The following is a 503,949-nucleotide window of genomic DNA, read 5'->3' as shown; positions in this document are numbered from 1 at the left end:
GTCTCTGCTGTCTATGCACATGACATTACTTTCTTCTATGGGTGCACACTGGAACACACACCACCATCCACATTTGCTGCTACAAGTTGCAATATTGTAAAGCACAGTGGGGGATGCACTGTTGGCAAAATAAAATCTACATGTAATAGTAATACTACAGTGCACACAAATCATCTGGGGAATAAATTTTTCAGAAATGCTTTCCTTTATCCTCTTAGGTCCTGACTTGCTTGTCATAGCTCCTGAGTCTTCTACTTGATGTGCTTTTGCACATAAGGGTGGAAGTTTGCTGACCACAATAGGGCATGCACTAGTGGGAAGCAGCATCTCTGACTTCACATTCTCCAGTGTGAAGAACAAAGGTTAGAATCATCCGTATTGGCTAATAAGAAGCTAAGTATACCAGGAGATTTGATTGGTAAGCTTTTCTCTCTCTTTTTTTTTTTGGTCATGCTGCAGCTCACCATATCCTGGGCATTTCTCAGCTTTTAATTCTTTACAGGGCCGTCTCAAGCATGTCGGGCGCCCTGGCACCGTGGTGCAGAGATTGCTCCGGTGCCCCTGCCCTGGTGGGCGGGCGGCGTGCCCCGCGCGGCACCCCCCTGCCAGCCCGGCACCCCGCGCCACCCAGCCTAACCCTAGAGGCGGCCCTGATTCTTTATTGGATGCAAAAGAGGAACAGGCTTGATCCCTTGGGGTAAAGACAGACGGAATCTTGGAAGTAGTTTGAACACACATTCTCTGCTCTGAAAGGTCAGTAAATGTGTTTCTTTCCAACCACTTTCAACACACATTATAATGCGTATGTCTCTCTCCATGCTTGGAGTCTTACTTCCGCCTTCACCCATAGTACAAGAAGAAGCTCCCATAGATACTTTCCAAACCTGGTTTCCTCTTGAGCTGGCCACTGAGATGTGTACAGTGGAACCTCGGTTTATGAACATAATTGGTTCCGAAAGTCTGTTCATAAAGTGAAGCGTTCATAAACTGAAGCGAACTTTCCCATTGAAAGTAATGGAAAGTGAATTAATCCGTTCCAGATGGGTCCGCGGCATTCGTAAACCGAGGTGTTCATAAACCGAGGTTCCACTGTATCAGCAAATGCTGGTTCACCTGTCAGTCTCATCACTGACAGCCTGACCTCCCTCCCTCCCCTCTCTCTTTAAAAATAAACAATAAATAGTCCTGTGGCACCTTGATGGCTAGCATATTTTTGACATGATAAATCTGTTTCTTATTACGGGGCAGTAGGGCCAGCTCCAGTTTTAAGGGGATCCTCAGCAAAGTAGCCTTAGGTAAGCCCTCTCCAAGGTTGGTGACCCCTGGCTGTAGGGTTACCTGTGTTGGAGACAGAGGTTTGGAAGAGAGATTCCAAGTCTTCAGTAATAGAGTTAAGCACAATGCTGATTGTTCCAAGAACATTAAAACCTCAGTTAAAATTTAATCTCTCCTCACCCACCTTTAAACAAACATTCCCCACACAAATATTTAAGGTAGGATAAATCAAAGACACTTAGTTTTCCAAATATGTGAAGATTTTACTCACAGTGTTTCCAGGAGTTACAACTTACAAGTCTCTATCCGCTGGCAGTAAAACAAAGATTGAAGAATGGTCCCAAACAACTTAAAAGAAAAAAGTACTTGGTTTCATACAAAAGGCTCTCTTTTGGAAAGATTCTGTTCACTTGCAGCATTTTGCTGAGCCGGCGGAAGGTCCCTAGTTTAGTTCCCAGTTTCTCCAGGTAGGAGTGGGAGAAAGCCCTGTTTGAAATCCTGGAAAGCTGCTGCCAGTCAGGGTGGACAATATTGAGGTAGACTTAATATAAGGCAGCTTCCTGCATTCCTAACAAAGCAAGTTTTGGAGACTCACTAGAGTAAAATTTGTAGAGTATTGGACAAAATAGGAGCAAAATATGATAATGATTTTCAGAAAGCTAGGATATTCACTGGCCCTCTGAGATTCACCTCTCCAGTCTAGATATAGTGTGAAGATTCTGTCTTGGTGAAATACTTTCTAGAATACTTCATTTTACTTTCATTCTAGTCATTGCCACTCCATATTCCAAGTCTCCCTCCTTGTTCAACGCAGAGCTGTGAAAATACTCTGACAAAATAAAACCAGGCTAATCATTTCAAATTATTTTACAGGACATACATATAATCATATTTGATTAAATTAGCAGTGGTGTCAGAGGTCAACACATTTGGTAATCCAATGCAATAGTTTAGTAAAATATCATTCTCAGCAATGAAAAGGGGTGGTGGTGAAAATACACACTCTTGGAAATAATACTAGCGCAATTCATTTCTGAAAACTATGGAGACCTCCTGGATGAAGAATGTAGTTATTAAAGGTAAAAGTGCACGATATGCTGTAATGAAATGTTTGTGCTGTACACTTCATTAAATGGTTTGCAGGCCACCTGGGAAATTCCATCTCTCACGCACAAAGCAACAATGTTTATACATCGTTATCACCAGAGGGAGTGCATTGAGCAACCCTAAAAAAAGAGCACGGATTGCTTCATAAGTTAAATCTGAAGAGGAAAATACAGCTGCAAGCAAAAATCTGTTTAAGGCTCCTTTCCAGGAGAGAGGAACCGGTGTTTATTCTGCCACAAGAGGTGTGGCTCTTTATTCATGACTGAGCACTTAATGCAAACAGGAATAAGATAAATTAGGAGCTCTGAAGTTACTTTGGAATGATGGAAATTTAAAAAGCTGACATTCTGCCTGCAAGCTTATGTCCAGGTTTTTTATTATTATAAAAAAAGTGTCTGTCATACAAGACACCAAACAGGTTAAAAATTCAGAGAGCACAGTAGGGGGTCTTCCTGAAGAATTCAAAGATCTGATCTGATGACTGTTTTGATTTACAATATTTAAAGGTAGAAAATATAGGGAATAAAACAAAACAGAATTTCACATGAACTTCAGAGGGGGGTCCTGGACTATGGGCATGTTACCTAGAATAAATACCCATGACATTTCCATGAACATTTCATGAGCTCATCATTTGCGTAAGGAAATCTGCTTTAATATTTGAGGAAGCATCTTGAAATGGTATTGCTTGCGGTACATGTTTTACAGTTTTAATTTGCTCTCAGCTATTCTTTATGTCAGAGTTTCAGCCCGCTGCACATACTACTTTGAAGACAAAAGAATTCACCAAAGACTCAGACTGTCTCACATCATGAGAAGTTCTCCCCACACCTAATCCTTGACGTTTGCGAAGAAGCCATGCTTTCTCAAAATGAAGATGCTAGCAGGCTGTAGGTGTTATGCAGTAATGAGTATTTATAAGGGAAGATGAACATAGTTCTGTAGAAAATTAATATGGAAAATATATGAATTGCAGGAAATCTTTCATTCTGTAGAGAAAAATATATGTTTATCCACAATGGAGCTTATTAACTTTAATACTTTTTTCTCCAGGCACAATACTTTCAATGAACATTTATGAATAACATCGTATGAAATAAAGTTTTGCCAAATATCTGCCAAATAACCACTTGACCTGTTCATTTAAAAAAATTACAGTAAGAGGTACTTGTTTCAATCCAATTCCTTAAAGCCTTATTCTAGATCAGGCATTCCCAAACTGTGGCCCTCCAGATGTTTTGGCCTACAACTCCCATGATCCCTAGCTAACAGGACCAATGGTCAGGGGTGATGGGAATTGTAGTCCAAAACATCTGGAGGGCCGAAGTTTGGGGATGCCTGTTCTAGATAGTTGCATTCCTTAATAATATAAGTACTGATGTCAACAATCGTTTGCTCTTATGAGTGATGAACTTACACTGCAACATTATTTGTGCCTACTCAGAATTGTCCCACTGAGTTTAGAAGGGAAGGGCTTGCTTCGAGGTGAATAGGATTGTAGTCAAACAGTGTTCTTGGGATCTGTGTGGACGTGAGACCTGTTTGGGTTGGTAGCAGGTCTGTGGAGTTATTCTACTGACATTTTAAGAAGGCTTCACAAATCTATTTTTTCCACCCAAGGCAACTTTCTGCAGGAAGCACAGTGTCAAGTGATGTGGGGAATAGGAATGGAGGAGAAATTTTATTCAATATACATTTAAAGCCAAATCTATCAAATTTACACTTTCCAACCAATGTTTAATAATGATAATAATAATAATAATAATAATAATAATAATATTTATACCCCGCCCATCTGGCTGGATTTCCCCAGCCACTCTGGGTGGCTTCCAACAAAATATTAAAATACAATGGTCTGTTAAACATTAAAAGCTTCCCTAAACAGGGCCGCCGTCAGATGTCTACCTACATTATATTATGAGGAATTGGTCAAAACTGCATAGATTTTGTTTATTAGGAGAAATTGCTCATGAGTATTTTTATTGGATTGCCAGTTGCTGCAAAATGTGAACTAAATATTGGGGGGGGGAACGAGAAAGTGGGAGAACTGACATTGACAGATCTATTGATATAAAAATGATTCAAGGCTTCCCAGTCAGGTCAGAACCAGGTTTGAGATGAGTGTGCACATTGGAAGATAAAGTCACATTATGCTAGGCCTTTTAAAAGGCCTCAAAGCACTAAAAATCACCAATGACATCATTGGCAGAGAAGCCTCTGCGGCGGTTGTGACCTACGAGAGAGGGAGCAATCCAATCCTTCCAAGCACTGTTGGCTGCTCAGGTTCCATCATGACAACATGTAGGTATGGACTTGGCTGCTTCTACCATATTCTAGCCTTTCCTTAGAGCAGGTTCACCATCTCGATTCAAGTGACTTTTTAAAACAACAAAACCAACCCCACATTCTTTTATTTCAGATCATTTAAAAGGGAGCTCAAGAGCTCTGGATGCTAGAAAAATATTAATGGGCAATTGAGCTAGACCCAAAGTGAACATAAAGGGAAATTGATTTCATTGAGGTAATGTTTTATTTTTGCAATTAAAGGTGTGCATGAAGTGATAGGAAGAGAGAAAGGTCATTTTGGGCAATTTTGGAATTATCTTTTTCATTTTATTTTATGGGTGTTGGCTTTCTCTGGAGATAAGCTTGCTTGAGTCATATTGGGACACTGCATGGGTTCAAAGAGCTGGCCATATAAATCAGAACACACAACGACAGGCCTATCCTTAATGAAGATATGTCTTTATTTCCAGCTCCTATAAAGTTCCTCCATTTTGTGCACATTTAACATCTTCAGGCAAAGTACGCATGTCAGGTAACTTTCAGTAATACAAACCCATGGGTTGTATCTAATGTTAGTCCTACTCAGAGTAGACTAACTGAAAACAATGGACATAATTAAGTTAGGTCCATTAACTTCACTGAGTCTGTTCTGTTTATAGCTTAGTTGGATAAAACTGCATGAGACTATCCTTCACTGGGAAATGTGTAGAAGGAGGAGTCAACATAATGCCCTCTAGATATTGTTGGATTACAACTCCCATTATCCCTGATCATTGACCATGGTGGCTGGAGCTGATTGGAGTTGGAATCCAACAACCTCTGGGGGGCTCCATGTTTGCAACCCCTGGGCTATAGCACCTTACGTAGTTTTGGCCAGAGTTTGGTGCCAGAGAGGCACCATAAAATCTGCCTGCACAAATGCCCTTTTTTTGGCCCAAATAAATATATATTGTTGCACTTCAGTCTAATCTCTGAGCAGTGCGAGATTCCAGGGGTTCCAGGGGTACTTATCCAAGGTCTGTGTTTCCATTGGGGAATGATACATAGTGGAGACTGTGGTGTCTTTATGCTATCTGGTTTATTTACACTTGTATAAACCCTGAACCTATGGTAGATAAGTCCATAGAATAAAACCCCAAGAGGGTCTTGTTTCTCTCATAACTACAGCCCTGGATTCAAACAGACATCAACCAATGTGCCCTGCCTCTGACCATCTCACCACCCTGCAACTTTTTATCCCCCAATTCACATCATAGCTAAACTCAACTCTAAACTCTGGCTTTGTCTTCTAACTAACTCAGAGGTGGAAGAGGGGCCCCACCCAATTACTGTCTGGCACAGAGCCCCTTATCCTTGGCTTTCTTAATGCCCCATTCACTTTCCTTTGATATCTTAATGGCTCCTCTCCCAGGTGATTACCTCATCAGGAAACTGGCTTGGCTTATATTTGAACTCCTGGCATTTGGGGGAGTCTGGCAGCCACAAACTTATAACAATATGTATATGATTAAAATGAGAAACATGACTACTGCAGTGTGCGAAGAAAAAAGTTGGTCATTTTGGAAAGACAGTCCATAGAAATGTTGCTGTGTGATTTGAAGAACTTGTTGAAATCATGTTTTCTGTTCCTGTGAACAGCTTTGGTGTTTTAATATGTGAGCATTGCTGCTTGCTAATCATCACTCTTGTTTCATAGAAACTCATCCAGTCTCTCCTTTTGCAGACACATCTTCTTCATGCCAAAAATAATAAAACATTAAAAACCAGTGGATTAAAGTATTAACATTTTAACATGCATTACAACACAGGTTGGTATGATGTCATCTTGCAGACACTGAAAATACATAAAATTAAGTGTTTCTTATGTAAGTATTATTCTTCTACTATGATGCGCATACACTGCAATGATTTGTCCAATTTATTGCTGCTCAGCAGTGATCTAAGTACTCGGGAAGGGAACTTCTCCAAGAGAAATAAAGAAATCCTGCATGTATCTTACAGGCAGATTAACGTCTCAGACACAGATGTCTGCTGCTACTGTAGCCCATATGTATAATCAACAGGCCTCCTCACCAAGGGGCAGCCATGGGAAATGCTGAAAGCTATTGAAAATTGTAAGCTTTCAGATTGTATTAGGACTTCCATTCACCAAGGGCCTAGCTATACGTACCAGACATAATAGAAAATCCATTTTAATAGTCCTAAGGCTCACATTTCCACCTGTCAGATTAGACGATGCAATGCTGTTGGAAGAGACTGTCAAATAATCCTATCATAATATACAAAATTACTGTATTACAGAAATGGTAGGTTCTTTGTGATCCCACAATACTCTTTATTCAGAGTCCATAACAGAGATTCTGGTGGCAAAGCTGTTGTGTGAACACCCCTTACAACAGCCAGTTCGAGAGTTCTGTTTACAGAGAGCAGGGGTGCCATCTCGCCCTGTCCCCCCATGTGTCCCCCCCAAACAATTTACTGACAAAACTGCTGCTTATGCACATACAGTATATTAACTTAACCTAGCCTGCCACACTGGGCTGTTGCCTTATAAACTCCAAGCCATGCTCAAGGTTTCTGCCTCCAGTGTCCTCTTCTGTCATTTATCCACTGGGCTGTTGAAAATACAAAAGGGGGAAGGGTAGGGAGGGGAAACACAATCTTGAGCTCCTGGGTGAAGAATCAAAATACAGATCTATGCCACACAGTTAAACTCTGGGATACACTCCCACGGGAGGCAGTGATGGCCACAGACTTGGATGACCTTTAAAGAGGGTTAGACCAATTTATGGAGGATGAGGCTATTAGCCATAATGGCTGTGCTCTTCCTCTCTGGTTGGAGACAACATGCTTCTAAATACTAGTTTCTTGAAACCAGGGGCACCAACTATAGGGGGCTCTGGGTGCCTGAGCAGCCAATTTTTTTGTTGTTGTGGGTGCTCAGCACCCACACTTCAGGGCCCCTGACGCAACTTCCGAGGTCTCACAAGGTCTTGCAACCTGACTTCTGGTGCCACTGGAAGTCAGGTTCCAGTGAGGTGGGGGCATGACATTGTCATGCTGCACATGACATCATGATGTCACACACATCACGATGGCACCCATAACCTGGGGCTCGTTGGCTCCCCTGCTTGAAACCATAGGCAGGGAGAGTGCTGCTGTGCTCAGGTCCCGCTTTCAAGCTTATCATAGGCGTTTGATTGGCCACTGTGAGAAACAGGGTGCTGGACTAGATGGGCTACTAGCCTGATCCAACAGGGATATTCTTATGCTCTTATGCAATGTCATTCACAGAGCATGTGGCAAAGGCCAGAAACGTAGTCTTCTTGCTTTAACTGTAGTGTTTCATAGTTCTGGTGTTTACAGCAAAATACACGAACAAGCAAGTGAAAGGTTTGCCATTTGAGTCTGAGTGACTCAGAGTTGCAGAAATCAGTTATTTTCATTACTGCCGAAATATTTAGGATATGTGGTTTTATTTACACATATGCAACCTGAGCATAGGATGGAGGGGCTCATAGCATTATCACCACACCTCAACAAATCTTGTTTCTTCATTGGGTTCCAGAGGAGCCCCAAAGCCCTGCTTAGGTTCAGCACAGAGCAAGATGTGTCCCTCTGTCTGCAGCTTAGAGAATTCAGCATCCAGCTCCCTCACACAATAATGCTGGCTATTGTTCTTCTACCTACCAGCCAAGTGAGGGGGAAGGCCCAGTCATTTGTTCTATGGTACAGAGCAACTTGTTTGGATATGCTAAATCATGTTTTTAACTAGCCACCCAAAGCCATTACCTTGACAAAGGAAATGGTTTGGCAAACTTCTCCTCATCACAGGTTTGGAAGGGGACCCAGGGTTTCATACAGACTGACCCCCCCATAACAGTATCTAGGGAAACTGTAACACCGAAAGACAGTTCTGTGTCACTTCCATGTACACAACTGGAAGTGTCTCGAAATAACTCTTTCAGGCACGAAGTTGCATGCTGTTCTACCTTTCATAATGATGCTTGCCTTATTAAATCATTGTCTTTCACAAAGCACAGTACCTAACGTTGTCTCCCGATGTCAACAATTCATGTGATGCAACTTGTAATATTTATTATCTGCATCATATATTGAACAGGCCTCCTTCAGTCATCTAGACAAAGAAGAAACTCTGCTTAACAGGGGCTTCTCTCTTTTGCTCTCATAACACACAGCAAACACATTCTACAGAGCTCGTCTATTCAGCCACCTCCCCAATCCAAATTTATGTGATCCTACTCAGAGGCCAGAGGCCAGAGGAACCTACAGGGATAGAGACAAAATAAAAATCACAGAGGGAATCAAGAGCTAAATCGTTTGGCAATGTGACATCCTCGTATCATTGTTCATTGCACAGGCCCATGGTGGACAGAGGCATGCTATCCTGGCAAAGCATTAAAAGCCAAGAGAGTAAATTGATTTAATCACACGAACATGAGATGAAACTGAATGACTTGTGAGAGCCCCAGGACAGAGGAGAAATACACCTGGTGAATCACAATTTAGATTTCAATGAACATGAACTGCCAAGTTCTATATTTATATACTGTCTCTAGTATCTACAGTCTATTACAGGAACAGAGCTCACCGTATGCTTCTTTTAAAAATATATATCAAGTTCCTGTTGAAAGCTGAAATATCAAATCAGGTCTATAAAACTACTGAAACTGATCTGATAGTGAACATGACTTGCTCTGCTTGAATACACTCATTGTGACCTTTGGAGTTTGAAGCTTTATTTAAAAAGCACCTCTCCATGCAACTGCCCTGGTTGTAATTAGTCAGCATTTCCCACCATAATTCTATTTTTCCCAGCCTCCATTATTCAAATATTTTAGTGTTGATTAATTTGAATCTTGGTTAACTGTATAATTAAATTTCTCTCCAGCTGACTGGGTTGCAGAAATCAGTTATTTTCATTACTGCCGAAATGAAATGTGATATATTGGGCCAGGCTTCTAAATAGTTTGCAATCCTCTCAAGAAGAGAAAAACAACTTTTAAGTTCATGCTAGTTGAGTTCTTTATCCACATCACTTTCTGCTTGCTTTTGGTGTTTCAGCAACAAATGAATAGCTTTGCTTAAAAATATGTTGTATTCTAACTAAAGTAACCCGAAGTGCAATCCTATACGTGTACCCAGAAGTAATTACTATCAAGTTCAAAGGTGTTTACTCCCATGTAAATGGCTATAGGACTGTAGTGCAACCAGATGAATGCATGGAAGAACTGACAGTGTAATTCTAACCACGTCTACAGAGAAATAAGTGACTGAATTCAGTGACTTCAGTAAGTAACTGAAGTTTGCTGCAAACATTTCACATAAAAAATTCTAGCAGCACTAATCATATCAGATAACAATGTGTGTGCTGCTATTTCATCACCGTGCAGGCACATGGCTGCTGAATGGATAGCAGTGCCCAACATGGACCACTGCTACCATTGCCTGACCCTGCACCAGGTGCAGGGCCGTCTTAAGCATATCGGGTGCCCTGGCGCCGTGGTGCGAAGATCGCTCCGGCGCCCCCCTGCCCCGTTTCCCGCCACGGCTGTCTGGCAGGCGCAGCCGCGCGGTGCCCCCCTGGCAGCCCGGCGGCCTGTGCCACCCAGCTTTGCCTTAGAGCCGGCCCTGACCAGGTGTTGTGATGTGCTCAGCAGCTATGTGCTTGCAAGATTTGAAGGGAGAAGCCTCCGTGTCTCTACCCACACAATAAAAGTGTTAGGATCTCCCTCCCATTCAGCAAACATGCAGCAAACCCCTGTTTGAGCTGCTTCTGAAATCAAGGTTTGTGAGTGCATATGTGGTGCAGCTGCCGGGGTCAAAGTGATTGGACTAGCCTTGACATTTATCAATTCACCATTGCTCATTACTACTCTCTGAAACCCTTCAGCTTGTTCCTATATACCTGGGATTATGGACAGGGCTTCTAGTTCAACGAGCACAGGCTTGGTTTGTAGAACAAAAACCCCACCACTATGGACTATAGCCATATATATGTCTGTTCAAATTATCATGTGATCATTTGAACATGTTATATAATCCAGCTTCTCTCCAAATGGTGCATTATTTGGTTAGATTCAAAATGTAGCACAGGAACTGCAGAACAGCTGTATTATGTTAATTCTTGCTATCTCGGTTGTAAAGAATGAATCTGTTAAATCAAACTAATATTTGGAAAGTTCTTAAACCATTTCTGGAAGTCTGTGTGTGCATATTTTGTCGTGCTAATCTTGTTACATGGTATAATGTCATTATAGAGGAAAGGAGATTGGGAGTGGGCAGACAGATAGAGAAAATAACATTGAGTTAACCAATTTGACATCACGGTTTGTGCTGTCCATTCCCTGACAACCAAACAAAGGAAAATGAAAGCTGATATGGCTGTTCAGGTAATGTCAAAAGTTGGCATTCTTTAGTGCTCTTTAGCATGAAAGGAATACTTGTTAGAATAATGATGAAGGCATGGCGGGAATGATGTTTTTAATCTGCCTGACATTTAAATCAATGATCCATACAGACACAGACACAAATCATATAAGTGTTTTCAAATATGCAGCACCAAATGGGCCAGTCTATAATTTTATTCGTTTCCGACAGTCAGGTACAACCTTCTACATGCACCCAACTCATAGCTGAAACTTCTCTCTCAGCTGCTACAACACTGACCTCGCTGAAAGGGCAGAGCTGAAGATGTTGTACAAATAAAACTATGAAATTGGTAGCCTCTCTCGGAGTGTGAGCTGACATAATGGGCCAATTTTCTTTCCCTTGGGAGCAACCACTCAGTTTGCTAGCAGGACAAGTGACCTGTAGGAGAGGAATCCAAGGCTAGATATTCCGCTTTGCTATAAATGCCAGCTCAGGTCGTAACTTCCTACTGCAAGCCATCCTGTTAATGACCACATTTTTCAATTTGAAAGGGACGGAGCACTAAATGAAGTGATGTACAGCATGTTGACAAGCATAATCTATCCTGCATGCCGCTTACTGTGATGCATGGATTGGCTTTGTGTGTGCAAGATAGGATATATGCCCCAAAGAGCTATGCAAGAGTGGCTATTGAACCATTCATGTTATTTCAAAATGCACCACAATCTAATTCTGTTGTTTGCCATCCACAACCTGCTCTTGGTAAAGGGAAGGGAACCAAACACATTAAACGCAACCACACATTACATCACTACACCATGAATTATATTTTGTTGGCGAATTTCCCTCTTCTCATGTGCTTTAGCTAGCAAGTGTTCTGATGTGTATATATACTGTAGTTCCTAATGGAACACTCCTTCAGGCCCCATGGCGGGTTCTGGTGTTCTGGGACTCACAGCTGCTCTCTTGTAAGCACCCGGTCTAGCCAGGAGGGGAGGGGCGATGAGGGTGCTCCGTCCCGGGAAGCGCGATCCCGAGAGGGGAGGGGCGGGCAGCCTCTGGGTGGTCCGCCCCACCCCCGGAACACGCCCCACGCCCCTCCGGGCAGTGCAGCCCACCCCCAGAACATGCGCCAGCCCCGCCCCCACCCCCGGTGCCAGAGCATGAAGCTCCGGCAGTGGGTCTAGCAGAGTAAAAGCAGCACAGATGGAGGTGAAGAGGTATCTGGGCATACCTACTTTATTTCTACTAATTACAAAATAAAGAACATAACAAACACGTATGAGAGGAGCAGCCCTCATACAGACACCCTGTCTCATCGCAAGACAGAGCAGAAAGAAAAAGAATACTAAAGTACTGGAGACGGAAGTCACACAAACAGGCTTCCTTTCTCACGGAACAGAAAGTAAACAGTAGAATCAGATGATCCTTGCAATGGGAGGAGTGAAATACTAACAGTTCCAGGTAGCACATACATTCTCAGCTTCTGAAGAGAAACACATCTTCCCTGGTGTATGCCTTCCATGTGTTTGGAATACATGAAAGAAGAGTTCTTAAGATGTCAGTATCGGGTAATACACAAGAATTGTGCTGCTCTTGCAAATGGCTTGAGACTAGGAATAACTCACCTTCAGTTCAGCACAGAGCACATGCTTTGAATTCCAAAAGGACCAGGTGCAATTCCTGGCATCTCCAGGCAGGGGTAGAAAAGACCTTGTCTGGGACTGTAGGGAGCCACTGTAAGTCAATATAGACTGGGAGTCACCAATGTAGTGTCCACAGGTGCTGGTGTGCCAGGCAGTACCTCCTATGGCACCTACGAGAGGTCTCAGTAAATATTCCCTCAAACATCTGAGGTACATGAGAAACTGTTAGCTCTTCTACTCAGTTCCTCTTTGCACTGGGTCGCCATCTCCTGCATTGAAGCCATGCCCCACCACGGCAGCCATTTTGTGTTACGCCACACTCCCACAGCAGCCATGATCCATTATGCTCACCCCACAGCAGCCATTTTGTGTCCTTTCATGCCCCTACAGCAGCCATTTTGCGACGGGCACTCTCTCAAAATTCTAAATGTGTCCATAGACTCAATAAGGTTGGCAAGCTCTGATATAGACAGTGCTTAGCTAGACAGTACCAATATTCTTACCCAATATTACAATGAATCCCTACATTCCTATGCATCATTTACCTCATGACCATGGAGCCAGCTGTACATATTGCTCTGTGCACCACAACAGATTGATAGGGTGCTGGGCTATGGCCTGTTCCTTTCACTGTAAAATAGTATTCGATAAATCACCTAAATTCCGTACTTGATGGGTGATTGTTTTCCTTCCCCAAAACATTTGTTCACCCTGATACAGCTTTTTAAAGGATTGTCTCATTTCTTCTTTTAATAGACTCAGATATATTGCATGTACCCTGAGTTGGTTGGTGAAGTAAAGAGCTACAAAGGCACTTGGCCAAGAAAACTGTCTGTCTCCTTCCTGTGCCAAGGATATTAGTCTCCTGTTTGCTGTGCTTTTATCTATGTTTATCCTGCAAACAAAATGAATTTAAATATCTCTATTTGTTAGCACCGTACTTAGACTTCCTTAATTCTGCTTCATCCTATATGGCTTCCTAGAGTGGCTCATTTTCTTTTCAACAGGAGTGTCATAAATAATTGCAGATGGACAAAAAAGCAACACTTGAAGTAATGTGGGCAATGCCTAATACACTGGAGCTGGGAAAGGCGCAGTATTTCCCAGCATGAGCCGTTATAAATTAAAATGAATATTTGTTTTCAGAAATCACTGACGACATTTTCTCCCCACTTTGCACAGCTGCACTCTACACTGTTATTGGCAAACCAACCAAATGGTCAGTTTAAAGCAGATAGATTTATCTGCCATAAGGGTTTAGGAAGACTGGTCAACAAAACAGATATCAAATGTTCCCTAAATATGAACTATTGCAGCTAGAGGTGAAAGGATATGACAATTTCAGGTCTGTCAGATTTTTATTTTCCCCATCTTAAATTCTTTACATCTCTGCAGCCACTTGCAGTTTTTTTATTAAAAAAAACCCAAATCCTCGTGAAAATTAGCCTAAGAAACACATTTTTGTACACAGTTTTGATAAATGATTTTGCAAGTAGATTACCCTAATATAGTGCATTTTCTCTATGTCATTTTTGGTAATATATTAATTTTATTCACATCCTCCCCTATTATATGCGTCTTTGCAAACATGGTTTACAAATAAGCGCAAATAATTTGGTTCAGATAAGTGCAAGTTTTTGAAGGATGTCTGTGTGTTCAGTTCTCACATTGTTTTGGAAAGCTGATAAATTTTCCTTAAAATGCAAAATTCTCCCCTATCCCTAATTGCAACATTAGGCTATGTATGTTCAGTTTGTAGAGCTTTGACTCCAAACTGTTCTCCTTAAAGCTGACCCTCCTTCAGGCATGGGAATGTCTTTAAAAAGGAAATAGGTTCACGTAGTGCTCCAGGTGAGTTACCTTTCATTTCCAGAATGTAGCTCCCTTGCTATAGAACTCTCATGAAAATAGGACAATATATGAACCTTTGAGGAAAAGATGCTGAGTTTTAAAAGGAATATGCCTCTGGCAAATTAACATCAAAATGTTGAAACAGGAATAAACACAAACCTATATGATATCTTCATCCAAAGCAATTTATCATTGCCAGTCATTTTGTTTTGCCTAGAGTGATAGTTTATTTTTAAAATAATATTTATAGACCACTTAATTTAAAAAAAATCTAAGCAGTTTTCATAAAATAGTGTAACAAAAAATTGTTTAACAAAATGTAACAATTGCCTAATAAAAAAACCTCTAAGTGGTTTACATGAAATAGTATAAAATATTTAAGTCAACAACCTTTAAAAACAATTATCAAAATATAGATCCCATCAACAGAATTTAAAAGCAACTATGCATAATAAAAGTACATGTTCTAACATTCTTACTTGTATTTCTTGTTTATTTGTGGTATGCTGAGCCTACCTACTAAAATTCAGAATTTGGTGAGTGTCAGCTATAGGAAAGATAGGGTGGGGGAAATAAACCATATTTGCTGTCCGTCCCTGAGTGATGCATACATTTATTTCTAAGGCAGCTACGTTTTTTTATGATAAAAGTTTCTTTTATTATAGTTGGTGGGGCAGCAGTGACTTGCTGTGCCAAACATATAAAACGATTGGAAGGGCGTATACCTACCAACATCTATGCCAGAACCATGTCATAAAATACATATATTAGTGTTAGAGCCAAGTTACACTGGAATTGTAACTGTGTGTTAAGGCATGGGAATGTGGAATATTAAATAATTGGGGTGGGGGTAGATAGGCAACGGAAGCTTAACGGAAGGAGAATGTCAAGATTTTCTCTCTCTCTCTCTCTCTCTCTCTCTCACACACACACACAACCAACTGTTACTTTAAAAACCTAGGTGTAGTGGAATCAAGCGTCACTGTAATTGCTCTTCTCCAGAGTCAGCAGAAGAGAGAGTCGACTTCTTAAGCTCCATGGAATATGGATCAGTCCTTGTTAGCTTTGCATTTTGCATGAGGGCAGTGTGAGAGAAAATGTGGGTGTGTAAATTCTCCAAATGATACAGAATGTGACCACCTCTGTTTCCCCACAAAGCTCCCTGGCATCTCCTTCCGAGCATTAGGATGAATCAGTAGCTGCCACAACTTTTCTGGTAAAGTGTTCTAATGCTTTAGGTCTACCCAAGGCCAGAGTTTAGAAGTCATTAGGATTTAGAAGTAATGCATGGATGCAACTTAATTGCACTTTGATTGTTATTATTATTATTATTTTAAAAGTCCAGTAAGTAGTAGTTATAAAATACATGGCATTTCTCATTAAGCATGGTTAAAATATAAAAAGACTTTCTCATGAACAGAAGAATCTACGGTACATTTGGGCTGTCAGACATTCTTTTACAATGAATTTTGACATGGAGTTTTATTATATATATATTTGTTTTAAACCTGATAATATTATTTCTACTTAAATAATTTTATGTGAACTTGTTTTTAACATTCATCTGTATTTTAATGAATATTTTGTATCGCTTTATGTAAACTGTTTAGAGGGTTTTATTAAGTGCTGTAAAAGATTGTGTTTTACAGTGCTTTTTTGAAAAAAGGTGGTGGTATTCACCATGAAGTTGTTACAGTAAGTGCCACACTTTTAACCTTTTAAAAATTATAATAATAATATGCAAGTACTGCTTGAGTACCCCCAGGCAAAAAGCCCTGCCGTTTTGTACGGTTTTGTGCTATTTTTTGTGCTAGTACTGCTAGACTCTTTTAGTGGCTTGTTGCTTGTATTTGAATTTTATTGATTTTAATTTGTGACCTGCCTAGAAGACGTGGTTAATTGTGTGGCATATGAATGCCAAAAATAAGTAAATAACATCTTCCCCAAGACACAGAATGAAAGTGAGGATAACGTACACACAGACACACACACACTGAATACAATTTTGCTTGAGTGTGATCGGAGGCTGACAGCTCCTTACTTGTTGTGAGAAGTTGAAATCTTACCCATTTTCCACCAAGCCACTGATGTAAAACTTTGTATTAAAACATGGGACGCAGCTAACCCAACCTTTAGGCCAAATATCTGTGCAAGATATCCAACACACTTTGCTTCTTTAGAGTTCTTTAGAATCATGGGCGAAAATTAATGGCGGGCAAAGAACTAATGTGTACCAGAATATGATTCATCCTCTCATCTTTAATAATGAAATAAAAAAAGGGGTAGTCAGTGCTACGGAGTTGTTCCAGCAAGCAGGTCTCCAGAAACTCGGGTTCCCTATAGACTTCCCCTTGATCTTAAAGCTTAACTTGAAACATTTATATGCACAGAGCACCTGACCAAAAGATGTGGTGCAAAGATACTTTTATCACATTGGCTGTATATCTTTCTTAAATAATACATCCCTGCTTTCTTCCCTACTGAGAAAATTGATTCTATTCTCTATAAGTTGTGTGTGTGTGTGTACGCACGCACACACGCACGCTTTTATAAAAGTTTTTAAACAGCAAGACAGTTTGGGCTATCTTCTCCCACTGTGCCCTAATTCCTGGAAAGATGCTCAACCAGAACAAGACAATTTTAGCCAGGGCAAAACCTTTAAAAGAAAGAAAGAAAAAGGATTACAGTTAGGCAAATGCTGATTTGTTCTTACGGTCATTTTGCCATCCTGACTGCATATAAACAAAAGCTGCTGCTTGTATACTGAACTAAGGGAAATCCAAATTGTTCAAGGGATCCCAATACTGTGCTAAGAAATCCCAGATTCTATGGGCTGGCTAATTTATGCTGATTCAAAATGTTTCTTTGTGTTTACTTCTTTCAATAATTTTGCGTCCAATGACCATTTCCTGGCACCTCAGGTAAGTCAGATTAGATGGGTGTCCAGCTATATCACTGGGACTAGACACATCACATCATCCCTCAAGAATGTTCCCCACCGCACAGGAATAAGGCATATCTGGGTACTACATTATCTGTGTTAAAATCAACTAGTGTAGGAAGCAGGGGTGGGGTGGGTGCCTGACATGTGATGGCACTGCAACTAGTGTCCAGGTCGTAGTGCCTCTGATTGGTGGTGCTCTAAAGAGGGTTTCAGGGACACGGGTGGCGCTGTGGGTTAAACCACAGAGCCTAGGGCTTGCTGATCAGACGGCCGGCCATTTGAATCCCTGCGACGGGGTGAGCTCCCTTTGTTCGGTCCCAGCTCCTGCCCACCTAGCAGTTCGAAAGCATGTCAAAGTGCAAGTAGATAAATAGGTACTGCTACAGCAGGAAGGTAAACGGTGTTTCCGTGTGCTGCTCTGGTTCGGCAGAAGCAGCTTTGTCATGCTGGCCACATGACCTGGAAGCTGTACACCGGCTCCCTCGGCCAATAACGCGAGATGAGCGCCGAAACCCCAGAGTCAGTCACGACTGGACCTAATGGTAGGGGTCCCTTTACCTTTAAAGAGAGTTTCTAAGTGCAATTGAAGCCTCCCCATGACCAGGAACCATGTGTCGTCAGGCTTCTTCCTTTTTACTTGGAGGCATTCATCTGAATGCATTTAGAAGCTCTCCAGACCTTTGCACTGCTCATGAGAAGTTTAGAAGTGAAGCCAGTGGGAATAGGGACACTGGGAGTGGGTGAGGCAGTACACATGCCCTCATCCCAGGGCATTGATTTTAACACAAATGATGCAACATCTGAATAGAGCTCTTCTAGGAATCTTCTGGGATGTGGGTGGCGCTGTGGTCTAAACCACTGAGCCTAGGGCTTGCCGATCGGAAGTCGGTGGTTCGAATCCCCGCAACAGGGTGAGCTCCCGTTGCTCGGTCCCTGCTCCTTTCCACTTAGCAGTTAGGAAGCACGTCAAGTGCAAGTAGATAAATAGGTACCGCTTTGGCGGGAAGGTAAACGGCGTTTCCATGTGCTGCTCTGGTTCGTCAGAAGTGGCTTAGTCATGCTGGCCACATGACCCAGAAGCTGTCTGCGGACAAACGCCGGCTCCCTCGTCCAGTAAAGTGAGATGAACCCCAGAGTCGTCTGCAACTGGACTTAACAATCAGGGGTCCCTTTAGGAACCTTCTGGGGAAGAGATCGAGCTAGGGTAATAGGTTATGACTCTGCTATCTTCCAATTGTTGATTGTAACCAAGGCCAACAAGGCATTTAGATGCAGTGGGTAAAGTTCTTCAGAATATATGTTGACCAGTTTGATTAATCAGAAGTTAGGTTTGTCGACAAACACAAGGAACTGCATTCAAGGAAACAGAGGTTGTTGTTTTTTAATTACAATGTTATTTTAATTACATAATTACAGTTATGAAAATACATACAAAAACCTTAATATTAAAACATCCTATATTTAAACCCAAATATGTATAGCATAGAAAATATGCAATAATTGAAATTTTCAACTGTAGCAATGAGTCAGACTTATATCAATGAAAATAATATATACAGTTTAAAATTACATTCATATGTCAGATTCCAGTGATTTATGAACAAGCCTATCTGCTGTACATTGTCTTTTAAATCTCTTACAATATGTAAGATTTTTTACGTCGTCACAATCCAAACTTGCTCATATCAGGATGATTTTTCAAATATAGAAAAGCTTCTAATTTTCACCTGAGTTGATAAAGTACACAGATAACTAATATCTTACACAGTACTGGAAGATCAATAATATCAGGCAATCGATTTGTATTTTGAAATGAAAATTCTCTGCCCTCCAGAAGATGCAGAATAAAAGCCCAATTGAACCCAGTTGAAGAGCCTTAACATAATAGTTAATTGCACATTTATAGTCCACTTGTAAAATTTATGCAATGGTGTGACTGCTTCAGGTCACAAGGTGGGGTGAAACAAAGATTTACCAATCGTAGCAGGACACACTTTTTCCCCTTAAAAAGGAAGACAAATTAGGGCTTGGGTGAAAGAAAAGTTAACCAGTCATAGCAAAATGTATTGTTGACCCTTAAGAAGGAAGCAGGGTTGTAAGAAACAAAGGTCAGATGGAGGGTTACAAATTATATATAATTTCTACACTTTAACTTCTTGCATTCCTGACTCTTCATCAGGGCCGTCTTAAGCATATCTGGCGCCGTGGTGCGAAGATCCCTCCGCACCCCCGCCCCGTTTCCCAGGGCCCGCCACGCAGCTGCCGCGGGCACTGCAGTGCGGCACCCCCCTGGCGGCCCGACGCGCTGCACCACCCAGCCTTGCCGTAGGGCCGGCCCTGCTCTTCATGATATGTTCACAGGCAGGGAAAAGCTTCTCATCTACAGAATGTCAATGGAGAAAGCTAAGATGCTCCAGAAACCTGGGAGTCTGTGTGGGGTTTAAAAACAAATCTGCTGTTTATTTTGAACAGCACTCATCCACTCTTAACAGTATTAACAATTAATTTTTACATAGCATTTTACAAAAAAAATATCACTGCATCAAAAATTTCATACTATAAATGGATTCCCATTCCTTTCAGCTGGGATCTGCATTCATTTGCTGTCTCTAATGCCTTTACTCTTGACCTTTTTCACCGCAGAGCAAAGAGCAAATTGCAAAATGAGGACACAGGGAGAGAGACAAACTGTGTTCCATTAAAGAGAGAAAGTGTGTGGGGGGGTTAACATTCGTTTGCTTAAAAAGCCTTGACCCTGAAAAATAGGATAGGATCTGAGAGTGGAATCCATTTCACTCTTCCTTGGACAAACTCTGGTGTAATTCCTTCAAGGTAGCCCAAGGATGGTACCCAACTCCTCCACACCCTTAGCCAGGGGTCAGCAACCTTTTTCAGCCACTGTCCCTCAGACCTTGGGAGGGGGGGGGCGGACTATATTTTGAAAAGGAAAAAAAAATGAACGAATTTCTATGCCACGCAAATAACCCAGAGATGCATTTTAAATAAAAGGACACATTCTACTCATGTAAAAACACGCTGATTCCCAGACCGTCCGCAGGCCAGATTTAGAAGGTGATTGGGCTGGATGCTGCCCCCGGGCCTTAGGTTGCTTACCCCTGCCCTAAGCAGAACCACTCAAAGTAACAATTGCTGGAGAGGGTGTGGGGAGTTAGGCATGTTTATTTTTTCCATATGTGGTGGGCATGTCCAGTGATCAAAGAATATTTGGGGAAATATATTTCTTGAAATCCAGCCAATCCTTGGACAGAATTTGATGCCTGACCAACTCATGGCATTGCTTTCTAAATTTGTTGACGAGGGTAAGATTATTATTATTATTATTATTTAAAAAAATACCTGTTAAGCTCTTTCTTTGCAGCAACATGCATTGTGGTGGCTCATAACTGGAAGCAGATTAATGAAAACTTGACTGAGCTATGCCCAGGTTTGGCATGGATGGAATAATGGGGGGGGGGAGTTAAAATCCAACAGTGATACATTCTATGCAGAATGGTTGTGACCTCCGGGTATATGTCAAATAAAAAGAATGATGGGAGCCCTCCCTTAGCACATGCTTCTACCATATTGCCCTTATCTTGTCTGATTACATAACATGCCCTTAATACAGCTATTTTTTTGTTTATTCACCATAGCATACTGAAACATTTTTACTGAAAAAAAACCCTTCTTCCATTTGCTTAAATTAAATTAAATTAAATTAAATTAAATGGTTTGCTTGGTTTCATTATTACAAGTATATGTAAGCTCTGTATTCCTTTATTTATCTTGTCTTGATGTACTTATTTAATTTTGATGGCATGTTGCTGTATATGTCATTTCTTTCTGTACTGAAAATTCCAGTAAAAACATTTAAAATAATAATAATATTAAAAGCATGGCTTAGAAACCTGTTTAATATGGCAAGGAAAACAAAATGTTTCAGCTTTATTTCATTTTTGTGTATGAAATATTAATATTGAGTTAATAGTTCTGAGCTTCCCTTTCCAGAAAGGATCTATTAGAATTGTTAAAAAGTGCAGTGATGGGTAACAAAACTGGAAAAACGATTGCCAGAGCACTGAGGGCAACTGTCTTTATAGATTAAAGTGGCCAAGTAGCCGTCATTGACAATCTACTGAGGTCAGATCAACAGGTGCTGTTTGCTGTTCCTTCCGTGTGTCAGTTTAGATTGTGGCTGCTATTACCAGGGCTTCACTGCACAGCTTCCTTAGCAGGAATAGCCCTAACATTAGGCAGAGTGGGGCATCTGACTCAGGTGGCAGCTGATACAAAACAGCAGCAGTCCCGCCACAATTCTACCTGAGTTATAGAAAGTACCGTGCTTTGCGGGTATGGTGGAGGATGTTGTTCCATTACCACTATTGAAGAAAGATTCAACAGCCAGTTTGGTCAGATTCTGAAGAAGAAGAAGAAGAAGAAGAAGAAGAAGAAGAAGAAGAAGAAGAGGAGGAGGAGGAGGAGGAGGAGGAGGAGGAGGAGGAGGAGGAGGAGGAGGAGGAGGAGGAGGAGGAGGAGAAGAATCGTATTTTCCTTTGCTCCAGGCAGAAAAAAATGTATTCTTCCTTAAGTTGCAAAACGTCCTAGCAGAGGAGGTTGAGAAGTCAACATTTCAAAAAGGATGTAAACATGTATATTTCTCAATAATTAGTGCTTTGATTTGTTGTTAACTGCTGTAACTTGTTAGGGAAAAAATGTGTATAATTCGTTTATACAGCAAAAATACTGCAGATTGCTGTTAACAGTTTAGAATTGACATGAACTTGCTCCTAAAGATGCTTCTCAAAAATCTCCTTTGCCATTATTTAAAATAAAAATGCTATCCACAAGTCCACTGGGTGCTCAAATATTCTCTGAATATTAATTGTCAGTATTTTAGGCATCCAATGGTTTTTTTTATTTCAGTGTTTGATATACAGCAAGCTGATATTTTCTCCATACCTGGGAGTTGATCTATAACAGCATAGCATTTCGTATTCATCAATCTTGACAGCAGACATGCAGCAGTGTCGTCGTGGGTTTCAAACTTCTCCATTTCAGGAAAATATTCCACACTGAAGTTTGTCAAAATCAAAATAGTCAAGAAATGCCAACGAGTCCAAAGCAATAGAATGTCTAATCCTGAGCTGAAAGCATCACATTCAAAATCTGTATTTGGCGCTGAAATTTCTAACTCAAAATTGTGAAAAGCAAAGCGGGGAAATGGCTGAACTTCAAGTATTTGTGGGTTCTTGTGTCAGTTCCACTTGAAATGATTACTAGGATAAAGAAGAGGTTCCGGTTTCCGCCTGCAGGAATGGCGGACCTGTTTTCCATCTCTCTGACCTTCGTAAGGAATTTGGCGGTTGCTAGGGGAGTAAATGGCAACCCCCTACCCTCTCCGGGGGTTACGGAGAGGGGCCGCTGGCCCGCGATGCCCCCAGACCCACTCCGACTGTTTTTGGAGTGGGGGGAGCTTGGGCTGAGCACTTACGAGGGCCAGGACTCCCGGACGCTAATCTGCATGGCGGGGATTTCCATGGTTAAAGAAGATAATTAGGCTTAAATCTATGGACATACTTCAGAAGGAGGGGAAGAAGCGCTGTTTACTGCTGAGAAATTTATGCTGCTGAGGGAGAGGAGTCAAAGATTGTACTGCATCTGGAAGAAGGATTGATGGGGACGGAGCGATAAGGGAAGTGAGTTTTTATTTTTTTTTCCTTCATATTGTTGCCTCGTACCTTCCCGGACGCGATGTCCTGGCTTGTTTGGAGTGAAAGAGAAGCAAAAGACTGTGTGAGTTGAACTTTATAACTGTTGTTACTGAGCATATTTTTTAAAGATGTGGAGTTGCCGATGAGAAAAGCCTCCCCCTAGTCGGGCGGAAGGAGTTCTGGACGCGCTCGGAGGATTTATGAGCTGTGACGCACTTTAAATTGGAGCAGCGACCTGAAGCTAAGTTCAGCTATAGGGCAAGGAGATCCATTAATTTACCAAGAGTTTATGGTTTGATGTTTGGGTCTCCTGCCTGAAAAAGCTGTAAATTCTATAATGATCGTGAATCTTCATGGCTATGAGAGAAAACGAAAGTGATTTGAGCTTTTTGAGATGGCGCTGCTTCGGGCTGCTTCGACGCAACAGGGAGCTCCATTAAGAAGATTTATGGGGAGGCTGGACTGATTAACTCACACAGGAGAAAGAACATCTGTGAAACTTTGTTTGATATTTATCTCAGCGGCTGGGAAACAATCGGATGAAAGTGGAAAACATCTATGTGACTGTAAGGGGAAGATCTGGATTATTATGAACTTGGAGGACGATTTGAACTTTAGAAAAAAGACGGCAGTGGACCGTTGCGAGGAATTCCCAATTTCTTGAAGCATGGGAACCCAAATAAAAAATTCTTTAGATGATTTGGCATAACATTCGGTTTGATTGATATATATATGTGTATAATTTGAAATATTGAATGTGATATAATTGGTTTTAATTGGAAAATTAATAAAAATATTTTTTTTTTAAAAAAGAAATGATTACTAGGATAAGACCATCCCACAGTCATCTGAATTAGTATAGTATTAGTATTAGTATCCAGGCTACTTAAAAGGCTCCTCAGGTGTGTTGGAGCCTTCTGTGAGATCCCAAGCCTCTTCCTTAGATGCCATCATGGTCTCAGTTAGACTGACTCCTGACACCCACAGTGATGCCCAGTAAATAAATCTGAACATGTCCCCCATTTTAAAAGCCAGAGTTATTGCTGGCACTGTGAAAATACCTCACCAAGTTTCAATTAAGGAATCATTTTCTCTATCAGAATTGTTATCATTGCTTTAATTTTGTACTGATTTGTTCCTACTTGTTTTGTAGGGTTTTTTGTGATGCATGGAGAATAATCAGTATTTTTTCAGGTTTTGTTATGGGTTTTAGACGCTCTTATTGACAATTTAATCCCAAGAAGACAACATTACAGGAAATATTAGTAGCCTGTTACCTATGCGCATGATTTTTCTCAATTGCTTCACTATTACATTAAATATAATCTAATATACTATTCTGTATTTCTCCACAGTTATTTTCAAATACACATTTTGGAATATAGTAACAATACTCACATTAGTCAGGAAACCAGGAATAATCTTTGTTCTTCTACCATATAAAGATCTTCTGAAACTTTTACAGAATTACTTAGTAAAGACCAATAGTGACATCTAGTGGCCATTAGGAGCACATCTACAAACTGCAAACAAATGTGCATTGTAATATAACTTGAAACAAAATAATTGCAGTGCTCAGGTGCATAAATAATGGGACATGAACAGAAGAACACACAGTTTTGTTGCATTTGGCATAATATTTTAAAATAATCCCCATGATTCGTACCCAAATGAGGTTAAGAATCTTGAAATGAAGCACATCTCCATAGGATCATGGGGCACAAGCCTGTTAGACCAAGGAGCCCACAGATTAGGGACGTTGGTAAAATGTGAGAAGGAAGACAATTTTATAGACGTGATGAGAGACAAATACTTAGGGCTGTCTATCAGCTGAGGAGAGAAGCAGTTGATAGATATACTCTCATTGCCTTTCTTTAAAAAGGTTTTGCCTTTCCCCCTGTGTTTAATTTGTTCTTCCAGTTTCCAGAGGCAGAGGTGGTATAGTCACACAGGGGTGTGGGAGACTATACAGTACATGAGAATAACCTTATTAATGTTTTACATTTTGTTCATTTGTACATGACTGCGAAGCATAATAAACAGTTCATAACAAAACGACATCTATGACCTTGCTTGCACTAACAGGACTACTGCAGCACATAGAATGTATTTTGTGTGTGTGCTGTACTTGTTCTTTTTAAGGAGAGGCAAGCCATCTTGACTTATTCTGTGCCCAGTGTATCTTTGGACCAAACTACACATTGCATTAATGATGTGGTTTGGAGCTGCTGTCCCCAAGGCAAGTATGCATGGGGGCCCTGATCCAGATCAGAACCACAACATGGATCGAGAGGTTAAAGCCCACAGCATCCAAGCCGGCGTCCCAACCTGTTTGTAAAGAGAAAATATTGCACTTACATGATTAACAGAATGTGTAGTTTGGCCCTGTGCTGTTGGAAGCTGTCCTGGGGATATTACCTATGAATAGAATCTCTCCTTAGGAGGATTGATGCTTCTATTGCACAGAGCGAGGCAGAGCTACATAGCAGATCTCACACTAATACAGTGGTACCTTGGTTTAAGTACACAATTGGTTCCGGAAGTCTTTACTTAACCTGAAGTGTACTTAACCTGAAGCGAACTTTCCCATTGAAAGTAATGGAAAGTGGATTAATCCGTTGCAGACGGGTCCGCGGAGTACTTAAACTGAAAGTACTCAAACCGAGGCGTACTTAAACCGAGGTATGACTGTACATGACTTTCTGTGTGTGACAGCACTCACAGGTATGAAGTACCACCCCCTCTTTCCCCGCTACTTATGGCAGTCATTTTGCGCTAGCACCTATTACACTTTCTGCATATAGGAGTTCCAGCATCTCGTTTTTTGTACCAATCCCCCAACACACACACACACACACACACACACACACACACACACACACAAGACAGACAGACAGACTCGAGCAAAGTTTCACAATATGTACGTACTTGGATTCTATGCTATCACAAAACAAACTCCAATAAGCTAACAAGCTTTTCCTAACTTTATTTTACCTGTATTATAGGAAACTGAAGGTGATTCTGTGTTCTCATTGGCACTGTATTGACCAGCTGTTCATCCAATGCATTAATTACATCCTCTGTTTTGCATACGGCTTCCCCATTTTATTTTAAAAACAGAAGTGTTAATCGGGGGGCATGGGGTGTGTATAGCAGAGAAAGTAGAAATGTTTCTGGCATAAGTCAAGGTTTTAGCCTGCAGGCAAAACATGAAATAGCTGTTAAAAGTGAGGGGACCAAAAAAAAAAAAGAAAGTTGGTAAGAACAACCATCCCAGGAACCTCTGCTAATAAGCACCATTTGTCCTCCTGTGACATGTCCTGTAACTAATAGCACATGACAAAGTGTGTGTTATGGGCTTTAAAACTGGAAAATGAGGAACATCCTTGTTGGAAGGCTAAGTGATTTTAGTATATGAGTGAATTCATGATGAAATCATACATGGGTCTAAATCAGAGATGGAGAACCTGTTTCATCACACGTAGCTCCCTAGAATACCAGGGGCATCACGGGCCCCACAACACCAGAGACTGCACTCAGGGCCATCCTGTCAATAGCCTTCCTCACCTCACCGTTCCACAGTGCAGAAAGAGGATCACTGAAAGGATGATCTGCTAACGTGCTATTGATGTCCAACACTTGGACTAAAATGAAATTATATTTGTCTCTGTGTCTTTTAAAATTACTTCTAAAACAGAGCTAGCCATTTTTTTTGGGGGGGGGCGGTCCTGGTCCCTTGGCAGGATGTAGTAGAATGCCCAAAAAGGCCAATTCCCAGGAAAATAGTAAGTCACAGAAGCAGAAAAGCAACTGAGTTTTTCATTGGAATCGGTGGAAAACAACAGATTGGAAATGAAAAGCTAATATATATATGAATCAAAATGAACCTGGTTTTTAAAAACTAAAATATGAAGCAACTGAGGCTTTCATTCTTAAAATGAATGGAAGAAACAAGTGTACTTTTTCCAGCATATGTATATTGTCAATTTTCTATTGCCTCTGGAGACCAAAACCTAACTTGTTTACTCACATACATTCTTAGATCTATAGATCATATCAGCAGTACTGGCTATAATTGTCTCTAGCATCTTAATTTTTTTGATTATTAGCACGGTCATCCCAAATCCTGTTTTGTCCTCCAGCCCATGCATAGGAAATGCTGGGGGGGGCAACTGAGAAATGTTGGGAGTTTTATTTTTGGGGAGTTAATTTCAAAAACTACAAATCCCACCATTCTCTCGCTCCCCCCCCCTCTTATAGGGGGGGGGGTGTCACAAAGTTGTAGTTTACTGTTCAGAGTGCTTCCTGGTTTTGCCATAATACTACTTCTGTTTGGCTCAAATAAATTTCACAAGATCCTATTACAATCAAAAATATTAAGCATAGTACCACATTTATCCCGAGCATTTAAAACAGAGGTTCCCAAACTGTGACCACCAGTTTTCCATGAGCTTCATCCAGGTGGTCCACAACGTGTCTGTGAAGAACGGCAGGAGCAGTGACCAGTGAATCATCTTGATTATTAATTTCATGTTGTAATTATTATTATAATTTAGATATAAATGAAAGTTTTAAGACAATAGAATACAATGCAAGGAAGAAAAGAAGCAATGAAAATACAATGAAAAACCACGCAGCATTTAGCAATAAGTGGTCCATCATGAATATCAGGAATTTTTCAATGGTCCATAGGGGAAGAAAGTTTGGGAAACTGCCGGTCTAACATAGAGGCAGTGGCTGAATTGTGTGGGGTGGGAGGGTTATGTTCTGGAGCAGGGGTCAGCAAACTTTTTCAGCAGGGGGCCGGTCCACTGTCCCTCAGACCTTGTGGGGGCCGGACTATATTTTGAAAAAAAAAATGAATGAATTCCTATGCCCCACAAATAACCCAGAGATGCATTTTAAATAAAAGGACACACTCTACTTATGTAAAAACATGCTGATTCCCGGACTGTCCGTGGGCCAGATTTAGAAGGCGATTGGGCCGCATCCGGGCCCGGGCCTTAGTTTGGGGACCCGTTCTGGAGGTTCTCCATGCAATCAAAGGGGCAGGGGGGCAGAGCTACTGCAGTTGCCATTCCTGAAATCACACAGCTCCGCCCTGTCCCACCCTGACACCCAGGTCTGCTAACCAAAAACCTACATGTAGGCTCCCCTCGGAGTAGGAACTTTCACATACAATGCATAAAGGCAGCTACTGACTTCACGCTATAGTTCATTTTGGAATTCGCTTCCTGTTGCATCCTCTTTATCAAGGGCATGTTAGGCTGATTGAGTGAAAGTGTCTCCCTTTCTTAAATGATTTGTTTACTACCATTTGCCAGGCAAGAGTTTCCCACAATCTCTCACTTTCTCTTCATGCAATTTCGCCAGCATTCCAGATATAATATAAGGGGTTGACAAAAACAAACAGCCATACAAAAACTAGGCGCTTAGCCAGACATTTTAAACTTTGAACTCTGCTAAAAGGGTAAATGTTTCACACAGCACAGCTTCTCCCTCCTTCCTCTATTCCTCAAGCTACGCAGTTTTGTCAAGAAACGGACTAATTAATGTCCTGGATGGAACAATTTCAGCAATAAATGGTATTCCTGGAAAGCTTGGGTTAGAATAACTCTGATTAGTATAACTTCTAATTAGTATAACGTCTAATTAAAAACAACCCAAAGTTTCTGCTTCAGGAGTAGCCAACACAGGCCACACTAACACGAAACAGTCAGCTCCCGGGGGGGGGGGGAGTGTGATCAGAGGAATCCATTAAATTCTGAGCCAGCGCCACTGCTGTTGTGTGATGGCATCAAGGCAGGGCCGAGGATGTCTCAATGGAACTACCATGTGTTGGGCAGTGGCTGGGGTCAGAATTGCTTCCTAAACCTTGCCTTGCGTGGATATTCCAGTCAAAATTCTCAGCCCCATTTTTTCTTACTTTTGACATTTTAAATCTTTAATGAGCTTGCTTACCCAACTGGGAAAATCTGTAAGTCAAGTAAGTATTTCTCAGATGTATAATCAGCTATTTATTTATTTAATGAATTTCTCCCTGGCCTTTTTGAGAAAGCTTCTCCACAAAGAAGCCACAACAATATTAGAATATATAGTAATGAAATACTAATTCCATTAACACAAAAATCAGCAGCCAGCATGATGCAAAATAAACCTTCAGATGGCAATTGACTTAGAATCTCAATTGATAATATTTGTACATTATACAGTAATGGACAATAATGGCAAATTCTGTATGTCTGAGCCTCTGAATACTCAGCAACTACAGAGACAGGTGTTAAATACATTGTGTAAATAGATACAAATGGCATGTAATTCTTTATTACTGTTGCAACAGCGAAGTGGGTTTGTGTCACTTTTTCAAAAAACAGAAGCACTTGGAATTGTAGACACAGGTGGTGATTCTTCTCCTGCAAATTGTTTCTTTTAGGAAGCACAAAAGAAGAAACTTGTTTCAACAACATTCCTCCAGAAACCGAACATTCTAATGCCATGTTTTTGCAGAAGAACAAAGACGTTTGCTCTGTGCAAAGACATTTGCCCTGAAGTGCCTCATTCTGCATTGTTTGGGCTGCATAAATGCTTGCTGTGTTTTTTTTTTCCTAAAAGGCTTTACTGCCTGTTTGAATCTCATATGCTTCAAATGGGTTGTGGTTACCCTACAAAAATGCAGGAAGGCTGAGCAGTGGTGCTAAGGAGTGTCATTCAGCCAACTGACACTTTTCCTTCCTGGCTTCTCTACGAGAGCAAAACTGAGATCAAGGAGGAGAAAGCAGACAGCCAGGAGTCCTGGACCACCCTTTGAAGTTGTTTTAAGTAAGAAGACAGGAGGGCTTGACAGAATCAAGCCAGGTTGGTGTTCTATTTGCCCATTGGACCAGCCCCCCCCCGGTTCTAGGCACCCCACAATATTATGTGTGTTTCCATCAGTATCTCCACAATCAAAGCCAGGTGATACAGGGACCAAAGTAGGCAACATCAGGCACCCGCTCCGATTAATCACATTTACAAAGGAAAGAGCAGTCACTAACGTAGACTTGCTTCTAATGCAAATAGAAGATGGGGGACCATTCCAGATTTAAACCACGGGGGGCGAAGGGTTAAAGTGCCCCTTTCATGTAACATGCCTGGTCCCAATCCAAAGCAGGGCCTCTTGAGCCTGCTTTTAACTTTAAAAGGAGCCACTCAAATCTAGTTCAATCCTAGCTTGAGTGTTCTAGTGGGTTTTGTTTTGATGTCCTTCCAAGAGATAAAGACTCATAACTTTCACAGCCTTTCCTTCTGAAATATCAAAAGAGCCATCCAAGCTCAAAGCAGATCAAAGTTGTCTTGTCTTCCAATATAATCCAAAGGCATTTTCAACAGGAGGGATTCATCAAGTTTCCTTTATGTTTAAGGAAGACTGAACACAGGAAAAACAGAAATGGCATGATTACATGCTGATAAATCATATCCACCAACAAACAGGAGGCACAATAGTTGTGAGCCAACTTTGCAGAGATACATAGCTGTAGTAAGTACATAGAGTGATGACAGCAGAACAACATGTGCTTAAAATCAGCCACATATATCCTTTCAGCAGGACCAGCCTGAAATACTTTGCTGCATGAGGGTGAAGGACAAAACGCTGCCGCTCCTATTTGAGATGAATCTTATTTCACCACTAGCAACAGACCAGCATCTTCTGCTATGCATGAGGGTAGCAGCTTACTTGGGATATGTAGAGCAGATCACAGGGAACACCCCATCTCTCAGCATCTACCACCTGAGATAGCTGCCCCACTCTGTCAAATAGTAGGGATGGCCCTGTCTAGGTTTATGCCTGGGCAAGCCATTTTTCACTTGATTTATGCCACTTATGTGCTTCACACTTTGAACCCAACGTACCTCACTCCCCTCCTCTGCCACAGCACAGTCTAGATCTGAATCACGGGAGAGCATGGCTATTTTTTTGTAAAGAGAAACAACAAGGAAGGGGAGTCAGATGCTGGTTAAAGTTGCATCCATAGCTGCCAAGTTTTCCCTTTTCTCGCGAGGAAGCCTATTCAGCATAAGGAAAAATCCCTTTTAAAAAGGGATAACTTGGCAGCTATGGTTGCATCTGGTTTAGCAAAAAAAAACCTACCAAGGGACAGGCATTGCAATCCCACAAGCCTTTGCAAGTGCAATCCCAGGAGCTTTTCCACTGACCTTTGAAGCCTGTGCACAGTTGGAGTTTGGGCAAAGAGGTTTGGAGGGAGTGATTGTGGTGGAATATGGTGGGTTTTTGTTTTCTAAGGTTTCCCCCCCCCAATGGTTTCCAGAGGTTTAGAGGATGCTTGCAGGCATTTTCAAACGTGTTCCCAAGATACACAGTTTTATTTAAATGCACGGTGCCTTGGAACATAGCCCCCGCATAAATGGGAAGTTCCCTGTAAGCTGTTGAGGAGGGTAAGGGAGGCGCCTTGTTTTGTCTGTGGGAGAATGAAGAGAGCTATCTATCACACAAGGAGGCACACAGTTAAACTTCCAGTAAAGAACTCTGCCATGGTGTAGGTGCATATATAACCTGATATACACAATCAGATGAACTGGCTGGGGCTGATGGGAGTTGTAGTCCAAAATACGCAAAGGGCACCAGGTTGTCAAAGACTGTTAGAGAGTGAAGTTCTATATGAGGTGCAGCCATTTGTGTGAAACTGGAGATTATCTATATTTCCCTGCAAATGACTCTACCTAATATAGAACAGACAGCCTTCACCACCCTGGTGCCTTCAACATGCTTTGGAATACAACTCCCATGAGCCCCAGCCAGCTGGAAGATGGTGAAGGCTGAAGTGTAAATACTGCAGAAATGTCCATTGTTTCTGTGCTGGATGTCATCTATAAAGCACTGGAAAGCTTCACAGATCTGACATAAACACTTAGCGGGATGCCTAAGTATTTATCATGTTCTTTAAATTTTTATATTCCAGCCTTAAGGAGCAAACCAGTGACGAGCCTTGGCTAGGCTACATCACACTTTCCAATTAATATGGATCAGGTATGTGAAAGGTGAGCCACCTGGGATGTTATAATCCCTGAATAGCCCCAGGAAGTCTAGAATATGCCAGAGGGGAAAGATACCTATATACGGATGACCTAAGGAAACCTGTAGAAATGTCTTACTGAGAAATAGGTATGTACATTTCTTTTGGATTATACTATCTGACTGTATAAATGCACTTAAATCATGTGCATTTTCTACGCATTCATAAAGACCTTGTTCTTTTTGACAAGCTCACCACAAATTTGGGTTCTCTTGATGGCTCCTCTGCCAGGCAGTTTTCCTGCACAGGGAAAACTGAGTCCAGCTATTTAAAGCCTAACTTTCAATTTAACATTCCAAGCATTGATTAATTCTCACTTTTATTAGACCCTGTAATTGAAGGAGATATGGCCCATCCCAAATTAACATCAGACACAGATCAGTGATGTACAAAGGCAGAGCTGTTCCTCTTGGTGTAAGTTGAAGGCTGGAAATCCTATCTCTGCATTTTTGGCCAGTGTTTTTCCTCTTTCATTGCAGCATGTCATAATCCAGAGATTAGGACATGATGAAATTCAGCAGCCATCAGACAAAATGATTCCGTGGGTAGCAGAACCTTTGGGGAGAACTGATTTTGGCTGATAAATATAAAGAACTCCAGCTCAGTCTCCGGGTAAAATGAGATTGATAAATGAAACGTCTGCAGTGCACAGTGCTCACTTCCTGTCAGAGAAACACCACACTCCCCATTGCTTGTATTGTGATATGTCTGACTATGTTTAGCAGCATTTGCCAGCAGGCTGCCTATCAGGAGGACCAAATCTGCCATTTAACACATTGGGTGTTCTGTCAGCACAAAATGCTGAAGCCGTTAATTGGCCTAGCCCAGACTGCTAATGTTCGAATCAAACATAAATCTAAGTAACTTAAATGAATTCAGACTGTCATGTCTACTAGACTTGCAAAAAAAAAAAAAAACACCAGTGGTTTTTTAAAAAAAAATAAAAAGGAGTTCAAATGACTCCAAACCAAACCACTACAAGCATGACCCTCTTCCTAGAGTTTTCTTTCATGGTGTGTATTTAGATTCATTTCTAAAACTTATTAAACTGATAACAGATTCAGTTGTGATATAATTATGAAGTCCACTAATGAACCAGATAAACCAAATTTTGCTCACGTTTTGAAAATACTGCATTTTTTACAAAAATTAGCAAAAGATGACCAGCTAATGATAATATGATCCCACTTTTGTCTTTTGTTTTATATAATTTGTCTTATATAATCCCATTCTTTTTAACCAATCTTTCATTTGGGAGATGACACTATCTTCAATAGCATTGTTATATGAAACCCTTTTGGGATTTGCAGACAGTGCGTATATGAATGTATGTCAAGGGGTCCCCCCCACTACCACTCTGTTGTTTTTGGACACAGAATCAGTTCAACGGGGTAAAACTAAAACAGAGCCCCACATAACTTAATGAGCCTTGAAGATATATTCACGTATACATACTACACCCCATAATTTAGAATGTTGTACTAATTATCCATCCTGTTCAAGTCTTCTGGGGACAATCTACCCATTATCTAAGAGAAGGGGAACATTTCAATGAAAAGTTTCTACATCTAAGCTGGCACAAATGATCTAGCCTGGCACTGATCATGATCACCAATAAATTATTTCAGTGGTTGGAAGGAACTCTTTAGTTGTTGGTGAAGCTATAACAAATAGACCGACAATGTGGCACCATTTGTATAAAGGGCAGAAGTTAGGACTACATTCATAGCTACAGTGGTAAAACTCCCATAATCCTTTATAGTATCTTTCCCCCTCCTGCTACAAAAATGTGTGTGTAGCTAATGCTGATTGAATCTTGGTGAATGCCAGCTAATTGAGAAGAATGAGCTTTTAACTATACTTGGAAAGTACTTTTTTGAGTTATTGTTTGCATTTACCATTTATTAAGTTTGCATACCACCCTTCACCCGAAGATCACAGGGCACCTCACAGAATAAAAATGCAAAATGACAACACAAAACGCACAATAAAACAAAAATAAACTAATAACCTCACTCCTACAAACACATATAAAGGGCCATAGAATGTTTAATCAGCCCAGGGCCTGGTAATATAGAGAAACGTTTTTGCCTGGCACCTAAAGATATTTAATGAAGGTACTGGGCAAGCCTCCCTGGGCAAAGCATTCCACAAATAGGGAGCCACCACAGAAAAGGCCCAGTCTGGTGTTACCCACCCTCGAGACCTCTTGTGCAGAGGGCACACAAAGGACCTCAGATTATGAGCGCTGGATCCGGGTTGGTTCATATGGGGAGAGACAGTCCTTGAGTTAAAGAGCAATGCATCTTTATTTGTGTAAAGTTCCTTCCCACTTAGGAGGCTGAATGGATTTAGAAGTCCCCTTCAGATCTTCCTTCTTATACTGTAGCTCAGTGGTATAGAATCTGCCTTGCATTCAAAAGGTTGCAGGTTCAATTCCCAGCATCTCCAGACTCCCACCTAAAACCCTTGACAGCTGCAGCCAATCAGTGTGTAGACGATACTGAGCTAGATGGATCAATGGTCTGACTCAGTATAAGGCCACTTCCTATGTTCATCCTATAATTTACCTTACATTTCTTATATTAATAGGGAAAGAGAAACACCACATTTCAGAGATAATCTAAGACTACAAATAACCAGAAAATTATACCAACAAATGGAACACTGAAGAGTACATCTTCAAAGCATCTTCAGACATTTTGCTGTCTGAGGCAGAGCAACAAGTTATGCCCCGTCCCTTTTCCAAGTCAAGGGTGCATAAACCTAAGGCAAGTTTTTTTTGCACCAAAGGCAGAAAATTCCACAAGTGTCTGTCCCCATTTCCTGCAGTGCAGTATCAATATAATAACAACAAATTAAACCATTAGCAATTTTCTGCCCTTCCCTGGTGCCCCAAATCTATTGTCTGAGGCCACTGTTTCACTCTGTCTCATGGTAGGGCCGGCCCCGAAAAAGCACAGTCTTAGATTGTTAGGGAAATCTGGGTGCATTTTTTTCAGAAAGCGTCCATTCACAATTTATTTTGTTATTATTACTGTTTTCATTTAAACTGCAGGGGATTCATTTCCACAGTGTGATGGTTGCGGAAGACAAATAAAAGTGGAACTGTAAGCAGGTTAAGTTACTGGCTTCAGATTACTGAAATAGCAGGCAAGTTTACTGCAAAAGAGACATCACCGCCTCATTTAAAAGGGGGGGGGGGAGGAAGAAAACCCAGATGGCTCCCTGCCCCATATTTAAAGTTTTGAAAGAGCTTGGCAGATGCTTCCTGAGGCTGTAGATTCCTTATTTGGAAATAAAATGGTTCACAGAAAGAATAGGGGAGGGGGGGAGGGAACATCTTCTGAGAAGACTCAGACCTTGATAAGTTTGAGTTGTCCAGTGTCCTAGCTAGAGGGGAACATGGTGATATGAGAGCTGATGCTGCAGTGAAGAAGTCAGAAATTATTGAATGTTTGGCACTAGGTGTTTGCTTCCTCTGAAGTTAAGAGGACTCACCATTTTATAAGTGCCTGCACCTCCCCAGTCCCATTTACTGGGACTGCATGGAGCAGGTAAAAACCGCAATGGGAGCAATTTTTCATAGTTTTCTCAGTAACAAACTATTAAACTATGGCCCTTGAAATATACTGCATGCTCTTTATTGCAGCTTGTGAAACAGTGAATGAAATGCCCCCCAAACCTCAGGCTTTTATATACATTATTTACACAATGACTCCTGTCTGATTGGCTGATTCTGCTTCCCTCCTGGAGCCTGATTGGTCTTTTCCTGCAGGCCAATCAGTTGTTGCATTCTACGATCCTACCAGCCTAATAGGCTGATTAACTTCTTCCTGGCGCCTGATTGGTCTTCTCCTGCAAGCCAATCAGTTGTTGCATTCTAGGATCCTACTTGCCTATTGTTCTAGGATCCAAGCTTAGTACATAACACCCCTGTATTTTGTTCTTTCAAGGTAGTTTTTAGTTCCACAAAAATGGGGACTTGCAAGTTAAGTCATGGCAGCCAGGGAAGGTACGATCTGTGTAGGAGTGCTGGTAAGGAAGAGCAGTAAGCTGCACAAGCACAGCTCAAGCTGCTAGACATGCTTGTTCATTGAGATAATTCATGAAGATTCCATATTCAAAGTAGCTGGTCCAGAAGTCCAGAAGACTTACAGCTGGCTTTCTGCAACTTTGGGGGTGTTTTTAAAATATAGTGCAAATACCAATTCTCAAAAGCCTTCTATCAAGCATAGCACATGCAACATTGCATCATAATTAACTTACTAATTTGCCTAGACCCACACAGATAATAGTGGCACGAAAGCTACATATTTAGAATTGTGTCCAGTTAGATTTGGAGGTGCCCAAGGACCCTTACTTCACATCCAGTTAGATGTTATGATAGGCATCCTTATAGGGTGGCTGCGACTCCTATTTGGGCAATAAAAGGGTTTTGTGATATTTATGCATTAATCAAGGTACCACCTGCTCATCCAAGTGCTTGCCCATTCAAACAAACACACGAGCCCTATTCAGACGACAGTTAGGTAAAACCAATGGAGAAAGGTGGCAAATGTGTCTTACAATCTGTTTGCATGTACTGTAAGACTCTTTACAGACTGGGGACCAACACCTGAAGTCCGTGGGACTGGAGCCAGCAGTGTAATCCCATATCCTTCCCCATATCCATCTTGCTTTTATCTGAACTGCTGTCTAAAATAGGACTAATAAGCAATCAGGAAGCTTCATGAACTTTGCACAGTGTTTTCCATTAGACACTTTTGTTATACTGTAGTGTGATTTAGTGGAAGTAAAGACCAGTGAAACTAGACTGGCAGTTGAATCAAACCTCAACACTGGTTGACAGGCCAGCTTCCTCCACTTTATCTTAGGGCAACAGATACAGTCCTGTCCTCCAACACCAAACTGCCATTCCTCAATACTCCAACATCTGCCACCCAAGGCAGCTGTCTCACATACCCAGTGGTAGGGCCAGCCCTGTTGAAATTTGAGTAAGGACAAATCTAGAACCCTGGTAGTTGTTCATTGAGTTATTCTAAATAAACAATCTTTTGCAATGAGGCTATACAATATTTCCTAGGATTGGGCCATTAAAGCAAACAGGCGTTAATCCAAAATACTGTGAAAGAATGCAATAGAAACAAGCTAATTACATCATGCGTTGCTTGTTGTTGTTTGTGATCTCAAATGGTGTCTAAAAAAGGACAGCTTCTCTCCCATTCTGCCCAGGGTTATTCTGGGTTATTATTATTATTAATCACTGCATAGGATAAAATAGCAACTATAAAAGCAAAATAAATCACAAAAGACAAGTGCAAGGAGTCCTCACAAGAAGATATGAGGCTCCAGTCCTCTCAAACTGTGGAGTTGTAATTAAATCCCTAGATACACCGAAAAGAGTAAGGAATGTGGACTTTAATTGCAGAGGCTTTTAAAGCAGAGTTTTTACTTTTAGAAAGTCACAGCATGGTACAGCTGAAGATCTTAATAGAAAGAAAGATGAAAGGTAGAGGAGTTTCAGTTTTAGAACTTCTGCTTTATAAGATGCTGTGCTTTAACTGTCAGCCTCCACAATTGTGCCTTTTTTTGTTCTGTTTTTCTTCTTGGATTAGGGTTTTTTCAAAAAGAAAGATGGACATACCATAGTTATGCTAATCATGAGTGGAAAACACGCAGTGAAATGACAGGATAGGATTAATTTCATTTCTTTATTACATTTCAGACCCCGCCCCGTGTTATCGTCACCACAACCTGAGGTAGGTTAGGCTGAGAAATGGCACTTGACCTACAGTCACTCAGAGAGCATCATCATCATTATTAATTACATTTACCGTGTTTCTCATATTATAAGACACGTCTTATATTTATTTTTTCCTCAAAAAAAAAAACACACCATGGCTTATTTTCAAGGGATGTCTTATTTTTTAATTAAGTATGGTAAACCATGCATAAATATTGTACTTTTGCACCAAGCAAAAGCACACTGAGGGGGAGCAATTGCATGCAATTAAAGCTTGCATTAAACATGCACAAAGTGAAAGTTTTCTGAGATCAAAAGCAGCAGAACAGAGCCCAAACAAGCATGATAAAAGCATGCTTTTCACAAACTTTTCCTGCATCACAGAATAGCATTACATGCATACTGTGCAAGCTCAATGTTTTCAGCCCAACAAGCCTTGAACTTCGCGCACCACGGCTCCTGCCAGCAGGGCCGTCTTAAGCCTTTCTGGCGCCTTGGTTCAAGGATCCCTCCAGCGCCCCACGCCAGCTTGGGACTTCCATTTTCACTCTCGGACCCTGCACCGAGTGCCTGCATCTTCATCTGCTGCAATTGCAGGCAGCAGCTCGTCAGGTGCAGCCCCCCCCCTTTTCCCTTTGGTTAACAGCCTTCTCGTAAGGCGCAGCGGGCAAGATCCCACACACACCCAAAAAGGGAGGCAAAACCAGAAAACAGAAACCCTGGCCGGCTGCTCGGGCAGCTGAATGCTCAGCACGGCCGCCTTGCCTTGGCTGGGATCCACCTCAAACCACCTTTTCCGCTCACCCTCAAAATCGCCTTGGTTTCGGGAAGGGAGGGGGGAAACTACGGCCACCAGGGAGACCTTCTCAGCGACCCACTCTGATCAGGGGAAAAGACAGAGATGGGGAAGCGCGCAGGCGAAAGGAAGAGATCGCCCAGCAGGGGAGAAGACACAGACACACACACACACACACACACACAGAGAGAGAGAGAGAGAGAGAGAGAGAGAGAGAGAGAGAGAGAGAGAGAGAGAGAGAGAGAGAGAGAGAAAGAGAGAAGCAGACTTGGCCTGTGGTGTTAAGTCCCTTATTACTGTATGTTGTTGTTGCTGCTACTGCTATCGCTTCCGCCACCGGCCCCAATCCAAGCTGCCTGGGGAATGTCTCTCCCCCACCATCACTACAAAAAACCGTGCGTGCACACCTCCCCACTTTCTTCTTGGGTTGTTGGAAAACAGTCGCGATCTCTCCCCCCCCCCCCGTGATTTCCGTTTCACTCCCACCACCAGCCTCCCTGCTCCTCTCCAGTGAAAACAGATAACCCCGGCACAACCTTGTGCCTCTTTTCTTTTCTCGCAGCCCCACCACTCCTCCTCCTCCTCCTCCTCCTCCTCCTCCTCCTCCTCCTCCTCCTCCTCCTCCTCCTCCTCCTCCTCTATCATCACCTCCATTTCCTTGGGCTCTCTTCTCTTTCTCTCTCCCCCCTCCTCATCCCATGGCTCCATGTGTCCCCAAGGAGCTCCCGGGTCAAGCTAGCAGGAGGCAGAGAGGGGTGAGGCAGGTGGCCCCCACACTTTTTTGTGCTTGTTGTGCTGCCAGGGCAGGGAACACTCAGCATGGCCAGCAGGGTGGGCGGGCGGAAGCGGGCGCCTTCCCGGGGATGGAGCTCTCCTCCTCTTCTTGCAGAACCAGCAAGACGCCTGCCTAGAGTGGCACCACGCGCCTGCTGCCACTCTAGGCAATAGTCTCGCTGGTTCTGCAAGAAGAGGAGGAAGCTTTTGCCGCCTTGCATGGAGCTCCTGGCTGCCGCGCTCAGCTGGACACCAGCCATTACGTGCCCAGTCTTAGAAAAGCACAGTCTTAGATTGTTAGGGAAATCTGGGTGCATTTTTTTCAGAAAGCGTCCATTCACAATTTATTTTGTTATTATTACTGTTTTCATTTAAACTGCAGGGGATTCATTTCCACAGTGTGATGGTTGCGGAAGACAAATAAAAGTGGAACTGTAAGCAGGTTAAGTTACTGGCTTCAGATTACTGAAATAGCAGGCAAGTTTACTGCAAAAGAGACATCACCGCCTCATTTAAAAGGGGGGGGGGAGGAAGAAAACCCAGATGGCTCCCTGCCCCATATTTAAAGTTTTGAAAGAGCTTGGCAGATGCTTCCTGAGGCTGTAGATTCCTTATTTGGAAATAAAATGGTTCACAGAAAGAATAGGGGAGGGGGGGAGGGAACATCTTCTGAGAAGACTCAGACCTTGATAAGTTTGAGTTGTCCAGTGTCCTAGCTAGAGGGGAACATGGTGATATGAGAGCTGATGCTGCAGTGAAGAAGTCAGAAATTATTGAATGTTTGGCACTAGGTGTTTGCTTCCTCTGAAGTTAAGAGGACTCACCATTTTATAAGTGCCTGCACCTCCCCAGTCCCATTTACTGGGACTGCATGGAGCAGGTAAAAACCGCAATGGGAGCAATTTTTCATAGTTTTCTCAGTAACAAACTATTAAACTATGGCCCTTGAAATATACTGCATGCTCTTTATTGCAGCTTGTGAAACAGTGAATGAAATGCCCCCCAAACCTCAGGCTTTTATATACATTATTTACACAATGACTCCTGTCTGATTGGCTGATTCTGCTTCCCTCCTGGAGCCTGATTGGTCTTTTCCTGCAGGCCAATCAGTTGTTGCATTCTACGATCCTACCAGCCTAATAGGCTGATTAACTTCTTCCTGGCGCCTGATTGGTCTTCTCCTGCAAGCCAATCAGTTGTTGCATTCTAGGATCCTACTTGCCTATTGTTCTAGGATCCAAGCTTAGTACATAACACCCCTGTATTTTGTTCTTTCAAGGTAGTTTTTAGTTCCACAAAAATGGGGACTTGCAAGTTAAGTCATGGCAGCCAGGGAAGGTACGATCTGTGTAGGAGTGCTGGTAAGGAAGAGCAGTAAGCTGCACAAGCACAGCTCAAGCTGCTAGACATGCTTGTTCATTGAGATAATTCATGAAGATTCCATATTCAAAGTAGCTGGTCCAGAAGTCCAGAAGACTTACAGCTGGCTTTCTGCAACTTTGGGGGTGTATGTTGTTGTTGCTGCTACTGCTATCGCTTCCGCCACCGGCCCCAATCCAAGCTGCCTGGGGAATGTCTCTCCCCCACCATCACTACAAAAAACCGTGCGTGCACACCTCCCCACTTTCTTCTTGGGTTGTTGGAAAACAGTCGCGATCTCTCCCCCCCCCCCCGTGATTTCCGTTTCACTCCCACCACCAGCCTCCCTGCTCCTCTCCAGTGAAAACAGATAACCCCGGCACAACCTTGTGCCTCTTTTCTTTTCTCGCAGCCCCACCACTCCTCCTCCTCCTCCTCCTCCTCCTCCTCCTCCTCCTCCTCCTCCTCCTCCTCCTCTATCATCACCTCCATTTCCTTGGGCTCTCTTCTCTTTCTCTCTCCCCCCTCCTCATCCCATGGCTCCATGTGTCCCCAAGGAGCTCCCGGGTCAAGCTAGCAGGAGGCAGAGAGGGGTGAGGCAGGTGGCCCCCACACTTTTTAGTGCTTGTTGTGCTGCCAGGGCAGGGAACACTCAGCATGGCCAGCAGGGTGGGCGGGCGGAAGCGGGCGCCTTCCCGGGGATGGAGCTCTCCTCCTCTTCTTGCAGAACCAGCAAGACGCCTGCCTAGAGTGGCACCACGCGCCTGCTGCCACTCTAGGCAATAGTCTCGCTGGTTCTGCAAGAAGAGGAGGAAGCTTTTGCCGCCTTGCATGGAGCTCCTGGCTGCCGCGCTCAGCTGGACACCAGCTATTACGTGCCCCTTTGGCGCCCTTTTGGTGCAGCTGCCTGCCAGCTGCCGGGGCTTTTCGCGGCTTGAGCTGTGGGTCCAGCCGGGTGTGCTGCAGCTCTTGCCGGCTCCCACTCGGACGGAGCTGCACGTGGCAGCAGCATCCGGTTCTGAGAAGACATCTTCCTTTTCCTCCCACCACAAGCCGGTACGGCTTATTTTCAAGGTATGCCTTATATTTCACCAACCCTTGGAAATCCTGCCATGCCTTATTTTGTAGGGATGCCTTAAAATATGAGAAACACGGTATATACCGCTCTTCATCTGTAGATCTCTGGGTGGTTCACAACATAAAAATACAAAATAAAAACACTGCCGCAACTTATAATCAATTGGCCCAACTGTTGCAACAAGAAATGGATGGGACGGAATCTGAAGTCAGGGCTACCTGTGCTTTGTTGTTTGTAACAGATTCCGTTATAAAAAGGGAAAGTGTCCTCTTTGCAAATTAACATCACACAGAGCAACTAACACAGGTTGTAAACTGTCCTACTTAAGTGGTCACAATGAAATACAGCAGAAGTTTGTATGTTAGAAACATAAAGAGGGGGAAAGCAATGACTAAATCATTGAAGGAGTTAATTATTCCAGCACTTTGCAGGAAAATGAACACCAATAATCAAAATGTGCTGCCTGTCTGCTAAAGATATTGTGTAAAAAAGGCTCCCAAAATATAAGAGAACCATACAAACTGGATCTCCAGTTTCACTAGGCATGACATCAGTTTCTTCCTGAAAACAACAGAATCCTTTCCATATTCTCATTGAAACAATATGCCAGCATAAAAGGGCCTCTTCTCGCCAAAGCCATCGCTTGGAGCAAAATGCTAATTAAAAGCAAGCCTACCTTTCTTTTCCATATGCCCAGCCCAGCTTTGCTCTTGAATCAAACCACTTGTATTTACTTGTTGTGTAAAGTGTTTTGTTTCAGTGTGGTTGTCTGGTACTTTTTATCCTTTTTCTTTTACTTTGAAAGCTTAGGTAATGTTTTGGGGAAATATGTACCAAAATGGTTAAGACGCGAGTCAGAAAGTTATGTTTTTCATCACTCCCAGAGACCGGAAAAAAGAAGTCTGGCTTCACTCACTGACAGTAAGTGGGTGCAAATCCAAAAAAAGTTAGGCTTGCTTGAAATCCTTCTAAGCAGAAATCTGGCACTGAGAAAGTAATATGTGATTTCAAATAATGAAATGGATATGCACCTAACTTTCTATCCGCAGGGGGCCCACAGCCATGATCCAAAAGCTACCTGGGCTCCATATTCCACATGGCCTCCAGAGCCCCACATCAATAGAAATTGCTTCATTTATTTAGGCAACATCCACACCAGACATTTAAGGTTCTCTTATACCACTTTAAGCAGTCATGGCTTGCTCCCAAAGAATCCTGCAGCTTTAAGGACGCTGAAGAATGGCTAGGAGACCCCTCACAATTCCCAGCACCTTTAGCCGACAGTAGGATTCCTTGTGGCAAGCCATGACTGTTATGAGTCCTTTAAATGTAGCGTCAATGCCTAACCCCATTGTGTAAGATGAGCATTCCTCACCTGTGAGATTCAGGAAGAAGTTGCTGCTCAACATGGTGTCAGGATCAGGAAGGAACTCAGCCCACTTCATCAATGGCATGACATGTTCTCCTGAGTTACAGGTTTACAGGATAACCCTTGAAGGTTTTGATGAAGTGGACTGTAGTTCACAAAAGTTTTATGTCATAGTAAATTTGTTAGATTTTAAGGTCTACGAGACTCTTTGTCATATTTCCTGCAGCAACTCCTTCTGGTTACCCCCTGGAAATGGTTGAATATGGTTTTTATACATTTTTGAAAATGTAAAACATAGCAAAACAGGTTCATTCTCTTTTTACCTTATATATAGTACCAGCAGCCTCGTTCTTTGGGTTATTTGGAAGCCTCCAAATCAGTGCAGTTTTGAAATGTGGCTAAAATCAGTGCAGTTCTGAAACGTCCAATTTCACATCTGGATCCAAAATAGCATCCAATTGCATCTATACATAAATGAAAACCTGCTCCAAGCATAGATGAGAACCTGCTCCTTCGTCTCAGGAGCCATCATACAAAATAGGGAACAAACAACCAAGTTTCCAAAATATGTAATAGATGGAGTTTTGGCTGGCTTTCTCTCTTTTATTTCCAGTTAAGAGAAATCTTATATAGCCAGGAGTAGAAATCCGAGTCACACCACAGAAACATTTTCTTTCTACTCCCTAAATTACTTTGTCCTTCCTTCGTTTTCCAAACAGATAAGTTCTGACCACCAAAAAATTGGCAGCAGAACAAATCACGAACAGGAAACAATCCACTTTCACAGAGAAAAGAAGGAAAACTGAACTGTTGACCTTTTGCAGTATATTTAATCTTTACTAGATATTACAAATATTTAGTCAGAGAATCCTGATGTTTAGCTGAACTGCCCATCCAAGAAAAAAAACAGGGGACACTAATAGCTATGTGGTTTAATCCCACTCTATGTACTTAGCACATGAAAAGAATTTAAAAATATTCATCATTGCGCAGGAGGGGAAGGCAAGCAGGTGGGTGTCTATCCCTATTTGTGTGTGTGTGTGTGTTCACAAAAAGGCATCTCCTGCCATATAAAACTACTTGTTTGATTGCTGTTACTCTGGAGATGAAAAAGAAAGAGTGCACTGCTAGGACTGGGGGAGGGAAGTGGGGGGGGGCACACACACATGCAACTTGCTGCAATGCCAGTTCCCAGGAAAGTTTTGCGGAGCTATTGGATTCTCAGGTGCTACCCTAAAACCAGACAGCATGGAGACTGATTGTTATGGACTTGTGTTGGCAAGCAGGCACCGCTCATTTATAAATAAGAACATGGTGGTCTCTCTGGCAGAACAAAACTAAAGGGAATGACAGGATGTTACTAAGGGAAAGTGGCTGGAAATAGCTACATTTTGTAAGGTTCTTGGAGCTGCTGTTTATATTTTGTAAGGGGCCTTTTTTTAAAGCCAAAAGACAGGACGGATGTATTGTACATCATAAACACAGCATAGTGAAAACTCCTCCCGTCTAGAGTAAGAGGTTAAGAGGCACTCAACATCTAGCTTAGGTGTGGACCACATTTGCACCATACATTTAAAGCACTAATTCACCACATAGCTTCCTGTATTCTCCTCACACCCTATTCACCTTCCCTGAGTGGTCTAACAACCAATTCCTCTTGGAATAGTAACTCTGTGAGGGGAATAGAGAATGATGCTAACTCCGGTTCCCAGAATCCTTTGGGGGAAGTCATGACTAAAGTGGTATCATACTGCTTTAAATGTATAGTGCAGATGGGGACCACACCTAGTCTAGATCCTTACCTCTAATACCAGCCATGGCCTGTCTTGGAATTCATAGTGCCCTGAAGGCTGACAACATTGCACAGAGTGTCGAATAAAAAGATTCAAGTGACACCATTTTCAACTCCTCCCTGCAAATTGTGGTGACAAAGTGTCTCCATTGTTTATTATAGGAAATGGGTTCACATCATCGGCTATTACAACACCAACAGAAGCATTGGTGACTTTTATTTCTATCTTTTCAAAAAAACCTTCACATTGTGATATCTCAAATCCCCTTTCCCTTGATAAACTGGTGGCAGGAACTTGGCCAGCCCAGATGGTCCCCCCCCCCTAAAGATTCTTCAGAGATGCCAACAGACCAACCATTTCTCAGGAATGGGTGCTTTTGAACACTGAACTTTTTGGAATGGGGAGGGGGCATGGGAGGGTGGATGCTGATGTCCTGGCCCAAATTCAGACTTACGATCCCAACATACTGTGTCTACAACACTGGCCTGAAACGGCATCTTGTAAAAGAATTCAACAGCTTCTAAATCAGACAGGTGCATATCCTGTACGTATGTACTCTACAGACACTTTTCTTTAAAAAGTGTGTTTGTGCTGGATGTTGTGGGAGCTCCCAAGTCCACTTCTAAGCCACCAGGCCTATTGCCAATCCCAGTGGATTCCTTATCCATAAACAGCACTCTTGAGCTACTGGGATATTTTCTTCTTCTCAAAAGGGTTCAAGTTTGCTGAAAAGATTGTGTCCTGCAATTCAGGCCTGTGTAGCCTTGGGCTACATAGCGTAATAAGGCAATGGCTTTTTCTACCTGCCTTGCCCCACCATCCAGCCCTGGGAGCCTTCATAAGGGAGCTGTTTCCAGAGGAAGAACTGTGAGGAGAGGGAGGCTCTGTTTGTCATCAGCGGGTGGTTGGTCCATCTTTGCTGTCCTACTTCCAGCCAGAGGTACCTTCAGAAGGGAGTTGCTGTCACAGGCATTATGTGGGTGTGTATTTCAATGAGCTGAATAGAGTGAAGATTATAAGTCATGGGGTGTGGAGAGAGTCTGTGTATGAACTTAACAGTGCTTAGTTTATTTTTGGGTTTCTATTTTGTTAATGTTGTTAATATTGTTTTATAGATTGCAAATGCTTCATTGATTTGTTAATCACATGTTATGTCTTTTGCTTTAACTGTGTTGTTTAGCTTATTGTTTAGTTGCTGCTTTGCTAACAGTGTTTAGAGACTGTAATTGTTTCACTGATTGTTTGTTAATTATTCAATATGATTTATGCTGTATTTGTGATGTTCTATTATGTTCTATCATGTTATTGTTTGTAAGCTGCTTTGGGGTTCATTTGAATGAGAAACGGCATAGAAAAAATCAAATCAATAGTGAGCCTCACGGCTAAGGAGGAAATATGAATTTGGATCCCACACTGGCAAATTACAGGGTCCTGGTCCCCTAGTACTGGACACACAGCAACAATAATTTTGTACACATAGAGTTAGGCAATTTTTAAAATCTGGATCGTTGTAGACTAATTAGGATTCCTACAATTATTTTTAAAGGTAGTATTTTTAAAGGTAGTGTTTTTAAAACTCAGCTGCCTGGCATATACCGTAGATATTTTTTGCTACCATTTCCCAAAGAGCCACAATATTTTAAAAAGTTGTACATCAGTGCTATAGACAATTGTCCTTCATTGCTTTGGGAAAGGTCTGTGGTGCTTTTAATCATCTAATATGCTCTACTGCAGGAGAACACCCAGGGTGTATATATATATGTTGCTGCATGTGCTGCGTGTGTATGCATTGGGTGTCAACTGAGTTACATTTCTCCCCAAGGTGTCACGGGTACTTGTCTTACCAAATTTGATAGAACTGACAAGTGTTTTCATGTAAGAGTGGAGAAAGGGGAGGGCAATGTAGAACTCCCCATCACCTTGTCAAGCTGAGTGAAGGCAAACTCCAGCGTATTCCTTCACAAGTGTTGAGGTGTTCCGGAGTCATTAAAAGTCATAAAGTTAGACTGCAACTATGCGCTGTGCATACGAGATGAAGTCAGCCAGGGCTGTCCTCCTTGTAACAGGTGAAGGCTCCTCTTCCGTACCCTTTCAACTCTCAGACTGAACCATGGGATCCGGCTGAGTTGGAGCACTTTGCAATGCAGTTCGGAGATTTCACAAGAGCTGTAAGTGTAACTTTGGCCTGGGTTTCTGCCACCTGTCTCATTAGGCAGGTATCTAAGGGCTTTTTCACACACACACACACACACACACACACAGTCATTCCCCAAATATCTGACACTGCTAGCCTACTGTCATTTATTCCTGCTGCTTCTCCCTTCATAATAGCATTAAGTTTCTAACTAACAATGATAAATATCTATGGAGAAAAACTAGTTTCCTCTTGCTTGTGATGACCATCTCTTGCTTGTGATTGTCTTCTCTTCTCATTTCTCCAAGGTAGGGAGCATAGTTTTATTTTTGCAGTGATGAAAGGGTCTAACAAAGGTGAAAGCATAACTTTCAGAGTGCTCAGGCATTAGTGGGCCATACTAATGTGGACTTATACAAAGAACAATGCAATCCTGCTCATGTATGTTCAGAAGTAAGTTCAGTGGGATTTACTCTCACTTAAGCAGGTGTAAGGTTGCAGTCAGAATGCATCTAGAGCAGGCACCCCCAAACTTCGGCCCTCCAGATGTTTTGGACTACAATTCCCATCATCCCTGACCACTTGTCCTGTTAGCTAGGGATCATGGGAGTTGTAGGCCATCTGGAGGGCTGCAGTTTGGGGGTGCCTGATCTAGAGTTTGACTTCATTGACTCACACTGCATGCTTAAAGGCTACGCCTATTTAACTACAGTAATAGCTTCCTATCCAGTATTGCCTGTGAATTCTAGGAAACAGACAAACAGACAAAATCAGTGCAGTTTTAAAAGCAGTTTTGAAAGGTTCGTTCTGCCATCTTGTTTTAAAACAGTGTCCGGTTGCATCTAAACACAGGGAAATCTGTTCCTTGATCTCAGGAACCATCATGAAAAGTCTAGTTACAGTATCTTAAAAGGTTCCCAAATGCCAAACAAACAGGTAAACAACTTTCCTAAAATATATATTAGATTTTTGTACAATGTATTTTTGACACTTTCTTCACAAACTGATTTAGCAACAGCAATGATGTTGGTGATAATAGCCATGGATTCAAGAATCTGCAGCCCACTGGTGTACTAAGGGACATAAGAGGTGCGGCCTGTTTCACTGCATGGGGTGAAATGGGAAGTGGCACCCTGCTCTTCCATGCCATCTGCTGTGCCGCCGCCGCCACCACTGGCACTGCTGCCACATCTCTTGCCATGCAACTTCTGCTGCTGGGGGAGAAGCAGCACAGGCATCAGTGCCAATTTATGATCTTGCTGAAATCTAGTGAAATCTCTTGTGCTCTGTGAGATTTCTCTGGAAATTGGTGGCAGAAGTGGCAGGGCACTCCCAGGGGCACCAGCTCGGGGGCTTCTGCCAACTGAGACGGCTGCTTCACTCCACTTCATGAGTGGGCTGTTTCTGGTGACATTTGCAATGGCAAGAGGCTAATGACTTCTAACTTGGGGCTACCAAGTCGCATGCATTTAGAGCTAAGGTTGAGAGAAAGCAGTGCACTGCTTTAGAAAGCACTTTTTATCATACAATATAAAGCGGATTGTGGTAGGGCTGTTAAGAAATTTAGTTCAGGGTTTGGTCAGTGCAAGGCCACAGGTCATGCTGAGTAATGGGGGCGTGAGTATGCAAATACCATGGATCTAATTGGTCGGGGGGCCCCCTCTTAAAGCCTCGTCCTCCATTTTAGAGTCACATTTTTGCCTGGCGTTTGAATCCCCTCCCACCCGCCCTTTTTTCTTGCAGGTTAGCACGACATTGCTATTGCCTTCGGGGCCGCCTGTATTCAGGGGTCAGTAGGAATTTTTCCAATTGGCTGATTGGCTTTGCCTTTTGGTTTTCGCCTACTGCGCTAGCAAATTGTCACAACTTGTTAGGTTGGCGGTTAGGCTTTTGGTTGGTTAATCGGTTGGTAGAGGGGGTGGCACACAGATGCCTACCCTCACCTCCGTTTGCTCCATATAGAAGTATTCCGTTAAAGGAATCTCGGGGCTTACACTCTTGTCCTTACCATCCCGCCATTGGCGGGGATGGTGGGCCCAATTATAAGAGTAAGAGCCTTGGGGAACATTCTTGGTGAAAGTGAGGAGGGAATGACTGGGCTCAGCCACCTCCTCACTCCCAGGTATGTTTACTTGACTTCCCTTCAGGAAGTCGGAGCAGGAACTGTCCAAGCGGACAGTGGTGAGTCCTGTCCTATGGTGACAGCTGATGTGAGTCCTGCCACGAATGGGCAGATGAGGTGAGTCCTGTCCAAAGGGGACAGCTGATTGAGTCCTGTCCTAAATGGACAGATGGGGATAGTTCTTCTTTAGGAAGGATGAGTGAATAACCAAAAGCCTAAGCCAACACTCGGATTAAAATTGTGTATTTAATAAAGTTGTGGCCCTAAATTATTTGCCAAAAACCAAACCATAATTCTGTTGTCAGTTGTGAGTTATTTAAGGTAATTTCTGGTAAGCCTCGACACACAAATCACAAATTGTTTATCAGCCTGCCTGCTTAATTTGCATTAGTAGTTTTTTTAAAGCCTCTTTGTTTAGTTTTACAAATTATTAATTTTGTATCATATTAAGGCTGAAAGCAGCAATTCACTGAGTAGATTAAATCAACGTGGTAGTATTTTGTGTAGCACTTTTAACATTTGCAATCAATAAACCACACCATTTGGCACAGTCGTCGGGGCTTTTGGTGCCAGTGTGGAGATTTCCCCTGCATTTTGGGGCAACCATGTGAATTCCAGCTGTTCTCCGTCACCTCAGTCATATGGAAGTTATTTGTAGCAGGTCCCCTGTGGTGGCAGAATTGTATGGAGCCTTTAGTCCTTGGAACAAGAAGAAACCTGCTGGATCAAATAGAGGACAAATATAGACCTGCATCCTGTTCTCAGAGTGGCCAAGCAGATGCCGATGGGAAGGTTGCAAGCTGGTCTTTAGGGCAAACTGCATTCGCCCCACTTCTGATTCCCAGGGTCTGGTATTCAGAAGCATACTTCTTTTGACAGCGGAGGTATAACACAGCTACATATATTATGGATAGTATCCACTGATAGCTTTCTCTTCCATGAATTTGTCTAACCCTCTTTTAAAGTTAGTGGTCATTATGCTATCCCAAGGGAGCAAATTATTCTGTAGTTTAACTACGTGCTATTTGAAGTACTTTCCTTTGTCTGTACTGAGTCATCTGACATTCAGCTTCATTGGACGACCCTGAGAATGAGAGTATAATGAATGATGGTTATTTAATTGAATGTCTGTCTCCTGTAGCTTATCCTGCATCATCATCATGCCTGGGTGAGTTTCCAACCTCTTGATGATATCTTAGATCACAGAAAAACATGTGGCAAGCATTGACCAAAGACACCCTTGGCTATGATGGATTGAAAAGACTGTGTGAAAAATTGTGTGAAATGTGTGATAGACAACATTGGCGCACTTCTACAAAAATAGTTTCATTCCCACTCTTGCCATTTGAGGCATATGGCACATGTGCATGGTGTCATCACGCATAAACAGGAAATTAAAATAGTAATGCCAGCACCAGTTGTGAATAAGTCAGAACACATTTAACAGAAAGTCCCGCTTATTCCAGCATGTCTTCCTCCAGTAAGTGTGATTGGGATCATGGTTCAAATCCATTTGAAATCATGATTCAAAATCAATAGCACGTATAGTCCCACTGGCAGGGGGCTCAACATCATTGCAAGCTACTTTGTGTTTGCACAAAGTCAGTCCCCCATATCTGGTGTGAGGAGGTGGGTGCATGTTGTGTTTCTTGGCAGACCTCACTCCTGAGACAGAGCTGCTTTTATTTATATGGGGGTGCAAAGCCACTGCTTCCCTTGATGCTCTGTTGAAAAATCCAGGCAGCCGTTTTATTTTAAGCCACATCCAAGATAACAAAGTGACATTATCAACAGTGCCACCACAGGGCAGCTGCATTTATTTATTCAATGGGCGAAAGTGTTACAGAGATACAGTGAACCCTCTTGAAAAGTGGCCCAATAATAGAATCACATGCAACTGTCTTCTTTGCACACTCTTGGCCCATGGAAGTGCTGCCGACAATACTTTAGTCTCACAGATCTTGACAGAACTGCACCAGTGTTTCTATTTTTCTTAGTATATGTGGGGTTTTTTGTCAGCGTCGTTTGTGTAAGTTCTCCGCTCGCCACCCAACCCCAACCCCACCTACCTTCCCCCACCTACCTCTTTTTCCCTTTTCTTCCCAATGTCTCAACAAATGAAACTGATTTGTAAAAACGTTACAAGAGACATTGCATATATTTTTGTAAATCAAGAAAATCTTTAACAACAACAACAACAACAACAACAACAGCAACAACAACTGCACCAGTGTATATGTCTCTGCTTACTATAGTTGGCGTTCTATCTGTTTATATAGTACCATCAGGGGACCGTAGTGCAGTTGTAGAACACATCCATCAAGTGCAGAAAAACCAACCATCTGATTCAGTGTAAGGCAATTTCACATACTCAATTTGCACATTGAGAAAGTCACTCCTTCCTCAGTTCTGTTACTGCCATGCTACCAGGGCCTAAATCAAGCTTTGACTAATTACATGTGAACCCAGGTTTGTGGTTTGTCTCACTCCAAACAAACCACAAACTCACTGTTACCAAGTTTTGCTTCCATTCGTGCTTTGTGCAAAATTTTACCCTTGTGCACTAGGCTAGTTTCTACACCCTTGTGCGCATTATTTGAAACAAAGCTTGTTTTCTATCTTACTTGTAATCCTGTACTCAAAGCAAACAGGAAAAGTCAGTTTGATCATTTTTTACGTTTTAATGATGCAATCATTATGTCAGCAGCTACTGTATTGCATCAGATTGTAGAATCCTGTCTGACCGCCGTAGTGTATGATGCAATCATTACATCAGCAGCTACAGTATTTCATCAGCTTTTGATTCGACCGCCATTTGAGATGGATGTGACACCTAGGAAACGTACGAAGATCGTAACTCTGCACAAACACACAGGTAAGACATATTGAGAGATTGCTTCAATGGTTGGTGTGAGCAACTGTCAGCCGAGTCATCAAGTTGAAGCAGAAAACCGGATTGGTTTCTCCTAAACGTAAAGGAAAGTGCGGTCATAAGAAGAAAACAACTCCTAGAGATAATGCTTTCTTGGTTTGACAAAGCAAAAAGGATCCCCGCAAGACGAGTGACACATTGAATACGGATTTGAAGGAGAAAGGGATCCAAATCAGTTCCTCTACAGTTCGCAGGCACCTTATTGCAGTTGGACGAAAAGCCAGAAGACCTGTCAATAAACAGCTTTTAACCAAAAAAATGAAAGAAAAGCCGTATAAATGGGCAAAAAAGTACAAGGAATGGATGAAAAACCAGCGGAGAAAAGAATTTGTGGGCTATATGCAAAAATCGCCTCTGTGCTGTGTAGACTATACAACTATGGAGAAGCTCATTCAGGCGCTGATTCAAGTGTGGTACAGGGATCCCAAAATCAACAGTGAATGTTTGAAACTAGTAGACTCCATGCCAAACCGTGTTCAAATGCTGCTTAAAAATAGCGGAGGTCATATCCATTACTAATGTACGTATATGTGAGTTTTGTACATGTACATGTGAGTTTTGTACAATAGACTACTAAATTCATTGTTTGTTTCAATTAATTCGCACAAGCCTGTACCTCTTTCTGTCCTCCATCCAGACAAGCAGAGTTCAAGGACACATTCCAGCCAGGCAAAAATATTTGAGGTGTGAGGCAGGACCACTGAGAAGTGTGGCTTGGGAACACTACTGACCAGGTACATTCAGCCCCTGGGTCTGAGGTTACCTAGTCTCATTTTAAACAAATAATATTTAGACATATTGTGGTGCCAATTTGGAATTTTAGGTCACTTTAAGCAGCAGTGCACATTTCCAAAGCTGTCTTCTACCATTCGGTGGGACGTTGCAAGAGTTCCTAGTGCTACATCTAAGAAGAGATTGCATGCTGCTCCTATTGCGCCCCTAAAAATATTAGTACCCCACGAGACAACTTCAGTGATGTGTATTAGGCCACCCACATTGGTATTAATACAAATATTTGCTTCTGGTGATTCACTTAACTTCATCTAATATTTACCCCTAAGGAACATTTTGCAGCTTAGACTATGAGCCTTTGCTGTTGATTTAGGAACCAGATTCAATTAGGAGCCCTGCTTAAAAGCAGTCAAGCAGCAGCAGCAAAGCAATAAAGGGGGAAAAGGCTGTAAAGAACGCTTCTGAGAAAAGTGTAAAAAAATACTGTAGAATCACAAGAACAGAATGTACGACCTAGGCAAGTTAGATGTGAAAGTTTAAAAGCCACCCAAAGTCCTTTCTCTTCATGACACTTAAATTGCAAACACCATCTGGTCTCGAATTACATTGACCACATAAGGACAGAAGAACCACATGAGGACAGTTTATTTATTTTTTTCTGCAGACTAATTGTACAACTGAGGGCTCATCCACACTTCTATTTGTGCCATGATTCTAAGCACATGATTCTAAGACCTGTGATGGCTAGGCACAGGTCTGAAAGTGGGGTGCGGTTTTTTTTTGTCCCACCACTTTCCCCAGGAAAAACTGCTGTTTAATCCTGATCCAATTCATCACAATGGGAAAGAAAATGACATTTTAAACTGCTGTATCTGTTTGTCTGTGGTGGCCCAGGATCTATATCCTACCAAGGAAAATTCATGGTTCTCATGAAAACATACCTCCAACAGTTCTCCGATGAAAATAGGGACGTCCAAAGGAAAAGTGGGACACTCCATTTGAGAACCAGCCTCTATCAATCTTTTTTTGGATAATGTACATATTCTTGTCACTCCCATCCAGGAATACCAGCAGGATTTGTTGGGCCCAGAACACTGTATGTGAGCTGACATCCAGCAGCATCAAGACAGCCTCAGGTCTCCCATCCATGGCTTACAATGTCTGTAACTCTTGTGATTTCACCCAGTTTGAACACTAAAGAATGTATGAACTGAAATGATTAAGTGGAGAGCTCATATCTACTCTGTTTCTTACTCCTTTTAATAGAAGACTGCTTTCCTCCACCACCATTCTCCCTTTTTCCAGAAGTTTGGTAAAAGGAGCCTGAAGAAGCATCACTTTGCGAGTTGCATTCTTCAACAGTGGTGAATGGCAAATTATATCTGAAAACAAAGTTTCTCATAATTGGGGCACTTGCAAAGTCTTTTGCTGCTGCTGAATGCTATATGGGCCCAAAGGGTATTGCATGTGGTACAAGAGTAGCAACTCGTAGTCATTAGCAGTGTTGGAGGGGGCTGATAGCTATCCTGTCATTAAAAGAATTATTGTCATTTTCGCTGCAGCATGGCAGTCTTTTTTATTTTATTTTATTTAAAAAAACCTTGTCATTGAATGATGAGCAAATCCCATCATGTTTCATTACTGTAATGGCTGGTGTTCAAAACAATGGACCTTACAGAAGATAGCTAATCCAGGCAACCTGTCAAACCCTGCCATAGATTGTTGGATTGGTTCCTTTGTTCTTCAAGGCTTTCCATTAATCCCTGCAACGTTCAATCTGAAGACTCTGTGGTTTTCTTTTCCTTTTTTTGTACATTTGGAAATTGCAGCTGTGTTCAGTAAGTAGCTTCCTAAAGACCTTGAGGCTATCTACCCTTTCCCTCTTTCAAGGATCTCTTCAGCCAACTAGCCCTCATGCAGGACCGACCCAAGACCTTTTGCTGCCTGAGGCAAACCAGAAAATGGCGTCTCCTCCCATGCCCTGCCATGTCTCACGCCTACAAAACAGCAACAACATACATTTGCCTAGCTGGGAGCTGGGGAGGCCCTTTCGTAGCTCTTTGCAGAAGCCTGAGAGGCATAGCTGCCAAGTTTTCCCTTTTCTCGCGAGTAAGCCTATTCAGCATAAGGGAAAATCCCTTTAAAAAAGGGATAACTTGGCAGCTATGCTGAGAGGTTTTGGAAGATGGTGATGCTGAGCGACATCCACAAAGGTGGCTACTTCAATGCTCTTCTCTAGTTTTCCACAGAATCTGAACAAGGGGAACAGCATTGTACCCTTCTCCCCCCAATAATAATAGATAAAGGGCTGGTAGGTGGCTGGACTTCACAGCTCAGATAAAAAAATGTTCCAACAGTGCCTATGTGTCACGGGACAGCCAGGAAATGCCCTCGAGTCGGGGGGAGAAGGAGAATCAGAACTGGAAAGGTTAGAAGGAGGAAATCAGAAAGTGATGGTAGAGGATTCGGAAGCATGAGTTGTAACTGTGCTGTTTGTATATATGTAAAATAGAGGACTGTAAATATCACTCTGAGTGAGAAGAGGGTGATTGTTGTGGAGAGTAACCACCACTTCGACACTATGCCCACAGGGAAGAAGGGGAAGCAGCCATGAGAGAGGTGGCTGATGGGTTTGCATGCTTCCTCTTTGGTGCATCGTGGGTGGTTTTTTTTTAATGATTTCATTTAATTGCTTAATTTCACTTGAGTGTTTCAGCTTAAAACTTCTGGTGAATCTTGTAGTCTTTTTTTTTTTAAACAAACTTAAAGTTAAATGAGTATCAGCAGGAACAAATCTGGCATTTCCATCAAGCAAGGGAGCCAGCCAGCCAAATTCTTTTAAAAACACAGTGGCAAGAATAGATGTTGATACCTCTTTGAAGTGGGGATAGTCATTATTCTTCTTCCCCATTGTTCATCAGCGCTGACCAGATTTCAAGCTGCTTGGGATGTTAAACGATTTCAATATATGGGTCTGTATTACCTGTAAAGTTGAACACAAGAAAAACGCTTGACAGATATACATAATGATTGCAATTAAAAGGAAAGCAACTCAGTTTCTGATTAATTTGGAAACCAGGAAAAAGCTCGAAAAGATCTGCATATCATGATAAAAAAGGTCATAGCAGGAAGGATTGCGGTGGCTGGGTTGAAATGATTCTTTTAATCTACAAGCAGTTTGTAGCAAATTTTAGAAAGAACGGAATGTCCCTTGAAAAGGTTTGTGTAGCAAATGGCGTTCTGTTCTGAAGTTCAAGGTACAGTCATACCTCATGTTGTGTCCACTGCGGGTTGCGTTTTTCCAGCTTATGAACGTGGCGGACCCAGAAAAGTGTTTCACCGCCAGCACATGTGCAGAAGCGTTCTGTGTGCTTTGCGCATGCGCAGAAGCATTCTATCGTGCTTTGTGCATGCACAGAAGCGCTCTATCGTGCTTTTGCGCATGCGCAAAAGTGCCACTTGGGTTGCGGACTAACATGGCCTCGGTAAGAATAGTTTCCTTTGGAGGACAGAGAATTGTGTCTTTACAGAAGAAGAAGAAGAAGAAGAAGAGGAAGAAGTCTGTACATGAACTCAAGTTATCATCATGTTGATCCCAATCTGAACAAGCATCTATGCATAAGAGAATCCAATATGGCTCCAACAAATCTCTTATCATTGCAGCTACTGAGTCAGAAGAACCAAATATTTTCACTTCCCATCCTTTCAGCTGAAGGCAGGTGTGAGTTTAAGCCTCCATAGATTAATTGGTTGATTTTCAGCATTTGTATGCCATCCCATAACACAGTTTTCTGGGTGGCTTCCAATACATGGCTCCAGACTGAAGAAACTCCCTTCAATGGTCTGGGAGGAATCCTAGAGCTTCTGGGGATCCAGCAACACCCTCCCCCATACTTTTGCTTCCTCTCAGGACAATAATGCCTGAATACAACTACTGGCCTGAATCCAGAGGTCTCCTACTGTATATCAGTTTGAATTTCTTCAATCCTAGGTGCTCAAAAGTTCAACAAAAAATGCTATATACTTAAGCTCTTTCCCCCTCCCTCTTTAAATAATTATGAAATGATGATGATGATGATGATGATGATGATTTATTATTTATACCCCGCCCATCTGGCTGGGTTTTCCCAGCCACTCTGAGCGGCTTCCAACAGAAGAATAAATCGATTAAAGATTAAAAGCCTCCCTAAACAGGGCTGCCTTCAGATGTCTTCTAAAAATCCAGTAGCTGTTTTTCTCTTTGACATCTGATGGGAGGGCGTTCCACAGGGTGGGCACCATCACTGAGAAGGCCCTCTGCCTAGTTCCCTGCAACTTGGCTTCTCGCAACGAGGGAACCGCCAGAAGGCCCTTGGTGCTGGACCTCAGTGTCCGGGCAGAACAATGGGGGTGGAGACGCTCCTTCAGGTATACTGGACCAAGGCCATTTAGGGCTTTAAAGGTCAGCACCAACACTTTGAATTGTGCTCGGAAACGTACTGGGAGCCAATGAACACTTTGAATTGTGCTCGGAAACGTACTGGGAGCCAATGGAGATCTTTCAAGACCGGTGTTATGTGGTCTCGGCAGCCGCTCCCAGTCACCAGTCTAGCTGCTGCATTCTGGATTAGTTGTAGTTTCCGAGTCACCCTCAAAGGTAGCCCCACGTAGAGCGCATTGCAGTAGTCCAAGCGGGAGATAACTAGAGCATGCACCACTCTGGCGAGACAGTCTGCAGGCAGGTAGGGTCTCAGCCTGCGTACCAGATGGAGCTGATAGACAGCTGCCCTGGACCCATAATTGACCTGTGCCTCCATGGACAGCTGTGAGTCCAAAATGACTCCCAGGCTGCGCACCTGGTCCTTCAGGGGCACAGTAACCCCATTCAGGACCAGGGAGTCCTCCACACCTGCCTGCCTCCTATCCCCCACAAACAGTACTTCTGTCTTGTCAGGATTCAACCTCAATCTGTTAGCCGCCATCCATCCTCCAATCGCCTCCAGCAAGTGTGGTATTCATGATTACAGAGGAAAAAACCAGGAATGCTTGCAATGTAATGAGACACATTCAAAATTGCCAAGTTATCCTCAGCCTACCAATGTGCATGGCTGTGCTAGCATGGAAATAGCCCAAGGGTAGACCTATAGGAGTACAAGTTTAATGGCCTATCATGGCAGAGGCAGGTTGCAATGAAGGGAACTTTCCCTCCCTGTGCATTGTTGTCCAAATCCTGATCCAGAGACTTACAGCTGATATTTACATAAAACCAGACATATTAATTGCAATCACACCATTGTTTTGTTTGGGTATGATAGTATATTATCTACCAGTCTTTTTTTATAACCAGTTAAAAGAAAAATAGACATTTCATCCATTTTCCTTATTCTGTATTAGCTTTCTTTCCTTTTCCCCCATTGTCCTACTTCTCAGTCATTTGTGTCTCCTCTGTTGTTGTTGGGAGCAAGAAGAGCACAAGGTGGCCAATTTTCCAGTTCAGGAAGGATCGTAATTGGTGTCTTGTGCAACTTGTTAGACAACCAGTGCTTTGACATAACAGCTGCTTCTAGGGAAGACAATTGTCTGCTTGTGTGAGTGAGATGTTTGCAGTTGTTTTCCAGGAAACCAACCAGCAGTTTTCAAAGCCTGTTTTAACGTGTTCTATATTCACATTTCTCCACACTTTTTCTTTTCTACAAAGCTCTTGTAGAATCTTCTTTTCATAGCAAGTTTCCAGCTTAAACCAGTTTCCTAAGTAGCAGAACAACTGACCCAGACCCTCCACTATACAACAACAACAACTTCATTTATATGCCACTTAAATCCCAAAATAGGCTTTTTGACTTCCAGGAAATGAAATCATGGTACTGATGCATTGTTGTTAAATTCAAAAGCCTTTCAAGTTGCTTCCATTCTGTTTGCTTGTACAATAATACTTTGCATTGTCTTACGTTGTATTTCAATTGTATGTATATGGTGAGCTACCCAGGGAACTTATATTATGGGGCAGCTATATAAATTCAGAAAATAAAGCAAGAATTGAAATGAACAAGAATTTCAGGCCTTTCTGCAAAAAGTGACATGTGTTAAGAAAGAATGAGAGGCAATTTAATATTAATAAAGGTGAGCTGATACAGAAATTTCTAAACCTGTTTATGATTTTATGTAGGGTAAAAAGAAGACCTGGATAATTATATATTAGTAGTAACACAGGTGGTGCTGTGGGTTAAACCACAGAGCTTAGGGCTCGCCGATCAGAAGGTCGGCAGTTCAAATCCCATTGAGCTCCCATTGCTTGGTCCCAGCTCCTGCCAACCTAGCAGTTCAAAAGCACGTCAAAGTGCAAGTAAAGAAATAGGTACCGCTCCAGCGGGAAGGTAAACGACATTTCTGTGCGCTGCTCTGGTTCGCCAGAAGTGGCTTAGTCATGCTGGCCACATGACCCGGAAGCTGTACGCTGGCTCCCTCAGCCAATAAAGCGAGATGAGTACCGCAACCCCCAAATCGTCCACGACTGGACCTAATAGTCAGGGGTCCCTTTACCTTTACCTTTACTGTTATTTTCAGTTCACCTATATTGTCGCTATTTGAAACAACCTACATGTGATGTTAAATGTTTTGTGTTATGCTAAATGCTGAAAGCTATGTTTGCCCTTGCATACCTGTTTAACTTTTTAAATTTAGCTCTAAAATTGCACCACCCAAAGGTGCCAATGGCAGCTTCCCTCTCATGCCTAACAGCCACATCCAGTTGAGAAATGTGGCTAGTGATTGACTTTTGTTGCAATACAATCAAATTGCAGCCTATTCATCCTACTGTAGAATAAAATGGCCTTTGTGAAATATCTTCTGGTTTAATTTTCAAAACAGTGGAGCATATTAGACATACTCTTTCTTGGACTATTATACAACAAATATTGTACAGCAGAGCTGCTGTTGGAATATTTTTCAATACTGAAAGTTAATGATGGATTTCCTCCCCCTGTTATTGGTACAGTATAATTAGTAAGTGGAGTCAGAGAGAAGAAAAGGGATTTAATGTCAAGAATGCTGCTGCCAACTGATTTATAATAGTCCAGAGCTTGGCATGTTGCATTAGTTTCTACTTTTAATGATGCCCAGCAAAGTTGGTAGAACTATTGAGTACATTCGTATAAGCACCCGAAACAGCCCCCCCCCCAAAGCCTTCTCCACCCTCAAAGAACAATTGAAATGGTTGCAACATGAGAAAAGCCATAATGGGTTTAAATGATGTCTCGAGGCAATTGTACCATACAACTTTAAAAGAGGGATTGGCTAATTTGCCTATTAGTTCCAATGAAGAATGTCCTTTATGAGTACCTGTCTCTGTACGTCTTGTTCTTTCTCAAGCCCTTGCTGGCAAATTTGATCGGGTGTCTATGCCCACAGACTTTAAATTAAAGGACTTCTGGATCTGCCTCTGCAGCTGTTGCAGCGGTTCCTTTCATTGCCAATGGAAACTGCTGAATTCCTCGAAGGAGCACAGAGTGCAGCCCCAGAATGATCACACACATTTCTTGACCAAAAATAGTCACTGCAGGAATGTTCTTCATTCATTCATTGTTTTCACTCTGCATGTGTTGCAACAGGCATTCTGATAGGAACACCATATGCAGGGTAAGTGGGATACAACATAATAAAATGCGGAGGTCCGATATACATATAGAGGTTCCCGCCAAGTCAATGGCACAGACATTCAGATCACTGTCAGCCTTGCAAATCTGCAATAGAAGCAGGGTACCTTTCTCAGCTTTAGGACAACATTTCTTTCTGGCCAACCTTCCAGGGTTCAGATGCCAGTGGTGGGTGGGGCCAGGAAGAAAAGTGGGTGGAGCAATGAATGTCAAGTTTACCTTTGTACAGTAGGCTAGTTTCAACACACATGCACACACATGCCTCTGCATGCTCCATCCAGGGAAGTAAGATGCAACCTGGCCAGGCAAAAGTACCCAAGGTTATTGTGATGCAGCGCCAATATGGGGTTTGGCTGGGAAGGAGGTGTGACCAGGGGAAGGTCCCAAGGGCCAAATTGAGAGGCTTAGAAGGTCACCTTTGGCCCCTAATCCTGAGGTTCCCCACCCTTGGTCTATAAATCAATGCATGTTGAAGCACACCACATGTCTGGAATGTGGAGGGCAACACCGTGATCATATTCAGTTGATTATATTGGCTTGAAAAGCTATGATATGAGCAGGTCTTTTGACTATACATGCAACTTTTCTTCTCTTCTCCATTCACACAAGCAAACCAAACCAAGAAATATCCCATTTAGTCCAGTTTCCTGTTTAGTCCAAACCAGGAAACTATTCTTAACGACTCCAGAACAAGCCAGAATATGAAGCCATGGTTTTGAACACATTTCATGGTTGGACAACTGCATTGCAAAATTCAGAGGCGTGCAAATTTCAAAGGATGGCTGTGTTTCGGTTTGTGTATTGTTTCAGAAATTAAGTAGGTTTGTTTTTTAATATGAGCTGAATTGAATTTCTGCCCCATTCCTATGAGGCAGTATAAGACTAATCTGCCACTTAATTTTTATTTATTTTTTAAAACATTCCCCACAAACCCTTTGACAAGACTTAGTCCGTGATACTTACTGTTCTTTTTCTACAGCACCATCTTTCCCTGACTGTTTGGAATAATATGAAAAGTTGAGTGATTCCTGCCCTAACACTTACAGGCACCAACAACTTAATTATTTAACAATTCCTGGATTGCTAATATTTCCAGCATGCGGACAGACATGGCTGCAAGTTCCAACCTGGGGAGTCGTATTACTGAGGACAGATTATTAAATAATGAAATACAAGCTCTGAAGAGCCTCCGAGATGTTTGCCTTTAGGAATAAGACCAGCATTAAGAGATTTCTAATGAAATATTGAATGAATTAAGGGACTTCCTGTTTCTGTACACCGAGGTTACATTTAAATCCCCTTGCTGCATTGCAGCCTTAGGCAACACAACTTTCCTTGACGTTCTGTTGCCTTGAAAATATAAAGTAAGTTGGGCTCGCTTTTTTCTTTTTTACATGAAAGACAAGCAGGTCTCTTCTTTCCCCTCCTAACTCTTTCTCTTGGCTCCCTTGTTGAGTTCGGCTGTGATGATTGAACTGAGAGCCCTGGGAAGGTATTTGCTTGACTTCTCTTGCTTTGTGTTCAGGCACTTGTTTCCCTCGATTGACGCTGAAGTGAACTTTTGTTTGTGTAGCCCACACCGGATGCAGCCCAAAGCAGAATCGGGTCAGGGAGAGCTTCGGGAATGCCAAAGGTCCTGACCACAAGGAGGCACAAAGAAAGCCTTGAAGCCTGGGAAGGATGATTGAGCAATTCAGACAACATTGAGAAAAATCGGAGGCGGGTGGGAGAATATGCCATGGGACAGTGTGGATGTGTACACACACACACACACACACACACACACACACACAGAGAGAGAGAGAGAGGGGGGGGGTGGTGGTGGTGGTGGTTGGAATATAGGAAGAATTTTGACATTTATTATCTCCCCCACCACAATTGAAAACTTTCAAAAATATGAAAGCCTGCAGAGGTAAGGTCAACATGATAAAATGAGTGTTAAGTGGAAAATGACTATTCTGCTCATGTGTCTAAAAGAGTTCATCTGTAGCATTACAGACTGGATCATTTTTAATAACTGCAGAAAATACCCCACTGTGTAATAGATGTTTACACAATTATTTGGATTGGTTTCGAGCAGAGCACTATGCTTTCACAAAGTTCTGGCACATTCATAAAGGGACTGTGTCCTGTAGTGGTTAGAGCAGGGGTTTCCCAAACAGTGGCTTGCAGACCACCAGTGCTTCATTCAGTTCAAAATTGTATAGCATCTAACATAGCGCATTGCAATTGCTACAACAGTAAAAAAAAAAATCCATCAGTATCTTTAGTAAGTTTCAAATGGTCCATAAGGGGAAATGTTTGGGAGCCACTGAGTTGGGAGGACTAAACAAGGACCTGGAAGATCTGGGTTCAAATCCCCTTTCAGCCACAAGGGTCTCTGGATTACCTTGGGCCAATTACTATCTCACTATCTCACATGGGTTATTATGAGGATCAAATTATGAGGATGATGGAAGACACTGCCTTGAGTTCCTTGGAGAAACGGAAAAATATAAGTGGAAAATAAAACCAATTGCACTTTATGCTTATAGCAACTCATTGATGCTATCCACCATTCTATTTTCCAAGATGAGAAATAATGGGCAAATTCATTAAACAGAACAGAATGGCTTCATACATCCAAGATGTGCCCTCTTTTTATAGCTACATCACTATAACATAAATCATTCTTATGGTTAAGAAGAGCCTTGCTAGATCAGACCGAAGGCAGAGCCAATTCCGTGTCCCATTTCCCACAGTGGTTAATCAGATGCCTCTGGGAAGCCTGCAAGCAGGACATCAGGGCAATAGCCCTCTTTTACTGTTGTTGCCTGGTTACTGGTTGGTATTCAGAGGCATGTTGACTTATTCATGTAATATGCAGTCATCACAATTAGTTATCTTTCTTTCCCCCCCGGTTGGGATTTCTTTTAGGGGAGTCACAAACTGTGATCACCTGCTTAATCATATTATTTATCTATAACTCGGATATGGATTTTATTATACAATATATATGTGAGGCAATTTGTATTTTGTCCCCCTAATATATGTTTATTATTATTATGTTGCATTTTATTAATTAAAAAAATGCATGCCCTATCTTTCTTTCACATTTTTCTAAGATGCCCTTTTCAGATAATTTGTGTGTGGGTCAAAATCTCCATTGGCCCAATATGCAAGGCAAATTTTAAAGCAGTAAGACAAACATTTATTTATTAGGGATACTTTTAGTCTACCTACCAAGGGATCACAGGGTAATGTGTGTGTGTGTGTGTGTGTGTGTGTGTGTGTGTGTGTATGTATATGTGTGTATATATATATATATATATATATATATATATATATATATATATATATATATATATATATGGGACATAGGTGGTGCTGTGGGTTAAACCACTGAGCCTAGGGCTTGCCGATCAGAAGGTCGGCGGTTCGAATCCCTGCGACGGGGTGAGCTCCCGTTGCTTGGTCCCAGCTCCTGCCAACCTGGCAGTTCGAAAGCTCCTCAAAGTGCAAGTAGATAAATAGGTGTTTCCGTATGCTGCTCTGGTTCGCCAGAAGCGGCTTAGTCATGCTGGCCACATGACCCGGAAGCTGTACGCCGGCTCCCTTGGCCAATAATGCGAGATGAGCGCCGCAACCCCAGAGTCGGTCACGACTGGACCTAATGGTCAAGGGTCCCTTTACACACACACACACACACACACACACACAAACACACATATTTACAAGGCTATGGAAATTGTCATTCGGGGTGGATATAAGAGTCTATGAGTTTGAAGGGGCTCTGTTTCCAGAGGGAGGGTCCAGCTGGCCTTTCCCCTGGTGCTGCTCAAAGTTCTCAGTTTCGTACCCGAGCGGAAGAACTACTTCCCACAGTCCAATACCAAGTTTGCTATTCCAATGGCTGTCTTGTTCTGGGGGGGAAGACTGGTCCTGCAGATCTGCGTGCAGAATTTGGCTACCGTCCGAGTTAACTTGTGTGTGTGTGTGTATGTATGTATATGTATATAACCCGATTAAAACTAAGAGAGGAATTCAAGGTTGTATTAAGGGAAAACATCTCTGGCACTAGAGGCCCAGTGATTGGGAGTGCCTTTTACCAACTTTGGTTGGTTGTGCAATTTTTTTTTATCATGAAACTGTTATGAGATATTTTATGGGAAGCAATTCATAAATGGAACTGAATGGATAGAAAGATAGATACATTCTGTAAAATGAACACCGTTGTAGATAAGCCTGTCTCTCTCTCTCCTCTGGACGCCATTTAACTATTCTCTTCTTGAAAGTGGTGCCCAGAAAAGAAGAAGCCTCCTTGGAAAATCTCAGAGCACGGACAGACTGTGACATTGAGAGAAACTCTCCTTCAGGCATTTGGGTCACAAGCCGTTTCAGGCTTTAAAAGTTCAACACATTTTCAACAGTGTCCCCTTTACAGTTCAGGAAATCCATTTTTTAATACAGTTCTGTGCTTCTTGACATCACTTTCCCCCTACAAGTATAAAAAAATGTCACTTTTCCTCCCTAATGATTGGTGGCTTAGGATGTTTTAATATTTTATTCATTAAATAGGCGGCTGCTTTGTGAATTAGGTTTGAGTAATAGCTTCCATTTTATCCACACAAATGTTTTTTGATGTGAGCTTCCCTGCCCCTTTTCAAGTTCTTAAGGGTGACTAATGAATCATGCTTGGAAAACAGGAGTTGGAGCAGAATGATAATTTCCTGTAGCCAGCCTCCCTCTGATTTCATTCTGTGCAGTCCATTCATCCCCATCCCTACATACAAACCTGGGTTACAGCTCTTGGTTAATCTGGGGAGAGATAAACCACGAGTCCAGGTCCAGGCAACACCTCAAGCCAAGCCATGGATCAACTCAGCAGAAACCACAGTCAAACCTGGGAGAAGGAAGGCAATCTTGATCTCCTCTCCTGGAGCCTGCACACCTACCGGTATGCATCCATTCGAAGCAACGGCTGGCTTTAGCGTGATGTGCAAACCAAGGCAGAGTCGAGACTTGGGTTTTACAGACAGTATCCAGGGTTGTGAATATGCCATAAATTGACTGTGCAAGTATGGATATCTGGTTTGGAAACCTGAGTATTTCTACTTACATTTGGAACAGAGTTTCTTGCCTGGAGTTAAACCACTTCTCTTGGGAGTGACAACTAGAATGCAGAGGTGGGTGCATTGAAATGTGCAGGGTCATTGGATGTGGGTATTGACTGCATGTTACTTGTGAAACAGCTGGATCTGGGTGGGACTCTGACCATTCTAGAGGTCTCTTTCTCTTTCTCTCTCTCTTAAAAGACATTTCCCTGACTGCTGATAGAAGTGGGATAAAAGCGGTGCAAATCCTCAGCTGATTTTAAGAAGAAGAAGAACAACAACAACAAGAACAACAACAACAACAATTTATTTATACCCCGCCCACCTGGTTGGGTTTGCCCAGCCAATCTGGTTGGCTCCCAACAGAATTAAAAGCACAATAAACCATTAAACATTAAAAAAACCTCCCTTCTAAAAGTCAGGTAGTTGTTTATTTCCTTGACATCTGAGGAGAGGGTATTTCACAGGGTGGGTGCCAGTACGGAGAAGGCCCTCTGCCTGGTTCCCTGTAACCTCACCTCTCACAGTGAGGGATCCGCCAGAAGGCCCTTGGAGCAGGACTTCAGTGTCCGGCCTGGACAATGGGGGTGGAGACGCTCCTTCAAGTATGTTTACATCTTTTACAGGATCATCTTGTGCAAGTTCGAATCTGCTTCAAAGGACTCAAAGACTGACACTGCAAACTGGAAATTATTTTGTTTTTTATCTGTCTGGTCTACCTATTCATTGAAATTTATAGAATTAAGGAATCTGGCTGGTTTTTTGTTTTTGTTTTAAATTTCCCAGGAAACACCTGGTATTTGAACCATGCAGCCCTGTGATCTTTTGTGCTCATAGCTAGAAAGAAATATATAATAAAGAATTTATTTATTTACCTCACATCAGGCAACAGAATGTGGTGTGCAGCCAAAACCACTTATTTCTCAGACATTACAACCATTTCCCCCAGAAGCAAATTAATCACCAATGGAGATCATCCATTGTTCCTTATCAATCATGAATCCACTGGCTGAGGTAAGATTTGGCTTCCTGGATCTCTGCATGTGAAAGAGTGAAGTCCCATAAACTCCAGTCATAATGCAGATCAGATACCCCAGAACATTTCTGAGTTTACCATGTTCTGTTTTCCCCACTATCCATCCAAATCCTCATTAAAACAAACAAACAAACAGCATAGAAATGTTTTCCTGCCAATAAATGCTTCTTCCAGTCTTCTAGGGGTCCACTCAGCAAAGTGGACAGTATGAATGCTATACTGTAGAATTTAGAAGTACAGCTCCTGCTAAAATGACAGTAATAAGGTCTCTTCCTTCTCTTTTTTCTACAGATATAGAGATGTGTTGATTTGTCGGAATAATTGTTCCCAGGCTTTCATAGTCAACAGTGGTCTAAGCTGGGTCTTCTGTTCACTCATTACTGAAGTCAGAGCTCATGAGTGAATTTATTGGGACCTGGAAGATAACTCATTTACCCATAGTTAATATTTTTTAAAAAGATTCTGTGGGAAAAATAGAGCTTATGATTAAATGATTTGTAACCAAAGTTATTGAACAGGCATGCTAGTCAACACACACAATTTATCTTCTATCATAGCACATGTTAGCTCTACTCATGAGTCATCCACTGAAATCCATAGTATTATGAAACCAGAGTCAAAATCCACTGGATATCTGTCAACACTTGCTCATCAGAGGCACATAATGCAATTTTAATATTTTGTTGGAAGCCACCCAGAGTGGCTTGGGAAACCCAGCCAGATGGGCAGAGTATGTATAAATAAATAAATAAATTATTATTATTAACACAAAGGAATACAATGCACACATCACTTTTTTATTCTTGATTGTGGTCTTACTTCTAACACTAGGTTAAAACTCAAGTAACAATAATTAAAGAGCTCCAATTTCACTTCCATGTTTTGATTTCCCAACCATCCTGTGGTTTTCCACAATACAGATGGAGTAGTTATCTTCCACCTAGCCTGTCTAGTTCACAAATCACTGCAAAATAATCTTTTCACACACTATCGCTGACTCGGAGTCTTAACTATAAATGCAAAAGTTTTGGCAGAAAACCTAGCCTGGCCCTAAAGTCCTTGTTGAGTTATGTTGTCAAAACAACCTCTAGTTTAGAGGAGATTTGTTCTTCCAATAAAACTATTTACTATTGGACAAAGTCCAGAAAATACAAAAAAAGGCCATCTATTTCCACAGAATAAAATAATGAAATGTTTCAATGAATTTATTGAAGTACTCCAGTGATAAAGACCTTTGCAGACAGAGTCAAGGGCACCAGTTGTAGGAGTTGTATATAGCCATAAAAACTACTGCCATGTTTTCCTTACTTTACGCCAGCGTATCTTTGGCTGGAACAGGGTTGACGACTTAACACCATCTGAGCCTGCCTGAGCCTGGAATCAGCTGGCTGAGCCAGAGATCTGCTGCATACTAAACTGCTCACCACAGCAGATCTTGCCATAAGATTTCCCCCTTTATCATGTAATTGGCCTTGCATGACTTGGCAGAAAGATGGTATACGAATGCACTGGCGGAGCTTCATGTTCCAGCACCGGGGGCGGGGCGGGGCTGGTGCGCATTCTGAGAGCATGGCATGCATTCCGGGGGTGGGGTGTGCCACCTGGAGAGGCGGGATGCGCATTTTGGGGGCAGGAAGCTGCCATGGAGCCCTTGGGATCACGCTGCCCGGGGCGGAGTGCCCCTATCGCCCCTCCCTTCCTAAGCCCCTGTACAAATGCAATAATCAGTCAAAGCAGACCATAGTCCAGACTCTTAATATCCAAGCTGTTCTCTGTCTACAAAAACCAACAGGGACATTGGCATCGTTATTTTGACAACAATGGCCAATTCAGTTAGCAACTAACAGTTTCCCACATATTTAGGCATTAGACATCATTCGGAGAAGAAATGGAGTAAAATTAGACTGTATAAATGGACTTGATCAAAAGTCTTTTTAAAAGCAAACAAATATCCCAAATGCAAACTAAACTGAAATAAAGAACAACCACATAGGAAGCAGCTGTGTCAGCCACTCCAACAAGGCCCTGCTTTTTTTGTTTTTGTCCATTATTTTCTTTGTGAGAAGCTGCCCTGGGAAACCAACTCACAGAATGATGAACATCAGAACCCATAGATCAGGTCCAGCCAAGTTGGAAGGGGAAGAGGTAGATCGGAGACAGACTAATTCTTTCTCTATTTTGAATGGGAAGAGGGATGGCTAAGGGGAAAGGGATGCTTTTTGGAACAAATTCTGTTATTTATGCTTAAGCCAAGAAATTGTTTCTATAACTACATGTAGCACTAATAGATACATTAATGGCTCGAGACTACTGACGAAGCCCAGGAAAAGGTGCTCAGGGAGTGGGCTATCTGCCAACCCCAATAAATTGACCCTATCGGGGGCGAAATAGCAGCTCTTCAACTTTATGGACGAAATGGGGATAGAACGCTGGCACCCTGTTTTCCATCTGCACTTCACAGCTACTGGGAACATCGCTAAACTTACCTACCTTCTTCTTGAACTTACCTAAAAAGCAAGAAAAAACAAAAATTGAGCCAAGAAGTTGTAAGAACTTCATAAAATCTGACACTGCAAGTTCACTTTATTTTAGATAGCTTATAAGTTTTCGTGGCACTTTGTAAGTACCGTAGTTGTCTTGTTCTCACAAACTTGATAAATGGTGAAAAATTGTTTTTGAACAAGAATATTAATTGTGTGAATAATTGTCGCCTATGTGCTGTACGGGTTGCACACACAAATTATGGTCCCCAGCTATTACAGTATGCCAGCCCAATTGTGGAGGATACCAACTTGGGAAGAAAACGTTAGGCAAGATGCTGGCATAGGTGAGACATTGCTCTCCCTCCTCACCACCTCCTGCAATGTAAAGTTGAGTGAATTTGTCCATTTCAGTTTCTCTCATTTTCACAATCTTAAGTTCAGTTTCTCCACATTTCTCTATCAGTTTGTGAATTCTTCTTGAAGTCCTCATGAAACCTCACCAGCATTCTTAACTACATTTCTCCTAACATACAGGTTTTTAATGCAATGCTGGCTAATATACATTTTTTTTTGCAAGTCAATTTCCCCTAATATAAAGATATTTTTTGTATGTCACTTCCACTAAAATATGCATTTTATGCACACTTCCCCGTGTATATTCATTTTTGTACACAATACTGAGCTGGAGAACTGCGTTGCAAAATTCTGAGAAATTTCAAAAGATGGCTTTGTTTTGTTTTGGAAAATGTGAATTAGGTAGATCCAACTTTAAATGCAGACTGAATCTAATCCCTCCCTCCCTGCAAGTGTAGTTTTCTTCTCTCCCCATTTCTTGGAAAGGGGAGGGGGGTCCTTTGTTGCTTGTGAGGCTTCCTAAGGGGTGCAGTAACACTGAAAAGTGTGTGTGTTGGGTTTTCCATCAACTGGAAAGGCACTTAATTGAGGAACAATATGAGACAAACCTTAGATGGCTGCAGTAAATTGGCATATATAAGGAAGCACACATGGTTTTAATATACAAATGCAGTGTAAGATTAAACTAGTGATAAAGAATCTAACATTCAGCAATTTTGTATCTGCCACAGACCTGCTTATAGAAAAATTTCTTCTGTTTCAGACATAACTATAAACAGATGCCTGGTGATGGATGGAGGGGAAGAAAGACTAGCCTTTAACCCTTCACTACTACATTTTTTTACAGGAGCTGAAGAAAGAGGCGGATGGGGAGAAAAGTGCAACGGAAGATAAAAGCAAGCAAAAAAAATGTTGTATAGGTTTTTGAGGGGTTTGTGATTCAGGTCAGAAGAATAAATCCACAAAGGCAAAACAATAAAAATAAAATCCTGATGGGGAGAAGATAAGAGCAGGAGTTGGGCTAGATCAGGTGCGGGGAACCTCTAGGGTTGCTAAACTACAACTACCATCAGCCCAGCAAAGATGGCCAATGACACATTCCCACCAGGCCAAAACACTCGAGGGGATCTTGGAGCAAGACAGGTGAAGTGTGTGGCTTGAGAAGGCAGAGTATGACCTAGGGAGGGATCCCAGCCTGTTGAGAGTCCAATGCAGCCCTTAAAGCCTTCCCACTTGACCCATGGCATCGTCCCCACACTTCTTCCCCTCCACAACCACCCATCTCTCCCTAGGCCACACCCTTTACTGGCCATGTGTGCACTCACCTTGAGTCCAGGTTGTGATGTGTCCTTGAGCTCTGATAATGCTCACCTAGATGGAAGACAGAGGTAGGTGTCCGTGTGTGTGTGTGTGTGTGTGTGTGTGTGTGAGAGAGAGAGAGAGAGAGAGAGAGAGAGAGAGAGAGAGAGAACACTACCCTTTTGTGCCAGGAGTGGAGGACCTCAATTCCTGGGGCCAAATGTGCCCCCCAAGCCTCTCTGCAGGCCATACCTCTCCCCAGTCACACACCTTGCTAGCCCTGCCTCACACCACCGTACCTGGCTGTCCTAGAACTCTGACAATGCTGCTTATTTCCCTGGATGGAGAAAACACAGATGGGGGTGTATGGCTACTAACCTATTGTACAAAGGTAAACTTTACAGCCCACTTTTGCCACCCAAAGTGGGTCCTGAAAAAGATTCCTCACCCCTTTAAAATAGCTATCATCAATAGCCAGCCCAACTTTAAATATCCCCCACAACTTTCTATGAGTCAAGAATATCTATTTGTCTTGTGGTCAAGTTTTCAGAATCACCATTTGGCTTTTGTCTGCACTTTTCCTTCTCAATTACTACCATAGAACAATATTCCATTGTTTTACTGACCAGGAATTAAGAGACTTGGACCTACCACCAACATTTCATTTCAACTACATTTGTTGGGAAAGTTCTTTAATGAAAGCAATGTGGGGGGGGGAGAAAAAGTAAACAAGAATACGGCCTCTCACCAGATGATAGGCATAGAGTAAATTAAAACCAACATTAACCCAAAAGGATCCAGTTACATCAGCAGTAACATTGAAAAACCAAAGGTCAGTATACATTTTCCTAGGGGTGTGTGTGTGTGTGTGTGTGTGTGTCTTTTCTAGGGGAAAGGTTATATTTGAAATGAACTTCAGATGAGGTCGCCTAAACTAGAAATTATTTGCAGCAAAATAAATTTCTCAAAGTGGGCTGTGATTTTTGTTGTAAGTAAATCAGATAGAAAAAAAATTACTCTTTTGCTCCATCATGCCGCTCAAAATATGCTTATCTGCCATGCAGTAGGTCTGTACTTGTAGTTTCTTGATTCTTTCTGTTATTTATACAACTTGCTGAACCTGCAATTTGAAGTGACAGATTAGGAGAAGAGAGACTTCTTGTCCACTTTCTTCTCATGCCACTTTTCTACTACAAATCTAGCTCACTGAGGAAGAGATGTTAAGTAGCAGATTACTGTATTCCGATGACAACTTCTACAGTAAAGTGCTTCATTTCTGTACTGTCTACACTGCTCAGCTTACTTTGCTCTGAGTTCACAGTGCTAAGAAAACAGTGGTGGAGAACTTTGGTACAGTTGTACCTTGGTTCTCGAATGCCCTGGAATTCATGTTTCGACTCCCGAATGATCAAAAACCGGAAGTGCGTGTTCCGGTTTTCAAATGATTTTTGGAAGCTTAACATCTGGTGCAGCTTCCGATTGGCTGCAGGACACTTCTGCAGCCAATTGGATGCCGTGTCTTGGTTTTCGAACAGTTCCGGAAGTCGAACGGACTCCTGGAACGCATTCTGTTTGAGAACCAAGGTACAACTGTACTATAATAGACTACTGTGTTTGATAGTGTATGTGCAAACATAAGGTTGCTCCAAGTGTGGGAAAGTTTTAGATTGTAACAAGGTGGGACAAGCACAGGCGATATATCTCAATCATATGGAGCAAAGCAAAATACACAAAGCGAATTTTTACTTTTACATGTTCACTTTAAGGAGAAATAGTTATTGAGATGCTAGAATTATCACTTCCAGTGGGCTTCCACCATTATGCAAAAGGCAAAGTGATAAGAGATTGTCTATTCTTACTCATCACATGATAACTGATAGCTGCAACTATCATATGGACATTTTGGGAAGTCACTTTGGCCTCTTCATTACATCACTTTGTTTACATGAATTTTTACATAAATATTTATCTAGTCATACTTATGCACTGGTCACAGAGCCAGAAAGCAATTCCCCCAAAGCCATATTTTGCTTCCCTGGATCCCAATTGTGTTCCTTAGTAGCAAGGACATGTTGGGACAGGGGAAGGCATATAGTGTTCAGTACCAAATCGTAGAACCTTTGACAATCAACAGGAGTGTTTAAAAATTATCTCTTTCGATTATTCTACTTTTTTATTTTACTTTCAGGCAGTTGCCAGAAATACAAAGATCAAGGTTCTCTCTCTCTCTCTCTCTCTCTCTCTCTCTCTCTCTCTCTCCCTCCCTCCCTCCCTCCCTCCCTCCCTCCCTCCCGCACACCCAACCACACACCCACACCCACAGAAACTTATCTTCTTCTTTTAGACCAACATCTTAGATGAACATACAGATTTTACTGTGCACTTTCCCTCTGCACCCACCAAAGATCCCTGAGTTCCAATAGCAGACCTCATCTCAGTACCCAAATTCTGGATTTTGACAACTTTCTTTCAGCCTGGTAGGGATGGACAAATCTGTTCAATATTGGTTTCTCTTGGTTTATCATTTTCCAAGTTTTCAATTCAGCACGCCACATTTCCACAGCAATTTGTGAATTTTTCAAAAAGCAATTCCAGCATGTGCATGTTTTGCACACTTTCTCCTGGTTATACCCACTTTTGCACTCATTGTTTTGGTCAGAAAACTGCATCAGAAAGTTTGGAGAAGTGTGAATTTCAAATGATAGGTGAGTATCGGTTCAAGAAGAATGAATTAGGCAGTTTCTTATTTAAATGCAAATAAATTTAATTCTTCCCCTGTTCCTAGCTTCAGAGATCTACTGACTTTTAGCAATGCTAGAATTTCACATTCTGAGGTTGTGTTGTGTGAAATGCCAGCAAATGAGAGCAGCTAATGTTTTCACTCTCAACTACAACAGCAGCCTTTAAGGCTGAAATACAGGGTTTCAAGTCAATCCATACTGAGTTCAGCACATTGTCAGCTATCACAGGGATGGCTCAGTATCTAACAATGAAGCAAAATATTACCCTGAGCTCATGAAAACAAACACCACAGAGTTGTGAGTAGGCTCATGGGAGAATAACAGCCAATGCAAAATAATTAATGTTATTATTTCCAGATTTATCTTGTTTTACAGGATTATTTTATTACTTCCATATTTCAGTAAGTGTATAAAAATTATTTGACCTCATCTTATACCAAATTTGGCTTCAGGGGATGATTTATTTATTTTTTTAATCCAGGAAATGAAGGTCCTCTGTAATGATGAGAGAGTGCAAGAAGCCTTTGACGGACACTGATAGCTTTGGGTTAAATCCACATCTCTCTGTGTCCAGATGTGATTTCAATTATGAATATTTATCTAAGCTCAGATAGAATGACCATGTGATAATGGATAGATAAATATGTTCCTAAACCAGTTCTGAGAAGAGTTCTGGGACGTTTACTAAAAAAAAGCAATTGTTCTGTGGCTTTACAACCCCAGATTCTTTTCTAAAGGGATTATTCCCCTGAACTCTGGTTTCTTAAGAAAACTTAAATAATTATTTACCATCTAAATCTGTGATAATGCATTAGTGCATTGTACAAGCTTTCCTAGTTCCACATCTAGCATGTGAACTACAGGAGCATAATCTTATCTGTGCCTTCTAGAATTGGTGCTGATGATCACTTTACCACAAGTGCACTGGCAGCCAACACTTTGGTCAAAGGTCTTTTGTCAAAAAGTCATTGCAGTGCACTGTGGAGAGGATCCTGTGGTTCCCAGGGGGTGCTGGTAGCACAATGGTGGGCGTGGGAAGACGTGTGGATTCATGTTGTTGAAATATCTGAAAGCGGGATTTTGCAACCACAGTTTGTTTGTGTTTTCTTAAATCCTCTCTTGAGATGTACTGGTTAAGGAATGGTTATGGTGCAGAGGTCACAGAGCTCTCTCTGTACTGCCTGAGGCTGCCATCAGCTGCCCCCATAGCAAAGCTGGCCTGGGGATTCACCGTGTTTCTGACTTGGGTAATATTACCTCACTGGTTTAAGGGGAAAAACCAGTTTAGTGTCACAAGAGGGGGACAAGTGCGTTACTTCGGCAAACAGGGCAGTGATTGTGAAGCTGGCTGCCTCCACCTCTTTTTTTAAGAGGCCCATTTTTCAGAATCCCATGACCCTTGACAGTGAGAGAGGCAAGAAAGATATATCAAACATAATTAGGACAACAATTGATTAGTAAACATATTGCACACTTCCTCTGGAGACATTACGCAAATACATACACACAAACTTTATAGGGCCTACTGCAAGATTCTGTGAAATACAAAATTTCAGCATCAGCAAAAAAAATCCTTTGATATATATACTTCCTGCATAGATGTATTTGTGGCTATAGAATTTGTTATTGTATGCAATTTTACTTTGGGACTATGTTCCATTGAACCAACTGGAGCTTACTAGGTAGAGACATATTGTAGGGGTTCCTATAGATCCTTAGCCATAGCTGAAATGATTTGTCTTGATAATGAATCTTGGAAGATGGGCATGACAAAATATTGCAGCAAAGACTGTGTCTGTCTTTTGACATAAGTAATGAAAACCACAAAGTAGGAGTTTACACGCAACCCTGATTATTGCAAAACTACAAAAGCCTGGGACTTTTGTTTCTGTGTTGAATTATGGTGCTTAAATAGCTCCAAATGTGTAGGAGTCATGACTCAGTTCTCACTAATGTTTCACACACACACAAGCCGAAGGAAAACAGTATGAATCCTGAAAGCTAAAAAGTGAAGGAGAGGCTATTGTAAAGCAGATGTATTTGACATTATACCTTGAGGTTCTATTCTTTATCAGTGATAAAAGAAGCATGAAGGTTTTACAGATCTCATCAAAGACTGTACTTTTGATTACTATGCATGGAAGTATGGCGGAGCACAGTGTAGTGTTATGTTGTTGGCATCCGTCTGTCTCAAAAAAAAATGGAGTGTTAGAACACATTTTTTTAAACATAGAAATCTCTGCAAGCTGAATCCGTTCTTGGGAAGTCAGACTGGAACAAAGACTTAGGTCGTAACTAAAGTTCATGTAGCATTAAAGAACTGAAAGGGAGCCTGAGTCATCTATATAAAAATCCCGTTGAAAGGAAGGATCATCTTACCATAGGCAGTCTCACAGATTAAGTTTTTCTATCTAGACCACAAGTGTGGTATATGTGGCAATCCAATGTGCGACAGACAAATATTGGCAGAGTAAGACAGCAGTCACGAAATTAAAAGACGCCTGCTTCTTGGGAGAAAAGCAATGACAAACCTAGACAGCATCTTAAAAAGCAGAGACATCACCTTGCCGACAAAGGTCCGTATAGTTAAAGCTATGGTTTTCCCAGTAGTGATGTATGGAAGTGAGAGCTGGATCATAAAGAAGGCTGATCGCCGAAGAATTGATGCTTTTGAATTATGGTGCTGGAGGAGACTCTTGAGAGTCCCATGAACTGCTAGAAGATCAAACCTATCCATTCTTAAGGAAATCAGCCCTGAGTGCTCCCTGGAAGGACAGATCGTGAAGCTGAGGCTCCAATACTTTGGCCACCTCATGAGAAGAGAAGAATCCTTGGAAAAGACCCTGATGTTGGGAAAGATGGAGGGCACTAGGAGAAGGGGACGTCAGAGGACAAGATGGTTGGACAGTGTTCTCGAAGCTACGAACATGAGTTTGACCAAACTGCGGGAGGCAGTGCAAGACAGGAGTGCCTGGCGTGCTATGGTCCATGGGGTCACGAAGAGTCGGACACGACTAAACGACTAAACAACAACAAAGGAATTAGAGTTGACATGAGCATGAGGGTTATGAATGAAGATACCGTACATTCATTCAGGAAAGCAAACCATCTAAGTCCAATTTTACCTAAGGGGTGGTGGTGGTGTTATTCAGTCAAGTTATCTGCCAAGACCTCATAATGAGTAAAATCTGCCCTCCCCATCAATACAAGAAATATTATACTGGGTGCAACTGCATGCTTTCTAAAAGTCCCTTATGTTGTAGAAAGAAAGGGAGGGGAAATGGGAAAGTGTGTGTGTGTGTGTGTGTGTGTGTGTGTGTGTGTGTGTGTGTGTGTACTTTTGCATGCATACACAAGCAGCAGAGTCACCCTATTCTTCCTGTCATCATGATTCTACCAGAAGTACAAATCCTTCTGGAAGATTGTCACATACCATGACCTTATACCTGCCTAACAGGAGCATGATAACAATATTATAACTGGAAATACCAATGCAGCTGATTAAGGTGCAAGGATGAACTGGATCTTCTTCACATTCATTTTAAGGGCTGCTTATATAATAAGTTCTACTAAAAGGTTCAGAATAGTTATAAGCATTTGACATTTTATTAGATAAGCATCCTAATCAGCGTTTTTTGTGCTCACCCCATTAACGTTCATTGAAAGTTTCCATTTCATCAGGATTTTGCTTTCCATTAGTTGAATTTTTTTCCTTTGCATTTTTATGTAGACTTTTAACCAACATCTAACTTTTCAACTAAAAATGATATTGAGGAAATGCATTTTGCCATTATGTGATATGTTGAGAGGTAGTTTTCACATTTCTGTTAATTTCCATTAGAATGAATATGGCCAATTAATTCTCATGATCCCTGCTTAAATCAAATAAACATTGCATCTTATAAATTAGTAACATTTGACCTACCAATCAATATTGGGGTTGTACTGTGGGGCGGGGGGCTTTAGATAACATCCCAAATCCTGCAGTCTTATTGTCCCTGAGAGAGCCTTGCTTAGTGAACAAAATCTTAGCATTGCAATATTGGCGGAAGGATCATTAACATTCAGAGATAAATCTCTCAAAGCTAAAGTCTGAAAGGAAATTAGGCAGGAAGCTCCTAAGGAAAGATCAAGAAATGAGGGTTGTATGTTCCCAGGACCTAGGGTGACTCTGAAATCTGACAGCTAAATTGTAAATAGCTATGTTAAATTTGAACAGAGTGGATATAGAAGAACAGGAGACAGATAGTGGAGTTGCTCTGGCAAGAAAAAGAAAAACGCTGTTTCAGTGCCATTATAAAGAAGAGCTAAACTGGCTATCTTCAAGTTAAAAAGAAGATTGTTTATGAACACAGACAAGAGGAAATTATGGTCTGAGATCCATATCAACAGTACTCCCCATTTTTCACTGATGGATGAGTTACTGTTACATCTTCCCAATCCCCTCAGAAATATGGTATGCAAGTACAAAGGGTAGATAAAAAGGGATTTATGGAAGCTTTGCCATGCCTGGAAACCTCATTAGTGCCCTGTATGAGAATCATTTATAAATGGTCATAAACCTTTGAAGGCACCTTCCATTCTTCATCAAGATGGGAAGATCAGACCACTGCCTGTCCATGTCACTTTTGCATGTGCCCATTCTTAAGACTCTTCCATCCTGTTCTGCATTAATCTGCAAAAAATAAATATATAACAGTTAATCTGCACACAAAAATAGCATTTAAATACATATTGAGGGTATTTTATTCAAAAAGAGACATTTTAAAACACATTTTGATGTTTTTTGAGCCAAGAAGTGCATTGCAAAGTTCAAAAGCAGTAAGAAATCAAAGGAATAACTACATTCAAATCTGCACATTGGTTTGGAATATATAGCTTAGTACATACTGTATTGGAATAGACAAATTCCAAATTCCTCAGGCATCCCTAATAATGTTGAACTTATGTACTTATGTGTGGAAAGAAGAAGAAGAAGAAGAAGAAGAAGAAGAAGAAGAAGAAGAAGAAGAAGAAGAAGAAGAAGAAGAGGAAGAAGAAGAAGAAATGTGTTTTATTACCTTCACTGAGCACTCTCAGGTGTACTTTACGTAAAATATTAGCAGTATTTCCTGCTCTTCTTCCCATAAGAGCCTAGGGCATCTTGTTGTTGTTGTTGTTGTTTAGTCGTTTAGTCGTGTCCGACTCTTCGTGACCCCATGGACCAGAACACGCCAGGCACTCCTGTCTTGCACTGCCTCCCGCAGTTTGGTCAAACTCATGTTCGTAGCTTCGAGAACACTGTCCAACCATCTTGTCCTCTGTCGTCCCCTTCTCCTAGTGCCCTCAATCTTTCCCAACATCAGGGTCTTTTCCAAGGATTCTTCTCTTCTCATGAGCTGGACAAAGTATTGGAGCCTCAGCTTCACGATCTGTCCTTCCAGGGAGCACTCAGGGCTGATTTCCTTAAGAATGGATAGGTTTGATCTTCTTGCAGTCCATGGGACTCTCAAGAGTCTCCTCCAGCACCATAATTCAAAAGCATCAATTCTTCGGTGATCAGCCTTCTTTATGATCCAGCTCTCACTTCCATACATCACTACTGGGAAAACCATAGCTTTAACTATACGGACCTTTGTCGGCAAGGTGATGTCTCTGCTTTTTAAGATGCTGTCTAGGTTTGTCATTGCTTTTCTCCCAAGAAGCAGGCGTCTTTTAATTTCGTGACTGCTGTCACCATCTGCAGTGATCAAGGAGCCCAAGAAAGTAAAATCTCTCACTGCCTCCATTTCTTCCCCTTCTATTTGCCAGGAGGTGATGGGACCAGTGGCCATGGTCTTGGTTTTTTTTGATGTTGAGCTTCAGACCATATTTTGCGCTCTCCTCTTTCACCCTCATTAAAAGGTTCTTTAGTTCCTCCTCGCTTTCTGCCATCAAGGTTGTGTCATCTGCATATCTGAGGTTGTTGATATTTATTCCGGCAATCTTAATTCCGGCTTGGGATTCATCTAGTCCAGCCTTTCGCATGATGAATTCTGCATATAAGTTAAATAAGCAGGGAGACAATATACAACCTTGTCGTACTCCTTTCCCAATTTTGAACCAATCAGTTGTTCCATATCCAGTTCTAACTGTAGCTTCTTGTCCCACATAGAGATTTCTCAGGAGACAGATGAGGTGATCAGGCACTCCCATTTCTTTAAGAACTTGCCATAGTTTGCTGTGGTCAACACAGTCAAAGGCTTTTGCATAGTCAATGAAGCAGAAGTAGACGTTTTTCTGGAACTCTCTAGCTTTCTCCATAATCCAGCGCATATTTGCTATTTGGTCTCTGGTTCCTCTGCCCTTTCGAAATCCAGCTTGCACTTCTGGGAGTTCTCAGTCCACATACTGCCTAAGCCTGCCTTGTAGAATTTTAAGCATAACCTTGCTAGTGTGTGAAATGAGCGCAATTGTGCAGTAGTTGGAGCATTCTTTGGCACTGCCCTTCTTTGGAATTGGGATGTAGGGCATCTAACAATAGCCAAATATAAAATCTACATAAGACATTATTAAAACCAATATAACAGTAAAAATATAGTTGAGCAGATAGCAGGGGGAGGATCTATTTTGCATGCAGAAAGTTTTGAGAGAGAACTTCATGTGAAGGGAGCCCTGTTTAGGGAAGTGAATGCTAAGCGTGAGTCACGAAACCAGAGTGAGTTTAGTCTTGTCAATACTGATGCTAGTATCTGCCTGAGTCTTATGCCTGAGAGGCCAAAAGTTATGATCCTGAAGCAGGCATCCCCAAACTGTGGCCCTCCAGATGTTTTGGCCTACAACTCCCATGATCCCTAGCTAACAGGACCAATGGTCAGGGATGATGGGAATTGTTGTCCAAAACATCTGGAGGGCCAAAGTTTGGGGATGCCTGTCCTGAAGGATTTGCAAGCTGGAAGTGAGACAAGGGTCACATCTAGGACAAACTAAACTTAAAGGGCTATCAGAATTGGGCAAGATCTCAATTTACACTTGATAGGGAGCAGCTTTTGAGGCCCCTAGCCATAGTAAAAATTAAACACAATGAGACATGAAAACAAAGCAAGGCACCACAAAAGGAGAGGGAGGGAGGGAGGGAGGGAGTGAATGTTTATTGGTAAATACAGGAAAAATGCTAACCTATGTACATTACAGGATTATGGTAAGAATTACTGAGATGGTACCCACAGAATAGGGAGGGGGAGTAAGTCCTAGAAATGCTACACATTATCACACATGCTCAACCCTTTGAGGAAAATATTGGGAGAGCTAGTACATCTTTTGTTTATCTTTATGTAAGTCGTATATTTATATTAGAAAATGTCTTTCACGAAGTTCTCAGACTAAAGTGCCCGTTGGAAACCTGAAAAGCAGTGAATGGGAGAAAATATAAATGGGCCATTTCCCACATAGCACTAGAATTTCCCAAAGGAGTCTTAAACATCATGTGTTGGCTATAGTAAATTATGTGTCAAGTTACAGGCCAGAGATTTTCACAAAGCGTTCCTCTGGACCACCAGCTACAAAAATTACTGTGTTCATCAGATTCACAATTAACTAATAAAACCTCTGGTCATTCCCAGAAATCCATTATGAGAAAACTACTTGGTTGTTGTTGTTTTTAAGGTAAAAAACCTGAACACCAAAATGTAAGGAACCATTTGCAAAATGTGTTTTAAGATTCCAGAAGGCACATAGCAAGCAGACTTGCACTGAGTCAAACCATTCTCCCCTCTGGCTCAGTCGTACCTGTCACTCTCAAGGATTTCAGATGGGACCCTTTCCCAGAGTTTCATGGCAATGCCAGATTGGGATCTTTTGCACGCACTGAGTTACAGCTCTTCCCACAGGGTTCTATGTGCTGTGTATTTACATTGAGGAATGGAGAAAATAGAATCTATGATGCCTCAGCAGCCGCAAAACCACCCTGCAAGGAGTCTGACTTTCTGAGATCGCCCCTCATGCCTTCTCAGAGGGTGCAGGAGTCAGCAGAAAGGGAAGGGAAACTGTTGAGATGGAAATCTTCCTAATCTGCTTGCTTGCAAAATTGTGCAATTATGCTTTGCACATGCTCTTATACCATGGAAGTTGTTTGTCACAGAGGGAAAGGGACACATACTGTGATGGCCTGGGACTCGGGCTTGGACTCAGAACCAGAGGAGTCTCAGTTGGCACCTGATCCTCTGCCTCGGGCATCAGCTGAACCAAGTCTGGGGCCTGATTCTGAGGAGCCTCAGTCTGCACAGATTTCCCTGCAACAAGCATCAGCAGGGCCGAGACAGGGGCCTGAGCCTGTCCTGGCTCCAGATGCGGGGAATACCTCGTTGCCGTCAGCTAGGTCATTACCGATAGGTGACCCACTTCTGACTGAGTCAGGAGAGGCTGAGTAACCCACCAGCGCCTCCCGAGCTGCAGAGACTCAGGTCTGAGAGAAGGAGAGACCTGAGTACTTGCAGGAGGAGTGCTCGCCTTCAGGCAGGGCAGGGTGGTGAGTCATCAGGGGGATCAGGACCGGCCATTACCTCAGCAGAGATAAAAGGTGGTCAGACCCCACCCCAGGTTGGGGGAGCAACATTGTTGATTGCCAGGTCCTGCCTGTGCTCCAGAACCTGACCTGCCTGTGTTCCTGCTCCTGCCCTGCCCTGCCCTGCCCTCATAGCTGCCAAGTCTCCCGTATCCCCCGGGAAACCCCCGTTTTTCCAGCTGTCCCCAGCCAAAAAAATGGATTTTTTAGTTTTTCCCCAATTTATTCTGGCGCGGCGGCCATTTTGGAACTGGGCGGAGCATGCTCAGAAGCGACTTTTGATGCTGCTTTGCCCAGTTCCAAAATGGCTGCAGCGTGACTTCTTGTGCGGTGGCCATTTTGGAACAGGGCAGAGCAGCATCAAAAGTCGCTTCTGAGCATGCCCCGCCGAGTTCCAAAATGGCGGCAGCCCTACTTCCGGTTTGCTACTTCCGGTCCAGTCCCTTATTTCTCAGGCCGGAACTTGGCAGGTATGCCTGCCCTGGATTGCCTGTGTTCCTGCTCCTGACCTTGCCTGGTCTCCTGCCCTGCACCCTGCCTCAGCTTCATTAGACTGACCTCTCATGGATTCCCTAGACTTTGGACCGGCTCTGGACCCTCGCCTCTTGGTTTACCCTTGGACCAGCACACATACTATCTATCAGCCCCAACAAGCCCCCCCCCCCCCCCGAGAGCTGTGGAAAGTGTGTCACAAGCCACCCAAACCCATAACAGATAGACATAAGAAACAGACTGCGTGACTTATCAGAAGTACAGAAGTCAGCAGTTGGAGGCTGGGGGCAGCTGGAGGAAGGAGGAGAGAGTTATCAGAAGAAGTGTAGAAGATAGTGGGGGGTGGAGGATGCCAAAGAGGGAAGTTTTTGAAATTTGCTGGTGTAAATCATGTTTCTGCATATGCCTTTGCAATGTGAGGTTGTTTATCACTCATTATAAAAGTGAAGCCCCGAATGGCACTCGGGGCTCAGCCTTTGAGAGCTATCTCGCTGAGACACTGCACAGTTTAAAAACCAAATTCTGACTTTCCTCGGAAGAACCCCTGTCTGTCGTTATTGACTGGGAAAAATCTGCAACAACATAATCGTGATACTATTGAGCACAAATTGAGGTAACTTTCAGGACTCAAAATATCCAGGAAGAGGCAGAGCTTCCAGGTATCCATGGAACCTTGGAAGAATATAGTATATAGGAAAAGGTCAGACTTCAGTAATGGTGGCAAAGCAGTGGCTTTTAGCCTGAACAGTAGTTGTTCAAGAGGTGGCGTGAGCCATCATTTCCTGGGGTGTACACATTATAGTAGAGGGAGGCTGGTGGCGCTGTGGTCTAAACTACTGAGCCTAGGGGTTCGAATCCCTGCGACGGGATGAGCTCCCGTTGCTCGGTCCCAGCTCCTGCCAACCTAGCAATTCGAAAGCATGCCAGTGCGAGTAGATAAATAGGTACCACTCCAGTGGGAAAGTAAATGGCGTTTTTGTGTGCTGCTCTGGTTTGCCAGAAGTGGCTGACCACATGACTTGGAAGCTATCTGTGGACAAAACGCCGGCTCCCTCGGCCAGTAAAGTGAGATGAGCGCTGCAACCCAAGAGTCGTCTGTGACTGGACTTAACAGTCAGGGGTCCCTTTACCTTTACCTTACATATTATATTACTGTATAAACCTTCAGCCAGTAATATTTTTCTAGAAAAAGTGGTGCCTCAATTCACCATGAATATCTCCCTTGTTCTCTTAGAATGGCAATGGTGCCCACTTGAGAGGTGCCAGAACTGAGTTCCGGAGAGTTCCGGCTGAAAAAAAGCCCTGCCTTCAGCTTTCTGAAAAAAAACATGGTCTCTCTTCAGCTGCTGTTATCAGTCTTCAGTGCTTATTTGCCCACTGGTCTTTCTCTACAATCAGTCAAATCATGCCCTGGTCCTATTTTAGCTTTTATGATAATTCCGTAAGTTTATTTTCCAACGGAAAGGCACACTATCCCAACTCCATATATAAAAAGTTGTGGTCGTGATGTGTGACTGTACCTTTAAGAAGCCCACTCTCCCTCCTGAATCTTTCTGGCTTTGTTTCTCTCCTTGTTGACTTGTTGGCTTTCAACTTTCAACCATGTTCTGATATTGCCTCCAGACTGTCAGCATTTTGCAGCAGAGATTCGAGTGCACAGCAGAAATTCAGGCTTCTGTAATTAGGGTGGGTCAAAGCACTCTCTTGTCTTGGTGGAACAAATCCACTTAAAAAGAAAAAGGACTTATCATGGTTAGGAAAGTGGAGGGGAAATGTGTGGGAAGAATCAATGATTAAGAGGAATTTGAATAAACACATCAGAAGCAATTAAAAATGAATTAGGGACGAATTCTCATTGTTTTATAACTTCCCTGCAAACAAATCAGAAAAAATGTCCAGTAAAGACCACACAGAGTCAAACCTGTGATGTTATCAGAATCTGCTACTTCCACCCCAGTTCCTCCGATCTAACTCTCCAAGCTCTTCCCACTTCTCATCTGAGTCCAGCCTCCACCCATGACTCCTGTCAAAAACTCATAACAGGAGGTCATGATCAAGTGTGCTCAAGATGTTGGACACTCCATCCATATGGATGAATGGGATAAATTGTGGGAAAAGGATATAAGGTTCACAGCTTGCTACACAATAAGGGAAAATCTAATGAAGATGATGGTACATGACCCCAAGTAAACTATCTAAAATCTATAAATTAAAATCTAATACTTGCTGGAGGTGCAACTAAGGGGAAGGAACAATGTTTCACATGTGGTGGGGATGTGAGAAAATAAAGTTTTAGAACATGACGAACTCAAAAAGATGCTTAAGATCACATTTGAGGAAAAACCCAGAAACATTCTTATTTGGAATCTTGTCAATTGATATTCCTAAGGATAAGAAAAAGGTGTTACTTTACGCCACAGCTGCTGCCAGAATGTTAATTGCCAAGAACTGGTAAGAGGACCTAGTCCCCTCAAAGGCGGACTGGCAAAACAAGGTATGCGAGCATGTTGAACCAGCTAAGATGACAGCGGTAATTAGAAAACAATCAAACCAGAAACTTAGAAAAGAATGGGAAAATGTAGAAGAATATATGATAAAACATTGTTCCAAATTTAAACCCTTGGTATGTATTGACTAAACTTCGTAAAGTAAAAACTCAGATAGACAAGTTATTTGTTTGGTGCAAAAATGATAACAAGATATACAACACAATAGAAAATGAAATGTAAATATAAGAAGCTGCAATGTGATGGTGGGAAGTCACTGGGGAAGAAAAGATAATCAGGATATGGATTGTTATACATTAAATATAAGTGAAAATATGGATGTGAATTTGTAATTGTATAATGAAAGAAAACTCAATAAATAATAAATAAATAAAAACTCAGACAGTCCCATTTAAGCTTTCTGTCTGCAGGTGTGTTTTGGATTCAATCTGTCGCTCTGCATCAATGAGGCACTTACTGCTTTCATAATTTCCATAACATAGACCCCAAGGAACATTAGCTGTGGGGTCATCTGCTCCCAAGTGGGAGGTCTTCAACTTGCCATAGCAATTGGGCAAGCTGGTCCTCCTTCTCATTAATAGATCACTGGTAGGGGGGGGAAAGGTCTCTCAGCAACCATTTAGCAATACGGGGTCATAATTATTTTGACCCTAATGAGACGACAACAAAGGCCTCTGTAATGATGGACATGTTTGTCTTTTTTTGTCTTTTTTTTAAAACATCCCCTTCCAGCTGTGTAAAATTCTGTGTGCATCTGTACAGGAAACCTTTGAAATATTAAAATATTACCACATGGACTAAATAATGTTTCTTTCTTTCTTTCTCAGTGTCTAAATATTTATCTTCTATCTCTCAGAAAATTTAGGGAGGATTGTCTTCTGAATGCTTAAGTAATTCTAACAGTGTATTACTTTATTCCCTGTTTCCTAGATACATCTTAATACGATGACAACTACTACTACTAACAATAATAGTAATAATAATAATCACATTTTAAACCCTCTGAACTGAAGAGATTATCTGCATGGTTCAAGTCTCTCAGTTCAATCAGCTGTTACAAATTATAAAAGTGCAGGAACTGCTATATAATTAAGATGGTAGTTTATGGTGCTGCTGCTTGGTTTTTGTTTGCATTCTTCCATTATGAAGATTGAAAATTCAGATCTTCCTAAATCAAGAAGATCTGTGTTGTTAGTATAAAATCTGGGCAGGAGAATGTGCTTGGTGGAAGGTATGATCTGGCCAAATTTCAGAAAAATCCGATAAAGAATGCTTGAGAACCACGAAGAAGAGATGTATGAATTTTTAATTTTTATTCTTTGCTCTGAGGTTCAGAAGTCTCTTATTGTAATCCATTGTGTGCCTACTTTTTAAGATTATGTTTCAAAATAAATAAATCAAGGATATTGCAGAAGTCAAGAAGCTAGCCAGCCAATCTTAATTGTTTCAACCACAAGTCACAAATGAGAACAAGGAAATCAAATAGTAAATGACTAGTAACAATTGCAAAACAAAATATTCACAATAGCAATACGATCTAATTAATTAATCATACTACTACTGCTGAAATGGGTGGCTAAGAAATTAAGGGAGGCAGTTTTATTTTCAAGCTTTTCTGTACATGAGTGAACAAGCAAGCTCCTTAGGCCTTCATTTAACCCCAAGGGGTTTTGATAATTGAATATTTGTTTTAAGAGCTTTTACACACACACAAACCCCACTCATGTTGTTCTCTCGGAGATTTATTTTCTGTTTGAAAGCCAGACAAATTAAATTGTACTGAGTCCAAAGCACAATAAATTGTGGGAGAGTACAGGATACACATGGGTGAGCATTGCAAATTTACCCACCATTAATGGTCACTGTCAGGCCCATGCCCCTTCACAGGCCCTCTACAGCGCACTGACAGTGTGAGTTTTATTTTGCTTGACTGTCTGCCAGAATAACAAAAATAGCAGTGCTCAAAATGTTTTTACCGCTGTCAAGAAGACAGGGTTAGGGAGGTGATGAAGCCAAAGAATAAGCTTGTCCAAAACAGATATTTGTCCTGAATCTTGATCAGAGGATTGAAGGAACAAAGAGTCAACAGGCAAATATACAGTTGCCTTTTGATGGCTTTTCTTTCCCAGCTTCACCAAGGAAACCTGGCATCTTGTCAGGCCCCCTCAATCAACGAGAGAAGATGGTGCCTCTGGTTGCCAAAGTAGACTATGCTGAGCTGGATGGAGCAAGAGTGGAATTTAGTACAAAGCAATGTCATGATGTGTCAGCTTCTGTTTCTCTCATGACCGGTGGTGGGGTGTGCTTCTTATATCAAACTACAATATGGTCATACCCAGGTGGGTCACATTGGGCAGCCAAGTATCTACAGTCAGGGCTTTCCCCCCTCCCCCAGCTGGAAACTGTCAGGTGGGTTCCATTGCCATTATAAGAGAACAAGGGAGGTGTTCATGGTCAGTTCCAGCACTTCTTTTTCTAGAAAAATAGCACTGCAGCCAAGTATGTACAGTACGGAGTTCCCCCAGAGACAATTGCAGAGTTGGCTATCTTTTCCTTCTTTGGTGATCACTCGTAGCTGAGTAAGATTGTCTTCCACAAACATGGTGTTAACAATGAGTCCATAAGTGACTCTGGAGGCCAATTCTGGATCCACACATCCTTCCACAGTGGTGACATTGGTGGGAGTTGATCACGGTGTGGATTTGCCAAGTGTGCCTTCCTCTTAGCATGTTTCTCCCTTGTGTCCTGAGTTCGAGTGTCTTCAAAGTCCATGACACCTTTGGTAAAGGCTGGTCTCCATTTGGAGCACTCGCAGGCAAGTGTTTCCCAATTGTTGGTGTTTATACTACATTTTGTAAAATTTGCCTTCAGGCAGTCTTTAAACCTCTTTTGTTGACCACCAGCATTACGCTTTCCATTTTTAAGTTCGGAATAGAGTAGTTGGTTTGGAAGACGATCATCAGGCATTCGAACAACGTGACCAGTCCAATGAAGTTGATGTTGAGGAATCATTACTTCAATACTGGTTATCTTTGCTTCTCCTAGTACACTGGTATTAATTCACCTGTCTTCCCAAGTGATGTGTAAATTTTTTTTCAGAGACATCGTTGATGGAATCTTTCAAGGAGTTGGAGATGGCATTTATAAGTGGTCCATGTTTCACAAGCATACAGGTTGGTAGTACAATAGCTTTGTAAACAAGCATTTTGGTTTCCCTGTCCTCAAACACTCTGCACTTCAATCGGGAGACAGTTGCACTCGCAGAGTTCAGGTGGTGCTGGATTTCTGCATCGTTGCCGGCCCTTGTGGAAAGATAACTGCCACATCGTAAGAACAGTGCATAGGGGACAAGATAAGATTTATGGTCAAGAATTCTTGGGACACCCTTTAAAGTACAAATGCTCTGTAAAAAGAAGAAGAAGAAGAAGAAGAAGAAGAAGAAGAAGAAGAAGAAGAAGAAGAAGAAGAAGAAGAAGAAGAAGAAGAAGAAGAAGAAGAAGCTCTGTTAATGTCGGAGATGTCAGAACTTTGACCCTCTCTGAACCAAAGCTGGACTCCCTCATCCTCCCACTGCATGTATGTCTGTTGGTGGGATATCGCAGGTGACTAATAACACAAAAGCAGCCTGATTAAGATTAAATGAGGCTGCTGAGGGATATCACAAGCCCCAACCACTTAGTCACTTTGGGTGGGTTGTCTCAACATGTATGACAAAAAGCAGAGTATGTCCATTGTAGCTAACACTTAATGGGGGAGTTAACAGTAGTAACAATTTCTGGCCACTCAAAGCTATATACTTCCCAGAAGTGTGTTCACATCCCAAACGATAACATTATTTGTTGTTATTCTTTATTTGTCTTTTTAAAAATACTTGTCCTATTAAAGTCAGGCTCTCTTAATACAAGCACAAGGGAAAGGGTCATGAGCCAGCCCAAAGGGAGGTAAAAGCATGTTTATTCTCAATCCAGACCATCATATCTACAGTTTACAAATGTAAAGGAGAGAATGCTGCATTTGACATGAGTTTGAACTGCAGCCTGTAGCTGGGCAAAGCAAATCAAACTTCCTATTTTGAAAAAAAGGTGGATGGTTCGCACTGACACCAGCATTCTGTTCATCATAGAACATTATTGACCTCATTTATGCATTTGAGAGTTCATAAACATAAGATCAAGTTACCGTAATCCATGCAAACTATTCTGGATAAAATATTTTTCCCCAACCTATGCCTGGTTTTTAAAACTAACCAAAACTTCTGCAAAGGAGCTGTGAAATGGCTAGGAAAATATCTATGGCTAGGTCATGGTTGGGCTCAAAACTCTGTGGGAAAACACGTCTAGATTAAAATAAATACACAAATATCGCAGAGCTTGAGAGCTTCCCCGATGAGAAGGAAATACAGGTCAATGTCAAGTAAAATGAATGACTGGATGTGCTTAGGAGAAGTATCAAAATCCTGAAAAGCATTTAAATCCATTCCAATGTTGTTCTACTGATCTAATGTAAGGAAACATGTAAAATAAGGATGAAGACATGACATGGCGACAATAGAGGCTGGGGCTAGAATGCTTCTTCCCAAGCTTACTAAGTGTATGTGGGGGGGGGGTGGATTTTGGAGGGTTGAAGAGCATTATTATTATTATTATTATTATTATTATTATTATTATTACACCTTTTCCCCAGATTGGGAATCAAGACTGTTTACAGATAAAAATACAAAAGCACAGATGAAATAGAAAAAGCAAAAAACATAGGAAAGATAAGTATTAAAAAGTAATTAAGCACCAATAGAATTTAAACAATATTGGGTTTTTTAAAATCTATTAAAAATACAGGACATAACAATAAAACTTAACAAAACCAGCCTTTTCCTTTAAAAAGTTAGTTTCTAAAGGCCTGTTGGAATAAAAAGGTCTTCACCTGCCAGCAGAAAGACACCAAGGAGAGAAGTCTGGGAACAGCCACTTGAGTTCCAAAATCTGGGAATAGCCACTTGAGAAGGCCATCTTCCACATCCCCACCAAGTGTACCTGTGAGGGTGGAAGAACCAAGAGAAGGCTCTTCCCCGAAGATCTCAAAGACTGGTCAGGTTTGTATGAGTGAATGCAGTCTTTCAGATAGCCTGGACCTAAGCCATATAGGGCTTTATAGATTATAACTAGCACTTTGAATTGTGCCCAGAAACAAAATGGTAGCCAATGGAGCTGTTGTAACAAGGAAGTTGTATGCTCCCTATAACCAGCCCCATTCAGCAGTCTGGCTGCAGTTCTTTGAACCAGTTGAATTTTCCGAGAACTTTTCATAGGCAGCCGCACGTAGAGTGTGTTACCATAATCCAAATAGCATTCGTCTCACAGAGAGAAGCACCACGTAACTTACTGGAATATTTCATTCCAAGTAAACATAGATAGGTTTACAGAGCCTGGGACAAAAACAGAACTAAAGGTGGCAGATTTTGCAATCCAAAAATGCAACTTATCTGGGATATAAGTTTTGAATTCTGGGTACTATGACAGCTACGACAAGTCTATCTAGGTAAGGAATTGACAAAATCAGTGAGAAATGCAAAGGTCTGTGTAGAGTTATGACTTTGTTCATTTGACACATATACGTGTCTGCTGGATGAAAAAGTAAAAAAATAAATTAATCAGAGCACAATGCAGCCAAGAAGACTGGAACGCTTATGTTTTGTCTGAGAATTTAAGGATAAAGATACTGCACTACTCGTGCCATACATCTGTAGCAATAAGCAGGCCCAAAGGTCAAACAACAGAGCCAACTTTTAATATGTATTATATTCATCAGAGTTGTGGTCTGTTTTGTATTTCTCTAGCACACCAATCCAAAATGTTGAACTATATATCACGATGCAGATACGTAAACACTTTTCTTTCATTTTAATTTCCCCCATCAAAAAACAGTTAATGGAAGGGAGGGCAATCAGGGCTGAGATCACAGCAGAGGGATGGAGTTAACCCTTTTCTCTGTACTGTATCTTTATCCCAATAAAAATTGTGTATGTGTTGCTTTTATTTTTCCCAGCAAGAAAACGAACATGCATGCACTTTTGCTGCGCTGGGGAGGGGGTTGATTTTAATCAGGAAAATAGTGGGGAGGGGGTGGCTGCTCCTTGCTGTGCATTATGGTTCTGATCGGGGATCCCAGTGGATATTTTATTGCATTGTATTTTTGAGAGAGAGATATGTTTAAACGGATTTGTTTTCTGTTTTGAAGTAAGTTCCAGGAGAACTGCCTTCAACTAAATGTGTTTTGGATGAGGGCGTAAAATTGGGAGTCTGAAGACAGATACAGTTTCAGACCTGCTTAAGTGTTAATCTTAAAAGCAAATTACATAACCCTTAAGACTGGGAGTGATGCTTCCTTGAAACTTGGCTGGTCCTGTGGGAGACTCTGCTTTTTACAAAAAAACACAAGCTTGAACTGGAAACGAACGACAAGAAAATGCAATGATAATCTCCAGGGAGAGTGTGACTGTTATCCTCCTTCTCCTGGGAGGTTCCTGGGATATGCAATTCTCTCCACCAGTCCAGACACATGAAATCAGACAGAAATTGCACAATTAATGTGGAATTTAACTGGAAGAGGCAAACTTTGGAAAGTTTGAATCAAAATGTAACACGCCTCTATTGCCACTGCTTTAAACCTCACAAAGTGAAACCACATAGGTCATTCAGGTTGGTTATATGACATCTGTTGTGTGTACTACTAAAAAGGCTTCTCAGTCCTGGACAATGGAGTCCCAAACATAAGTTTTTATTCTCCAAGCTATATGGCCACTATCTTGCATCACCTTATGAAGCCATGTGCAATAATATTGGTTTCCGTAGGCCTGTACAAATTCCATTTTCTCAGTTTTCCAGTTCAATACATTTACACATCAAATAGGCCATCATATTATGTTATGCCAGTGGTTCTCAACAGGTGGTCCGGGGACCCCCAGGGGTCCGCGAGCTATGCCAGAGGGGTCCTCAAGATCCTATTAGAATAAAAAATATATTAAATATAGTTCGTATGATAACAGATTTTTTGTTTTGGCCGCTTCCTGCATGAGCAGAGTCTAGCGCAAAACTAGAATTAGATAGAGGCAGTAGTTCTGCTGTATGCCGCAAGGACTACAAGAAACTTGGAGATAAGGCAATGAAAAAAGATCCTTCCATTTGCAATCACATATCGGTGTGAGCAAGCATTTTCTTCCATGTGTTTCATGAAAAACAAATATAAGAATCGGCTCGACATGCGGTCGGATTTCAGAGTGAAAGTTTCAAGTTTGGAACCTAATATTTCAGAAATAATGGACTCAAAGGACAGATTTAACTCATCTCATTAAGAACTGAAAATTAAAACTAACTGTATACTGATGGAGTACTCTGTTGTAACTGTAAAAAAACGTATAAATATAAAATATAAAAAGACTCTTAATTTGGCTCTCACTTTTTAATTTTAGGATTAGGAATTAATGGGGGTCCTTGTCACAATAGCGGCTCGATGAGGGGTCCTCGAGAAAAATTTGTTGGGAACCCCTGTGTTATGCAATATCAGGAAAGTTGCTGATGAAAATTTAATGGAGCTAGAGTCCACTATCCCTACCACCTGAGGAAAGTCTGTTCCACTGTCTAACAGCTTGGTACCATCAGGAAGTCCTTCCAACTGCGAAATGGAAATCCCCTTTCTGGGAATTTGAGTCAATTTGTTTGGATTCTGCCATCTGGAGCAGTAGAAAACAATTTGTTCTGTTGTCTGTTTTGAAACGTTTAAATTAATTTAAATGGCCGTAATTAATTTTTCAAAAAATTAATTACACTGCCTGAAGAGCTTTAGGATTTAGTGTAAGAAACCCTGTGCTGGTTGGGTTTTGGAGCTATGTTGCTGCCAAGATCTTGACCCTGAGATCAGAGATACCCTGACGGAACGTTTTGTCAGTGAATTCCTACTACTGACCCATTTCATCAGCACAAGAATGGTAGAAATGGGCATGATAAAGAGTGTATCAGGGGAAGAGCAGGGTTAGTCTGAATCCTGTCCTCTCTTGGACTTGCCTCCTGACACTTCTGCTGATGTAACGTTATTCTGGAAAAAGAGGTGGTGTAAGTTACACTCAAGAGGGAGTCAAAACTTGCTGTGACCGTCACCTCCTGCTCTTTCCACATCACTGCAGTGAAGCAGGAAGAGTCTAGCTAACTTTGTACCCAACAACACACACCCCTCCATAGAAAATAAACCCATGCCAGGGAGCCCTTTATGTATATGACAGGTAAGGCTGGATTTAGGTTTGATGAGGCCCTAAGCTACTGAAGGTAACGGGGCCCTTTATATGTCCAGCTGTCCTTTGTCAACAACAAATTGTTGCTTTTTGTGTGTGTTGAATATGTGCTATATGGTAATTTATGGACCTGATACCGTAGGTATCTAAAGCCATTTGCACAGAACAAAATATGTACATCATAGTACCCTACACAACACAAAACACTGTTGCTGTATGTCGGTTTTATTTTATTTGTTTTTTATCTTATATTTGGGTTAGGTACATCCAGTTTTTTTTCCTTTTTTTAGGGCCCCCAAGAGAGTGGGGACCTAAGCTATAGCTTGCTTAGCTTATACATAAATCTGGCACCGGTGACAGGGTGCAAGGCATGGGGCTATTTCTCTTTTTTCTCATGCCACAGAAAGTATTTACATGGTGCAAATTGTGGAGAAATGACACTTTGCATAAGAAGAAGGCACTTTGCATGGACAGCCCAGCCTGAAAACATGTTCATAACAGTCATCTTCTCAGAACCTTCCCAGTCACTCTTTCTCTGATTCCACATGCATGCTTGTGCACACAGCTTTCTGCTTTTGCTTCTGTTACAGCATGTTGTTGTTTAGTCGTTTAGTCATGTCCGACTCTTCGTGACCCCATGGACCAGAGCATGCCAGGCACTCCTGTCTTGCACTGCCTCCCGCAGCTTGGTCAAACTCATGTTCGTAGCTTTGAGACACTGTCCAAACATCTTGTCCTCTGTCACCCCCTTCTCCTTGTGCCCTCAATCTTCTCCTGGTGTCAATCTTTCCCTGTTACAGCATGCCTCCCTGTAAAAACCAAAGGAGGAGAGCACACAATCCGGGGGTTACGGAGCAATGCATTTCCTACATGAGAAAATGCCTCATTTAAGGCAGCGCCCACCAGGAGAGGGTCCTTCACTAATCTTAATGTGCAGACAGGTTGATACTTTAAAAAGACTACTTCTGTTCACCCAACAGTCTTCAGTTATATCCAGGCATGATTTGATCAAGCTTGGAAGAAAGGGAGACTAGCTTTTATAGAGAAATTCATGGAGGATAAGCCTAACAGGGACCATTAGTCATTGTAGTGTGGCCCTGAATACTAGTTGCTGAGCATCCTGACGAGGTGAATGTTATTTCATTCAGGTCCTGCTTGCCGCTTCCCTTTGGCATCGGGTTCACAGTGTGAGTACAGGATACTGGACTAGATGGGGCCTTTGGTCTGATACAGGAAGGCTCTTTTTATGCGTCTTTAAAAAACACATTGGAATAATTGGTCTGGAAAAGACCGTTCCTGCTCTTCAAATGTTTGCTTTTTCTCAAGATGACCAGCTCACTATTGAATAAAGAGGTTTTGACTTTTTCCATCAGTTCATGCCAGGAGCCAGTTGTAGAACATATCCTAATAATAGCAACCGTAAGGCTGCTGGTGTGTGTGTGTGTGTGTGTGTGTGTGTGTGTGTGTGTGTGTGTGTGTTCATTTTGCATTTCTGAGAATACAAAGCTATTTTTCCAATGTTATAAATATTTGATGTCAATTCAGTATATCTATATTTTGGGCAATGTGCTGTGAAGCATGCCAACCCTGGTCATGAAAAATCAAAATCCTTATGATGATGAGGAGGAGGAGGAGGAGGAGGAGAGAAAAACCCATAAAGACAACATCGAGGGGCCATAAAGACAGAGGGGCCTGATCTAGCATGTGATTCAAACAAATTTCTTACAATTTTATAATTCATTTCCTCCGGGGTTTCTTTGTTGTTGTTTTTTAAGTAACCAAGAGAAAGAGATAATTCCCATTCCCCACTTTTCATTTTAAAATGTGTTGGTAAAATTATTTTTGTTTTATAGAAATCAGGAGTTGGCATCTCCTGTTAATATTTGGTTTTGTTCATGCTGTACTTGCTCCAAGGACTTCAGGATAGTATATATGGTTCTCTTCTTCCCACCCACAACCCTGTAGGATATGATAGGCTGAGAGATAATGGCTGATTGGTTCAAGGTTACTAACTCATGGCTAGATGAGATTATTTGCATTGTGTGTGTATGGGACAACAGGAGGAAAGCAACCCTTGTAAACCCAAATGATGGGTTCCATATGACTTGGATTTCAGAATGAATTTGGAAGTGGGGGGGGAGTTGCTTCCCTCTGTGTGTGCTGAAAGTAGACTCCTCTGCAAGGTTACAGACACACATAAGCAACTTTGATTTAGTTTTCTTCTATTTTATTTGAATCTTTCAAACCCACACTTTCTGAAACAATAGGTGAACCAAAACTCCAGCTGTCCTTCAACTATTGCAGCTTATCTGAATTTTTGCAATGTAGTTCCCCGACCAGCTATGTTTGCAAAATGCACATATTAGGGGAAAGTGTGCATAAAAATGAGGATATTAGTGAAAATAACATCCAAAAAATGAATTCTAAGGGGAAATTGCTTGCAACAATGTGCACACTGCTCAAACTCCATATAAAAGAAATGTGCTTATTAAGATAAATTTGAATTAAAAATAGTAAATTGCTGTAAAATGGGGAGAACTGAATTTAAGTTTGCGAAAACAAGAAACTGAGAGCACCAAAATGGGCAGATCCTTTCTTCCCTAGTGACCACATATGCATGTCCAAAAGAGAGATTTGTAACTAGCATCTCGCAGGTAAGGATGGGACAGTTCAACCTGGAGAGCTGCTACCAGTCAGTGTAAACAATACTGAGATAGATAGACCATAGATTGTCTTATGTTAGCTCATAAGACAAAGAAGAGACTTTAAGATTTAAGTAATTTAAGTACTTGTGTGGGTTACCTTAACAATTGGCTACATGGAAATGAGCGGTAACAAGAATCAACCTCAGATTTCTACACTCCAGTCTTTGATCGCTGAAAATAAAAAGTGTATACCACATGGAATTCACTTTAAAACCCATGCCAGAATATAAACAATGATCTGCCAACAAAAACTGAGTGTGGGGAAAAAATAAGTAGAGGAAGCAATAAAAAATAACAGCGTCTTCTGCCCAGATGGTTGCTCCCCCACCCCACCAACTCTTTGACACGAAGGAATTAAGATGTTATTAATTGAAGCAAATTGTATCTCCCTGTCTCATAGATTAGTGAAAGCACACTTTCAAGTTTCAACAAACTGTTATGGACAGAACCTGTGGCCCTCCAGATGCTGTTAGACTACAACTCCCATCATCCCTGACCATTAGCCATGGCAGCTGTGGTTGATGGCAGTTGTAGTCCAACAACATCTGAAGGGGCACAGATTCCCCATCCCTTCTTTAGACCATATCCAGGGGCCTTCAGGTGAATGAGCAGTTTAACCAGCAGCAAAACTGACAGCAGTTAAAAAGAATCAGCAGCACTTATAGCACAATGTTGGCAACAGATGGGTGGAGCTGAAGCCAGATATGGCAACTATTGGTCCATCTTAATGGTAATAAGACTACAGTAGTACCATCACTTGGCACATGTGAAATTCCTGCTGCAATCCACAAGCCACATGCTTCTAGGCAATTCGATTAAAGCCCCAATTAAATTCATAAGGCAATTGCAAAATGACTTTTGTGTGGTTTGTGACTCACTTCCTCTCTGACACAACACAAACTTTGAAAATGTTTTATAATATCCTTTAAAAAAAATCAGGCACAAACCATGGAAAATGTTTAACAATATCTTTTTTATTTCTTTATTTCAGGCTGCCTGTTGTTAACCAGTTGAAGGACAGTGCTAATGTGGAAAGTTGCTTAACAAGCCATTCCATCCACATACTGCTATCCTCACTTTATATTTAATCGGAACTGTCCTTTTGTTGCTGCGAAAGTGTTTTTAACACCATACGATTAGCTGTGCAAGATCAAGCCAGTGGCCCTGTCCAGTCTAGCATCCAGTTCTCGTAATGGCCAACTGGATGCCCATGGGAAGCATTGGAAAACCAGCCTATAAATATTTTGAATAAATAGAATTTCAAAAGGCATTGATTGTGTGTGAAAACTATTCACACCAATCACTAGCAAATATTGTGTTGTTTACATGGCTCTTGATGGGTGACATGTTTGGTCACATTTTAGCAGCTCAGAATTAACGTATGTCACTAAATGGTTGGGAAATTCCAATTCATAGCTTGGAAAAAAGTCGTGTTTTGTTTTTGAACTAAACCACATTACTCATCTCTGAGCATTCCATGTGGACAAAAAGACAACATATATTTCAGGCACCACAGACAGGCCTTATGCAGAGAGGCAGTACACTTCTCCTTGCTTTCCTAATTCCACATTTATTATTTGCACTCTATAGAAGTTCCAAGATGATAGTTTCATTAATGGCTCGGCGGAAATCTATCCCTTGGAAGAAAGAAGGACAGCTCAAATTTTATAGTGAGAAAAATATTAGAATACATCTATGCTTCAGCAGGTTTGTAACGTAATTTACTTCTTTCTTTTCTTTCTTCTTTCTTTGGCGATCACGCATAGCCGAGTAAGATTGTCTTCCATAAACACGATTTTAACAATGGGTCTGTAAGTGACCGTGGAGGCCAATTCTGGATCCACACGTCCTTCCACAGTGGGGACATTGGTTTCCAGACAGGAGTTGATCACGGTGTGGATTTGCCAAGCGTGCCTTCCTCTTAGCACCTTTCTCCTTTGCGTCCTGAGATCAAGTTTCTTCAAAGCCCATGATGCCTTTGGTAAAGGCTGTTCTCCAACTGGAGCGCCCGCAGGCCAGTGTTTCCCAGTTGTCAGTGCTTATACTACATTTTTAAAGATTTGTCTTGAGACAGTCTTTAAACCTCTTTTGTTGACCACCAGCATTACACTTTCCATTTTTAAGTTCGGAATAGAGTAGTTGCTTTGGAAGACGATCATCAGGCATCCGCACAACATGACCAGTCCAATGAAGTTGATGTTGAATAATCATTGCTTCAACACTGGTGTTTTTTGCTTTTTCCAGTACACTGATATTAGTTTGCCTGTCTTCCCAAGTGATGTGTAAAATACACTGCGACCCCAACCAACAGAAACAGGATCTTTAACTTTCCATGTTATGTATGACCTACTTAAGGTTTATTTTCATTTAGAGATGAATTAAGGAAGCTGTTTATGAGGAACTTGAAATGTCCCCCCACCCCCACCCCCATTTTTCTTTAAGGAAGTACGATGTGATGTATAAACCAAGTCCTTCAAAGAACATATATCCATTCTTATTTATGGAGCATCTAGTGCAAGCATCCTCAAACTCGGCCCTCCAGATGTTCTAGGACTACAACTCCCATCATCCCTAGCTAACAGGACCAGTGGTCAGGGAATTGTAGTCCCAAAACATCTGGAGGGCCGAGTTTTGGGGTTCCTGATCTAGTGCATACCCATCCTCAGTACTGCCTCAGAGAACAAATGGCCTTTGGACATTTCCTGAAAACACTGAGGTTGCTGACTGAGCACCATCTGCCATTATCATGCCTGACAATGTAAGAAGTTGAAAGAAGCGAACAATCAACAGAGGAGGTGGTGGTGGAGGGTGTCATTCCTCTCCCAACTCATTTGAGTGAAAATGTTTCTGAGAGTTCTTCAGGTTAGAAAATGGATGCAGAAGATTCTGTAGGATTACTCTTGTGAAGGGTGACTCAGGCACAAAAAACATGCAAACAAAACATCATTCTACTTCCAGGGTCATCATTCTAGTTTCTCAAGGTCTAGTATTGCTATTCCCCATCACATGGTGTCCCTGTTAATGTGGTCAATCTCTTTTAGATTACAGTATTGCTTTTTGTATTCATAGGCAGGGCCTGGATCAGGTAAATTCATGTTGGCTGGTTTGGGAAACAACGGATTCTGATTGGCTGGAGAGTCTAGTCAGTGGGCAGTCAACTGTGTTAGAATAATGTCACTTGGGAAAACTGGTGATACAGTTGTCCTTGTCATCATAGGAGCCAACTAGGGGCTTTGCTCCCCCCCCATAAAATACTTGAGCCCCCCCGCCCCGGTTGATGAGCATTGTCATTCAAATGGTGTGTTTGCACAGTGTCATTTGATCAATTACGTGCAGGGCTTACCTGCCCCCTCCCAATATTTTATTCAAGTTGGCACCCCTGATCCTTGGTGTGACAACTTTAATTCCTTGTGAAGATCAGAAGAAGAAAGCCTGCGGATGTGTTAGGTTGGGAGGCTGCCCTATGTAAAAGTCTTACAGCAAGGTTACATGAGCAAGTTTTTAAAATCATCTTAGTACAACAGGGAGAGCTTTGGCATCAAAGGCAGATTCTACCGAGTAGCTGAACCACGTTGTAGTGTGAATAAATTTGGTCAGGGTGGCAGTTTAGGGAAATTAGCCTGAGGTAAAAACCACTTAGTGGTTGGTGTCAGAGGCTCTTGAGTCCTTAGAAATGGTTTGTCAAGCACATGTTGGACCCCGAAGTAAATTTCAGTGTTCCCTTAATCAACAAAACGTAAGCTTTAATGAAGAGTCTTTGTTATTAGTTCATGCTGTCTCTCCATTGTGGGTGTCAATCTGATACCTAAGTCTTATTACTGAAAGCTACAGTACAGTAATAGGCTTTAAAAGCATTCTTGAGGAATGGAGGGGGTGCAAAGGAGGGTCACATTGCAGAACTGGTGTGGCAGGGAGCCCCACAGACCCTGAAACATAACTAAAGAAGTACAACTATGAAAACTTGTATTCATAAAAAGTCGGTTGGAGGGAACCATTCCCCTCTATTTCCTGGTCCCTATCCCCTGCCCACTCAGGATCCACTCCTTGCTTTTTATTTCTAGCGCATTTGCGGCTCACTTTTGTTCCAGTGAAGCCCACCCTTGGGAGCATTCACAGCTGCCAAGCTTTCCTCGTGGGCCTCCTTTTGGCAGATCCCGAAAGTGGTGGGATGCCTCACCCTGGTTTCTCAAGAGAAGCAGCCACAGCCCCTCCTCCTGTCCAGGGAGGAACTGCTTAAAAAAAAACTCCACCCTTAGCGTTCTCCCACTCTCTTTTCTTTTCTTTTCTTTTTTGCCGGGGGTGGAGGAGGTTGTCTTTGAGGTTGCATGCTCTTCTTCTGAACATTGCAAGCGTCTGGCTTTGGGGTCTGGAGAGAGACTCGTTCCCCCTCCTCGGAAACGGGAGGTTGGGTAAAGGAGGGGAGGGGGCTGGTCCGACTCCCCTCTGCCCGGAGGTGGAGAGTCGGAATCCCACCCAACCAGACGGAGCCTGGAGGATTTAGGAAGCTTTCGCTAGGAAAGGGATCTCAGAGGGAAAGCAGCCAGGGAACAGCTTCCTCCCAACTTTCGCTGCGCGGCTCTACAAAGAGCTTCCCATGCGCCCAGCTGGACTCGCGGCGGCGGCGGCGGCAGCAGCAGCGTGTTCCTCGCCTCGTTTGTTCTTCTCCCGGGCGGGAGCCACGCTAGACGTCGCCGTCGCGCTGCGCGGGCGCGCAGATTCCGCGGCACAAAACGGTGGGTGGACCGGCGACGCCGCGTGGCTCCTACTCCGGGATACTTTTTTGTTCTCTCTCTCTCTCTCTCTCTCTCTCTCTCTCTCTCTCTCTCTCTCTCTCTCTCTCTCTCTCTCTCTCTCTCTCTCTCTCTCTCTCTCTCTCTCTCTCCCCCCCCCCCCCACGGGAAGGGGGTCTGGAAAACCCGGGGTCTGCGGACGGGGAGGAGGGATGAGAGTTGGCCTCTTTGGTTCTTGGGTGGAGGAAGCAAGCAAGCGGTGCTCTTCTATTCCGCTCCCTCCTTTCTCGTATGCGCGCCCTCTCTCTTTCTCGATTTGTAAGGGGAAAGGGCCGGCTCCCATCCCACAAGCAAGTGCGGGGTCTTTGCCCGAAATAAGGCAGGGAACCGGCGGCGTCTGGCCAAACTGGACGCCTCAAGGGACGCGCGAATATTTGAATGGCAGTGCCCATCAACTTCTTTTTTTGGGGGGGAGGGGGGTTCCAGTTCCCTTAGAATTAGATACTTCGGTGGGGGGGGGGCGAAGGGACCTCAACCCCTAGGAGTTGGCTCCTACGCTCCCTGCTGCTTTCTCACCTGCAAGGTGTGCGAACCCGAGTCCCGTCTGCTATCGGCGGACACCGGCATCGCTTGGAAGAATCTCCACGTAAATCCTTCCAAGTAAATCCAAGTTTAGCACGAGTACTAGAGCATAAATTCTCACGTGTGTTTGTGTCTGTGTGTTCCATTCAGAGCACATACTGGGGCAGAAACTTCCGTTCCTTTGAACTGAATGACCCATGTTGGATGTGCTTAGGGTTGGTTGTATCCCGCCTCACTGATGTCAGTGTTAGTCATGTCAAAAGTAAGGCTGTGTGATCCTAGCACACTTAATAATAGTAATACTGAATTCTGTTAATAGGGTTTGTTTCTGATTTGCAGAAAGATTACAAGGGGGTTATATAACATCAGCTACTTGTTGAGCTTTCATTATAATATGTTTGCTAGGAAGTTGGCGTTATTGTTATCTTACACGTTTCAGTGCATTTTCCTATCACTTTCCTTATTGCAAAAGTCTGTTTTAAAAAAGAAGACAAAGGAATCGGGTTTGTTGTGTGAGAGCACCAAATCCAGTTTAATCGCACAACCTGCATTTGCTGATATGTGATTGAATCTCACCCTCAAAATAACAACAATCTGAAGTGCCCTTTGCAATAATGTCCCCAGACCAATAGTGCTATTCATTTTTACTTAGAAGTGATTTTCATTCAGCTTACAGGTACCTGTCCTCGTCCTCACTGCCTGCTTTGTGTACAGTCTGCCTTGTGAAGAGTTCTGCAGAACTTGAAAACTTGCCCGACTTTTGGGACATTCCAGTTGGTCCCAATAAACATATTGCCTAACTCTAAATTTGGGGTTGTTTTTTAAATGAGTCAATAGATGTAGTTTCACCTTGAGCTAGTTGAAATCCTAACACTTTCATAAAATCACAGAATTGAAAGGGGCCTTGGAGGTATCCAGTCCCGCCACCTGCTCTGTGTGAGTCTGCAGTGCAGAATGCAACTACACAATCTCTGAGAAGCGGCTATCCAGACTCTACTTATATCCATCAAGTGAATGAGAGATCATCACCTCCCAAGGCAGCCTTTTCCATTGCCAAACAGCTGTTAACAATTAGGAAGTTTATCTCCATGTTGAGATGAAACCTGCCTCCTCACCATTTCCAGCAATTTCAGCTATGACCCTGATCTGGACTGGGGTCCTACACTGGCTGTTTGTGAAAGAAAAACACAATTAGTGCAAAGTGTAGTTTTGAGCCACAGTCTAGCCTAAATTAAGCACTTAACGTCCCCCAGCTTCTTAATATATATATTTAAAAAAACAGGTAATCATGACTATTGAAAGGAAGGCAATGTGGAGAGTGAACCTATGCATGTTTACATGTTAGTAAGCCCTGCTAAATTCAATGGGACTCAATTTCAAGTAAATGTGGGTGACCTGGTTGGATTGTACACTGAGATTCTCCCCTCCATATTATATTCTGTGTTAGTTACAGAGGCAGTCCTAGTTCTACTGGTGCATCTCACGCATGGGCGGCGGCGAGATTTGAAGTAGATTAGCAAAGATTTTGATTCCCAGTTTTTTAACAATGGCAGCAAGAAAATCCCCACCACCCCGCTGAATATGTTGCCGCTGCTGTTGTTATTCATACTCATACTCCCTTCCTTCATCATATAGTCTCAGGATGGGCTATAGAAGTATCAGAGTAATAATAAAAATCCATTAAAGTCATAAAATAAAACCACAATGCCTATCAATAATAACATTAACAGAACAGCAGTACTGTACAGAGAAAATGAAGAAAGTGTCTGTGTGTGGGGGGGTGGGGTGGACGGACCAGGAGTGGTTTTTTTTGTGTTGGAGGACTCTGAGTTCAGTTCAGTTCTGGTTCTCAGGGGCAGGGGGAATCTTTAATTTGAAGACTATATCAATTGCACCATTCTCCAACTGGTAGATCTTGGGGTTCTATTAACAAACAAAGTCGATCCTAGAAGCCTAAATTCCCAGAGGCTGGTGACTCCTGTCACTACTTCCCCCAGATGAGGCATCATGACACATAGGATGGGAATTACTTGGTTTACGTGCTTCTGATCAGGACTTTGCAGCAGCCTTTATGGCTTGCAGTAGCTTTATTGCTTTGGTGATTGTTAACCCTGTAGAAAAGAGACTCGGGTATTTCTGATAATAATAATGAGTAGTAATTTTAAATTTTAAGGAAAGTAGTCTTGCTTAAGTTCCAACGACCAAACATTTTTCAGCATCCAGTATGCACTCTATTAATATTATAGCTGTAAGTTCTCAAAAAAATATCTAATCATACATATTTGGATTTTCCTTACTAATATCAAAGCAATTTATTTCCAAAGAACTATGCTTAGGGAAAGATGGGGCGGGTTTAGCAAAAGCAAATGGAAGTTGTGTAAATAAACAGAGTCTGATTTTAATGGAACGGAACTTACCTTCACAAACATTTGTTTAAAATCAATCATTTAAATAATAAGCAACCCCCCCAGTTCTGAATGTATTGAGCTGGATCCAAAGGTGATATGATTAAGATAGATCTGTCTGCTTTTGCTTTTTATTTTTTAAAATACCTTTCAATACTATTTTACGTGATTGTGTTTTGTTGTACATTTGTTGCCCTTGCTCCTTCTTTGCTGCCTTGATTATAGTTTTATAGAATGGCTGGATAGAAGTTTGTAAATGAATGAATAAATTTAAAAGTTTAATTTGGATTTCTGTCTAGAATTAAAAATTCATGTATCTCTTAAACAGGGTTGTGGGTTTCGAGCCCCATGTTGGGCAAAAGATTCCTGGATTACAGAGGGTTGGACTAGACTATGCTTGTGGTTCCTTCCAACTCCACAATTCTATGAAAATATACAAATAAATGTTTCAATTTGCCAATATTGCAACATAAATATTGCCTTATTTTTTATTGTAGGTGAAATAAGTCCATCAGCTACAATTGAAATACAGAGGATTTCCTGAAACAGAAGATTTGAAGATGGAAGCGTTTCGTTTTGAGATGGTCTTGGCGCTTCTCATAACTGGATTTGTCATCATTGATGGTTCTGACATCTACCAGTCAAACCTGACTAACCCTGTCACAACTTCCCCTGAAACAGAATCTAAGCTATTCTTCTTCCCTACCCATAAACCCAACCGCACCTATATCTATTGTTCACAACGTCCTAAAATAATGGACACTTTCAAATACATCAATACAGCAATATCCTGTGCAGTGTTCATCATTGGGCTTGTTGGGAATGCAACCCTGCTGCGGATTATCTACCAGAACAAGTGTATGAGGAATGGCCCCAATGCACTGATAGCTAGCCTGGCCCTGGGAGACCTCATCTATATCATCATAGATATCCCTATCAACATATATAAGGTAAAACACCACAATGTTTACAGTTTGTGCAGTCATTTTACAGTATGCGGAAGCTGATGCCCCTCACTCCTCAGAGCATATAAATATATTCTTGTTGTTGTTGTTGTTGTGATCCATTAACTGTAATGGCTTGGGGAGGAAAGGTGAGCAGCGGCAGCTCAGCTCCGGGGATTCATAGATAATATAAATTACCGGTACCCAAAACTATGGAGCTAGACAGTGGAAGCTTGTTTCTCCTGGGTCTCTGTGGTTGAACATCTGTACACAATAGGGGATGGAGGCATTGTTTAATGGTCAACCCGTTCCCCCCCCACCTACTTGGCAATCAGATTCTAGAAGGTGTTGCTGAGGGCCTGCTATCGCCATGCCATTTGTGTCACAGTATTCACTGGCTGTTGTATTCCCCCCTTATGCTATTTAAAAACCTTTGCTAGATGGCACTTGTAGTGTTGAAGTTGATTGCTGTCATTACGTGGATGACATTCAGCTCTATCTTACCAGATCCAGATGCAGTTGTGGACATCACAAACAAGTGCTTAAAACCAGTGATGGACTAGCTAAGGGAGGCCACCCTACTCTCTTTCTCTCACACAAGGCACACAACCTCTCTATTCAGCTGATCTTCCCAGAGTAGCTGAAGAATGTTATTGCCCAGCTTTAATTTTGTCACTGTCAAAGCTGGTCTTTGGACCAGAACAGTGCTATTTTTCTAGAAAAAGAGGTGCCAGAGCTCACCAGAGGGAGCACACCTCCCTCTTTCTCTTAGAAGGGCAATGGCACCCACCTGAGAAGTACTGGCACTCACTTTGGAGGTGCCAGAACTGAGTTCCAGTGAGCTCCAGCTGGGAAAAAAGCCCTGGGCCAGAACAAAATGGCTGCCAAACTGGAGGCTAGCTGCTTCTGCTCTACAGAATTTGAGGCGGAGGTCTTCCACATCAGATGTTCCCTGACCCTTTTAGCTAGAGATGTTAAAATATCTAGAGATGTTTTAGCCAGAATCTGGGACCTTATGCTATTTGCCCTCACACTCCCCTTGCCATCTCTGCTAGCATTTAGGCACTTTGTGAATTCTGTCCTGTTCTCCTGAGTGTTTAATGGCTCTTTACTTCCTCATTTTACCTGCTATGTTTATGTTTTTATTTGCTAGGTGTTTTTTTTCTTTTTGGTCCGAATTGTATTTATTATACAGTGGTACCTCGACATCCGAATGACTTGACTTCCGAAGGTTTCGACTTACGAAGTCGGCAAACCCGGAAGTCTTTTCGCCGTGCGCGTGTTCTGCGCCTGCGCAGAAGCGGTGCGCACGGTTGGCACATGCGCAGAAGCACAAAATCGTGCTTCGCGCATGCAGAAAAGGGATGCTTCGACAACCGAAGGATTCAACTTACGAAGAGTGCCGCGGAACTGATCGCCTTTGTAAGTCGAGGTACCACTGTAGTTAATTATTGTAAGCTGCCTCATTGATCTTTTATGGTGAAAACCAGGAACAAATGCTACCAACAAATAAATAAAATTCCTGCATGGTGCCTATTTCAAAAACATCACATCTATGTAGAGTGCAAACCTGCTCTGTTTTCTATGCTGGGCTACTAAGAGTTCCCACACTAAATGAGAACATGGTGACAGCACCTTTATCGGGGGGAAACCAGTGCACTCCCACTTGTGTAAAGAGTATAAAAGCAATGTAAAAACTGGGGTAAGGAGAAGATTTAGCCTCTCTCGCTATACTGGCCCACATTTTAGAGATGGGGATCAATTGTATTTCTGTGGATAAAGGAGACTATATAGTGTGCCACTGAGGTTGAAAAGACCATGATGGTCAAAACAACAACAATAAATGAAGGGTGGTTTAGAAATAATAATAATAATAATAATAATAATAATAATAATAATAATAATAATAATACCACCACCGCCACTGGGAGATTCATTTCATGGTATCTTTTTCAGAGACTTGGCCAAGTAAACCATAGCTATGCATGATGAGAATATTCTCTACAAGACACACAATCTTTGTTTCAAAGTAACACTTCCAGACTGTCAGAATGAATGTGTTGGAGTTCTGATTTATGATGTGGTGTTGGCCATGACTCAAGTTCAAAACTCTAGGCAGTGCTGGGATCAGTCTTAGTCACTTTGGATTATGTGACAGAATAATAAACCTGAATAAACCACTTTCCCCACCCCTTTTATTCTTCACCGAAGTTCATTAACCTAATGGTTTTCCTACCACCCTTCCTAATATTGCAAAATGATGGTTACAGTGGTAGCTCTGGTTAAGAACTTAATTCGTTCTGGAGGTCCGTTCTTAACCTGAAACTGTTCTTAACCTGAAGCACCACGTTAGCTAATGGGGCCTCCTGCTGCTGCCGTGCCGCTGGAGCAGGATTTCTGTTCTCATCCTGAAGCAAAGTTCTTAACATGAGGTAGTATTTCTGGGTTAGCGGAGTTTGTAACCTTGAAGCGTTTTGTAACCTAAAGCGTTTGTAACCTGAGGTACCACTGTATATCTGTGTGCAATATGGCATCTGTTCTTGGTGAGCTTTTAGTTGTAATGAAACTACAGTTTCTTTACATGATGTGCCGGGCAGTAATCAATGTCTGGGCTTTTTTTAACCTCGTTATACGAGTGTCACATCTTGAACTCCATTAAAGGCATGTTACAGTTATGGCACTGTATGCCATTGTTTAAGTTTCTTTTGCCCCAAATGCAGAACATCAGAAGTAGTAGCCTCAGGGTCCTGCTCATTCACACATGCTGACAAGTAGATAATTGAATGTGTGAACTGACTTCACTGAAAAACTGTGTGCACTTGGGTTATGTGTGATGCTACGTTCAGACATGCCAGTTGTCCCTTGACAGTCTGGTCAGTATGCTTGTGTGAACCAGCCTGTGGGACCAAAGTAGATGTGATGGGGGAAGCCACATGTGTTTTATGCCTGTGTCTGATCCATTCACATATGAGTGGGAGGGTGGCAATCTTTAAGAGTGAACACACACACACACACACACACACACACACACACTTTCCTTGCCTTATCTCGCTGCACTCCATTGCTTTAAGCAATTTCCTCCCTGCCTGGCTTATGTCCAGTTATCAGAGATGGGCTGAGAGAAAGCTGCTGAAAGCAATAGAGTGCAATAAAGTAAAGCAGGGGTGGGTTTCACTTCCCTCCTCCCCATGTTCCTGTCCATAAAAAAGGAGCCTTTCAAAGCCCTGCTCTAAATGTCCCATGTGACATGCAAGGATGAGGGAACTGAAAACAAAACTGCCAATCTAATAATGCTACTCAGTTCCATATTGAGCTTGATGAACCAACGGCCTGACTTGGTACAGGCAACTTTCCCTGTTTCCCTAATTTACCACAGTATCATATACATGTTATTTGGAAGTAAGTCCCACTGTGTTCAGTGGGACTTTCTCCCTAGCAAGTGTGCTTTGGAGCCTTTAAAGTATTTTCTCCTCAAAGCATTCAAATTTTAGAGGCTGGTGTATGCATTTTATGAGCTGCTTTGCAAGTTGTCCAGCAATAGAAAGATTGACACATTAGCCAGGAACAACCGGCCCATGTGTGATGCTGCCTCATATATCTTCCCAATTTAGCCCAGTATTGGCTACTCTCATCAGCAATACCTCTTGAAAGATTCAGATACAAAACATATTTCTAGCCCAGCAGACTTTTTTGTTTTTAAGTGGAGTTGTGAAGAATTGAATCTAGGAGCTTCTGCAGCAGATGCAGATGCTCTATCACGGTCCTCTTGCCTCTTAAGCGTAGGACTCTTTGGGTGGTGGGAGCATTTAAAACAAAAACAAAAAAACTATGAACTTTCACATTTTAGTTGAGATTTTATGTTGGAAAAACAGACTTGCCTTTCCTAAAAACTGGACTCAAATCCAGAATTGTTTCTCTCTTCAATCCAATGGATCTGGTTATAAAACCCTTTTTTTGGCTTAGCGTTCTTTTAAGATGATTTGAGTCCTAACAGACTGATGCTCTGGCATTAGTACAAAGTTTTGGTTTTGTTTTGAATAAAATTTAGCTGTAAATGGTTTGGGCCAGACTTCCTCCCACACGGTCTCAACCACAAGCCATGGCGATCGCCCACAGATCACTCCCTGTCACTTTCTCTGATGTTGTGAGAGATAGAGATTGTCTGCATGTACATACACATAGTGTGCATGTATGCCCAAGCCTTAATTTTCCCTAGTAGTTTAGTTTAGTTGTTTAGTTTAGTATGTGTGTACATACCGGTATATACATTTTTTAAAATAAAAAAACAGGATTCTAAGAAAACAAAATTGTGGGCTCTATTTATTTTCTAAAGAAATAAGGCACAGAATAGAGCTCTGCAAGTGGAACTTGAAACAAAATTTTGTTCAACCAGCCATGCCCTTTTCCAGGATACTTCATTCTGTGCCCCACTTCTATGGTTTTCCATTTTTTCCCCACACTCAGCATTCTACAGCCACTGAGCTCAGTTGGTAGAGCAGGAGTCTCTTGATCTCAGGGTCATGGGTTCAAGCCCCACCTTGGGCAAAAAAATCCTGCATTGCAGGGGGTTGGACTAGATGATCCTTGTGGTCCCTTCCGACTCTACAATTCTATTCTATGACTATTCTTGTGCCTTAATGGCATTTTTGGAGGTTTTTTCATTCCCCCTCCATACAGTATTTTCCTCCTAAAGCTTACTTGTACTTTTGCAAACCTTGGAGTTCCTCCAAGCTTACTGATACCCCCTCTTTTGAAGTTGTATGTGGATGATATTGTTTTGGCTACATAAAGATCAGCACTTGATTAAACTGCTATTAGTATATAGGAAGACCCCTATCAATCAAGCGTCAGGCATCATGCATCACTATTAGGATACAGGGTTGCTGCTATCAATCAGCTTGTTCCTTTTATCCAGCTAGTATGGTATGTGAGCTACTATGAATGTATAATTCATTAATCAGCATCTCTGCTTCCATGCAAGGGTTATATGGCCCCTTCATAGTTACACAGTGCTGTTCAACTGGGGTGCGGTGCGAAATTGGATAAATGCAAGAATGTTAATTGCTTAGCCTCTACTACAAAATGCAGGTGGGGACAGAAGCTGTGCCAAGACAGCAATAGCTAGTAGCACTGCAGAGTCTGCAAGTACACTTTTAGGATGTTTGCATTTCCTGTTGAAACATTCCTCTGATCACTTCCTCCAGCTCTCAAATTGTTGGTCAGCCAGAAATTCCACTTGGGAATATTTTAACAGACTCCAAGAACGAGGTACAGTCCACCTTTTACACCAGCTGATAAGCATATCGGGAAGAAGGATGGATTTGCTATCATTCTAAATACGTGTGTGTGTGTGTGCGCGCGCTCACGTACAAATGTAATGTTGCATGAACAGAATCAATGGGGTAGAGTAGAAATATGGATCCCAGCCCCAAAACAGTTACATGGAAACAATGCAAATCCAGTTGAATTCCTTGGTTGAATGTGCCTGTTTCCATTGCCACATGGCTGGAAATGTGCTCCCTGGTCCACACCATGTACTGCCAATTTGGTTTGTGCATTCAAAATGTACATTGTTATTATGCCTTCCATGCGAATCACCCATGTTGGATCATTGCCAGTAACTGCCTCTCATAAAAGCCTCCTGAATGGGCCGGGCCATAGTCGTTACCCTTTTTGTGATATATTCCAAGGGAATCCAGATTAGCATTATTGGGAACTGAATCCAGGACTAAGTGGTTCAGTCCAGCAAGAGAACTCCTATGTTCCTTAAATCCATATCATCTTAATACCAGCAGAGTTTGGAAGGTGGCTGTGTTCCAAAGCCAGAAGCTTTAAGTAGCATGCACCTTCCAAAGCATGGTTAGAAATTGATTTTCCATCCTTTGGATCTTATGGTCCATTTTTAATCACCATGCTTGCATAGATGTTGAAAGCATCTTCCACAGAAGTGTCTTCTATACAGCAGTGCAAGAACAGTGCCAAAAAATTATAAATACCACCAAGTAAACTGAAGCCCACTTGGTGACATTTAGAAATCATCCAAATGGAATGTTCCATCTTGTTTATTACGGCTTCACAGTGTTGAGCATGGAAAACACAAGAATAGAGGGAGGGGATATTCAGGAAGTTGTGGCTGTCTGGTTAGTTTTCTTGAATTCCAGCAGCAGAGTATTGAAATCTTTCAAAAGTTTCTGATTTTAGCATACAAATATGTGGACAGAATTCCACTCTTGTCGGACATTGCGCTGCAGATTTGCCTTGAAAGATAATAGCTTTTAAATCATGGTAAGGCTCAGCTCTCATGCTCTTTGTTGTTGTTGTTGCTGCTGCTGCATGTTGTAATCTCCATAATCTGGGGCAACAGGTTGACAGCGCAGGAGAGGAGATGCCAATAATAATGGAGAGCTTGTTTCTTTGAAGTTTGATGCAGTCACTGTTCTCTTCTGCCTCCTCAGCAATTCTAAAAAAAGCCCAACAACTTCAATCCTGAAAAAAAAGCTCAGCTCAACAACTTTGGCCAGCCCTCACGCATGTTCACTTCATCAAATCTGGCCCTCTTTGAAAAAAGTTTGGACACCACTGGTCTATGGTGAAGCAGGCAGCATCGAATCTGGCACCTTTGAGTGTCTTTGCAGCTGTCATTGTGGAGGCCAGCTTTAAAACTGTTTCCTTGCTGACTGAAAGTAATCAATGAGGTTGTGTTTCTTAGCTGGCTGCACTCATAGAATCATAGAGTTGGAAGAGACTACAAGGGCCATCCAGTCCAACCCCCTGCCAAGCAGGAAACACCATCAAAGCATTCTTGACATATGGCTGTCAAGCCTCTGCTCAAAGACCTCCAAAGAAGGAGACTCCACCACACTTCTTGGCAGCAAATTCCACTGTCAAACAGCTCTTACTGTCAGGAAGTTCTTCCTAATGTTTAGGTGGAATCTTCTTTCTTGTAGTTTGAATCCATTGCTCCGTGTCCACTTCTCTGGAGCAGCAGAAAACAACCTTTCACCCTCCTCTATATGACATCCTTTTATATATTTGAACATGGCTATCATATCATCCCTTAACCTTCTCTTCTCCAGGCTAAACATACCCCGCTCCCTAAGCCATTCCTCATAAGGCATTGTTTCCAGGCCTTTGACCATTTTGGTTGCCCTCCTCTGGACACGTTCCAGCTTGTCAGTATCCTTCTTGAACTGTGGTGCCCAGAACTGGACACAGTACTCCAGGTGAGGTCTGACCAGAGCAGAATACAGTGGTATTATTACTTCCCTTGATCTAGACCAGGCATCCCCAAACTGCGGCCCTCCAGATGTTTTGGCCTACAACTCCCATGATCCCTAGCTAACAGGACCAGTGGTCGGGGAAGATGGGAATTGTAGTCCAAAACATCTGGAGGGCCGAAGTTTGGGGATGCCTGATCTAGACGCTATACTCCTATTGATGCAGCCCAAAATTGCATTGGCTTTTTTAGCTGCTGCATCACACTGTTGACTCATGTCAAGTTTGTGGTCTACCAGGACTCCTAGATCCTTTTCACATGTACTGCTCTCAAGCCAGGTGTCTCCCATCCTGTATTTGTGCCTTTCATTTTTTTTTTTTTTTGCCCAAGTGTAGTACTTTACACTCCCTCCATCATTCCCTGTCTGCCAACCCCTGAACAGCTGATTGGTGGTACAGGGTTTCAGTAGCTAAGACCTAATAGATCGAGAGACAGAGCAACCATTCTCTGTTGCACACACTTTAAGACTGTTTCTCTTAAAGCAATTTAGCTGTTTTTAGTGTCACTTTTATATGATGAATTCTTAATGCTAAATAGAAAAGAAGTATATACACATTTCAAATCAACAAATGTAGCTGAATCCCCCTTTTTATTGGGATTATCTGAGATCACCTAATGACTTTAGAAAAATGTACACTTTGATATGGAAAATGTTAATTGGTTGCAAGGACTGGCAAGGTGAGATTCAGGGGTATGTTCATTTTTTTTCTACACTGCCATTTAACATTTCCCATTATTTTCCTTATCCATCCTTTAGCTTCATGGTCAGTGGCCCTTTGGGATGTCTCCATTTGGGCAGTTTCTTTGCAGCTGTTTCCCTTTTCTTCAGAAAGCATCAGTGGGAATCACAGTCCTTAACCTCTGTGCTCTAAGCGTGGACAGGTAAATAGTTCTATAATTTCATTCTATTTCTCCTAGAACAAGAATGAAGAGAGTCAAAAAGTAGTGTAAAGACTCGGGATTTTGAAAGCTACAGAACTAATGGCTGTTTATGATATTAAGGCTGGATTGCTAATCCCATGTACCTGGGAGAAAGCTCCATTGAATTCAGTAGGACTTACTTCTGAGTAGACAAGATTGCACTGTGGCTTCTTGGTTTTATTTTAAGGTTAAAGCTTTCATCCTCTCCTGTGTTGTAATCCCATGTGATAATTTTATCAATAGCTTCTAGACAAAGTAATATTGTGGAAATGATCAGGTCCTCTTAATTCAGTGCAGCATTTTTAAGATGACATGAAATCTAGACTTCTTAAACCAAGCGTCAAGGATGCCCTGCCTGAAGGCTGCATGCACCAGAGCATAGCTGCCAAGTTTTCCCTTTTCTCACGAGGAAGCCTATTCAGCCTATTCAGCATAAGAGAATTTCCCTTTAAAAAAGGGATAACTTGGCAGCTATGCACCAGAGGCTCAAATGCCCATACCAATCCTATGTATGGGTCTCTCCCTTGATTGGACCCCAGTGGGCTGATGAACTCCAGCCTCTTGCCATATGATCTTTGCATGAAGGGCAGAGTATACATTTAATAAATAATAATGAAGTTTGGCAAAGGAGTGGAGCAAAGGCATTAGCCAAGGCCTGCATCAGCATTGCTAGGCACCTGTCAAAACCCTGCCCCGTGAGGATGACCCAATGGCTCTGCTCCTCCTTTTCTTCTTTTCATTGCTTCCTGCTTGCCTGGTCTCTCCTTTTTGCTTCTTGAGGGGGCCCCATACCTTTTGAAATTAGACATCTGGGGGAGATGTGGCACCTCAGCCGTGGAACACTCTCTGCAGAACACACTCATCTGATCTACTTACACTTCTGCCTTTTGTACCGCAGACAGAAGCTTTTTTTAAAAAAATTTCCTTAGGACTGAAAAACATCTGTTGAGTTATTTCCAAACAGCATTTATATTATTATTATTATTATTATTATTATTATTATTTTATCAAATTGCTTAATTTTATTGTTAAATTGCTTTGTTTTGTTTTTAAAATGTTTGTTATTGCTCCCCTGGGAAAACTGTACTAGAAACAAACAAACAAATTAACTCACGTTAAGTCCTCTTGTTTATCTTGCTGTGGTGTGGGATTGTGTCCACAATTGCTTGTATATTATAGAAAGTTGTTTTGTCTATTCACTATGCACTTGGACACCTTAAGATATTGTAAGATTTATGTAAGAAACATGAAATGTTAAGCTATTATGTTAAGCTTTCCTTTAAAACTCCACCTTTTAATAAAGAACTGAAGCTTACAATTAATGCTTCTGTGTTTTATTTTAGGTACCGGGCAGTTGCCTCCTGGAGTCGTGTTCAAGGAATTGGAGTCCCCTTGATCACCGCTATTGAAATCATTACAATTTGGGTTCTTTCCTTTGTCTTGGCTATCCCAGAAGCAATTGGCTTTACCACTGTTGAATTTGAATACAACGGCAACTTCTACGTTTCCTGTATGCTCCTAACTAATACCACATTTTTGTCCGTATGTATCAAAATACAGCCACAGTTGTTATCTTTCCATTTGCGGTGGGGCAGTCTGGAGTGGTGGATAAAAGGACTAAGAATGGGAGAAGAGGCAAGAGCTGAGTGGGTGGAGGGAAAGGTTGGCTCATATGGAGATGGAAATATGGGAAAGGTTAGGACAACATCCCAGGTGCCCAAGCATAGCACAGTGGGGGAAATCCAGTACGTTCCCACCTTTTAAAAATAAAACTATTCAAAACCCTTTAAATGTTAGCTAGTTCATATCAGCTGGTTCCTGACCATGGTTTAGCCACTAGAGATGTCCTTCCAGCTCATAGACAGCCATGAAAGGTGATAGTGGCCTCACTCTGTTTACCTCTTTCTACTAAAATCATGTTAATAACACCGTTCTCTTTCCTGAACACTTTTTCCTGGTTCCTGAAAATGTTCACATCTATAGACTGCAAGTTTCAGTGGAGGAAAGGGCTGTTTATAACTCTTTGTTTTCTTACCTTTCCCCTCCCTCAATCCTGTTTGTTTCTACAGGGATCCAGTATCTTTTTCCCTGCAGAAGGAAAAACATTGTGTGTGGCGGGAGGGGAAAAGGTTTTGAGTGGGGGCAAATGTCGGTAGGGAAAGTGTTAAACAGCCTCTTCTTCTGTTATTCCTCTACTGAAACTCATGGCCAGTGAAACTCAGAGGCTGCTATTGTTTAGCCAAATAAAACACTGTGCAAAAGACATGTGCAACTGCTTATAATCTGTTTTTATTAAATACATAAGGAAATCCCACCCCACCCCATTTCTCCCTAAGAAAAATAGTCTCCCATTCTGCTTTCCCAAAACATTATAAAAGCAAACTTTCAATTGCAACAGGGTTCCTCCCCCTTATATTTTGGTGACTTCCAATTCCAGAATGTTAATTTTTGTGTAACTGAAGAAGATAATGTAGAGCAGAGGGAGGGCATAGTCACATAACCTCCAAATAAATGAAAGGAGGATTAAAAGGGAAAGCCTCTCCTTAAGTATTGTAGCAAATGTTACAATAAATCATGTCAGCTGACTTTAGTAAAACTTTATGGTTATCTCATTTTCAGTGGTCTTAGAAACCTCTTAGCTATTATTATTTTTGATAGCCCTTCTTTCAAATATTTGTGCTAGGATGTAAATCCCAAAAGGCCAAGTGCTTTAGGGAACATGTGAAAGAGCACGTTTCCTGTAGAAGACTAGTTCCATGTGTACTCGTACGGCAAACAAAAGAATGCCTGTGTCACTTACATCAAAGTACAAAACTTGATGGAAGATCCGTGTAAGCTTAATTGCCATAATTAATCATTTGCAGACATTTTACAGCTTCAAAATGCCCAAAGTGTCACTCCTTTAAAATTCTAAATTGGTTGGATGCAGCCTTTGCTATTCTTTCAAGCATTGCTTTCCCCCCTGTAGCACAGCAATTTAGCACTAGTGGGAGAAGATAGATTTGTTGTATCTACACGAGGTGTGCTGTTTTGATAGAACCAAGGAAAATTCCTTCCCCCTGTGAATTTTCATGCTTTGTATGATGATGAAGGTCCCAGATCCAATTCCCTGCTGGCATCTCCTGTTTAGAGGGCTAGGAAAGTAAATGTAAGCAGTTGTAGTTTGGAAAGACCAATTGCATTTTCATCTGTTCATATGAGGTCAAGTGGGAAAGGACCCAACAGTGTAAAAACATGGAGGGTAGGGCTATTGGTGGCTACTAGACCTGTGTTCCACTTCCATTGTTGGATGCAGCAAGAAGCTGCCTTATACCCAGTTAGGCCACTGGTCCATCTAGCTCAGTATTGTCTACTTTGACTGACAACCGCTCTCTATAGCAGGCATCCCCAAACTGCGGCCCTCCAGATGTTTTTGCCTACAACTCCCATGATCCCTAGCTAACAGGACCAATGGTCGGGGAAGATGGGAATTGTAGTCCAAAACATCTGGAGGGTCGAAGTTTGGGGATGCCTGCTCTATAGAGTCTCTGACTTCTTCTCAGCTTGCAAACTTGCATTAAATATGGCCTGTACTTGCAGATGATTGCATGGGCAGGTGTTTTATACATGGTTGCTGTATTATCGGTGGCTGTGTGAAGAGGCCTTGAGACATGCAAAAGAGCCAGAAGGTTCGCAGTTTTTTTGTTGCATAGAGAAATAGTGATGAAGCCAACAAACTTGGACCAGTTCCTAGAACCCTTTCAAGAGTAATAAAAAGATCTGGTGTAGTTACACCTTTAGGAATCCATGAAAGTACAGTAACCACTTTCCTGCTTTGTAGTGCAGAAATACATTTAATCCTGGTCCTGCAGGGTGGCTATCAGTTCCAACTTCTTCAAGCACCTTATGACAACGTTCCATGAAACAACATGAAATCAATGAGGAGGAGGACAGTTGTAAGGAAGGAGTTGGCTGCACAATAGAGGTCTAAACTGAGGCAATGCCCTCCCCTCGGAGGCTAAATTTGACCTGACAATCTTTCAGTGTTATTGCTGCCAATTTGCTATTTTTATTGTTTTGATTCCGTCTAAATATCTGAAAGAAGCAAACAGATAAGAATCCATTTTGGTCTAAACTTTGCCCTACTTTAATGTGAAATATCTCAAGGGAAGCATTTCCTTCAGTTCCATGGCTGCCAACAGTTAGCTAACTAGCACTTTCTCACAGCATTGCCATTGATTCGGTGGCATCATCTGTGAAAGATCTTTGAAATGAGAAAGTTTTACATTCGGGCCGCAGGCTAAAGGGCCTGAAGTAAATTGCTCTCCTGTGCAACTCCCTCCTTCCCTCACCCCCATCCCTCTTTCTCTCCCCCCCCCAATATAGCCAAAGCCTGCAATTATAAAATGGCTAAAAATATTGCTTCATTAAGAATATATTAATTTGTGGTAAAAGCTTTAATCTTCCTCTTCCAAAGCTAGCTCTGCCGTTGAAATATGCATAAACAGAGCGGCAGACTTCTGACTCCTTTGAACAGTAGCAAAGAACCACATGTAATCCTCAGCTATTAACATCATCATATTCCAGTGTGGGAACGAGGAAAATGACATCTGCTAAGAATTAACAACCGATGGGAAAATATTGTGAGAAAACAAGGATTCCCCTCTATACACATACCTTCTAGTGACCAATAATCAAGAGATAGTAATATGTTTGTGCATGTGTGTTATCTCTAGAAATGGCAAAGAATTGTTTATAGTTATTAGCAGAACTGTGAAGTGTTTTTGTGAAAGATACTCGCCCAAAATCCCCAGCAGCCCTTAACTTTAATTGTGAAATGTACTGGGATGTCCCAGCCACCCGCTGCTTCTTGTCACATAGCGAACATACCATGTAAAGGGTTGCATTCTGGCCAGGGGGTGTTAAAGAAACCATGGATTGAAAGTCACTGGAAACAGCAATCTGGGCTCCACATTTTCCAGACTAGTGCATGCTTAAGTGGCCTCTTTCTGCCTGGTACATGAGCAAGGCAGTTAATCTTGCTACTGATAGCAGAGCACGATTACACTTACAAGACATTCTTAACCTGGACCTTTTGGAATCAAAGCCATTCGCAAAAGCCTTAAAAGGTAACGAAGCAGAGTTTTCACTGGGACAAGCTATTTAGCAAGACTTCTATTGCCCTTTGATTTTAGCACAAATGTTGGTAACCATGTCACGGATCCCTGGGATTTGAAAGTTGAGATTTGGGTCAGTTTTGCCTAGTTGCTTTCTTTCCGCACATGCTTTCACATCTACAGAGAGTCCGAAGTCCCAAGCCAAAACAGATTGGAAGGTGCCTTGACCCGAGTAAACAGGGCTGCCTCTACTCTTAGGCAGACCACTTCAGGGGACAGATGTTAGGGAGCAAAAGCAGCTTTCCTAAGCCCCCCTCTAGCTATTTTTTTCTGGGGCCACATGGCCTATTCTAGAGGACCTAATCTTGTCTGCTGCATCAGGTACAGTGGAAGACACTATACTGTCACCCGTAAGTTTCAACTGGCAGGGAGAGGATTCTATCACTGGCAGTTGTGTCTGTGTGTACCCACATACATGCGAGTGTAAACAGGGCAGTCGAACGGTAATGAAACGGAACGTTCTCCTACTGCTTGATTTCTGAATGTTGCCCTTGGCGGGCGTCAATGCAAAAAGCCATTGCATTGAACAATAAGTTGTCCCATTTTGGTTCTCTCCTCTGCAGTTTTATGCCAAAGCAAAGGACTGGTGGCTCTTTGGTTTCTACTTTTGCATGCCGCTTGCATGCACCGCCTTCTTTTACACCCTCATGACCTGTGAAATGCTGAACAGGAGGAAGAGCAATCTGAGAATAGCTCTCAGTGAACATCTGAAGCAGGTAAGGAAGGGAGGGAAATGCCTAGGAAACATTTTCTGATGTGTATTTTTCGTGCGCTCTCTTTTCGAACTTTTTAGAGCGAGCTGTAATCAAAGGCATTCCAAAAATAGAAGCTATGGCAAAAGATGAGTTTTGACCCAAAGGTATTCAGGCAAACTCAGAACATAAGGGTAATCTCAAGTGCAGGCAGCCGATGCAGACGCAATGCCTTCAGAGGCCAGACAGGGTTGCTTCCTTTTTTATAACAAGTGTGACAGCTTTGCTTGCTCACTTTCTAACCTTAAAATCCTACTTTCTGAATTCCTTGAACTCCAGTTAACAATGTGCCAAAGATACATTCCTACATTTTTGCTTCTCAACATATTATCATTTCTACTTTAGCCAAGTCTGAGTAACAATACATTTCTGGCAGTGATAGGGGATGATTAATGTAGTTATGAACGTTTTGCAAATCCAGTTTGGAACTTTTTTTTAATGCTTACCTGGCTCCTGAGATTGATATACGGTACATCAGTTGAAGTCCACTGATGACTGTTCTGAAGCTGTACACAATAAAAAGAGTTGATGAGAAGACTGCAGCAGCTGGCCATTAGAATGAGAGTGTTTCCAAATGGTTTATTGTGGACTCAGGTTTGGTCAAGAGTGCAAATTTTGTGCAGAGCCCACACGATTCCACCCTCAACAAAATGCAGCCCCATACTATTTTCCCACTTAAACTGGATGCATCCTTTCTGCAGAAAATCCAATAAATCGCCGCTGCCAGCACTATCAGAGAAATGGTAAATCCCAAATTTTTTTTGGGGGGGGGGACATAATATGGGATGCAGGAAAAACATGAGGTCTCATTTTACTTTTATTGTTTATCATTACCTTTATATCCCACCTTTACATAAAGGAGCTCAAAGATGTGTTTTATCACAACAACCTGCAAGGCAGGTTAAGTTGAAAGACAGCCGCTGGCCCAATGTTGCTCAGGGAGTTTCATGACTTGAATGGAGATATGAACCTGGGTACTAAGGCCAGCTTGGATGAGGATGACATCATGTGCATGCTGTGAAAATCCTACATGCATGAACTGCACAAAGTCCATAATAATCTGCGGAGTGGAAAGGACCTAGGTGAAATTAAAAGCTCCCCATGCGTATGGCGGTTTCCCCTGAGTAATCATTGCAATATCACCAGTAACTAGCTGTGTGCCTTCATAGTCATAAGCTTTTCTTATATTTGGACAGCTTCCATTTTATTCCCAGTAGCTTTGCACTTTGCTTGGCCCACATCTGCGAATTCTTACATGTCCTTTCATCCTCCAGAGACGAGAAGTCGCAAAGACGGTTTTCTGCTTAGTTGTCATCTTTGCTCTTTGCTGGTTTCCTCTCCATTTGAGCCGGATCTTGAAGCAAATGTTGTATTCCGAAAAAGACCCTAAAAGATGTGAATTGCTGAGGTATGGTTTTAAATTTGGGTTGTAGATAATGCGCCAAGGGGGCAGGTGAATAGAGCAGCCAATTGGCACCAGCGCATGTGCAACTGGAAATGGGTATTTAAAAGCTACTTGTTTTACATTTCATGCAAGGTGGTTGGTGGGGCATATTTGGTTTGGCTCTGTATTGCTTTGCCCACTTCTCTCTACTTCTTTATTGCTTCCAGTCAAACAATTGAATCGATTCCTCCCTGATTAGCTACATCAGCAGGATTTAGTGCAGACTGTAAAAAAGCAGACATCTCTTTTCCACAGATCATTATCCAGGTCACACAGAAGCATTTCTTATTATTCCTAGTATTATTTATAGAGCCATCAGTGTACATCGCGCTTTGTAATGTGGCACTTTTGGATGTTGAAACGCCGCTGTGTGTAGCCGAACCTGAAGCTCATCATATCCAGGAAAAAAATGTGGAAAGCGCTCCATCTATGAAGTGCTTGAAGACACGCACAAAATTGTGGCTCTAGACACACATTTCATGAAAGGAAACATAAAAGCACATAATAATATTACATCGCAATTGGCCTTCAACTACTTGCAGTCAGACACTGAAAAATAAAGGCACACCCAAGGGATCACTGCGCTCCTTTGCAGTCGCCAAGATGCTTGCATGAACTTGTCCTGTTTAAATATTTTTTTAAAAAAAAAAATACCCCCTTTTTATTTTATAAGAATGGAGATTAAAAGGCTAGGTCAGGTTTTTACATCCCAGAGCATACCTTATCTGGCCCTGTGGTATTTATTAATTTATTTCACGTATTTATATACAACTTGATATTCAGGATTTCTAAGTGGTGTACAGATTTATATTAAAAAAAAAACAACAACCCCAAACTCTGAGCTCTTGCTCTTGGCGATGCCTTCCATCTTTCTCTTCTAACCCCTTACTGTGGTTAGCACAGGTTATTTATCTAATGAGGGTTGTAGCCAATGGTTACGCACGCAAAAGGCAACTTGCACAAGCTTTCCCTTCTCCTCTTCCCCTCTTGTAGCCCTGAAAAGCCTTTCCAGAGTGTTGGGTTACCTGCTGAAGAGCATGAACTGTTTCACATGGTGCTGTAGACCGGGGGCATGCCTGAGTGGGCTCCACGAGCGCATGATCCCTCTACTTGGTTTTGTACAAGAAGACCTGCTTGTTTATTTATTTATCTATCTGACTTATTTGTCACTTGCTACGAAAAAGTTTCTGAGTGACTTAAAAAAGATCATAACATAACATAACAAAGACACTACGTAAGATGTCAAATAGCCCATAACAGACCCAGAAAAACTGCAAAAAAAAACTTTCACAGCACATTGCATTTCACCAATACACAGCAACCTTTATTACAGTCCACCAAATGCCTGGGAGAAGAAATATGCTTTTACCTGGCACTGAAAGTTACAGGTAGGTAGCTAATCAGGGAGGAATCGATTCAATTGCTTGACTGGAAGCAAACGGCCTACGCCAAAGGATAAATGGACATAAATCTGACATCAGGAACTACAAGACAGAGAAACCAGTAGGAGAACACTTCAATCTCCCAGGACATTCTATACAAGATCTCAAAGCAGCTGTTTTATTACAGAAAAATTTCAGGAACAGACTGGAAAGAGAACTTGCTGAATTGGAACTCATTACCAAGCTTAAAACCATGGAGCCACCTGGGATGAACAAAGACATAGGATTCTTATCTCATTATGCATGATCAAGCTTTCTTTAGCGCCTCAGCCCTTGCTTTTTCCCCGCAGGACCAATTGCAGTCATCAGCAGTCGTTAACAGCCATCTACAGGTTTACCACTCCCATCAGCCCATCACCCATTCCCACCCACCCCCACCACCCTCTGTATATATATAGGGTCTGACACTTCTGTTTCTAGTGTATCTGAAGAAGTGTGCATGCACACGAAAGCTCATACCAAAATATAAACTTAGTTGGTCTTTAAGGTGCTACTGAAGGAATTTTTTTTACCTGGCACTGAAAGGTTTTTAATCCTGGCACCAGATAGCCCACCCACCAGGGAGCCACAACTGAAAAGGCTGTTTCCTTTGTCACTGCTCTCCAAATGTCCTAAGAAGCGGCACCAGAAGAGGTCCTCAGATGAGGATCAGAGGGTCTGCATAGGTTCATATCAAGAGAGGCACTCTGAAAGTTATTTTGAAGCATTCCACTTGTTTGACCAAGTGCTCTTAAGCTCTATGCAAATTCTCCACAGCTGACAGACACTTCTTAATACTAATTTGTGCATGTGTCACAGTCTAGCTTCAAACAGGACATATTCTGTATGATCATATTTTTTGCTAGGTAGGTACCCAAGAAGGGATTTCACAAAGCTATATGTAATATGCTCCCAGAATGAAAAAGGTTGTGATGTTTTGCTTTCTTTTTTAACCCTAGCTTTTTGCTGACACTCGATTATATCGGCATGAATTTAGCGACCATAAATTCCTGCATAAACCCTATAGCACTCTATTTTGTCAGCAAGAAGTTCAAAAACTGTTTCCAGGTAAGGATTGTGATGTATTATAAGGAAGGAAATTAAGCTGTCAAAATATGCATCTAAGGGAGAAAATGTGAAAGTGTAGCATTATTTCTTCCCACCCACTGATTGGTCACATAACCAATGGGAGACCCATGAGAATCTTTTAGTCATAAAGCATGAAATGATCCACTCATGCAACATTCAGCAACATTTGCCTGAACAAGTTATTGTTTGCCTATATGTTATTCCTGAAAGGCATTTAGCAAAATTTAGAATACCGTGCCTCCCTTTTAGGTATTTGGATTGGGGAGGGGAGTTTATGGAGGGATTTATTCCACAGGGCAATAGAATTCTGTGGTTTTATGAATTCTGTGGTCACTTCATAGATTATTACTTCTGGTGCAGAAATTTATGGTAAAGGAAGTTGTAGCATGGCTCTCAGTTGGCTCTTCAGTAAATGAGCAGGATTTTGAGTTAAGAACTTGAGCTTCGTGATTCCACACTACAGATTTTGACCTCAACTTTACACTGGAGGGTTGTAAATTCACCCACATCCTTTCCTTTGTAAGATACAGCTTCCCGTAGAGAAAATCCACTCCTGAGCTTTTCATAAAGAGCTAAAGTGAAGGAGACCCCAGGAATGTTGCACTGTCATGTCCTGACTGTGCCCAGTGTAATCAAGTCAGTCTTTGCCTATTTCTTCTGCAATTTAGTCCGCTTGACTTGTCCGCCTGATTCCTTCTGCTGTCAGATTTCATAACAAAGAGGATAATCCTCTTTTCACCAACCACTTACTTCTGTTCAAATAAGCCAGCCTCCTCAATCTTGAGGGACCAGTTTCATTTGGTGAAAAAGAGAATTAACTGAAATGCTAATCACATTTGTGCATGTTGCTGTTTGTGAAAGTATCCCTTGTGCTTTGATTGGTAGTTAACTGTTCATAAGGGCCATATTTTCAAATCTTCCCACTACAACAAAGCTCTCCAGGATGAACAGCAACAGGAAGTATAGGAAGTATGAGTAACAGTATACTATAGAAGTATAGGAAGGATGAGTAAATAACAGCATGCATGTTTTATATTGCAATCTATATGAATATGATGAAACAGATAAGATACAAAGTTAGGTGCACTAAAGCTCATTGAAACCAATGAGCTTAAATTTGGACCAATCTCTATTCAGCTTATGGCATTAATTCTTTGGTATGCTTATTTGGAGATCTTTTAATAGTAAACCAATAAATATTGGTCCAGCTGGTATGCAGGAATGTCTTGAACAGCTTACTCAGGAAAAGCTAATATTGAATTCAATACTTTGGCCAAGTTGGGACTGTAGAGTCCAGGCCCTGATGTACTTACAGAGTGACTCAATTCAGACACTGCACCAAACCATGACTAAGGAAGCTTACTTATGATATGATGTGATGTGATGTGATGTTTGTATTGACATACCATGGTCTATGGCTGACTAACTAGGAAACCAGATTCAGATACAATATTCTGAAGTAGTTTTGCAAACCATGGTTTGTGCTAACTGTGATTTGGTGTAATGTCTAAATGGGCAAACCGCAATTGCAGCTGCTGCTTTGCCTCCAGAGAATGCAATGCCATTAAGACAAGGGTGACATTGACTTCTAAGAAGGTATAAAATGGAAGTACTAAATTAGACTTTTCTAACCTGTTGTTTTTGACTACAACACCCTGATCATAATCCTTGACCTCTGGCCCTGTTGGCTTGGGGTGGTGGAGCTTTTGTCTAAAACATCTACAGAGCACGAGGTTGGGGAAGGTTGCTCTAAACCATGGTTTGCATGCTGTACATTTAGAAGTTGAAGCCATGGTTTGGGTTCCAAACTATGGTTGGTGCAAACCATGGTTTAGCATGTTGTCTGAAATGAGCCTATATTTAGTATCATAAGAAAAACAATCCAGTATTTTAAAAGTCTAATTCTGCCCCTCCCCTGGAATGGAATATTAACATGGTTTGGAATCTTTCTCTTGCCAGTCATGCTTCGGCTGTAAGTGCTACCAGACAGGGAGTCAAGTCTCATCTGTTCCGATGAACGGGACAAGTATTCAGTGGAAAAACAACGAACTGAACAATCACAACACAGAACGGAGCATCCACAAGGACAGTTTAAACTGACATTTGGTGGAGGCTGCACTTTGCTATTGGTGGAAACAGAAATGGTGCCCTGCAGCTTTATAAACAGAAAAACGACCTGGGATTCAATAAGCACATTTCATTTGAAGGCTCAATGCCCTAGCACTTAATTCCAAAGATGACCAAAGTGTCCACAGGTGAAGCTCTGTACAGATTTCTAAATGGTAGCAAGAAAGCTTTGCCCTCCCCCCTTACAAAGAAATTCACATTTTGGTGGAAACAAGAAGAATCTGCACAGCGTTCTGCAAACTATCTGCAGACTCCAGGTGGACCTTCTCAGAAAGTGTATTGCGCATGCTGCCGTTTTGAAGAATTTCGTACATCACTGTGAGTCGTGATGGAATTGTTTTGAAAGACTGACAAAACGTAGGACCTATAGATGCCCTGTGTTCCCATTCCCTTGACATGAGATAGTTTAGTAAGTGTATTCCATATTTAAAAGCATGTTCAGCCAGAAGCCTTTTTAATAGCAGGGGCCAGTGAGGCAGGGCAGGTGGGCTTCCATTGTCCTCCTGGCTTTCCAACACAGCAGGCCACTGATGGCTGCCAAGAGGGGAGGAATGAGGCAAAAAGAGCTTGTTGCAGTGCATGGCAATGGGGGCATCTGATTGGCTCCACTGCCACACACCACACTGCAGCAAGCTCCCCATAGCTTCCCTATCCCCTCTCAGTAAGCCGAAAGACAAAGGAACTCCAGCCACAAAAACTCATCAGCCAAAATTGCTATATATACTCTGAAGCATTTGCTTAACAGATAAATGCAAATGATGCATGAACTGGATAATTGTATTTTGTGTACATTGCTAGATGCATAGGACATAAACTGAGGGCCAAAAGGTACTGAAATAAAAGAGATATGCAGACTCCTTATGAACCAGGTATATTTGTGATATAAATGTGATTCCCCTGTGAGATCACATTTTGAAACCCATTCACTAGCCATGTTTCATCTTTCTTATTTGACTATGAGCCTTATACTCTAATCTTTCCCAAACTCCAGCTGTTGTTGGACCCAGTGGTCAGGGATGAGGAAATTGTAGTTGAAAAACAGCTGGAGACCCAAGTTTGGTAAGCCCTGCTCTAATCTGATAGGATCTGTTATGGGGGCAAATCAAAATGGGAATGCCACAGTATTTCTAATTTCTGTCATGAAACAAGTGGAAGCAAGAGACCTTTGCTGAACTATTGCAAATCACCTCAATCTACTTTCGGTCCACCCCACCTAAAGAGTTCCATAAGATTGTCTTCTGAGGCTGTGCTCTCTAGACTCTCATTAAATCACATGTGCTTTGCTAGTGCCAGAGAAGGGGCTTTTATTGTGGCAGCACCAATATGTGCTTTTAAGGTTGCAATCCTATGCACATTTGTGTTAAGAGTAAGTCTCTGTGGGACACCTCTGACTGCTTAGAACTGTGTAGTAAACATTTGAAAACATTTTAATTCTGTGAATAGCATTATGAAAACATTTATTCAGGAATTATTAACTTTTGTATGCTGACCTGCTTACTTGTTTGAAACTGCTTTTTATCTTAATCTTTTTTCTGCTTTCATGGTTGTCTTGTAATTATTATTTTTTAAGACAGGGAATTAAAGTTTAAATAACTATATACACATGCACTTTCCCTACACAGTTTTTTTCCTATTTAATTAACTGCTTAAGGCAGGCACCCCCAAACTTCAGCCCTCCAGATGTTTTGGCCTACAACTCCCATGATCCCTAGCTAACAGGACCAGTGGTCAGGGATGATGGGAATTGTAGTCCAAAACATCTGGAGGGCCGAAGTTTGGGGGTGCCTGCTCTAGATGCATTCTGACTGCAACCTTACACCTGCTTAAGTGAGAGTAAATCCCACTGAGCTTACTTCTGAACATACATGAGCAGGATTGCATTGTTCTTTGTATAAGTCCACATTAGTATGGCCCACTAATGCCTGAGCACTCTGAAAGTTATGCACATTTCCGCCCATGGGTCAAAGAGCAGCATTGGAGGTTCTATTTAGATAGGGAAAACAGCTCAGGCAGGAAAGCTAAACCTCCCTTCTCCAAGACTGTGCTCCTATTCTAGTTTGGTGCTGCCTATGTCTGCTTGGAACTTAGAAATCAGGAGGCCCTGATAGCAGCCCTCCATTTCATTTAGTTGCACCCTAATCCACCAGTTCAGCCCAGCTCGTATGAGTATTGCAACATGAATGGGGAATATGTATCCAAGCATGCCTTGGCAAAATATTGTTTTTTTTGGTCAGATCCTTTGTGGGCAGCAGAAGATTGTGTTTGTGGCCAAATCCCTCATGATGGAAAACCAGGGTGAGTGCCTCTTGTGATGGTGAGGTTGATTTAGACTAGACTGAAATTTGCACAAGCTTCTTAATAAAAATTAAACAAGAAAACCCAACAAATACAAGGTATTCCTGGAAGTAAGTCCATTGTAAAAGCATTTTATTTATCCTTCTTTGCTCCTGTTGTTTGTGCATCAAAATCCCCTTTTGAATACAACAGTGATAGAAAAATATTTGTTATCTCCACATTGCTTTAGACCAGGCATCCCCAAACTGCGGCCCTCCAGATGTTTTGGCCTACAACTCCCATGATCCCTAGCTAACAGGACCAGTGGTCAGGGATGATGGGAATTGTAGTCCAAAACATCTGGAGGGCCAAAGTTTGGGGATGCCTGCTTTAGACCATCCAGTATTTCAGTTTTGCTACAAACCATTCTGCTCCCCTCGGTTTTGCAGTACATATCCAGTTCACAATGGCTCCAGATCTTATTGTCTGATATGTGAGTCCTATTAGCTTTAGTGGGATATACAAATAAGTAATGAAGGTTGCAGCCAATATGTTCGGAATTGCACAGGGAAATCCTGGAATCAGTCCCAACTGTTATTACCCCTTCTGTACGTGAGTGGCCAGGGGTGGGGGGGGGTCACTTCTTCAGGCATATTCCAATGTTCAGAATTCATTTGCAACAATTATAAATCAGCCAGACCACTGCTCTTGGCAATGTAGCATTTTAAAGGCGTTAAATTTTGATATCTTATCAGTTTTCTACTTTGAATTGATGTATGTTGCCTTGAGCATCTCCTGAAGGAACCGGCAACTCACAAATACAATAACAAAAAAAGAGTGATATTTGAATCCATGTAACTGCATAATAACATCCTCATCATTGTCATAACCTCTACCATGTGGCAGGGGTTCTTTTTGGCTGCTATTGCCATACAGGTAGCATTTTATTACCCATCAAAATGTATTACATCTAGCAGTGTAGTATACAATATGCATGCTACAGGAAAACTGCCAGGAGATTCATAGCACCTGTGGTGCCTAGCAGAGGAAAATAGCCATGTGAATCTGAACATTCAGCTGTATTTCAAGTGGAAGACACAATTCTGTGCATAATTTACTAAGTCAGATGCAAATCAATGGCTGGCCTAACTTTGTGTTGGGTTTAGGCCAAAGTGCCTACAGTTAAATCTGCTAAACAATTCCAAAAAGCTTTACAGATAGAGTGTAATATTGTAATATGTATGTGTATATATATATAAACTATCCTATGTAAATGTCTATGTATTATTATGAGTGCTTATTTTCATGGCTTCTGTCTGTTTGTATACATATGTATATGTTCATGATTTCAAGCAAAATAGTAATGTGTAATTTTTAATAGGAACAAATGTTTTAAAAAATTATATTCTAAACAGCCTATGCATAACACTGTAGGAATATAAATATCCTTATACAGTGACATAAATAACTTTTTCTGGTTCCAAGACAGTGGAGTCAACTTCAGTGTCAATATGGCAGGACGTGCAATGTGCTAACAATTTGATTTCTCTGGAGAGCCATTTATACTCCTGATTTTACCACTTCACATTGCAGTGGTTTACTAGAGCCATGAGTAGAGTGAAATATTTGATTTTTCATTCCCCCCTCCTCCTTTCCTCAGCCTTTTGAAAGCCTGCATTTCCATTACCACAATTCAGGAAACCATATTTCTGTTACCACACTTCTAATTGTAATAAAAGGACTGTATATTCTTTGTGCTCCTTACTCATCAGCATAATTATTCTTATTATGAGCTGGCCCTGTTGCTGGGCAGAGAGAGGCAGCTGCCTCAAGTCAGAAATGCTGGAGTGCTGTTACTCCTAGCTGTTTGCTTGAGTTAGTCTACCCTGTGGGCCCTTAGCAAAGCAGATGCTCTCACTGGAGAATCACCAGTGTTGAAGTAGGATCCAGCTGCTAGTCTGATTGTCTTCTGTGCTTGGAATGGGGATGGGACACTAACCGCTCCTTCAGTGGAAAAACGTCTTGGTTCTACCCTGTTAATATGCATTCCCTCTATTTCCAATCTTCAAATGTAAGCACTATCTAATATGTAGCCAAAATGACAGTAGCCCCACACAAGAGAGTGGTAGCAGCAGGCTCAGGGAAACTTGACGTTCAAAAAATATTTAATGAGCATGCTCATTGGCCATGGAACGCTACTAGATAATCACAGTCTTGGGGCAGCAGCAGACAAAATGCAGATTCATACAAGCACCGTTGTAATCTCCCACTAGCTCAGCCTATGCTGTAATCTTCTCTGTCCTGCCCATCTTGCTGCACACATGGTACCTAGGAAGCAGGGCCACTAAAATCCAAGCTAAATGTGTCCAATTTGCAGCCACGGCTCAGCGGGGGGAAACAAGCTTGGTATAGCATACACAAAAAACCTGTGTGATGCTTTGACTTTGGTATCACAGTGGAAAGGGTTGGCAAGGTACACATATCTGAGGCAACACCACAATATATCCTTATTCAGATAACTGACGCAATCATGCCCCAGAATGTTCACCATATTAGTTTGGCTTGATTGCCATTGCCTACTGGTTTTCTCCCACATCATGGTAATACTGTTCTGCTTAATATATCACATCAGCACCAATGGGGATGAAGGGGAGCAGAAAAACATTGACCTGTTAGGACCATCTCCCCTCACTTTTGTTTATGGTCTTAACTGTTAGTTGCAGACTCTCCCCACATATGAGCAATGTGGAGAACTCACTAGCCCCCTTCACTGTGTGTGCTTGGCCCACCAGGAAAACAACTAAGGTGAGTAACAAAGTGTGGCTGTCCCATCTACTAACCATGAGAAGGCGGCAGCTGAAAGAGTCACAGCATTTACTGAACATGGACAGTGGAAGAGAGATTTCTGCAAGCAACAACAAAAAATATGGGGTTGCCATCCTTTATGTATATGTGAGTACAGGTTCTGAAATGGCTTTATTTATATTAATATCCATTATTTATTGTAGTTATGTCCCACCTTTCAATCAAGGATGGCTCTCAAAGTGCCTTGCAAAAAGGTGCAAACATATAGGAATGTGTGACACAGCCATACAATCTTCTCTGGTCCCTGGCAATGGAAGTCCAGCTTCCACGCACCATATATTGCTAGGCTTCAACACCCATTAGCCTCAGCAAGCATGGCCAGTGGGCAGAGAAAAGGGAATTTTAATCCAAAAACAACATCTAGAGGGCCACAAATACCCCATTCCTGCTTTGGAGGGAGGAGGCAGAAAGAATATGGGGCTGGCTGGTGGTAAAGATACTATCCCACAGAAGCAAACCTTACATTGATCTATTTAGGCTAAGATAGCTTCAAAAATATATTTAAAACAGTTGCTCTTGTACAAAAGAAGACTCCTTCTACAATGTACTTTACTCAATGTACTTTGGGTAAGGGGCATAGCTTAGTAATCCATGGGAAAGTTCCAATTCGGTCCCCGGCATCTCCAGTAGGGCTGGAGGAGACTCCAAAGCAAAAACTGGGAGAGCTACTGGCAGGCAGTGTGTATACAATACTGAGCTTGATGGTCCAATGGTCCAACTCAGCTCCCCTTGTTCCTATGGTCTGACTCAGTAGTATAAGGCAGCTTCCCTTGTTCCTAACACTCTTGGCATAAAAAAAAAGGCAGTCAAAGCATTATAATCAAATATTATGGTACAGTATCATAGAAGTACAATTTTTTTTTGTAAGGTCGAATAGAGTGATATCTCCCCAAATGACACCATCTATTAAGTGTTTACTTGCCTTGCCTCACATAATTCCACTAAGGGAACTGTACCATTGCAAACATGGATCAGCAGCTATCTCTTAATTTGCGCCTTTTCGGCCTATTAAAAAGGGCAGCTATTTTTACAATTGGTGGGGCACACGTAAGGCATCATAAAGAAGGGTCTTGACAAATCTCGATACAATACACACATGCCATGTGTACCACAGAAGAAGCAGAAAGAGGGGGTGATCTAAAAATGTAGGTCAACTGCTTTTTCTCTAGAGAAAGATGAAAAGTGAACTGACCTCCGAAACCTCAGTCAACTGTCAGCAAGATTTCTCTCTCCCTCCATGTAGACATGATTGCTGTTGAAATCAATTGCTGCTTGATTCACACTTTCACAGCTTTATGCGTTACAACAGTCACTGTTAGTCTCCTGTGGCTGTTCTGTACAAAAATATATGAAAATTCCACACCCCACTGGAATTCTACGCACACTGCACAAATGCACTTGGCTATGCTGGAATTCCAAACCAACCTACTTTTTGAGGTTGCTGGTCCTTAAAGCAGTCCTTAAAGCAGGTTAAAATGGGCCTTCCAGCTGTTTTTGGACTACAACTCCCATCACCCCTAGCTAAAAGGACCAGTGGTCAGGGATGATGGGAATTGTAGTCCAAAAACAGGAGGAGGGCACCAAGTTTGGCCATCACTGCCTTAAAGAGTTCTTTAGCATTCTTTCAGAGAAAAAATAGTTTCAGAAAATTGCTCCATTTGTTTTCCCGCCATTTGCAACTGTTTTCTGAAATGGTTTCAGAAAGTTGCTCAAACAGCTGGAAAAAGCATAATGTTTAACCAACGTTTTGTAAATTGTCGAGAAGTGAGTCTTGAGAGGAATATATTAACATATATGTAATGTATAATGGCCTCCAGTTTCATAGATCAAACATTTCTTGTCACTTATTTTACAATTTATACCCCCATGGTAGTAGACTGATACCTTTTCTTCTTATACCCTGTGTTGAGAAAGTAGTGAACTGTCCACACCCAGATAGCCATAACATCCTGCCAGCAAACATCTCACAATCACAAACATCTGTTATGTACCTATTTCACAATCCCCCTCCTTTTATGGTTTGCTTAACTACCAGAAGCAATCTGCAGCTGCCTCTCATCTTTCCAAAGCAGGCCAAGCAGAGACATTTACTAGCCAGATAAAGAAAAACTCAAACTGCACACACACACACACCATGATGCATACCGGTAATCTCTTCTTTTGCCTCAAATGAAAAGCAGTTCTATCCGGAGATTTCTTTGTTTCAAGTCATTTAAAAAAACCTACTTTATCTGCTTCCCTTTATTCACAATGGTGACTGTTCTGTATACTAGATCATGCACAATAATGCCTTAACAAAATGATGTAAAATAAAACAGAGAATACAACATGTAGCACATATACAGTGGTACCTCGACTTACGAACGACTCGACAACCGAATTTTTCGACTTACGAATGGGCAAATGGCAGCACGCTTACGAATTTCTCAACATCCGAACGGAAACCGCGGCGGTTTTACATAGGGTTTTTTCGACTCACGAATTTTTAGATGGGGTTGCTTCGATTTACGAATTTTTCCGTTTCCAGTGCATTCCTATGGAAAATCGCGTTTCCAATGGCGCTTTTCCACTTATGAATTTTTCGACCTACAAAAGTGCCTTCGGAATGGATTAAATTCGTAAGTCGAGGCACCACTGTATTATATCTAAAGTCAACATTTGACATCATTTCACTTTCCACACTTCCCATACCACACCCTGTCCCTTAAAAAGAAGGATCTATTTTTTTCCTCTGTCTCTCTTTCTCTTAATCACATTACTCTCCTCTCAATCACACTGCTGGGAGATAATGGATACATTTGAAATAATCAGGTCTGTCTCCATTAAGTAGCTGCAGGCAGTTTTTTGACCCACAATCAACAGGACAGCACTTGTCATTGTCCTTCCCATAGAGTGAGCACATGGGTTTGCATTCATTTGTCCTTCTTGTCTAGTATCATCTACAAAAGTTTTTTTCTTTTTCTTTTAACTGCCTAAGTAGGCATCACTTTATACTTGTTTATATTAATTCCCAATTGGCATATTGCTGTCCCATTTATGCAGCTAAGAGCAATCCCTTTGGAGTTCTGTGCTTGAACTTTTGCCATCCTGAATGTTTTGGTGTGGTGTCATCTGTAAATTTTGCCACCTCATTGCTCACCCCTGACTTCAGATCATTTAGGACCGTTCTAGGGGACACTTGGCTGGCTGGCTGAAGTCATCTGTTACACTAATGGAGACAAAAATGAGTCGCACCATGCAAAGCAGGCAAGGATCAAGTTCCAAAAACAGTAACTGAAGATCAGAAGGGCCAGAAACAAGTTGTGTAGCCAAGACAGGCAAGTAGTGTGAGTAAAGGGAGCAATAGCAAGGCAAGCTACTGAGTGTGAAGGATAGCTCTTAAGTTATTTTTTTAATCTGTTTTCATGAACCAGGATTGGTTCTTTGGCTCAGCTGACTGAATCAGGTGGTGGGGCTTACATTGCAGCCTAGGTGGTGCCTTTGAGGAACATGGTTCAACCACCAGCTTGATAGCTCATACAGTAAAGCATTAGTGTTCTAGACACCCTAAATAGCATTGGTTCCACTACAGATCCTTGGGAAAACCTGTTCCTTACTTTTGTCCATTGTGAGAAATGACCATTTATTTTTCTCCATTGCTTCCTGTTCTTTAACCAGCTACAACTCCCCGTTAGCACTTGTCCCTTACTGTTTACCCAGGAGATTTTGGTTGGGGACTTCATCAAAGGTTTTTGTGAAGTCCAAGCATTTTGTTTTGTTCTTGAATTTGTTTGCATTGATAAGAATCCTGTACAGATCTTTCTGCTTTAAGCAGAGCCATTAAAAAGAACCCCTTTTAAGAACTTTAACCTGAATCACACTACAGAAGAATTCTGGAGAGACAAGTGGTTAGAAAGACGGGGGAGAACAAAATGGCTAATGTGGATATGTATTTCATATTAGCTTTGCAAATATGTATTTAACTGCAGATAATACCACGAAAACTTGTGCATTTGATTAGCTGTAAGCACTCATTATAGAATAATATGATGAAACAGACATTTTTTAAACAGAAGCATAGGCAAACATGAAGCTATCTGATGGTGAAAATAGACTTTGAGCCTTGTAAATGTAGAAACAGCACTGTGACTGGAAGGCATTCATCTTACTAAACATATCCCTAGAAGCTGCTTTTTCTGAGATTACTTACCGACTGAAAAATAGTTTTGAGCAATCAAGAAAAGAATTTTACAAACCTTTCTCCAATAGCAGTGTTGATTAGCATATGAGGGTATTTGTGGGGGCCTGCAGTGACTTATTTGCTTTTGTGCTGGAGACTAAAGACATCTATAAAAGACACTAAAACTGGGCCTCCGGAAAAATAAATGTCTTTAATATTTTTAAGTGGGCTGTTGGGCCTCATGAGTCTTTCTGACACATCATTCTCAGACCAAATACTGACTGGAGTGCTGCCAAATAGCTCTTTTCCCACAAAACTTTAATAAACTTTGAGTGAAAACTGGAATTCGGTCATGCTGTTCCCAGAAGAAACCTTGTTTCTCACTGAGGTGGCAAACTGTGTCTGGGCTGTCCCATGTTAGGTATAGACTCCTATGACTGAACGTTGCTCCATACAAAAAGGTCCCTGTATGCAGGAAGCTGGCGTGTTACAGAGCAGGCCAAAGGGAGAACCCTTCATCTTCCTGACATCTGGCTTTCTTTGTGAAGGAGCATTCAGTTAAATGATAGGAGTCCCAACCTGTAAGATGATATGGTGCACCCCAGCACAGATTAACATCTCAGTGAAAACTCTTCTGGAAGCCATTTTCTTGTGGGGACAAGAGATGGGGTAGAGGTTTTATAAAATAAAATACATAAAAATAGTGAATATCATTTTTAAACACCTCAGTTGTAGAAATTCCAAATGAGCATCAGCATAAATAAAGAAGTATTCCCAGACACTTTAAGGCAGGCACCCCCAAACTACGGCCCTCCAGAAGTTTTGGCCTACAACTCCCATGATCCCTAGTTAACAGGACCAGTGGTCAGGGATGATGGAAATTGTAGTCCAAAACATCTGGAGGGCCAATGTTTGGGGGTGCCTGCTTTAAGGTTTCCCAGATCAGAAAAAACCAAACTAGCGGCTTTCACTGATGCAACATTTTACCATATTTTCTTTCTAATACTAAAAAAAAAAAGTTCACTAGTTCTACATAATTGCTTTGCAAAGGTGTGAATGTAACTTCTATAGCTTCTTTATTTTAAAAGGGCATTAATCACATGAAAGACAGGAATTCCTTCAATACCTTTAGATTTTTATACGGCAAGCAATCCAGACATACTTTTCTTGTATTAAAACACTAGTAATTGCACTTGTATTAAAAATTGGCCATCATTAAATATATCCAAAAGGCTATAATCAGCTTTAAAGTCTCACGGGCTTTTACGTTTCTCTAATAATAATAATAATAATAATTTATTATTTATACCCCGCCCATCTGGCTGGGTCCCCCCAGCCACTCTGGGCGGCTTCCAACAAAATATTAAAATACAGAAATCCATCAAACATTAAAAGCTTCCCTGGATCACGTGAATATATTGTCACCATCCTTGCTTCCAGTTTAGCTTGAAAGAGGGTTTTCCAAAGAAAACAATTTTTAAAGTAGTTTTCAGGTGTTAACATATTACAATTACTGCACATTTAGTACAATAGAAAAAAATATGCTTATAATCAATAATGAGTTGACGTGAACTATTGACCTTTCTTCTCAAATGTCTCTTATTTTAGGGGGATATTATTATGACAAGAACCACATTGTTGTAAACCAGCTCGATGCCCGTGAATGCACACAGATATGGGTCTTCGAAATACTGTGAGTGTGTCTCACTCCACTATAAAGGCATTTTAAACTCTGAACGAATGTGGGATGGAAACACTGTTGAACAAACTACTGAAGTCACACAGCACTGGAGCGTGTTATAGAATGTGCCTGACTCTGCTAGTTAGGAAATCCAAAACTGTCTTGCATATTCAGCAGAGTCCTATTAAGCAATAATGCTACAGTGGTGATTATGCAAACATTCTCTACTTGCTAATTATATGTTTTTTACCCCCTTTTCCTTATCATGAGAAAGCTAAAAAACAAAACTTTAAGCTGAAATGCATCTCCCACAGTTTTAAGCTACAAGTAGAAGCTTTTTGATTATTGCACTGTTTCCTCATTGAGTGTTTTGCCTCAGGTAAATTTCATCATTGTAACCCAAAATGGCGATAAAAGAAATGCTTTGAGAACTGTATATGAAAAGACAGCTTATTTAATGTTAAGCTTAGTGCTAATTCTCCATTCTCAATAGTATTTTATTGTAGAGGAGAATTTATGTAAGAGATCTAGCGACTAGTTTCAACTATTCACTAAGCAAAATTTGAAATGGAGCTTGGTAATGCACAGAGCATTGCAACAGAGAAATATTGGCAAATCAGATTTTGTATAGAAAACTTTCTGCTGCTGTTCCAGTCTACCTACTGTAGCCACAGATAATTGAGGAACTCCCCCCACCCCCACCCGCACCCGCACCACTTTGATGTCAATAATTACAATCATCATTTACAGGTAATAAAAGAGAAAAAGGTATCGTCCCCGTGTATCTGGTGACTCAGGACTAGCCCAAGACATTTTGCTGCCTGAGGTGGAGCAACAAATTGTGTGTTTCCCCCCCCCCCTTACAAGCTAATGTTGTATATAGTATCCAAAGCTAGTCCATTTATTTTGGCACCTGAAGCAGAACGTTCCACAAACCCCTCTCCCACTCCTGAGCCAAAATGGCAACCCTGCCATTTTATGGATAGAATGCTTCCAGACTGCTAGCTGAATATTGCTTCAACACTGATGGTGGGACTGTATACTCCATGGCAAATGAGCGCAGCAGGCTAGCTTGGGGGGGGGGTGTCTTAGAATAGCCCACCTGTAACACACACCTCTCATCCAAAATGGGGCTGCTGCAGCTGTAACTTCCACATCACCAGAGGCAGCACCTTCTCTGGAGGACTGAGGGGGCCCGACACAACATCAAGATATTACACGCATGATGTTGCATGACGTCAGGACATCTGAACATTGAGGGGGGGCACAGTGCCTCAGCCCCCAGGAGCTTGCGCCCTTGCACACCATCTAGCATCCACTGCCAGAGGTGGCTGCCTCACTCTGTCTAATAGTAGGGCTGGCCCTGGGAATAAAAATGCAACAATAACAAGTACAGTGGTACCACGGTTTATGAACGCAATTGGTTTCGGAAGTCTGTTCATAAACTGAAGCGAACTTTCCCATTGAAAGTAATGGAAAGTGAATTAATCCGTTCCAGATGGGTCCGCGGCGTTCGTAAACCGAAAATTCATAAACCGAGGTTCCACTGTACAGTCAAACCTCAGTTTTCAAACGTCTTGACTGCCAAACATTTTGGAAGCTGAACACCAAAAACCCGGAAGTGAATGCTTCCATTTTCAAATGCACCTCAGAAGTTGAATGGCTTCCAAGGCGCTTTTCTCAATTTTCCGCATTTAACCCTCGGTTTTCTAACATTTTGGAAGTCGAAGGGACTTCCGGAATGGATTACGTTCGAAAACCGAAGTTCCACTGTAACTAACAATTTGCTCCCTTTCATGAGGCGACTGCCTCATGTAATGGTAGTTTTAACCCTGTGCACACTGAAAGAGGTTTCCACATATAGCCCTAGCTGTACAGGCATTTGTGGTTACAAATGTGTGCTGTTCATGTTTGATTCTCCAATATCATCCAACAGTTTGTGTGTGGGGGAAGGGGCACATATATAACGCTGTGAAATAAATTGCAAATACTCAAATCATCTTTTGGGGAAGAAGATTTGGTTTGGCTATTGCCGCCACACCTACCTAGCAGCTAATTGGCAGGCCTTTGCACATGCATTGTTGAATGGGACCCTCCTCCAACTTTAGTGATAAGAGACTCAAAAAGCTATCTCTGCGCATCCATGGTTAAGGAAAAGGTCATGAACAGGCAAGGCCAGAACCCCTGTAAATTTCCTGGACCTGGCAATGCAGAACATTTCTGAAGTCACCCTACTTTAGCTACTTTACATGATAAAAGAAAATCTTAAGCAGTTCTAACCAAATTAAAATGAATCTGTAGTTGCTCCCTTTAAGACACCTAATCCAGGATTAAAGCTTCCTTGCTTTCAATAGGCTATAAATTGGCCCTGCAGGTGGTGTGGGACACCAGCTGCCATTAGTCCCAGCCAATAGCAATAGATGATGAGAGTTGGTGGTTCAACAACATCTGGGGGACTAGAGCTTATCCATTTAAGCTCTACTTGTATATTTGTTGTCTCTCATCCAAACGAAACTTATCAAATCTATCTTGACCAAACACCAGTGTTTTCCACTACAAACATTAATAGTAATCCCTGTAACTGGATTAATGCAATGAGACATGTGACAATCAGAACTTTTAGAAAGAAGACGCTATAATTTTTTCCCCATCTGTATACAATAATTTCAATGTAAAGGTAAAAGTAAAGGGACCCCTGACGATTAGGTCCAGTCGTGACCGACTCTGGGGTTGCACGCTCATCTCGCATTATTGGCTGAGGGAGCCGGCGTATAGCTTCCAGGTCATGTGGCCAGCATGACAAAGCCGCTTCTGGCAAACCAGAGCAGCACATGGAAATGCCCTTTACCTTCCCGCTGTAGCGGTTCCTATTTATCTACTTGCATTTTGACGTGCTTTCGAACTGCTAGGTTGGCAGGAGCTGGGACCAAGCAACGGGAGCTCACCCCATCACAGGGATTCGAACCGCCGACCTTCTGATCAGCAAGCCCTAGGCTCAGTGGTTTAACCACAGCGCCACCTGGGTCCCAATTTCAATGTAATGTTACTTTTTTATCTTGATCCTTTTGGATAAAGGACATGACATACATACAGACTCATGGCAGAGTAGGAATTACACAACATTTCAGTTCACATGCACTCTTTCGTTAGTGTAAGCTGCATTTCCCCAAAGCATCCAAGATGCATCTTTTGAAAGTGCTAAACAGGTAATTGGTAATAGGAGATGAAAATTCCCGATAGTGTTTTATGTGTTTACTAGAGAAACTGAAAAGATTAGTCCCAGAGGCTGGTTGGTTTCTGTAGTATGTAACAGCATTGAAAGAAGTTTCACTTTCACCCAGCAAATTTAAAAAGTCTGCTAAACAGCATGCTCCCCATACCATTTGAACTAGAATTCTAGATTTACCCTAGAGGGTAAAATACAGAGAACATAAAGTACCAGTGGATGTGTTGAGTTGTCAACTGGAGTTAAAAAACAACATTCAGTTTATTTTACTAGTATACTTATTTAGATTTTGAGGCCACTCATCTTCAAATCCAATACAGGTGAAGGTGAAAACTGATGAAAAGCAGGATTTGGGGTTGGGAAGGTGAAAAGCAAGGTTAGTGGTTGTATCGGGTAGGAAGAGGAGGGGGGGGAGATTTAATTACATAAGTAATACAATTGCCATCAATACAACAAAAGATAACAAGATCAAATATACTATACTCCTCCAATATCAATGATACTTATCTGACCATATAAATTTTTTTATCCATAGGAGCAGCAACTGAGAAGCCTAGCCATCAAGAACATTAATCATAAATAGGCCACCTGAAAAAGAGGTGTTTTCAAGGCCTTCCAAAATGATTGTAGCGTGGTAGCCTGCCTGAGACCAAGTGGCAGGGAGTTCCAAAGCCATGGGGTCACCATGGAAAAGGCCCTCTCCAAAAATGCGGCTACCCATCTCAACAATCTAGGTGACAGGCACAATATCTTTTTGTTGTAGAGCTCAGCCTGTGGGCACGTTGATACGCATGCATGCATTTCTTCAAGTAGATTGGGCCCGAATTGTTTCAAGCTTTAAGGATAAAAATCAGCACCTTAAATTGGGTTCAAAAATACCCCCCACAACCTGCGCTGCTGGTACAATAATGATGTTACAGAGCTCAGCAGACTCCATTCTGAACCAGCTGATGTTTCCAGGCCATCTTCAAAGGCAGCTCCATGTAGAACACATTACAGTAGTCAAGCCTGGATGTGACCAGGTCATGGATTACTGACCTTTTCAGATAAGGCTGTAGTTGATGTAGCGGCCAAAGCTGGTTAAACGCACTCTTGCTATTACGACCACCTATGCCTCCCCAGTTAGCATAGAGTCCAGAAGAACTCCTAGACTGTGTCCTTGGCCTCTCAGGTAGAACTGCAGCTCATCTAAGACCAGTTGTAAATCACCTTCTCTCAGACCACAGGACCTCAGTCATGTTTGGATTTAACCTCAGTTTGCTTTCCTTAGTCTATCCCCTCCAAGCACCAGTTACCACACAACTGGGGATATCTGTGGAAACACAACTATAAGCTGGGAAAGAGGGAGAAATAGGAATTGTTTATATATGCAAGCACTATTCCCTACTAACACATTTTTGTGTGTGTGAGTTGGAGCTCTGATAGATGGGGGAATGGCATGAGAGATGGCCAAAATTAAGAGAGAGCAATGTCAAAGAGGGCTAAACACTGTTTCTCCATATTGTTGTGCTCCCAGTAATTTTCTCTTCTATTGTGACATTATAACCGTCGAAAGCCTGAGCTTTGAGAATGCTTGAATTTGCAGCCTCCACTGAGGTTTACAGAATATCATGGTATCTGAAATGTGGTTTTAAACATATGTAATTTCAGTTCTGATCTATCCCTAGATATAGTATAAACATAATGTATTTTGACTGCATGCATCATTTGATATAAAGATTTTTTTAAACAATGCCCTCCTGCTAGTGATTTCCCATTTGTAAATTATTTTAAGCAGTGATGAATAAAACTATTTATGTAATTGAAACAGCCTATTTATCAAAGCTCCAAAACTGTTCTTTGTACAAAATAATAATAATGCATCCAGTGCTTCTTTTTAGGGAGAGCCATAAAGGAACACAAGAATATTAATACTGTAGCTTGCTTGTATTCCTTGCTAATATGTTGAACAGTTTCTATTTTTAGATCTGTAGCAGACCCTAGTGGTCAATAGCAGCATTTACCTTACATACCACTGAGACCAGAGTTTGCAAATAGAAATTGCTGCATTCTTTTATAGACCTATTTAAAAGTTCAAAACCATATGTATATAATAACAAGTGCTCAATATCTTGGAGCAATCTCTTTAGGACAGTTTATATCAGTTATGGGGTGAGGTGGGGCGGAATCTCAAGAAGACTGAGTTGGGTGGAATTAAGGAAGATACCACATGATTTAAGTCAGTGATATCAGATAGGTGCAGAGACCCTGAAAGCAGCAATTAGCATGGGTGTAGACAACCTAGCAGTTCGAAAGCATGTCAAAATGCAAGTAGATAAATAGGAACTGCTACAGCGGGAAGGTAAACGGCGTTTCCATGTGCTGCTCTGGTTTGCCAGAAGCGGCTTTGTCATGCTGGCCACATGACCTGGAAGCTATACGCGAGCTCCTTCAGCCAATAACGCGAGATGAGCGCGCAACCCCAGAGTCGGTCATGACTGGACCTAATGGTCAGGGGTCCCTTTACCTTAGCCAGGATTTATGTTGGCGGGGGGCGGAGAGCAGGACCAAACTACCTGTGACATGATTGGTCAGTTCACGGAATCCGGGCCTATCACTCAGCTGCGTTGTCAGTTGTGTCACTAGAATGTGCCACAATATCATCCAAGTGACCTCAGCGAGCATTTCCGTTTCAAATATTGTGATTATTTCTACTTTTAGTTACATATTTTTATTTATTTACTTGACTGGGGTGGCAATTGCCCCCCCCCCCCGCCCATCAGTCACAGCAAACTGCGCTGAGTGAGATGGACCAGTAGTCTTGACTCAGTATTGTTGTTGTTTACATCTAGCCTTCAACAATGATAGCTGAGGATCCCTTGTGTGCCTCTTCCTCCTCCTGCTCACCATTATTTCTGTATGATGTAGAGTTACTATTTATACTAATGTCCTATATGTTTTATATGTTTTGTCTTTGTTTTTATATTTTATATATATGCCAATAAAGGTGTTGAAATTGAAATTGAAATTGTTGTTGTTTAGTCATTTAGTCGTGTCCGACTCTTCGTAACCCCATGGACCATAGTACGCCAGGCACTCCTGTCTTGCACTGCCTCCCGCAGTTTGGTCAAACTCATGTTCGTAGCTTCGAGAACACTGTCCAACCATCTTGTCCTCTGTCTTCCCCTTCTCCTAGTGCCCTCAATCTTTCCCAACATCAGCGTCTTTTCCAAGGATTCTTCTCTTCTCATGAGGTGGCCAAAGTATTGGAGCCTCAGCTTCACGATCTGTCCTTCCAGGGAGCACTCAGGGCTGATTTCCTTCAGAATGGATAGGTTTGATCTTCTTGCAGTCCATGGGACTCTCAAGAGTCTCCTCCAGCACCATAATTCAAAAGCATCAATTCTTCGGCGATCAGCCTTCTTTATGGTCCAGCTCTCACTTCCATACATCACTACTGGGAAAACCATAGCTTTAACTATACGGACCTTTGTCGGCAAGGTGATGTCTCTGCTTTTTAAGATGCTGTCTAGGTTTGTCATTGCTTTTCTCCCAAGAAGCAGGCGTCTTTTAATTTCGTGACTGCTGTCACCATCTGCAGTGATCAAGGAGCCCAAGAAAGTAAAATCTCTCACTGCCTCCATTTCTTCCCCTTCTATTTGACTCAGTATACAGCAGCTTAATATCTCACAAACACACACTATGGCGACTATGAGGTTGCGGCGCTCATCCCGCTTTCAAGCCGAGGGAGCCTGCGTTTGTCCACAGACAGCTTTCCGGGTCATGTGGCCAGCATGACTAAACCGCTTCTGGCACAACGGAACACCGTGACAGAAACCAGAGTGCACGAAAACGGCGTTTACAAACACACACGACACAATGGGAAATCCCACACTGTTCACCTTTCCAAGCGAAAGACAGAACATGAATTCTACGGAGGCAGCGAGGTCACAAAGGCAACTCCCCACCTCCCACTCCTCTGTCTGCATGTCACCTCTCACCTTGAGATTCCCAGGGGGGCTTTCCACATAGTCAGATTACAAAGCAATCTAAAAGTTTACTAATCGTGACTGGCTATCTGCAACTTCCAGGAACAGTCAGATTATAAAGCCATCCAAAGGTTGACTAATCATGATTCACTACCTGCAACTTCCAGGATCAAAGGCAGCATGCCTCCGAATACCACTCATGGGGGGGGGGGACAAGAGCAGGTGGGAGCTTTTGCACTCGTGTCCTGCTCTTGGGCTCCCCAGAAGCCACTGTGGGGGACAGGATGCTGGACTAATGAGGTCTTTCATCAGATCCAGCAGGAGAGCTCTTCACATGTTCTTAATACTTCAGCCTTTGCGAATTGGTTGTTGCAAGCAGTCCAGATGTCTTCACTCAAGGTTGCGCTTCTGCTGCTGTGGTATTTTCTGAGCTATGATGAGCGCTGCCTTGGATGTGGTTGTGAAAGAGTTGTGGCTGTTTGCGCATATTTTCTGCAATGTGTAACGTATTGAGCAACATAACTCTTTAAACTCCTCTCCATATTGATGCTATTTCGTATGTGCGTATGGGAGGGAATGATTTCAAAAAGTATTGGACAAGTTAATGGAAGATGGGTTGGTCAGTAGGTAATTGCCATGATAGCTAAAAAGGGCTGCATGTATGGAGGTAATATACCTAGCAATATAAAAATAAAAAGGGAGCTATCATATCATTTGTGAGCATCCACAGGCCACTGTTAGGGTCATAATGCTGGACCGTATGGACTCATCTGATCCCAAGCTGGATGTGTTTATTATGGAACTAAATGAGAGTACTAGTGGTAGTGTGAGGGGGCAATCTCAACCCCTTCCTCTTGTGTCAGTGCTAGTACCTAGATCTGAGAGTGGTACAACACCAGCACCCAATAGGAGCCAGAGAATTTGGAGCAACTTTGCTGAAAGTAAGTGGGAGGGATACAGGTTCATGGTTTCTTAGGAAGCAAGGCAGAGCCAAATGGCTCTCTTCTGTTCCACAGTCACCGGACTGCATTTCAGAGTCAGTGTGGTATAGTGTAGGCTGTTGGACTTTGCCTCAGAGGTTCACTGGTTGACCTTGGGTAGGTCACAATCTTTCGTACTAACTTAACATGTCTGTTGTAAGGATAAAATGTGGGGCAAGAGGAGAATGAACCGTGCATCCCATTGAGAGGAAATGTAATTCTTAAAAAAAAGCATTAAGACACAGCTAGTTAAGTCTACAAACTAAAGAGATTCATTGGATAAGAATACCATGATCCAACTCAGGACAACACTGTGTGGATCTCATGAAGTAGACCTCAGGAAAGCTTATGCTATAATAAATTTGGTAGTTTTTAAAGTGCCACAGTACTCTTTGTTGTTTCACTTTACAAGCAACAGCTTAACACAGCTTCCCCAGGAAACATTCTCTTTGTTGGTTTAGAGCAAGGGTAAGCAACCTAAGGCCGGGGGGGCTGGATGCGGCCCATTCACCTTCTCAATCCAGCCTGTGGACAGTCTGGGAATCAGCGTTTTACATGAGTAGAATGTGTGCTTTTATTTAAAATGCATCTCTGAGTTATTTGTAGGGCATAGGAATTCGTTCATATTTTCCCCCAAAATATAGTCCGGCCCACCACATGGTCTGAGGGACGGTGGACCGGCCCACGGCTGAAAAAGGTTGCTGACCCCTGGTTTAGAGCAGTACTGTGAGCATCTTCACAGAATCAAACAGGACAACTTTGACTGTAATTTAAATTCTGAAGGCTTTCAGAAAATGTCATTTCTCTTTGTGATACATTTCCTAACGATGTTCTAAGTAACCACCTAGGTACTAGTAAACATTTACCTGTGTCACCGTGGGCAGGATTTCACTTTTTTAAAATATTACTTACAAACTTTTCCACAGTTCTTTGCAAAAAGAAAAGAACACACATATCCCGTCCAGCGTTCTATGAAGCAATCTGTGTCTCTCTCCACCCCCCGCTTAGTGAGCTACATGGCTCTTGAGACTGTATCTGAGATTTATCACATTTTAGTGAACAGTTGGTGCAGTCATTTATCCTATACTGCCAGGCATATATGATGAAACTTTGGAGAGATTCATATTCCTGGACTCAACAAAACTAGGCCAATGCATCCTTGGAGCACCTTGTGGACAGACTTCAAAATCAGCTCGTTGCACAGCAGAGCAGTTGTGCTCATTCTCTGAACATTTTAACAAGTCAGAGTAGTGACAGATGAGCCCTTTAAAGGACTTCTTGCTTGTGAGTTATTTATATTTGATTGTTTTATGGCCAGCATTTTTATGTTGCACAGCCTCTGGACTTCTGACTGCATAATACACTTTGTGTCCCCTGAACGTCAAATAAATAAACAAAATGGAGCCAGCACCATATCAAGAAAATAGAGACGATAATTTACTATGTCAGGAATTCATGATTAAAAGGCCACTCCGTTTAGAAACAGCAAGAGTAGAATGTCCCCAATTTCCCCCAAGTGACAGTTACGGAGATCAGAGTAATTCCATATACAACGGAGACATGATTCTGGAACAGTGAGCTGGGTAGAGAAGCCACTACCCAATAAACAGACATGGAATAAACAAGCTTGAATGGCAGCCCAACAACATGTCAAAGGAAACACTACGCTGTTCTGAACTGGTATCTGTATTCATGCTTCCAGATATGACAGATACTGGCAGTAAGAAAAGAAGTTGTTGTACACCTTGCGTGAGAGAGCTTCATCCCTCCTGCTACAGATCCCAAGGGTCTTCAGAGCCCCAGGAATTCTCTTGCTTTCAGAAAAACCACGAGCCCTTTGGAGAACTGTTCGTTTACACTCCTGCTTCCCCATTAATCTATCAACCGGTGTGCAAGGAATCTCTCCCTTCAGATAAACCTTTCCCTCATTGAGTCACCACTGGGGTAACAAGGTTCCAGAAATGCTGCCTTCTTCCTTCCTCCTGGGCTACATCCTAAGCCACTGTGGCAAGGCTTGCCCACTGCCTAGCTCTTTCCTCTTTCTGTTACTTGTTCCCCCATCCCTGCTTGGAACCCCCTCCACACCTTTATCCGCCAGCTGGTTAAGCATCTCTCCTTCTCCAATAGGGCCACCCTGCTCAGTCTCTTCTGGTCCATTTGACCCACCTCTGCGCGTGACCATGGAAGTGACAGTGTGAGCAAGGAGCTGCTGTGCTAGCTGCTCCTAGGATTGGGCTACATAAGAAGTAACTTTGATCCTAATGTCAGTATACTATTCAAACAGTGTATGCATTTTTATTACTTCTAATACTTTTATATGTATTAATATATAATGCAGAGCTGGCCCATCCATGAGGCGGATTGAGGCAGCTACCTTGGGCAACAGAAACCACTAGAGGAGTAGCAGTGGTGAGGCTCCCAGAGAGCCAGTGTGGTGTAGTGGTTAAGAGCGGTAGACTCGTAATCTGGGTAACTGGGTTCGCGTCTCCGCTCCTCCACGTACAGCTGCTGGGTGACCTTGGGCTAGGCACACTTCTCTGAAGTCTCTCAGCCCTACCCACCTCACAGGGTGTCTGTTGTGGGGGAGGAGGGGAAAGGAGATTGTTAGCCGCTTTGAGACTCCTTCGGGTAGTGATAAAGCGGGATATCAAATCCAAACTACTACTCCTACTCCTACTCCTCCTCCTCCTCTTCTTCTTCTTCTTCTTCTTCTTCTTCTTCTTCTTCTTCTTCTTCTTCTTCTTCTTCTTCTTCTTCTTCTTCTTCTTCTTCTTCCACCAAGATCTTACAGACCTCTCGCAAGATCTAGCCAGAACCAGAACTGCATGACCCAGGTAAGCGAGGCTTTAGGGTGGGGTGCCTTCCTTTTTGCCTCAGGTAGCAAAATGAGACAGGCCGCCCTTTATATGCTGCCTAAATGCCAAGATTTCCAGCAGTTTTCTAAGCGGTTTGAAAAGTATAAAAACCTGTTAAACAGACATTAAAATATAAACTTTCATAATCACAATACACAATAGAAAAACAATGCAATTAAAACTGGAAGCTCCTGACAAAAGATCAAGGGAATGACCTGTATAAACAGGTATATCTCCAGAACCTAGTGGAATGCCACTATAGATGGGGCCTCTCAAATTTCAGCAGGTAGTGGATTCCATAATATTGGTGTTACCAGTAAAAACAGTTGTTGTGGGGATGTGGCACAGTGGCTGCTATGTCTAAAAAGAAGAGAAGACGCAGGACCACAAAATGGGACAGGCATGCCCTTCATTGGGGGCGGAGGGGGGGGGACACACACACACACAGAGAAGCTCATTGCAGATAGGAGGATGAGTGTCCAGTCCTGGCATACAATGAAATGATAGCATTGTTGCATACCACCCAAAATCTCTGAGCGGTGTGATATCCCAGGGATCGCAAGGTCTGTGTTTCCTTTTGGAAATGAGGCACAGCGCAGACTGTGAGGTCTTTATGATATATGGTTTATTTACACATATACACAACCTGAGCCTACGATGGAGGGGTTCACAGCATTAACACCCCAAAAGGGTCTTGTTTCTCCCATTTCTGCAGCCTTAGATTCAAGCAGAAAGCAACCATCTCTCTCTCTCTCTGCCTTTCCCAGCCTACAACCCTTTTTTTTTTACTTCTAGGTCACATCACACAAAGCTCTCAACTCTAGCTTTGTCTTCTAAAAAACTCTGAGTTGAGGGAGGGGCCACAACCATTTGCCGTCTGGCCCAGAGCCTTTGCTTTCCCTGTGATTCATGTACTTCCACGGTTATATAACCCAAATGTACATGATTATGGATACATTACAAACAGGAATAAAAACATCGCTGTTATGACTCCAGCGTTAAGTCATGTTTGGGTAGATCAGTCTCGAGAGGACTGAAGCAAGCAGGGGAAAGGATGGTGTCATATTCATTTAACTCTGGTATCAGAAAGGCTTCATCTGATTTAAGAATCTGGGTAAACAATTGCACAGAAATTGGAGCCAGAATGTTCTGAGCTATTGGATGGAGAGATGGGACAACACATGGAGGTGCCTCTAATCTGGCAGCTGGGAAAGAAAGTGGCAGCTGGCTGTTGGAGGAGGCAGCTGCTGTGACTGTATAAACAGAATTTCATAATATGTAAATGTAACCACTGTCAAAGTCTATTTTGAGTTTCAACTATTCATAAGGTGTTTGTACTTCCTGCATAAGCAATGAGGCCATAACTTTTGTATATGAATATGAATTATATATATAATATGCAGCATTAAAATTAGCAAATGCAAAGGTTTTGATCCTGCAAACACTTAGGTGCAAGCAGAAGCTTTTTTTTTAATGTAGTGCAGTTCAAGCGATTTGGGGAAATGGCCTCTCATATGCAGCATATTATTAATTTTTCAATACACAACATTCTGATGCTTAAAATTCATGAATTTATGTTAGATGTGGATTAGTGTAGTACACAATCTATCCTTTATGGAAATGAACAAAAGGAAATTTGTGTCTAAAATAATTATTATCAGGACTCGAATGCATTTGTGAACAGTACATACACACATTTCTCCATGTCTCTGGCCTTCTGCATTTATTTGTTCAACAGCACCTAAAGTGGGAGGGCAACTAGACTGACTTTGATGCTAGATTCTAGAATGATGATAAAGGAGTCTGTTTGTAAGCATCTTGATAACAATGTAGTAATTGGTAGAACTCAGCATGGACTTGTCAATAATAAATTATGCCAGACTAATCTTATTAGTTTCCCAGGTTGTTATTATTATTGTGTTGCTAGTTTAGTGGATTGTGGGACTGTCAACAAATTTATCTTGAGTTCCACAAAACATTTGACAAGGTTCTCTGTAATATCTGGGCTAGGGAACTGATTAAATGAAGGTTAGATGATAGTACTGGTGGATTTCCAGCTAGTTTGGAAAACTATCCTCAGAGCATGCTCTTCAAAAATTCCTCATCAAACAGGATAGAGGTTCTGAGTGGGGTGCTGCAGAGCAGTGTCCACTGACAAAAACCCTCCTAGACTTGCTGCAGTGAGGAGGAAGACTCCAGAGAAGAGGGCCCCATGGAGTGTGTCTTGCACAAGAGCATCCCCAAACCTAGTACCGATAGCATACCCTCCAACATTTCTGATGAAAATAGGGACGTCCCATTCCATAATGATAATTTCACTGTTTATTCCCCCCACATTGGGTTGCCCCAGCCACTCTGGGTAGCTTCCAACATATATAAAAATATATTAAAAAATAATAAAACATTAAAAAACTTCCCTATACAGGATTGCCTTCAGACAGCTCAGGGGTTGGATAACTCCATACCTTCCAACGTTTCTCCAGTGAAAACAGGGACATCCTAAGGAAAAGCGAGACATTCCGGGATTAAATCAGAAACTGGGATAGAAACTGTGAAACTGAGATGTCCCTGTAAAATAGGGGCAGTTGGAGGGTCTGTGATACTGGTTGCCATGGAATATATATCCAATATTTTCTAGGAGTGTCCTCTTACATTGCAATCAACAATACTTTCTTCCAAGTATATGCTGAGATTGCAGATACAAGCCTGATGCTTGTAATGCTTGTAAATGCTTATAACTTTTTGTCTATTACTAATCTGTTATATATATATATATATCTTTTGATAAGTTATTTTTGGGAGGGAGATTTAAGACAGATGTATTTATACTTTTGGATTTGAGATACTTATAGACAATATGTTAGAAATGTTACGTATAAGATAGATACTTGTTACTTATAAATAATGCATATTTATACTCAGTGCAAAAAAAAGCGGGAACCGCTTTTGGCAAGAGAAAGGAGCCTTTGCTATGTCCAAGGCACAAGATTAAGCCTCTGCAGAATCGTGGATGGGAGAAAAGAAACAATGAAATGCAGAAAGTCAAGGTCTAATGAACATAATACTGTATATTTCTTTCACACAGATATGCAAGAATTAAAATAGTTTACCAAACATAGGTCTATGTCAATTGAATGTAAATTGTTATATATTCTATGAACAGAAAGTAAAATTTGGTGGGGTGTGTTGTGTATTAAAGTAATAGCACAGCCAAGTATGTATTGTAATATAGAATTTATTGTATTGTATTACAGAGTTTATTTGAATGTATAAGTTCCAGAGGGAACGTCTATCATTTGCTGGTTCAGAGTGCAGGATTTGGATCCGCTGCTGGATTGGTTTCCGCTGGAGGGAATCCTTGCCATTGGTTCCCGCCAAAATGTATCGTTTCCTTGCTAGTTCTCTGTTACGATATAAGCCCCCGTTTTCCCCATTCCCTGCTGTTCTGGCTCTTACTTGTTCTTTGAAGTAAAGAGATGTTGTACCAGATCCTCCCCTCCTGCTTCTTATTTGCACTGAGCTGAAATCACTGAAGACCCACTACACAACAGGGTGCAATGTACATGAAACATTATTTAACAGAAAGCAAAGGAAGTGGCTTTGGTCCATAAGAAAAAAAAACCTCCAACATCCAGCTAGACAATACCTTTACAGTATTAGGACTAACACACTGACTAACCAACATGTCACAAAAGTGTGTAGAGCTTTTGAGCATAGCTGCCAAGTTATCCCCCTTTTTAAGGGAAATTCCCTTATGCTGAATAGGCTTCCTCGCGAGAAAAGGGAAAACTTGGCAGCTATGCTTTTGAGGCCTCCAGAACTCTTCTTCGGGGAAAAATGTTAGACAAAGCAAGTGGTGGTGGTGGGGTCGAGGAAAAACTAAACAAAAAGTAAGAAAACTGGGCTACTATTGTAACCATCCGTTTAGTTTGCAGACGCAGTTCCAAGGTGGAGGTTGCAGGATTGAGGAGCCCCCCCCCCCCCAATGTGCCACAGGTACCAGGGGGATCCTTATGCACTCCTGTACTCATTGGCTCCCAAGGGGTTCACTGGGACTTAGTCCTACGGACGTGGGGCGAGGACTTCAGCCTTGCACATCTAGAATTTGGGGGTGGGGGTGGTAAAGAAGCAACGGCTGCTCCCCATTTATGAAGAGTTACAATTCCGGCTTGCAAGCCTGAAACGAAACACAAAACTGGCGTTTATCATTCTCCGGTATCGGGAAAGCATAACGTTTAAAAGTAAAGCCCAAGCCTTAAGAATCTTCTTAGGAATTCTTAAGCATCTGCTCAGCGGCGTGTGGTTTTTTTTACACCCATTCTCTTGTGACTGCTTTCCTAGTGCAAACGCTACTTCACTAAACACCATATTTAAAAGTTTCTTCTCCAACGCTCAGCATTGCGCAGGAAGGATCGCACCGTTCGCACACAGAGAAGGCAGAGCGTCTCGCGGGTGGGATGCGAACGCCAAGAAGCCCCGCCGCCGGCCAGCACGCAAGCCCTGGCATAAACCTAACCTTCCCATGTCAAAAGGCACTTGCGTCGATCTATAAGGGAAGAGAGAAGCGCTCGATTGCCATCTCGCGGTTTACCCAATCCGGAGTCGGTTCCGGCAAGGGGCGGGTTGTTTACTTTGAGGCGCCGGAAGCGCTTGGTTTCTGCCTTAAACTGCGGCGCCCGGCGCGCGGACGCTACTGGCGGTGGTGGGCGTGGCTCCGCTCACCCTGCGGCTTTGAGTAGGGGAAGAGGGGCGGGGCGTCGCCGGCGAGGAGGCTGCATACGGGCCTGCTTCGCGCGGGGAGAGGCGTCCTTCCTCCTGCTTCCCCCCTCCTCTCTTGGCTTCGCCCGCCAGGGGTGGCTGCTGCGAGCGGAGGGAGGGAGGGGTGTCCGTCCGTGAGGGCGGCAGTGATGCTCTCCGCTCCGCGGCGCCGGCGGTGTGGGGCGGGCCTGTCGGGTTCTTGAGGCGGCGCTGAGAGACACCTTCCGCAGCCACCATGCCGTGCACCTGCGGGAACTGGCGGCGCTGGATCCGGCCTCTGGTGGCCACGCTCTACGTGGTGGGGCTGCTGTTGGCCGTGCCGCTCTGCGTGTGGGAAATGCAGAAGCTGGAGGTGAGGGCGGAGCGGCGCCGGAGGGAGGCCCACGGGAGCCTCCGGGGTGGGAGTGGGGAGGGGAAGAGGGGCAAACGCAGAGCCCGCTCCCTCGGGTCTCCCGGATGCGCTCGGCTTTGCCTGCCTTGTTGACAATTTAAACGCCGGCCCGCGTTCACTTCCTCTTCCGCGCACAACATGGAACGCGCGTCATGTGGGAATGCGCTTCGCGCTCTAGGCTTAGGAGGGACAAGCTAAAGAAACAACGGACGGTGCTTGAGGCGAATGTGTCACGTGTCCTCCCTGCTCTCCATCCCGATGATTTCTCGCCTTGAGGGATGATGATGAATCATCCGCGATTGTAGGCCCCAGCTGCCCTTCCAAGATAAAGCCAAGACGTGGGCATTCTCTTGGTATGTTTGGCAAGCATCCTTTGCCCTTTCAGAAAGGAAAAAGAGAACCTCCAGCAAGTTTTGCCTGGTTCTCCAAAGTTATCTTCTGCACTGTGAAAATAAAATAACAGTAATTAAAATAAGAAAAAAGAAAGAGGATTGACATCCCCCTCAAAACTCTGCAGCCCAACTCGCTTCTGGAAGGGCATGTGTATCCTAGAGTCATCTTGGGTTGTGAAACTAAAGTAAGAATAGTTAGCTTGCTTGACCCCAGGTAACCTAAATGTGATGTTTGCTACATATGGAGCAAGTAAGAGGAAGTCCAGAAATACAGATATCTACATAAACACTCCTCATCTGGAGCTGTTGCGAAGGCCAGCACCATATAGTGAGACAGCAAGAGCATCAGTGGAGAGGACTAGTGTGTCAGCAGGTGAAGGGGATTTCTCTTGTCTGTATGATGTACTAAAGATTACAACAAATTCAGGTTTTCATGGGGGTAGGCGGTGCCACGTAGAAAGATGCTATATTTATGTTTTTAGTTAATTACCGTACCATCCCACTCAGAGCAGTTCATACGAGGCTAAAGGAGTTTATGAAAACAAACAAACAGATGAACTGTGGAACTTTAAAAAACAGCAACCAAACAATAGCTCCCACGCTTAAAGAACAATTTGTTTCTTAGTGCATGGACAAGTTGGCTGGGGAGGGGAATGTAGTTAGAAGGAGTAAAGGTAAAGGGACCCCTGACCGTTAGGTCCAGTCACGGACTCTGGGGTTGCGGTGCTCATCTCACTTTACTGGCCGAGGGAGCCGGCATACAGCTTCTGGGTCATGTGGCCAGCATGACTAAGCTGCTTCTGGCGAACCAGAACAGTTCAAGCTAATCCAGAAGCCAGGGGTGTGTATGCTCCTGTCTTCCATTTCCGGAATCTCTCACAAGAGAGACTTACTTGACATAAGATCATTATGACAGGGAAGGTTTAATCCAAAGAGACAGGCAGGTAGATGGTGCATTTGCCTGTTAATGGACATCATTTGGTTAGTGTGGGTCTTGCTCTGACATCTCCAGATGGACTGCATCAGGCATCCCCAAACTGCGCCCCTCCAGATGTTTTGGCCTACAACTCCCATGATCCCTAGCTAACAGGACCAGTGGTCGGGGAAGATTTAAGAATTGTAGTCCAAAACATCTGGAGGGCCAAAGTTTGGGGATGCGTGGACTACATCTCTCATCATCCTTTGCCATTGGTCAAGCTGGCTGGGACTGATGAGAGTTGTAGTCTGGAAATCTGTAGGGCACCATATTGTCTAACTTGTAGCACTAAGTGATGGATGCAAAGTGATGCCTTTTGCAAATGAAAGAGTACAGAATAATGAATCTCAACACCTTCAATCTACATGTGAGTTATGGTAATTCCTGTCTTCACATTTGCTAGTCCAGGTGGACTGGCACTGAAGTAAAACACACATGTGCTAGTACCCCTTCCCTGTACCTATTCCACAAGACATTCTTTGGATCTTTGTGCTCCCACCTTCCCCTTTAGCATTTCCATATTTAAACTAGGCATCTACCAGGGAATTGCTGTTACTCTTATGTAAGACTTGGAATTTGCAGTGTTTAATTACAGTAATTGTTTAGTGTGCCTAATTATTTCTGTGCCTTAAAACAACTAGGTTGCTCACAGGCTGGATCTGTAATTATAAAGGTTTCTGGTGCTGCTAACTATGCCCAATCATCTGTTGCTTAGTCAGAAAGGTATGGTAGTTTATAAAGAAGAAACAGGCTCTAGGTGACTTTATGCACCCTGTCCTTGTGGCTGCTTTACATGACACAAGGAAAAATGGCTCCTCACATTTAATTGTTTACAGCAACAATTAAGAAGATGCATGCATAAAACACACACTAAAATATGCACTCTGATGTTGCATATTAGAGCTGCCCATTGTAAACAAGATGGTATACAGTACATGCATTTTCCCTTAAAGTTTAACTAACAAGAAGTGTGTTATGGAAAGATCTGGACCAGGTTCCTGGCCTTTAGCAGTATGTGTATTACTAACTTAAATCTTAATGTAGAAGTGAGGGAACCTCTTATGCTGCAAGTTGCTCTTCTAAGTGTTCCTAGCTTGATTCTTGGTTAGAACTGTGTGCGTTATATATTTGGATCTAAAAGAAGTTGTAGCAGCTGTTGTAGCTAACCACACTTAAAATTTTGAGTCTAATGATGGTTCAGTTGCAAAAATACTGTGTTTTTAATCATTAATGCATGTTCTGCTCTTCGAAGAGAAGAGCCATTAAATATAGTACTGGTGCTTCAGAAAAAGTGATTTATGGATTGTTTTATCAGTTTTACTGTCATTGTTTATCAAATTTCCTACTGCAATTTCTTGTGCTTGTGCTATTCTTTTTTGTGTTGTTCAAGGTTGGAATCCATACCAAGGCATGGTTTATTGCTGGGATATTTTTATTGATGACAATACCAATATCTCTTTGGGGAATATTGCAACATTTAGTTAATTATACTCAACCTGAATTACAGAAACCAATAATAAGGTAACCTATCATATATGCTTCTGCTGGCTATTCCATATTAGCAATACAAACACTTGGTAAATTGCAAATGTATTTTCTTATGACAGGATTCTATGGATGGTGCCAATTTACAGTCTAGACAGCGTAAGTTTTCTTTCTTTCTTTTTGGGATTATTGAGTTCTGGCTCTAGAAACCAGTTGAACAATCTAATGAACTTCTCATACTGCTGATTTTTCACACGATACAACCTTAAAATTGTAACCTCATTTCCATTAAGGTTTCCTGGCAGAAGCCCAAGGGATATGTGTGATTGAGGCATTTGTAAATATGTTGCTTTTCTTGAGTTTCATCCAGTAAGTCATACTCTGTGTTGATGGTCTGAAGCATGTTGATTTCAGTGGGTCTACTCTGAGAATGATTAAGTCACGTACAGTCATACCTCGTGTTACGTTTGCTTCATGTTACATTTTTTCAGGTTGTGTCGCATGGCGACCCGGAAGTACCGGAAAGGGTTACTTCCGGGTTCCGCTGCTCGCGCATGCACAGTAGTGCTAAATCGCGCTATGCGTACAAGCACCAAATTGCACCATGCACCTGCGCAGATACAGCGCTTCAGGTGGTGGGCTTTTCACGTTGCAAACAGGCCTCTGGAACGGATCCCATTTGCAACCAGAGGTACCACTGTACAACTCACTGAGCATTAATTCACTGGAAAATAAGATGTAATGCAACTGAAAGTAGACATGTACATATTTGTATCTAATGTGAACATACAGAGCATATTGCTTCTCTGTTTTGCAGAGTACTAGCTCATTGTTTGATTTGTGTTGTAACACTGTTTGCCTTGTTTGCAACAGCAAATACAGGCTCTAAAGGATATCTTGGGAAGTACGTCCCATTTAGCTCAATTGGACTTAATTTAGTTAAATCATAGGATTGAGCTATAAGCCTTTCTTAATTATTGAATGTTTAACTGCAGCATAGAGTTCTATAAATTATTTATTTAATTTGTATACTGGCACACAATGATATTTTGAAAGAAAATGTAATAGAATGGAATCTCAGTGTAAACTGCAGTGCATGTGTGTCTAATCTAATGCCTTTTTCTTTGATAGTGGATAGCATTGAAATATCCCAGTATTGCAATCTATGTGGATACTTGTAGAGAATGCTATGAAGCGTATGTCATCTATAACTTCATGGTCTTCCTTTCAAATTACCTGACCAATCGGTATCCAAATCTAGTGTTAATCCTAGAAGCCAAAGATCAGCAAAGGCATCTGCCACCATTGTGTTGCTGTCCACCATGGGCTATGGGAGAGTGAGTACATCACGCCGTTCTTTTTTCAAAGCTTATGTTCATGTCTTATTATGGATATTACCTCTTGGATTCGTGTAAGATTTAACTCTTTTTTTGGTATATGTGGCACTCGTTTCCATTGATGCTCCAAAGAGTTCTTGAAAAACACATTTTTAAAAATACTTCAGGAAATTGTTTCCTGAAAATAGGACTTGTTAGTGAATCAAAAGGATTTGTTTTCCCCAGAAGCAGTTGGTAGCTTCATTAACTGATTTAAAAGAATCAGTGCTGTAGGGTAGTACTGTACGGTAGTTCTGTACAGCAGTTATATTTCAGGATTGACTGCTCACTTAGCTTCTTCCTCCGACTTGTACCGGTAGTAGCATTCTGTTTGGGCTGCTGCTTTCTCTATTCCAGAATGCAGCAGGATGGAGAAAAGGAATGCACCTTTGTAGTGCCATCATATGCCATCCTGCCCTGGGAAGGAACAAAATGACCCAAGTTTCCTTGGTGCAGTCCCTTTCCCAGCAAGGTAGCCTTCCAGTGATGATTAATGTCTGGACTCTTTGACTGAGCGGACAAAACAGGATATGAGGAAATAAGACAGAATGTCTTGACTACAATTAAGATGAAGGTTTCGCCAAAGTTTCTATTCTAGTTTTAACCTTTACAATAAAAGGTGTGCAGGGGGAATTCAAGACTTGTAACAAGTTTATTTGAAACTATAAATGCCAAAAGTTAATGTGTATTATGCAGCTGTGTCTTTGAAAGGTGAGATACCATTACGGTAACATATTCTGATAAATAGCAGCATACAGGTCATTGAATATCTATGTGATGGTTAGGACCTAAAAAATAATTATTATTAGTTGGGCAGGGATGTAGCCATCCTGTTCCCTTGCTGTATCTGGCTGCAAAATAGTACCTCTGAAATTTGTATAGGATACTGATGAGATAGGAGTCTACAGGTGCCCATGTTTTTCCATATGGTAGAGCTGTGGGAAAATATACTGAAATAATGTAAGATAAAGTATTAGAAATATTCGCGTATGAAATTGTGATTCTTAAATCCGTCAGTTATAGTTTAGTCTATAAAGATTATGCAAGAAGAAAATGTCTAGGAAGCAGTATTAACTATGACTTAATATTTTAAAAGTGTTTTGATTGAAAAGCATGATGGTATGTGAATGTTAGGCTATTCTTGCTAGCAGTTGTATTTAACTCTCTCTAAGTTTTTTAAAAAAGAAGATATTACATAGAGTTTCAGCTATATCCTGAGTTAGTCTTTGTGATGTACAGGAACTTTGTTCTGGATGCTAATATTTACAGTAAAAGTAGAATATATGGTTGTCTATGTTGCAGCTTTGAATGAACTGAGCTCACTCTGTGTCTCTTTCATAGGGTGCTGTTGTTCAGGTGCAAGCTTGGTGTTTTGCAGTATACAGTAGTCAGACCATTCACCACTATTATTGCTTTGTAAGTATGAAGAAATATTTTAGCCTCAAAATGCTATACATGTATAACTTTGCTATTAGAAGATAGCCTTTTACTGAATTTACTTGAATTTTCAATTTCAAGTTTGGTGCAAAAAATCAAAGAATGTGAATCATGGTTTAACATGACATTTGAACTGGACAATTGAATAGAATAGGACTCCTGTGCGGAGGATTGCAACCATAGCTCCTGAATTTTCTGAGCAATGTTTTGTATTAAACTCTTTCAGAATATGTGAATTGGTTGGTGTATATGATGAAGGAAACTTTAGCTTCAAAAATGCTTGGACCTATTTGGTTTTTTTCAACAATATCTCCCAGCTTGTGAGTAACAGAATTTGAGTTTTCTTTCTCTTTGGAGTGATAGTTAAGTGTTTTATTTTTAAAAAATTAAAGATCTTAACAATTGTGGTATGCAGAACCTACTTTTGATCAGGTGTTTTATCTTTACATACATTACACATAGAAAATTAAGATTATATGAGAACTAATCCTTTGGTTCTAAATATGGTGCTATGGATTTTTTTTGTGTTATTGTACATCTATTTAATCGGTTTTAGAAGCTGCCTTGAGGACTCTGAAAGGTGGGATGATACTGCTTTATATTTATATCCCATGTATTTTCCATCATGAAACCCACAGTGATATACATGTGGTTCCCCAGTGGTCACCCATCCAAGCACTGATCAGACCAAGATGTGCTTAGCTTCAGCAAAGTGGTGGCTTCCTTCTCTTTGCATAAAGAAAGAGAGAAATATACTTGGGAATAAAGGAAGCTTATGGCAGCAGCATTCTGGGGTTTCAGACAGGTGTCCTTCTCAGGTCTAGATGGAGAAGTCCGTGATCTTTTGCATGCTATGCATGTGCTTTGGCACTGAGCTTTGACCCTCCAGCCATAGATGTTTTTAAATGTTTGGAACAAGAATTGAATTGGCTTGATATGTTCCGGGGGATTATTGGTATGATGAAATGTAGAAGTTCTGTGTGTTCCCACTGCAAATGGCTAAACATTTCTATCCCTCTGTTTTAGTTTGCCATGTACTGCCTTGTGTTGTTCTATAAAGTACTGCGGGAAGAACTAAACCCAATCAAACCTGTAGGGAAATTTCTGTGTGTAAAGATGGTGATTTTTGTTTCTTTTTGGTAAGTGGAGTGTTGTAAGCTTTTTTTGTGTGTGTAAAGCCTGTTAAACACTTAACTATCCATATGCATTTAGAAATGTGTATGTCAGAAAATGAGTAGTAATATAATAAGTCTTGTTTCTGTTTTTATTTAAATTGCTTAACAGCACAATCCTGTTCATGTTTAAAAGATAAAGGTAAAGGGACCCCTGACCATTGTTTACTTGGAAGTACGTAAATCTCTTTAGGGCTTACTCCCAAATAAGTGTGTGCATTTATAGCCACCGTTTTCATTCCCAGGGAGCTCAATATGGTGTACATGGTTCTCCCCCTCCCCATTTTATCCTTACAACAACCCTGTGAGGTAGGCTAGGCTGTGAGACACTGACTGGCCCAGGTCACTCATTGCGCTTCATAACTGAGCAGGGATTTGAACCCTGGGTTCCTGGATCCTAGTTTGACACTCTAAGCACTGCACTATATTGGCTCTCTATAGCAAACTGGATTCACCTGTGCAAGGTGTTGTACAATAGTGAAAAGACCAGCCTTCTTCTGTGCTTAAAATTGCAGTGGTTTTTTTTAAGTTTTCTGTTTAAAAACATTTTCATGCAACTTCAAAATAGCTAAGGGTACAACCAAAGTTTTAGCTCTCTCTTATCTAATTCATTTTAAAGTTTTAGCACAGATTTTCAGTTTACACTGAAACCTTTCTCCATACTGACAGATCATGTTTGATCTCTTTCCAGAAACACCTCTTAGCCTAGCACTACAGTTTGCGTGGAAGTTCCTTTATTGTGGGTGATGCACATTCACTGTTCCTGTGTGAACATAATGGCCACAGGGCTTGCAAGTTCATATTTCTAGCATTTTATTGATCTGCTTTGTGATCTTAGTATCTTTCACATATTGTTTTTGTTTTTTTTAACCTTACAATAAAAGCTCACTGGAACTTTAGACCAGAGCCTGCCTCTCAGCTGTGTAGCTTCTGTGTGGTGATAACCCAATCTCTTCTAAGAATGTCAATTTTGTATAGGCAAGCTGCACTTATTGCATTGTTGGTGAAAGTCGGTGTTATCTCTGAAACACACACATGGGAATGGAAAAGTGTTGAAGCAGTGGCAACTGGTTTACAGGTAAGTTGGAACTGTTGTTGTAAACATAAGCCTTCCAGCGCCCCACATCCTTTGGAATAGATAAAAAAGGGCAGATTGGTATTTGAAGCAAAAGCATTATGGATACATGTAGCTACTTTTTTCATTGAGAGTAAGCAATAGTTATCAGGTAACTAGCCTACCAGCTCCATTGATCAAATTGTCCTACAGCACATATATGCAGGTAAATTTAAGCGCTTAAAACTATTTTCTAATGGTGTGACTAGTATACTCTTAATAGCTATGCTATCTGCATTGGCCTGCATGAGCGCAGTCCTTTAAGTATCATGTTTTGCTTTTTGTCTTCTCTACTAAGTGTGAGAAGGCAATATTTACTCTAAATTAAATATTTAGTTGGTTGACTGGGGCTTGCTGTCCTAGTTTAACCAAAGTATGAGAGTAGACTTGGCTGATGGCCCCGCTACCCTGTTTCTCATATTTTAAGACATACCCATAAAATAAGCCATAGCAGGATTTTTAAGCATTCAAGGAATATAAGCCATACCCCGAAAATAAGACATAGTGATAGGCACAGCAGCAATGCCGGCCGCAGCAGGAGGAGGAGGAAAAAAATAAGACATCCCTTGAAAATAAGCCATAGTGTGTTTTTTTGAGGAAAAAATAAATATAAGACATGTCTTATAATATGAGAAACACGGTATATGTTTAAGCTGGTGTAAAACACATGAAGTTTCTGGAATACTCTTATTCCATAAAAGGTAGTTTGTGGTTAATTGGCCTTCAAGTCTAAAGATGCTGCTACGAGGAATACATTACATGGCTGCATATGTGGGGCTGAATAGGACTGAATTTGGATTCTTTTGTTTCAGGATTTTATTATCTGCGTGGAGATGTTCTTTGCTGCAATTGCTCATCACTACAGTTTTTCCTACAAACCTTATGTGCAGCAAGCTGAAGAAGGATCATGCTTTGATTCTTTTCTTGCAATGTGGGATATTTCTGATATCAGGGCAGATGTAACTGAACAAGTTCGCAATGTTGGTAAGTGAGGAGGATAAAAATGTGCACCCCTAGGGAAAAACTGATGTAAACATTTGAGTTTTCTGAAGTTGCCACATGAGCCGTATTGCTAGGTCATTTTTCTATTAACTGCAGTGCCAGACCTATGAGAATAATTTGTTTTAAAATACCTTCCTTTTAGGAAGAACAGTTTTTGGTCAGCCAAGAAAAATGTTTTTTGGTGAAGATTATGAACAGAATGAACATACAAGTTTGCTGTCATCATCCACCCAGGATCCAATTTCTACTGCTTCTTCAGTACCATCATCACCTGTGGGCCACTATCAAGGGTTTGGACATACGTTGACTCCAACAATGCCTCCTGAACCAGTATCTGATGGCTTGTGTAAATCAGCAGAAGAGAGTGAGAATCCTCCAACAGAGAAGCCTCTGGATGAAAGTTAGAAAACTCTTTTCGCAAATGTTTTGGGATTTGCCTGGATGCTGCTCCTATGTTAGTTTTTTGGGCCTTGGGGACCTCATTCTTCCCAGGAGGTCAGCTGCACCAAGCAGCACATAAATCAAAACAGATAATGGAATTTAATTTTAAATGGGAAATTTCTGTTCTATCATTGAAAGAGCGTATTGGTGCCAGACATACAATTAAATTATTGCAGTAAGTTGAGTAGCCAATGCTGCTTGGTTCAAAAACCTGCCTCTGGAATTGGAGTGAGGTAGAAAGTTCCTGATGTTGACTCCCCCCCTCAAAGTAATTGCACCATCCCAGAATACTGTCTCCTCAGCATGCCAGAATTGTTGCTGAGCTGCTGGAGACCTTAGCTGGAGCAGTAAATTAAAGCATTCTTTTAACAATACTGGCATATATGTGCCACAGTCCAGTTAAGCAGAAGAAACAGATTTAGGGGATGCACGGGGTGAGGTGGGGAATTCCTGTTGTTTGTGGTAGTTCTTGTGCTAATAGAACTACTTAATGCTAAACTGAATACAACTCGAAGTCTAAAGGCATTCTAATTAGGGAGTTAAAATGAAACACAGCTTTTTACTGAGAAACTGATCAGTGTTCCTGTATTTTTGTCTCAAAAAACTCATAGGATACTTACGAATGGTTCGTCAATCTGTGCTCTTAGGCGGATACCATAATAATGCTATTCTTGAATTTGTAGTATATTTGCCTTCAAAAATGTATCTAGAATCAAGTAAGCTTTGAAATACTGAAACAGAATGTAACAACTTATTGTTTTAAGGACTTGCACATCTGATCAACAAAAGGGACTTGTTACCCATTATCACATTTGTATCTGCATTGCATGCTTGCTGTCTTACCTTCATATAAAATGCTGCAGCAAGGTTTACATTAAGTGGCATCTTCAGAGAGAACTCAAGCTATTTTTAGCATTCAGGTGCCCTTTACAGGAATTGAGTTTTTAACTGTTTTGTGGCTGCTACAGTGAACTCATCCTACAAGTGCTTTTGCAGTACTAGTGTGTTATGTAAATACTTGGCCTTATTCACTAGGCTGCATATTTTATGGATAAATTTGGTGTGTCCTTAAAGTGGTTAAAAGGCAAATCATTGCCTTTATTGTACATAATCAAATAAAAATTTTATTAACTCTTACTTTGCATTCCTTCAATGTTGAGATGAACAAATAATCCTCTTGAGCTCCTTTCCATAGTATTTTTTTTTAAAATGGTTAACTATTGAATAATGGGAGAGGCATCTCACCCCCCCCCCCCAAATGCCTAGATCCCACAAATCAAGGGAAGGCCAAAAGATAATGCTCACCAGTGGTTTAGTTCCTATGCTTAATTCCAAAGGGGCAAATATTCTTTTGAGTGTAAACAATCCCTCCCTTAACCACAGGTGGGTTTACTCCAGGAAGAAAGGGCAAAGACTAGGCTATAGATGTACATTGTCTTTTAGCAATTAAGAATTTTCTGGTGCTTCCCAGTCTTGCTTTTCATCCTGTGGTTTGTTGCCATCTGGGAATACTGCCTGTAAGCTTGATTTAGGCATCTTTTTAACAATGAACATGGGCTTCAGCAAACGGATGGTGGGGTAATCTGTGGTGAGCCATTTTTTGCTCCTTTGAGGAGGTGGTATCTTCCCTCCAAGTTTATTAATGGTAACCAACTCTGCATTGATGGCTGTCCCAGGAGTGGGGCAGGAACATTAAAACTAAACTGATTCATGCTTCTTGCCTCTTCCTAACATTTGTTTATGGTGCCTTGTTTCTGGTTGACTAGCTACTGGTTGACTAGTTTGGAGCTGCACGCTAGGGTTATTCTGTGTGCCTTTTCTTTCCTCACTGCCCTTTTTTTGTCTGGTAACTTCCACTCTGGGGCTCCGTTCATTTTTCTCCATGTCTTCTTTGTTTTCCTCGTCCTTTTCTCCCTATCTCATTTCAGTCTTTCCAGGGCTGTTCCTTTATACTCTTGTTACTTGTCTTTCTGCTTTGTGTGACCGCTTTTGGTTAGCCAGCTGCTTGTTAGATGGACACTGCTTTTATACTGCAGTCATTGCAAGTGATGCTACTTCAGTGCTCCCAGCACAGGGGAAAGGAAGTTCATGCTGGCCAAGATACTTCGGTAAGACAGTAGTAACATCTGTGTGACTATGGTATTTTACATGCAGAAACAGAACTACATCCCATGATTTAAAAAAAGCTGTTTGTCTTCTAGATCACAATAAAAGGTAAAGGTAAAGGGACCCCTGACCATTAGGTCCAGTCGTGACCGACTCTGGGGTTGCGCACTCATCTCACATTATTGGCCGAGGGAGCCGGCGTACAGCTTCCAGGTCATGTGGCCAGCATGACTAAGCCGCTTCTGGCAAACCAGAGCAGCACATGGAAACGCCGTTTACCTTCCCGCTGTAGCGGTTCCTATTTATCTACTTGCATTTTGACGTGCTTTCGAACTGCTAGGTTGGCAGGAGCTGGGACCAAGCAACGGGAGCTCACCCCGTCACAGGGATTCGAACCGCCGACCTTCTGATCAGCAAGCCCTAGGGCTCAGTGGTTTAACCACAGCGCCACCTGGGTCTAATCACAATTAGATACCACCAAACCAGACCTAAAATATTTCTCTTACCCATTAGGGATTTTTCATCCTTTCTGAAACTAGTGTTTCTAGATCTGTTATCTGCTAGTTTTCACAAAAAATGTTTAGCATGTTGTAATACATGATTAGGCATTTATAACAAAAGGGTTCTCACCACTACCACCTCTCAAGAAACTGGAGAATGTTTTTCCAGGGAAGTGTATGAGTAGTCAATCTGTACAACACTGTTGCTGCCCAGCAAATTCATTTTTCCTCTATTAACCTTCAAAGTGAGATGTGAACAGGCATGTTGTGGCAGTCCATTCCATTTAATTTTTTTATACTGAAATTCATATAGTTCTCCAAAAGGCAAGTAAGAATACAAATATTAAGTTATTCAGCATTGTAGACATCTTACACAGACTTCTAGGCAGAAATGCAAGCTTTCTCCATTCTTTATGGTCCATGGCTTTATTGCTAAACAAGTCGTGCTGAATTTCACAATAGTTCAATCGATGTTTAGACCGTCAAGTAGACTCAAAAGTGTGACCCTAAGTCTAAGACATGATTAATTTAAGTATAAATAACTAAGCTACTGTAGGCTTTTTAAAACAGTAAAAACACTGTAGCTGATGGCAGTTCACTGTTTTACAGTAATGCTAACGTTACTGTTTCGATACTGAACGCTGAGCACAAGTTCATCTCCTGCTTGAACTTGAATGGGCTTATCTAACACAATAGCAGCTTGTTTCCAGTGGGATGACTTGCTTGATGTATCTAAAACCGTGTCTTCATCGAGATAAACATGATACCAAAATGGAATACCGGTCACGTGACCTGCTTTACAAACTTCAACCTACAAAAGTAAGATTTTATGTTACTATATAGCATTCAACACCCCCCTCCCCAATACAACAACAACAAATTTGTATTCTTTAAATTCAAGCTTGCTGGAGGAAGATTTTTCTATTGCCAATTTGCATCTTGCTTTTTCAGACACCCAAGAGTTTATCTTCAGTGATTTTGTATATCGGTTTTGCGAGAGGGCTACGGAAGATAGGGTTAGCCGCTGTGGTGCTTCCAATATGTTTTGAATGACTACCCCCATCCTTGACTAATGCCCATATTGTCTAGGAGTGATGGAAGGTGGAGGACAAAATGTTATCTCTCTCTGCATAGTACAATCCCAGTGTATCTCTATGTTTCAGAAACACTGCCCCACCATAATTTCTCCTGAGAAGGTGAATGGCCCATGTTCATTTGCTAGCATGCAATGAGACTTAATTCTGACTGCAGGCAGTAAACTCCACACAAGTCAGAACCAAATGAGCAAGAATAGAATAGAAATGGTATGATTTCTTCCTCTAATGTGATTTTCTGCTTTAAAAGGGGTGAATGTTTTAGTGAAGTACTAGTACCAAAGTATCAAGCACAGAACATGTCAGATACCTGTGCAATTCCATAAATGCAACATTGATACTCAAGAATGACAGCGTAATTAAACTAAAGCATGCAATATCTACCATCTCCCAGATTTACCTTAACTTCTCTACTAGAGCAATTCAAGTATGGATTCATTAGATCCATTCGCAGAAGTTCCACTGATTTGCTCAAAGGTGTGTGTGGAAGTGTGGACATATCCAAAAAAACACGGACAGGCACCTGAAATGGAATATACAATGTTTTGAGATTAATTGTATCATTGTGATGGCTTTTCAAAAAGCTGTGGTGTGCCTTTGGCAAGTGACCAGTTCTGTCACCAGGGCATATATTTCTTTTTCTTGTCCCACTTTAGGCATCACACAGCATCAGGATAGTTCAAGTAGCCCTACTTTCTTAACATATTCCTTGCAAGTGTTGGTCATCAGTTTTGCTCTACACCAGGCACCCCCAAACTGCGGCCCTCCAGATGTTTTGGCCTACAACTCCCATGATCCCTAGCTAACAGGACCAGTGGTCAGGGATGATGGGAATTGTAGTTCAAAACATCTGGAGGGCCGCAGTTTGGGGATGCCTGCTCTACACCAAACTATTTGGAATGAACAGAATTTCCCATGCTTTCAATAAATGCTGGTTCTTCCAAGTCTTAAATCAGATGTCCTTATTGTTACTGTAAAATAGTGAAAACTACTTGCAAAACATTACATGAAGAAATTAATTAGGCTTTCATGAAGATTTTGCAGCTGCATATCCAGTGAGACGGATGTTTTTCTTTGATCAGCAGTTCACCGTGTCACACTACAAACCTCCATTTTTTTAAGAGAAGGGAAAGGCCTTCCCCTGGGCATACAGGGTTGAAGCTGCTATTCTCTGGATTGTGGCCTTAATAAAACATTGAAGCTTTTTTCTGGCACCCTAATCTTTGAGACAGCATGCTAAACTGGATATAGGTGAATGTAACACATTTCAAACCTTAAACTGGTTGATAAAAGGTGCAATGTTGAAACCAAGGGTGGGATCTGTCCCTTGAACTGTGGTCTCAAGTAGCAATGACCTAGATTCCACAAGCATTCCATACATCTTCACATGCTGTGGGAATATCTTCCCTCCGGAATGAAGCAAACATCTATACAAAAAATATAAAGTGTTAACATTCACAGCCAGTGCTTTTTTTTCTAAAAAAATGTTTAGGGGTAATCTCACTTTCCTACTCATATTGAAATACTGCCCCTCAATGAGGCCAAACTTAGATTCACAAAATGTTTAGGGGTATGTGTACCCCTGCATCCTCCCAGAAAAAAGCACTGTTCACAACTATTCCCTCCACACTGTCCTCAGGCTTCCTGCAACAAATCAAGATTTAGACCTATTCTGTTTAAAATACTTTGGTGTGTTTGTTTTTGTTTTTTGCAAAGAAGCATGACCAAACAGTAAGAGCCAACTCCATCTTCTTTTAATTTTATAAGCCTAATTTTAAATAGGTTTATTCTCAGTCTTACACGAAACTACATTGCTATGACCCATAAAGCTACAACAGCCTCGTTAATTTGAAAAGTTCTGACCACATATGGATTCAATGGAGAACAAACTGTTTTCCAAGAGTCTTTTGGCTAAGGATCATTCCAAATTGTATTACATTTGTTAGGAACAACGTTGGCTAAGGTTTTATGCATGAATATAACAGTAAAATATAGTCCAGGAAAATTTCATGTCATACAATACCTGGATATTGCAGCCTTTTCCATCACATCCTGCTGAATTAGACCTGAAGTCTCTATGACATCCAAAATTATAATACTCCACAACTTGTCAGATTTTGGTCTCTGTAATACCATGTTTTCATCCTGTAGGTGGTTGAGCCAAAACTCTAAAGTTTCCTTAGGAAATTTATTAGCTTCTGAAATCAGGCTGAGAGCTACTTGGTGGTGGTCTTTTTCAACAGAGCTGTAGGCCTTAACTGGCCCAAATTTGCCTGCAATTACTGGCAAAATTGAAAAGCCCTCTGATACATCCAACACATACAAAGGATCAGGAGTCACCGAGTTATTGCTTTGGTTCTTTCCAAGATTCAGTTCATTACTGTGGCTGTCCACATCCATGGAGTGCTCACGGAGGCTTAAGGATGACAGCACTTTGCCTATTGCAGCTTTAAAACATTCGTGGTATCTCCTATTGTTCAGTAAAGCAATCTCAGTAGATTCCAGCATGCATTCTTGTCCCAATGCATTTGTTGTTTGAAGGCTGGCCAGAGCACTGCAGAGCTCAGCCTCACTATTCTTCTCCTTGAAATTTCTTTCCACATCCATTCCGTATTCTGAGGTCACAAGAGAAATCTTCTGGATCCTTAGATAGCAGTCCTGGCATGATATTTCCATTGCAACCGAGTCCCCAGATCTCAGAGAGTAATCTTCAAATTGCACAAGGATGAAGAATGAAATACATTATTTACTGTGCCTTTGCTACTGTTCCAGTCTTCTTCCTAAAACGTGTACTACTTTAACAGCTCCTCTGATCAGCCTCTGCTGCTGCAACACGCGCCAAGCAGATTTCATTAGAGTGGAGGCAAAAGAGGCCCAGTGGTTGTCTTAGTGCAGAGCGCAACTGACTGCAGCTTTCCACAAATTTATCAATGTTAGCGGCTTACATTGTAAAAACAAAGTTTCTATTTAAAAATGACTCAAACTATCTGTCAGTGATGCGTGATAGAAAGGAAATATGAGAAAATGTTAAAAAGGAGGTGATGGTGGGGAAAGTGGGTATCAACAGGAACATGGATTAACTGCTTAGCCAAGCTGATCCTGTAAAACTTCACAATTTTGTCCCCTGTCCTGTGTCCAGAGTAATGATTAGCACACACTTGCCCTGATGAATGCAGAGATAAACTTTAAAATACAAATATCTTGTCTGTCAAAATTCCAAAGACTTTAGGCTGAAATAGTTGAAGATATAGATATTAGAAATTAAACTGGAAATTAACCATATATTCCTAAGCATTTCCCACTGAGGTCAGTAGAAGTACTTCCTGAAATGCCGCTGAACTAGGTGGGATTAACTTTAAGTAAGCATTTGTTTTAAACTGTGAAAATATAGGAACTTTACTTTACAGCTCCGTATTTACAACTCCACTTACTCCTAATTCCTCCTCCCAGCAGCCAAATTTTACTAGTCCTTGCCTTCAACTTACTCTGCTAAGCCTTTTTTGTTTGGGAATCCTAATGATGCATGGCTGGTATTGTCTCGGTTGGCATTTCTATTTAAGGATTTCATTCAAGTAAATCTGACTGATTTATTAATCATGTAATGCAATTTAAAGTGTGCTTCCACTTGTTTAATGTGGGGCTCGTTGAGATCAGCTGCACAAGAGACTGCCTCACAAGCAGAGGGAAGATGCCTATTTGCTGGCACAATTTGAATCCTTCTGCAAACTAGCTTCAAGGTGCAGTTGATTGGCTGTTACAGCAAGCCCCTTTGACATTGCCCCTTGACACCAGGCACTTAACACCCACCCATCAAAGTGGCCTGTGCAGGAAGGTAAGGATTCCAATGGAATTCTGTTCCCCACCTGATATACTGAAATGACATTTCCATAAAGTATAGGCTTTTAGTGTTGAGGACCTTCACTTTTCTCAATATGATAAATAGTTCCTAAGAATGCTACCTGCAAACAATGAAGAAAAGTAACTGTCTTTGCTTATTAGAAATCCCGCCTCTCATCTCAAACGTAGAAAACAACCCAGACACATATCCTAGAAAGAAAATGCATTTTAATGTTACCATAAAAATAAAACCCCAAAGACATACCAAGGAGGCCTTGTACAGGGTACACTGCTTGTTCCCAACAGGTGTCCTCACTTGGACTTGTAGAGAGTGTGTGCTCATCATCAAGCTGTAATGTAAACCAGACCACAATGGCATCTAGTATTCCTGCTTTAATAACAGGCATGTTGATCTTGGATGGCTTACGGGTTGCAAAGCTTTTCAGCTCCTAACCAAGAATGGTAAAAAAAGAAGCAAAATATGTTGGAGAGCATTAGAAGAGCCCTTCTGAATAGGAACATAAGATCCCTGGTGAATAACACTAAAAACTTATCTAATCCAGCATTCTGTTCCCCAATGGCCAACCAGATCTCTGAAGCAGGTCAAGGAGGGCATAACAGCACTTTCCTACTGAAGTTTCCTAGCACACTGCCTCTAATATTGGATGCAATATATAGCCATAATGTTTATTAGCCATTGATGGCCATGAATTTGATTGATCCTTTTTTTAAAGCCATCCAAATTGACGGGCATCATCACATCTTGCTCTTCAGTCAAGTCCCCACTGCTGGCTGAGCACCTACAATTGTCTTCCTATCTGCCTTATAATCCATCTTAAATCTAAAAATATACAGAATGTAAATGGTTTTAAGAAAATGGTAGCTAAAAATAACAGTCTTCTTTGAGTGAAAGAAAAATATAAAAGTAATAATAATTATTGTACAGTATCCCTAAAATTTGGCAGTAGATATATTATGATTACATATTTTAGGACCCAATATGGAAATCTCACTAAATGGGGATGCCTTTCTTTCCAGAAGAATCAGAGCCTGCTGAGCCCAGACAAATACTAGTCATAACTGGGTTGCAAGGAGTAAGGAAAACCAAAACATAATGTCATGCTCCAAAACTTTCCTTTCTTACATAAACTACTCTTGAGATTTTTTTTTTAAAAAAAATTCTTTATTTTCAAAGGGTGGGGGTTTTTCACCACCACCAATTAATAGCAAATTTATATGCAGATGTCAAGTAGAGAACACTGATGAAGTCCAGAGTAAAGTTTCATTGTTCAACAATGGAGTCCTCCCTGGTACCCACCCTTTTCTTACATTGCCCAAGATAGCCTTTTTACTCTTTATCTGCTTCTCCTTTGCACGGCACTCATCTTTTAGGATTCAATGGCAGCTCAAGCTCAGCATATAACAGTTTTGCCCAGAAGTATTAAAAAATTAAACATATAATATTAAGTATTTAAATCTTGATGGAACATAACACAGATCACTGCATTATAGTTTCTATTAAAGTGCAGCTTTAATAGAGTTTAATATAGTTTCTATTAAAGTGCAGCTAAGTGCTTTGCTGTACTCGGGCTATTAATCTCAGATGCCAGATAAAGTGAAGGTGAAAACATTGATTCAGAGCATGGCAATAATTGCCTGTATACAAGGGGGTGTATTTTAAGATCTTGCTTGCAAACATTTTCCCATGGGTCAAAAAGCAAAGAGGCATGCTTGTATGACCGACGAAACACATTACCCTCTCAGGCTTTACTGGTACTAGCTCAGAGCCTATCTAGAATGACTATAGCTGCTTGCAATAGCCAATGCTGACTGCTCCTAAAAGAAATAGTTTATAGAACTGTATGGCAAAGCTGTCTTCCTAATCCACTGATGGGAAACCTATTGCCTTTCAGATGTCGCTATACTACAACTCTTAACACCCATGACCAATGGCTCTGCTAGATGGGGCTTATGGAAGTTCAACTACATCTTAAGGGCTACAGGCTCCCCATTCAGGTCTCATCTTTCTGTCCTTTCTTAATCCCACTCTGGGGTTGCAGAATATCCTCAGTCATCTTTTTGTCTTCTGTGCACCTACATCTCACCATACAGAATAAAATCCAGATGAATCTCTCTTTTACCTCTGCATTAATCCTTTTGCAATTGATAAACGTTTCATTCACCATGTGATCCAAAAGTTACCTGCAGGTTGTTAAAGTTGGCTGTCAAAATTTGGAAGTGTTCTGTGAGGGCCGTATAGCCACCAGGAACTCTGCTGAGTTTTTCAGTGGTGTAAGGTTCAAGACTTTCATCCGAGTTTATGGAAGCGTACACTGGACTGTGGAAGTCCAATGTTTCTGGCAAGCACACACTAGCAATTTCTTTTGCACCCACCCTGAGAAAACAAAGGAACAGACAGAAATTAGGTTTGACAAGACAAAATCATGCAATTCATGAATAATAATAATAATAATAATAATAATTTATTATTTATACCCCGCCCAACTGGCTGTTTCCCCAGCCACTCTGGGCAGCTCCCAATTGAGTGTTAAAAACAATACAGTATTAAATATTAAAAACTTCCCTAAACAGGGCTGTCTTCAGATGTCTTTTAAAAATAGGATAGCTGCTTATTTCCTTGACATCTGCTGGGAGGGCGTTCCACAGGGCGTTCCACTACAGAGAAGGCCCTCTGTCTGGTTCCCTGTAACCTCACTTCTCACAATGAGGGAACTGCCAGAAGGCCCTCGGCGCTGGATCTCAGTGTCTGGGCTGAATGATGGGGGTGGAGATGCTCCTTCAGGTATACTGGACCGAGGCCGTTTAGGGCTTTAAAGGTCATCACCAACATTTTGAATGTGTTGAACTCAGCATTGGTTCTTGGCACATTAAGTAGAGGCTCACAAAAAAGATTTGCTGAGCTTAAAGACATACATAATGATTGTGTTCTGTTTTAAAATGTATATCCCTTTCTTTTCAAACATAAGAAGGGCAGGGTTGTTTTTGTTAATAACATACAATGTAAAAACACAGTCAATTAAATTAACAGCATAGAATAAATTGTATTAATCTAACAGCCTTCCCACATTCTAGTATTTATACCCTGAAAGTTTTACTCTCTTCCTTAAAAATTATGTTGGGCTCTTGCACATGAAGAGAGGTTTCTATAAGAACAGAACATAAGTGGAAATAGATGACCAAATTGAATATGGGTTGACATCTTCCATGTGGGATGAGCTTCGTTTTGCCAAAAGGCTGATTTGAGTTTTCTGAATTTCAGTGCAGAAAACTGAAAGTTATTGTTAGTTCCACTTATGTGGAATCCAACCTAACAAGCAGGATGAGCAAAATAAAAATCTTATCTTTAAAAGGGAGACATTTCCTCTTCCCTGTCCAAGTTTAAACATGCTTTCCCAATGTATATCAGCAGCACAAACATACCTATGATGTCTGCGTATCTCTCCGCATTCCACTGCCATGCCCCACACAATAGCTCCTGCTGGTATAACTTTACCATAGTTTTCAGCGTTAACTGTGCCATCATTGGGCTGATTGATAAATAGATAGATAGATAGATAAAAGGATAAAGTTACAAAACTATACAAGAAGACTAGTAGTCACAAAAATCTTATTCCATTATCTTTGAATTTATATACTGCTTAATTGTACAATATCTAAGTGGTTAACAATAAAAAAGTTTAAAAACATTAAAAACACTTAAAACTGTTAAAATTAACATTAAGCTAAAATAGATTAACATACAATTAAGATTAACATAAACATTAAGCTAAAATAGATTAACATACAATTAAAGCACAAAATTAATATAAACTGTTCAGTCACTGTACACAGATTAAGTTAGGGCTTGGCTGGGTCAAGTTAAGTATAAATATTTGGATTTCGGCTGAGTGGAAAAAATGTCTGTCTTGATTGTTTTTCAATCTGCTTTAGTCACTGTGCAAAATGAGAGATTGTTGCCAAGCCAACCCTCAGTCTAGAACACATTTTGACTTGAATTAAAAATAAAGATATTATGGTATAACACACATGGCTATTTGAAAAGCATGTTAGACAACTTTCAGCACTAGTGATATCAGAAACAATATATCGGTTGTCTAAAGGAGAAAACATTTCAGCCATTTATTATATTTATTGAAGAATAATCTTCCACAACTGTAACTATTTCGTCTTCTAACTGTTGCAATATGTAACATCATCTCAGAAATTCCTACAATGGAAGACCCTTAATGGGTTTTTTGAGGTAAGGAATTAATCACTATGAGAAGGGGAAATCTTTCTTTTTAAAAATAATAATAATACAGTAACCAGTACTATGAACGGAGGGGTAAGAAACATGCCATCGTTGGTTTTGAATCTAGAACTTCAAGACACATTCAAAAAATTACATTGTGGATACAATTCATTTTTATTTTGCACCAGCTGCGCACTCTTAAGTCATGGCATTTTCCTCCCATTACATTAAATGTGTGGAATTCAATGTAGTGCTAAGGAGACTGATTCGTTAGTGCAAGCATTTCTGCTTGCCTGATGGAACCATTTCCCATCTCCTCTCCCTGTGCACTGTTTTGGGGGTTCTCCTGACCCTCCATAGTGAATATGGGAGAGGTGGGGGATGGGCAGCGCCAGGAGGAGAAGGGAAAAGCCCCACAGCGCTAGCGGGAGTCCTTGCATTGGCTTCCACTAGCTGAATGGGTTAGTTGAATCCATCCCAATATTTCATACTTTAAAACATGTTCTATATATAGAGTTGGCCTGAGGTTGGTACTTCTTAAAAAACTCTCTCACACACTTGTCTAATCTCTCGCTCCGGACTGAAAAGAATGGTACAGTCTACCGCAATTGACTTTCCCAGCCTTAAGGGTCCACTTAACTGTGAGGACACTTAAATGTTCTTTCCCATGTGCACTACTGGACCCTAGGGAGCTGCAGTGCTGGCAAGCAAACTTTCTTATGCGATTTGGAAGACCTGTGTAAGTAATGTTTACATTTCACGTTTCAAGTTCGCTGTTTATGGGAACTAATAAAAGAAAAATGTTAAAACATTACTGCAACGCTGCAGAGCCTTGAACTCATTGCTATTCGTAGCAGTCATAATGCAAAATCATTTTTACAGTGGATCAGGCCTTAAGACACCCATAGATACTTGCCTTTGGTGGTAAAAGCAAATGCTCCCAAGCATGGATCAAGCTTTCCACAATCCCTTCTCCAAATAAACCAGAATCTACCGTTTCAGTGACAACCAGGGAAACTCTATTAAATATACAGTTATGAAAAGAAAGCAGAAGTTCAGAGCCAGTATGATCAGCAATGAAAGAAAATTATAAAACCTGAAGCAGGACTTAAAATCTACTAACTTGAAATCAGTAGTCTATTCGTGTGTTGAGTAATCAAATTTTATTCTTGGCTTTTGGCCTCTGCTTAAGATAAGCCAGCATCCTTTCTGACCCCTTAGCCCTAAAACTACCTTTCACAGTTCTTAGTTATTCTAATATACCAGAAAAGTTTATTATCAAGTTGGGGGGGTATGTGAGGGGGGGAAATGGAATGGCAAAGAATAGTGTGTCCACAGTTATTTGGAATGTTGCACTGCAGGCCATAGGGAACTATCTCCCCATTACACCTCAGTTCTGGAAAAGCCCCTTGTAGGCATTTCTGTTCAGCTACTGTCTTTGATAAAGGAAGTAGGACCAGCTTCCAGAGCAAGGGGATGACATTTCGGTTGGTCCTGGGGATGCAGCATATGATTCTATGCTTTGCCACCACTGTTAGCTGTGCTAGAGTAGCCATTGCAAGTGTGATGCCTGCAGATGCTTTAGACTACCGCTCCAATCTGCTATAGCTGGCATAGCCATGCTGGCTTGGGCTAAAGGGAATTGCAATTCAAAGCATGTGGAGACTACCAGGCTGGCAAAGTTTTTTTCCCCTAGATCGTAAGGTATTTACTGAAATTAATTCTGAAGAAGGTTTTGCCCTTCTAAAATAAAATAAAAACATTCTGGACAGATGTTCCGAGTTATTCAGGAAATAAATAAGGAACAGTATATAGGAAAAATAAAGGAACAGTTTATAAATGATTTCAGCTGCACACTGTTTAATGGAAGCTTATTTGGATGGCTTAAAGATGAAAGAAATATGCAGTGAAGATAAAAAAATAAAATGTTTAGCGCCCGCAGTGTGGGAGGTCAATTCTGTTAGAAATAAGACAAGATTACAATAAGACAAGATTACAATTTGTTAGTGCAAATTGTCAATTCTGTTAGAAAAATAAGTAAGATGTCACAACAAAATATAAGAGTAACCTTTCAGGTATGTGCTTTGGGATTTCTATATCAAGGGATTTCATGTGAAGTAGTTTGATTTCTCCATCCAAATTGTTTGCACCTAGCACTTCACAAGCCAATTCATACATGGTCTTCGATAACTCACACGCATAGACGGAAGGTGCGCCAGCCTTTTTGGCAAACATGCTGAAACATTAGAGGACATTCAACAGAAATCATCAGAGAGTCTTGTTTAGACAAAATATTAATATAACATTTTTCAAATCAAATATTAACGAAAATATTTTAATAACCTTAAATGGGCCCTCTGTATCAAATTGGGACCGAGGAGACTTTTAATTTATTTAACCTTTCAGACCACCCTTTGTTACATAGTAATTACAGGGCACTTTCAATTTCAATTTAGAAGAGAACATTAAATAAGTTAACACAAAACACAGAAAAACCCCTAGCAAAGCAAATTTATTGTCTTGTTTCACAATATTCAGAAAAAAATATCAACACATTTACATTAACTGAATTCACAACAAACCTGAGAATTCCTGTTCCTGTTCCAATGTCAAGAACACTTCTGCACCCTGAACAGACAGCCTTTTCAATTGCTTTTTGATACAGCAAATTCCTATTGGCGTCATTAAGCATGATGAAGTGCCATCGTTCTACCACCCAGTTGGCAACACGATAAAAATTCTCTTTTGCATCTGGAAAGTCAGGGTTTAGCTTCACAGCTTTATGGAAATATGCAGCTGCTTCATCCCTAAAGCCCATTCTGTGAAGAAAGTGACACAATCAAAATAAAGCTTAAACTAGCAAACAGATCGTTCAACCATAAATATTATACCGGTATGTACAAAAATCTACAGTTACATTTTGAGAACACGTCGCCAAGGACTGCAAAGAGCACAAATCTGGACTGCATTGTGTAAAAGAAAAGGGCACCTACTGCAACTTGTCAAACTACTAATCCACTTAACACTAAGATGTGCTGTGACCAAATCATAAGAACATAACAAAAATCATGATGGATCAGACCAAAGGTCTATGTAGTCCAGCATCATTCTCAAAGTGCCCAATCAGATGCATATGGGAAACCTGGAAGGAGGACCAAAGTGCAACACTCTCCCACTCATGTTTCCCAGCAATTTATATTCAGAGGCATTATGCCTCTGATTCTGGACGCAGTACACAGCCATCATGACTAGTAGCCAATAATTTGCCTTATCTCCTTTTTTCAAACTCTCCAAGTTGGCAACCATTACTCATATTGTGGAAGTGAATTAAATAGTTTAACTATATGCTGTTTGGAGGTCTGTCAGACCAAAAATAAAGCACATTGTACATTAAACAGTACTGTGGACACGAAAAGTATTAGTTTTAGTATTAGTATTGCACATCTTAGTTGGGCAAGACTTTTCCCTTCTGAGCCCTACACTAAGAAGTAATCACAACACTGCTGGATACAGTACCTGTGCATTTAGGATTCATTATTTAATGGAATGTGTGAGATTAATGAAAATTTAAGAAGCACTATTCTAGAATTCTTAGTCAAAATACAACACAACCTAGGGCAACTACAAACCTGAAGAGATGTTCCCCCATGCTGTTACATATAACTTCATCATTAGGAAATAATTCCAGGGCATGCTCATAGCAATCAAATAAATCTTGAAATCGTGTGAGAGAATTCAGCTCTTCTGCCCATTTACAAAGGGTATACTGAAATGTTTCCTAAAGGAAAGTGATAGTTTAGTTGCAACAAATAATTTATTCACCCTAATAAAATGTTTTTATTGGTAAATAGATATATTGCATGCAGTGGCCTATTTGCATGTTATTTTCTGTCTCCAAACTTGTACACAAATAAACCTGTTTGCCAGAGAGAATGACTGTACAAAGAACAACTGCTTACCTTGACATCATTTTTAAGCTCAGGAGCTAGATTCAATACCAAGAGATAGTGGGCATATGCAGTTCCAAAGTCCTGATTTTCCAGACAGTGTTGAGCACTTTGCAAGGATCTAGACACTAATTCACGCCTCCCAGCTTCCTGACCAACATTGCGCCTATGCCGAGATCTCCTTTTAGAGTTAGGCATTCTGAACTGCCAAAACAAAAAACATTTATTGCAGTGTTACAAAAGGTTGCAAACAAAATGTTTGCATCAACATTTTTGCACTCATTACAGCCCCAAAGTGAAAGTGCTTTAACATAGCAAGAGACATTTCTTGCAAATGCACTTACTATTTTTCATGTTAGAGTTCCAGCAAAGCGCTTATGAATGCAGCACCTATAGATTCATTTGCAGCATTTTGCAAATTGGATGCATGCTGGTTCCCAAGTGTGGGAGTAGAGGACACCGTGTGATTGTTGTTGTGAGTGCAACACAAACTGCAGATTAGGACATCGATATTCACTCTTTTCTAACCTGGAACCCACCTTTAGCCCAAATATAAATTATGGGACCCACTACTTAATTTTATTTTATTTACCATATATATAAGTATGATGGGACCCATGCTATGCCAGACAATGACAAAATTGCAGATCCTGATCTGTCAGTTAAAGCTAGGAACAGTGTTCAGTACCACATGGTTAATGTTGTTGGTTTTATTTTAGTTCTGTTCCTTGTGATCCTGCTGGAAGCAAACATGGGAAGCTGTACTTTAAAAACAACTTATTATAGATAATTGAATGTTGCGCGCGATTCCAAAATATACATATTATCAAGGGGCCTGGATAACATCTTTATAATGAGACATGATCAGGCAGGGCTCATTTATTCTGTGCCCTAGTGACTATTACTGGTCATAGGAGTTTGTTAATGAGAATTTAATATATCATGTGTTATTAAAACATTTTGTAATGCAGATGCCCATGTCATTGACAAATTCATTCTAAGAACAGAGGTGAACATTAACATATGCTGGAGGAATTTCACTCAACTTAAAAAAAAACACTAAAAGAGTACGAAGGCAGTAACAGTAATCATAGCTGCCAAGTTTTCCCTTTTCTCGTGAGGAAACCTATTCAGCATAATGGAATTTCCCTTTAAAAAAGGGATAACTTGGCAGCTATGCAGTAATATTTTAACTAATTAGGGTAAACCAAACAGATCATGGTAACAGTGAAGGGAAATGGGCAGGCATAAACAATTGTACACATGCAGCTTGTCTTTAACAAAATATGACATTAGTATGTGAGAGGTTGGTGAATCTATTCCTTCCATACAAAGGGACATACCGGTATATAGGGGGATATATTCCTATTCACTGTGGAGTGAGGACAAAGGGGAGTGGAGGAGAATCAAAGCTGTAATGGAACTAGTGCAGGAAGGAGCCAACAAAAACTATCCAACAAAAAGCAACTGCAATCTTGCTTTACATTAATAGGCACACTTACTTGGGAGTAAGTCCTATTGGAATGAATGGGCTTTACTTCTGAGTAAACATGAGTGGATCACGCCGTATGGTAACCACTGCTGCACGCCATCCAGGCAAGCAAACCAGGCATTTCCTCTAAAAACACAAGACATTTCGATGTTAAAAGATTTTGGACCTATTTTATTCGTCACCCAGCTTCCCAATTGCTTAGGTCTTAGGACAATAATGAGGGCCCAGGGCAGGCGGAGATGCGCCACCCCGTTCAGCGCACTTGGCAGAACGTCGGGATGGATGCGGCGTGGGAAGAGACGCCGTTGAGCATGTTCACGGTGCGTGCAAAGCGAACCGGGTGAGGCCGAGACAAACAGGGACGGCCAGCCAGAAAGAATGGCGAGTCAGTCACCTCGGCAATCCATCCGGCCGATCTGGGACTACCAGCCCGGACAACTCCAGGCAAACTCTCACAAGCTCCGGCGGAAGCCTAGGGACGCCATCTTAGAGTAGGGCGATGGAAGTATCGCGAGAAAAATAAACGGGGTCAGGGCTCCGCGGCACACACGGGATTAGCACCGATAGCGACGAGTTTCCAGAGCCGTCTGCTGACCTGGAAACCTCTCCGCCGAGATTGTGCAAACGAGAGTAGTAGTATTTTACACATGCGCAAAATACACCGCCTGCTTACAATACGGTTTGCGCATGAGTAAAAAGGAGGGGAAGAGGCTGCTGTACAGTACTTCAACTTCATGAGTTGCTTAAACAAAAACAAAACAATAGGTAGGAAGCGGGGGGTGGGGGCGAAAGAAACAATAGCGCTATAGTTTTTAATAGGTCCACCTAAAGCTTCATGAAGGAAACGAATTTATAAGTCCAGCAGAACTTTTATTTAAGGTGGGAATAGATGGTAACAAAAAGGGAGCGAGAAAGTATGTTAGTGGGTGTGATCAGAAAAGCAATTCGGGACGGATTTTAAATGGAATGGATGCAGCGTTTTACAAAATGTTTGCAAGCAGCAGATAGGGCTTTTACATCAGGCACATCTTTTTTTCTTCTGGCAGGGAGCCAAAAAAGGGAGAGGAGAGAAAGGTGGTCAGTTAATGGAAACGTATTAGCTCAGCCCTATTTCACAAAATGCAAGATAGTGAACACCTCAAACCATTTCCCAAACAGAACGAAAAATTGTGCAACTTTTAGCTGGGGAAAACAAGAAGGTAGATTTTAGATAAGGTTGCTCCTAGGAGGTGTTGGTACTTTAAATGAATCTGTGGCCTGGATGCAGGATAAATGAGGGGCATCTAGTCCTGAATGTTTGCTACCGTCCATTGAGAACTAGCAGCAACAGTTTACCGCAAGACTAGGCTCTTTCTGATGAACTGGGCTCTCATCAAGGAAAGCTGATACTACAAACAAATCTGCAAATCTTCAAGGTGCAACAAGACACTTTATTTCTTTTAGTTTCAAAACCATGGAACTATCTCCCATCCATCAGGAAGCTTGGCTCATTTAAGGCAAGCCCGACTTCCAACATTCCTTTTATCCATTTAACAAAAAGAATCCCAGCAATTACAGCCAAGAACCACGCCCTTAACTAGACACATTATTTAAGGCAATACTGTATTGATATGGCAGAGTATCTTATTGTGGTTACAGGTAGGTAGAGGTGTTGGTCTCACGTAGTCGAAACAATTTTTTTTTAAAAAAATTCCTTCCACTAGCACCTTAGAGACCAACTAAGTTTGTCACAGGTATGAGCTTTCATGTGCATGCACACTTCTTCAGATACACTGAAACAGTTCCAGTTTCACCAACACCTTGTAGCTGGCTGCTAGTGCCAGAATGGTGGACCGAAGTTCCATAATTGTCTCTTCACTGGAAGCCGTAAATTTTAGACACCCAACTGGGAACAAATTCTCAAAAATTGTTGAAACAGAAAATAAATAAATCCTTCCAGTAGCACCTTAGAAACCAACTAAGTTTGTCATAGGTATGAGCTTTCATGTGCATGCACACTTCAGTAATCAAAAATTGTTAAGAGCGGAAAGGGACCTTTAAGGTAACATTTGGGAGCAGAGTATAAAGGCGCTAAATCAGGAAAGGTGGGCAGAACCCTCACCAATAAGAAATTATAAGTTGTTTCCTGCGCTGGGAAATCTTTTATTGAAATGAAGATTAAAAACGCCCCACAATAAGTAAAGGGATGGCTTTAATGAGAGGATAAGAGTAGATTTGAATGCATCCACAGGACAGGGCGAGAGTAAACAACGTGTTGGTTGTAAGGCACGAGTTCCTGCCCTGAGGAGAGAAGCCGCCCCTGCTTCGAGAGGGGCCTGCAAAGGAGCGTGAGAGAAGCAAGACCCTGGGCAGCTGTGAGGGGAGGAGCCGATAGGCAAACGGCCGGAGCTCGTGCGGGAAGAAAGGAAGGTGGAGGAGGAGAAGGCCGGCGCTGGGTGGGAGCTTAGGACTGTGGAAAAGGCGGCGCCGAGGCCACGCTGGGGTGGAGCCGCCTCTTTAGCCCGAGCGGGCTGGGATGCCGAAAGGAGCTACTTGTTTTTCTTTTTCCCGCCGCAACCGGGCCGCGGCGAGAGGCTGCTTTCCCCCCTCAGGGAGCTGCTACGTTGGCAACCCCGCTAGCGCCGTATCCTAGTCCCGGGCGCTCGGAACGGCGGCGGCCTCCTCCTCCCCCCCCCTCCCCGCGTCGCTTAGCTCTTCCCAGGGGCGCGTTTTGCCGGTGCCGCGGAGCCGCGCGGGTCCCATGCTGCGCGGGGAGAGGCTCTGCTGCGCCGCTCTGCCGCCTGCTGCTTTGCCCTGCTGAGGAGGCGCTGCGCGGAGAGCAGAAAGAAGACCGGGGCTCGGCTTGCGGGTGGTGCTTAGCGAAGAGGGATTTGCAAGGAGGAGTGGTGCCGCCGCCGCCGCCGCCGCCGCCGCCATGGGGCTGCAGCCCTTGGAGTTCAGCGACTGCTACCTGGACAGCCCCTGGTTCCGCGAGAGGATCCGAGCCCACGAAGCCGAGCTGGAGAAAACTAACAAGTTCATCAAGGAGCTGCTCAAGGATGGCAAAAGCCTCATCGCCGCCACCAAGAGTGAGTCGGGAGAAGTTGGGCGAGCGCGGGCTGCGGGGGCAGAAGGGCTGGTTGGGGCGGCATGGAAGCAGCTCGGCGAAGGGCGGCTCGCCGGCAGCTTGAAGTTGCAAAGTCCGTTCTCCGGCATGCCGCGAGACGGGCGCCTCTCCTTGTCCTTGCCCCTACAAGGTCTGCGGGCGCTGCCGCCGCCTCCCGAGGCTGCTGCTGCTCCGCCGAATCTGGTTCCTCGGGCGGCTAAGGCGGGTAGCGGCGCAACTTGCAAGAGGGTTTCGGGTTTCCTGGCTCTGGGGCGGCGGACTTGCAGAAAATGCGAAAAGGAGCATCTGCAAACGCTGCCGAGGCGTGCCCGTCTGAGGACAAGGGGGAAACTTCTCTAGCTTGTCTCTTCTTCAGATCGATGATGAAACACTTCAGGCTTTTCTGATACCTGACACCTAAAACTGCCAAAAGGTCCACTATACTTGGGAGAAACAAGTATACAGTACCCCCTCCCCCTTAGAGGTTCTCATAACTTTCAGGATGCAAACTGAATTTACTTGTGTGATTATAAATAATAGAAAAATCTGACACAGCACATATGCTAGCCGGATTATGAAACACAAGGTTTACAAACACTGGAAGGAATTCCCATACAAATAAATGACTTCCTGTTGACTGTATATCAAGCTTTTCTATGACATCAGTTATTAGCCTTCTGGCAGATGATATTTCAAACTTACCTTCTTTTAGAACAGGAAGTATTAAAAACATATTAGATTTTTAAAAATAAAGCGAGCTTAAGGACAGCCAGTGACTTTCTAATATTAAACTTCTACAACCACCACAGTTCCTGGCTGTCATTCAGACCTCTAATAAGCAGAGTCTAAGGCTAGTACGGTATGTATGCAAAATGTGGTTTCATTATGGGTTTTGTGGCTTGTTTTATTTTTTGAGTACTTCTGTTGTGCCACAAGTAGCCATGAAGCACTAGTGATTTAAATAAAGTTTGGGGCATATACAGATAATGTAACTTTTTGGAATTTAGTTTGCATTGTTCACAAATCTATCTGCATGAGCACATATGGATATTAATATGCTCTAGAACTGGGAACATGATATACCTCAGTCATGTTGCGGAGGAATTCAATAGTTTATGTAATTGCAGTAAGTCATTAGGCCAGAATTCTGGCTTTCATAGTGCAATCCTATAAATGTTAAGAAGTCCCATTGTGTCCAGTGGGCCTTGCTTCCAGGTAAGTGTGTTTAGGAGTGTTGGCCTCAGTTGCCTAAGGCTGCACATTCCACTTGGGAATAAGTTCCATTGATTCAGTGTGCAAAATTTTGTGTTTCATGTTCAAATTAGTGTTTGTTTTGAGACATATCTTTATACCATAGTAAATTCAACTTGGATTATGTCAGCATACTGATTACAAGTTCCTGGCAGCTGGTGGAAATTGACGGCTTCTTTGAACTAGTCTCTTATTATGACACAAACTATTACAAGGTTTCTATAGCAAATGTGAAAATGCCAGTATTAACTATTCTGAGTAATACTTCAGGTTTCCTGTTGTTGTGTTATCATATAATAACTGCACCACTGGCTGGATTCAGCTAACCCAAGGACTTAAGTCCTGCACAAGGACTTAAGTTCTGCAGCAGGGCTCTGCTCTCCTTCCCCCATGTGCCCCTGCACACGTCTGAAATTGGCTCGGTGGGGGAGGAGAACCCCCACCACAGTGCAGAGGGGGAGGGAGTATTGGTCTATATTGCAACCTGGAATGCTTGTGAAGTTGGTGACTGGAACAGGGCCATGTGGTTGTAGTGGATAGCTTAATGAAAATGTCAACCAGTGTGCAACAATTGTGAAAATGACAAGTTTCATGCTAGGAATCATTTGGAAAGTGATTGGAAAAAGCCTTTGAATGTCAGTGCTGTTCTATAAATCTATGGTGCAACCACACTTGGAATACTGTGCATAGTTCTGGTCAACCAGTGTGCAACAATTGTGAAAATGACAAGTTTCATGCTAGGAATCATTTGGAAAGTGATTGGAAAAAGCCTTTGAATATCAGTGCTGTTCTATAAATCTATGGTGCAACCACACTTGGAATACTGTGCATAGTTCTGGTCACTGGACTTCAAAATATGCATTGTAGAGCTGGAAAAGTTTCAGAAAAAGGCAACTTAAATAATCAAGAGGGTGTATATAATTACTATTAATTTCATTTCTATGCAGTTTATATATATATTTTTAAAAGTCTAAAAGCGGTTTACAACCTACATTAAAACGCCAGAAGAAAATCAAATGCAGGCGTCCCCCTCACTTCCGTGGATGGTTATGCTCTGGGTCCCAACGTGCATAAGTGAAATTGTGTAAAGTGGGGATCACCCTCTAAAATGCCTCTAAATGCATATTTCCCCCTTCTCTCCAGCTCTCTTCCACTCTTTCCCCAATCCAGACCAACATATTTAGAGTTGAAGCTCTGGAGCCAGCTGGAGAATGCTAGAGAATGCATGGGGAAGTGGTTGTTGCTGCTGCTGCTGCTGCACTACCCCGCACACCAGCCATTAGTGGTGAGGCTGAGCCGCCTAAACAAAGCCTTGCTGCACCTCTGGTCTCTTTAGGGCTTACTCTGCTCTCACTGATGTCCTCTTTGGGCTCCAGGAAGGGTCTCATTGCAAGCCATGAAGACTCTCTGGCTCTCCTGCCATTTCCTGGGGTGATTCTATTTATTTACTATTTCCAGTGCCACACATATACGCGTTCACATGCGAGTAGGGGGGCGTTCCTATATAAAATATACATCGAGCAACATAATTAACAGGAAACTGAAATATTATCTTTTATTTCAAAATAAGACATTGTGAAGGAGGTCAAGTATAGAATACACAACATGGCAAAGTTAACAAAAAATATTACCTTATACATTTCAAGATAAAACATTAGTAAAGATGTCAAATATAGAATACTCATTTAAAACGGCATAATAATATGGCACCAATTCAATTTCATATGAGGATAGATTGCAACATTTAGGGTGCTTTTAACTGCTTGGGGCATGAGAGAGATGTATAAAAATATGCATAGTGTGGAGAAAGAAATGTCCTCCCCCCCACCAATAATACTGGAACTCGGGGGCATCCAATGGAAAAAAAAAAAACGTTGGAAGATTCAGGGCAGACAAGACAAGACTACTTCACACAATGCATAGTTAAATTGTAGAATTCACTCCTAAAAGTAGTGACAGCCATCAAATTGGATAGTTTTAAAAGACAGTTAGATTGATTCATGGAGGACAAGTCTACTAGCCATAATGATTATGTTCTAACTCCTTTGTCAGAGGTGGCAAACCTCTGAATACCATATCACAAGTCGGAGACTCCTGTTGCACTCAAGTCTTCCTTCTGGCTTCCCATAGGCAGCTGGATGGCTACTGTGATATCAGAATGATGGCTACTGTGAGAACAGGGTGCCAGATTAGATGGGCCATAGTCCTGATCTAGCAGGGCTCTTCTTTTGTCTTCAAGCAAGGCTCATGGCATTCTTGAATAGCTCCTAATTAGAGCAAGCTTTGCATTTTTTAGCAGTCATTAATACCTATTCTCAAGAGAGCTGCATTGGCATCTGTATTTGCACCAGCCCACGTTAAGCTTGTTGATACTGTATTCCAAGTTGCCACTTAGAGAGTTTCTTGGTGACATTGTGTTTTATTTGTAGGTTCTTTTTGCAGTGTCCTTTCTCCTTGCTATTTTCCTCCTTTTCAATTTCTCTTTGCAGTCCTTGGATGCGTGGGCATCTTGGGTCAGTATCAGTATGTGTACGAGGTATGATTGTTCAACTGTGTGTACGAGACAAAGAACTTGCATACTGTGAGGCATCAAGTTTATGGTACTCTCGGGTAATAATTACAACATTGCAACAATTTAAGTGATGGGGGAGGGCCTGACCCCCGCTGATGTCACCAGAGTTAGAATAGAAACTGATATATGACAGCTAAGAGCTAAATGGAACCTAGGTTATGGGTGTTGCAATTAAGTGTCCAGGTGTGCTATTTATAACAAGAATACAAAGGTGAAAATGAATGAACTGCAGCTAAAATCATATGTTCATTTTTCACATGGTCTAGTCCTCATCAGAAGAATGCAAAAAAACAAAATCATACTCCCCCTGCCTAATATTCTTATGAGGGTCCTTCTCCAGTCTTCAGAGTGGCTGAAAGTGGGGTGGGGTGGGGGAGAGAAAAAGCTCCTCCTTTTCTTCCAGCAGGGGCAGTTTTAATCTGAAATCCTAGGCCAGGCATCCCCAAACTGCGGCCCTCCAGATGTTTTGGCCTACACTCCATGATCCCTAGCTAACAGGACCAGTGGTCAGGGATGATGGGAATTGTAGTCCAAAACATATGGAGGGCCGAAGTTTGGGGATGCCTTTCCTAGGCTCAGTACTGCGCCCAGAGCTCAGAAACTGCTGGCATTCATGAAATTCCCTGTCGCAAAATGCGCTTGGAACAATGGGAGTTGCGAGCGCTGGATGTGACTAGGGCTGTGCTTTAGTGTTGTCTCTCCTCTGTCATGCCCTCCTACCACACCCCTTCCTGCCTACATCTGAGCTGTGTGAGGCCTTGTATGACACAACTGCAGCAATTAATGTTGCACTCGGTTGCTGGCATTAAAATGAAAATAAAATTTCACTATCATTACTCCAGTTGCTCTAAATATGTTGGGTGATGTCTAAACAGTGGACTCAATAATACAGTATTTTGAATATTGACAGTGTTTTCCACATTATCTTGTTTGCTGCACAATAACGAAGGAATGTGGTTTGTTGTTATGTTTGAATCGGCCAAACGAGAAGAGTCTATAACATGCCCTTCCAGATTCTTTCTGTTTCTTACTCAATATGTCCTGGACTCATGATTTCCTCCCCAGTAATACTTCCTTTTTAGTAGCATGGTAACTGCACGCTAATGTTCATAATAAGTCCTGGGAATGATAACATTACATTCTGTGGCCAATAAAAACAGATCCCTGGTGCCTTATTAGTAGACATAATCTCTTATTCCTCTTGGGGTTTTGACTTATTCTGTTTGGTCTTTTCACAATTCATTTTTGGGTTAGAGATAGTGAAGATACAGTAGCTGGAATTGTTCATCACACTTTTAAATATTTTCAGATGTTCCTTAAATGTGTATTTTTTAAAACTTGTATTGTTTTGCTGCTTTCTGCCCTGGGTTCCTTTGCGAGGAAGGACAGGATATAAATTTTATAATAATAAAAAAAAACATTTCCTTTAGTGCAATCAGCTTGGAGTGGTGTTGCATCTGTGGTTAAGTGGCATGTATAACAGGAAGTAAAGCTATTGTTTTGGCTTTCGAAGACTTACCAAAGGAAGTTGTAAAGGAAACTATACTTGTTCCTATAGAACTTCTTTGCAAAATGCTGTGACATGAAATCTGCGCATATCTTAGATTGTTGTACAGCATGATCCTAAGCATGTGTAGTTGGAAGCAAGCCCCTCTATGCTTCTTGAGGATTTGCTGGTTTCAACAGCTTATGGAACCTACTGAATCTTTGAATTCTGCAAATCGCAGTCTAGTTTAGCAGGGTGACTGGTACTGAGCTTTACTTAGAATCATAGAATCGTAGAGTTGGAAGAGACCACAAGGGCCATCCAGTCCAACCCCCTGCCGAGCAGGAAACGCCATCAAAGCATTGCTGACATATGCCTGTCAAGCCTCTGCTTAAAGACCTCCAAAGTAGTAAGGCTGAAGAAAGTGTTCCACTTCAAATGTTACATATATAGTTGTTAATAATCAATCCAAATAAATTCTAGCAGAGAGAAGCAGGCAGGGTCTTATTATTCACTAAATCATTACAGTTTTTTTGTTTTTTAAAAACCACTTTATGCTTTCTGGTAATTGAGCATTGATATATAGTGCAGAAGAGTTTTTTTAAAAATAATAATAGGGAATGAAAAGGGATAGGCACTCATTTAAACAATCCAAAGATAGGGGGGAATTGCTTTGCTTTACAGTCGCTGTTTTATAATATTCCTAGTAACTCAAACAGAATTCATAAACCCTTCTAGACATTTGCCATTCAGACCCACTACTGCTCTCTGTGCTTGGTGAGGGGGACGTCAGGGTGACGGGGGCTGTCTCCCTGTAGGGAGTCACCCTTACAGGTACTGTATATGATTATTGTCTCTACAATTCTATGATGCCATGTTCTTTCTTTTTCAAGGTACTGCATATTGTGACTCTCATGCAGCTAAGGTTAATCATGACTAATGTGAGCTCCATTTCTTCAGTGGTACTTAGCCAAGACTGACTTTACTTGGCTTGAAGTTAGTATCTTTTTTCCCCATTTTCATTTACTCATTTCCCCCCCCCCTGGAAAATAACACATAATTACTGGCCGTTTGAGCAGTGTTTCCCGATTGTGGCCCGCTTCTAATCTTGTTTTCTTACTATGGCTCCCCCATGAGCATAGCTGCCCACCCAAATAAGTAAAAATCAATACAAATCTGAGGTTCTGCCCTGTCCACAAAAGCCTGCCCCCCCCCTAACAAAAATACTGGCTACGTCTATGCTCCTCTCTCCTGGTAGAAAGATAGCTATTTAAATGTTTTGTTTGTAGATAGAACATTTTTATAATTTCTACAAAATATAATTACATAAAATGATTGGAGCATACAGTGGTACCTTGGTTTACTAACTTAATCCATTCCGGACGTCCACTCTTAAACCAAAGCCATTCTTAAACCAAGGTGCGCTTTCCCTAATGAGCCCTCCCACCACCGGTGCCTTTCCACCGTTCAGATTCCGTTCTTAGACCAAGGTAAAGTTCGCAAACCGGGACAGTACTTCCAGTTTTGTGGAGTTCATAAACCAAATAGTTTGTAAACAGGGCTGTTCTTAAACCAAGGCACCACTGTAATGCAAAGCATAGAATCATGGAGCAGAAAAAGCATAGAATCATGGAACTGGAAAGGACCTGAAGGGTCATCTTTCTAGTGCAACCCACTAGTGCAACTTCTACGAAACTCAGCCAAAGCAGATGGCCATCCAGCCTCTGCTTAGAAACCTTCAAGGAAGGAGAGTCCAGAACGTCCCAAGGGAGATCCATCTTCCATGTACTATAACAAGTAAATAACACTTATTTGACACAGAGGGCGAAACCTACAGATACAGTCCAAAAGGCGCACAGGGAGTTCTGTATATATGGGAGAATTTTAAAAAGCAAGTGGTGCTCACTGACCTGATGCAAAAAGGTCTTTTCCTTAGGAGGAGCCCTGGCTGCCTAGATAAAACACCATAGCCCCATACACCTGGGAGTAAGGTCCACTGAACTTAGTGCAGCTGTGTTCCGAGTAGATACTTTGTTTTTTACTAGATGCAAGTCTGCAGCACCAGATAACCCCACTTGGCTAGGTGCTGGGGTGGATTTCATCCCACACTTTGCAGAGCTGGGCAGACGCTGCCAACGAGCCCTGCACCCCTCGGCAACATCCAAAGTCCCTGATCCATTAGGCAAAAAGCAGCTCTGGCTTGCCCAGCCCTACTCATTGCAACCCAATCACCGCACTTACCTGACCTAGGGGTTCTACTGGTCAAAACGTGAGCCTCAGCAATTGCCCTCCCCTGTTGGAAACAAACCAGGACTGCTCCAAGAAAACACATATGGTAGAAAGGGGAGTTAGCCCCCCTTACCCACTTGTGATTGGCCAAGGGATAGCCAGCCAATCAGGATTTTTTTTTCTTCACTTCTCACTTTCCTCTGTGGCCCCCTATCCTTGTGCTTTTTCACCTGTGGTCCCCTTTGAATATCCCCTGGCTGGGAAACACTGCATTATAAAAGAACATTGTAGATATCTAGAATATTTTCTAAGAGACAGACATAATAATGTAAAGTCTATGAAATCGTATTATCTTGTAATAAGTTTAATATTAATAGCACACTTCTTACAAAATCACTCTTGTTTTAAACAAATCAGTGAAAAATAATCATTGTAGACTTTAGAGATTGTCCTGTGGTGTTTGTTTCCTATCTTGTTTCCTCTCCTTGAGAGCCAGAATACAAGTGTCAAGAAATGATTAACAGGCAAAATTCAGTAAACGCTAACAGTGCTTCCTTGCTTACTCCATTCTAATAAGATCTGGTACTCCTCTTGAATCAGAATCAGAAATGCTCAGGGGTCTAACCAATACATTATTTGTGGTTGCTGAGACCACAGGACAATTGGGGCTTGCAGCTGATGATACACAGAGCACCTTTGAAGTTCAGCACAGGTCTAGGATTTCATTTCTGAAAGTGAATAGGGCTAGATTGTGCCACTTGGAGTATGACTGAAGTATCGGACAGTGTGGACTAGCTTCCCATCTTCCTCCCACAGCAGGTGGAATTTCCCCAAGTATTTTCAGCATCTTGCATTCATATTTGGGTATGTGCCTCTTCCAAGGTCTCTCCTACGTTCTCGTTTTGTAAGATTCGTTGAAGGTATTAGGATTTACCATTTCACACTGGTTTGATTGCAGGTTGGAATGATTTCTTCTTCCTATAGGGCAGTACATTTTACTACTGGTGGTATCATAAATCATAATGACTTTGATCAGCCTCAGTCTTTCTCCTGAGTTAGTAGGTGAGGAGGGTCAGAGCGAGAGGATCATCTTCCACTTCTGCTGTGAAGTGTATTGTAACTGAATGATGCTCCCTTTGTACAGCTCAGAAAATTACTTGGACTCATTATGCTTACCATAGTGACCACCATGCAAGGGTAGGCATAAATAGATAAATGGACTCTTGGAAATACATTGTTTGTGAAATTCTGGCCCTTTTAACCAAAAAATGGATTTATTGAACAGGCAAAGAAGGCCCTGGCCAAGTGACAGGAGTGAGCAGCAGTAAATCACACCTAGCAAGATGGAGTTAACTATTTATTAGCAAAACAAGATCTGCACAAGAGTGTCACGCCTAGTGAGCACAGCAACTGAGGTCTTACCCTGAGGAACCAGTTGCTGAGACTAAAGGCTCCTGTCTTTGCTCATCCCGCTTCATGCCTCTCCTTGTTCTGAGAGACCAGGGGGAGGGGAGCTTTTCACAGCAGAGGGGGAGACACTTGTGCCTCTTCACAAGCCTGACCCATCTCTGCCCTCCGGCTTCTCTCCTGCTTCTGCTTCTACCTCTGATTCTGGACTTCTCTCTGCCACAGGCTCTCCTTGCTAACTAAGCCCTGTTACCTCTTCAGCTTTCAAGACCTCTTTCCCCCAGTCTGCTCCCTTATCTCCTTCTGACCACTCATTGTCATCCCACCACCAATCTCTGGGTTCTGAGCCTTCTTCCTTTGGGGGTTCCTCGGTGTCCAGCCAGTCTGTGACACCTAGAGACAATGATTGTCATCATATGGCACTGTTTTTTATGATGGGGACACTGAAATAAAACATTACTTTATCCATGGTGACCCACAATAATTTCTAAGTGGTCTACTGGGGATGGCAGGAGAGTTTGAGAACCACTGTCTTAAGAGAGAACACAGTTTGGAGAAAAACATTGCTTCTAATTAGTATTTCTTGGAGAAAACTTATGTTAACAGGTATTGAGGTTTGCATCTTGATGTTCAGTGTTTTATAGAAAGTTATTATTTGAGAGCGAGGAAAGAAAGCTTGTTCAAAACATGGGGTATGTCATAAATACTATGAGAGGTTTGTGTGTTGCATTTGAAGATGCATCCCATGTGTGTAGAATCTGAATCTTCTCAACCTAATTTGTTTTCTTAGTTAGATTTCAGAAGAACTGGGTGGAAGTATGTGGGTAGTTTCTGGTGAAGTCTCATGGCCTAGAACAAGTTTGCTGTGTAAAATCACATATTTGTTAAAGTTCCTCTCTTGCTTTTCTTCTGAAGAAAATACCTTTGGGAACAGTAATCTAAATAGGAAGTGATTTCGGAATCAAGGAGATAAAGCATTGCTAGTGTTTAGTTTTGCTTAAAAATAATATAAAAAACCTGCAGCTTAACTTGTGGGGAATCCATGGAATCAGTAAGGCTCCTGATTAGCAGGGGATGTATAACAGAGGTTTTACTGTGCATTTATATACTTGGGGAAATAGATAAAATGCCTTCCCTAAGAAAATGTTAACACTTCTGTTCTGATCAGCAATTCTATACAGCTAACTTGTATTCCAGAACTTATCTATTGGAGGTTCTCTTGCTCTAAAGAACAGCTGGTGATAAACAGACTTGCTATTTTTATACATCCTTTTTTGCAGTTTATTATTGAAACTTTATAGATGCTGATACTAATGTGCACATACAGAGTTCTGAATTATTAAATATTACTATTTTTTTTAAAAGGTTGTTTGTGACTCTCCCTAAAGTGCAGAACGCATGGTCAGGATGCAAATAAGAATATATTGTCAGGCAAATGCTTAAATGATTGAACTTGTAAATAATAAACAGGGGCATTCTTTCCTTAGTCACAAGTTAATCCCTAGGACATACATTTAAAATTCATGGGAGTGTTTCTATCCTTTGCATTCCTTTCATCAGAGAAGTGGGGTGGAAAAATGTTAATGAAAGAATATCCATTTAAAAATGCACCGATACATAAAATCAATTAGTAATGTAACTAATGAATACTAGTCAAATTGGGCAGTTTCAGAGTTGTAATTAACTATTTTACAGGTGACTACCCCTAAGACGCACGTGGATCCTCCTCTTTGGGTGTGCTAAAATTTGTACATTATCAGGTTCCAGTGCCTTTATGATCCCCCCCAACCGAAATTAAAGCAACAGAGGCATAAGCTATTTGTTTGCATCTTTAAAATATTTACAAATAGTCCAGTAAAAATAATTTCCAAGTAAATCTTAGAGTTTGTTTGAGTACACTAACCACTGTTTGGCTATTGGAAAATTTGACCACTGGTAAATCTTTTTGATATACTGTATAGGCATTGGAAAAATTTCCAATTAGTCCCACCCCCCGAAAAGCCACATCTCTTCCCATAGAATTCTTAATATCTCTCTCATTGGTCTCCTTTATGTGCACCAAAGGCATGCAGTAGGGCTGGTTGTGAATGTTGCTGTGCCTAGAGGGCCAACTGGATTATTCCATTAGTGTTTTATTGTGAAGCATAGACGACTTCACATTTTGTAACCCACAGATACTGCATATTGATATGGTATCTGTTCTGGCTAGGTATTTTGTAATGTAGTTTGTTTAACAACTAAGCCTTGCGTGTGTTGAAACAAAATACTGTACTGAAAACTATGAATTGCATATATACAATTGATTGGGAGGGGTGGAGTAGGTTACATTCAGAAAAGCAAGTTACAGAATCAAGTCTGAATCTCTGTCCCAGTATCCCCTCTCATACGTTTTCAATGGTATATTGAGTTTCCAAGTTCACTGAAGGGGCAAATGCTATTTTAAGAACAAGAAATTCTCAAACACACTTGGTTTCACAGTGGTCTGATGCATATTATTGAGGAAAGTACAGTAGTCATAAGGGACCCAGGTGGCGCTGTGGTTAAACCACTGAGCCTAGGGCTTGCTGATCAGAAGGTCGGCGGTTCGAATCCCTGTGACGGGGTGAGCTCCCGTTGCTTGGTCCCAGCTCCTGCCAACCTAGCAGTTCGAAAGCACGTCAAAATGCAAGTAGATAAATAGGAACCGCTACAGCGGGAAGGTAAACGGCGTTTCCATGTGCTGCTCTGCTTTGCCAGAAGTGGCTTTGTCATGCTGGCCACGTGACCTGGAAGCTATACGCCGGCTCCCTTGGCCAATAATGCGAGATGAGCGCGCAACCCCAGAGTTGGTCACGACTGGACCTAATGGTCAGGGGTCCCTTTACCTTTACCTTACAGTAGTCATAGATTCCACATTGGTTTTTGCTTGGTTTTTACCCATTGGTAAACACCAAGTGTTGTATAATATAAACAGATGGAAACATATTAGTTGGGTACTAAAATGTTTCTCAAACCATTACACATTCAACTTACTGAAAGTCATCTTCCTGTTTAATCTTCCTACCTTCATGTTTCCAGTTCTTTGGGTCCCAACCTTATAATCTAGGAATAGAGCTGCAAAGTAATCCTGATACATATCGCTTATACACCGTAGTCTAATAGACCTATGGACTATTTTGATATATTTTATAATGCTTGATATCTTAAGTCAGGTATTTTTTCCTCATTGTTGGCTGTCCTATTAAAAAACACCAGTCTTTAATATGTTCAGCTGAGAGGCACATGGATTTAATTCTGAAGTTAGCTACAGATTTAAGCATGTTAGTTTGGGCTCCAATGATACACCAAACCTTAGCTTACCCTAGTTCAGAAAAGAGCAGGAATAAAAAAAATCTAGAATGAACAAAGTGGTTGTGAGCTTGGTTTACTATTATGTGCAAACAAGGCCTATAAATAAAATAAAATAAACCACCCTCCCGAAAATAGATTTAAACACAGTGGAAAATGAACACCTAAAGCAGAGGCCGTTTCATCCAGCTGGAAAACCTTGACAAAGCAATTGTTTCCTGAAATAAATTGTTTCCTGGAAGAAATACAGATAGCGGGTGCCTGTCAAATCTCTTTATTGTCTTTGATTATGTTTTGATTATGAGCTGCTTTTCTGGAAGACCTTTTTCTTTGAAAAGTTGTCATGCAGGTTAAACTATGAATATAAATAATAATATGAAGAAGAAACAGAAGTAGCACCTCCAATGATCTGCAGATTCTTCTGGTCTCTCAAACACTATGGAGACCAAGAAGCACAAGAGTCACATGACTAGATCTTCCTGTTTTCCCTACACGCCAAACTGGAAGTCTGTTACTCAGAAGTTTGTTCCACTAGGTTTAATGGGACTTACTGGTACTTCCCCAGGGAAGCTTGTGCAGGATTTCAGCCTAAGTCTCCAGAGGAAATGGCGGGGGAGCAGCTGTGTGTGTAGAAGCACAATAGTTCTTAAGTGGTAATTGAATGACATTGTTTCTCTAAGAACTTTTTTTTCCAGTTGTGCATATTTGCATTTCTCCTTTTTTTCTAGCAGGGGAGAAATGCTTCATAGTTATATTTAGAAATACCGCTGCTATTTAAAAAAAAATGGGGAGAAAAGTCAAGCTTCAAATAAAAAAGAAAAGAATCAGTTCCCTCTAGATTTGTTTTCATTCTTGTTCTCATACTTCTGCAAACAAAGTTGCATGCGTGAACTTCTTAGTTTTATGATTTTAAGGAGAATATTAGATTTTGGCAGATTGTTATTTTTTAATACTGGTTTTGGTTTCTTCTAATACAGAAATAAAATATGGGCTTTGTTACTCATTTGGTCTACCTACCGTAATAATTGATCTCCATGTCATGAGGTTATTAATCGCTGCTCTCGTTGGAATGCTGCTTCCTTAAAACTATTATTAGTGCCATGATTGAGAAAGATGTGAACAGCTGCTGAGTTTTCAGGCTGAGTTTTCTGACTGAGTCACTAGATGTGTGAGTCTGATTGGAATTTTAGAAGTGTAAGGGTAGGACCTTTGGTGGAATCATTCTTGAATTTACTTTGACCACAGTTGATGATAGTTAATACAGCCACACTTCTCTCTTTCTTCCCTTTCTATTGTTCACCAGATATTTTGAGGACATAGATACCATTCAGGCACTATTAATCAGAGTTTTAGCAGGTCGGATTACTTTTGTTTTGAAGTCTTTTGCATCATCTGTTTATTCAGTAGGTGTTGCTGGTGTGTTGTCAAGACGGAGGGTGGAGCAAACTTTACTTAATCATAAAAAGCTGATGATTTGAGAGCCTTGAGCATCTAGATATTGGGGTTTGATGGATGTGTAAAGACTACATCTACAGTATGTGAATTTTAGGAAATGGCTCTTTGCTCCATTGTTTTATTCCACAGGAAAGAGTTAGACTGTAGATGTACTACTGGATAGAAGTTTTACAGTTCCAGTAGAGCAGGCATTCCCAAACTGCGGCCCTCCAGATGTTTTGGCCTACAACTCCCATGATCCCTAGCTAACAGGACCAGTGGTTGGGGATGATGGGAATTGTAGTCCAAAACATCTGGAGGGCCGAAGTTTGGGGATGCCTGCTGTAGAGCAGCATTTCCCAAACTTGGGTCTCCAGCTGTTTTTGAACTACAGTTCCCATCATCACTGACCACTTGTCCTGCTAGCTAGGGATGATGGGAGTTGTAGTCCAAAAACAGCTGGAGACCCAAGTTTGGGATATCCTGCTGTAGAGCAAATGGTTTTCTGTTGTTGTTTTTGAGCTGGACCTAATTTAACCCAAACCTGCTAAAGGGGACCTTTTTCATATTTTACTATATAAGCCTGACTTCCACTTTCTCACTGTCTTTGTCACCATTTCCCCCCCCCTTTCTTTTTCTAAGAGGTTTGTCTACACCTCAGTTTTTAAAAATCCCAGCATACTAGATCTCAACAAACCCCTTAAGGAAAATAGAAATGCCACTGGTAATGGTGAGCCTTGCATCCAGGAGCTCATTTTCACTCAGCTGTAAAGTTTACTTTTATGGGGAGTGCTGACCATTCCTCCCCAGCTGAGCTCCATTACCAGAAATGAGCCTACCTGGGAAGGTAGGAAGTGCCTCAGAAGAAAATGTCTAAGAAAAAAAATCATGGGTGCACCTTTATGCATGTGCTCTCTTGGCCCTTTAAACAGCACCCTACCACCCCCTTGCAAATAATGAGTAAACCTGGAATAAAACCGGTTACCTGCTGCCATCATGTGTAGCCTAGGCTTGAGAGTCCCCATTGTAAAAAGTAGATGAGCCTTTAGAAACATCGATATGCATGCAGGGCATTCTGTGTTTTTCCCATAGCAGAAACACTGTTACTGAAAATGAGAATTGTAGTATTCTTTGTATTAAATCCTGAATTAAGTACAGCTCCCAGCAAGGTACAGTAGGGGTGGAAAATATTATTTTCTGTTCTAATGCCTTTGTATTGCTTCTGAGTAATTCCAGATTATATGAATACTCAAGGGGAGGATTGAGATGTTTGTTGGAAGGGCTTATGTCTCATGTCTATTTTCTGTTTTGTGTCATGTCTGAAGTTCCTCCAAAGCCCTGTGTGTTTGTTTTGACACATAGGCATGTGAATATTAATCTCTCTTGACCTCCTTGTGGACTGCTTATATAAGTACAGGTTATAGCAGACTTGCTTTTAGCTTAAAACAAACAAACAAGTGTAGTTCAGTTTGTTAGCATTCCAAAAATGTTTTTATATTTGCTGCAAGCCACTCAGAGTGGCTGGGGCAACCCAGTCAGATGGGCAGGGTACAAATAAATTATTATTTTTATTAGAAATTTTAAGAAGTTGATGCCATGTTCGCATGTGTTATAGCTGTCCAACCCCAGCTGATCCATAAATGTGACATTAATAGTCAGCCTTTGTGTGCTGGGGGTGGTATTCAATGCTAGTCATACTCAGAGTGAACATCCATTGAAGTTAATGAGCATGAGTCTGACTAACTCAGGTTCATTAATTTCACTCTGAGTAGGACTTAGCTGAATTTAATTTAGAATAAAATGTAGAACAACAACAAAAAGACCAACAATCACTAGCCATATTTATAGTATAAGAAACAGTTCCTTTTTATATATAATTAGCTGGTAGCTGAGTGAGTCATACTCAGTGCATAGTTCCAGTGAAGTAAATGGCATTTGTTGTAACATAGTGTTTTAGAACTAATAAGTTGCTTTTATAATTTTTTGCCCATTCATGAAGTGGCAAACAAATTTCATTTGTTGGGAAAGCAAATAGTACTCTGAATAATGCCCAACTAACTCATGGATAGAATAGATTTGTTGTCTGTTCATATTACTTGCCATTGGTTTTTATGGGTGCACTTTTGAGTATGTAATGCTGCTTATCACCCTCTATCAAAAGAAGAAATAAAGTTATGAGCCATGTTATCTCGCTATTCAAAACTCAAGCTTTTCTCTAGCTTTGGCATGGTTTACTAACAAATGCTAATTCAATTCATCACACCAACCATTTTAGATGGTCATTTCACATCTACCTGCAGGGTGCTGTTAAAATTTGGCACATAATACAAGCGGCACCGAGTTCTTTAGGGATTGTATCTGCACCTGATATCTTATGATTCCAGGTAATTGACAGTAGGTGGCCTTACCCACTTGTCAGTGTGATCCATGGATGGCTGGTTACCGTACTTTTTTATTCAACCCTCACCATAGACCAGGAGTGTATTTTGGTTTATTGGAAAATTTGGAAATTCAAAATTATCCCAGAAAATCCAAATTACTACCACTAGCACATTTTCATGATCTTCAGGGAGAAGTCTTAAGGAAATTAATGGCATTGTCTTTTGGTTCCTAGCTGTTTCTATATCTATTTTTTTACTTATTTTGTCTTTTAAAGTTTTAATATTTTTAGTGTATGTGTTCTTTTTTGTATATCTGTAAGAAGCTAATGTACTGGTACCTTTGCTTTCTTTGCTTGTAAGCTTCCAACCAGGTGGAAGCCTTATCTGTATAGATATAGTTACTCAGTACTTTGCGAACAGTACACAAATCAACCCTCATAAAGTGGCAAAGTCATATTGTACTGCGTGAATGTTGGTTGTTACGCATTCGGCAAAGTATTTGTTCAGTACAGTAATCTCTTTTGAGTTTTAAAAGAGAGTAGAGAAATATGTCTCATTCCTATGGATACTTTCTCAGAAGTCTCAATGGATTTAACAGGATTTATTCCCAAGTAAATGTGCATAAGATTGAAGCCTAAATCAGAGTTATATCAAGCTGAGCTGGCTGCATGATGAATTGTTTGTGCATTTGTAAGCCCTGCATTCGTGGAATCTTGCAAAGGATATTGTCAGGCTTGATGTGGTAATTAGTTCTGATGAGCTAAGTCCTGAAAGTCAGATGGAGTCATGTGTCCACGACTTAGATTAGTAACCATGGCTTGTTTGGTACTTAAAGTACAATGTACAATCACTTGCTTCAAGGAAGAAAGAAAGTTGCAGGAAGTCCACTACCCAAAGCCCTGCACGTATTGTGCAACAAATGCATATATTCAACAATAAAACTATATACTGTACTACATTTACTTTGTGATGATTGGTTGTTTATGTTCTTAACTGAGAAGTTGAACAGCCTGAAGCAAACCATTATTCATTCAGCATGCAACTGAGCAGGGATTACAGGGAAGTCTGATGCACAGATGAGTAGGTATGCTGTTCACAGTTTCGCAATAAGCAAAAAGACATGTAGGAAATAAAATAGATGTCAAAGATGTTACTCTGTTTGCTGAGCATAACTTGTTTTCTCTGCTGTAATCACTCTTGACAACTTTTCATCAGTCAAAATGAAGGGCAGTCCACCATCAGAAGGAAGTTATGTGTGGATAAGATAAAATAGGATTGTCTCTCTTTGTCTTACAATCATTTTTTGAGGTGGGGGAAGGGAGAAAGCAGAGGACTAGGTCCAAAGTTTAAAATAAATCCATTATTTATTTTCACAATATTCAGTGTTAGGAACATAATGTATACAATGTTTGGGCCAATTGTAGTGCTCTGCTGCATTGAAAGTGAGGCTAGAACTAGTTCCTTTTCTGTCTTGGCCACTGAAGGCCTCTTAGAGGTGGAGTCTGCTCTGAAACTGAATTCTGATAGTTTGCTTCATAGCACCTCTTGTTTTTGCTGATGAGTGCAATGTGCAGATTGTACTTATGCCAAAGGTGAAATGAGTCAAGTAAATGCGATAATTGAGGCAATAATTTATTGGCAGTTTGCTTTCTGAGAGATGGAGCAGTAATTCTGGCTGGAAGGATTTCATAAACATGTATGTAAAAAGATATGCTTACAAGGTGATACCAGCCTGGTTCACATGCCACATTTAACCATAGTTTAGAACAAACTATGGTTTCATGTGAATGAACAGCATGTCAGTGGATGCTGCTCAGAAGTGCTGCTCCCGTCCTGCTGCTGCTGCATTGCAGATGAAAGAAGCCAAACCCCAGGTTTGCTTCCTCCAGCTAAACCATGAGTGTTAACAAAGGTTTGTTTCTGGCTTATCCCACGTTGCTTGTTTGGAGGAAACAAAACACAAGTCCAGTTTTCAGATGCCTTGATGGGCCAGACTTGACTAGCTTTGTTTAAAGCATGGCAAGAGCAGGAAGATGAGTGTGGGAACCCCAAAGCAGTAGGCATTAGCATTTTGCTTCTTCACATTAAATCATAGTTTGTTTTAAATGATGGGCTACTGAGAGGTGAAATACTTTGGACTAAATTAACACGTTATGAACAAAGTTTGGCAATATCCAAGAACTTAAAACAGCTGCCAGTGTTGTTTTTAAACAGACATATCCTAGTTTGGAACTGTGCTCTCCCATGCTTCTACTCATCAAAGAGGCATTCAGCATTCTGTGGTCACTAATTATTGTGTTAAGGACACGGGTGGCACTGTGGGTTAAACCACAGAGCCTAGGGCTTGCCGATCAGAAGGTCGGCGGTTTGAATCCCCACTACAGGGTGAGCTCCCGTTGTCGGTCCCTGCTCCTGCCCACATAGCAGTTTGAAACCACGAAGTGCAAGTAGATAAATAGGTTCCACTCTGGCGGGAAGGTAAACGGCATTTCCGTGCGCTGCTCTGGTTCGCCAGAAGCGGTTTAGTCATGCTGGCCACATGATCCGGAAGCTGTACGCCGGCCATAGCTGCCAAGTTTTCCCTTTTCTCACGAGGAAGCCTATTCAGCATAAGGGGAAATCCCTTTAAAAAAGGGATAACTTGGCAGCTATGACGCCGGCTCCCTCTGCCAGTAAAGCGAGATGAGCGCCACAACCCCAGAGTCATCCGCGACTGGACCTAATGGTCAGGGGTCCCTTTACCCTTTTAATTATTGTGTTGTTTGACTTTCCCCCTTTTTGATCCCCTCCAAAAAGCTTTTTTTGCATTTATGTAAATTTGGGGTTATCCAACCCTGCTGATAAACCTCTTGTTTCTCTATGTCCTGTTTTAGATACCATTCTGTTGGCACCCAGCAAGTGAGTTTGCTATTAGGAGTATCAAAAGGTCTTTTGTCACAAAGTTGAATTCCAAATCCTCCCCCCTTCATCTTTTCCTCACACTTCTTACCTCAGCAGTTGCAGTGCTGAATATACAAAGACAAATGAATATGGAATAGGAATAATTGTTTTCATTGTGTTCCTTATTTCTGAAGTTTATTTCCAAGCAAAGGCATTTTAGCAGGAATTCTGCAGCTCCTCTACCCAATCTTTAGGTGAATGGTGCCATTGTAGTCTTAAATGATTGCTTGCATAGCTATGGCCTGCTTTTGTAATCCCTGCATTCGCATTGCTTTCTGTTCTCTGGGTGGTTTGAGAGCCACAGGAGTTGTGCATGCAAAATTACTTCATAACCTATTTCTGAGAGTTGCAATGTAAGGGATTGGAAGCGGTCAAATATTTTAGCAGTCCAGTTGGCAATTGTTAAAGGGTTTTCTTTCTCTCTGACTCATTGCGTGAGGCTGGATTAATTTGTTTGGTCAAAACTCTTGCAAAAGTTACTCATATGTTGCCTGACAGCATATGGATGTATTTGTGCCTATCTATGCAACAGGAAATCCTGCTGCAATAAAGGTTTCTATCTAAGCAGTTGTAACTTCAGTTACCTGGCAGTGAGAGCTTCATAGGTGTGCTGGCAGATTTTACAGCTGAAAAAGATGACCATAAACATAAACATCAATATTTACAACTGGAGGTAAAATTAGAATAAACTCCCCCTTGGGGATGTCATTTATTTACTAATTTCCTTGGATTGTACCACTTTTTCATTTTGTGTAGTAGTGCCAGATTGCCTTTGGCTGTTGGATTGTCTGAATGGGATTATCTTTCATCACATATCCGTGCTACATGGAGGCATCTGTTGTATGCATTATGTTGGTTTCATATCTTACACTGTATTAAAAAAAGGATATATTTTCTCTCAAGGCCCCCCCCTTTTCATTTTCTGATGGTAACAATGGAAATTGGGAGATACTGAATGTGCATGGGGGTATTTTTTCTTTTGGAATTTTTCTTTGGGAATTTTTTTTCAACACCAGCTTTTAAAGACTTTTATGTAAGATGATACACATCTCAACTGGTCTGGTTCACACATTATGGTATACCATGTTAATGCTGAGCCATCTAGCTCAGCGTTTCTCAACCGCTGTTCCGCGGCACACTAGTGTGCCGCGAGACACTGGCTGGTGTGCCGCGACGTGCAGCGACGAGAAGGGTGATTTCCATTGTCACGTGCCTGGCGGCCGCCAATACACATTGCTAACCCGCCGGAAAGCAATATTTCTCCTCCTCTTTCCCAAAGCTCAGTGCAAACGAGCCTGGCGGCCGCCAATGCACAACACTGGCCCGCCGGAAAGCAATATTTGGCAAGTGTTTCTTACAGTCATAATTATAATATAGGGCGGCACAGAGTTAAATTTTTAAACTTTTTTAATGGTGGTGTGCCTCGTGATTTTTTTCACGGAATAAGTGTGCCGTGGCCCAAAAAAGGTTGAGAAACACTGATCTAGCTGATGATCATGTAAACCTTGGTTTATTGTGTCACATATTGAATAGCTGAATGCACTAACGAGAGTATCTGGACCTTGAGACAAGTTTGATTTTTTTTCTCACTCATAGCTTCGTAGCTTTCAGGTGGTTACAGAAGAAAGTTATGGAAGAGCCAGATTTTGCTTATAAAGCTGACTGGTTAGTGCAAGCTAAGGTTTATAAACCAACAACAAACTTTGGTTAACAAATGACCTTTAACCATAGTTAATAACCCATAGTTAAGCTGCTGGGCTTGGTAAACAGATAACACTAAGCTATGGTTTAATAAGCAATGGTTTGGTGTTGTGAGGGACAAGGGATATAGAGAGGTCCCTCCCCTCTTAAGGTCCATCCCATCCCCGAGCACTGGGGAAAGCAGGGAGAGTTCCAACTCAAGTGGGGAAGCAGGAAGTGGTGTCCGAGGCTCAGGCAAGGTAGCAGAGCCATCGTCCAAATAAAAGCAGCACCAAATAAAAGATAAAATGCAGAGCTGTGTGGAGTCGTTACTCTGAAGTAGCCCTTCAGACCCCTGTGACAGGTGTTATGTGCAAATTAGGCCACAGGCACATTTCTTCAAAACTAATAGTGCACTGCAGTTAGTTAGAAGCAGGTCTCCCTGTGTTCATTGTCTGTAGGGTAAGTATATAAGATCACTGCCTCACACATTTATACGTTTAAGCCTCAAATCAAGATTACTCCATCACAAATGCAATGCAAAGAAGGCTTGACTTTGGGAAACAGGAGTTCAGGTCTCTGCTTGTCTAACATGTTTCTGTTTAGCCTCAAAAAAGTCATCTCAGCATACTTCTGAAAGGAGATAAGAATGATAAATATTAAGTTTTCTCAGTTTTAGAGACTGTTATTTTAGAGAAAGTTGCATACAAACCCTTTAGAACAGGGGTGTCAAACTCAAATTTATCGGGGGCCGCATCAGCAGTTTGGTCACCCTCAAAGGGCCGGTTGTATCTGTAGGACTATGTGTCCACTCTTTATTATCATAAATTATTGTCACTGCATTCAATTATTACTGTTTTTTGTAATAATGTAAGTAATAACTAGCTCTGAAAGCAGAAACATAGTCAGAATAATGGCAAGTAGATATTCAAATGTACAATTATTGTACAATTTATTGAAAAATGATTTTTGGTAACTGCACTGGGTGGTGGAGGCTCGCTAGGGTTTCATGCAGGACCTTTGCAGAGCTACTAGTACCTGGAGATGCTGGGGTCCTTCTGCATGCAGGACAGATGTTCTGCCAGTGAGCCACCACCCTTCACCAAAGGGACTGGCTGAGGTTGACTCACTGGAGCTGCTCTCCTGGTTCCAGGGTTTAAGGGCCAGAAGTATAAAGCAGCATCCTATGTTTCTGAGGAGAGGGAGAGGGAGGGGAGGGAGGGGGGAGGAAGAAAAGAGGGAGTGGGAGGGAGAGAGGAAGGAAGGAAAGAAAGAGGGGAGAGAAAGAAGAGTAGGAAATAAGGAAGGGAATAAAGAAGGAAAGAAAAAGAAAGAGGGAGAGAAGACGGAAAGGGAGAAGGAAGGAAGTAGAGGGAAAGAAAGAATAATAATGAGGGAGAGGAAGAAAGTTGGGAAGGACAGAAGGAAGAAAGGAAGGAAGTAAGGAAGAAAGAAAGAAAGAAAAGAGGGAGCAGGAGGGAGAGAGGAAGGAAAGAGGTGAGAGAAAGAAGAGTAGGAAAGAAGAAATAAAGAAGGAAAGAAAAAGAAAGAGGGAGAGAAGACGGAAAGGGAGAAAGAAGGAAGGAAGGAGAGGGAAAGAAAGAATAAGAATGAGAGAGAGGAAGAAATAAAGGGAAGGGGGGGGTCGCCACCTTGATTCAGCGCCAGAAAAGAGCGCGAAGGGACCCAGGGGCAAAAAGCATTTCCCCAGCCCCAGCTGTTTGTCGGCGCTTTGTTTGCGCGGCGCTTCAGCAGCAAGGTCCCACTGCTGGGTCCCGCTGGCTGGGGCGCTCGGCGGGCCACATGACGAGGTCTGGCGGGCCGGATTTGGCCCCCGGGCCTTGTGTTTGACACCCGTGCTTTAGAATATCAATGTAATGTAAAAATATAAATGTAATGAGTTGGGGTGTGAACTTGAAACTGCCTGGCTGTGAACTATGATTTTTCATCAGGATCTGCAGCATCATAAGGCTCCATTGAAAAAGGATAAATAAAGCAAATGTATTGTTTCCTGTTTGCAGAAAATATGTTTGTTTTCAAATACCGGTAGATAAATGGGTCAAGTTTCTGTGAGTTCTCTATGAGATAATTAGCAGGATGGTTTACAGTGACACATAAAATAGATAATTATTGTTATACAGAATAGATGTTTAAGTAGGTATGAATACAACAGGAAGGGAAGGGTAAATTTCTATTGCAATACAAATAAACATTGGCTTATTTTTTTTTATCACAGGTTAGAGCTGCAGGAGTAGAAACGTCAGGGCTGCAGAAGGATTGGGCAAGTTCTCTTCCAAAAGCTTAAAGTGAGACTTCTAAAAATTAGTCAGTGCCTGATTTTCAGAGATTTGCAATGCTGTGTACAGCATTGCCTCTTCAGCCACACCAGGTATATCTGGGATCCAGATGCCACAGTGTGCATAGCCTGTGAAGCAGGCACTGATGCTAGTTAGTATCCCTGGTCCAGGATATGCCTGAGATTTGCCAGCACTTGACTGCTGGCATTGGCAGCAGAGGGGGTCACCAGTCCTGTGCAGTGGAGTGGATCATACATCGTATCTGTCATGAAATCATCTTTTAGTGAAAATGCTGATTAGTTATAGAAATATCAACCTGTTCAGCCTGCTTGTGGTAACATCGATCAATATAATAAAGCTGTGTTTGTATCCATAGTTCTCTAGCAGCAGTGTGGGGCAAGTACTGTATGGCAAGAAAAGACTCCTGTCTGAAGTTCACTTTGGCTGCCTGCCATTCCACATGTGGAATTTCAGAGGGACATTGCTGTTTTCATTGTTTTGAGACATTAACACCTTTCCTATACACAATGTGAACAGGGATGGACCTTGGTCTTGCATGCCTTCCTCCCAGATTCAGAGTTAAGAAGAAGAGGAGTTTGGATTTTATATCCCGCCTTTCACTCCCCTTAAGGAGTCTCAAAGCGGCTAACAATCTCCTTTCCGTTCCTCCCCCACAACAAATGCTCTGTGAGGTGAGTGAGGCTGAAAGACTTCAGAGAAGTGTGACTAGCCCAAGGTCACCCAGCAGCTGCATGTGGAGGACCGGGGATACGAACCCGGTTCACCAGATTACAAGTCTACCGCTCTTAACCACTACACCATGCTGGCACATTTACAAGTGGTGAGGATGGGGAGTTTGGCAGGAGCAAGCCAGGAAGGGTTCAAGAACTGCACCCGATTTCTCTGTAGATGGAGCTGGTGGTAATTGGGAAATTGCTTCAACATAAGCAAATGTACCCAAACATATTTATTCTGCTAGTTATTCCCTCTCCCCAACTGATATGGAAACTTGTTTAGTTGTTTGGAGCAACAATCCTGCAGGGAAGACTCCTGTGAAAACTTTTGGAACTTTGGAAATACAACTGAAGTTTTTGTTTTTAAAATTAAGTTAGAGAAGTAAAATATTGTCCTTTGAAAAGTGTAAGTCTGTAAAAAGCACTGTTATTGGGCTAGCTAAAACTTGATTTGAAGTAAGATAGCATTTGGCTAAAACTTGTAATGTGGGTAAGTTGAGTAAAATGTGGTTAACCACATTGAGAATTGGGCCAGCTGTTATGACCTGACGGACAACCTCCTACAATTACTTTGTTCTACTTTAGTGTGCATGCAGAATGTTTTTTATTTAGCTCCTACTACAATGTCAGCATAGCATATACTTCCCTCTTCTATTAAGTAAGAAGCAATGATAACAGATCATCAGGGGAAAATGAAGCCAGTTTTTATTCTACTTGGCTAGGAATATGAAGCAGCTTGTTTACTAATGTGTTTATAACTTGACTAAAGAGTGGTATGTGCTTGCAAGCTCTATTTCATTTGCAAGTTTTAACATAAATACATTTATACAAATTTAATGAATAGTAAAATAAGTGTGACACAAGGAGTATTAATATTTGAGTTTGAACGTTGCGAATAGTAGAGTTGGAGGGGACCACGAGGATCAACTCCAACCCCCTGCAATTCTGGGGGGGGGGTCAGAACAGGAGATGCAGAAAGATCAGTTCTGAACAGTGCAGGACAAAAATGAAGTGGAATGTGTCAAGTGTTTGTGTTTTTACACTTTTAGTCACAGAGTATTTAGAGTTTTACAAGTATAAATATACTTCGTATGACTAAGCGATAAAAGTCCACACTGCTGAAATAAAAGAAGATAGATCATACCTTTTAGACACATGCTGACAAAAATGTGGTTTGACAAAACTTGTTTACACCACTCTATTGTTGGCAGCAGATTCCGAGCTTCTGTGGTTGGAACTAATTATGGCTTGTATATTGTCAGTTTTGGAAAAACTAATGTGGGGTGTGTGTGTATGACGGGCACTCATGTTACTAATAAGCAAAATAAATTTATTGACAGGACAGAAGTCTCTTAATGCAGACACTGAATCTGCTTATAGATGAGTCGTCTTGTTAATCTTGATGTTACAACAGGGTTATCCAGGTTCAAAGTAGGAAATGCAAATATATATTCCAAGAGTGGGATGCCCATTATATTGCATGATCTTTGTTTCTCTCTCCATCGCCTGAAATATTTTGTTCTATCCACTGCCTTGCCTATTTCATATTGTTTTAATTATGGGCTACATTTTTATTTGTTACTATCACTTGTTGTCTTTCCAAAGTGTTTTCACAAAACCTTTATTAAAGTATCAGCCAGAGTTAGATCAGTGATCTCACTGTAGTTTATAGACCCCTGTTTGAATAAAGTTGTCTTAGTTTTAATCTCTTGTTGTTCTTGTTTAGAGTTTGAAATGTTTTAGTAACAAAGTTAAATCCTACTGTCTGGATTAAGCCACCCATATCTCAGATCTCTTAGATATGAAGAAAAATATATACTTTTCTAAGCTCTGCTATAATATTAAACAATAGTGACTTCTGTGACTGGTAAATTCTTAGTTGAGTAAGCATTTTAAGTGGGATAACTTTCTCATTTTTTGTAATAAGTCCCCCCCCCCAAATAGTAGCCCTTATAAGAGGCTTGCAAAGATGGGTAAATCTCAATTTAATTACTAGACCTAAAATCCTATCCAAGCTTACCTGTGAGTAAGCCTAGTTGAACATAGTAGGACTTATTTCTGAGTAAATATGTGTACAATTGCACTGTAAGCCTCAGAGGAATATTATTATTTTAAATTGGGGGCATCTGGCAGTGGGATCCGGCTTTCTGGCTCTCATGAGCGCATGCCACATTTGTTAGTCTTAAATGTGCCACAACAGTTCGAGGTTTGTGCATGACACAAAAGTACATGCCTATGCTGTGGAATGTGGTTTACGATGAGCATCTGTCAGTTGCGCTCCTACTGGCACAAGGAAATCAAACATCCTCTTGTAAATGTTCAGCAGCTGAGTCATAGGATTCTAACTGTTAATATGAAAAAAAATGAATACAGTATATGTTCTGGCATGTGTATTTATCTAAATATCTTTACTGTGTGTTCCAAATTTTGTCTTTCTCTGCCCACCCCACCCCTTTTTTCCATTGCATGCAATAGGTTAATTGCTAGTGGCTCCATTTAAAGGAACAGGAATATATTTTTAAAAATATTCTAATTCATGTACAAACTTGAATATTCAAATTCACTGCTTTTTAGTACCTTTCATACCAGTTATATGGTATGGGGTAGGTGGGTGGGGGTATAAATAATCACATTATTATTATTATTATTATTATTTATTAAATACTATATGTTGACATACTATTATGCTGCATGTATAATAATGATGTAATCATATACTTTGAAATTGACTTACGGCACATTTGCCCAAAATGACCAACGTGGTAATCACTGTCCCCATGAATTAGTCTAGGATCAGTCTTTCATTCTCTAGAATTAAGCTTTGTTAGATAAAAGGAAATGAAAACAAATTAGAATGTGTTTCCTGGATGGATTCTTGCTGCTAGATTGGAAGCTGTCATTCAGCAACATGTAAACAGTTTCACACCCATCTTTCAGCTTTATGAATGACAACTTCGCATACCACAGGTTCATCTTGTTACAATATTATTCATAAGGGAGTATAATCATGTCTTAATCTTCTGCTTGTATTCTGTTAAAATATAGGTCGTTAGTGGAACCCTGAGACCTACTTTCCTTTATAATAAGATGTTTGGGTACAAATCCAGGCATTTACCTTTAGGACCTAATCCAGCATTTATCTTTAGTTAACCTAATTTAAAGTTTTGGTTGCCTAAATTGCTTTGTGTAGCAGAAGCACCTGGATCTAAGAGGACTGATCTTGTACCTCCAACCTAAGTAAAATTACTTTGATTCTTAGTTTGGCCAGCATACTGACGATTACGTAGTACAATCTGCATTTTGGACTGGAGAGAAACTAATTTAGCCAGTAGAAAACTTGCAGCAAGGGGGGTGGAGGCATTTATGTACAGTAGTACCTTGGTTTAAGTCTATACTTAACCTGGAGGTCTGTACTTAACCTGAAGCGTACTTAACCTGAAGCAAACTTTCCCTTTGAAAGTAATGGAAAGTGGATTAATCCGTTCCAGATGGTCCGTGGAGTACTTAAACTGAAGCGTACTTAACCTGAAACGAAATTTCCCATTGAAAGTAATGGAAAGTGGATTAATCCGTTCCAGACAGGTCCGCAGAGTACTTAAACTGAAAGTACTCAAACCGAAGCGTACTTAAACTGAGGTATGACTGTAGTTTCTTTCAATAGTTGCAGTCCTTGCTAAACTATGAGGAGAGTATTTCTAACACTTCTGAGTTTTAAACCCCAGTTTGTGATCAATAACTGATGCCAGTGTAAATTCCCAGTTAACATTTATTCATTTCCCCCCACCTTTCTCCCAAAAGAACTCAAGGTGGGTGTACACACGTTTCCCCCTTTAATAATAAATCTACTTTATATCATGGTTTATCAAGCTGGCATATTAAACTAGCTAGTGTTTGTTTTAAACCAGGCTTCCTGGATCAAATGTAACACTAATCTAGGATTCAGTAAGTATGTTTTAAGATTATCCTAATGTGATTTGGGTACAAATAAATAGGGGGTTCAGTGAACTAAACTAGGCCTTGTGTAGTTCTTAATGTGTATAGTTTTATATACTCGTCTGTCCTAAGCCCAGTTCATAATAAAGTCTATAACTATTTATTAGCTTAGTGATTACGTTGTAATTAAAACAGTGTGTGCATGCATATAATTATGAGGAAACTGGCAGAAATTAACTCTTTGAAGAAGTTGACTCAACTTAATTTGAAAAGTGTATTTGAATACCATGAACCTAAACATACGATATTAAGATATAGTATACACTGCAAACATTTATCTCTGCTGATTTAGCATTGGAGTGAAAGATTTCATGAATCATAGAATTGTTGAGTTGGAAGGGACCCCAAGGGTCATCTAGTTCAACCCCCTGTCATGCAGGAATTTCAATTAGATCATGCATGACAGATAGCTATCCAACCTCTGCTTAAAAACCTCCAAGGAAAGAGAGTCTACCACCTCTTGTGGGAGTCTGTTCCAACAGGTTTTACTGTCAGAAAGTTCTTCCTCATACGTATTTGATTGGCATCTCCTTCTTGTAACTTGAATCCATTGGTTCAGGCCCTAGCCTCCGGAGCAGGAGAAAAGAAGCTTGCTCCATCCTCCAGGTGAAAGCCTTTTAAGATATTCGAAGTTGGCTGCCATACCTCTTCTCAGTCCCTTCTTTACCAGACTAAAGCTACCCAGTTCCCTCAACCATACCTCATAAGTCTTGGTTTTCAAACCCTTGATCATCTTGGTTGCCCTCCTCTGCACACATTCCAGCTTGTCAATATCCTCCTTAAATTGTGGTGCCCAGATTGGGACACAGTACTCCAGGTATGGTCTGACCCAAGGCAGAATAGAGTGGAATTATTACTTCCCTTGATCTGGAAATTATACTTCTGTTGATGCAGCCTAGAATAGCTTTAGCTTGTATTGCTGCTTGATGAACTGTTGATTTATATTAAGTTTGTGGTATACTAAGACCCCTAAATCCTTTTCACATGTACTACTGGCAAGTCAGGTGTGCCCAACTTACATTTGTGCAGCTGGTTCTTCCTGCCTAAGTGTAGAACCTTACATTTGTTGAAATTCATTTTGTTTGTTTTGGCCCAGTTCTGTTAAGGTACTATTGAATCCTGATTCTGCCTGCCCCGCAGCATTGGCTACCCGTCCCAGTTTGGTGTCATCTGCTAGTTATCAACAAGCTTCTATGGGATATGGCCTTATGGGGAAAATGGACATGAGTCAAAGTTGTCAAGAACTGTGTACAGACTTGACAATTTTTATACAATGTACCATTCTCATCACCAGTGTGAATGATAAGCTATGTTTGCTTAGGCCACCTCAACCTGGACAGATACTTTTAAGGTACAGTGGTGCCTCGCTTAACAAACGCCCCATAAGACAAAATTTTCGCTTAAAGAAAGGATTTTTCTAGCGGAGGTTGCCTCGCTAGACAAATTCGTTTTACGAAAAATTCGTCTAGCGAATCGCGGTTTCCCATAGGAATGCATTGAAATTCAATTAATGCGTTCCTATGGGCAATTTTTTTAAAAAAAAAATTCAATGCATTCCTATGGGATTCGCTAGACAAATTTTTCGTTATAAGAATAGACCCGTGGAACAAATTAAATTCTTCTAGTGAGGCACCAGTGTACTTTTAAGCCTAAGGCCCATGGGCCACAAGTGGCCCACAGGGGTCGTTTAACCAGCCCACGAGCCACCCCCGAACCAAGCCACCCGCTCAGCGAGTCCCCACATGCTGCGCTAAACAGGCACAGCGTGGCGTGGGGACTCGCTTCTGCCATGCTGGAAATTGCGTCTATGCAGACACCAGAAGTTGCGTGTGCATGCGCAGTTCGGCCCACAGAGGGATCTCCACTGGAGTGAACAGGCGAGGTAAACCTTGTTGACCCCTGATAGTATTCATTTTCATAAATTTAATTTTGACAGCTAAGAGCATATACAATTGAAGCTGAGGTGATTGAGAATGAGGTACTTTCCCCTTGCCTTCACTTAAAGGAATGCAGCAGCTCTGGGGTCAAGGACATTACCGTAGATCAGAAAAAACACTGTAGTAGTGAGTGTCAAACATGCCCTACTAAATTATCGCTGCGTCAGTTGAATTCAGAACCTGTCACAGTTGCTTTTATATAGAAATAAAGACATTATGGAATCTAATCATTGATCTCCTGTGAAGGGTCAAACTTCCATTGTGCAGAAGTGGCTTTATTTAGTGTTTGTGTGGTGTGTGCATGTTAAGCAGTGGAAACAGCTTCCTTCCTTCTGGTTTCATTGTTAGACTCAAGTGCTGTTTATTTTGTAAAAATATTTTTGTTTTAGTTTCATTATCATAGCAATTGCTTTTAGGATGCATTGCCTCTGCTCTTATTGCTGGTTTCTTTTCTTTCTCAGCAATCCACAATGAGAGAACAGAATGAATACATTATATTTTTCTCTTTTGCTAATGCATCATCAGTTGGATGCTAAACTCTCTTAGCATATACCTGCTGTCCCTCCCCACAATATTATTTGCATTTCAGATGTTATTTGTGGGTGGCCTTTGTATTGGTAGGTGGTGAATTTAAGTGCACGAAATTAATTATAAACGCCAACAGTCTTAAGTGGGCAGAAAATCTATATGGGTGTAATTGGCATGTCAGCATGGAATCTGAAACTGCACTGTGGAATATGATGGTTTGGCAGAATTGTTGCTGTGTGTGTGTGTGTGTGTGTGAGAGAGAGAGAGAGAGAGAGAGAATGAGAATGTAGAACCTTTTTTTCTTTAATTGTTGAGACAATATGTTTATGACATACTCAGTTCTTACAGTTTTAAAATCATATTAGATCACATAAGGAAGTAATGGGATATCTAGTTTTTATAGGAATTAATCTGTAGCTACACTTTGATAACTTTGTCGTTATTATAGCATCCATGTTTAAAAGGGAAGATAGTAATTCCAATTGCCTTCTAACTTTCAGACAGGATTAAAATTTTTGTGTCTGCATATCTGTAAAGCGTCTCCATTTCAGCCATGTCTGTTGAACTATAAATAACTTGAATATGAGATTCTGAGAGCCTAGCCTTTATCCTGGGCCTGTCTTTTCCATACTTCAGGTGAATATATCTCATTTCCATTATTCCAAAGGGAATCATTTACCCTATGTCCACAACATTAAGAATTTTTCTATCACTAGTTTTCACACTAGGTGTTTCTGTCTTGGGGAAAAGTTGATCTGTGGGTGCCATGTTTTAGGAAAAGATGTTCTTGAAGGGAAATAGAAAATGAGCAATTGACTAATGCAATATCCTTTATCTGTCCAAATGAGGATGGATATTATGAATTATTAGGCCTATGCATAAGCATCACTGACACTTTATATTTATCTTACCTAGTTAGGTAAGCTGGTTGAAGGTTGATGTGGACTGTGAAGTGTTATGAGCCAGACTTAGAGGTGTGGCAGGTCCAGTTCGTAGGTCCATCACAAGTTATATTCACCAAAATATTAACCAAGCAGTAGCTTGGTTGCCCTCATATGACATATGCTTTTTTTTAGTTGTCCAACATGTGTTAATGACTATATCAATCACTTTGTTTGCATCGGATAGAAAGTATGTGAACTGCGAATGTAAAATGTTTTTTTATCAGTGATTGGTGTGTTTTCTCCTAGTGATTTAAAATGCAGGTGAGCTGAGTTTAGCATTGTGTGATCTACATTTTAAAAATTTTTAGTGCAATCCCGAGCCAGATAAAACTTTGGCGGAAATGGTGCTGAATTCATAATACAGCCAAGCTCAATTCATAATACAGTTGGATAATTATCAATGGTGCCATTGCTAGTTAAAGGATTTGAAAGTGTAGCTTTAAGAAGCATAAATTACACGAACTTGTATTAGAGTTTAATATTTTGTGCATTTGTGCACAAGCCTTTTCACAGGAAAATTTCAATTTAAGTTGAATTAAACGTAAATATTGTACTCTTGTTTCTTATAGGTTCTTGATTTGAAATTTATGTTTTTTCTTTCTTTACAGATCTCTCAGCTGCCCAAAGAAAGTTTGCCCATTCACTGAGAGACTTTAAATTTGAGTTTATTGGTGATGCAGAAACAGATGATGAACGATGTATAGGTATGTTAATGAGGGGCAATGATCGTGTAATATTCTTTAGCTTTTCCCATTTTTGGGGGATAGTATACCATGTGTCTTGATGTTTTTATTCCTGTTGCAGATGCATCCCTCCATGAATTCTCTAACTTTCTGAAAAATCTAGAAGAACAAAGAGAAATACTGGTAAGTTCTTGGCGGCATTGAGAAGCGGAATCAGCTCATGCTGCCCTTCTGGCCACTACTGAATATATTGGGCTAGATGGGCTAGTGGTCTGACTCGGTACACAGCAGTTTCTTATCATTGTTCTGTTTTGGGCAGTGGTAGAAGACTCCATTTGAAATTGTTTTTAGCAGGCACAAACTTTTGAATTCTTCATAACACTAAGAATACACTTGGTTCTAGCTTTTGTTTTCTGTCACTATATCTACCGGACTCCTCATTTTCATGGCACCTTCCACCATTCTTCAAAGCTTTTATATGAGGAAATTGCATGAACACACATGCAAAGGATCACCAGCTCTTTGGAGTTAAAGGACACAGTTTTTTCAGTTTGAAAGTTGAAGGAATTAGTGCAGAAAAATGAAATTCTTCATTACCTTTTTTGATGTGAGTTTCTGCTTTCAGGGTGCTATAGCAAATATTTTGACTTTTGTGTGTTTGTCACCTTAGTGCTGGCAGATGGAATAAAATGAGACTATATTTCATCTTGTCTATGTTTTCAGCTCACTGTACATTTTAGCAGTGCCAACATTCCACAGATGTTCCATTGAAACCAATGGAATGTTAGAATATATAGCACCACACAACATTTGGATCCGGGCCAAAGCTATAAAAGTCCCTCTCAGATGTTTTTATTTTTTTAAAGTCCAAATTACAAAGTCTTCCCAGAGGAACTCATCCAACTCTGGCCACTCTTTAACAGCTCATTCTTCTTGCAACCATAAAAAAGGTGATGTAGAGTCTTGGGATTAGCTGCATCACTCACTTCTCTTTTTACAATCTGTTGAAGACACTGTAGGATGATGTGAATTTTTATTGATTTTTCTGTGCCATAATGCATCTGTTCACAGAAATTCCTCTTCAGTACAACATTCTGTGCATAGAATGGCTTGTAAAGCACCTACTTTTGTGGTGTAAACTGGCCTTAAAATTATTACTGCCAAAATGTTTTGAAAACTTGAAGTATATGCTACAAATTTGTCTTACTCTCAGAGTATCTGCACAGAAGTATGTTAATGGAATTTGCTGGTAGAGTTCCTCAACATATGAAGGCACTTTCTTTATTTGCAGTCTTGCCATATAGAATGCCCAAAGTGTCTAACAATATAAATTGTTTTGATATATAGCCTGCCCTTCAACAGCTTTCCAGAGTAGCTTACAAAAAGTTAAAATAACAATAAAACTAAGCAACTTTAAAAGAACAGCTGCTTAGTGTATCTGTGATCAAAAGCAGTATGAAGGAAGAAACTGGAAATAAAGTTGGGCAGCAAGAGCAATACTGATCTCAGGATTGCAGTGCACTGCAGAAACTGAAAAAAAGATGGCAAGGAAAGTAGATGTTTGGTTTTCCGAGTAATGACAGGAGTGGCAAAAGCAGTGAGGCAAATTTGGTAGCAAGACAGTGGTGGAAGAGTAAATTTGCTTGCAGGTGTGCAAGGGCAGCTAGTGGGCTTAACAGGACATGGGCATCTGAGGTTTACCACTATATGACAGAGCCTAACCTCCTTCTGGGCTTGTGCAGTTGAGAGAAGGAGTTTCAAAGCTTTTGTTTTCCGTTAATATTGGCTTCTATAGTTTGAATCAGGGTTCGTGCAAACTCTGGTTAGTTTCAAAACAAGCCAGCTTCAAACCATGAGTTCTTCATGTTCCCATTCTCTCTTCTCTCCCCCTTTTCCCTGTTTGCCAGCAAAGACACTCAGTGACCTATTCAACATAGTCCCTTCAGGCAAATGTATGAAAATATAGACTAGTTTTTTAATTTAAAAGACCTGTTTCCTTCCTCAAGACCTCATTACAATAATATTCACAAATTCAAAAGCAGGTTGCTGATTAGGAAAAATGTGCTTGTAGTGTTGACATCCTGCCTGTTCTCTTAGTTCAGTGAATGTGGAACATTTTATCAGTTAGCCCATTTACTTTTTTTCTTAATGTTGTTTTTTTTCCAGAGGGATGTGAAATAAATGAGTCATTTTTTGAAAGAAAACATGGGGCTTAAAAAAAATTCCCACAAGCTATTATTGGGTAGTTCTGATAAAACCACACTCTTCTGTAACTTGGTTAAATTCCCCAAGGCTGATATTGAAAGAGATTCTTCTTTTGGTCACTTGGGGATATTTTGGATGGTGTCCAAAAATACAAGTCCAGCTGGTTAGGCATTATTTACAAGTGTATTTATTGATACTCTTAAAGGAATGCAATCCTTTTAATTAACAATTACAATTTGGAAAAACCCTTTTCTTTGTAGCTGTAAAAATACTTCAGAAGATTCTTCCGTTAGATAATAAACTCAGTTACAACACTACCGTATTCCTATTTGACAATGTTTGACAAACAGACACTAGTCAATAATTTAACATTCTGCTTTCAGCTACTAGAAATAGTTTATTTGAAGCCGAATGCATTTGCAACCAATGAAAATTGTAAATATGTTACCCATCTGAATCTGTGTTCTCTTACTCACACATATTTGTGCTTCCTTACAGGCTTCATTCTGATGTAACACTGAACCATGGCTTAGCATGGGGTAGGCAGCATGGTACTGTTCAGATGTTCTGGATCACAACTCCCATAATTCCTTATCATAGGCTATGTTGCCTAATGCTGATGGAAGTTGGAAGTCCACAGCATTTGGAGTGTACCACATTGCCTATCTCTAGCTTAGCATTACGAAAAAGGAGTATTGGACTTGCACTCAACCCTCCTCTTTTGGTATGGCTATGAGCATGAGTTTGGAAGCTTTCGTTTACAGTTTAGATTAACCGCAGTTTGTTGTGTTCTCTCAACAATTGTGATTAATCTTAACTAGAAACCATGGTTTGAAGCTGTCTAGTTTCAACTCACTATAGTTAAGATTAGCCACAGTTTTAGGGTTCAGGTGACAAATTAAACTGTATTTAATCTAAAATGCTAGTGAAAGCATCTGAACTCCTTTTTGCTCATTTGCTGAAGGGGGATCATGCAAGTCTTACGGTTGTTGAAGTTCATGCTATTAATTCTTGATATTCTTGTAAAGAAACTGGTAAAATGCGGGCTAGACAATGCTACCATTCAGTGGATTTGCAACTGGCTTACTGACCGAACCCAAAGGGTGCTCATCAATGGCTCTTCCTCATCCTGGAGAGTAGTGACTAGTGGGGTGCCACAGGGTTCTGTCTTGGGCCCAGTCTTATTCAACATCTTTATCAATGACTTAGATGATGGGCTTGAGGGCATCCTGAGCAAGTTTGCAGACGACACCAAATTGGGAGGGGTGGCTAATACTCCAGAGGACAGGATCACACTTCAAAATGACCTTAACAGATTAGACAACTGGGCCAAAGCAAACAAGATGAATTTTAACAAGGAGAAATGTAAGGTACTACACTTGGGCAAAAAAAATGAAAGGCACAAATACAGGATGGGTGACACCTGGCTTGAGAGCAGTACATGTGAAAAGGTTCAAGAAGGATACTGACAAGCTGGAACGTGTCCAGAAGAGGGCAACCAAAATGGTCAAAGGCCTGGAAACTATGCCTTATGAGGAACGGCTTAGGGAGCTGGGTATGTTTAGCCTGGAGAAGAGAAGGGTAAGGGGTGATATGATAGCCATGTTCAAATATATGAAAGGATGTCATATGGAGGAGGGAGAAAGATTGTTTTCTGCTGCTCCAGAGAAGCGGACACGGAGCAATGGATTCAAAGTACAAGAAAGAAGATTCCACCTAAACATTAGGAAGAACTTCCTGACAGTAAGAGCTGTTCGGCAGTGGAATTTGCTACCAAGGAGTGTGGTGGAGTCTCCTTCCTTGGAGGTCTTTAAGCAGAGGCTTGACAGGCATATGTCAAGAATGCTTTGATGGTGTTTCCTGCTTGGCAGGGGGTTGGACTGGATGGCCCTTGTGGTCTCTTCCAACTCTATGATTCTATGATTCTAATTCCAAATCCAAATAATGACTTAGCATTGTATCCAGTTAAAGCCATCACATGTAAAGCTAGCAGAGCAGGCAAGTCTTGCGTGCTCATTCATGCTTTTTTGTATATTTCAGAATGTACCTTCCCCAATTTATAAAGATTGTGTTGAGTCTAATTTTCATGTCAAAATGTGCATGCTGGAGTTAGAAGTTTCCTTGAATATTTTCCATGAATAGCTAAGCAAATTGCACAAATCTTGAAAATACTTCTCCAACACCTGAAGACCAATCATGTTTTAGGCAGAACTCTGTAAATGCCTTCAAAGGCTGACACCTTTTAATGACTCGTTTTACAGATTTATTTCATAAAAAATATGGTGAAGGAGATAGTTTAGCTCAGTCAGGTTGAGAAACTTTCCTGAGTTTGATCAGACCAACTCAATTTTTGCACAGTCCTTTCAACTAAGGAGCTTACATGTGATGTGTCTTGTGAGCTGTATTGGAAAGAGTGGTGGGAGCTGTCCAAGCTGAAGACTTGGAAGTAAAAAACAGATAACATTTTGATGGGGCACTTGAAAATGCTTTAGGTATGTTTTGACAACAGCAAAAGGGAAAATGAAAACAAATAAGACTTTTAAGTTCAACTCTCAAAGATTGCTTTATATATGTGTAAGTTACTATAGTTCTGTGTATTTCAAGCAGTAAGTAAATAAATAATTTTTTCAGCATCTGAGAAGCTTGTTTTCTCTGCTACAATAAATCATAAATTTAAAAAAATGTGTTCCCTTTTTAAAAAAAGAAAAATATGTGCTAACCAACTAAAGGTCAGCTGTTCCTTTGCCAATGGAATGAGTGCAAAATGTTCTTTCAGGCTGGAACTCAGGGTAGTTAGTATGTGGGTCGTGGGAGACACTTCGAATAATGCTTTTAGAACAAACACCATGTTCTTAATATCTAGTCTGAAATGAGCCCAGAACAGTACTTTTTTCTTATGTGGACAAATACTGAAGGTATTAATAATTTAGGCATAAAAGAACACATCCTTCTTCCACTGTAGCATATGAAAGCAAGTTTAAGCTTTTCATTCACTCTTGAAGGGTATGCATAGAGTATTATCAACTTCCTGCATCCTGTAGATTTTAAAATGTCACAGTCATAAATTAGTAAAAAAAAATCTTTTATTGTTTTATTCACATTCTTTCAATTGATATAGTTGAAGTGTTGTTTTTTAAAATGACATTATTGGCTTTTTGTTTCCATTGAATCCTTTCTGTAGCTGTCTAGCGTGCAACTTGCTTTGTACATGTGTATATGGAGTTTCTGCTGAAGGAGGAAAGCAGAAGTCCCCTACTAAAATGCATGCTAACTTTCAAACTGCTGGTGTAGTACATATACTATAGTTTGTGAGCATTGTGGTGCAATGGGTCAGTGTGTGTGGCTGTTAACCAGAAGGTTGGTTGTTCAAGCCCACCTAGGAATGGCCGTGGGCAGGATTCCTGCACTGCAGAGGGTTGGACAAGATGATATTCAGGGTCCCTTCCAACTCTACAATTCTACGATTCTATAAACAAGGAAAACAGAATTAGAATGAGCCTGGTTGTGTATATGGGTCTAGTGCATGCATTCACCTTCATGTACCAGTACCCAGAATGACCTTGGCGCAGAAGGTGTGTACTCTGGCAAGACTCTTCCAACCCATTTAACAAATATTTATGACTGATAAAATAATGTACACGTACACTTGGAGCTTTTTCTAATGGCAAAGTAGCTGTTGGCCTGAGAGAAAGGTTGGCTTCGGCTTTGAAATTATGGAAACAGATCTACAATAATTCTGCAAATGGAAATATTTCTAAGTACACAGTGTAAGCTTGTAAGACTAATATTTGGTTTTCTTCTTCCTTGGAAGGCCCTTAGTGTTACTGAAACTCTTATCAAACCTCTGGAAAGATTCAGAAAAGAGCAACTTGGAGCTGTAAAGGTTTGTTGGTAGCTTTTTGCCTTTGTATTTTCATTTTTATTGTGTAATTTTGGTAGGTAAAATTGGCACACAAAATTTTCATTGTGTGATTTTGGTAGGCAGAATTAGAGAACATTTAAATTTGAACAGATTGGGGGTGTTGTTGTTTTTTTGAGGGTTTTTTAAAAAACCCCTTTTGCAGGCCTAACTTACAAAGAAGTAAGGGCAAAAATGTACCAAAAGCATATAGAAATAGGGGCCATCTCCAATCTACCAACACTAATTTTCAGTTCTTCAAATTTCAGACAGGTATTGAATGCATTGCAGATGAATGACCCCATTCTACCATACTAGGTTTATGTAACTGAGAAGAAAGCACTTATAACCAACATTTAGCTGATCAGTCAATCAAGGATGCAATCCTAAACACACTTACTCCGTTTGACCCAATTGAAAAAAGTGGGTTTTTTATGTTTGACTAAACATGCTTAGGATTGCACTGCAAGATTATGCTTGATTAAAACACGTGCTCCTACTGGTAGTTAAATAAAGCCTCAGGTATTTTTCATGTAAGTTTCTACAAATATATGAGGGGCAAGATGTCTTCTTAAGAGGCATTTCTCATTTTCTCTCATACAGGAGAGAATGCCTCTTCTGAAAGGCCATGAAATGGGTTCATCATCTAAAATTGGGGCTTTTTTTTCTTTAGAACTACTGGTTTTCTTTAGAACTACTGGTTTTGTTCACTTGCACATCATGCAGTTTTTATTAAATAATCATGTTTCATTTTCTTTAATCAAGTGACTAGAACATAATGAGCGTAAGCTGCATTGTGGAGTTTATGTATGTATCAGCTTGCCTGGGCCCTGAGATCCACAGGTTAGACTGTCACTTGATTAAAGGAAACGAAATGTGTTTAATTTTTTTCTGCTGATAGGTGTCGTCTACTGGAGAGTGACATGGAATAGGGTCTTCTCTGTGGTTGAATCACATTTATTAAATTGTAGCCCTTTGGAGGTGTCTATGGTACATCATTGTTGGATTTCTTCAGCATTATTTAAACAAATCAATTGTCCCACTTGTTGAGTTTAAGTTTAGCAGTAGCTGATGAAGTCTACTTGATGCATTGCTATAATGGTTTTACTTACTAATTTTAATGGATATATCATAAACCACCCTAGGATCTTAAGTGATAATGGGAATTTTAAAAATGGATTAAATAAATAAAAATAGTCTTGTCTTGTATGTTTAGGATCTTGGAACAGAATTACACATTTGTGCTTTATAAATTAATAAATGATAGTGTAGCACTGAAGATTACAAGATTCAGTTCAGAAATGTTGAAGGGTGTGTGTGCGTGTGCTTTGTTTTTGCTTTTCATATTTTAAGCAGAGCAGCACTGGCCAGAATTGCAGAGGTTTCCCATGTAGAAACGAAATTGAATATGTGCCCTGTGCAAATGTGAGTTGCATGTAACCATGCATTCCATTTATAAGCATTATTTGTACATTTGTGATGTGAAAAACAACTTGGCATGTTGCAACAATGGACATGTTGCAAAAATAAATGGTAGCTTTGCTTAAAATAATGAAATAGTTGGATAACAAAATAAAAGCAAATGTGTTGTCATATTTCACTGTTTAAATTTTCTTGTACTTTTAAAATTGTACTTACAGGAAGAAAAGAAGAAATTTGATAAAGAAACAGAAAAGAACTACAGTTTATTAGACAAGCATTTAAATATGTCAGCTAAGAAAAAAGAAACTCAGTTATTGGAGGTAATGCCTGTATTAACTTGTCAAAGATGTTTTCCCTCTTAAGTGAGAAAGTAAATATAATTTTCCTATCCGCTTACCTCTGCTCATTAGTTAACATATGTGGGGTTTTTAAAAACTGCCTGAGCACTTCAAACTGCAATGCACAGGCTAATCTAATGAACAATGTGCAATGAATCCTGGGCCATGGGTAGAAGTTTGTCCTTTTCGTCATTTGAAATACTTGGGTCATAATCAGGTGTGCTTAAGTCCCCTGAGCAGTTTACTTAGATGCACTCAACTGTGTTGGATTGTGGTAGTCCATGCAGAATATAGTTTGCATCAGTCTGAATAGGATGCGTGACTCTTAAAGCACTGTTTCATTGTTTTTTATCCAGGCAGACTACCAGGTGGAGGTAAACAGAAAACATTTTTATGAACTATCACTTGAATATGTGTGTAAGCTACAAGAGATACAAGAACGAAAGAAATTTGAATTTGTAGAACCTGTAAGTACTTCGGTGTAAAATATTCTTTGTGAAATAATTTTTAGTATATAAGAGTAGTGAAGTGTAATGGGTGTAGCGGAGAGCTTTCTCTACATCAGTGTAGCTCATTTTCTTTTTCATTTGCATGCTTATCTGATACATCCAATATGTGGCCAAATAAGTTCTCCTTCACAGATTCACATAGCCATGTTTAAGCTGCTTCTATCTGGCAATATCTCTCACTTGTGATCTGTGTGTGAATATCAAGCTTTGTGGACAGTGTTGGTTGTGTAGTGCGTTAGTATGTATTTTACGGGTGCTAAGGCTTGGAAAAACCAGCTTAAGCTAAGGAGGCTGTCTTCCACAATTGAAAAGCTTAACTGAGTTTTTTCTTGCTCAGGACATTTAGTTGTGTTCAGCATTATGAGTATTGAATATCTGTATGGATTTTGACATTAATTTTAAATATCTCAGTGCAATGCTGTGGAATTCTACTCGTAACTAGTTATTCAACTTGTATTCATTGGGGCTTACTCCAAGGAATTTGGGAATAATTATTATTAATATTTGTATTTCAGGTCCTGTCATTTTTTCAGGGAATGTTCACCTTCTACCATCAGGGTTATGAGCTTGCCAAAGATTTTAATCACTACAAAATGGCTTTGCAGATCAATATCCAGAATGTAAGTGAAGGTACTCTTTTAATTTAAGCTTTTTATATTTAGTTTAAATGTTCTTCTACACAAGTTGTCCATGCTTTTTATTTATTTATTATTTCTGAAAAGTGAGGCGAATAATCTTTAGGGAATGCAATGCCATCTTCAGGCTAGAGCGCTGAATGACTTGTTAAGCCTTCGTACAGTAACCTAATTCAGTGTTTCTTCCAGCTATTTTATACTGAACTTGTGAAAAAATAATTTCCTCTCTTGACTTACATGCTGTATACACGAAAATTGCTCATTTAGACACTATTTTTTTTTAAAAAAATTCATTCATTTTATTTGTATACTGCTTTTCTCCCAAAAAATTATGCTCAAAGTAACTTACAGCAAAGAAGGAAGGATACATTCCAAACACTATATAAACAATTTCATAGTAACATAGCAAAACAATAATGCAGTAATAATTTCATAATATAGCAACACAAAAATATAATAACATACAAAAAGCCACATTTCAATACTATAATGACCGCTCCCCACATCAAATGGGGGGCGTACTTTGCATGGTCGCGTGCAGCACCCCTGACCGTACACAGCTCCTAGCACAATTGCCTGGCATCGCCCTCCCCCCCCAGCTGGATACCTGGAGGTTCCCGTCCAACCTTGGACAGTCAACCAATCCCGATGGGGGAGGCGTTGTCAGGGGAGTTGGCTAGGTAGGGGGTGGGACTTCTCTACCCACAAAATAGAGGGTAGAACGTACCTGGTAGATCAAAATAGAGGGTAGAACTTACCTGGGAGATCCCTCAGTTAAGCTTTCTTTTGCAGGTTAACAACTTCTTCACAGGTGTGCTGGTGCTGCTAAAGGACTGGAAAGGAATTTTCCAGCATTGGCAGGTTTTGCCTTCCCCATATCAAAACGTCACAACTTTGGCGGTTTCAGGCTTTTGGTGAAATCCTTTAGTCTTTCTTCCCTAAAAAAGTGGTGCGATGAAGCGGTGACCCCCACCCCGCCCTGTGGCGGCGATCCCAGGGTTGCCTGTTAAAGGGGTTATTCTGAAGGGAGTCATTGGCCATACGCCAAGAGGCTGTTGGTCTCCCCCGTGTTGCGGCGAATTGGGGGGGGGGGCTTGAACAGACGTTCTCCAGAGCCAATCCAATCCCCACTCAATCTGGATAACCCTGATGTTCCCCAGATCCCCGGCTGGTGGACAGATCCGCCTGTCCATGCAAATAGAACAAGATTACTTAAACAACATGCAGCATCCAATAGCAAAGAAAACAAGTGTCACTGTTTCACCTTAGTCCTAGAAACAACCCTAACATAATGTTGCTCACAGTCCCCTCTTCCTGCAGAAGTTTCTTGCAGGGCTTCCAAGTACAAAGGATGGAGTAGCTGGAAACACCTTTCCTATGATGATATTATTATATGCATGCTGACATGCAGCATTATTTAAAATGAGAACTTTTGACAGTTCTTTGTATTTTATGGTTTGTGGTGACTTTGCTGAAGGTAGTAACCCCAACTGTAGGTTTCATCCTCTTCAAGGGCAATCTGTTCATTATGGACTAAAATAAAATGTAATTTTATGTAATATAAATCCACTTGTTTGTACTTGTTTTTACCAGCCCTAAATGCCTGTCTCCACTTAACAAAATTCCAATATAATGTTACTGGAATAAAGGGCTTGATCCAGTGGGACTTAGTAGTAGGTAAAGCTGCTACCAATTGTGCACACTGCTTTTCTCAACCGTGGGTCCCCAGATGTTGTTGGAATACAACCCCCATCAGCCCAGCCATCACATACTAAATGATCAGGGATGGCGAATGTTAGGGGACCCAAGACCAGGAAAGCCTGGTCTACCATATATTATATGAGCAACGAGGACCAGTTTCTGAAAGGGCTATTGATCATTCCATCATTTTGTTTCCCCTGCCCCTTGAAACAAGCCAACAAAGTATTTAGGCACCACCTGCTGTTTTGCTGAACTTTCTTCTTGAAGCTTAATGTAGCTTTGATTTTAAATCTTCTCTTGCTTATAAAAAACAATAGAAACCTTCAATTAGTTTTTAGGGATGTCTTGACACCCAGGAAGCGTGGTTTTTTAAATAGGGATACTCCGTTTACCGTATTCACTCGTAAAAACAGTTTCTAAAACCTTCTCTTATATAGACAAGAAATCGTTTTGAAGGGACAAGATCAGAAGTCGAAGATCTCATGAACAAAATCAAGCGAAATCCCCTGGAGCATAAAAGAGCAAACCAATTTGCAAAGGAAGGCTACCTTTATGTGCAGGAGAAAAGTAAGATACTTGCTTACTTTTGTGATGGGAGTTTTTGAAACTAATTGTGAAGGTTGCTCAGGGTGACCATACATTTGGTGCTCAGGGGAAAGGATTTGGAATTGCCTTTTATTTTCTGTCAGTCGATAAGTATGTCTGGGCTTTGGGAGGGAAATCTCTGATGTTAGTAATTGTTGCAATTTTGCTTTTTAAAGTGTGCTGTGATTTTACGTATGGATTAGATAAGATATGTTAAATATTAAATGCATTGTGAGTCACTTGAAGACCTTTTAGTGTTACAAGTGACTAACAAGTTCAATAAATAATAACAATTTACTTTATTCAACCTGAGATCTTCAGATGAAGGATAGCATGCAAATAACAAGTAATCATTTTGTAATCAAATAACTATAGCAATCATTTTGATACTCAGCTTGCATTTGGGGATTTTACCTTAGGTCACTACTGATTTCCCTTTTTTACAGCTGTTCACTTATAGTTCCTCAGGATCCACAACAGTCAGGAGTAAAGTTAACATAGTTTTGTGTGCACATTTCTTTTTCTTTTTTTAATTCTGTAGGTTTTCCATGCTACATGTTTTTATTCTTTGCAGTTTAAGAGCTCTAGTATGCTATAAGAATTTGCCATAAGTTTTGCTAATGAACACTTTGAAGAAACTCTGAAATAGTTAGATCAATGCAGGTGACAATACTTGCTGCCTTGTTTTGAACGATTGGCAGTTTCATACCATTTTCAAAGGTAGCCGCACAAACAACATATTGTACTCATCCAACCATATATACTACCACTGTGATTTTTTTAAAAAATGAAATTGCTGAATGCAAGTTTTTTAAAAAAATAAATAAGCAAATAGGAATCACAAACGGGCAACAGAAAATGTATTTAAGAAAATTACGAACGTTAGTTTTAAGTTTCAGAACAATGAGTACCATATATGCCGGCGTATAAGGCGACTGGGCGTATAAGACGACCCCCTACTTTTCCAGTCAAAATATAGAGTTTGCGATATACTCGCCGTAATGAGTATATCCCAAACTTCCGACGCACACAAAATAAATTTCTCTGTATCTCTTCCAGGCACCGAGGCGAATGGGGGGGGGAAGAGAGAGTAAGTGTCTGCCGCTTTCTTTCCATGCAGGGAGGAGGGGAGGGAAGAAAGCCCCGCATGTTTCCTCTTCCTGCAAGGAAAGAAAGCGGCAGCCGCTTACACAGCCGCCGCATATGGCAGGGATGTGGCCGTGGCCGTTTTTTAGCTCCCCCCACCGTATGCGGCGATCACAGATCTTATACCTGGCGTATAAGACGACCCCCAACTTTTGAAAAGATTTTCCTGAGTTCAAAAGTCATCTTATACGCCGGAATATACGGTATCCAAAGAACAGTGAGCAAAAAAATGAGCACCTTGAGTTCTGCAGCTCATGCATTTTTGCATGCAATGCTTTATTGTAATATGTAGAACAGTAACCTTTGTGAGTGGAAGATGCCTTCCATATGCGAAAGGGCACCCTTGGGATCCAACCAAATGATCGCACAGAGTGTTTCCTTTTTACCACTGCAGCCCCTTTAAAAACACTCCCACTTTTATAAGTCTCTGCCCACATTTCTCCAGATCTCCTATTCCTTCTTCTCAATATTGTTCTTTGTTTTTATTCATTCCCTTCTCTAAAAGCAGGGTGAAGGATAACTCATAAGATTTTGCAGAGATCTTTTCAGTACAAAAGTTTGTAAAATAGATTCAGAGCAGAAATGTATGTAAATAAAAAGTATGTATGTTTAAAGCTGAGCATTGCTGTTTTGTTGAAGGACCTGCACCATTTGGGTCCAGCTGGGTAAAACATTACTGCATGTACAAGAAGGACACTAAGAAGTTTACAATGATACCATTTGAGCACAGGTCAGGAGGAAAGATTGTGAGTACATTTCACTTTTCATTGTACTTTATGCCCTGTATCTAAATGAGAGTATGAGAGATAAGCCATGCTCTATAGTTCTTCTCTGTGTAGTTGACATTTTTTGTTTTAAGTATAGCAAGGTATAATAATGAAATGATAAGAATTCTGGAAAAGTTATAGGGTTGGGTTGTAAAGAGCAGATGAGATGCTATCCCAAAATGTTCTTATTTTATCTGCAATAGTGCATTAATGCCAAAGGGATTAAAGTTTAGTTTGAGAATAACTAGCTAGGGGAATGCAAAAAGTACATTCATCTGAAAAGTTTTTTAGTAGCTTCATGTTTATTTTGTAGGTTTTCTGTGTCTGTAGTATCTGTAACCTTTTAACAAATTCAAAAATTCAGATTAGGGCAATACGTTCATAGGCCTGCCAAAATATCATGAAATATTTTGAAAGCGTTTGAGTTCTACAGAACTCCATGAGTGCATGGTGTAGGAGAGGGAGAAGTCCTTTCATTGATGGAACAACTTTGTTGGATACAACCACGTGACTCTGCATAGTCTTCTGATAGCAACAGTCTTTCTGTGCCTAGTATTCCAAAGGCTTACAGTACTTGTAAGAAACTTCTGAAGTAGCCCCTCTCTCATTCTCATTCCATAGCTCAGGGTAGGGTGACAGATGTCACAGCTAGATCACTCTCACATCCTCTCAGAGTAGGGAATCCCAGGCCTCAAAAGTGTCTCCAGGCCATACCAGTCACCAGTCCTATTCTGTACCAAGTGTGTTTGCCTGGTTGAATTGCATTCAACGAGCCCACCCACACTTGCATATGCTCCTGGGTAAAACCCTAAAAAGGCAATGCAGCCCTTGGTCTAAAAAGTGTTATCCAACCGTGATATACTTACAGACAACCCAAGTTGGAGGTTCACCTGATGGTGCATTTTGTGTGTGTGTAAAGCATATTTGTGATGCAGGTGGCACTGTGGGTTAAACCACAGAGCCTAGGGCTTGCTGATCAGAAGGCCGGCGGTTTGAATCCCCGCGATGGGGTGAGCTCCCGTTGCTCGGTCCCAGCTCCTGCCAACCGAGCAGTTCGAAGGCACGTCAAAGTGCAAGAAGATAAATAGGTACTGCTACAGCGGGAAGGTAAACGGCGTTTCTGTGTGCTGCTCTGGTTCGCCAGAAGCGGCTTTGTCATGCTGGCCACATGACCTGGAAGCTGTAAGCCAGCTCCCTCAGCCAATAACCCGAGATGAGCGCCACAACCCCAGAGTCGGTCACGACTGACCTAATAGTCAGGGGTCCCTTTACCTTTCCCTAAAGCATGTTTGAGTCCAAGAGGTCGTCAATACTGAAGAAGACTTACATAAGGAAACTAAATGACAAGAATAAGTAAATTTCTGTGCACATCAGAATCTAGAAATTGCAATATTAAATAAACACATGCTACCTGATTTATGATTTTTTCTTAACGTTTTTAATAATGACTCCTATATTAAAGTTTTCATATAATGAAATGTTTTCAGGGTGAGCTGGAAGTCCTTCTCCTTAAGTACTGCACCAAAAGAAATACTGATACTATAGATAGGCGGTTCTGTTTTGACATGGAAGCACTAGATCGGTAAGTTGGTCAGGTAAATATTAATATTATGTTCCCATATAATGTATTTAATCTCAAGTTTTTCAAATGCACAGAAGTAAAACAGGGAAGTTATGGCCACCAACTAGGAAAAAATGATAGCTGTCCTGTAAGCATTTCTAGCCTCCAAACAATTTTTTTACGGTCCATAAGATTGTCAGCAATTTGATGGCATAATTCTCTTTTTGATGACCTGGTGTTAATTCCCTTTTTTTCATGCTGAGCTAGGCAAAGAGATTTCAACCTCTCTGCAAACCCCAGTGTCACTGGAGATAACAATATCACCCCTGTTCATGAACAAGACAAAGCTGAGGGGATGGGCTAGGAGGCATCTTCTGTGTATTTTTTGTGTGTGTGTGAGCAAGAGAGACTTGTCTTGTGTAGCAGTGAGTACAGGGTGCCTAGGGCAACTTTGGGCATACAGTCGTACCTCGGAAGTCGAACAGAATCCGTTCTAGAAGTCAGTTTGACTTCCGAAACATTCAACTTCCAAAGCGCGGCTTCTGATTGGCTGCAGGAGCTTCCATTGGATGTTTGGCCTCCAAAAGAACGTTTGAAAACTGGAAGAGTCACTTCTAGTTTTCGATCGTTCAGGAGCTGAAATGTTCGACCTACTTGCTTTGACCATACCTAGCGCTGGCATGAAGTCCTCAGTGCCTCCCCACTCCCTAAATAAACATAGCAGTTTTATGGCAGTAAAGGACAGCTGATATCATTTATTCCAGTTTTTGTGTATTTGTGTTTTGGGTTTATGAATATCTGTGAAAAAGACTTACTTGAACCGTAACACCAAACAAGTTTAAAGCATGCCACTCCTGGATGCCTGCTCACCTTTTCACCCGGTTCACCTTGTAGCAACTTACATATTTATTTAGAAAGTTTATAGGCTGCTCTTTAGCAAGAAAGCTATAAAACCACAATAAAACATGTAGCTGCATCACCTAGCCATAAAATAAAATGCCAGCACAAAACCACGTCACTACAACACACACTGAAAAAGGCCTGGACTAGTTAAAAATCCCAAAAAATGGTGGAATTCTGGGAGGGGAATTACAAAAATGGGGTGCTGCAACAGAGGAGGCCTTTATAATAGTCACCAGTTCATGGGCAGGATCCAAGAGCAAGGCCAACAAGTCTGATTCTAATGTGCAGATTACATTTATGCAGGAAGAGGCAGTCCTTCAAGAAACCAGATCCTGAGCTGTTTAAAGATCAGAACCATAATTATGAATTGCATTCCAAAATGGTCAGGAAGTCTATTGTGACGCTCTAAGAACTAAAGTTAACTTAATAACCAACCATGTTGCAGTATTTTGCACTAACAGTTGTTTCCAGATAGCCTGTAAAGGCAGGGCTATGCTCGTTGTAGCAGTGTAAACATGAAGTCCATGATTTCTAATACATTTGTGTAAAATGTGATCAAAGGTTGCTCATTTGATCTTAAGCACTTTTTGGACTAAATTTCAACAAGTAAAACAGGTAGATTCTCTCTTGTGCCCCTGATCCACATAGAACCTAACACTAATGCAACTAGAAATACTGCATAACAATTTTATGATCTGTTGTCTTGCCTGTTCCCCAATCCATTTTGGTTTGACTATTGTATCTTCCCTTTAATACTTCTATTAAAATAAGGGTTATAGTGGACTATATTACATGTCAATTTCAAGGATATTTGATGGTTTCAAACATGGCCATATTGCTTTCTAGAGTGCCTCTGATAATAATTTGGACAGGATTATTAATGTTCATTAGAGATTTTAAAAATTAATTATTTACCTTCATTTGTGCTTTGGTAGACCTGGTATGCCTGTTACCATGCAAGCATTCTCAGAAGAGGACAGAAACCAGTGGTTCGAAGCCTTAGATGGAAAAGAAGCTGTAAGAAGAAAACTATGATTTTTGTTGTTGTTCTGATGGCAAAATATTACTACATAGACCAGCCTCCTGTTTCTTTATGCTGTTAATATAGGTTGAGCATTGTCACAGCAACCTGATTTGCACATCACATTAAAATCTAGTTAAAATGAAGCTGTGGTTTAATGTGAATTCACAGACAAGACAGAATCTGGCTGATCATGGTGTCCAAACCTGGATTTGTGCTTTGTTTCTCTGCAAACAAACCACAAGCCCAGGTTTGGAATCACAACAAGCCAGACTTTGTCTTGTTCCCTGGTGAGGAAGTAGCAGTAGGACTGGGGAAGGAATGGAGTTTGAACTGGTGTGCTCCAGTAACCTTAAGCCATAGTTTGCTTGTTTTTTAAACTATGGTTATGCAGTGGTTCTCAAAGGGTGTGGCATGCCACACTGATGTGGTAGGAGAAACTGTGTCAGAAAGTTTCAAGGACAATTAGTATTAAATTTTTGGGAATGATTTGTGCTTCTTATGTAGCTGCATTGTTTTATACTCTCTTGATGACTCGTGATCATATTATAAAGTAGTTGTGTTCTATGTTTTAAATCAAGCACTGCTAGGTGTTGTTTCTTTTTGTTTTCCAATGTATTTCTTATTGTTAAAAAAATCAGTGTCACGTGAGCAAAATTTTGTTCTGAAAGTGTGGCCCAGAGAAAAAAGTTTGAGAACCACTGGTTTAATTTGACATGTGAATCAGGCCAGCATGGACTACAAGTGCAGGGTTGTCTGATCCTTAACTTCTAGCACTGATGCACCATAATTTTTTGTTGGCTATGATGGAACAGCCCACTTCCCCTGTTTTGCAGGGAAGATATTGATTATTTTTTCTCACACCCCCCCCCCCAAGGCTGCATTTGAGCGCACATATATTTTTTCTTCCTCTCTTTTCCAGGTGTTTCTCAATTTGAACAGGGCTAACATAAAAAGAGAAGGAAGTAAGTACTTTTCTTCAGTTGTAATTTTGTTTAAAAAAATTGATTTTGATGAAGCAACAGTTATAATGAGTAGGCTTCATTTTGCATTTCTTTCCATTGTTAGCCTTTATATTGTTGTAAGGAAAGTGTACCATAGACCTGAGATATTTTCAAACTGTTTCTCCTTCTAGGTGCGCAGTTGGATAAGCTTGGGTTCACAATTCTGAGAAGATGCATAAGTGCTGTTGAAACAAGAGGTAATGACAAACTCAGTTCAAGGTTGCGTTTCATGAAGGTTTATGGCTTGAGCTGAGAGGCAGAGAGTGATCGTCAGAGCTTTAATAGGAATTCCGGTATTATGAGAGGGAAAGGGCATTTCTGCACAACAGTGCTAGAAGACAAATGACAATACATTTTGAGGGGAATAGGTGTGAGTTTTACAGCATTTGTCTTAATGGATCATAGTATTCATATACCTTGGAATAGTCCTTACAAGAACCATGCATCGTCCCCAAAATTAGAAACGAGAGGTAAAACAGATAGGATCTGAAGCCAAGGTTTGTTTTTTTGCTTACCAACTATGATTTGTTTTAGCAGAACAAACCCCGCCCCCCAGTTCAGATGTAACACTAAGCCAACATTTGCAGTTTGTTACTCCCCCTCGCTAGTGAGGAGCCCATAGTGGCAGCAGCTGAGCATTCATGGTAAACCATTGGCCATGACTTACCATGAAATGTGAATGCAGCTAGTGAATTCATGGTTAAACTGAGATCTCGCCAGTTCACAACTCATGCAGTTAACTGCCATGGTACTGCTGCTCTTTGTAAAGGTGTGTGTGGTTTTTCACAAGGTTTCAGTCAAAATTAGAAAATATTTGAAAAACTTGAAAGCGAGCCATCTTCATGCTGTGCTACTTTTCAGTGATAATAATATAAAGCATCATGTGTAATAGAACTGGAGCTTTTTGCTTCATCTGCTTCTTACAAGGTAATGACCGTTCAGAATATATGTTCTAAATAAATTATTATTGCAGGCTTTTTAAAAAAACAAAAAACAAAAAAACAAAACCTAAGGTTTTATTCCCAGATGTAGCAGCTTTGTTGTGATGGAAGATATATAGTTAACTTAACTGTTGTGTCTGCATATATCAGGCATCCCCAAACTTCGGCCCTCCAGATGTTTTGGACTACAGTTCCCATCTTTCCCGACCACTGGTCCTGTTAGCTAGGGATCATGGGAGTTGTAGGGCAAACCATCCGGAGGGCCGCAGTTTGGGGATGCCTGGCATATATTCTGATTATGGTTGCCAGATTGCAACCTGGAGATTTGCTCTTGAAATCCACTGGGAGGGGATTCAGACAGCGCTTCTCTCCTGTCCATTTTCTCTTCATCCTGTGATCTGCTCTGCTACCTTGCTTTCTGAAGCCTGAAGTTACACTAGGCAAACAAGACTCTTGTATCCAATTTCAATGGATATGATGTTGGTGTGGGTGTGAAGAGGTGGAAACTGAGAGGCTGAAAATAGGTAGCCCAGGTAGAAACTGAATAAGCCTGTCATATTTGAGAAGAGTCAAATATGGTTTTCAAAAGAACAAAATGGCAGATATTGAATGGGACAGTAGCTGGATAGCAGTCTCTGTTCCTTGGGATCATGCATCAGAAAATTTAATATTTATTTTGGGCTTAGTTAAAGTAACATTTCATGTGGCTTTACATCCAACACAATTCTGATTATTTCTTAAGTATCCAGTCATTCCAAAGTGGTGGGTGTTCGGTTTCCTGCATAGGAATAGGAAAATGAACCGGTTTGAGCTCAAAAGAGTTTGTCATTCTGCTTTGCATAGCTCTTGCCAGTGCAACACCAATTTACATTTGAAGATGGGATAGAAGCACTAAATAGGATTTCTACATACCTAATGGGATATTAAGTTGACAAGCCTAACCAGGCAGCTCTTTGGGCAACAGCAGGATAATTTTTAAGTGTTGATCCTCCATTTTTTAGATTATGTGGATCAGACCTTCTTACTTAAACATTTCTCTTTAACTGCAGAAGCAATCATTGACTTGAATTCAGTCAGAAGAGCCAGGTATAACTAAAACGTATTAAGTCACTTTGAGATCTGTATTAAATATTTCAGATACCTAGTCTTAACTAGGGGCCCAATGAATCAATGTGATATTCATTTGTTTCGCTGTACTTTTTGACATGCACTGTATATCTCATCACCTTCCCTACATGAGGCTACATTGCCCTTTGAAATACTATAAGGGCATGATTAGTTAGACAGATTAATTCCTCTTATTTGGAATTTCAAATAACTTATCCAGACCAATTTTCAGGAACCATTGATCTAGTATATAGTGTGATGTGGGTTAACATCTGTAGGACACAGCTATCACTTGCCCTTAAACATCCAACATAGAACAACTTCTTAAGAATTCCATACTGATTTGTGTTATGTTTTAACGTAGTGAATAGTGGCAGTGGTAAAAGACACTGTTTATGCAGCTCGGTCTTATCTGTATCCACATTCATTATATATTTTATACATTTGGTGTACATTTTTCTTTCCTCTTTTTTAGAATTCAGTAAGTTTCTCTGACAAACGTCTAGTATGCATTTTGTGAAGATAGAGGGCAGTAGTAAGCTGTCATTCTTTGTATTTCTGTAGCAAATGTATATCTGTTTCATTGGTGAGAAACTGGGGGGGGGGGAGTTCCCGGTGGAGAAAAAAATGTGATTTATCCAGCAGATAGGTGATCTTTTCTGCAATGAATCATAAAAACCTTAAAGAATAGTTTTGTAGGAGTACTGTGGATGACAGTCATATAAACATTTTGATCTTCAAAATGTGCCTGTAGTATATTTAACTTCATTGTCACAAACTAATGCTCTTTTAAAAAATTGAATATACTACAGGTTTGCTGTGGTATCAGTGGAATGTTGTTTTGACCCTCTACATAAATATTAGAATATTCATATGTAAGTTTTTTGCCTCAGATACAATAAAAGACCTCAAGCATATCTGTTAGTGATGAGAATTTACAGTGGAATCCACCAAATAAATGGTAAGGATTGTCACATTTTCACCAGCCCTGCACCTTTGCTTTAACAGCAGTCTGAAACAGAGAAATTTATTAGGTGGAGGTTTTCATCATATGTAAAGACTGGTTTAAAAAAGAAGAAAGTGATAACGCCTACAAGTTGTAAGTGTGGTCTTGAAGCTGGAAAGAATGGTGCCACTGACCCTACTCTGTATTATACGACCCTCAAGGAGACTTGTACAGAGTTGCATCAATGGCCGTGAATTTGGTTTCTGAATGTTAGAAATTCCGTTTCCAAAGAATGCTACTAGTAGCTGAATCAACAAAAATGTGTCATCTTTTATACTAAGTTTTCTACTAAGATTTCTGGCTGAGATAAAGTCAGCAATAAGTTCTTACAGCATCCCCATTTTTTTTGAAAATAAGTTACCTTGTGATTAAGGTTCTTTTATTGCTGGAATAGATATGGTAGATTCTCCCAATGCCTTTTCCTTTAGGTATGTGGGGGAGGTGGCAAGGGGGTGTTGTGCTTGTGGGGATTAATCCCCCAATACTGTTTCTCAATGGAAATCACCCCCAGCTGCTACAAGATATGTACACATAGAGTACCTGCCTTCTATACCACCAGCCATCAATCTTAAGGGACCATTTCTGTTGGGCTATAGTATTGTAAGAAAGGGTTAAAAATCCCCCCCAAAAAATTAACATAGCCCTTCATGCAATTTTGGTGGATTTTTCAGCTGCTCTAGTCAAAGAAAAATATGTTGGGAAAGTCCTTCATATGTTCCTGTGTTTGGCTTTAATATTCAGCATATTGGGGAAGATATTTAATAGCTGCCATCAGATACTCTTAGAAAATGTATTGGGTTTTCAGACAGTACCAAATTATTGTGCCAGGTAATCATGTATATTTTTTTCAAAAAATAAATAAATCATTCTTTATTATGCCTTACCTATTGTAATTAATGGTTGAGGGGAAGCCATCTAATCAATTATATAGTTACCTATTTAGAGTTTTCAGTATAACTGTTGTGATATGGTTCTATAGTAGTGCATGTTCATATGGTTCTTGAGGCTTGGCCTGGATCCTTATTGTGGCATCCACTGAAGTCACCAGTTTCTTGAGTCAGCATACTTTGTTCTTAATGTCTGTAATGTTAGCAACTCAGAAAATCAATACACAATCAGAGCTGCAACTTTTGAGACGTGCACAAACAATAAGCTGAATTGGTTGTCAAGAATGTTTTCAACTCTTTGAGATTCTTACTGTGCAGTTTTGTAGCATTAAACCTAGTGGTGTAGCAGGCCTGTATCAGCATCTAACTTTCCCTTATGCATTAAAAAAGTTTTGGGTTGCAAATGACATGAAAAAATGAAATATCTTCCTTTATCTCATGGTTTCCTTCCTTTATTTTATTAAATTTTAAACTGCCCTTGAGATATGAGTTGAAGAATTACACTTTCCTAACTGTTTACATCAGGTGTGCAGAACCTATGGGCGACATGATATTGCTGAACTACAACTCCCATCATTCCTGGCCATTGGCTTTGCTGGGCTGGCGGGAGTTGTAGTTAAGCAACACCTGGACAGTCAAAGATTCCCCACCCCTGATTTACACTATGTAATGCCATCAAAATTGTGATTAAATCTCAAGTTCTGCTTTGTGGTTTCGTTATCAGTTGGATTTATGACAGGAGCTGTATGCACGCTACTGAGGGCTCATGAGCCAGTCATGGGCTTGGCGATCTTATAAAAGCCAGCCTGTTTTATTAAACTAATAGTACTAAGAGGAATGAAAGTGAGCATTCTGCAATGTAACCAAAATTCTGTCCAGGTTTCTGGGGTATGACATCTTGTAGACTTTACTTTGGAAGTCATAGCTATGTGGATTTGGTGCATTTGACAAAGGTATATTGATGAGCATATGTGTAGCACGTGACAAGCAATTTCAAAAGTTCATCTATAAAATGCAGCCTTAGGAATGGAGATGGTAGGGCTTGTATCCATCACCATTGCATGATACTGTCCTGCACTGTGATGGGGGTGCTTAGATCTTTGCATAAGTGACATTGATTAACAAAATCAAGAGTCTGACAGTGATCAAGAATATGTACAAAAGCATCTTGAAAGTACCAATAGCCTAGATTTCCAGTTTCTGTCTCTGGACTTCAGAGAAGGCTATTAACATTTGCTGCATAGAAATGGTAATTGTTCCATTACTCAGCCCTACTTGGTTCTTTGGGCACTTCATACTGGATATACTAGAATGTGATGATGTAAATCAGGCATGTCAAACCTGCGGCCCTCCAGATGTTTAGGCCTACAACTCCCATGATCCCTAGCTAGCAGGACCAGTGGTTGGGGAAGATGGGAATTGTAGTCCAAAACATCTGGAGGGCCGCAGGTTTGACATGCCTGATGTAAATTATACAAGTACTTGTACAAAGTATCGTGTGTGTGTGTGTGTGTGTGTGTGTGAGAGAGAGAGAGATTTTTCTACTGATTGAAAAGTGGTTATTGTGGTTTTGGTACACCCAATCATATCGGTGATAAAACAATGTTTAATGGGGAAAAATGTAGTTTGTTCCTACTCTTGTCTTCAGAATGTATATACATAGTTAAAAGTACTTCCAGTCAGATCCTTCTGGGCTTTGTGTTGCATAATAATTTTCACGAAGGCATCAGTATTTGTAGATGAATATTTACACATGCCTCAGGCTTTTTATTCATTTTTGGGTGGTCTGTTTGCCACTAGTTTTGTTAGTACTGAAGTGACAGGAAGACAAATCCCACAGAAATTACTATTTTCTGTTAAAGTAGGCACTTTGTAGTTAAGAGATGCCTGTTTCCTTGCTACTGGTATCCTTCTCTTTCCTTCTTCTCGACTCTTTCCCCATTTTCCTTTTGTCACCTGGTTTTGTGGGTGAGAATTCCAGCTCAGCTGGTGGCAGATTTGGAATGGGTGTTGAGAGAGAGCTGGTATGTTATATCTTTAGCCATGCTATAGGAAACAATGGCTGTGGTGTTAGCAGTTGGTGAACAGTGAGCCAAATCTGACACAAAGTCTGCCAGTTGTTGACCACTGCCTTCTTCTTAGGAGCTTTCTCTAAATTGGTCATTTTGCTGTGTGCTGTAACTGAGGACAAATTACCCGTACATTACAGCCTAGACCATCCAGAGAGAAAGGCATTGAACATATGAAAATGTGTTCAATGATGCATGTGTATGAGTGATGTTCCTGTTTAGAGACTCCAAAGCTGCCACACTCCTTCAACTTACCATATCCATGAAATGAAATCTCAGTGTCTTTTCAGGACTTTTAAATTAAGGTGTGCATTCCTCTTACTCCAGATGAAAAAATTAATTCTCAATAGTTGTGTAAATAAATATAATAAGTCTAAAACGTGTTTCCCACTTACTTTCTCTTTCCTAGGTGTCTTGCATTCTTTTTATAGAAGTTATGATAATGCATGCAGTTTTGAGATTGATTGTTCAGGAGACATTTTAAAGCTTACCTTTCTAATGCCTTTGGGTTATGCTTTTGTATCCCCACCAGGTATAAATGACCAAGGACTGTACAGAGTTGTGGGGGTGAGTTCAAGGGTCCAGAGACTTCTGAATTTGTTGATGGGTATGCCTCTTATTTTTATATCCACTTTTTCTATCCTCTTCTACCATGCCATACTTAGCCCATTTGTACAGGATAAAAACTTATGTAAGGATTAAAGTGAATAGTATTTCGGTTTCTAGAATCTTGGTCCCTAACATGTTCAGGATATTGTTTTGGAGAAATCATAGATGGCACATAAACTAATTCTTAAAGTAGATCAGAGGAGCTTGGAGCTTCATATCCACAGGAAAGGTGATATAAGGAGTGATAGAAGACTGATTGTAGTTGATACCGTAGTAAATGAATGAATTATTTCAATTTAAATTTCCTAGCTGAATATTGTCGCACATCTATTAATTGCACACCTTATATGTTAATATCCTTTCTTATTTTGATTGGTAGTGATCCTGTAAGAAGTTTTCTCCTAGTACCATTTATTATGAAGTTTTAACTTTCTCTTTATCCCAACCCACAATTCTGGCTGCACCTCATCACCTTCCCCAAGGTACGGGTATTTAGATGAAATTCTTCACCTGCCTATCATCTAACCCCACCACAGCAGTCAAAACTGCATTATTTCCAGACTTCTTGTCCAGAGTGCTTGACAATACATGCAGTCAGATGAGGCCACTGGGATTATTTCAGTTTTCTGAGTCTCCCAGACCTGTCACCTCACAGCAGCATGGGTCTGATTCTCAAGGATTCATTGATATTCAGAGAAGCTAGTTTGCAACAGGCTCCTCTCCAGAACCATGCATGCTCCATCTGTGCTGATAACACAGTGTTCTTTGGCAGAGAAAACTAGAGGAAACCAGCAAGTGAATTCATTTCATTACCCCAGACATTATGTGAATGGCAAAGCACTTTTATATTATATGCTGCTGTCAAATCCTTGCCACCTGTATGGCTCTGTTTTAACAGGCTGTCTATTAGGAGTTACGATAGCATGTCAGGCTTGAGATCTTGTATCCCATGTCATGTCAGTTTGTCATAATGATGTTGCTAAATATTAATTTACTTGATATCTTTAATCACTGTTAGCAATTTTGTGGTGTTCAAAGACGGCATATAAACCTCCCTGAATCTTGAAGCATCGGGAAGTATTGGGAACTGAAAAAGAAGATTATCAAAAGCCAGTGAAACAAAATAGATGTGGGTGGTTGTTCTGGAATTCAGAGTTTTCATAAGGAAGTTGTTTGGCTATTAAGAATACACTTGGGATATTTAAAATAGCAAAGAAACAGCTGAAGGCAGGTCCATGTTCATTTAGAATGAATAAAATAAAGTGAATTGTTGCATTCACATGAAATGGTAACTACCTTAAAGGGAGGTTTGCTGATCTAGGTCTGTGATAGTATGAAAATAATTTTAGCTACCGGTAATTAAATACTTTGAGAGTTTAGATAGTCGCATATTCTTATGCAGTTGTGCTTTCTTTAGCTCTGCACTGCTGCATAAGCTGTTGGGAGGCAAAGGTGTTTTTCAGCCAAGCGTGTACTGTCATATAGTTCCACTTAATATAATGTGATTAGAATGGAGCTTTCAACTTTGGGGAATCTTCAGACATATAATCCCTCACCTGTGGTCTAAAGTGATACAGTTCATTCACTCAAATATCACATTCTGTTTTAGGAGTAGGCCAGGAGCTGCCAGTTTCTTTGAACCAGCTGTCACATTTTGAGTTTTGAAAAAGTGCTGTACGCACCAGTCACAAAACTGGTCTTGACTGTGGATATCACAGAGTATAGACTCACTACCCCAACAACACACAATGGTGCTGTTGCTGTCTATTTATATAACACCTGTCTTTCATCATTAACCTAAGGTAGTTTACATGTAGTTCCAAGCTGGTCATACATTCAAGCACGACCAGGTTAGCTTCAGCAAAGTAGTGGCTTCATGTTCCTTCAGATCATATCCTGAGCTTATAGATCTCTTAATGGATGAATTCATTGTCAACAGTAGGAAGTCTGGACCCGACCTACAGTATGGTAACAGAACAAACAAAAATCTGATCCAGTTTGTTTTGTTCAAATACATTTTTTTTCTTGTCTGCAGAACATTACTGCGCATTGAGTAAAGATCTCTGTACTAATCCCTAAATAACAATCAACACATCATCTTCATATGTAACTTTATAATATATCAACTAGTAAAATGCCCACCAAATTTGTTGCGTATGTGTACAGTATTGGGAAATGGAGGGCTCTAACTAACACCCAATTCTTTCCCCATTTGTCCCCCTTGTATCTCACTTCCTGGGTTCAAGTTCTGGATCATTTTGGTTCAGAGCACCAGTTTTGGCTTAGTTCTTGGTGAGAAGAGTTAGATACAAAGCCCCATCAGCTTTCTGTCTTTAGAGAGCTTATCCAGATAGCTACAGAGGAGAAGCTTCCCTTCTCAGCCTTCACCCCCTCCCTTTCCTCAGGCTCTACTCAGACATTTCAAGATTTGGAAGGAGGATAGCATGCTGAAAGACAAGAACAAAATTAGGCATGCCTTTTGGATAGTACTTCATGCTTGCAAGTTGGTTGAAAATGTTACTTGACTTGTATTATTTAAATTAAGTTTAAATAATTGACATAATTAGACAGAATATTCAGTTATAAGAATTAATTGGTTGGCGTAGCTTTTAGAAGAGAATTACTTGGTTTCTGTTAGAAAGGACTATACCTTCAATAAGGAAACCTAATTTGATTTGTTGCTGCTCTGGCAAGCCCAGTTATATGTGAAATCTAAAATGTATTAGTGTCAGTTACTACTGCTTTAGTTTTTCTTAAATTTTCTATCACTCACCATAAGAAAAAAACAAATTGACATGTATATATATTTTTAAATCGCAAAGTTCCTCAGTCTTTTTTAAAGAAATCATCAATGCAGTTTCATTTCACTTTCTTTGTCAAGAAGAATCTGTGGTGTTTGATCAGTCAGGCATTTTAGAGCTCAGTTTTACTGAACCACTTCCTACTTACAGGAAATGAAATCGATATGGTGGCCAATGTATTGTGTAACACTGACTGAGTTGTTTGATGGTAAAAGAAGAAATGTGGAAGTATAACTCATTACTTCACTCCCTTTAATTATAGATTCATTCTGCAGCATACTCCCCCGTGTTCTGGTTAGATGCCATAGCTTTAGTGAATATTTTCTAGCAATTTCTTGCACAGAAACTGGCATTACATGTGAATATGTTTTTACTATATTGCTTTTGAGCAGCAAGGTTTATTATTACTATAAAAGAAAATACTCGCCCCCCTCCAGCCTTAAGAAATTGTTTGTGCAGTGACACTTTGGCAAGGCTGGAGGGGGCGAGTATTCAAAGTGTCACTGCACAATTTCTTAAGTTTCTTTTTAATGAGGTAATGAAATAAAATTAGCTTAAATTTCTTATTGCTCAGAAGTCTGTTTTCCATTAGTTGAATATGTGATCTGTATGCTGGGATGGGCACTTCTTTATTCAAACATTTGGGTGTTGATTGGAAGTATCAACATCTGAAACAGCACTTTCAAACAAAAGCTGTTTTTATTTGATCACTGGACAATGATGACCTTTTGCTCCCCTTTTTGATAGCACCTTGCATATTTCCTCTTGTTGAACACTTGCAAGAAATTCAGCTTAGCTTCCCACTGCTTGCCTAGATGTCCCTCCCCGCCCCATTTCCTTTAACAACAAACAATTCCACTTCATGGGAGCAACATGGAATAACATAATTTGGTCTATTTTATTATGGTGGTTTTTGTGGTGCCCAACCTATCAACAAGATATGCATTAAGTTGGGAGAGGAGGTTGGTTGTTTGCATTGGAAGTGTTGCTATGACTGAAAGACTAATATAGGATCAATGAATGTTTCAACCCATGTACAAATCTAATCTCTCTCTCTCCCCCCCCCTCCACACACACTTTTTGTGGGTTATTTTCTAGATGCAAAGACAAGTAATGAAGTTGACTTGGAAAATTCCATGGAATGGGAAGTTAAGACAATAACAAGTGCAATGAAACTATACTTAAGGTAACATTAAGCTCTAAAGTTACTGTAATTGAACATAGTTATGGCATACTGAAGATTTAAATCAGGCTTAGGCAAACTTGGTCCTCCAGATGTTTTGAGACTACAATTCCCGGTTCCGGTTTCCGCCTGCAGGAATGGCGGACCTGTTTTCCATCTCTCTGACCTTCGTGAGGAATTTGGCGGTTGCTAGGGGAGTAAATGGCAACCCCCTACCCTCTCCGGGGGTTACGGAGAGGGGCCGCTGGCCCGCGATGCCCCCAGACCCACTCCGACTGTTTTTGGAGTGGGGGGAGCTTGGGCTGAGCACTTACGAGGGCCAGGACTCCCGGACGCTAATCTGCATGGCGGGGATTTCCATGGTTAAAGAAGATAATTAGGCTTAAATCTATGGACATACTTCAGAAGGAGGGGAAGAAGCGCTGTTTACTGCTGAGAAATTTATGCTGCTGAGGGAGAGGAGTCAAAGATTGTACAGCATCTGGAAGAAGGATTGATGGGGACGGAGCGATAAGGGAAGTGAGTTTTTATTTTTTCTTCTTCATATTGTTGCCTCGTACCTTCCCGGACGCGATGTCCTGGCTTGTTTGGAGTGAAAGAGAAGCAAAAGACTGTGTGAGTTGAACTTTATAACTGTTGTTACTGAGCATATTTTTTAAAGATGTGGAGTTGCCGATGAGAAAAGCCCCCCCCTAGTCGGACGGAAGGAGTTCTGGACGCGTTCGGAGGATTTATGAGCTGTGACGCACTTTAAATTGGAGCAGCGACCTGAAGCTAAGTTCAGCTATAGGGCAAGGAGATCCATTAATTTACCAAGAGTTTATGGTTTGATGTTTGGGTCTCCTGCCTGGAAAAGCTGTAAATTCTATAATGATCGTAAATCTTCATGGCTATGAGAGGAAACGAAAGTGATTTGAGTTTTTTAAGATGGCGCTGCTTCGTGCTGCTTCGACGCAACAGGGAGCTCCATTAAGAAGATTTATGGGGAGGCTGGACTGATTAACTCACACAGGAGAAAGAACATCTGTGAAACTTTGTTTGATATTTATCTCAGCAGCTGGGAAACAATCGGATGAAAGTGGAAAACATCTATGTGACTGTAAGGGGAAGATCTGGATTATTATGAACTTGGAGGACGATTTGAACTTTAGAAAAAAGACGGCAGTGGACAGTTGCGAGGAATTCCCAATTTCTTGAAGCATGGGAACCCAAATAAAAAATTCTTTAGATGATTTGGCATAACATTCGGTTTGATTGATATATATATGTGTATAATTTGAAATATTGAATGTGATATAATTGGTTTTAATTGGAAAATTAATAAAAATATTTTTTTTAAAAAAAAGAGACTACAATTCCCACCATCCATGACCACTAGGGGTGATGGGAGTTGTATTCCCAAAACATCTGGAGGGCCAAGTTTGCCTATGCCTGATTTAAATACTGTACTGTTCCACTGAAAAGTGCAAATTTATTATAGAGGGTTATGACACTGCAGTTTGTGGAAATACTAAAAATAAAACACTCATAGTCTGCACCTATGGACTGTCCTGCAGAACACATGGGCTGTGGGGTAAGGATCCTGATTTATTTACCCTGGTAAGAATATCCAACGCTTTCCCCCACTTTTGTATAGCAGGGGAATGATATCCAAGGGGATATCTGGTGAGATGGGGATTCCTCCTACTGTTATAAAAAGTGCACCAAATGCAGTGGGAGAAAGTATATGTATTTTATTCTTTGTACTTGGAATAGTAATACATATTAATAGGCATTCTTAATAATTCCACACCGTTTGTCTTAACAGAAGCCTTCCAGAGCCCCTGATGACGTATGATTTACATGGAGAGTTCATCGTTCCTGCCAGTAAATATTTGACTTACAAAAACATCTTACTTCTTTTAAAACAGTAACGATGGAGATCAGGGAATAGTAGTTTCAATTAAATTTCTGCTTTGAGTAAATTAACTCAACATTTTTAAAAATGGAAATCATTTGAAAACTGTTTTTTCTTCCCTCCCCTCAATATATTATATACATAAAAATGATCTCCATATTAATAGCCTCATACAGTGAAACATGGACAGTCTTGTTTTTTAGCTTACTTTAAAACTAGTACTAGCCTTACTGTGGAAGTACCTTTTCATGTCTCTGTTAATTCCTCCTCCCCTTAGAGCTTTAGCAAAATAATACACCCCAGAAATGGTAGTGTCACATAAACCTTTACATCTCAATATTACCTGATATTTCTTTGCACTGAGATGCTTGTGAGGTCCATATCCCAAGCTCAGTTGGTTAGAGTGTGGTGCTGAGAGCTCCAGGGTCCTAGGTTCAAATCCCGTATGGACCACTTGCATATTCTTCCATTGCAAGATGTTGGACTAAACGACTCTCGGGGTCCCTTCCAACTCTACAATTCTGTGATTCTTATGTGTTCCTAGAAGTCATGAATGTATAGGTGGAGTTAAACGTTTATCAACTAAAAGGAAGACTCGGAGAAGGCAGCACATCAGTTGCAGAAATATAATTCATTTTAAGGTGAAAAAGACATTGGCAAAATATCAATGAGATACCTAGTTGAGTTGTTCTGTTTCTGGCACCTCTGGGGGGAAATGAGACAAGTGAAATTAAAATATTCTGTAAAGCAATGAAGTAGCTTTTATTTTTTAAAAAGGTGTGCAACAGACAGTTTACCCTTTCATTGGTTAGCCTCATTTATTCATAGTTTATATTAAGTAGGCTGAACACACAAGGCGCAATGCAGAACAGCCTGCAAAAGATTGGCTACCTAGTTCAAATCTGTTTACATAAGAGAGAAGTTCTGCCTCAACCCACCTGTGCTGCCTCTTCATTCTCATTACCACCTGTGGTTACAATGCAGTGACATTAGATTCCACAACTGGCATAATTTCTCTTCTTTTCCAATATGAAGATTATAGCAACTAGACTGTAGCTACTCAGCCCGAGCCTTTCTGACCCATGTCTTCCCTTGCTATTCCATTAGCACCTTCTTTCCTTTGTTAACTGTTTCCTTAACCCATTTCTCTTACCCCTAAGTTGTTTTCCCCTGAATTCCTACTCCCTTCCCCTACAACCCCCCTGCCTCATCTTCCACACTGTTCCTGTGGGTCCTGCAATCCCCTGGAACAGATATGCAGAAAGACACAGTAGCAGGAAGAGGGAATTGAAGAAAATTGCCTCGCCTTCTCTTACGTTAGCAGATGCTTCTGCTTGATTTGATTTCACTATGTCAAGAGAATAAAAAAGGTCATTCTGCTACAGTAATATAATTTCTTACTCTGTAGTTTCTTTCTAGAGAAATGGAAGTGGCTAACCAAAATAATAGCATTGATCTAAACAAAATATTGAGGGTAGAAAATAAACGATAACTAAAATACCATACTTTCTCCCCCCCCCCCCCAAAAAAAGAGAGAAAGCAAGGAATAAGGAGAAACGGGAAAATACTTAGTTTTCTTTTTTTATCAATAATGTATGTTGTGCCAAATGTATGACTAATAATTACTGCTTCATTCTTTTATGTAGAATGTGGCACCCCCGAGTCCCGTGTTAACGCTATCCATTTCTTGGTTCATAAACTTCCAGACAAGAACAAAGAAATGCTCGATATTTTGGTGAAACACTTAGCAAAGTAAGCATCTTGTCTTCTGATTTAGTTCTCAGATGTTTAAGAAGTAGACTTAAATATGTTCAGAGATGAATTCTGTTCTATACAGGAATATAATTTACAACCCAGATGTGAAGCTTGCCTTGTTCTGTATGTTTTTTAGGAGAAATAAGCTGAAATGCATAAATGAAGTCATCCAGTGTTTGCTTAACAGTGTTAGATGTTTATTGTGGGTTTCATCAAAGGTAAAGAGAGGGTTTTTTTTATATATCTTTGGAGATTCATTGGTAAATTTAAATTGGCTTCACACTGCTTCTTTGTGGTAGTCCAAATGTATTGATGTATCTTCAGATTCATTTGGTTTTAGAGTGGAACTATTAGGTTTTGTCCTATTTCAAAACTTGGAAAGAAAAGTGGGGAAACCATTATACAAGTTCAGCTAGGGAAATCTTCTCCCGCCCACCTTGAAAGTTCTGCTTTATAACTTCATAATTTTGAATGCTCTCTTTTTCTTTTTGTTCTTCAAAAGCGTTTCAAAGCATGCCAAGAAGAATCTCATGACTGTAGCAAATTTAGGAGTAGTTTTTGGACCAACATTAATGCGACCACAGGAAGAAACTGTGGCTGCCCTCATGGACCTGAAATTTCAGAATATTGTAGTGGAGATCCTAATTGAAAACCACGATAAGGTAAATGGGGAGAAGAAGGGAGGATTTTGCTTTTATTCCACAATATGTAATCTACAGTCTTTTTTAAATATTTTTTTAGCAACATGAGGTTTAACGTGTTCCTATGTTCAGACTAATTGCTGTTAGTTTTTTCTTGTCAAAATAATATCATCACACAAAAGGTACCACACAAAACCCAGTAAACTGGTGGAAGGTGAATGGAATGTCTTGCAAAAGGGTGTAATGAGCTTCTTGGACAGGTACCTCACACTGATCTTATTCCATGTTCATGATATTGTATTATTTCTTGTGTTATTTGTGTAAGACAGTAATACTAGCTCTTCAAATAATATGAAAACTTGAAAGAAGTCCAACACCATTAAATGCCACCCCCCCCTTTTCAGTAGGGTCTGTTTATGCCTAAAGCACTTCAGTTCTGTAACCTATCATTTTCTCTAATCTGTTCACCTTCATTTTCTCCCTATCACACCCTCCCTACTACAATCTCCCATTTAACTCACATGTGACTTTATAGACTCTTGTTCTTTTCCGGCTCATTGGTTCTCAGTATCCACTGCTTCAACTTTTCTCCCATGCTGCCCAATTGGACTCAAGTGAATTTAGTGCCTCCTAGTGCTCAAGCACGGGTGGCGCTGTGGTCTAAACCACAGAGCCTAGGGCTTGCTGATTGGAAGGTTGGCAGTTCGAATCCCCGCGACAGGGTGAGCTCCCATTGTTTGGTCCCAGCTCCTGCCCACCTAGCAGTTCAAAAGCACGTCAAGTGCAAGTAGATAAATAGGCACCGCTCCGGCGGGAAGGTAAACGGCATTTCTGTGTGCTGCTCTGGTTTTGCCAGAAGTGGCTTAGTCATGCTGGCCACATGACTCGGAAGCTGTTTGTCCACAAACGCCGGCTCCCTTGGCCTATAGAGTGAGATGAATGTGCAACCCCAGAGTTGTTCGCTACTGGACCTAACGGTCAGAGGTACCTTTACCTTTAGTGCTCAAGGCAGGAACATACTTAGGAACTTTTAAACTGCCCCTTTCCCCAGTATGGGCTTTGGAATACATTGTGTGCCATTGCAATAAAACTCTTGATGCCTTCTCAATATTTCATATGTCAGAAGCTTTGAGGACAAGCACTGAATTTTAGAAATAATCTCTATTATCAAATTGACAAGAAACTTTTCCCTCATGTTAAAGGCAAGGAAACTTGTTGTCCATATAGAAAGATGCCAGGGCATGGTCTGGAAGCCCTTGATGCAATAACCTCATTGAAGCTAAGTCTGGTTCTGATCAATGCCTACATAGGAGAACCTCAGAGAACCCTGTACACTGCTTTGAATTCCATGGACAAAAGGCAGCATATAAATGAAATAGAACTAAATAAAATAGTTGACCGAGGTGCCCAGGTTGATGCATGCTTACATGCTTGAATTGGAGGTGTGTTTATTCAAAATACGCAGCAGTCTATTCTAATCAATGCACAATAGAATAATGAATTGTGCAACGGCAAGTTTTACACCATTACTTAGTCTATTAAACCTTTGTAAGCATTGTTGGAAAACCTTTGAGTGGCAGCTATAGCAAAGAAAGAACTCATAAGCCATCGCTATTGGTCCCTTCATATCCATATTGATGTCCTACCTCGCCGTTTATGTACCATGGCACCAGACCAGAGATGGGGCTCTTTTTTTTTGCTAACTTCTTGCTTTTGCTTTAGGAAATTATTTTTGACTTTATGCTTAAGGTTGCAGTCTTAGTGTTTTTATCTTCATTCCCAAAAATAAAAATCCAGGGAAATGAGAAAGAAAACATGTGTACAGTATTGACTTCTATTGCTCAGTCTTCATACTTTCCTCGGGGTTCTGAGAAATATAAGTTATATTTTACTTTAATATTTTTAATTGCGTTTATATTTCTGCCACCACTTCTGCACTTGCCAGAGACTGTCTGCTTATTCGTCTGAGACTTCTCTCCCACACACACACTCCTGCTGCTTTCCAGACTGGCAAAAAGCTTGCTTTTGGTATGGTGGAGACTTGACTAGGTTCATTATAGGCAAACTGGCAGACAGATGTCTATAGATGCACCACATCAATGCAGACTAGAAATACTTGTATCTAAAAATTAATTTTATTTTCCCAGACAGTAAAATCAGAGAGGTGGCAGTAGAGACAAATGGATTTTTCAGGGGCTGCACTTTAGCTCCATGCAAAAAGAACTCTACTTATTCTTGACATTCTAAGATGAGTCTCTTTTATTGGGAGAGATGCAAGAGACTAGCTAATAAATTCATGATTTATTATGAGTCACGCATGTTTCACATGCATCTTGTCACTAATATTTACAACATCTATATGAGCTCAACAATATTATCTTCATAGTACAGACAGGAACTGTTGGTGAAGGGTTTAAGAAGTTATGGAGTGGGTTAACGGCCCAGTTAAAATAGTAACCAAATATATTTAACTTACCAGACATGTTATTAACCACAGGGCTACACCAGTACTAAAAAGTGACAAAAAGTATTTATGGTGGGCTCTACTGAGTGCAGATTGGTTGAAACTGAGATCATATTAGTTTATTCTGAAGTATTCACCTTAAGATGATTTGTTGGGTCCACAAATTCCATACCTCTTGTGTCAGTTAGGAAAAATTAAGGGGGGGGTATGCATTTATGTGTCAGGACTGGGCTATGGGCAGCAGATCTGGGGTGAGTGAGAAGCCATAGGGCAAACCAGTTGTCAACACTAAAGATGGGTCGCCAAAGCTCATTAGAATTGAGCGAAGTATATGTTTTAAGAATAGTTTGTGTTCACAACATCATGTAATGCTCATCTGAAGCCTTTTATACTTCCCAGGTGGATCGCTTAGGTAGGCAGAGTCAGTCCAGGCCCTAAAGGTATTTCACAGAGAAGCTGCCACCTGCAGTTCAGTAACTCACCACATGGGGCAGCTGCCAATCCAGCAACTTCTGACACTATCCTAAATTCTTTTGAAATACAATAGCCTTTTACTTAATCTTAGGTATTTTCAGATATTTCCAAATTGTATAGATTATCCACATAACTTTGACTACTGAAGTAAATGAAAACTGAGACTGCAAAAACAAAAACACCTTGACTACACTTTCAACTGCTTTTTGAATATTGAATACTGAATGTTAAAATCAGATCAAGGAAACATGGTCTTGGTTTTCAATCATGCTTAGTATATTAGGCCATCAGAGTCTGCAGAACCTGAGGGTCCATTGGAAAGGGAGAAAGAGATGGCCTCTCTTCCTTTAAATATATGCATGCTTCAGTATATGGTGGTAATTATCTACAAAATGATCATGCACATAAAACACATTAACCAGGTTTTCCACATCCTCTTTATGTTATGTTACTATAATAGTTGCTTCATAAGGAAAGGACTTTACAGCATAAAACATCAGTATTCTTAAATCTTCCTCATGTGATTTCAATATAATAGTTTACAGCAGACATGCTGGGTTGAACCTGAAAGCTTAAAAGTGTGGTTAAGTAGTTTTAGAACACTTTATCTGTTAAACCATTTTTTGTAATACAAAAGCCCATTTGCTTTTATAAGAATACTGACATATTCTCAAAATAACTACTGCAGGAAAGAAGGAATGATTCCCCCCTTCCCCACATTTAAGGAAATTAGAGACAGGAGAGTCTCTCTCTCAATAGATCTGAAGACGGGTTCCTATTTATTTAAATTAAAATGTATACATAACTTTACCACCAGAAATGGCCCTGGAAGCAGGTTGCAACAATAAGTAGCATTTACAAAACAGCAGTTTATTGATTTATAAATAAATAATTTACATTCCCCTCTTAGAAAGACTGTCAATATTAATAAAAATCAGAAGTAATATATCAAAGTCAATATGGACATAAGTTCACATTTCTGAATGCTTATGCAAAAAGCCATGTTTTAAGCTCGGGATGCCATCATGGAGAAGTCCTGCTCACCACCAGATGCGCTGCTCCCAATGGTGGGTTGCAAAGAAGTTCCCCTGGCTGATCTTAACTCTCAGGCAGGATTACACAGGGAGAGATACTTCTTAAAGTACTTGCGTCCCAAGGCGTTCAGGGCTTTGCAAGTCACCTGCAGCATCTTTAATTCAGACTAAAAACACAGTGACAGCCAGTGTAGATTGTTAAGGAGAATTAGAATATGGTTTGGGCTTGTGACTCCACTCAAAAGCCAAGCTGCTGCATTTTGCACTAGCTGCAATTTTTGAGTCACCTTCAAGGGCATCCTGCATAACCTACATTACAGTAGTCTAACCAGAACATGAATTACTTTGGCCATGACTATCCCTGTCCAGGAACGTCTGTATCTGGGAAAATGTACACCATACCACTGCTGACACTTGGGTTTCCAAGGACAAAGTAGAGCCCACGAGTATCCGCAGACTTACAGACCTGTAATTTCAAGGGGAATTTAACAGTTTATAGTATCTTGGTCTTGTAACAGGATTTAGCTTCCATTTATTAGCCCTCATTCAGCCAATACAGTGGTCAGACACCAATCCAGAATCTGCATTGCCTCATCTAATTCAGATGGCAAGAAAATAGGTGTTGATGGCTCCCAACTCCTGATGACTTCGCCCAGCAACTTCATATAAATGTTGGGGACAGAATGCATATCTGCAGGACCACTGCAACACCATGTCTCCCAAGAGATCTAGCAGAATCAAAAGGGTTTTGCTCATCCTATAGAGAAAATCATCTGTCAGAGTGACTAAGACTATTTTAGGACCCAAAGTCAGACTGGAATGGATCAAGATAATGGGTCTCTTCTAAGTGTCTGATACCTAAACTGACCAGCCACCACTCTCTCAGGTACCTCATTCCAAAAAGGGAGATTCATGACCAGCCAGAAGTTATCAATACCATTGAATACAAAGAAGGCTTTTAAGGATTGACTGCCACTGTCTTTATCACCTAGCCAGATCTCCATATTATATGCTAGGACAGCTTCATTCCAGATCTTTATTGTGAATGATAGATGTTTGTTTTGAACTGACATGACATTTCGAACAAGCAGAAGACAAATAAGCAGGAAGCTTCGTAAACAAAGAGCTAGGTGCAGAGGTGGAACAAGAGAAAGGTTACAGATATCTTCAGTCTACTTCCTCCAATTCACTTTTGCTGCTCCCCACTGCCATTTCTCCCCATATACTCCCTTACATTGTATGACTGTTAACTTACACTATATCCATTTGAAATTAAGGGACAAAAAAAATCATTGGCAATAAAACAGAATCTGGGAATAAAAGTGTAGATTTCCACTAGAGGGTAGTACATGTCTAAGAACTCTGCCAACTATGTTAATATACCAACTAGCTATATATCCAGCATACTGACCAACTCATTCTCACTGGGACAAATCGTTACCTTAATTAGGTACATTCCCTGTGTAGGAGAAAATATTGTGCAAGACTGTCCTGTAGCATCCCCAACACATCTCTAGCCAGCTGCCTTATGTTAAAACTACAAAGGTGATTCTTCAAATACATTTTAATTTATTCTTAATGTAAGCCGCCTTGTAAAACCATCTCTATTTGTCCTTTCCACATATCCTCAGTGGGTAAGGTGAATTGTGCTCTGTTTCTTCTTCCAGTGAGTGGTATCATTTAAATTCTAAGATGGTCGTGGACTTGCATTGTGTTTGAGAGCATCTGCCACTGGCATCATACCGAGTAGATCTCAGATGTACATTTTTGAGAAACAAGAATAAATGTATGGTGTAAATCAGCATGGTTTGAGAGAATCTTTTAATTTCAAAACAAACTGCCAAAACATTGCAATACAAATTGTAAATTCTAACATCCACACACAGCATGCTTTCTCAATTTTCATATCGTAGATCATTTTGGAATACATCTTCTTGATTCAAATATAAAATTTCCAAATGGAATAGGCAGCTGTTCTCCTGCTGTTTAAAACAGAACATCATAGACTTTTTAGTAGACAAACGGAAGCAAGAATAAGAAAGTGAATACAGATTATTACTACTCCCTTTAGTGCTGGCTGCTAAGACTCACTATGGTACCTTTTTTTTTTGCATATGCTTAATCTCTGAAGGTGGCACATGAAGACTCTGAGGAGAATTCTGTTATATACTTTTTTAAATGCAACAATATTCTCAAGAAATCTTACTGGTATGGGGGGAATTCAGCTACTCAGAACCCCTTTTCTGAACCTTCTGTATTTTGTAGCTTTTCTATGAACAAAGCAAAAAATTGAACACATTGGGGGGGGGACCCCGATCCGAGTCCTCTGAAAACTTCCAAGGTAGATTAATCATTAGCTTCTGTTGCTCCAGCAAACACCCCTGTTTTCCTATTCCCAGTATCCTGTCTGCGGGGTGGGTTGTTGTCTCCACCTGCCAGTTGAAGGCAGGTAGCAACCTTTCGGGAGGTAGGCCCTCTGTCATGCAGTTCCTGCCTTTGTCGAGTGCAGCCAGTCACCATTTCGCATCAGCAAATCCCCATGTGCTCTAGATGGTTCCCCAAAATTTCACTATGCACACACATATGCATGTTTACAGACCTTCTCATTCAAAAACAGCTATGTGACCGATTCCTATGGTGGTTCTTAGAAGCTGTCAGTTGAGAGCTACATTATTAAATGTTTCAACCAAAGTTTTTATATTCCATAGATTTAGGTCAAGCCATGTGCTTAGATCTGTCCTTAAATTCAGGGGTCAGTGAAAATGCTTGACTTTGGATGGATTGTGCCCTTTATTCATAATAATAGGATGATGATGGCCCTTTTTAAAGTTTATAATCTTGACTAGATGCATGAAGGAAATAATAAATGAGATAATGCAATGACTAGGATGGATGTACCGGTAACAGTGGGGGGAAATAGACTAAGTGCATGAGCTTGAATAGCCCTCTTGCAACTGACTACTTACTGACTAAGTAAGAGAACACAATTTGTTTTCAATTTTCATGTTTGATATTCTACAAAGTGAAATATAAGCATCTCGGCAATGTGTATTTTCCCCATTTCCAGGTAACAAAGATAAAACAAGGGAGTTAAGCAAAATAATAACTCATTTATTCTGTGTTAGCTATTCTTAGGTTTATCTGTACACAGCTAAAGGTTAGTTAAGCAGTATTTTTTCTTTTGCTGTCTTTTTAGGTAGAGGAAGAATGTAGCTACTGCTTGTCTAAAATATGTGTTTACTCATCTCTGACTTAATATAACACTGAAAGTTTGTAGAATAGGATTGTGTACAATTCTTAATTGCCAGGAAAAGCAGATTTTTTTCTGTTCCTGTCTGTGTCTTGACAGAACTGGCACTCTTTTTAATATTCTTGCTATTTAGGCAGCAGTAGAGAATACTGGATGATTCCATTGTATTTGCTCATGTCATTGACAGGTGTTTACATTTCAATCCCAGCATGCTTAACTCTGCCTCCTATTCTTCAAATGACAGCAGTCCAGTGCATACTATCGGGAATGTTCGTGTCATGAATTGTTAAATGTGGGACATGATCAGGATACAGAGGAAGTCACTGCCTTTTTGCTAAGAGTGCTATTTTTAGAAAAGGCTGAGTTAACAAATTTGTAAAATACGCATGATAAAAGAGCATACATTATGTTTTAACCTTGCTGTTGGTTTTTTAAAATAGTTTTATAAGTGACCATCCTGCTTCTAATGTCTTTGTCTAATGATAATGGGGAAAGTTTTAGTGTATAGTATAGTAGCTTTTCTGTACTTAAACCCATTATGCACAAACATACACAGTGTAATGGCACCTGATGAATTCCACCTACATGTCATTCTACACATGCTTAGCACAGCATTCTTGAATCTCTTACTGTCCAGATGTTTTGGATTTCAACTCTCATCAGCCACAGCCACTGCGGACAGAAGCTGTTGGGAGTTGTAGCCTAAAGCATCTGGAATGGACCAGATCGAGGAAAGCTTCTGTAATCTGTAGATTTTGGCAAGAGTTAAAATCAAAGGGTAGGAAAAAATGCTAGGGGAGTATTGTAAAGAATTGCTGGGAGTAATACATATTTTCTGAACCCCTGACTTTCCTGTGAGACATCTCTCTGACAGCTGGGGAGAACTGCATTAGAGCTGGAATGGTGTGCACCAGTGAGCAGGATCTCTGTCCTGTTAGAGAGAGAAAAGTAATCTGAAGGTACCTGGCAGGTTTCCCCCCTTTTCTTTTTAAATTAACTCTGTTGGTTTCTGAATAATAAATAAATAAATAGATAGATAGATAGATAGATAGATAGATAGATAGATAGATAAATAATCCTTTCTCGGTATACTGTAGATTATTGTTCCATAACCAGGTGAAATAGTCCCCAAAACTCAATTGCATGTTATACAATCCTAACAAACCACTTTATTTGTTTTGTTCAATCACTCATCTTTCCTTCATGCAAAGACCTCAGAGTGGCATGCATGATCCCCTCCTTTATCCTCACAGCAACCCTCTGAGGTAGGTTTGCCTGAGAAAGAATAACTGGGCCAAGGTCACCCGGCAATTTTTGTGGCTGAGTGGGCATTTCAAGGCAGGTCTTCCTGGTGTTAATTCGCCATCCTAACCACTATAATAATACATTGGCTCTCAGTTTACACGAGAAAATTAGAACAGATTTGATAAATAACAAAACAACTGCAGAGTTGATGGGCCCATGAATGCAAAGCCTCTGTCAGTTCCATAGCACCCTGGCAGCAATCCAATGCACATTTATGTGGGAGACGTTCCATTAAACCCAGCAGCACTTACTGCTGAGTAAAACCCGAGTCATACCTCGGGTTAAGTACTCTTCAGGTTGAGTACTTACAAGTTAAGTACTCCACGGACCCATCTGGAATGGATTAATCCACTTTCCATGACTTTCAATGGGAAAGTTCACTTCAGGTTAAGTACGCTTCAAGTTAAGTACGGACTTCCGGAACCAATTAAGTACTTAACCTGAGGTACCACTGTATAGGACTTAGACATGAAACTTTTTTCTTTTCCTTAATTTTGTGGCCTGGCACCTACTCACCTATTCACCACTTGAAGGCATAGAGCAGGGGTGTCAAACTCAAATTCATCGGGGGCCGCATCAGCAGTTTGGTCACCCTCAAAGGGCCGGTTGTATCTGTAGGACTATGTGTCCACTCTTTATTATCATAAATTATTGTCACTGCATTCAATTATTACTGTTTTTTTGCAATAATGTAAGTAATAACTAGCTCTGAAAGCAGAAACATAGTCAGAATAATGGCAAGTAGATATTCAAATGTACAATTATTGTACAATTTATTGAAAAATGATTTTTGGTAACTGCACTGGGTGGTGGAGGCTCGCTAGGGTTTCATGCAGGAGCTTTGCAGAGCTACTGGTACCTGGAGATGCTGGGGTCCTTCTGCATGCAGGACAGATGTTCTGCCAGTGAGCCACCACCCTTCACCAAAGGGACTGGCTGAGGTTGACTCACTGGAGCTGCTCTCCTGGCTCCAGGGTTTAAGGACCAGAAGTATAAAGCAGCATCCTATGTTTCTGAGGAGAGGGAGAGGGAGAGGGAGGGGAGGGAGGAAGGAAGAAAAGAGGGGAGAGAAAGAAGAGTAGGAAAGAAGGGAGGGAATAAAGAAGGAAAGAAAAAGAAAGAGGGAGAGAAGACAGAAAGGGAGAAAGAAGGAAGGAAGTAGAGAGGGAAAGAAAGAATAAGAATGAGGGAGAGGAAGAAAGATGGGAAGGACGGAAGGAAGGAAGAAAAGAGGGAGCAGGAGGGAGAGAGGAAGGAAAGAGGGGAGAGAAAGAAGAGTAGGAAAGAAGGAAGGGAATAAAGAAGGAAAGAAAAAGAAAGACGGAGAGAAGACATAGATAAAGAAGGAAGGAAGGAGAGGGAAAGAAAGAATAAGAACGAGAGAGAGGAAGGAAGAAAGGGGGGGGGTCGCCGCCTTGATTTAGCGCCAGAAAAGAGCGCGAAGGGACCCAGGGGCAAAAAGCATTTCCCGTGCAGCGTGAGGCAGCGGGTGTCCGTTTTAGGAGAAGTGCGTAAAGCCTCAGAGTTGCACGTTCATGAGCCTGAGCCGCTGCAGAGCTCACGTTCATGAGGCTGAGCCGCGGCAGGAGGAGGAGGAGGTGAGGCAAGAGGAGGAGGAGGCGGCTTGCCGGGTCGGTGCCTGGCAGCACCGTATGAAGAGTGCCGAGCCTCTGGGACACAGCAGTGCTCTGTAGCACTTTGAATCCTCCTCCACGCGGCACTGCTGGGTGCTTTGTCTGTGCTTCAGCAGCAGCAGCAGCAGCTGTTTCCAAGCGCCGAGCCGTGGCAGGAGGAGGAGGATTCAAAGTGCTACAGAGTACTGCTGCGTCGCAGAGGCTCGGGACTCTCCGTGCGGCGCTGCTGGGCGCTGACCTGGCAAGCTGCCTCCTCCTTCTCCTGCTGTGGCTCAGGGCGCTCCACGCAGCGCTGCTCCGGCCGCCTTTCCACCCCCCCTCAGGCCCCAGCTGTTTGTCGGCGCTTTGTCGGCTGGGTCCCGCTGGCTGGGGCGCTCGGCGGGCCACATGACGAGGTCTGGCGGGCCGGATTTGGCCCCCGGGCCTTGTGTTTGACACCCGTGGCATAGAAGGAACAGCTGAGGATTCTAACCAGGGCTGGTTTGGATGACTGGCACAGCTGTGCGAGTGTGTGAATAAAAGGATGGGGTGGATTTCAAGCCATTGTGCAGGTGGGCAAGATGAACTGTGGCTGAAGGGTCTGCAAGCACCAGGATCTTCAGGAAGATGAGCAGCAGATTTTTAATATTATGTCTAGATTGCTAAAATATCTATAGTTCAGTACACTAAACATAAACATAAATTTAAGAAATGTTGCAAGTCAGTAATACTCTAGGACAAAGTTGGGGGATCCCCTCTTCAAGATGCTGCTAGACTATATTGGTTGGGGCTGATAGGAGTTGGGAGTCCAACATTTGGAGGGCCACAGGCTCCCTACTCGAACTGCAAGCTTTTTTGGGAATTTTTTTCCATAATGTTTAAATTATTTCAGTTTGCCCTAATTTAATGAAACCTGGAATTTATGAGATATATTTAAATTACATTAGTGTCTAATGAAAGACAGTAGTAAGGATCCTTGAATAATTGAATTTTCAATTCAAGAGATCCTTGATGTATACAGGATGAGCAGTTTAAAGTACTGAACTACAGTATAGGTAAAACAACTTCACACATATCCCTGCTGGTAATTTTAGTAGAAACCAGACTTGCATTTCTGTGGGCTAGCTCTTAATTTTTCATATTGATACCACTTCTCCTGGGATATGGCTCTCAAGGCAGCTAACAAAACTGTAACAATTAAAACGAAACCATTTAAAGCAATAAGAGTCAGTAAAATGTCATATCAAACCCAGTCTAAAACCATACAGCATCGAGCAGAAGCAATATAAATTAGACAGAGTCAAAGCAGCAATCTCCTTCACTGTTGAAAATATTGTTGGAAAATCATTTTCTCTTTTCAGTTCTGGAATGTGTGTGGGTTTTACTAACCTGAGGGACTTCTATAAGTTCCAAAGATGACATATGGAATGTATATACTGTATTTTGTGTTTTTTCCTACGCTCCAGTGTGGATTGGACCTGGTTCCAGTAGTACTCAACCAATACCTGTTGATTGAGTAGTGCTCAATCAATACCACCTCCCAGCCAAGGGCTATGAACTGGAGCTGATGTTACTTGTAGTTCAAAATGCCAGGAAGCACCTGGTTGGCCTAGGCCCAAAGGAGACTCTCACCTCTTCTGTTAACATGGCATTGGCATAGTCCACATAAGGAAGCTAGTGTTTTACAAATTTGTGTTGGTCCCAGGATATTGCTGTTGCTGCATTTCAGGTTGAGCTGCTCAGGGACTATGATTATACCAAAGTAGACCTGACGTGTGTTTATTTTTATCTTCTGTACTTTAAGGTCAAATATTGTGTGTTATTGCTTTGATGCCTTTGGGAACCATGACGTGGCTCTTCACAGTAGCTAGGCTAGTGCTTTTCTTCCACTGTACAACATAGTGGCGCATCTGAGCTATTATTAGGACAGTCATTTTGGACTTGCAAAGTAGTTTCACTGCTTTCTGATTATTTCCCAAGTGTGGCATGTGGATTTTTATTGGAACTATTTCCCCACCCCCACCCCCACAGTTTTTGATAAACTTATTTGTTGCACCTCGCCCTGCTGCCTTATTTGTTGTCCTTACGTTTGTAATTCATTGTGCTGTGGTATTTCTATTTTATTCTTCATGGACTGCTTGTTTCAATTGCTTTTTAAAAGAAATTCCATTCACCAGTATGAGATGTAATGAAATATTTGTAAACGCCTGAAAATAAAATAAAAAACAGAAATCTATCTAATCAAGTGTATGCAGAAACAAAAATGTATATGTAAGTTCTGTCTTCCTAGACTTGACAAAATGCCGTCTTTCCTCACTGATTTTATTGGAGAACAGTAACTTGATAATGTCATACATTTAATAGCTGCTTTGACCCCTTCCAGCAGATACTTCTCTCTCTCTCTCTCTCTCTCTCTCTCTCTCTCTCTCTCTCTCTCTCTCTCTCTCACACACACACACACACACACACACACACACACACACACACACCTGTGCAATAAAAATAAATGTTGATCTGTCTGTATGCTACAGAAGAGAGGGCTAATATGGGGGCGGGGGACAGAATGGCCTAGCAAAAACTACAACCCTTTGACTCATAACACTGATTAGCTGTACGTCCCTTGGCTGCAGGTGGATTTTCAAACCTGTATCTCATGCTTGTGTGAAGCATTTCATTATTACGCTGTGGTGACAACACATGGAGAACAAGGGAGAGAGTGTGTGCGCTCCAATGTGTGTGGAATCACACATGGCAAAAGGGCTGATTGAAATTAGAGTCATTGCTACTATGTTTGCTAGAAGACATGAGATGTCTTTTGTAAGTGCTTAGCCACCTGTACCTGCACAACAAAAGCAGGTGTATTTATTGCTTTGTTGCAAATGGTTCGAAAGGCTGGCAGTACAAGTAGGTAAGGGTGGATCTGTAATTCAAAAGGGTTTAATTTTATTTATTTAAGAACATTGCCCCTCAATTCAACATTTCCAAGGCGGTTTACAATAACTAATAAAAACACAGTAAAAGGCAGTGATAAAAACAATTGCAGCTGGGCAAGAATACAGGGATCTCCCCACTTGTGCGCAATCAGCACACACAAAAGGGGGCGGGACAGGGGCGGAATGGAAGTGGGGTGAAATGGGGCTATCCCCACTTGTGTGCAACTCAGTGATGTGCGCAGGGGCCGGGAACGGAACCCCCACATAAGTGGGGATTTCCCTATACACCAGAGCTTGGAAGACTAAGAAAATAAGGTCTTCGTGTGGTGCCTAAAATATGTTCATGTCAGTGCTACTTTCTGCAGAGAGAGTCCCACAGGCAAGATACAACAGCTGAAAAAGATCCTCTCCTCCATTGCCATTAGCCAACTTCAGACAGTGGGGACATTTGTTGAAAGTTTTAGCAGTCAGTTACTGAAAATGAGCACCTTGTTAGTATGTTTGATCCAATTTGAGAAAGTTTAGTAACTGCCCCCTTGGTAGGTGTGGGGAATCATATTAAAGACATGATTCCACAAATCATATTAAAAGCAAAATTATAAAGAGACTATTGTCTCATGTTTCTATCATTCGTTTTGAGAATTATAATGAAAGACTTGGCTAAAATATATGGGCCAGTGAAATTTTTGAACCAATGACCTTGCCTTTTGTGATTCATAAATAAATCTTATTTCTAAGGGCCCTGCCAGCTGGCAAGAACAACTGCACATACTTAGGTTTGTGGATTAAATGATTTGCAGAACAGTTGATTCGTAGATGGTATTTTTGCTTATTTATAAATTTGTTTTTGTTTTTTATTTTTGAAAAAGAATAATGGCACACTCCCCGTGTTCAAAGAATAGTTTTGGCTTCTTCATGCCTGAATAGCATCCAAGACAAATGTTAGTTGATAATAGTTTACAGTTGCATTTTTACAGGTTGCTGTTCATAGCAAATAATTAATGCCCTTTGTGCTCTTCTTTGCAGATTTTTCAAACTCTGCCTGATGCCACTTTCCCTGAGCCAATTCCTGTGTCGGTATCTCCTCCAAATGCCCCACCACGACAATCAAGAAGACAAGGGCAACGTAATAAGAGGCCCATTGCTGTATATAATCTCTGTCTTGAGCTGGATGACAGTAAGATGTTAATTATATTTTCTATCTTGGCAGCAGAGTTGAGTTGCAGTATATCTTGTGTCATCAGGGCAATCTACAGTAGTTTTCCATTTCACAAATTCTATTATCTTTCTCTTTTTTTAAATTGGAAAATGGAGAGAGGAGGCAGGGAGAGTACATTCTCATAACTTGGTACTGTATATATCTGGAACTTCAGGAGAACTTTCTTATTCCTCTTAACAAGGGATTTCATTTTCTTTTAAGCTGAATCTCTTTGACCTCTGTCGACAATTATAAAATTGTAAGATAAACGGAAGATATGAACCAAAATGTTAAGCAGATTTCCTTGAATTAGGAGAATGAATGTACAGTACTTGAATGCTGAAATCTGGACCAGAATCCAGTCTGGCAAATAGTAGTAATATTGACAGCTACTAGCCATCAAGTAATTAAACAGTTGACTACCAAGAGATAAAGCAGGATGTGTTGGACAACTTGTTGTGCAAGTCAGAAAGGATGGCATTTGTGTTGTTTTCATATGGTCTTACCCATTTTTGTTTCTTTGTGGACATGAGCTGTTCTTGACAGGTGTTTGAATGTTTAAATTATTGCACCCTCTTTGCCTTGTTTCACCCTATATCATTGTTGAATTATATCTGTATATAAAGTAAAATGGGCTTGGTGTACATGGTATTGTTTCTAGCATGGAGATGAAATTAGAGGGTTTTTAATTTTAGGATTTATGTAGACAGATGGAGCATATTGATAAAATTATTAAAATCAACTGCATCTATTGATGAATAAAAGGTGCAAACAAAAGTTGTGAATACAAACTCTAAGCACATGCAGAACAACTCTGTCAGACTGCTAGCTTTAAAATATAGATGCACATGATATTGCTTGCCTCCTGTACTTTTTCGCTCTGTCTTAAAATAGCTGATTCCCGCCCTCAAAAAAATTAGGCATGTTTGTGTGTGCTTAGTTTTAAAAAAACACACACAATTCCCACATGCACACTGTAATATAAGATTGGGTGGGAAATTAGTATGTGCTTGGTCTATGTATATTATAGTGGCATAAATCATTTTTTAAAATCATTTTCTGCGGTTCTGTGTTGATTTTGTCAAAACTATCATTTTAAATTAATTTTAGGCAGGTTAGCTATGCTGCAGCAGCATCAACATTGTTGTGGCACTTTAAAGGCTAACTGGTTCATTGTCTTTAAGTTGCTAGCTAATTTTGAATTAAGGTAGTGGGCTTTGCAGCATATGTTTACCAAGAGTTTCAAAACAATGACCTATTTTTAGACCATGATGTTAAACTCCAGATATTTTGAGGATGCTCTAAAAGCTCAGTAGTACCTTGAGAGCTCCTGCCAACCTAGCAGTTTGAAAGCACGTCAAAGTGCAAGTAGAGGTACTGCTCTAGTGGGAAGGTAAACGGCATTTCCATGCGCTGCTCTGGTTCGCCAGAAGCGGCTTAGTCATGCTGGCCACATGACCCGGAAGCTGTACGCCGGCTCCCTCGGCCAGTAAAGCGAGATGAGCGCCGCAACCCCAGAGTCGGTCATGACTGGACCGAATGGTCAGGGGTCCCTTTACCTTTACCTTTTACCTTGAGAGCTGTAAATAGCCTACATGCTTGGCACCCCTGCTTATTAATATGTTTAGGAATATTAAAACAGGAACAGGTTAAAAGTTCTCAGTTGCCATTCAGAGAATGGTTAATAGCAGTTGCGGAAATTCTTGCTGAGTTCCGCTAAGTTGAGTAGCAGATTGAAGCCTTCATACATTTTTTTAAAGGAAACTCCTCTCAGCCAGCTTCTGTCCTTGCATGTCCTTACCCAGCTCACTGTGATAGCATTCATAGCCCTTCCTCTTGCTGAGTGAACCTTGCACCTCCCTACTGAAATAGAATTCTGGTCTCTACAGCTCCGAGGCAAAGTGGGGCATGTGCTTTGTTTCCCATTTAGGCAGTAGGTCAGACTAAAAGCTATTAGTAATACTGCATAATATTACAAGAAATCGCGAAATACCTTTGTTTTAACAAGTCACTGTCATTTTCCTCTTGTCTAAGATAATCAGGATTGTGTGCCTACCTTTCTGTTTGATTGTGTGTGTGTGTGATGTGTGATGTGTGTTTCTAATTGATAGCGCTTCTGCATGCCATTTTAATCTCAATTTAGCATGGCGTTCCTCTCCCTTCTCTGCTTGTATCTGATTTCTTTTTATACGGCAACCCTCGGATCTATCATATCTTGGCATTTTAATTATGAGGTCTAAATTAACACCCTGGCACAATATCTGTGACTCTGCTGTGAACTCTCTTCAACAACTTGATGAGATTGTGATTTCTTGATCCTTTTATTTTTAGCTGCCTCGATGAGAGGTTCACGTAGGAGGAGGATGCACATCTGTAGGTTCTTTTCATTTGAAGATGCTAGGCGTGGCTAGGTGTCCTTCCAGTCAGCCAATTGCCTTGTAATGCAATTCCTTCCTACTATAGAACAGAGGTTCTTAGTGAGCAAACATGCCTTAGAGTGAAACAAGGCTAACATTTCAGGAGATGAAGCAAGTGCCTTTGTGAAGCACCTAAGCAGCAAAAACTGCCGAGGCACAGGCAGAGCATTCTTCTTGTGGGAAATGAGTGGTTTTAGCACCCGAGCTTCCAGCCCCTGTTCAGTTACCATGTACTCCTGTGAAGTAGAAGTTTGGGGTAGAGATGGGAATATCAGGTAATAGATGGTTGGCTGCAGGAAGCTGATGTGTATATGAGGAACAAGCAGGAATGTGTATATGCAGATACAAGAGGGCAACCTGAAGCTCTGCCATGGTTTTAAGGTGAGGTCTTTACCTTCACAGCTGAATGGGAATTTCCCTATCAAGAACAGGACTTTTACCTGGTTCTGTTCAGGCAACAGGACTTATACAGTGAGAGGTTGCAACCCACCCACTCCGGATGGCTACCTGGTCACTTCACTGGACTCAGATGATTGCTTTGAGGGATGCTGTGTTGCTTTGAGTCCCATGGACAAAGGGTGGGAGAAAAGTGCAACAGAACCTTCTTTCCATGCATGGCTTTGCCTATCAAAGAAGAAAAACATACATTGCTAATTAAGCTAAAATATGTACTGCAGATACTAAGCCCCGAAGTCCCATATTTGGAAATAATTTTTTGTCTTGGTGAAGGAATTAGATACCTGGTGCCCTCTTCAGCCCGAAGACTTGCAAGGGACGTTTCTAACTCACCAAAGGTTTGAGGCCCATTGGCTACCCTCAGTCGGTTAAGCCGGCCAATTGAAACCATTTCACTGGGTTGTGGCTGCTGTCGCATGAGCTGCTAGGAGCTACAGGTGAGAGCTGAGTGCAGGATTGGGACCAAAGGTGGACAAACTACCCCAGAAGGAGCACCGCATGTCCTTCACCAGTGGTACTAACCCTCCCCTAACGCTCCAAGCACCCCTGAATCAATGTAGGGTTTTTATTCCTGCCATAATGACTATCCAAGTTACACATAGTTGCTTTCCGACAATCCTCTTTGGAAAAAAGGTAGCAAAGGAAATATTTACAAGAAGTTATCTGCTTTTGCTGTTGTTCCTCTCCAGATCTAAATTGCAAGCTGGTTATTGAGTGAATGGTACAGCCCCTATGCAGCTGTTGTTGTTGTTGTTGTTGTTGTTGTTGTTGTTGTTGTTGTTGTTTTTTGAAGGATTTGAGAATGCTTTGCAAGAGAGAGGGACTTCCCTTTTGATGTCTGCTGCTGTTATGATATAACCATGCTGCTTCACACTGTAAATTAATTTGCTTTGACTTGTATCGACACTCTAACCTAATTTGTCTTTCTTGCTTCTCAATCTAATTCATGTTGTCTGTCTTCCATTGACCTTTTGGAAGAGGTTTTTGTTCTTGGCATCATAATGTCACTTAATAAAGGGACATAAATTTCATACTCTGTGACTTATTTTCTTAAGCTTATCCAGATATCTCAATGCAGCTGATTCTGACATTCACAGTTGTAACATATTACTATAAACCTGCACAGTCAAAACCTGCAATTGTATCTCTTTTGCCACTGGTCTGGAAAATTTGCGAAATTTTGCATTTTTTTTTTTAAAAAAAGCTTTTCACAAGTTCACGTTGTTATGACTACATTCCGTTTACATACTTCGCTTAATGAAAATTAGGGTTGAATGACAAGTGTCTGCCACCCTGTTTGAAGCCAAAAAACCAGGGTCTCAATCCAGCTCTACTTGTGTCAATACTGCAACCTGTTACTGTCTACTCTGAAGTCCTGTTAAATTCATTGGGACTTTGTTTCAACTAAGAGTGCTTGCAACCCTCGTCATACGCATAGTAGCCTCAGGTAGGGTGAATGTCTCTATATCTGCATCAGAAGATGTGGTGCTGGATTACTATCATAATGGCAGTGCATGTGGAAGACTGCTCTCCCTTGCTGGAATGGGGCCTTGGGTGCTAGTTTCATTGAGCTGGATGATGATGATAATAATAATAGACTATTTATATCCTGCCCATCTGGCTGGGCTTCCTCAGCCACTCTGGGCGGCTTCCAACAAAATATTAAAATGCAGTAATCCAACAAACATTAAAAGCTTCCCGAAACAGAGCTGCCTTCAGATGTCTTCTAAAAGTCTGGTGGTATTCTCTTTGACATCTGGTGGGAGGGCGTTCCACAGGGCAGGTGCCACTACCCAGAAGGCCCTCTGCCTGGTTCCCTGTAGCTTTGCTTCTCGCAGTGAGGGAACCGCCAGAAGGCCCTCGGTGCTGGACCTCAGTGTCCGGGCAGAACGATGGGGGTGGAGATGCTCCTTCAGATATACTGGATCCAAGGGCGGACTTCGGTAATATGGCGCCCTGAGCAAGGACAAATTTTGGTGCCCACCCCTCAAATATTTCTTCTCTTCGCAATGATTCCTTTTGGTACTTTCACTAGGTGTCCATATAAATATAGGTTTTTATTGTTATTGTTTTGTGCCCCTTCGTCTTGGCGCCCTGTGGGGGGTAACAGCCCACAGTGCCCTAAATCTGATGCTGCTGTGAGCAGAAGGAAGCTCACACAAGGAGGCTTTCCAGTCACCTCTCCCTTCACACACACACACACACACACACACCCCGCCGGTGAAAATCCTTTCAAGGATTAACAATGTGGGGTGTGGCATGTGGGCAGCTGGACCAGGAGAGAAGGGAATCACATAAATCGCACTATGTGATAAATGGCACCACCAGATTTTAGACCATTCCTCCCTTCTCAGCCATCTGTACCCCATCTTACTTTGAGTCCCCCAATCCCTTTAGAGAGACTTTTCTAGGGGGCAGGATAAGACAACTAATAAAGAGTTTCAGCCGCTATACCCCTATAGGTGGCACTGAGGCAGCCACCTATGCTGCTGTTTTAGATTTTTTTCTTGGAAATAAAGTGGTCTGTTATGCATCCATTTTTGGCCTGGTCTCTTTTCTGACAGTTGTCTTCCACGAGCTGTCTTCCACACATGGTAGTTAGAATGCAGCTCTTTGTTTCCAGTGTGCGTTTCCAGGATGAAAAAAAGCAATCTTGTGCTGCCATTTGCACATTAACATGAATTTAAGACATGAATATTAATCTCTGTGTTGGAAAAAATAATAATGAGCAAATTACTCTAAAAGATTACTGTATTGCTGCTTAATCTCCTAGAATATGTTTCGTATTGTGACATGTGTACCTGCAAATTAGTTGTCGGAATATCACACAATCTAATTTACTACAAGAGCTCTTGTCATGCCATGCAAATGTGAACTGCAGCATCTAAAAATCAGCAGCTCAGAGCGTATGATGCACAAAAGCAAAGTAATGGATCTGGTGTGCCATAGTGTGATTAGGCTGGAAATTGAATGCAGCATTTCAGAAACTATTGTTCTGCTCCTCAAAGTTACCTTGAAGTACAAGCTAATTTTGATTATCAGCTACTCTAGGGTGACATCTTCAGATCACCCCCCCCATTGGTGTGTTTTGTTTTGTGTTATTGTAAGTAGTCACAAAGTTACTGTGTTTCTTGGAAATTACCAAGAAGATTGGTGCTGGGGTAAGGGATATAAATATGGAACAAATAGTTGTTTAGTGACAGCCATTATGAACATCACTCCTATTTCTTCAGATGATGCCACAGTTATGTAAGTGGCATGTGCTAACGTGATTTTCCTCCAGGTTTAGTGAACAGGGGTTTCGTGAATAGTTAAATTTACATTTGGCCCGAAGCCGATTCTAAGCCAGGGTCGTAGGTCATTCACTAGAATCTGTTTCAGAAAGAGTCCTAGGGTTCAGTGCAAGTATTCTGTGTGTTGTGTTTTGCCTTCTTTTAGTGTCCTTTCTATATATTTCAGTATCTATATTTCTTGCTCATTCTTCAGGTGACAGTCTTAGCCCTCCAAAAGAATGCACCCCCACTGGTAGCATGGATTCCTTGTCTTCTCAGTCTCCTACGACTGCTGCCCCCAGCAGCCCTCCAGAGGCAGAGAAAAATCAACTTGTAGCTGACAGTGGTGACATAGCAGACGGGACAACCAGTCTGTAAGTATTCATCATTTCAAAATTTCCCAGCATACTGATTTCTTGTGTTCACAAACCCTAAAGAAATTGGAAAGCAATGTTTTCCTAATTCTAAAATCTTTTTTGGAAGCAGATTTTCTGTTCTTTCTAATGAAAATAAAAGGAAAAGCTTGACGATAGTGTAGCTGATCATGTTACGTTTGATTATTAAAGCCCATGTTGCAAGACAGACACACACACACACACACACACACACACACAATTATATTTATATACTGCCTTTCCATAGTTAAAACCATGCTCAAGGCGGTTTACAACACGAAACGGCTTACAACATGAAAAAATACATAGTTACAAACATAGCAAAGTAGTCATAAGCAATAAATAAAACATCAAAAACTACACAACCAAATTAAACAGTTTCCACATAAATCACAGCACAATTTAAAAGATACCAAAAGTTAATATGGAAAGCAACAACAGCCCCCGCCCCCAAAAACCCTAAACAACATGCAAACCCAAGACAAACACTTGTAATGCATGGTGTCTCTTATAAGGTACACTTACAAAAAATAAACACTTATGGTGCAAGTTCTGATTGTTGTATAGTATATTAGCCAACAGCATCTGAAATGAGGTTGGACCATTTTAGAGAACAATAGTGGCCTTGTATGAAAGGAATCCCAGCAGAACTCACCATATCCCTGTTCCTCCCTGCCTTCCTTCTTGGCAAAACAGTTCAGAGGTGCAGGCAGTCTGTGCAGTTCCCACCAACTCTCTCTCTCTCTCTCTCTCTCTCTCTCTCTCTCTCTCTCACACACACACACACACACACACACACACACACACACACCAGCTTAGTAAAGTTGCTCCCCCACCTACTTTTCCAAACTCTTTTTCAGTTCTTTGTGCACATAAAGTGGGGAAACGCTTGGCCCTAGGTTTGTTTTGCATTTGGGAAAGTGCATCAGTATCTTAGTATTTTGGAATATTTAAGTGCAAAACATTTTTGTAATTAACCTAGAATTGTTATAAAGGCAAGCAGTTGAGGCAGTGCAACGTCTCCCTTGTCCCCCAATAATATGGCATCTAAAAGTTCAACCCTCTGTGCAATCATTTGGAAAAGAGAAATGTGGAATCACAGTGGCAGTCACAGTGGAAGATTGAAGACTGGTGCAGTCGCAATAGCATTTCTGTGCTTTGTAGCCCAGGGAAACATTCTATTCTGGGCTAAACCTTTTGTAGAAAGTGAATAATACTAAGCCTTTTAAAAGAAGTGAATCTTTTACCGCAATTCAAAGCACCCAGAAGGAAGCCTATACGGCTGATTGCTTGTTAAAAAGTTGCTGCTATGGCTTTTGCTCGTTCTTGTGTTACGACAAAGACTTTAGCTGATCACATAATCGGACTGGACTGGTTTTAATGCCTCTAAAAATTTCTATACAGCAAGTGGCCTCATTCACCATGGTAAAATGGCTTACCAAGAACATCAGTCTTGGTCCACAGTATGTCACAATCCAAAGTCCCTCCATAAGGTCTTCACTTCAAGGTGGAATTTAGGAAGAAATTAGTAGGCAAGCCCCTTAAACTGTGTGACAATACTTTGAAAGTAGGGGCTGGATTTGAGAGCTCAGTAATGACCTTGCTTTCCTTGTGGCACTAGTGTTAGAAACTGAGATATGAAAGCTAGGAGCTAAATGGCACCTTAAACCTAGGTTATGGGTGCAACAACATAATGTCTAGGCACACTTTTTAAATAAGCTGTAAATGAATGAACTGCAGCTAAAATATTATGTTCATTTTTCACATGGTCCAATCCTTCCCCTGCCCACCCCCCTGATATTCTTAAGAGGGTCTGTTCTCCAGTCTTCAGAGAGTAGCTGAAAGTGAGGAGGCAGAAAGTGGGGGTCCTTTCCTTCCACTCTGAAGTTTTAATTTGAAATCTTGCACGCAGAAATGTGTCTAGAGATTAGAAACTGCTTATGTTGATGAAATTCCCTGTTGTAAAATGCACCTTGAACAATGGGAGTTTCAAACACTGTCTGACACTTAATAGTCTTCTTATTGGGTTGGTTTGTCTTCGTGGGCAGCAGAGCTATGCCATACTACAGCTCATCATTGATTGAATTGGAGAGATGCTTAGGGGATTAAATCTGTATTTTTTACAACATGCATGATTGTATTTTTTAAAACATGCAAATGGATTTGTAACTGGCTAACTGACCGAACCCAAAGGGTGCTCATCAATGGCTCCTTTTCATCCTGGAGAGAAGTGACTATTGGGGTGCCACAGGGTTCTGTCTTGGGCCCAGTCTTATTCAACAACTTTATCAATGACTTGGATGATGGTCTTGAGGGCATCCTGAGCAAGTTTGCAGACGACACCAAATTGGGAGGGGTGGCTAATACCCCAGAGGACAGGATCACACTTCAAAATGACCTTAACAGATTAGACAACTGGGCCAAAGCAAACAAGATGAATTTTAACAGGGAGAAATGTAAAGTACTACACTTGGGCAAAAAAATTGAAAGGCACAAATGCAGGATGGGTGACACCTGGCTTGAGAGCAGTACATGTGAAAAGGATCTAGGAGTCTTGGTAGACCACAAACTTGACATGAGTCAACAGTGTGATGCAGCAGCTAAAAAAGCCAATGTAATTCTGGGCTGCATCAATAGGAGTATAGCATCTAGATCAAGGGAAGTAATAGTACCACTGTATTCTGCTCTGGTCAGACCTCACCTGGAGTACTGTGTCCAGTTCTGGGCACTACAGTTCAAGAAGGATACTGACAAGCTGGAACGTGTCCAGACGAGGGCAATCAAAATGGTCAAAGGCCTGGAAACGATGCCTTATGAGGAACAGCTTAGGAAGCTGGGTATATTTAGCCTGGAGAAGAGAAGGTTAAGGAGTGATATGATAGCCATGTTCAAATATATAAAAGGATGTCATATAGAGGAGGGAGAAAGGTTGTTTTCTGCTGCTCCAGAGAAGCGGACACAGAGCAATGGATTCAAACTACAAGAAAGAAGATTCCACCTAAACATTAGGAAGAACTTCCTGACAGTAAGAGCTGTTTGGCACTGGAATATGCTGCCAAGGACTGTGGTGGAGTCTCCTTCTTTGGAGGTCTTTAAGCAGAGACTTGACAGCCATATGTCAGGAATGCTTTGACGGTGTTTCCTGCTTGGCAGGGGGTTGGACTGGATGGCCCTTGTGGTCTCTTCCAACTCTATGATTCTATGACTCTTTGGGCGGGAGGGAGAATAGTACAGGAATTAGGCCTTCCCATGGGCGCAAATAGGTTTGAGTTGCTGGCTCTTATAGGAACATAAGAAGTTGCCTTATACCAAGTCACATCACTACCCCATTTAGCTCAGTATGGTCTGTACTGACTAGCAATGACTCTTAGAATTTCAGAAAGGTGGAGGTGCCAGGCATTGCATTGAACTTGGGACCTTCTGCATTCAAAGCATTATTGCAGAAACAATGGCGTTTTCGTGGGGGCAGGCCATTCTGTTCAAGGGTGAAATGTATTAGTTTCCCTACAAGATAGATCTTTGGGAACTGAAAAACCTATCCCCTGATTCTCAAATAAAGCAACTCATTTTAGTCGGTAGTCTGCCAGATTAAATAACTTCTACTTTTATTTCTTTACAGCTAAATTATAATTTTCAAATGCTTTAGTGTGGACAACTGCAGCAGAGTTAACACTTCAAATTTATCACTAGGCTGGCATGAAAGATCATTGTGCTAATGCGTTAGCTGACTCACTGAGAGGTTTACAGTCTACATTTCAAGAAAGTATAGCAGCCTAGGCTGGCTATGCTTTTATACACTGCAGTATTTTGTGCATGTCTCAAGCACTTCATGTGGTGTGAAACCCTGTCTAATCCTGCTCCCAAGGGGGATTTCTTCTTTTCATCCAAGTAAAGAACTTCTGTCCTTGAGTCATGGTCAACCTGCTGCAAAATTCTAACAAGAGATTTAGGGATACAGTCCTTACCTATCCTTATCCTCAGTCAACAGCAGAAGTTCACATACAGCATGGAATATTTAATATGCAAGACGCATCAATTTCTTGGTGCCTGTATAGTTCTTTCTGGATTGCATATTGAATATAAAGTGCATTATCTGAGTTTTTATAGTAACAGCATTTTAAAATCACATGAAGTTCCATGCCCATTGCGTGCAGACTTTGACAACTATGACAGTTCTGTGAAACAAGATGGATTTTTTACCGAAGAGTTGGTGTAGATTCCTTCTATGGCCTCTCTCCCTTTTGCATCTTTGCTCACTGATTCTTGAGATAAGAGGTTTCTGTTTACCAGAGTTACCTTAGGAACGAGTCAGATAAACATCCAATAAAATCCTTTTTTCAGGAGTTGTTTCCTGAACATCAATAAAGATCTGTAGCTTATTTTCTGCCAGGTTTCCAACCTGCCCCCCACCCTCCCACCCCAATTGCATTATGCCAGGCAATGACTTTTCTTGTCAAGGAAAGATGATTGACAGGTCTGGTTTGTTTTCCCTTTTGAAGACAATGTTACTGCTTCCATTTCGGCCGCCCTCCGCGTTCATCAGTGGTAGTTAAAAAATGTTCATATGTGGAGCTCCCACATTTCTACTTAGGAACTTTTAATATGTTCTTAACTTACTGTCATATTGGTAATCAAAGGGATCTGTCCTTTCAGGAATTGGTTTTACCATCACATATGCCAAATGTGTGTATTTAGAGAGTCAGCTTAGCTACAAATAATCCATGTTGCTATTTCACTGGCAGAGTCCTTTTCACTTGCATCCAAGAAGATTTCACTGCTTTCAGAAATAGAGCTTGTCTTTGCCGCATTGTAGTCTGTGAACCCTTCATATATATATCCACAAGCTGTATCTGACAGGAGCACTGCAGTGATTTCTTCTACAGCAAGACTGAATTTCTTGTAAAGCTGGGGAGAAAGCAGCATGGAGCTCAAAGGTTTCTGCCCTTTTCAAGATTTATTTTGCCGATTGGAAAATGTTCTAAATAATAATCAGCTTGTACTATACCCATTAGATAACATTTGGCATGCACTATGTCACATGGCATACTGAATGTGTATGGCATGTGAATGTAAATACAATGAGTGGGATTCAGCTAACACACCCTGTCAGAGAAGTCCTGCACAAAGACCTCTGCTTGTGCAATGGGGCTTACCCCGTCTCCTTCCATGTGTATCCCATGTGCCCCCTGAATTTGGCTTTTGGGGTTCAGAAGAACCCCCAGAACAGCAGTGGAGGGGGGAAAGAGCAGCAATCACTGTAGCGGATCCTCACTTTAAAGTCAGTTTAGGGCAAAGAAAATTTTAATTCCATGAAATATTGTTCTATTTTGGGAGGAAGGGCTATATTTTTTAAAACCCAGTCTTTGGGAGGCAGTGGGCTGTAATGTCTTTAAAAGGACCTGGTAAACCAACTTGAAATATGAACTTCACTTGAGCCCAAGAGACTAAATACTAGAATTTGGAAGGCATCTAATCATTCTCATGGTTACTTTCTCCTCTCCTCTCCTCCCCACTGCCATGCAACTGAGTGTAGTTTCTTTAAAAAGAGAAGGGAATCTCATTTTTGAAAGGAAAAAAAAGGTCAAAATGGGCTGATAGACTGTTATAGTTATCCATATCTCCTTGAGGGATATTAACCAGTGTTCATGGCACTATAACAGCCTGTAACTCCTTGTTAGACAAGCTATTAGCAATTGTTTGATGTTCTCAGGCTTTCATTAGAACACACTGGCTGCCAACTAACCCTGTTCAGTATAAATGTCAGCATTTAGCTCAGCCTCTTTATTTTATTTTGTCTAAGAGCATTATATGGTTCACACACAGCAATAAAGCTCAGTAAAGAGTAAAATCATATTTGCCTTCATGATACAAACAGAATTTTTTTCCTTTATTAGGAGGGTTGCTATGATTGCAAGCTTTTCGTACAGACTTGGTGGCATATTTTAAAAGATAGTACAGTATAAGGGCAAAAAAAAAAACACAAACAAATGTAGTGGGCAAATTATGTTAATGACTGTCCACTACTGAATGGTATGAAGCTGAAGATACAAATGATTAATTTATTGCTTCAAAATGTCTTTCTTCAGCTCCAGTGACATTCATTCATCAATGGTCTCCTGGATGAAAGCACAGACATGTACAGCATCTACCACGGACACACCAGCATTGTCAACGTTCTCTTTTCCTTCCCCTGTAAGAGAGACTGACAGACCATCTGGAAGGTAATATTGTGCTACTTAGTTAATTGTCTGTTGCTAACTCCTGTGCTATAATAAAAGCAAAACATGGAGGTTTGTTTGTTCCCTTGTAAAGTTGATTGTACGGAAGTCAGACAGCATGCTAGCAACCATTTTTTAAATATTGAGTCCAGTAACTTATCAGAGATAAACAAATAATTTTACCATTCATGATACAAGAATGATTTCTAGATTTTGGTGTGTTGGTGTGCATAAAGTGAAGCAGGAGAAAGAGTCTAAATAAATCTAAAGCCTAGACTGCCCCATTATGGGCCTTGACTATGGCTCCACCCATAATGAGGTACAGTGGTACCTCGCTAGACAAATGCCCTGCTAGAAGAATTTTTCACTAGACGAATGGGTTTTGCGATCGAAGGTTGCCTCGCAAGATGAATTTGTTTTGTGAAATTCAATTAATGTGTCCCTATAGGCAAAAAAATAAAATAAAAAATCAATGCATTCCTTTGGGATTCGCAAGACGAATTTTTCGCAAAACGAATTGACTCACAGAACGAATTAAATTCGTCTTGTGAGGCACCACTATAATTGAATCGAACTGGTAGAGGTGAGAGGCTAAGTAATCTCCACTCACTTAAAGTAGAATATTCAAAGTGTGTCACACAATTGTGTCATGCTATCTTGGGCAGTATCTGTTCATGTTGTGCGAAGCAGTTGCATTGTGCATCATCTCTTTGGGTGGAACAGCAACTATCATGCAGCAGCTGAAGCTGCCATTTTCATCAGGTCCTCTTTCCCTCTCCCTCAAAGTTAATTTTGAACAGAACCACTAGTAGTTGTACAGGGAATATGTAATTTCTCCAGTTTTAATAGCCAAATTACTTACTTTAATCTGTTAAGTACCAGTTTTGGTTTATGCTGATCAGCTGCTTTATGTGCAAACCAGAATGTAACTTCCTAACCTAAGGGTAGTAATATGTATTTGAATAGAGATGTAGCAGTAGTTAGTTGTCCAATAAAACATGTTGTGTTTTTGAATGATTGGAAACATAGACTTTTACATGCCTTGCAGTATATTTTGTGTTAAATGCAAATTAGCACCATACATAACCTGCATTAGTCAAGTTGTTGATCAGATGGCAGAGTAATATATTTCCCATAAAAGTTTTTTGCGGTCTTAGTACATTTGACTATTTGAGCACATAGAACTGCCCCCATACCGCTGTTTGCACAATGTTGTGCAAAATTAAACAATTTTAAGCTTGCAAAAAAAATGTTTAATGCTGACAAAATCCTTGATATTCTTTCATTGTTGTCACCAGAAAAGCAAGAGCAGTGTATCCATGTGAAGCGGAGCATAGCTCTGAATTATCTTTTCAAATTGGGGCAGTTTTTGAAGATGGTAAGTATTATAGCTTTCAGGGCCAACTACAATCAAATCTGTTGAACTCTTAGTATGGCTTGTAAAGTAATGGTTTTAACATATCTCCTGAGATATGAGGGGAGGTACCTGTGGCCTCTTTAAAAAATGGTGTTTTAAGGAAGGGTACTGCCAAATCCAGGGCTGAGGTAGATTCTAGCAAAACCCGTCACTATTTGTGGTGCGGCAGCAGGAGACAGCAGTGAGGCAGTACTGACAGCGGCAGAAATATCCATTTGGTGTTCATTCCAACTTCAGTGTCTAAAGGCCTGAGCCTCAGGAGTTCAAAGATAAAAACTACACAGAGAAATTCTTCATATACAGTAGCAACAAGGAGCTGTGAACTGGCTCCTTGTTCATTTATTTCTGCTCTTCAGCTGCTGGTTGAAAGCTGCATGCTTTACAAGAGAACTCAGCTTTAACAGACAGCAGAATCTTCACTGATAAGTTATGACCCAGAACACCTCTGTTCAAAGCCATTGCATAAATGCCTTCTACACCCTTGCCCTCTCATAGAGAAAAATACCAATTCATTCTTTATTAATAGCTGCCCTCCAAGTCCTGAGAAATGAGAAGGCAAACCATTCCTAGGTTGTTTTGTCTGTATCTTTCATTTGTTTATTTAAAATATTAATTACCTTCTCTTCATTACCATAGAGGTAATCCAAAAGAGGGTTATAAGCTTTAATAAGAGACAGTGCAAAAAAAAAAACCCAGCTGAAAAGGAATATCAGTCCATTTAAACCTCTAAGGTAATTTCTTTAACACTAGAACAATAGGCTCCAGACTAGTGTCTTGCATATGCCCAGGTAGAAAGGTGTATGTTCAACTAGTGCCTAAAATGCGTGTGGGTTGGTGCTAGCTGGGTTTCAAAAGGGAAAGTGTTTAGTAACTATCTGAGTCTTGCTCTGTCCCCGTATCCAATAGGAATATAGTTGGCGTCGTCCTCAGCTAGCATGGATCCTCAGTAAGAGGGCAAATCAAAAGAGATGACCAATTTCCCTCCACTCATATTTTGAAAGAAAGCATTGAGCTTTCCATGTTTCCATTTTAGATCCATGGGATCCAATCAAATGTGCTGTTGAAAAAAAACTTTTTTTATTTTTTAAAAAATCATTTTTTAAAGAAGTCATCTAAATATGGCCTGTTTTTCCCATAGTGCTCCCTACTGGCATTTATATATTATCCCCAAAATACAAGTTGGGAAAGTTTCTCATGAACCTAATCTTTTCATGACCCCAAGGCTTGGCAATATATTCTTCTCATTTTTAAAACAGGCTGTGGCGTGTAAAGAATCCAGAAAAGGGGGCACAGAGGAAGGGAGGAAAGGAATAATTTAAACCAGAAATCTACATCAAGTCCGTAGTTTGAATTGGCAGATATGCATTTAGTTGAACAAGATGTCCCTGGATTCTGTTATTTTTGTTGCAGCAGATGGGGGGGGGAAATGGACTTCTCCTCTCATCGCCTCTCATTTCCCCCCTTTCTTCATATGCACCTGGCCTGCATATTTACTATTAAGAAAACATGCCTGGTGTAGATGCTTCCTGTCAAAAGCTACCTTACAGGCAGATTGCGTTTGAGTCAAGTGTGATAAAAGAGGAATTAGATAAATATATAGTTCTTCAAAGCTTTCTCTTGAAAGCAAGTTTAAATTTATTGTAAGGGTGGGGATCCTTAGCATATCTGTGAAGAACTCTTCTAGTCAAATCTGAGGACAAGACAGTCTCTTGGAGCACGTGGTTCACAGCACGGGAATTTTCAGGCATGTCACACCTTGTGTTTATTCCTCAAAAGGGGGAAAGCGAGATGCACTAAGATCCTCTCTCTTAGGTCCTGCTGAAAGTAATACTGTAGCAGCATGGGAGTTTCCACATGTGTCTTTATTCCCAGAACACACTGAAACCTTGAAACCTGTGGCTCTGAACCACCATAGCAATGCCTTCCAGATCAGGTAGCTATCTTGGGAGTGCTTCGGAACCAGACAAGCTGCCCAAACTACATGTGGACGTGTCCATAGTAATGTAATGTGAGCACTGCTGTGTAATTTCTGCCATTACTCGAGCTGTGTCTCTGGGTGAAAGAGAAGGAGAAGGGAGACAGCTTTGCTCTCCTGGGCTTCTAAAGCCCTTTTTTCGGGGGCTGTTCCTGGACAGGAGAGGATGACCCTCTTCTTACCTTCAAAAATGGTTTGTCCCAGGTTTTCCTCTCGGACATTCTACGTCAGCTCAGTCCAGCAGCCAAGGCTACTAGTGAAGCCTGCAATAAAAATCAGAGCATATATTGCAGCCTCCCCAGGTGCTTAGAAAGGTGAGGTAATTTTAATCTGTTTTAGTATTTTAACTTTCGTATGTTTTAAAGTAGGGTTGTAATTCCCCCCACCCAGATTTTATTGTTTTATCTTTTTTGTAAACCACTTTGAGGATTTTTACATTCAGTGTATATATTTGATGAACTAATAAGATGACCCTGGATGATGGTGGAGGTGGTGGTGATGATGGTGATGATGATGTGTGTGTGTGAGAGAGAGATGTTTCAATTTTTCCAAATACAGTACAGTCTACATGGTACTGCACAAACTGTAAGAGCACAACAGCAACAAAACAAGTGAAGGGGTTGCTAAAAAGGGAGGGATAAACAAAATAAAAACCTAATAAATCACGTCCACGAGCTTTAACATTACTTTGATTCACTGTATACGCAGTGAGTAGATACCAAGTGCTTATAAACTAGTCTTTCACACCTTTTTTATTCTGCTCACATCAGTTAATTTTTCTCCCAGGGCTATTTCCCAGACATTGGACCACCCATGCACCATTTATAATTTTTGTAAACCTCTTGATGCCACCCTTTATTCTAGGAGAGGGGACCCTCCAGGTGATGTTGGACGGCAGTTTCCATCAGCCAGCATAATGGGAGTTGTACTCCAACAACAACTAGAGGGTCCACCACCTCTCAGCTTCAGGGTTTGTCCTAAACTAAAAAAAATTTAGGCATGGGGAAGATGCTCCCCAGTCAGTAAATGTACAGCCCCTTTATATTCATATTCTCCCCCCCCCACGTATGAGCTTCTACGGCATGGCTTCTCCCCACATTGCGAAGTTAAGATCAGAAAACTCGGAACCACATATAAAATCAGGCTGCAGCTCATGGTAGGGCACCTGCTTCCTGTGTTCCAATCCCTCATATCTGCAGTTTCAAAAAAGGGTGACAAGTGATTTGAAAGACCACTGCTGCTCAGGGTAGAAAATCTAGACTACATGGACAAATTATCTGACCCTGTTATAAAGTAGCTTACCATGATACCTACACATTGAAGTTACTTACATTGAATGTTACCCCTTTTTGCTGTTTTAAGCTCTTTAGTTTTGCTCAAGATCTTAATATCCTGAATAATTTGGTGTTGTGTTCAAACTTGGCTGTCTTACAATTATTCTGTCTCTAGCCTGGAACAAGTATGATCCTTTGCCCTCTTCCCTCCATTGTGAAAACCCATTTATTGCAGGTGGTTTCAGCTTTAAAAAGCATAGTAATTCCAAACACAGTGTAACAGCAGTTTTCATTACTGGAGAGAATGATTAGTTAAGCTCCCATATTTACTAAATCTGTAAAACCATCTTGTTCTCGTTTGCCCTTCAACAGTCCTCTGAATAAGTCACATCTCCTCCATTCCTGATCTCACTTCCTATCCCCTTGTGCGCTTAGACTGCGTACCAGTTCCATGGAATCAATTCAAATTCATCACTCAGTTTAAATTCCCACATGCCTTAATAAGCCCTTAAATGAAGAATTAAGATAATAATACATCATTTCTGCTGCTCTACCAATAACTTTAACTATCAAAGTGACAGTGCATCAATCAAATTGACATACTGTTAGTATCAACCATTAAAATAACTGTTAAATTAGTGTCTGACATGAGGTGCCACTTCCATTAAGGGAAATTTTATATCTTTCTTACCCCTCCCTACCTCCATTTTATTTTTCCTCTTGGCCCCCCCTCCATCTGTATTCCCCTCCCCTTTCTTTTTCATACTTTAAAGTGAGAAACCCTTAAGGTGGCTGTGGAATTAAGAGAGTTTCCCATTCTCACCTAGCTTCTTTCCCCTACTGCTTGAAGGGGGATGGGGATAGGGGGTGGGATGTAGGCTGGACTTGCCTCAAAGTGAAAAAGTGAATGGCAGAGGCTGGGTACAGCAGCAGATCCAGAATCTGCTGACTGGACCTCGGAGCTGTTGGTTCAGCCTGATGCTGCAGAAGGCAAATAGCAGGCCAGGGCACTAGACAGCCTTTCAGCAACTGATTAATGGTTTTCCCCAAGCAATTTTTTCCCCAAGGACAAAACTGCTGATTCAAATCTTACAGTAAAGAGATTGGTATTCCTTCCTTCCTTCCTAACCTGTTTTCGCCTGCGATTCTGCCTCTTCAAAGAAGAGGCTCCCATCTATGCATGCTTGTAGAGCAAGGGTAGGGAACCTTTTTCCCTCCTGAAAGCCACATTCCCTTCTGAGCAGTGAGCAGTGTTCCAAGGAGCATATGCAGAAGTGGGCAGAGCCCATCTCTGGGAAGCTCAAGCTCCTCCCAGTGCCCATTTGCATAGCTGGCACTTGGTTTTAATACATTGTTCAGAACAGAGCCAGCCACAATAATGATGGCGCCACATATAAAGTGGAGCCTGTGGGGGTGAAGGGAGTGCAAGGAAGATCATTGCTATCCTTTCTAGCTACAGGCACTTCTAAACATTGTCAAAATACTTTTAAAAGCCGCTTCTCTTCATTCATAGGTTTCCGAAAGGGGTGGAAGAACTGAGACAAATAAATAAATAAATAAATAAGTACCATGGTTATGTGATTCTGGCTATAGGCGCCAGTAGTCCTTAACTTCTTGGTAATCTGAAACCAAATGAGGTGAAAATGTATTGGAACTCTCACACATGCTAGATCTTGAAACTATAAGGATTGTTTTATTAGGGTGCAAGAACTGTTTGCGACAAGAACTGTTTTTTGGGGTAGAAACCACCGCCTGTTACTCAGACATACCGTACTCTACTTCTTGTGGCCTCTGTCCCAGAGGAAGCTACAACAAAGACATGACATATGTATCTTTAACTTCCCTAAAAAATGAATAGTGTGCATTCCTTCTTACCTCAAGTAGCTATTGTCATCATTGCAGGGTACTATAAAAGCGGGGGAATTGCCTCTTTGGTTGGCAATCACTTTAAGATAGTTCCTGGGGAACAATAAGTATCACCTGAGAGGATCTAATAAAAGTTTTTTTAACACCACCTCCACTTATTTTCTTGGAAAAAGCCAATGTGACAATGAGGTAACAGATAACTTAGTGAGAGTCTGGGCATCTCATTATCATGTGCATCTGCGAGCTAAGTTGCCAATGCAGTTTTAACATTTGGCAATGGAGGCAGAGGAGATTTAGTCCAAGCACTACTGACTAGTGCAGTATTCCACACAGTGCCCAAGAGCAAAGGGTGTTGTGAGGGACAGGGGATATCGCGAAGTCCCTCCCCTCCTGAGTTCAAGCCCATCCCCGAGTGCAGGGGAAAGCAGGGAGAGTTCCGATTCCAGTGGGGAAGCAGGAAGTCGTGTCCGAGGCTCAGACAAGGTAGCGGAGCCAGGGTCCCAGGTGGGACAGGAAGGGGCAAGCAAGGGGGGCAGACCCATCCCCCCAACTCCGGAATTGCGCAGAAAGCGGAGAGGGAAGAGGATGGGTCTCCCCAAGTTGTTATGTTGGAGAAAAACGCGCCAAACACCATTCGGAGGTTCTGATTCAAGCTGAGAAGATGTGTTCTTGTAAATAGCATTGCCTTCAGCACTGTAAATACGCAGCACCAATAAAAGATAAAATGCAGAGCTGTGTAGAGTCGTTACTCTGAAGTAGCCCGCTCCGGCCACTGTGACAGGTGTCATCAAGATAGCTTCCCTTTCATGTGTCATGAGGTGTCCACTTCATTGCAGCTACTGCTGTCATATCAAACACTTTCTCCACCATACAGGTTGTACATGCATATGATGTGATGTGCAAAAAAAAAGGGGGGGTCTCGGGTTCTCTTGGTGTCACCTCCAGTTAGAATAGCCTCAAAGTAACTTCCTTGAGGGAATAAAGGAAATGTGGCCCTCCAGACCCCTCTATCTGTTCCTTGGGACTCTGCTCTAGCCATACACACCCAGATCTCACCCTGCCCTGCTCCACACTCTCCTCAAGTGCTTTGTAGGGTGGGGTACTTGCAACTTCTGGTGGGAATGTTGCCTGCTGCACAGAGGTAAGAGAGACATCCGTAGCTCAGCCACTTTTGCTCCTGGCCTCACCCACTATTGGCATGTGGCCCCAGATTGTCCATGAAGGAATGGGTTTGGGAAAGGGTCCTCACCACTGGGGTCAAGAAAGTAGATAGATGCCAGTCAGCTGGCTCACACACATGCCCCCTTATGAGACTTTTGGAGTGTGCAACATAGGAGAAGCAAATCTAAGGAATACTAGAATGGTGTGGGTAAGAGTGAGCATGGCAGGGGGAGAGAATGGGCATGTGTGGTGTGTATGAATGAAAGGTGACTTCGTCTCCCTGCACCACAACTGCTTTCTCTGTGATAAATATAGGGTTGATATTTATAGATTTAAAAATATACTGCCAGGAAATAGTACAGCTCACTGAAGTGAAAGGACATATTTATCTTCCTTCTGCAAATCAAAACTACACATGAAGGCAATTTGTATTTGTTTAGAAATATGTCAGTTTTGAGGGAAAGGCTGTATGTCTTAGTGAGTAGATTTTCTTTATCATGGTTAGCTGAAGGACGATTGTTAAAACTTATATAATTATAGCTACAGAGGAGCTGATTTGTAGTGTAAGCTAAAGTGGCATAGTCCCTAAAACCATGTATTCCAGAGAGATCCCACAGACATCAAGCAGGATTATACCCTGCTCGCTTTGAAATTACTCCTGTGCCACCAATTTTAGTGGGACTAAAATAGCTTAAGTGATTCAAATGGAAGCCTAATAGACTCTGTGCAGTGCAAAGACATTTCAGTTAATGTGGCAGAAATTATGCATATAATTTGTTGCATACAGGCAGCCCCAGTGCAGAAGTGTCCACGTAAGCTCATTGATTTCAGTCTATACGGCCACAATCTCTCATGTTTTAGTCTTTATGTTGTATGAATAAAGCCGTGTTTCTAAAAGAGTCCAATTCTATTGTCATTAGCCAGACATAGTGCAGAAGAAATGCCTCATATAGGTTTGGGGTAGAGACAGATCTGTTGGGAGAACTGAGAACTGATTCTGAGAAAGTTATCAGCCAAGTTGAATGTGCCATGTTCAGAATTGCCTAAATTGGACCAGTAGGCATCCAAGCAAACCTTAGTTGTCATTAGTGATTCCCTAGCTCTCTTCCCTCACTAAAACTCAGTCTAAGTATGCGGAAATGAACTGAATGCATGCATACTCTTACCCTGGTCACCTATACCTCCTTCTGTTTCCTGTCTATTGCCTCTCCAGTTTCAAATTTTGGTATGTTGGCATCTTACCGTAGATACCTCTTTTTGATAGTCACTCTGTTAAGTACCATGCCCCTGGTGGTACTAGATTCAGGCAGGTAGCCATGTTGGTCTGACGCAGTTGAATTTTTTTTAAAAAAATTGTCCTGTAGCACCTTAGAGACTAAGTTTGTTCTGGGTGTGTTTTGTGTGCATACACACTTCTTCAGAAAGCTTATACCCAGAACAAACCTGGTGGTACTGTTAAACATGGATAGGTTCAACAGGTATGAAATGATCTGGTATACCTTTCTTGAGTTTAAATTTACTTCTGTGGACAAGAACTACTGAAGATGAGCAGATGTTGCATCTTCCATGAAGTAGTATTTAAACTCTGAGCTTCAGATAATGGCTAATTCACAAGGCCTCTCTTTCGCATCTATGATGGCCTTTTCTTTCACAAGGCCTCTCTTTCGCATCTATGATGGCCTTTTCTTGGGGAACATGAGCATTCTGCTCTGCAGTTGAGGACCAGTAGGGACCAGTAGGGAAGTCACTATGGTCTAAACCACTGAGCCTCTTGGGCCTGCCGATCAGAAGGTTGGCGGTTCGAATCCCCGCAATGGGGTGAGCTCCTGTTGTTCGGTCCGAGCTCCTGCCAACATAGCAGTTCGAAAGCATGTCAAGTACAAGTAGATAAGTAGGCGGGAAGGTAAATGGCATTTCCGTGCACTGCTCTGGTTTTGCCAGAAGCGGCTTAGTCATGCTGGCCACATGACCCGGAAGCTGTACGCCGGCTCCCTCGGCCAGTAAAGCGAGATGAGCGCCGCGACCCCAGAGTCATTCGCGACTGGACTTAGCTGTCAGGAGTCCTTTACCTTTACCTTTACCTTTTTATGTCACCAGTGCAAGCATTTTCAGCCATGCAGTGAACCGGGACATGTCTTTATGGCTTCACCACCGCATACATTTTCCTATCTTGGTGCTAGGACAAAAGCACTACATGTGAATAAAAAAAAGCTGTGTTTTCTTTCTTTCTTTCAAAATTAAATGGCCAGTTGAACTGTAAACAATGTTGGTATATCCATTACCTTGTCACTGACAAGAGACTCCTGTTAGCTTTATGGTGCAAAATAAAGGCTGCTTAGTATGGATAAAATAGGACCAATTATAATTTAACCTTTAAGATAATTGCTGGCAGAAGTAGTCTGTCTAATATGTTTGTATCCCGATTAATGTGTATTCACCTGTACTGTCTCGGCAATCTTAATATGTATGTCGCAGTGTGTCAGCTGCTGTGAAGGAACTTTTTAGAGACCCAATTGCGGGGATGTGGAATCAGTCCATTTAAAAGGTGTGCTTACCCTATGCAGTGAAAATTAAAAAGCGTAAATGTTATGCCAATTATAGTTTTTTTAATCTTCTATTTGAGAGTGGTATTTTTCTAGGTATTCCTTTTGATATTCAAAACTTTCCATTGTGAGTTATGTTGTGTGTCCCCCCCCCCCAAAAAAGTAGCATCAGTGTAAATATCTATTTTGTGATTTTGAAGCTGTGTGCATCAAACATTTGTAAAGACTATGGTCCACCTTGCCAAGTGGGAGTGATAATGGCTTCATTATCCTCCTACAAACCATTTGTATTAAGTATACAGTTACTGCAGTGTTTGCTGTGCTACCTATAGATTTGCGTTGGTGTTGTTTGCAAAACTCTTAGTAACTTAATGTGTGGGATTAGAAAAAGTGAAGGCCAGCCCCAAAGATCTTTGGGAGAACCAGTGAGTTCCTGGGTGGACAAAGGGTTCCTGTTTGATTCAGTATAAAAAACAAGTACATTTGTACATTCCTATGGCATCCCCGGTATTACTAGGAATGAAGGAATATTTATTTATTTAGGTGCCTCCCGCGTGAGAAGATATCTGCAATCATTTCTTCTTCCAAATACTGAAATTTCTTTAAATTGCCTGTTACAAGGTTTCATCATCAGACTGGCTATTCTTGTGATCTGTTAGAAAACAGAAGATGGTACCAATCTTACGTTAAAAAGTTGGCGAAGCTTGGTTTTGGGGGGCATTTTTGAGACCCACATTCCTACTTTTGTATCTCTAATAAGCCTTTAAAGGCAGTCTTACCTCTTAGCTCTGTTTGGAGTTTCATCTTCAAATAGCAATAGTATTAAATGGTACAAGTTCCTGTGTCTTTCCTTGCTGATAGTGGTGAAACAGAAGGATGGGGTGGGGAATGCAGATCAAATGATGGGTAGGGAAACGTTGAAGCAGCCCTTTCGCTCCCACTGATCACCAAATCCTCAAGATTCCACCCTCCTTAAAGTACTGTCGCTGAAGGGGGGGGATCTATCATGAAAAAGACTCATGCAAGTGCGCTTATCATGTAGTTTGCCCCTCATACAAGTCTGCAATTAAAGTAGTTCGGGGGGGGGGAGAGAGAGAGACTCAAAAGACCCCCTCTGTCTGTCTGTGATTGTGAGTAAAAGAGTTTCATGGACTGTCTTAAGCTGTATCGTTGACTTCCAGCTGTACAATTCTGTGATTCTGTGACTTCTGTCATAAATAGTGTATTAATAGGAGTGTGTCTGTTTTCTCCCCTCTTTCAACAGTGCAGTTTTCACGGGAACCTGGCTGGCTGGAAGGAACACTAAATGGGAAGAGAGGACTCATTCCCCAAAACTATGTCCAGTTTTTTTAGTTTTCTTCGTTGAATGCCTGGAAGGTGTACATGGTATCCATGGATTTTATGATTCAGTTGCTTCTCTTTGGCTTCACCTATTTTTAATCAGTTCAGGACCTGACAATGAGATGGAAGACCTTCATCCGTATAAAGACTTAATATTTTGCCAAATAGGACTTGCGCAGTAATTTTATATGGGGAGGGGAAAGGGTGGGTAATTTTAAAAATAGTACTTTAGGTTTGTAAAGAGTCATAATTATACATATATATGTTTGTAAGATGAATGTTAAATCAAAAAAAAGACTTGATTGTGCAGTATTTACTTCTACTCTTAACAATCTGAGACGTTTGAATCCTTTCTGGTTCCAACCCAGTCCCCTTTAAGCCTGACTTACCCACCTTATTGAAAAAGTTGGGGAAATGTTGGTAGTTCAGTATAAGCTGGTATCGTTGTGAGGGTTACAGCAGGCTACTACAGTGTTAATTGTCAATTTAGTTTAGTTTTCCCTCATTTGGAAAGGGAGGAATTTAGCTGGCGAAAGCATCATTAATTTACACTCACAGGAAGGAGGAATAAAATACAGCTTTCAAATATCCACAGTGGTGCAGATAAATTTATACAAATTATATGGCTTCACTTATGATATATTTTAAAGGCACATATATGATCCTCTTGAGTTCTGTAGGTTTCCTCCTACCTTCAACTTAGTGGAATCAGGACATCTTGTTCTCTATTAATGCTGTGGAAAGTATGTTTACTGTTTCTGATAATCTGTTGACGGAAGTTCACTTTTACATAGGCTCAAACTAGTAGTAGCATGCAGAGTTACTTTTTTCTTTCCCATGAGACAAGTCCCAAAACTGACATGGAGGAATTGGAAGGAGAACTGCTTAACTCTTCTCCCACAACTATTTCCCTAACCCCCCCCCCCACACACACACAAAGAAACCCTCTACCCTTCATCTTCAAGCAGCTGGATGGAGGGAACTTTTTTTACCAGAAAAAAAACCCTAAAAGGGAAAGATTTAAGGAACCTGCCCCCCACAAGACTGCTTTTGGATTTATTTATTTATTTTAAGTTTGATACACTTGACTATGTATCACATCTACTTTGAGTCTTAGTTGTTCATGTAACTTTGTGTACAATCAGGGATAATTTATGCACTGCTTATTTCCAACAGAATAACGGAAAGGCTGTCAACTGCCAGTTTCACATCACAGTTAATGTGAAAAGAAAGAAGCTTCACTTTACTGCAATATACTGTTCATTCATGATTGTAAGTTTTCACATGTATTATTAATTTGCTATGACCAGAGTTGTTTAAATACAACACTTTTTTAAAAAAAGGATTTGTTTTCTTCTGCCTCTGGGTTTGATGGAACTACTTAAACAGAAGTATTCAGATTATGCTTCCTGTATCCAAACACATCACTTTGCCTGCCACGTAATTGATGACTCTCAGCCCAAAGCGCAAACTTGTGAAAAGTATTAGGTCTGAATTGACTTTAAAATGATATGACTAACAATTATCCCTGCGACGGGGTGAGCTCCCGTTGCTAGGTCCTTGCTCCTGCCAACCTAGCAGTTCGAAAGCACGTCAAAGTGCAAGTAGATAAATGGGTACTGCTCTGGCGGGAAGGTAAACGGCATTTCCGTGCGCTGCTCTGGTTCGCCAGAAGCGGCTTAGTCATGCTACCCACATGACCCGGAAGCTGTACGCCGGCTCCCTCGGCCAATAAAGCGAGATGAGCACTGCAACCCCAGAGTCGTCCACGACTGGACCTAACGGTCAGGGATCCCTTTATCTTTACCTAACAATTATATTATGAAGTAAGTATTTCTGGGCTACAGTCCACTTCACCGATAATTGTCTAATAAATTGTTAGCCTCTAGAGTGCCACAAGACTCTTAAGTCTTTTGCAGCAAAAACAATAATTAGGTGATCCCTCTATTAACTGTTTTAATAGGGTGTCAGTTGAGGAACAGAAAGCCCAATCCCTGATTCCCAACCCCCCTTTAAAAATACATGCATTAAATGTTTTGAAGGCCTTGGTCCCAGTCAACAGATTCCTAATTGTGCCAGGAAGCTGCCTGTTGGCAGACCATCATCACCAGCTTTGACAAGGGGTTTCATGTATTTGGGACAATTCACTAACCAACTGAAGCAGAGCAGCTATGGGTCCTAATTCAGCGCCAGTTGCTATGTATACATCCCGGAATGTTTTTTTTAAGCCTGGTGGTGGTATGCTTTTCCACACACATGAACTGATGGAGCAAAGAAAGCTACAAGTAGTAGAAACTTGGATTTACAGCTGCTGTTGCTGAGGAGATCCTATCCACCCCAAATGACTATCATTTTTATTCTGAAAAACAGCAGAGACAGAGCCCCATTAGATCTGTTTGGCCTTCCATATACCTTGCTTACCAGATACGTATTTGTGGGAATTTAACTCCTAAACCAAAATTGGTTCACATAATCATAGGCTGTATATCAGACACCCCCAAACTCGGACCTCCAGATGTTTTTGGAACTACAACTCCCATCATCCCTAGCTAACAGGACCAGTGGTCAGGGGTGATGGGAATTGTAGTCCCAAAACAGCTGGAGGGCCGAGTTTGGGGATGCCTGCTGTATATCTTACAGGCAGGGATTTTAATGAAATGACATAATCTGCTTTAAGAGTACACTTACTACTAAATAAATAGACAGTAAATATTTTACCTGTGCAAACTCCTTAACTAATGGCAAAAAAATCTTTTAGAAGAGCTTTGTCTACCTAAAGGTTGATTAAAAAAACACACTTCACAGTTACTATACTTTCAGATTATTTTCTTTAATGAGGTTTAACTGACAATCATTGTCTGTTCTTTTGCCCAGAACTATAAGGCCCTCAGAGTGTTCGCAAATCATTTCCAGATGGTGCAGTTGTGATCCAATGTACTTCTACCTCCCTGGTCCAACTGGAACTCTCCCAGGCTGTGGGGCATTAATATACTTCTTTGTGTCTGAGGCTATAATCTTTGCCAGATAGCTTTAAGGTGATTCTACTTGGGAGATCATCAAGCAGTTAGGAAATGTGACCAAAAACAGTGCAGATGCTTGCAGAGTAATGTAATGGAAATCAGATTCTCTTCTTTTCCAACTGTTAGAAGGCCATGGTGGTAGGAAGAAAGTGAGGCACACGTTATGGATGTAAGTCATTTCACTCTTTCTCACTACTGCTGTAAAGAATGTGCATAGCATGAACAGAATTGTACCTTACGGCCTAGCCCTGAGCGTTTAGTGCAACCATGAAAGGTGCTGTTTGCAGAGTTTCTGCATGTTGAGTGACCTCTGCATGGAGAAGAAGCCCGCACATCTTCCAGATTCGCAGTGAGATTGGATGTGGGGAGCTGTCAGCAAGCATCCTGCTGCTCCATACAATCGTATGTATGTGGGGCAGAAGGGGGTTGGGGGAGTGCTGATTTGAAGGGGAACGTGGAAAGTCGAGGTAATAGACAACTTTTTGGTGCCAACTTACCTCTTGGTCATGCTACTTTGTGACAGTACAACAACTAGGCTGAAATCATAGAGGGAGAGAGAGAAGCATAGGTGATACTTAAGTGTTTTAGGGAGGATATGTATACGGTATGTGCGGACAAAACATTCAGAGGCTGGTTCCGACTCCAATATTATTACTTTTACTTTTGCCACCCCAAATCTGGTGGTTAACTTTGGGGGGGGTGCATTTTGCCAGCAAATTAAAAAACCAGCTGAGCCCTGTACTCTCGATTTGCGTAGTGAGTCTCTGGTATTACATGCAGAGGTTTCTGACAAGATGATGGTCACATAGAAACTCTCCATGCCAGGTCAAAGGAGATCACCCATTCAACCAATTAATGGCTGCCCTGCCGGGACTACAGCGAAGCCTTTCTCCTGCTTTGTCCCCATGATATAGATTGTGGGTAGCTTGACCTTCAGTATTATCTGCAAAGGCAGAATTGCTTCCTTAGTATTCTATTGAATATTATTTTAGAAACGTCGTCCAATTTTCTCTTAAACCAATGGGTGTGTTAATTATGATAAGTATATCAAATAGGTCAAAAAAGTAGCAGCCAGTTTTGGAGAAGTCTTATTCCCAGCAGCATATGTATAAAACGGTTCAGATGTTGAGAGAAATGCTCATGGTGCTTTTTCTTTCAGCTTTGGGCTTTCGTTGGCATTGGGCATGGTTTAAACATCTTTGCCAAGTTGCCCCACACCAAAGGCTCTGTGAAAGGCACGCCTTTCAGTGTCTCCCCTGTTCAGTGTTTCATGAAACATTCCTATCTCCAGCCCACACTGGCAATCATGTCCATTTCCAATGGGAAATCCAGCGATGGGCTCCCTTCAGAAGCCATCTGCCATGTGGTGCTGAATTAAGGATACAACCCTAAGGGTAACATGCTCCAATACTGGCTTCATGGAGCCAAATGGGAGTTAACCTCCAAGTAAAATTATTAGGATGAGGCAGTTAAGGGCAATTTGTGCCAGTCTACAATATCAGGGAGATTACCTGAATGGTGGAGCCCATCATTTGCACCATCAAAGCCCTTGTTACTACAGAGGCAGGTGTTGCAAATAAGATTTACAAAAACTGCATAATGTATCTAATTTCACTCAAGGGCATTTCCTCAAAGAAACAGATGTGTCTTCAGGTTAGTGTGGTTGATATCAAAGCGCATGGAATACCGGGAATCACACCACTTTAATTTGTGTATATTTATACAACTTATAAAAAATTATGTACTTAAAGACATTAACATAAAGGCCAAACAGTAATCTTCTATTTATTCAAAAAGTTGAAACATACAGAAGCAAGCCCCTAATTGTTAATGCATTATTATGCATAGGTGTCGTTTTACATCATAGTTGCTGCCTGCTCTATATTTTTCATCTAGCATTATATAATCAGGACACAATCTGCCAAGAACTACTTCTGCACAAGTGCAAAGTTCCCAGAGGAATGTGCTCTTCAACTCCATGAACTCTGAAACATAACTGAGAATCCTGGCATTGTAACTGCTGCCTATCAGGTTATTCACCTGCCAGATGAAATTGCACCCTCCTGCGCTCTCGCTCTCTCTTTCTCCCCCCTCCCCCTCTATAAAAAGTCACATTTTTAATAGACAATCAAAAGTGCATTAAATGTAGAATGGGTTAAATTCATAAAAGGTTTTTTTTTAAGTCAGTGAAAATACCACCCTGTGAATTAGATTTTTGCATTATTGATTATAAAGTATATTTTATTAAGATGTTGATATTGCAAGCTTTTAGTCCTTTTTCTCTTTTGTTCTGTGCAACAAAATGGTTACACACTGCAATGCAATGTTATTCTTGAAATACCCACTGCAGTAAATTAAAACTATTTTACATTTTTTACTTAAGAATACAATATTCTTGCTGTATATTTTCAGTCATTCATAGCCACAAAATCATTACACTCGATCAACACAATTTATCATTTTGACATTTTGAAGTTAACTTTTATCTTATTTTGCAGGAGACAGATGCCTGTTTCATTCTAAAGTACAATGTACTCCTGATTCCTTCCTTTTTTCATTTTTCATTTTTATTATTTCTAAGCAATAATCAGTGGTTTCATAAACAGGTGATTAAAGTAAAGGATTTATTATAATCTGCTTACAATTGTTTGCAAAGACAGACATATATTTTGCATAAAGATATAAACTGTTTTTAAAACTAATGTAGTGTTTTACTTATGACATTTCTGTGAATTATGAATTGTACCAAACCAAGATTATATGCAATAAGGTACAAAAAATAATAGCAATCAGACAACAACGTGAATTGGGACAGACATCTAACAGTGGATTTTTTTAAAAAAAGAATATGGCTTTAATATTTTAATTAGGCAAAGTTACTTCGTGATAAAAAAAGATTCAGTAACTTTGTTTAATAAAAAAATGCAGCACCATACTGCGTTTACCACAAACCTGAATAATTTGAAATTCCAATTTCAGTATGGTTTTAAAAAAACAGTAAATGAAAGGGAGATTTGTGACCACTTCAATATAAACAACCAGTCTGCATGCGGTGTATTTTTATCACTTTAGAAGAGCAGCTTTCATATTGCTGTGCAGATCAAAGGAGCTGATTTATGAATTAGATTTCTAAAACTGCAAATAATATATGCATGTGTAAATTGACTCTTTCTGAGCGTACCTTAACAGATTTCCCATTCAATGAGACATGTGACTTAAAAATAGTAGTAGTAATGTTTGCATCCTGTTTATGAGATGCAAACATTCAAATTTCTGAATCTAATGCACACTTGATTATTGAGAGTTTGCGGGCAGGATACAAAGAGACTTTGTAAGGAAACCTTGGGCTTCTTTTTCTTCTCTCTATGCCACATAGAAAACCACTTTGAAACTGAGGGCACTTTCAAAAGCAGCTTATGATACATCAGTGGAATCTGTTGTTCAACTGGGGGAGGGAAAATCCCACCGGGCAATGCCTACTGGAGGTCTTTGAATCCCAGACTTTAAGATTTCTTTAATTTTCACAAACTTTACCTAGACACAAGTTTACCAGAAGTATAACTCTGACAATTATTCTCTTTACATTTGTATTTAATATCAATGGTCATAGGAAATGTTGCTATAATGCAGCCTCCAATGTTTAAATTATTTATAAAATGTATAAGGTTGATCACTCCAAGAAAGATACATTTTTCATCATCTCAGTTCATAAAGTAAGTCTTGAGAGAAATCCAGATTAAAGGCTCATGCCTAATGTTGTTAGCTATGTTTTAGCACTGATTTGTAAAAGTGTTATGGTATTAATATTAAGTTACTAACTAGTTGAGCAGTAATTCTAAACATAGTTACAAGGAAATAATTTGTACTAAGTCAGTAGCACATAATTCCAAATAAGTAGGTTTATGATCTAGTCCAAATTTGTCAATAGTGTATCTTCTTTCACATAATTATATCATTCCAAAATTTTATCTAGTATGTGTGTTGAAATTTATTTTCTCACATTTTTAGCTCCATTTTTTGTAGTTTATGTACATTCCAGATTGAAAAGGAGAAGCAAAACAACAACAAACCAACCCCACTATTATTATTTAGCTCTCCCTTTTAGCCACAATATTAGACACCCAAACTGTCCCACTGAAATCAAGGAGTGCAGATAAGTGTGTATAGGATTTCAGCCTAGCTGTGTGTGGGATTGCAGCCTTGGAATAAAACAGATTGGCAGGCAGAATCTCACCTTGTCCCAGGACTGACGAGCCTTTGAGAAGACTGTAGGCACAACCCAATAGGATACTGTCCTCAGGAAGCTGTACTGAAATGTATGAAGTACTGTATGCTTCCACATCTTCATTCACATCAGCGAGACAATTTCTTAGTGGGTTGTGCCCTTTGGAGTCTATCTTGGTAGATGTGAAATGTGCAGAAAGCTGCAAACACAGCTAGCTAGAGGCATGGAGCAGAACTCTTGTGTGCTAGAGTCATGTAAAAGCAGACAGATACTATGGATGAAAATGGACAAAAAGGAAGTGCAACTGAAAATGGCTATGGGTGGTTATTTACAGCAGACACTGTCAGATGGTAAATTAGATACGATGCTAAAAAGGCACAGCTTTCCCTTTCTGAAATACACTGTAAACGGTTCATTATGCATGCAGAACAATTCACTTTACAAAAAAAATTACCTTGTGTTTAGACAAAAAGAGTAATTAAATAGTCTCCAGCAAAATAGAATTCTTCCAAAAATACTTTCCCATTCATCCTATTAACCATTAAAGATTTTTAGGTCTCATTTACAAAAGTTCCTTATACCATTTTTTCCCCAGGTCCTTCAATTTATACATACAGCAATGTACAATACAGCAAAAGACTGCGAAAAATTATTGGTAAAGCCAGCACAATAGATACTAGAAATCGAAACTGAGGCATTTGTTTTAACATCTTATCCTTTCAAGTTAAATAATAAATGAACACTTAACACAGTGTAGATCATCTGTGATGGATAATATGGGATAACAAATGCCGCAGGTTAATATACCAAGATTATTCCACACCAAATGCTCCATTATTTATTTTACACATCCAGGGATTTTGTGTGTGTGTGTGTGTGTGTTTGTGTGTAGTACAATTATTAATGCCCCATATTGACTTTATGTGCAAACCAACAGTAAGCTTTTCAAAAGTTCATATTAGTCCTTGAACCCTTTTAAAACAAGCAAACAATACCGGAAACTACATGGCATATTTAAAATGTTCATCTCTTAAAATATCAAAATCAAAGAGTTATTTGACTAGATATGGCTTTTCATCCAGAGGAACAGGAACATTTTTTTCTCCTAAATGTTGGGTTATTGGGGGGAGATGCATTTTGACGACTTTGCTCGTCTAGTTCACGTAAGCTGCTTTCCATCCTCCAAACCCTGGCTATGGTTTTCAGACTATTTAGAGACCATTGAACAATTTTGTATAGCATGTTTTAAATGTTGGCTTCTTGGGTCCTTCATGGGTGTGGAATAGCACAGGGAAACTTAAGGCAAAGTTTTTTTTCTTCCATTAAGACATTTTCTGTCACTTCCTGTGGAAGTAGAGGGGCTTGGCATTCCCAGATTCCACCTTGGGCAACTGGTCACTGATGATTTCTACCAGCATGGCTGGAAACTCCACTTTCAGAGCTTGAGACTCTCGGAAGGTGTAGAAACAGAATTCCAACAAATCGCTAACAAGCTGAAATGCAACAGGGGAAAAAGGTCAGGAATGGTGTGCATTGAAATTGACGTAGAAAGTCTTCATAATGCAAAAAAAAAAAAAACAGCGTTAAGAAACAATTTTTCTTAATAGAATAGGTATCCGACAAAGACCAGAAAGTAAGCTCCCGACCCACCACTCATATGTGGATGTGCTAGTAAAGAGTAGTTTGAAGTCAGAGAAATTTCGTTCCGATTAATTCCCACAGAAATCAATGTGAGCTAAGCAGGTTGTTGTTCTGGTTTATGGCAAATGAATTCTTGTTCCAATCATGTTGTGTGTGTAAAACAAATGGAACCTTTGGTTACAGAAGAGCTCCTTTTTTCAAACTCCTTCTATTCTGACTATGACTTCATTGGAGAGCTCCCATCACCAGCAACCACAATTTCTTCTATACTTCCGATTAGGGCAGTTCACAACATAAAAATTAAGAACAAACCAAACCAGACATGCCTCTGAATATAAAGCCAGATTTTAAACAGCACCTTTAATTCCTGAATAAGATTTTATGCACACTGGCAAAAGAGCACACGTAGGAGCTATGTTGCTAAGACCACATGGGGCTGTCTACAAAGAATAAGAGATTTCTAAAAGGAGTCCTATGATCAGACCTTTGGGGCCCAGTTTGTGCTCTCTGACCGGAGAAGGGATTTGTTGCTTTGTGCATGTCCCACCTTCCATTTTTAGAAGTTGCTCATTTATTCTGAGCCTGCTTTCTGGGTCTGGAAGTTTGGCTAATGAACAGTTTTGAATAGATGCAGGTTTCTTTTCTATAAAATCTTATTTATTTTTATTTTACTTCATTCCCTTGTGAGACTCAAATCTTGCAATTCCAATTTTAACATTCTCCCTTTATTTTTTACATGAACCTATTTACCATTTGGATGATGCTGAAGCCTTTACACTAGATCCTGAGTTCATCTTTCTCAACTTTGCCCCGGGTCCAAAAAAAATAGTTTATTTTATCGCTGCTGGGATTGGTAGCTAAACCCCACCCACCCCTTAATCTTTAGGTTGCACTGTTGTAAGGCTATGGATTTAGTAAGCTTTTAACTTGTTTGAACAGGTGGAAGGTTATGAGCAACCAATTAAGGGCTTAGTATTATATATGCCTTATTGGTAGCTGCTGGGGGAATTATTTTTATTTGCCTATCTAATATTTTCCATTTATAAATTAATTTGTACATTCTTTCTATTCTTATCTGATCCCTTTCTGATTACCACCCCTAGCTCACTGGAGCAAACTAAATGGAGTGGAAATTTATGAACCTACTTTCAATAATAATTTGTGTCTTATCAATTGAGCTTTCTTTATGTTTTCTAGATTTTAGGACCAGTCATAAATTCTAATGATTCCCTGTGTGTGTGTGTGTGTGTGTGTGTGTGTGTGTGTGTGTAGTTATTTCGGTGGAAGACCAACAAATGGTTCTTCCCCATTCTTATCAATAGAAATAACAATTGTGCAATGCAATTAAGTCAATGTGGTCACTGTGGTTTTCATTGTTCCAGGGCTGGATTTCAGGCTTAGAATCTCCAAACAAAAGCCATCATTTTAATGCATTTTCTTTTCATTAAGCCATGGCCTCAGCATGACCCAAAATCAAGGATGCTGGACTGTGTTAGGGGCTGCAGGTTCCCCATCCCTGGTCTTACTTTCCCCATGTGATCAATTCAGTCTCCTTCATTGGCAGTACACCATGCTAGACCCCCATGCTGTTCCCTCAGGAGTAACATTTTAAGAGCCAGCTGGTGGATACAGTGCAGAGGAGTGTTGGAAAAGCCCTAATCCGCCAGTGGGGGTTTCTCTCCCTTTCAGAGAAAAAAATCAGAAGCATTACCTGATACCAGGTAGGCTTCAGTTGAAGTCTGTTCTCTAGTTGCAGGCTTTTCTAAACAGTTTTCTACATTTCACTCCCCACTGAATGTATCCCTATATAGCTGTGCTTCTGTACTGCTTTTTGTGTTAGCAAGTGATCAGTTCAATTCAACCAGTAAGACACTATATCAGCACCTAAGCTGTCACCCATTCTCTCCAACCCAAAGTGGTATAACATGCATTTCTGCATCCATATCAGATGCCTGCTGATATTTTTGTGTCTCTGAATTTGGTGGGGAGCTTGAGCATAAAATCCTTCTGAAATGGATGGGAAAGGGACCCCCAATTGTTTCAAGTCTATACAGTGCTCAATTCATAATTTTATTCGTTTACATTTTTAGAAGGAATTGCCATTATGTCACATTGAAACATTTATTTTTGGTGGAGGAGGAGGAGGACTAACTAGAGCGTTGACACACACACACACACCCCCCATGACACAAACTATTTGAATGCAAAATTACTTAAGTATTTACCTGCAATTATTTTTTTTATACAGGCTATGCTCCAGTCACTGCCCCTACAAGGCATCATACCCTAATGTTCTTAAGCATGTCTTGCAGGTGGGACTTAATGCATAGAATTGAGATACGAATCCTACTGACTAAGGGGCCTTAAATCAGCACAAATCTGCCTTAATCAGCATTGTGACCTCTGCAGGCCTGAATTCAAGCTGTTCTATAATTGCTTTGTTTTGTTTTTAGGGGCTCTGTAAATAAAGTTGCTGATGCTTTAAAAGTCTTACTTGCTTACCTTTCCTTTCATGGATTTTTTCCCCACACCTTGGCATATTTTTTTGCATGCACATATGTTCACCATGTGGTAGGCCAGCTAGAACCACTGTGCAAGACAAAATATTTCCCTCCGCTTGTACTCCCTATATTACGGAGTATTGTGTTGCCTTAATTTTGTTTCTATTCTACATTCCCACAAGCTGCAACCCACATACCCAGGAGTCAGTCCCATTGAAATCAATGGGCTCCATGTAACCCATAGACAATTCCAGCATTAGAACATAAAAGCAGCCTGCAGGATCCGGCTAATTGGTCCATCTAATCCAGCACCCTATTTTCATGGTAGCCAGCCACATACCTATAGGATGTCAGGAAGGAGATCAAAACTCAACAGCACTTGTGATTCTTAGCAACTAGAGTTCAGAGACATACTGCTTCTGTTTCAGTATCTGTTACAATTTTAGGTAAACTATTGGTACTATGGTATATAACATGCTGAGATTATGCTGAGATTTGCTAACTCAGACGATTTTGGACAAGAGCACACATGACAGACCTCCCTGAGCTCTTTCCTTCTTCAGAAGACAATAGGTTGGAGTCAGCAAAACATTACTCATTTAAGTAGACCCGTTTAAATGAGTGAACATTGACTAACTTAGGCCCATGAATTTTAGAGGGTCTACTCTGTGTGAAACAATGCCACCCTCTTATTTCTCCCTGACACATTGGTTGGCATTAAACTTAAATTTTACTCCGAGTAGATAGACTGAAATCAATTCATAATATAAAGCTAGCTCTATGGATTTTAATGGGTCTATTGTCAGCATAGCTTCATTGAATACCTCTCAACAGGCTTCCATATGCGCAGAGATTCTGACATGGGGGAACACCACATGAAAAGCTTTTCTCAGCAGTGTCCCCCAACACATGTCAGGCAGTACAACAACCCATAAATAAGGGTTATTTCCCCTGGTGTTTGTTAAATTCCGTCCAATTATATATGGAGAGTATAATTAATTCTGGCTCTGAAAATATATGATGCACTTTTTTACTGGCACAGTTCAAAATATTGCACACACACACACCACCCCAACTTTCACAGGCAGCTTGCTACATAATACAGTAAATCTGAAGCATTTGAACTGATGCTGACTTGGATTCACTGACTTCAATGCAACTACTGGCTTGAATCCAAGGACTTTAACTAATCTGGTTTGCAGAGCAAGCTGATGTTGAGCAGAAAAACATCTACTCCCCCCCTCAAAAGCAAAAGCTAGTCCCAAAGGAATGAGCTGTTACTGCAGTACTAATAATACTCTGACTCCCACCGAGATATTTCAGTGTTTTAATTAACAGCACATTACTTGACAAATAATTCCATATGTATGTTCTGTAAACAGACCTTGGGCTTTGGTGCAGATTTGACCTGAAATGCACCATACTGTACTGCGTCTTCACAAATAAGCCAGTCAAGTACAAAGAAGCACATTTATATGTGGCCTCTCCCATACTGAGGCCAAAGATTCTGTGCACAGCATGTGTATCAAAAGCGTATTTCCTTGCTACATCATAAGAATGGAGTTGAGGAGTTTGCTTGCTCTTGCTGTACAATTAAACAGCTTTAAAGAGGCGCTTAGCAGTAGGCTGTCCTTTTGTAACTGGTGGTTCCACAAAACAGAAGCTTATAAAGAAACCAAAATCCCTTTGGAGAATAAATTGGGAATTATGTCAATAATAATACATTTATATGAGTTGCTGAATTTTAAAGCCTGCGTATGACTGACTCATTCCTGGTTCAAAGCAATCTGCATTGTCTTTGAAAGATACTGAAGATACTATTCATAAATAGCCGTACTTTGAAATGGCTGCATGGACTTCAATAAGATTACACAGAAAGAAGAGGTATTGAGAATTGTGGCTTGAGGGCAGGGGGTGGTGAGGGCGAGGGCGGGGCAGAGGATAGCAGCAGCAATTGAAAACTTGGGTTTCATATACAAAGATTTTCAGCATTTGTAATTACACCCTTACATTTCAATGGAATTCTGATCGAATGCCTAAAATTGACTTGCACTGACTCACAAGGTTAGCTCTGAGCACAGTTCATGAACTTTGCTTTCTGTTTTAAACCATTTGATGACTCAAAAGCAACTTCCAGTACTCTTGCTTGCAGAACATTACTCATTAAATTATTTCTCCCAGCACATAAGCAGATCCCTTACCCAGTAGGCCCAGAAAGTAGCTTTCTCACTTGGTTGTATTCAGTGGTGGCACTGCCTTTGTGGAAGTGCTTCCCTTTCTGCAAGTCTGGTCAGCCAATTGTCACCAAACTACCTCCTGCATCCACCTTATCCCACCCACCAGCTGTTCCTGAGGGTTTGGGGGGACCTTCTGCAACAGCAAATATTCTTCCACGGAAGACTGCAGTGCAATATGGGGGGTGGGCGGCAGTGTTGGTGCCCTTGCTGAAGCCCTGTCCATAAAGGCAAAGTCACTTTGATACCGCTCATTTTCTATGCAAAAATCTACAAACTAGTTTCTTTTTCTTTTCGTATGTGGTGCTTGTTACCTGAACAAGACGTAATACTGCTCATGCGCCTGTAACTCAAAACAGCAACCTGAATCCCACTGTTCCTTTTCTCCAGTTGGTAGCTAGTTAGGAAAATGTATGATGTCATCACACTGTGCATTCCCTGTATGGTGTGATGTAATGGGGGGGGGGTTTCAGGAGTACCACTTATGCCATAGCTCAGTGTCACTTCTGCTACTGACGAGCCACATTTGCCTGCCATCTCACCTTTTGTGCTGATGAACAGGTATTGCCTCACTTTTTTTTGTAACAACACTATATCACAATACCAATCAACTTCAGTCAAGGGATTTGTTTGATTCCTACAGTATATAACCGTATCAAGTCAATTACTTACATCATGAATGGAGTCCAGGAGCTTTGTCAGTTGGTAAAACCGCTGCCAACTTTGCCCAGAACTGTTTGGATGTTTGATTACCATCTTCCTCAGCTCTTTAATATAATTTGCCCTCATTTCTTCAAATGCAGCTTGACTCTTGAGGCCATCCTTGGGAACTGTCATAAAAGGATACAAATGTTTATTAATCAATGATCTGTTAAGTTTACATATATATTAAAACAGGAAAACAATGTGTTACTACAAGGCCATTCACTAACGTTCAGAAAACTTGCTACTGTGTGCAAAGGCATTCCCCATATTTCTTGCACATTATGGAAACATGGCAACTTCATAAATCCTTTGAGGTTTTGCAAACATTCTTCACAGGTGAATATATGGGAAAGACCTTGCTGGAGAACAGTAAAAAGCAATGTGTGTGATCACCCACTTTGACCTAAGAGAAAACCATGCCTGTGCACACAAACAGAGGGAAGAGATGGAATTTTTCTTGTAGAAAACAAAAAAAAATAGGTTCTTAAACTCCCTGTCAACTCTAATACTGCATACTCTTAAACAGTTGCAGAAAAATATAAAAATACACATAATTGCTTTTTACGATGATTCAAACTATTCCTAGGGATGAAAATGCTTTTAGGCTGAAATATGTTTTTGAGCGCACATGCTGAAATAAAAATGGAGTTTTATGCTATACAGAATAAAATGAATTATTATTGTGCCATGGACTGCAATTTCAGTGCTAGGATGCATCCAGGTGTTAAACATGTGCTCTCCCCAATCGACACAGTAGTGCTACTCAGGCATGGGTCATCTGTGAATATTCATGCTTGATCAAAAGGCTACAAGAAGGCTGCTTCTCATACAAGGATATCTCCTCTCACTAATCTATGAACCCCTTGGAATCCAGTGCCATGTTACTGCCTATATGCATAAAATTCTCCGATATACTTTCAACCTTTGGTTTTGCCTGCTTTGTTGTTGTTTTTTCAAAGTCTTCTCGGGGTCTGTGTACTATTACCGAATAATGATGGTTTGCATTTCTAACAGTTTGCTTGAAAAAAAAGCTCCCCTTGGAAAAAAGCTCCCCATTCGAGCCAATATGATGGGCTTTTCCAAGCCTAGATGTGGCAAGGGGAGCACTGGTGGCAGGATTGCATCTACAAAGAGAAGGCTACAGAATCTAATTCCATTGCCATTAGAACAACCATCGAGACCCTTGTATCTCGTTGGTTTCTGTTTGGGCTTCACAAATCTCAGCACTGTACAGAAGATGTCTGTTCTGATGGTTGGTAACCTCTTAGGCAGAGAGATTATTTCACGTCTCCTCTAAACCAAGCCACCTAGTCATAATCTTAAGAATAATCAGTTCTTTTATTATGATTGACTGCAGCCTCTTCTTCAATTTCTATGTTATGCATTACTTTTTAATGCTGTTAATAGAGACAATCTGCCTTTCGCTAGATTCAGATTTCATGTTCAAATATTTTGATTTATTTATCTCATTTAAAAATCTATATACTGCTTGATTGTGTTAAAAAACCGCACAAACCCCTCAAAGCAGTTTACGAAAAGATATTTTGATGGGGAGCATAATTCAGACAGAACATTAGGGAGTGTATCCAATGTCATTATTAATTATTAGTAGTAGTACTTAGTTTCTAACTTGCACAAATATCAGATTATCTCAGGATAAGTTACAATTCAGAAAAATGACAAAGTTGCCTAATGAGGTGGCAGATTGGGCAAGGGATCTATCCCTCTTCTCCTACTCCCCCCCCCCCAACAAACACTCCCCAAAGAAGCTTCTCTAGAGGGATGGAGGAAACCTCCCAAACATTGTGGGATGTGTGTCCTCTGAGGCTGCAGTGGAAGGGAAGCACAGGATCCCTTGGCCTGACTGCAGGCAATTCCCCGCTCCCAATGCACCTAAAAATGTTTGGAAGGTCTCCCTGACCTTCTGGTTAGGCCTGGTGAAGGCTACGAGAGGACAAGGGATGATCAGTGCTGAGACTTTGCCTTCCATTAGATACAGCACTAGAATTTGTGGATATGTGCTACACGCTGCTCCCTGTGACTAGTCAGGGTTGGTGTATGAAATTAGAAATCCTTGCCTCTATTTCCACACACTCAGATCCCAGGCCAGTTATCCAACACCTAATTTAAAAACAACAACAAAAACAACAATAATTGCTGGATTTTGCAAAAAGATGTCAGAAGTTAGAATTGGGGGGGGGGAATAAAAGTGAGAGTGAAATGGAAAGCACAATAGCTGTTTCAATATGGCTCTAGTTTTTAGATGTGCATGTAAATAATTTAGCAACGCGAGACAAGCTGCCTACAAACAAATAGCTGTTCTGGGAGCAGTTATTAGACAATCTTGGTTTTGAAAAAATGCCTAATGGGTGGTAAATGGCAGATCATATATTTGAATGGGAGCCTATTTTGGCTAACCCTGGGAGGAGCAGTTCTAATGGGCCATCCCGGAATAACAAGAATAAGTTGCACACTGTTTTGAGGGAAGGGCAGTGGTGAACTTATTTGCTGTGGTCTTGAAGCAGCATATGTTTGCCTGGGAGTAATAATAATTATTATTATTATAATTTGGTATGAGCTTTCGTGTGCATGCACACTTCTTCAGATACCGGTATCTGAAGAAGTGTGCATGCACACGAAAGCTCATACCAAAATATAAACTTAGTTGGTCTTTAAGGTGCTACTGAAGGAATTTTTTTATTTTGCTTCGACTCAGACCAACACGGCTACCTACCTGTAACTATTATTATAATTATTATTTATACCCCGCCCTCTCCAGCCAAAACCAGGCTCAGGGTGGCTAACACTAGATATAAAACAATTGATTAAGATAGAACTTAAAAACAAGATTAAATACAACATTAAAATTAAAATGGAAATTAAAATACAGCCTCATAGGGAAAGGGAAAGTGGGGGAGGGGATCAAGTTGGTTCCAGGCTAAAGGCCAGGCGAAACAACTCTGTCATAGTAAGGCTAAAATGCTCAGCAAAGTCCCTGCTTCTCCTCCCAGGCTCACTATGGCTACTGAACACATATCCACTGATATGGCTAAGGTTATTCATAAGGCAATTGGGCTGGGAAGCTCTTCTCTCTCTCTTTTCCCCAGGTACCCCTAGACAATGGAATTCACAGACCTTTTCGCTTTGTTGCAGGGGCTCTGTTGGTGGGTGGTGGTGGTGGTTTTTGGCTTCTGTAATATTATAATTGTCCCATCACAACTGGCATCTCCCAGGGGGAGGAAGCCGGAAGGTCTACCTGCACCCGTTAATGAAGCTGGCTCTGGAAACAATGAGTTTCTTGGAAAGGTTCCACTCCCAGAAAGGTAGCCATGCCCTCAATATGTGAAATGGGAGTAATCTATGTTACAGCTTGGCCCTGATCCACTTTTCCTAATCTGATTACGCACTGGGCATTTCATCATATATTGGGTCTTTGCCCATTTCCACAACCCCACCGACAGGTGTTCTTGCTATGCGAGTCCGTTCCAGGAAAGCTGCCACACAGCAACAATTGTTTTCATTCCAAGAAGAGAATAAAATTGTTGCTCTCTTTCTAGTGCCTCATGTATTCAAAAAGCATAATATCCCAACAATCTTTGCAAATAAATCAGTGCCCTATCCAAATCAAATGGTGGCATTGCAGTGTCATGTGCACACCCAACTATAAAACATCATGTGCTCAAGGGGCAGCATCCGACTAAGTCTTATTCAGAGTGGATCCACCAATCTCTACTCTTGAGTATGATTTGGTTGGATGCACTCTGTGTGTAATGGTTTCAATGTTTATAGATCTGTTGAAGACTCGAGGGTTTCAGGTTTGCATAACCAGACATACGTTGCATGCCTCATTTTAATAAAGATCATTTCTATGTGCCTATATGACATTGGCACCCAAATAGATGTGTGAAGGAGTACTGAATGCTTTTTTTACTGGCAAATATGAAAATTATTACACTAGCATCGAACAGAATTAATTATATAAAATTACAATAATCAGAAACACAATTGAAACTTCAGATGGTTGGACATATGCCCAGTTGTTTCTCCGATTATTAAATGTGCTGAGGCAACTGGCAAACGTCCCTACTCTGTGGGCTGGGGAAAAGCAAGAAAACAATTGAGATGTAATGTGTGGTTTCTTCCATGTTAATTGAGAAAAACTTCCTTGATGTGACCATCATTCAAGTTCCTAAACAAATTCCAACAGCTAGTCAAATGATTAAAAAAATAAAATCAAACTAGCTTGGAAATCTATACTGTAATGCAGTATATGGGTGGCATTATTTGGAACTGAGCTGCCATTTACAGCTATTCGCTGTTTTTGTTAAAACTGAGTTATGCACACAGCAGGATTCCCTTCTGTCTCCCCCACAAATGTCAATCTGTTCTTGGAATGTTTTTTGGCTATTCATTTCATATGATGCATTTAATGCTAGAAAAGACCTAGGTTTTGGATCACTGTAGCGCTTAACCTTTTAATCCTGGCACCTAGCATTTTGAATTCTTATTATTTTTAGATTTATGATGAACTTAAGCAGAAATATTATTGCACAGATGTTTAGAATACAGTACCCTTCTACCATGTAAACAACCAGGGCAGTTTACAAGAAAGAGACAAGTTGACAGTAAAATAACAACATAATAAAGTACACAAGCAAAACAATAATTAAGAGAACAGTTAAAATGAGCAGTTAAAATGCTGTGAGCATTTTAAAAGCCTGGTGCCAAACAGGCAACAATGCAGGTGCCAAGTGAGCCTTCCTGGAGAGGGATTTTCCACAAGCAAACTGTCACTGTCTCTGCTTACCACCCATCTTAGCACAGCTGGGAGTGCTGGAAAAGAACTCTTCACATGAGCAGGTTGATGTGAGAACAGACATTCCTTCATAGCTTTAACACTAAAAACTAGCAGTTTGGATTTTGCTCAGAAACAGACTGGGAGTAATATTATAGGGCTCTGCAACCCATATTTCATGTTCCCAACAACCAATCTCTTCTAGTAGCTAAGTGCCTGTATTTTTAACGGACTTTGAAGCCTTCAAAGGCAGATCCACATACAATGTATTACAGCAGTCATCCTCGGAAGCATTTGGTCTTTGTTTTAAACAATTTGCTGTAGGTGTCTAATTCAAAATACTGGCACCAAGGCCTTGTGGCTCCTGCAATCTAGTTCCTTTTTTACCATTTGGGGAGAACATTTGGACTAGTCGGTTAGAACAATATGTAAATTTAGCACAGTTGACAATTATGACTGGAATTAACTGACAAACCTACCTGTGCTTAATAGCAGCAAAACTTTCATTATGGTATATTCTTCAAAGCTAAGTTGCAAGCGAACAAACTGAAGGCTGATCTGGTGCATCCCCTGGCACAACTCAAACATTGCAGACTGGCGCATTCTCTCTCTGCAAAAGGGGACAGAATACAGATAAGAATAGGCAAGCTTGATTGGTAGAGTCCCAAGGCTACGCAAGTCCTGACTTACTTAAGAGTCAAATCACACAGCCATATACTCATTGTGAAATAAGCACAAGTATGGCATGCTTGGTTGTAAGTATTGATGCAGCTCAACCATTGGCTGACTTTCTCCTAAGCCAGACAGGACCTTGTCGGTCCTAATATTCCTGAACTGGAGATATATATGAAATCATAGAAACTTCCTACCCTAGACAGGTAACACAGTCAAGTCTAGTGCTGCATCTGATGACATGCTTTGAAGGCAACACTCAAACAGCACATCAGCAGTTTTGAGCAATTCTACAATTCATTCATCTTTCTCTGAAAAGAAAACTCAAGGATCAGACCTTTAGGAGCCACCAACTTACTAGATGACTTTAAAGGGGGAATAGATAAATTCATGGAGAATGAAGGCCATCAGCAGCCACAAGCCATGATGGCTAAATGTTACATGAGTGTTCTTCTGAATGCCAGTTGCTGGGGGACAGCAGTGGCACAATGCTACTACACATTTAAAACACTTTTAATTTCAATCACAGTAACGTTTTCCCCTGGTTGGGAGCAAAACTTCAGTATTACTAAACATACAGTGCTTGCAAAATGCGTTGAGAACTACAGAAGAAACATCAATTGATATTTTAGTTTCAAGGGAACTGATGCAGTTGAGCCAACAAAGTAATAAGAGGAAACCAATGGTTGTTGATTTTATATACATCAGCTTAGAAAAACTTACACAACCAAATTGCTCAATTTCTACCCCATCCCAGTCCAGTGTAAAAATATTTCTAAAAGGCAAGAGACTGGTCAAACTAGTTGTGCAGTACTATGCAAGCACTTTCAGAGAAGTGATGTGTGAACTATCAAGGAGTTCACAAGTTAATGCTGTGGAAGGACATTTGTATATTAAAGTGAACATCAGAATTAAATAGAAGAGTTCCTCAACCACTATATAAATTTCTAAATGAACACCATTAATGCCACCCTAATATATTTCATTTTCTAAATAGTGAATGATACATGTTTTCCTGGAAATATAGCAAATCAAGCTCTAGGAGATTAAAAAAGAGAAAACTTGTGTTGCAAAAGAGTGAATCACAGGAATAATTTGCTCTTAGGAAGGCTTATGTTAGAATTCAGGTATCACTTCTTAGATAGTGTTTTGAAAGCAAAAAAAGGAAGTTTGTAAGGACAAATGTTCAGAGTTGTTTTCTGTACTTCTTCAACAGTCTCAGAGGAAGGAGTATATGGTTACCACCCACTCAGCTGTAAGGCATGCATTATATTGAAAGCTAGCTGATTCTTCCAGTAGATAAAGCAACATAGTTCAGCTCCTGTAATTTGGTGCTTTTTGATTTATCCAGCTGTCACCAACCATAAATATGAGTGTTTCCCCAAAAAGTATCTGTGATAGTGCAGCTTGTAGCAAGGAAAGGCTAGGCACTCAGTCATACTAGTGTTGTTATTTAGGAGAGGGGGAGAATAACGCGTGTGTACCACGTACACACACACACACACACGGAGAGAGAGAGAGAACAGAGAGCAAGAAATACATCCATTTAAATACAATCACTTGTATTATGCTTGATGAAGCCCCAGAGCCAGGGATTAACCACTGTCATGGACTGGTTGAACACAAAGGAATGGTGGGAGGAACCGGCTGGGGAACCCCCTGGGGAAGAAGGCTCAGAGTTCAGGGCGTGGTGGTGTGAAGACAATGAGTGGTCAGAGGGAGAAGACTGGGAGGTGGATGTATCAGAAGCTGAAGAGGTAACAGGGCTTGGTGAGCTGGGAGAGTCTGGCAGAGAGAAGTCCAGAATCAGAGGCAGAAGCTGAAGCAGGGGAGGAGAGAGGCCAAGAGGCAGAGATTAGTCTGGCTGGCAGGGAGTCACAGGTGACTATTTCTCCTCCTGCAACCAGCTCCCCCCCCCCCCCCGGGTCTCCCAGAACCCGGAGAGGCATGAAAGGGGCAAAAGCTAGCACCACACAGGTGCAGATTGCTCAGATTGCTTGGGATAAACCCCAGAGAGGAGGGGACTTAGGCCAAGTCTGTGCAGATCCTGTTCTTGCTAATAAAGAGTTAACTCCAATGTGCATGGTGTGATTTACTGCTGGCTCGCTCCTGTCAACCACCATAAAAATATATTGATATGTCTATAAGACAGGGGTGGGTAACCTGTGTTACTACAGATGGCACTAAACTACAACTCCCATAATCCCTGGCCAGCTGGCAGGGGCTGATGGAAGTGGTAGTCCAGCAAATATCTGGAGGGCTGCAGGTTAGCCATCCCTCCTACATAGTACTATCAAACTAATGTTTTTGACAGTCGTTCGAGGAAGAATGTTCATTCTGTCTCCATAAGAATATACAAATAGAAACTAGTGCCTTAAACTGTGCCCAGAAAGCTCTAAGTAGCCGCTACAGACTTGAAAGCACTGGTGCAAAATTCTCTCAAAGGCCCATCTCCAGCTGGGTTGTACAAGTTGTAGCACTTGAATAGTCAAGTTTGCAAGTTGTGAAAGCGTCTAAAACCATTTTCAGACCTTTCAAGCAAGGTAATCATTTTGTTACACAATAAATGCACAGTTGTTATTTATGTTTCAAGGAATGCAGAGGTCCTTTCCCTATCTATCGCAATAAAGACTGTTGTACGGAAAGCAGTTATGCAAATCTGATAGACATCTATTCAGATAGTGGCCATGATGTCATTGGCAAAGAGCAACACACCTCACCTTTAAAAAAATATGTTTACTTATTTATCCATTTCTCTCCCAACCAAGCATTTCCCCACTGTAGATCTCAAATCTCAAAGAAGGCCAAACGTCAAGACACCACCCATTCTGCTTTCATATCCTGACATTTTTCAATTCTTAACCTTCTTTTTTCACATTACTTCTATGGAGGCTCTGGGCTCATCTCTCCAATAGGGGTAAGATATTGTGGCCCAGGCCATGGATCAAGGCTTGCATTAAAACAGCACTAAAAACCAGGGAGGGAGTGTCATACAGAAAGCTTCCAACAGAGAAGGCTTCGACCTGTTCACAAGACTAAGTAGCCACCACTACAAAGCAAGGAACAGATACAGAGAAAAGCCCTGCTAGAAGAACCCTATAATCCAGCATCCTTTTCCCACAAGGAACAACCAAATGCATATGGGAAACCCACAAGCAGGATATAAGTGCAACAGCACCCTCCCAATATAAATTCCCCAACAGCTGGTAGTCAGATGTAATGAAAATATTATTATTTTCCCCTTGTACTGTGAAACTCAACCTTATACTACTGATTTATTCTATAAAGATATTCCAGCAGCTTCAAATGCTTTTATGACCCTGATGTTGTTGTTGTTGTTATTTCCATAGCAGTGGAAAAATCTCCTTCAGTAACAGTTTGCTTAGAAATAATAATAATAATAATAATAATAATAATAATAATAATAATAAATTTTCATTTATACCCCGCCCTCCCCAGTCAAAAACCGGGCTCAGGGCGGCTGACACCAACAGAATTACAATAAAACAATTAATTAAAATACAGATTAAAATACAGTATTACAATTTAAAGTGCAGCCTCATTTCAAGTAGGCCATGAATCCAAGCCATGAGGGAGGAAACACAGGGGTCAGGCTGAGTCTAACCCAAAGGCCAGGCGGAACAGCTCTGTCTTGCAGGCCCTGTGGAAAGATGACAGATCCCGCAGTGCCCTGGTCTCCTGGGAAAGAGCGTTCCACCAGGTTGGGCCCAGTACTGAAAAGGCCCTGGCTCTTGTAGAGGCCAATCTAGCCATCTTATGACTCGGGATCTCCAGAATATTATTATTTGTGGACCTTAAGGTCCTCCGTGGGGCATACCAGGAGAGGCGGTCCCGTAGGTACGAGGGCCCCAAGTCACATAGGGCTTTAAAGGTCAAAACCAGCACCTTAAACCTGATCCTGTACTCCACCGGGAGCCAGTGCAGCTGGTAAAGCACTGGATGAATGTGATCCCGCGGCCGGGACCCTGTATGGAGCCTGCAACTTCTGCACCCGCTGGAGTTTCTGGGTCAGCTTTAAGGGCAGCACAACAGTCTGGATGCTGAAAGTGACCTAAGGAGTGTTCTGTCTTCCACAACACCCTGAATCCAAAAGCTTGTGGCAAGCATGCAGCTTGTCACATAATTGAAAATGACTCTTTGAAACTTTATGTGATTTTTTAAAAAAATTTGTAGTTAAAAAAAATAATTTAAGTACTTTCATTTGTCTTCATTATTAAACCCAAAAATATTATTTATAATTAAAGTTGCAATATTTCAATCCTTTTGAAAAGTCAAATAAAATAATTAGGGAAGCCAGGCCTGAAGGGGGTATGGATTTTTTAAAAAAATATTAGCTAAAAGGAACATAGGATTTTTTAAAAGGTTGAGAAATACTGACATACATTGTTGATAAGAATATCTATCCAATGTGTGTGTCTGTACTGCACTTTTGGTACACATTTCCATGAAATCCAGGCCTTCTGAAGGGAGATACAGACAAGCAGAGAAATATGGGATAGTATACCAAAAATACTTGGTTTATTCTCTAACAAGATAATGAATTACAACCCTTACCCATTAAATGCACGAGTGTATACATCTCACTGTCAGACTAATGGCAAAAATTCTCTGGCCAAATACTTAAACAACATAGGTGTTAATGATTTATTAATATTTACAAGATTATAAAAGGCTTCCTAAAATTAGGCCCATGGGATTAACAGAGCGAAAGCAAAACCGATGTCAGTAGGAAAGGCAATATAGCAAATGACCTACGAAAGTTGTGGAATAATACTCTGCTAAATGCAACAATAACAGCAAACAAGCTTTCCCTCCTCTGAAACGGTACAATTAAAGTAAATCTGATATGCTTGAAAATGCAGCCTTTTATTTTACTATTCTCCCTCCTGTTCGGGATACCAGGAAGAGTTACAAGCTGAAATAGCTGAAAGGTCACGCAGAGGTAGCTGCAGCCTTACAGTGTGTTATGCAATGATAAACCCATTGCTCTCAAGTTCAGCAAGGATTCCCACAGTGACTGCACATGACACAATAGAAAGGCACTCATCTGAATGGTTCTTTAACCAGAACACTTATAAAATCAATTAGAAAAGGAAAATTTTTAAATCCTAGCTATAACCAAGACCTAATGTACTGGATCTTAGCTGAAAATATGACTGGTTCTCAGCATTACCCATCTTCATTGCCCATTTCAGTTCATGTTTCACTGATATAGTAGTTGCCAGGGACACTTTTTCATCCCATGTGGATTCTAGCTGCCTAAACATGCTTTCAGATTTGCCTTTCAGTACCACCACAGTATAGCATATTTAAACTGAAAAGATGCATCACAAAAAGAGTTTCCTAAAAATAAGTGCCCCTTCAAAATACAGCACGCCAGCTGCACTGCCCGTATCTATTTGTTGATTCCAAACTCCAGAAATATGCTTTATGGCCCTAAAATCCAGTGCTTATCATTAGGCAATAAACTAGCTGCACACTACTGGTTTCTGACCTACTTTTTGGAGAACACCTTTAAAATCTAACATTGGAAAAATTCTGTTTAGCTATGCTGTACCATTTATTTGTTTCATATTAATCTGAGCATACTGTTCCCCTGCACTGACTCTACTAGGGGTACTGGTAGTAAGTTACACCTGATGAATAGTAAAATCATATGTGAATTTCATCAAACCCTTTGTAGTGTCAGAAAGAATCCCCATGCTTAATGTTTATATATGGGCCAAGGATCAATTCCATCAGTTTTTAGCTAATAAAAGGAATTGAAGAATAGAAAATGTTTTTCGATGTTAGACTCATAGAATCGTAGAGTTGGATGGGACCCTAAGGGCCATCTAGTTCAATTCCCTACAAATTAGCTAAAATAGCTAAGCCAAAACAGGATCATGAGAAGCTGACTTGTGCTTAACTAGCTCAGTATTGTCTGCACTGACTGACAGTGGCTCTCCAGGATTGCAGAGAGGGTTGTCTCTGAGCCCTACCTGGAGATGCCAGGGATTGACCATGGGACCTTGTGCATGCAATGCAGATAGATGCTTTGTCCCTGAGCTATGGCGTCCTTCCTCCTTAGGTCTAGAAGGGGTAAGACCCAACAACTCTTCAGGCCCAGCATCCTCATACAGAGCAACTGTATGATGTAGGGAACAGTGTGACCTCAGGAGGCTGAGTAGTGGCGATGAGCTTTCCTTATACAAGTAGTCTAACTCTCCTCGAGGACCTGCTTGGGTGAATAATGCCACAGTGTGAATCTGGCATTCATAAATACAGCTCCCCATCAGAGCAGCAGTGTTTGCAGTTCGTAGATCATAGAGTCGGAAGGGACCACAGGGGTCATTAAGTCCAACCCCATGCGATACAGAAATCTTTTGGCCCGGCGTGTGGCTCGAACCCATGGCCCTGAGATTAAGAGCCTCATGCTCTACCGACTGAGCTGCTGCGTTGCCATCTACATTGTGACAGTCTGGTTTACATGCTACTTTATCCACAAACGAAGCTCAAGGGTGACCTGAACGGCTAGTCTGTAGAAGAAAACATCTACACTACAGCAGTAATGTTCCACTGCACCCCACATATAACATATGTATCACAGGGCAAATAACAATATTGCAATAGTATAGCAAATATGCAAGTGTAACAGTTTAATACATTCCAGATACTTTCATCACACATAGCACATGCCTTAAGAATCTGAAGACTAGCATGAGCAAGGCTTTAAAGATGAATTTAAAACAGAAAGGAAGACAGACATGGAATGGCTCCCTGCCCCCACCCCCCCCAGCAGTTATAGCTTTAATATAATATAATATGAAGCTAGGAATGCTTCATTAATACATTTTGGTTTCTTTCAAGACTGGAAAGCAAGGGAATTATAATCGTCATGAACACAACTGGGCACACTGCTAGTTGTAGAAGAAGAGGAGTTTGGATTTGATATACCGCTTTATCACTACCCCAAGGAGTCTCAAAGCGGCTAACAATCTCCTTTCCCCTCCTCCCCAACAGACACTCTGTGAGGTGAGTGGGGCTGAGAGACCTCAGAGAAGTGTGACTAGCCCAAGGTCACCCAGCAGCTGCATGTGGAGGAGCGGAGACGCGAACCCGGCTCCCCAGATTACGAGTCTACCGCTCTTAACCACTACACCACACAGAACTATTCTGTGAATATGCTTAGAAAAACCAGCAATATGGGTGTTTTTGTGTACTAAAAGGTAGATAGTCCTCCAAACTACAGTAGGCACCAAAGGGGGTGGGGGGTGGGGAGAGAAGAATGGTGTTTTCTGTTAACCTAGGTTTCATATTGGCTACATTTCAAAGCCAATGGAATGTTAATGCTTTGGAAATAGTATCCGATACAATGGCAGATATGAATCAAATGGATGGGTAGGAGGAAGGTTTCTCAGAAATATATTTCCTGTACTCTCTTTCATTGGCATCCATATTTTGCGGGCTTTGCATCTCTGCATCTCTACTTTAATATTGCTCTATGACAGAGGACGAGATGGCTGGACAGTGTTCTCGAAGCCACCAACATGAGTCTGACCAAACTGCGGGAGGCAGTGGAAGACCGGACTGCCTGGTGTGCTCTGGTCCATGGGGTCACGAAGAGTCGGACACGACTAAACGACTAAACAACAACAAAATTTATTCTTCCTTTGTAAAAGCAAATATTTGACAGATAACTTACTCATTAAAGACTAAATCAGGAGCAAAATAGAGGAACTGGCTATTTGTATGCCTGTATGATCTCCAGCTCAAGGCAAATGACGATAGACACATCCAAGAATATTGGATTAGAGTAATTTGGTCCTCAAGAGGCAAGCTTCTAAAACCTGAAGAACAGAACAACAAATCAAAAACAGCATTTATAAATCAGTGAGCTACTTTACCACCATCCTAAGTATGGAAAACAAAACACCATTGTGCAGGCAGTTTATCCACATCCATTTTTAACCATGAAATATGCTACGTTTTGAAGACGCAGCAGTGGTTAATTTTTAGAGAGAGGTGTTGAGGTTCAGGCTTGCTAGGAAACCATACCCTCCAGGGTCCAAACTGCATTTGACTGTATCTCCACCCTTAAATCCAAGGAAGTATGTGGGGTGTGTGTCGTCTACCCTTTGCCCTGGTATGGATCCAATCTGGATTGGGCCCTCTGCTCCTGCAATTTCAACTGCCAAGTGCATGAGTGGGGAGAGCAGAGCCCTCTACCCTAACACACTATGGTCCCGATCCATATCGCTCTTCCTCCACACTGGCTAGTTTTCAGAACAAACCATCCTTAATGGCAGAACTACATGGCTAACATGATAACTGGCATACTTTGTACCCTAATCCCAAGGAAATGGAGGGAAATCCAGCCAGTATATGTAAGGGACAATTTAAGTCCTTACTGTCATTTCAATTTTCATGGTTAAGCCTCTCTCGTTTGAAATAATTCCAGGTCAGAGTCCTCATTGGCCAATTAAAAAAAATATGAAACAATATATATCTGGGGGAGAAGGCCTAAGAATGGCTGTTAGGTTTCTGTCCAACTTGGAGCAGTTGGATGCTATGTTTTCATGTGTTCTAAACAAATATTAATTTTATTTAGGCAATAGCTTATGCAAAACATATGCATGCATTGTTGGGAGAGGAAGTTTAAATTTCCATTCACTGACACCAGCAGCGTCACACACAAAGGACTATTGCTTCCTCAGAGGAAGCTATTAATTAAATGTTCATACAGGGAGAGTATTCTTACCAAGTTCTTTTGGGCAAGGCATGCCTGAAAGCCACAAGGCCCTTATTAAAGGGCTGTGCTAGAGGTGCATCCTTACCTGGAAGTATCTTTGCCCACTTTACCACCTGGATCATCTGCTTGCCAGCAAGACGGTTTAAAGTGGAGAGCAGGTGTTCTGCTGTATCTGGCTTGGAGCCGTCATACCCAGCATATACAATTTCAGGTTCAATGTTCTCAAGGACCATAGCGGGCGAGGGAGTAAGTGCCGGTGAAACTGCAGATAAGTGAGGAACAAGTGCTGTGTTTACAGAAGGTTCTTTTGCTGGAGCGATATACGTTGTTCCTTCTTCTGGACTTTGGGGTGGAGGCTGTTGCTGTTGCTGTTGCTGCGGTTCATCATGGATCCCTTTTAATTTGCCCAACTTCTTTGACTTACGAGCTGTTGGGAATAAAGGGAAGAATGTTAGCAAAATGTTATCAGCTTTCTTTGTCTCTTCAATTAAAAAAAAGAGTATCAATGACACCTAAGGGAATAGTAAACAGGTCAATGACTTAACACAGTAAGAACCAGAAAGATCAGTTAGTATTTTTTTTTAATGAACCTTGCGTTTTTAATTTATTGATTTGTTTATTTATATGTGGTTGGAGCAGGTGGGGTCCAAATGACTGAAGCCCATACCCTTCTCCAATCTTCCACTCACCTTACCAGTTGTAGATTTGAAAAAAGTTAGGCATAAGTTAGGATTTGAGAAATATGCAAAACTATGTCTGGAAAGACATCAATCCATAATATGATAGACATTGAAGAATTAGCAGTTATCAAAGTTTTTCTTACTGTGCCAACTTTAAAAAAAAAGATTTGCTACATTAATTTATTTACACTGCACTGTACGTATGTGAATACATATTTGGAAGACAACTATCCTAATAGAGATTGAGCATGCCTGAAAATTGTTCATTTGTATGTTAAGCATGTGCATATGAAGAGCCTGTCCCTTGCATCTTGTGAAAAACAAATGGATTAAGTCACCCAGCCTTACAATTATGAGTGATTTCTATTCTCTGATGCTTTCACTAATTCATGTAAATGGAATATGTTTTCTTCTCATATATTTGGCAGGGATAAATCACAAAACATGGACAATTCTATGTTTCTAAGGGAAACTCTAGAAATACACTTCTCCGCATACATTTCTAAATGAGTCTGGATGTGCCCAGACTTTTGAGATGCTTACATCAGTAAAAATTCTTTTCTCTAGCACTTCAGACAAGGTATTTGGTTACACTGCCTTGGTCATATACATACTGAGTTTGGTAGTTCCAGATGTGCCCCAGCATACAAGATCTTCCTGCCGCATACTTGTTTTTCAGATTGTACATAGGTAATAATGTATCCCAATACACGTGTGTTAAGTATTAAGCTTGGATCCTAGCACAGTAGGCAGGTAGGATCCTAGAATGCAACAACCTGATTGGCCTGCAAGAGCAGCCCAATCAGACCCCAGGAGGAAGTTAATCAGCCTATTAGGCCAGTAGGATACTAGGATGCAACAACTGATTGGCCTGCAGTATCAGCCCAATCAGGCGCCAGGAGGGAAACATAATCAACCAATCAGACAGTACTCATTGTGTAAATAATGTAAATAAAGCCTGAGATTTTGGGGGAAATTCAATCACTGTTCCTATGAGCTGAAATAAAGAGCATGAAATTACTACTCGGCTCTGAGTATATTTCAACAGCCATGTCTTGAAGAACTGTCTGTTTTTCAAATGTACAACTACTGATTTGATAGGAGACATTAGTCCTGTTCAGGCCACCCAACTCATGCTTGGGGAGGCCACACTAACTAGCACTCTCCTGATGGTGGGTGCTCCAATTAGGATTTTTACCAGGTGTCTGCAATGCGCTCCATGAGTGTCTGCAGAGAGGAAACCTTTACCCTGCTTTAATGTGCACATTTGTCACGTGAAGGCTTCTATTGAACCTGGAACCCCAATTTCAAAGAAGGCTCCAGCTTGCATGAGAGTTCTAAGTGTATACAGCTGTATTTGTGAAGTTTCTTCTTTCTGCATACATTTGTGCAGATGCCATGTAGCAGGGAGATTCAGAGCAAGACAAATTGAGGGATAGGCTAATCGGCATGGCCCATGCATTGATTCAGCTTGTGAGTCGCGTTGCCTGAATAGGGTTATTGAGGGACTTTATTACGGGTATACAAAGAACTCTAGATTCCAACCCCCTTAAAAAAAATAACATAAAAGTAGAATTCTGAAAAGGAAACAGTACTAATGCAGTGCAGGCGCCAAATTCAGGAGTCATCATATGGCTTCTCTTCCAGAAAGGAAGTGCTGGTATCCAACAGAAATTGTTGTGTCTGCAAGACTTCCATTGTGCTAAAATTGCCAACCTTATATCTCCATTTACCTTAACTGAGATTTTCTGGAAGAAAGGCAGCAAAAAACTGATAATGTCGCTCTGTGTATATTATGCCTCTTTTTAAAAGTAGGCTCGTATCTGTCAATGAAGCAGACTGGATAATTCATTTCTGCAGAATCATTTTGGATGCAGTCAATATGATGACGTGGAAACTTGGAAGGGAAAGTGAAGGCTGCATTAGTGAAGTTAAGAAATAGCAAGGACAAGAACTTTGGAGTCAGGCATCGTGAAGAATGACTTCTGAAGATGCTGCAGAGAAACAAGAAGCAAAATGTGCCCTCACAATGTGACAAGAAAATATAATGTGGGGGAAACACGCACATTAGAATTTAGACCATAATACCATGAAGATCAGATGGGTGTTTATTGACTTGACACTGGAAGAATGTTTGGACTAAAGGAACACCACTGGGTCACAAGGCTATGTTTCTGCCCCATACTATTGGTTTCTCATGAAAGGGTGCTCAAGACAGAGAAGTGAAAACTGGATGGTTTTAGCCACAACCTAATGAATAGAGAGGGATGCAGGTGGTGCTGTGGGTTAAACCTCAGAGCCTAGGGCTTGCTGATCAGAAGGTCGGCGGTTCAAATCCCTGCGACGGGGTGAGCTCCCGACGCTCGGTCGCAGCTCCTGCCAACCTAGCAGTTCAAAAGCACGTCAAAGTGCAAGTAGATAAATAGGTACCGCTACAGGGAAAGGTAAATGGCGTTTCCGTGCGCTCCTCTGGTTCGCCAGAAGCGGCTTTGTCATGCTGGCCACATGACCTGGAAGCTGTACGCCAGCTCCCTCGGCCAATAACACGAGATGAGCACTGCAACCCCAGAGTCGGTCGCGACTGGACCTAATGGTAAGGGGTCCCTTTACCTTTAATGAATAGAGAAGAAGGTGCCCACTGATCTTGATAAGGCTTCACCACACACAGTGTTCTAAACAATTTGAAGGGACAGATCTCTGACATGCCTAGAGATGAATGAGAACTCTCAAAAATGCTGCAACAATTAAGAATAGTTAATGTATCCAAATGCTTTTCAAACAAGTGCATAGCAGAGGAGGAGATTGGTCAGCTATCCTAAGGGGAGCATCTTACTCCTTGAGAGTAAGGCAACTGAACTATTTATTGGGGATTGGAACCACTATTCCCACCCACCCCTAGCTACAATTTCCAGACTTTCCTGAAAAGAGGTACAGTACTGTCTGTTAAACTACCCTGGAAATTGAAGCTGTATGAAGGACACAAGGGCTAAGAACCCTCAGCCCCCTTAAAAACTATTTAAAGAGTTTGATACTGCTTTAAATGCATAATGCTTATGGGGCCTCAATAAGGGTTGTCCATTAGGGTAACCAAGGCTGAATTAGATCTGAACTCAGACTCAAATGGGTCTACGCAAACAGCCTTGTACATTGCAAGCTGGGTTGCCCAATGGATAATGTATATTACACCAAGGAATTGGAACACATTGCAAGAACTAATCAGAAGACATTGTAGTGGCTTGTGTGACAGAAACAGCCTGACCAAATTCTGATTGAAGCTATAGACACCAAATCAAATAATTTATTCAATTATTTAGGACATACATGTGACAAGATAAGTGGGCTTCCATTTCCTGAATGGAACAATTTAAGTCTCCAATAGGATGGGTTGAGGATGACCGGGCCATGCTTAGCCCAAAAAGCCAAGAACACAGTTGAGGAACAATTGCAGGCCTGGATGTCAAGCAATAACTTAGAGGAAAGAATATATCAAGGTTGTTGTTGTTTGTTGTTTAGTCGTTTAGTCATGTCCGACTCTTCGTGACCCCATGGACCATAGCACGCCAGGCACTCCTGTCTTCCACTGCCTCCCGCAGTTTGGTCAAACTCATGTTCGTAGCTTCGAGAACACTGTCCAACCATCTTGTCCTCTGTCGTCCCCTTCTCCTAGTGCCCTCAATCTTTCCCAACATCAGGGTCTTTCCCAAGGATTCTTCTCTTCTCATGAGGTGGCCAAAGTATTGGAGCCTCAGCTTCACGATCTGTCCTTCCAGGGAGCACTCAGGGCTGATTTCCATAAGAATGGATAGGTTTGATCTTCTTGCAGTCCATGGGACTCTCAAGAGTCTCCTCCAGCACCATAATTCAAAAGCATCAATTCTTCGGCGATCAGCCTTCTTTATGGTCCAGCTCTCACTTCCATACATCACTACTGGGAAAACCATAGCTTTAACTATACGGACCTTTGTCGGCAAGGTGATGTCTCTGCTTTTTAAGATGCTGTCTAGGTTTGTCATTGCTTTTCTCCCAAGAAGCAGGCGTCTTTTAATTTCGTGACTGCTGTCACCATCTGCAGTGATCAAGGAGCCCAAGAAAGTAAAATCTCTCACTGCCTCCATTTCTTCCCCTTCTATTTGCCAGGAGGTGATGGGACCAGTGGCCATGATCTTGGTTTTTTTGATGTTGAGCTTCAGACCATATTTTGCGCTCTCCTCTTTCACCCTCATTAAAAGGTTCTTTAATTCCTCCTCGCTTTCTGCCATCAAGGTTGTGTCATCTGCATCCCCTTCATGGATCAATGCCTTGTCGTGGCGAAGGGGCTTGAATAACTCAGAGAAGCTATGAGCTATGCCATGCAGGGCCACCCAAGATGGACAGGTCATAGTGGAGAGTTTTGACTAAACGTGATCCACCTGGAGAAGGAACTGGCAAGCCACTCCAGTATCCCTGCCAAGAAAACTCCATGGACAAAGACAACAGGCATATCAAGGTAACACCTTATAATAAATCACCAAATCAACTGCTGTTAGCAACTTGGATTTACTTGCAGCTCTGTCATCTAAGAGTAGCCAGGTGCTGCTTAATTTATGAAAACTGACGAGCTCATGGCCATGGGTGGTCTGGCTCTAGGCTACAGAGCCTCTTGGATTACATTATAGGCCAGGGTAAACATGCCCTAAATGACAATATGGAAGATATGCAGGTAAATTAGAGGTCATTATTTTATGAAGAGATATCTTACTGATTCCAACATGAAATGCTGTAATGCTCTTCCTATCCAGAAAATCTTACACAGGTTCCCTATACTTTACCCATATAAACCTCACATTAAATTAACAAACAACTGAGCAAAATTCTACAAAAACTGCTGATCTTATTTGAAGTCAATCAAATATTTTTGCATTTTGCATTGAGGTTCACATAACACACCCTTTAAGTTCATACCAGCCTATAGGTCTTCTTCTCCTCACTGATCCCAGTTTATTCCATGGAAACTAAACGTTATCTTAAGTTTAGATAATAGCACACAAATTTCTTGCTAATAGTCTAACCATACTGACCAAGATGGCAAATCAGTTAGATTGATTCACCAGATTCACAGTTCATTTGAGCTAATTAAAATAATTAAATGTCGGGTGTAGACTAAGTTATTTTCTGGATTACGTTAGGAACAAGATACACTTCATCAATAAAATTTAGAAATGAGCTATTTATGTGAGCAATTGAGATATTTTGTTCTTTAAAACCATATTCCAGGTTTAGCAAACATTCTAATATTAAAGAACCATCTTTCTGCATCATCCTTAATCCCTCCTTAATTTCTCTGGCACTATCCCGTAGCTAAAGCAAGCACCTTCATCGCACCCTCCTGCTAACTTTGTTGAAACAACTTAGTCTCTACTCGAATTAAGACTGGCCGATCCTCCTTCCAGCTTCCTCCCCACCCCCAGTTGCTTCCACACCCAACTCTTCCCTCTGGCTGAACTTTGCTACTCCCAAGAGCCAGTCCCTGCTCTTCATATGAATTTCACCCTCCCCTCCCAATTCCTGCCTGGAGTCTTTAGCTTCCTTCCTTCCTTCCTGTGCAACTGAAGGGCAGTTTCTGTATGTCCCCCCCCCCTTCTACCCTCAGCCGTCATTCTTCTTTTAGCCAGCTACAGCTTACCACCACAGGAATACAGTACATTTAGCATAAATATGTTCTGTTGCAAATGCAGGTTAATGATGATGCTGATGCTGATTTTACATGCCATTTGCTTCTAATATTCAAGGACAGAGGGCATTCTGCCCATGGAACGCTGTTTCCAAAAGGATTACATCATCTTAAGCCTCCATTCACTACAGTTTCTGCAGTGGAGTCAAAACAAAGATTTGCTGGCTGAGAAGTCTCCCCCTTTCACAGACACATTGTAAAGGGAGAAAGCACTTCACATTGGGTGAGCTTTGATCTTTGCAAGGGGCAAGAGGAAGGAAGTACACAACTGCATTGCTGCGGTAGCACAAGGACATGCCCCTTTGTTCCCTTGCTGTGCTGCAAGGTTGCAGGGCAACACAAAAAGAGGCGATTTGGGGACATGCGTCCTTCTGCTTGAGGTCCCCAGAAGTGAGGTGATTTATGAAATCAGTTATAATTAGAAAGATATTAGAATATGTTGGACATACGTTGTTGGACGACAGCTGTCCTTTTACTTCCCCCTGCTCAGAGATACACAGAAGGCAGGTAAAAATGACTGAGTGGCTAAACACCCACAAAAATAACAAAGGTACGCAGAACACTTTTTCTACCTAACAACCCCCTTCACCGCACACACAAGAATATTTTGGTGATACTTTGGGTCCAGCTCTACTCGAATCCTTACATTTATGAGAGGCCTGGCTAGAAATGGGATTTTTGTATCTTCATAGTGCAGGTATGGAATCATACTTCTAAAGCAATTACTTAATTTAATAATGAATATAGGGTACATAGAATCATCTCAGAGGACGAACAGGTTCACCTTCACCTTCAGAGACAGAGTCTTGGCATCAGATACCCCCCTTTCTGAGGCTGTGGGAATACCTGAAGCTGGTTCATCTCAGAAAGGGGAAAGAGAAGGATTTCCGTAGGCACTTTGAGGGTGTGTGGGAAGAGGCTGGCAATCAAAGATCCCACAGTCCTCTCCTTCTGACATACCCAACAACAGGAAAACCAACTACGCCACACATGCAGTTTGCTTCCCACCCACTGGTATCAATGAGAGACAAAACTGCTTTTAAAATAACAAAAAGAAAAAGAACTGGAAGCAAAAAAGGGGGGGGGAGGACACGCACTGTCATCACTACCATCTTCCAACCTGCCAGCATGAGCCCGGCAAAAGTCCAGGAAGAGGCGGTCTGCCTGCCTTTGGTTCTTGCTCTCCCCACCCTCCCCACTCTGCCCATTACACACACACACACACACACATTACTAGGCTGGAAATTAGCAGGAAATCTGGCAGATAACACATAGCTTGAAGTTTCTTTCAGTTAATTCTATTTTGATATTCTTTTGGAACGTTCCCACAGCACCACCAAAAAAACCGCACAACTCCTGATGCTTTAATCTTCTTAGCTGCGTGAAACTCCACTAAAATTACTGTCATCATCTAACACCCACCTTCCTTATTCTGAGCTATAAAATACATATTTCAAAAAAAGGGGGGGAACCTAGAATGACAATAGGGTTTTAGTAGCTTTTGTATAATACTTCTTTCTTAGTTGAGTAATTCAGGATAAAACTTTTGAGACCATCCAGCTGATACCAGTTTAAGACATGTTTAAAATGTTTCAAACATGTTTTCTCAGTGAGTATCTAGTAATGATATAATGCTTACCTCCCAAATTCATTCCAGCTTGAAGACATTTCTGTAATCGGCAAGCTGGACAGTTTTTTCTTCGAATCTTATCAATTATACAGTCATTCCGTCCAGCACATAAATAATTGTGTTGCCCTGCATTAACAGAAAAAAAGAAAAAAAGTTATATTCTACTGCATTCAATTGTATAAAAACTTAGAGATGAAAGAAGGGATTTCTCCCTTGTTTGCAATCTATTATTACACTTCTTAAACACAAACCCTCCAGAGCACCTGATGCAGCACACCACATTAAATCATAAAACAATTTTTAAAAGAAAATAGCCCTACATCCCAATACCCAAGAGAGCAAAAGAGAATTCATAAATGAAGAGCATAAAATCAGAAAAAGTTACTTCTTTAGTAAAAACTTCCAAAGAGGTAGCAAAAACAACAAAGACCTTTGAAGTGCCATAAAGGCTAATACACATTATATATAGTCTAGAATTCCAGCTTTCGTGGACTAGAATTCACTTTATCAAATGCAAAAAAAGCATTATTCTGAGTTAACAGGTTTATAAACACAAGGAAACTGTACAAAATGGGGTCCAAAAGGCAAAAGACATGCAAAAAGCTTGGCTTGTTGTTGTTTAGTCGTTTAGTCGTGTCCGACTCTTCGTGACCCCATGGACCATAGCACGCCAGGCACTCCTGTCTTGCACTGCCTCCCGTAGTTTGGTCAAACTCATGTTCGTAGCTTCGAGAACACTGTCCAACCATCTTGTCCTCTGTCGTCCCCTTCTCCTTGTGCCCTCCATCTTTCCCAACATCAGGGTCTTTTCCATGGATTCTTCTCTTCTCATGAGGTGGCCAAAGTATTGGAGCCTCAGCTTCACGATCTGTCCTTCCAGGGAGCACTCAGGGCTGATTTCCTTAAGAATGGATAGGTTTGATCTTCTAGCAGTCCATGGGACTCTCAAGGGACTCTTCTCAAGGGACCCTTCATGGATCAATGCCTTGTCGCGGCGAAGGGGCTTGAATAACTCAGAGAAGCTATGAGCTATGCCATGCAGGGCCACCCAAGATGGACAGATCATAGTGGAGAGTTTTGACTAAACGTGATCCACCTGGAGAACGAACTGGCAAGCCACTCCAGTATCCCTGCCAAGAAAACTCCATGGACAAAGACAACAGGCATATAAAAAGCTTGGCTAGTGAGAGTTCAATTAAAGCTTAAATCAGGGGTGGTGAACTGCTGGCTTGCAGGCTTGATCTAGTCTAGAAAGCCTTCCCTGGTGGCCTGGCAGTCCCTGATCTAATTTTCTGGTGGCAGCACTACCATTGAGGAGGAAGATACAGAACGCCAGCAGCAGAGGTGGTGCATTTTTTATCCTCATCATGGTGCTGGGTCAGGCAGAGAAGTTTCAGTTTCTCTGCTTAGTCCAGTGCCACGCTGGAGATACAGACTGTCCGCTCACTTATCAGATGAGTGATCTGATAAGCAAAAAGGAAGTGCTAATCCCCCTGTGTGAGAGTGCGTCTGTCTGCTTGTTCCCTGTGTTTTTTTATGTGCCCTTTTCAGCTGATCTAAATGGATCAGCTGAAGACCAGGGAGTGTGCCTGTGTGTGTTGTGCATGCGTGTGAGAAGAGTCACAACCATGCTGACCAAAGCCTTTGGGAGTTTTACCAAAGGTGATCATGGCCCTCTGGCTTAAATGCATGCAAAATAAGCACAGTAACCATTCACTACAGAAGAAATTGAGGCTGTTGGAAGCACCCTAATATAGCTAAATAAATAAATAAATACCAAGTCCCACTCACAAAAGGTAAAAGCCCAGCTTACAAAATCCAGCCATACTGCATGTCCTGGGTAGGAACTCAACATGTGGTATGCTCCTGCTAGAGGAATGCAGGTACTTAGCTGCCAAGTATCCTGTTTTTCGCGGGAAACCCCCGGATTTTAATCCGTTTCCCGCTGTTCTCCCGAATGGAGAGAAATCCCGGAAATCCCCCGGAATTCCTACCTGCCAGGGAGCCTCCATTTTGGGTGCTGCTCTGCCCATGTGTGTATGGGAAGTGATGCAGAAGCAGGTGCTGCAGAGGCATCAGCAATGCAACCTCCCCCCCTCAAACAGCAGTCTATGCTGGATCCTCAGTCACTTGCACAAAGGTGCCCATCCATTGGTGCAAGGGACACATGGTGTACAACCTTCTGAATGTACTATGCTTACCAAGGAAAGAAGTTACCAAAGGGGTTACTGGGGTAAAGTAGGAGAGGGCTGTTGTGTTTATATTTGGCTTGGGGGCTTCCCATAAGCATCTGGTGGCCACTGCGAGAATAGGATACTGAACTAGAAAGGGCTTTTGGTCTGATCCAGATTGAATGTTCTTATGTTCACATCAGCCAAAGAAGAGCCTTCCTTTGCACCAGAACCACAAAGCTGGTCAGGTGCATTATTCCCCGTCAAAGTTTATGGACCAGGATTTCTCAGATGAGCAATTAAGAACTCTGCTCTTGCTTAAAAGAAACTGTCAGGTACTGTGTTTTCCCCCACACTTGTATATTTTAGGGGGCAACTTTCAAAAGACTGAATTTAGTTGAACTGTTAACATGTAACACCCCCACTACCCATGCACTTTTTATGTTATTTTTGTTTTAAAGACACAAAGTAATCAAATCTAACCTTCCAAAAGGCCCATGGGAAACTTTGAAACAAGGCTGTTGGGAGGTAGCCTTTCATGTTGCAATAAATCAACAATGAGGCATAGCAGCCTAATCTCCCTGCCTTCCCATCCCTTACAGCAAGATCCACATCACCCTTGAGTGGACCAAGAGAATGACAACCAACAACACAGGCAGTCACACAACAGCCAATAATGAGGATAGAAATCCACTGCTCCTTATGTTGAATGAATTGTTTTTGGTATGTGTTAATAGTCGTGATATGGCTTGACAAAATGGCTACAGAATGTAGAGTTTTCAGAGCTAGGATAATGTTTCTGCATATTGTGCAAATTAAGTAATCTGGACTTTGGGAATATATTACCTAGGACATGGGTAGACAAACTAAGGCCCGGGGGCTGCATCCGGCCCAATCGCGTTCTAAATCTGGTCCGCGGACGGTCCGGGAATCAGCATGTTTTTACATTAGTAGAATGTGTCCTTTTATTTGCAATGCATCTCTGGGTTATTTGTGGGGCCTGCCTGGTGTTTTTACATGAGTAGAATGTGTCCTTTTATTGAAAATGCATCTTTGGGTTATCTGTGGAGCATAGGAATTTGTGTGTGTCCCCCAAATATAGTCGGAACCCCCCCCCAGGTCTGAGATTTGCTGACCCCTGACCTAGGACATCCCTAGAATGGGTGTTGAACTTTAAAAAGGGGTGTTTTTTTCTGATGATGCCAATGTAGTGAAATGATGCCATGCATACCTGTGTGGTTTTTCATTCGGGCTTTAAGAAAACTCAGCTCCACAGATTGTTCTTCCTAACTTACAGAGGGATGGAACCAAGGCCAGATTCTTTCTTCACATTCATAAGCTTGCTTCATGCTCATAAATAAACATTATTAACAGCCCCTTGGCTACATTAACTTCACATACTTATTTTGGGTCTCATTTCACTTCTGAAACTGGCTGTTTTAATTATTTGCCCAGTGGAATGGAATGAAAATATGCTGTGGAAAATCAATGAGGAAAAGGCGACTGGGGGCAGGGAGGACGCATCTCTTGGAAATCTAGTTCTCAAACAGGGCTTTCTCTGTAGTGGAGGGATCTGCCCCTCTCTGCCTTAGCTCAGTGAAGCAGTCTTTACTGCTGCAGAACAAAAATCATATAATTCAGCAGCAGCCTTTCTTTTCGACTCACCCAGCTGCATGTGAAATACAACTTTTCCTGGCAGCTTTCAAGTCAATACCTCACTTACTTAAATCAGTGCTGTTATATCACCGCATGCCTGCAATCTCCTAAGTGGTGAAACATGACTGCTAAATAATATTTCACTTTAACAGTATTAGGTACAACGCAAGTCCATCCTCAGCAAGTGATATGTTTTAAAACATAGACAGATAGGCACATAGGCATCATGCCATTTCTCTCTTTCAATATTAATACTCATCATTTTTTAAACAAATCACAATTGACAACATCTGTTGTTTCAAGCCTTTAAAAATAACTCACTGTATTTTACTGGGGGAGGGGAAATAAGTCCATAAACTTTTCGATTTTGTGAGATTTTTAAAACTGAGCTAATACTTTTCGATTTTAGAATGTTCTCTCTCATACAGTGAACAGATTTTTTTTTCAAAGCAGTTGCCAACTGCCCAGCAACAGCAGCCTATGTTTGCACTCACTATTTTAGGCTACATCACATGTCAATTACATAACCTTGTTTTACTGCTCTTGAACTGGTTGGAACAACCCGGGAAACAGATTAGGGCAGTCCCTCGAAATTCTGCAATGCAAATTCAACTACATGCCCAAATTCCTACCACTTAATAAAATATTACACCTATGTTCAGTTTCTCTCCATAACTGGTTAATTATTATTAGAGCAAACTAAAGCTTGTGATAATTAACTTCCCCAATTCTGTTTAAACCAGTGCATTCTGACTATGCAGTAGCAACAGTAAACTAATAAATAATGGCCTGCATTGCTCAGGTGTATGTAACAGTAATTTAATTAATTGTAATTTACAAAAAGTAGATCAAGGGTGTGCCAGTAGCTTGCAAAGTTTTTTTGGGGGGGGGGGATTACTGAGTTGCAGCACACAGATTTAAAGGAATCAGAGCCTGCACAGCTGTGTCATGAACAAATGTAAATTTCCTGAGGTCTGTTCAAGAAAAAAAAAGAGGAGAAAAAATGTTTTAAAATCAAGAAAAAATAGCAAGGTGATGTGATCACACACACACACACTCGCAATGACTCTCTGTGTGTATACATGCATGCACACACAAACTGATTTTCATACTTCCATAATTTAAAGTCTGTCACCATGCAACGTATTTTCATTATCAACATTCTCCCAGCACACTGATAATTTTCACTGCTAGCATAGGACTCAGTACACCTGAGCACTGAACTCTCAGGTTACAGGTAGTCTAATTCAACGTTAACCCATTTATTCCTTTCCCACCTTTGTCACAGTAATAAACGCCACCTTCCATATTCTTTGCCCCATTTCTCTGCTATTGGATTAACCCAGGCATCCCCAAACTTCGGCCCTCCAGATGTTTTGGTCTACAATTCCCATCATCCCTGACCACTGGTCCTGTTAACTAGGGATCATGGGAGTTGTAGGCCAAAACATCTGGAGGGCCGCAGTTTGGGGATGCCTGGATTAACCTCTCTTGCAATTATCAGCCATTTGCTTTCCCTCCTGTCCTGAGAAGCCATCCTTTCCTGGTAAGATGCTTAGTCTCCTGTTCCAATGATGACTTAAGACTGCTGATTTACCTTCAGGGGCCCCTGATCTTGCCTGTGCTTCTGCCACCCAGCTCCAGAGTGACAGATTACCATCGCGACCACGGCATTCCTAAACAAGAGCCCACCTGGTATTGTAGAAGGAAATCACATCCATAATCATTAGTTATTTTTATAAACAAAGGGGAGCATCAGCAACAATATGGCCATAACCAGAAACAACTTCATATTGCTAAACAAGCTAAAGAGACACAGTAATTAAATCCAGAGGCCTGAGGACCCTAGAGAAAATACATGACACAGTGTACCTGAGGATTATTTCATTGCATATTTTAAGCGCCAACATTAATGATTAAAGATTTTAATGTTTTAATGGGATTGTTTTATGGTGTATTTTATAATGTGTAATTTTAAAAAATATTTTGTAAATCACCTAAAAGACTATTTTGGCATTAAGCAGTAAATTAATTAACCAACCAATAGCTACACCTGTTCTGAGTCATCAGAGCACAAGGTTCACAGGGAGAGGCAACCTAAGGCCCGTGGGCCGGATGCGGCCCAATCGCCGGGAATCAGCATGTTTTTTACATGAGTAGAATGTGTCTGTTTATTTAAAATGCATCTCTGGGTTATTTGTGGGGCATAGGAATTCGTTCATCCCCCCCCTTCAAAATATAGTCTGGCCCACCACATGGTCTAAGGCAGGCATCCCCAAACTTCGGCCCTCCAGATGTTTTGGACTACAATTCCCATTATCCCTGACCACTGGTCCTCTTAGCTAGGGATCATGGGAGTTGTAGGCCAAAACATCTGGAGGGCCGCAGTTTGGGGATGGTCTAAGGGAATGGTGGACCGCCCCACAGCTGAAAAATATTGCTGACCCCTCGTTCACATCATCTGAGTAAAAAAACCTGAACCCTCACACAGTGCCTCATGCACCTATGCTCACAAGTTAATTCCAGAGTGTGTATACGTATGCAACCTTACTTTTCCTCTGCATTAAAACCATGTGATAATATTTCCCCCCATTCAATTCAATCAACTACTTTGCCATTCCTTTTAAGGTTATTTTTTTTCTAAAATGGTTGAGCACAATTTACTTAGGGCTTGCACAAGTTTCTGGTGGATTATACCATTTATTTCATCTTTCTTTACTGACCTAGATTGCTTCTACTACTTATTTTATCTTCAGTGTTCTTTCTCATTTTTTTAAACCATTATCTCTGCTTCTCTCTTATTCTAACTTTCGCTTTAGTCTGAATATCTCTGCTGTTTCCTCCTTCCATATCGTGGCTTCTATTATTTTGCTGACTAAATGGAACTACAGTATTCTGAAGTAAGTGGACTGGGAACTGCAGCCAAAGTATCTTTATCAACGATGGAGAGATCAGTTGCTCATTACAGTACTTTAATTCCCCGTTTCATAATTTTTTCTACTCCTCACCTTTCTGTTGAAGCACATGTTAAAATAACACAATTAAAAGGAGAAAAGCAAATGTTTAAGCATGGAACAAACAGAATAATTTACTTGGGGAAATGAGTCATAGATATTTCATAATAATTAGCATGCACATTGACTTCACATCTTCAGTCTTCCAGCTCTCTATACCATCTAGAGTTTCCACTTTCATTTTCAGAAACAATCTTCTCCCCAAGATACTATTTCTGCAAATATTCTTTTATAAAAGCGGCATTGTCTAATATTACTACAAAGTAGTTTAATATGATATTATCTCGCTTCTTTTCTAATTGCATCCCAAGGGCGGTTCAAAAGTGTACACTTGCATCATTGGTGTAGCATCTCTACAAAGAGTATTAAGATAGGGAGTTGTTTTCCACCTTAGTTCTATGTGTACATACACAGAGAGGTACATACACAGGCAGAACAAGAGACCATCAAGCATATTCGTTTATTCATTCAATAAAATTTATACAGCTGGAGATGACAAGGATTGAACCTGGGACCGTCTACATGCAAAGCAGATGTTTTACCATTTAGTTACAGCTCTTCCTATTGGTGAAGGGCAGTACAAATGCTTAAACAAGCAAATAAATAATAAGAACTGGGAGATGCATGCACATTTCCAATATGCCCATCCAGCTCTCTTTCACCATGTTCTAAGCATGAATAAAATGTCCCAGGCAAAGAGGCCTAGTTCAATAGGCTCATCATTGGCTCAAAACCCTTAGTCCAGGCATCCCCAAACTTTGACCCTCCAAATGTGTTGGGCTACAATTCCCATCTTCCCTGACCACTGGTTCTGTTAGCTAGGGATCATGGGAGTTGTAGGCCAAAACATCTGGAGGGCTGAAGTTGGGGGATGCCTGCCTTAGTCCCATAGATCTCTCCTATTCTTCATTTAGAAAGATGCACCAACCACTTGAACCAAATTCTATTTTGAATTTAGTTACTGCAAGGAAAAAAATCACACATAAATTACACCCCGCAATGGGGTGAGCTCCCATTGCTGGGTCCCAGCTCCTGCCAACCTAGCAGTTTGAAAGCACGTCAGAGTGCAAGTAGAGAAAAACGTACCGCTACAGCGGGAAGGTAAACGGTGTTTCCATGCGCTGCTCTGGTTCGCCAGAAGAGGCTTTGTCATGCTGGCCACATGACCTGGAAGCTATATGCTGGCTCCCTCGGCCAATAACATGAGATGAGCACCACAACCCTAGAGTCGGTCACGACTGGACCTAATGGTCAGGGGTCCCTTTACCTTTTTAAGGTACAGGAACATGCTGATCATTTCTATTCAGTATGGTGGGATTTTATTTCATATAATTTTGTTTTCACAGAGAAAGATATGTAATGAGAGCACCAGGCAAGCCTCCTTGGAGACAGCATTCCACAAACAGTGAATCATCACAGAAATGGCCCATTCTTGTGTTGCCACACTCCAGACCTCTTGTGGAGCGGCCGCATGAAAAAGGGCCTCAGATGATGAGCGCAGGGCCAAGGGCAGGTAATATGGGGAGGGGCTGCCCTTGAGGTATTGCGGCCCTGAACTGCTTAAGGCTTTATAGGTCAAAACCAGTGCTCTGAATTAGGCCAGGAAGCTAATTGGCAGCCAGTGCCAAAAGAAACTCGCTTAAATGGATACCCAAGTAATTATGCATATAAACAAGAAAGTTCAGTACTTCAGATCTCTGATATGGTTAATATATTGAAACTGACAATACTACACAACCACTTTACACTAATTAACACTCCTGTATGCTTTAGAAGATGTAACATAGTATTATCTATTCCCACTGGGAAGATGTGAAAACCAATGAGAGGCGGTATGCTAGGAAGAAGAAAAAATCTGTTTCCCTCCATTACATTCAGCAAAAGGAACCAATAGCTTAATATGCTTTCATAGGGGCAGCATATGTCGAACTTTATAGATTCACCTATCTTTTATCTTTAGTGGATATTCCTGTTTCTTTTCTTCTTTGCCTGCCCCTGCCCTGTTGCCTCTTTCAACTCTTCTCATGGACAAGTTCAAATATGCCTGTGAAGCTCAAAATGCTTGTGCACTTTCAGCTACGAAGATTTCTCCTATATTCCCTTCAAAAGGGAAGCGAAGGAAGAAAGCAGCCAATACTCTTAAGCTAAAGGAACAGAACTGCTAGAATAATCTGTACAAATACTGAAGGGGAGGCCATTTATGTTAACAGTGAATGTTTGATAAACAGGATGTGTTAAACTTTAACAAAACAAAATAAGAAATTGGTCAATTAAAAGGCATTGCCTCTCCTGCTTTATCTTTCATAGATCATGCTGCCCATTCCATTATCAGATTACAACATACACATGATTGTTCTATATCCCTGTTCTGATATGCATTTGCCCCCTTCTTCCTTCCTTTGCTCCCTCCCTATTTTTACAATTATGCTGTTACAGTTTTCTCAGCAGGCCTTGTAGATGTTTTTCCTTCTTTTGCATGTGTCTTTCAACATGCTCCAAATCCTTGTTTCCCCTCTGTGTCTTTTGTGTAGATTATGAAACAATTATACTTAAATAGTGGCACTAAAATACTCTGGTAAATCCATCTACCAGCTGATCTAGTGATTTAACGTGGATGATTTTTACAGGTTGCCAATAATGTAATAATTGGAGGCAGGTCAACTGATATATTGGGGGTTCAAAATGCATATAAGAAAGGAAGCCTTATTATGCTGAATGTGACTTTCAAAGCATGTCTTTAACTTTGCTTCAAGTCCTAAGGTAAAGGTAAAGGGACCCCTGACCATTAGGTCCAGTCGTGACCGACTCTGGGGTTGCGCGCTCATCTCGCATTATTGGCCGAGGGAGCCGGCGTACAGCTTCCAGGTCATGTGGCCAGCATGACAAAGCCGCTTCTGGCATACCAGAGCAGCACATGGAAATGCCGTTTACCTTCCCACTGTAGTGGTTCCTATTTATCTACTTGCATTTTGACATGCTTTCGAACTGCTAGGTTGGCAGGAGCTGGGACCAAGAAACGGGAGCTCACCCCGTCACAGGGATTCAAACTGCCGACCTTCTGATCAGCAAGCCCTAGGCTCAGTGGTTTAACCCACAGCGCCACCTGGGTCCCAATGAGGTCCTAATGAGGCCTAAAAAAGGACCCTGTTTATTTAGGGTAACTTTATCAGGAAGATAAATGCTGGTTTTATCTTGTTCCTTTGGATGGTTCAAGAGATACAGGAAGTTATTTGAAGTGTTTCTAGAATACATTCTTCAGACCATTTAAATTTTAGAAGTCTACACTGAATTCCAAAATGGGAGGTCTATTTGCAATTCAACAGCAGCTCTATCACAGTGGCCTCAATGTATTTCATAGGCTGCCTCCATAAATACATGTGAATTAGATGAGCTGCACAGCAATGGGATTTCTTAAATGGATGGAAGAACTTTTGTCGCACCAAAGAACACATACAGAAATCCATCCTGCTTTGAAGCAAACAGGGAGCTTCTTGTGAGTGAACACTGTGAGTGAGCACAGAAACAACAGGACGGAGAAGGAAGGTTTGAATTCAACAACATAACCCAGCACACTTAATGATGAAACTCAACAGAAGCAAAATGGGAAAAGCAAAGTGAAGTTTGGTACTCAGGGCTTCATTTCAAGAGTGCTAGATGTTTAACATCATATAGAAAAGGTCACACCCTTCGGACAAGTTTATTCAGTAGGGCTACCACCCCGAGCTTCCATCTCATCACCATCAATCTGCACAGAAGCATATACTGAAAGAGGAGGAAACAATAACTTAGAGTGTTCCAATTTTTCATACCAAGTGGACTGCAAGAGTATTTTGACATGGAACCCATGGGCTGCACACTGCCTTGTTGCATTGGAGGGGGGGGAGTGTGACCCAAATTTGGCACCCACCCCAGCTCTCATGCTGCTTTCCCAAAGCCAGGTAAGCGAGACACAGGGCTTTGGAAAGGAGGTGTGAGACATTGGCAGGGTCCAAGAGCCCTCCCACATCCTCCCGAAAGCGAGGAAAGCACTACCCAGCTTTTGGAAGGCAGTGTGAGGACTGGGGGGGGGGAATTGTTGCCAAGGGCCACCCAAAAAGGACTTGAGGGCCGCATGCTGCCCTTGGGGCACACATTGGATCACCTTGGTCCATAATACATTCATAATAGATGTATTATGAATGCAAAAGAGTAGTCCCCTTCACCAGTTTTATCCTTGAAGGAAACAAATATTTGCCATAATCCTAGGAGCACAGGGAAAGATGAGGGAAGACAACCTTACATATTTGCTTTTGTGATTGTACTTTGCTCTGCTTAACTGTTCTGATCAGTCTTGGTGGAGTGGGATGGGGGATTTGGGTTCATTGTTATCAGTGAAAACTTTTTCAATAAAATGGTTGGGGTGGGGGAATGTTTAGTTATCTCAAGCATGTGCTATTACAATCCATATCAGACAAAGAGACTCCTGCATGATCACAGCCTTCTTCATTCACTTCAGTGTCACAGAGGTTGCATGTGGACCCATTCCTGAGAATGAAGTGAAGGGAAAGATATTGGTTAAGACACTGGAACTCTCCAGCCCAAGCATGTTAGCAGCATTAGAGCCTTGGGTCCTACCAGCTTCAGGGGTCCTGACTTGCAGTTTCGACAAAAAACGTCAGCATCACCAAATCATTAACTCATGTAATAACATAAGGAGAACCTTCTGGGTGGGGTATTTTGGAAATGTACATCCAGTTTTTTTTCTTTAATTTTTTTGGAGCCCCCCAAGAGAGTGGGGCCCTAAGCTATAGCTTGTTTAGCTTATACTGTACGTAAATCTGGCACTGCATAAAATGCATTCTGATTTAAAATATGGTGGTAATCAAGAATCTCTCTTACTATGGCTGTGAACCAGATAAAATTAGCTCTATAAAAGGTGTGTTTGAAAATGCCACATGCACTAAATCAAACAAAAATTAGAGCAAATGAATTTAGCGTGCTAAAAAGGTTTTTCCACTTTAGTAAGTAGATTATAATGAAACGTAGTAAAATATTTCATATAACTGATGAGTATGTTCCCACTTATGTACACTCTTGAAGCAGTGTGGGGTTTTCAAAGCTGGAAAGTAGCCAAAACCAACATTGGCGGCGGCGGGGGGGGGGGTGTGACACACTTTAAAAGGCATAATTTCTGCAGTGGAGTTTTGTAGGGTTTTAAAAAATAAATAAATCACAGTTCCTAATGCCTATAAAATGAAAAGCCCCTAATCCAGAAAGGTCAATGGTAACATATTGCACATACAGAAACAGAATGAAATTGTTTTTCTACAATACACAGGGATGATTGCAGTACTTAAAAGTATCCCTGTGCAAATGCACTAAAGCAGGTGAGCAAGGGAAAGTGGGGAATCAAAGTTATTCTATTTGCAAATGAAGTCCGTCAATTTCTATCACTTGGAATGCCATTATCCTAAGAAAGAAAGCATGTTTAGCATGTTGTTATGTCTGGGGTGCCACATAAGCCCCCAGGGCATGGCTCATATCACTGCAATGCCTTATACAGTTCTGGCATTAAGTAAATATTAAACAGCAGCACTTGCGTATATAATTACTCATTGCCTTTCCACTGTTTCCATACAAGCAATATATGCCAGACAAACCAGAAAAACAAACCTCAAAGAGAGAAGTGAGCATTTTTACTAAGAATTTTGTCTTCCTTTTAATTCATTTATTTGTCACCATCAGTCCTAGATACTCCCCCCCCCCCAACACAGGCATGCTTATCGCAGCTCAAGAGTGTGTTCAGTTTCTTAGACTAAATAATAACGTTCTACAGGCTGCTCTTGGTTTTTCTGTTTGCCAAGTATTGTTGAAACAACAGAAGATGCAGGAAACGTATGGAACAACAATCACATTCCAATTCTTTGGCTCCACTCCTTATGCCAACACAAAAACCCCACCGCATCACAGAATTTTAAATAACCCCTAAAATACGGTGCCAAACTCAAATCATGCAAAGGCCAGCTAAACAGAGAAATGTAACAAACAAACAAAAACCTGTTTAAAAATATAGCAATTCTCCACTTGCTTGGAAAAGTTCTCGATTTTAAACAATATCTCATTCACAAAGAGTTTATGTCCATTTCATACAAGGCAGTTTCCTAAAATTGTCAATGAAACTAGAGGGTATTTTTTTAAAAAACCCAGGACCATAAACAAATATTAGTTATGAAATATCTGTTGCTCGCCTATCTAATAACCAGGGGTACTGAAAGCACTTTAAAAGACAACTTTCAGATTATTTCTTGATTGCCTCAGTACTTCAGATGTTGGGAAATCTCAGCTTTAAGATATTAATCTTATTCATGGTAGTAATGCAATGAGTATTGTTTCAAGGCCTCTCATAGAAATAATTTAAAAGGAAGTATCATGTTCTTTGACTAATCTGCTCATTTTGTTGGGCCTGATGTTTAACTGTTCCATTCACCAAACTTCATTCCAAATGAAACTGAGACATTCCAAACTGAGACACTAATACTGTAACACAAGTTGACCACACACAAAGAAGTAAAAATACAAAAGAAGTGTAGAAGTAACGATCTCCATAAAAATGTTGCTTCGTATCAGGAAATCACACTGACCAGTTCCAGCTACAGCTATTGAATCTGGCAGTAGGACTCAATGAATATTGATGTCTAGAACAAGTGCTTGTACTTCAATTAGGTAACGAGTTCATTTATTATTATTATTCGTTATGTAGATGTGACAGAGGTTAACCCACCATAATTAAGATGGCATTTATAGATATACATATACAAGGCAGAGGGAGGAAAAAGAAGATAAAGTTTGTTCCTAGCAGAGGAAAATCAAGTATATATGTTGCACAATTTGTGAGCTAATGATTAATATAATGTGAGAGAGATCTCTCTTTCTGGTTTAACAAGAAAGACTGATGACCTCAATTTTCACTATTGCTCGGAAGTGGTCAGTTAACCCTGGTAATGAGTATAATGATTAATGCCTACTATGCAAACACACAGCAGGGGCTCAAAGCCAAACTCCATGTTTCTGACACCTCTAAATGGGCACAAGTTAACTTACAACAATGCATTTAGCCAGGCAATTAACCCTGATTTAGTCTGTCAGTCACTTTTTGTTTAAGTGTGTGTCTCCTGTTAAGGGACAATAGTTTTGCCAACTTCTTTAGTTGAAGGCCTCTTGAACCTTTACAAATTGCAGGCAAGCAGATTTTGAAGAAGAAGAGGAGGAGGAGGAGGAGGAGGAGGAGGAGGAGGAGGAGGAGGAGGAGGAGGAAGCCATGAAGCTATTAATGCTAAAAGCCCTGCTAAAAGAAGCAGCAGCTGGTGATATTAATAGAAAGTATTCATATACAATGCTGAAAATATGTTGTTCCAACTCTGAAAATGCTGAAAATAAGTACAGCAATTTGAAATAATGTGAGGACTTCAACCTACTTAAACACTTGATTAAATTTTGAAATAGTATTATTGTGAAACCCTATATTTGACAAGCAGGACAAGGAAAAGAAGACACCTAGCTTTGAAAAGCACTCCCTGGAAAGGATTCTATATTAAGAAAAGAAGATTGGACAAATTCGTGGATCAGAAGACTATATTTCTGACTACTAGTCATGATGTAGTCTGAATACCAGATTTTTTTCTTAATGGAAATACAGTATTGTTTACATCAGAGTAGTGGTAAAACTATTGTGGCATTTTATCTCAATTATAATACATTTACCCTTGTTTGTCACTGCACAAAATGAATTCTCTAAAAGACACACACACTTTAAATGTAACACAAAATTAAAAACACAATAAAATACAATCAATTCAACGCTGAAGTCCAAACCAGCACCAGAAAGTAAAACAGAGGTTAGGCATATAGAAATGGATAACAATACACAAATCAGCTCAAAACGCCACATGTTAGCTGACAACAAGCAACAACCATTAATGTGCAGAGGTAAGTATATATTGTTAGTAGCATTTTTTGGAAGAAGTTTTTTTAAAATAAAAAATTGGGGCACCAAGCAAGCCTCTTTAAGAAGAGTGTTCCTCAGCCAAGAGAACACTATCAAATAAACCCACTCCAGACTTCACTCATCTAAAGCAGGCATCCCCAAACTGCGGCCCTCTAGATGTTTTGGCCTACAACTCCCATGATCCCTAGCTAACAGGACCAGTGGTTGGGGAAGAGGGCCAAAGTTTGGGGATGCCTGATCTAGAGGAATCATCTGTCATCGATGTCTCTACCAGCTTCTTAGCCCTCAGTCCACCACTGCAACTAGGCACTGAACTGCTATATGCAGGAATGATGCTTCAGAGTTCTGGTATAAGTTTTAAATGTTATTTTACATATTCTAGCAGTGGTCCCAGAATATTATCCAGTGGCAGGGCAGGGAGGCAGTAGTTGCCTGACCTCCCATCACTGGCATTATCAGTGTTCCCACCATTGAGTTTGCACTGTGATGACCTCTCCCTCTCTGTAGGCAGTGATGCCAAGTAAGTGCTGTGGCCTCGCCCCACTGACTACTGTTGCTATCCAGGGATGGGTGGGATAAATATTAATCTTTTTTAAAAAAAAAACCTGAAGGGACAGGGCTCAGGATAAATTATAGTTAATCAGAAAGCTTCTGAGCTCTTCCCCACAATTGCACCAGTGAGTGAGCATGCGGGGAGGCTCGGCTTATTTTTTTAAATGCACCATCTGAAGTTTTCAAATTATCTTAAAAGGCAGGCCCAGAAATAGAATTAATGGGAAAGATTGGGGAAACTAAGAAGATGCGAGAGGAAGTGGAATTTAAAAGGAACCGAGGAAGGGAAGTCCGTCAATGATTGTATTTTGGAATGTAATAGATTATGTAACTCTTTTTTCCTATTGTTTATTACTTTCCATTTTTTCCTTTGGTTGAAATGCATTATTATTTTTAAGGCAGGCAGGTACATTACAATAGTTGAGTCTCTTTGCCATTCAGGACTACTCTGCTGGCCAACACTTCACAGATGCAGTATACCACCCCCATCGTTCTGCCCGGACACTGAGGTCCAGTGCCGAAGGCCTTCTGGTGGTTCTCTCGCTGCAAGAAGCCAAGTTACAGGGAACCAGGCAGAGGGCCTTCTCGGTAGTGGCGCCCGCCCTGTGGAACGCCCTCTCAACAGATATCAAAGAGAAAAACAACTACCAGACTTTTAGAAGACATCTGAAGGCAGCCCTGTTTAGGGAAGCTTTTAATGTTTAATAGATTACTGTATTTTAATGTTCTATTGGAAGCCGCCCAGAGTAGCTGGGGAAACCCAGGCAGATGGGCGGGGTGTAAATAAATTATTATTATTATTATTAGGAATTATTTGTCACTATCACTGCCACAAAGGAAACCCTATGACAGTTCCTCATGTGTGTTTGACCATGAATTTCAAACTGCCCACCAAATGCTCTCCGTTTGTTGTCCCAGTTATTGTGTTGCCTACAGCCCTCCAGAAAGCCAGAGAAAAGATATGGCTCTACGTATGATCACCAGGAACTAAGCCAGATATTGGGTCAAATGTTATGCTGTACAAATGCCTTGCCACCATACTGCAGGAGCAATATGTTTTGGCAGGCTCCCAAACTGCACCAAATATGTGTTCTACATCCTGCAACATTTAAAAGTTCATTTCCAGCATCAGTTGTTCCTTCACATTTCTCTTCCTGTCCCTGTCTGATTGTTCCTTCAGCTTTACAGCTAAATATTCAGTCACCATTTGTAAGAGCTGGATCTCAGATTGGGTGGTTAGAGCAAGACTGTGTGCATAATTTGCAGTTTTAGAAATACCTGGCAGTTGGTCAGATAGCAAATCGAATTTCTTCTCAAGTGGAGCTAGGGCTGCTCTCCAGTCCAAGGCTAGGGCTTGCCTTATTTTATTAATGTACACACCTGCGTCTCTGGCCTCCTCCATTGTAGCAGCTACTTGGCTGCCTTTGGGGACTTTCATGCTACTTTTAGCCATGTCAGTGTCTGAGGTCTCCTGTGAAGCCTCAGATAAAGCTCCCTCTAACTAACCTTGCAGGTTTGCTTTTTGGTTTATGTATTCCTTGAATCATCTCCTTGCTGAGGCTATATTAAATGATTGATTAGATGTCAATAGGATCCACTTTGCTTAGATTTTGGAGACACAGAATTATGCCGCCATTGAGCTTTCAAACTAGCCACGCCCACCCCTTCCTTCACATTTCTAACTTGCAAGGTTTTACCATTCTCCAAACTAGGGGATGCTGTGTCCTCAACAAATTAATTGTGAAAGAGTAAAGCAGTGACCAAGCAATAAACCACATTTCAATTGGTTCTAATAAATCAAGACTAAATGTCACACTCTCATTGGGGATAGAGACATTTGTGTGCCTGTAATCAGTGTAAAGCCCTGAGTGCTCCCTTGAAGGACAGATCGTGAAACTGAGGCTCCAATACTTTGGCCACCTCATGAGAAGAGAAGAATCCTTGGAAAAGACCCTGATGTTGGGAAAGATTGAGGGCACTAGGAGAAGGGGACGACAGAGGACAAGATGGTTGGGCAGTGTTCTCGAAGCTACGAACATGAGTTTGACCAAACTGCGGGAGGCAGTGCAAGACAGGAGTGCCTGGCGTGCTATGGTCCATGGGGTCACGAAGAGTCGGACACGACTAAACGACTAAACAACAACAACAAATCAGTGTAAAGGCATATTATTGTAAAATGGCTTCCTCTTATGTTTCAAACTGAATAGCACACAAGTACCGACAAGGTGACCCAGTGGGAAAACAAATATGAGATATCCGTCCCAATTCCCAAAGCCTGTAAAGTTCCCATCTTTCCATTTGGCATTTTATGTTTGATTCTGCAGAAATTTCTCCTCACTGCTAGGCTATTCTGTTTTATGATGGCAAGTCTAAGATTATTACTTTCCAACAGTGTTGGCTTTCATTAGTTTTTGATTTTACGTGCTAGTGCATACTAAACAATGAGTGCTGTTATTAATTTCTCCCAATAGTATATCATTATAATGACACAATATCAGAGCAAATAAGCACCTATCACTTTCACAATTTCAGCTAGCATTGTTAAGCATAGCATTTGCATGCATTATGCGGTGCACAGGCTAAGAGAAGTGTCTTATTTCTGGATCCATGTGGCAGAGAATGAATGATTGAGTTCTTGGCTTCAGGTATCAAATTACATTTAGGAAAAATGTGAAACTCCCAGACACAGAGATTAATAAAGTTGCCTTTCCTTTTTAAAGATTATGTTCATTCCAAATGCACAGACAAAGATTGCAATCCATTGGTCCCAGATATGAAAAAAAAGGAAAAAGAGAAAGAAAATGCACAAAGATCAAGAAGAAGACTCCCATTCCAGCCTAAGATACCTAATGACACCCAGAGTTTTGAGGCTCACCCACATACTGTATACTAATGAAGATGCTGGGGGGGGGGGGATAGAGCAAGAGGGGAACAATAGGACCCTGCATTATTTTCCACCAAGACTTACGGTTTTCTAATAATAGAGATCCCAGACTGCTCTGGCCAATCCTTCAAATAGCCTTCCCAGTTATCCATGTTCACAGCCAAGGTAACTATTAGTGTATAAATCACTGTTTATCTGCAAATAGCCTTTTCAGTGCAAAGTTCAACCCTGTAAGTACACTGAAATGGATCTAGATAATCAGTGCCATCCAAGTCTTGCACAACAACCACCCACTTGAGCACTTTCCAAAAATATTACGTTGGACATTTGGCTGAGAGCTGGAATAGCCCTTTTAAGGTGGTTCAGAACTCACCTTCTAGCAAGCAGGTATTTATTACTTCCTGCTCAATATTATGAGCCAGAAGCAGCAACGGTCAAGCAAAAAGATGGCACGCTGTACTCTTCCAAGCACCTTGTTTATGTCCCTAGGCCTCAATAACTGAAATTAATCCCAGTTCACTAGAGACCCATTTAATTGCAATGAAGTGGCATCCAAATCATTAAGGATGCAAATTTCCAAGTGCTTAGCAAATAAAGTCGCAGAAGACTCTGAGATGAGCTCTTCATTGTGTTTTGCTGGATCCACTTCTGACTTGCATTCCCATCACTGTCTGTTCTCATACATCACACATATCTGCCTGTAAACCAAGGGGCCAAACCAGCAGCACCAAAAGGGAGCTTAGGAGCAATTACATCAACTGAGTCATTTCCACATTCCACAAAGCAACCAGGGCTTTCACAGGACCACCAGCCATGCTAATGGAAATACTACAAGGGCTCTCATAACTCTCTTTAGGACCCATCAACCTGAGAGTGGATTGTTCTCTCACCCATGCAGAGAGAGGAAGACACGGCATGCCTAAATCTCATTCGAAAATGATTTGGCCATGAAAGGAGAGAAGAAAAAAATCACTCTCATTCCTTTACCATAGCATGACCTTTAGCACATGTTGGGCCACTGACAACTGGAGACAGCCCTGTGACCTTATTGCTGCCATGACAATCCTGAACTACCTCTGACAAGTAAGCCTTAACATGGATGTTGAAGTCTCCCAGAACATCCATCCTGGAGGTTCCTCCTCCTCCTGTCTGAGATCACCACTATCAGATCAGGCAGAGGGAGAGTGCAGAGATGGGTGATACAGGATCTCTAATGTGCCCCAATAGTCCACATGGGAGGGGAGGGACACTCCAAACAAGTGCTCACCCAGATAGAAAACCTAGTGAGAGATAGAGAATTCTAATAGGCAACTTCAACCCCCATCCCACTCCAGACACCAAGTCTATGCTAGTGCTGCATCACCTCGTCTAGCTAATGAACACCAGTAATCCTCGAAAACAAAACACAAGATAGTATTTTCTGATTTTGAGTAGAAAAATTGATGTCGTTAAAAAAAAAATATCCACCACCATCCCAAGCAGCTTCTGTTTGTAGCTATCTGTGCCACTGAATCAGCTAAATTGGTAACTCACTCCTTGCCCCTTTTTAAAATGAAGGGCTTTAATCAGGCAACAGACTAAGCTTATTCCATCTGTACTATGCACCTAACGCCTTCCAAGCTTTCAGTTTCACTGTGCTGCTGCTATGTAGTTCAAACAAGTCTGCAGCAACAAGTGAAGAGCAACAACTGAACACTTCATCACTAACAACTCGTAAATGATCCATTGTAAAATGTGTTGCCTTTAATTAATATCTCTCATAAACGCTCTTTGGCAACTTTATTATGTATATAGCATTACCGTCCTACATGTCACCTTGCAGAGTAATGTAAGCAAACTATACAGATTCTGTCTTGAAGAACTTACAATCTAAATTTTGTTGGTAAAAGGAATAACTAGGGGAGAAAGGTAGAGTCAACAGGTGGGCACAAGCAATCATGACTCTCTTCTCCTGCTGCATCTTTAGCACAATAATTGAATGTGGCTAAAATCTCATTAGAGGAGGAGGGAAGCTAGAGTTGGAGGAGACAATATCAGACTACTGCTACATGGAGCAGACCCACAACTTACATTCCAGGGACAGCCAAACTCATGTATCGTCAAAACACACTGGGTGCAATAGCAGGTGGGGTTGCCAAAGTCTCTCCCCCCAATAGACACCCTCTTATTCTGCCTCGTTTTTAATTAATTTATTTATTTTGCCAAGCACCTAAAACCTGAATGGGCACAAGTGTGGGTCTGCTGTACTTTTTCCTAAGAAAAGTAAGTTTAAACTCTAGAAGCTAGAAACAGTCAATAATGCCAAGGTAAAAGACATAGAGGAAAATTTCTGAAAAGCAGTAGTCTAGTCACCCTTGTATACATTGCTACCGTATGTCTCTCTAGCCACTACAGGATGCAGAATCACTTTGAAACTGTGGGTGAATATCTGCTGGCAAATGAGTGGGGGGAAGGAATCTGAGATTCTGTGAATTTAATATTTTTGTTAAGATTACCGGTAAGCTCTATTTCCCCTTTTTTCATTTTTTTTTGCTGGGATGCTTAAATTAATTAATTGTCAATTCCAAAGGTAGCAAAACAAACATGACAAGTAATTGCAAAAGTTTTGAATACAAGATGGACTCTTGGTCCAATCTGCCTCATGGCCCCTATACCAATAAGCTCAAGGAAAGAAATATGCATGCATGCATATACTGTAAAGACAAATTCAACCCTCAGACATCACCCCAAACCATGGTTTGCGTCTCTAACCATAATTCTAGAACTCAAACCACAGTATGAGCTTCCAAATATACATCAGACAGCCTCTTTCACATTTCATTATCTCAATGTTTAGCTTCATAAATTCACTCCTGTTTCCACGTGCAGCAGTCACTGCAGAGCGATGGCCGTAAATATGACTTGTCAATTCAGACATCACACCAGTCCATAGCTAACACTGCCCTTGCTTGCAAACCCAAATCAGATTCTTCCATTCTTCTAGCCAACTGCAATTCAGACATCCTGCCAAACTATAGTTAAGCTTGGCATCTACATTGAGCCAAAGATACATTCAGAGGCAGAGTTGGAGGTTAGGAGGACAATGTGCCTGTTACTCAAAGCAGCAGTCTGCTTCTCTTTCTCATTTTATCCACATAAGAAACACCTAGTAGAATAGAATATGCTGTCTCACATCATCTAGTAGTGAGTTTTCCCACTCAATAAATTTGGATATTCCAATGAACTTTATAATACTGAACTTTTCAACAGTGTGTCATCATTAAACACCCTAAGATAATAACCCCAGGCACACTTACTTTAAGTGAGTCCCATTACATTCAGTGGAACTTGCTTCTTAATAGGAAGGCAGAGGCACAGAATTCAAGTCCATAATAATGAAAATTAGCTACCCAAAAAACTCTCTGTTTTGCTGAATTGTTCAATTTCCAGCCCTTCACCTTTAAACCTTTATACTGATAGGTACACCTGAATGGCATGAACAGTCCAATATAGTGCAGGACACAACACTACAAAAGGGAACAGGTGTTAACTAAGATTAAGAACAAGACAGAAGGTGGAGAGAAATTGCCAGGATAAAAGGACAGGACTGTCAAAGGGAGCTAGAGCAAATGAGTGAAAAAGAGTAGGGGATACATAAGAGTCCAAACGATTGTTTTCAGAGTGAGAACTAGAGGCAAGTATGTGTTCTTGAAATGCCTTCTTAAAAAACAAATCACTTTATTTTCAGGCACTTGAAACCCATGCTTCTAAATGAAAAGTAGATTCCTCCCCAGGCCTAAACATTTCTTTTTTAGAAGGAGAACGCAAATGCTTATCAATCTTAAAAGGGTGGGTTCATGATTGTATAACTATCATGCATAAATTAGCTTTAAGCTACATTTGTTATTATTTATGGATTTCTGAAGAACAGTTGGCTGCATCATCTGCCTGACTCTACCCAGAATCCCCCTCCAGCTTATGAAAGGTTTGGACATGTTTATTTGTGGCTACAGAAAAATTCTTTACTTCTTCTAGCAGATGAAACAAATCAGGGTTTAAAATAAAGTTATGGAAATGTGAATTAAAGCTTGGAGGCATACAGCAGACTGCGACCAGGTGTTTTGTAGATAAAGCTGATGGTGCATGCATCTTTTGAATCATTTTAAGGATGATAGTTCTTCAGGTTAAAGGCATTGTGGAGCATGCAATGAAAATTCCTTATAATCATATAAGAAAGAATATAAAAGAAGAACCCACATGAGGATTTACCTTCCACGGCTCTTTTGAAAAAGACTTTACAGCTGCCACAGGTAACTACTCCATAATGGCAGCCAGATGCCTCATCTCCACACACCAAACAGACTTTGGAAGGTCTTGAGGATCCAGACGATACACTTCTCAATGAGGAGCTATGAGGGAGGGAAAAAAAACAAGTTCGATCAATTCAAGTCATACTTGCCGCAAATAATCTCCAATTCATTGTTATGTGCGTTCAATGACTACAATGGTCATGAATTTAAGGAGCCAGCCACAAACCCCTTGACATTGGCATTGTTTGCGTTGATAGATTTCACTTGTTATATGGAAACCACCCATAAACACTCAGTGGCTGTTTTCGAATGTCACAGTAAAGTATCATTAAGGGAACAAACCTAGTCTTCCTTTAGGCTGCTGTGAGATCAGAAACCTTTGCTTATGATAAGTGTTGCATCTAAACTGTAAATTTTTGGTTAATCTTAACTATAGTTTATTGAAACAAGTCAGATTCATAAGCCACAGTTTGAAGTGGGCTTGCTTCAATTAAACCGTAGTTAAGATCAATCAGAGATTATTGGGTTCAGCTGACATGACAAATGGGTTAAGCAAAAATAAAAGTGAAAATGTCTGGATTCCTCCTCACAGCTACAGAAAGAGCAGGGGAGCAGTGCAGCACGGCAGGATGCTGAGCTCATTCGCATCATGATGAACCATGATTTATCAAATGTCCAAGTGCAGTCAGATTGAATGAGTTCCACAAACTTCATCATCATTTTAATTTATTACCTGCCGTTCACCCTAAAGCCCAAGGGTGGATTATAACAATTTAAAATACAACTTTAAAATAGTTTTGAAAACTTACAATTTACAAAAACTGCAATCACAAAAAACCAGCTCCTCCTTGGAATCTACCCCCTTTATCTCCTCAAAATCACCAAGGAAAGCATTTACACTTATTACAGTAGGCTATCCATTAAGAGAAAAACAGCATATGCTGTTTTTTTATGAAGACCAAATGCACAGGCATTAAATGTTGAGATTAATGCCAAACCAAACTACATCTGAAGGCAGCCTTGTTTAGGGAACTTTTTAATGTCTGATGTTTTATTGTATTTTTTAATATTTTGTTGGAAGCCGCCCAGAGTGGCTGGGGAAACCCAGCCAGATGGGCGGGGTATAAATAATAAATTATTATTATTATATTATTACTATACTCACTTGCCTGGGGGTAAGTCCCATTAAATTCAATGTAACTTACACCTGAGTAGTTCTTTAAATGAGTGCACTGAAAAGTTTAAGATCTATTCAAGTACTGTATGTCAATTAGTCGTGGCCTGATTAAAAACCTTAAAAGTAGGGACTCGAAAAATTCCACTAGAATATTTCTGTCTTCGTATACACATATACCGCTCCAAATAGCACCGCAAAATGTAGGTGTGTGCAAATTTTGAAGGTTAGATGTATTTTGGTTCACACATTATTTTGGAAACTGCAAGTTCGATGGATTCTGTGTTAAATGTGTACTGAATTGAATTTCTCCTCCGTCCCTAGCAGGCAAGTGATTTCTTCACACTTTCAGCAATCCAAGCCAACAATAGTATAGCAGCCTCCCCACAACTGAGGGCAATTGCTTAAAAGCTTCCTGTAAGCACTACTCAATTCACATACTGGTCCCATCAGGGGGGCTGCCCTTCCCTAAGTAAAATGAATGTCATTTGCCTGCTGTTCTTTTTCCTGGTAACGCCCCATTATCTTGTAATTAAGTTCTCTACTCTCCATAGCTGTGACAGCCATTCCCAGAGTCCACTGCATTGAGGATGCCATAGTACTGATGAATGGGGATGTGTGAGATTTCATCTTCTTCTGCTGGGTAAATCTTGGGCCATAAACATATTTTGGGGGGCTGGTCTCAGGGGCTAGAGCCTAATTTCAGAGCCAGAAGACCTGCCTTAACCACAGGAAGTATTTAATTTCATTATTATGCACATCAATGTGGTGCCATGTTTAAATGCTGCTTACTGTATGTGTGAAGCCCTCAGCTCCTGTTAGTGTCTAGAAACCAGACCTAGAGAAGCATTGAACAAAGTAGTTCCATTAGTGCAAGGATTTCCATTTCACAATGGAACATCCTCTCCCTGTGAGCCCTCTGCATCCTCCGTAAATCTGCACAGGAAGGTTGGGGGAAACACAAGAACAAATTCAGGGGGTGCTTGGGGAGAGGAGGAGGAGAAGTTCCTAGAACGCAACTGTAACATACAACAGAGGCTGTGCACAGTAAATGAGCATTTAAATGTTATGTTTGCCATAGGTAACATTGTGCGAGAAAGGGCTTTCAATTTACTTCTGTTTTGCATTTGAAGTCAGATTTCAGTTTCGTTGATCTTCAAAGCAAAGCAAAATGTATTTACACAATGCAAATCAGACCTTAAGTACGAAAACCAATAGCCATGAACTAAATAGCAGTTCATAGGACTAACTGGCTTTAAAATTGTGCCTGAAAAGTTTAGGCACATAATGCAGATGCTGATAGACTGGTACAATATAATTGCTGAATATCTGTCTGTTCATCTAGCCATTTGCAGGTGGACCTGGCTGGTATCTGGCTGATCTACTGTGGATTGTGATTTATTTTATTCTATTTTAAATTTTATTGGAATTGTACTGAATTGATGTGACCTACCTTGGTATTATTACAAAAAGACAGTTGTGTGCTTAAAAAAAGAGAAAAGAACAGTCCAACTTCCATGAATGATTCTGCCAGCTGTGACTCAAATGTACACTACCAATTATCATGTAAGACCACACATCTTCCACTTGGGTTTAAGAATTGGTGCACATGTTATTTAAAAACAACCACCCACAGATCTGCTATTAAGAACAGCCAATCTACAGTGAGAAGTCCCTGAACAGCCATAATATTTAAACCTGCTTACCATGTGGATCTCTGCCATTGTGCTGAAAATATTTTGCAAAGATTTGACATAATGGTACAACTACCAAGCAAGCAGCTGATGGACATAACTCACAGTAGAGTGTAGTGAATTTCATGTGCTACAGAGCTAATTTAGAGATCATTGGGGGATGGGGATCACAAGAAATGGGAGATTCAGAATCATATGATAATTTTATATCCATGTCTGTTACCTTTAGCCGAGCATTAGATATAGCAACTGGAATGCACGGGGGAAAGGCAGTTCTCTAAGGGAAAGGAGTGCTGCTTAGCAAAGAGAGAAGGGGGCTGAAGCCAAAAGAGCTTCAAGGGAGGAATCTAGGTTAGGATGTAGAAGTGACCATTTTCCTAGCACAGCTGGAGCTCAGGGCTCTTAGCTGATAAAAGGAGAGGGAGGAGGAGAAGCAGTTGCAGTAGAAGGGGATAAATATGCATGGGCGCTGCTCTGTGGCTTTTCTCAGCACCAGGTACTTCTGCTCCTGCTAACCTCTGCCTGCCTTGGTAGACTCTACGGCTGCTCTATGTAAGTATAGCTTACATGTTGGAGGGGAAGCAATTTTCAAAAGAAAGCTCTGGGGGGTAGTGAGCTTCAAGCACATTTCAGGTAACTGGCTTGCTCATTACCCTTGCTAGCTAATGGCTGGTTGTAATTGGCAGCAATATCTGAGACTGAATTCATACATGCCACTTAAAGCACTTTTGAGACTCTCTCCTGCTGTCGGTATGCTGGCATGAAGGTTTTAAATCAATTGATGGCCACAGAGAAAGATGCCCTTTTTCCTTTTAAAGGCCGTGTGTGTGCTCCAGTGTTGGAAGGATGATTGCACATCCGGCTATTTTAGGTTTTTAAAAGGGACGGAGGGGACTGTGGGTTCTTGCACAATGGCAAGGCATGGTAGGCCTTCGACCCCATGCTTTCACCTTAGCAGCTCCTCTGCTTAGCTGCAATTACACAGGACAAAACTGACAAGCCTAATAGCAAGCAAGATGGGCAGATGTTAGCAGCACCTGTAGTTGGGGAACAGAAAACAGGAGCTTCTGGTGGTGGGGGAAAAAGTTGTCCAAAAGTCCAGTGCACATTTACCCGGGCTCTTACACAAACACTCCAGGCAAGAACTCCAGCTATTGCTACTCCTCCTTTTCTTAGCTATGGTAGAATGGCTTGGCTCTAGCTGAACTGGAAAACAAGACAACTATTTGATGGCAAGGACTGACATTAGGCAAAAAGAGACCGATGCAAGAGAAGACAGCTTGGGAGCACTTGGGAGGGGCCTTAACTTGGGGGACTTCTGCTGTAGCTCCCTCTAAGACCCAGAACTGCTATTATATTTTCTAGTTCTTCTAAAAAAATAATCACATTTTTTTCCTTTAAAAGAACATGAATGAAGATCAAGGCTTCAAGGTCAATACTACAGAGCAGTAGTATTTTTAAAAAGAAAGAAATTGACCCAGAGGTCTTCCCTTGCCCTTCAGTGTAAAAACTGGTACTATGGTTGAAAAATAGTTTCTCCAAGAAGTCCACCAGCTCAGGAGAGGGAGAGATGGTAAAGACAAGGAGTCAGGAGCACTGGTAATGCAGAAAGATGGGGAGTTACAAACTGCCACCACCATCAAACCATGTCACTGACTACCGTTGCAGGGCAGTAATGGATAACATCCAGGTACGGTAGGAAAATGGGGAGATGACTTCTCCACCATGAATTCCATAAGTTGCGGAAGGGTGGCATTCAAAGTAGGAAAACAGAACCTGTGAACAGTGCTAATGTGTCTAAACTGAAGGAGCAGAGTGGCGAATCTTTGAGTGATAATTAAAATGCTATAAACTATACGTGTGATTTTGACATTATGCTGCTTAAAATGCAGTGCCTGTGTTGTGTACTGCATGCCGATTTAATGAGAGGCACAGCTTCCGGAACCCTTTCTAACTCTCAAACCCCTGAACCAGGGTGAGCTCAACAGTGACCTTAACGTCTTCCTATTTCCCCTTGCACACAACATAAATTCCACAACCTTAAAAGCTCACTAATTTTAACTCTGTCAGCTTTTTATGATGCAAAGTAAAAATATCCCCAGAAGAGTTTTAGATCAAGTTCCAAATTTATTCAGCTATACAAAGACTATTTCATAATTGTGCACAGCTACATAAATGGTATATTATGGTGTCAGGATAATTTGACATTAGAAAGTGGAAGTCTGCAGTCTAAAAATTCTCCAGCTTCAAAATTATGTAACCTTCACATTCATTATGAGAGTGGGAGTTCACATTCATTATGAAAGTGAGAGTTAACAAAAGCACTTAGGGATGCCATTTAAACTGGGATCCAAACAATTGTTTCAGGTGCACACGAGGGCTTGGGCATGCCCAGTGGAGCTTTTTTAAAACAACAACAACAACACACTGTGATAGGGTCTGGGAACCAATCTAATTTTAAGAGCCTACACAGTTGCAAAAGTGATCTATCATGTGGCTGTTCTTCGAGAAACTTTAAACCCAAAGCCCCATTGGGCACACGGAGCTACTTGTGTGATTAGATCCCAGCCTGATTCCTTTCTTGTAGGTTAAATACAAGCAGTTGCCTTTGTACTGGTTTATGGCTGCACCAGCTGAGCCAGGAAGAGGTCAAGCAGTTCATCCTAGGCCATGTCACAAATATCAGTGGCTCAGACCAGATTAGGAACTAGGATTGTATTGGCTCTGAGCCTCTTACATGCATATAACTAAACTGCCTTTTAAATGAATCTGCATTCAGTGCATTAATCCCACACTGGAAATAATGCTCCTCCTCCTGTTTTGCCTCTGCTAATCTGTGAGGTTTACTAGCCCTACTCATTGCGATATTTATACATTCATTACATAACAGCATAACACTGTCTAGCAATTGTTGGATGATGACAATAGCTTATTTATTATACATTCAAGGAAGCCCTTGCAAATGTATAGGAATGGATGAGCAATGTTATTTTACATTATACCGTAGTTGTGCAAGTAAGTGATATCTAACACTGCATAACAGCACTAAGGCTGGTTGCTGCTATAATTTATCTGGACCTATATTTGTAACCTGGTACAGGGTGGCATTAAATGTGGTTTCATACTTTTTTCAGCAACGAATCTGCAGTTCTGCTCTCACTGAATTTACTAGGTCAAATGAAACTACAGACAAAGGCAACTGAAGGAGAACCGACAGAGGCACTTTATATCACAATGGAAGCATTTACCTTGATAACAATAACAAAAATACTCTCCCAGCACTCAGTCCCCAAGTAATTTATTTCTATGATATTTGGAGGACAGAGTTTCCCAATATCAGAACAAAATCAAGCTGTATTGTTAAAGAGAGTAAGCTAAGCTCTGTTTGCTTGGTGTAACGACCAAGGTTTCCAGCAGTTCCAAGACATAATGCCTTCTTCATAGATGACACAATTTTTTAAATAGAATAATTGATAGTGCTCTTCTTATGCCACGAGGTACAAAACAACAACAAAAAAGATGAGGCCAAATGACAGGACTACATTGGAGCTGCCCCTCTCACAGTAAAAGCCTGGGAACACAACTTCCTATGTCTCCTAACGATTTGAGACACAATCTCCCCTCTTCTCCTGCACAATCCCCACTGAAATGAATGGAAGCATGGCAAGTGTCCAGCAAATGAAGGGGAGCAATGCAAGAGCATGCAGGGGCTTACACAAGTGGCTTAAGGAGGGAGTAGCTTAGCACACACAAGGGGCCAGGAACACCTTCAGATGTTGCCACCCACATGTCTTGGTTCCATCTCCAATGCATGCCCAATTGCTTCTGCCCCCAGAATGCCTGCATGCTGAAAATCTGCAAGGAAGAAACCTAGAAACCTTCAGCTGAATGTAGTTATCTGGCTTGCACTTTGCAGGTGTCCATGCTCGATATATTAATGTCAAGACAGGACCTGTCAGGCATGCAACCTCAGAGGTGGGCCAGGAGAGTGTGGTTCCACATCCTCTCCACACTGCCCATCTGGCTGAGTTTCCCCAGCCACTCTGGGTGGCTCCCAATCGAGTGTAAAAACAATACAGCATTAAATATTAAAATATTAAAAACAGGGCTGCCTTCAGATGTCTTATAAAAGATATAACAAAGGTTACATCATTCCCCTCCCCCCGGTTTTGTTATTCCTCAACCCATGTAAAAACCAAGGATGTGATAGCACTTTCAAGTCGGTTGTGCAAAATCTCTGCACACCTAACAACATTAAGAGACAAGGAAAAATGAGAAATAAACATGAGAAACTTCACAGACACATTAATCCAAATAGCCATTAATGAGAGGTATGTGATAGATCGTGTGTGATAGGCCACACAAGAAGAGAGTTTATACACTCCAGTTTAATAGCATTCTTGATACTGAGTGAACAGAATATCATAATTTCCCAAATGGGCTGTCAAACTCCCTCTCTCTCAAATCTTTTTCTTCTCTCAACTCGGCTTGTAGTGAATAGCGCCCAATTCACATTAGACTTTTTTCACAGTAATCACTCTCTCATGAAGTGATATGAAGTGGCCTCCCACATGGCAGCCAGAAATGTATAAACCAGCAACACAGTGGCTTGCTTTGTATATAACACTAAGACGAGTCACAGGGGAAGCATGAACAAGTGAGCATGTGAGTGCATGGAGTTACAACTGTGGCTGCTTTGCAGTCCCCTGGTCCTGCTGCTGAGCCACCTGAAGCTAAGCCGCAAGCCCATAGTTCGTCTCACTCCAGCTAAACCATAGTTCCTTTGCTCCAAATATACTACAAGCTGCAGCCATGGTTTGTTCTTTGCTTATCACTCAATGTTTGCCAGAGGGAGATGAAGCACGAGGCTGGGTTTTGACATAACACTAAGCCAAACTATGGCTTAGCTCTGGATAGTGCAGCTGGATCAGGGGAAGAGCAAAGTGACCACAGTTTTCACTCCATGCACTCTCACCCTTGCTCAGTGATGCTTAGCCATGGTGGGCCAATGACTCTACCAAAAAAAAAACAATAGAAAATTGGAAGGAAAGAAGTGAAGGCTACAGAGAATTTTAGCTTCAGTGTGTGCATTCTTGAGAGTTTACAAATACTGTACCGACCTTGACAAAATATTGCCATAAGTCCATTTTTGGCTTTCAAAGTTGGCTTTGGTAACATTTCTGCAGAATTTTAATTAAAAAGAATGGATTTTGCATTTTTTTAAAAATCAATAAAATAGATAATCATTTTTAAAAGCTGATTATATGAGTTATTATCCTTCTCAAACCAGATGCTACATATATGAGAAGAAATTAAAACAATTTTGATAAATCATGTCTGGAACGCTTGCTTTCAAGTTCTAACTACCAAACTTGAACAAACATGTCCCAAAATTTCTGCATTTTATTTAAGCCCAAATGAGTAATTATGAGCTAGCTCTCTACACCTTTTCTAATATAATTACTAATAAGTAAATGCAAAGAATTTGAAATACATACAACGTTGAACATTTGCACTCTTAAATTGTTAGCTACATTTGAAAGGAAAAAAGAAATAACGTTAGATTTGACACAACTCTTTCATGGGCTATTCAGTTATTCATCGGTTTTGTCACCAACAATTTTCATTGAATCTCTATGTAATATATACTGCTTCCTACTACATTTTTCTGTTTTTCTGGTTCATCTACCAAGAGAAAACATAAAAGGGTCTGATGAGAAGTTGTGCATAGTGACATGTAAACTTCCCACAGTTTGATTTAGAATTAGTTTTGAGTTCTCATTATCCATCTATTCTTGAAAAAAGGGTACGGTCCCCTCAGAAATGGTTTTGGCCCCAACTCTTTTTTATACTCTTGAATGTTTGCTGTCCTCCCAACCAACCAATTCACTTGTCTTTTCTCACCTTTGCTCCTTAAGACATCACACATCTAAGACAGTGAACATTTTGACTTGTACTTGTGACTACTGTACCACAGAACCTTCCAAATCATATAATACCCAGCAGTTTAAAATGTGCCCTCACCATTTTAGGATTCTGTAATACAGAGACCTTTAAGTCTCCCAGACAAAATTCAGTAGTCATTCAAGGTCTTGCCCTGCAAGCCTGAATATGCTTCAACCTCTTATAATTCAACAACAGAAAATGTACATTCAACTTGGCAGGCAGAACTTTTAACTCCCCATGCAGTTTTCTGAGGACAGTGTAAGGTCATGGTATATAACCTAGTTCTGTAACAATGTTCCTTTTTCTTACTAACTTTCCATCCTTACTCTTCCTTGAGAAAACTATTCTTTCCGCTTGTTCTTAGATCTAGCCATACCATAGCTCAATGCCACAGACTAGCCTAATGAATTAACAAGCCCCATCTATTTCAAACATAATCTGAACTAGTAGGCAGTTATCCTATCCAAACAACATAGGATGTGTACATCATAGATGACAGGATACCATTTCCATGGGACATCACAGAGCAGGCATCATAAAGCATTTCAACTGCAGGGTTAAGCTTTTCAGGCTCAAAATCTGATTTCTTATTTATGAGTCATCAATGGGAAGCATCTATAATACATTTAGCCAAGAGGAACATCACACACATACCTGCTTCTCTGTAAAACCTGAAGCAACGTGTTCAGTGTGGCAAACTGCTAAGTGACTTCAGACTCTAATCTGGAAGGCAGAAATTAATGGCACTGCAGTGGTATGTACCACAAGCCTCTCTCAAACAACTTCTTCAAACCAGAAGTGCTTCATCATGAGTGCTTCTCATCTTGCCTCTTGGCTTCTATTTCTCCTCTTTTGTTACATAAGAACACAGGAGGCTGCCTTATACCAGATCAAACAAGTTGTCCATCTAGCCTAACTATTCTCAACTCTGACAGGCATCAGCTTTCTATAGTTGGAGAAAGAGGCCTTTGACATTGCCTACAACTTGATCCTTCAAATGGGAAATGCCATGGATTGAACATGGGATTTTCTGCATGCAAGCATGTACTTTCCTACAAAGCTACAGTACCCTCCCCCCCAATTCGATTTTTCTTAATTTTACAGCTGTAATCATGCATTTGGTACCCTACCTGGATGGTGAACATGGGGTAGGCCAAAGTCAGGATATTTAGAGAAAGAAAAATTGTTCTTGAGTAGAGGGGAATGGGTTTTGCAAAAGCTGTTTTGGCTGCAAACAAAATGGCAGAAGGCACAAGCCCTAACATCCATAGCTACTGAATGCCTGAAAACAGGTAGCAAAAATACCTACATGAGCTAGTCAAACCTCCTTGATACTGGCACACCTGCTGGCCACACCCCTAGGTACCACATATTGAGCATCCAATGGGGAAAACCAGCCTGTGCATTCTCACTACACCTTTCACTCATTCCCTGATCATGTGAACAGAATACTTTATCAAAATTTACATATTCTGCTTAGAGCTGAAGCAGCTTCACCTGCTTTGTTTGAGGAACTCAGTCTCCTCTCCTCCAGATCAATATACGTATACTACATAGTCTCTCTTGAAATAACAGTTCCACCACTACCACATTTCTTCTCTCCCACGTCCATGACCCTGAACTCTGCTACTCTGATGTTCAGTAAAGTGCTCAGACACACTGTAGCCTCTCAATAAAATTGACTAGGTGCTTTCAGCAGTTCAGGCTACATTAGTAATTGCAGTTGGCCACAAACAGATATCAGGCCGCTTCTTTAGGCTTCATTCTACGTTCTCTTCAAGTAAGCTGTTGAATGCACATAAAATGCAAATTCATTCCTCACAGATAAAACGGGGTACTGTTGTACTGAAAGAGAGTACTATAGTGCCGTCTCAGAGAGTAAACACAGCTTATGGGATCACTATCAAAGCCATTCATGTCCAAAAAATTCTGAGAAATGCAGAGTTCTGTCATCATTATGACAAGGCATTAAGAACCAAGGGACTAGAGAGGGGCCAGGTGCAAAAGTCAGTTCTAATTCTACAACTTCTGCATTAAAATGCAATTATACTCAACCACAGCCTAATCATCTTGGCTTTGATTAGTCTAGATCAGAGTGGTCCAACACACAGCCCGAAGGCCATGTGTGGCCCTTGAGACCTTTTTTCATGGCCCTCAGCAACATCTGGCACCTCCTCCCCTCGCAGCCCTTCCCAAAGCTGGGTAAGCAAGGTGCTGGGCTTTGGTAAGGAAGTGAGTCTTCTGACAGAGTCCTAGAGTTCTCCTTCCTCCTTCCCAAGGCTGGTTAGTGCTTTCTCTAAGGAGGAAGATGGGAAGGCTCTAGGACCCTGCTAGAGCCTTGTGCCTTCTTTCCAAAGCCCAGTGACTCACTTACACCACTTTGGGAAAGCAGCGCAAGGGCAAGGGGCATCAAACATGGGTCTTGCTCCCTACCCCCACACAGCAAGGCAGTGTGCAGCCTCTGAGTTCTGTGTCAAAGTACAGTCATACCTCGGTTTAAGTACGCTTCGGTTTGAGTACTTTCAGTTTAAGTACTCCACAGACCCGTCTGGAACAGATTAATCCACTTTCCATTACTTTCAATGGGAAAGTTTGCTTCAGGTTAAGTATGCTTCAGGTTAAGTACAGATCTCCAGAACCAATTACACTCATACTTCGGGTTAAGTACGCTTCAGGTTGAGTACTCTGCGGACCCGTCTGGAATGAATTAATCAACTTTCCATTACTTTCAATGGGAAAGTACGCTTCAGGTTAAGTAGAGACTTCTGGAACCAATTGTGTACTTAAACCGAGGTACCACTGTACTCTTGCAGCCCACTTGGGATGAAAAGTTGGACTGCCCTGGTCTAGGTCAAAGAGGGAGTTATCTTAATCTAATGATTATACTTAAAAAAGCTTACTATTTTTAAAAACCATACTGGGAATTTATTTGAAGGCCAATACAGAAACGTGTAGTACGTGGGTGGTGCTGTGGGTTAGACCACAGATCCTAGGGCTTGCCGATCAGAAGGTCGGTGGTTCGAATCCCCGCAACGGGATGAGCTACCGTTGCTTGGTCCCTGCTCCTGCCAACCTAGCAGTTCGAAAGCACGTCAAAGTGCAAGTAGATAAATAGGTACCACTACAGCGGGAAGGTAAACGGCCTTTCTGCGTGCTGCTCTGGTTCGCCAGAAGTGGCTTTGTCATGCTGGCCACATGACCTGGAAGCTGTATGCTGTCTCCATCGGCCAATAACGCGAGATGAGTGCCACAACCCCAGAGTCGGTCACGACTGGACCTAATGGTCAGGGGTCCCTTTACCTTTACTTTTACAGAAATATGTACAGTAGGCAGAGAAAAAGATGGTGCCTTCTGTACCCTGGTGCCCTCCAGATGGTTTGGACTATAACACCTTCATACCTGACTGTTGGCTATAGTGGCTGGGGCTTATGGAAGGTGTGACAAGACATCTGGCGGGCACCCGATTGGAGAAAACTGGCACAGAACAATGGCAAGGCACAACAGTGCTCTTCTTCTTCTTCTTCTTCTTCTTCTTCTTCTTCTTCTTCTTCTTCTTCTTCTTCTTCTTCTTCTTCTTCTTCTTCTTCCTTCTTTTCTTCTTCTTCTTCTTCTTCACTGGGTTCACTTACAAAACAAGTGCCACATAAATAGCTCCAGCACTAGTGTCAGTTAGGCTGAATACAAATTTGTTGTTGTTGTTTAGTCATTTAGTCGTGTCCGACTCTTCTTGACCCCATGGACCAGAGCACAACAGACACTCCTGTCTTCCACTGCCTCCCGCAGTTTGGTCAGACTCATGTTCATAGCTTCAAGAACACTGTCCAACCATCTTGTCCTCTGTCATCCCCTTCTCCTTGTGCCCTCAATCTTTCCCAAATTCAGGGTCTTTTCCAGGGAGTCTTCTCTTCTCATGAGGTATTGGAGCCTCAGCTTCAGGATCTTATATGATAAGATAAGGCAGAAACATTCATTTACCCATGGAAGGACCTAGTTAATAATTGCTGATTAATTTATAAACTTTATACCACACACCTGAGGCATGTAAATCTATTTAATTGACTTTAATTCTTATAGAGTGCATATATAGCCATAACATGGGACACTCTTATTGATCATTTGAAGAAACATCCACATTTGGGACTCTCTATCTGGCAAGCATTTACAAGTGGCATTTCCAGTGGTTTCTACAGGAAGGTACAGGGGTGCAGACCACCCTTTAGAATGGAGCGATATCTTCATTCACTGTTTGTGTAAACAGTATAAGAACGGTGTCTAAGGTCACCCTTCCTAGGATATGTCTGTTCATCAAAGAGCGATGCAGGACATAAAGGATCTAACAAAATGCTTGGACAGCCTGAGGTGAATTCACCAGACATGAACTCCCACCAGAAAGAAAGAAAAACATACTATGCTACATTCCCATTCTTAAACCATGTGCAGATATTAGAAAAGTAATGCACACAGCCTTGAAAAGTTACTACAGAAGTACCTAGCAATTCACATGGATACAGCCTCAATAGAAAACAGCCCCGCCTGGTTTTAGTAGAGGCTCTTGACTTGCTTGTGTTTCATCTCTGGATGCTTGAGAGGTGTGAGTGAACTTCACAATTCACTGCAAGCACAGAGTGTTCAGAAAGTGAACTGGTAGTGAGCAGGAAGTATAGCTGGATTTCCTGCCAGTGAAAGCAACTACAGTTGACTCCGGGTAGTAAAGCTGAAGCAAGGACTTAGGCAGCCTTTCTTATGTGAACTACACCATATAAGTGCTCATTCATTTCAGAGCACAGCAAGCCCTGCTATTGTAGTTTAAGAGTCACTCAGGAATATTCATCTTCCTGCAAACGCCACAAAATTACAATACAGGTATATGAAGGGGAACGTCTTTAATATTTATCTGTTGTTTTATATACCTAAAAGCTTTCTAACTAAAACAGTCGCAATCTGCGTTAAGGGGGTTGGGGAGAAAAGATGACTGGGAAACCTTAAACTAGGTTAGTGAAGGTGAGATTCCCATTACAATTGCTACCAATCTGCCCACCCCCTCTGGCACACACACTAAATGAAACCCACCGCTAGTAACCCAGGCACCATAACATCAAAAAGTTGCCATGGGAACAAAGGCTGGCTTCCAGTCAGCCAAAAGAATTCTTCACTCCTGTTCTTCTTGTTTATGTCAATTATATTCAGTCATGTAAGTCACTCCATTGGGGCAGGCATTTGTGCAGGCTCTAGCCAAGTGACAAAAAGATGTGCACTGTTTTCTCAAAAAAACCAATGCTATACGGTAATATATATAATGATTCTGGGTAATACAAAAAAACCACACAACTCACCTTATTCACGCAAACTGAACGCTGCAGAAAACATTACAAAGTGAACAAAACAAAGCAAAAAGCTAATAATTATATTTTGTAACATCGCAGTAAACTGTGCTACTTTGTGGTGTGTGGGAAGCCTATGGGAAAACTGTAGAAACAATACTTATAATTATTCTGATTTACATTTAAAATGCTTGAGTTAGCAATTTTCTATACCGGTGTATATATATATATATATATATTTCAGTGTCACTATAATGTGGTGTATAGGGACGCAGGTGGTGCTGTGGATTAGGGCTTCCCAATCAGAAGGTCGACGGTTCGAATCCACGCGACGGGGTGAGCTCCCATTGCTCGGTCCCAGCTCCTGCCAACCTAGCAGTTCGAAAGCATGTCAAAGTGCAAGTAGATAAATAGGGTAACGCTACAGCAGGAAGGTAAACGGCGTTTCCGTGTGCTGTTCTGGTTTGCCAGAAGTGGCTTTGTCATGCTGGCCACATGACCCAGAAGCTGTACGCCGACTCCCTCGGCCAATAACGTGAGATGAGCGCCGCAACCCCAGAGTCGGTCACGACTGGACCTAATGGTCAGGGGTCCCTTTACCTTTATAATGTGGTGTACAGGCGGCCCTTGTTCCTACACGTTCAATATGTCTGTGACCAGGTATATGTGCAAACCCAGAAGTGACCTGGAAACATCATAAAGATGTCAGTGAAATGTCACTAAAAGGGTGGAACAGGGGTGTGTGTGTGCCTCAGAACGTAACCCCTGTACTTCAAATTGTCAGAGCTGTGGCAAGCAGTAATTTCATTGGCTATTGTTTATTCTTGACTGGCAGCAGGTAAGGCATCTTTCCTATCCCTTTGTACCTGATCCTTTTAATTGTTGGGGTTGGAATATGAAGCTAGGACCTGCATGCAAGGCATGTGCTGTACCATTGAGCTAAAGCTTCCCCATAGACTTCAGCTAGATTTCAGTGCGCATATTTTAACTTAAATGGGTCATGGCTTGGAGATCAAGAATACTAGCACCAACTCACACCATTCCATATTTCCGCAGAAATTTAGAATCATGCCTATGTTTGCCTCTCCTCCAATTTAACAGGCATTCCTATGAATTCATTCTTAAATACAAACTTAAGATTTTTAATGCTGTCTTCTTCTCTATGTGATAAAGAAAACACAGACTGATCTATTAGTCTTCACAGAACCTCAGAGAGAAAATAGAAAAGATGCTGAATACACAAACAAGGACCAAGTGTGCTTGGCACACAGCTTCTATGTTTTCACAGATACCTGTAGGCTTAACAGAGGAAGGCACATGTAGAGGGACCCTCAAAGGCAGAACTTAAACTTCTCATTGGCTTATATCGTAGTGGTGTACAGTAAACACTCTGTTCATTGATACCAATCCAAGAGCCATATTAAGAGACATTGTAGAATTAGGTCAGTGTGACAGACAGGGAAGCTGGCTTTCAAAAGAAAAAACCAAGACATATATTTAAATCTTTAAATGTTCCATCAGACTCCAAATAACCCATTTTGCAGGTAACAGAAGCAGAAGCTAACAAGCCACCAAAGCACACTTTTACATGGACTTTAGCATCCACTTACAGGACCATTTTGAGTTCAAAGTCAGATAAGAAGGATTGCTTTTGGCTTGTTCTGTTTTATTTTATTTTTTTGCCAGCTGCTCTGCTATATTTTTACCCAGCAAGGACTTATCCTTGGTCGAGTAACTGAAGTAAAATTTGCAAAACAAACTTGTGCTCATAAAACACTTTAAGTGATCCATTCCCACTAATCTTAACTAGCACATTTGGGTTACAGCCGAAGGACCAAGGACTAGATACCGTGTTTCCCCCTTTTTAAGACGTAGTCATTAAGTAAGCCAGGGCAGCAATTTTAGCATTTGAGAAATGTAAGACATACCCCGAAAATAAGACATGCCTGCCAGCTAGGGGCCGGGAACCGGCTGCTGCAGCACGGAGCACCCAGGCACCGGCGAAGCAAGGAAGCAGAGCGGGGAGGTGCAGATCAGCTGTAGCACGGGAATCAGCTGTTCCTGGCTCAGCTGTAGCGCGCGCCTAGGAGGAACTTCAGTGCTGAGGAGGGAAAATGGCGTTTAAAAACGCCGTTTGAAGTGAATTCAGCCTGCCGCCCCCCACCCGGAACCGGCTGCTGCAGCGCAGAGCACTCAGCAGCACGGATGGAGCACCCAGCAGCTCTGGGCGGCGGGGCGGCAGGCCTCCTTGGCAGGGCCAGGAAGAGACGAGGCCGCTGGCTCGGGTGCTCCTGACCCCAGCCGCTTCGGTTTTCGCGGATTCAACACTACCGGTACAGTAGCAACGCCGGCGGCAGCAGGAGGAGGAAGCAGCCTGTCAGGTCGGCGCCCAGCAGCGCTGCACAGAGCGCCCCGAGCCTCCGGGAGCGTTGCTGCTAGAGCGTTGCTCCTGGAGGCTCAGGGCGCTCCGCGAGCCCCTGAGGCGGCTGCCGGCTCCCGCTCCGCCCCGCAGAGTCCCAAGTCAATGGGCCCTGACTAGAAGCAACAGGAGCGCTGGCTCCCTGCTTCGGCCAAAAGGCTTGGTCTCGCCACCGCCTCCTTCTCTGGCCATGCCGCGAGCTTCCCTTTTCGTAAACGCGCAACCAGGTGAAACCCGAGAGCGGCGCTGAGGCAGTTTCAATAAGTAGAGTGGGCGGGCCGCGGCGGCAGGGGGTGGGGGGCAAAACTTTTGCTTGAAAGGCGGCTCCGGGCATCCGAGAGGCAGGCCTTGGTTTGGAGAACGAATCCGGGGCTGCGCAAGAGCGATCGGCCGACAGATCCACTAACGGTTCGCTCTTGTGTCCCTCCCCACTTGCCGTCCCGTTTCGGGTTGCCAAGGCAACTAACAACAAACACCATGCTTTTCTCTTGGTTCTCTCAGGCGAGTTGAGAAAAAGGGGCGAGAAGTGGGGTTATGTTTTGTTATCGCTCCCACCGCTTCCTCTCCCGCTCCTCACAGTCAAATAGGCTTCTGGGCTTCGCTGCTGCCGCCGAGTACCCAAGCGGCTTGCCCCCTTTGCCATTTTAAAAACGTGTTTCCTTTCAGTTACCCTTGCGCCTTGCTTTGTTGCTTATGGTTGAAAAGGCCACGTGGCTCGGGGCTGCTGGGCGCCGACCTGGCAGGCCGCCTCCTCCTCCTCCTCCCGGAGGCACCCAACAGCGCCGCGCAGAGTGCCCCGAGCCTCCGGGAGCCAGCAGCAGCAATGCAGCAGGAGGAGGCAGGTGCCCAGAACCTTGCGGTACTTATGGTAATAAACATTTTTAGACACCCCCCCGAAAATAAGCCATAGGCTTATTTTCTTGAGTAAAATTAATATAAGATGGTGTCTTAAAATGTGGGAAACACGGTAATTTACCAACTCTCCTCCATCTCTCTCTGATCTTAGATTTGGAGGAAGGGAATTACTGACTGAAATGCCAATAGAAACTTTCAGTTTATATGACATTTATCTCTGCATCAACCCTGTAGAGGAAAACGAGGCTAAGGGAGAGTGACTTTGAACCTGATTTCCATCACACAAGATCAACAACCTGTGCATATCTTTTTAAATAAAAAAAATATATTTCTTTCCTCATCATCTGTTGATTGACATTTTTTATTGTTTTATTTTGAACATTCATATATCACCCTATCTTATCAAAAGTTAACAAAAGGTGGCTTAGCACTATACAATAAATAAAACAACCCAACAGCAAGATAATTTGAAAAGAAAAGCAATACTAAATACAGGAGAAAGGATTAAAATCAACACGAGCAATGAAAGCCAGCAGGAGTTGCCAGCAATTAATTTTTAAAAAATATAAGTAGCCAGTTAAAACCAAAGCAGATACCATTTAAATTTAATGCAAATAAATTCAGAAAGAGCAAGTGTTCTGACTTCTTCCTGTATCCCACTACCTTTGCTGCCCAGGTTTGTATTCTGTCTTCACTTTTCTGCAACCTTTGTAGTTGCGCAGCCTGGGAGTCATTTTGGACTCACAGCTGTCCATGGAGGCGCAGGTCAATTCTGTGTCCAGGACAGCTGTCTATCAGCTCCATCTGGTACGCAGGCTGAGACCCTACCTGTTGGCGGACTGCCTCGCCAGAGTGGTGCATGCTCTGGTTATCTCCCGCTTGGATTACTGCAATGCGCTCTACGTGGGGCTACCTTTGAAGGTGACCCGGAAACTGCAACTAATCCAGAATGTGGCAGCTAGACTGGTGACTGGGAGTGGCCGCTGGGACCACATAGTCTGGAGAGGTCTATACTGGCTCACAGTATGTTTCTGGGCACAATTCAAAGTGTTGGTTTTGACCTTTAAAGCCCTAAACGGACTTGGCCCTGTATACCCGAAGGAGTGTCTCCACCCCCACCATTCAGCCCGGACACTGAGATTCAGCGCCGAGGGCCTTCTGGCGGTTCCCTCATTGCGAGAAGTGAGGTTACAGGGAACCAGACAGAGGGCCTTCTCGGTGGTGGCACCCACCCTGTGGAATGCCCTCCCATCGGAGGTCAAAGAGAACAACAATTACCAGACCTTTAGAAGGCATCTCAAGGCAACCCTGTTTAAGGAAGCTTTTAATGTTTGATGATTTCTGTATTTTAGTATTTTGTTGGAAGCCGCCCAGAGTGGCTGGGAGAACCCGGCCAGATGGGCGGGGTATAAATAATAAATTTATTATTATTATTATTATTATTATTATTATTATTATTATTATTATTGCTGTTCCATTCATGTTCAATTATTCTGTCTACGTCTTCAACTTCTCCATTTTTCTGCCACCTGTTCTACCCCCATTGGTGGAGCTTCTTTCAACCCATATTTCCCAACACAACATTGGCTCAATCTATTCCCCATTCTACTGCCTTTTGATGTTCCATTAGTATGGCTACAGTGTCTAGATAAAAGGAAACAGTAAGCAGCATAATGGAGCAGAAACACAGATACCTCCATGTGACCACTTTTTTTAATGCTCTTTTTATTGAGGGCACATCTGGAGTAAGAGTTATCCGACTTCTTTGCAGAGCTCTGCTCAAACACCAAACCACCTCTCCTCTCCTCCAGGTAGCCAGGCAAAACTCACCCCTCTCTCCTAGTTTGACATCTAGCTACATGTGCTTCTTGACAGTTTGTGGAAGATGCCCATGTTATGAAACTACAGGGCTTTGGAAAATATTTCCTCTGACTGGCAACAACTCACCAGCATCTTGGATAAATGTAGAGCTGGAGATCCCAAAGATTGAACTTGGGACATTCTGCATGGAAAGCAAGTGTTTCACCAATGAACGGTCTCCCCTTTCTGAAGTTATAACGAAGTCACTCATAGGCCTAATGTACACATCACATTAAACCACAGTTTGAAAACAAACTATAGTTTAATGTAGCCTGCTGGCACACACTACTAAAAAGTTATCATGCCATTCTTTCCCTGCTCCAGCTGCTGGTTTGTTGTGATGTCCAAATCCAGGTTTATGGTTTGTTTCTCTCCAAACAAACCACAAGAAGAAACCAAGGTTGTTTGTTGTGACAGAGATCCAGTTAGGTAGACTAGCAAAACCAAACCTTGCACTTTGATCTTTAAACTTGGAAGCAAGTGTCAGTGATTATACTCCATGTCCACAGAAATACAGACTTTTTCCCTGATATGTTTCTATTTAAGTAAGGGCCTTCTTGGTAGTGGCACCCACCCTGTGGAATGCTCTCCTATCAGATGTCAAACAGATAAACACCTATATAACCTTTAGAAGACATCTGAAAGCAGCTCTCTAAAGGGAGGTTTTTAATGTCTGGTGTTTCACTGAGTTTTATACATTTTACTGTAAGCCACCCAGAGCAGCTGGGGCAACCCAGTCAGATGAGCAGCATATTATTATTATTATTATTATTATTATTATTATTATTATTATTATTATTATTTATTATTTCCTACTGACTTCTCTTCCTTCTAAATGTACCTAGGATTCTATTGCTAGCCATATAATATCTAGCTGTAATATGCTAGCACACAGCTATTTAACCTGCTTTCTATGGTTTAATAAAAAACTGTTCTCAGAGTGAATATAAAAGACTGCAAATTATCATGGAGTATTTTGGTCATGCATCTGACTGCAGCTGAAATCACCAATACAGCAAAGGTTTTGGGCATGTCTTCTGAAGTGATGACAAGTACTGACAAAGTTCAAATTTGTCTTGACAGAATTGTCAAGACTAAACTAGAAATGTTCACAACTTGAATCCACCAGTTTGCTAATACCTAGTTGAAATTCACTGGGTTTCTTAACACCACTGCCATAAAGTTCTAGAGCTAAATTTTATGTATTTATGTTATTCACAAAATTAGAAAGCAGGCCATTGTGTGTGTGTTTTTGAAAACCCTCTCATTTGCAGACACAGAGAAATGCATTAAGCCATGGGCAATCTAGTATCACTTTTTGGGTTTTCGATGAATTTGCTTTAGGAAGTTACCATAACCACAATTTCGTATTTTGCAAGCATGTCTCCATATTGTGTGTCACCTGTATTGTATGCCTGTAAAACAACTATTGTAAATCACTTAGAGGCCTTTTGTTTTGGTAAGTAGTATATAAATTTTGCTAAAATGGAACACCTCTCACACCAGCCTCTTCACATACACAATCTGCCTTCATATCACATACAGGTACACACATGTACCACAAAGGCACAATATTAAGTATACAACCTGGCTGAGCAGAAAGTGATGGAATACACAGAATGAATGTGAATTATTAAACACTTCATACTGTGAAGTAGCACTATGTGGCATGAATTCAGTTCTGGTTATCACAACTGCTATAGCACACTTCAATTATAATAAACGCCAACAGAAGAGCTGCTTAGATACATTCATGTCACTTGAGAAATATGTTTCCAATCCTTTTTTTCTGCCATTAACAGACATGCACTATGTAATGAGAGCAGTTAGTATAGAAAGTAATCCTTAATCCACTGCAAAGCTATTACATATAACTGAAATGAAAGACCCACACATAGCAGATCTCTTCAACCTAAACTCATCAGACTTGAGAGGCTCCAAGGTGCTCTGTCTGGCAGGATATCACATTTACTTTTGTAAATAAAAGAGAGCTTATTAAAATCTCAATACATAAACAACAGATAATAAGGAGAACTGTGTTTTCCATTCAATTTCACAAATAATGAATGTCAGATACCAATTTACTTTAAGAAGATTTAGTGTTTTGAAAGAAGAATTACTTTCTCTTTTTCCATGGCCTACATCCCAGTCTTTGCAAATCCCCACTGAACTATTCCCCATCATTCACTGCCACTTTATGTTATGCTTTACTTCGTCCCCCTGGTTATATGATGAGCACCATTCAACAAGCCATATTTTGACAGCAATCCCGGGCTTGCTCCCACCTCCTGCACCAGTATATTAGAGAAGAAAAATAGCTGTCAGAACTACGAAAAACCTGAAATAAATGTTCCTGTTTCCCAGCCACAATAGAGGGCAAGAAGTCTACAAAATCAGTTGTCATACAGGGCAGAGTAACAGATGCATATAAGAACCAGCAGGGCTGGCTTAATACATTTTGCTGCCTGAGGCAAAGGACAAAATGACTCTCTCCCCAAAGGCACATAGAGAAACTAAATGGACTGGTAGTTGAATCTTACCCCAATACCAGTGAAAGGACAGTATCCTCCACAACACTTGAGAACAGCAGGCAAGCTTATGAACTCGCTGCTCTGTCCACTACTTGCTCCTCAGCATCTGCCACCCGAGGCAGCTGCCTCACTCTGCCTCATCATAGGCCTGGCCCAGAGAACCAGCAAGGGGACATAGCTCACTATATCAAGACATGCAGCATGGGATAACATCACTCAACCCCCAAGTTCTGTGAGGCTTTGGGGGAGGGTAACTTTGATGAAAGGACAGCTTGCAGAAACCAAAGTCAAGGAGAACAACTAATATCATTTGCCTTCTCAGAACCCTTCGCAGATACACTGGCCTTGGGGCTCACAGATTCCTACAGCCACCACAAGCCCCAGCTCTACTCCTGCAACGGAGACTGCAAGTACAAAGCACCAAACTATAGATAATCAAGGGAGTGGAGAAGGAGAAGAGGAGGAGGAGGAGGAGGAGGAGGAGGAGGAGGAGGAGGAGGAGTTTGGATTTGATATCCCACTTTATCACTACCCGAAGGAGTCTCAAAGCGGCTAACAATCTCCTTTCCCCTCCTCCCCCACAACAAACGCTCTGTAAGGTGAGGGAGGCTGAGAGACTTCAGAGAAGTGTGACTAGCCCAAGGTCACCCAGCAGTTGCATGTGAAGGAGCAGGGAATTGAACCCGGTTCACCAGATTATGAGTCTACCTCTCTTAACCACTACACCACACTTGGTCACCAGGGAGAGGGTGACAAAGCTCTTAACAAAACTGCTGGAGAAGCATAGCATCCCTATTAGCTATGCTGCTAGAAAGATAGATATAGAAAGATGGATAGATAGTAAATCCAGACTTCTTTCATTCGTCTGCGGTATTCTCCCATTACCTACAACACTCACAACACATATAGAATTCCATATTTATTCCCTCCTCCAAGAACAGAATTCACATCAACAGTACTAAATATTTCCAGTCTTTGTGTCCACATGCAGTATTTGAATGACTGCATCAAGCAACATCAGTGGTTCTTAAAGGGTGTGGCATGCCACACTGGTGTGGCAGGAGAGGATGGCATGTGGTGAGAAGATTCAAGGACATAAAAGAAACATTTAAACATTTCAGTATAGTATAGTATCAAAATAATATTTTTATTTGCAGAATATGGATAGATATCTTTTCAAAATATTGATAGATATATTTTCAAAATGAGAGCAAGAGCATCAACTGATACTGAAGACCATTCTAGTTATGGCCCAGAATCACCATTCGAACAGAGTGCTGAAGAAGACTCGTTTATAATTATATTTTGGGAATGATTCACATTCTTATGTAGCTGCATTGTTTTATACATTCTAGACGTCCTATTATCATGATCAGATTATAAAGTAGTTGCACTGTGTCATAAATCAGGCACTGCTATGAGCTTTTTCTTTTCGTTTTCCAACATATTTCTTATCCCAAAAAAAATTGGTGTGGCGTGAACAAATTTTTATTCTGAAACTGTGGCTCAGAGAAAAAAGTTTTGAGAACCACTAAGCTATACTATTGATGGATTCTGCCCTGAGGACACATGCTATACCACGGTATGAAAACAGCAACTCTGTTTCAGCACTGTATTATTTCTGACACAGAAAAATCTTAACAGTATGTTCCATTTCAAACCAGTTGAAACAAGGATACTTTAGTGACAGTGAAATTACCCTGATGCAAAACTGGAGTGAGACTGGAATCACACAATGTGATTTTTCAAGAGGAATTAATATGCTCCATATGTATACTAATATCAGCCTGATCATATACATATATACCTTAAAGCAGGCAACCCTCATGAATTAACTTACTTCAAGTAAAGCTACAAACTTCCATCACATTTACAAGCAATATAGTTTTAAATCAGTGAGGAATCAATGTTAACAAACAATTGTGATTCTTTATCCAAGATTTTTAATAATGAGGGATTTTGATATATCAAGCCACTGACTTCTGTAATAAGGACAAGGGATTGTTATACTGGAATGGTTCTGTTGATTTTATATTTGATGTACCTTGCCCTAGGATCACTTGATTGAGGAAGGGTGATTTTAAAATGAGATAAATAAGCCTATTATTATTATTATTATTATTATTATTATTATTATTATTATTCCAGTGTTTTAAACTGGTATAATCCAATGTCTGTGTTTTTGAGCAAGTTGGGATTTCTCCTCCTCATTAATTCAATCTAAAAAGTTTCTGCCAACAATTGTAATGAAAACGATATTCCAATAGTTCTTCTCCTCTGACTGTGGAAAGGCAAATGTCCTTAATAATGTTTTCCATTCAAAAAGAGGACTTGGTACTACTTCCTGAAAATATGTCCAAAAGTGACCAAGACAAAGAGCAGAAGGCAAAAAGTATGTTAGTTTTGGCCAGAGGTTCCCACCCACCCACTGATAATTTCATTAAAAATTAGCCATGTTTCAGTAATTCCATCAGAAATTGATGCCATTTGGAACTCTAGGAAAGTCAAATACAAACCTCTGTTACTGGTGCTAAGTTGCTTCCCCCCCCCCAGAATTGTGATGTAATTCAGTCCCACTTAAGTCAATTCATTATTAATACCCAGTTTCTAAAATAACTGGACGTGGTCCAACAGGGCAGGCACACCTCCATAAGCAGGAAATGGAGCCAATGCCCTTGAAGAGCTTTGCCTGTCATAGGGCCCTGCACATACAGCCACTGGGTGCGGTCCTATGCAAAAAGAAGCCATAGTTAGCCCAATTAGACCAATCTAGCCATAGTTAAGGTGAAGGTCTTATGGGTCAAACACTGGCACACAAATGAAATGTATATTTAAAAGCTCTTGTATGTTCTGTTGGTTTCAATAAGGCAGAAATCACTGGGACTTTTAAGTACTTGATGATATTGTGCCCTACTTCAGGCACGTACCTTACACTTACTCGGAAGTTTAATCAGCTTTTACCAATTAAGCAACTACCAACCCTCATACATGTACATACTTGTATGTCACAGAGCAGCTGGAATGATGTCTGGCAAAATGTACTTCCTTTAAAAGCAGACTCAAGCACATGAGGTTTCAAGTCCACAGCTTTCTTAAGGAGTGCAGTACCTGAGCCTACATTTCATCCAGGCCACTAGGGAGGGAAGATCCCAACCTTCCGTAACTGATTGCCCACCAGCCACGTCACCCTGCCCAGGTGAACTTATTTGCACCCCTTCCTTCAAAAAAAGATGGTGTGGAACAGGCACCCCCAAACTGCGGCCCTCCATATGTTTTGGCCTACAACTCCCATGATCCCTAGCTAACAGGACCAGTGGTCGGGGAAGATGGGAATTGTAGCCCAAAACATCTGGAAGGCCGAAGTCTGCGGATACCTGGTGTGGAACAACCAACTGCTATTAGTTGCTTCAATCCTCACAACCAGGGAGAGCAGTTTGCTCATAGTTGTCTCAGACGTGTAAGACTTCTACCACTCTTCATGTCATAAGGAGATGCCTGGCCCAAGAATCAGAACATCTCCTATACTCCAGCTGACCCTGGATATTTAATTTCAGTCCACATTGGCCCTTCCAGCTAAAGCCTTAACTGCAAAAGCCTTGAACACTGTGTTCATAGAGAAAGGTATGGTGTGAAATCCTTAAAAAAAAAGATGAAATGAAATAAAAATCATTGCGCCAAATTTCAACCAAAACAGCCCAATTAGAGCAAATCAACAAATGGAAGGTGCCTCTGTGGTGCAATGGGTTAGTGCGTCTGTGTGGCGGTCAGCCTAAAGTTAGCCAGGTTATTAAGAGTTAATCCTAATAGAATTGGGGGCCTCTGGCAGAGTATAAAAACCCCACCCCTGGAGTCAGTTAGTTACTTGAGTTGAAGTTGGTTAGTTGAAGAGGGTTGGTCGGTTAGAGGGGGCTTGTGAGGTAGTTGGTTGGTTATCTGTGGAGAGAGAGCTGGTTTTAAATATTGAGGTGGAGAATAGATGGTGGAATATAGTCAGACAGGATACAGAGTTGTGAGTTTATTTACAAATATTTATTTAGTTGACTTTAGCGGTAATAGGCCGGTAATTTATATTTAGAGGTAACAGGCCGGTATAGGAAACATCTGTCAGTTGGAACATTCTAAGATTTATTCTGTAACCAATATGCTTATGTACGCACAATAAAGCAACAATGTTTTATTTTTACCTTATCCTGGTCTGAAGTGTTTTGAGTGTCAGGAGATATTTATTTTGTCGTTGGCACATCATCAATAGACCGTAAAACGTCCGGGGGTGATGTGCAGGTCAGGGTGACCGCGACAGTCTGCCTGTTAACCAGAAGGTTGGTGGTTCGAGCCCACCCAGGGGCAGCTGTGAGCAGGAATCCTGCTTTGCAGAGGGTTGGACTAGATGACCCTTGGGGTCCTTTCTAACTCTACCATTCTATTACAGTGGTACCTCGGGTTACAAACACTTCAGGTTACAAACTCCGCTATCCCAGAAATAGTACCTCAGGTTAAGAAACTTGCTTCAGGATGAGAACAGAAATCGTGCTCTGGTGGCGCAGCGGCAGCAGGAGGCCCCATTAGCTAAAGTAGTGTCTCGGGTTAAGAACAGTTTCAGGTTAAGAACGGACCTCCAGAACGAATTAAGTTCTTAACCAGAGGTACCACTGGTTTCTATGAGAAAGGGGGACAGAACAAAGCTGGCACCTTCAGGGAAGATTGTGGTCTATCAAGGAAGGTGCCTTGTGAGGCTGGTCCAGGTAAAAAAACCCTCTTATGCTACAATCCTGTTCCCATTCATGTCAATGACAGAACTCTCATGGATTTTTCCAGAATGGGAATGTAGCCTTAATTCCTAATATGACTAAGAGCAAGTAGTGAGCCCTCATTACTCTCCGAGATGGGCGGGGGGAGATGAATGTTGAATCACAATATAATGCCACGAATTAAATATGGAACAGAAAAATGTTTCATACTCCCATTTCATTGTTCAAGGGCACGGCAGCTTATATTAGAGGGCAGCAGGAAAGCAAGCGTTTGCTGCAAGAACAAACATGCACGTGAACTGCATTCAGTTTTCTTTCAGAATAGACCTCAGCCAATAACCATCAAATGTTTGTACTGTCATTTGCCTACTGCTTGGCAGCCAGAAGCAAAATGCTACCAGCATTTAGACTCTCATCACAACTCACTGGAAACACAAGAAATGTGCTGCTATCATGGTATGCAAAAATTGCATAATATGATTATGCAACATAGCATAAGGTGATTACCTCAGAGAGTTACCATTAACAAAAAAGCAATTTGTTTGTCCTTCACTATATAGATTTCTGGAATTCCCTGAAACTCCAGTGAAAAAATGCAGAAACTATCTCTCGTCTATAGCTGCAATTATCAGTGCAGAGTAACCTTCTCCAGAGGGTTGTGGAACCCCCCAAAACAGATTTGAGGAGATGCAGAGGAAGGAGAAATTCCACTGTGCAGAATTCCTTGTATATCTTTGTTGGGTATGCTTCATATTTATGCGGTGCACTAACTGACTATATCACACAAGGTCTAACAGTGAAAATTCTCTGTTCTGTTACACTTTCATCAATTATTTGATCAATAAATTAGTAGTAGTAGTACATGTAACAATAGTCATTTGATTTATTGCCCACCCTGCACGATAAAGCCCTACGGCAGGCGTAGCAATTGGGGGGGGGGACCCCAACCAATATTAAAAAGTTTTCAACAAATTACAGTAGCCCTTTGCATACACACCCGAATCAATAAATCTGCACTGCAGTTGTACAATGTTTACTGAGCGCACCTGATATTTAAGTCAAGCATTAATAAATAATAATAATAATAATAATAATAATAATAATAACTTATATTCTGCCCTATCCCCAGAGGTCTCAGGGCGGTTCACAGAACAAAATCAAAATATAAAACCACAAAATATATAATCAAGATAAAAACAACACAATAAATGAAATGAAATGAAAATAAATAAAAACAACCCCACCCAAAATGAATAAGCCAATAAACCTTGTAGTAGAGATGTCTGGAATATTAAGATGCAGAGAAGAAAGAGAGAATAGCCAAACTGGACAGGCAATGGGACAATTGGGACATGCTCTTAAGCCTTCTGTGCAATAAGCAGGGAGGAGGAAAACGACCACAGCTTTGTGATTTTCCCTACTTTACTTGATATTCCATTGCACTAGTAGACGATATAATACCACCTGTGCTGGTCCTGCAGCACTGACACCTCCAAAATTCAGGTCCCATCAATCAACTAGATGACACTAGGTGATCTTCTGTTTGTAGGTATATGCTAATAGCAATGATGAAAACTAGAACTTTTGAGAGCTACATTCTATAGTATTCTTGTTTCAGGATTTGAGTGGAAATTATAAAAACCAGGAACAGAATGTGCTGACAGATTTTTAAGAAGTGTTTGTTTTTTTAAGGAGCATAACATATATACATTTTGCTAACATCTCTGAAACCAGAAATCTACACATGATATCCAGTTTATTTATTCCAAACATTAAACTGCTAACCTTTGCATTAAAACAAACATTTCCTTAAAACACCCCACTCCTATATGCTGAAATACACAGCAGACCCTCCCTCCCTCCCTCCCTCCCTCCCTTTCCTCTGACCTCAGGCCTAGGGGAAACCAAGGTGAACCAAGGAAATTTTCCTCAAGGTCTTCCCTGTATATAACCCTCCAGCTAATTGGGGAAGATTCCCATCTTAGCAAAGAAAACCAGTTCAGTTTCTCAGGTTTACATAACACCTCATTATCTGCCGAGAACTGGAGTCTTGTACTACAGTCCAGAGAAGGAGTTTTGATGCATAGAAACACTGCTATGTCCCAGAGAGTCATCATCGCTCCACTTTGAGCTGCTCTTCCATAGTTTCTGAAGTTCCTTTCTGTTTCAAAAGCATTTGAGCAGGACCATTGGGGGATGGTTTTTGGTGACATACAGAAGAAATCCTGCTGGCTGTGTGGAGATAATTGTGTTAGTTGTAGCTTCATCGTTCTTTCTTTCTTTCTTTCTTTCTTTCTTTCTTTCTTTCTTTTTTTAACCAACAAAAGGTGGGTGGCTCAATATTCAATCTTGCATGTTACAGAACATTGATGCAATGGTGTTACATCTGCAGAAAATGATAGTAATATGCAGTATAGAAACTGCCTTTTTTAAAAAAAACCTTGCCCTTCATACTGAACTATAGTTTTCTTTAATAATCCACATGCATTACGTCCGCAAGGATCTCTGAGTCATAATATTCAAAAGTCAACTTAGGTAACAGCAGAAACAGGAAGAGAGAATAAATCTGGACTCCACACTATTTTTTAAGACAATGGAAGCTCTAGAAATTCTTTTTGATTTCCAACATTTCTTTGAAGATAGCCATCACACGCAGACAATTTCCATTTGTCATATCTACAGGCTACTTTAAAAGCACAGCAACACAACAACAGCTCATTGGCTCCACATTTTGACATCTGTAGCTCTACATGTCAATTTTAAGTATGAAAAAAGTGAAATCTATCAGGCACTCTTTAACTGCTGCTGCTGGAAAAGTACAAAATGTTGCAAGTGGCATGTTGCATGGTCTTAAAAGTGGCTCTCATGGGTCACGTGATGCGCCAGCTTGGGCAAATGGCATTTCAGTTGAAACTAACTTTGAGTCACTTTGAGTATTCCTACTGGAGGAGAAGTAAGCCGAAGCACCCTCTTCTCCTCCCTCCTGAACACATGATCAGTAATATAAAAACCTGATAGTGGTGTGTGTGTGTGTGTGTTTTACGGGATTCTTCCTGTACACGAGAAGTCTCTGGATCAGGACCCCAACCAACCTCTTCAGCATAAATGCCCAGTGTGTAATTTTAAGGTTAACTATGCAACTACAGACTAGCGATGGCAAACTATGAACTGTTGTCAGGCCTATGAACTGTTATCAGTAGGCCAGAAGAGGATTACAGTGGTACCTCTGGTTAAGAACTTAATTTGTTCCGGAGGTCCTTTCTTAACCTGAAACTGTTCTTAACCTGAAGCACCTCTTTAGCTAATGGGGCCTCCCGCTGCCGCCATGCCACCGGAACACGATTTCTGTTCTCATCCTGAAGCAAAGTTTTTAACTTGAGGTACTATTTCTGGGTTAGCCGAGTTTGTAACCTGAAGCATTTGTAACCTGAAGTGTTTGTAACCCGAGGTACTACTGTATCTGAAGTTCCTGCAAATGTCCCTGAGTTGCATGGGCCAGCTAGGCCATGTTTCATAGCAAGTTTGCAAAGTGACAGAGCAGCCACAGTCTTCACCACACTGTGTGTGAACCTTTGGCTCTGCAGATGTTTCTAGACTGCAAGTCCCATCATCCCTAGCCCTTGGCCATACTGGCTAGGGCTGGTGGGAGCTAGAGTCCTTTGGAGGGCCAAAGTTTCCCCAACTTTGTCCTAATTGAACACCATTTCTATGCCTCTACTCATCTCTCATGCACAAGTAAATGTTTCCATCCTCAGCCTGCAGCATACGGCAAGCATGTCTGACACAGCTTGTTAACATCATTCATCACTGGGTATTTCAAGCAGAATTCATTGCACTACCATGAATACATTCAGGCTGAGGTAACGCTATTTCTAATTATCTTTCACCGGCTGCTTTTTTATTTTTTTAAAGAACAGGAAGGTAGAACAAGGACTGTTCCTTATGCTGCAATATGATTTTCCTGAAGGGGGGAAAAAAACCTCGGCTTGACAATTTTTCAACACATAGTTTTAATCATGTGTCATAAGACAGAACAATATAAGTGATCACAATAGCATTTGTTGGGTTGTATAATATTTTATTAACCACAGAATGAATTACAACTGCTTCCCCACTGTTTTATTGGTACAAGGAAAACCACAAATAAATATTTTCCTAATTATTCAATCTTTTAATTTTGCTTGTGTTCTGAAACTTTGCCTCACAATGGCTGTAAGTATATTTTGGTAATCACATTTCAGCCGACTTTCGTACTCTGAGCCATTTAAAAAAAAAAGGAGCCTTTTTACAGACTCTGCATTCTGAAGTGGTTTCACAAACTATTGAAGGAGGTCTTGATCTTCCTGAGCTTACTTAACCTCCCAAAACTTCCCGGAACCAAACCTAAGTCTTCTTGAACATTTGTTTTCTATAATTACATAAGATGAGCCCCTCTAGATCAGACAAAATAATTATCCAGTCCAACATTCTGCTTCCCAGAATCAGATGTCTCTGGCACACCCACAAGCAGTAGATTAGCAAAATAGTCCTCTCCCACTGTTTTTGCCCACTGACTGGTATTCAGGGGCAAGCCAGCTCTGATCCTCAAGCTAGCACACAGCCATTATGACTAACAGCAATCAATAACCTTATCCTCCAAGGATTTGTCTAACATGTAAATGAGAACTGAGCTTCAAATCAAAATTTCAGAGAGCTGAGATACCAAGCTGTCTTCCTTCAGATGTTGACTACAAAACACAAAAATTAAATCCGGTATTGGCATACTGAAATTAAGTGGCCGCTGAGATTCTATGAAAAAACGAGTTTAAGAAGCCCATGGAAGAAATACCCTGAAGTTGCTCAAAAACATGTGTTGTGATCCACCCCCTAATATGGAAAGTGCTTCCATGTGAAAAGTAATAAGCAAGCCAGATCATCACATGTGCCTGTCACAGCACCCACCAAGAGAGTTCCCCCAAGTGGAAAGCGGTACTGGGGAATCTTAGGAGTAAGGGGGAATCAGCAAAAGCTGCTCCTCCCCCCATTGTGAAACTCTGCTCAAGGGAAGCTTCCGCTAGGAGTGAAGCCTAGTTCTAAGACAGTATGAAATATTTCATCTTGAACTAAAAGCATACCGACTACTGCATAAGCATGCTACCACAAACAGTATCGCTCTAGCTTTGCCAGAATGTCATACAAAATTGCAGGCAGATCTGATAATGCAGTCCTTAATAAGACATCATAAATGTAAATGGCTTGAAACCAAGTATTTCCATTTAAATAGTTTCTGGACTGGATTTCAACACAGCCATATGTAAAAAAAAAAACACCCACACACGTAGGAGTTACTTTTTCAGAGCCCAGTGCAGTGAAACTAAGAGCTAAAACTACAAGTGACATTAATGCATATTTGCCTCTAACGTACAGAATTTTAAAATACAAATTGCATCAGCTGGGGGGAGGCATAATTCATGGAATCAGATCATGCACACAGAGAAAATTTAATGCTTTCTTCCTCTGCTTTTTTTGAAGGTGTTTTTTTGCTTTGGGAGGAAAGTTGATACCTTCCTACTGTTGCCTCCAACTTTGTTCATGGAGATGGCCCACCAACTTGCCACTCTGCTCTCCAGTGCTAGTGCTATCTCCATTCTTCTTACAGAATGTGGGATGGACCACAACAAGCTGTCAAGGAGTGATTCTGGTGGAAGCAGGATGGAGAGGCATCCAAGTACAAGGACACTGAGAATACATTCATTCATTCATTCATTCATTTGCATTTCTGATACATTTCAATATCAGCAAAGCATAAACAGAAATAGTACAAAAATAAAGAAAAAGTCTCTGGAATAATATTGAATAACATTTTGAAATAGCATTTTAAAAAAAACAGAAAACTGACTTCCTTTCCTTTCCTTCCATGGTCCCTTTTATCTCCTCTTTTTTGTGTGTGTTTTCTTGGTTCACCCCATATCTATCACAACTCCTTATATGAACTTTAGTAATCTCTTACACTGCTGGTAATTTCACCATCTGACTGCTAGGTCAATTCTCTGCTTATAATACTTTTTCATATATTCAATAAGCAATACTCAGTCCTCCTTATATCTTTTATAATTTTGATTTCTTTTTCTAGTGGTCATCCCTGCTAGCTCTGCATATTCTAACAGTTTAATATGCCAGTTTTCCTTTGTTGTTACCTTATGTGTTTTCCATTTTTGCGCTAATAACACACGGGTGGCAGTTGTTGCATACAGGAACAAATTTCTCTCTTTTTTAATAACTTCTGTTGTTATTAACCCCAGCAAAAATGCTTCTGGATTTTTAGAAAATAAATTTTAACTTTTAAAAAGTTCATTATGTATCATTTCCCAGTAATTATTAATTATGCTGCATGACCACCACATGTGGTGAGAAGTGCCCTCTGCTACCTTGCACTTTCAACAGTTGCCCATTGTTGATTTTGACACTTTTGCCAGTCTATTTGCTGTCAAATACCACCTGTGCATCATCTTCATGAAGTTTTCCCTTAGCATGTAGCATGCTGTAAACTTTATATTTACTTTCCACAATTGTTCCCATAGTGCAAAATCCATGTTGTGTCCCATGTCTCTGGCTTAACTTATCATTGATGATTTCACCATTTCATCCTTTGAATTCCACTGAAGTAATAAATTATACAATTTTTCCTCGCAAGGATCTCTGTTGGTGACAGCCGCATCAGCAATTTTCTTTCCAATAAGTTTTTGCATTTTTCCCATACCCTGTAGCTTGTAAAAATACAAAAGTTCTTTGGCACCAACAGCACAGTAAGATAACATCTATGGAAATAGTGTTCTGCAACTGAGGTGCTAGAGCTGGAAGACTCTCTAGTACTCATCTGCTATTCAGGTGCAGAGCGCTTCCACAGGAGGTCCTACCACTGTAATTCAATTCATCAAATGTCAAAGACAGCAAATGCTGCATCAGGGATGGGGAATCTGTGCCCATGCCCAGATGGTATTGGACTAAAGCTCCCACCATCCCTTACCATTCGATATGCTATATGGAGCTGATGGAAGCTGAAAAGCCACAGGTTCCACATCTGTACACTACGTATTTATTTTGCATATGTATTTAAGGTACACACTTCTCTTCTGAGACTTAAAAGAAAGGAAGAAGTGAACTCCATCCATTGCATTCACATATTTTGCATTTTATTTTATTTTTTGCTGTTAAGTTAGAAAAAAGACATTTAGATACAGTGTATAGCAATTGACAACAGTCTCACTGCATAAGAAATAATATTGATACACAGTATGCTTTGAGCCCACCAGTGAGCACAAAGACTTAGGCAAGCGGTTATTTCAGGAAGCACAACTAGCTGCTGCTTCTTCTTTTTTAAGGTGGCATTGCCATTTTAGCGGGCATTTTGTGAAAACAAGCTCTTGTTCTGGGCCTACTGCTGTATGGTTTCCTTCATTTGTGCATTTTGGCTTGTATGTTGACCTATTTGGCTTTTCTTTTTCCTTGCATCAAAGGGCTGGTTAAGACATTATACCGTACTTCTTATCCACAGAAGTCATGCTGGCCGTCTCCAAGTACATTCTCATATTTACAAACGTTGGTGTGTGAACTTAGCCATTGTAGATTTTGGTCAGCAGCAACCTCTATGATAAAAAAGACTGCCATGGCATAAAGTTGATGTCAGCCAGTATCTGTGGTTAGTCACCACAGCTTTTGCACATGTATTCTCTTGCCAATCACACAGATAAGAAAAGTCATTCCAAGCTGGTCCTGCCTCACAATTACCTCAAAACACAATTACAGTGGTACCTCATCTTACAAACTTAATTCGTTCTGGAGGTCCGTTCTTAACCCGAAACCATTCTTAACCTGAGGTGCACTTTTGCTAATGGGGCCTCCTGCTGCCACCACGCCACTAGCACACAATTTCCATTCTTATCCTGCGGCAAAGTTCTCAACCCAAGGTACTACTTCTGGGTTAGCAGAGTTTGTAACCCAAAGTGTTTGTAACTCAAAGTGTTTGTAGCCCGATGTATCACTGTACTCATTTGAGCTACAATTCTGCACTCACATCCACTCTTAACCACACCTTCTCACAAGCAAGTCCTACTGAATTCCAGCTGAGGGGTTAGTATTGCAGGATTTCCAGGATTCCTTGGAAATACAGTAAGTCCCATTCTGCTTCTGAGTAGACAGATAAAGAAGTGCATTGAGGTAAACACTTTTGTGAAAACACGCCATCATAATTTCCCCTCCTCTGCCTAGGTTTACAAAACCACTTGTAACATTTAGTAACCAATTTATACTGATAGACACACCTTTTTCCTTTACTGTATTACACTGTTTCTACAAATGCAGTGCCCTCTGCCTGGTTCCCTGGAGCTTTGCTTCTCGCAGTGAGGGAACCGCCAGAAGGCCTTCAGCGCTGGATCTCAGTGTCCGGGTGAACAATGGGGGTGGAGACGCTCCTTCAGGTATATAGGACCAAGGCCGTTTAGGGCCGTTTGTTTCTTAGGACCATTATCTTTCAGGTATTCTTGGGTATGCCCAGTGAAACTGGTGTTTTTTTTCAAAAACAGTTTTTTGAAAGCCCTCTCAATTTTAAAACAGGATTTAGCAGACACACCTTTTTCCTTTACTGTATTACACTGTTTCTACAAATGCAATGCACCTTTGCTGCAAATACTAGTAATAAAGTGGCGCTGAAAATAAAAACAGTAAACAAAAGCACATTTAATCTTTCCTCGTCCCACCACCAGAATATATAAAGTGAATAAAAACAAACATTTGCATTGGATGCAGATACCTATTTGTTGTGCAATTATTGTAATTTGTGTTACATTGTTAGTGTGTTTGCCCTAAAGATATATTTTTGTTTTGTGATTGGCATGTGGGAACACATTGCATTGATGAAAATAACACCATAATAGCTGGCTAGTTAAGGACAACACAAACACTTAAGAGGGAAGAATATGAACAGTATTACAGTACTCAGGCTGAAAAATTCTCTACCATAAATGAAGTATCACCAAAATTATTACCGTATGAAGTAATTCATCTCAAGATTCTCACAAGGGCCACATGGTCCCTAGACTGCCTGATAATGCCAAGTCAAAAACACCCCCAGTATCTCAAGGACTCTGCCTAAACTTTTCCTCACAAATAACATGGAATGTATTTGCACAACCTACCTCCAAAGCTTTTTGGGTTGCTGATCAGTTCTGTTAGATAAAAAGCTCATCACAATGGTTTGACTCCAAGTAAACCCATTGAAATTAGTGGGCCTAAGTTACTAATGTCCATTAATTTCAATGGGTCTACTCTAAGTATGACAAATACTGCATACAATGCTTTTTATTTATTTATTTATTTATTTATACATACATACCCCGCCCATCTGGCTGGGTTTCCCCCGCCACTCTGGGCGGCGTCCAACAAATACCAAAATACATTAAAATATCACAGATTAAAAACTTCCCTAAACAGGGCTGCCTTTAGGTGTTTTCTAAATGTCAGGTAGTTGTTTATCTCCTTGACCTCCGATGGGAGGGCGTTGCACAGGGCGGGCGCCACTACCGAGAAGGCCCTCTGCCTGGTTCCCTGGAGCTTTGCTTCTCGCAGTGAGGGAACCACCAGAAGGCCCTCGGCGTTGGATCTCAGTGTCCGGGCTGAACAATGGGGGTGGAGACGCTCCTTCAGGTATATAGGACCGAGGCCGTTTAGGGCCGTTTGTTTCTTAGGACCATTACCTTTCAGGTATTCTTGGGCATGCCCAGTGAAACTGGTTTTTTTTTTCAAAAACAGTTTTTTGAAAGCCCTCTCAATTTTAAAACAGGATTTACCAAATGGCACAGAGAGCCATTGTTTGATAAACACATGACCCAAGTTGCCTTGGGCAGGCAAAACTAGTTGTGTGATTCTTTGGTTCCTGACTTTGGACCACCAAAGCAATCCCAAGGACGGCATATGTGCCTTGCTGCACAAAGCTGATTTATACTACACCCCATATTTTTTTTCTTCCCCACAGGCAGCCTTGGGGAATTATGTGCCACATGTGATGCATATGATTGTAGACACTGTCCTCTGACTCACCCATTTTTCTCCAGCTTCCATCTTTTTAAATATGAGGAAACATGTATTCCATACCACACCATTTATACAGCCTCTCTTCATATGAACTGCTTCCTAGTCCAATCAGACACAATAGATAGACATAGAGATACACAGCTCTCTTCTGAATCTTTTCAGATTGACATCACCCTTGAAGTATGACCACCTAAATTGAACAGCAATCCTTCCTAATCGTATCTTACTAATATGCAGTTGAATGATGTTATCACTCTTAAGCAGACTATATTGTATTTATTTATTTATAAAATTATCTATATGCCACCATTTAATATTTATGTACAGTACTGCAATATCAGTGCATTGGACAGCAATAAAACATAAAACAACATTAAAACCAGTACAAAACAATCATTAAAATGACTGACCAGTTAAAAAAGATGAAGAAAAAGAAGCTTCAAACTGCTGGATAGGCTTGTCAGCATAAAAAGAACTCTTCAAGAGATGCCCAAACATCAAAAGCAAGGAAGCCTGCCAAATTTATGATATTCTAGAAGAGTTTTCCACAGCATGGGACTGGCAACACTAAATGCCTTGTCTAGTTGAGGGACTTCTGGCCTCTGCAACAACAGTGCTCCTCCACATTACCTCAGTGAACAAACTGTAATGCAAGGGCTCAGGCAGTCCTTAAGGTATCCTAGACCCAATTTGTTCAGGGTTTAGAATATCAACACAAGTACATTGAACCTAGCCCAGTAGCATATAGGCAGCCAGTGTCACAAGCATTCAGCCATCTGACCCCATCAGCAATCTAGCTACTGAATTCTGCACTTGCAGGAGCTTCTGGGCCAGGTCCAAAGGCAGTCTCACATGCAGCGCATTACAGCAATCCTGTCTCAATGCATGAACTACAGTGGCAAAGTTATCCTGTTCCAGATATGGCCATAGTTGGCATACCAGAATAAGCTGGTAAAAGGCACTGCTAACCATTGGGCTTTCAATGACAAAGACGTATCCAGAAGGACCCCCCTCCCAATGCAAACACAAGCTATGTAACTGCTCCTTTAGTGTAAGTGCAACACCATCCAAAACAAGCAACTAGTCTTATCTTCCAGACATGGGAACCATCTACACACAGAGCCTCCATCTTCCCAGGATTCAAACTTTGTTTATTAGCCTTCATCCAGCCCACCACTGTATTTAAGTACAGGACTTCCACAGCCTCTCCTGATTCAGATGTTATGGACAAATACAGCTGTCTGTCATCAGCATACTGGTGGCATAATGCTCCAGGACTCCTAAATTACCACTCCCAGTGGCTATATAACAATGGGAACAACATAGTGCCCTGATGAACCCAATATTACTTTCTGGACCCAACCACTCAGGTAGGAACAGAACCATTTTAATACGGTGACTCCAAAACCCAGCTGAAACATTTGATCCAAGAGGATACCATAGTCAATGGTATCAAAAGGCTGCTGAAAGAATAAGTAAGTGTAGCAGGGTTGCACTCCTTCTGTCTCTCTCTCAGCCAAGGTCCTTAATAGGATGAGCAAGGCTCATTAAGTCTCCAAATCAGACCTAAACCCAAACTGAAGTTGAACCAGATAAATCCATGCCAGCAGGAACACTCAGTTTGTACAGATTTTTGTTTTACACTATTACAGTGTTTACATTTTCAGTTCCCCCCTACAATCCTTATATTCTTCTCAGATAAATTAGTTTCCTAGCTAGCCATCAGCCACAGATACCTTTATCTGTACAACCACATGTGAATGTGTCGGATTACCATGAATGAAAGAAATGTACTTTCATACTACACAGCTTTATTGTTTTTTCTAGACTCCCATTTCTGCTTCTCTTTTCCCATTACTTATTTAACAGTTGTTGCACATCTCCAAAGTCTTCTGCTTGTAGTTCTGCCCATGCCTGTTTTGCAGCTTCACACAAACTATCTTGGCTGTGCTGAGTACAGTAGGATTAAGGAATGTTCCCTTACGATGAAGTCAAACACTGTATTAGTCTATTATGGTGTAACTGTGTTTTTAATACCAGTGAATTGTTCCAATTTCTGCCTCATTCTTCTGCAGCTCAGCTTGAATAAGGAATGCATTGAATACTGCCAAGTTTCTTCTTCGTGCTGCTCAAAATAGCTTCCAGCTTGTGGGAGAAGAAGAAAAAAGTTCTTGCAGCACCTTTTAAGCAGCAGAACTGCTTTTATGGAGCACAGGGCACTGTTCTAAGCAGGAAAGAATAGGCACACAAGAGGCAGAAGAGGTCTTAGGAGTCAAGCAGTTTGAGAAACAGAAAAAAAAATCAAATGGGAAAGAAGTGAGCTTCTGTTTGGTTGGGCCTCTCAGGTCTACTTTCTTGAACTACAGTGGTCAACTTGCTGGTAGCGTGCTGGTTTTTAGAATGAAAAGCAAATTAAGAGGTAGATGTTCTAGAGTTGTGTCTTGCCCTTTTATGCTTGTTAAGTAATCAGTTGGCCTTGGAATGCCAACACTAAAATGACATGCAGTTGTTATTTTTAGACTGCAATTTAGAGTGAAACAATTCACAATTGATACAGACAACTGTGGATTTTTGGTCAATTCTCTCTTTTGACAGAGAGAGAAACCCTATAGAATGACTCATATTGCTGCAGGCTTAATTGGCATCACTTAAAGAGTCTGGGAAATTTCATGCCGGTTGAAAATAAATCTGCTACTATTGTAAATGATTCACAAGTAAAATATTTGAAATTTTGGCCCAGTAAAATAAGGGCAGGTTTTCAACCCACTTCTGGAAAATGAGAGGGAAAAATTGTTTCTCACAGAAACCTTTGACATGAAAGCTATTTTAAAAATGCAACCCACCTATCAATTTTGTTCACTTTGAGGTGAATTCTAAAAATGCAGAGTGGAAATCAACTGTATGAATATGATTGCAGTGGTAGAATTCAGTCTGCTAAGCCAGACAGATCTTCTTCAATTACTTATTAAGTAGTCTGATGTTATCAATCATTTATATACACTTAATTGTCCATCAATGGACAAGCAATATTAGAATTGAGACACTAACCAGGGTGGTGGTGTGAAATTTTCTGGGTGTTTTCTTAAACAACAACAACAACAACATGCATCTCCTGAATATTCAACTGTTAATATTTATAGATTGACATACTGGTACTTCATTATTTCTTCTGTAATTCTTATGTTATTCCTGAAAAGGCCATAGATATTTAGTAAAATAATCCCAACCCTTTTCCTATTCCTCCAAGTACTGTACATGGCTAGACTCCAGATTGAATAGCTGTCCTCAAATGCCTTCCAATGAGCTCTGCCAGATTCTGTAGTTCAGAAGTAATTTAAAAGCAGAAAGCTGTAGCAAATGAGACCTAATGGAAAACAGGGAATGCTTTAGTTCATTCTAGCTGTTTGCAGAAGAGAAATGGAACACCACAAAGGAGGGAAAAAAGGAAGTGCCAAAACATAGTTCTCTTTACCACAGAGTCTAGGATTTCACATAAGAAAAAAAGAAACAGCTGAGATTCATGACAAAACTACACAATATTTTATTGTAGGCACTAAACTTCTATATTCATAAAATATAATTCTGACTCTGCATGTCACCTATCATTGATAACTTGTTTGACGGACTATAACTAAATAAATGTAGCTCTGCACATTAGTTATATGTGAAAGTGCAAGAAGAGCAAATGAGTCACAGATATCATCAATATCCATAATGTACAACCTCTGAGGTGTGTGTGTGTTGTCTGCTGCACCCACATGAGGAGCATATATCACCTCCCCACTTTAGACAATAAGGGCTCCATGAATTCTGGGTCCCAACTCACTTGCACTCATATCATGATTGTCTGAAAGCACCTGGATAATAAAACCTGCACTTCAGCCACAAACACTGCAACAAAATCAAATGTTGTTGATGTGGGCTTCTGCTCATGCATTGCCCTCCCTCTCCTTCATCTGCTGCCCCTTGTGTTCCCCAACATCTGTTCTGGAATGACCCTCAACTCTCTGGAGCAGATTCTGGAGACACGAAGTGGACTGTGGTAGTGAGGGTGGGGAGGCAGGGAGGAGAAGTCTGGTCACGTGAGTGGACATCTGTTTTGAAAAGCAGACTGGCACCACTGGATGTTAGTGTAGAAATTCAGGGAGTGGGGAGTTACCCCGAGCTTGATGGTCTGAGCACAGGTGCAGATGTTTGGAGAAGCAGGATGTTGAATAACAGAAACTGACCTATTACGGAATTTGCAAACAATTCATTTGCCCACTGAAAAACCTTCTTAGGGTGTCCCTCCGGGCTTTCCAAAACCTCCCCACCAATCATGTGGAACATCCAGCAGATACTTATGTACAGTTAACCATAGTATCAAATACACATGCCTAAATTGTGAAGGACACAAATTGCTTATACTGAAGAATGAAGGGGTAAATAACACATGAAATGCGTCCTTCAGAAATTATGCACATGATTTCTATTCTGGTATTTGTATCCATGTCCAAATCTTTTGTGATAAGCTGTGATTATTTAGTCTATACACTTGGGACTTTAAGATAAAGCCATGCAACCAGGGCAGAGTGCACACCAGCTATTAAAATTAGCTGGTTGTTCAGCAGTTACTTCTGTAGTACAATAGATGCTTCAAAAGCTTTCCCTCATTGCTGCAACACCATCTTGAACAAAATTATTCCAGAAAGAAAATATGTTGGCTTTCCATTTTTAATTAACAATTCAAAAAGGAAATGGAAGGCCCAACAAACACAACAAATACACAAGATGCCTCATTCTGAACTCTAATTACATATCAGCTTTACTCTTCAGCAGAAAGCTGTTGTCATCAATACAGCCATAGCTCTAATCCGAAACTAGTTTAAATTGACTTGACTCAGTTTCATGAACTTCAGTTAGCTATTTTATCTCATGCTAATGCTTAAGCAGCAAGGAGACGAAATTCAATAGCATTTAGTAGACATATTTGAGTTGTCTGTAGTTAAGAGAGGGCCGGGGATTGTGCAGAGCTAAATAATTACGTTTACATAAAATGCCAGAACACACGGCCATGACAAATATTCCGAATAATTAATTCAATTTCTAGCTAATCATGAACAATTAGCTTGTAATTACATAAGCAGACTAAAAAAAATCTTTGTTTTTCCAGTTACAGAAAAAGGAAAGCTGGACTGTATGTATGAATAGCCTGAATAGGTTTTGAAGCAGTGTCATATAAGGTATTCAACACTCTCCAAATGCCGATGGTTGTTTAACAAAATAAATCAGAAGCAAAAGTTTTACCACCATCCAATTTTTGCCTGAAGCAAGGGATAGGTGAAAAGGAAGGGTAGTGTAGCCCACACATTACAATATCAATTGCTGACCGTGACTCCCGTTCAGGATGTCCCAGCCCTTAGTTGCCAGCTTGGTGATGACTGGATGGGGGTGGGCTTGAACTAATGTGCATGGGGACTATTTCACCTTGGAATTTAAAACTGGCTCTGACCTAGAAGGCCAGAGCACACCTCCTTTCTATATCGACCCACCCATCTTATGGAGTTGACCTCTTCCTTTTGACTTTGGTTGACACAACTGGAAGCAAATCTACTAGATTCCTAGTGTGGCACGCTAAGGGTTTTTGCCTCCTTTGGAGCAAAGTTGTTGTTGTTGTTGTTGTTGTTGTTGCTGCTGCTGCTGTTGCATAACTTGGCTGATGCAAGTGATTATGTAATTCCTAATGTCTCAACTAGCAACTGGGCACAGGGAAACGACAACAATTCAGGAAGGATATGAGACCAGTGGTCTCCTGGCTGCAGGAGACTAGGTACCACACAGCTAGGTTCAATGTAGGTACTAGTCAACAACCATAGCTCCAGGTTGGTGGCAACGGGCATTATCAGCAGCTCACATTGTATGTTTTCTCAGATTCTGCCTTCTCCCTGGTTTATTCCCACAGGTAGCGTGGGTCCATTTCTCCCGGTCAGCATCCAGGTGATCATCAGCAACACTGCTGCATTACTTCCTACTTTACACTAAATCATTGGAAACTATAAGCAATAAACTTGTTATATAAACCGAGCTCAGTGTGTAGCACCCATCCTCTCTGCCCCTCTTTTCTTCAACCAGCTTGAATGCACATTTGAAAACAGTGTTAAATAAGCAGCCCCAAAGTCTTATTGGGGAGATGTGTACACAGCTACAGAACTAAAAAAAAACCAATGCAAATGCAAAATGAATGTGGCACTGTGGGTAGGAAAAGAGGCAGCGGGGAGGATGGGAAACTCAGAATACATTACATTTTGGGAATGCACACAGCCAGAAATGATGAGAGCACTTCCTTGGAGCCATACTAGATTATTTAGATTATTTATTTTATCACTACACCGCAAGAGTGTAGATAATAGAATATTCTCATCACAAAACAGTAACAGAGGGAAGATGCACATTAAATATGTAACATTAAGCTGCCTAGGCTTCAGTGAATCAGTTGAATATGATGAACATCAGGATGCTCTTTGCAGGTGGCTTTATATGGGAAGATGCCACACAGAGGTCTACACTCCTGAACAAGAGTGGCTCGCATGGTGGGGCAGTGCCACAGAAATGCCTTCCTAACAGCAACACTGCGGCTGCTTAAACACTACAGGATCTAGGTGGAGCAATGGTGAGGTGGGGGACCACACAGCCCTGCTCTCACACAGTCCAGGTATGTGGCAACTATACTGTTATTTAAAGGGCAGCACTGTCAATCATGCCCCCCACCCACACTAATACTAATGCAAACATTAGGTCCTAAGGTAAGAAACATACTGCAGGGGGGAAATCCTCTTCATTATGTGCTAGCTCCTCCCATCCCCTCCAACATTTCTCCGATGAAAATAGGGACATGATCATTGCAGATGGTGACAGCAGTCACGAATTTAAAAGACGCCTGCTTCTTGGGAGAAAAGCAATGACAAACCTAGACAGCATCTTAAAAAGCAGAGACACCACCTTGCCGACAATGGTCCGTATCGTTAAAGCTATGGTTTTCCCATTAGTGATGTATTGAAGTCAGAGCTGCACCATAAAGAAGGCTGATCACCGAAGAATTGATGCTTTTGAATTATGGTGTTGGAGGAGACTCTTGAGAGCCCCATGGACTGCAAGAAGATCAAACCTATCCATTCTTAAGGAAATCAGCCCTGAGCGCTCACTGGAAGGACAGATCGTGAAGCTGAGGCTCCAATACTTTGGCTACCTCATGAGAAGAGAAGACTCCCTGGAAAAGACCCTATGTTGGGAAAGATGGAGAGCACAAGGAGAAGGGGATGACAGAGGACGAGATGGTTGGACAGTGTTCTTGAAGCTACCAACATTAGTCTGACCAAACTGCAGGAGGCAGTGGAAGACAGGAGTGCCTGGCATGCTCTGTTCCGTGGGGTCACGAAGAGTCGGACACGACTAAACGACTAAACAACAACAACAACCCCATACCCTCCAGCATTTATCCGATGGAAATAGGGATGTTCAAAAGAAAAGTGGGACATTCCAGGATCAAATCAGAAACTGGGATGACTTCTGTAAATCCAGGACTGTCCCTGGAAAATAGGGACACTTGGAGGGTCTGCCTTCCTCTTCATTTAATTAATTTCACCTATCTGTGACACTGCATAATTAGATTATAATCACACACACGTGTGTGGAAAATATTGTGAAAGACAATTTAGAATAATGTAGAAAAGTACCACTTGTTCCTCAGTCTCCTTCCTCCTTGCTCTTCCTCAGTCAGATTGCACTGGAAGAACCTCTGTCGTTCCCCAAGAGGCAATAATACCCACCTTTACAAAGCAGAATCCTCTAAGAACAGCAGGTTCTGTGGGCTGAGTTTTGAGAGATACTCGGCAATCACAGAACCTTTTATCTGAACTTCACTTCTGGTGGGGGGTTTTGGGAGAGGAAATATATTTTGGACACCTTAGCTCCCAATTTGCAGAAATGATCAGAGGTCATTTTAAGAATATAATTCTTCCTGAATTCTAGATAGTGTGAAAGTTCATTTAAGCTGCATTCCTAAAAAACCTCATCCAGACTAAGTCACATTAAATTATACGTGGGACTTGCTTCCACGTATACATTTTTAGGATAGGGTTGTGGTAAAACTTTTCTTGAAACTCACAATATTTATTTTATAAATACTTTCTTGTCTCCAAGTCACTGGACTAGGAAGTGAAACCTCTGAAATTTAGCACCTTCAAGTGCTCCATTTCCCCTCAGCTGGGAAATGAAGATGTCACAGAACAGTCAACTAGAAAGTTAATAAACTGAAGGGAGAAAGGCATTCTAGATCTGCCAAGTTGGCAATTCGGGATACAGTATCTACTTTTTCCTATGGGGGAAAAATGCCTGAAGTTCAATTAGGACAGGAGTTCAGTTCAGAGACAACTCTAAACTCCAGTCTCCAAACTAAACCCCTGACCTAATTTCAGATACAGGAATTTCTTCCTTAAGGAAAGCAGATATTCCAAAATGTTAAGGAGGTCACACCACGGCCCCTCACTGGGGGAGATAAGGCTGGAGGTTACTACCTCCAGGGTCAGACACAATTTTGGGCAAAATATCAAAGCCTTGTTCCAAGCAGCTTTTACTAAGAAATATATTAAAAGTCTTCCACTGATAAAGAGTTCTCTCAAAGGTGCTGATTATAATACCATCTTTGGGCTGTTGTATTTAGTCTACCTTTATTACAAATTATTTATAACAAGTCAGTAATGCACCTGGGTGCACAACATTTTAGAGCACAACTTAGTCTACCATAATAACTCCATTTGGTAACTACAAAATAGTTAGCAGTTAATCTCAAGGAACAGAATGAGCTACAGAAGGGGGGAGTTTTTGAGTAGTAATTTAGAGAACGGATTCTAAGCAGAAACTTAAATAGCAATGAAAGATAATACTGAAGGACAATATGCTGAACCAATGGATTTATTTCCTGAAAAGAACACTGTTCTACTGGTGGGAGGGGTGGAACAGGGAGGGAAAGTAGGAGAAAACACTGTTTCACTGGTGAGAGAAGTGAAACAGGAGAGGGTTAAAGCAAAAAAGCACCCCAAAAAAGAGGTTGGGAAAATCAGCGCCCCGGTGAGAGAGGGGAGGACACAAACAGTTGGGGGGCAGAAAGAGGATGAAAAGGTGCAAAGATACAAAGTGATGGGATTACAGAAGGGGGGGCAAGAGTTCGGCAAAAGTTGGTATGGGACAGACTAGGGGTGGGTTGAGAGGTTCTGGATTATTTGGTATTGTCTGAAATAATATGGTCTGATCTCGGAATGTATTAAGGATTGTATGAGGAACCTGGCTGATTCATCTGGAGACTTCGATTCCAGGGAAGGGGGGGTGGGAACTTTGTTGTGTGGGTGGAAGTAAATGGGTAATAAATTAGGATGTGAATCTTATATATTTTTGGGTAAGGGAAAGAGATTAGGGATTAGATAATAATAATTTTGGAGAGAGGATGTTAAGAGAAAAGAGGTTAAAGTACAAGGAGAATGGATAATAGCAATGAAAAAGATGAAAAAGTTGAAATTTAGAAAAAAGAATGTGAAGTTAGAATGGGAAAATGCGAGAACTATTTTTAACAATAAGAACTCAAGAGGGGGAAATGAGGAAGTCTGAATCTGTTTTTGTTTTTTGTTTTTTTTGTTTTTTTGTCGTTTTTTTATGTATTTTTCTTTTTTGTGCCTTTTTCTTTTTTCTTGTATTTCTTGTTAAAATCTAATAAAAATTATATTAAAAAAAAAACTTAAATAGCAATGTAAATTAGAGCAAACTATAAGCAGGAAAGGGCACTATTGTACACTGTGGTTATTCTTTCCTATTATTTTTAAAAGCTACCTATGTCTGCTACATTAGTTAAAAAGAATGGTAATACTAGTGAGTGTCATTAAAATGTCTGAAATTTCTGAGTACTTGCCTAAAACTTTTTTGTATGCTTAAACCAAACCCTCCACAGTACATTTCATACTGAACCAAATATATTTAACTGTTAAAACATTAGCTGGATATTTTTCTTTTAAAAAGCAAATCACAACTCCTAGAAATAATACTTTTATTAAATTAATGCCGTATGTTAATATTCACAGCTGCTGAAAAGTCATGCAACTTCATAAAGGACATTAGTCCAGTCTGGAGATGTGGTGATATTTGTTGCCCTTTACAATTATCTTGCGATCAGTATTGCAAGGCAGTTCAGAAACTAGCTGCTGATGAATGCGATAGAGCACATCTTAGTAAATAAAGCATGTTACCAGCTGCAGTTTAATTTTTAAAAGTGGTGACCTTTCGTAGGTTTGTTGTTTCCACTGTAAGAAATAAATAAATAATAGTGGGATTATTCATAGCCCAAACAAGACTCTGAAAAATTGGGTTAAGGTGCAGCCTGGAGAAGTCATGGATATGCCAGTAGGGCTGTGTGTTTCATCTGAAGTTCTCTGACACTGGTGGACACAAAAAAACCTTGAAAGTATGGATGAACAAATCACCATTTCCAGCCTGTATCATTTTCAGATGTGTTTACACACAAATTTATTCCGTTCACCTTAATCTGTGTGTTTATTTTTTAAAAAACTGAACAAAAATTCACATTAGTATTAACATGTTATATGTGTATTGTATTTCAAAATACACATTTCTAAAAGTTCTCCCTCACAAAATGCATAATTTTAACAAATTTTGATACTTTGGTTGACCAAAAAGCTATGTCAGAGTATTCAGGAAGTGTGAAATCTAGTGGATAGCTAAATTCCAGTATGTACCTAGGAGTTATGGATAAGGGCAGATCGTATTGAAATTCACAAATGTCATATTCCTCAGCTATCCCAAAAACCTCAAATCAAAGTTTTTCAAATAGTACCATGAAGTGGAGGCACAATGTGCAAAATGTTGAATGTTTGTGGGGCATTCCCAATTCACGGAAGAGATTATTATTTTGCTTTTCACAATTATGGTTATCTAACCACCTGTTTTACTGATCTTGGCCACACAACCCAATTCTGAGCACTGTGTGTATGGCATCGTGGCAGCTAGTTAAAATGTTACAGTCCATTCCCTGCACCGCACCACCAAAAGGTCATTAATTTCTTCATGCATGCCTGAAAGAAACTAGCATGTACCAAAATCCACCCTAAATTAAAAGGTTACAATGTTAATTCCTTAACCTCTTCCTTGTGGAATGGAAAAACAACAACCACTTGAAGACACACCTTGCATTTTAAAACAAATTGTAAGAACCCCACTCCCTTCTATAACTTCCACATATAGATTTTAAACAAGACTGCAATATAGTTTAACACTATGTTTGGAGGGAAATCAAACTTCTTTTTTAGACACGTGTAGATAAAACCATAGATAGATGAAACATATTTTAATTAATGTATAAATGTTTCCATGGTGTTGCTGTTTTTTTGCCTGCAGGGATAAAGCATGCATTATTAAGATTAAATGTATTTAAAGGAGTGAGTAGGAATAGCAAACAGGCATCAAAACAGAGCGAGGAAAGCTACTTTCAAAAGGATGCATGAGAAATTCTATTCTGTTCACACTTAAAATGCTGCAGAAGCCCTTCCATGTTTAAACTTTTTCCAGATGAAAAGATGTTTCGATTCTCTCCTCCAAAAAATGATATAAAAAATAACTGCAAGAAATGTCTCAACAGATTAACTTTTATATTGACTAAGTTATGCAATCTAGAATCTTTCACTCAACAGTGTTAAAGCTGTACCCTTCCTGTATCCCTTGAACTTGCTTATTTAATGCACAAGGAAGGAGAAAGCAAATAAGAGAGGCAGGACTGTAATTCTTGAACACTTGCCAGCTTACAGTATTAAAAAAAGAATCTGCGCCACAGATTGGCAGTCTTCCATATTTACAGTAAGCATCTAGTGTTTCTCCCAGACAAAGGACAAAAGATTCAGTGGGTTTGTGCTCCACACAAAACCTGGTGAATTGTTCCAGTGGATTGGGACTACTGTATAACCTTCAACATGGTCAACATTTTTTAAAGAGACACTTCTATTGAATTAAAACTAAACTTTAAAAAGCCCTTTAGGGTATGTCCTAAAAGATCTCAAAGAGGGGGAGGAGGAGAGCAACAAGGCTAACCTAACAAGTCAATAAAAATGTATTTAGCAACAACAAAACTATACACAGATATCCTACCTAAAGCACACATTTCCCACTGTTTAGAAACCTAGAGGAGGAATAGGAACCCATTACCCTCCAGATGTTGTTGGACTACAACTCCTATCAGCCCTGAACATTGGATATACCGGCTGTGAAATAATCTGTGCCACAAGTTACTAGCTCTCATGTCCTAAATATCTGCTTAAGATACACCTAAAATTAGTAAAATGCAGTGTTATGCTTTGCTCAGTTTCCATGAAGAGATGCAGCGACGAATGTCTTCTATCCCAGCAAAATCGGGGCTATTTTGTGGTTAATCACTAGGGCGAAGAAGTCAATCTTTTCATCATTCCACATTCTATGGCAAAGACCTATCACAAAAACAGGTTTGGATCTCAGCCCTGGCTCGAAAGAAGTCCTGGTTTTTATGTCTTCAACTGGAGGGGGGGAATTAAAAATGCCCTGGTACTTTGTCACCTGGGCGACCAATAACAGATCCAGCATACAACAGTTTATAGAATCCTAAAGATGGAGTTTTATTTTCCATCCCTGTAGAAAAGCAAATATTGGTTTGGGGGGAGGGGATTCTAGCCTCACTGATTTTGAGTGACACAGCAGCCACAACTACAGAGGCAGAGTATGTTGTAACTGCCTGAGAAGGCAGGGAAGGGGTCTGGAAACCAAAACAGTAATAAACAATAAAGAGTGGCAATAGATGTGATGTTAGGGGGAGAAAGGGAGCTGTTGAGTGAGGCAATCAAAAAAATATTTTTAGGGCACACAGCCCTGGCAGAAGCTTTAAAGTTCTGAAGCAAATTGGTTCAATGTCAAGTGTTCAGGATTCTCTGGTTGCCAGCTGGTCTGCTCCAATTATTTCAGTAGTTAATTTCTTTCAAAATAATCTCAATAACGGTAGCCAGTTACTAGAGGAATAAATAATGCAAACTCCCAGTCCATTTTTTTTAAAAAAACTACACACACAAGGACAAACACTTCTACCAGAAAAAGAAAGAAAGAAAACTGGTAAACATTTCCAAAAGGGTGATACTGACAACTACAATTCCAGGAGGTTCAGTTACAGGCAGGTAGCCGTGTTGGTCTGAGTCGAAACAAAATAAAAAAATTCCTTCAGTAGCACCTTAAAGACCAACTAAGTTTTTATTTTGGTATGAGCTTTCGTGTGCATGCACACTTCATCAGATACACTGAAACAGAAGTTCAGATCCAGAAAACATTTTATTCTCCCACCCTCATTGCTTCTACTAGATGTGCTCAAAAAGGCCCAGAGGATCTAGGGTAAAGGAATGAAAAAGAATCCTGCCTCTCTCTTCTTCTCGAATTATCTTTGAGCAAGGAAGGGAAATCTGTGAGGCAACTGCAGCTGTTGTGTTAGGAGCTGTATACCTGCAGCAGTGTTAAAAGCTTCACATGGCTGCATTTGCAAGTCAGTTTAATTCAAGATTCCTGCCTTATCCAGGCTTTCTGGGATATGGCAATTGGAGTTCCAAGAGCTGTACCACTGCAAGAGTAACATTTTAGCATCCTCACCTGGATGAATCAAAACATTATGAAAAGTCAATTCTCTGGGCTATATTACACCAGGGAAGAAGAACAGGTGGAAATTACCTCTCTTTTATTATTATAGCTACCACAATAAATTCCCATATTTAAAGCTTAAAAGACCCCAGGGATGTCTCTTAAAATATAATTCAGTCTGTAAGATACAGCGGGAAAAGCAAGCAAATAAAATGTACTCTGAACATTAAGTACAAAATGTGCTCATTTTTACTCTCTAATGTGGGCTTCAGTGGGAAGGCACCATATTAACTTGTCCAGCACAGCATTTTCTCTGTGATACTTTTTAGAGGTGCCAGCCAGTTTCAGAGCCGAGAAAGGTGAGATAAAAAAGCAAAACATACATAGTCTGTATAAACCTTGGCCAAGCGAAGTTCCATCCTTCAGATGCTATAAACATCTAAGCTCCTTTTCACTTGGTTCTTTCAAACAGATGGTGAGGGGCAGAGCAAATATTACTATAGGTCCTCCCTGTCCAATTTAGCATAGCTGTAATGGATCAGGCCAATGGTCCATCTATTCCAGCATCCTGTTCTCACTAGACAACCTGGCTAGTTGTCATTGACTGCCTTATCCTCCATGAGTCTTTGAAATCCATCAGAGTTGGTGGTCATCACTGCTTCTTGGGGACTGAATTTCATAGTTCAACTATGTGATCTACTTTCTTTTGTCTGTCCCAAATCTTCCAACATTAGACTATGTCCACACATTCTGGTGTTACAAGTGAGTGTGGGACTATCCATTTTTTCCAGGTCATGTATAATTTTATATGCCTCTTATTCCCCATATCTCTAAACTCCAAACGCTGTTACTATAGGGGAGTTGCTCCATTACCTTGATCACTTTGGCTTCCTTTTTCTACAATATCCTTGTTATGGTAAGGTGACCATAACTGCACACAGTATTCCACATGTGGTCACACCACAGATTTGTATAATGGCATTATGATATTGTCAGTTTTGTTTTCAATTCCCCTAATGAGCCCTAGCATGGATTTCCCGTTCTTCACAACTGCTGTGCACTGGGTTAACATCTTCATCAAGCTATCCACTATGATCTGATGGTCTCATTCCTGGTTAGTCACTGCCAGTTTAGACCCAATGAATATTTATATGAAATTAAGACTTTTTTTGCCTTAGCATGCATCACTTTACACTTGTTTACACTGAAGTGTATTTGCCATTTTACTGCCCATTCTGAGCTAGGAAACTAGAAAAGCAAACTATAAGGAAGAGAAGGCGTTAACGGAAATGATTCCAAGGGTCATGTGAACATTGTGGTCAAGATTAGAGGATGAAAAGCATGTACTCTAAGAAGTGTCAATACTAAGGGTGGCCTGATTAAAGGCAAATACCAGGAATTAAACTGTAACTAGGACAAAATTCAAATCGAGCTAACATGATTCAGCATATAACTCTCTGATTTTGTGACTTTGCAAAGACAAGCCTTTGACAGGAATTTGCTTAAAAACCCCAAGGCAATCAAGTTATGAGGGTGCATAATACCACAATTGCACACAGGAACACCGTCACAGGTAGGTCACTTCCCTTACTGCACTTTCGTTTTTCAAAACTCAAAGTAAGACCTTGGTATTCTATAATCTAAGTATTAGATTAGTTCCAGCTCATCACCTATATTTTCACTTGTCAGGAGCTAATACTATACCATGGTGTTGTAGAGCCAGTAATGCTAGAGTTTAGATTCTGGACTGATGTTGTGCTAAGGTCACCTTTGTATGTGTCACACACCAGAGAATTGTAATTTTGAAATGAAAGCTGTTGCTGCTTCAGGAGGAACTTTAAGTAGAAAAACTATGGAAAAAGCAAACTTCTAGAATTATTGATTATAGTCTCCTCTGCAATAAATTACAAAGGCAATTATGCGAGCTAAAACTAATTTCTCTAACACATACACTTGGCTAATTGCATCCCATTTACAGTGTTCTTATGCTGCTTTTTATATTTATAATAGAACAAAATATTGCTAAAAGTCTCCCACATAACAAATGTTTTCCAAATAAGGGAGGGAGACTGATCTCTACAACTTCTGTCTGATCCGATATAAAACAAAACCAGCAAGTCGGTTTTGAATAATTTCCAAGAAACTCTCAGCTGGTATATGATAGATGACCTTGCCACTGCCCATAAATGGCTAGATTTCTGTATTCACAAAGAATGTAACTGTATGATGGGTAGCAAAATGTAGTCATTGTGCAAAATAAATAGCGGGTATATTTCCTTAAAATGAAAAACAAGTTTCACTGTCAACTTTAACATTGGAAAAGGCAGGTGGGCCCTGTGCTAAAGTGTCATAGTGCAAAGTGCAATTATTCAGCCAGCCAGCTATGGCCTTCTCCTTGATGCCCCACCCATCCTCCCCCACACCTGTCAACCAGCATTCTATGGTGAGCATACTTTGTTAGACTATTTTTGAGGATTCTCCCCGTAGGGTTCCCCTCCATAAGTTTTCTTTTCTACTTCTACAACCTTAGGGGGGCCCAAGGCAACATAATGATGCTTCCCTTTTGTGCATGGATGGTGCTATTTTGGCTACACCTCCAAATCTCAAACAACTTGCAAGGATCTGGTGTGGCACAAGAACAGGGTATCAAAGTTCTTGGAGAAGAGCCTTAGTTCTTTACAACTGCCTGGGCATCTCTCAGCTCATGGAAGAAAGGGCTGCTGCTCACACCTCCCTCCCCCCTCCCTCCCATACCTCCTCCTCCTATGACATCCTAGGTTAGGTGCATATTCTGGCAGCTTCAAGTAGCCACTGGCAGGCTTCAGAATGGTCCTTCCCTCAATATATCTAGACTACTTTCCTCCATGTCTCACATCTCTGTTGCTACAGAGCTTCAGCCTATCACCCCACTTTCCCTATCCTGACTGTTGCCTTGGAAAAATCCAAGTAGCATAATCAGAGTATGTTTCTGAGGATGGTCCTCTTATATGCCATACGGGGTGGGGTGGGGACCATGTTTTTTTACCAGTTGGCTTTGGCACATTAGAGGTATGTCAGAAATGCATACTGGAGGGAGGACCAGCCTTAAGGACTAACTGAAACAACATGGCAGCTGTTGCCTGTCAATTTAAGCAGAGCTGGCTAAAGCAATTTGGCTTGGTTTAGTCAGTGTTTGTATGGTGAATAAGAGGACTGCTTCAAGAATAACCAGCAAAGCAAAACTTGCAGCTGCTAGGAGTAAAACAACTGTAGTTTCACAGATGATGTTAATGACCAAATGTGACTTCTGAACAAAAGCATTGAACTGAGAGGAGCGCCATGATCAATATAAACAACCAAGAAAGCATCTATTAAAACCTTTCCTCTCTCAGGAAGCAGCATGTATCTGGTCATAAGGCGTGTAGAGCAGTTTCTAACCGAAGTCTGCAACCTATAATCCAAAACAAACTACTTTCCAATGTATTTCGATTCCCATCTCAAACGCTTCTATGGACTGTGAATGCCACAGCAGGGTCTGCACAAAATTATTAAAAGGAGGTGCCACTGGCAACAGGGTTCTGTCATCAAGTAAGGAAACCAATATTTCTCTAGCTTTTTTCCTAGAGCATGGGATTCATCACGTCCAACTCTGCAGTCAACCAAGGATATGTCACATAACCTGTACTTGCCAGCAAATGAGTAGATGTTCTTCTGCTTTATCTTTCTTGTCATTTTTTCGATAGTTACACTGGCACTATTATCTATACCTGGTATTCAAGGTAGCTCACAATGTAACTCAATTAAAATAAACAATGAGTTACAGTTCATAAAATCACATTATGAAAGTAGCAGCAAGAATAAAATCAAATGATTGGCTCTGCCCAAATGCCTTAAGAAGCCTTCTACAGGTTCAAGCTTAATTAGGGGAGGCAATCCCATTACTGTAGACCACCATTCATATTCTGATGGAGGGCCACAGTGCAAGGCATCTCCAGACTATTAATAAGGATTCATACCAAAGAAAGCACAGTGTGATATATACTGGATCTAAACATTAGGGCATTAAAGACTTACAAGAGTGCCTTCCGTTGTGCTCAAAAAAGAATTACCAACCAATGGAGCCTCTTGAATACACTCTTTCTAGATCATTCTGGCCAAAAGCCACAAAACTGCATTTTGCAATTGTAGTTTACCAGCTGCTTCAAGAACAGTCCAACATAAAATGTTTTATTTGTTTAAAATATTCCTTCACTGCTCTTCATCAGAAGATTCCAGGGTGGTATACAAAAGTGTGAAAACAATTCACACATCGTATTAATACAACATTAAAAATATATCCAACAAAATAAAAGATAGGCTTAGAGCATAAAATTAAGGAACAGAAGAAGCGGTTATTACTGAAATTCCATCTAAAATGCCAGAGCAAATTTTTTTAATCAGGGACCAGTTAAGATGGCTTCATGAATCAATTATCATCACACATTGTTTGCATGAGACAACTGGTTATGAGCCAAAGGTCATATTGAATTATGTTCATAATTCCCCCCTTGCATATTAAATTTTTATCCTGCCCTTCCTCCAAGGAACTCCCTCCTCTTATATTCACAGCTTTGTGAACCGGTGATTGGCTCAACCTTTCCCAATAGGTTTTATGACCAAGCAAGAATTTGAACCCGCATTGCTCAGTCTAGATGCACACTTTCATAACTCTGTAAGACACAAATATCCAGCTAACACTGACTACTAATTACAGTATTCCATAGCTTTTTGTGCACGTGGAATGTATACTTTTAAGATACAGCCTAAAATATACTATGCGCAGAAACAAATTCCTAAGGGAAAACTCCTTGAAAATATTAATATTCCATAATATTAGGAACTTATCTGTATCTTCTGCTGAAATATTTACTGAACTTATTCCTACCATAACAAATTATCTGCCAGAAAAAGACCTTGAAGGTCAACCTTGGCAACAATTAAAAGTAATGGAAAGTATTCATCCCCAAGGCAGAGTTACAATATCTTGCGTGCTGTATATTTTATTAGCTTTCACTTTTTAATTATTCATTGAAGCCTCTGTTATATTCCATACAGCAACCTCAGGTTCTTCAGATTTCTATTTGAAATGCTCTTTTCAATTCAAGGGCATACATCTATACTCCCATTTGCTAAATATAATATAGGTTAGAAAACAACAACAGGTTCATTAGTCACTCTTGCTTTTGGTTGTGTACAACCTATCTCAGATATATTCAATAGAACCAATAAAGAGATGTTGTGAGCCCACATTTATCTACCACAGTATCTCCAAGAAAACACATCCGTTTTCAACTAGCTACTTCTCTTTCTTGCCAGCCAGGGTCATTTTTATTCTTGTCTCATTCACAGCAGCAGCTCAGCACTAGCACATTAAAAAAAAAAATAGAAGAAGAAGAAACTCGGGGAGTTCAAACCAGGAGATAGCTTCATAAAATAACATTCACGCTCAGCTGCCATTTCTAGCACCACATACAAGTAAATAAAAGGAATTAAAACACTTAATGTGAAAGGGGGAAAGCTAGCTTGGGCATGTCATGGTTCAATTAGATACTATCAGTAAATTTTAATTTGCTTCAATGCAAGACATGTATAGCCCATGGAGATTCAAAACAAAAACTGTAATAATTAAAATAATTTCATGATACCAGAATTAGATACTCAAATACTAGAGTTACATTTCCCTATTAAAAATATATCTGTTCCCCACACAGTATTGCTCTACTAAACTGCTGGTCTGATTAATCCCTTCCTCAGTTGTAGTGATATAAATAGACAGTAGCAGGTTCTTGCCTCTAACAAAATGGGCAATCTACCTGGTAGTGCTTTGCAAATCATGTGAGATCAGGATGCAAGCGCTCTCACAACATCTCTACATGCTTCCCCCTCCTATATAATGTCTCCTGTATCATGTAGTAGGAGCAGCTGTTTGGGAACATCAACATAATTAGCTGCCACTGCCGCAGTAATGGATCAGGCCAATAGTCCATCTATTCCAGCATCCTGTTCTCACAGCGACCAACCACGTGTCCATGGGAAGCATGCAAGCAGGGCCTGAGCAAAACAGCACTCAAACTAGATCGTTTGAACATTCCATAAATAATTTTGTTAAGACTATCATTTGATGCCAAAATTGCAACAAGAAAGAAAAATTCTGTAGCTTCTCCCAATATGCAAGAGATCCATGACTGGCAGAATATCCCCCTTCTTAAAAACTTTCAAGGAGCTCTTCTTGCTAATCACAATGTAACATTTTTTCCTTTGACTCATTTCTCTCCTTTTGTATTCTCATCCTACTATGAAACTTGAGGAAACATTCTGAAACTACTTGAAAGCAATAGTTTCTTCTAAAAGAGAACGCAAGAAGAGCCTACTGGATCAGGCCCAAACCCAATCTAGTCCGGCATTATGCTCTCACAATGGCCAACCAGATGTCCAGGAGAAGACCACAAGCAGAACTCGAGTCCAACTTGAGTCCCATCTGCAATTCCCAGTAAGTGGTATTCAAAGACTTGCTTCCTCTGCCAGCGGAGATAGAACACAGCTACTGTGTGGCTAATAGCCATTGATAGCCTTCTCCTCCATGAATTTGTCGCATCGTCTTTAAAGTCACCTCCGTTGATGGCGTTTTGTGGGAGAGAATTCCATAGTTTAACTATGTGCTGTGTGAAGAAGTTATTTTCTTTGTCCTGAATCGAACAGCTCTGTCTCCAACCTGCAGTCTCCAAAATGCAAATCAGCAGCGTAAGAGCTTTACAGGATTGCTAACCTCTTATTTCCTTATGATTAGTTATTAAACGACTCCTCTGAATACTGCACATATAGTGTTTGCTTGTGCATTGCCTTCCACAATTGCTGTCTTCCAGTCATTGTTTCTGCACTCCCTCTAGACTCACTAATCTAGTTGCAAAGAGAGGAGAATTCTTTCCATCAGCAACTTGTTCCCAATAATTCAAACAGTCTTAAAAAGTGGTCAGCCAGCCAACATGGCTTGTAGAATAAAGCTTGCAGATTAACATTGTCACCCAGAAATGAGGCTACATTTGGAGCAGGGAACTAAGTATGCAGAAAGGCCTGTCATAAAATCCTTTAGCAAGAGATGTATAAAAGTGAAAGGAAACTACAAAAGCTTAATGTGGCCACTGCACCCCACAATAGATACTGGTGGATAAGAACTCTGTGTCCCTGAGCAAGAACCTTCCTTAAGTGTGGTATTTTAGCACAATCGAAGTACTGGTTCCAACTCGTGGCTTATGTTTGGTCCAGTCTTCCCACAGCACTTGCCACTGACCCTTCAAGCTTGGACTTGAAAATAGGGATAAGGTCAAATGATGGATGGTGTGTATGTTTAAAAACAAGGTGAGCTGCCTTCCCAGCAAGGAACTTAAGAAACATACTACTACCTTTGGGGAAAATAGAAAAATCTACAAAGTTATGTCATTATTACTGTTTTTTCCCCCAACTAAGTTATTGTTGTTGTTGTTGTTTAGTCGTTTAGTCGTGTCCGACTCTTCGTGACCCCATGGACCATAGCACGCCAGGCACTCCTGTCTTGCACTGCCTCCCGCAGTTTGGTCAAACTCATGTTCGTAGCTTCGAGAACACTGTCCAACCATCTCGTCCTCTGTCGTCCCCTTCTCCTAGTGCCCTCCATCTTTCCCAACATCAGGGTCTTTTCCAGGGAGTCTTCTCTTCTCATGAGGTGGCCAAAGTATTGGAGCCTCAGCTTCACGATCTGTCCTTCCAGTGAGCACTCAGGGCTGATTTCCTTCAGAATGGATAGGTTTGATCGTCTTGCAGTCCATGGGACTCTCAAGAGTCTCCTCCAGCACTAAGTTATACTCAGTGCTAAATTACTTATATCCATTAATTCCAAAGCTTCCACTCCGAGTATGAGTAACATTGGACACAACCTATCCTTTCTACTAGCTATCTATAAGTTACTTGCTCACACAGGGATAATAACGTAGCAAGACCAACACACAAGCTAAAACACTGTGTGTAATGCACTTCTGTATCAGTTTTCATTGAAATGTACTGGTAGATCCTGAATAATAGCTCTGCTGAAAACGGAATTAACTGAAACCTTAATTTTTTTAACCTAATTTTTTAAAATGTTGATTGAAGTTACTCCCTGCAAGAGTCCCCAAAACTGTTTTGAATGCTGTCCTTCTAAAATGGAAGCCCCAACATAGAATTTTCTTATTTTCCTATTAACAGACAGAACGTATTCTGCAGGCATCACTTGCTGATTCTTCCAATCTATCTTCTACCATACTTTTCTCCCTCCTTTCAGTAGTTCCCTTGACAATAGCTGACTTTTCCTAGAAAATGTTTAAAGAATTTGGGCCAGCAACAACATTTTATATAAATAGGCCTGATTCACACATGCATATACATCAGACTACTTATCATATACAATATAGCCTAGTTTTTTTCTTTAAACAATTGACCATTTAATCTACATTGGCAAGGCTAACTGGTGATGGGATAATGTCGTTCAGTTTTAGCAGCACTCATGACAGGTAAATTCAGATATTAGTTCAGACTGCACCAATTCAAAATATGAATAAAATGAATCAACTCCAACCAAAGCATTCTACAAATTATTCACAAGAAACTATGCTAATGCTATTTTCCTGGGCAACTGTTGCAGAAGGAACAAGCTAATCCAATTCAAACAGGTTCTGACTAAGTTAGGCAATGGATATAGAGTATCTAGTAAAATGCAGGTCATGGCATCAAATAATGTTGCTGCTTATCAACATTAGGGCAGCTATGAGAAATGTGACATACATCATCGTTGTTGTTGGTGGTATATTTTGTAGGTGTCACACCAAGACATAAATCCACGAAGGGGGGGAAAGAACAGTGTGCAGTAGAATCAATATTTCATTGGACAAGATTAACATTACAACTGTTGCTAGGAAACCCCACTCAACATTTACTTTCGGCTTGTGAAGAAATTGACTAATTTGGTGGTAATCACCAGCCCTCCTCTTGTTTTGGGAAAGGGCAGGAGAAACCTCAAAAAAGGCTGAATCAAACGTTCAGCTTTTCTGCCAGTCTTCCCAAACATAATACATTAAGTAATAATAGGAAAGAAAATAGAAGAGGACCTATTTGTTCTCTTTATTATATGGTTAGCTGCATATAAAGGAACTATCTAAAAAAATGTTTTCCAGCATGACAAATTTAAACAAACAAAAAATAAACACAAACATATACAAACTAACATTTGATTTTCTATTGCAATGGGGGTTAGCAGAGAGCCAAGAACAGCAGCAGTAAAAGAGAAAATGCGAGAGATAGATGCTTCCTGACGTTTTTCAATGAAAATCTTTAAACCGGAAATGTCTAATGCATCTTGAGAAACACTGAGAAAACTTTTCGCTTCAGCTCACTAAGCTAAGGTCTAATGAAAAATTGCCTTAAACGTAATGGCTTGGGATGAGTTAACTTAAGGAAGCACACAGAAGGAAGTCTTCCTGTCCCTTTTCTCCCCACAGCAACCTCCCATGCCCCTTTCCTCACTGTTCAAGGTGGCCACGTGTAATTCAATCTATAGGGTTGGTGGATTTTGGCTGAGAAATCAGCAGAGCGCAATAGACAGTCTAGAGGAGTCAAAATGTAAAAATCTTTCTCCATTACCTGGTGCCCCTTCATTGTTTATATTAATAAAGAAGGAGGTAAATTACTTCCTCCAATTTCACAAAGATCCTTGTGGTCAAATGTAATTCCTAAGCATTTCTGGTCACTGGCTTGAAAACAACTTAACCCATGGCTGTTTTTATTTTATGCATCCTGTTTCAGTTGTGAGAGTTTACGATATTGACTGCCATATCTATAGCAGGTATTGGAAAGAATAAGCATATTATAAGAAATACAGTAAAGAAAAAGAGATGCTCCCATGGATTAAACAGTGGATTGGCTGTTGCAAAGGGTGGGAAGCTTTCCTTTCTTGAATTCAAGCTAAATACAAACTCTCATACAAGAAAAAAAAGCAAAAGCTAGTTAACAAAAAACTAACTAGTACCAAACTAAATTATAAGGTAAAGGTAAAGGGACCCCTGACCATTAGGTCCAGTCGTGACCGACTCTGGGGTTGCGCGCTCATCTCGCATTATTGGCCGAGGGAGCCGGCGTATAGCCTCCAGGTCATGTGGCCAGCATGACAAAGCCGCTTCTGGCAAACCAGAGCAGCACATGGAAACGCCGTTTACCTTCCCGCTGTAGCGGTTCCTATTTATCTACTTGCATTTTGATGTGCTTTCGAACTGCTAGGTTGGCAGGAGCTGGGACCAAGCAACGGGAGCTCATCCCGTCACAGGGATTTGAACCGCCGACCTTCTGATCAGCAAGCCCTAGGCACTGTGGTTTAACCACAGCGCCACCTGGGTCCCAATAACTAAATTATAGTACAGTGGTACCTTGGTTTATGAACACAATTGGTTCCGGAAGTCTGTTCATAAACTGAAGCGTTCATAAACTGAAGCGAACTTTCCCATTGAAAGTAATGGAAAGTGAATTAATCCGTTCCAGATGGGTCCACGGTGTTCGTAAACCGAAAATTCGTAAACCGAGGTGTTCATAAACTGAGGTTCCACTGTCCTATCCTAAATTATAGCATATTGCACAGTGATATTACAATTAGTTCAGATCAATAACATATTGCCATGAGCTTAATGACCCTGCTCATACAGTCACCTTCTTTAAAGCAATTCTGTCAAATTCCAAGATGCTTCTGAAGTTTTCAGTACTAAGAGCCTATTGCATACAATGAACGATGTCAATGGCACACTGCCAGTCTTTGTACTTTCACACCTTATCATTATGTAATTTGCCCTCTTAATGTTTGGTTTAGGACAAACACACACAAATGTGAAGACAAATAATGGATACAGCTAGACTGGTACAATTATTATGCAAGAGACTGACCCGTGCCCATGATCATTATACAGTACTTAAGAAAAGTCTACAATCACTGGTACGCAATCATAGATCTAAGAATACACAATAGAAATTATTAAGTGCATAAATCTGTAAGAGTCGCCAAAAAAATAAGAGTTCTTTTCTTCTTTACATGAGCACTTTGTAATTCATGTGGAAGATTTAGAAATGGGAGGGGGGGAGATATGAGAGTACAAAGCTACAAATATATAAAAGGATATTGGCAGGAGCATTCAAAACAGCCATTCACCCTGTCCTTTGAGACCAGGGCAAATATATTATTTAAGTCAAATGTTAGTGTGGGGGAAGAGAAATGTTGTCAGTTCAGAAAGAAATTGCCTAGTCTAGGGAAGTTGGAGGACTGACGTCCTTCTAATCTTCCAGACAAGGGGATGTTTTAGGCCAAGACGATCAACCTTTTTCAACTCGAGGGTTTCATTTCCTCATGGGCAACCTTTGGGTAGCACCTGAGGCAAAAGTGAACGCGATTCTTACATTTCTAAAACAGGCAACATTCCAACCATGTAAAGGTCAATAGGTTTCTACACACAAAATACATACAGACCTGCACACAACTCCATCTAGGCAAGAAAGAAGAAGCACCACAATTGAAATACACATTCTAACCAGGCTGAAGCACTCAAGGAGAGCACAGAACAGGACCAGGGAGGGGTGTAGCCAGGAAAAGTCCTGAGAACCAGACAAGGCATATTGGAGGGCTTAATTCATTCCCTGGGCCTGAGGTTGATAGTCCCATAGACTGCAAGAAGATCAAACCTATCCATTCTGAAGGAAATCAGCCCTGAGTGCTCCCTGGAAGGACAGATCGTGAAGCTGAGGCTCCAATACTTTGGCCACCTCATGAGAAGAGAAGAATCCTTGGAAAAGACCCTGATGTTGGGAAAGATTGAGGGCACTAGGAGAAGGGGACGACAGAGGACAAGATGGTTGGACAGTGTTCTCGAAGCTACGAACATGAGTTTGACCAAACTGCGGGAGGCAGTGCAAGACAGGAGTGCCTGGCGTGCTCTGGTCCATGGGGTCACGAAGAGTTGGACACGACTAAACGACTAAACAACAACAGCAACAACCATATAGAGAATCTGGAATAAAGTATTCTACCGGGGGGGGGGGCATTGCACATACAGATGCAGAAACATTGGTGTAAGTGCCAGTCTGGTGCATATTGGGGAACAGAGAAAGAGGGTGGGGGAACATGCATGCTGTTCCTTTCTCCCTTCAACACACACTGAGCATAAATGCCTGCAAAGCTGATGTGTGCAGTGTGCAGGCATTATGCTCAATGGGGAAGGGAGGTAGATGGAGAGAACTAGTGGGTATGATCCTTCTCCACCCTATATGCACCTTCAGTCTACACCAGTGTTAGAAACTGAGATATGAAATAGCACCTTAAACCTAGGTTATGGGCGCAACAACAGAATGTCTAGGCACAGTTTTTTTTATATAACATGACTACAAAGCTGAAAATGAATGAACTGCAGTTAAAATCTTATATTCATTTTTCACATGGTCTAGTCCTCACCTGAAGACTGCAAAAACAAAGCCATGCTTCCCCTGCCCACCCCCCTAATATTCTTAAGAGGGTCCCTTCTCCAGTCTTTAGAGAATGGCTGAAAGTGGGGAGGCAGAAAAAGGCCCTCCTTCCCTTCCACTCTGCAGTTTTAATCTGAAATCTCAGGTGCAGGACCGCACCCGGAGTTCAGAAACTGCTCAGGCTAATGAAATTCCCTGTCACAAAATTCACCTAGAACAATGGAAGTTTCAAACGCTGGTCTACACAGTTCTTACCACTTACCACTCACACAGTTCTTACCAATTATTCTATCATTAATGTAATGCAAGATTGTATTTCTTCTTTAAAGGTTCACCTTAGAATTCAGGCAAGATCCCTTCATTAGGCAAGGAAACATATTAGTGAGTGCAACATTAAAATCTAGCAAGAAATGTGGGAGGTGGAGAGGATTATGTTGGTTGATGGCTCCTGAAGTATGAGACAAGGTTGGCGTTGGAATATACTTTGGAGCGTTGTAAACAGCATGGTCTGCCCACACATTTCCTATTAGATTTGGCTGATACTGAATTGGAAGAGAATTACTTAGAATTAAAAGAACAGGCTTTTTTCCATATAAAGCGCATAGTGGTGGACAACCCTTTTGCACTTGATATACAAGCTGTTTATGTCAGAGGTAAAAGGAAAATAATATCCGGCATAAAAGATGGCAATGTAAATATATATATATGTGTGCAGTATAATCCACAGAAGCAGAAAGCCTCTGGTTTAGCTCTACATGTGCTAACTTTAATTTGATGTGTAATCTTCTTGATAAACATAAAAATCCTATACTTTGCCAAGCCACTGAAGAATGAGAGAGAATGGAAGATATTATACTTTTTAGTTAGCTGTCAACTTTAATTAAGAAAAAAAGGTGGATATTGATTTGTGATCAATGATGTCAAAAGGAAGCAAATTCTAGGCTGGATCTAAAGTAGGGATGCTACTTGTGATATGACCAATCCAGTCTAATATATTAAAGCTAACAGTTGTATGAAAGGACAACACTAAAAAACCCACCCACTTTAATATAGAATGGGCCTACACATCAAAGGAATGTTGCAATCTATTCAGTGGACAGCAGGTGGCATCCAATCCTAGAACCTAGATAACCAAATGGTGACTTGGCCAGGCAGACAGCACCCCTAATACTAGGGTCAAATATGAATTCTCTCATGTAGGGTATCATGCAGGGCCCATGTTCAATCCCATAGCATATAAATGAGTCAATAAGTTCGGTTAGAATTCCCAAATGCTTCAGTAGGCTGGCCAGAACCTAGGCACCATCAAATTAACACTTAAGGCTGCACCGATGCTCACCAGTTTTGATTTTTGGCTTTCAGGGAGATTTCAAGGAGACAGAGATATTTCCTTTCAAAGCTGTTCATTGTGCTGATTATCATCTTTTTCTAAGCTGTTTTCATCTGCACCATTTTTTCCTATGGTTAGGACTTATTTCTCATTCCTACATAGATAATGCAATGAACATGATGACACCACAATGCTATGTAGCCTGGGCAGGCCACACAGGTGATCCTAGTTTATCTTATAATAAAAGGTGAAGACATCAAAAGTGGTTCACCCAGTGAGCAGCTGCAAAGAGCTCTGGCTGTGGCACTGCCCCACCGAGTCAGTCGCTTCTGGATGACATCACTGAGGGCAAATTCAATCTAGGTATTGCTACCTTGAAGCAGTGAAACATTAAAAAGTTGCCATTTTACTATCTGACTGATCTTAGACCAACTGGTTGACAGTTTAAATTTCAATGATCACTTCCACATAATGTGGTTAATAATGACTGGGGTGCCATGTATAAACGTTCTTGGAAATTAAGAAGTAAATTCCATTGAAATTAATGGAATGGGCATTTTCAGAGACATGTCTGGAACTGAAGTGCAGATTTCCTCTAAAGAATGGTATGGCTATTTAACACAAACACTTGCAGATCTGTAAAACTGCAAGGTTATCTAGAAACAATAGCATATGACTTCCGGAAATATGGCAAATACAATGATACTGTTTTGGCACATGCTAAAAACCCTCCTGGTTTTTTGAGACCTTTGCTGGCTCTTATTGCCAGTGAATTGCTATAGTTTGAAATTCAATTTTGTATTGAGTGTTAATGCAGCTGGATTTATTTTTACCACTGTTACTGTATTTTCAGTGGGTTTTATTGTAGCCCACCTGAAGATGATTTCATAAAAGGCAGTATATAAATATGTTTTAAAAAATAATAAACAAAACAGTCGAACAATTTTATTTCCCTTTGCAACAATCCTCCCCTTAAAATTGCTTTCAACACCAACAACTAAGTTCACAAAAAATCACTTCTTTGCTTTTTGGCTCAGTGCTAGTTAAAAAGAACCACACATTTCAAAGCAGATTTATTCTCCTATGTCATTGCTTCTGAGTTTGTTGAAGCAACAGAAGTGCATGGCTGGGCACATATCTAGAGATCCCACTCTCTACTCCCAGTAGGAAGAAGCACATGACCTATTTTGACAAAGCTGGAGACGACAAAGCTGGAGACGAGTGTTTCCTGCCTCCACATATGACCCTAAAAATACTTCTCTGCCTTGTCAAAGTGACAACCCAAATTGTCAGCCATAGGCCTAAAACAAGCTTAATCAAGTTAGGAACAATTTTCCTAGGTATACTGAAACTTGCTCCATTGCATTTTTCAATTTTAATTTTGCAGTAAACCATGAGGAATATATTCTAACACAGCAATGGAAGTTGAAATCATTGTTTTAAATAACGAAATAAGATTCAATAGAAAGACAGGGACTAATTCAGAAACAGGCAGTGTCCAAGAGTTTCAGATTTTAATAGTACAGTGTTCTCCAGAGTTTAAGAGATCTCCTAGACTACATAGCAAATCATGGATATTGTTCCAATTTCAATTTTTTAAAAGTGTATTTTATTCAAACTATAATGTAGAAATAAGACAGTTAATGCAGAAAACATAAATATCATATGAAACAACACCTGGAGACAGTAGGTTTCAAGAGCAGAAAGTCAGTTTTTAGGACTGAGCAAATTTGTCTTTTCATACACACCCCCAGACTATATGGTTTTCAGCACAAAGTACAGTAAGCTATAACAAAAATTATAGCTGTGTTAACCCACAGCAAATGAGAAAGTCTTTATTCTCCTGGTAACTAATTAACCACTGACCTTTTTAAAGCTCTTATAGGCAATATGTTACCTCCCCCCTCCTTTCCACTTGCCACTGCCTTGATTCAGCATTTAGCAAGAACAGAAACCTTTTTTTATCCATCTCCAGTGAACTTTGATTGAGGCCCTAAAGTACTGTAGAAATAAATCATGCCTCTCAATCATAGTGGCTCCACTCCAAAGCTCTCCAGTCTAATGAGCAGTGGTGTGTGTGTGGAGAGTTGCTCCTATCCTTGCAAGGAATGAGGAAGCCCCACAGTGTGAACAGACCTCCCACATATAGACAGAGCCCAAGGCTCTGCCAGAATGGGTGCAACCCACATCCCATTTAACTGAGCTAATTTCTTTGGTAGAATTTGGGATTGTACCCAGTGGCTACAATCCATCAAACTAATTCCTGGGGTTTTCCTATTATCTGCTATGGATCAGCTTTGCACAGAGATCGCTGCCTCCCATGTCTGGCAAGACGAGCCGTTTGCATGTGCACAGTGAACTGAATCGGAGCCAAGATCTTTGCTAAATAATAGTATGCAGTGATATAAGGAAGTCAGCCTTTGCCTTAACACTTCAACTACACATTTATAAAGGGAGAAAATCTCGATTCAAATTTCCTACTTCTAAATAGCAAGCTTCCTTCCATCCGGAGGGTTACATAGACTTTACACTCATTCTTAAAACTGTTTTAAAAACAAACTTTCTTAAACAGATGTTCCATTGCAAGCATCCCACATAGAAACACTTCCCTAAATTGACAATAATTAACACAATGAGATCTTTTCTCTGAACTTTCTTACATGCTGAAATCTGTCTATGTCAGATTTGTATTTTTCCTGTGAACCACTGTCATGATTGGCCAAGTCCCTGGATTCCCAAGAAGATGATCAAGGAGAACTCAAAGCCATTAAAAAGTTTACAGGTTAACAAAATTACTCGAATACAGGCAACCATAAGGAAATAAATGGCTAAATTAAAATAACTTTTAACTTAAATTGCTGCCCAATCCTAAAGACATTATGTGGAAACTAAGTTCCCTGAATTTCAATGGAACTTATTTCCAAGTAATTTGTTTGGGTTCCAGGTGTTAGAATGTCACTGACCAAGTTTGTCCAACTATCACTAGAATCCAAAAATCAATATGAACATCCTCATTTTGGCAGCTATCCTAAATGTGATTGCTTCAGCAAGGCCCATGGGGGTTCAGCCAGCATAAACACACAGCTCCTCTTTCCCACCATAACAAGAAACAGTTTCGAACAGAAACCTTCCCAAATTGATAAACAGAGAGAATGTCTACATAGGATTTCTCCAGGCCTGCGGAGGAGAGGCACATTTCATCTTGTACAGTTTTTTGATGTTGTTTTTTTTTAAAAGATGATAAGCATCAAGAAAAGTAAAAACACAAACGAAGGGGGAAAGTATGCATAAACAAGGAGACAGCACGACAGCATACTTTGCTGTCTTACGGTTTCTGGTTAAATTTCAACAATGCTTCTATAAAACATAGTTTAAAAAACTAACGGGGCATCATGATTGCCTAGTTTTCAGGGGGGGGGGGGAAAGATGAAAATCAAAAGTCTTGTTTGGAAAAATCAAAGAACAAAATACAAAGAAAATGTGACCATTCCTGGGTTGGCCTATATTTCAACTTGTGTATACCAAAGTCAAATATTTGCACTGTTTGCAACACTGCAAATATCTGCCTGCAAGACCAAGGGAATGTGTCTACAATGCCAATTGTTCAATTGAGCAGCAAATCTTATAATGGGGCAATTAGAAATGGGCAGAAACCTCAACAAAACAAAACAAAAAGTCTCAGGGAACAGTAATACTTTGCTGGATTGACCTAGTCAATACACCCTTTTAACTTCGCATTTCTGACCAAATGCAGGGGGCTGACCAAATGCACTTAAAGGGTAATGATGTCCATACCGTATTTACTCAGAAGTCAGTCCCATTCAGTTCAATGGGCCTACTTTCAAAATGACTGCAACCCAAGTTACCAGTAGTCATGCTGTAGTCCATCTGCAATCAATAGGGCAATCTGGTTTGGATCCAACCCAATGTGTTTAGCCCGTTTTGTATTTTTAAAAAATGAGAGCCTAACTAAAGAAAAGTAAATGTGTTAGGGGTATCTAGAAAGTTTCAAGCAAAGAGTTCTCTTGACTTTTTTTAAAAGGAAAACTTTTGCGGAAGCTGCATACAAAAGGTCAGCCTCTTCAGCTTTATTGTTTTTTCAAGTAACTGTGACATTTTCCCAAACCACTTTTGAAAATTATGTTGCTGGCATAATCACAAGTTTAGAACTGCACTCTCACTCAGACAATCATTTTAATAAAGTATTGTAAATATATTGTTCAATCACTGAAGTGACACAAATAACATTTTCTGGTGGGCTTTAAGCCGTCCTTGATCATCGAAATAAAAAAGAATTTTACATGTGTATGAAAGTTTCCAATATTTGAGAGGTGGCAGGGAAGATTACTTGGGTCTAAGAACCAGTTTCAATATTATATCAGCAGCTTGAAAGGCTGTGTGTGTGATTTGTTCCCAAACTGCTCCAGTAACATAGAAAAGAAAATGGCAGGGATATGTGATATGGCTACTTCCCACGCTAACACTGCCAGTGAAGAATTGGACTTAGGGGAAATTTCATTCACAGACTTTTCCACCCAAAACCCAGCAAAGCTCAGCTGAGAGAGAGAAATTGCTTGCATCACTTCCTGGTTGTCTGGTGTGATGCCATGACAAACACTGCAAAGGTAATGAGCCCTTTGCAAACTCATTGTAGGAAAGGCATGAGAATAATGACTCATTGTGTATTTGTTCCTTCCTCTGTGTATTTTTTTTAAAGGTGATATAGTTTTGAGGGGTTCGGTGGATTCCATACAATGATGTAACTGTGACCCCTGAAACTTTAATTTTCATAATCCAGTTTCAAAAAATACATCAAGACCTTACAAAACTAATACTAGGGGAAACCATCTATGAAACCATCATTCAAAACATCAATAAAACAGCAACAAATACTGATTGGTTCAAAAGAGAAAAATCATATTGCAATGTAGTTTTCAAAAGACAGGTGATGGAATGGAAGAATTTGTCCCTTCCTCATTTAAAAGGGGTGATATGGTTTTCTGAGAGGGTTGGTGAATTCCATAGACTGGTGTAATTTGACCACTGAATCTTTATACTCAGCAAATGGAACAAGAAGACTGTATGGACACTGATGGTCTTCTCTTCCCATTGAATTTATGTTAAATTCGTGCAGAACTAGGCTCAATTTATCCTGAACTTTGGCGTTACAGACTTATATAAGGGAAAAGTTACGAGCATGTCCTTTATGATCACCAAAAACATTTCCCTATTCAGTCTGAAAACCCCAGAGAGGCCCATTAGCCTTGAAAATAATTGTGAAAAAATGACACAGGGTTTCCCCAGACTCATTTGTTACATCTTGAGGTTCCCCTAGAAAACCCACATAGGAATATATCAATCTACTGCATGGATCCTTCACAGGCCTATCTGCCTTGCCTGTTGCTGATCAAACCACGGTATCCCCTAGTTCTCTGCCAACTTTGCTTGGGAGAGAGGCTGCTTCTTGGCTAACCAAAAATTTCTAACAGGAGGATGCCAATTCCTACAGCAGAAAAATATGCCAGTATTTCTGATGTATTTTGTTAATAAAATATATAAAATGTTTGTATAAAAAACCTACTCAACAAATAATTGGCTAATTAAAAACCCATTAAGAGATATAAAACAACAAAGATGATATTGAGAACAACATTTAGCAGGTATGGTATTTTGTAGTTCTGAAAAGATACAGTTTATGTTGTTGTGTAAGGAAAAGACAAACAACAAAGTGTAGGAAAACTGGCTGCCCTTACAGGAAGCCCCTCCTTTGTTAATCACTTCCCCTCACTTGCAGGACTCGCAGGAAGAACTAGATCTCTGATCGTTCAACATACATGAAAATCCTAGTACAGTTTTGGATCAAACAGATGTTTTAGAAAAAGAAAACATAGCTTCTGATCATTTCTCTATACAGTTCCTGAAGATGTAACTTATTTGTACCTTTCTGATCAAAATTAGGTAAATATGCTATGCAAAACTACTTAGGATAATTATAGGCAGAGTGCTTCTTAAATCCAAGATCATTTGGAAGTGTTTGGCTTTGCCAGGCAAATATATAAAACACTAATTTTAATGCATATTAGAAGGTGATTATTCATTACTGTAAATAAGGCAGGAAGTGTGTGTCTGATTTGAGAACCATTAATCTAGTGAGTTGATGCTACTAGTATCTTCCACGCAAAAGAGCCCTATGTGGATTCCAATAAATGCATAGCCAAAAACACTTAATGAAGGTCAGTTTGCTAGTCATCACCACACTTTTAACTAGTGAGTTTTTTCCCCCAAGCTCCTTCAGAAAATGGTTGGGTCTTTTCAAGCTTTTTTCCCAACAAAATCTGAAAACGCAAACAAACTTTGGAAAGCTTGTTGCAGAACTCCCAGACACTTAACCTCTTCCTAAGCAAACTTCCTCTTGGGAATGGGGGGGGGGTGCAGAAAGTATAAAAGGGCTTGAAGCAATGCTTTCTTTGGTGGGGGTACGCATACTCCTAAACATTTTGTGAATCTAAGTTTGGCCTCATTGAGGGGCAGTATTTCAATATGAGTAGGAAAATGTGAGTACCCCTAACATTTTTTTTAAAGCACTGGCTTGAAGAAGACCAGAGAATCTGTGGTGCATCACATTGTAGTTTGTACCCCCATTAAATTAATTGGGCTGGAAAACACAGGAAATTACCCGTTGCCATGAACTCCATCAGGAAATGACAAACCAGATTTCCAAAGTGAGGCCAACAAACTCTGCAGGATCTGTGTGCTTGGGAAGAGTAGAACTGGCAATGCTGTAAAATGGACCTTCCCTCACCACTGCTATATTTTTTTCTATGGATTTTCTTAAGAAAACATTGTTTATTAGTAACATAATCAGGGCCATCTTAAGCTTAAATGGCGCCGTGGTGCAGGGATCCTTTGGGCATCCCAAACCCCCACCCCTTTGCACTGCCGTGTTCCCTTCCTGAGCACTGTGTGCGCCTTCCTTGCCTGCCGCCCTGATCTGGACTTCCTTCCGAGGAAGCCTGGTCTGGATGGGGCTGTTCAGGGGCGACGGTTCGCAAACCAGAACACCTACTTCCGGGTTTGCGATGTTTGAGTTTCAAGTTATTTGTGAACTAAGCTGTTCTAAAACCAAGGTACAACTGTACTACAATCGTGTAATTGTTTCAGAAGTTATTAGGCTTTACTACTCTCCTAATTTCAGGAGGCATCTGAGAGTACAATTAAGCTACCATGCTCATAAATTAGTACAAACAGGGAAATAATGCTTCTAAAAGCCTTTATAATTTTCTAAATTTAGCCCATTGGAAACTAATGCATACATGCAATCAAGGAAACTTTATAAATATAATCCCTGACAGACACATTATTAATTTTTTCTCTATTTGATTCACACTTTTAGGCAATGGTTGCAAAGCACTGGGAATAAAAAAAAACCCCAAACCCATTGAATCTCCATGCTAATGTTCTGTATATAATGATATTTTGATGCTGAAACCCAGAAGCCTACTAAAGTATCACCTTTAAAATGAGTAAAAACATTATTACAATTAAAATTTTAAATGTGCTCCTTGAGTGTGCATAACTAGCCAATAACAAAATCTGGCATGTTTACTGGGGAAACCGACTAATATTCTAATAATTCTAATAATACACATTGCAACACACATTACTGTGCAGTTTTGAAGAATATTACCAAACAAAATTGAAAATGAAGGCAACCGTTATTTTCATGCAGTACAAGAAGAGCACACTTACCTTGACACATTTTCTGGAATGTATTCTAGGACTGGATACCCATCATTTCTTCTGGCAGACAGTTCAGAATGTGATTTCCATGGCTCCACAAGAGTACTTACTGGAGGAAACGAGTTCATATGCTGAAAAGACTGCTCTCTGCCAACAGGTCGGTGTACAGATATTTTGCCTTGCGCTCCAATCCTATAGTGAAATGACTGTCCACTTGAATTCACACCAACAATGGCAGAGGGTGGCAGAGTGTTCTCTTGATAATAGCTGCTCTCGTCAGGCTCCTGTTTAATTCCTACAGCTAGGCCTGGATTTAGAAACCCACTACTTTCACATGTGCCATCAAATGAATTAGGTGGTCCTAAAATCCCAGAAAGAGAATAGAAGTCTTTATCATCCATGAATGAAAAATAGGGCCCATCCATAAATGGAAATGGATTTACAGTTTGATTCCCTTTAAAAGAAGCACCAGAGCAAGAATGCTTAGCTGATTCTTGCTTTATTGATACTGAAAATGGAGAATCAGAACTGACTTTGCTATTTTCTCCAAGACATGAGCTACTGAATACCCCTTCGGGTTCAGGTTTTATACGCTGAACAAGAGTCATTTGATTAGCTACTTCACTATTAGGGATGGCATCTTCCATTTCCTCTATTTTAGGAAATATGACTGCTAGAGCACCTTTATTGTCTTTTGCATCTGGACTAGGAACGATGTCTTGGCCTGTGCCAGGTCCAACAGGTGTGCTCGATGCAGGAAAGGCTAGTGAACCATTTACTGGACTACACATAGAGGATCCCACAGTACTAACAGCTGGACTAGAAAGTGTGGACCTATTATTGGCATTGGAAGGGCTGGCAATAGAGCACCTTGAGTTTATATTTGCAGGACTGGATACTGAGGATCTCATGGTGATATTATTAGGACTTGAAACTGGAGATTTCACACTACAGTGACTAGGAGGGCTTGAAATGGGTGATTTCATGCTACTTATAGGACTAGAAAGAGGAGATCCCACGTTGCTAGCATGTGCAGGACTGTGCAGCATTGAGCCTCGGTTTTCAATGTTGGGTGAACATGACAAAGGAGTTCCTTGGTTGACCGGGCTATTTACTGTGAAATTTTCAAAGTTGTTAGGTGTAGATGACGATACAGAATTAATTCCAGGAGGGCTGCACACTGAAGTCGTCATGTTCTGAGGACTACAGTCAGGAGGACTCTTCTCTCGACATACTCTTGGGCTTTTGACAGTGCCTGGCATGATACCACCATTCATAGAGCTTGCACACTCCAATATTAGAGGTCTCAGGGATCTGCTTGGGGTGTTCAAGGGAGATGTGTGGTGACCATTCTCTTTGTATAGCTTTACCAGCTGTTCCACATTCTGATACATCTTTCCAGGATTTATGTTGCCTTGTTGACTCTGCTGGTCGTAGGTAAAATCAGCATCTCTTACAGAATCCATGTACAAACCCATTGATTCAGCTACAGTTGCAGAAAGTTCCTTTGAGTCTGACTCAGTTTTTATGTCAGAGGTTGAAATGCCAGGGTGATTATGGTCTTGCTGAAGGCAAGAAAGTAGTTCAGGTTTTTCTTTGTTGCTTCCTTGAGCACTGCTGTTTGGAAAAGCACCAGAAGCACAGCTCACGTTTACTATCTCCATATAGTTATTACTCTCTTCGGACCGCTCTTCTGCTCCTGCAGAAGTATACTCCATCGACTGGGAGCCTTGACTCCAGCGTCTCTCCATATCTAGGCTTTTGGGATAATTGCGATAGCCTTTGGTCTCCATAACTATAAAAAGAAAATAGCACATTAAAATGTAAGTATGTATGCATATAAAACCACGGTGATACATCAAAAGACTATAGCTGAAATCACACTTACATAACAATAAGCCTCACTACTTACATATAAACTAATTTTTAAAACTATGATACTGAATATTATATTTTGTACCCTGTCCACCCTTGGAAATTTTTTTTTTTCAAATTTCTAAGCCAAAATAACTAAAACAACTTGGTAAAGTTATTCCACTTTCTTTGCTATTGACAGTGGATACAATGACCTCAGAGTATATTTAATATTTCATTTGCATATTCCATGCATTTTAATTGTTCTTACAATGGTATAGGTAATAAGTAAATACATTTTGGAAACTCAAGCAAACTCAGTAGGCAAGAAGTAAGACAGGTTTCTTTCCCCTCCCTTTTGACACCAAAACATAACATATTTAACTGCTAAAGATTTATTTCTAGGAACTCTATAAATGGTAGTCCCGTCATGGGACTAAAAATCTCCAATGAAAATGATGTTCTATAATTCCCAGAGTTTGACCACTTTTTTTGACAGTACAGTCTCCCAGAAGTTATTGATCAAAGCTAACTGGTAAATAAACTGAGCCCATGGTTCTGTTCCTTCATTAAGAATCAGAAAACTGACAGGAAGAGGACATAAATCACAGAGAAAGCCACAGAAAAGTATTCTGTGCTTGGAAGGAGGCTGATCTCCAAGCGACATTATTCAGTAATATAAATAAGAAATACAATTCATCCCTGATTTGCATTTGGACTTTTAAAAAGGGGAAATACAAAATACAAACCCACATTTTTCAATCAATTGAAAAATCATACATTTGTATTACAAAATATTAATGTTGTATTAATGTTGGCTATTTTATAAGAACATAAGGATGTCTTTTATTGAGTCACATCAGTAGTCTGTGTAGTCCAAAAAAGGTCTATATTACAGGCAGCAACTTTAGACAGAATATTGACTTGAGATCCCAGGTATTGAAATTGCTACCTTAATGCTGCAATCCTATACCTACCTACCTGGGAATAAGTCCCAATGAACTATATGGGACTTCTGAGATGCAATGTAGATGATTGCACTGTAAATATACAAGATACAACATGTTCCCATTTTGTTTAAATAATTGAATTTAAATGATATGCATATGGACAAGCAGAATAATGTGTATGTGTTTGTTGAGGGGTATTTCCCTCTCATCTATACAAATGTAAATCACATGTTTATCATTTATTAATTTGTTCTAAATTTGTACCCTTTAGAAATGTGATGTTTACAGATTCAATTTAACAGCATGCACATTATCTATAATAAAATCCACTGATCAGGAAACAACCATGCTGAACACAAATAAGGCACATTGAATATGCACAAAATGTAAAGCATACTTAATGTTAACAGGTTTAAAACATTTTATAAAGATATGTAAACCATCTGAAGATAATAATTTTTCATCCCCCCCACAAACACAATGCAACATTAGAATATCTGCAGTCCTTATCGAATACATTTGTAGCTTCATCTTCCAATTTAAGGCTAATCAGCATGTCTCCCAGCACACATCAAATAAAATGTAAAATGCTATAGTAGCTAAACACTTGTCTAAAAGGTCACCTAAGGCCTCTGCAATGCTTTCAGTAGATTGTGTAAACTGAACATTCTAACTAGCATCTGAATAAGAACGGTCAAACCTAAGAGCTGAGGTGTTTATCAAGCTCTTTGAGGTCCCAAGGATGGCCCATGATGACCAACCCATTCCATCCACACTATTAGGCCATCTTCATAGATGGAAAGTCAGGAAGGGTCACCAATGGGCATCAGTTTCTTTCTATCCATCTCTTTAATTTAGCAGCTGAGAGGTCAAGGAGGGTGGAGAAAAAAATTCAGTGAGTGGTGACACTGGCAAAGGGATTTTAAGAGGTAAGATATGGAAGGCTGGCATACTAGCATTGGATGACAAGGGTCTTTCTGTGGTCCCATCAATGCTCACTCTTACAAAAACTGGTCGTCGTCTTCTTTTAATATGGCCTATGGATACCTGCTAGTATGAAGTTTTACCCTTCAATTCATGAGAGCTTAATGCAAAGTGTTTAAATAGTGAACACAGTTGAAGAGACCTACACATACCTGTTAACTCTCTGATTTCAAAGGGTATCGGGCATACATACATAGCACTCTAAACTGTGTGGATATTACATCAAATGCATGGAGACCAAGGTAGGGCAGATGGACCTAACAGGTCCATATTGCTGTCCCAACACACACTTGATGAGTTCTTATGTCACAGTTAGCCATAAACTAGGGCTCACCATGCATAAGCTGACTGCACTCGCTTTGCTCCTAACTGCTACTGAAAGGAAGAAAGGAACAATGATCCATGATTCACGTGCAACGCATAGCCAGGATTAGTGATTTGTTTCTAAATGGGAAAGGAGCTAAACAGCCCAGGTAGGTGTATTCATGGTGCACCATTAACCATGGTTTACATGATGCATAAACTGCCACTTTAGCTAGTTTCATTTCATTGCATAATGAAATGAAAATTAAATCTGGCTCTTGGAATCTAAGCATTCTCATTCTTAAAACCCCATTCTTATCAGCAGAGTTAAAAAAAAAACATTTTCTTTGAGCTGAAACATTATTCATGAGAATCTTATATGGAGCCCAGTCCAAAGCATGCTTATTCAGAATTAAGTCCCAGTATTTAGCAGTGCTTGGTTTCAGGTAAGTGTACATAGGATTGTAGCTTTGCAGCACATTCCTATATATGTTTAATCCATAGGAAGTGCATTTATGATTACAGCTTTACTGTTCACAACACAATTTTTCCTCTCACATAACTGAGGAGCCATTTACAAATTGAAACCCCAGTCCGAAATCCACAAGCAAATTACCTTATTTCAGTGGAATTTACTTCTGTATCTAGGATTAAGTCCGATTACACCGTATTCCAATTGACCAAAAAATAACCTCTAGAAAAACATATATACTGTACAAGGCTATATCCTTGCTGTGCAACTGAACTGTAATCTTTAAAGGAGAAAGAATTAATTGGTCGTCTTTAATAATACTCTAAATACTCTAAAGACCAGATGACTTGAATCTTTAATAATAAGGCAGCATGGATACATTATTTAGTTATTCAAAATACATGCATTGAAAGATGTTCAGGTGATCTGTTTGCAGAATGCATGCCTTATTTCTATTCAATGCACATGCTTGCATTTTTAATTTTGCTAAACATTATGCCTCCTTATTTAAGCGTTACATTGTCATCTGTTTACTTGCCCTTGTCAAACTGTTGATAATCTACTGTTTCAGTGACTTAGTCCTTAGTTTTCTCCCATCATATTGCCCTCTGTACTGAAGTAATAGATATACTTTTGTGTAGACTAGCTAGAACTTGAAAAAACCCAGGTATGAATCAAGTCATGGCGACTTAAATCTGACAAGCCTATCATTCTAATTTCTGTAAGTAAATAAGAGATTAAAGGTCATGCTAGCCTAAATACACAGAGACCGGTTTGTAAGGAAGACACACTTGTGAAATCTTACAGAACAAAGTGACAAATGCATGCATAACGTCATAGCCATAAAATATTTATACACTGCTTAACTCACATGAAGCCACGTGTAGCAAATCATGGCATGTATCTATCAAATGTGCATCACTTCATTCAACTCCCCCCTAGAGTTAAATATAAATTGCATATTTAAAAAAATGAACTAAACTTGACTTAAAACTGTTAATTTGTTTACTATTTTCTTCCAAAAAACCCCAAAAATGAAAATAAACTTTTTATAGGGAGTACAACTAACTTTTAAGTAAGAGAACAAGCAAATATTGGTGAAACCAACACTACTGGATTTCTATATCCTTCTCCCCAGTGTGTACTTGAAACTGAGAATCTGCTTCTGCTGTTGGTCAGTGAGGTTCACCTGAAGATTGTCTAAGCATTTTTACCCTGCTGATTTCTCTGTGCCATTTTCACTGTTGGCTGTGATAAGATATATGTGTAAACAGATCACACAAGCAAAGACATTAAGCTACTCCTGTACCTTTCTCACAACCTAGATGAAGGTATTGTGCAAGCCTGATAACTTTGGAGGATAGAGCCTTCTATTACCTAAAATCTTAGGTATCTGGAACAGCCTAAAGATTTTTCAACTCATTCATCTGGTGACCTGGCAACTGTTGTTTATGCATTCATAACCTCAAAGTTGAAAGTCAGTTAGATGATCTATTATGTCTACTTGGAAGCTTCCACTGGTATAGAATACTGAAGCCCACCTCTTCCAAAGGTGACACTAGCAAACAGCACACTGCATCATTTCTCCATGGAGCTTGGAGCATAACATTACCTATGAACACATTTAACAAGTGGGCCAGGAATGACTTGTCCATAGGCCACCCAGAGCTTTATTGCTAACCATGATCTTAAGTCAACACTGTTCACGGCACTACAATGACATTTGCACCTACTCCCTGTTGCTTTCTGCAATTCAAGGTTCTGGTGCTACTTCCTCAACAACCCTAATCCCTGCACACCTGAGTTACCACTTCACCTCCAGGGTCCACCTTGTCTTCTAGATGGGTGGTCTTTGCACATACCACATGTATGTTGGGGCAGCTAAGGCACACACAGAAAGCTTTTTATGAAAGCTAGCTTTTGGTGTACATCATTATGTCGGAACGGAGTTGGAAAATTAGATACACTTCACTTCAGAATATTTTATATGGAGATTATGCTTTTATTCATAAACTGAAGCAGGTTTCCCTCATTTTACAGCAAACACAAGCAGTATAAATTGATATAAAATCTCACACTCAATTATCACTTCTTCTTTCCATCTGCCCCCTACCACCAAAAAGGAAATATATTCTATAACTGTCTAAAGTAATAAGCTATATGTCACAGGGTCTGAAATTGCTGCCCCTTCCATCATGGCTTGCATTTGTAACAGAACTTGCAGTTAACTTTAAATATGATGAAACAGTAACTAATGCATGTTCCCGTTCTAGCATAAGTTTGAGGATAAAATACACCCTTAACAAGCTGTTACATTTGGAACTAGTTGAACAAAACTGAACTACAGTAGATGAAAGCTGAGTAACCCTAAATGCGACCATCAGCTTTGATACAGAAATACGCATTTTACTGTAGAAGTAGCAATCCCTGACAATGACACATTGAAAATTCCACACTCTATCCGACTCCTGCAAGGCATGCTATCCTATACAGAATTTTGTATCTCAACTTGGTGGTTGCTTTTCTGGCTCACAGCCCTTTAACTCAGCAGAAAGCCTAGTCTATAGCCTCCAAACACGGTTCTCCTGGCCTCTAAAAGCCCAGCATGCAGTTTGACCCAACCTAGTTTCCCATCCAAACAACGCACACAAACCCAGCCTAAAAACAGCCTCTTTCACTCTGTGGACAAATAACCCAAAACCCTACACAAGCTTTAGACCCGTTATGTCTTCCCTGACACAGAAGCGTCCTCTTGAGACAAGATATTTAGGCTCAGCTCTTCCTCCTAAGGATCTCCTCAGGGTTGTTTCTGCCAGAAATAATATTTAAAGTTGCACAGAGTGGCCGATCATTTGTGGCTCGTCCAGCCCACACAGGAAACACCGGAGAGAACACGCAACATTGGGAGCTGCCTCCCCACGTGCGAATATACCGGTAGCATTATTCTAATGCACGTTTAAAAAGTTACGTTTTCCTTCCCTAATTAGAAGTCCCTGAACTCTACCGTTACACATTATTGCTATAATTTAACGGGTACAGTCACTCCTCCCTGCTAGTCACGATCTCCCCCCACCCCACCCCCCCGCCGCCCAGCCCAGCCCTGCATACCTATAACACTTTCCCTCCACCTGTAGGCATAATACGCACGTCCCCTTCCAAGTGTCACCCGCCTAAAGTCAATCTCCACGGTCGGAAATGAAAGGCTGTCTCGGCGCAGAGGAGGAAATAACGAGCAGCCAGCTATATTCTCCGGACAGTATTCCCAACTCGAGATTTGTTGTGTCGCCCAATGACACTATTCAGGGCAGAGAGAGGGAAGAGGAGGGGTCGCGCGTGCGAAGGTGCCAAGTCCTTTTAAAAACATGTCACATGCTCAGATAAAGTTCAGAACCGGGTTCCTCCCCTCCCTCTCTCCCATTGGGCGGCGAGAAGAGCCAAGCCGCGGCACCAGGGTCTACGGCGCTTCCCATTGGGCGAAAGCTTTTGTCAGTCACCTGGCGGGCGACATGACTGATACAAAGTTGCTGCGACACAAGCTAGAAAATGTATCTCTCCTTAAAGCTGCAGAGCCTACCTAGGAGAAGCGCCCCGGCGGTGCTTGCGCGGTGGGGCGGTGGAAGTGGAGGGGGGGGGAAACCTGTAAATTTCCTTCCCCTTCCCTGACCCTCTCGACTGCCTTTTGCAGCTGGAGCTGCCGGGAAGAGCGAGACTTAGAAACTAATCGGATAATGTTTAAAGCGGTCCACCAAAACATATGGCCAGCGAAAGGGAAAATAGCTTTTTAGCAAAGCCTCGCGCAGAAGAAATCCATTCAGGCGAGAGTTGGAGCTGGAGCTGGATCCCACCCCCCACCCCCATGCCCTGAAGCTGCGCCTCCTTCCTTCCCAAGCTACCTCCTACACCCCCCCCCGCTTTCTTTTTCTTTTTAATGGAGGCGATATCCAGATTAGGGGCTGGCTTCCGAGCCTCCTTTCCCCGCCTCCCGAGGTCTCTCGGAGACATTAACTCCACCTGTACCAAGGTGAGCACGATGGGGGCCGCTTCCGTTCTGCGCCCGAACCGTTGCCTCTCCCTCCTCCCCCGCCTCCCCCTTCCAGGAGCACAGCAGCCGCAAAAGCAACAACGGTCACGTTTTCGTGTCATTCCACCCCCCCCCCATAAATTTCTTTAAAAAACGTTTAAGGGAACACGAGCGCTGCCGGTGTAAGAAGCAGCCCTCCTTCCTCTCTACCCGCCCACCCCCCCTTTCGAAAACGCACACACAGAAACCCGCGAAGCGCCTCAAGGACTTGCCCTCTGGTTCCCTCATTGCGTCTGGTATCTTCTTCTCCAAGTCCTGCTCGGGGCATTTTTTTTCTTTTATTTACGAAAGTTGCGCGGACTAATAAACGGGAGCCATCCAACCGGATCCCCAAAACACGAGACCCCCCCCCCCCAAGGAGGGCTAGGGCGGGAGCATTTCCCCGCGCGCTCCATCTTTGAGGGCAGAGTTTCTAAATATATTTTTTTGGAAGGCACGGACATTTCTCTTTCTCTCTCTGTCTTTTCCTCCCCCCCCCCGCCACTTCTCCGTCTGGAAAGCTGGCTGAAATGACGGACGTTTCCGGGGGGTCAAGGAAGCAAGATCACCTCCGCCCGCCCGTGCCCCCCCCAAAATGCTGACCTCCCCCCAAACCCGATATCGACAGCAGCGGTGTAAGCGATCCCCCCGCCTTTCCTCCCGACGGCAGACATCGCCTTCCCCCTCCCCTCGGTTTGCGCGCACACACCCTTCTCGATCCCGTTTCTCTCCATTTCATACTCAGACCAAAATAACTCCCTGAGAAATAAAGTTTAATGGAATTCCAGGCACCCTGGGCGAGAGAGACTCGCGAAAAAGTAGCTCAGTCAAGAGCGAGGAAACCACTCCAAAAGGCGACTTAAAAATCAAACACACAGGCAGACACACTGACACACACTACCTCTGCTTCGTGCATATTTAAAACTGCAAGGACTGTTTTCTTCCTAAGAGAGAGAGAGGGCACAGACCTCCACAATATCGGCAGACTATTTTAGAAGTCACGTGCCCCCCGTGTTTCAGCCCTTTCGACAGATATCGATCCCCGTTTCTACAGCTAATAACGCGCCGAAGAACTAGTGCAAGCTCCCGAATTGTTTCCCAAGGCCGGAGTGCTTGCAATGCCCCCCAAACCGCAAACTAAGTTTTTTCATTGGGTATACCCAGCACTAGCAGCGTCCTGGAAGTGCCTTTTCTGCACATCCCCTCCCCAAGAGGAGTTACTGAGTCCCAATTAATTCGCTCTCTTTAAAATAAAGAATAAAAAATTCTCACCATGCTGAGAACTAAATACTGTACATCTGGACCTCCAGCTCTTCCCCTCCATTAAAAAAAAGGAAAAAAAGGAAAGCTCTTTTCTTCCCTGGAGACGCTGGGACTCTAAGCAAAGTGTAGCGAGCTGCTCGACCCCCACCCCACCCCCTGGGTACTCACCTTCATTTTTCCGTCACCCCCCGCGACGTGCAATGGCCGGAGGAGGCAAGACCCTGCACTTCTGCGAGTCCGATCCAGAAGCGCTGACCGCAGCCAATGGGGAACGAATGGCCACGGAAGAAGGTGGATCCAGAGGAGATTTGGGGTTAAATCCTGGAAGCAGGGAGCGGGGGGGAAGGTTGCGAGAGACTGAGAAGGAGGTTGCAACGCTCTCACACGCAAGACCCGTCAGCGTGGGGGGGGGGGGGGGAGCCGCCGTACTTCCAGCCTCTTTGGAGGGGGCGCCGGGGCCGCGACAGCTAGAAGTCCGCTCGGCTCAGCCTCCTCGCTGACAGCTCTCTCCGCAAGGCAAGGCTGGCGAAAAAGCTTTGCCCCCTGGCTGTCACATCGCCGACCGTTGCTGGAGGGCGTGGGGGGGGGGGTAGAAAGGGAAGGGAGCGTCGGATCCGGCAGGTTTTATTCTTTTATTTAATTATTATTGTGTGTTTTTTGGTTTTTTTTAAGAGAAGACAGACGCCGTGGAGAATGGTCACCAAAAATAAAATAAAATAAAATTTAAACTTCTGTCATTCCAGGTGAAACTGCCATCCGCGCCAGCAGCGCCGCCGAGAGAAGCGGTGGGTGGGAGACCAGAGAGCAGCTTCGGAGGGTGTAAACTTTTGGGGGGTTTTTCCCCCTCTCCCACTGCGCGCGCCCTCCGCTCTTCTCACCCCCCCCCCGGCCGCCTCTTCTCTGCGCGCGCGTCCTTTCCTCTTCACCTTCTCCCGCTGCTGCTGCCGCTGCCGCCGCTTCCCCCCCTCACGCCTCCCTTCCTTCCTCCTTCCTTCTCGCCGCTTTTGCTTCCCGGTCTGTTTTTCCGCCTCGTTCCGTCTCTCGCAGTCACCCAGCGGGCTGCTGCTGCTGCTGGTTCCTGGAGCTGCTGGAGGGAAGGGAAGGCGAGCGAGAGGAGGAGCTTAGCGGTCTCCCTCCCTCCCTCTCTTTTCAGGCGCGCCTCGCAGCAGCAGCGGGTTCTGAAGAGCCGCCTCTCCGCCCCTCCCGGCACCAAAGTGCAGGGAAAGGCGGGAGCGCCGCAAGGGCTGTCTCCGGCCGGCTTGGGTCGACGGCTGGCCGCCGACGAGCCGCGCTTCCACACCCGGGGAGGGGAGGCGGGTAGAGCAGGCCACGCAAGGCCAGCCCAGCCAGCGAGCGGGCGGGCGGGAAAGGCTGAGCTGCACATGCATCACGCGGAGGGAAATGCTCCCGCTCCGAGCGGGGAGGGCAGTTTCCGCCTTCTGCGTACAGTACTGTACCTACAGTAGGCGCGTCTTTCCCGGGCCAGGATTCCCACCCTCTGCCCCACATCCAGGGACGCGCCACAACAGGTTCCCGTATCCTTATCGCCCCCGCGCCCCCCAGCCGCGTCCACCCCGCGACAAGGATCGGGCCCTCCTCTCGCGGGGAACTTTGAGAGGGCTGCGTTCAGGACAGCGCCAAAGAGTCGAAAGAATGGATTTCACTCGGTGGGTTTGGAGAGGGGTGGGTGGGCTCACGGCGCAATCTAAGCGCCCTTTGGCGATGTGAAACGGGCTTAGATCAGGCTAAAACTCATCGGGGATCAAGATTTATTAACTCGAAGTCTGCCTTCGCCGTATCATGCCTTGCATCCAAGTCTGCCGACTTCAGTGCACAAACCATGAATTATCCAGATTCCAGACGGTGTGGTGCAAAATCACAAATTGGAACCCAAAGAGTTGGAAGGTCCTCTAGTCCAGCCTTTCCCATCCTTGGGGCTCTTCTGGACCACAGCTCCCATCAGCCCCAGACAGCACAGGGAGTTGTGGTCCAAAATATGGACAGGGGCCCCAGGTTGAGAAAGGCCACTCTAAAACAACCCCATGCTCAGTGCATGATCTATAATGTAGTATGCAACCACAGCATGGCTGAAATGGCCATCCAGCCTTTAGTTTGCTCAGATACATTTGCTCTAGCAACACAAAGTCTGGCACCACCTGCTGAGGCAGTTTGGTCCACCATGGAGCAACTTATATACTGTAGTCAAGAAGTTTCTCATGTTTTGCTGGGATTTCCTTCTGTGCAATTTCCACCCATTGGTTCTAGAACTGCCACCAAGAACAACAGAGTAGAAGCCTGCTCTATCTCCCGTGAGTGACAGTCCTCCAGTCTACCTTATGTTAGTGCATTTTATTTTTTGCACTGTACCTAATTTCAGGACTTTTTATCATGTTGGCTTTGGCCTAGTTTTTCAGCCTGTCCCAATTATTTTGAATCTTCCATCTTCTCATCCAAGGCCTCCCCCTCCAGCTTGTTTATCCATTGGACTTCTTGCCCACCCTTCACCATTAGGTGAAGATGCTCAACAGACAATCGCAACTAGCACAGGAATAGCAATTGCATGGTATCTGTATGGAGCCGAATTATACCCTTGCCCTGTTCTTCTCTGGTAGAATACCAGGCAGCAGCTCCAGCCAAAAAATATCTGAGGAAAGCAGGTGGAGCAGGGCAGCTGGGTCTTCCTTGGTCTATGATGGAAGTCTTCCCTTGTTGGCAGCTAGTAGGCAGAGGCAAAGGAATGGGGCTGAGCAGTTGGACTTCACTTAGGGCTCTATGGCATGTTACCCTGGTGGTGCGGATGTGTCATCTGGGGTGGCCCAATGCTTATTTTAGGATGCACGGCTACAGTTCCCTTACTCATAACTGCAGACTGAGGTCATTGTGCATTAATCTGCTTTGCACTAAAGCAACTTGGGGTTTTTTTTGTCCCAGAGCATGATGATGCACCTGAAAGAGGAGAGTTTCCCAGTGATGGAGATGTATGATATACCGTAGTGTATTATAATACATATTCCATGTTATTGGGTCAAGTTAACAGTTTAGGCTATTCATGGAGCGCTCTGTTGAATAAGGAACCAGGAACCAACCTCAGCATCATAAAAAGCAAATAGGACTGTGATAACTGCAAGGTCACCACCTACTTCCCAATTGCTGAGATATGGAACTTGCAAAAACAAAAACATTCAACCTTATTCAGCACACTTGGACCAGTTCACCATTTTGGGTGGCATGGCTTGTGTACTCAAGACAGCTTCCAGGATGCGGCCATAAAATGATCAGCAACGTTTAGCCAGATATGGACTGACTTGCTTATTAATGCAGTTGATTATATTTAATTGTACTGTGTGTCACTGGAGATGGCTACTGAAAGAATGAAAAATTCAGACCTGGATGCTCAACTTTACACTCACTCATTAGGAAACTAACAGCATGCCTGCATGACTACTGAGAAGTCAGTCCTCATTTTTGTATAGGATTGCAGCCTAAACTTTCTGTTTGTGCCTTAGAGGAGCAAGTGGTAACACATTTATTTTTAGCAACTTTTTAACAGCTGTTGTTAACAACCATAATATCCTGAACAAAAATTATAATCCTAAATGTTATGAATTAATAAGGCCCTAGGTCATTGGAGATGCTCTTCAAAATAACCATACACACAATTTTAAGTCAAACATGCTTTCAGGGTAGATTAACACAATATTTTTGTCTTTGTCCAAATAGTGCTCCCACCATGCAGAGCTGAATTTACAAAATAGCATAATATCTATCTTAACTTACTGCTTACAGCACAAGTGCAAAGAGATCAAGGATGGTATGAGTTTTAAGATTCATTATCTAAACAAGTACATATTTTTTAATTTAAAAAATGTAGCCAAAAGTGTGTTGTGATTACCTACTGCAGTCATGCAGTAATAAGTGAATGCTCAGAGCATCAGGCCACAATTTCCAAGTAGGTCAAGAGTAGCAGTAAGGGCATTTCAGATGAGAAATTCTCTTCCCTTCCATTAGATTTTATAAGAAAGGTTAACTTGTGTCAGATACATGACATTGAAAGCAGCAGTCAGACAAATGTAAGCCATTCTGTGGCAGATGTCATCTTTGTTCCCAAAGATAGATAGAGATAAATGTGCTGTGGATAATGCATTGCAAAACAAGATTACGCTGAAGTTCAGCAAGTGTCACATTTCCCCTCCACCCTACAGCTAGACTGAGTTTATATTGGGGGCAGCAGGAGTAATGGTGCAGTGCCAAATCAGTCTACTGTACAGTGTTATTTAATGGTCATGTGTCTTATTTTGAGAAGTGGATGGAGTTTTGAATTGGTTCCAGTTCAAGCAGCTGGGCATTTGCTATTCCAACCTTGCTTGATCAACATCTATCGCATAGAACATTACAGTTCTAAATGTTATTTCTTCAACTTTTGTTACTGATTAATTTCTCACAGGAGAGATGGTGTGACTCACTAGACGCCCTGCTCTGTGACCAGGAAGCCCTTCCTCCTACTCTCAGATGTGTGTGTAGGGGGGATGATTATATTCATCATAATGAGGGCAGGGTACTCTGCCCATATGTAAAGGCAATCATCTCATTGTTTAGTATTTTTTAAGGTCATGTGTTGGTGGTATTCTAAGCTGGTTCCAAGGCACAAGCTCTGGGTCAAATTGAGCCACGGCTGTAGATATTTTTCACTAGGCTGTTTTCTTTTGTTAGAGGCAAAATGAAAACCAAACTTTGTCTTGACGTGACCCCCGAGACGAAGCAAAATAGTGTTCTGTAATCTACGAGATTATTTTATTAAAATGATCTAGGTTCTAAAGAGATGCTTTCAACTTTTTTATGCCTAATGAAATGAAATACATCAACACATCTCATACTTTCTGTTTACATTCTTATTTTGCATTAATATTTAATCCACAATCTATTTTTAACTCCTAGTGTCCTAACTCAAGCTATATACTTGAATGATTTAGCTGAATTACAGGACATGCTCCCTTTTAACCTAGTTTCTCTCTCCCCCACCCACCCCCCACTCCTAAATGCTATTTAATGGCCGAAGCAATAAATGTGGCTGAACCACTTCCAAGGATAGTACAGTAACATTTCTAATGCATATTGACATTAGCAACCACGGCCTTGTATTGGAAGGGGGTGGGTGGGCAGAACATGGCATTTGGAAACAGGTTACAAACATATTTTAACATTGCACTTTTGTTCAGTGAGCTCAGTACTGAAGTTTTGGCAAAGCATTACATGTTTGAAATATGGCATTGATCAAGCGTTTGGCAATGGCTACATTGACCAATGTTCCTACCCATTGGTGCAGTTTCAGGTCTGAGTAGAAGAGCAGCCTACCTCCTACGGATGATGTTCCAGATTATGTTTCTTTCTCACCTCCCATCAGCCCCAGCCACTTAAGGATGATAAGTTTTGTAGTCCAGCAACATCTGGAATGAGTTAGCAACAAGTGTAGTCAAGTGAGTAGTTCAGTTCATAAGTTTGTTTTCTAGCCAAAGGCTATGACACACTTGTGTTAAGCAATGGTATTAATAAAAGAATGCAGAACACAATCCATAATATAAAAATCCATAATAAAAAAGACTTTTGGCAACACAGTTTCCCTTGTGCATCTCTGACAGCTCCAATTCTCATATTATTTTTAAAATCCAATTTGCTAACAACCATGATGTGTGAGAGAGGTTACCAGGGCCACTAGCAAACTCAAACCCAGCTTGGTTTCAGATTAACCTCTGATCACCAACCATTTTATAGCAATTTTTCCTTTTCCTTTTTCCTGATCCCCACCCCTTGCAGCCAATGCATAGAGGGCCACTCTCTGTGTTACAAAGATACAAAATAAACCAAACCATTTCTGCCAGATTGTGGTGACTTGCTTGTGTGAACAAACGTTTCAGAAAGAGATCTCTTGGGTCCCACGTCTTTAGCCCACTTTATCATTACACATTTGACCTCTTCATCCTTAGTTTCCCATTCCAACAACAAATTGTACATTCTCCATGATACTTTTCTACCACATTCTATTATTTCTCTCTGGAGTTTTGAGATTTCATGAGCAAATCCTTTCTTTTTGTCATTTTTAAATAATTCATTTACCTGGAAGTGTTGTAACCGATTCATTACTTCTCCTCTTACTTCATTGTATTCTCTCAATTTTAATTGATTATCTACTGTATTGCATTTGTTATTATATGGTTATGAAAACTCTTGTGTACTTTAGCCTTCTGATACCATAAATATGCATGCCAACCAAATCTATTGTCATGACATTCCAAATCCAACAGATCTGTATTTGTTAAAAGTATCCACTTCCGGATCCAACAAATACAAAATGCTTCATAATACAATTTTAAGTCTGGAAGGGAGAAGCCTCCTCTGTCTTTAATATCTGTTAATAATTTATATTTTATTCTTGGCTTCTTCCCTCTCCAGATAAATCTTGAGATATCTCTCTGCCATTCTTTGAAGCACTTCTTATTGTTAATCACTGGGATTGATTGGAATAGAAAACCTTTTTTTTTTGCAATACATTCATTTTGATAACTGATATTCTTCCTAACAATGACATGTTCATTCTTTCCCAAATCTTTAAATTCCTCTTTATCTCCTTCCATGTTTTTTTTTCATAGTTCTCTCTCTCTCTCTCTCTCTCTTTCTCTCTCTCTCTCTCTTTCTCTCTCTGTCTCTCTCTCTCTCTCTCTCTCTCCCTCCCTCTCTCTCTCTCTCCTCTCTCTCTCCAAACGTTCTTTGGAAGCCAAACGTCCAGTGGGGCTTCCGCGGCGGCTTCTGATTGCGTGCAGCAAGTTCCTGAAGCCAATCAGAAGCTGCGCCTTGGTTATCAAATGTTTTCAGAAGTTGAACAGACTTCCGGAACAGATTCCATTCGGCTTCCAAGGTATGACTGTACTGTACTGTGAATGTGAGAATAATAGAGCAGCTAGTTGTGAACTAAGCCACATTTCATTGCTGCATCATATTTGCTTTATTCTGCAAAAAAAATGCTGTGCTGAACATGTAAGTTGCTGGTTTTATTTTATTTTTAATTAGGGTCAGATTAAATCTACACTTAGAGGAGAACTGGCTGGCAGGCACCCATATTGTTGCACAGCAAAAGTGGCTTCCAGCCAGCTGGTTTTCTTCTAAGGTGCAAGGTGTAGGAGCCTCAAACAGGCTGCTCAATCAAGACTTTCTCTGACTGAGGGCAGATTTTTCATCATCACAATCACCCTGTAATTACTGGAATGCTCCCGAGGAGCTAAATATTAGAACTGTTGGACTTTCCTTTGCTATGCATTTCAATTTCGGATGTGCTCTTTATCCAGCCAGCAATAGAGAGGCATGTTTGTTTGCCTACTGTAAGAAGTGCGAGTTTCTTTATTCTGCAGTTATAATTATGATAAGGGGTGAAATAAAGGGATAACTTAAAGTGATCTGAAAAAGTCTGCACAAGTTACTCTTTGCTCTTTTAAAGCACTCACTATACTCACAAACATAGTGGCTATTTTTAAAATTCTTTTTCTTGAGTTCTTGATGGCAAATGATGAAACTAGCCCTAGAGGAACAGAAACACTGGTATGCACCCGACAGTTAGCTGACTGGCTACTTAGGCTATAACTCTAGCCTCATTTATTATTTCCCCAACGTGAGCAGCTCAGCATGAAACCTTTTTGGGTTTTCTGTGCAGAAATACGAACCCAGCAATCAGTAAAAAAGAAGAAGATAGAATTGCTTTCCACTATTAGTCTCAAATTGCTTAGTTAGTCCTTTATATAGCAACCAGTTAAAAACTTTTCCTTCAATTGTTCAACAGGAAGGAAAATCTAACAGACAGATGCAAAACTTGAAGGAGGAACCTTCAAGAAGGACTTAACGTACGGACCCTTAAAGTATTTATTTTTTACTGGAAAAGTTTGTATTTTAGGTGGAATCTAAAGATGAGATACCTAATCCAGCAGCAAAGCCCAGTTCAGCAGCTCACTATCATTACCAAAGTTCATGAAGAATCAGAACAGAGGGGCATGGAGCACAGGTGGAAGTCAAGTTTTTGAGTCTGGTATTCCTGGAAATCTCTCAAAAAATATTTCCAACATGCATACAGGAACATAGGAAGCTGCCTAGTAGCAAGTCAGACCATTGGTCCATCTACCTCAGTATTGTCTGCTCTGACTGGCAGCGGTTCTCTAGGGTTTTAGACAGGAGTCTGTTCCCTAGTGGAGGCATTGAACTTGGGACGTTCTGCGTGCAAAGCAGATGCTCTGCCACAGAGCTGCTGCCCTTCCTTCTGTCCTGTATAGATCGTCTCAGTTTGCTCACCCTCATACAATCCATTACTGTCCCCTAGCCCTGATTCAAGATGCCCATATGTTGTTCTTGTTCTTCAAGGTAGTAATCACTACTCTCTGGGTTATACATTATTAGACATATGGTACCAGTATGTATTATATGGAGAAGTTAATGATTGAGGATGGGTCTCCTGCATGAACCTAATGATGCTTACTTGGCCGCTAGCTTCACAATGGGATTTTGGGGCAGGTGTACAGAAGCTTTCAGCTGCAGAGCCACTTCAGCATCCTGCTTCCTACAACTGCTTCCTACAACATCCTGCTTCCTACAACATCCTGCTTCCTACACTTCATTTTTACCATGGTAAGCATATTCAGGACACCCATAGAGTTTGGCCACTCTCATAAAGTGTGAAATGGCTCTTATCTGCTGCATCACACTGGCCCATTGAGGCAGGTTGCAGTTTGGGATTTCTCCCAAATTCCTGTGTCACGGTTCCTTCCCCCACCCCCAGTTTAACTTTCCCTTAGTTGCATGAAGTTTCAGAAATTAATCTCCTTTTGGACATAATCCCAGAGCCTCTGGAATCAATGGAAAGACTGCCACCAACTCCAAAGGGATTTGCTATAAAGCTTTCATTGTTTTCTGTGCTATTGTCCTAATCTGTCTGGCTCCTTTTGTTTTCCTTCTTTGCTCGCAACCCCCACCCTGCACCCCACCCCTTAATGTTTACTGTGTTTCCCTTCACTTACTTCCTATGGGTTTACAGTCTTTAATGAAAAGGGTTATATCATGTCCTTGACATCCCATTAGGTAGCAGAGGCACAATGGTATGGTGCATATATATTTCTATGCATGTTCATATAAATGTCTAGGAGATCTATTGTTACCTGTCCTCATTTTACAACTACAAGAGGGAGACTGGGCCAACTTTTAAGGCAGAGAAATTATTTTGTCAGATTTCTGCTTTTTAATTTTACCGACATGTTTCTCTGCCGCCTCTTATTCTGCTTCCCTATTTGTCATATATTCTTCACTTTCTATATGTTATATGTTGGTACTAATACTATTGCCGTATATTATTTCTAATTGCAGAAAAACCTGGCTGTGAGACCTGGAAGACCTGCTCCCTGCCTTGCAGGCCCTTTTCCCCACCTGGCCTGGGAGGGCAGGGCCCTGACTGACCCCCAGCTACAAAAGCTGCAAAAGAGGCCATCTAGGCTGCCTCCTCTGACCAAACTGCGGGAGGCAGTGGAAGACAGGAGTGCCTGGCGTGCTCTGGTCCATGGGGTCATGAAGAGTTGGACACGACTAAACAACAACAAAGGCTGCCTCTTAGTGCAGAACCAGGTCACTGAGTCGCAGCTGCCATGAACCACCATTGGCAGAATTAGCAACAACAGCAGCAGATATGTTCTATGCTTACAATAATATTTTATTATCTTGCTAATTGTGCTGTACTCCCACCCTGGACAAAGTTCTAAAAAAAAAAAAAAAAATATGAAAGATTCAGGTAATCTGCAAGTCTGAACAAGATACAAAAAGCTTTGTTTTTACACCTGTCTTACAGTTCTAGTAGTATGGGGGACAATGGCCTGCTTACACTTCCAACCTGGAGCCCATAGAAATAAAGGAATGAACAACTTTGATTTGGATAAATAGTAAGATGTTTTACACTTTTTCTGGACCCAGAATGCAAAACCGGCAGTCACTTGGGCTACATTATGGGAGTTATTCTGTGAATAATCATATCGCAAAGGCATTCATCAACCAAAGCTAACCATTGCCTTATTTTTGCTACTGTATTCTCTACCTAATACAGAGAAAATACAGCAACTGTTAAAAGATGGCGCCTCCTTTCTTTCCATGTGGAAAAGCCACAGGGGCTGGCAATTGAATCCTACTGTGACATTACTTATTTTGACTATTTTTATGCCACTTATTTACAATTCTAGCTAAGCAATGTATAGTAAACTTTGCAAACACAATAGAGATAAGCTACAAAACATTTAGATTTTATAAACCTCCTGTTGACAGGAGAATGCCCTCCTCTATACCCAAGGATGACAGACTAGGTACGCTGGGAAGCCTATGTGGTACACACAGCTGTATCATCATTCAGCATCTTAATTCCACTACCCACTGTTCAATATCTGCCATATAATGCAGCTGCCCTACTCTGTCTAACAGTAGGGCTGGCCCTGAGAGTAATCTGTCAAGAGTATCTCATTTTTTTCATATGTACCTATTTTAATGGCACATCACAAATTACTTTAACAGACAAAATTTATTTTAAAACGTGCAACAGAAATCCTATAGCACTGCTAAAGTGAAAACACAGAAGAGTGAAAAGAAGAATATGACAAACTACAATGGTTTATAAATGCTAAACTACTTGTTGAAGGCCTTTGAAAATATCCAGAAGTAGCAAGGCATGCAAGTTATGTATACTTGCTAGTGTAACTGGTTGCACAGCATTCGTTCTCCATTAGTCTAACACAATTAAAATCTGGTCTCTTGAATATTCTCTTTTGTACTGGTCAAGTGAGTTGGAAAAAACTATTGCTACGTGAGCCTCTGTGATTCAGGGAAGCATGTTTAATTTAAATTCTAACTAGTTGCTTTGTGTTATGAATATTATGTATCTATGAAGGTACAGTATAATAGCAGATCTGGGTTGGTAAAGCTCCCTCTGGAAGGGGAGGGTGGATGCAGGAAAAAATGTTGGTTTCAAGAAACAATTATGCAAGTTGTGCTGCTGTTGCTGTGTGATATGTGTGTTATTACATATGTAGGGCAACCATGCCTACTTTAGCCACATCTACTTTTGCTTTGGCCACTCCCACATCTGGCATGCAACATTGGCCAAAGTAAATGCAGCCATCAGGCAAAATTATTATTATTATTATTATTAATAATAATAGGGTGGGGTGGGGGAGGTTACCCTCCTCTGGATGTAAACTATTATAAGTTCCATAAGAGCTATCACATGGAAGATGGAACAAGCTTGTTTTCTGCTGCTCCAGAGGGTAGGACCCAACCCAATGGATTCAAATTACAGTGGTCCCTTGACTTGCGATTGACTCGACATCCGTAGGTTTCAACTTACGAACGGGACAAATGGCCGCACGCTTATGAATTTTTCTACATCCGAACGGAAACCGTTGGCGGCTTTAAATGCGGTTTCCTCAACTTACGATTTTTACATGTGGTTTTTTTGACTTACGAATTTTTCTGAATATTTTTTTCCCTATGGGAAACCGCGTTTCAACCTTCTGAACTTTTCGACCTACGAATGTGCATTCGGACTGGATTAAGTTCATAAGTCGAGAGACCACTGTACAAGAAAGGAGGTTCTGATTAAACTTTAGGAAGAGAATGAAATGGACTACCCTCAGAAAGTAGTGGAACCTCCTTCACTGGAGGTTTTTAAACAGAATTTGGATGGCCATTTGTCAAGGATTATTTAACCGATTCCTGCATTACAGGCATTGAACAAGATGACCCTTCCAACCCTATGATTCTATGATACGGTACTAGGATCAGCCTGATTCAGCAGAGCTATTATTGTGTTCTCCTTTCCTGACCAGAAACCTCCCTATACAACATAGGTTTGACGCAGAGGAAGGGGAGTCAGTTCCTGTATAGTGGTGCTGATAGCTGCTGTTATACAGTGGTCTGGAGCCTGCTCCTGTTTTTCTCCTGCAATCATAGGAGGAGACATGCTTGTTGGGTTGGGTTGGGGAGGCAACAAAACTAGGATTGAATGGTGTGGACTAAGTTTTTAAAAATCACTTGCAGGGTTAACAGGTTGCCCAGACAGAGTAGGCCAGTTATCAGGGCAACAGTTAACACTCTTGTTGGGCCTTTGAGAGTAGGAGCATCATGAGAAGCAAGAAAAATATGAAGAGAATTCATAGCTTGCAAGACTGCATTTAAAGCTGGAGAGACATCCTGTTGAGGAAGACTTCCTCCAGAACTGTTTTAGATGTGTATGGCTTAATTGAGGGGAGGCACAGAGGAGAGGAAATCCACCCACTTGACTCTGGTCTATCTGAAACTGCAATTGCAGCAGAATCATTTGGCACCTTAGGCCTTGGTCGTGATAGAAGCCATTCTCCAGATTTTGTTGGACTACAATTCCCACAATTCTTGATCATTGGTCATGCCAGCTGGGAGTTATGAGTCCAACAGCATCTGAGGGTGCTGCATTGGCTTCTCTTCCAATGCACAAATGACTTTTGATGCAGTGGTAACTAGTAGTACTGATTGGTTTGTTGCAGTGCTTTTGTTGCTGTTGTAAGAAGATAGGTAAAGTAAAGGTAAAGAGACCCCTGACCATTAGGTCCAGTCGTGACCAACTCTGGGGTTTCGCGCTCATCTCGCATTATTGGCTGAGGGAGCCGGCGTATAGCTTCCAGGTCATGTGGCCAGCATGACAAAGCCGCTTCTGGCAAACCAGAGCAGCACATGGAAACGCTGTTTACCTTCCCGCTGTAGCGGTTCCTATTTATCTACTTGCATTTTGATGTGCTTTCGAACTGCTAGGTTGGCAGGAGCTGGGACCAAGCAACGGGAGCTCACCCTGTCACAGGGATTCGAACCGCCGACCTTCTGATCAGCAAGCCCTAGGCTCAGTGGTTTAACCACAGCACCACCTGGGTCCCTCTTAAGAAGATAGGTACTGCTGCTCATATCATGAGAAAAGTGCTGTGGGTGCCAGCATAAAATGGCTGACTTGTCAATTAAGCAAGCAAGCAAGCAAGCAAGCAAGCAAACAAACAAACAAACAAGGTAACAGTATTCCATACCAATGAATGTATTCACAATAAAGCATTGGTTGGTTGTTCCATCTTGCCAGGTGGTGGTGAGAATGTTACAGTCCATTTTATTAGAAATGTGGGGAAGCTGAGGAATAGTTAAATTACCCCCAGCTTGGTTCAATGGTCCTGCCAAGTGGTGAGTAGTTACATGCATGGCGTGGTAAATTACCCCTTGGGAAATGATGGTCTCACATTTAGCCATTGTCTCAGAGTAACAGCATGTTATATTGGTCTCTTAGTTACACCTTTTAAATTCAGCACATTTGGGGGACTTGTCGCTTCTTTCCATTGTCTCGTTTACAAGCACTATTATGTGGTAATTATAAGGCAATTCACTAACACTTTAAAATAATGATTCAGCTAATTAATGCTGAATTACATTAGACAAATCTTAGCACAGGCTGAATTATAATGATTACTGCCCCCCTCTCAAAACACCAAAGAAACTGGAAATTGGACAATTACTTTAAAATGTTTATTACATTAAAATAAAGGTGTGAGGTTTTGGAGGTTTTGTGCTTCACAGAACCACTAGTAGAAGAAAAGCTTCCAGGAGCTTCTGACATGTAGAAAAAAAGGCACACAGGATGCAAAGCAGCAATCTCATCAGTGCCTAGGGAGGCGATGCAGTTACAGTGCTAGGCGCTAAAGCACGTCTCTAAAACATTGTACATTAAAACCCTCATCATTCACAGATCAGATACCTCATCCATGTTCACCCCAAATGATATCAATACATTACCACATTAGTTAGGGTAAACCTTAAAACAATACTGGAAATAACTATTTGCAACACAGCACATAGTTAAACAGTAGAATTCAGTTCCACAAGATGTGGTGATAGCTACCGTCTTAGACTGGCTTTAAGGAGAGATGAGACAAATTCATGGTGACCAAGACTTTCAGTGGCTATTAGTCATGAGAGATATACAGTATACTATCTACAGGTTCAGAGGCTTCGTGCCTCTGAATACCAGTTTCTGCGAAACAACTGAGAGAAAGGGCTCATGGGCTCAGGTCCTGCTTGTTGGCCTCCCATAGGTATCTAGATGGCCACAATGGAAAATGTGATGTGGAACTACATAGTCTTCTGGTGAGATCCAGCAGAGCTGTTCCTATACTCTAGTTCTTATAATGAATGGATATTGTAAGCATTTCATTTTCCATTTATTTGTATGCCGCTTTTCCATATGAAAAGTCATGCTCAAAGAAGCTTGCAAAAAACAAAAAACAACACAATGATACATTTCAAACAAACACTACAAAAATTCACAACAACATAGCAAAACAATAGCAAATATAATAATATACAAATCCCCCACATTTCTGTACTATAAATATAACAAGATTACTTAAACATGCAGCACCCAACAGCAAAATAACAAGGGAGCTTCACAATCCTAGAAACACCCCTCCCATGATATTGCTCACACTACCCTCTGCTGAATCATCTTATCAGGCTTCCAAGGGCAAGGGGGGAGGTAGCTGGAAACACACCTCTCACTGCCCCACCACTCTCAGTCTGCTGTGAGCCAGCTCTTGCCTGCCTTCTTATTTACAACCAGCTGTCAGCTTCCTCCTCCTTAGTCTCAGTGTTGTCCTTGTAGAATTCAGCAGGAAGTTTGGGACAAAACTAGAATTACTTGGCTCCACCTGTCATTGGCCTTGTCTCCACCTATTACTGTCTTTGGTTCCACCTTCTGCTGGGCATCCCTGTTTTCTGCCAGCTGCAATGAGCACCAGCCACTGCTGATATAGTGGTAGACAGTAATCTTTTGCTTTTCTGTACTCTGCTTTGCTTTGCCTCCCCTGCCTCCCCTCCTTTCTCCCTTCTTCATAACATGCCTTTAACCAATAAAGTAAAGAGCTGCCTTTGAAAGCCACTGACTTTTGTGTGTGGGGGGGGATTGCTTTATGTACCCTTCTACTAGTCTTCTGGGTTCTTTTGTATCAGACAGCAAGAGAGCTGTGCAAAGGATTATTTTAAGGATTCATCTCTGCTTAACTGAAAGATCCTTTACTGTTTGTTGCAAAGCTTGCTAAAAAACCCACACACACTTCACTAAAAGATAGGCAAGGTCACATGGATACAGCATGCCAGGTAAAAGCATGAAGTTGTCCCCGGGAGGCACTGCTATTTTGACTACTGTTAACATGATGCCTTTCAAAGGATGACAGAAAACTTGCTCACACAACCCCCTTCTACAGAATAATATTGCTGGCAGTGACACTGAAACGGCCAGCAATGCCAGGAGGGTATTGGCTTTGTCTTATGTTGTGTCTTTGGGATTTAAAAAGCAAAACTATGTGTCATCTTTGCATTAGAAGATCCTGCTGGATCAGACCAATGGCCCACCCAGTTCAGCATCCTGTTCTTTCTTTGGCCAACCAGACACCAATTTTGTCTTTAGTATCTGGTATGACCCAGTATTAAAATAGAATATTGGCTTAGAAGCAGAATGAAAGCTGGAAACTGTAGTTAAACTCAAGATTGGTTGAACCTTCATTCAAGCTAAATATTTAAGACATGTCTTGTTCCCTTTCTCTGCAGCCATTTCTCCAGGATTCTGTTTCCAGAATCAAAGGAGATGGCGTATTTCTTTCTCCATCCTTGTATTTCTGCTGCTGTTCCCCATATAAGGATTTGACTGCTGGTCTACAATAATCCAGGTGCTGGTCTACAATAATCCAGGGACCCAGGTGGCGCTGTGGTTAAACCACTGAGCCTAGGGCTTGCTGATCAGAAGGTCGGCGGTTCAAATCCCTGTGACGGGGTGAGCTCCCGTTGCTTGGTCCCAGCTCCTGCCAACCTAGCAGTTCGAAAGCACGTCAAAATGCAAGTAGATAAATAGGAACTGCTACAGCGGGAAGGTAAACGGCGTTTCCATGTGCTGCTCTGGTTTGCCAGAAGCGGCTTTGTCATGCTGGCCACATGACCTGGAAGCTATACGTCGGCTCCCTCGGCCAATAATGCGAGATGAGCGCGCAACCCCAGAGTCGGTCACGACTGGACCTAATGGTCAGGGGTCCCTTTACCTTTACCTACAATAATCTCTTGCCGGTAGATTGAATCCAGTAAAAAAGCAATTCTCCTTTGTGGTTCTGCTTCTAACCACTGGACATAGTAGAGAGATGCAACTCCAATCCAATATTCTTTGTGCCCCTTTAGTGAAAGGTGTTTGCATCTTAGATTTCTTCCCAACTACTTGTTGTACTTGGGAAAGATAACCATCCTGATAGTCCTCTTCTTTGTGGACAGGCAGATCAAAGGAAATCAGGCAACAAGATTGGGAAAGGCCTCTTCCTGAGACTTTGGAGAGCTCCTGTCAGTGAGTAGACACAGTGCTGTTCTAGTGTGGACCAAGACCTGACTCAGTAGAGCAAGGGTGGGGAACCTCTAACCTACAGGCTTAATTAGGCCTTCCTATTTGGCCTGTGAGCTAATGAAATTAGGTGTGAGGCAGGTAAAGAACTGGCTTAGCTGAATGAACAGGGCCTGCAGGCACCAATGACCAGCTGATTGACGGTACCTTGATACCTGTGTGAAAGGGCTTCACAGGACCTGACCATTGGCATGGGCTTTGCAAAGCACTTTGCAAGACCCAACAGCCACCTGATTGTCGGCTATGGTATTAAGAAGCCTGTTGCAAAGGGCTTAGAAAGCAGAGAGTAGCTTCTTATGAGTCCAGGAGGCTCATACCATGTGTCACCTGCTGAGACAGGGCACACCATCTTCTAGATAAGATTAATAAAACAGTTTCACAGGAAGGAGGATGGCTACCAGCCAGTTGAACAATGACCCTGGCAAATGAATTACACTTCCTGGGTTGCCTTTGCCAATGTTTTCCTTGGCCTTGTCCCTTCTATATCACAGCCAGGATTCCACTCAGCTCCTGCTTCTGTTGTTATCACTTGCCACTTAGACTTCAAGTCTCTGGCATTAGATCACTGCATCTTTTTAACCATGGATTTGTTCTCCCCCACTCTAGGATTCCAAAAGTCTGAAGGCTGGCTAGGAAGAGGTTGCTATTTTGGTTACTTATGTTGAATTTTTGCCTTTTAGAGGTGTTAGATGATGCTTCAAAGACTGGGAAATTACACTGTGTCATGTGACATTATCTGCATAAATTATATGAAATGGCAACAGGAAGAAGTTTTCATTGTGGGACAGGTATTTTTCCAACTTCTTGAGAAATCTGCAGGGGGTTGACCTTTCCTTGAATCAGACCATCTTGATTATGAGTCAAATCTGAGTTCTCACTATGAAGTCTTTTTTAAAATGTCTGTTTGAAAAAGGACCAGACTATCTTATCAAGCGGGCTCTTTCAGGATTTGGGGGAAGCTTTCCTAAACAATAGACAAACCTCAAGCGCAAGAATCTGCTTACCTTAATGGCTCTGGTGTGGTTCCTTATAGATTTACAGAAACGTTCTGGGTGCATTATTATTTGCTTCATAGAATTTGCCCATTTGGTTCTTGGTTGTGTAAAAAACCCCTCGTTGTCAGGGAAGCTGCAATTTTGGGAGAACCATTTGCAGTGAAATATAATGAGGATTGGCTGATCCCAGTGAGCAGGACTGATTCTGAATGGGAATGACATCACCAAAGAGCTGAACTAACTCCAAGAGAAACCTACTGAACTGGAAACAAAGCACTGGATAAAGCTAAAGAAGACTTTTTATGTTTCACTTCACAGTTATTTCAAGAAGCTGCTTTTCAACAAATCCCTGTGTCCCCAAAAACCCGCTCTAAACCTTAATAAGATTTTTAAAATGTGCCATAACACATTTTTAAAAGGCTTAGATATACATATGTATTTATGTCTGACTAATATTTTACAAATTGGCTGTGTTGGCTTACTAATAATGTGTAAATAGCAAGGGAGCTGGTGGTGAATAACTTTGAATTCCATTATTGAACAGTGCCCCTTAGCACAAAAAACCTCACCACATTTCTTGTTGCAGGCCACATAAAAATGGCTATTTGATAACTGTATAGTCAGAGCAAAATGTGTGTCTATTTATCCAACATACATGCTATCATGTACACCATTAAGGCTTCATGTTCATTAAGAGCACACTTCAGTGTTTTATAGCACTGCATAAGAGACCTGGACACAGATACATGTTCCCTTCCACTGGGGTAGCCAGCATGATGCTCTTCAGATGTTGTTGAACTTCAGCTCACATCAGTCTAACCAGCAGGGCCAATGGTCAGGGATATGGGAAGTTGTTGTCCAAAACCATTTGGAGCACATCAGGATAGCTACCCTTGTTCTAGGCCAGGCATCCCCAAACTGCGGCCCTCCAGATGTTTTGGCCTACAACTCCCATGATCCCTAGCTAACAGGACCAGTGGTCGGGGAAGATGGGAATTGTAGTCCAAAACATCTGGAGGGCCGAAGTTTGGGGATGCCTGTTCTAGGCCTTTTAAATATTTATGTAGCTATAGAGATTTGATGTAAGCCACCAGGTGGATAGTTTAGTGCTGCATGCGAGAAAGCAGTCTCTCATCAAGCCAGCAACGATGTAGCCTCTTGTTGACATATGTACATAGAAATCATCTAGGCATGTTATGATGTGGTCTACCTCCTTCCTTCCTTATTAGTCACTAGACACAGGGCTTTTTTTCAGGCAGAGCTCACTGGAACTCTGTTCCGGCACCTCTCAGGTGGGTGCTATTGCCATTCTAAGAGAACAAGGGAGAAGTCCATGGTGAGCTCTGGTACCTCTTTTTCTAGAAAAATTGCACTGACCAGACATAGACGACAGCAGCCATCAGTCTAAGAAAAGGGAATGAAAGGTGGTAACTTACCTGGGAGTAAGCACCACTGAAAGTTGCAAGTAGACTTACTGATGAGTGTCTCAACATTGACTGCAAAGTCTGTTTCTTAATTTATAGAAGCTTTTAAAACACTTTTATGATTTTCCTTTCACACATAGAAAAAACATCCTCCTTCTATTTCTCTGCAGAAACACAGCCTTTTTGAAAGCATTATGTGGAATTCTAGGAAGAAGTCAAAGATGATGGAGAGTTATTGGATGAAACTGAACTGGAAACAGGATTTAATGAAATCTTCTGAAACTCCTGGCTTTGCTTTTATTTATGGGCCTTAGTGACCTGCTAACCCCTAAACCAACCAGGCCCTGATTTTGGAATAGGAAGATGGTGAGGGCCATACTAGAGCTATATTTCTTGCAATTTTTAAAGGGGAACATGGATGTTGAAATTAGCCCAGGTGACACATATGGATGACGGGAAGTCTAACCTTCACTTATTGTAAAAGTTGCAATTGTATTGGTAAGCACTCCCAGATGTGCAAATTTAATAAAGTTACAGCTTAGGAACAGAACTTTGCCTATGTTTCTGCAGTATCAGTCACCACTGTAGTTCTAGATTGCCTGGGTGATCGAACTAGAGATTTACTGTTATTCTCATTACTCGTGGTTATGTAGAGTTTGCATAGAACTGAATTCTAGGTGAAGAACAATAACAAGTGATAAACAAACCACAGAAGATATCATAGTTTAATTCAGATTTTTATCATAACTTTGGGTGCTGATCTTCACTGATTTTATTTGTGCTGCAGAACGTTTCTAGCGCATGTTTCAATTCCTGTTCCTCATTAGAAGCCGAAAGATCATCTTACTTTGGAGAGCGAATTACTCCATTTAATTCGAAAGCACAGTGGATTCCTAACCATCTGAATAAAAAACGAATTGTAAGATTGTCGCTATCATGGTGAAAGCATGAATTTTGAGTATATCACGAGAGTAGCTCAACTCTCCAATTCCTGTTCAAGTCACTCAGCCAGCTAAGATGCACAGTATGTTAGGAATGAATGTGTTTGACTGTATTTAGTATACACACTGTGATGGCAGTACTAGTAGGAGCAATAAAACACAATCCAAGTGTCATGGCTTTACACAGAGAGCTAGAAAGCTGCCTTATACTGAATCAGACTGTTGGCCCATCTATAGCTCAGTACTGTCTGCACTGACTGGCAGTGGCTTTCCAGGGTTTCAGACAGGGTTTCCCCCCAGGCCTGGGACCTTCTGCATGCAAACATGTGCTCTTACCACCAGGCTAAAGCCTTTTTCTAAAGCTCATGAGGCAAAGAATCAGGTGCTGAGAGTTCCGATATGAATGTAATCACCTGTGTTGAATACTAAAAAGAGTCTGGCCACCATAGCAGAAGTTATATGAGTCCAAAGTAATGCACCTAATATTTGTCACTAGCAGTGATTTCCAGTGAAATTGCTATTGACAAGCAGCATAGCACAATTTACATGCTCCACTTGCCTGCTGCAGGATGGTACTGTTGCCACATTGATGCCAGGTACACGATGTGCAATTTCAGCAATATGTATCTATCTATAGGGTTGAGACAATATAATTGGCAATCATTTTTTGATGTTTTCTTTCCAATAACCACGTGAAGCTATAGAGGCCAGAAATACAGTGGCCTTGCCCTCTAGTCATCTGACCTTGGCTGAGCAGATTGAAACCAGGTTTCCTCATAGCTAGGCCTCACAGGCAGCTCCTAGCTTTTGGACATGCACTCTCCACTGTGGTCTGGGAAGTGACAAGTCTGAACACAAATATTGGGAAATTTCTCCCAGAGGAGGGATTGCATGGCTTTACAGAGCGACCTTGAGAATGGCAAGATAAGATCTACTCGCCAGTTATCTTAACGATGGGCAATAATAAGCATGCTGTTTCTTTCTTACGGCAGCTTTCACAATAAAAATTTCCACCTTGGCAAGGCTTTTTTTATATATATGCATAAAGTAGGTATTTCTGTTTTGGTTTCGACTAGAGGAGATTTAAGGTGCGCACATCCGTGGACCCATTCAAAAGCCCTAAGAATAAATAATCAATACGCACAACTTGAAGTCTTAACATATAGAACAAGAGAACAAGAAGAAAGTACATTTAAAGAAGATTGAAAAACGTTTGTGGAATATATGGTAAATAATTGTGTACAGCTGAAAATGCTGGCAGCATCAAGATGAATTCAACAGTGTAAATAAGTTTTGATGGATGCAATAATGGAATACTGAATGGTATAGTTTTTGTAAAATATTCAGAAATTTATGATATGTAAAATGAACCATGGAAAGAGAAGGGAAGTCATTGATATCTTAAGGATCTAAAATGAGTATTTTAAATTGTATAGAATATATACAATATATACAGTGTGTGTGTGTGTGTGTGTGTGTGTGTGTGTGTGTGTGTGTGTATGATGATGAATCAAATATCAATTATTGCCTAACTCCAAAAGTGAATTTATTAACAGCCAAAATGTTTAATATGGGGGCCAATGAAATTCTCACCATCACCACCCACCCTGACTAAAAGGCTTTTGGCATCTGCTGTCATAGATCCTGCTCTGATGAGCTTTTTTGGGGGGGAGGGAGGGGGTAGTTGTTAGGTTTCAAAATGACATTAATGTCTTGTATGTATTCAGAAAGCACCTACCTAAATGTGTTCAACATAGAACAAAACTTTAAAGTCATGAAGTGGTTCAAAAGTGATTTGTTATTACACCGAATCCCCAATACCATATAAAATATGTAGTTTCTTATAAATAATGAACCAATCCCTGTGAAACTTCTAAGTCTAGAAAAATGTTGCTTAAGAATATCAATCATCTTAATGATGAAACTCATTAATGATGAAACCACTAGTGTGAAAGTGATGCTACATGCTCTGAAATCTGTTTTAAATTTTTTTTAAGGTAAATTAATTTTTGAAGTTGACATGGACATGTTGTACATTTAAGCTATTTAGCAATGTGTTAAAGGCAGGATTGTTTTCTCAGTCTACTTCTGTGTTAGAGCCTCTTCCGGAGAGAGAGAGAGAGAGCAGGGAAGAAAACACCCTCAGATCTTTTAGGCTGTTCACGCTGAGAAATTACATCTAAAAGAATATATTCAGGGAATGGATGCCCCATTAGGTTTAAATTTAGCAAATCATGATAACCTCTTGAGGACCTGAGTAGATCAAATAATCAATGGTCTAAATCCAGCGAATTGCAAGCCCCACCAAAGGCTGCTGCCATGACTCCTGCATTTGTGATTTAAAAGTCTGGAGCTACAAAGCAAGGACATTTCATTGCAGGGTTCAGGTGGTGGGGTCTGAGCATGTCAAAATTGCAGTAAACACAGGACAACTGCTTGGGATTTAAACAGGCCACAACTTTATTGATTACAGATGCCAACAGGTTTCGGCATAGGTATTGGGTGTGAACCCCGAGCCAACCAATCCACCTGCTGGTTGATTATTTTGCCAGTGTTAACCAAGGTTGTGGGTCACACCAAAAGCAGGGCGACTTGCTCAAGATCACCTTGGTGGAGCTATGACCCATCCGCCCCTGCCTGAGTGTCTGGACACAGTGGTGGATCTTGGGGTCTCAAATTTCAGTAGTGCCCTGTAACAACCTGAAGATCTAGTTGAACTAAGAAGACTGCTTTACCAGAACCCTTACCACTGCCTTGTTTTAGTTACAGGTAGGTAGCCGTGTTGGTCTGAGTCGAAGCAAAATAAAAAAATTCCTTCAGTAGCACCTTAAAGACCAACTAAGTTTATATTTTGGTATGAGCTTTCGTGTGCATGCACACTTCTTCAGATACACACTGCCTTGTTGCCAGGCTAGAATAACACCCTGAAGTTGCAGAATAAGTCTAACCAAAAGTGGATGGCTACCAGGATGGGGACGAATTCCAGGAAGGTGAGATTGTGTGATCAGGTCATGGCCAGGAGCAACAACCACCCCTGAAACAGACCCAAATCCCAGACTGCTGGAGGCATCGGAACGTACCTGGAAATTGTGGGGAGTTTCTGTAGGTCCTGCTGGAAGGAAACTCCATTGTAGGCCTTGAGGAAATCCTTTTTTACCACCCAAGTCAGTGTAAGTTGATGGTGGGATGCAAGGGCGGTGGACAGATACATACAGGTACATACATGGACCCATGGAACTGTGGAATTGGAAGGAACCCCAAGGGTCATGTAGTCCAACCCCCTGCAAGGCAGGAATCGTTTGCCCAATGTGGGCTTGAACTCACACCCCTGTTATTACAAATCTCATGCTCTACTGACTGAGCTATCCCAGCTAATAGAAAGCATTGCAGCATAGAAATAGTGAACAATTTATTGAAAATATATTACATTTCTGAAATCTTATCATCTTGTGATTTTAAAGAAACTCTGTTATAGAACAGATGGTCTTGCAGGGGAGAAGGGCATCGGCTGACAGCTCTGAAGGCCTTTGGTATAGCATAACATTCTTTCTCATCAAAGTGTTTTAAACTAGTACATTATATGCACACCCAGCTATCAAAAGTTGCATAGAAAATCCAAGTCTGCTCTGTTCTGGGTCAGCTTACTCCAAAGAACAGATCAGGTGGAGATTATCAATTTCTCCCACAACCCACCCAGCATATGCACTGAAATCCTAAACAGGATTGCTCAAATGCAAGTTCATTATTTTCACAGGGGAAAGAGTCCATAGGATTGTGCAATCCCAAGAAAGATAGGATCTATGTATTCTTATGTTCTTCTTATCCTGGTTTCTTAATGCTAAGGTTTGCATAGGATTGCAACCTTAATCGTGGAACTGTTTACATGACTGTCCATACCTGACATGAGCAAAAGTGTGGAATATATTCACAGTTCCTCCTCTCCGTCCCAAGGAATTCAAGTGTTGTATGAAAATCACTGTATGAACTCCGAGAGCAACAGATATATTAAATATGAATCATATTTGCATATCTTTCAGTTTTGAAATAAAACAGCAGGTGGAGGGGCAAATCCAGATTGGGTCTGTGACAGCAGGGGAGAGGATTTCCTGTGTCTTTTTCCAGTTGAAAATCTCTCCTCCAAGCTGCACCCAAAATTTACTTCTCTCCCAGAACAAATAGTAGCTTTGGTGTAGGGGCTAAAACATCATGTAGAATGGGCTAAAACTCCCATTTTTGTTTCACAGTCTTGATCTGATCTGGATTCCCTCTGCACACCCATGTTTCTTCAAAACAACAACAGCAACAATGCAATCATGCATTTAATGTATTGTCTAGTTTGGCCCATAAAGGTTGATGTAGGTTCAATTCAGCAAAAAAAAAAAAAAAGTCCAGCTAGAGAAGGGATAGCCAGTGGGATTCAGCTGAGATGTTGCTGAACAGCAGCTCCTTTTCCTAGCCTGCCATGGTAGTAAGATGTGTTGAAAGCCTCTAGCTCAGGGGCAGAGCACAATGTGGTGAATGAAACTGAATGAAAGGAGCATGAAGATACAGGTCTTGGTTCTACTACCTCAATGGACTATGGTTGTGTAGATAAACAACACATCTTCCACGAAATAAACACAAAGGACAGACCTCAACATGCTGACGAAGCAGGACAAATCTTGCTGGCGAACTAATAGTGCAAAGAAAATGGAACCAAATTTGCAAACTTTGTATCTTGTAGGAGTTGTATATTCTTAGAACGTAAGAAGAGGAGCCTGCTGGGTCAGGCCAAAGGCCACAGGGCTCATTCAGATACCCAGGGGACACTCACAAGGAGAACCTGAGGGGAAGCACACTTTCCCCACCTGAGAGTCCCAGCAACTGATATTGAAAGACATACTGCCTCTGGCAGTGGAAGTAGAATTTAGGTCTATCAATGGCTGCTAGGCACAATGGCTATCTTCCAGGAATGTTTACAAATCTACAAGGTGTGATCAGAAATTTTGGTGAATGGTCACAGAAATCGGACAGTGTGAAATATTCAAAAATACAATTCACATTGGAAACCCATGAAATGCTCACAATTGTGTATGGAGATGAAGCTGTAACTCGAAAGACAGTGTATGAATGGTCTAAGCGTTTCTGTGAAGGGCGGCAAACCATCAAAGATGACCCTCATTCTAGCAGACCATTGAAGAGCAGAACAGTGGCAAATGTCGACAGATTTTGTGAGTTATTGATGTGGGATCATCGTTTGTCCATCCAAATGATGGTGGAAGAATTGCATATTCTGCATGAAATCTTACTGAGTTTTCCCACCCTCCACCAGATTTCTTCCCGCACCCCAAAACCTGAAATCTGCACTGATGGGCACAGATTTCTCAACATTTCACATGTCCAAGCTGCTGTCGAGGGAACTGAAAGCAGTACAAAAAAAGGACTTCTCCAGAAATTCCCAACAGTTCTACAAACGTTATCAATGGTGCATTGTATCAGAAGGGGCCTACTTTGAAGGCCTGTATGGAAGTGAGAGCTGGACTACAAAGAAGGCTGATCGCCAGAGAATTGATGCTTTTGAATTGTGGTCCTCGAGGAGACTCTTGAGTGGCCCATGGACTGCAAAAAGATCAAACCTATTCATTCTGAAGGACATCGACCCTGCGTGCTCTGGAAGGACAGATTCTGAAGCTGAGGCTCAAATACTTTGGCCACCTCATGAGAAGAGAAGACCCTCTGGAATAAACTCTGATGTTGGGTAAGATTGAGGGCACAAGGAGATGGGGATGACAGAGGACAAGATGGTTGGAAAGTGTTATAGAAGTGACTAACATGAATTTGATGAAACTGCGGGAGGCAGTGGAAGACAGGAGTGCGAGTCGGACACGACTAATTGACTAAAAAACAAAAGGCATGTATGTTCAATTATTTCTTGCTGTCCGATTTCTGTGACCATTCACCGAACTTTCCAGTCACACCTTGTATTAAGAATTCTTCATAAACATGTTAGGATTAGTAGGTCTTTATATATGATGACAATCTGTTACTGCATTGTAGCAGAGTATAGTAACTGGCACACTGAGTCTAAAGGCAAGATCACTTTTTCCTCTAATCTATCCTACAGGAGTGTGGTTTATGCGGCTCTCCTTTTATGTGAAACTAACAGATTTCCTCTTTCCTACCAGGGAACTATATTCTGTCTAACACATGTGGTTATGACGAACACACTTGTTCACATGTGTGCTGCTAATTTCTTCCAGTTGATGTGTGTATTTGGATCCCAAGGCATAATTTAGATGATGCCAAAACCTCCATCCTCATTTCGAAACCACACATATCACTCAGAAGATTGGCCAATAACCTCAAGGGTTGGGGTTTTTTTCCCTCCTGGGAAAGGATGAACATTCTATTCTTAGATCACACATAAGCTTTGCTACATTCATGGTAAGGAGCATCAAGCTTGTCATGATGTATGTTAAGAGCCATGCAGAAATATTACTGAAGTGTAATTAGCTGCAGGTTAGTCATTAAAAGTGGGAAATTCCTGAAGCTGCCAAGCATTAACTAGCTTAATAGTAACAATTATGCCAGTTTCAATCATTTTGGAAAATCCCATGGTGTGAACAGTTTTAAAGGACCAGTATGCTAAATAGTAGCTATTCTACAAATATGCAAAACAGAAGCTACCTGAGAATACCAAATGTAGCTTGTTCAGCACCAGGTTACTAAAGTGAAGAAAAAGAATACCATCTGAATATGGGTCTTTATCCCTGGAGAAAACATTTTCTCCAACAACTTGATAAAACTGCCAACCAAACGTGGCTTCCATTGACTTATCATTTTTTAAGCTATCACATCACCTTAGGATATGTTCTGCTTCCACTGACAAGAGGCAGCAGCTTCTGAATACCAGCTGATGGGAAACTGCTGCCATGCTCAGGTCCTGCTTACATGCTTCCCATAGGCATCCACTTGGCCACTCTGAGTACAGGATGTTGAATTTGATGGCCCCTGGACTGATGCAGCAGGCTTCTATTATGTTCTTAGGTTTTCACCTAAAAGTAACCTCCACCTTTGTTAGTGCCAACAGTATTTAGCTTCTGAAGAGTTCAAAAGCTTGCACACTTCGGAGCCCCCTCCCGACTACTGGTTTTTGTTTGTTTTTTGTTTAAGGGAGAAGGGGTATTCTGCAACATGCCATTGACACAATAATAGTGTCTTCGTGGAGGATCTTGACTGGAGCACCCACAAACATTCTGCTTCATTAGTTGTTCTCATTAGTTGTTCTAGGGTGGTTCCCCAACGTTAATGTATTACTGCTGTCTGGAGATGAACTCTTGCGCTATAGAGCAACAAGAGTGGAAAACCACTGCCATCACCAAAACATTTGGGATATAAAAAACTACAGGATTTTAGCAGAAAGTTATGGGACATGCACTGATTAACAACAACAACCTATTAAAGGTGTGGATTTGGGGATATTTCATGAGCTTTCAGACTGTATCAGAGCTATGTCTAAGGATGTCTGATAATTCTGATGAAAGCAGACTTTACTGATGTTTGCTTATTCATCCCATGTCCAGAACAGAAATCAGTTCAGCCAATAATATCTGTATTTGCTGTCTTTGTTTTCAGTCCACATATGAAGCCTAATTGATTAGCATTACATTTCCTTTCTATTTTAATGAATGGGGAAGAATAATTTAATGACAATGTAATTTGCGCAATGAACATAATTTACTCCATAAACTATGCAAGTTACATTATTTCACCACCGCAGACAGTGAGTCATATAACATTGTTTTTGGTGAAAGCTGAACTGCAGTGGAATGGAAACAGCACGGCATGAGATAAATCCAGGGAAGGATGGGAAATTATGCCCTTCTTACATCCCTAGTTATGTCACATCTGATACAAACTCAGATGCAGGGTTGAAGGAAGTTGATAGGACAAGCCTCCTTCAATGTAAAAAGAAATGTGACAAGAAGAATCAGATGAGGAGCCGTATCTCAGACTCTGAGCTCATCCTTTACAGCTGGAAGGTAGAGGCTTGCTAGGTTTTACCCACTGTACTCTTTATAAAAAGTAACTGTGTTTTTGTAACTAGGTGTGGCCTAGTTCAGTCCACTGGCATATGTCTTATTGTGGGTGTGGGTGCAATATATACAGACTATGAAAATGACCATAGTTTAAATACACATTAACTCTATAAACACAAGATCCAACAATCCACGCCTTATCACAGTGTCAGCATTTTCAGGCTTTACCACTCAGCCTTGTACAGCTTGCAAGCTGCAACAGTTTTGACTGGTTATATATTTATTCTTTACTTAACTTTTGATATCTTCCATGGGATAACAAGACACACCCAACACAGGTTTTGTATGCAACGCATGCTTGGGTGGTGGGGGTGGGGGTTACTCCTGGAAAGTGGGAGGTCTAGAGGGAGGAGTTAAGCCCACTCAGAAATAATCCACCCGCTGCTTTCTCCTCACTCTTAAGGAGGCACCAGAGAGATGTGGTGGGCAAGGCTGAAAGAGGTTCTTGTCACACCAATATTCCTGTTCCCATCAGTAAAGCATCACTGGAAGAGGTGCCTGCGTCTGAGGAGAGGCACTGCAAGCCCCAGAGAAAGTCTCTGCCTTTCAGTCATTCATCTGTAAAAGGAGGAAACTGTGGCCTGTCACTGGGGTTGTTGTATCCTAGGGTAATGTGTTGAACTGGTGTACCACTGCTTCTTCCCACAACTCACCCTAGACAAGTGAAGGCTAGTTTATTAGGGCAGATGGGGCACCACCAAGCTCATTCTACCCTCAGCCAGCACCCATCTGCCGAGCTTCCTACTTACAGCCAGTACAAGGGGTGGAACTGCCTGTCACCTTCCTTCTCCTCTGCCTTAGTCTCCACAATGTCCTTGTAGAACTCAACAGGGAAGAGGCTAGGGACAAAAAAACCCCCTAGAATTAGTTGGTTCTGCCTGTCATTGGCTCTGGCTCCACCTGCAGTTTGCGCTCCCTGCCTTTCGTCCTGCTAGTCCCAATGGGTACCAGAGACACATTCGATGTACTTCTGTGTTTACCTTCTGTAGCCTTAAGAATGCCCCACATTGGTCCTTCTCCCATCAGTACTGCAGATTATGAGGACAGTACTGATTACTGGAGGACCAAATGATGTGCTTCCATATGACTTCCACATGATATCTTTTAAATGAAAAGTAGCCACTAGAGGCTGCAATCCATCACAGAGATAGGTCAGGTGATCACTTAATTCCTTGCCAGTCACTTTCCCTCTCTACATCATTCCCCAATCTGTTTTATAACATAATGTATCTCTAGCTCATCTTGCTATCTGGGTCACAGGCATGGATCCTTCTATATTTCTCCCCACCCCCAAAAATAAATAAATGCATTTACAAAACATGGAAGCTTGGGGACTCCATTTGCACATTTTTCTCAGGACAGTTCCTTTCTTTTCATGTGTTTTTTTTTCCAGATTGGAGTTCAAAAACATTGTCAATTCAATATAAAATAAAGTGCACACATACAGCCTGTCAATCTTCTCATAAGAACATATTCATTTCAAATATAAACTAATTGGAAAAACAAATGTGAAAGAAAGAGGAGGAGAAGGAAGGCGAAGCTATAAATTAAAAATTGGGAGGATGTTCACGTACACTATCACATTCTTTGGCTTGCTGATTTATACTCAGGGAGGGGCCACCTAATACAAAGGTTTTATGGGGCCCCTTTTCTCTCCCTCTCTTATTGTGGGAGCCCTTGAGCTGGAGTGGAGAAGTGACAGACATACCGGTATACTTCTGTCTGAGGGAAACATTCATCAATTAAGAGGGGTAAATTGGTGTTCCTATATTTATGGTAAACTCTCTTCAGTTGGCTTTTAGCCTGCTTGCACTTTTTGTCAAACCAGCTGGAAGATCCCATTGATCTTCTTGAGCCACTGTTCTTGATCTCAGTTCTCAAATGCGTCTTGCAGCCTGTCAGTCAAGATCTTAAGTAAATTCATAGTCTCAGCAGCAGAGGTAGCTTAGATGATAGCAGTATGAATAGCCCTTAAGTCATTTGTATGAAGAAGGTGAGTCAGCGCTAGATTGAGTACTGGTGTCCACTAAATTCTATTGCCTGCAGTCACACCTAAGTTTGCATTATAGATAAATTGAGTTTTGTGGGAAGAATTGTTAAATACTGGGCATAGTACTATTATTAGAGGTAAATGATCGCTTTCAATATTATGGCCCACCTCAAACTCCATGACAAATCTATATACAAATCGTGAAATCACAATATAATCTATCACACTGCCTCCATGGTTTGTAAAGTGGTTATATTCTCTGGGCCAATCTCCCTTTATCATACTATTTAATATTAGCAAGTCCCCTCGCCTTACAATTTGGGCTAAAAAAAAAGCCCTGAATAATTACATCTATGATCTTTAGACAGATGGGAGGTACCCCCAGCTAAGTAAATATCTGGTTCCAGAATCTGATTGTAATGGGTGTACAAATTTACATCGTTGGCTCCCATACGTGCGTTAAAATCCTCTGCAATGATAAACACTGCAGTAGGATATAGGGACTCCAGGGATTCTGTATAATTCTCTAGTTCTGTCCAGATAGTATTTACAGATTTTTTTTTTTACAAGGTGGTATGTAGACATTAATCAGCATTAAACATACTTTTAAAACTATAACCAAGACAGCAGTTGCAAATGGGTTACATGGAATCATGGCTGTTGTAGTTGTATTCAACTTTGTGGAGATGAAGCATGCTAGACCCCCACTGGCCCTCCCACCCTTTGTTGAGGGAGTGGCTGTCAATGAGTGACATTTGTATCCACTAAGCATTATAGAGTCATTGCGCTATGTTTCTTGTAGCAGAATAATATAAAATTGCTCAAAAGAGTTCACCATCAGCTTTTATAATTCCGCTTTGAATGCCAACATGCTATGTTCCAGGACATCAGTTTTAGCCCAAATTCCTTTAAGGCTCTGTGCTTGTCGCTTCCACTTTGTCCAATCAGAAGACCTGCTCACTCTTGAAGAGGCTGGTGCACACCATTCATTTTCTCTACTGGATTATACAAATGAGTACCCAACAGAGGCAATATATTTTGTGAAAAGCAGCTGGCACACTTGAATCATTGGCAGCCATCTATATGATTGTGGCTCCTCCTGGAGAAAGTGCCAGAGGATAGGGATGGAAACTCCCAGTGTTTTCAGTTGCAAGAAAGTCCAGTATAAATTAGAGCTTTAAATTATGGTGCAGTCCTACTAAGAAATAAGGTCCCATTGAATTCAATTATATTCAGCAAATCAAAGAAGTACATACCGTGTTTCTCATATTATAAGACACGTCTTATATTTATTTTTTCCTCAAAAAAACACACTATGGCTTATTTTCAAGGGATGTCTTATTTTTTTCCTCCTCCTCCTGCCGCGGCCGGCATTGCTGCTGCTCCTATCACTATGTCTTATTTTCGGGGTATGGCTTATATTCTTTGAATGCTTAAAAATCCTGCTATGGCTTATTTTATGGGGATGCCTTAAAATATGAGAAACAGGGTACTGTATAGGATTGCAGTCTATGTACTACCATCACCACCACCACCACATTTAAGTAGGAGTCATCATAACTGGGAAACGTTAGAAACCAAAGACTGTATCTTACAGTAGGCCGTTTGACCTTCTCACACAAAATGTGACCCTAGTTAAAAATTTCCAAAAGATCCTCAGCCAGGGATCAATTAGGATACATATGTATGAATACACACATTCAACATTAGGAACACAGGAAGCTGCCTTAAACTGAGTCAGATCATTGGACCATCTAACACAGAATTGTCTATACTAGTAATTGCGAGCGGTGACCTTCCATTTGTTAATGCACTCCAGCTCTAATGAGCCCCAGCCAGCATGGCCAATGGTCAAAGTTGATAGGAGATGGAGTCTAACAATATTTGTGAAGCCACAGGTTTCCTATCACTGGCTGGCACCAACTCTTCAGAGGTTGAGACTGGAGTATTTCTCAGATCTACCTGGAGATGTTATGGATTGAACATGGGAGCTTTTGTGTACGGTGCATGTGCTCTACAACTGAGCTATGGCTCTTCCCAACTTTCTGTGAGCAGTCATTTGTACGTTGTGTCAAGCCGACATTTAAAGGAAATAATTGTTCTCCTCTGTTGAGCTCTAAGCGTGAATCAGATGGATTGGCTGTGGTAGATACATAATGCAACATTTAAATGAAACAACCTCATGGTATTAGATATCATTGTAAGGGTTTCCTGTTTCTCGTCATCGTAGAAGCAATCCTCCTTCCACTGTTTCTCAGAACCTCTAGCCAACGTGCAAGACTCCTGCTTGAATGTTCTCTCATTCCACTCTCAAATTGCTCCTAGGCTTAAAACCTGCATAACAAGTTTCAATTCAAAACAAACATTCATGGTTGAGTTATGAACCCCCAGAGGGGCTGATGCTGAAGTGGATTAACTGTGTGTGTGTCTGTCTTTGGCTTAAATCCACAATAGGCGCAAAGCTGGCGTGGGTTGTACAGCACTCCCACAAACTTTATTTCCCAGCAAGATTTGAAAGAATGGAAAGTTTTTAAAATAGTAATCTCAGGAACAAAATGATTGGGATGAGGGGTGTTGGTCTGGTCTATGTGGACTATTGGAGACGATGCTGTTTAGCTGAACAGGGAGGGGGAACCTGTGGCCCTCCATATACTGTTAAACTCCAACTCCAGTCAGCCCAGTTGACATGGCCAATGATCAGAGGAAGGTGGGAGTTCCAGTCCAGCAACATCTAGAGAGTTGCAGATTCCACACCCAATTCACAGGGAGGTCACAATTCTTACAGATAATTCTTCAAGAGCTGAGCAACTGGGTAGGTAGATGATATTTTGTGTCATGGCACAGGGTCCAGACTCCCAGAGGAGAAGTCATGGACATTTCAGTGCAAGAGGATGAATTGCCCTCAGAACCAGCCTTGAATGCCCCTGCCTCTTCATTGATCCCAAGACCAGTGGTCACAAGACCATGATGCCTCAGTGTTGATACAGCATGAAGAGGTCAATTGTCTTCATTAGTCTCGGAGGTCATGGGAAAACTCCAGACTGTCCTGAACGACTGGAGTCAATTGAGACAATGGTCCTTTAATTGTAAGATGGAGGAAAGTGGAACCCTGTTTAAGACAGTTAAAAGGAAGTACTTCTTCACATAGTGCATAGTCAAGTTATAGAATTCTCTCACACAAGATGTAGTGATGGCCCCCAGTTTGGGTGACTTTGAAAGGTGATCAGACAAATTCATGGAGGATGGCAGTATGCTTCTGAATACCTGACACTGAGACTCACAAGTGGAGAGGGAGCTGTTGCACGGAGACCCTGCTTGTTGGCTCCCCATAGACATATGTGTCAACCAGTATGACAAAATGAATCGGATCCATCATGGCTCTTCTTATGTGCTTAAAGCATGGTCTGAGTTTGCTGGTAGGTGGAGCAACATTTCAGCCTGCCTCGTGTCATGTCCAGCCTAGGCACCACTTGGATCTATCCAGGGTGCTACCACCTTGTTTGTTTGCCTTATGGACCTTGACCTCTGTTTTGCTTGCTCTTGTTTACCTGAACCTATTGTCTGCTGTGTCTGACCTTGCTGGAACCTGAGTTTTGCTTGACCTGTCTTTGCTTCCTGGGTTCTGATCTAGTGCCAGCACTACTAATGGGGACTTATCTCCTGCTGCAAATATCAACTGGGAGGTTTTGTTGTTGTTGGAACCACTGTATATGGGAGGGTGGTGGAAAGAGAAGGGTTAAACTCTCCTTCCCAACTGCCAGTGATCCTGACACTGTTCAGGCTCCCTGCCCCCCTCAGCTGCTGTTTTAATTTTTTTTATGTGCAAGTTAACTGCTTCTGAACAGTTAATGTTGCATCCTGTGTGGCCCTGAAGAGGAGGGCTTGTGCAATCTTGAATTTGGCCAGGGATGAAAAAGCAATTCTGGCTTGGGAAGGTGGCAGGTGAAGCTGCTAAGAGGTTCTTGGCTAGCAGCACCATCTCTCTTACATTTCAGGTGTAAAACTTTCAACCAGCTCCTTTTTAATGATGCTTCCACAGGATAACTTTCCACCAGATTGTTACCTTCATGTCTAGATGTTTCCTGTTGTACGATCATTTGGCACAGAGAATTATTTTTAAAGTGCCACATTTTCATAAAGTCAGAATAACAAGAATGCAACAAAGCCCATGATAATTTTTTTGAATGAAAAAAGTATGTATATATTCACTTCTTAAATGAAAAAGATAAATTTACACAACATTTGCTTTTTGTGTTTCTTCTCTTGCTGACAGTTATCTGCTGGTTTAATTCAGTTTGTCCTTTGCAAATGGTAAACAGAAAGATAAAAGATTTAGGCTTATTTAATAATGAATAATGTGTGCTGACTGAATAAAATTGCATTTTAGATGTGAAGGATGAATTCCTCTCAAGAGAACTCTTAATAGACCTAATCCCAACTAGGGGTGTTTTGCCTTGCTTAATTCCCTTTTTACCTAGGGAAGAGACAGGCCACACCCTAGGGTGGCAAATTACTGCTGCATGACTTGCTATATGCCCATCAAGACTCTCCTCAGACCCACCTCCCTCTCCAGCCAATCGAATCTCCCCAGGCCACCCTGCTCACTGGCTCTGCTTGCATGTTTTTGCCTGGCTGGAATATGTCTCTAAACTCTGATAAGGCCTCTTGCTCACCTAGGTGAAAAAGAGCATGCTTAGAAACTACTCTTCTGTCCAAGTGTAACTTCATATTCGTTGCTTTGTCTACTTTTGCTTCTAGCCATTTCCAGCACTGGCATGTGGCCTTTTGAAAAGTTGCACAGATAGGCTTCCCACCCCTGGTTTAGTCACTAAATTAACTAGCCTATCAAAAAATCCCATAAAAAGGTGTGCCTCAGGTTGTTGTTTAAGAACTGTTCATTATTTCCAGTATAAATACTTACAGATCTATGGGTAGCTGTCCATGAATAGGCCAGCGCCGTCTTAAGCGCCCCTGTCGCCATGGTGCGCCGGATCTCTCCGGCGCCCTTCCGCCCCGTTTTCCAGCGCGGTGGGCGGGCGGGCGCGGCGCTGCTGCGCGGCGGGCGGGCGGGCGGGCAGACACAGCACGATCTCTCCAGCGCCCTCCCGCCCCGTTTCCCAGCGCGGTGGGCAGGTGGGCGCCGCGCGCAGCTGCGCAGCGGACCAGTGGACCGGCCGGCTAGCGGGCGGGCGCAGCTCGCGGCGCCCTCCTGGCGGGCCGGCGCCATGGTTCCCTGCGCCACCGGGGGTCTACGATGAGCCGGCCCTGGAATAGGCATTTCCCTTCCTCTCTCCCACAGGAGAGAATGCCCCTTCTGGGATGCTCCAAACACAGCAGGGCAATGCCTTTTATTAGGACCAAGCCAAAGGTCACAAAATTGCAAAAAAGCTTTCAAGTTCCCTAGGAAATCTCCATCAAGCTGGATGTCAAGCAGAGAAGGGGAAGAAGATCAGGCTCCTTAATTAGGCAGATAGTAGAAAAGCCCTCCCTGTTACAACAGGGTATAAAATCCAACAGTTGCCCATATCTTCCTCCAGTCTTAAGTGAAGCACACAACTTCCTTCTGGGAGAGGACAGCGCTAAAGAGAAACATGTAAGTGTTTATATTGGCAAAGCCAGAGATTAATTGGTGGTGCAGCAAAAAGAAACCTCAGTGGAAAGCAAGATAGATAGCTTTATTTAGTGGTTGGAAACCTCATCTTCAGGAGGTATAAAATACTCTTCCTCTAGTTTTAGGATTCCATGCAATATGAAAATATTCAAAATACACAGAGGGTTGATACTTTTATTAAAGGGGGGTTTAAAGGGGACCCCTGACCATTAGGTCCAGTCGTGACCGACTCTCGGGTTGCGGCGCTCATCTTGCATTATTGGCCGAGGGAGCCGGCGTACAGCTTCCAGGTCATGTAGCCAGCATGACAAAGCTGCTTCTGGTGAACCAGAGCAGCACACGGAAACGCCATTTACCTTCCCACTGTAGCGTTTTCTATTTATCTACTTGCACTTTGATGTGCTTTCAAACTGCTAGGTTGGCAGGAGCTGGGACCAAACAATGGGAGCTCACCTCGTCGCGGGGATTCGAACCACCAACCTTCTGATCAGCAAGCCCTAGATTCTGTGGTTTAACCCACAGTACCACCCGCGTTTTATTAGGGTCAACAAAAAGTAAAAAAACCAGTGGTGACCAAGCTTTCATTTTCTGCTGAACACGTAAGACTGCAACCAATGCATACTTGATGGCTTTAACACCCTGCTAGCTTCTCTCTTCCTTCCTGCTCCCACTTTGCTTAACACCCAGCCTGGAGAACCCCTAAGCTTACTCACTGTTCTGTAAGTTTTTGGTCAGTCCTGATAAATGTATTGACCTACGGAGTATTTTGGAGTTTTCCTTATAAGTCAACACAGCTGCCTTTGCATTTTGTCTTCTGAGATGGTGGTGTCTGCAATGACAACACCTAAATTGGGGCTCACAAGATCTAGATCCGTAACTGTAGTGTTAAATTTCCACTTTTGGTTTGGCCTGAAACATCAGCTGCTTTGTGTTGAACCCTTCCTGTACAGGTAGGAAAGAAACATGCAAAAGTCATCTTTATTGAGGAGGTGGTAGTTGCTGCTGGTGTGTGTATAAATGTTAATTGTGTGCTTAATAACTGAAGTACAACACATAGCTATCTAATGGGGCCTCCTTATGGAAGGCAATTAAGTCCAGTGCTTAAATTACTTAGCCACAATTAATACGTAACATGCAACCTCCATAGTACTACTTAACAATGCAGTATTGATTATTGCTGGATCAACCAAATAGAAGACCCTCTTCATTTTATTTGATTGCCCATTATTCTAGTGTTTCTCAAACTTGGATCCCCATCTGATGTTAGAATACAACTCCCATCATCCCTGACCACTGCTCTTGGTAGTTAGGGATGATGGGGATTGCAGTTCTCATCGACAACAGGCATTGTGTGATATACTTCATAAATGTTTGAAGTGCTAAGTCATGGTATGCTGAAATATTTTCCCCAGTGCTGTATCTATGCAAACCTTTCATTCCATGAATGCTTCAGAAAGAATACATTTAAACCACTTCTGTTGCAGAATAATGTGATAAATCTTGAGAACAGATGGGCTGTAATGGAAACAGTTATTCACACCAACATTTGTTTATTTTAGGTGTTTCTGGAGAGCTATAGATCTTCAGTTCTGGTGCACATGTAAATGGGTTGATGAATACTTTCATAAGCGCTTTGCTCCACTTGGCTCCTTCCACTCTTCACATTCTTTCTGAAGTAGCTCCAGGATGCTATAATTATGTGAAACATTTACAGGAAAAATAAAACAGAAGCTAAACCTGTTTGCTCCGCTGCCATTTATTCCAGATAAAGGATGCAGTTTTTAAAAAGTTTGAAATATGCTCAGACATGGATAGATTTCACCTGAGCTACCATATGAGTATTTTAATTTCCCTACAGTTGTCTCAGTCCAAACTAGATGACACATATTCCTTTTCCATGGAGAGAAGCTGACCAGCCGGGCAATTCTTTCAAAGTGTCTTCCACCAAAGAAGGTTGGAAGGTGTGCAGCTTAGAGGGTGGCGTACAGCCCACATGACACACACAGGTCCATCTTCTCATATCACCACCGCTCCTCACTATACCAAATCTGTTGCATGATCTTTCTTTCCCTTTCAAAAAACAAACAAACCTCCAGCTTCTATCTAATGAACAAAACCAAGGAACACAGGGACCAGTCACATGCTTAAGGTCATGTCTAGTTTCCCCTGTATTGTGGCTAGAAATGAATTTTCCTAGAGCTTGTAGGAAGGTTGTGCTAGCTATAAGCAACAACCTCAAAAAGGATAAATATCTAGAAAGCTGAGAGCTAACACAACAAAGCTCATCACAGATAGATGGGCGTCAAAGGTGAGATAGCCTGGAGCTCATGTCACTGAGCTGATAAAACTGAGGTAGCTAAGAGTAACAGCAACCAAGCAGGCTAGATATTGCAGAGTTCAGCAACTAAGTTGTTGCACCAGTAGCATTCTTTTTTATTATTATTATTTAATTCATTATCATTACAAACAGCAAGACAACAAAGCAATTCCACTCACCTGATTGCAAAATAATCAGTGTCATTCTAATGCCCCAAGCTTCCCTAATTGTTTGAAACTATAAAATGCTAGTATTCTTGGGCCTGCTCATTCCTGACTGCATACCCTACTCAGAAATCAAATTTGGAAATCAACTGCAGCTGTCCTGAAGAACAGCAGTAAGGGATGGTTTTCTGTCAGGCAAAGGAGCTACCAGCCTATGCCACTATTTTGTCAGTGCTCAAGCTGTCCCCTACCAGCAGTGCTCGAAGTTAAACTAAAATCTGCCAGGTCAGGTTCTGAGTGGTCTACAACAATCTTGCAGAGATATTGAGCCCCTATTGCAGGTTGGCCTGAAGTTGAGAGAATAAGGGTGGTGCTGTGGGTTAAACAACTGAGCCTAGGGCTTGCCGATCAGAAGGTCGGCGGTTTGAATCTCTGCAACGGGGTGAGCTCCTGTTGCTCAGTCCCAGCTCCTGCCAACCTAGCAGTTCGAAAGCATGTCAAGGTGCAAGTAAATAAGTAGGTACCACTCCAGCAGGAAGGTAAACGGCGTTTCCATGCACTGCTCTGGTTTGCCAGAAGTGGCTTTGTCATGCTGGCCATATGACCCGGAAGCTGTATGCTGGCTCCCTCGGCCAGTAAAGCGAGATGAGCGCCGCAACCCCAGAGTCATCTGCGAGTGGACCTAACGGTCAGGGGTCCCTTTACCTTTATACTGTCACTATTTTGCTGGAAGGATTCAAGCACAAATCTGTTTGCTTTTTAAATGGACTTTTTGTGGTTAGGAAAGTGAAGAGAAAATGTACTAAACATTTTGGGATGAATAAATGATTAACAGAAGACCTGTAAATACCGTGTTTCTCATATTTTAAGGCATCCCCAAAAAATAAGCCATGACAGGATTTCTAAGGGTTGGTGAAAAATAAGACATACCCCGAAAATAAGCCATGTCGTGTAGCCCCGACCGAGCGAGAGGCGAAGGCGCGGGACCCAGCAGGAGCTCCCTGCCTGCTTCCCCGAGCCGTCGCGCATCGGGGGACAGAGCCGAAGATCGGCGGGCGCTCCTTGCTGGGCTTGACAAGCCCGGCAAACAGCGCCCGCCGATCTTCGGACCTGTCCTGTGTGACAGGCGGGGGTGGGGGGGGGAAGCGGAGATCGTTCTCCGCTCTCCCCCCACCCCCGCCTGTCACCGAAGATCGGCGGGCGCTGTTTGCTGGGCTTGACAAGCCCGGCAAACAGCGCCCGCCGATCTTCGGCCCTGTGCTGTGTGACAGGCGGGGGTGGGGGAGAAGCGGAGATCGTGCTCCGCTCTCCCCCCACCCCCGCCTGTCACCGAAGATCGGCGGGCGCTCCTAGCTGGGCTTGACAAGCCCGGCAAACAGCGCCCGCCGACCTGTGCTGTGTGACAGGCGGGGGTGGGGGGGAAGCGGAGATCGTTCTCCGTTCTCCGCCTACCCCCGCCTGTCACCGAAGATCGGCGGGCGCTGTTTGCTGGGCTTGACAAGCCCGGCAAACAGCGCCCGCCGATCTTTGGACCTGTCCTGTGTGACAGGCGGGGGTGGGGGGGAAGCGGAGATCGTTCTCCGCTCTCCCCCCACCCCCGCCTGTCACCGAAGATCGGCGGGCGCTGTTTGCTGGGCTTGACAAGCCCGGCAAACAGCGCCCGCCGATCTTCGGACCTGTCCTGTGTGACAGGCGGGGGTGGCGGGGAAGCGGAGATCGTTCTCCGCTCTCCCCCCACCCCCGCCTGTCACCAAAGATCGGCGGGCGCTCCTTGCTGGGCTTGACAAGCCCGGCAAACAGCGCCCGCCGATCTTCGGACCTGTCCTGTGTGACAGGCGGGGGTGGCGGGGAAGCGGAGATCGTTCTCCGCTCTCCCCCCATCCCCGCCTGTCACCGAAGATCGGCGGGCGCTCCTAGCTGGGCTTGACAAGCCCGGCAAACAGCGCCCGCCGATCTTCGGACCTGTCCTGTGTGACAGGCGGGGGTGGGGGGGAAGCGGAGATCGTGCTCCGCTCTCCCCCCACCCCCGCCTGTCACCGAAGATCGGCGGGCGCTCCTAGCTGGGCTTGACAAGCCCGGCAAACAGCGCCCGCCGACCTGTGCTGTGTGACAGGCGGGGGTGGGGGGGAAGCGGAGATCGTTCTCCGTTCTCCGCCCACCCCCGCCTGTCACCGAAGATCGGCGGGCGCTGTTTGCTGGGCTTGACAAGCCCGGCAAACAGCGCCCGCCGATCTTCGGACCTGTCCTGTGTGACAGGCGGGGGTGGGGGGGAAGCGGAGATCGTTCTCCGCTCTCCCCCCACCCCCGCCTGTCACCGAAGATCGGCGGGCGCTGTTTGCTGGGCTTGACAAGCCCGGCAAACAGCGCCCGCCGATCTTCGGACCTGTCCTGTGTGACAGGCGGGGGTGGGGGGGAAAGCGGAGATCGTTCTCCGCTCTCCCCCCACCCCCGCCTGTCACCAAAGATCGGCGGGCGCTCCTTGCTGGGCTTGACAAGCCCGGCAAACAGCGCCCGCCGATCTTCGGACCTGTCCTGTGTGACAGGCGGGGGTGGGGGGGGAAGCGGAGATCGTGCTCCGCTCTCCCCCCACCCCCGCCTGTCACCAAAGATCGACGGGCGCTGTTTGCTGGGCTTGACAAGCCCGGCAAACAGCGCCCGCCGATCTTCGGACCTGTCCTGTGTGACAGGCGGGGGTGGGGGGGAAGCGGAGATCGTGCTCCGCTCTCCCCCCACCCCCGCCTGTCACCAAAGATCGGCGGGCGCTGTTTGCTGGGCTTGACAAGCCCGGCAAACAGCGCCCGCCGACCTGTGCTGTGTGACAGGCGGGGGTGGGGGAGAAGCGGAGATCGTTCTCCGCTCTCCCCCCATCCCCGCCTGTCACCGAAGATCGGCGGGCGCTCCTAGCTGGGCTTGACAAGCCCGGCAAACAGCGCCCGCCGACCTGTGCTGTGTGACAGGCGGGGGTGGGGGGGAAGCGGAGATCGTTCTCCGCTCTCCCCCCACCCCCGCCTGTCACCAAAGATCGGCGGGCGCTGTTTGCTGGGCTTGACAAGCCCGGCAAACAGCGCCCGCCGATCTTCGGACCTGTCCTGTGTGACAGGCGGGGGTGGGGGGGAAGCGGAGATCGTTCTCCGCTCTCCGCCCACCCCCGCCTGTCACCGAAGATCGGCGGGCGCTGTTTGCTGGGCTTGACAAGCCCGGCAAACAGCGCCCGCCGATCTTCGGACCTGTCCTGTGTGACAGGCGGGGGTGGGGGAGAAGCGGAGATCGTTCTCCGCTCTCCCCCCATCCCCGCCTGTCACCGAAGATCGGCGAGCGCTCCTAGGTGGGCTTGACAAGCCCGGCAAACAGCGCCCGCCGACCTGTGCTGTGTGACAGGCGGGGGTGGGGTGGAAGCGGAGATCGTTCTCCGCTCTCCGCCCACCCCTGCCTGTCACCGAAGATCGGCGGGCGCTGTTTGCTGGGCTTGACAAGCCCGGCAAACAGCGCCCGCGTGCACTTTATTAAAAAATAAGACATCCCTCAAAAATAAGCCATGTCGTGTTTTTTTGAAGAAAAAATTAATATAAGACATGACTTATAATATGAGAAACACGGTATATCACGGTGAATGCTCATTGTCATATAAATGCCCCATAAACAAATCAGTTCAATAAAGACCAGACGTTAGTCTAACAACTGTGTAAGCTTTGTGCAAGCAAATCAGGATGAATGCTGAATAAACACATCATCTGGAGGTACACCTAGCTCATGACAACTCTGCTGTGGTATCCATTGCTTTTATCCACACATTGCTGGTTTTTGTTGAAAGGTAGTACATAACAGTGCTGCTGTATATTTCATTCTTGTACCCCCTGTTGCAATTTGGATTGGTGGGTTGAGAGAAGGAGAGCAGCTGTCAGCAGTCCTGAAATGTACTCCACTCTTGTTTTCAGGGTGGCACTGCTTAAACGCTTTCCCTTTCTCTGAGACCAAGCAAACCAAGCAACCAACCTACTCCCCGTAGAGGCCTCATTGCTCAACTGTCTTGCAAGTGGACTGGGTACACTTGCGTATGCTCAAAGCCTGCATGTAAGACTCAAGTGAGAGCAGAAATGCCCACCTTTGCTCTTGGATGCTCACTTTTGTTTTTCAGCCCCTTCGGCCACAGGGTTTTGTAACACCTGCATGCCAGAAACATTTTGCAACGTTTTGTTTCAGGGCCTGGCCTACCTTCTGGAATTCTACTGCCTCTACAAGCAAGGCTATGGGATGAATCCAAACAAAGGCACGAAAAGCAACATGATGCAAATGAAGATAGAATTGAGTCATGATCTAAAACGAGGGTTGGGAACCTTTTATCAGTGGGCAAAACCAGAGGCAAAAGTTGGTGGAGCAGTGAATGTTTCTGCATGCACATGTCTGCATTCAGCTAGGTGAGAGCACTCAGACAGGGTCAGCAAAGGGTGGGGTCTAGGGAGAGTCCCCTCAAGGGCCAGACAGAGAAGACTGGAGGGCAACATTTGGTCTCTGAACCTGAGCCCTGTGGTGTGCAGTGAAATTTTGCATAGGGAACAGCTAGGGCCAGAGGCACCAGGTTGCGAAGGTGATTGGGGAGGTGATGTCACACACATGATGCAATGATGTTCCAACTTCACATGCGTAAGCATTGGCCTCCCTCCCCTAAGCTGGGCAGAACCCAGTTTGGGGGAGGTGGTGGGAGGACTCTTGGACCACTCCCTGAGACTCTCCACCCCTGTTCTAAATCTCTGAGATGCTCCAAGCTGCACATGGTTTTATTTTTGCTGTTGTTGAAGGGATGATTCACAACAGAGCCAGTGGACCATGGTATCCATGTGTACAGTGGACTACATCTCTTATAAACGTCGATCAGTTACCAGGCTTTGGGAAGGCAGCATGAGGGCTGCAGTGTGTGTGTCAAATGTTGCTGAGGGTCACAAAAAAAGAGAAGCTTTGAGGGCTGCGTGTTGGTCCACCCAACTCCAAGGCATGGTGGGCAACATGCAGCCCTTCAGGTGTCTATGGACTCCAACTCCCATCAGCCCAGCCACCATGTCAAATAGTCAGAGAAGATGGGAGCTGAAGTCCAACAACATCTGAGAAGCCACAGGCTCACCACTGCTGCTTTAAGGAATTCAAGACTACATACATGGCTTTTTCCTCGATCCCATTTTATCCCCTGTGTGGTAGGTTAGGCTGATTGGCTCAGCTCAAGGTCAGCCAGTGAGCTTCATGGCCTAAGGGAGATTTGAACCTGGCTCTTTCCTGCCATAGTCCAACACTCTAATCACCACCCCACCCCCTGGGCTTCTGTATATCCAATCTGGTTCAGGTGTTAAGAAGTGTGTTAATAAATATGTAGCCATTGAACCTAACAGAATGAAATACTCTGGAGGGTAGCATAACCATGAAGGAAAATGTGCTGAACTTCATGCAGAAAGGCAGCCCCTTGTTTCATACACTCCCCCCATTACACTAGAGATGCTTTTTATATCCACCAGTGGATGATCAAGTGCTTCCTCTTAAGCGTCTGTCATCTGGCGGGTGGGTCCACTCTTATCATTTTCAATAGTTTTACATTCATAATTATGATCTGGAAGGCACACAAACATGGAGAAATTGCATGTATAATGGTAGGTTTCTCATTTCTTTTCCAAAAACAGAGACCCCTGCCCCCAGGCCCCCTCCAAATTACAACTTCTCCAAGCAATGTACTGCTGGAGGGAGACAGTATGCTGTTTGGAAGAGAAAGCAATATCCTGCCTCCCTGCTCATAAGTAACAGCAGGCTGGATTGCAGAGAGTGACATGAAAATCTCTGGATTTATATGCTGTATATCAGATATCTTAATCTATACTTTCTACATGCGGATGGTAAATCAGAATCTCCTGAGCCAGGAGGAATACCACATCTCTCCTCTCCCCTTCATTACAAGCCTAATATTCTTCTTTGAAGAAGTATAACGTGAGAATGTGTTTATTATTATTTTTTTAAAAGTTCATTTCCTCATTGTGCGCTATACACTGATAATTGCTGCCACAATAACAATTGATTGAAAATGGAATTTAGTTTTTTTTCCCCTATAGAGAGCTATTCTTCAAACGTTTAGCCTTAATGCAGTGGCTGATGTAATACCCTTCTGCTTCACTAGGCATTTTATATAGGGACATTAAAATTGATTTTCTACATCTTGGCAGATGAAAAAAAGTGTGTTACATGCCCTATTGCCCAAAAGTGTGCAAGCACAGAGCAAAGGTTGCAGTGACAGAGGTTTCTATGCTATCTGGAGGCCTGAGTTACTGAACTGGAGAAGCAGTAAGACAGATTTATAGAGACATCTAATCAAGACATTGTGGGTGAGCATACCTCATAACTGCCTGCTGAAATCCTTGGTCTGGGAAGGTCATCTCATAAGAGGAGAGGAGCAAGGATGGTAAAAGGACAATCAGCATTCGATGAGTCCTCTGTCCTGGAAAATACAGAGGAGTACATTAAATAAATGCCTACTCTTTAAAGACAAAGTTTATAACTTTGTTTAACCTGAGAAATTATCAGATTGGCAGCCACAAAATAGTCTCTATTAAGGATAAAACAGACAGGATATATGAAGGAAGCATGATTTCTTTTTTGATTTTTTTGTAAAAACATCTGTTACACAAAAACAATCCAGACCGAAAGAAGGGCTAGGAGTATAACTCTTTATATTATCGGCTTAAAAAGTTTTATCTTTTTATTTTAAAATAAGAACCTGCTGGAAACAGCCAGTATTTTAGAAAACTTCAATGTGCACACAATGAGGATAATCAAACCTGGTTATTATTAAGGGAAACCTTGCCACTGTCATCTACCAAAAACCTGCCATAATTCATATTTTGATACAGTACTTAGGTCAGTTAGGCTTGTTTTGTTTAATATAATTCACCATCCTTGGTTGCTCTTCTATTGCAAAAGACTCCATAAGAGAGCTCATATTTGTGATTTACATAATGCCCAGAGGATATATCAGAAAGAAGTTAGACATTCATTATCACTGGTGTAGCTGTGGATGTATTTGAAATGGAAATGTCTGCTTAGTTCTCTTTGATCGAGCCGAAAGAGGCTCATTTGGTTCAACACAGCATTCCAAAATGAATGCACAGAGGAACAAATGGTCATGTGTGGGATTCTCACCTGGTAGGACTCCCATGCGTATCTTTTGAGGGTGGGGCTGCCTGTTCATTTCAGGGGGGGGGGTGGTGATGGCGGCAAAAGAGCTGGTTTCTGTCAACTGCCATAGTACTTGTACACATTGCCCCAGAGGCATTGTATTATTTCCTTTTAACACAAATGAGGTACAGTGGTGCCTCGCTAGACGAATTTAATTCATCCCGCGAGTCGCTTCGTATAGCGAAAAATTCGTTTTGCGAAGCGGCTCCCATAGGAACGCATTGAAGTGCGGTTTCCCATAGGGTGCCTCGCAAGACCGGGGGGGGAATCGTCTTGCGAGGCACCCTGTGGGGTGAAAAAAAATTCGTCTTGCAGAGCGCCATAGGAAACTTCGTCTTGCGAGCCTCCATTGAAATCGCAAAACGCTTTCGTTTTGCGAGTTTTTTCGTCTTGTGAGGCATTCGTCTAGCGAGGTACCATTGTACAACAGTGGCTACAAGAGAAAGGGCCTTTTCAGTGGTGGTGCCCCAACTGTAGAACACCCTCACTGCGGAGGCTTGCCTAGTGTCTATGTTATTGTATTTTCAGGACCACTTTACTTTCCCAAGCATATTAAGGTCGTTTCAAGGTCTTCAGGGTCTCTGTCTCCGCTGTGTGAATTTATATGTATGGCTTTTGCTGGTTTTATTTGTTTAATTAGTTTCGCCTGTGGATTTATTTATTATTTTATTTATTATATTTCTACACCGCCCTATACCTGCAGGTCTGAGGATGGTTACAACATAAAAACACAAAACACATAATAAAAACAAAAAACAACCCAGTACCCCACCCCCTTCTCAACATATGTTAAAAGGGCACTGGATGTCAATCAGCCAAAGACCTGGTTAAAGAGGAACGTTATGGCAGGTGCCTGCAAGAAGATCAAACCTATCCATTCTGAAGGTAATCAGCCCTGAGGGCTCCCTGGAAGGACAGATCGTGAAGCTGAGGCTCCAATACTTTGGCCACCTCATGAGAAGAGAAGTCTCCCTGGAAAAGACCCTGATGTTGGGAAAGATTGAGGGCACTAGGAGAAGGGGACGACAGAGGACAAGATGGTTGGACAGTGTTCTCAAAGCTACGAACATGAGTTTGACCAAACTGCGGGAGGCAGTGGAAGACAGGAGTGTCTGGTGTGCTCTGGTCCATGGGGTCACGAAGAGTCGGACACGACTAAACGACTAAACAACAACAAAAGGTGTATAATGAAGGTGCCAAACAAACCTCCCTGGGGAGAGCATTCTACAGGCCAGTGAGCTTCATTGCTGAGTAGGGATTTGAACCCTGGCCTCCCAGGTCCTTGTCCAACACTCTAACCATTATGACACGCTGCCGTTTTAAGGATTCTTGCTTTGTTTTTATGGCTTTGAACTTTTCCTGTGTGAACCGTCCAGAAGACTGTTAATTGGGCAGTACCGGTACACAGATGAAGCAAACAAGCAAGCAAGCAAACAAACAAATACCCAGGCCATACAGCATCTAATAACATTTCTAGAGGGGCAGCTCTTTTTGGTGGCTGCAACAAAAACAAGTAAGATTCTTGTGGCATCTTAAAGAATAACAAATGTATTACAGGCATAAGCATCTAGGCCTGACCTATTGAAGAGAGCGCAAATCTCTACTTATGCCCTTTCGTTCCCCTTGGCAGAATCCAGAATGGCTTTGCGCGTACAGAACATCTGCTTTGTACGTAACCAAGGGTTCTGCTGTGACTGTAGGATGATCTGCAGATTAGGACAAGATTTTTACTTTTTATTTTAAATCCCAACATTTGAAATCTAGTTACTTTTGCAGAAGGAGGAAACAATTTAAATAAAAATGGAAAGGTGGAGTGAGGAAATGAGACAACTTTTGGATCTGAGTGAGCTGAACGACCGGACTAATCAAAACAAAGCCAAGAGGAAACAGGAAAAGTCTTATGTTTTGTCTTTTTCAGAAACCTGATTGTACTGAGACAGCGAAGGCATGCCTAAAGAGGATTGTGGTTGTGTCAATTATCACTCACCGGTCTGTCGTCACTTACAAGGAACTGTATTGCTGTTGTATATTCACAACAGGGAGATATCTGCTCCAAGCAGTTATTGCTCTTTTTCGCAGGTTGTGAAAGGAAATGTGAGGATTCATCTTCTCCTACCTTTTCTCCCAAATCCATGGCTTAAGGTTGCAATTCATAGGGTTGTTAGGGCCTGGGCCCCAGATCTCTAACCCCCTTCCCCAGGTTTTATTTATTTATTTTGCTTACAGAGCCCCTCTAAGACTCCAGCCAACAAAGACTTAATTTGCTTAGAGACAAAAATCTATATCTATACATATAAATTAACATATCCAAATATTGTGCACTTTTTTGTCATGAGACTATCGCTTGAGCCTTTTCAGTACGTAGCAATGTGATTCACAGGGGCCAAGTTCAAATGGCTGCAGAATGGATGTGGAGAGCTGAAACTTGGAAAAACGAGGTGAGAAAACAAAGCTGACTCGTTTGTTCATCTCTAGTCACGATATTGGTGCCATGGGACAGAAAGGAGGCAGTCCAATACTCCTTAGTAGCCATTTATATTCTGAGAAGTCTAACAACTCTACCACCGCCACTACATCATCATCATCATCATCATCATCATCATCATCACAACCACCAACAAATAGGAAAAAGCCATGTCAACAAAATTGTGTTGACCAAAACAGGGTTGTTGTTGTTGCTTTGAAATAGCAGTTTGGTTATTGCACTCTCTCATTTAGCGAGTAAATGAAACAATTTAGTCCTCAGAATCCATAGCTGCCAAGTTCCGACCTGAGAAATAAGGGACTGGACTGGAAGTAGCAGACTGGAAGTAGCGCTGCAGCCATTTTGGAACTGGGCAAAGCAGCATCAAAAGTCGCTTCTGAGCATGCTCCGCCCAGTCCCAAAATGGCCGTCGTGCCGGAATAAACCGGGGAAAAAACAAAAAAATCAGTTTTTTTCGGCTGGGGACAGCTGCAAAAACAGGGGTTTCCCGGGGACTTGGCAGCTATGTCAGAATCCCTTCCATCTCTACAAATATACAACTGTATGACTATTTCTCCAAAATTTTAATGTTTTTTAAAAAAATGGACCAGAAAGCAAAATTGGACATATTTGATTGAAGTGTTTGTGTGTGTGTGTGAGAGAGAGAGAAATATGATGTTGCTAAAATAACAACGACCTGAATATTTTGCTTCTTCTTGCTGTTGAAAAATTAGCATTAAAATACCAAATGCAGTATTTTGCTAATTTTCATTTAAAAAAATGTAGCCAGAAAATCAACTTAGTGCTAATGCAAAAGATTAATTAGAAAAAAATGGATTTAGAAAATCCATAAATGTGCCAGTATATGCAAATATAGTTGTTCTGCATGATTTATTATGACAGACTTGGGAGCCTATGCTGCCCTTTTATGCCATAACTGACCCTGATCAACACTGTAGCAACTAAAATGCAACGGAACACATACTGAAATATATAATTTTTGGTTCTGATATTTTAAAGTACCTTTTAATGCTATGTATATTATATGTTTTAATAGAATTTCTTAAGTAGAAATCTGAAACGTGGAATTTTATGCTTAAAAGGCAATGAATAACCCTTTCTGTCACATCCAAATAATACTAAATCAAATTAATTTTAAAACCATTAATTCATGTTTAACATTTTCTTTTGACAATGTCCTATGCCCAAACAGATCAAACCGTCTCATTGCTCCTGGTTGCATATGCAGTGATACATCAGGTTACAAATGCTTCGGGTTACAAACACTTCAGGTTACAAACTTTGCTCACCCGGAAGTAGTACCTTGGGTTGAGAACTTTGCCCCAGGATGAGAACAGAAATCGTGCGCCAGTGGCATGGCAGCAGCAGGAGGCCCCATTAGCGAAAGTGTGCCTCAGGTTAAGAACAGTTTGGGGTTAAGAACAGACCTCCAGAACTAATTCTATTTTGCAAAGCTACGGGACGGACCATACGCAACAAAACAACCTTTCCCTAATCTCCTGTTTCCTAAAATACAAGCCTTTTAAAGGGTATATGTTTATACTTTTAATATGATCAATATATTAAAAGAAATCCTAATTGTAATATGCAAAGCAAAGAAAGCAGAGGCCATTTGCTACATTTTTAATCAAAGAAAAGTGCTATTACTGTTAATGTGTTCAATCCTATTTTTCATGCTGAATGATTAAAGTATATAGATTTTGCTGAAAGAATGTTTTTTGTTATTAATAATTTAGAATAAAGAACAAGTTTCATCAAATGTAGGTTAATTGCTTTTCTGAATAATGGGGAGTTGAAAATAGTAGCTGACTGAAGACTACATTACATGCACTTTATTTATACAAGGTTCTGTTTTGTATAGGCACATGATGAATTGGACACTTTGTCCTGTTAGGAAGCATGTCCTAAGCCTCGCCATATGCCTTAATGAGAGTCAAACTAAATGTTACACTGAATGTACATTTCCCTCCTTGTATAATAGCAGTTGCTGGATAGTGGCACAGTGCAAGGAGTGGGCTGAAACAATCACTGTGATCCTGACAAAAAAATGCCCTCTTCATAGGCCAATAAACACTTATCTTTCAGCAGGAATATGTGGTGCGTGCATGCTATTTTTGTCTGCAGGTCCAGTGGAGGATTCTGGGTTGAAGTAAGATCCAGCACCCAGTTCAGTTGGCTTCTGTGGGGCAGCAAGAATCAACATCTGGTGCCATTGACAGCAATGGATCCATCATACAGGATCCATCATAAAAAAACACCATATATTTAAGAAGAGATGTGGGAAGATGAATTGGACACACGAGAACATGTGTATACTTGCATGTATTTCCATGGAAAGAAAAACAACCACATGGTGATCCTGCGAATATGGAGTGTTTTGAAGAAGGAAAGGTGATGAGATAATTGGCTTTCTCTTGTGGGTGGGGGTTCATGGGGATCGAAATTAGACAGGGTGGGGAAGCTAACAGCTGATACTTCATTGCTATTGACTGAAATGATAATGCTATCAAAACAAGTACGGCTTTCACAACCTAAAACATATCAACAATATAGCTGCCAGATCTGGATTGACCAACAACCAAATTAGCATGGGAAAAGGGTCACAGCCAAATTGGGATCCCTGCTGTTATACTATAATCCAAGTATGGATATAGCTCAGTTTTCAGTGAGGTGGCAAACCTGTGCCAGAACTCAGGTAGGGGCTCATATGATTGAATGCTCTACATCTAATAATAATAATAATAATAATAATAATAATAATAATAATAATAATATATTTATACCCTGCCCATCTGGCTGGGTTTCCCCAGCCACTCTGGGTGGCTTCCAACAGTCATTAAAATACAACAATCTAGTAAACATTAAAAGCTTCCCTAAACAGGGCTACCTTCAGATGTCTCCTAAAAGTCTGGTAGTTGTTTATCTCTTTGACATCTGGTGGGAGGGCGTTCTTTGCACAGCCAGTGGCAGAGCTTTATGCTCTGGCATGGGGGGTGGAGAGCAGGCAGGGGCAGGGCTGGTGCATGTCCTGGGGGCGGGGGGCACTGCCTGTGGGGGCGGGATGCCCAGCGTGGGTGGGTGGGGCAGCAGTGATGGAACCCCACTGGGATTGCGCTACCGGGGAGGGTGTGTTCCCTCCGCACTCCTCTTTCTCCGCCAGTGTGCACAGCATGTCAGGGAGAAGCGTGCCAAGGAGAAGGCTAGACTAGTTCCTGTTCCTTTAGTAAGAAAAGAATAGCCCAGACGCAGGTTTACTGCTTCAATGAGTGCTAAGCCATTCTGCATCATGTCAATGGCAGCCTTACAGATCATCGTCAGAGGGGAGAAAGTGGGGTCTGCTATTTTGTTACTTTTATATCCCCCCCCCCAACAAATGTTTCCAGAGCAGTTTAGAAAACATAAAACAGCTTTTAAAACATTAGCGTAAAGTAGTGATAAAACACCAATTTCAAAAGCAGTTTTTGAAAGAATTTTAAAGATTTTAAAAGCTTCAAAGAATTGAAAGGTATTCAGTTGGAACTGAAAAGACAACAGTGTTGGTACCAAGTAAGATTCCCTGGGGAGGGACTATCAAAGGTGCAGGGCCACAACTGTGGTGGCTCACTTCCTGGTTGCTGCTAGTGTTGCTTCAAAAAGGGAGGCATCCAAAGCAGAGACTTTGGTGCCCCACTAGATGGTCTAAGAACGTGGGCAGGTTGGCGTCAGAAAAGATGTCCCTACGTTTCAAACTGCATAGGTATTTGTAGGTGAACACCAGCATTTTGATTTGTCCTCTGCAACAGGCCAAGAGCCAGTGTCTGGTTCCAGTTAGTAGTCCTAGTAACTGTATTTTGCACTTTATAAACTGAATTTTGATGGTACAGAAGGCATCCAAGAGATCCAGGATAATTAATGGTGAGATACTCTTCTTGTCCATCTCCCAGCAGAATTCATCCATCAGAGATGCCAAGGCTATCTCTCAGCTAAAACCAGCCCTGGAACTAGATTGCAATCGGTCTTAACAAGTGGTCTTATCCAATTATCTCTCTCAGATAATTACCACCTCCAATATATTAAGTAGCAGCGCCACACCTGAGGGCAAGTCAGCAAGTCAACTGAGGACACTGTGACTGAGGGAAGATTTTAGTGCCTGACCTGTTTCCCGCTTAACTGGAACGTTCACACACTGTCTGCCCCCCCCATTCTCTATCTGTTCTTGCCTGTAATGTGTGCACCCCATCATCCTTCCAGTCACGTGGCAGCTCTCACCACAGCACTAATGACAACCATACACTTTGCCCTAAAAGCCTTACAAGCCAACCTTGTGCCTGATGTGTTTTGAGAGTGTTAGTATAGTTTATGAGAGGAGTTTGCAGGCAGCAGTGCTTAATCAAAGACTGGCTTCAAGCACGGCAACTTCCATGGTCCATGTGAAAGCCTGAGTGACTTGTGTTTCCTGTTTACCATTGGAATCGCAAAGTCTGGTGCTGGTTTCAGTTTAGTGCACAGCTCTGGAAGCAATTTCAGCACTTTGAACATCTGAAGCAAAAATAGGGTGCCCTTTTAAGCATGTGCAGAATGCCTCTCCCACACCTTTGAATAACCACAAGCAGCCCTTGGAGATTAAAGGCTTATACCTTATCCACCTTTACCTGGGACTTGAGAGCCACTGGACCCAGTGGAGCTTTCTTCTGAATAGACATGTGTTACCCTTTAAAGCTACACTCCTATGCCCACCAGGAGTAAATCCCGTCTGAAATTGGTTCTAAGGAAACATGCAGAGCAAAGGGTTGAAATGATTAAACTGCTTCCAGGTATGGAGGGTCACGGCCCTCAGAATGGCTTATACAACTTCTGCGTTTTCTTAGAATTTCCAAATGATGCTTATTATTCATGGTGTTGTTATAAATCGGCAGTACCTGGAAAGGCATAGGCACAAGGAAAGGAATAGGAAAATCAGACAAGCTTGGGCTCGTTTATTTGATGTGGGCACACACTGCACCAGTACCTACTGTAATTTGGGGCTATAATTAAACACTAGATCTGTCAGGTTTGATGGTTGGAGGATGGGAAAAGGAGGAAGAGAGAGTGTCACTGAGTTCCCATTCTTCCATCCTTTGCTGAGACCATTGCCATTGGCAGAGCAATGGATGGGGCCAAGTCAAATTATTCCAAACTTGGCTCTGTGCACCTTACTGAATGTGGCCTCCAGGACATGAAGAAAAGTGGCAAGGAACGATTCTGCCCTCAAACCCTGCTTTACATTTATTTATTTTTTGAGAAGGAAATTTCCCTCCCCTTAACATTTTGGCATTCCTCCCTCCCACCGTATGTCCACTGTTGATGTCTGACCCAGACATCCACCTTGAGTTCAGCATGGTAGGTACGTTTTGCCCCATTGCAGTGCCTCACCTTCACTAAAGGTTGGTAATGTGGAACAGGGCTGTGGCACCTCACTTCTAGGGCAGCTTCTTCTTGTTCATTCATCAGGCTCCCTCTCTGTTGACTTTTCTTCCTCTGCCCCAGAGATGATTTTGTAGAGCTCCTGAGGGCTTCAAGGCCAGCAGTGTCAAGGGCAGTTTTATTTCCAGTCAGCATTTTTTGGAAATGTGGGAGGTTGGGGGTCCCTCAGTAGGAGGAGCCGGTCAGCAAGCTGTCCTTGCCTCCTTACTGCATAGGAGGGGTAACTACCAAAGGATGGAGAATGTCCCCTTGCCTCTTCCCAGAACAGAAATATGTAGATAGAAAATTCCCATTTTTAAACTGGGATACCCCTTTGTTCACTTCTCTATTCAGCATGCAGGCTTTGAACCTGTTAATGCAACTGTGCCTACTTTTAACTTTCTTCCTCTTTGAGTTTCCCTTCTGTTTATATGTAAACAAACTGAAAGTTGAAAGAAGTTCAAGGGAGGTCACCTGACTGTAAATTATACAGCTGACAAGCCCTTAAGAGTTATGAACCATCAGTCTTTCGCATTCTTTTTATTGGTCCTGCAGAACTGGTTACACCTTCCCAGATTGGTCTGGTTTCACACCTGGGAGCCACATTCACATCCTGCACTTGGATCCTTCCCGTTGTGAGGGTTGCCACAAAATTATTACTGTACCACTTACAGAGGTGGGACTTGGGTCCAGCTGCTACTCAGCTCCTCTGTTAGACATCCATATAAAAATGACATTTTGAGACTGATTCACTACACAACAAAGATATACAGTATAAAGACACGGGCACTTTTAAACTGGAATGTCTTGTCAGGTTATTAACCACATCCTAATTGCATATAAAATAGGAATGTTGATTGCAAGGCGTATGGGCACCATGCTGCAAATATAATCTTGCCCGTAGTGTGGCATCAACATTCACATGTAGTGCCATGTGAAGAGGCATTTGCATAGCTGCCAAGTTTTCCCTTTTCTCGCGAGGAAGCCTATTCAGCATAAGGGAAAATCCCTTAAAAAAAGGGATAACTTGGCAGCTATGCATTTGTAAGCATTCAGCAATCTTCTTTAACCTCTGGAATGCTAGTGATCAGTCCTAATTCCAGAGAAGACATGAGGCACAGCCTTCTGAATAGAGTTTCAGTCTTTGTGCTTTTGTGATATAAGAATTAAGTGAAATAAGAATTAAACACATTGACTCAGATTTGAATACTTTTATAAATAACTTTAAGAAATTATTGCCACTTGCTTTTTCAAAACAACAACAATCCAAAACAGTTAATGAAATATGCCAGGTGGAGAACTTTGGCCCTCTAATATATTGCTGAACTACATCTCCCATCAACCCTAGCTTCACCAATAGTCAAGGCTGATGGGAATTTGAGCCCAACAACCTCTGAAAAGACAAAGGTATGACATCATTTTTCAGAGACAGGAAATACAAAAATAGAGTCAAGTATGGTATCCCTTATAACCTTTGCCTTCTCTTATACACCTATAAAGGAGATTACAGAATATAGACTTCTAATACTTGCAAGTTTACATGTAGCCATATATTTATAGGTATCAATTTAGACACTAATGCTACTGAATCTTTTTTCCCTAATACAAGGGAAATACATATTGGTTGAAATTCAAATATTCCAGGAGAAAAAAAAAAGCTTTGCCAAAACCAGGGAAAACTGCTGACTTAGCTGTGCAAACTTTGAGAAGTGGCACTGAAATTTAGAAAAAGCTGAGTGCTTATTTCACCAAGAATGAAGCTTTTATGTAATCTCTTGGTGAATAGATTGTGCCAATCAACTTGCTGCTCTTAATCAGAGCTATAATCATACCCTCCTATCGTGACATATTTTACAGTCCTTTGCTTCACCTTCACTGAAAGAGAGCCTTGAAATAGATCCTTCCGTCACAGATGACTTTACAAGGAAGAAAGCTGCAAATCTGGTAACATTTCTGAGAACTGGAGCGTTCGTAAGGAAATCAGTAGGAGAAACATAAATACTGTACAGAAGAACATTAGCTGCAAAGCAGCACAGGTCACGAAACACTCTTTACTCATAAAACAAATGGTTTTTTTTTTCATGCCTCACCTATGTCTAGCTGTGGCTATAAACATTCTCTTGCATTCTCATGGATACTTTCCCTGCTCCATGAATGAAGGGCTGATTATGATTATATTAAAGGTTCTTTGTAAAACACTTCAACTGGAAACTTTCATTTAATTGAGAACTAAAACATTGCCCCTTGTTATGCAGATGCTATTTTAGACAGGTCCGGTGTGTGTGTGTGTGTGTGTGTGTGTGTGTGTAGAACGGATTCTTCATACAAAACCTTCCCTGAGCATACAAACCTGTGCATATCAAGGAGAAATTCTCCTTTGCCTTGTCAAAGAAGCTTTTGAACACACACAGAGATTTTCATATACGTAAATGTCTAAAAAATCAGTACACCACATGCAGCCTGAAGTGGTGTTCATGTGTTTTATCTCTCAGCCCCTTCAGCAAAATTCTATATCCTTCACATGAGTCCCAGTTGGCATACATTGGCATACATAATTAAATGGAGGTCAGTTGAACTTCCACCCACATGGTTAATTCTGCACATGTCAAGCCATTTAGATGCTACAATCTACCTAATTAACTGGTTGCCACCACACAGATTTATGCATGCTCTCATAAACAATGGTCAGGGATGTTTCCTGGAACTAGGGGGATAAACCATGCACTAGTTTTCTTTCCCTGTGGTGTCCATGGCATCCAAACTACAGATTTAATTTTGAGTGGCTTCTGCCATGGCTGTTATTTTGTGGGTGGATAGCTTAAATAATCTGAAAAGCTGTAGGTACAGGTGTTTTTTAAATTTTTTTAAATTAGTTTTCCAATACAAACAGCCAATTATAATATTCCAAATACAACATTCGAATTAAAAACAATAAAGTAAAAACAAAACAAAACAAAACCCCAAATTGTAATCCAAATGGTTAATTATTAATTTTTTCTGGGCTCCCCATAGTCTGGACCTCTGAAGCATATTTCCAATGTCTCATTCCTGCTCTTCTTCTTGTTTTCCTGTTTTCCACATTCCAATCTTATTACTTTAAAGTTCTCCGTCCTTAGCTCTGTGATTCTCAATCATGTCCAAAATCATATATCCTTACATCCATCGAGTGCAGCTTTATTTAAAAATGTATATTTTCCCAACTTGTTTAGCAGCGCAGCTTCTCCTTCCTCATTCCAATCTCCGATCCAGGCTGTTATCCAAATCTTCTTTTGAAGTTTAATGACGCAGCAACTCCCATATTATTAAGTTGTTAAATTATTCCCATTAGGGCTGTTGTCCAAATCTGCCTTTGATGTTAGGCATATGTTTGCAATTGCAATGTAAATGAACTGAATTCCACAGATATAAATCATTTGACAATTGATCGGCTTTCGGAGACCACACCATTCCCCCTCCCGGGCCCTAGGAGGGGGGTGCTAGACATCCATTTAGCCTTCTCTCTTGCACTTAATGAAAGTTCTGTAAACAAATGCTCTGTATTTTATCTCAAAACATTGTCTCAAATCACTGGAAAGTCAGCCAACAACCATCTCCCACTTCCCTCAAAACAGGGAGAAACTTTCATTTTTCTATTTTTGCTGCGTCACAGGCGCCATCTTAATTCTTCTTTTCTTTATCAAGTCTTTCAAACCAAACAAAGTTGCGCAGTTGAGTATTTAATTATAAATAGAAGTCCGTCTGTACTCCTCAAAATAAATTAGGTTTCTTAACGAGGCTTGGCGTAGAAAACCAATTATAAGTATTGAAGTGAAGAAAGCACATACCAGTCCCCCGTAATCCAAATATCATGACAAGAATCAGATTAAAGTTGGAGCTTAAACGCCAGGGACTGTACAATTCTGCAGGTTTTTTCTCAGTCTTCTTCGGTCCAGACTATGTCTGCTTATTGTCAAAATCTAATTATTTTATCAAAGCAGATATTCCCGGCTATGGGAGTGGCTTTGGAGAGTGCCAGCCATACTGTGCTCTGTGACCCAGTGTCCTGCCGCTTGCACAATGCAAGCTGGCAATCTTGGACAATCTGCGGGTCTTCGAGACAGTCCTCCTCCATCCTGGGGAGTCTGCCAGGGCTAATTCCCCCCATATCAGCCATGAATTACTGGCACAGCTGGGGTCCGATCGTATGGGAATCAGCCATTTCCCACCACCAGAAACAGGAGGTCCAGCTGTAGGTACAGATTTTAGCATAGTCCAAAAGATAAAATATTTCTGCTCCATGTATAAACACATAGAAGCACATGGAATTGCCACATGCAGCTGGCACATTTCTATTGTGTGAGCTTGAAAAAATGTGGCTTTCATGTTCTGCTGATAGCAGGCAATGATAAGCTAGTTTACTTTACTCACTCTCAACATGTCCAGGCACTTATTTTCCTTTTCTCTGCTCAGAACACACCATGCATGTCTGAATCTTTCAGCCATGAGCGGAAACCCTGATTTTGCATGTGAACTGCAAACGTGAACTTCCGAATGTGACTTAAGTGGTGACATGCAAATTCATGCCATTTTTGTGGTTGAGAGTCTCTTCCCCCCTAGGAGGTCTGGCTTAAAACATACATACACACACACACAGGTCACATTCAGATTTGCCACATGAACCGAGGCACAAATGGATATTGGAGAGGAGAAAAAAGGCATAACTTTTGTAGTTACACATTTGTGTAAGAAATGCATGCTCAGAAACAAATTGCAGATTCGACAGCATTAAGTAAAGTTACAGGTAGGTAGCCGTGTTGGTCTGAGTCGAAGCAAAATAAAAAAATTCCTTCAGTAGCACCTTAAAGACCAACTAAGTTTATATTTTGGTATGAGCTTTCGTGTGCATGCACACTTCTTCAGATACACTAGAAACAGAAGTGTCAGACCCTATATATATACAGAGGGTGGGTGGGGTGGGTGGGAATGGGTGATGGGCTGATGGGAGTGGTAAACCTGTAGATGGCTGTTAATGGCTGCTGATGGCTGCAATTAGTCCTGGGCTGAGGTGCTAAAGAAAGCTTGATCATGCATAATGAGATAAGAATCCGATGTCTCTATTCATCCCAGGTGCTTCCATGGTTTTAAGCTTGGTAATGATTTCCAATTCAGCAACTTCATTACCAAGCTTAAAACCATGGAAGCACCTGGGATGAATAGAGACATCGGATTCTTATCTCATTATGCATGATCAAGCTTTCTTTAGCACCTCAGCCCAGGACTAATTGCAGCCATCAGCAGCCATTAACAGCCATCTACAGGTTTACCACTCCCATCAGCCCATCACCCATTCCCACCCACCCCCACCACCCTCTGTATATATATAGGGTCTGACACTTCTGTTTCTAGTGTATCTGAAGAAGTGTGCATGCACACGAAAGCTCATACCAAAATATAAACTTAGTTGGTCTTTAAGGTGCTACTGAAGGAATTTTTTTATTTAGCATTAAGTAAAGTTTGCTGATTGGACCCAATGGATCTCTAAGAGGATCCTTTTATTTTTCAGCACTTTGGAATAGATAGAATCATAGAATCATAGAATCATAGAATCATAGAGTTGGAAGAGACCACAAGGGCCATCCAGTCCAACCCCCTGCCAAGCAGGAAACACCATCAAAGCATTCCTGACAGATGGCTGTCAAGCTTCTGCTTAAAGACCTCCAAAGAAGGAGACTCCACCACACTCCTTGGCAGCAAATTCCACTGCCGAACAGCTCTTACTGTCAGGAAGTTCTTCCTAATGTTTAGGTGGAATCTTCTTTCTTGTAGTTTGAATCCGTTGCTCCGTGTCCGCTTCTCTGGAGCAGCAGAAAACAACCTTTCTCCCTCCTTTATATGACATCCTTTTATATATTTGAACATGGTTATCATATCACCCCTTAACCTTCTCTTCTCCAGGCTAAACATACCCAGCTCCCTAAGCCGTTCCTCATAAGGCATCGTTTCCAGGCCTTTGACCATTTTGGTTGCCCTCTTCTGGACACGTTCCAGCTTATCAGTATCCTTCTTGAACTGTGGTGCCCAGAACTGGACACAATACTCCAGGTGAGGTCTGACCAGAGCAGAATACAGTGGTACTATTACTTCCCTTGATCTAGATGCTATACTCCTATTGATGCAGCCCAGAATTGCATTGGCTTTTTTAGCTGCTGCATCACACTGCTGACTCATGTCAAGTTTGTGGTCAACCAAAACTCCTAGATCCTTTTCACATGTACTGCTCTCAAGCCAGGTGTCTCCCATCCTGTATTTGTGCCTTTCATTTTTTTTGCCCAAATGTAGTACTTTACATTTCTCCTTGTTAAAATTCATCTTGTTTGCTTTGGCCCAGTTGTCTAATCTGTTAAGGTCATTCTGAAGTGTGATCCTGTCCTCTGGGGTGTTAGCCACCCCTCCCAACTTGGTGTCATCTGCAAACTTGCTCAGGATTCCCTCAAGCCCATCATCCAAGTCATTGATAAAGATGTTGAACAAGACTGGGCCCAAGACAGAACCCTGTGGCACCCCACTAGTCACTACTCTCCAGGATGAGGAGGAGCCATTGATGAGCACCCTTTGGGTTCGGTCAGTAATCCAGCTACAAATCCACTGAATGGTAGCATTGTCTAGCCCACATTTTACCAGCTTCTTTACAAGAATATCATGGGGCACCTTGTCAAAGGCCTTGCTGAAATCAAGATAGGCTACATCCACAGCGTTCCCTTCATCTACCAGGCTTGTAATTCTGTCAAAAAATGAGATCAGATTAGTCTGACATGACTTATTTTTCAGGAACCCATGCTGACTTTTAGTGATCACAGAGTTTCTTTCTAGGTGCTCACAGACTGTTTGCTTAATGATCTGCTCTAGAATCTTTCCTGGTATTGATGTCAGGCTGACTGGGCGGTAATTGTTTGGGTCCTCTCTTTTCCCCTTTTTGAAAATAGGGACAACATTTGCCCTCCTCCAGTCTGCTGGAACTTCGCCTGTTCTCCAGGAATTTTCAAAGATTATTGCCAGTGGTTCTGAAATCACCTCTGCCAGTTCTTTTAATACTCTTGGATGTAGTTCATCTGGCCCTGGAGACTTGAATACATCTAAACTAGCCAAGTATTCTTGTACTACCTCCTTACTTATTCTGGGCTGTGTTTCCCCTGCTGAATCATCTGCTCCATATTCTTCAGGTCGGGCGTTGTTTTCTTTCTTGGAGAAGACAGAGGCAAAGAAGGCATTGAGGAGTTCTGCCCTTTCTCTGTCCCCTGTTTGCATTTCACCATCTTCTCCTCTGAGTGACCCCACTGTTTCCTTGTTTTTCCTTTTGCTACGGACATACCCATAAAAGCCCTTTTTGTTGCTTTTAACCTCTCTGGCGAGCCTGAGTTCATTCTGTGCTTTAGCTTTTCTGACTTTGTCTCTACACGTGCTGGCTATATGTTTGAATTCCTCTCTGGAGATTTCCCCCCTTTTCCATTTTTTGTACATATCCCTTTTAAATCTTAACTCAGTCAAAAGTTCTTTAGATAGCCAGCCTGGCTTCTTTAGGCACCTTCCATGTTTCCGTCTCATTGGTATTGCCTGAAGTTGTGCTTTTAATATCTCCCTTTTAACAAACTCCCAACCATCATGAACTCCCTTCCCTTTTAGTATTACTGTCCATGGGATTTCACCCAGCGTTTCCCTAAGTTTTCTGAAGTCGGCTTTCTTAAAGTCTAGAATTTGGACCTTAGTATGCTTGGTTGCTCCTTTCCGCTGGATAATAAACTCCAGAAGAGCATGGTCACTCCCACCTAATGATCCTGCCACTTCTACCCCACTAACCAAGTCATCACTATTGGTTAGGACCAGATCTAAAATGGCTGATCCTCTTGTTGCTTCTCCCACTTTCTGGACAATGAAGTTGTCTGCAAGGCCAGTGAGGAATCTGTTCGACCTTATGCTCTTGGCTGAGTTTGACATCCAACAAATATCAGGATAGTTGAAATCCCCCATTACTACTATCTCACTTCCTTTGGAATGCTTGGCCATCTGTTCCAGGAAGGCATCATCTGTGTCCTCAGTTTGGCTTGGGGATCTATAGTAAACTCCCACAATGAGATCACTGTTGTTTTTCTCTCCCTTAATTTTGACCCAGATACTCTCAATTTGGCTTTGAAGTTTTAAATCCTGGATCTCTTCACAGGTATACATATCCCTAACATATAAAGCTACTCCTCCTCCTTTCCTGTTTGGTCTATTTCTCTTAAATAGATTGTATCCCTCTATTACTACATTCCAGTCATGAGACTCATCCCACCAGGTTTCAGTGATGCCTATTATGTCATATTTAGTTTGCTGTACCAAGAGCTCAAGTTCATCTTGTTTATTTCCCATGCTCTGTGCATTAGTATACAGACATTGAAGACCGTTGATCATTCCCCCATGTCTCTTATTTAAGGATATTTTCGTCCCACCACTAGGTCTGCATGCTGCTTGCTCCATTTGGTCCTTGACATTTGGATGATCATCTTCAGCATTTGATAGACTCCTACCTTCAGGACCACTGTCTCCCTCCCCCACATAAGTCAGTTTAAAGCCCTCCTGATGAGGTTTTTGAGTTTTGTGGCAAAAACATTCCTCCCAACTTTTGTGAGGTGCAGTCCATCACTTGCCAGAAGTCCATCTTCAAGAAACTGCAGACCGTGATCTAGGAATCCAAACCGTTCCTGTTTGCACCATTTGCGAAGCCAGTTGTTCACTTCCCCTATTTTTCCCTCTCTCCCTGGGCCATGTCGTTCAACTGGGAGGACAGAAGAGATGACAATTTGTGCATCTAATTGCTTCAACTTCCTGCCCAGAGCCTCATAATCATTTTTGATCTTCTGTAAGCTATGGCTTGCAGTGTCATTGGTTCCCACATGCACCAAAAGGAAGGGGTATTTGTCGGTGGGTTTTATGATTCCTTGCAGCCGTTCTGTTACATCTTTGATCTTGGCCCCAGGTAGACAGCACACCTCTCGAGACATCAGCACACCTCTCGAGTCCACTGTGTCAGAATCCGTGGCGTGGGAGCAGTGGGTGAGGCACACTACGCACAATCAAAGCACACTGTAGAGTCCATAAGTGGATTAACTACTTAATAGTTTTAGCAGATGCACAGTCACTGGCATTGTTGAAGTCAGAGTCAGATAGTAGCTGCTATTAAAAGCATCAAATTGACTGTGAGAGGGCCCAGCAGCCAATAAAATAAAATAAAATAAAACAAATCTTCCCAAACAAAACAGGCTGGCAGTTCATGAAAATGTAATATGGTTCCTTTGAGCCTTATTTGAAGAAAAAAAAAGCCCTACATCTGCTTTGCCTCAGTGCTCAGAAATACCCCTTCCTTCACCTCAGAGCAGTCCCACATGCGTTGTTGAAATGACTTGCCACTGTCATTTTAGTCACACCTATTTGAAGCAGTTTCATATGACTCGCCCTCAGACATCACGTGCAAGGGGATTCCCTGGGTTGATGGAGTAATTAGCATTATGCAAATAGCCTACACGTTCAGGGTTCTGTGAATGGGTAGAAACGAGGCAGAGACGCATCGCCTGACCCTGCTCAGTGATTGATGGAGCTGGTAATGGTTTCATTATTAAATCGGCTTTGTTTTCGGCACATTGTTCATACTGTCAATTTTGTTTTGCCAAAGAAAGAACATGTTTTATGCTTCATTATCATTGCTGTTGAAAGAGTTTAATGTGGGATATGAACCATTAGAGTTGCGTTTTCCAAAAATCTAGACAGTTGCCTATGCAAATATGTGAAAAACCACATTGTAGTGGTGCTGGCATGGCGGCCTTGTATAGATGTTTCCTATTCTAATTTGGATTCTGTTTATTCTCACCATTAACCAAAACATTAGCATTTTTATATATTTGAAAAAACAGCACTCAATTTGCCTATATTGGTGAATGGGGTTCAGTGGTTTTTATTTGGTAAGAAATCTGATTGACAAAGATTCAATTTGTCTTTCCATGCAACATGCAAACAAACAAACAAACAAACAAACAAACAATTCTGATATTAAGCATGATTTCCCTTTAAAAAAACACCCCCCCCAAAAAAAATAAGTAATTACTGGTATGACATGGCTGGCCCATAAAGGCAGCAGGGCTGTGCTAGTAGAAGTTAGAGATAGATTCAGGATAAGGAATTCTATCCTGCTTCACATGGAACAACCAATAGTGTGCAGGACAAACATCTGAACTGCAGCTGAATCAACAACAGAGAAGTGAAAGGCCGAGTCTCTAATTATCATTCCATTAAGAGAGTCGCATGCTGTAAAATTGCTGTGGTTCTCCAGGATGGTTGCCAAAGGAAAGGGAGGATCATTGTAAAGCTTTTCTGGCAGGTATTTTTGGAGGAGTGAGGTGGCAACTTCTCCTCCCAGCAGGTATACTGTAATATCTGGCCTAGGTAATGAATATGTACAGGAGCTGGAATAGTGCAAAAAGTCAATTCATAGAAATATATTGTTTCTCAAAGGGATCATATCCTCTGAAATAGAGGGAGATGCGGAAGTAGATGCTCTATGTGTGCCTGCATTTTTAAGTGTATCTGCATGTTTGAATTCAGTCTCAGCTGGTTATACTGAGGCCAGCACCTGTCAAGCAAACATTTCTTTCTGTTGCTCAGCATGCTAGGGATGCATTGAGGTGTTTATGACACAGTGAAATGGCAAGAAGATCCCTTGTTCACCATCCCAAAATAGGTAGGATCTCTCAACACTATTAGTATCATTCATTTCAGGGGCGAGAAACAAGCAACCCACCAGATGTTACTGGAATACAACTCCCAGCATAGCCAATGGTTAGGGACAGCGGAGTTGGCTCCTTGGTATACTCCAGAGCTCAGGGAAATGAGACAAATTGGAAGATGGCTTGAATGCAAGTGGAGTAAAACTCCAGTCAAACGAAATTGAACACTGCTGAGGGCTCATTATTGAGCCTACCCAGTGGCAGTGAAGACAGCAAAGAAGGCATACTTTACTGTCTCCATTGCATCCTCGTTGTGCTGCCTGGCAAAGCTTTTCCAGGCAGTGCAGGGCCTTTTACCATATTTTTCTGTGTGTAAGACGAGGTTATTTTCCTTAGAAATTGAGTCAAAAATTGGGGGGTGATCTTATATACAGAACATGGTCATCTGGGCAGATTTTTTTAAAAAAAATTTTAAGCAAATGTCCAGGATTTTGGCTTGGGCGGGCTGGAGTGTGCGTTTGACGGGGCCATTTGGGGTTGCGGCAATCACCCCCCAAAAGGGTTGGCAACTTGCTGCTGCTGTCCATCGTGTGGATTTTCACTTCTACTTTAGGGTTTTGCCAACCCTAAAATGTTGTTTTCTTAATTTCTGGTTCAAAAAAATAGGGGTCATCTTAGACACAGGGGCATCTTATGCACAGAAAAATACAGTACACTCTGGCCCAAAGGAGGTGGTAGAACTGGCTATAGCTTGGTTGCAAAGCATTTTAAGGATAAAATCACTAGCAATTGCCAGGACCCTGACTCCACTGTTAATAGCAGGTGAATCTTGAGAGGTGCCCAGGGCACTGTCTAATCGTGGCATGTTGGTTGAGTTTCAGTTCGTAAGGCTTGAGAATGTGGACAAGGTGTCTGGATCAGTCCGGGCAACCACCAGTGCCTTTGCCCCTCCTGGCTGATAAAAACTAGCAGGGAGGGGACATCTGGCTAGGCCAGGAAGATGATTAATGCCTCTGTGTGAGAGGATCTCCTAGGTCCAGTGACAGAGGAACCCTCTCCGGGACCTGGGGCAGGGCAGCCCATATGGAGTGCGCATGTGCGGCATCCCATACCAACTGCGCTTGTGCAGCAGCCCATACAGACTGAGCTCACCCTTGGCCGCTCTACAGCTGGGGGGAGGCAGGGGCCATCTTGTCACCCACCCCCCAGAGTGGCACCCAGGGTGGACCACCCCCTCTGCCCCCCCACTTCGTATGCCCCTGCCTAGGTCTTCCTGTTTCAGGGACTTCTTACATGGAAGTGAAAGCTGCCTTACATTCCCCACAGAAATATAGAAGCCATCCACTCTTATGGGAAAAAAGTTAATGCAACTCATCATTGGACTGCTGCACATTTTGCAGTCTGCATATATCAAGAAGGGTGAGGAAGAAACCGTCCTCTAGTTACCTCTCACAACAAATCTTTCAGCGCTACATCCTTTTATGAAATCTGCCTTCTGCCTTAAAAGTGGTCAGAATTGAGAACCACTTGGAAAATATATTTCCATAGCTGTGGAGAAATATGTTTTAAGGAGTGCTTTTGCCCTCTTCTAATCATTCAGTGATTAAATAGTTCAAACCCCAGAAGTTATGAGTCTGTCCTTAGGCAGAGTGTTTCAAAATGTCTGCCAGACGGCTTGTGACGCTGTAACTTCCTCATAGCGTTCCAACTTGCCTTGGGGTTTAAAACCTCTCCATCTTTGAACTATTCTTTTGTTCCTACTGCTGAAAAGAATTGGCCATACATTCTTGTTCCTAGCTGCTTTGAAATAAAAAGGAGCCCTGTTTCATTCAGAGCAATGAATCAATCGAGACTGTGGGGATACAGAGCTGCAAGCTCTTATATAATTCCCAACTCAATATTAAGCACAGTTGTGTGGCTCTGTGTAACAACCAGTGTCATGGCATCTTTTGGTAATTACACACATATCCACATTTGTAATAAGACATGTGGAAGTATTTGGCGTCACCACTTTCCATCTGTTCTCTTATGCTCCTCCATCTACAAATCTTCTTATCCTGGATGCAATTTTTATATTTAAAGTACATGTGCATATTTTAAAATGCCCTCTTTCTATATGAACAAACCCTTGAGCAGTTATTTTTTTGGGGGGGGGGGTAAGGGAGAGAATACGGCCAGAACTATCAGTAAATGAAACTGATGGAGTGACAGGGGAGAGCTATAGCTCAGTCACAGAACATCTGGAAAGCTGCTACCAGCTATTGTAGACAATACTGAGTTAGAGGGACCAGTGGCCTGTCTTAGCTTCCCATGTTCCTACGTTTGTGGCATTTGTGTGCGAAGGAATGGGATAGAACAGAGGTAGTAGGTGCATGGAGATTACTTTTAAAATGTGTAGTCTTCCTTTCAAAGTGCCCAATTGTGCACCATGTACTTCATTGATTTAACTATAAAAATGTTTTTTTGCTGACTTTTCCCAAAGCGATTTCTGGGGCATTTGCACAACATACAACTTCTGCTTTGGGATCAACTAATGGGAAGGGTGTTTTTCTCTGGTGTTGTTTGCATGGTGTAGCTGCTCTGGAACCTCTTAGGTGAAGCTAGCCTGTTTTATTTGTTATGTGTTCAATATAGTACTAAAACATATAGTCCACTCTTCGACTGAATTTTCAAGTTGGCTTCAATATTCTACTGAATATTCAAGGTAGTAAAAAACATAGCTAGTCTATTCTAAACAATTCTTAAACATAAAAATTAAGTGTCAGGGATAGCAACTTTGGCCTAGGCTGGTTTCTCCCCGAAAGACTAGTTTTCTATGTGCAGGATTATTTATAAAAATCAAGAACACTCATTTATGTGAACCTGTCGTCTGCAGTGGTAGAGCCCAAGCATTGCTTGAGCACTTCAGTGGAAATGAAGCTAAGGAACACAGTGGTTCAAAAGTATTGGAAATAGTGACTTTTAAGCAGTGCTTTTTTCTAGGGGTGGGGGGGTGCAGGGGTACGCATATCCCTAAACATTTTGTGAATCTAAGTTTGGCCTCATTGAGGGGCAGTATTTCAATATGAGTAGGAAACTGAGAGTACCCCTAAACATTATTTTTAGGGGGGGGAAGCATTGCTTTTAAATAAATGCAAGCATATATTAGAGCTAACAAATGGAATTGGAATATGCACATTTTTCATAATGCTCCTAGAACTTTATTTTTACTTCGGTTCTGCACCACTTTAATATTTATTTTGAAATTAAGTAAAGTTGCTTCCATAAGAGTCTTCAAACAGCTGCTTTTTTTATTAAGTGTTTGCTAAATGGTCTATGTTGTCCTCTTTCTTTCACAGGTTCCCCTTGCTTCCAAAACTTGTTTTGTACTAAACTTTCATCATTGCACTTTAATGTTACTCAACAAGTTTGAAGTTCCTTATTACTGAACCAAATAAAGCTTGTTGCTTAAAATATCAGCATGCTACATTTTCAATTCTTGGATGGAATTCACTGATAATGCAATGATATGGGTTTTCATCAAGCCAACTTCAGAGAGCGAAAAGCTACTTGGTATGCACAAAGAAAACACAGGATCAAGATAATCAACTTATAGTTTCTTCATGGTAATATCTGCATTACTTGCACATCATTAATTCAAATGTACAAACTGGCAGTCTATTATGTAAGAGTTAGGCTCAATGCACTGTATAATTTGTAACACAAAGATGTTCAGGTATATCCAGGGATCATTAAAGGACCCAAGATTCACAATGCAGATAATGTAATTTTATTGGACCAATGATTGGATGTTTCATAGGATTTGCGTGGCAATGTCCCCGCCCCCCCCGGGTGGAAATAATGACACATGAGACATCAATTAAGGTTAATGGGTGGAAAACTTTATTGGTTACGGATGTTGAGCAGTATTGGCTTAGGCATTGGACCATAACTGGCTATATTCGACCCCAACCCGTGTGTTGGTAGTCTGGGAAGGGTTAACCACCAGCCAAGGAGCCCAGTGATGCATATCGACATGGAACTCCCCCCGGGGTCACCAATAGGAACGTGCCTCCCTAGGCTTCGGGCAGGGCCACCCCCCCGGAATCCTTTAACGGAATACCCCTCCATTTTGGGGGCAGGTGATGGCGCTACCTCCCCCCCCTCCTGACTTCAACCTTAATATCCCAATGCCTAACCGCCAAACCAAGAGTTGTGACGTATTGCTACAAGGTAGGCAAAAAACCAAGTGGCTGGTGCCAATTTGCCAATTGGAAAAAAATTCCTACCAGGCCCCTCAACGGCGACCAAGTAAATAAAAAACCTAGAAATAAGGAAATAGAAAGGAAAAAACAAAACAACAACGGCGCTCCTCGTGAGTCTTGATCCGACGACACGAAAGAAACCGATGCAGCTGGTGAGAGGGACAAAGATGGGGGATTCCCGCCCGCGCCCTGCTTAAGTAGTGCAGGCCGCCCGGATTGGTTGGCCTGGAAGCGTGGATGGGTCGTGACTGCCCGCAACCCCACCTCCTCTTCAGGGCGGAAGTGGCTTTTCCAAACTGTACTCAAATTACATGGCAGGCACACATCACAGTTCCAGACATACTCCCAGTCAGGTCTGCATGTGGGATATCCCCTGCCCCCCTGGATCACTGATTGACCCATTTAAATTAAAATTTTATTGGTGAGAAATCCTGCTAGCCCTCCCATGGCCAGTGGATGCCACAGCTGACATTAGCTGACTACATTGGACCTCTAGCCTTCCACCCTTGACTCCCCAGAAGCTGTGCCAGGCTGCAACAGGCCATAGCTGCTCTCACTCTAAAAATTACAATAAGCAGTCTTTCTGCTCTGTTTCCATTCAGCTTTCTTATGTGCCACATGTACACGGTGAGAAAAACTCTCTTTGGTTATTCACAGGTTGTGCTGGGTTGCCTATAGAGACTGGTGCCTATTGCAGCTTGCCAAAAATTTGAAAGGATCTTTTCAATTATGCGCAATATACAGAATTATATTATATAATAACTCCTTGCTCACCTGTCCTTATATAAACATATTGAGCTATATGCCCATTTTACTTATAGGCCCTAGTTTATCTTCCCAACAGTACAAATGCACATTGCTTCTCTTCTAAAGGAAAATCTCCATCCTACCTCATGAAAAATGCAACTTTAAAAATTTGATCTTTATTTTTACAGCTCCCAGACTACATGGAATGCCAAAGAATAATGACTTGTATGGTAATTGCTCTAATGTAGAGCCTTTCTCATTTGCAGGGATAGCTTATTTGTTTATTTTATTTATAGCCCATCCACTCTATTCCTCGGATGCTCAGAGCAACTGTGTGGCGTGGGCTAAGCTGGCAGGTAATGACTGACCTAAAGCCACTCTTCGGAAGGGCAGAGCACATGTTTGCTTGCAAAAAGGACCATGTCCAACCCTGGCATCCCTAGATATGGCTGGGAGAGACTCCAGTCTGAAATTCTGGAAAGATGCCTTTGGGTAGTGTAGACAATACTGCACTGGATGGCCAACCCAGGATAAAACTTATGTCTATGCCCTCCCACCAGTCAGTTTCACGACTGACTAAGGATTTGAAATCAGGGGTGATAGTCAATGGAAATGTTCTGCTAGTGCAATGACTTCTGTCTGTTTAAGGGTGTCTCCCCCCCCAAATCTGTTACAAGGTTTCTCCCAACGCTCCAGAGCAGATTTGTGGAGGGTGCAGTTGGTCCATGGGGAGAGCACATTCCATTGCACAAGCAGAAATACCACCCCAGGTCGTCTCAGTCCCAATCCAACACTGGGTTATATATGTACAGTACCTTATATCTATATGCTCTCTTATGTAAAGGAAAAATGCAATCTGTTGCTTTCCCAAGGAATATAAATATCAAGAGATTCTTTATTATATATCTGACATTGACTGTTATGATCTACACCTCCCACCTTACAAAGAAAGCCGTACTTTCAGTGCCACATGGCAGCAGGATCCTGGAAGTTATGTGATAATATGGTGTTTGCTGCTCAACTGCTGAAATAGCTGGTTATTTTGCTACTTCCCAAAAGAAAATGCTCTTCGTATCCTAGGTAAGTAGTCCTCTATATGCATTCAGAATGGAATTCAGAATTCAGTTGAACAATTTGAGATTCTGAAGGGTATTTAAAATCAAGGAAATAAAGGGCCTGGGGTGTATAATTTGTGGTAGGATACGGGGTTTCATGACTTGATAAAAGGAACCAGACAAAGGATGTTTTGTGTGGATGGATGACTAAATGCTAGCAGCTAAAGTGAAGAGTTTAGTCTTCCTCAGAGGTATCTTGAAATATGTAAAATAATTTCAGAAAATACATGTAAGAACACCACTATGGCTACCCAGGGCTGTCTTAAGCGTATCTGGCGCCCTGGTGCGAAGATCCCTCTGGCGCGCCCCCACCCCGTTTTGCAGCGCGGCTGTCTGGCGGCCCGGCACCCTGGCGCATTGCGCCACCCAGCCTTGCCTTAGAGCCGGCCCTGTGGCTGCCTTTAAAGCACATGGCTCCCCACAAACACTCCTAGGAACTATAATTTGTGCCTCGCAGCACTTTAATTCTCAGCACCCACAACAAATTGCAGCTCCCAGAATTCTCTGGGAAATCCACATGCTTTAAATATATGGGGTGGACATGACATGAAAGAGTTGTGTCCCTTGGAAGTGGCTCTGAGAAGGAAGGTGTGAACATCTCAGGGCCATGGGTTTAAGCCCCATGTTGGGAAAAAGATTCCTGCATTGCAAGGGGCTCGTTTAGATAACCCTCATGGTCCTTTCCAACACTACAGTTCTGATTCTGTGTGTAGATCATGACAGAAGTGGATGGTGCAGAGAGATGTCATTATAGTCCTCCAAGTCTCCTGGAGGTGGTATCACTGCCATGTACTTGGATGGCAGGGGAGCCCACTTGGCCCGAGGTTATGAGTGCCAAGTGCATGTGACGTCATGACATCACGTTGCGACATGACATCATGATGTCACATGCACCCCCAACCTCGGAACCTCAGGTTCTGAGGTCTTGCAAGACCTCAGACAGAATCTTTGAGGTCTCATGAGGCATTGGATATGACTTCCGGTGCTTTGTGAGGCACTGGAAGTTGCGTCGGGGGGGCCCTGCGGTGTGGGTGCTGAGCACACACAACAAAATAATTGTGGGTGCTTGGGCACCCAGAGACCCCTATAATTAGTGCCCTCGTTGAATGGTGAAGGGGTGGGGCAGGGCAATGGTGAGGTCAGGGTAGTTTGGACATACCAGAGTAGCCAATCCTGCACTCCTGTCAGTGCACACAAAGCGCCTGACCTCACTGCTGCCTGCCACATCACTGCACTTTTCCACTACACTGCAGCAACGCTGCTACAGGGACGCCCTCCCTGATGGCCACTGCTGGATCATGAATGTGTGTGACGTTTCTATATATCTGTGAATGATTTGGCGCAACTGCTTGAGTCATGGCCATGATGGACTTCAGTTATTTTGCCACTTTTTTGAGAGTTGCATGTAACAGTGTATATGAAAAAAAAGAAAGAAAACCAATCATTTCATAGTACATAGCGGAATGACCCATTTCTAATGCACTTTCTTTCTTTGCCGCTCTTTAAACCTGCCTTATTATTTTTGCCTGCCTTGCCAAATGTAAGCATTTCATAGAGAGTCTAGTCAGGCAAAAAGCGCATAGCGTGCTGCTAGGTCAGTTCTCCCTACAGACAATCCTTATGCAGTAAAACTACAAATCAAGGGTTAGCCAGGTAATTGCTGGAAATTGTTGGCTCTCTCTTGCCTTTCTATGTTTTTGACTCCTTTGCTGCAGGAAAGAATAGGCTATAATATAAAATAGACTTGTATGATCTGGGGCAAAAATCCACATATATATTATTTGACAAGACTTCAGCAAAAAATAGGTTGTGAAAGAAATGCCTCAGCAGGAGACAGGCTAACAAAGCGATGCAGCCTTTCTATCTGCTTATTAGAAAATCCCAATCATAATTATTTTGATCACAGTTCCTGTTCAACATTTTCCCCCTAACTCCAAGTTCTGATGTGACATTTTCACATATTTTCCTTTTATGGAGGGAAAAAAATGTTATGCCAGAATCAAAATAGAGTTATTTATATATTTATTTCCATTTCTCGCCTGCCCTTTTGTTGACTCGGGATCCCAGAGCAGGTTACAATGATAAAACAGCTCGCAGTTGAAACACCAGTACAAGCCAGTAATCAGCACAGCAAAAGAAGACAGATTCACGTCATTGATTTTCAGCTGGCTTCATTACTTTAGCTGACTGTGGAAGCTACTGTAAAAACCTGGGGAAAGAGATATGTTTTCCACTGGTGGTAGAAAGCAAGCAACATCAGTGCCGGTTATAACTTAGAGCGGAGAGGATTCCACAGTCTGGGTGCCACCACAGAGAAGACTCTATCCCATGTTACTGCACCCCACTGATGGAACAAGACAGACCTTCCTCCACAGATCTTAATGCATAGGTAGCCTTGTCCAAGTTAGTGACAAAAAAGTCAATAGCTTTAGTGACAAATGTGTCTCAGGGCAGAAAGCATTCCAGAGATGGGGAGCCACTGCAGAGAAGGCCTTGCTACAACCCACCACCCCCGAACTCCCCTAGTAATGGAAATCTTTAACAGGGCCTGCTAAGGATATCCCATGTTTGCTGCAAGGAGCTCAAGGAAGCATACCTGGTACTTCCACTCTATTTTAGCCTCAGAACAGCCCTGTGAGTTAGGTCTGGCTACGAGAGAGATACCAGCCAAAAAGTCATCTAATGAGATTCATGGCTGAGTGGTGATTTGACTCTTGGTCTGTACAGTCACAAGTGGACAGTCTAAGTACTATAGCATGAATGTGTAATGTTCCAAGTACTACAGCTGTATTTAATTTACAATATCCACAATATACTACACACATTATAAATGATCATATCAATGGACACTATATGAAACCTGTATGCTACCTTTCCCAATCGGTGGATCGGACTCCCCCCACGCAGCCCCTTCCCCACTGCAAGATTTTTCACTGTCTTATTCAAAGTATAAAGCACACTAAGTGGTACAGTTATTTCTGATTTAACACAAAAGTCTTCTGTTTCAGCTCAAGCATCAAGGGGATCAAATTGAGATTTAACTTCTCTTGCAATGAAATGTGGCCTCTTAAAAATGTTTTATGAACAGAAGGTGATTTGTTCAAGTGAAAGAGTAATTCTCAAGGATCAACTACTTTATATGGCTTTGTTCCTTGCCAAGAGATATTTGGAGATATAAGCAATCAAATTTATAAAACTTTCCTAATTGCACTTTAATCTGGACCTTTAATTCATTTTCAGCCAAGAAATCTGCACCCTTGTTTGAATACTGTAGTGTAGTACTGGGCTCCATGTAATTATTGTGGAATAATTAAATTGTGTGTTGACATATGGAGTCAATCCCAAATGTATCCAGCTGTTTTATTTACTGAGCAAATGCAATTAATTGTTTTTTAAAAAACCTCTTCAGCTATGGTGAGTCATGGATAAACAGGTATGTACAGCTTTATGTTATGACCTGACCTCACCTTTCAAAAGGTCCTTCTGATTCACTGTATTCATGTGCCCTGGCATATGCGCTCGTTTTGAATAATGACCGTGACCATTCTAATTACCAGAGACTGTGGTTAAGCATGGCAAAACAAAGAAGGCCACAACAATAGGAAGAAATGGAACAGAACGAAATAAAATTTATATGGTAAATTCATGATGTTAGAATAGAAAACGTACTGATTCAGCTAAAATGGTTTAAACATTAAAAATGTAAAATGAAAAGCATCTGAGAAGAGTGAGCCCTGTGTAGGTACTTAATATCTGATTATATATCTATATCTTTAAGCGTGCCTGAAACATTTTAACTGCCATTGATTAGTGAAGAGCCATCAGTTGCGTAATTAGAGCCTTGGTATAAGAATACATTTAGCTTGAGGTCCTCATGTAACCCACTGTACAATTTCATCTGTTTTACAGCATGGATGCTTATAAAAGATTCCATATGGCTTTATAAATATAATCGTATGCATTCAGAGAAAGATAGTTCAGTGGGCCCAATTAATGCATTCTTCCTGTTTCCTTCCTCACCTACCTAGAGTGGAAGAAAAACTTGAGCCAGTTTGTTTAAATGTCTTTTAAAATTGCCCTTCACCATATCATTCCCAGGATGGGTCACAACAGAATAAAACATAAAAAACACGAGAAGAGCTATGTTGGATCAGGCCAGTGGCCCATCTAGTGCAGTGCGCTTTTCTTGAAGTAGCCAACCCCATGCCCATGGGAAGCCTGTAACCAGGATCTGAGCGCAACTATATTCTCCCTTCCTGTGGTTTCTTGAAACTGGTATTCAGAAGCCTCTGACCATGGACGTAAACATATCCATCAGGATTCATAGCTGATGGATATGTTCAACCTTGTTTTAGAGCCATCCAAGAATACAGTGGCACAATTGGTTCCGGAAGTCTGTACTTAACCTGAAGCGTACTTAATCTGAATCGTACTTAACCTGAAGCGAACTTTCCCATTGAAAGTAATGGAAAGTGGATTAATCCGTTCCAGACGGGTCCACTGAGTACTTAAACTGAAAGTACTCAAACCGAGACGTACTTAAACTGAGGTATGACTGTAAAGAGAAAACTATGAAGTAACAGATCCCTATAATCAGAAGCCCACACAGAACAACCCACTGGAACATCAGACTAGTATTGATATTATACAAACAGGTAACATTGGCACCAGGTGTGCTTAGGGCATCCCACAACTGAGGTGCCCTTGTGGGAAAAGGCCTTTATCTTCTTATCACATGATGCATTCTGCCCAGTACTGTGGACACAAGAAAGGTATCAGATCTAAGAAATCAGACAGGCTCATACAAGGAGAGGTGTTCCTTCAGATGCTTGAGGCTGAAGCCATTTGAACTCTGTCGGACAACACCAGCTCCTTAAACTCAACCTGGGCTTTCCTGCATGCCTCTGGCATTCACACAGACCACGTACCATATTCCAAAATGATGGCAGCAGTTGTGGCCTGGCCTGGTGGTGGTGGTGGTGGTGGGGAAAGCAGATTGCCTGCACAGTTGGCTGATGGCATGGGAGGCTGGGATTGCCCGTCAAAAAATTGTTTACATTTGAATGGGCCAATCATGCCCCGGTGATGGACGTGATGGTCTTCTGCTGGTTCCGCCAGCAGGCTATAAAAGCTGGCTGCTGTGCTCATAGGCAGCACAGCTTGGAATCAGTCAGCCCATCCACTAACCCTGTATGTTATGGCCCTGCCCCAAAGTAAATGGGCAGTACACATGTATGGCCTCACTGTGGAACTTTTCAGTCACCGTATTTGATGCCAGGAAGGAATTTGCTTGCAGATGAATTGGGCCTGCCTGGGGTTTTTGCCCTCCTCATTGTCAACCCAATGTCCTTTTTTACCAGCTATGTCTAAACCTAGGGGGTGGGTGGGTGTACCATCCCTGGGTCCAGGATAAAATTTGGGGTACCCTAGTAAAGGGGTCCAGGGGCTGGGTTCTGTCTGAAGACCCAGACAGTGAGTAAAAAAAAAGACCCCTGAATGGTTTAAGTCCACTCAAAGGAGACTGTGGGGTGCAACGCTCATCTCACTTCAGGCCGAGGGAACCGGCGTTTGTTCACAGCTATCTGGGTCGTGTGGTCAGCTTGACTAAACTGTGGACTGACAGGCCATAGAACATCCCCCAATGGGGACCTGGTGGGATCACTCATTAGATTTGAATCAGTGGGGTGCCCATATCATCAGGTTCAACCCTGGTGAAGACATCAGCCAACAGCTGGGTTGGCTGATTCAGGATACATACACAGTTCTTATGCCAAAGACAACTCACATCTGTAATCAATATAGTTGTGGCCATTTTGATCCTAAGCTGGTGTCATGTCTTTTCTTTTGCTGCACCCTGGTATCTTTGGCCCTGCCCGCAGATGTGCTGCACCATGGAGAAGTAGCTCCCGTGTAGGTCAACACACGTCAGTTGTATGTAGTAGCTCATTATGGAAGTTGTCTCCTCTGCTACAAAAAATGTTGAATGCATTTAATTCTGCTTAAATTCCAGAGATTACCATGCTTTCTTTATTAAAAAACTTACTAAGAGGTTCTAGCCATGAAACAGTGATTAGCCAAGAATAGTTGGTGCTTTTTTATGGAAAACTGAATAATAGGATTATATACCTGGGAATAAATGAAGAGGCTTAAACATTTATAATAAATGTAATAGGGTGACAAACACCTCTGACTCCATCTCTAACCCTGCTCTTCTAGTTAAGAACAGTGAAAAGTGACAATTAATCAAACTGAGGTCCATGACCTAATAAAGTAATAACTGTTAGGGTCACCATTAAAGATAATAACTTTATATTATTCACATTTCCTAATCCATAATTCATCCAAGCATTTCAAGTGGCTTTTAAACTTGAATTAAGCCTCACATCAATCTTGTGTGGATGCGAATGTATCACTACCCCATTTTACAGATGAAAGGATTGTTATCTCTCTAAAGTGTCCATGAAATTCCCATCAGATATTCTATCAAATTACAAGCCATTTCCCCCGGGATATACTCAAATCATTCAAGCTGATTTGAATTTATATACACACACAGCTTCCTTGCATGTATAATAAGTTCATGAGTATTGCTAGAGCTCTGGTTCATAATATTTACACAATTATGCACACTGGAAAGATGAGAATACTCCACCTTCTTGAGTGGGGATAGATTTGTTTCCTAAAACTATGGGGTGCACTAAGCCTGAAAAATCTAACACCTGGGGAGCTATTATCCTTAGCTATTCCGATTACTATGGGACACCACAACCCTGCAGTTGGCTGTTGTATCCAAAACCTTAAACCAAGATTAAAGTGATAGGGTTGGATAAAGACTCAGTCATGCATAGAGTAGACTCGCTGAAGTCATGGCTAAGCAATGCTGATGTTGCCTGCTGGAGTGGGTTAGGTGGAGGTGGCTCTCACCAGCCTCTGTGGGTGGTGGAAGGATGCCACTATTGGGGGGGGGGCTCCACTGAGTACCTAGAGATATTGGTGCGTGAAAAGTTACCACTAGCAATGTTCTTGCAAATGCAGGCGCCTGAAATGGAGCATTGTGCAGGCATAGTTGGTATCTCAACTGGATCCAGAGCTGCTCCGTTCCTCAGAAAGGGTTTGAGCACCTCAGATATGCCAACTTGGACTTGACATAGCAATGGAGGAAAAAGGGGGGGGAATCAAACCTGATGCGCTGAAAAACTTGGCAGAACTGTTCCTGCTTCTGCCCTGGCAAGCATGAGCCAGCAGCCTCTCGGATGTGTTGGCAGTCAGGATGGGCAGAAAATTAATTCAGTTTGCATTTCATGTCACATCTGTCAAAGGTGTATTTTCCAAAACACAGCCATCCCTCAAAATTTGCAACTTTCAGAATTTTTCAATTTTCCAACTAAACAGTGCTTACAAAAGTGCATACATTAGGGAAAGAGTGCATAAAAATGAATATATATATAGAACAACATACGAAAATGCATTATATTTCGGGAAATTACTTGCAAAACTGTGTATATTAGTAAAAACTATATACAAAAATGTATTTATTAGTAGAAATTTGCACTTAAATGTTGAATTTTTTAATGAGGATTAAAATAAATCACAAATTGCTGTAGAAATGTGGAGAACTCAATTAGGAATAGACACAGAGAGAACCCAAACTGGCAGATCTTTCCATCGCTAGATGGCAGATCCATGAGATTGCTTCTCACTTTAGGATAACTCCTATCACTGTCCTATTGCTATCAATGGTTCTGCTTTGAAGCCAACTCTTAAGCCTTTCAGGTGCCATGGGACTCTTTGGTCTTTATGCTACAACAGACTCCCAAGAAACTATTTTCTTGGAGGTTGGCCAAAGCCCAAGCATCCTTCTGATCCTAACAACATATTTTTATTTAATGTGCAATTTAGTAGCTGGGATTAAACAGGTATGTGGATAGTTTGATAATGCAATCTTTTTTCATGTATAATATAATTTATGGTGTTAAATTTTGGTCACATTTTAAAGTAGCACAAGATAAATGATAATGAAGCAATTTTTCTCCGCATTGGTGTATTATTATTATTTAAACGCAGATCTGCATAAAATGTGTGATTGCTGCTTTA

At 41.4% G+C, this 503,949-nt stretch overlaps 5 protein-coding genes and 3 long non-coding RNA genes across 26 annotated transcripts; 4 read left to right on the top strand and 4 right to left on the bottom strand.

Annotated features, from left to right (window-relative positions):
- Nucleotides 1-18,649: 18,649 nt before the first annotated feature.
- Nucleotides 18,650-42,857, bottom strand: LOC148687344 (uncharacterized). 2 transcript variants are annotated; one of them, XR_015947725.1, is made up of 4 exons: nucleotides 42,714-42,857; nucleotides 24,612-26,409; nucleotides 22,462-22,574; nucleotides 18,650-19,931 (listed from the first exon to the last, which is right to left on the bottom strand). It is a non-coding gene; the product is annotated as an uncharacterized LOC148687344 (long non-coding RNA). The 2 variants fall into 2 exon arrangements; XR_015947724.1 differs by lacking the exon at nucleotides 42,714-42,857 and having other exon boundaries at nucleotides 18,657-19,931; nucleotides 24,612-39,447.
- A 7,560-nt stretch (nucleotides 42,858-50,417) lies between these two features.
- On the bottom strand, nucleotides 50,418-60,601 carry LOC148687343 (uncharacterized). 2 transcript variants are annotated; one of them, XR_015947904.1, is made up of 3 exons: nucleotides 60,437-60,562; nucleotides 55,992-56,102; nucleotides 50,418-50,539 (listed from the first exon to the last, which is right to left on the bottom strand). It is a non-coding gene; the product is annotated as an uncharacterized LOC148687343 (long non-coding RNA). The 2 variants fall into 2 exon arrangements; XR_015947903.1 differs by lacking the exon at nucleotides 50,418-50,539 and adding an exon at nucleotides 51,614-52,421 and having other exon boundaries at nucleotides 60,437-60,601.
- A 39,930-nt stretch (nucleotides 60,602-100,531) lies between these two features.
- EDNRA (endothelin receptor type A) lies at nucleotides 100,532-129,140 on the top strand. The gene is made up of 8 exons (XM_035112417.3): nucleotides 100,532-100,995; nucleotides 104,477-104,929; nucleotides 112,957-113,081; nucleotides 114,464-114,662; nucleotides 118,840-118,992; nucleotides 120,303-120,436; nucleotides 122,853-122,961; nucleotides 124,942-129,140. The coding sequence occupies exons 2-8, from the start codon at nucleotides 104,540-104,542 to the stop codon at nucleotides 125,080-125,082; spliced, it is 1,251 nt and encodes a 416-aa protein (XP_034968308.1). The 5' UTR covers nucleotides 100,532-100,995; nucleotides 104,477-104,539; the 3' UTR covers nucleotides 125,083-129,140.
- A 22,606-nt stretch (nucleotides 129,141-151,746) lies between these two features.
- TMEM184C (transmembrane protein 184C) lies at nucleotides 151,747-162,798 on the top strand. 2 transcript variants are annotated; one of them, XM_035114110.3, is made up of 10 exons: nucleotides 151,747-152,227; nucleotides 155,025-155,155; nucleotides 155,242-155,278; nucleotides 156,251-156,456; nucleotides 157,837-157,911; nucleotides 158,159-158,252; nucleotides 158,959-159,071; nucleotides 160,083-160,182; nucleotides 161,031-161,202; nucleotides 161,363-162,798. In XM_035114110.3, exons 1-10 carry the CDS (start codon nucleotides 152,111-152,113, stop codon nucleotides 161,623-161,625), a joined length of 1,308 nt encoding a protein of 435 aa, XP_034970001.1. In that variant the 5' UTR covers nucleotides 151,747-152,110; the 3' UTR covers nucleotides 161,626-162,798. The 2 variants fall into 2 exon arrangements, with proteins under 2 accessions (XP_034970001.1, XP_088516386.1); XM_088660260.1 differs by lacking the exon at nucleotides 155,025-155,155 and having other exon boundaries at nucleotides 151,810-152,227.
- Nucleotides 162,799-164,532: 1,734 nt separating this feature from the next.
- PRMT9 (protein arginine methyltransferase 9) lies at nucleotides 164,533-181,977 on the bottom strand. Of its 3 annotated transcripts, none has more exons than XM_035114108.3 (14): nucleotides 181,840-181,977; nucleotides 178,900-179,015; nucleotides 177,410-177,601; nucleotides 177,080-177,228; nucleotides 176,033-176,269; nucleotides 175,519-175,686; nucleotides 174,367-174,469; nucleotides 172,640-172,746; nucleotides 171,401-171,593; nucleotides 169,464-169,647; nucleotides 167,385-168,069; nucleotides 166,635-166,788; nucleotides 165,762-165,884; nucleotides 164,533-165,078 (listed from the first exon to the last, which is right to left on the bottom strand). In XM_035114108.3, the coding sequence occupies exons 3-14, from the start codon at nucleotides 177,593-177,595 to the stop codon at nucleotides 164,863-164,865; spliced, it is 2,505 nt and encodes an 834-aa protein (XP_034969999.1). In that variant the 5' UTR covers nucleotides 177,596-177,601; nucleotides 178,900-179,015; nucleotides 181,840-181,977; the 3' UTR covers nucleotides 164,533-164,862. The 3 variants fall into 3 exon arrangements, with proteins under 3 accessions (XP_034969999.1, XP_034969998.1, XP_088516385.1); XM_035114107.3 differs by lacking the exon at nucleotides 181,840-181,977 and adding an exon at nucleotides 179,284-179,421; XM_088660259.1 differs by lacking the exon at nucleotides 181,840-181,977 and adding an exon at nucleotides 179,152-179,288.
- ARHGAP10 (Rho GTPase activating protein 10) lies at nucleotides 181,047-286,265 on the top strand. Of its 4 annotated transcripts, XR_015947722.1 has the most exons (24): nucleotides 181,047-181,957; nucleotides 213,723-213,818; nucleotides 213,919-213,980; nucleotides 219,814-219,885; nucleotides 221,541-221,642; nucleotides 222,017-222,127; nucleotides 222,685-222,789; nucleotides 224,943-225,072; nucleotides 226,876-226,982; nucleotides 228,491-228,585; nucleotides 230,403-230,484; nucleotides 231,411-231,453; nucleotides 231,624-231,689; nucleotides 238,035-238,109; nucleotides 242,011-242,098; nucleotides 243,903-243,961; nucleotides 245,639-245,744; nucleotides 246,250-246,409; nucleotides 260,488-260,638; nucleotides 267,019-267,178; nucleotides 273,286-273,420; nucleotides 274,716-274,795; nucleotides 277,014-277,123; nucleotides 284,923-285,046. XR_015947722.1 is itself a non-coding variant. In XM_060278644.2 (23 exons), the coding sequence occupies exons 1-23, from the start codon at nucleotides 181,804-181,806 to the stop codon at nucleotides 285,174-285,176; spliced, it is 2,493 nt and encodes an 830-aa protein (XP_060134627.2). In that variant the 5' UTR covers nucleotides 181,047-181,803; the 3' UTR covers nucleotides 285,177-286,265. The 4 variants fall into 4 exon arrangements, 3 of the variants coding, with proteins under 3 accessions (XP_060134627.2, XP_060134630.2, XP_060134629.2); XM_060278644.2 differs by lacking the exon at nucleotides 277,014-277,123 and having other exon boundaries at nucleotides 284,923-286,265; XM_060278647.2 differs by lacking the exon at nucleotides 277,014-277,123 and having other exon boundaries at nucleotides 284,918-286,265.
- Nucleotides 286,266-290,621: 4,356 nt separating this feature from the next.
- On the bottom strand, nucleotides 290,622-426,917 carry NR3C2 (nuclear receptor subfamily 3 group C member 2). 11 transcript variants are annotated; one of them, XM_088660258.1, is made up of 10 exons: nucleotides 426,049-426,391; nucleotides 421,429-421,495; nucleotides 416,004-417,789; nucleotides 344,069-344,208; nucleotides 321,569-321,685; nucleotides 313,625-313,966; nucleotides 312,493-312,637; nucleotides 304,595-304,725; nucleotides 299,288-299,445; nucleotides 290,622-293,732 (listed from the first exon to the last, which is right to left on the bottom strand). In XM_088660258.1, the coding sequence occupies exons 3-10, from the start codon at nucleotides 417,785-417,787 to the stop codon at nucleotides 293,577-293,579; spliced, it is 2,973 nt and encodes a 990-aa protein (XP_088516384.1). In that variant the 5' UTR covers nucleotides 417,788-417,789; nucleotides 421,429-421,495; nucleotides 426,049-426,391; the 3' UTR covers nucleotides 290,622-293,576. The 11 variants fall into 11 exon arrangements, with proteins under 11 accessions (XP_088516384.1, XP_060134624.1, XP_034969992.1 ...); XM_060278641.2 differs by having other exon boundaries at nucleotides 344,057-344,208; nucleotides 426,049-426,154; XM_035114101.3 differs by lacking the exon at nucleotides 426,049-426,391 and adding an exon at nucleotides 423,666-423,765 and having other exon boundaries at nucleotides 344,057-344,208.
- A 4,597-nt stretch (nucleotides 426,918-431,514) lies between these two features.
- LOC148687342 (uncharacterized) lies at nucleotides 431,515-435,408 on the top strand. The gene is made up of 3 exons (XR_015947723.1): nucleotides 431,515-432,790; nucleotides 433,706-433,766; nucleotides 435,274-435,408. It is a non-coding gene; the product is annotated as an uncharacterized LOC148687342 (long non-coding RNA).
- Nucleotides 435,409-503,949: the final 68,541 nt, after the last annotated feature.

This window comes from Zootoca vivipara, chromosome Z1 (genome assembly GCF_965207765.1).
Source record: "Zootoca vivipara chromosome Z1, rZooViv2.hap1.1, whole genome shotgun sequence".
NCBI classification, from domain to species: Eukaryota; Metazoa; Chordata; class Lepidosauria; order Squamata; family Lacertidae; genus Zootoca; species Zootoca vivipara.
The sequence above is the reverse complement of the archived record's forward strand: the minus strand, read 5'-3'. Positions and strand labels throughout refer to the sequence as shown.

Excerpts from the sequence above, each read along its gene's own strand:
- EDNRA (XM_035112417.3), top strand. The coding sequence starts at position 104,540 with ATGGAAGCGTTTCGTTTTGAGATGGTCTTGGCGCTTCTCATAACTGGA. Across the intron at positions 104,930-112,956 it reads TCCCTATCAACATATATAAG|CTTCATGGTCAGTGGCCCTT; the intron begins GTAAAACACCAC and ends TCCATCCTTTAG. Across the intron at positions 113,082-114,463 it reads TGTGCTCTAAGCGTGGACAG|GTACCGGGCAGTTGCCTCCT; the intron begins GTAAATAGTTCT and ends GTTTTATTTTAG.
- TMEM184C (XM_035114110.3), top strand. The coding sequence starts at position 152,111 with ATGCCGTGCACCTGCGGGAACTGGCGGCGCTGGATCCGGCCTCTGGTG. Across the intron at positions 152,228-155,024 it reads GGGAAATGCAGAAGCTGGAG|GTTGGAATCCATACCAAGGC; the intron begins GTGAGGGCGGAG and ends GTGTTGTTCAAG. Across the intron at positions 157,912-158,158 it reads TTCACCACTATTATTGCTTT|AATATGTGAATTGGTTGGTG; the intron begins GTAAGTATGAAG and ends AAACTCTTTCAG.
- PRMT9 (XM_035114108.3), bottom strand. The coding sequence starts at position 177,595 with ATGCCTAACTCTAAAAGGAGATCTCGGCATAGGCGCAATGTTGGTCAG. Across the intron at positions 175,687-176,032 it reads ACAGGAACAGGAATTCTCAG|CATGTTTGCCAAAAAGGCTG; the intron begins GTTTGTTGTGAA and ends CTAATGTTTCAG. Across the intron at positions 165,885-166,634 it reads CTTTTATCAACCAGTTTAAG|GTGCCTGTCCGTGTTTTTTT; the intron begins GTTTGAAATGTG and ends ATTCCATTTCAG.
- ARHGAP10 (XM_060278644.2), top strand. The coding sequence starts at position 181,804 with ATGGGGCTGCAGCCCTTGGAGTTCAGCGACTGCTACCTGGACAGCCCC. Across the intron at positions 230,485-231,410 it reads CCTTAGATGGAAAAGAAGCT|GTGTTTCTCAATTTGAACAG; the intron begins GTAAGAAGAAAA and ends TCTCTTTTCCAG. Across the intron at positions 246,410-260,487 it reads TAATTGAAAACCACGATAAG|ATTTTTCAAACTCTGCCTGA; the intron begins GTAAATGGGGAG and ends TCTTCTTTGCAG.
- NR3C2 (XM_035114100.3), bottom strand. The coding sequence starts at position 417,787 with ATGGAGACCAAAGGCTATCGCAATTATCCCAAAAGCCTAGATATGGAG. Across the intron at positions 344,209-416,003 it reads ATTCCAGAAAATGTGTCAAG|CTCCTCATTGAGAAGTGTAT; the intron begins GTAAGTGTGCTC and ends CCTCCCTCATAG. Across the intron at positions 312,638-313,624 it reads GTGGGCAAAGATACTTCCAG|GTTTTAGAAGCTTGCCTCTT; the intron begins GTAAGGATGCAC and ends TCTGTTCTTCAG.